General features: G+C 45.9%; 6 protein-coding genes, 3 long non-coding RNA genes and 3 pseudogenes across 62 annotated transcripts; 7 read left to right on the top strand and 5 right to left on the bottom strand.

Annotated features, from left to right (window-relative positions):
- Positions 1-19,349: 19,349 nt before the first annotated feature.
- OR8D4 (olfactory receptor family 8 subfamily D member 4) lies at positions 19,350-20,328 on the bottom strand. Its single transcript, XM_089304102.1, has one exon. It carries the CDS (start codon positions 20,277-20,279, stop codon positions 19,350-19,352), a length of 930 nt encoding a protein of 309 aa, XP_089160228.1. The 5' UTR covers positions 20,280-20,328.
- A 39,904-nt stretch (positions 20,329-60,232) lies between these two features.
- On the top strand, positions 60,233-61,573 carry OR6M1 (olfactory receptor family 6 subfamily M member 1). The gene is given in 4 exon segments (XM_051818909.3): positions 60,233-60,596; positions 60,599-60,826; positions 60,829-60,939; positions 60,942-61,573. Coding segments are annotated over 4 exon segments (1,122 nt in total). The 5' UTR covers positions 60,233-60,295; the 3' UTR covers positions 61,424-61,573.
- A 74,302-nt stretch (positions 61,574-135,875) lies between these two features.
- On the top strand, positions 135,876-136,829 carry OR6X1 (olfactory receptor family 6 subfamily X member 1). Its single transcript, XM_070062826.2, has one exon. The coding sequence runs from the start codon at positions 135,891-135,893 to the stop codon at positions 136,827-136,829; it is 939 nt and encodes a 312-aa protein (XP_069918927.1). The 5' UTR covers positions 135,876-135,890.
- Positions 136,830-155,295: 18,466 nt separating this feature from the next.
- On the top strand, positions 155,296-171,315 carry ZNF202 (zinc finger protein 202). Of its 12 annotated transcripts, none has more exons than XM_008260199.5 (9): positions 155,296-155,449; positions 156,432-156,554; positions 156,752-156,869; positions 164,348-164,846; positions 165,449-165,656; positions 166,034-166,122; positions 167,298-167,427; positions 168,287-168,409; positions 168,924-171,315. In XM_008260199.5, the coding sequence occupies exons 4-9, from the start codon at positions 164,445-164,447 to the stop codon at positions 169,916-169,918; spliced, it is 1,947 nt and encodes a 648-aa protein (XP_008258421.2). In that variant the 5' UTR covers positions 155,296-155,449; positions 156,432-156,554; positions 156,752-156,869; positions 164,348-164,444; the 3' UTR covers positions 169,919-171,315. The 12 variants fall into 12 exon arrangements, with proteins under 12 accessions (XP_008258421.2, XP_002708359.2, XP_008258429.2 ...); XM_089313753.1 differs by having other exon boundaries at positions 155,316-155,449; positions 164,348-164,842; XM_017342879.4 differs by lacking the exon at positions 155,296-155,449 and adding an exon at positions 155,602-156,070.
- A 16,003-nt stretch (positions 171,316-187,318) lies between these two features.
- On the top strand, positions 187,319-191,131 carry LOC100343018 (large ribosomal subunit protein uL18 pseudogene; annotated as a pseudogene). The gene has a single exon (XR_016221310.1). The product of XR_016221310.1 is annotated as a large ribosomal subunit protein uL18 pseudogene (transcript).
- Positions 191,132-226,469: 35,338 nt separating this feature from the next.
- LOC138843497 (large ribosomal subunit protein eL19 pseudogene) lies at positions 226,470-227,227 on the bottom strand (annotated as a pseudogene). The gene has a single exon (XR_016235549.1). The product of XR_016235549.1 is annotated as a large ribosomal subunit protein eL19 pseudogene (transcript).
- Positions 227,228-234,577: 7,350 nt separating this feature from the next.
- LOC149128568 (uncharacterized) lies at positions 234,578-256,796 on the bottom strand. The gene is made up of 2 exons (XR_016235540.1): positions 256,057-256,796; positions 234,578-234,806 (listed from the first exon to the last, which is right to left on the bottom strand). It is a non-coding gene; the product is annotated as an uncharacterized LOC149128568 (long non-coding RNA).
- SCN3B (sodium voltage-gated channel beta subunit 3) lies at positions 256,641-278,994 on the top strand. 12 transcript variants are annotated; one of them, XM_070047616.2, is made up of 7 exons: positions 256,641-256,822; positions 257,671-257,749; positions 266,443-266,606; positions 268,304-268,529; positions 272,692-272,830; positions 274,759-274,832; positions 275,162-278,994. In XM_070047616.2, exons 2-6 carry the CDS (start codon positions 257,695-257,697, stop codon positions 274,820-274,822), a joined length of 648 nt encoding a protein of 215 aa, XP_069903717.1. In that variant the 5' UTR covers positions 256,641-256,822; positions 257,671-257,694; the 3' UTR covers positions 274,823-274,832; positions 275,162-278,994. The 12 variants fall into 12 exon arrangements, with proteins under 12 accessions (XP_069903717.1, XP_069903740.1, XP_069903728.1 ...); XM_070047639.2 differs by having other exon boundaries at positions 256,657-256,822; positions 278,870-278,994; XM_070047627.2 differs by having other exon boundaries at positions 256,657-256,822; positions 274,759-274,843; positions 278,870-278,994.
- A 1,624-nt stretch (positions 278,995-280,618) lies between these two features.
- GRAMD1B (GRAM domain containing 1B) lies at positions 280,619-555,198 on the bottom strand. Of its 30 annotated transcripts, none has more exons than XM_089334956.1 (22): positions 555,012-555,198; positions 554,286-554,397; positions 417,627-417,704; positions 323,966-324,176; positions 323,175-323,195; positions 317,946-317,966; positions 309,566-309,650; positions 308,904-309,007; positions 308,041-308,136; positions 306,190-306,270; positions 305,431-305,546; positions 303,560-303,716; positions 302,375-302,564; positions 300,073-300,216; positions 298,981-299,099; positions 298,619-298,761; positions 294,834-294,937; positions 294,025-294,228; positions 293,286-293,376; positions 288,460-288,567; positions 288,059-288,248; positions 280,619-285,776 (listed from the first exon to the last, which is right to left on the bottom strand). In XM_089334956.1, exons 2-22 carry the CDS (start codon positions 554,309-554,311, stop codon positions 285,687-285,689), a joined length of 2,379 nt encoding a protein of 792 aa, XP_089191082.1. In that variant the 5' UTR covers positions 554,312-554,397; positions 555,012-555,198; the 3' UTR covers positions 280,619-285,686. The 30 variants fall into 30 exon arrangements, with proteins under 30 accessions (XP_089191082.1, XP_089191044.1, XP_089191049.1 ...); XM_089334918.1 differs by lacking the exon at positions 555,012-555,198 and adding an exon at positions 473,989-474,831 and having other exon boundaries at positions 554,286-554,692; XM_089334923.1 differs by lacking the exon at positions 555,012-555,198 and adding an exon at positions 473,989-474,831 and having other exon boundaries at positions 417,627-417,701; positions 554,286-554,692.
- LOC103350462 (U2 small nuclear ribonucleoprotein B'' pseudogene) lies at positions 433,241-443,737 on the bottom strand (annotated as a pseudogene).
- On the top strand, positions 475,257-481,054 carry LOC149128567 (uncharacterized). The gene is made up of 2 exons (XR_016235531.1): positions 475,257-476,618; positions 478,886-481,054. It is a non-coding gene; the product is annotated as an uncharacterized LOC149128567 (long non-coding RNA).
- On the top strand, positions 482,115-493,824 carry LOC138843496 (uncharacterized). Its single transcript, XR_011378261.2, has 2 exons — positions 482,115-484,263; positions 493,648-493,824. It is a non-coding gene; the product is annotated as an uncharacterized LOC138843496 (long non-coding RNA).
- Positions 555,199-567,950: the final 12,752 nt, after the last annotated feature.

Genomic DNA, 567,950 nt, shown 5'->3' with positions numbered 1-567,950 from the left:
TAAGCCATCACTGCTGCTCACCAAGATGTACACCGGCTGGAAGCTTTACTGGAAGTGGAGCTGGGACTCAAATCCAAGTCCTCTGACATGGGATGTGGGCCTTCCCTGTGTTACCTTAAACACTGCACAGACACCAGCCCATCCTGCATTTCTGAAATTGAACTCCTTGCCTATCTTCCCACATCCTCCTGCTGCAAAACCTTGGTAATGATTACTCTTCCTGATTCTGTGACTATGACATGTTTGGAATTCACATACAAGGAAAATCTTGCAGTATTTGTCTTTCTGCATCTGGATTATTTCACTTAGTAGAATGCCCTCTAAGTTCCTCTATGTTGTTGCAATTGGCAGAATTTCTTTTTGCTTCAAGGCTGAAAATATGGTTATGTTGTGTATGTGAGAGAGAGTGAGCATGCACACATATGGGACAAGTTATTTTTTAATGTATTTATCCATTGACATTTAGGTTGCCTCCACATATTGGCTATTTGTGAATGAAGTTAATAGAAACATGAAAAAAAACATGTCTTTTTTGAGAAGATGAGATTAACAAACCATTAGCTGAACTAAGAGAAAAGAAAGAAGACTTACATAAATAAAATCCGAAGTGAAAGAGAAAATTTTACATTGAATTCTCCAGGAGTATTAAGAATCACAAGACAATTATAAGCTATTATATGGTGACAAACATGATAATCTGAAAAAAATTAATAGATTCCTAGAAACGTGCAACCTAACAAAACTGTATCAAGAAAGATAAGGCCTGAACAGACCAGTAACAACAGGAGGATGAATCAGTAATCGAAAAACCTCACAACAAAGAAAATTTCAGGACCAGATGGCTTCTCTGTTGAATTCTAAACTGTTCAAAACAATAGGGGAGGGAACACTTCTAAACTCATTTTGTGGGGCCAACATTACCCTGATACCAGAACCAAACAATGATACTGCAGGAAAAGAAAAGTACAAGCCAACATCCCTGATTAAAACTGATGCAAAAATTCTCAAAAAAAATTAGCAAGCAAAGTTCAATAGCACATTGAAAGGACCACACACTATGACCAAGCAGGGTTTATCCCTGTGGTGCAAGGAGAGTCAATATACACAAATCAAAGTGCTACAACTCATCCTTAACAAAATGGAAGAGAAAAAACATGAACCTCTCAATAGATGCAGAAAAAAGCTTTAGCAATGTTCAACTCAATAAAAATAAACTTACAATTCAACACAATGTTAGCCAAAAATGCTAACAGTAATTTTTTAAGAAGTCGGATAGGACATTCATAAGTTCATCAAAAAAGGAACATGCTAAAAGTGGGAAATATTTTAAAAAACCTTTCATTACCAGATATTTAAAAGAACAAAGCTCGTGCATTTACAATAATTAAAAGGATGCACTGTTATTGTACAAAGTGACAAATGAGACAGAATAAATGATGTGCATACACCCATAAACTCACACACACATAAATATACAGACACTATACACTCATACTGCGTGCAGGAATTTAAGATATGATGAAGGTAGTATCTCAAATTAATAGATGATATCAACTACTGAGTAAAGTGTTTCTAAAAATCTATTTTCTTTAGGGATAAACAAATGTTTGACTTGTACACACTGTATATAAAAAGCAAATTCCATGTAAATAAAAATTCAATTTAAATAACATTTAAAACAAATGTTCTAGAAAAAAAAAAAAAAACAGCCCAGGCCATTGTGCTGATTTGAAGAGTGAATGAGCAAATGGAAAATCCCTCTGTCTCACTCTCTCAGGCCCCATCCTGCTCTTCCCCCTCCTCATTTCTCCTTCTCTGTCTCTGTCGTTCAAAATGTCAAATAAATAAATGAAGCTTTTTTTTTTTTAGGTTTTTTGTTTATTTATTTGAGAGGTAGAGTTACAGACAGTGAGAAGGAGAGACAGAGAGAGAGGTCCTCCTTCCATTGGTTCACTCCCCATATGGCTGCAATGGCCAGAGCTGCACCGAACCGAAGCCAGGAGCCAGGTGCTTCTTCCCGGTCTCCCACACGGGTGCAGGGGCCCCAGCACCTGGGCCATTTCTACTGCTTTCCCATGCCACAGGAGAGAGCTGGACTGGAAGTGGAGTAGCCAGGACTAGAACCGGTGCCCATATGGGATACCGGTGCCCATATGGGATGCCGGCACCGCAGGCGGAGGATTAACCAAGGGAGCCACAGCACTGGCCCCAGAATGAAGCTTTTCTTTAAAAGTTGGGGGCCAGCATATCAGAAGAGCAGGCTAAGCCTCTGGCAACACTGGCATCCTAAACTGGAGCACTGGTTTCAGTCCTGAATGCTCAGCTCTGCTTCTGATTCATCTCCCTGCTAGTGTGTCTAGGAAGGCAGAGAACAATGGTTCAAGTTCTTGGACTCCTGCCACCCATGTGGGAGACCTAAACGGAATTCCTCATTCTTGGCTTTGGCCTGGTCCAGACCTGGCTGTTATGGCCCTTTGAGGAGTGAACCCTCTTCCTGTTAAATAAAGAAATAAACCTTTAAAAAAGGCTTTTTAGACTTTTTATAATCTTAAAGTGGATAACCCTTTCCAAGCAAGACACAAAAGCCAGAAGTCATAAATTGTGGGTGATCCCTTGAGATTACCTGACTAGCCCATGCAGTTAGCCTGACTGCTGGCAGGTGCTGGGGGCCCCAGGCACATTTCACCCCTGCCTTCTGCCAATTAGCTTGAAGATGGAATAGACTAGTAGCTTTCCAGGTGGCCTGGGCCACACCCAGGAGCAGTTTACCTGATTGGCAGAAGGTGGGGGTGGGGGAAATGTGCCTGGAGCTCCTGCCGCCTGGCAGCAGTCAGGCTAGCTGCATGGGCTAGGCAGGCAGTCTCAGGGGATCGCCCACAGTAAACCATAAATGAAATGACAGGAAAATGTGTTACACAATTTAAAACTTTGGTAATTCATACACGTCGCAAAGTATAAAAAGAAACTACAAATTTGTGAGAAAGCATGGAATACACAGGCTACCAAGCCGTATGATTAACATAGGAGCAATACCTTCCAAATACAAAGACCACCCCCTATAAGTCAATGACTGGAAACTCAATAGCAATACCCACAGGGTATATGTAAAGATAATCCACAGAAGTACAGTGAAGGTATGAAAAGATGTTCAGCTGCAAAAGCGGTCCAGAACACATGATTCAACTTAGGTACATTATTAAGACAAAACTTTTTGAAAGCTGAAAATTCCTGTTGTTATAAAAGGGGCAGAAGAAACAGTCATTCATCCACATCACTGAATATCAACTGGTACTTCCTTTTGGAAATTAATTTGGCATTTTCTGTCTAAAATGCCAATAAGCACACATTTTGACTCAGCAATGCCACTTCTAGGTAACTAACATATGGAAATCATAAGAAATACAAAGATAAATGTACTGAGGAAATTGCAATCTTATTTTCTACAAAAATATAATAAATTATGGACATTTTATAAAATGAAGCACATAATTTTTAATATCCTGTTTTTAAAAATTGTATTTTGGGAAGCTGGCATTGTGGCGTAGCAGGTAAAGCCACCACCTTTGATGCCAACACTGAATATGGGTGCTAGTTTGTGTCTTGGCTGCTCCAGTTCCAATCCAGCTCCCTGCTAATGGCCTGGGAAAAGTTGAAGCTCCTGGCTCCTGGCTTCAGCCTGGTCCAGTGCTGGCCATTGCTACTACACTAGGAATGAACCAGAGGATGAGAGATTCCCCCCCCCCCCCACACACACACAGGTGCAGTGGCTCAAGGACTTGGGCCATCTTTTACTACTTTCTCAGGTAGCAGAGAGCTGGATAGGAAATGGAGCAGCCGGCACTCGAACTGGCACCCATATGGGATGCCGGCACTACAGGCAACAGCTTCGCCACAGCACCAGCCCTGAGGAGTTTCTTAAGTCATGATTTGTGCTGAAATAATTAATCCTCATTTTTTTTACTATGATATATTTGAAAACAGATTTATGCCAGTGGAATGCTGCTACTTGCATGGAAGAGATTGCCAAGTATAAAACTTTAAAAATTATCAATGTTCTGTTCACTGGGTTTGCTTCCTGTCTCTCACCAGCCCAGGAGGAATTCTCTGCTAACGGCATCAGCAGATTCCCTGGGCTCTCTGCCTCAGACTCTTCTGTGCCCAGTCTTACTTCTTCTCAACTCTGAATTATTGCTTGTTTGTGTTCAATCTCAGATACTTAATCGAAGTATTCTCTGCCTCCTATGAGAGGATATTGTAGAAAGGTCTTCCCCAACATGAGATGACTTATGGTTTTCTCATGACCAGTTTCCTGACTGAAGAAAGCCAACCCATCCTTGGCTAAGTACGCAGTCCAAATGCTTATTTAACACAGTCGAATTAGAATAAATGTCAAGTAAGAAAAATAGTGTATTTTGCATGCTCTAAATCACCTCCTCAACTTCCTATCAAATTTACAATAGCTGCTATTTCAAATTGGTGGACAAATGATAGATACCTCTAAATATAATATCTCCTTGGAGCTTCATCCTTCATCAAATCATTGAGGGGCCGGTGCTGTGGCATAGTAGGTTAAGCCTCCGTCTGCAGTATCGGCATCCCATATGGGCAGCAGTTTGTGTCCCAGCTGCTCTTCTTCTGATTCAGCTCTCTGCTCATGGCCTGGGAAAGCAGTGGAAGATGGCCCAAGTGCTTGGGTCCCTGCACTGGTTTGAGAGACCCAGAAGAAGCTCCTGGCTCCTGGCTTTGGATCAGCCCAGATCCTGCTGTTGTGGCCCTTTAGGGAGTGAACTAGTGAATGGAAGGCTTCTCTCTCTTCCCCCTCTCTCTGTCTGTAACTCTACCTCTCGAATGAATAAATAAATAAAATCTTTTTAAAAATCACTAATTGAGCATTGGCTTCTCTCACTTGCCTCTAAGATCTTATAGATAAGGGTTGTGTGTTACTCATTTTCTGATATAGAATCTTAAATGCTTGTGACACATAACAGGAAATCAATAATTTTTTAATGAATGGATGAGTGAATGGTACAATTCCGGCACCAGTGTCTGGCCACACATGAGCTATATGAGTTTCCTGTAACCCTTAACCACACGCCACACATGTAGGCAGTAGATCTCACTTCTCTACTGATGAACTGTGCCACATAAATCAACTGGACTTGTTAATGAATTAAAGTTTCCCTCAAAGATAGTTCAGGATTTAATCCATCAATCCATTCAGTCACCTAACTAGGCTCATCCCTAATAGTTGCAGGGTCCATGGAAAGAGTACAATGGATACTGATATACCTGCATATGTATTTAGAGTTATAATTCAAGCAAATAAACTTTGAAATGCAATAAATTCCTCCTCATGTGATGAATATGCTTGGCAAGTGATTCAAAATGTCAGGTATGATTAATCACTGAGAAGGTCTTCTCTGGCATGTAACAGGATGCGAATAAACAATTCTATCTTTCTTGCTATCTCCTCACCCCTGTCTCCATGCTGCTCATGATGGGCCTCCTTTTTATGTATGTGGATGTAGCCCCAGCTGTCTCCAACCTCACCACCCAGAAAACAGCAATCACTCCTTGGCTATAGGAGAGCACATACTTTTGCCACCATCCACCCTTGGGAATGGTGAGAAGTATGTCCTAGAGAAGCAGAGAAGTCCTAGAAAAGCACCTGCAAATGTGTTCAGGATTGTTTGTGCAAAGTTCTGAATGCAGAAACATGACTTAGAGACTTGGAGAGGGTAGCTGGAGTGGGGAGTTCAACATAGACACTTTATCATGCCACCTCTGATGCTTTGCCTCATGACAGGAAGCCTTAGAAGAGGGGCGGAGACAGAAGTTCTCTTGATTAGGGTCTGAAGCCAATAATGCACCCAACAAACTGAGTGCCTACTCATCAAGCTATGTTTTCCATACAGTATTTACAGCATGTGTATTTCAATGACATCCGAGGACAAACCAAACCAACAAAAGGAAAAAAAGAAACACCAGGAAATTAAAGAGAAGAAAAATCCTGGGAAGACCTAGGTGGGAAGTATTCATTATTTGTTTAAATTCACCTTTATGAAACAATTTAGTTCCAAGGAGATTAACGTGAAAACAGAAGCTGTGCAGTCCAGTATAGTAACTGCTAGCCAAGTCTGAGAACACACAGTGGAAAAGAGGCAATTCCTTCAATAAAGGGTGTTCGGAAAATTAGATGTTCACATATAGAAAAATGGAATTGGGTCCCTGACATATAAAAATCAATTGAAGATGCATTTAAGGCTTAAAAATAAGACTAAATAATATAGAAAAGTTAAAGGAAACACCACATAAAAGTGATCTGGACGATGATTTCTGATTTGCTCCCAAAAGCAAAGGCAACAAAAGAAAAAATAGACAAATTGGATCACATCAAACTAAAAAACTGAGCAATGAAAGAAGCAATTTACGGCATGAAGAGACCAGCTACAGGTAGGAAGAAAATATCGGCAGATCATATATCTGATAAGGAGTTAATATCCAAAATATATAAAAATGCATGCAAGTCAGTAGCCAAGAAAAAAATAATGGGCAGGAGTTGGGCATCTGTAACAGTAAGATGCCACTAGGAATGCCTACATCTCATATCTGAGTTTGAATTCCAGTTCTGTTTACAATTCCAGCTTCCTGCCAATGTGCACCCTGGGAGGCAGCAATGATGACACAAGTATTTGGATCCCTGACACCGACATGGGAGATCTGGATTCAGTTCTGAGCTCCTGGGCCAGTTCTGTGGGCACCTGGGTAGTGAACCAGAGAATGAAGCAAACTACAGCAATCTCTCTCTCTGACTTTTCAAAGAAAAACAAATGTTTTCAAATATTTTTTAAAAATAAAAAACAAAGTATCTGAATAAAAATTTTTCAAAGGAAGATGTACAAATAGCCAACAGATACATGCAAAAATTGCTCTCTATTGAGTTTCCTCAATATACTAAAACTGTTGGGTCGGCGCCATGGCTCACTTGGCTAATCCTCCGCCTGAGGCGCTGGCATCCCACATGGGTGCCAGGTTCTAGTCCTGGTTGCTCCTGTTCCAGTCCAGCTCTCTGCTGTGGCCAGGGAGTGCAGTGGAGGATGGCCCAAGTGCTTGGGTGCCTCCACCCACATGGGAGACCAGGAGGAAGTACCTGGTTCCTGGCTTCGGATCGGCGCAGCGCCAGCCGTAGTGGCCATTTGGGGGGTGAACCAACGGAAGGAAGACCTTTATCTCTTTCTCTCTCATTGTCTAAATCTACCTGTCAAATAATTCAAAAAATAAAATAAAACTGTTGTTACCAAGTGATCCAGTAATCCCACTTCTGGGCATATATCTGAGGATATAAAATCAGAATTTTGAAGAGCTACCTGCATCCCCATGCTAACTACACTGCTATTCATAATAGCCCAGTTATGCAAGGACCAATGGATGAATAAAGGAAATATAGGATATGGACACAAAGAAACACCATTCACACTTTCACAGAAAGATAACCCTGTCATTTGGGACAACATAGATGAATCTGGAGGACAATAGGCTAAGTGAAATAAGCCAGACCCAGAAAGACAAATATCCCATTTTTTCACTTAGATGTAAAATCTAAAGCTATTAAGCAAATAGAACCACAGAGTTAAAATATAGTTTCCAGAGTCTGGGAGAATGGAGAGAAAGGAGAGATGATGAAAAAAGTTTTAAAAAGTTCCATTAGACAGGAGGAATGAAGTTTGTGAGATTTCTTGCACAGCATTGCAACTATAATTAAAAACAGTACCTTGGGCCAGCGCCGCGGCTTACATGACTAATCCTCCACCTGCGGCGAAGGCACCCCAGGTTCTAGTCCCGGTTGGGGCGCCGGATTCTGTCCCGGTTGCTCCTGTTCCAGTCCAGCTCTCTGCTGTGGCCCGGGAAGGCAGTGGAGGATGGTCCAAGTGCTTGGGCCCTGCACCCGCATCAGAGACCAGGAGGAAGCATCTGGCTCCTGGCTTCGGATTGGCACAGTGCACCAGCCATAGCAGCCATTTGGGGGGTGAACCAACGGAAAAGGAAGACCTTTCTCTCTAACTCTGCCTGTCAAAAAAAAAAAAAAAAAAACACACACTACCTTGTACACGTATGTCATAATACCACTTTGTGCCCCACAAATATGTACAATTATTATTTTTCAATTTATAATACATTTTAATGAATTAAACATAAAGATTGGGACTATGCTGTGGTGCACTAGGTTAAGCCCCCACCTCAGTGCTGGCATCCCATTTGGGCACCTGTTCATGTCCGAGCTGCTCCTCTTCTGATCCAGCTCTCTGCTATGGCCTGGGAAAACGGTAGAAATGGCCCAACTGCTTGGGTCCCTAAACCTGCCTGGGAGACCCAGAAGAAGCTCGTGGCTTTTGATCAGTCCAAGGCTATTGCAGCCATTTGGGGAGCAAACCAGCGAATGGAAGACCTTTCTCTCTGTCTGTCTGTCTGTCTCTCTAACTCTGTCTCTCAAACAAATAAATAAATATTTGAAAACATAGAGATTACTTCTTTAACTTGCACTGGCCTTATATTTATGTGCTCTCAATAGCCCCAGGTGGCAAGGGGTTACTCTGCTGCACAGCAGACAGAGGACATTTCCATCATCACGGAAAGCTCTTCTGAACAGTACTAAAAAACAAAAAATCGAGCTTCATTTCAATGGCCTTCAAGGTTGGTTGTGACACTATGATCTGGGTCCACTTTCGATTCTCTATCAATATGTCCCTGACACTAGACAACTATTTAGAAAATCAAAATATGGGTAACAGCTTCAACTAATCTTGTGTGCAATATGAAACATTTTGTAAGAGCAACCCCAAAACTTGGAAGTACTGGGCAAGATGTCCTGCCTAGGCTACTAGTCTGGATTCAAGCTCCTTTGAACAGATTCATAAAAACATAGAGTTGCATAAATACATTAAAAAAAAAAACCCTGGATTCCAGTTTTGGTTTTCCTTTAAAAATCTGTGTAACCTTTATATTTACTTAATTTCTCTTAATTCTAGTTTTGCTCTCTGTAAAATTGAACTGATAACAATGCTTCCAATTTTCTGCACTTTGATTTTTTTTTACTTTTATTTAGTAAATATAAATTTCCAAAGTACAGTTTATGGATTACAATGGCTTTTTCCCCCCCATAACTTCCCTCCTACCCATATCCCTCCCATCTCCCACTCCCTCTCCCATTCCATTCACATCAAGATTCATTTTCAATTGTTTTTATATACAGAAGATCAATTTAGTATATATTATGTAAAGATTTCAACAGTTTGCACCCACACAGAACATAAAGTGTAAAGTACTGTTTGAGTACTAGTTATAGCATTAATTCACACTGGACAACACATTAAGGACAGAAATCCCACATGAGAAGCAAGTACACAGTGACTCCTGTTGTTGACTTAGCAATTTGACACTCTTGTTTATGGCGTCAGTAATCTCCCTAGGCTCTAGTCATGAGTTGCCAAGGCTATGGAAGCCTTTTGAGTTTGCCGACTTCGATCTTATTTAGACAAGGTCATAGTCAAAGTGGAAGTTCTCTCCTCCCTTCAGAGAAAGGTACCTCCTTCTTTGGTGGCCCGTTCTTTCTACTGGGATCTCATTCCCAGAGATCTTTCATTTAGGTTTTTTGTTTTTTTGTTGGTGGTGGTGGTGGGTTTTTTTGTTTTGTTTTGTTTTGTTTTGTTTTTTGCCAGAGTTTCTTGGCTTTCCATGACTAAAATACTCTCATGGGCTCTTCAGCCAGATCTGAGTACCTTAAGGCCAGAGTGCTGTTTAGGACATCTGCCATTCTATGAGTCAGCTGTGTATCCCTCTTGCCATGTTGGATCGTTCTCTCCCTTTTCTATTCCATCGGTTAGTATTAGCAGACACTAGTCTTGTTTGTGTGATTCCTTTGACTCTTAGACCTAGCAGTATGATCAATTGTGAACTGAAATTGATCACTGGGACTAGTGAGATGGTATTGGTACATGCAACCTTGATGGGATTGTATTGGAATCCCCTGGCACATTTCTAACTCCACCATTTGGGGTAAGTTGCACTTTGATATTTTAAGTATCAAATAATGCAAGACACCCAATAGTAGAAATACAAGATTACTTCAAGAAGTTTGTGGAAAATGAAATTAAAAGATAAACTTATTTTGATGCTCAAAATTTTTAAATCCATGCATAGTTTTTTGCAGAATGTGAATTTTCCATGAATAGTCTGAAAACCCTTGTATGCATGGATTCCAATTTATTGTACCAAAATGAACTTAACCACAAACTTTTTTTTTAAAGGTAGAGTTACAGACAATGAGATAGAGAGGAAGAGAGAAAGGTCTTCCTTTTCCATTGGTTCACCCCCCAAATGGCCGCTACGGCTGGAACTACACTGATCCAAAGCCAGGAGCCAGGTGCCTCCTCCTGGTCTCCCATGTGGGTGCAGGCACCCAAGCACTTGGACCATCCTCCACTGCACTCCCTGGCCACAGCAGAGAGCTGGACTGGAACAGGAGCAACCGGGACTAGAACATGGTGCCCATATGGGATGCCGGTGCTGCAGGCAGAGGATTAGCCATGTGAGCCATGGCGCCGGTTCCAACCACAAACTTTTTAAAGTGCTCTCAGATAAGGCCTGCTTTTCCAGCATCTAGTTTAAGCTCTGGGTCCTTATATCCGACACTCTCCTTAGATTCAATGCAGCTTCACAGTCATGTGTCTTGTCATAAGAAATGTAAATATACATTTTATATTTTCTTCAACCTGTAATTTTAGGTATAAATCCGTACTCCTATGTGTGAATTTTCTATTCTACCAAATTCAGTGGTCATTTATTTTCAGACTATTATGTGTGAAATGGAGAATATTAACAACTATAGTAATACTGGGTAAGTTATTTAAGATCTATTGTTTCTTATTTTAGATGAAATGATAAGAAAATGATCACCTTGATAAATTAAGAATAAAATAAAATTTCAGAATAAATTTAAACACAGTAAATGTCACCAAGGGGCGGTATATATAGTACTATTGAAAGGGAAAAAAGTCTTCCTGTTTGGAGGATGGAAACCCATATGTTTCCTTCACCTTAGGGTCACTCTGCAGGCAGCCAGTGGGTGCTGAAGCACTTTCGCGTGCTTTGGAGTTATCATCTGTGCAGGCCTTGGCTCGGCATCCATTCGCTGGAAGCGATGGGTATAACTGCTCTGAATCTAATCTGTAAAATGTAGGCAACGATGCTTAACTTGCAGTTTTCTAAATTGTAAAATGAAGATATTAACATGTACCCTATAGGACTGGTTTAAGCATGAAATCAGATAATGCATGAAAATCATTTCGGCTGGTACAATATCTAATAAAATATCTAACAAAAATATAATTAGGGCTATTATCTTGACATGTTAAAGGTATTTTAATTGACAAAAATACGGTGGGACAGAAATTATGCATATCAGAGTGTCAGGCTGGATTAAGAAAATATACGGGAGCCAGTGCTGTGGAGTAGTGGGTAAGGCCACCACATGCAGTGCCAGCATCCCATATGGGCACTGGTTCAAGTCTCGGCTGCTCCACTTCCAGTCTAGCTCTCTGCTATGGCCTGGGAAAGCAGTGGAAGATGCCCCAAGTAGTTGGAATCCCTGCACCCACATGGGAGACTTGGAGCAAGCTCCTGGCTCCAGGCTTCAGATCAGCACAGCTCCTGCCATTGTGGCCAGCTGGGGAGTGAACCAGCAGATGGAAGACCTCTCTCTCCCTGTCTCTCTGCCTCTCTTTCTCTCTCTGTGTTACTCTTTCAAATAAATGCATCTTTTAAAAATATATATATATATGTAGATGTGTGGAGGGAATGTCTGGGTAAAGTTGAAAATGTCCAGTTTAAAAGAGAAACTATGGTAAGAAGTAGTAGTAGAAAAGTAGATGAAGGGAAGATTTTGGCCTCAACTTTAAATGTCGGAGTAATGAATTGCTACTTTGGGTAGGGTTAATGAGCAGGGAAGCAAAGATATAAAATCTAGAAAAATCCAGGCTATAGCATTTGAACTTTCGGTTTAAGGAATGTTTTTAAACTGGGGACTTTTCCTTTAATGCACAGATGTTTTATGCTTCTGCTTAATTACTCTATTCAAGTGAGCATTAATTACTCTATTTCTACTTAGAGAGGAAACCCTTAGTTTAGTTTTAAATCTTATGCTAAAAAGGGAGACAGCTAATCCAGGAGAGGGTCTTTGGCTGGATTCCCAAGTCACTCCCTTGGAAAGGAGGCTCAGGGAAGTGAAAGGGCACCCCAATCTCTCAAGGTCAATTAAATGCCACAGCCCTCCTCCAGTGGACCCTTTCAGGCTCAGATGCTTCCAGATGAATAAGAGAAAGCTTAAATGCATGGAATAGCTGTGGTTCACTCACCTGGAGCTTTCCTTTTAAGACAGCCCTGTAGCAATCATGAATAGGTAGATTCGGGCTGAAATATTTAAAACTGCAAAGCCCTTGAGAGGGCTTCAGGAACTGAGGTTGGCACTTTCTCATGCAAAGGGATTACTGACAGAGCAGGAGGCGAGTGCCAAGCATGGGGCAGGCAAACCTCTGGTGCTCACCCAGCCCGGATGCCCTGGGGACCACACCTGGAACCAGGGCCTGGAAGGGCAGTGACCCAAGTCGGTCATCTCTGTAGAATAAATTAACTGCTCTCCCTTGTCATCACATCACAGCGCTGTAGTTCAAGCATCCCATTTTTAATTACTTGTCTCAAAATTCATATATTTCACATATATCATATTTTATAGCCATGCCAAAGATTTACTGCGAGAGTAAAACTCCAGCCAATTACCTCAAAATTACTCCTCAATCTGATTTTTTTTTTGATTCTCAAATCACTTTTTGTGCAATTATTCTTTTTTTTTTAACTTTTATTTAATGAATATAAATTTCCAAAGTACGGCTTATGGATTACAATGGCTTCCCCCCCATAACGTCTCTCCCACCCGCAACCCTCCCCTCTCCCACTCCCTCTCCCCTTCCATTCACATCAAGATTCATTTTCGATTCTCTTTATATAGAGAAGATCAGTTTAGCATACATTAAGTAAAGATTTCAACAGTTTGCTCCCACACAGAAACATAAAGTGAAAAATAATAGATGAATTTTTAAATGATGATGAAATCAGATCAGACCTATTGTCATGTTTTTTGAAGAGTCATTTAAGGGGCTAGTGCTGTGGCGTAGCAGTAAAGCTGCTGCCTGTAGTGCCAGCATCCCATATGGGTGCTGGTTCCAGTCCTGGCTGCTTCACTTCCAATCCAGCTCTCTGCTCTGGCCTGGGAAAGCAGTAGAAGATGGCCCAAGTGCTTGGGCCCCTGCACCTGCCTGGGAGACTCAGAAGAGGCTCCAGGTTCCCAGTTTCAGATCAGCTCAACTCCAGCTGTTGCGGCCACATGGGGAGTGAACCAATGGGTGAAAGACTCTCTCTACCTCTGCCTCTCTGTAACACTGCCTTTCAAATAAATAAATAAATCCTTTTTTAAAAAAAAAAAGTTATTTAAGTAATTGATAATGTTGTATGACTAATAAGGTAAATTATTTGCTGTACAAATTCTCAAATTACCAATGTCTTCTATTGATGCTTGTTATACAAGGGGGCTTGAAAAAGTTCATGGAAAATGCATTTATTATAAATCTTCACCTAGATCTGAAAATCTTTTGCACCAAAATTTGATACCACTTTGATTTTTTTTAGTAGTCAAGAGCCACATTTTTGTCTTTTAAATGTTACCTAATAGTTTATGTTTTGTGTTTAGAAAGGCATCACCAATTCCAATCCTCATCCTATATCTCCTAAATTTTATTCTGCTGCTTTCCTTTGTTTTTTTTTTCCTTTAAATCTACAGAGTCTGGCATTTTCTTGATTAAAGAGCTAATCTTTTTTCTAAAAAGATGAATTTATAAAATGGGCTTTTTTGTGTCTTGGACCTTTACCCTGGTTTGTGATTTCTTTAAAAATCACAAACTAAGTTTTTCAATGTATGCAAAGATTTGCTGCAAGAATAATATCAGTCCTTTGAAGATTCTGTCAACTCTTTTACAAGTACAACTTCATCCTTATTGTTTTTGAAATAATATACCTACACATATTTTACCTTTTGGAAATTAGCTATAAATCCAAGAAAACGCTAAATAATAATCTTTGTTTCTCATCTACCATTCTAGTACTAACCATGGCTTCCAGGGACAAGTGCTTACAATGTCACTGGGATCTCAGCTCAACTTACTTTTTTTTTTTTTTTTTTTTTTTTTTTGACAGGCAGAGTGGACAGTGAGAGAGAGAGACAGAGAGAAAGGTCTTCCTTTGCCGTTGGTTCACCCTCCAATGGCCGCCGCTGCAGCCGGCGCACCGCGCTGATCCTGGCAGGAGCCAGGAGCCAGGTGCTTTTCCTGGTCTCCCATGGGGTGCAGGGCCCAAGCACCTGGGCCATCCTCCACTGCACTCCCTGGCCATAGCAGAGAGCTGGCCTGGAAGAGGGGCAACCGGGACAGAATCCGGCGCCCCAACCGGGACTAGAACCCGGTGTGCCGGCGCCGCAAGGTGGAGGATTAGCCTATTGAGCCACGGCGCCGGCTTCAACTTACTTTTTTAAAGATTGACTGACTGATTTTTAAAGATTTCTTTTAAGACAGTTACAGAGAGAGGTAGAGACAGAGAGAGAGGTCTTCCATCTGCTGGTTCACTCCCCAGATGGCCACAATGGCTGCAATGGCCGGAGCTGCGCCGATCCAAAGCCAGGAGCCAGGAGGTTCTTCTGGTCTCCCATGTGCGTGCAGAGGCCCAAGGACTGGGCCATCTTCTACTGCTGTTCCAGGCCATAGCAGAGAGCTGGATTGGAAGAGGAGCAGCAGGGACTAGAACCAGTGTCCATATATGATGCCGGCACTTCAGACCAGGGCCCCAACCTGCTACCCACAGCGCTGGCCCCAGATCTATTTATTTATTTGAAAGGCAGAGTTACAGAGATGGAGGGAGAAGAAAAGACAGAGAGGGAGAGATCTTCTGTCTACTGGCTCACTCTCCAAATGGCTGTATATGCCAGGGCTGGGTCAAGCTGAAGCCAGGAGCCAAGAGCTTCTTCTGGATCACCCATGTTGGTGCAGGGGCCCAAGCCCTGGGGCCATCTTCCGCTGCTTTACCAGACTCATTAGCGGGGAGCTGGATAGGCAATGGAGCAGCCAGGACTTGAACTAGCACCCATATGGGATGCCAGCACTACAGACAGGGTTTTAACCAACTGCACCACAGAGCCAGCCCTTCAGCTCAACTCTTAATTCTAACTCCTGTTAATGCAAACTCAGGGAGGCAGTAGGTGATTGCTAAGTGTGTCCTCGCTATCAAATAGGAGACCCAGATAGAGCTCCTGGCTCCTGGCTCCTGGCTCCTGGCTCCTCGCTCCATGGCTCCCAGCTCCAGGCTTCAGCGGGCCCAACTTCAGCCATTTTGGATATTTGGAAGTAAACCAGTGGATGGAAGCTCTGTCTGTCTTCTTGCCACTTTAATTACATACACACACACACACACACACACACACATTTTTATTGTTGTTGTTGAACTAAGACCATTGTATTTCTAAATTATTGAAGATTTTGAGGAGGATTTTTTTCTGGTTGCTGCTCCATTTCAAACCACAAATTAGAAAACTATAAGATGCCTATTGATATTATAATAGTTTCCTGTTTTTTTCTTTTTGGAAAGGAATTTATTTACTAACACATTAGACTTCCAGAGTCACAGCAAATGCATGATAATTACTACAACACAATTCTTATCAATGCTCAAGCTAATGCAATATTAATACAAAAAAACAAATTTCATGTAGTTCATATATACAATTCTAAAATTTTCTACACAAATAACAGAAATTTATATATTACAGTGTTCGAGGCCAAGAAGTCCAAGATTGAGGTGCCAGCAGATTGAGAGCCTGGTGAGGGCTCTCTGTTTTATCTGAGGTACCCTCTGGCTGTGAGGACGGGTTGAAGTGTGGGGAGGTGGTGGGGGAGGGGGAGGCGGAATCCCACCATGTTCCTAAATCTGTATATATGAAATATTTGAAACTTGTATAACTTAAATACAATTTTTTTAAAAAAAATTTGAAATTTAACTAATGGAGCATCTAAAGTCCCAGTAAGCTAGGTTTTTTTTTTTACTCTTAACTAACTAGTCCAATGCAATATGTAATGCTTTAAATTTTTATAGACTCCTTATTAAAATGATTAAAGATTTCTAAAAATAACATTAGTGGGTAAAATATTAATAAAAATGACACTGAGTATTTTTGAGACTATTTTTTCCTAACTAGAAAGACTATGGGATTCATAATGAGCACAGATATATATATATGCCACTTTAACCCTGCTGTTCTACAACATCAATAACAAGAGGAAATTCATGAAGCACAGAAAAGAAGAGCGGGATTTCCAGAGAAAAATCTAGTAAGCATTTGAATTTTGGATGCCTCAAACACAAAAAGGCTCATAGTGCTTTTAAGCACTATCATTATTGTCATCCTTTAGGTAGTGCAAATCTTTATTTCATTTCTAATTTTACCCAGAAATAAAAACTAATTCATTACATAATGCATCTTATCAATTTCAGTTTTCAAGTATTCAGATAATATGACCCCAAGTATTTTATTTTGTGCCAGGAAAACACTTACAGAGTATTAAAGACAAGGAAAAATTCATATAAAATAACTAATACACTCTTCTGCTCAAAGACATAAGAACCAAGACTTAACACTGTAATCGCAAAAATAATATGTAATAAGAGAAGGAAAAAAAAAAGACAGTGCAATGTAATCAATGTCTTCTTTTTCAAGATTCAAAAACAGATTGCCTTAATACGTGGCTAGATTCCCAGTAACAGGATATTCTGAAATCTAAGGAACTACAAAAAAAAATCAGAGTACGTTCAATTTCTCTGCCATTTTTCCATAAATGTTTCTATTGTTTACCTTATATTTCCTTGGTACTTTTACTGGGAGATTTTCTGCCTTCACCTTTCATACTGATGACCAGGCTTCTGTTTGTAGCACATCCCTAAGCATCTTTTATGAGGCTGGATAAGTGGTGACAAATTCTTTCAGTTTTAGTTATGGAAGGTCTTTATTCTACCTTCATTCATAAATGAGAGCTTTGAAGGGTACAGTATTCTGGGTTGACAGTTTTTTTCTCTTAAGACTTGGAATATATCTCACCATTCTCTCCTAGCCTGTAGGGTTTCTGATGAGAAGTCAGCTGTGAGTCTAATCGGAGATCCTGTGGAAGAAACCTGGTGTTTCTCTCGTACACATTTTAGCATCTTTTATTTATGTTTTATTGTGAAGAGTTTGACTACAATGTGTCGTGGTGAAGATCTTTTCTGGTCATGTCTATTAGGTGTTCTATGTGCTTCTTGTACTTGGACATTCCTTTCTTTCTCCAAATTAGGTAAGTTTTCTGTAATTATATCATTGTGTAGGCCTTGTAATCCATTTTCTCTTTCCAAGCCTTCAGGAACTCCTAAGACCCGCAGCTGATAGTGTCCCATAAATCTCCATCACTAGTTTTTAGTTTTCTAATTTCTTCTACTTTTTTGGTCTGACTATAAAATTTCCATAGATTTCCCTTCTAACTCGAATGTTCTTTCTTCTGCCTCAACAAGTCTGTTCCTTAGGCTTTCCACCACATTTTTTATTTGTTCTATTGAATTCTTCATGTCCAATATTTCATTTTGACTTCTTTTTGAAATCTCAATTTCATGGGAAAAATATTCATTCATGCCATGTATGGATTTCTTTAATTTGTAAATTTGCTTCTGATTACTTCTAAGTAATCCTATGATCAATTTTTTGAATTCCATTTCCAGAATTTCTTCAATCTCTTCATTTTCTCATTCTAGTATTAAAGGATTGCTGTGTTCCTTTGGAGGCATCCTGTTGTCTTCCATATTCCTGTCTCTTGAGCTGCTGCATTTATTTTTGGGCATTCGTGGAGATACTTGGTGGTTGTTTTTGTTTTTTTGTTTTTTTCCCCTGTGATGGCTTTTTATCTCTGGACTATGCCTCTGTGGATTAGTGGAGTATCTGCTTTTTCAGTTCTGGGTGTGGCCAGGGAGCTCTGTTCAGTGCTTCAGGGTGAGGAGATTGTTCAAGGTGACATGCAAATTGGGTTGGTAAATATTTTCTTCTTTTTCATCAGAGGGAAGGATTAATCTGCTCTGTTGGCAAAGTCTCATGCTCACCTCCTCTCCTCCAAGGAGACCGATGCCTGACCGCTAGCCCCAGTGTGTACAGTATTCATTCGCACGGCCACAAGAACCACACAAAGGATCCATGCAGTCCTTGGTGTGAGCACAGCTCCCACAGCAAGGACCCTCACCAAGGAATCAGGGAGCCCAGAATGTGTGGAGCCAGCCACAGTGACTGCCCAAAGGCCCAGGCACTCCCAGGGCCCTCACACAAAACCACAGTGTTTTCGCAGTCCCAACACACAAGGCTCCCACAGTCCCGAGCGCCCAGCCCTGTCATTCCTCCCAGCCATACTCAGGTGTTTCTGCTCAGCTGGATGCTGGGCTCATGGACATTAGCTGGTGTACATTTACGTATGTCCAAAATGGTGCCTGCTCTGTCTCAGATAGTTACAGGATGTTGGTGCTCAGTTGTCATAGAGAGAGAAACATGTTCCTACTTTTTTTCCCTCTGGGTTGGCAGGTACACTGCCCTGCACAAGGCTCCAAGCCCAACTCATGCCAGGCTCTTCCCACAGCTTCATCACCACTGACATGGGCTGCTGAAGTCTGGTCTCACCTCACTCCCCAAAGCTGGTGCTTAGGCTCTTTGCTGCTAGGGTCCTGAGTAGTGCACTTCCACACCCTCCCTGTAGGTCCACAGTGTTCCACTAATTTGCATGGAATTACCTCTGCCATTTTCTACCTAACTCTTCCCTGAGATTGGACTCTCTCCAAGTTTTAACTATCTTCCCTTGGATAAGACCAGTAAGCTCCCTCCCTGTTCCAGCATCTTGGTTGTATCTTGTGCATATATTTTGTTATCTCAAAATACACACAAGGGTGTGGATAGAATTATAAGTTTAGTTTAGTGCAAATAATCTTGGAAATATATAGTTTTTTTCATATTAACACCCATCAACTTTTTGAAAGCTGCTCTATGCATGAATTTCAATTTTTTAACCAAAATAAATGTTCAATTCCATTTTCCATAAATTTATTGAAATATCCTCATATATTGTATATATTTATGTCCACATACATATAAACATGGGTATGAATATATCAATGAATATTAATAAAGAACACATTCCTTATGAAGATATTTTTCTTCTTAAAAGTTTTGTCAGTGCATTTTTCACTTCCTGGTTCCTCAGACTATAAATCAGGGGGTTCAATACGGGAATTACCGTGGTGTAAAATACTGAGGACACCTTCTCCTGGACTAGTGAACTGCTAGAAGCAGGTTTGAGATCCATGGACATGAGAGACCCATAAAACATAAGAACAGCCAGCAGGTGGGAACTGCAGGTGCTAAAGGCTTTGGACCTGCCATCTTTTGAATGAATACAGAGGATGCTGGTGAGGATAAAAGCATAGAAAATGATGATTGTCAGGCTGGTGGTTACCATGTTAAATCCCCCAATGATGAAAATCAGAAGTTCATCTATGTAAGTGCTCGAACAAGAGAGTTTAATGAGGGGGACTTTGTCACAGAAGTAATGTTTAATGATGTTTGGTCCACAGAAAGACAACCTTAATATACAGCCACCATGAATCATAGCATCAGTGAAACCTACTGAGAAGACAGCAGCCACCAGCAGAGAACAGACCAACAGGGACATGATGCTGTTGCAGAGCAGTGAGCGACAGATGGCAACATAGCGATCACAGGCCATGGCTGCCAGCATGTAGCATTCAGAAATGACAAAAATGCAGAAGAAAAACAGCTGAGCCATGCATCCAGAAAAGGAGATGGCTTTATCTCCATATAAAAACCCAGCCAGCATTTTGGGAGTGATGACAGAAGAATAGCAGAAATCGAAAAAAGATAAACTGCTGAGGAAATAGCACATGGGAGTGTGAAGTTGGGAGTGCAACCTAATAATGGTGACCATGCCAAGGTTTCCCACAGTGGTAACTACATAAATCCCTAGGAAGAGGTAGAAAAAGGGCAGCTGAAGCTCTGGTTGTTCAGTGAGGCCTGAAAGGAGAAAGACAGTCACTGTGGAATGGTTTCTCATAGTCAGCCTCCTTTGATAATTCTGTGAAGATGAGAGGGAAAGAGTCACATTAGACAGAGAGAATCCCACTTATCTCCAACTCCCCAGAGCCAAAATATTTCTAATTATGAAAACACTGACTTTGTATGATGAAAACCAAAAAATAAGCACCCAGAAAAAAAACAGTCATTAAGAACATCTACCTTGCTTGTAGATTATATGAACAATCAACACATGTTCCTATGCCCACCAGTCTCTCCAGTTCCTTCAGAAAATGACTAAGTCCTTTCACTCCAGAGTGAGAGGCAAGATTAATGCTGAAGACAAGACCCAGACCATGCTGGGGTCTAAAGCAAATCAGTTCAAGAGGTGTATAAAGAGGAGGCTGGGGGTGAAGATACTTTTGTTGATGACACAGTTACCTAGGCTGACCCCATCTCCAGAACTTCCTGTGAACAGGTCAGTTATGTCAAGGTTTCCAAGAGTGTTCCACAGAATTTTAGTCCTGAGGAGTTGCTAATAGGCATATGAAATAAGTGACCAAACACTGTATGATTTACACAGAGTTAACTTAACCAAAGGATGGCTCAGTCTTCCTAGAGGACTCCACAAGACAGTCTTTTCCAAACTTATGTGATAATAGATCTTCCCCATACTTATTTTCAAGTCATACTGTACACTAGTGTGGCTCAGAACACATTTCAGGAAAATATGTGTATTTACATGATCACTTTATTTTTCATCCAACTGTAAGTTGATGCCCAAGTGGCAGGTTTATTCTTCTTATACTTCAGCACATGTAGGTGTTGGTTAACAGCAGACCTCCCTGAAGTGTTTCCATCTTCTGAATTTTTGGCCGTCCTATGGGATAAGCCTACCTCTCACCAAGCCACTGAGAATTTCATGATGCTCAACTGCTGCCATATTGAAACGCCAAACACCCAGATATCTGTGTTCCTCATGGAGGCACCCAAACAGCACTTCCTGTCTACAAACACACCTCTCTTCAGGAGAGGGCAAAGATGTTGCACTTCTTTGACTTGCCTGATCTGGGATCTACCATGTCCTTAACTCTGAGAAATCTAACCATGGTTCTCTGAATGTTGAGCAGCTCACAAAACCCCCTCCACCTCCTCACATGTGTCCAGAGATTGTATGGGAATCTGCTCAGACATCTGAGTCAGCATTTTCTCTTGTTGCTGAGCTCAGGATCTGCGTTACTCCTTGGCTTTTCAAGAGGTCACTTGAGTCATTTTGATCACAATCATTATTGCTTTATTAGGACAAGGACATCTTCTTTGGCAACTTGAGCTCTGAGCAGGTTTCAAATTCCACAGAATATATATTTTTTTGGATCTGCTCTTCTGCCATCCTCAGGGATGGAGATGGGCAATCATCTGCAAAACAGTGTCCTGTTGCCCTGTGCCCATTACCAAAACATCAGAGTCTTCCTTTCCTGCCCTCTCGCATCAATTAGCATGCACAGGTACAGTGTAGTCACAGAGACTACACAAAAATATCAAGAGTGTTCGAGGGCACTCATGTACAGTTTTCTGCTTTTATCTCATGGGTTTTCCCATGCATTCCTTTAATCTATCCCAAATATCACAAATACACTGACCACTCCCAGAATGTATTTAATTTTCCCACATTCCCCTAATCCAACTGGGCATGCCATCAAAGAAACATGTCTTCCATGTTGCCTGTGGTCTTTGTTTTATTCCAGTGTCCTGTTTTCTGCTCTTCTTGGTTAGATCTCTCTTTCCAGTATTGCACTTCCCACAAACATTTTTGGCTCATGTCCTTGTTATCAGTGTGATTCAGAGGCCAGCAGCAACAGTACTCCTGGGGAACTTGCTAGATATGTGCAGCTCCAGGTCCTACCCTCATCCCCTACTGAATCAGGATCTGCATTTTAACAAGATCCCGACAGGGCTTGTGTATACATCAAAGTTTGAGAGGTAGTATGTTAGATTATTCCCTCTTGAAGCTGAAATTTTCTTTCTTGTTTTTTTCCCTCCTCTAAACCTCTCCCTATTTTATCTCTGTACCAAAAACATTATATGATCACATTAAGCTCGTCTCTGTAAGCATCTTCTCAAGAAAAGCTCTCTTGAATAAAACATAGAAACTGCACAATTTTATATATCAATATTTTTCCACCTGTATTTGAATGCTGCAGTTCTACAGCAGTGTAATAAACAGCTTGTCACATTTAACAGCTTGTTACAAAAAATTCTATTATGCTGTTGTGCTTGTAGGAAGAAATGTTATACAAATATGTCTTAATACACATTAAAATTAGAAATGGTAACCAGCATCTACTATATCTAATCAACTACTAATAACAGAGATGAAATTTTGTTAGATGGCATGTCTGAGTACCTTCTAAAATAAAGCACTACCCTTATTCATGGGACTCATGTGTTGTTAGCAATTATCAAAAAAAAAAAAAAATTAAGAGAAAGAAGGGAGGAGGCAGTAAGGGAAGGAGAGAGGAAATATTGTTGTATTCTTGGAGTCATATCTATAAAATTCATGAAATCTGTTCTCTATATATTAATACATTTTAAAATGTAATTTAGAATGCACAGTAGCTGGCACCGTGGCTCAACAGGCTAATCCTCCACTTTGCGGCGCCGGCACACTGGGTTCTAGTCCCGGTCGGGGCACCGGGTTCTGTCCCGGTTGCCCCTCTTCCAGGCCAGCTCTCTGCTGTGGCCAGGGAGTGCAGTGGAGGATGGCCCAAGTGTTTGGGCCCTGCACCCGCATGGAAGACCAGGAGAAGCACCTGGCTCCTGGCTTCGGATCAGCGAGATGCGCCAGCCGTGGCGGCCACTGGAGGGTGAACCAACGGCAAAAGGAAGACCTTTCTCTGTGTCTCTCTCTCTCTGTCCACTCTGCCTGTCAAAAAAAAAAAAATAGAATGTATAGTAAGATGGTTTTTAAACATTTCGGTATATGACACAATATTATTAAACGTATGACAATTGAAGATGTTTTCAAAAGTAGAATGTGCTTTGCATTGCACATTAGAAATATAACATGGCCACATGGAAAATTTAAGGTTTCCTAGAAACCTATTTTTATAAAAGCAAAAACAACTGATAAAATCAATTTTAATGATGTAGACTGTTCGACTTGGTGTGGACAAAATACTATCATTTCAATATGTAATCCATATAAAAATCTTAATGAAGTTTATGTTCTTTTTTAAGTCTGTAGTGTATTTTACACCTAACAATACAAAAGTCAAAGTAGCCACATTTCAAATGCTCAGTAGCCACCTGTGCCAGGTAGTTATATATTAGACAGCACAAGTCTAGAATACATACTGTTTTCTGAATCTGACTTGGCAAATCTTAATTGCCTCCCTTTCAAGAAAGAAACCATTAGTACAGAGGAGGCAAAAAGAGCCCTAATCATGAGTCACGAGATTTAGTTCCAATTCCAGCTTTAAGGCTTACAGTGCAATATGTAACTCATTAGAGTCTGTGTGTCATGCTTTCACCCATAAAAAAATAATACTTGCTTCAAAATATCATGCAAATCAAGTAAGACAATGGCATTAACACACTTTGTGCATTGTCATGTCTGTGTAAATATGTTTAAAGCTGGTGATTTCACATATTAATTCACAACATCAGCTCTAGTCTACTAAATGAGATCAGTGGTCAAAGAACAAATGAGGCTTAAATGGTTGCCCATGGCCTCTTTTGTCTACTCCTATGTCTTGGTGACCTGAAAACATGCAGAAACTTTTGGGCTCATGTGGACAATCAGCAGTCAATTTCAGAATACGTTTTAATGGCCACACAAGATGAACACCGTAATTCCAAAACACTTTCTTCCTCCTGAAAATTGCAGATGAGTTTCTCTTCTTTCTTCTTACCCTCCTCACTGTAGGAATTAAGATGGATGAACTATAACTTCTTCCTGAACAGATAACAAGGAACTGTGACTTTCATTCCCAGTCTCAGTATTTAATATCTAGAAATATAAAGACCAGTAGTCCCAAGAATTTCTTATCACCTGAGGTTTGCAAGTTTGTGTATTTGTAAGAACTGTTCCCAAGCTAGCCTATCATTTGGGGCTTCTACAATAGATTAAGTAGACTGATAGAAAAATAAGCCTCTTTGGAGCCTCATTAGTTAGTCAAGCAAATGTATTTACTGCTGAATGAATGAAGAAACATATACCGTGTGTGGCACAATAAGGTTTGGGCTCATAGATCAAACATCTCAATCACTATCATCTTCAACAGTCAAGAGGATCTTCATGAAAGGGCAGATTTTGAACTTTGCTTTCGAAGTTGAGGATAATTCACTTAAACTGAGAAGATATACAGGCATATTCAAGATTTAGATTCAGATATAAACAGAGGAACAAAGAAGTAGAAATAATTATGTAAAAAACTTTGATAGTGGCATAAAGGCAGTGGATTCAATTCAGTATTGACTAATTATGGAAGCAAATTGTGTCAGTGATGATTCGGAGCCCAGAATCCAGTCTGCAGGGAGGCTTCTCTTGGACACCTGGTGGAATATACCTGGTGAGCTTTGGATGATCTGTTTGTGATGCTCTTGAAACACTACATTCACTTGAAAGTTCCAAATTTTCAGGGACAAACAAGTAGGTCCAGATGTGAGTTTGAGAAAAATTATGACATTATTTCATATTACCTCAAAAATAATTATGCACTTGCACTGCTAAAGACAGTGTTTTGGAGACAGAGTAATGGCAGTTCATACTTTATTCATTCAACTATTTGGGAGCTTGTTGAGACAAGGAACAATTTCTCATCTATGACTGTTTTCCTATGGCTTAGAACAATGGTTGGCATACAGTTGCTTTAATTCTTTTAGCATCCTCACCTTCATCAGGCATCTATTTCTATCAGAATGCTTCATTCTTGCCTGTCTAAAAAACTCATGATCTGAAAAGCTAAAGAAAATGGGCTCATGGGGAAGATTTTCATTTAGCAGATAACTCACAAAATGAGATGAATTCTATAACTAAATGAAACAAATCATAAATGATGAGGTCTGTGATATTAGAAGAGTAAAGAATATGGCACAACATTCTTGTTTATCCTTAAAATCAAATATCATGCATAATCACATGTTATACTTATCCTTGAAGGTTCATTGCATAGAAAGCTACTGGAGTCAAGTACAAAATGTCAGGCATAGTCAGGATACTACTTACTAGCTTATTATATAATGAATGACCTTTGGTAAAATAATTATTTTATCAGCCTGTCATGATTATGTCCATTACTATCTCACCATTCAAGGAGCTTATTATGGAACTAAAATTTATTTATAATTTCCTACACAAATATCATATAAAATATAGTTGACTACAAAAAGCCAAATGAGCAAATATAATCCAAAGGCAAAGAGGAATGTTCCAATTATCATTATTCTTCTTTGCTAAAACTGATACATCAAAGTTGGCTAAAGTAATGTCTTTACACTTAGGCCAGAAATTCCTCCCAAAGTATAAAGAGAACCCTTAGGCCAGAAATAAGAAAATCATAAAGTCAGGGAGGATGGAGAGGTGACTTTACTATTGTTGTTGTTGTTGCTATCTTTGTTTTGTATTTTTCAACCTTTTAATCCTCAGCTAGGGCCTTTGGGGGGTTTTAATTGGGGTGTTAGGTTTGGGAAGAATCACATAACCCATTTGCCTCCTCAATCACTCTATCACCATCTTGAATGCTGCAGGCTCCACCAGTAAAGGATATCTCCACTGTTACCTTTGCCCTAACAGAGTCAAGGACAAGTGAACTTGGTTGTCTATTGCTGGATATTTTATTCAGGAAATACTAATGGTACATCAATGTCTTACCAAGATTTATATTAAAAGCAAATTTCTGGTTGCCAGTGTTGTAGGGTAGTAGGCTGTTTCCAGCTGTGGCTCCATCATCTGGGGGCCAGTATTGTGGCATAGCAGGTTAAACCACTAATATGAGTGCCACTTCGAGTTCCAACTATTCCACTTCCAGTCTAGCTCCCTGCTAATGAGCCTGGGAAGGTAACAGAAGATGGCCCTACTACTTGGGCCCCTGCCACTCACATGAAAGAACCAGATGGAATTCCAGGTGCCTGGAATCAGCCTGGCCCAGTCCTGGCTGTTGCACTCACTTGAGGAGTGAACCAGTGGATGGGATACATCTATCTCTCTCTGTCTCTGTAACTCTGCATTTCAAATAAATAATAATTAAAAAAAAAAAAACAAATATTTATGGTGGCATATAGGGAGGTCCTGGATACCATCTTTTCACCTTAAAGAAAAAAAAAAAAGTATTCAATTGAAAGTCCCAGAAACCACACAATTAAAGACTTGTCTATAAAATCTCAGCTCTGGGAGACAGAACCTCAGGAGTTCTTTGTAACTTATTAAGCTTTCTGGTTTGCAATTATTGTTTGGATCACAGAGGCACCTAATCAGAATGCTAAGGAGACTACACTCTGATTTAGATTTATAACAATTCTAATTCTTCATGGTCTCCAGAGCTCATGCTATTTAGAAAAAGGTTTAATTGCCCCAGATGGGACTATGTTCAATTATTTACAGGTGAATGCTATAATATTATACTATTATATAGTAATGCTACATTACTATTTCTAGATACCTACAGGTGGGAAACATTTTTTTCACATGCATACTAACTCAAATGGATTCCACTTTTTAAAATGATCTCTCTGGGAGCCGGAGCTGTGGCGTAGCAGGTAAAGCCACTGCCTACAGTGCTGGCATCCCATATGGGCACGGGTTTGAGTCCCAGGTGATCCACTTCCAATCCAGCAATAGAGGAGGGCCCAAGTCTTTAGGCCCCTGCACCCACGAGGGAGACCTGGAGGAAACTTCTGGCTCCTGGCTGCAGATTGGCACAGCTCTGGCCGTTGAGGCCATCTGGGGAGTGAACCAGCAGATGGAAGACCTCTCTCTCTCTCTCTCTCTGCCTCTCCTTCTCTCTCTGTGTAACTCTGAGTTTCAAATAAATAAATGAATCTTTAAAAAGAAATGATCCCTTAGCCTTTCATGCTTATCTTTCATAAGGATAACATGATTCATGAGTCATGGTGTACTTTTCATTTGCAAACCCTGCAAATCTGATAGTTCAATATCTGAATGGAGTAGATATACAGATAAAGAGAGAAAATGAATATACTTTTCTGAGATTCTCATTTTCAAGGTCTATTAAGATCTTTTACCAGGACGGGTATTTGGTCTAATGGTTAACCTGCTGGTTAAGACACCTGCACCCCGCATCAGAGTACCTGACTTCCCTCTCAATTTCAGCTTTCTGCTACCCAGGGAAGCAGCAAGCAAGGAATCTGGCCTTTGGGTTCCTGCCATCCACATCTGAAACCTGAAAAAGGGATTTTTTGAAATTCATGCATATAAGGAATCTTCTAATAGTTCATGGGAAATGTTCATTTTAAACAATCTGTGCCTGGATTTCAAAATTCTGCCAAATTGAAAAACTTCCATGCCTATACGCACAACTGAAGCAAAGGAAAACTGAATCACAAAACCAACATAAATTAAATATATGAAACTTGTATAACTTAAAAATTTTTTAAAAATTAAATAATTACAAACAGAAAAGAACACAACAGAGAAGCAGGTGGTTAGCCTAGCAGTTAAAATGTCTGAATCCCACAACAGAACTCCAGGATTCAATCCCTGGATCCAGCTTCTGATTCTAACTTCCTGTTTATGCATACTCTGGGAAGCAGCAGAGATGACTCAAGTAATTGGGTCCCTACCATTCACACTGGAGACCTGGATTGAGTTCCTGGGTCTCAGCTTTGGCTCTGACCCTGGCCCAGCATTATACATTGCAGCCATTTGGGAGGTAACCAGTGGATGATTCCCTCTGAAATAAATGAAATTATTTAAAAAAAAATCTACACATCAGAACATTAAAACTCAGAGTAGAACAATAAACATGGCAAATATCTCAAAAGTTGAGCAGAATATTTTAACATATACTTTATTAAAAAACATATAAATAACATAAGACTCTATGGCATTAGCATGAAAATGTAAATTAACATCAAAATGAGTTACTACAAGACATCTATTAGAAGAGCTTAAATTTAAATAGACTATTGATAAGTATGAATAAGGATAGAACAACTGGACCACTGAAACATTGCTGTGGGGAATATCACATGGCACAGGCTCTTTATAACACAGGTCAGCACTCTTTGTAAACAAGTCAAGCATATAAATACCATGTACTCTCACTTCCAATTACTTACCCAAGTGAAATGAGGATTTAGGCTCAAACAAAGGCCTACAAAATGAAGCAGTAATGCTAGTAAAACCAGTGCTGTCTTATCTGATGCACCACCTTAAACCTCAGATGCTGTTTTATGCTCTGGCCCCATAGCCATCTTGTACAATAAACTTCTGTCCCAAGCCCAGCCTGGCTTACTAGAAGTCAGGTGACAAAATGGCCCAACCAGAAGCATCAGCTCCACCTGCACCCTAACGGGATTCGCTGCTCCCACTTGCTTACCTCTGCAAAGCTATAAATAAGACCTATTTTTCCACACAGGCTCTCTCTCTTGCCCTCTCTCTCCAACCTATCAGATCCCTTCCATCCCCCAGACAATAAACTTTTTCTTTAACTCCAGTGTTTGGTGTGATTTGTGGTGGTCTTTCACTTAAGATAGCCAAAAACTAGAAAAGGTCAAAATGTCCACTAAAATCCATGAAGAAAAATTTTGGTAAAAATCATCCAACGTAATTCTTTTCATAAATGAAAGAAGTTAACTACTAAGATACCTCATTACAAGACTGCATCCAGAAAGCATTGTACTACGTGAAAATAGACACTAAAGGCTACATTCTGCATGATTTTAATTTATATGATACTGTAGAAAAGACAAACCTATAAGAAGGTCTCTTACAAAGCGAACAACCACAGAAAAAGAAAAAAAAAAAAAGACTGGCCTAGGTTTTCTTTTTTATTTTTTTATTTAAGGAATTTATTACTACATTAGATTCTGAGCATCACAGCAAATGCATAATAATCATTACAACACAATTTTCATCAATTCTGTTAATGTGCTATCAATACAAAGAGAACAGATTCAATGTAGTTAGTAGATACAATCTAATAAAGATACTTACTCCCTCCTTCCCTCCCTCACCCTTCTACTTCTTTCCTCTCTTCCTTCCTTACTTTTTTAATTTTTGAGATAACATATTTTAATACACATTATGGTCAAAGACTTAATGTTCCACTAGACTCTAGTTCAGCAGGAATATAGGCAAGGGCTATAAACAATAATCAAATGAATTATATGATCATTATACTCATATACAATAAATTTTAAAATAATCACAAATCACTAAAACTATAATAAGATAGCATTTTTTAACCACTGGTTTGATAAAGATATAAAACAAAGCTTAACAGAATTATATTTGCCTCAGTACTGATAAACACAGGGATTTATTTCTATTATTTTTTGTTTGGTTTCAGGGTTTTTTGGTTTTTTTTCAACTTTAGCTTCCACATTGAAGGGAGAATAGGCGGTATTTCTCTTTCTGTCTGTCTTCATTCACTCACTCAACATGATTTCCTCCAGTAGCATCAATTTTGATACAAATGGTAGAGTTTCATACTTTCATATTGCTGAATAATATCCCTGTGTGTGTGTGTGTGTGTGTACCACATTATCTACTCACCTGCTGATGTACACCTTGGATGATTCCATTTTGGCTATTGTGAACAGTGCTACTATAACATGGTGGTGCAGGTATCTCTTTTTTTTTTTTTTTTTTTTTTTTTTTTTTGACAGGCAGAGTGGACAGTGAGAGAGAGAGACAGAGAGAAAGGTCTTCCTTTGCCGTTGGTTCACCCTCCAATGGCCGCCGCAGCCGGCGCACTGCAGCCGGCGCACTGCAGCCGGCGCACCGCGCTGATCCGATGGCAGGAGCCAGGTACTTATCCTGGTCTCCCATGGGGTGCAGGGCCCAAACACTTGGGCCATCCTCCACTGCACTCCCTGGCCACAGCAGAGAGCTGGCCTGGAAGAGGGGCAACCGGGACAGAATCCGGCACCCCGACCGGGACTAGAACCCAGTGTGCCGGCGCCGCAAGGCGGAGGATTAGCCTAGTGAGCCACACCATGCTCATGTCTTTGGGTATATAGTCAGTAGTGGGATTGCTGGATCATATGGAAAGTCTATTTCTACTTTTTAAAGAAAGCTCTGTACTGTTTCCCACAGTGGTTACACTAATTTATAGTCCCACCAACAGTATGTAAGAGTTCCTCTTTCTCCATATCCTCACCAAAGTCTGTAGTTTCTGTCTTGTGGATAATAGCCATCTGACAAAGATGAGGTTAAGGACCTGCTCTCACAACCTGCAGTGTAACTGAGACCAGATTCTCGGGGACTGAAGATACACATCCTAGGAAGCACAAGTTCACCTCAAAGTCACAGTTCTCCCAATGCAAACCACTGTAGACAAGACCACTGTATCACTTATAGACACAAATGACAAGATTTAGCAAAATAAAATAAAATCGCTCAGAGGCTATACTTCTAGGCTTACCTGGAACAAAAGCCAAAGCAAAAAGATACCTCACATTCCATCTAAACCACAAACTCTTCTCCAGTAAAATCTACTCCATAAAGAAGAGACCACTACACTAGATGCACAGATGTTAACACAGGGAGATAAACATAGGAAGCTTAAAGAAGCAGGGTAATGTGGCACCTCCAAAAGAACACAACAGGGCTGGAACACGTATTATAGCGAAACAGATAAGGCTGCTGTTCATGTCCCAGACACTCCACTTCTGATCCAGCTCCCTGCTGATAACTGGAAAAAGCAATGGAGGATGGCCAAGTGTTAGAGCCCCTGCCCCCCATGTGGGAGATCCACATGAAATTCCTGGCTCTTGGCTTTGGCCTGGCCCAAACCTGCCTGTTGTGGACATCTAGGGAGTGAACTAGCAGATGAAAGATATCTCTCTTTCTCTCTCCTTCTCTCACTGTAACTCTAATTTTCAATTAAATAGATAGAAATGATTTCAAAAATCAAAAGAACACAATAGTTCCCCATTATTTGATCCTCTTCTGAAGGAAATGTATGAATTGCCAGAAATGGAATTCAAAACAATGTTTGAAAGGAAACTCAATGTCACGCAAGAGAATACATATAGACAGTTTAAAGAAATGAGGAAATCAATGATTGACATGAAAGAAAAGTTTGTTAAAGAAACAGAAATCACTAAGAGGAATCACATAGAAATTTTAGAAAAATATGATTGAGAGCTTTAACAGCAGAATAGGCCAAGTGGAGGAAAGAATTTCTGACCTCAAAGACAAGACTTTTGAAATAACCCAACCAGGCAAAAATAAAGAAAAAAGAATTAAACAGAATGAGGAAAGTCTATATGAAACAGGGCTACCATTAAAACAAATATTCATATTATAAGGATTACTGATGCAGAAGAAAAGGAAAAAGGCATTGAGAACCCGCTAAATGAAATAGCTGAATATTCCTCAGGTCTTGAAAGAGACGTCCAGATATAGGAAGCTTAAAGGATCCCAAGCAGACTCAACCAAAATCAATTTTCTCCATGGCATATTATACTAAAATTGTCAGAAGTTAAGGACAAGGATCGCATCCTAAAGACAGTGAGAGAAAAGCATCAAGTTACCTAAAAAGGAAACCCAATTAGACTAACAACAGACTTGTCAGCAGAAACCCTACAGGCTAGAAAGAGCAGGATGATGTATTCAAGATCTTAAAAGAAAAGCACTTCCAACCAAGAATATTATATTCAGTGAAGCTATCCTTAGAAGTGAAGGAGAAATAAAGCATTTCCCAGATGAGCAAAAAGAGAGAATTCACCACACCAGATCAGCCTTACCAGAAATTCTGAAGGGAGTCCTGCTTTAGAAGTAAACACCATGAAAACACATGACACTACCAAATTCACTAACAGAACAAATATAATCAGTAACTGATTAACAATATGATAGATGTTAGTTCTTATCAATACTAACCTCAAATGTAACTGGATTAAATTCTCCAGCTGAAAGATTTAGGTTAGCTGAATGAATAAAAAACCAAGATGTCATTTTTGAGATAACATATTTTAATACACATTATGGTCAAAGACTTAATGTCCCACTAAATAGAGTTCAACAAGTGAAAAAATTTATATATAGGCAACAAAATTCATGAAAAAGACATTTAAATAAGTAAAAAACTAGAGAAACACATAAAAGATACTCAGGAAAAGAAAGTATGAGCCATGAATTTTATATATAGCTAAGCAATTATTTATGATTGAAAAACAGTATTAAGCATATAAGCTCTCACAAAACTGTACCCGTTTCCCTTTTCTAAAATATCTATTGGAGGATAAATGTCATGCTATGAATCACAACTCAATGTATTGGAAACTTCAGTAAGAAAATAAGTTGTAAGGACTGAAGACATTCTTGGGTGGCTCTACAACTGAAACAAAAGGTCAGTGGAAAGGCAGAAATGAAATTCATATTCACACAAACTGAACACAACAGAATCTTTAATATGGGAAAAGAGTAAGTAAAATTGAATCTCACTTATTACTTTGTAAGATCAAAGGAAATCACTTAAAGCTTTCCAGTAAAATACCAAAAAAATAACTATTAAGTGTAGTTAAGGGTACAAAGATAAGCAATTAGCAATTAAATAGACATTAAATCTGATGAAAATAGTTTGGATGAATATTAAAATTCTCTTTTATTGTAGTTAATAATTAAAAATAAATAAACAGAAATTTAAAAAGCTAAATAAAAGTAGGATAATGGAAAGCCGAGATTAAAGCTATATCTCCCTAAACACCAAAAACATTTTATAAAAAAGCACAAATATCACATAACTAATACTATATGCATTAATCAAATATATACACCTCATAAAATGAATATACAAAATGGCCTAATGAACTGACTCTGAACATTGAATGCATATGGGCCTAAGTTGCATATCTTTAAAAATGTTTGAGAATTATAAAGGATCTTACAAAACATTTTTTCCAACAGCTACAGAATACACATTCTTTTCATCCACACATGAAGCAAAATTCAATTTTACACTGCACACAAGAAAATATGCTCACGTAGAAAAGCTAAAAATAAGAATAAACTAGATGTTCAAGAAAATGCAAGAAAAAGAAATCAACAGTCACAATGTTAATGCCAAATCAAATAGAATCAGTCCCAAGAATTACTAAAGAGACAATAACAAATAATGATGAAAGCTTTAATTCACAATAAACATATGAAACGTTTACAAATACTATTTAACAACTAACAACATGGCAGTAATTTTTGTATAGCAGAGACTATTGTGTAAAGATCATAGCCATAATATTAAAAGATATCATTAATGCAACTTTCTGAGCTCAAAACAAAGTGGACCTAAAATAATTTATCCTGACTTGATCACCCCACATTGTATGTTTGGCAATGTCACAGTATATCTCAAAAATCTGTAAAACTATTCCTAATTTTTTAAATTCTTTTTAATATTTAAAGAGACAGAAATGTTAACCCATCTGATATGATCTTTACACATTGAATATATTTTTAAATTATCACTTTATACTCTGGAAATATATGCAGTAAAAATAATAATTAAGAAGTAAAATTATGATATAAAAGACCTAACTAAATTGGATGAAAAAAAGATATTATGAATGTACATCAAATTTAAATCTCAGTATCAGAGAACACCTTCTTTTTAAGTGTGTAGAATGCTCCTAAAACATAACTGTCACTCCTAGTATAAAAGAAGTTCTCAGAATTTTTTAAAAGTATCTACAATGCAAATAACATTCTTAAAATACAAAACAATAACAGTAGAAATTAATAGCAAAAAATTCCTTCCTAGTGCAAATTAAAAATATCTACTTTAGGGGCCAGTGTTGTGGCACAATGGGTTAAGCCATTGCTTGCAAAGCTTGCATCCCATATCAGAGTCCCACCAACTCTACTTCCAAGGCAGTAGATGGCCCAAGAACATGGACCCTTGCCACCCATGTAGGAAACCATGATGGAATTCCAGATTGCGGGCTTCAGCCTAGCCCAGACCTGTTATGGCCATTTGTGGAGTGAGCCAATAGGAGGAAAAATTCTCTCCCTTCCTCCACCACTTCTCATGCTCTTTCAAATAAATCAATCATTAAATACATATATATATATATTAAAGTATATACTTGCTCAAAATAAAACCTAAAGGGAAATAAAATTGCAAAACATCTATAAAATATAAATCTTTATAAATATGTACCAGAATCCATCAACTGTATACCTAAAGACATGTTTACAGAAAAATCATAAATATTCATATTAATAAATAACAGAATTAAATGAATTTATTTAAATATATAATTCAAAGTATTAACCGTAACCGTAATGTAAATTGAAAAAGCAAAAAGCAAGAATTAGAAAGTGGGCAAAATAATGAATAACTTTAAAAAATTATCTTTGAAAAAACTCAACAAAAAGACATATCACTAATTCACCTAATCAAGAAAAAAGGACAAAATACAAAAGACACTTAAAAATACAGCTAAGGGAAAATAAATATTAAAGCAGTGGAAATTTTTGAAATCACAACAAAGTACTTTGCACTACATTTAACAGGCTGATGGTGTATTATTAATGGATAAATTTCCAGGAAAATACTTCTTAATCAGTAATAGTCTCTATCAATATGGAGAGTTTAAGCAGATAAATTACCATAAAAGAAATAGGGAAAACTGGTAGTAAGATACTACACATAAAAGCAATAGGTACAGGTGATTTGCAAAGTTCTATTGCAACCTTAAGACCTGATCACAATGCTACACAGATACACCTGCACAGAGGAAATGAAAGCAAATTCCTATATCCCTTTGCTGAGATAAAATAACATTGACTTAAAAACTAATTTTAACTGCCCCTCCCCCAAAATTACTTCACTTAAACCTACCAAAACAAAATCCAATTGAACATTAAAGAATAATGTTTTATCATTACCAAACAATTGAAGGAATGGAAAAATTACACAGTAACAGTGAATCCATTGACATAGTTCATGATACTGGTGGACCTAAGTTGAAATTACATGTTTTTCTCCATAGATACCAAAAAGTTATTTAAAAATTTTCAACATCTATTTAATTTTTTTTAATCAATGAGATAGGAATCAATGGCGACTTCCTTAACAAGATAAAGTATGTATTAAATAATGGGGGAGGTGCTGGCATTCCGGCTCAGTAAGTTAATCCTCCACCTGCAGCGCCAGCATCCCATATGGGTGCTGGGTTTAAGTCCCGACTGCCCCTCTTCCAATCCAGATCTCTGCTATGACCTGGGAAAGCAGTAGAAGACGGCCTAAGTGCTTGGGCCCCTGTACCCAAACCAGAAACCCAGAAGAAGCTCCTTGCATCTCCTGGCTCCTGGCTTCGATCAGCGCAGCTCTGGCCATTGCGGCCATCTGGGGAGTGAAACAACGGAAGACCTTTCTCTCTGTCTCTCCCTCTCACTGTCTATAACTCCACCTCTCAAATTAAAAATAAAAAAAAAAAAAAAAAACCTTTAAAAAAATAATGGGAGCCAGCGCCGCGGCTCAATAGGCTAATCCTCCGCCTGCGGCACCAGCACCCCGGGTTCTAGTCCCGGTCGGGGCACCGGATTCTGTCCCGGTTGCTCCTCTTCCAGTCCAGCCCTCTGCTGTAGCCCAGGAAAGCAGTGGAGGATGGCCCAAGTGCTTGGGCCCTGCACCCCCATGGGAGACCAGGAGAAGCACCTGGCTCCTGCCTTCAGATCAGCGCGGTGCGCCGGCTGCAGCAGTCATTGGAGAGTGAACCAACGGAAAAGGAGGACCTTTCTCTCTGTCTCTCTCACTGTCCACTCTGCCTGTCAAAAAAAAAGGGGGGGGGGGAATATTGTTCTAATTAAGTGAGGAAAAGGGGAAAAAAAACTAGTCTTGCCACTCATTTGGCCTTGTAATGCAAATGTCTAACAAAAAAAGAAACAAGTGAAAACAATCAGAGATCTAAGAATTATAAAGAATGAGGTAAATGGTGTCATTTCTGAGAACTTATGAAAATAAAACTTGAAACCCAAAGATAATCGATAAGATAATACAATAAAAGAACAATAATAAGGGCACACAATAGGAGAATGGTATAAAAATGAACATCTCAATTCAATAGACTTTTATACACAAATAATAGAGAATACAAAAACACAGTGGATGTGAAGATCTATTCAAATGACACCCATAAAGAGAGATCGAAACATTACTTCACAGTCGTTTTCCAGCAGATTTAAACATAAGCAATGACATAAATGGAGAAAATCAATAAACAAAGTGCTTTGTAAAATGTTGCATTATAAAGACCATTATTTGCATAAACATTTTACTTTTTTTAATCCATGAAATACTCAAAATTTGTCATGTGTTTGGCTACCAAGGAAGCTTTAACATTCAAACAGTACATTGTTTCAGGGTACATTCTTATTACAATCCATTTTAACAAAGGAAAAGAATTAGAAAAAATAGCAAGCTGAAACCCATAGCTGCTGGTAATGAAGAATCCATGGTGAAATAAAAGCTAAAATTTTAAATGATCTAATATGAAACAAAAGGGGGGATGCATATGAGACACAAGCAAACTTCCTGCCTAAAGAACAATAGATAAATCTAGTCTAAGTGCTGGTGCTGTGGTCTGGATATGGGTTTGAGTGCTTCCCAGAGGCTGATGATGAAAGGTTTGGTCCCAGGATGGTGTTCCTGAGAAGTGGTGGAACTTCTGAGAGAGAGGACATAGTAGGAGGTCCTTTGGTGATAAGCAGGATGCCCTGGGAGGGGACTGTAGGCCCCTCTCTCTCTCTCACTCTGAATCTCTGGTGATACCAACTCTTCCACACACGTGCACTTCTATTGTAATGTACTGCCACCACACTCTCACTAGAGACCAGGCCAATGGGACTCAACTCATCTGTACATTGAACCTCCAAACCATGAGCTAAATAAACCTTTTCTCTTGTGACATTAACTGCCTCCAATATTTTGTGACAATGATGAAAATTTGACCAGTTCATCTGATATGTTAAAGAATAAAATTATTTTAAACAGTTCAGAAGATAAAAGCAAAAAAAAAAAAAAAAATTCTAGAAGAGAAAAAAAATAATCAATACAAAAGCTTGAAGTAGGGGCTGGCATTGTGGTTCAGTGGGTTAAGCCCTGGCTTTTAACACTTACAGCCCAGCTGCTCCACTTTGGATCCAGTTCCCTGCTAATGCACCTAGGAAAGCAGTGGAAAATCACCAGATATTTGGGCCTCTACTACCTATGGAGGGGATCCAAATGGAGTTCCTGGCTTCTTGATTGAGCCTGGCCCAGCCCTACCAATTATGTCCATGTGGGTAGCGAATCAACAGATGGATAAACTGCCTCTGCTGCTCCCTCTCTCTATGTCACTCTGCCTTTCAAATAAATAAACCTTTTTTTAAAGTCTATAAAATAGCAAAATATTGTATTAAAAATCTTATTTCCAAATGGTAAACATGTAAGTAAAGAGATTTTTGAAAAGACTGATAAAACTACTAACCCTCTAATAACTAGAATAAGAAGAAAAAGAGAGAGAAAGCAAATGATATATTGTCCCCCTACTCCCGCAAAAAAATCAATCTTTATCTTTAAGGATATTAAAATATGAAATTATGTCTGGTATTTGTTTCAGAATAATTCAGGGTACAGTCACTGAAGCGAGATGAAAGATTCATGAATATTCATTATACTATTCTCAGCTTTTTCCAATTACACAATTTCCCTTGAAGCTACCATTCCACCTTTTTTTTGTTGTTATTTGAATAAAAGTACCTGTTTCAAAAGAAACTGCCTCTACTTCTACATCCACTTCTCCCATCATTCTACCAGATTGCCAAACTCAGCAACCTATGTTCATTTTGCACCTAATTTGATTTCTCTGCAGCATTCGAAAACACTGGTCAATCCCTTTTCAAAATGAGCCTCACAGTTACTGGAAGTAACTGGTTAGATGGAAGGTATACCTGGTTGTTCCAGTACTCTAGGCCCAAGGGTCAAGGGTCAAGGGTCAAACATAAATAATTCCATGACAGTTAGCAGCCTTGAGAGCAGGCTGGTCTCACTGCAGTGCTGCAGGGTGGAAGTTATCTTCTCTGTTCCACAAGATACTTCAGCTTCTGCCATTGCCAATGCCTCAGCAGTCACCAAAACCCCAGATTTTGCCCTTCCTCCTGTGACTAATCAAATCAGAGAAGTCTATGAAATAACCGCGCAGTCTCAGCTAGAAATCCCACTCACAATGGTGTATATATCAAGCAGAAATATGCAGGCCATCAACATGCTCTCCTCCTCCTGGGCCACAGTCTTGTTGACAATAGGAATCATCGTGGATGAATGGGTGGAGCTGATCCCCAAAAGACAAAAGATCAAGGTGAACCACAGTCCATGGATGACATGCTGCATTACTACTTGGCCAGAAGGTCAGAACTATTCTCTGGGAAGAAATGAGTGGTGAGGAAGGGTTCATCATTGCTTTAGTTTCCTGCACCTCACCAGCTTTTCCATTCTTCTATGGCACAACTTTCTCAAGCGGCAGTGTGTCCATTTCCAGAAACAACACAGGCAAGGCGAACTCCACAATCCACCATTTGCATGTTTGAGAGAAAAGTTCAGAAGCTTACCTATTTATCTGCTAGGCAACTGAGAAACGTTGGCAGTAGGAGTGGGTGTGAGGGCAGCGTAAAGCACAACTTGAGTGTGAGGAGTATGAAAGGAAGGGAACTGGCAAGGAGGAAAAATAGGTCGCGTTGCCTCTGAAAGAAGGCAGGGTGAATTGGAGTATTTAACAAGAAATGAGTTCTGAGAAAATAATAGGAGAGAAAGAGGCTTACAGAGATACCAAGACAGGAAGCAGTTTCTGGGTTCCTCTCATTCAGCTGAAGGGCCCTGCCCCTTTATGCTGCCCCTCTTGCTTTATTTGTTACTTAGTCAAATCTTCACTCTGTTCCCATTTCCACCTAGTGATTTCCCAGCCCCTTGCCTCACTACAGCTCTGCTTCCCAACAGGTGAGCTGGAAAGAATCCGGATGATGATGGTTGCAGTCCTCGGCATTTCCTTCTCCCTTAACTTGATCCTGGGTCTGGAATTCACCTATGTGATTCCTCAGAACATATATATATACACCTCCTCACTGCCACCGAAGGTCTCCTCTCAGGTAACTTCCGAGCTCCTCTAACACAGGTGGGAGGTGTGTCGGGTTTATGGGTCCACGCTGCAGCCTCTAGCTAACTGACCTTCCCAGTTCTCTCGGTCAGACCTACATACAGCTTCTGAATTAGGTCTATCACTAAAGCCAGGTCAAAGACACAGCCAATCAGAGTGAAACCTGGGAGGTCACGTGTATCTTGGGGGAATGAACTGAGCAAAAGAAAGTTCCTGAAAAAGGACTCTTTTTTTCCTCCTGTCTGGACATTAGGTATCCTTCTGGTCTGTGCACTCCTACTATATCACCAAAAGCTAAGTCAAGGTGAATCCGTGTACTTCACTAGATACAAGATCTCCCTGGCCACTTTCATTGCCTACTTAAACGTTTTCTTCTTTTTTGTCACTGGTGAGTGTCTGCAGGGTCTATGAAGGGTGATAAGAACCAATGCAGCCAAGATAGAGAAGAAGGTGAAAGGGTGGGACAGGGAAATGAAAAAAAAAAAAATTCTACCCCTGCATTTTGACAGGCTAAAGCTCACCTTGATCCATTCTGTAGGACAGTTCCTATAGGGAGAGAGCTGGAGATCGGGCCTGTGTGAAGAGTGTCTTCTGTCTTTCACACCTTTTCCACCTTTAGGCAGAGATGACCACCACGGTCGCAGTCAAAGAGCACGGCTGGGACAGAATGCTCAATTATAGAGAGGGGCAAGGGACTGCGGAAGCAGAGTGAAGTGCCAAGCCTGCTTGAGGACAGGGAAAAGCAACAGCTGATGCTAAAGGGGCACCTACCAAAACCAGAAACCTTCATTCTTAATAAGTCTTTAAATTTTCATTTGCAATTGCACTTCCTAACCCGGAAAGAGACATCTCTTCCCTCAAAAAAAGTGTTTAAGCTACTGTGCATATAATTCCAGTCTCCTCCACTAAACCATTCCCCTCCCAGATGGAATAGGGTAGTTGGCTGGGACTCACTGGGCTTTGGGTCAGGGCCTTCTGCCAACATGGAGGGAAGCACGCCTAGGACTCTCCATTGTTCCTTCATCCCACTCCCTGGTTTCTCATTTCCCTAGGAATCATCTCTCTCATACAGTGCAAGCAGTCCATAAATTGCAGCACCTGGCTGCACCTCACTACTCCGGCCAAGGAACGTGAGAATACACAGCTACCTAAGACTTCTGTCCAGGTGATGTCATTACCAGAAAACACCATAATGCCTCGCAGCATTGTCCGCAAGCACTCCTCCATGAGCTCGAAGGAAGATATTCCAAGCAAATCGCAAGTCCAGACGCGTCGTGTGACCTGGGCTTTATGATTTGACAGTGGGTACCTTTCAGTACATGCCCATCTTTATACAACTGCTTTGTGACTGTGTGCCATGTGGTCTCCAACCCTCCGCCCGCATTTGGCTTTGTGTTAATGACTGTGAATGGTTTGGAGACCTGTGAAAAGATCCAGATGATGGCTTTCTTTTTTATCCTGACATGTTGAATAAATAGTTTCTTCTACAATATTTGTTGCCAGTGTAATAAATATTTCCATATATATCCATTTTCCAATGTTAATTTTTTGAATATTTCTTCTTTCTCCATGGATTCACCATTCATATCAATTATACAAGAGGGTACTTCAAAAAGTTTGGGAGAAATGATTTCAAAGGATAATGTGAGGGCAGCACAGCTGTTAAGATGCCACCTGAAGAGCCCACGCGCCACATCCCTGTATCAGAGTGCCTGAATACAAGTCCTAGCTCCACTTCTGATTCCAGCTTCCTGTTAATATACACCCTGAAACATTATGGATGCTTTTGATAACTGACATTTACTCCCTACCTTACACAAAGATCTTGTGAATATCTTGCCTAGCTGGAGGTTTATGTTTTCGTTTTCTATCAGGTGCATTATGAATAGCAAGAATTCTTATCTTTAAAATATTTTAACCAGTCAATATTACCTCTATATTTAAACTTCTTTTATATTAATAAAAAATCATTCTTCCAGAATTTCAGAAATATTTTATTTGCATTGTCTTTTTAAGGTGATGGTTCCAGTACTTGGGTCCTTGCCACTCATGCGGGAGACGTGGACTAAGTTTCAGGCTCCTGGCTTTGGCCTGGACCAGCCCTACTGTTGTGGGCCTCTGAGGAGTAAAGAGCAGATGGAAGATGTCTCTGAGTTTGTCTCTGTCTCTTTCTCTTTCCTTGTCACTCTACCTTTACAATAAATAAGTAAGGGGCTAGTATTGTGGTGCAGCAGATTAAGCTGCTGCCTGCAATGCCTATATCCCATTTGAGTGTCAGTTTCAAAAACAACTGATAATTGTGTGGCATTCTTACATTAAAATTTTTATCCTGGGGCCAGCACTGTGGCTCACTTGGTTAATCCTCTGCCTGCGACGCCGGCATCCCATATGGGTGCCTGTTGCTGTGGATTAATTTCTGGGAGGAGAAGCATGGTGGGGGCAAGAGGCACGGAGTCACCACACAGACCCCGGGAGTCAGGTGAAAGCAGGCCACAGGTGAGCAGCCTGCAGACTCGTTTATTTCAGTTGGTACAGCAGCTTATACAGCTAAGGCAGCCAATCCGGTCAAGGGGTGGTCCATACCCTAACCAATCACACCCTGTTGCCAGGCAGTTTCTGAAGCCATCCAATCACAGCCTGTTGCCAGGCAGACTCCACTGTCATGTGGTTTCCAAAACCATCCAATCACAGCCTGTTGCCAGGCAGATTCTGTTGCCAGCAGCCATCTTGGCATGGCCTTCTCATTCCACCACATTTCCCCCTTTTCATATATTTTTGAGCAACGGGAGGCATGATTCTTGGCCATACCATTGTTGACCCCGTTTCCGTGTGGTCTCCGTACGCGGCTGTGCCTGTCTTAGGTTGTCCCCCAGGGGATCTTACCCGTCATTGACTAACCAGCACTCAAAACAGGAGACCACAGGAGTGCTTGCTCAGATGGGGGTAGGAATGAGGAACAATGTTAATCAGGAATAGCTTGATTGCACACAGGCTATGGGCCGTTTGAGTGGCTGACCAGAGCTAGTAGGCTATAAAACAGTAATGGATGTGGCTATGGGCAGTTCTTCAGGGTAGGATGACAGGGCAGGTGCATCCGCTAACAAGGCAGACTCTCAGTCTTGTTCGGCTGATTCTGGTTGGCTGTCAGTTGCAGGCTTGATGTTTCTGGCTAGTACCCAAATGGGTTGTCCCACATTCTCTGGAAAGACACAAGCATACCCTCGACCCTTGGTTAGCAGAGGGTGTGGTCCCTTCCATTCTCCTGTCAGGGGGTCTTTCCACCTAACCGGCGCCGGTTCTAGTCCCGGTTGCTTCTCTTCCAGTCCAGCTCTCTGTTGTGGCCCGGGAGGGCAGTGGAGGATGGCTCAAGTATTTGGGCCCCTGCACCCACATGAGAGACCAGGAAGAAGCACCTGGCTCCTGGCTTCAGATCGGTGCAGCGCTGGCCATGGCGCCCATTTGGGGAGTGAACCAATGGAAGGAAGACCTTTCTCTCTGTCTCTCTCTTTGTCTATAATTCTACCTATAACTCTACCTGTCAAATAAAAAAAAAGTATCCTTTATTTCTTTAACTATTTTGTATGTGAGTGTACTATGTTCTATATCTGAAATCCCCAAGTCTATTATCCTTGTGTCAAATCTGTTCCAGTATTTTATATTTTCTGCTGACTCTCATTTACAGTGGTGGACTTGTGAATGTGTTTGGAAATATTTATCTGAATGTGCATTGCTTCTTCTTAGTATCTGGTAGTTCTTAGGTCCTGATTTCAAGATGTTTTCCTCTACAAGGCATTTTCTTCTCCTGCTACTTGCCAGAATGCTTGCCTCATCCGGGGCCACTCAAGTCCCTCTCGCAGATCTTAGAACAAAATGGATGCCTCAAGATTCATCTTCCATCTTTGTTGAGGTTACCATATTGTGTGGCCATGGCAGTGGTTCCCAAACATTATAACCACGTGGTAGTCCTGTTCCTCCCAGAAGCCTACTGGAGAATTCAAACCTGCTTTGGTGGCTCCCACCTTCTCCAATTCTACCATTCCCTTGCCAGCTCTCTGCCTTGGCTGCTTCAGGTCCCAGACACCCTGCTTTTTGCTCGCTGGCCACTGAAACTTTAACACCTTGCCCAGCCCCCACTACTCTCAACTCATGTCCATGTCTTTGTTGTTTAGGAAGTAAACCCAGGTAACCCATGATGCAGAGTATGGCCTATCCAGTTGTAGGTCAATAGAATCCTTCAGGTCATGATCTGTTAGTCAGCCATGGTACATGTATGATAATATAATTTATGTCTGGTTGTATATCATCCCTCAAAAAAGGATGATATGTGGTGCCAGCATTGTGGTTTAGTAGAAGAAGATGCCATGCAATGACAGCATTCCATATGAGAAATGGTTCAAGTCACAGCTGCTCTCTGGCTGTTGTAGCAATCTGGGGAGTGAACCAGCAGATGGAGGATCTCTCTCTCTCTCTCTCACTAACTCTGCATTTCAATTTAATATTTTTATTTTTTAACTTTTTAATTAGTTTTTAACAGATTCAATAGTTCATAGGTACAATTCTAAGATTATAATAATATTCCCTTCCCTCCTTCCCTCCCTCCCTTCCTTCCTTCCTTCCATTTTCACACCCTCTCCTTTTCTTTCTTCCTTTCTTTCCATTTTTTGTAGTTTTTGAGATCACAGCAAATAAATAAATCTTTAAGAAAAAAAACAATGATATGAGGTTATAAGCTAAGCTATCCATACAAATAACCGTAAAATTTGAGGAATTTTCAGTTAGTTATACATTTCAGTTAGCTTACATGGATTTGGATCTAAAGAAGGAAAAATGAAAGAATGAATAGTTTAATGGAAATAAAAAGTTAGAATTCAAAGGAGCCACATAGGCTTCTTTTTCCAGCTCATTAATTATGTAAGTGAACACTGAGGCCAAGAAGGTTGATTTGATTTGTCCAAGGCTGTGTGGAGTCACCAGCAGGACTAGGACCCACCCCCTATGGGAATGTTCTGTCTGTATTTAGCAAGGGCACAGGAAATGTGAAAGCTATCATCCACTGTTCTAGTTTCTTATTGCTCAAGTAGAAACAACCATGAGAACTCAGATCACAGTCCCTGAATTTACCCTGGCCTCCTTCCTCATTGTCCAGAAACTTTAGGTTTTCACATTTGTCATTCTGCTGACATATACACTCACTGTGACAAGAAGCACTGTTCTCATTCTCTTAATATGAACAAAAAATGCCTCCAAATCCCAATGGACTTCTTCTTCCATTGTTTTTCATTCTAGAACATTTTGTTCACAACTCCCATTACCTTTACATTGCTAACTTATCTCTTAAAGAGTGGACAATCACATCACTTGCTGACTGCATCACTTCTCTTGGGGGGAAATGGAGTTTCCCCTCATGGTAGTCATAGCCTTTGTGCACTATGTGTCCATCTGTAAGCTTCTGGGCTACACCATCATTATGAAGAGCAGTGCTGTGTTCCTGCTGGCTCAGGGAAGCCAGGCGAGAACCTTCCTGTCTTAGTTGTGCCCAACCACAGAACTAAGGAAATTAGTCTGTTCTGTGACATCTACCCTCTGCTACAGGTAACCTATACAAAAATTCGTTTCCTTCAGTAGACACCACAGATATAAACAGAATTGTCAAAAATTACTACAAAGAGCTGCATGCCAACAAACTAGAAAACCTAGAAGAAATGGATGGATTCCTCAACACATACAAACTACCTAAAGTGAGCTATGAACACATAGAAAACCTAAACAGACCAATAACCAAGACAGAAATTCAATCAGGAATAAAGACCATTCCAACAAAGAAAAGCTCAGGACCAGATGGCTTCACTGCTGAATTTTACCAGACACTTAAAGGACTAACTCCAATTCTTTTCTAGCTATTCAAATAATAAAAAGGGAGGGAATCCTCCCAAAGCCCTTTATGAAGCCAGCATCATCTTAATTGCTAAACCTGAAAAAGAAACAACACAGAGAACAACAGACCAATTTCCATTGATGAACTTATACGCAAAAATCCTCAACAAAATACTAGCCAACTGAATCCAACAACATTCAGAAAGACCATTCATCTGAACCAGAGTTATCCCAGGTATGCAGGAATGGTCCAACGTTCCTAAATCAGTCAATGTGATATAAAACATTAACAAACTGCAGAACAAAAAGCATATGATTATCTCAATAGATGCAGAGAAAGTATTTGATAAAATACAACACCACTTGGGGCCAGCACTGTAAAATAGCAGGTAAAGCTATATATTACATATATATAGTAAGTATATATCAAAGTTTATCTCATTTGAGTTGACATTTGAGTTGTTTCAAGTTTGTTTGAGTTGTTTCAAGTTTTTACTATTATGCATAAAGTTCCTATAAATGCTGGAATTCATATTTTTTTAGATTCTATTTATTTATTTGAGAGGTAGAGTTATAGAAAGGTCTTCCTTCTGTTGGTTCACTCCCTAAATGGCCACAACAGCTGGAGCTGTGCCAATCCAAAGCCAGGAGCCAGGAGTTTCCTTCCAGTCTCCCATGTGGCTGCAGGGGCCTAAGCACTTGTGCCATCTTCCACTGCTTTCCCAGGCCATAGCAGAGAGCTGGATTGGACGAGGAACAGCTGGACTAGAACTGGTGTCCAAATGGGAAGCTGGCGCCACAGGCGGAGGATTAAATTACTGCACCACAGCGCCGGCCCCTAGAATTCACATTTTTGTGGAACTATTTATGTTTTCATTTCTCTTGAATACATTCATAGGTGTGCAGTTACTAGATTGTTTGATATGTACAGGTCTAACGCCAAAAAATTATTCAGGAGGTTTCCAAAATCATTGTTGCTTTCTCATTGCTACCAGTGATGTGTGAGAATCCTGTAATTTCACATCTTTGCCAACATTGTGTTGTCAGTGGATCAATTTTAGCCATTCTGGTGCATAATATATAACAGAAGCATCTAATTTTATATTTACTTTGCATTTCTCTAATGACTAATAACATAACTGATCTTGACATGCATTTACTTCCTGTTTGTCTAGCATCAAATTTGAAACATCTAGTGAAATGTATATTTGAAATGTTCAAATCTTTTGATCAACTTTTAAAAATATCTATTAACTTGTCTTACTGAGTTGTAAAGATTTTAAAGTATGTTTTAGATTAAAGTCACTTATCAGACACTTGTTTTGCAATTGTTTTCTCTCAATATGTGGCTTGTCTTTATTTTCTGAAAGTTTTCTAAAAATGAGTTCATTGAAAAGTATTTTAATCTCATTACATTGATAGTCTAACATTGATATCACAATCTATAGAGCAAGTGAAGATTTAATTCCAATGCTAGTTAATTATATGATGAGTGGCCTGTTAACCTGAGTGAAATTAAAATGCAGCAAAGCTATACAATTCTTAGACTGAAGCCAACAGCAATATTTTTCAAATAATTACTAAATAAGTAGTTGTTTCTAACTGCTCAAAAATCAAAACAGGAAGCAAAAAGATCAAAGGGTTATTTGGTTTCTGGAGAAATCATGCTACATGTGAGAATTTTATTAGTTTCTATTTATAAAGTTAGTAGAGAAATAGCTGAGTTTGAAAAGGGCTGTAATTAACATCAGGTTGTGTTACAGCTTCAAAGAGCCATTTGATCCCTCTGGCACTGTACAACCCTGTTGCTCAAATGATATTAGAAGCATCAGCAGAGCACACTTAGGCAACTAAAGCTTTGCCAAGGCCCATGGCTGTCACCTAGAGAAAAGGCTTCATTCAGCTTGGGTCTAGAAAATTGTGAAGCTGCCTTCAAGTATACTCTTTGATAGGCAACTTTTCATCTTTAGTTAAAACTGCTAGTTCGCTTTAATTGAGATTTCTATTAGAGATAATAAAATTATTTTGAGAATTGAAAAACCTATACTACCTAATCTTTGTGAGATCAACTTTCTAGTAGAGAGATAAATGCTAAAAGAGGCTCCTGAATAAAAATAAGTGGTATTTAAGGAAATTTACAAGACAGGGGCACTGTAGGCACTCATTGAATACATAAGCAAGTGGCTACAATGCCTTTCAGCCTTATTTTGGATGGCCCTAATAAGTTACCTAATGCCAGAGCAGAATAGGATTCTCTCTCTAGTTATGAGAGGCTGCCAAGTAAGCCACATGCTGTAGCTCAAGAGCCGAGACTAACATTTTATCAGAAATGGCAACTCTCCGATGGCTACATTCTGAAGGACAAAAAGATATATATGCTTAATGGGCAGAATTAAGAGTCCTATTCTCCACAGCATTGAAGGAACCAGATAATAAAAACTATGATTAAGTACAGATTTATGGTAATTCTTGAGAAGTAGACAACAGTTTGGTAATATGGTCAGAAAGTGGATCTTTGGGCTGGTGCTGTGGTGAGGTGGGTTAATGCCCTGGCCAGAAGTGCCAGCACCCCATATGGGTGCCAGTTCAAGACCCAGCTGCTCCACTTCCAATCCAGCTCTCTGCTGTGGCCTGGGAAAGCAGTGGAAGATGGCTCAAGTTCTTGGGCCCTTGCACCCACATGGGAGACTGAAAGGAAGCTCCTGGCTCCTGGCTTCGGATCGGCGCCACTCTGGCCATTGTAGCCAACTGGGGAGTGAACCATCAAATGGAAGACCTCTTTCTCTCTCTGTCTCTCCTTCTCTCTCTGTGTAACTCTGACTTACAAATAAATAAATAAATCTTCAAAAAATAATAATAATAAAATCTTAAAAAAAAAAGAAAGTGGGTCTTAAATGATCAGAATCAAAATTTGTTTGATTCCTTTTTACGGTTTCTTTCTGTTTCCTAAAATTCTCATTTTGTCCATATATTATGTTCCTGAATTTGTTTAGTTACCTACCTGTATTCTCTTGTAGCTAACTGAGTTTTGCTAAGGTGATTGTTTTGAATTCTCTGTCAGGCAGTTCATAAAATTTCAATTTCTGTAGCGTTGCTTTATTTTATTCCTCTGACATTGTCCATGCTTTCCTGATTGCTGTTGATCATTGTGACACAGCCATTAAGCTGCTGCCCACATCTCACACTGGAGTGCCTGGATTCAGATCCTGGCTCTGCTTCTAATTCCAGCTTCCTGCTAGTTCATATCCAGGGAGGCAGCAGGTGATGGTTTGGGCAGTTTCGTCCCTGGGAGACCAGAACTGAATTCCTGGCTCCTGTCAGGAATACAACCCAGCCCAACACTGGCTGTTGTGGGCATTTGGGAGGTGAGCCAGTGAAAAGACGTATGTTCTTTCTTTCAAATAAATTAAATAAATAAACTTTTAATTTAAAAAATAAACGTACAAATATCCATTGGAAGATCTTCATCAGATTTACTGTGGCTAGATTTCCATTTAAAAAATAAGAAGAGGGGGCCAGCATCATGGATTAAGCCACCACCTGTGATGTCAGCATCCCCTAAGAGTAGCAGTTTGGCCGGCGCCGTGGCTCACTTCGCTAATCCTCCACCTGTGGCGCTGGCACCCTGGGTTCTAAACCCGGTTGGGGTGCCGTTTCTGTCCCTCCCGGTTGCTCCTCTTCCAGTCCAGCTCTCTGCTGTGGCCCAGGAAGGCAGTGGAGGATGGCCCAAGTGCTTGGATCCTGCACCTGCATGGGAGACCAGGAAGAAGCACCTGGCTCCTGGCTTCGGATTGGTGCAGTGCGCCGGCCGCAGCGGCCATTTGGGGGGTGAACCAATGGAAGGAAGACCTTTCTCTCTGTCTGTCTATAACTCTGCCTCTCAAAAAAAAAAAAAAAAAAAAAAAAAAAAAAAAAAAAAAGAGTAGCAGTTCAAGACCCAGTTGCTCCGCTTCCCATCCAGCTCCCAGTTTATGCACCTGGGAAGATGGCCCAAATGCTTGAGCCCCACACCCATGTGGGAGATGAAGCTTCCTGCTCCTGGCTCCAGTCTGACCCAGCCCCAGCCATTAAGGTCATCTGAGGAGTGAACCCATTGAAATTAATAAATCTTTATAAAAAGAATAAAGAAAATAAATTATTTTTGGACCATGATTCTGGAAGTACAACACCCAAACATCATGGTGCAAGCTCTTGTGAGGGTTCCCTGTGCTGCTTGACATCGCAACAAGAGCACGTGTCTGTGCCTGTCTCTCTTTATAAAGCCACAAGAATTCAGTCATGTGGACTCCCATTATTCATGTGATCACTTTCTAATGGCACCACCTCTAAACATTATAGCCATATCAGGATTTCCTCTTTAATACCATTCACATAAGACTTTGGGGACTAAACTCCTGCATGAACTCAGGGAGAAAAATCATGCCCAAACCCTGGCACAACATGACTGCTGTGCACTGCCATCCAAACATCAGTGAGTCTCGTCCATTAACGCCATCCCCAGACAGTACCTTAATATTTTGCTCTTGATTCAAATAGAAAGAAAAGATCACCGAAAATCACACTGAAAAATTTAAATCCAAAACAAATACATAGGAAAAAAAAAGATTGATCTGGAAGAAAAGTAACAGTGTAGAGAAAGGAACTTTTCAAAACAATGCATAACTATTCTTCCTTTCCCACTGCAGAGAGATGAAATAATTAATCCAAAGAAACAAAAAGCAAGAACAGGTTTAAATAAGAAGGAAGTTATATGCCTCGCTCCGATCCCAGCACCCTGCTGACGGCCACTCTGCAGACGGCGGCCGATGGCCCAAGTACCCGGGCCCCTGTCAGCCACGAGGAGAGCCCGACAGAGTATCAGGCTCCTGGCTCCGGACTGGCCCAGCCCCGCTGATGCAGGCACTTGGGCAGTGAACCAGACGATGGAAGACCTCCCTCCCCTCCCCTCCCCCATCCGTTCCCCCTCCCCCTTTCAAATAAAATGGAAAAGGGAAAACCCAAAGCAGCCACATTTCTAGTCCCGGAATCACTAAGAACTTGGCAGGGCTGCTGCATAAAAGAGAAAAGGCCGTATCTTCAGAAAACTCACGGTCACGAAGGGCAGAATCCGAGCATGCTGTGAACAGACGAGGCCCCGCACCCTGGGCCCGCGCCCCGCAGGGACCCGCACGCGCAGAGACCTGCGGCCCGAGGGTCCCCAGGGGTGGGGGGGCGAAGGCGGTGCCTGCGTGCAAACCGCGCTGGCTGGGGGGCTCGCGGCGTCAGGGAGGGCACCCGGAGACCCAGGAGCTCCGCCGCCCTGCACACGGGCCGCAAGTCCGCGCACGCTGGCCAGAGGCCGGGGTCTGAAGAGAAGCCGCCATGCGGGGCGGCCCCGCGGCCCAGTTCCCCGCTCGCCTCCCCTCCCCTCCCCGGACCCGCACCTGTTACCTGATGTTGAACACTGTGTCGTCCGGGTCGTCGTCCTCCTCCTCCTCGTCCTGCGGGGCCATCTGCACGCGCTCGGCCGGCGTGGTGATGACGTCATACTTGTGCGTCTTCTTGAGCCGCCTGTCGGACCTGGGTAATCTTGGCTCTAAAATAAGATTGTGCCATGGCTCATTGGTTAATCCTCCGCCTGCGGCACCGGTAACCCGGGTTCTAGCCCTGGTTGCTCCTCTTCCAGTCCAGCTCTCTGCTGTGGCCTGGGAGGGCAGTGGAGGATGGTCCAAGTGCTTGGGTCCCTGCACCCGCATGGGAGACCAGGAGGAAGTACCCGGCTCCTGGCTTGGGATCGGCGCAGTGGCGGCCATTAGGGGAGTGAACCAACGGAAAGACCTTTCTCCCTGTCTTCTCTCTTTCTCTCTCTCTCTCTAACTCTGCCTGGAAGAAAATAAAAAAATAAACAAGATCACGATTGATTGTGTCTCTCCATCTGTATTTTCAGGTTTATCTTCATGTGTTTATGAGCATGCATGAAATAAAAGGCTTAAATTTTTTGAAGAGTCCCTGTTGTTTCAAATGAATCCTGGCCTATGATGTGCCCTAAGTCAGACTTAGTTCTTGTGGATGCTTCAAAAAGAGTCGTGAGGCCATTCCTAGCATGTTGCATTTCATCAAAACATCACTTAATTCTCAATTAGACACCTGGAAAGAAGTTCAACGTCTTTGGCAGCTAGCTATCTTCAAGTAGTTTAGGATTTCATAAAAAAGCAAGGTGAATTCTACTCAATGACAGTGGCATGTCTAAACTAAAGAACCATAGGAGCCGAATGTCTACAGCAAGAAGATACCATAGACATGGTCCATGATCAGTCTGACACAAAAGAGGAATCCAGTATGCAATGAATGAAGGCACAGTAAATGTATGGGTAAATACATAAAACAAACTGTATCAAAGCAGCACATATATTTCAGGATTCTCTGGAATTCTTAGTGTGACTAAACATATGTAAGACTGGCAGCACGTTCACACACAAAACAGCATAAGTTGCAGAATTTTTCTCAAGGGTCCTTTCCTGAGTGCTCTTAACTTTTTAAAGCAAACTGTATCTATCTGGACTCTACTTTCCTGAATTCTATTTAATTTTTCTTCTTCTTCCCTTCCTGCCAGGGCAACTATTCCTACATTCACCTGTGTCTGGCTACAGCAAGTCTACAAGGAAAAGCTTGGTAATGGTAATGTAATAAATACGGCTGGGGAGTTTCAAACATTCAAAAAAACAGCGTTTGCAATCTTACAGTTTCAAAGTGAGAACACAGCTATGTCAGAAATAATACTGTGCAAGTTTCATTGTGGGGGTGTTATCCTTTAGAAGGGAGAAAAGCACACATGTTCATAAATTTAAATTTTTTCATGCAAATACCAGTTCACAGACCTTTTTTATACATATGAGAGGTCTATGAACCTGGGAAAAAGCTCTCATACTAGAAAGGAATCTATTTCTCCATAAGTCTGTAGATGAAAGACTTTCACAATGTAATACAAACTCATCAGCAGGCCAATGCAGAGCAATGTTTCTGAAACAAGCCTGCATATTTATGGAAACACACTGAACTTTTCTATGTCTATCCTCCAAGCACCAGGGAGCTGATGGGTCTTTAACCCAGGAACAGCTCACTACAATATCAAGAATTCCTCACATGGCAGGTAAACTGCTAAAGGCTTCACATGCTTCATTTTGTTTCACTTTGGGGATGACTTTATGGTGTCAGTATTACCTGCGTTTGACAGCTGAGATGACTGAGGAGTACATTTTATCTTCATTGTATGGGAGTCCTTAAAAATTGTCCTGTTATAAAAAGTTACAAACAAGGGACTTGCTTTAGGTTTTGGTAGCTGGGCTATTTAATTTAAAGTGATAAGCACATGCCATTTGGCCCAGTGGTTAAGATGCGGCTTGGGACACCCACATCCTAAATCTCGGTGCTGAGTTTGAATCCCTGCTCTGATCCGAATCCCAGTTTCCTAATAATGCTCCCCTTAGGAGGTATCAGATGTTGGCTCAAGTACTTCTGTCCTTTCTGCCCACATGGGAGACCCAAACTGCATTCACTCTTGGCTTAGGCTGGCCCAGCTCCAGCTGTAGTGGGTATCTGGGTAGTGAACCAACAGGTGAAAGACACTCATTTCTCTCTCCCTTTCTCTCTCTTCTCTCTCTCTCTCTCTCTCTCTCTCTTTCCCTCCCTGCCTCAACAAGTACTGTGGCACAATGCGTTAAGCCGGAGCTTACAGTGCTGACATCCCATATGCGTGCCAGTTCAAGTCCCAGCTATTCCACTTCTGATCCAGCTCCCTGTTTATGCACCTGAGAAAGCAGCAGAGGATGGCCCAAGTGATTGGGTCCCTGTACCCAAATGGGAGACCTGGAAGAAGCTTCTGGCTCCTGGCTTCGCTCTGGCTCAGGCTTAGCTGTTGCAGCCATTTGGGGAGTGAACTAGTGGATGGAAGTTCTCTTTCTCTCTTTCTCTGCTTCTCTCTCTGTATAACTCTTTCAAATAAATAAATAAATCTTTTTAAAAAAATCTATCGCTATCTCTCTCTCTCTTCCCTCTCCCTCTCTCTCCATATCTCTGCCTTTCAAAATAAATTTTAAAAATTAATAATTTTTAAAAATAAAATGATGGTGAGCATGGAGAAGAGTTTAAATGGCAATTATCACTTCTAAGCAGTCATGTGCTGCCATCCTATCCATTTTACCACGATTCTCACTTGATATTTCACATGTATTTTCTCACCAGAATTCCCCCTCAACCCTCTCATACTTCTGAGTATTATCTCCCCTTCCCACACACACACACACACACACACACACACAATATACACAGGCCTGGCTTAAGTGCTGCCTTCCCGAGTTGTGTTTGCCTCCCCTTCACCTTGCTGGGGAGGGAGGGAGTCCTGGCCCAGGATTCTGGAGATCCAGGCAGATAAGGTTTCAGCAGTTTATTATTGGCCCCTGGGTCCTCACAGCCAGGCGAGCACACTGTGTGCCGTGCAGGGTGGTGGGGCTGTGCTCAGGAGCCCTGCCAACCATTGCCTGGCTGGCCAGCAGTTCCAACTCATTAGGTTGAATACTGCCGCTGGGGAGCAGCTGGCCTGCTGACTGTGGTAGGCGTGCAGGGTACCTTCCTGCTGGGCAATGCGAGGAATCGCTGGAGCAAGCAGGGCAACTCACAGTGAGGCCCCATGAGACATAAATTTAGCAAGGCAGGCCATAAAATGTTAGGCTGAATCCCTTGTTACACAGCATATAATCGTACACATACAAAAGTACTTTTTAAAAAATGTGGAAAATTTGCATTATTTTTAACTCCATTTTTCCACAAACCATGAGGTACCCTCATGTGTACATCCATGTACATACATAAGTGAACTTGCTACAACATTATCACATATATTTTACATGTGTGGGTGTATATATGTGTACTCACTCATAGCTTCATTCAGATTTTCAGCTATGGTCTTCAAACATTTATGGAAAATGTAGGTTCTCTTTCTTTTTTTACTTTTCTGAATAGATTTGTTTTTATTATGTGGTAATTTTGTTTTTTTAAATTTTATTTAAGGCATATAAATTTCGTGCGTTTCATATATACCGATTTAGGAACACAGTGATTCTTTCCACACTACCCTCCCTTCCACCCACTCTCCCACCTTTCTTCCTCCTTTCTCTCCTATTCCCATTCTTAATTTTTACAAAGATCTATCTTTAGTTTACTTTACACTCGTAAGTACAATTGCATTTTCCTATGAATCTTCTGAAGTGCCTTCACACACTCATACATACAGCTCAAGGCACCAGGCCTGAGAGAACACACAGCCATTCAGAAGCTGACCTCTGAAGGAAACCATGGGGAGAGTATTTGGGAACCAAACACTGTTTAATGGGGGGAAGGGACGGCATTGTGGCAAAGTGGATAAAGCTGCCACCTACAATGTCGGCATCCAGTACAGGTGTGAATTTGAATCTGAGCCAGCAGATGGAAGATTCTCTCTCTCTCTCTCTCTCTCTCTCTCTCTCTCTCTATATATATATATATATATATAGCTCTGAGCTCTGACTTTAAAATCAATAATTTAAAAAATATAAAGAACCGTTTAATTGGAAGGTAATGGTTCAAGACTGAAACTCTGGAGCTTGGAACTTCAGAGACTGAGCAATTCCAGGTCATACAGTTCTCCTAGTGAAGCTGATGACGTAAGAGGAATGCAGGAGATGGTTGTGGGACTTAAGATGAAGCTATGCAAATCTTAGGGCCTTTTGCGAACTATTCACACCATCCAGTAAAACAGTCTTTACTAACAGTGTGAGCGGGGACTTTCAAGCCCAGTCTTTTAAAAAACCTCTTCCATAGTTGTTTTCCTTAAGAGTTTTTACTACTTTCTTGAAACTCAGTTAAGCAATAAATGTCAGAATTAAAAAACTTGCAAAAGTACATCCTATAACCCTCAGAGGAGTTTCATAAAAAACTGAAATAATTTTCTGACCTCAAGTTGTAATTGGGAGCAAAGTAACAAAATGATTTTGTTACAAAATGAAAAATATAATACATTATATACCACATAACATGTAATTAAATCCAACATAAAATAATTAATTAAATTAATGAATTGATAGGCCAATCAATAAAATGAATAAATTAATGAATTGATAAAATGATTTATATTATATTTTAATAAATTAATTTTAATATATTAATGAATTAATAAAATAAGTTTGATATGAGGTAATTAAAATTCAATATAAATGACATAACGTTGTTATTGTTTTGTTATAATTAGGATTTTCCTCCAGCCCAGCCCTCTGGAACGTGGAAAAGAGGATGCCCATTCTCATTTGAAAGACAAGCAGGGGAACCAGGGTTCTTAGGTGAAAGCCAGATTTCTGTGAAGGTTAAAAAGTAGACTTTTTATTCAAGAAGAGAATATTTAAGGGAATTTTTATTGAAAACTGTACATCAGAGAATATAGCAGAAGTTTAGGGTAAGCTTGCAGCTGTGGAACATAAGTGGAGACTGTTGTAGGACAGAATTATGCTGAGCTGAGCTCAGGTCAAGGGCTCATCTTTTTTTAACAGGAACAGCACTTGGATAAAAAAAATCATGGAATTTACTATGACAATATTTTCATCTGGAATTTTTTTATTTCTATGCTAATATAGTTGGAAGTACCATGGTGCCTGAAATGCTAAAATATTCAGTAGTTGGAGAAGATTTTTTATTGTATCAATGAGTTAAGAAGTATGACACACGTCCCATGCTTTTAGCTTCCTCATAGTTTTTTGTTTTGTTTTGTTTTAAACTACTCTTTTTCCTTTAACTGAATAATAAATTAACTTAACTGGGGAAATCCCCAAAGATCCCCTAGCAAGTCTGCTTGGTCCCTTCTAAAACTTTGTACTTGTGATTAGGTAGTACAGAACCAACATTCTTTTATAACAAGATTGTTAATTAACTTCTTGTGACCCAAATCCCCATGAGATTTTCTAATCTAAATCTCTAAGGCAAACAAGCCCATGGGGGTGGAAGGGGGAGCATAGTTCAGCCACTTAGGGAAAAAAAAATGATAGGAAAAAAAGGAAGTTATATAGAGAAAAGGAAATAAGTAAACTTTTTTTTAAAGATTCAATCACTTTATCCTGGGGAATCATTTAGAGTATGCAAGAGCATTTAGTAAAAGCTTCAACGGCAGGATGTTCTAGTAACCAGAAGGTAGAACCAGACATCATAAATGTCCCTGAGTCCCTTCACCGAGCCTAGGAAGGATTCCTCATTGGCCACATCTACATGGGATTCTGTATCTTAAAAGGCTTGATACTAAATAATTCCAATGACTGAGAGTTCACAAGAGACACAAAAACATAGCCTTTGTGCATGGGGGAGAATACCCAGGAATTGTAAATCAATAATTTTCTAGGTTTCTTAAATGGAAGGCAAAACAGCTCTACTATATTCCAGCTATGACTGTGTTTTCCCCCAACTTTGTCAGACCACATCCTGTATCTATCATATTTCCTAACTGCAAAAACAAACTCTAGAATTTGTATGGTGCTAAAATCACTCTGCTGAGATGGTGCAGGGAGAAGATGGTGTGTGGGGAGCAACTGGGAGCAACTCGGACTAGACTAAGTTACTGGAATTAAGACTTATTCTATGCATCTGCTCTCCCACAATATGGCGCTGGGAGAGGAGGAAACAGCTTCTACACAGCTGCCTCCAGTTCAACCAATAGACAGCAGGACCTGCTCCTGATTGGAGGAGAGCAGCGTACTCGGCGTGTGGGTAGCAGAGTTGGGATTGGTGGAAGAGGACTATAAAGCAGGAGAGAGACAGCATGCACCAGGAACATCTATCTGAAGGAACACCTGAGCAGCCCCCGAGAGAGCCGGCCGGCGGTGTGCCGCTCCCCCGCGGAAGTGGGGAAAGTGGCAGGGGGAACTGCCCTTCCACGGAGGTGGAAGGGATGGTAGCCAACCCGGGAAGAACCAGCAGCAAACCCGGGGAGGGCCGAGCAGACGAAAGAACAACGCAGGGTCCTGTGTCGTTCCTCCACGAAGAGGGGGAGCGACAATGGTGTTTAGACTGTGGTGGTGCCTGAAGGATTACTGTGGTGTTTGCTCTGTCTGATTTATACATGAATGTGTATTTGGAAGTTTCAAAGACAATGATTTCCATTAAGAAATGAGCTTTATGTTCAGCCAGTGCTAAGATAGAGATCTAATAATCACTGTAGTCACCTGAGCAATGGCTGAATGGGTACATATTGGAGTTAGATAGCTCAGTGACATGGTAAGGTTTATTTCATCTCTGGGAAACATTTCTATGAATTAGAAATAGGAATAGATTTGGTCAAAACAAATTCAAAGACTAATGCTTAGAATTAATTGGTGCACATATAATAATTAAACTTGAGATTCTTACGGCATCTATACATATATAAAAAACATGTCAGGAGAATTTTTTTTTAAGATTTATTTATTTATTTGACAGGCTGAGTTACAGAGGCAAAAGGAGAGAGTGAAAGAGGGAGGGGGAGAGAGAGAGAGAATCTTCCATGCACTGGTTCACTCCCCCAATGGCCACAACAGCTGGAGCTGAGCCGATCCAAAGCCAGGAGACAGGAGTTTCTTCTGGGTCTCCCACATGGGTGCAGGGGCCCAAGGACTTGGGCCATCTTCCACTGTTTTCCCAGGCCATAGCAGAGAGCTGGATCAGAAGTGGAGCAGCTAGGACTCGAACCGGCACCCATATGCAATGCTGGCACTGCAGGAGGCAGCTTTACCCACTAAGCCATAGCACTGGACCCAGGAGAATTTTACATATTGTTTAATTAGTTAATTTCACTTAAAAAGCAAAAAACAGAGACAGAGAGAAATCTCCCATCTACTGGTTCACTGCCCGAATGCCGGCAAAAACCAACTGTGGCCCAGGCCAAAGCCGGAAGCCCAGAACTTAATCCAGATCTCTCCTGTAGGTGGCAGAAACCCAAGGGCTTGACAAATCAACTTCTGGCTCCCAAAACGCACATTAGCAGAAAACTAAAAATTAGAATCATAGCTGAGACTCAAACCCAGCCACTCAGCTGAGACATGAGCATCCCAACCAACATTTTAATCCCCGTGCCAAACACCCACCCAGAATTTTACATCTTACAATATCAGTGAATAACCTACTTTCACATTTTTTTTTTAAAAGTGGATGGTTTGTGGGTGGGAGGGAGGTTATGGGGGAAAACTTCTATAATCCAAAAGTTGTACTTTTGAAATTTATATTTATTAAATAAAAGTTTTCTAAAAAAAACCATAATTCCCACCAGTTCTTCTTACAATAAAAATCTCTGCTTTCCTTCTATCTTCCACTGCTTTCCCAGGCACATTAGCAGGGAGCTGGATTGGCAGTGGAGCAGCTGGATCTCGAACCAGCATCCATATGGGATGCCAGCATCACAGGCAGCAACTTTACCCACAATGCCACAATACTGGCCCCTTCCCATGTCTTACTTACTAATATTATATCACTTTTGGTAAATATCCTTCTCTATGTATACTCTCCCTAATCTGTTAATATTCTTATTGGCGCCAGATGTCAATCTGTTAGGATTCAGATTAAGTCGACATTAACAATATTTCTCAGCTACCAATTCAACTTTTCATAACTTACTATTATTTATTCAGTTAAGAAACAATCAGCTCCAAAACAGCCTGGAAATTTTTACACCTAATATTGACACTAAGTTCTGTAAGAAGCTTGAGTACTGATTTTAATTTTCTTTTCTGCATTTGCATCTTGAAATTCTTTACACTGAAAATGACTTTCTTGTAATAGAAAAATTTCAAATACAAATTAAATAGGCAGGCAAAGTTTTTTTATCTGAAGGAAAGAGTAAGAGAGGAGGTGAGAAAAGAAAAATTCATACTAAGGGAGCAGTGGCTAACTTTTTGTTAAGGAGGTGCTAAGTGAAATCTAGACATAGAAAGCTTGGTCAGAGATAAAGCACAGATAGTTTTAATCTGAAATGGAGGAATTTGTGCAACAGAAGAATCTCTCAGACACTGGGATAAAGAACAGAATTGATAGTCTTGAAGTATACCTTGATGATTTCATCAAGTAAATCAAGGAAGTAAAATCATCCCTACTTTACCTTCACACTTATCATCTGTACCTCTCTGATGTTTTCATACTTCAAAAGATATGATCAGCATACAGATGTTGTAAATATCACATACTCCATAGAACTGGTAGGGAGGTAGATTTTAGACATAGAACATAAAGATAAGATACCCATTAATCCCCTTTGGGGTGTCTTCTCAGGTGATTGATAGGGTCTGTGAGCCACCCCTCTTTTCAAACAATTCTAATTTGTGTCCAAAGATCTAAGCATGCCAGATAAATTGAAATTGAAAAAATTAGGAGATTCTGTAGATCACCAGACATAGGGAAACATAAATCAACCAATCAACTTTTATCTGTTACTCACAACAGGTCACAAATGTCAACTACCAAAGTGGAAAAAAAAAAAAAAACAGTTATAAAAAAGGCTAGAAACTGTTTAAAGGGATTTCTCTCTCAGTGATTTTAAACTTCAGAGTAACAGAAAGGTGTCTGTTTAAAGCATGAGTCAGCACTTTAGCACATTTTTTTTTTTTTTGCTGGATAATGGAAGCTGGAAGAGTAGAAATGCATAAAATTCCACCTCCTTAAAAAGTACAGAATTCTATAAATAGAAGGAAGCATAGAGATTTTTATGCAATCTTATCCCTTAGTTTTACAGAAGTGTGTCTAAATAGTATTTTGACTGTCAAAGCCACAGTAGTGACTTTACATAGAGGACGATAAGCCATGACCCATCTCTCAATATAACCCACTCTCAATAATACACTTTCAATGGTTATTTGTACAATCACCCAAGCTGAGTTTCCTTTCCTTGTTTCTTCAGGGACAGCCTGCCGACTTGTAGCAATGGCCATGGGAAATGTGAGCACTGTCACTGAATTCACCCTGACTGCCTTTCCAGGTCTTCTGGAGATTCAAATATTCCTTTTTGCACTTCTCTCGCTGACTTACACATTAATAGCAATAGGGAACGTTATCATCATCTCCCTCATATGCACCAACCATCACCTGCAAATCCCAATGTACTTCCTCCTCAACAATTTGTCCTGTCTGAATATTGTATACGCTACAGTTGACCCCCAAAGTTGCTAGCTTGTCTGGTAGAAGAGAAAAAGATCATATCCTTTGCTGGCTGCATGACTCAAGCGTATTTCTACTTCTTCCTGGGGATAGTGGAGTTTCTCCTCTTGGCAATCATGTCCTTTGACTGCTCCGTGGCCAACTGTAACGCTCTGTGCTACACCATCATCATGAACAGCAGAGCCTGCCTCCTGCTGGTTCTTGAATGCTGGGTGGGAGCCCTCCTGTGTTGGTACCAACCATTGTAGTGGCAAGGCTACCTTACTGTAGGGAAGAAATTAATCATTTTTCCTGTGACATTGCCCCTCTTCTACAGGTGGCCAGTGTAGATACTCCCACATTGAGAAGATAAACTTTCTCCCCTCTGCCCTTGTCATTCTGAGTTCCCTGGCATTCACTACTGGACCCTATGCCTACATCATTTCTACCATCCTGTACATCCCCTCAGCCCAAGGCCATCAGAAAGCTTTTTCTACCTGTGCTTCTCACATCACAGTCATTTCCATTGCTTATGGAAGAAACATTGTTGTGTATGCAAGACCAAATCAGACACATTCACTGGATTTTGACAAGGTCACTGTTCTTCTCACTACAGTGGTAACACCCCTCCTGAACTGTTTCATCTACAGGTTGAGGATTGAAAAGGTAAAAGAAGATTTGAGAAAGACAAAGGACAGAATTGTGTCCTTGATTCTAAGGAAAACTCACCACTGGTGTTTAGTATATCACAAAGCATTTCTTATCTTCAGCACTTTCATTCTGCTTGAAAACAGTGGTATAATAGTATGCCAGAAATTTGAGACCGTATCTACAGGATGAGCAATGACTGTACCAAACTGAAAGAAAATTCTGTTCATGTCCAGGGATAGAAAGGAATCCAATCCATGATCTGTCTTGTATTTGCAGGTATTTATAGGTCTCCAGTTCCAATCCTAATCATTTTCCAGGAACTTTGGTCATGTCACAATTTATGTGAGCCTCAATCTCTCCATCTCCAAATGAAATAAGTAATAAAATGTCACTATTTGTCATGAGGCATGTAAAGCTAGAGAATTTTAATTCTTATCAAATACTCTTGAATATTTCAAGGAACCTAATCTTAACCTCTGTTAGCCATATCAAATAGATATTATGGAAGCAATGATGGAAAAGAAGGTATAACCCAGGATATCAAGCCTCCAACTATACTGAGTGAGAGGTGGAGATATCTGAGGTGAAAAGGAACACAAGAGGTGGGTTAGTGGTAGAATTAGAGATTTCTGTGGACATGCAATTGTAAGTTGTCAGTTTCATAATTATAAGAAAGAGATAAGAGCTAGAGAGAAAGTTTAGGAAGCCACCAAATATATTAATGATAATTAAATCTATAAAAATGACCTAGATCACTGGGGAAGACAACAAAAGGAGACAATCTACAGATTAGTTGAAGGATGGGCAACCAAAAGAAGAAAAATCAAGAGTATGGTACCACAGAATAGGATAAAAGGCAAGGAGAGACCAAGGGGAGAACATTTCAAGTAGCATCATGACGGATTGAAAGTATCTTCTGCATGCAGTGGCAACAGATCTGAATGACTTCAGTAAAAAAAATAGAATCTGGGAAATAAAACCTAAAAAAGAAAGAGGGAATATAAAATACAATACTATCAAGAAAATCATCTGGAATATAAGTAGTGCTGTAATATGAAGGAAATGTGCATTAAATCAAAGATTATTTTGAAATACAAGATACATTTTTGTGGAATGTTGGCTGTAAGAGTGCAGATGTGGGGACAGGCTGAGGCTACAGGACACAGGGGAAGAGTAACACTGGGTTGGTTCCAAGGGATGGCCAAAGGTAATGGACATCTGGAGCATTAGTGAAAAGCTAGTTGTTGGGAGAAATTTGGATTACAGACTAGTAACTAGGGATGGATGCATTCAGAAGAGGAGCCATACCATGTAACATGCAAATTATCACAGTGCCTTAAAAAAAAAAAAGATTTAATTTATTTGTTTGTTTGTTTACTTATTTATCTATTTGAAAGTCAGAATTACAAAAAGAGAGAGGGAGAGACACAGAGAGCTCTTCCATCTGCTGGTTCACTCCCAAAATGGCCACTGTGGCCAAGGCTGGCACAGGCCAAAGCCAGGAGGAAGAAGCTTCATCCATATCTCCCAGGTAGGTGCAGGGGCGCAAGCACTTGAGCCATCTTCTACTGCTTTCCCAGGAACATTAGCAGAGAGCTGGATCGGAAGTAGAGCAGCTGGGACTCAAACCAGCACCCATGTGGGATGCCGGCACTACAGACAGCAGCTTAACCCACTGTACCACAGCACCAGTCCCTCACAGTGCCTTTGGACAGCTGCCCTAAAGTGAATCTTAAGAAGACCTAAAGGCTTTGCCCTTGACTTTAAGTAGAGAATGATCACAAAATAAAGTATAATTCTATGGGTAGGCATTTGGTACAATGATTTAATTTGAGTCCCAGCTCTGTTTCCAGTTCTAGCTTCTTGCTAATGTTTACCCTGAGAGGAATCAGGGATAGCTCAAGGACTTGGCTCCCTACCACCAACATGGGAGAACTGAATGAAATTCTGGGCTTCTCTCTCTCTGTATGCTTCTGTCTTTATCTGTCTCTTTGCCTTTCAAATAAAAATAGTTAATAAAGTTGATAAGGCAACATAAATTTTTTTAAAAGTATAACAACATACGCAAAGTAGAACAAAATAATTAAGTCCATCATTGAATAATACAATTTATTATTATTCATAGGTCAAAAATTATTTATTTAATCATCCATTTACTATATGCTTATAGTGCCTATTATGTATGACAGTGAACAGAAAAGACAAAATCTATGACTTCAATCAGTTTAAATATAGTAGGTAGTGACACACCACAAATAAAATATAGAAAAAATTGTATGAAAAGATACAAGGTGACAAATGTTATGGAAAAAAATAAGGAAAGGGGAACAGAAAGTCTAGAGAATGAGTTTCAATTCTCTATGATGACATTAAGAAAGCCTTCTCTGGGAAGGTGATCTTTAAATAAAGATAAAAAGAAGATGAGTGCATGAGGCATGTGGATATCTGGGAGAAAGGATTACATGCAAGCCAGAGTGTAAGAAGCAGGTCCTTGTGCTGTAACAATCATTCACCAAGGGCAGAAATCATCTGAGAGCCTCTGCTGCCAAGGGGACCCAAGTTCATCAACACATGGCACTCTAAGTGAAAGCCAGAACACCTAGAAGACTGAACTAATTCCAAGATGCTAAGGAATTGGCCATCAGTAACTGTCACATGTAAGCAATAAATACCAACCAAATGTAAGAAAGTGATCAGGTAAAGCCATGTGATTTACTCATGGTGTCATTCTGAAAGTTTCTTTCAATGAATTCCTTCCATAACAATTTGAAGTTAAAGATTTAAAAAAGAAAAATAAAGATCATCTGAAATAGAATTTGCACCAGTGGTTCTCAAAATCTAGCTTCTGGGCCAGCAGCACTAACATCACTTGGAAAGACATAAGAAATTAATACAACCTTGACCCACTACATCAGAAAACCCTGGAGGGGAAGCCCAGCAACGCATGTTTTAGTAATCCTTGTGGCTGATCCTGAAGCAGGCCAAGATTAAGAACCATGAGTGATGGAGAAGCAGGTTAGCTACCATTACCAAGAAGCCTGCATCACTGCTGGGCCCAAGAAGAGTCTTGATTAAATATCACCAAGAAAACTGCCATAAAATGTACTTGACAAGTGATTTTTTAAGTCATATAGCACACAGTATAAAGGTACTTCAGAAAGTTCACAGAAAACTCAAAAGATAAATTTATTTGGGCATAAAAATTTCGAAATCCATAAATACAAAGGGTCTTCAGAAAGCCCATGAGAAAAGTGTATTATGAAAAAAATGCATCAATATCAAAAATTTTTTGCACCACAATAATCGTTTCTTTTAATTCCACCTTCCACAAGGTTTTTTGAAATCCCCTCATAACTTTTTTTATGCGCCTTGGGCACCTGGCAACGAAATGACGCAGACTTCCCAAATAAAGAGGTCCCATCCTCACTCACCTAAATCTTCTGTTCTCCAACTCTCTTTGGCTTTTTCTGGTTCTGAAAAAAAAGTTTTAGTTCATATGATTTCTTTTCATTTTCATTTGAAAGAGAATGAGAGATCTCCCATCCAATGATTTACTGATTCACTTCCCAAATGCCCTAAAGAGTCATGGGTGAACCAGGCCAAAACCAGGAGCCCAGAACTCCATCCAGTTCTCCTGTGTGGGTGGCAGGGATCCAAGTACTTCAGCCATCAATGGCAAATTTCAGCAGGAAGATGGGAGTGGTGGCAGAGCTGGGACTTGAACCCAATCACTCTGATAAGGGAGGGGAGCATCCCAAGCAGCATCTTAGCCAGCATGCCAAATGCCTGGCCCTTAGTTCATATGAATTAATTAATCATATGTATGATTATCACTATTCAGCTCAGTATTTATTCAAGAAAGATATGTTGAGTATATTTACTGAATTGTGGTCCTGGACAAGTCACTTATTCTCTGTTAGGAAAAGAGTGCAGTTTGGTGCCTTCTCACACGGGGCACCAAATGTAAGAAAAGGGGTGCAAAGCAGAGAGGAAACAGAATATGAACTCACAGCCAGACCAGATTTATTCAGAGAAAATAAATCTGCAGAGGCCAATCAATTGCCATCATGCTCACAGACCAAATAAACCAAAAATGACAGAGGCCTTGACCCCAGCAGACTGGCGCATTTTATATTTTAGGTGGGCTAGTGGGCGGGGCAGTAGGCAGAGATGAACTTCTCCATACTGGTTCTTCAGGTTTGGCCCACTGGCTTCCAAACCTGGGGAAGAATGCAGGGGTGGGGTGGGGGACAATACAGGGTGTGAGACAGAGCTGATCTCTTAAAAGAAGGCAGGGGTAACAAGAAACCTAAAATGGCTGAGGCTATGTCCTTGTTCCATCATCCTCTCCATCTCAGTTCTCTTATCAACAAAATGAATTCCAAAATAGTTTCTTTTGTAGGGACAATGTAGCATAAATTTGAAAGGAGTTATATCACTGTATGTTATAGAAACACTGGATAAATATTGTGTATTCTTTTCAGGACCTTTTCTAAAATTTTATGTGAGGTGCAAATGATACAAAGATGAACAGGATACTGATAGGAAAATGGCGCGGTTTTATCTATGGCGGGATCTACACCCTGACACCATCCTAGGCTCTAGTCCCGTGGTTGGTCAAGCTCCACCCCCGTCCTAATGGGATTCGATGCTCCTGCTTCCTTGCCCACCCTCCAGCAAAGTTTTAAAAGGACCTGTTCCTGAACACGTGGCTCCCTTCTCTCCTCGCTCTTTCTCCCACTCTAATCTCTCTTCTCATGCTTCACTCTCACTCTCTTCTCATGCTTCACTCTCACTCCCTGTGCTCTCTGCTCCTCCCCTCTCTCTCTCACTCTCCTCTCTCCTCTCCTTTCTCCTCTTTCTCTCTTACCCTCTCTTTTTCCCTCTTCACCCCTTCCCTCCGGTCTGCTAGGTTTTCCCCAATAAATCCTTTCCCTTACTCCGGTGTTTGGTGTGTTTTGTGACGGCCTAACAGATACAAATAAGTAATTCATATCTTAGTTTGAGAGAAATGAATATATAAGAAAATTTCATGACTGACGCATTCTAAAAAGAAAGGAATTAATACTTCTGATTTTGGCCAAGGTAGAATAACAGAGATTCTATTTTACCTTTTGACTTAAGAAACTAAAGAAATGACAAAAATACACGAAATAAACACTTTCAGACATTGCATGGTGGGAAATGAAAGATCGCAATCATGGTAAAATTTAAACACCTAAGAATAATTGTGTGTTAATTACAGAGTTCAACCAATGGTACTAGAACAAAAAAAAATACTAAAACGGATAAAGTATTACATTGTACATCAACAGTCAGGACAAGAGCTGATCAAGTCACTGTTTCTCATAGTGTCAATTTCACTTCAACAAGTTTCCCCTTTGATGCTCAGTTAGTTGTCGCCAATCAGGGAGAACATATGATATTTGTCCCTTTGGGACTGGCTTAATTCACTCAGCATGATGTTTTCCAAATTCCTCCATCTTGTTGCAAATGACCGGGTTTCATTGTTTTTGACTGCTATATAGTATTCTATACAGTACATGTCCCATAATTTCTTAAATTTTAACTGAAAAGTGATCCCTGTTAGGAATTTGGAAAGCATTATGCTGAGTGAAATAAGCCAGTCCCAAAGGGACAAATACCATATGTTCTCCCTGATCCGTGACAACTAACTGAGCACCAAAAAGGAAACCTGTTAAAGTGAAATGAACACTATGAGAAATGGTGACTTGATCAGCCCTTGCCCTGACTGTTGATGAACAACTTAATATGTTATCCCTCTTAGTATTTGTTTATTTGTTCTACTTAATACTTTTGGTTGAATACTGTAATCAATACACAGTTATTCTCAAGTGTTGAAACTTAACTGAAAAGTGATCACTGTTAAATATAAGAGTGGGAATAAGAGAGGGAAGAGATGTGCAATTCGGGACATGCTCAAGCTGACTTACCTCAAACAGCAGAGTTAGAAACATACCAGGGGATTCCAATTCAATCCCATCAAGGTGGCATGTACCAATGCTATCTCACTAGTCCCGGTGATTAATTTCTGTTCACAATTGATAAAATGATAGGACAAAGAGCCAAAGGGAGCACATAAACAAGACTAGTGTCTGCAAATACTAGCTGATAGAATAAAAAAGGGAGAGAATAATCCAACATGGGAAGTGAGATACACAGCAGACCCATAGAATGGCAGATGTCCTAAACAGTACTCTGGCCTCAGAATCAGCCCTTAAGGCATGTGGATCTGGCTGAAAAGCCCATGAGAGTATTACAGGCATGGAAAGCCAAAACACTCTGGCAAAAAAAAAAAAAAAAAAAAAAAAAAAAAAAAAAAAAAAAAAACCACACACACCTAAATGAAAGATCTCCACGAGTGAGATCCCAGTAAAAAGAACAGGTCATCAAAGAAGGAGGTACCTTTCTCTGAAGGGAGGAGAGAACTTCCACTTTGACTACGACCTTGTCTAAATATGATCAGAGTTGGTGAACTCAAAAGGCTTCCATAGCCTTGGCAACTCATGACAAGAGCCTCGGGTGATTACTGATGCCATAAACAAGAGTGTCAAATTGTTAAGTCAACAACAGGAGTCACTGTGCACTTACTCCTCATGTAGGATCTCTGTCCTTAATGTGCTGTACATTGTGATTTAATGCTATAAATAGTAATCAAACAGTATTTTTCACTTTGTGTTTCTATGTGGGTGCAAACTGTTGAAATCTTTACTTAATATATGCTAAACTGATCTTCTGTATATAAAGAGGATTGAAAATGAATTTTGATGTGAATGGAAGGGGGGAGGGAGAGGGAAAGGGGAGGGTTGCGGGTGGGAGGGAAGTTATGGGGGGGGGAGCCATTGTAATCCATAAGCTGTACTTTGGAAATTTATATTCATTAAATAAAAGTTAAAAAAAAAAAAAAGATCGCAATCATGGAGAAAAGGGAAGCGAATGCTCTGGATTACAACCAGAATGCAGCACGCGGGAGAACATGCAAACAGAGGGTGGAAATTTTTCCGAGGTTGAAGCCACAGATCAGCACTTGCAGAGGCCAGGGTGACTTGAACATTCAAGAAAATTGCATACAAAGAGAACCCTAGAGATAGGCAGAGGGATTCCCTGGAGGCTTCAGCTGAACATAGAAGTAAGAATGCATCAGGCATTTGGGGCAGTGATTAAGACGCCATTTAAGATGCTCACATCCAACATCATAGTGCCTGGGGTGGAGTCCTAGTTCTGTTTCTGATTCCAGCTTCCTGCTACTGTGTACCTTGAGAGGCAGCATGTCCTTGAGTCCCTGCCACCCACATGGGAGCTCTGGATTGAGTTTCAGGTTCCTAGCTTCAGCCTGGCCCAACACTGCCTATTGCAAGAATTCGGGTAGTGAATCAGGGCATGGAAGATCTCTATCTGCCTGTCTGTGCCTCAGTCTCTCTGTCTTTATTCTTTTCAAATAAGATGGAAGTAAATAATTTTTTAAAAAAGAATGCATGAAAAGAAATTACCTGAAAGTATGAAAGAATCCACAAAAAAAATAGGCCAAATATTTTTTCAGTGTTCACATAGAGATGAAAATAATTTGTGTTCCTATCAGTCAGATTGGAAATACCTCTTAATATGTAGGTCACTAGATAATGAAATAAGCATAAATTATCCCTGGAGCAAAAGTGAAATTAGTTTTCGCTTAACAGAATTTTGAAACAAGATTTTAAAAGGTTCAAATTGGTCCACAAGTAACTATCAACTAGAAAGAATGCAACAAAATCTATCAATAGCAATTTAAAATTCACACTATCCAATATTTAAACAAAAATTCCTAGGCATAAAAAGAAAGGTCAACAGAGAAAAGTGGTAGAAAGAATGCAGGCGTGAGACAGAGCAGTGGGCAGCAAAGTAGCAAGGTTTATTGGGGGTAGGACGTCCGTAAGAATGGATGGGCACCTCTCCAGACAGAACCTGAGAGAGTGCCTGGTTTGCATTTAGGCTGGAGTTTTTAAGGGGATGGGTCTAACCCTCCCACTTTTTCACTTCTCTGCCTCCTCCTTCTCCAGGAAAAAAGGTTTGCTGAGTGTAAATAAGAAAAATTCCTTCCCAAGTTTACCACTGGTGTTATCAGACACGGGGAGTCTTGCTGGCACCTGGCCAAGGAGCTTCCACCTTAGGGTGCCTGCCTTGGAGGCAGATGCAAAGGTTTCATTTTTCCATGTTATCAGGCCAGGTAACCCATTTGCTGCTGAGGAGGGAGCTTTCCCAAGGGAGGAAGGGCTGGGACCACCTGGAAGGTTACCAGGTTCTGGGCAGGACTTTGAAGTGTAGATACTGGGCTGCTTCAGAAGTGAGCTTCTACAGATGTGCCATTGCATTTCTCTCAGGCCCATGTCACACACACAGGCTAATTTCTAACTTCCTACCTAACAGAATAATAATATTGTGATATAACCAAATGGAAAATCATCAACAAAAAAAAAAAAAACCTGAAAATGATGAGAATGAGCTAGCAGAAAAATATTTAAATAGCTTTTCCCAAGAATGCAAAATATAAAATGATTAATGATCAAGTTATTAAAATGATGTAAAACACTTATTATATACACATCACAAACAGTTCTTCATAATCATTATCACGATAATTATTTCCTTTTTTGAAATGTATTTATTTGCATGAAAGGCAGAGACAATGAGATCTTCCATTCATTGGTTCACTCCCCAAATGCCTGTAGCAGCTAAGCCAGGAGCCTGGAACCCAATCCAGGTCCCCCATGGGGGTGGCAGGAGCCCACTTACATGAGTCATCACTTGCTGCCTTCCACAGTGTTCACTAGTAGGAAACTGGGATCTGAAGAGGAGCCATAACTTGAACCTAGGCACTCCAGCATGAAATGTGAGCATCCCAAGTAGCGTGTTAACCACTGTGCCAAATGCCCACCCCATCACAATCATTTTCTTAATCCTACACTCTCATGACTTCAGATATCTTTCTTCATATTGTTTTATTTATTTATTTTTGCTAAGAGCCATTATTCTTAGATAGAGTTGGCCGTAATGATACCATGTCCTCAAAGGATTAGACAATGTGCTTTGCAGGAACGTTTTTGCCTGAAATGCAGTGCACATGATCTGTTAACAAAATACCCAGAAAGGGTGATTTCTATTTGTTCTGTTCTTTCTCTCACATGCAAAACTCCATTCAGGAAGTGTGACCCAATTTCCTCTTGGCCCCATCAGTCTGTGGAGGACGTCAAAATAAAATTCCAAGTGTCCCTGACTCTTGTCCATTTTTCTTACCCTAATACATTCCATACACTCTCACTCTTCTGTGTAACTACTACCAAGTGTATCTTGGAATTCCGAAGGGATGCTTCATATATATTTATGAATTGTCATTTAATATTTCTGACTCAGGTGGTCCTGCCCTGAGTTACAGTCTTTCAAGCCACTTGAGGGAAAAGCTTCCTCATGGTCACTACTGTCTATTCCCTATATGAAAGTGGGTGTCAGTGACAAAGGGGCTGTCTTCAATAACCCTGATGCAGCAGATCATCGAGGTGGTAGATATATTGTTGTTTGCTGGTATTCCTGCTATAGATAGGGAAACTAAGCTATATTCAAACCAGAAATTATGAGAATCTCCATTATCCCTGCTTCTCTGGTCGCAGATGTAAGGTTGCTTATACACCATATCTACAAGATCTCTTTACTTTCTTCATAAGGACCCTCTATTTATACTTTTAACGTTTTTGCTTATTTATTTTAGAACGGCTACGATCGCATGTAGGATGAGGAGAATCACTATGTTCTTAAAGTTGTATTTATGAAATGCATGAAGTTTGTATATCTTAAGTAAAAGGTTTCTGGGGTTGGGGTAGGAATGGCTACTATTAAAAAGACAAAAGGTACAAGTGCTGGTGAGGGGTAAAGTCATTGTGGAAAGCAGTATGGAAGTTCCTCAAAAACTTAAAAATATAGATACCATATAAGCCAGCAATTCTACTACTTGGTATTACATTTATGAACCAAGGAGAATATTATGTTACGTGAAATAAACCAGGCACAAATAGATAAATATTACGTGATCTTACTCATATGTGAAATCTTAAAAAGTTGATCTCATCAAAGCAAGGTTACCAGGACCTAGCTGTGGAATGGGCACTGGGGAGATGTTGGTCAAGAAATACCATAACTTAAAAAAAATAAATTTAAAAAATAATACAAAATTTCAGCAGTATGGGAGAAATAAGATCAAGAGATCTATTCTAAATGATGTTAGGAGAGTGGATGTAATCTGTTCTCTCCACAAAAATAGTAACCATGTAAGGAAATCCAAGTGTTGGTTAACTAGAGTTAGTCATTTAAAATGTACATATACTTCAAAGCAATGTGCTATACACAATAAACATGCTTTTATCTGTTGATATAAAAAATAAATTGAAAATATGTATTAGGACTTCGGTGTTTGGGTGCTTTGGATACACTAAGTAAACCAGGCACAATCGTTGAGTTTAAGAATTCTTAGATTCCTCTTTTCACGTTTATATAAGGATACTTCAAAAAGTTCATCAAAAAAAGAATTAAAACATTTTTGGTGCAAAAATGATTGAAATTTATGTATAGTTTTCTCATAAGAAACATTTTGCAGGAACTTTTTGAAGCCCCGTGGAGCTGGGCTGTAAGAGCAGCCTGCACTCTCCTACTGCTGAAGAGAGATGTCCCCCTATTATAATTCTCACATTAGTAATGGTATAGGGAAAGAGAAGCATGTAGTTCACGTTGTAGACTTGCGGCTTTGCGTATCAGGGGCAAAACTCTTTCCAGGTGGTGCTTTCCCTTAGAGTCCTCCTATGCTCCTTTCGCCATCACAGGGGTGAGATACCAAGGTCCAATATGAAGGAGAATGACTGAATTACAAAATCTGCCTCCCTCCCGTAATGGGCAAGAGGAGCGTTGGCATGTCTCACACCACCCAGAATACATTGAGAGCAGGCTTCAAGGCCAACAGCCAGGAGCTTTCCTTTTGTTGTTCTTGTTCTTCAGAGACCCATGGGAGAGGCGACGGCTACAGGAGACAGCTGGTCGCAAAATTAAGGGTTTGGTATCATAGGTCCTCGTCACCACTCTTTCTGTTGATTTCTACCTGAGAAACAAATCTTAAAATTTCAGGAAAAACTGTATTGAGCAAACATGGGCAATCACATTTTTTATTGTTCATAGATTATCTTCTAGATAAAGGAAATTCACTGATAAAGAGTTTACAGATAGGCTAATCCTCTGCCTTGCGGCGCACCGGGTTCTAGTCCCGGTCGGGGTGCCGGATTCTGTCCCAGTTGCCCCTCTTCCAGGCCAGCTCTCTGCTGTGGCCAGGGAGTGCAGTGGAGGATGGCCCAAGTCCTTGGGCCCTGCACCCCATGGGAGACCAGTAGAAGCACCTGGCTCCTGCCATCGGATCAGCGTGGTGCCCCGGCCACAGCGCGCCGGCCGCGGCGGCCATTGGAGGGTGAACCAATGGCAAAAAAGGAAGACCTTTCTCTCTGTCTCTCTCTCTCTCTCACTGTCCACTCTGCCTGTCAAAAAAAAAAAAAAAGAGTTTACAGATAAAGTTTGAAATAGTTGGCATTTGCAAAATTCAGTAAGTCACATAGCAATTCAGTTCCAAATTCTCAACTGATCTTGGAGCAGAACCAGGTTACAGAATGGAAGACTGACATTTCATTTAGCAAAAATTGATTCTTAATAAATGTAAGAAGCAGAAGCCTCCAATACCAGGAGTGGCAGAAGGTTATGCCTGACCCAATTCTCTTGATTTAAACAGCTATTCTCATGCCTTTGAATAGTAATAAGGCATAGGTGACATAAATTTTCAGTTAGGGCTACATCACATGGCATGTTGATGGGGAGTGTAAATGTACACACTATTCTTCATGCATGAGAACGTATTGCAGCTACACAGTGCCAGGAAGGGCACTGGTGGGGAACACACAGCTGTCTCCTATAAATGGACCATAACAGGATTGAAAGAAGTAGGAGCAGCTGACGGGAACAGCTGAGACTTGTGACAAACTGATACAGATTAGAGAAGTATACACCTGTTCAAAGATTAATTTTTGGAAACCTGGAAATGGCGAGCTACATTATTAATTAGAGTAGTCTTAAATGAGAATCAAATGTCTTGGGTTCCAATCCTAGCCCACCCACAAACAAAAGCAATAGCTTCAAGCAAATCAATACCTTCCTATTTTCTCAATTGCCCCAGCTGTAAAATAAAGCGGCTATTGCCTAGGACATCAGACTTCATCAAAACTTAGATCAATGCTAATCAAACTTTACTATGCAAGCAAATTACCTAGAAAGCTTGTCAAAAATGCAGATTCTAAATTGCTTGATCTTGATTGGGATCCAGTATTTTGCATTTCCAACGGGTTCACATAAGATTCAATCATTTGTTCATTTTTTGTACTAGAGCACTACAATTTGCTAATTCTCCTAGGAACAGTTAGGATTGCCATTTTAGATTATGGGGTGAGGCAGATAAGTGAGTGGAACAGAGATTAGGCCAACATATTAGGCAGGAACCCAGGCACAATCCAAAACTATGAAGAACTGGGAAAAACATTTTAGAATAAAACAATGAGCATTGGTAGGAGTGTTTGATTCAGTCTGGATCCACAGCTCCAGGGAACTTTCATTTGTAAAGTGAGTTGTGAGCTCTGTGGTTGATTAAAGAATTAAGAAACTTATTTATCGTGATAGCCTAGAGAATCCTGGGTATCTGATTAACAGTATCATTATCAGGAAGCTCTGGGCTTTTTTACTTCTTTTTCCTTTTGTTTCCTCTTTCTCTACCCTCACTTATCTTACTCCTTTTCTATCCCAATTCCTTCCCCTCACCCCCTTTCCTTGCCTTTCCAGACAGGCAGTCATCATTTATGTAGTTCTTTAGAAAACCTGCCATCTTTGAGATGCAAATAGCGTCAAGACCTTGTCCTCAGTTACATGACCTGGGGATATCCTACTCTAACCAGAGAATCATCCCTTTGAAATTTAATCAAGGAAAGTAGTGCCCCTACTCTCCCTGTCTCTATGGAATTGTAGGAGACTAACTTTGATGGGCCCCAATTAGCAAGCATTGATGGCCTAATTACAGAGGAAAACACTTATTGATTAAGCATAATTCACTGTGCTGAACATATCCCCATGATGAACCTTCTCCCAATATCCCCTAGTATTTTTGGTGTAAGCAGGCAGATTCAGGATAAAATTGATTAGGCTTGTGAGCTGGAAGACCACACTTTCACCACGCTCCTGTGTGACCTCATGCCCCTAATGGATGCCCACCTACCAATCAGACTACATAACCACTCCCCTTTGGAAGTGGATAAGAGGCCTGGAGCACAGTGGGCCTCTCCCTTTGTTGCCCTGTTGCCCCGTGGGCGCATGGCCTTTGGGCCACCGCCCTCTGCTTTCCTGCCTGCCTACTTGCTCTCTGCTTGGTGTGGACCCAACTTAGCTTCTAGACTTCCCTTTCTGCCCTGTACAAAGCCCTCACTCTCCTGCATATTTCTCTCACTGAATAAAATCCTTTAAAACTTACCATGTTGTCTGGTCTATTTGAGCCAATATTCAGAATTCTTCTCTGAATATGTGGCAAGAGCCCACAGGCATATTAATATTGAGAATTATTAATAAGCAGTCTGATATCATTTTTATGCTATCTCACCGTACTGGTAAAATCCTCTCACATCATCTCAGTGGAATTGAATTCAGACTGAGTTCCAGCCTCCTTCTCCTATGGCAAGAGCTGTGAATAAAGTCCTCTGTTTGACTTCGCATGGTGCAAGCTCTGCTTTGATGGTGTGCATAATTTTAATGTATGCAGATAGCATTATTTTATATATCATACTGTGCTTCTTGTTTTAACTGAGAATTATGTTTCATAGATATGAGCATGATTTTATATGTATGTCAGCTTCATTCCTCCTGACAGTAGCTTAATAATCTATAGTTGAGCTATGTTTGACTTCCCACTATTTTCCTTTCTATTGTCATCTGTTTTGCTTTGCAGTTATCTGATTATTGACCAATTAGAATTTATATTTATGTGCATGTTTCTATCTAGTTTTCCTCTAAATTGCTGAGTTTTGCTCATTTTTCTATTGTGTTCACTGTTTAACTCTTATTGTATTATTCTTGTAGAAGTTCTGTGAACACTATGACTATTAATCCTACGTGGTTATAAAAATTGTAAACATGTCTCCCAATCAGTTATCTGTATCTTAAGGTTGTCCACAGTGTACACTGTAGTATACTGTGAAATCAAGGTAACTCAGATTTATCAATCATCTGTCTTATGATTTATATTTTATAACTTTAACATCTAAATTAAAGCACCCCTTGGCCGGTGCCGCAGCTCAATAGGCTAATCCTCTGCCTGTGGTGCCGGCACACCGGGTTCTAGTCCCAATCGGGGCACCGGATTCTGTCCTGGTTCCTCCTCTTCCAGTCCAGCTCTCTGCTGTGGCCCGGGAGTGCAGTGGAGGATGGCCCAAGTGCTTGGGCCCTGCACCCGCATGGGAGACCAGGAGAAGCACCTGGCTCCTGGCTTTGGATCAGCGTGGTGCGCCGGCCGCAGCGGCCATTGGGGGGTGAACCAACAGAAAAAGGAGGACCTTTCTCTCTGTCTCTCTCTCTCACTGTCCACTCTGCCTGTCAAAAAAAAAAAAAAAAACACCCCAACCCATATTACAAGATATTATCTTATATTTTCTTCTTTTTGTTTCTTGTTTTTGTTTCGCTTTGTCTTCACATTAAGAATGTTAACCCATCTGGAGTCTTCCTTTGTGCAATGTGGTTTCTAGGGATATGGTTTTAATTTTCTCTTCTGTTTAACACTCTCTTAGCCTTTTCAATTCATGATTTTTTTTGTTCTAGTTATGAGACATTTCTCTCTATGATTTCCTCAAAAATCACCTTCTCTCCATTTTTCTTCTTTCCTACTAAGACCAATCTGTAGACGACATCTTAGCTTTTGTTGCGTTTTCTGTTTTGCTTTCTAAACTTGTTCTATCTTGTTATCCTATTCTGTTGCCTTCAGAGGAGTCCTCAATGTAATTGTTCAACTCATATATGGTTCTTAACTATATTAATCCTAGAATTTACTGTGATCCTTATTTTAACGATTGTGTTTGCATACTAACATTTGCTCTTTGGCTCCTCAATGTGATTTTCTGTCCTTTTAAAGTTTCTTAACATCTTCCCTTAAATCCTGGAGTATCCTTATTTTGTAAATTTTAAATTCTTGTTCTAATGTGTAATTCCACTTCAGTTTTTATATGATTATATTTGTCTTTATTTATAATAGAAGCTACATTTTTCCTTGTCTATTGTTTGGCTGTGAACTCATGTACCCCTAGAGACACCAACTGTTCTTTTTGGTAATGTGTGTTGGGGAACAGCCAAAAGCCATCTGGTTATTGTAAGGGAGTAGTTCACAAACCATGGGCCTTGGACAAATCTGATTCACTGCCTGCTTTATTAAAGAAAGTTTACCGGAACACAGGAAACATACATTCATCTACATATTGCCCATGACTGCTTTAGCATAACAAGCAACAGAGTTGAGTAATAACAACAGAGAAGATACAGCTCACAACGTCTAAATTATTTACTATCTGGCACTTTTCAGAAAAAGTTAATTGACCGCTGATTTAAGAAGTGGAGAATATTGCCCAGGACCATAAACCCTTGTCATTACTTCCAATCACTGCTTTTCCATCAGTCAACACCTGTGTTGATTTCACCTTTGAGGTGATTTCCTTACAGTGTAATATGCAATATGATGGTCTCCATGAAGAGAAATTTACAAATGTTTTCCCAGCCTAGTCCCTCAATGCCTTGCTTTGTGCCCTAAGAACAATGTCACCACCACTTAGCTCATCACAGTAGAGAAACAAAGGAAGGAAGAAAGGAAGGAAGGAAGGAAGGAAGGAAGGAAGGAAGGAAGGAAGGAAGGAAGGAAGGAAGGAAGGAGAAAAAAGAGAAAAGAAAAAAAAATCCTCCTTCCCCAGTGCTTAGGCTTTGCTGTAGTTTTGGGGTAATGTTTGTTAGATTCAGAAAACTACACTTTCTTCTTGATCCCCAGCTTGTTTTTCTGCCAATGAGGCAGCAAAACATGTTGCTTCACCCTCCTGACAGAAACCAGAAGTTGGATGCTTGTTCAGAGTAACTGTCTCCACAGCAACATCTTTCCTGAACCCTTCTTCACTCGCCCTATGTCCCTCCCAACATAATAACACAAATAATCTTGAGAAAGGATTGGAACCGAGAGATGAGGAGGCAAACCTTTCTGATAATCTTTTCAGATGTCTCATTTTCACGTATCACTGCCAATTCGCATTAAATGTGCCCACGGATTCAAGAGCTCACAACATCCTAATGCTGAACCAGAGCCCCTATACCTCATGCCTTCGATGATGACTTTATCTGGCCCAAGTCTCTTTCAACTTGCAGTTCCTCTGTTTCCTCTTGATGATTGTAAGTCAACTCCTTACTAAAGATTATCTCTCTAAATTAAGGGTAAGTCCAGTCCTTCAAGACCTTGAATCACAGAATCACTCAGAATTCAATTACCACCTCTATAGTCTCTATAGCCTCTCAATGATGGGCTCTGTTCTAAGAGCTTCACAGCAACTGGAAAGCCCTAATCAAACAAGGTAGCACCCGATCTAACCTTGACCCCCACACAGAGCCATCACAAAAGAAACCCACTGGCTCCTATCACTGACCAAAGAAAGACCAATAATACTATGGACTGTCTCTCTCTCTCTCTCTCTCTCTCTCTCTCTCTCTCTCACACACACACACACACACACACACAAGCTGATTGTGCACTGCTCAACCCCAATTTTAATCTGTAAAATTCACTAACCTTAATCCCTTGGGGAGTATGGGAATTGAGCAGTTGCTGCCTGTCTCCTTCCTCTGTGCATTGCAAAATAAACTTGCTTTCTCCTACCACCCCAGTGTTGGTGATTGGCTGGCTGTGCCTCATTTTAGCAGACCTAGGTTTTGGTGTTCTAGAACAATACCAAAGATGCTGCTTATGAAACATGTCTTTCCTAATATCTAGCATATGCCTTTTATACCAAATTTCTTTTTTTTAAAGATTGATTTGTTTATTTTGAAAATCAGAGCTACAGAGAGATGGGGAGGGGGGAGAGAAATCTTCCACTGGTTCACTCCCCAGGTGGCTATAATGGCAGGCACTTCTCCCACATGAGTGGCAAGGGCCCAAACACTTGGGCCACCCTTCCACTGCTTTTCCCAGGCCATTAGCAGGGAGCTGAATCACAAATGGAGCAGCTGGGACATGAATTGGCACCTATATAGGATGCCAGCATTGCAGGCAGCAGCTTTACCCTCTACACCACAACATCAGTGCCTATTAGACCAAATTTCATCAATCCTACGTTGCAAATGTAAAGAAGACGACACCAACTGTAGCTCTAGGATCTCAAATGGACACCATAAAAATATTCTAGAAAGAACATGTGAAATATTCCTCTGTTAGAGAAATTGGGTGCTGAATGACCACCACTGATACTAAACAGCTGGGGATCCTGTGTAGGCCACTGCAGCCTAAAGATAGCCTTCCACTTCATAGAGAGATGGAAATCAGTCACAATTGGCTGGAATAAGCGCTTGTCTGCCCCTGCTTGGGATGCATTCCTCCCATATCTGAGTGTCAGTTCAACTCCCAACTACTCTGTGTTTCCAATCCAGCCCTCTCGTAATGCATCTGGGAGCTATCAGATAGATGATGGCTCAAGAACTTGTATTCCTGCAACTCACACGGGAGCTCTGGATGGAGTTCCCGGCTCCTGGCTTCAGCCCGGCCCAGCCCCAGCTGTTGTGGCCATTTGTGGGGGGTGAACTAACAGATGGAGGATATCATTCTCTTTCACTTCCAAATAAATAAGTATTTTAAAAAAGAAAGAAGGAAGAGGAAGGAAGGAAGGAAAGAGAGAGAATGAGAAAGAAAGTCATGAGCCAGCAAAGTGAAAGCAAGAGGGTTTTATTAGATACTGGCAAGAGCTGGCTGCTGCACAGAAAGAGCAGCCCCATGTGTTGTTTCAGCTCCTGTGTCGGGGCTACAGCTGGGTGGGATGTTTACCATGTTTCTAGGACAAGGGTGGTGACCTCCAGGAATTCGAGATCTATCCATTTTTCCTCCTTATATGGTCATTTCTGTAGGTTGTCATGGCGATGGAAAATTGTCACCGCATGAGAAGGAGTGGTTTTTACAATGCTAATGCAAATTATAATGAAAGTTCACTTCTTATGGCTCTCAGGCACCATTCTGATCCAGCTGATTGAAACCAGTTCTTTTATCTGTAACTGGATTTTTCAGCCCATTTCCTGGTGGATAGAGCTAGGACTTGCCACATACTATCTCACCCCCAGCTGCCACAACTCTACCTTGCCAGGTATGGAATGCCCTAAACACAGATAAGGAAGGTAAGTTAACAGAAGGAGAATAATCCATTATCAAAGCACAATTTGGGGGTACCTCAAGAAGAATTTGTGAGGCATTGTGGAGGTGGGGGATATATCTTGTGCTAATCACAGGTAAGGGAAGCCAAGACATTAAAAAGTTTGGCAAGAACAAAGAGGTAAGGCATGCAGTGAAGAGAAGGAACACCAAAACATTTCTCCCCAAAATACAAAATTGCTAAGGTGAAGACAATCAGAAAGGGAACTCTCTGTCTTCTCTTTGCCTAAAACCAGAACAGAGATTTCCATTCTCTCCCCATCCCCCCTGCCCCCACCCAGTTACTGGATATAAACTTCTACAAAAGCTGCCTATTGGCTCGGAGACAGCAGCCAGGGGAATCTGCAGGTAGACTACCTCCCCACAGTTCTCCTGCCTCAGAAGCCTGGCATTCTCTGTATTAATGCTTCTCTGGAATGTATTGTTCTTTGTTGAAATACACTATTGTAGGCAGACTCCTCAGTCACTTCCTGGAGTATGTTTTCTCCTACATGATGTGCACTACATACATAAATAAACTTGCTTATTTGTCTCTTGTTAATCTGAACTTTGTTACAGAGTCTGCCTCAGCTATAAACTCAGTAGTTGGAGTAAATATTGTACTTTTTCCCATTTAAGACATGTTCATAATGCATTTACGTGTGAGTGTCCCCTTTTTAATCCTCCCAGCCTATGAAGGGTAACATCCTGTGACTCATCTTGAATTTTCTTAAATCCATTGAATGAAAGGGATTTAATTAATAGGGGACCCTTAATGTATAAGACTTGCTTGTAACATCATAAAAATGATTAAAAATTGATCCAAACAAAATTTTCTTGTGTGAAAAATAAGTCAGCAGCAAAATTACCTATATCACATCATACTATACCCAATCCCCCTTACAGGCTTCAGTTTACCTAGTATGGAAATCATGAATCTTCCTCCTCTAAGGAAAGTGAGATGCCCAAAGCTACCTGCAGCTGCCATTGAGACAGAAAGCAAGGGAGCAGCTGAGCCACCCAGAAGTAGTTCCTGATATGTCAAGGCCTACAGGATAAGGATTTGGTCCCTCTTGCTCTGAAGATATACAGACACCCTCACTAGACCAGTTCATATCAATTGAGGGGACCAAATCTGTCTTTAATTGACCCACAGCTCATTATACACTTATTGTAATACATTAGCATGCTAAATGATACCTACTAGTCTCCAGGAAACATCAGACCAGATGAGGAACAAAAAGGGGTGGTAGCTGGGTTCCAAGAAATCTCCACCTACTTTCCAGAAAAACCATGGATATTCCCGCTCTTGATTAGAATGTGCCTCCCCTTTCATTAAACAACCCATGTAACATTAAACGCAGTTCAGAGTCAGGGTCCCACTCCCCTCCAGTTAGGCCTGCATCCTGACTGTGGAGTGTGTACTTCTGCTTTCTCAATAAAATGCTTGTTGCTTGCTATTTTCTTTTCTCTGACTTGCTCCTGAATTTTTTTTTTTTTTTTTTTTTTTTTTTTTTTTTTTTTTTTTTTGACAGGCAGAGTGGATAGTGAGAGAGAGAGACAGAGAGAAAGGTCTTCCTTTGCCATTGGTTCACCCTCCAATGGCCGCCACGGTTGGCGCACTGCGGCCGGCGCACCGCACTGATCCAAAGGCAGGAGCCAGGTGCTTCTCCTGGTCTCCCATGGGGTGCAGGGCCCAAGCACTTGGGCCATCCTCCACTGCACTCCCTGGCCACAGCAGAGAGCTGGCCTGGAAGAGGGGCAACCGGGACAGAATCCGGCGCCCCGACCGGGACTAGAACCTGGTGTGCAGGCGCCGCTAGGTGGAGGATTAGCCTAGTGAGCCGCGGCGCTGGCCCTGAATTCTTTCTTGAAGCCAAGTCAAGAATCTGGGTGCTGGGCAATCATGCCATGACCCTAGCTTGTAGGGTCAAGCTAAGCAGCCACAGAACGCATATGCAAAAGAAAACCTGTCTCTTGCCTAAGTGCATTCACCAAAATACCTAAAATAATTCACTGAACACAATAAATGCCAGTAAAATGAAAGAAGTGAATAAATAAAACAAATATTTCCATAGCTTAATAAGTGATTCTGTTTCCGTATGTAATAAAATCAAGGAACAACCATTGGATAGAAACAACTGAAAACTTAGTGTTAGAGACTGAGGAGATAAAGCACTCTGCATGTTTTTAGCTGCATATCTGCACTCATCTGAAGAGGTAATGAATAAACAAGTAAAATCTATAAAAACAAAAGCACACAACCAAACTTCTGATCGAAGTTCAAATGATATTAGAAAGATAAAAAAAAAAAACGTTCAATACACTTTTTTAAGATTTATGTAGTTAGTTGGTTATTTGAAAGGCAGAATGACAGAGAGATCTATGTTCTGGCCCCATAGCTAAGAGCCAGAAACTGCATCCCACATTGGGTGATAAGAATTCAAGTATCGGAGCCATTGTCTGCTGCTTGCTAGGTGCATTAGCACGGAGTTGCATCAGAAGCTGAATAGCTAAGACACAAACGAGCACTGTGATATGGGATGCTGTTATCACAAGCAATGGCTTAACTCAGTGCACCACAACACCCACCCCTCTACCAGTTCTATAATATTTTTCACTCTGAAGAAAAGCCAAGTTTACCCTGAATAAAACAGTCAATGACTTTCTGGTCTGGAACAAATAACTATTTATAGAGGACCTCAAATTCGCCCTTGTACTTTAGGAGGAAAAAATGAAGTTACTTTTTATATTGACATATACTAATATCAAATTAATACCAAGTATCCACCTGTCAAAACACTAGAGGATTTGTGGACAGGTTTGTATATACATACATACAAGGATTGATAATATAGCACATACATGAGGGATTTTCAGAAAGTTCATAGAAGGGGCCAGCACTGTGGTGCAGCGGGTTAAAGCCATGGCCTGCAGTGCCAGCATCCCATATGGGCATCAGTTCAAGTCCCAGCTGCTCCACTTCCAGTCCAGCTCCCTAATAATTTGCCTGGGAAAGCAGCAGAGGATGGCCAAGTGCTTGGGCCCCTGCATGTGGGAGACCTGGAAGAGGCTCCTGGCTCCTGGCTTCAGCCTGGCACAGTCCTAGCTGTTGTGGCCATGTGGGGAGTGAACAAGCAGATGGAAGATCTCTCTCTGTCTCTGCCTTCCTCTTTGTCTCTCTTTCTCTCCCTCTGTAACACTGCCTTCAAATAAATAAATAAATCTTAAAAAAAATGTCTAACAATGTGGTTTTTTTTTTTTTTGAACTCTTCTACTTAGTGTAGGGTTAATTTTAGAATCATAAAGTAAACCGAAAGTAGGTCTTTGTAAAAACTAAGACTGGGAATGGGAGAGGGAGGGAGAAGAAGGGTTGGAGTGTGGGTGGGAGGGAGGGTAGAGTGGGAAGTATAACTACGTTCCTAAGTCTGTATATATGAAATACATGAAAATTGAATAACTTAAATAAAAATTTTTAAAAGGAAAAAATCCTGATTTATTTAAAAAAAGAAAAAAATTCATGGAAATTCATTAATATGAAAAAAGTATGCATTGTTTTCAAAACTTTTTGCATCAAAATAAACTACCTTTAAAATCCATTTGTCTACAAATTTTTTGAAGTACCCTCATACATATATTTATATCCTCACATATGATAGATTTATAAATATGAGTATACATATACATATTCCAAATATGTTATTATTTGTAGTATATGAGTCACAGGATTGTGTAAAGAAAAAAATCAAAACAGAGCCTGTGCTGTGGCTCACTTGGTTAATCCTCCGCTGCGGCGCCAGCATCCCTTATGGGAGCCAGGTTCTAGTCCTGGTTGCTCCTCTTCCAGTCCAGCTCTCTGCTGTGGCCCGAGAGGGCAGCGGAGGATGGCCCAAGTGCTTGGGCCTTGCACCCATGTGGGAGACCAGGAGGAAGCACCTGCCTCCTGGCTTCAGATCAGCGTAGTTCCAGCCATAGCGGCCATTTGGGGGGTGAACCAACAGAAGAAAGACCTCTCTCTCTCTCTCTCTCTCTCTCTCTCTGTCTATAATTCTACGTATAACTCTACCTGTCAAATAAATTTTAAAAAAAGAAAAAAGTAAAGCAAAACAGGATATTCAGTTTAAAATGAAATAAAACTTGTGATATCTGACACAGTCTCTCCCAACTTCCTACTGAAAGGTGAATTTTATTGAAAAAAAAAAAAATCCTCTAACCTGCCTAGTGGTTAAAATGCCTACAACCCATGTCAAAGTGCTTGGGTTCTAGCCCCAGTTCTGTTTCGAAACTAACTTCCTGCTAATGCACACCCTGGGAGGTGGCAGGTGATGACTCAAGTATATGGGTTCCTGCCACGTGCATGGAAAACCTGGGTTGAGTTTGGGGTTCCTGGCTGCAGCCTAGCCTAGCCTACCCCAGATGTGTATGCATTTGGGGAATGAATGAGAAGATGCAAGATCTCGCTGTCTATACCTCTATCTCTACCTCTATCATTGTCTCTCTGTCTCTTCCTTTTTTTTTCTTTTAACTTTTATTTAGTAAATATAAATTTCCAAAGTACAGTTTATGGATTACAATGGCTTTTTCCCCCCCATAACTTCCCTCCTACCCGTATCCCTCCCATCTCCCACTCCTTCTCCCATTCCATTCACAGCAAAATTCATTTTCAATTATCTTTATATACAGAAGATCGATTTAGTATATATTAAGATTTCATCAGTCTGCACCCACACAGAAACACAAAGTGCTGTTTGAGTACTAGTCATAGCATTACTTCACATTGGACAACACACTAAGGACAGATCCCACATGAGGAGTAAGTACACAGTGACTCCTGTTGTTGACTTAACAATTTGACACTCTTGTTTATGGCCTCAGTAATCTCCCTAGGCTCTAGTCATGAGTTGCCAAGGCTGTGGAAGCCTTTTGAGTTCGCCGACTTCGATCTTATTCATACAGGGTCATAGTCAAAGTGGAAGTTCTCTCCTCCCATCAGAGAAAGGTACCTCCTTCTTTGGTGGCCCCATTCTTTCCACTGGGATCTCACTCACAGAGATCTTTCATTTAGGGTGTTTTTTTTTCTTTCTTTTTTTTTTTTTTTTTTTTTTTTTTTTTTTTTTTTTGCCAGAGTGTCTTGGCTTTCCATGCCTAAAATACTCTCATGGGCTCTTCAGCCAGATCCGAATGCCTTAAGGACTGATTCTGAGGCCATTCTGTCTCTTCCTTTCAAATAAATTTTTTAAATATTTTTTTAATAAATCAACTAGGCAGCGGCACCACTGCTCAATAGGCTAATCCTCCACCTACAGCGCCGGCACCCCGGGTTCTAGTCCCGGTTGGGACACTGGATTCTGTTCCGGTAACTCTTCTTCCAGTCCAGCTCTCTGCTGTGGCCCGGGAGGGCAATGGAGGATGGCCCAAGTGCTTGGGCCCTGCACCCACATGGGAGACCAGGAGAAGCACCTGGCTCCTGGCTTTGGATCAGCGTGGTGCGCCAGCCACAGCAGCCATTGGGGGGTGAACCAATGGCAAAGGAAGACCTTTCTCTCTGTCTCTCTCTCTCATTGTCCACTCTGCCTATCAAAAAATAAAAATAAAAATAAAAATAAATCAACTAGGTTTGCTACAGGGTGAGAGAACAGACCAAATACAGTGCACTTACTCAGGAAGCCACAAGATCTGACAAAGGGAATGCCAGAAGAGCTGCATGTCAAACGTGCTCATTCTTTTCAGCAGATCAGATAAGTCAGTACACCTTTGGGTGAGAGCAGGTGGAGGTTACAGTGTCTCCCCAAGATCACATGACTCTAGGCATTCTTTTTTCACCCTATAATTCTTACACTGGCTGCCTGCCATGCTAATTTGCAATCTTTGTCTTTTTATAAGCAGCATTTTTAAGCATTTAAAGTTGTAAACTTCTTTTGTGTAGTGGAGTGTCTACGATCAAGTCCAGTTCCCGCTCCTCATTCCAGCTTCCTGTTAATGGGCCCCTTGGGAGGCAGGAAGTGATGACTTAAGTATTTGAATTCCTGATTCTCACATGGGAGACATGAATTGGGTTTCCAACTCCTGGTTTCAACCTGGCCCAGCCCTGGTCATTGTGGACATTCGGAAAGTGAACACACAGGTGGAAGGGCTTACTCTTGCTTTCCCTTTCTGTCAAATAAATTTAAAACATTTTTAAAGTTCCAAGACATGGTGATTTTTTTAGTTATATGCTATTTTTTGAGCATCATTTCCTTCTAATTTAATATCACTGTGGTCTGAGAAGGTGTAATTCTTACAGGAACAAGATTAGGTCCAGGCTGCTCAAGATGGACAATGAATCCCCTAGAGATGAGAGTGAATGCAGTGAGACAAGACAGTTACATGAGTGGCCACCCATGGAGAAGGCTGACTCTGTAGTCCCAAATGCCCTCTCCTCCTCTCCCTGCAAGTTAACAAGAGGGTCTTTTACAGGAAAAAAGGAGGGGAGGCCTGGGGAAAGAGGTCAAACAGGTTACTGGGATATGACATTTGGTGGACTCCAAGGTCGGTAGTAAATTCCTCTCTTACCTGGGGTCTGCTATTCGGCCACCTCCCTATAGCCACATGATGGACAAGTAGCTTTTGTTAATTAGAAGGTAAAGAGAAGAGGAAGATGTATTTTTTTTTACAATTTTAAATATATAACTAGCTCGAAGTTAGAATGTAAAAGGAGAAAGGGAAATACAGTGTGATTACAAGATCAGATACAATCCTGATTTTTTAATATTTTTTCATGACCTGTGTTATGTCCTACATTGTCGCTCCCCGTCTTCATGGAGGAACAACACTAAGCCCTGCCTAGGCTTCATATCCGAGTCACGGCACCATTATGTCGCTCCCCCTCTTCGTGGAGGAACGACACAGGACCCTGCGCTGTTCTTTCGTCTGCTCGGCCCTCCCCGGGTTTGCTGCTGGTTCTTCCCGGGTTGGCTACTGACCCTTCCACCTCCGTGGAAGGGTGGTTCCCCCTGCCACATTCCCCACTTCCGCGGGGGAGCGGCACACCGCCGGCCGGCTCTCTCGGGGGCTGCACAGGTGTTCCTTCAGATAGATGTTCCTCTTAGATGTTCCTGGTGCATGCCGTCTCTCTCCTCCTTTATAGTCCTCCTCCGCCAATCCTAACTCGGCTGCCCACACGCCGAGTACGCTGCTCTCCTCCAATCAGGAGCAAGTCCCACAGTTTATTGGTTGAACTGGAGGCAGCTGTGCAGAAGCTGTCTCTCCCTTCTCAGCGCCATATTGTGGGAGAGCAGATGCATAGAATAAGTCTTAATTCCAGTAACTCAGTCCAGTCTGGGTTGCTCCCCACAGATCCCCCTTTCTTTTTATTTTTGGCGTTGATACGCGCCTGTCTTCGGTGCCCTGTGGCACACTCTGCTCTGCTTGCTAGAGTTGCCCACAGGTGCTTACAAGTCCTATCAATCAGGCAAACTGAATCCGGGTCCTCTCTTCGCCATGTTGTGAGGAGGTTTTTAGGCGCTGATGCGTGCCTGTGTTCGGTGCCCTGCAGCGCATGCTCTGCTCTGCCTGCAGGTGCTTACAAGCCCTAGCAATCAGGCAAACCGAATCCAAGCCTTCTCATTGCCATATTGTGGGGAGGCTTATTGGTGTTGATTCGTGCCTGTCTTCGGTGACCTGCGGCGCATAAGCTGCTAGCCACCCGCAGGTGCTCATTGCCTCACTAATCAGGCAGACCGAATCCAAGCTCTCTCATTGCTGTGTTGTGGGGAGGCCTGTCTATTTCTCTATTTCTCTATCTCCGGGCATTCCTATTTCTCCCATTTTACTTCTATCTTCCAGCATTCCTATTTCTCTCATTTCACTTCTAGACTTCTGTTTCTCTTATCCCTGCGGCTTCCCAGCGCCCGCCCCGAGGCTGCTTCTCAGCGGCTTCCCGGCTCTGAGCCGCTTCAGCCAGCTTCTCTCATCTGTGCGGCTTCCCGGCTTCGCGCCTGCACCACGGCCTTGCACCAGCCCAGCGTTCCCTATCTACTTGTGCCCCGCACGCTCTCTCTGCGCGCGGCAGCCTCCGCGAGTCACACAGCCCCAGCTCACGTTTCCGCCACTAGCATTCAATCCAAGTTCCCTGGACTAACCTGGCGAATTCCAACCTGGCGGCCCAAGTCTCTGCCTCTGGTTCCAGATCTTCGCCTTTTGCTCCCCGGGCTGACTTGAAGAATTCCAAGATGGCTTCCGTTTCCGCCTCGGCCTGCACTCGCGGCTTCATCCTCCCTAACATTTTTCTCTACCTGGTATGTTTCCCTAAGTTTTCTTCCAACAATATTCCTCCCTCATTTCTCCTGGCCTCTCCCCACAGTCCGTATCCGAGTCTAAGTTTCTTCTAGGTTTCACTTTCACTTTCAACCTGCAGTCCGTATCTGAGTCTAAGTTTCTTCTTGCTTTCACTTTAAATCCTAACTTCTTTCCCACAGTCCGTATCCGAGTCTATGCCTAGGCTTTCAATAGCTTCTTCTGGCACCTTTTTCGTCCGGCTTTTCCCTAGGCTGTTTGCTAGTCTCTCTCTCTGGCATTTTCCACTTCTTCCCGTTTCTTCCCTCTTAGGTTTCCTATCCGAGTCACGGCACCATTATGTCGCTCCCCCTCTTCGTGGAGGAACGACACAGGACCCTGCGCTGTTCTTTCGTCTGCTCGGCCCTCCCCGGGTTTGCTGCTGGTTCTTCCCGGGTTGGCTACCGACCCTTCCACCTCCGTGGAAGGGTGGTTCCCCCTGCCACATTCCCCACTTCCGCGGGGGAGCGGCACACCGCCGGCCGGCTCTCTCGGGGGCTGCACAGGTGTTCCTTCAGATAGATGTTCCTCTTAGATGTTCCTGGTGTTCCTCCTTTATAGTCCTCCTCCGCCAATCCTAACTCGGCTGCCCACACGCCGAGTACGCTGCTCTCCTCCAATCAGGAGCAAGTCCTACAGTTTATTGGTTGAACTGGAGGCAGCTGCGTAGAAGCTGTTTTCTCCTCTCCCAGCGCCATATTGTGGGAGAGCAGATGCATAGAATAAGTCTTAATTCCAGTAACTTAGTCTAGTCCGAGTTGCTCCCCACACTACATAAACATCCTGTGAGTGTTGGAAAAGAATATATAATCCCTAATTTGGTGATGAAAGAATTTATACATGTCTGGTAGATACAGTATGTTGTTACTTCAGTGGTCATTATTATTTTAATTTTTATCATATTGATCTACAAATTATTGAAAGGTGTTAAACATATCCCACTATAATCAATTTATCAATATTTTTCTGTATTGTTGAGTTTTATTTATATACTTTGGACGTATTTCACTCAGTGCATCAGTTAAATATATCCTCTGGTGAAATAAATGTCCCTTTATCATGTAGTGACACTATCTGCAATGATACATTTTGCCTTAAATTGGATTTTAGCTAATATGAACAAGGCTACACCTACTTTCCTTTGTATTGAATTTGCCTGACACATCATGTTTGATGCTTTTTCTTAGAAGTGGCATAGAGTAGGTACTCTATACTTATTTTTTTCAAATCTAACCTGATATTCTATTTCTTCCTAAATATTTTATGCATTATTATTTTCATTTTATTTAAAAGCAGAAATAAGAGAAAGAAAAATTTTCCATCCACTGGTTCACTCATCTAGTGCTTGCAACAGTCGGGGCTGGGACAGGCTAAAGCCAAGAGTGAAACCGAACCCCTAAATGCAAAAGAAAGACCTAGCCTCTTGTCTGTCTCCCTTAGTCCAAGATGTACTTGTCAGTCCTTTATCAAAAAGAATTCATTGACTTCAGAAAGTGGCAATACAACTAATCCTACAGAGTCATTGGCTTCTCCAATAGATTAAAAACCTTGATGGCCAGTATTATCTGTGGTGGGGAAGTAGGGAAGCTGCCACCTTCATATAATCTCCAGACCAACTGGAGCCCACCCGGCCATCATAAATTCCCTAAAGAGCACAGCATCACTGGCCAATCACAACAAAATCAATAGCACCATCGACCAACTAGGAACTTAGACTCCAGCTGATCACTCATCCCTCAGTTCCAATCTGTAAGAACCTTCACCTCTACCTCCTCAGGGAACCTAAGAATTAAGCAGTATCCACCCGGCCAGTTGCTTTGTGCTTTGTAATAAATACCTACTTTCTTCCACCATCCCAGTATCAGTGACTGGCTTCCCTTGTGTCAGACCCAGTTGGGGGTTCTAAGAAACATCTCCTACTAGTTTGGGGTGTTGCTCAGCAACAGGAGCCAGGAACTGACTCTAGGTCTCTCATGTAGGTGGCAAGGGCCCAACTACTCAAGTCATTACCTGCTGCCTCACAGGGTACATGTTAACAGGAAGCTGAAACTGGACAAGTTGCTGGGACTCAAACCCAGGCATTCTGATATGGGATCTGGGCATCCCAAGCAGCATCTTCACCACTCTGCAACACGCCTGTCTAGTCTTCTCTCATAACTAAAGAGGTTAATCCATTTTTTGTTATTCAAATATTTTGATCCATTTCTATTTACATCTTTTGTCTTCCATTTGTCCCACTATTTCAGTGTTTTCTCTCTTTATTTTCCTTTTTTGTTTTGTTCTGAATGAAAAGTTAGTTTTGTGTTTACTTGCCCTTTTTCTCATAAACTGGTTTGAAATGTATTGTCCTGGATTTCTGATATATCCGTAAGTGGTCCCTGAAATTTAACATGCACAATTTAAAATATCTGAAGTAACCAATATTATTCCCTCCTCAACAATATAAAGACATTTGCAGGTTTTCTCTCTACCACATCTGTCTTGGCTCCTATACTGTTGCCATCCAGATAACTTTGTTTAAAAAAAAAAAGAAAAAAACTCTAATGCTTTTTCGGAATTTCTTTTAGTAAGAGCCTCTTAGTGGTAAATATACTCAGTTTTTTTTTTTTATTTGGAAATCTCTCCTTTTTTTTTTTTAAAGAATTTGATGGGTGTGAAAGTTCAAGACAGAAGTAATTTTCCCTCAAATTCTGGCCTCAAGCATTGCACTGTGGAAAAACTGATGTAGAACACCCACCAAAATGGTTGGAGTTGTTGGTGTAGAACCCTCAAACCTGGGTCCACTTGCCTGATGTGCAGAGAGTCGAGCACTGACACCAGGGTGGTGGGAAAAAGCAAGTAAAAATTGCAAACTCAGAGCAAGGAGCAGGGCAGCTATTACTTAATTCCCAGGCTCCCTGAGGAGTTGAGGGTGAAGGTTCTTACAGACTGAAACAGGCTGAGAGGTGCACGTTCAGCTCCTGTCCAAGTTCCTGGTTGGTCATGGGTGCTCATGGCTCTCCTTTGAGTGTTGGTTGATGCTGTGCTTTTAGGGAATTTTTCTGAGGCCCAAGTGGGCTTCAGTTGTTCTGGGGTTTACATGCAAGTGGGAGTTACCTTCTGCCCCAGACCTGGAATCTCCCTGCCTGGGCTTAGAATTCCCCTAAACAAACCCCTCCATATAATACTAATCAACAAGGTTTTATCTGCTAGAGAACAAAATGATTTCCTTACATTTTTCAAAAATACATTAAGGATGCTTTTATTGGTGTTGTGGTCATTAATTTTTTTTATTTTGCTTTTTCCCCACTCCCTTCATTATCTCACTTTATATCTGCAATGAAGTGCTCGCCAGAACACTCTAGAACTCTGAGTTAGGTTAGCAAGGTACAGCCTCCTGTGGGGAGGGGGGGTCACCTGGTTTCATAAATATTTTGATTGGGACACAGTCACATTCATTTATGAATTGTCGATGACTGCTTCAGCCTCTAAGAGCTTATGTGAGTGGTGACAAAGATTATTTGCTTGGCCAAATTTAGTCAGTTTTCCAAACCTTCCTCCAGACTCATCTTTGTACCTCCTTGTAAAATCCAGCTTCAACAGAAGAAATCCTCTAAGTCAGTTTAGCAGGATCACTCACTGCCCCCCCCCCCCATCAATGATACCTGATCATCAATGTCTGAATGTTCTCATCCTCCTCCATCCCCAGGGGCTATCTGGTCACCCTGTCCTTGGAAGAGTTCTATTATTTTGGGTTAAGCAGAATCCCTCTTACCCTTAATGTCCCCTCTCAGTAACTTACAGTCCACTGTCTTCCACCTGCTTTCTGACTATCAATGCCACTTGCCTGTCCTTTTTTCAGAGCTAACCTTGATCTCTCTGCTCTGCTGCAAGACCTCATTGCAGTGGTTCCTATACCTGCCTACACCTATTGTGATGGTCCTGATAACATCTTCCTCAGCACCCTTCAACAGCTATCAGATGATGGTTGTGTCAGAAATGATATGGCTCACAAAACCTACATTAATTGTTAGCTAAGTTTAAGAGAAAGTCAGGAGATCCTTGCTTCTAGCCTTCCTGGCTTGAGTCTACACTTACGTGTGTTCCATTCCTTTTTGTCTGCATTCTGAGTCATTTCTTCTTATCTATCTTCCAAGGCCCTAATATACTTAGCTCTATCTAATCTATAAATAATAGATAACTTAAATAAAGTTAGCCATTACATTAAATTTGTTAAATTTAATTATATTTCCTATAAGTCCTGTCTATATCTTTTTCAAATATACTTGATTTTCATTGCCTTTAACTCTTTTTTAAACTTTTTTATAGATTTATAAATTTATTTGAAAGGCAGAGTTGCAGAGAGAGAGCCAGAGAGAGAGAGAGAGGGATCTTCCATTCACGGGTTCATTCCCCAAATGGCCATAATGACCAGGACTTGGCCAGGCCAAAGCCAAGAGCCAGGAACTCCATTTGGGTCTCCCAAGTGAGTGGCAGGACTCAAATACTTGGAGCATTCTCTGCTGCTTCCCCAGGCACATTAACAGGGAGCTGGATGGTAAGTGGAGCAGCCAGGACTACAGCTGGTGCTCATACGGGTGCTGATGATGCAGGCAGCAGCTTAACCCACTATACCACAATGCAGGCCTCACCTTTAGCTCTTTACCCACGCTTTTGATTTCCTTACATTTTTAAACATTAAGCATGCTTTTCTCTGGATCCCATAATTCTAATATTTTAATGAGCAGGTGTCGGTGGGCCAGGTTCTCCTCCTGTTTGTGCCCACTCTTGTTCCTCATACTCCACCCCTCCTGAGTTCCACACTTTCATTCCACTCTAAGTTTGTATTTCTTGCATCTCTATGGAGACTATTTTCAGGCCTGCTTTGAGGACGCCTCCCCCAGAAAGGATTTGCACTTAACATCAGACTGCCCCTTTATCGGGTCTCCCCTTGATTTTCTAAACTCAAAAACCTCTTTCTGTTTCCCCGACTCTCCTGAAAGCTTCCCCATCTTATGCTTTACCAATGAGTCTGAACACATTTTCTAAGACTCTGTTTTTTAGGACATGGCTGCACACGACAGGCCTTTTGAACATGGAAATCTGGAAGTAAAAATCCATCTTACGGTGCTGGCCCGATCCCACACCCATTCATCAGAACGTGCCAGGAGCTTCCACATACCAGCTTTTTCTCATTCCTAGGCCATAAAACCATAAAACTTCCCCCAAGCCCCTGCTTGAGAAGCCAGATTTTTGTCACATTCTCCTGCCCCCTTGCTACACAACAAGGCATGCTTTCTCTTCTCAAAAAATAAATATTTTTTAAAGACTTACCAATGTGCAATTGGGAGCAGCAGGCGAGGACCCCACCTGATCCTGTAACACATTCACTGCTGCCGGTTGCCTGGGCTGCATTGCCAATGCTCATCTGCTTTAAATGAACATTGGCTGCTTTTGCTTTTTCTAAAAAGAAGAATGATTCTCTGCAGCCTTTGTCTCTACTGTTGAGGAACAGTGTTCCTTTCTCCTTACTATTTGTAGAACTCTTTACTTAGTGTAGGGTTAATATTCTAAGTATAGAATAGACTGCGAATAGGTCACTGTAAAAATTAAAGGAAGGAATGGGAAAGGCAATAGGAGGGAGGAGAAGGTGGGAAGTACCACTATGTTCCTAAATCTGTATATATGAAAGTTATTCACCTTAAAAATTTTTTAAATTTTAAATTTAAATATTTAAAAAATGAAAACAAAGAATGATGGGAGGATGATCAAGTAACAAAGCAATTGCTTTTTTTTTTTTTTTTTGATCCATCATCAAGGTCAAAACAGAAAACCAGACTGGGTTTCATTCTCTGATCCACTGATTTCCTGACAGTGCAGCTCTTCATGGCCTCAGTTCCACGTGGGGATCTTAATTCTGCCTCCATGCCTGACCCAGGTCCAAGGCTTTGTCACTAGTTCCTGCAGGTGGAGCTTCCATTAAACCAAAGCTCTGGGTCACCTGCTATGAGGACTCGCCCCAAGCACAGCTAACAGCATAACGCTTGCCTGATCTGTCTGGTCTGCTGCCATGTTGTTCTGGCCTCAGAGGGCTCCCCTAGTTCCTGGTGCTCAGGTTAAAATTCTGAGATGTCTTAAAGCTAATGACAAAGGGCTGGAGGATGGAGGAGGGCTGAGGGTAGGTTGAGATCACTCCACATTCTCAAATCGCAGCCAATGCATCCTGCTTGCAGCCCCAGCCAGGTTAGGAGCTGCCTTCCTCATATGCACAAGCAGAAAGCCTGACTTGGGAGAGGAACTGGAATTCAAACACACACTCATTGCAATATGCGATGTAGGTGTACCAAGCAGTGTCGCCCCACGTGAACAATGTTAATTGTGCTGTTCTAATAAACAGTATTTTGAGTCTATGAATAGGGGTTACAATGCTTTTTTAATAAAAATAGTTAGAGTTATTGGATACCCTTTATCTAACACCATAGACAATAAATACCCAGCATGAATAAAGATGTAAAAATAAAAAACTATAAAAGCATTTATCATTGACAAAAAGTAGTGTTAACTATTATATTAGTGAAAACAGTGTCAATTAACATTATTGGAGGGAATGAGGATGACCATAGTCTTTCTGTAAAGCATTCTCTTAATACTGAATTTGTGTTTGGGGGGGGCACAATAATCTTAATATTGTTATCTCATTTATAAAAATAAGACATTAACGAGAAATACAAGTATATAAATACTTTATAAAAGCAGAGAATAAATGTATTAGCAAATACAGAAATATATATTGCAGGATAAAGTCACCAACTGTGACACTGGCATCCCATATGGCCTCAGGTTCGAGTCCCAGCTGCTACACTTCCAATCCAGATCCCTGCCAATCCACCTAAGAAAGTAAAAGAAGATGGCCTGAGTCCCTGGGCCCCTGCACCCACATGGGAGACCTGGAAGAAGCTCCTGGCTCCTGGCTTCAGTCTGGCCCAGCCCTGGCCATTGCAGCCATTTGAGGAGTAAACCAATGGATGGAAAATATCTCTCTCTCTCTCTCTCTCTCTCTCTCTCCCCTCTTTCTCTCTCTCTGTAACTGTGCCTTTCAAATAAATAAAATAAGTATTTTTAAAAAAGATCAGAGAAAAACAGGTATGCTAGAATGTGATAAGAAACAGTAGTGTTTAAGACACCAGTTAGGAAGCTTGCATCTCATAACAGAGTACTTGGGTTCACATCTTGGCTTTGCTCCCAATTCCAGTTGCCCGCTCATGGACACTCTGGGAGGCAACAGGAGATCGCTCAAGTAGTTAGGACCCTAACACCCACATGAGATACCTGGATTGAATTCTAGACTTCTGGTATTTACCTGGCCCAGCCCCAGGCATTAAAGGCATTTGGAAGATGAAGAGAAGATTGATGCACTCTCGCTCACTGTCTCTCTTGCTCTGTCCCTCTATGTCTCTCTCTCAAATACATACATAAACACATTTTTTTAAAAAACAAAAGATGATTGGGGCCAGCACTGTGGCATAGTGGATAGGGCCGCAACCTGCCATGCTGGCATTCCATGTGAGCACCAGTTCGAGTCCCTGCTGCTCCACTTCCGACCCAGCTCTCTACTATGGCCTGGGAAAGCAGTGGAAGATGGCCCAACTCCTTGGGCCCCTGCACCTGTGTGAGAGACCCAAAAAAGCTCCTGGCGTCTGGCTTCAGATCTGCTCAGCTCTGGCCATTGCAGCCATCTTGGGAGTGAACCAGCAGATGGAAGACCTCTCTCTCTCTCTCTTTCTCTCTCTCTCTCTCTCTCTCTGTGTCTCTCTGTCTCTGCCTCTCTGTAATTCTGCCTTTCAAATAAATAAACAAATATTTTAAAAAATAAAGATAAAGCTGATAATAATTCTTCAAAAATATAAGGTTATATAATTGTTTATGATCAAAGTTTAGGAGTAACATGAAACAGAGAAAACTTTGATTTTATTAGAAGATAGAACTGGGGCATTTTTATTTTTTAGATTTCTGTTGTTACTTGAATGCTTGTTTTCAATAAAGTAACATTAAATAAAAGTAAGTAAAATACTGAAAGGAAAATTTTTATGAACTGCAGGAGGGGGAGAATATTTGTTACAAATTGAAGGAACCTAGAAGATTTGAAGAAAAATTGATAGATTTATCATTATAAAAATGGTAAAAGATGCTATATTAAAAGCCAAAAATTCGAATAATAGAGTGGGAAATATTTCTAACATCCGTAACAGGAAAAGGTCATTATCTCTAATATTTTAACAACACCTACAGGGTCCGGCATGGAGGCACAGCTGATTATGCCACTGTCTGCAGTGCCAGAATCTTGTGTGGGTGCCAGTTCAAGTCTCAGCTACTCCACTTCCTATTCAGCTCTCTGCTAATGCACCTGGGAAAGCAGTGGAAGATGACCCAAAATATTTGGACCCCACTACTCACAGGGGAGACAAGGAAGAAGCTCCTGGCTCCTGGCTTTGGCCAGGCCCAGCCCTAGCCATTGTAGCCATTTGAGGAGTGTACCAACAGATAGAAGTTTCTCTCTCTCTCTCTCTCTCTCTCTAATCCTGCTTTTCAAATAAATATTTAAAAATAAATAAATAAAGCACCTACAAATTAATTAAAATAAAACAATTACTAGGGAAAACATACTAGATGTATGAGCCAGCAAGTCACAGAAGACAAATTGAAAATGGCCTGCAAATACATAATAAGACAGTAATTTTCACTATTAATTATGGATATGTCAATTCAAACATAACTCCTCTGCATATCTAATTGGCAAATTATTTTTATAAAAAATGGGTAGCACTGGGGACTGGAACTGGTATAAGAAAATTGACACATTTAAAAACAGTTCATTAAAAAATGTAAGAGCAACAGATGGTGATGCCTCAAGTTCTGCATATAAATTTCCCTGAAATTATCATCTGACTCCTAAAATGCACACGTGCAGGGTGTACTGCAAGAATCCCGATGGAAAGCAACATCTGCAAGGGTGAGAAACAAAAAGAACTCAGCTATAGCTACCACTTGTTACAAAGGTAAGAAAATTTACAGCTTGAAATCCATCAAGTCAGAGGGTTGATTATCAGCTCAGATTTTCTATGGAAGGGCCATAAAACAAGAGTAAATACTGTGTCTCAAGACTAAGGAGTTTCTATAAGAACAATAAAAAACCAAACCAAACCAAACAGACCAAAACTATGAAAATATACTTCCACTGGCTCAAGGTGACTGGTCAACAATTTATCTTCCTAATGGAATAAAATAATACTCTTCAGGGAAAGTATATGGAGTCCACAATCCCCATAACTAATTTTCTAGTATTTAGTATATGTGACAAAAGCACAATCAAAATACTTAATATGTGAAAAATGTGACCCATAGTGAACTGAAAAAGTAGTCAAAAGAAACTTAAATGACCCAAAAACTGAAGTTAGCAACAATTTTAAGAGAGAAACCAAAGATAGTAAGTCTGAAATTTTAAGTAAAAGTGGCCATTATGGGTGAGCAGATAAGGAAATTTCTTTAGAGAAGTAAAAATATTAGGCAGAACAAAATGGAAATGATAGAACTGAAAAGTGAAATATCTGGGACAAAAAAAGCTCGTGCCGGATGGACTTAATAGAAGGGAATGGCAGAAGAGAGTGGCCTTGAAGATAGGTCAATAGAAAAATCCTTCTTATTGACTATTTAATGAGTATTTCAGTAGAAAATACCCTACTTAATGTTTCCTTTGAAAAATTAAAAAAAATTATAGAGCCTCTGTAACTCCTAGAGTATTAGGCAAATGTGTGTAATAATTACTCCAATGCCATATGAATTCTAATATTGGTAAACATTCATTATAAGAGCTTTCAATTTACTTTTAGTAATGGAATTTTGTTCAGATAATTTTATTGCTAACTATGGTATTTTTATTTCATAAGATCCAGGGGATTAAAAACGTTTTAAGGGAGGGAAAAGGGCTACAGTAGGAAGTATCATTATGCTTTTAAAACTGTATATATGAAAAAACTTGAAAATTATTCCCTTTATATATATATATATTTTAAAAGTAAAAAAAATTAAAGAATGAAATTCACGGGGCCAGCACTGTGGCTTAGCAGGTAAAGCTGCCATATGGGTGCCGGATTGAGTCCCAGCTGCTCCACTTCTGATCTAGCTCTCTGCTATGGCTTGGGAAAGCAGTAGACGATGGCCCAAGTCCTTGGGCCCCTGCACCTGCATAGGAGACCCAGAAGAAGCTCCTGGCTCCTGGCCTCAATTGGCTCAGCTCTGGCTGTTGTGGCCAATTGGGGAGTGAACCAGCGGATGGAAGACTCTCTCTCTTGCTCACTCGCGCTCTGTCTCTCTCTCTCTTTCTCCCCCTGCCTCTCTGTAACTCTTCCTTTCAAATAAATAAATGTCTTAAAAATTTTTTAAATAAGCATGAAATTCACAAAAATATAGTAAAGAAAAAAAATTTCGAAGAGAATTTCTGTTTCTCTGTACTGAATGGAGAATTGATGGGAGTGTTCTAAATCAATGAAGTAACAGCCTGCAGGTCCAGCATTCCTTTCCCAGTTGCTCCTCTTTCTTTCATAGTCATTAAATCATTGATGACTTATTTTATGGTTGAAAAGGAAATGATTGTGAGGTGTTTCTAGTTCAGAATGATAGAAATATTTTTCATGAGGGAAGAGAAAATATAGAGGACGTAAAGGCAATTGCTACCTAATGCCAATTAACCTTTCTGATGGCACTCCACCATCAATGCCCTTTCCCTCAGCCCCTCAATTCTTTTCCTCCTCCAACATATTTCTGTGCGACTTTACTGTTGCTTAAATACCTCTGTCTACATACACACAAATAAAGGTGAATATAAGGGACCCTTGGTAAAACTCAGTGGTCATTGAAATTTGTTCTTCCCATAGTCTCACATTTCACCTTCTACAACCTTCTTGGGGCCATCAGCTTCCTCACAAAAGCACTAGTGCCCCCACCTGCTCTCCTCATCAGGTGTTCACCGTGTACGATGTTTGCGTTCCAAATAAAATACACTCTTCCAAAACTATTTGTTCAACCCTGTTTCCTTGGAGAAGTCTACCCCATTACATCTCGCATAGTCTCTTAAGAGAAAGCCTGGGGCTACTGTAAGATCCAGGCTTACCCAGAGGCTGTAGCTGCAGGGTGAATTGGGATGGGCTTGGCTGAGGCAGGCCTGCCTGCAGCTGTTGGAGGGCTTTTCCCGGGAGCCTGTAGCGTTGAACTTCTTCCTGCCAAGTTCTCAAGATGTGACTCCTCTGCTGCCAGGAAGCACGTCCCCTGGAAACGTTCTCTACCACTAATCTGCACTCATCTGCACTTTCCCCAAGCCAGCCACTCTTCCCCTTCTGGCAATTTGAGATTCCTCTCTTTTAATAGTTTTGCCAAGTTTCAGAAAAAGGCTTACTTTAAAAAATATTTCTTTCAACTTTTTTCAAAGTATAAAATTAACTTAAGCTTATCTTATAAATAATTACAAAATTGATGAGGGCATAAAGCACTTACTCCTCTCACCCAGAGACAACTGATTTTAATTTTTTAGTGAGTGATTCCCCTTGGGTTCAAATTCATTGGAAAGTATGATACCACTAAATATGTGAGTGCATTAGATTTCAGCAGACAATGACTTTGCATTCTGTGTGTTGAGCCTTACAGGAAGCCATTCCACTGAGAAGAATGAGGGACACACATGAGCCACCCCATTTGTGGGGTGTACTTTCCAAGCCCCTCACCTCAAGTGGATCCCTGAAGCTGCAGATAGCAACAATGTATACTAATGATCTTCAAGAAGTTCGTGGAAAATGCCTATTATCAACAAACTGCATGGATTTTAAATTTTTGCATCATAGTAAGCTTGTTTTTTTAATTCCATTTCTATAATCTCTTTGAAGTACCCTCATATATACTATGTTTTTTTCTCATGCATACATACTGCAATAAAGTTTAATTTGTAAATTAGGCACATGATATTAGCAACATAATGTAGATCTTAGCAACCTCATAATATGATTTTTTCTTTCCTGATTAAACTGAGAGTTTTCACCTTTTACTGAAAGGAAGCACTTTATAAATTCCTTTTGGTGTTTCTGAATTGCTAGCATCTATTTACTCTTGTGCTTTGGGGCCATGATCAAGTCTAATAAGAATTACACTTGAACACAAGCGTGGCAACACCCAGAAAATGAATCTAGCAACCTAGACAGCTACTAAGCATAACGAGTGGGTAGCATATGCATCACATATGCATCACAGATATGCTGGACAAAAGGATAATTTGCATCTCGGGAAGAATGGAGCAGGAAGGGGTGAGATTTCATCATGCTATTCAAAATGGCACACAATTTACAGCTTATGAATTATTTATTTCTGGAATTTTCCATTTAATATTTTTGGATTGCTATCACACTCGAGTAACAAAACTGCAAATAAGGGAAGACTACTGATTTTGGAGAGAGCTCCGAGAGGCTCCTGGAGACTGGATTCTATCCAGGTTCAGCCAATAAATCACTGCACAACATTGGCTGCAATCACCCAGGCTCCAGTAATCAGTTTCCTTACCGCTGTAATGAAGGAGCTGGACTCGAATTAACTTTAGGTTTATTTCCACCAAGCAGTATAATTTATTTTCCTGTTACTCCATCCCAGTTTGCATCTGGACTTATTCTCCTTTTGTTGAGATTGTTTCCATCTTACTCCTATATTAGGTAAAAGCAGTGAATTTTATCCTTTGCATCTGCCCAGATAACTTGCATGACAGGTGAATAGGTGTGCCAAATACCTACGTAGCAAGTGATAAGTGTACAATAAAAAAAAGGAAGAAAGTGTGAATTTTAAGATTAATGATGACAGATTTTAGCCTATCAATGACAGATTCAAATTGAAATTCAAATTCAAATTCAAATTTAAGATTCAATGAGTTTGAACAGCCTTTGTCTCCACTGTTAAGGTACAGTTTTTTTCATACTATTTGCTGAACTCTTTACTTAGTAGGGAGTTAATTGTGTATAAAGTTAATTGAAAACAGATCTTAGTAAAAAATATGAATGGAAATAGAAGAGGGAGGAGGAAGAGAAGTGGGAGTGAGTGTGGGAATGCCGGTGTGGTGGAAAGAATCACTATGTTTCTAAAGTTGTATTTATGAAATGTATAAAGTTTGCATACCTTAAATCAAAGGTTTTTGAGGGAAAAAGTAGAAAAATGAAGACTCAAAGGAAAGAACTTAGAAAACAAATTAAGTTCATGGGCAAATTCTTCTAGAGAGTGTAAGCTTTTGAAGAATTGCCTCACCAAATAAAAAACATAAATAAAAAAATGTACCAAAATGTATGAAGTTCACAGTTATTCGGCTGTTCATAATAGAGAAGAACCATTTTCTCAAAAAATTTCGCGTCCACGGAAGTCACGCCCGTCTTTACACATCACCTGTATTACCAAGGTCAGGGACAACATTGTATCTGTGAGAGGGCTGGTGACTCACAGGAGCTGCTCACGGTTCCACTTCGTTTGCAGACGAGAACTAGGTAAGCCAACCTGTCTGTCTGAGTGCGAGGAAATGGTAGTGTCGGTCTTGTCCTTGCAGCTGCTCCTGTTGCTGCTGGCTTCACCTTTGCTCTCCACCATGGGTGGTGGAGTGCACATCTGCCCAGCATTTAAAAGAGACGGTGGCAATTTCATCTCTCCTGCTCTTGAAATGCAAAAAATCAAAAACGATTAAAGGCAAGATTTGTCAATAAAGGTGTAATAAGATATCCTTTCAGTTGAGAAACGTTTCCCAGGTAATTCTTGTGTCTTTTTCCTTTATGTGAAAAGAGTGGAAAATACAAGGCTGAAGGGGAATATTTCTGCCATGTAAATCATTTTACTCTGGTTCGTTTTTTTACAAGTCATAAATTAAATGTGAAAAGAACAGTGTTAAATATTCTGTGAAGTAATGTGAGGCTGTCGTTGCAAACGGCATGAGAATTGGGGGTAGGGAAGATGGACAAGGAGTTGTCATTGCTGCAGTGAGAACTTTCCCTCACACTCAACATGTACTTCCACTCCTATACATCCCCAAGATTTGCTGGCCTATTTTATTTTTTGAAACAACTCTAAGTGCTTAGCCCAAACAAACTGTGTCCTCTACAATGAGGTTTTTTCTAGCACGTCTTCAGTCTGACAGGGATAGTGAGGTTAGAAGTTTATTAATACTTGCAAGGATTGTGAGGAAGGGCTTACGTTCCTATACAAGCACATGTTTATCAAAGCAAAGAATGATTGCTTTTAGAGACCTTTACTATAGTTCTATGTTTGCCCAAGAATGCTAAGCTTAAAAGATCTTCATGCTTGGCCGGCACCACGGCTCACTAGGCTAATCCTCCGCCTTGCGGCGCTGGCACACCGGGTTCTAGTCCCTGTCGGGGCGCCGGATTCTGTCCCGGTTGCCCCTCTTCCAGGCCAGCTCTCTGCTGTGGCCAGGGAGGGCAGTGGAGGATGGCCCAAGTGCTTGGGCCCTGCACCCCATGGGAGACCAGGATAAGTACCTGGCTCCTGCCATCGGATCAGCGCAGTGCGCCGGCTGCAGCGTGCCGGCCGCAGCGGCCATTGGAGGGTAAACCAACAGCAAAGGAAGACCTTTCTCTCTGTCTCTCTCTCTCTCACTGTCCACTCTACCTGTCAAAAAAAAAAAAAAAGATCTTCATGCTTACTTATGGAATCACGAAGACTAATGTGATTAGGGTAGTTCGCTGGGTAATGTTAGCCAAGGAAATGGACATTGCATAGAGTCTTTAAGTTAGTAGACTGCAAGCTGGAGTGAGATGCAGCTTTATGGAAAGGAAAAAGGCTATTTCAAATAGGGTGTGTGCCATATTTTACATCGTTTATAAATTACTTACTTTCTGGTATTTTCTTATAGCTAAGACAGCATTCTTTGTAGGGATGACAGATGGGACAAAATGAAATTTCAGAGGACACCAGCAGGTGAGAACAGACTCTATTAATAGAGATTCTGAAACAAGTGATGATCAGGAGCCAGACAGGTAGGCATTCAGTATTCAGGTCAATTATTAACCAGCAGGAGGGGTGCCAGCTGCCAGGAGACTGTTCAGTAAAACTCTGTTCCTAGAAGGGGATTTAAGAGAAATCCAATTGTTACAACTGTATCCTTCGGAGAGTAGAAGTTTGAGGAAGGTGGGAAAAAACTGGCCTCAAGATCCTAGCAAGAACCCAGTCTTCAGAACCAACTGAGACTAGAAACCAGCCACTTAATTTTGTGCTTATGGCTCTCTGGCTGCAGGTCAGGTTTATTCACAAGAACAAGGGCAAGAAAGACATCTGAAGAGTATTATCTAACGATGGCAAAGAGGCATGTAGAAACCCGGAGCACATGGGGGCCTGAAAGTTTCTTCAACATCATAGCTCCATTTTTGTGCCTTCTTTGGGACATGGTCATGTTCTAACAATACTTCCTCTTCTTCTAGAAATGCTGCTTCCCCAAATGCAGACTCTGTTTTCTGGGTTGAAATCTGACATTTACTAGCTGTGTGACCTTGGTCAAGTTTGTTCACCACAGTAATAGTAATAGTAACAATCTCACAGTGTTGTAAGAGTTAGAAAGACAGTATTTGGTAAAATATGTAGAATAAAATCTGGCATACAGTAAGCATTATATAAATATTTGCTTGATTATTATTACCTTTATTATTATCACTTGAGAATACATGCTTCCTTCTGATTTGGATCAACTATAATCAACAACAAATCCATACTTCTGTCATCTTGGATGAAGCATTGCCAAATGAAAACAGACACTTCAGAATGTTCTAGATCTGTGAATGTAATGGTAACCTTAGTAGGCCTTTCCAAGGACACTGGGAAATTTCTTTATTCCCTTCTGAGTCTACACAGCATAGTCTACACAGCATTTCTCTCTTCCGTACTTAGTAAGGTTTTTCGAAACTTAATAATTTCACCAGCCTTGGCCGGCGCCGTTGTGGCTCAATAGGCTAATCCTCTGCCTGTGGTTCCGGCACACCAGGTTCTAGTCCCGGTTGGGGTGCCAGATTCTGTCCTGGTTGCCCCTCTTCCAGTCCAGCTCTCTGCTGTGGCCCGGGAATGCAGTGGAGGATGGCCCAAGTGCTTGGGCCCTGCACCCCATGGGAGACCAGGAGGAAGCACCTGGCTCCTGGCTTCAGATCAGCATGGTGCACCAGCCGCAGCGCGCCGGCTGCAGCAGCCATTGGAGGGTAAACCAACGGTAAAGAAGACCTTTTTCCCTGTCTCTCTCTCTCTCTCACTGTCCACTCTGCCTGTCAAAAAAAGAAAAAAGAAAAGAAAAATGCTGTAATATCAATGAATGAATAAGTTCAGTCTCACCAATGAAGGTGAGTACCATCGAATCTGTTAAGGGCCCTAATGGAACAAGGAGGCAGAGGAGGATGAATTTGTTGCTGTTTGAACTGGGACACCCCCTCTTCTCCTGCACTTGGGAGTTAGTTCTCAGGTTGCTTGCATCTTTGCACTCAGACTGGGCCTTACAGTATTGATCACCCAGCTCTTGGGCTTTTAGATATGGGTGAAGTACAGCCCCAGCTTTCCTGGTTCTCCAGTTTGATCCTGGGATTTCTGAGCCCCTATACTCATGCTAGCCAATTCCCATGACAAATGTAAATATTCCTGTGGAATTTTCACAATATTCACTTTGCATGAACATTTTGAAGACTCGTATCTTCTTATTTATTTGTTTGAAAGGCAGAATTACAGAAACACACACAGTGAGATTTTCCATCTGCTAAAGCAAATGCATCTCCAAATGCCTTAAACTGCTGTGCCACAATATCTCCCAAAATAAATATATTTTAATTCCATTTTCTGTGTACCTTTTGAAGTGCTTTCATGTGTGTGTGTATGTGTCTGCATCTTCTATTGGTTCTGTTTCCCTGAGAACCTTGACTTATATACCTTCTATCATCCACTGTTGGGGAAATATAATTTAAAACAAAATCGCAACCCAGAAAATCTTCACAAAGCTAGTATAGAAAGAAAACGATTTTGTTATCAAATGAGGATTAAACATGAATGTGAGACACATCACAAGCAACCTGCTAAAGGATGGCAAAGAGAGGAAGAAATCTCACCCTTATATAAATGCAAACAGACCCAACCTATTAAAGACATGTTCTCAAGATAAAGAATAGTCCTCAAGTAAGAAGACTTGCCAGCACCATGTGCCACACCCAGTTCATCCTGTGTTGCCTAAGTGGATTTCCAAAAATGATTAAACACTTGGAATCCAAAACCAATGTAGAGAAACCTCACTGAACACCCTGTGCTATAAGAGTCACCTGCCTTTGCAGCAGGAAGAAATTACCCTAAAATAAAGTCCATACTAATGCCCTACAAAGTTCAAAAATAAAGTTTGAAATAATAAAGTAAATCTACAGAAAAATTGAAAGCCTATCAGTACAAATTGTAAGACTCATTAAAGGAAGAAAATAAAACTCATTGAACCATATTGATGATGTCTAGCATTTCATCAAAATACACTAGATAGGGGTGAACACTTGGCACAGCAGTTAAGACGCTGCTTAGGCCGTGGTGAAGAGTGGTGTTGGTGTTGTGGCACAAAAACTTGAACACTGCCTGGGACACCTGCATCAATAAATCCATGAGCCAGTTTGAGTCTCAGTCGCTCTGCTACCAATACAGCTCTCTGCTAATGCCACTGGGAAAGGAGCAAAGAATAGCCCAAGTACTGGGCCTCTACCACCCACTTGGGAGATCCAGATGGGGTTCCAGGCTCCAGACTTCACTCCAAACAAGTACCAGCCATTGCAGCCATTTGAGGAGTGAACCAGTGGATGAAGATCCATTTCTCTGTCTCTCACTCTCTCTGTGTTGCTCTGTCTCTTAAATTGAATATATATATATATATATATACACACACACACACACACACACACATATATATTCCATATTGTAGTGCCTGGGTTCAAGTTCCGGTTTAACTACACGATACTTCCCCTTCCCCATTAACAATCTAACCTTGAGACTACCCATGCATTTGCAATTGTGGGGGTGGAGGGGGAGAATACATCTTCCTCTTCTTTTCAGCTTCTAATTAACAAAAGCTAAGCCACAAAGAGATGCACAAACAACAGAGTCCAGTTAAGAAAATTTATGATGGAACACAGATCTCTGTCAAATTTCATATCAAAGAAGTCTCCATCAGACCCCCAGAAATCTGTTTAACCATCTTCCCCAGCTCCTGTTTTCCCTTTAAGAGGATCTCTAGTTAAATTGCAAGGGATAGGAAAGCATATTAAGTGCATCTGTCAAGGCACCTCAGCCACCTCCACTGGGAAGGAGCAGACTCAGTGCATAGGCTGCTGGAGGTTAGCCGACCCCATGGCAGGATTTCAGGGATGGCCCAAGCAGATGCTGAAAAACCTTTTTCAGGGAAAGTCTCCCTTCTCTCCCTGCCTTGGCAATGGATACCTATAAATGCTTGTTGGTGCAAGGACACAGTACTTTGAGAAGTGTACTGACTCTCTGGGGAAGTCAAACTGGATGCACCCTGGGAACTGTCTCTCCACTGTCTGGACTTCGTGCCATTTGGACCTAGCTTAGGTTGAATGTTCTGGAAGCAGTTTGTGGGTGTTAAGATTCTAAGAGTATTGTGTCAGTGCCTCTACAAGGAGCATTTGGTTTGGAAGAGAGCTCTCTCTGTTTGTTTGTGTTAGGATTTCTTTCTCTGTCCTAAAATATGAGTGACACTTTTAATTCCATCTAAAAGCCCTCTGAGCCCTATTAGGATCTGAAATGAAGACATAATTTTCCTAAGTGTGAAAGTATTGCTGGGACTACATTTATTTTGCAAACCAAATGCTCAAATAACTTTTTTTCCCTGCATGTTCCAATTGAGATGATGACATGGAACAATCTAAAATTGTTTGCTAGATTTTCACTAAAAAATTTAGTAATTAAGGTTGCCAAGAGCAAGAAGTAATTCTAACTGATTGATGGTAATTTTTCAAAAAGGAGATAAAGATTAAAAAAAAACCAAGCTGCTATAATACTGCTTCAGATTTCTGTCTCATAATATATATTATATAGGTGTTTATGTGCATGCATGTAGTATGTTGTGTCTACATGGTACAAACTTCTTAAAAGCTCTGTTTTAATTTACATATAGATAAATGAGTTATTAATGTAAATATTCCAGAAGTTATATAATATTTATAGAGATCTAGTATTTCTGGTAGACTGTTATCACTAATGATTGTTTACTTAATTTTTTAAAGAGGGAACTTGGCAGGGGGTGGGGGTAGCATTCTGGTGTAGTAGATAAAGCCACCATCTGTAACACCAGCATCCCACATGGGCACAGTTTCGGGTTCATTTCCTGCTGTGCCACTTCTAATCCAGCTTCCTGCTAATGGTCTAGGAAAAGCAGTAGAAGATGGACCAAGAGTTTGAGCCCCTGCCACCCACATGGGAGATCGGATGAAGCTCCTGGCTCCTGGCTCCTGGCTTTGGCTTGGCCCAATCTTGGCTAGTATGGCCAACTGGGGAGTGAACCAGCAGATGGAAGATCCCCTTTTCTCTGTCTCTCCCTCACTCTGCACACTTTCAAATAAATAAATAAATCTTTTTTAAAAGTGGGGTGGATCAGGGAAATACAAATCAAACTACAGTGAGATTTCACCTCACCCAAGTTAGAATGGCTCTTTAAAAAAAAAAAAAAAAGATTTATTTATTTATTTGAAAGACAGAGTCACACAGAGAGAGAAGAGACACAGAGAGAGGGAGATGTCTTCCATCCTCTGGTTCACTCCCTAATTGGTCACAATGGCCAGAGCTGTGCCTATCTGAAGCCAGGAGCCAGAAGCTTCCTGTAGGTCTCCCATGTGGGTGCATGGGCCCAAGCACTTGGGTCATCTTCCACTGCTTTCCCAGGCTACAGCAGAGAGCCAGATTGGAAGTGAAGCAGTCGGGTCTCAAACTGGCTTAACCCGCCACGCCACAGCACTGGCCCCTTGAATGGCTCTTACACAGAAACCAACAAACAACAAATGCTGGTGAGGATGTAGGGGAAATAGTGGGAATGTAAACTGGTCCAGCCACTATGGAAGACAGTATGGAGATACCTCAGCAATCTGAATACAGATCTACCATATGACCCAGCCATCCCATTCTTGGGAATTTACCCAAATCAAAAGAAATCAGCCTATGAAAGAGTTCTCTGTACCCCCATGTTCATTGCAGCTCAATTCAGAACAGCTAAGATATGGAATCAACCCAGATGTGCATTAACTGATGACTGGGTGAAGAAATTATAGTAATATATCCTATGGAGTACTCAGCTGAAAAAAGAAAAATGAAATCTTAACTTTTGCAACAAAGTAGATGCAACTAGAAACAATTATACTTAGTGAAATGAGCCATTCCCAAAAAGACAGATATCATATGTTTTCCCTGATCTGGGGCAACTACTAGAGTACCTAAAATACAATGTGTGTGCGTGAAATGACATTTTGAGAGTCAATGAATGTTTACAGCCCTTGTCTCGAATGTTGAGAAAGTGTTTTTTCTTCATACTATTTGTTGAACACTTAGTGTAGCGTTAATCTTATGGGTATAAAGTAAACTAAAAGTAGATCTTTGTAAAAATTAAGAATGGGAATAGGAGAGAGAGGAGGAAGAAGGATGGGAGTGTGGGCAGGAGGTAGAGTAGGTTGGGTAGTATCACTGTGTTCCTAAATCTGTATACATGAAATACATGTATCTTATATAACTTAAATAATTTTTTTAAAAAAATGGAACAAGGAGAACTGGGGCCTTTAAAAGATCTTGAGATTCCCCCGTCCCTGTCACAGGCCCAAAGGCCTAAAATGACAGAACAGTTTGTACAACACTGCTGTGCCCTTTAAATGCTGTTTGCAATGAAAATAACTCTTGCAGATTACTGAAATGTTATCCACATTTTGATCATGATTATTGTAACTCTTTTGTCATCTGCAGTTCTGGTTCTTCTCTGGAAATACTAACAATCAGAAAAGGCTCTAATCAATATCTGAAAATACAGTTTCTAACAAAAGATCAATGGGCTAACTGTGGAGGGTGGCCCCAGGGCACTTGGCAGTTTTGGAAAGTCGTGGCTTAGAGAAGTGCAAATTCCCAGGCTCCACCCATAAAGGCAAATCACCTAGCTAGGAAAACTTGGTGGAAAACTCACCATAACTAAGAAGAGATGGTCACCTCTGGAATGCCAGTTCTTCCTGCAGCACCCCGCCTCTGGCTGCCCTGCCTGCCCACAGCTCTTACAGCATGTTGGCTAAGTCTAACTGGGCTCAAGGTATCCAACGGCTCTGGTGAATTCTGTCACCACCCATGATGCCAGCTTCCATTGGTCGCTTCCTGCAACGCTAACTGAACATTGCCGGATTTGTAAAACTGCTTATAGAGATCAAACAAGACAAGAAACAATTACACAAGGCCCAATGAACTGCACTTTGTCTTCTAGGCTTAAAGATTTCGCTAAGGATTCTAGGGTTTGCAAGACCTTGGTAAACTATATTGTTGTAAACAAAGATAAAAACATGTAGCTTTTTCCTACTGAATTCCTCCAAAATAAAAAACCTACTTATATGAGTACCTTTTGTTTTTCATGGCAATGTGATTATTTGTATAAACTTATTAAGAATCTGTTCTCTTCAAGTAGAATACAATTTGAAATATACATACAGAAATGTTACATACAGAACATCTAATTCCATGGGTTCCTAGCCTTGCAGTGAGTAGATAAAGTTGTCACTTATTTTTTTTAGGTCTTTAAAACTTCCAAAGATGATGTAGTATAGTTTAAAAATCTACTCTGCCTTAGGCAGGCTTGCTAACTTTGGAAGTTTTCTAAGTCTGAGATTACAAATGACAAATCAACTTTTCCTGCTCTGCTTATGTGAACAGTCAGCTACAATGTCTGCTATTAGAATGTAAGTCTGAGGCCGGCGCCGCGGCTCACTAGGCTAATCCTCCGCCTTGCGGCGCCAGCACACCGGGTTCTAGTCCCGGTCGGGGCGCCGGATTCTGTCCCAGTTGCACCTCTTCTAGGCCAGCTCTCTGCTGTGGCCAGGGAGTGCAGTGGAGGATGGCCCAAGTGCTTGGGCCCTGCACCCCATGGGAGACCAGGATAAGTACCTGGCTCCTGGCTTCGGATAAGTGAGGTGCGCCGGCCGCAGTGCGCCAGCTGTGGCGGCCATTGGAGGGTGAACCAACTGCAAAAGGAAGACCTTTCTCTCTGTCTCTCTCTCTGACTATCCACTCTGCCTGTCAAAAAAAAAAAAAAAAAAAAAAAAAAAGAATGTAAGTCTGCCTCTTCTTGTAAGCTGTAACTCAGTTTGTTATGTTCTGGTTAGTCTTTTTTTTTTTTTTTTTTTTTTTGACAGGCAGAGTGGATAGTCAGAGAGAGAGACAGAGAGAAAGGTCTTCCTTTTGCAGTTGGTTCACCCTCCAATGGCCGCCACAGCTGGCGCACTGCGGCCGGCGCACCTCACTGATCCGAAGGCAGGAGCCAGGTGCTTCTCCTGGTCTCCCATGGGGTGCAGGGCCCAAGCACTTGGGCCATCCTCCACTGCCTTCCCGGGCCACAGTAGAGAGCTGGCCTGGAAGAGGGGCAACCGGGACAGAATCCGGTGCCCCGACCGGGACTAGAACCCGGTGTGCAGGCGCCGCTAGGTGGAGGATTAGCCTATTGAGCCGTGGTGCTGGCCTCTGGTTAGTCTTATTATATGTTTTCCTTTTTGAGCTTTGTGCCTGTTGCCTGTCAGATTTTTCCAGAAGCACAAGTCCTAGTAAGATAACGCTGACTCTGAAGTGCTGTCACTCACAGAGGTAATAAGTTTTTTTAACAATGGACTCCAGGTAAATGTAGCCTAAGGACCCCTCTTTCTGAAATCTCTCTTCATTGCTCAAAGGGTTTTTGACACTGACTTCTACTTGTCACTCTTTTGTCCCTAATGTGGGACCAGGTAAGACCAAACAACTAGGAGCAAATTTACCTTGGCAATGTGAAACAAAAAGAACTCAGCTACAGGATGAACTGATTGGCAATGTTTTCAGAAAAAAAGAAAAAGATGACGAGGGGGGGATACAGAAATTAAGATGAAATCACTGCTATCAACCCTAAACTGAAACACACAGCTGAGAGGGCATGAAAACAGGGTTCTTGCACATGATTTTCTGATAGTAACTATGACAACAGACTTTGCCAGAGCTACAACTTCCACAAAGAACCATTATTTCAGAGAGAGAGAGAGAGATGTTAACTAGATATGACGCATGATATTCTCACTCTTTATGCTAATGAGAATCTGGACGTGGCTTCCCAAGACTGACTGACCTTTCTGAGCCCCAGAGCAGCCGCCCGCAGTGCAGGAGGTGGAGCAGTTCACTCAGCAGTTCAGTGCTGCTGCTTCTAAAACAACAGGGAGGCTACGGGCTCGCTTCTGGCCATTTGGAAAACACTAAGCCGTATTATGTACCTGCAAGATAAATTTTGAGGAAACTTCCTGAGCCAAATCCTCTCCATCTTCAAAACCAACCTGCTTATTAATATTTCCCAAAAGTGATAACTTTATGGGTTCTTGCCACATATTCAGAGAAGAATTCTGAATACTGGCTCAAATAGACAAGACAACATGGTAAGTTTTAAGGATTGTATTCAGTGAGAGAAATGCATAAGGGAGTGAGGGCTTTATCTAAGGGAGAAAGAAAAAATCTAGAGGCTAAGTTGGGGTCCATACCAAGAAGAGAGTGGGCTAGGAGCCACACGCTGCAAGTGTTTGGTTATGAACAGCCATAGGCAGCTTAGCATGAGTAGCAAAGTGAAGACAGAGAGGCCGATTTGAGGGCACTCCTCATCTTTTATATGCTTTCCAAGGGGCAGTGGTTACATAGTCTGATGAGCAGGTGGACATTCAGCTGGGGTCAAGTAGGGGCATGAGATCACACGGGGGCGTGGTCAAGGAGTGGTCTTCTAGCTCACACGTCTAATCAACCTATCCTATCTGCCTGCCTACATCACTGGCACTTCTGAAACAACAGGGAGGCTACAGGCTTGCTTCTGGCCATTTGGAAAATACTAAGTCATATTATGTACCTGCAAGATAAATTTTGAGGAAACTTCCTGAGCTAAATCTTCCCTGTCTTCCAAAGAGCTGGAGAGTGGCTTTCAAATGTATTCTGGTATTAAGTATATTTTTGAAGGAATTAAACAAAAATGTATTTGTTTATTTGAAAGAGTTACAAAGAGAGGTAGAGACAGAGATGGAGAGAAGCCTTCCATCTACTGGTTCACTACCCAGATGGCTACAACAGCCAGAGCTGGGCCAAGCCAGAGTGAGGAGCCAGGAGCTTCATCTGGGTCTCTCATGTGGATGGCAGAGGCCCAAACACTTGGGCCATCTTCCACTGCTTTTCCCAGGCCACCAGCAAGGAGCTGGATCAGAAGCGGAGCAGCGGAGCAGGGAACGATGCCCATATGGAGTGCCAGTGTGGCAGGCTGAGGCTCCATCTGCTATGTCACAATGCTTGCCTCTCAAGGGAATTTTAAAGCTAGGATTAACACTTCTGGTAATAGTATCAGGATTTTAACTTAGGGCTTAAAACATTCTGTTATGTATACAGAACCTTTGTAAATGGATATCCCACTCTCTCTTAAAGGAGGGGGAGCAACAAACACCAAAAAGGTGTGTTCCACCATGTTGAAGCCTTTCATTCCAAAAGCCGGTCTTAGCTCTCTGCAGTCGGCTGAAGTAGCTAGAGTGCAGTGACACCCCCACTCCGTCGGTGTGGAGTGAAGGGTTGACAGTGGTGAACTGCAACTGTACCGTACTCCTCTGTCCCCCTTATCCAAAACTTGGGACTAGCTGCACCTTCGCAGTTGTGAAAATAAAAACTTCCTCTTCTTTTCAGTTTCTAGTTAACAAAAGCTAGGCTGTAGGAAGATGCACAACAACAGATCCCAGATAAGAGAAGAATTTATGGTGAACCACAGGTCTCTGCCATATTTCATATCAAAGATGTCTCCCTCAGACCTCTGGAAACCTGGTTAACCATCTTCCCCAGCCTGCATTTTTTTCCCTTAAAGACCCTTTTAATACATTGAATGAAAATAAAGGGGATATGTGATCCTCAACGCAGAAGAAAATCAGTCAATAGCAATACACCCAGAAATAACAATGGTGATAGAATTAACAAGAAGGAATTTGAAACAACCGTGATAAATATATGCCACGATTCTTTAATGTGAATATAATGAGGAAAGAAATGGAAGAAATGAAAAAGAAAGAACATACAGTGCTAAAATAAATTCACTAGTTGAGTTTAATGGTTTATTGGGTATTCAAACTGGAGGTGAAATCCGAAGGAAGGCTAGTAATAAAAAAAAGAACCTGGGGCTGGCGCTGTGGCACAGCAGGTTAAAGCCCTGGCCTAAGGCGCCGGCATCCCATATGGGTGCCGGTTCTAATCCCGGCTACTCCTCTTCTGATCCAGCTCTCTGCTATGGCCTGGGAAAGCAGTGGAAGATGGCCCAGGTCCATGGGCTCCTGCACCCGCATGGGAGACCCGGAAGAAACTCCTGGCTCCTGGCTTCGGATCAGCACAGCTCTGGCCATTGTGGCCAATTGGGGAGTGAACCAGTGGATGGAAGACCTCTCTGCCTCTCCTCTCTCTATGTAACTCTGACTTTCAAATAAATAAATAAATCTTGAAAAAAAAAAAGGAAAGAAAAGAAAAATAAACTTAGTAACCTTTGGAACCATTTTAAGCAATGCAACATATCCATAGTTCAAAAGTTGAGAGCAGAAAAATAAAGACAAATATTCAAAGAAATAAATACAGGGGCTGGAACTGTGACATAGCAGGTTAAGCCACTACTTGCAACACCGGTATCTCAGTACCAGCTGATGTCCTGGCTGTTTAGCTTCCAATCCAGCTCCCTGCTACTGTGCCTGAGAAGGCAGCAGATGATGGCACAAGAACTTGAGCCCCTACTACCCATGTGGGAGACCAGGCTCCTGGTTCCAGCTTGGCCCAGACCTTGTTGTTGCAGCATTAGGGGCATGAAACAACAGATGGAGAATCTATGTGTGTGTTCATGTGTGTGCGTCTCTCCCCCTCTCACCATTGCTCTTGCAACATATAAGTAAAACTTAGAGAAAACATGAAAATTTCCCCAACCTGGATAAAAAATGTCAATTTAGATGTTCACAAGCTCAATAAACATCAGTTAAACACTCAACTATTCTACACATATCAAAATTTAATTATAGAAAACCAATGATAAAAATTTTAAAGAATTCAGAGTCATCAAACATTTAGCACACTACTTTATGGGGGTATTCCAAAAAGTTTGAGGTAAATTGAATTAAAACATGAATTTCTTTTGGTGCAAAAAATTGAAATCCAAGCATACTCTTTTTATAATACATGTTTTCCATTAACTCTTTGAAGTCTCCTTGTGTGTGCACTTGTGTGTGTATATTTGTGTATTTATATAATATTACTGCTGATGCCTCATCAGAACCATGCAAACTAGAAAACAATGGAACAATATCTCTAAGCTGCTGGGAGTGCAGGATAGTCAACCTAGAACAATATATACAGGAAAAATAACCTTTGAGCTTGAAGGTCTTACACACAGATGTTCAAACAAACAAAAACTCAAGAAAATGTTTTGCCATTGGACTTTCACTGCAAGTAATATAACGCACTGCTTGAGGCTTAAGAAAAACTGAAACTTAAATGTACACACACAGAGTCAATGGGAATGGCAAATATGTCAGTAAATATAAGTACTTTTAACCACTTTTTGAGGTATACTTGACATATAATAAGCTGTACAACTTAGTTTAGAAATAAGTGTAGAATCAGGAAGCCATCACCACATCAATATGAAAAACTTATACATTGCCTCTGAAAGTTTTCTCTGATCTGCCTTAATTATTATTTTGTGTGTGGAATATAAACAATTAGTATTTATCCTCTTAGCAAAACTCTAAGGATATAGTAGAGCATTATTAACTATAATCACTATGTTACAAGGTAGACTACTAGGACTTACTCATCTTACATAACCAAAACTTTGTGCCCTTTGAGTATATCTTCCAATTTTCCTCTTCTCCAGTTCCTGAAGCCACCAATGCACTCTCTGCTTCTAAAACTTTGTATATTTTAGATTTATGACATATGTAATGTATTAGGGTTCTCCAGAGAAGAATGAGATAGATAATAGGTAGATAGATAGATAGATAGATAGATAGATAGATAGATAATAGGTAGGTAGATTAATAGATAGATAGATAGATAGATAGATAGATAGATAGATTCAGATGAGAGGGAATTTATTAAGGAAATCAGCTCGTGTGGTCAGAGAGGCTTCTGCAATCTGGCCCTGGATGCCTGTACGTGCCTGTAACATGAAGGGTTGAGAACATGGTCCCCGGGGGAGGGGCACTGGTATTAGTCCTGGAGTCCAAGAACTGAAGAGAGTAGAATTCCAATGCTGAAGGCAGGAGAGGAGGGTTTCTAGCTCTAAAAGGGAGAAAGGTTAATTTGCTTTTCCTCTGCTTTTCTCTTTGCCCCCACTAGCCAATTAGATGGTGCCTGCCCACATAGTGTGTGAATTGTCCCCATCCAGTCCATTCAGACTCGCAAGCCAATCTCCTCTGGAAACATCCTCAGAAACACACCTATAAATAATGCTTTGCCAGTTCTCTAGGTGTTGTTCAATCCAATGATGTTACCACTTAGATTGGCCATCACAAGTAGTGTCATGTAGTATGTGTCGTTTGTGTCTGGCTCACCTCACTTAGCATAGTGTCCTTCAGATCCATCCATGTTGGCACAAATGGCAGAACTGCTTCTTAAAGGCACAAAAAATAATATTCCACTATATGTACACAGCACATTTTCTTTGTCTATTCATCAATTTATGGGCATTTGGTTTGCTACCAATGTCCATATTCCAAAAAATAATGCTGAGAGGGAAGATGAGAGTGTGAATGTCTTCAAGATCCTGACTTCAACTCCTGCGGATATATGCCCAGAAATGACATTGCTAGATCATAAGATAGTTCTATTCTTAATTTTTTGAGGAAACGCTATACTGTTTTCTATAAATGTTGCATCAAATTAGATTCACACCTACAGTGTACAAGAATTTTCTTTTCATCACATTCTCATCAACATGTTATATTTTTGTTATGTAAAAAAAAAAAAAAACAGTAGCCATCCTAACAGGTATGAGGTAATATATCACTGTGGCTTTTATTTATTGTTCCCTGCTGTTTAGTGATAGTGACCATCATATAATTAATCACCATTTATATGTCTTCTTTGGAAAATGTCCATTCAAGTCCTTTGCCTATTTTTCAGTTGGGTTATTTCATTTTTTTTTTACTATTGAGCTATGGGACTTCCATATATAATAATCTGTATAAAATACATGGTTTCAAAGTATTTTCTGATGTTCCATCAGTTGACTTTTCATTTTTTATTGTTTCTAATGTCTTATAGAAACTTTTTTATGCAATCCAACTAGTCTATTTTAGCTTTTGCTGTCTATGCTTTTGGTATTATATCCAATAAACTATTGCCAATCCATGAATCTTACACTGTCTGGTCTAACATTTAAAACTTTTTTCATGCTTTACATTTAAAAAATAAGAATATTTAAACAAAAATAATAGCAATATATAGTGATGTTTATATCGAATACAAGTGCAAAATATAAGAAAATTATAATGTAAATGATGAGAGTAATAAAAGCATTTTAGTATAAGATCCTAACATTATACATAAAGTATGTCATATTATATGCAGATAAAGTGAAATAAGAGAAATATTAGGGTAACCAACTTAAAGAAGCAAAGAAATATAAAGGACATAAAATCAAATACTGAAATTTTTTTAATTAATACAAAAGATAGTTATCAGGGCCAACGCTGTGGCATAGCAGGCTAAGCCTGCACCTGTGGTACCAGCATCCCATATGGGCACTGGTTCATGTTCCAGCTGCTCCTCTTCTGATCCAGCAACCTGTTTACAGCCTGAGAAAGCAGTGGAAATGGCCCAAGTGGTTGGGCCCCTGCCCCTACGTGGGAGACCTGGAAGATGCTTCTAGCTCCTGGCTTCAAATTGGCTCAACTATGGTGGTGGAGGCCATTTGAGGAGTGAACCAGAGAATGAAGACCTTTCTGTCTCTCCTTCTCTCTGTCTGTAACTCTGCATCTCAAATAAATAAAATCTTGAACAGAAAAGATAGTTATCAATCATTGTTATTCATATGACACATTATTCATCATTATTAATACACAAGAAACAGAAGAACTAAGAACCAATGGCAAAAATAATACAAGATGGAAGACTTTAAATAAATCATATCAACAATTAAACTAAACATGAGTGGAATAAAGACATTAATTAAAATGCAGACGTTGTTAAACTGAGTAAAAAACAAAGACCACACTATATAAAGTGATATCAAAACATTTGTGGAAAGTGGAACTAAAAGCTAAAAATTAAAAAATAAACTTTATTACTCTACATAAACTCCAACAAGTTCAATATGCTATTATAGGTGATGATACCAACCTCTTATTCCATTGTTAAAGAACTGAGAGTCCCAGAAATTTAACCCCATCAGTGTAACCTTTTTTTACATTATTAACTGAAGAAAATTGGGTATCCAGTAAAAAAAATTTTTTTTAAGATTTGGAAACAAAAAGTCAGAACAAAAGCAAGACCGTGAGGTGAGTGCCAAATGATTTCCTATTTAAATTCTCACAAAATTCCCCTTGTTTGATAAGAGGACTGAATAGAAGCATTGTCATGGTGGAGAAGGACTCACTGCTAAAGGTTTCCTGTGCATTTCTCTGCACTCTCATAATAAGTAGATGCTATCATTCCTTAGCCCTCCAGAAAGTTAACAAGAAAAATGCCTTGAGTATCCTCAAAAAAAAAAAAAAAAAAAAAAAAAAAAAAAAAAAAAAAGCCATTGCCATTTGCCATGACCCTGGCGCTTGCCTGATCTGCTGGACCACTTCCACCTTTTTGAAACCATTGTGTTGATTGTGCCTTGTCTTTAAGATAACACTGATAAAGCCATGCTTCATCTCGTTACTTTTTTTAAAGAAATGCTTCAGGATCTTGATCATACTTGTTTAAAATTTCCATTAAAAGTTCTCCTATTGTCTGCAGCATAACTAGGTGCAACAATTTGGTACCCATTAGCAGATAGTTTGTTCCATTTTAATTTTTCAACCAAAATCATGTGAGCTGAACTAATTGAGACACCCGTGGTGTTGGCTATTGTTGCTGCTACTAATCACTGGTCCTCTTCAATTAGAGCATGACAAGATTAATTTTCTTCTGGCAAATTGGTGTGGATGGTGTGCTGCTGTAGGCTTCATCTTCAACATCATCTTGCCCCTTCTCCTAATGAATTATTTATTTGCAGACTGATGATTTCTTTGGAGATGCTGTCTCCACAGACTTCTAGCAAAGCATCTTATTTAATCATCCTTCCATGCATGCATCACCATAAACTTGATATTTGCTCTGGCTTCACTGTTAGAATTCATGCTGCTCTGATAGGAACTATTTTCAGGCTGATGTCTAATCCTCCCTAGTACCTCAGATTAGATTCTACTCAAACATGGTATAGCAGGTTAGCACAAATTTATTTTGGTGCCAAAAATTTTGAAATCTACATATAATATTTGTAAAATAAGCATTTCCCACAAACTTTTTGAATACCTCTTGTATGTTGTAGATTAGAAGCACATTTGAAATACATAAACATAGAAGACAAGTTAAAGATAAAACAATAAAAAAGATACTCTCTGCAAACAATGATAATAATAATAATATAGCTAGGTTAGCTATATTAACATCCCCCGGTAAAACTTGAGAGGAAGCATATTTCATTAGAATAATAGGACAATTCATTTAAATTCAAAGTAAGTATAAAGAACAAAATAATTAAGATAACAATAGAAACAAGTAAAACAGCAATGAACAAAAGGAGAAAAAAAATCAATGGAATCAAAGATGGTTCTTTTAAAAGATAAATAAAATTGACAAAATGCTAGCTAGTCTAATAAAGATAAAAATTGAGGAAGTACAAATTAACAATATAAAGAATGAAAAGCAAGAAATCACTACAGACACAAATAGGATAGTAGGAAGAATGTTATTAACACTCTTAATCCAATGAATTTGACAACTTTGATAAATGGACAAATTCTTTGAATAGCACAATCTGTGAAAACAGATGGGCGAAGTAATAAAAAGTTTAATCACACTATGTCTATTAAAGAAATTGAGTTGTCAATTTAAAGCTTTCTTACAAAAGACATTCCTGGCCCAGATAGTTTCATGGATGAATAAATTCCAAATATTTAAGGAAGGAAGAAATACAAACCTTATAAAACCTCCTTTGGAAAGAAAAGTATCTAGGAAAGAACACTTCTCAACTCATTTTTTAAAACATTTACTTATCTACTTTTATTTCTTTGGAAGGCAAAGTGACAAAAAGAGAGAATGTCTTCCATACACCCCAAATGTTCAAAACAGCCTCCCAGGATACATATTAATAGAAAGCTGGATTGGAAGCTCAGGCAGGACTTGAATGCAGGCGCTCTGATATAGGATACAGGTGAATTAAGCCATCACAAATGGCACCAGGATGCCTACCACTCACCTCATTTTATGAACCAGTATTATGGTGATACTAAAGCCAAAGTACAAGAAACAAGTAAAAAAAACCCCACTGGCTATTATTTTTTTATGAACATAAGCACAAATTTCCTAAAGAGGGTAATAGTACATTAAATCCAAAAATATAGAAAAGAAATAATCTTATTGATCATTTGGGTTAAACCAGAATTCTAATATTTCTAATTCTAATATTTCTAACATTTGAAAATTAATCAATATAATAATATACCACATTTACAAATAAAAGGAGAAAAACAACATGTTCGTTTTAATAGTTGTAGAGAAATCATTTGATAAAGTCAAAAACTTATTTTTTTTTATTTTTTTATTTAGAAAAGAGAGAGAGGATGGCACTGTGGTGTAGTAGGCTAAATCTCTGCCTGCTGTGCCAGCATCCCATATGGGTGCCAGTTTGAGTCTTGGCTGCTCCACTTCCGATCCAGCTCTCTGCTAATGTGCCTAGGAAAAGAGCGGAAGATAGCTCAAGTGCTTGGGACCCTGCACCCATATGGGATACCTGGAAGAAGCTCCTGGCTCCAGATCAGCCCAGCTCTAGCTATTGCAGCCATATGGGGAATGAATCAGTGGATGGAAGACCTCTCTATCTGTGTCTCCCTTTCTCTGTCTATAATTCTGCCTCTCAAATAGATAAATAAATCTTTTTAAAAAAGAAAAAAATGTTCCTGAATGAAAAAGAGCTCTTATGATAACCTTGTAACTAACATGTTCACTGGGCAAAAACTTAACCTCTTCCTTTAACATCAGGATGAGGAAAGGTTTCCTGCAGCTATTATTTCTATTAAATATAGTGCTACATTTCTTTCTCCCCATCCTCCCACAAGGGCACCCAGCAACCAGAGAGGAGAAGGTGCCATCTTGACAGAAGTAGAGGCTGTGGAGGCTCTCATGTGTACAAACAGGGAATTTTACCAGAGGAGAAACCTATGTTTTGCACTACCTTTGAGTTTGGCTGGGAGGGTTGACAGGCAGCTGGGTGCCCACTTATGATAGTGAGGTCTCTCCATCCTCTCAACCTATCACAAGCTCTGGGGCTCAAACTGTCAAGGCAGAAGACCCACAAGCAGTTGGCTCTGGATATTACTCTGCTATCTCTGTGGACGGGATAACTCGTGGGGCAGAGAGGTAGCCTTGGCACACCATGACTGTGGGAGCCTTGTGTGCTTTAACTGTGGGAATCCTGTGACTGTGCAATAGGATGTGGGGTGTAGCTGGGTCTCGGGGAAATCACTATGTCTGGTGTCAGAAGCTCAGAGTTTGCTGACTGCTTAGGGTGGGTCATTGCTAAGGGTTCTGTGCTTAAACTGAGGACTGCACAGATCCTATGTGCAGTTCATGCCTCAATGTGGGTGATGGTTGCGCCCACTGTAGGCTAATCTTGGGAACTGATCACCTTGGAAGTGAGGAGGTGAGATTGTGATTATGACAGCAGATGTCATCATACCCTCCCTCCTGCCAACAACAGAGGAGATCTACCACACCCAACTTGGGTGTAACCCTGCAGTCTCAATCCGACCTTGAGCACTGACCAGAGTTCCCTAGTCAAACCAGCACATGTGTCTAGGTATTCACTGAAGGAGCAGACACTCCTCTAAGCCACAGATGACTAGTCAAAGATAAAATTCATTAGTGGAGAAAATCAACAAGTGTTTTCACAAATGCCTAAAAATAAATTCAGAAATACAGAAACAAGAATAAGGAAGACAACACAACTCTCCAAAAAGAACACAACAACACTTCAATATTAGAATGTGAAGTTCAAAGAAGGAGGTACCTTTCTCTGAAGGGAGGAGAGAACTTCCACTTTGACCATGGCCTTGGCTAAATATGATCAGAGTCGGCGAACTCAGGGGGCTTCCATAGCCTTGGCAGCTCATGACAAGAGCCTAGGTTGATTACTGATGCCATAAACAAGAGTGTCAATTTGTTAAGTCAACAACAGGAGTCACTGTGCACTTACTCCTCATGTAGGATCTCTGTCCTTAGTGTGCTGTACATTGATATTTAATGCTATAACTAGTACTCAAACAGTATTTTTCACTTTATGTTTCTGTGTGGGAGCAAACTGTTGAAATCTTTACTTAATGTATGCTAAACTGATCTTCTGTATATAAAGAAAATCGAAAATGAATCTTGATGTGAATGGAAGGGGAGAGGGAGTGGGAAAGGGGAGGGTTGCGGGTGGGAGGGAAGTTATGGGGGGAAGCCATTGTAATCCATAAGCTGTACTTTGGAAATTTATATTCATTAAATAAAAGTTTAAAAAAAAAAAGAATGTGAAGTTGAAGAGGTTGATAAAATCCTGAAAAGGAATTCAAAAGAATGATCATAGGATTACTCAGAAGCAATGAGAAGCAAATTCAGGAGTTAAAGAAATCCATACATGATGTGGATGAAAATTTCCCTACAAGATTGAGTACTGAGGAGAAATCAAAATGAAGTAATAGAAATTAAGAGATCAATATATCCAATGAAAAATAGAGTGGAAAGTCTTAACAACAGATTTGGTGAGCAGAAGAAAGAATATACAAGATAGAAGACAAATCTTTGGAAATATCTCAGGCCAAGAAAAATAAGAAATTAGAAAAATTAAAAACAATGTGAGAGATTTAAGGATACTACCAAATGACCCAGAGCTAGGGCTCTACTCTGGGGAATTGTGCTGCTGTTTGTTTAAACAACCTGAGTGTAATTGGGATTGTTTGAGATGCCCAAGATGTTTGGGAAAGCTGGGGGAAGGGAGGTGGCTTGCTGGGGGAGAGTGTCACCAGCAGGGATGGTGACGGGTGGCTGGCCGGGTGGTTGTCAGCTTCCTGATTGCAGAGCCAGTGGGCAGGATGTGGGCACCATAGGACCTCGGCTAATATCTCAGGCCACATGGCCTATTAACTATGAAATCTATCACATGAGGGGTGGCTCAGGAAATGAGGAATATTTAATTTAAATATAAGTATTAGGAGTTCCTGAATGTGTGGAAAGAAAGAGTGGATTAGAAGGCTTATTCGGTGAAATAAGAGAAAATTTCATTAATTTGGAGAAAGAAAAAAACATTCAAGTACAGGAACACATAGAACTCCTCTTAGACATGACCAGAAAAGATCTCCACCATGACATATGTAGTCAAATTTTCAATAGTAGAACATAAAGAAAGATTCTAAAATGTGCACAAGAGAAATACCAGATTATATTCAGAAGATTTCCAATTAGACTCACAGCCAATTTCTCATCAGAAATGATACAGGCTAGGACAGAATGGAGAGACAAAGTGCAAGTCTTAAGAGAAAAAACTGTCAACCCAAAATACTGTATCCTGCAAAGCTCTCATTAATGAATGAAGGTGAAACAAAGACAATCTATAACAAACGGAAATTGAAAGGATTTGTCACCACTCACCCAGCCTTACAAATAATGCTTAAGAATGTGCTACACACATAAACACAGATATAGTTATCATTGTGAAGGAATGTGAAAGCAGGACATTTCTTAGTTAAAGTACAAAGGAAATCCAGAATAATCAATGGGAATATTTATGGAAAAAATTGCAGAGCCAAGTCATTACTTTTCAATAGTAACCCTGAAAGTAAATTGCCTAAATTCTCCAATTAAAAGGTACAGACTGGGGGTCGGTGCTGTGGCGCAGCGGGTAAGCTGCCACCTGCAGTGCCGGCATCCCATATGGGTGCTGGTTCAAGTCCCAGCTGCTTCACTTCCAATCTAGCTCTCTGCTATGGCCTTGGAAATCAGTAGAAGATGGCCCAAGTCCTTGGGCCCCTGCACTTGCAGGGGAGACCTGCAAGAAGCTCCTGGCTCCTGGCTTCAGATCAGCTCAGCTCTGGCCATTTTGGCCAATTGGGGAGTGAACCAGTGGATGGAAGAACCTCTCTCTCTCTCTCTCTCTCTCTCTCTGTGTGTGTGTGTGTGTGTGTGTGTGTGTATGCCTCTCCTCTCTCTGCGTAACTGACTTTCAAGTATATAATAGATCTTTAAAAAAAAAAAGGTACAGACTGGTTGAATGGATTAAAACACATGACCCATTTATTTGCTGTCTACAAGAAACACACCTCACCAACAAAAGTACGCACAGACTAAAAGTGAAAGAATGGAAAAAGATATTCAATGCTATTGGAAAGTAAAAATGAGCAAGTGTGGCCATCCTAATATCAGGCAAATTAGACTTTAATACAATAACTGTTAAAAGAGACAAAGAAGGACACTATATAATGATAAAGGGATCAATCCAACAGGAATATGTGACTATAATAAACGTAAATATACTCAATGCTGGGGCTCCAGGTTATTTAAAACAAATATGAATGCATTTAAATGGAAACATAGACTCCAGTACAAAAGTAATGGAGTGGGGTCGACACCGTGGCTCACTTGGTTAATCCTCCACCTGCAGCGCCAGCATCCCATATGGGCGACGGGTTCTAATCCCAGTTGCTCCTCTTCCAATCCAGCTCTCTGCTGTGGCCCAGGAAGGCAGTGGAGGATGGCCCAAGTGCTTGGGCCCCTGCACCCGCATGGGAGACCAGGAGGAAGTACTGGCTCCTGGCTTCAGATCATGGTATGATGGTATCATGGTATTTCATTCATGAAATGAAGCTGGAAATTAACAAATCAAGGCTTCCTAGGAAATAATCAATAACTGAACAGCCCTTGTAGCCACTGTTGTGGAGCAGTTATCTCTTTTTCATACTCTTTGTTGATTCGGTATATAGACTCCACTAAGAGACTTGGAATTCATAAAATTTTGATAAAGTTACATCATATCAAATTAACACAAAAAAATCAATAGCTTTTGTATACACAAACAATGCCAGGACTGAGAAAGAACTTCTAAGATCAATGCCATTCACAATAGCTACCAAATAAAAAATCAAATTGCATGAAATAAATTTAACCAAGGATGTCAAAGATCTCTACAGTGAAAATTACAAAACATTAAAAAAAGAAATAGAGGAAGACACAAAAATGGAAAAATATTGCACATTTATGGATTGGAAAAGTTAATAGCATCAAAATGTCCATACTACCAAAATTGATTTACAGATTCAATGCGATCCCAAACAAAATTCCAATGACATTCTCAGATCTACAAAAAACGATGCTAAAATTCATATGGAAACACAAGAGGCCCTGAATTACTAAAACAATCTTAAACAACAAAAGAAAGCTGAACACATCACAGTAACAGATTTCAAGACATACTGCAAGGCATACAATCAAATACTACAGGGCATATAATCAAAACAGCCTGGTATTGGCACAGAATTAGGCATGTATACCAATGGAACAAAATAGAATCCCCAGAAATCAATTCTCACATCTCCAACCAACTAATCTTGACAAAAGAGGCAAAATTGATCCCTGGAGAAAGGTCAGTCTCTTCATCAAATGGTGATGGGAACATTGGATCTAAACATGCAGAAGAATGAAGCAAGATCCCTACCTTATACCTCTTGTAAAAATCCACTCAGAATGGATCAAGGATCTAAATTTCCAACCTGATATCATCTAATTTTAGAGGGGAAACTGTGTAGAAGAGTAGTATAGGCAAAGACTTCTTGGAAAAGACCCCAGAAGCACAGGAAATCAAAGCCAAGATTGATAAATGGGATTCCTTCAAACTGAGAAGATTCTGCCCTACAAAGGAAACACTTAACAAAGTCAAGAGGCAACTGTCAGAGTGGGAGAAAACATTTGCCAACTATGCAACTGATAAAGAATTAATATGCAGAATCTATAAAAAAGTTCAATAAACTGAACAACGACAAGACGACAATCCAGTTAAGAAACAGGCAGAGGACTTAAACAGGCATTTTCTAAAAGAGGAAATTCAAATGACCCATAGACACAAGATCACTAACCATCAGGTAAATGCAAATAAAAACCACAATGAGGTTTCACATCACCTCAGTTAGAACGGCTCTTATACAGAAATCAAAAAATAATAATTGTTGGCAAGGATGTGGGGGAAAACATTCCCTAAAGTACTCTTGGTGAGAATGAGAACTTGGTAAGGATGAGAACTAGTACAGCCATTGTGAAAGACAGTATAGAGATTCCTCAGAAATCTGAAAATAGATGTACCCTATGACCCAGCCATCCCATTCTTGAGAATTTACCCAAATGAAATGAAATCAACATATAAAGGAGTGATCTGTATCCTCATGTTTATTGCAGCTCAATTCATAACAGCTAAGATATGGAATCAACATAAATGCTCAAAAACCAATAACTGGATTAAGAAAATATGGTAATTCTTTGGAGAAAAAAAAGCTCTATAATTTTTTAAAAAAGAAAATATACATTTATGTCGCTCCCCGTCTTCATGGAGGAATGACACAGGACCCTGCGCTGTTCTTTCTTCTGCTGCTCGGCCCTCCCCGGGTTTGCTGCTGGTTCTTCCCGGGTTGGCTGCCGTCCCTCCACCTCCGTGGAGGGGCGGGCCCCCCTGCCACTTTCCCCACTTCTACAGGGGAGTGGCACACCGCCGGCTGGCTCTCTCGGGGGCTGCACAGGTGTTCCTTCAGATAGATGTTCCCCTTAGATGTTCCTGGTGCATGTTGTCTCTCTCCTCCTTTATAGTCCTCTTCCGCCAATCCCAACTCTGCTACCCACACACCGAGTACGCTGCTCTCCTCCAATCAGGAGCAGGTCCTACAGTTTATTGGTTGAACTGGAGGCAGCTGTGTAGAAGCTGTTTCTCCCTTCTCAGCGCCATATTGTGGGAAAGCAGATGCATAGAATAAGTCTTAATTCCAGTAACTTAGTCTAGTCCGAGTTGCTCCCAGTTGCTCCCCACAATATACAGTATGGAATATCATGCAACTGTGAAAATGAATGAAATCCTGTCTTTCACAACAACCTGAAACCATTATACTTAGTGAAATAAGCCAGTCCCAAAAAGACAAGTATCATGTTTTTCTGATCCGTGGTTAACTAATAGAATACCAAAGAATGTAATGTATAATTATTTGCATTGCATCTGCATAAAATTATTCCTGTGTATAAACTGTTAAAAGGAAATGGCTTACAGTCTAAACGAACTCAATTATTATAACCACAAAGGGAATATTTAGATGTTATATTGTCATTGGTTCTATATCATAGAAAGATTTTATGAATGAGTAGTTGACCAAAAAGACTGTATATGGTTGAACTGGTCATTTAAATATTCAGTAGTTGTTTATAGCCCTTCTCTATATTCCTACTCAACTAGAATCTTTTTGCTTTTTACTTGTTAAACCTCTTATTTGGTGAAGCATTAAGCCCTTTTACGGTTATGTAAATTTGAAATGTTATTTCACAAACTTTTTTTAATGATTTATTTATTTATTTGAAAGTCATTGTTACACAGAGAGAGGAGAAGCAGAGAAAGAGACAGAGAGAGAGAGAGAGAGAGAGAGAGGTCTTCCATCTGTTGGTTCACTCCCCAATTGGCTGCAATAACCAGAGCTGCACCAATCCAAAGCCAAGAGCCAGGAGCTTCTTCCAGGTCTCCCACGTGGGTGCAGGGGCCCAAGAACTTGGGCCATCTTCCACTGCTTTCCCAGGCCACAGCAGAGAGCTGGATTGGAAGTAAAACAGCCTGGGTCTCAAACCGGCGCCCATATGGAATGCTGGTGCTTCACGCCAGGGCATTAACCCACTGCGCCACAGCAACTGCCCCTCAAAAACTTTAAAAAAAAAAAAGACAGAAAGTTAGAGGAAAAAAGGTGAGAGGGAGGGAGGGGTGAGGGGAATATCATTATGTTCCTAGACTTGTATCTGTGAATCGTATTGAATTTGTTAAAAATTAATTAAAATTAATATGAAAAATGAAAAGAAGAAATAAACATAGTGCTAGAAGGTCCTAGTCATCAGTGGAAGGGGAGGAATAAACTGTTTTTTTATTCACTGTCAGGACTGTACATGTACAAAATCTTATTAATGAGTTAAGAAAGTAGCAGGATGATTTATTAAAAATATTGAGTCTGTAAGAGCAACATATACTGGAAAAAGTGACAAAAATTGCAAAATCTAAATGCCATTTACAGTGGAATCAAAAACATGAAATACCGAGAGATAAATTTAACACATAATTATAAGTCTTTGTTCAGAGAAATTAAAGAAAATAGTATAGCAATGTTCCCATTATTAACTCAGTAAAACTCAAATCAAAATCCCATTATATTTCCTTGTGGAGAAGAAAAAATAGTTCTAAAATTTATGCAGAAATGCATAGGGCAAAAATTACCAATACAGTCATGAAAAATAATAAGTTAGAGGCCTTACACCATCTGATTTCACAGCTTATTGTAAAAATATGATAACCAAGGCTTTGTGGTATTGAAATAAAAATAGAAAATCATTAGAAGAAGAGTCTAGAAATAGAAAAACATACAGATATATAGGGATGTACATTTATAGTGACATGAAATCAGTTCAAGTAGAAAAGGGATGATCTTCCTAATAAATTATACTAGAACAACTGGACATAGAGTAAAAATGAACTTCAATCACTAATTCAGAGCATAAACAAAAATTAATTCAAAATAGAGTATAAAGCTAAACATATAAAGGGAAATTTAGAAGGAAATCTTTGCGGTCTTAGAGTAAGTGAAGATTTCTTATATGGGCTGCAAAAAACATGAAATATAAACAGTAAAAAATGAAAAATTGAAAAAAATTTAAATTTCTGTATATAAAAATATATTATAAAGAAAATCAATGGAATAAAGTTTTTCACTTTTTAAAAATATCTGACAAAGGATATATCTAGAGTAAATAACTTCTGTAACTTAATAATAAAAGGGAAAACAATCCAAATTTTTAAATGGGCAAAATATTTAAACCAACTAATGAATACCCAATGAGTACATGAAAATATGTTTAATATCACAAGTCATCAAGAAAATGAAAATTAACAGGGCTGGCGCTGTGGTGTAGTAGGCTAAGCCTCCACCTGTGGTACCAGCATCCCATATGGGTGCCAGTTCATGTCCCAGCTGCTCCTCTCCTGAACCAGCTCTCTGTGGCCTGGGAAAGCAGTAGAAGATGCACCCATGTGAGAGACCTGGAAGAAGCTCCTGTGTCCTGGCTTCAGATTGGCTCAACTCTAGCCATTGCAACCATTTGGGAAGTGAACCAGCAGATGGAAGACCTCTCTCTCTCTCTCTTCCTCTCTCTGTCTGTAACGCTACCTCTCAAATAAATAAATAAAATCTTTTTTAAAAATTAAAATTAACAATACTGAGAAAACTCATCCTTACAATGTCTATTTTTAAATTTTTAAAAGTTTATTTGTTGTCTTTTATTTGAAAGGCAGAGGGACATAGGAAGAGACAAAGAGAGAGATCTTCCCTCTCTTCCTAAGTACCCTAATACCTAGGACTGGACCAGGCCAAAGCCAGAACCAGGAACTCCATCTGGATATCCTGCAAGGGTGGCAGAGATGTGAGTACTTGAGTTATCATCTGCTGCCTCCCGGGGTGGCATTAACATGAAGGATTAACATGTGGATTAACATGAAGTTGGATCTGAAGCATGAAGTAGCTGGGACTCAAACCCAGGTACTCTGACTTGGGATGTGAGCATCCCACACAGAAGCCTAACTATTTGTACCACAATGCCAACTCCCTAAGTTTCTTTTAAACTTACTGCAACATCGTCATCCCATACAAGCACCGATTTGAGTCCCAGCTGCTCCACTTCCTATCCAGCTCCCTGCTAATGTGTCCGGGAGAGTAGCAGAAGGTGGCCCAAATACTTGGGCCCCTACACCCACATGGGAGACCTGGAAGAAGCTCCTGGCTTCTGGCTTTGACCTGACCCAGGCCTGGTCATTGCAGCCATTTGGGAAGTAAGCCATTGGATGGAAGACCTCTCTCTCTCTTTCTCTCTCTCTCTCTCTCTCTCTCTCCATCTTCTTTCACTCTAACTCTGCCTTTCAAATAAATAAAATAAATCTTTTTTTTTTAAAAAAAAAGAGTGTAAATATACATCCTGTATGACTTCACTTACCTAAAATCATATAGCAGGCAAGACTAATCTATGGAGAAAACAGTGTAGTGGATGGGAGGGAGAGTGTTGAGATAGAACTGCAGATTGGCACAAAATAACTTTGGAGCTCTAAAAACATTCTCTGTCTTAACTGAACTGGTAGTTACATATGTGTATACATCTGTCAAAACTCAGTAAACTTTATATTTAAAATGAGTTCATTTTCTTCCATGCAAGCTGTCTTCATTAACATGTGTTTGTTTTTAACTTATAATTTCAATTCCACTTCCCTGTTTTACAGAGCACCTCCGTGAACACTTAGTTGTCCATAAAATTACTCATCATCAGTCTATACGACCTCCAATACTTCAGGCCTCTGTACTTTCATTTATCACCATAGGACAGTTTCCAAGATCAAATATGATTCTACTCATCACTCTTGCATTTCTGTATACCTATTTTCATGTTATTTTTTCCAATTTCCTACCCTTGATTCAATTCAGTTCATTAGAGAGTCTTAATTATCAAGGTATCTACCACTGATTTCCTTTCTTCAAGAAGTTGAGAAACCCAGGATGCATAAAATCATACATTCTCGGAGCTGCCTTAATTACCTCTAGAGTGCAGAGATGATTGGCACCAATTAGAACTTAGAAAACTCAAAATTCCTCAGCTTTATTTATGAATACTTTTAGTGAGATCTCCCTTGGCTCCTGGGACTCACAGGAGCATGTCCACTGAGACTGATGTCCCAGAGGACAGTGAGAAAGTACCCCCACTAACACATCATTATTTTCAGAGAAGAAATCTTGGCCTACAGTGAACCTATGTATGAACCATTCTCAGTACAATTCTAAAAGCTGAAGAAGTTTTGCCATTTCTTGAAAGGTTTATGAATAGAATTCCATGATGTCCAAAGGCACTTGCCTCAAATTTTAAAGAGATTCTTTTCTCAGTACAAAAGAAGGAGAAGAAAATTGTCAGTTTTAATTTAACTGGCTTTGTAATCAGACTCTGGTTTTTTGTTTTTTGTTTTTGTTTGTTTGTTTTTTGGCTCACTTACAGACAAGGACACGCCTTGGAACCAGAAGTGTTTTCCTGGGAATCGCTAGTGCTGTGAGTATTGCTTTGCTGCAAAAAGAGAAAGAGTAGTATTGTTTCAGATAAAGTTGTGCTTTTCTCTAGAACAAATAAATACAGCTAAGTTTGGTGTCTTTAAGTAAATTCTATAAGTAAATCTTAGTCTCACACAGAAGAGTTTTAACAAAGATCTTTACTTGGAGCTTCCACAAATCCTCAGGTAAATTTCAAACTGATCATCCTTGTTCAAGTTCCAAGTTAGTGTAGTCCCCCAAAGAGTGGTAGCCCTGGTTTATTTCCCTTTGTGGAGTGTATAATTATGTACCTAATGTTTTTACATTGAGGTTTTGCACCATTGGGCAGCTTCAAATTTACTCCATGATCAAATCTTCCAAATTGAAACTGGTCCCCATTAATAATTTTAAAACAAGCAAACAAACAAAAAAGCCTGGGACATTTTGTCCTTAGCCTAAGTCCAGTAAAGAAAGTAAATACATTAATATTACTCTGTTTTTCCTCTTCTGAAACAATGAAAAGTTTAAGAAAACTGCAAACCTTTATTGCATCATCATATGAGGGAACTTCAAAAAGTTCATAGAAAATTGAATGACAAAAAATTTATTTTGGCCGGCGCCGGGGCTCACTAGGCTAATCCTCCGCCTAGCGGGGCCGGCACACCGGGTTCTAGTCCCGGTCGGGGCGCCGGATTCTGTCCCGGTTGCCCCTCTTCCAGGCCAGCCCTCTGCTGTGGCCTGGGAGTGCAGTGGAGGATGGCCCAAGTGCTTGGGCCCTGCACCCCATGGGAGACCAGGAAAAGCACCTGGCTCCTGGCTCCTGCCATCGGATCAGCGCGGTGCGCGGGCCGCAGCGCGCCGGCCGTAGCGGCCATTGGAGGGTGAACCAATGGCAAAGGAAGACCTTTCTCTCTGTCTCTCTCTCTCACTGTCCACTCTGTCTGTCAAAAAAAAAAATTTATTTTGGTAAAAATAAATTTTGAAATCCCTGTGAATTTTTTTTCATGAAAGGCATTTTCCATGAATGTCTTGAAGGTCTATCATAACTCAACTCAGTCTCAAGCCACTGAGACTCTGAACTCATTGAGTTCGGGAAGCTATTTGTACTCAGGCAGTCTGGAGAAACTGAGAGAAGAACCAAAACAGGAAGAAAGAGCTTCTCCCTGATGAGGAAAGATGGAACAGAAAGGTTTGTATGTAGCGAAACTCACCAAACGAAAAGCTGGGAGCAACAGCAGATTGTTACTTGGCTCCAGAATTTTAAATACAGAGGAAGGAAGCACATTTAACCTCAAGCATCTATCAGGCTACACAGACTTGAGGTAATAGAAGATACAGTGTCACCAAGTTGTCTGTTTCTATAATCATTCAGAAGATATCCTTTTTTTGGAACTCCTTTGTACTAAACCTCATGCTTAAGCCCTGCAGATATTGTGGCTTCTCTCAAGGTGCTTAGTGTACAGATATGCACACAGCATTATGGAAGCATGTAGACATAGCACTTTAAGTGGACCAGAGACAAGGAAGGTTTCTCATGCAGGTGGTATGAGAAGGCAGACGGGTTAATAGGCAGTTAGGTCAGTCCTGATCGGAATGAGGAAAAGGGGAAGTCTAAGATGATGGAAATGTTTGCTTTCCCCCAAAAAAACTACCTTTAGAAAGATGAAAGTGCTAAATCCCACTGCTTGCTTCTCCCCAAAAGCTGCCTGTAGTGAGACAAAAGTACCAATCCCATTCCTCCTCAGGAATTTCCAGTTTTACCAAGAGAATAGCAAGGAAGTAATGATTCTACCCTTCTGAGTTTTCAGTTTATTGTGAAAACAGAAAGAAGTCACCATATTACCTTCTGATGGCTTTTTTTTGTTTCATCATAAGCAAGCTAGACAGGACAGATGGGATTACAAATCCATTCTTTTGATGGGTCTGGTCCCCACCCTCTCACTGATTGTTACTGTTATTCTGATTTTTTCCCCCAGAAAATTGTGCTTAAAAGACTCAACCATTACAGTTTCTCAGGTCTGCTTCTCTCGGTGCCCCTATTTTGGCTGCTGTGACAGGTTTCTGACTTAAAGAAATATTGCTTTGTTCACTGCTTTGTCTGCATGGAAATTCTTCTTGCATGTGAGAAAAAGTACCATGGTTGCCTGTCTTCAGCTCCTAAGTTGAGCTCTAGAAATCAGACAAGACTTAGCCAAACAATGGAGACAGTGGGGAATGGTTCTGAGCAAAGGGAAATGTGCCATAACTAGGAGGCAAGAGAGAGGACGGCACTCAGGGAGCTAAGACAGAGGTCAGCAAGCAATTTCTGTAAAGGGTCAGAGACTAAACATTGTGGGCTTTGGGAGTTACATGATCTCTGTCACAACTACTTAGCTCTACTATTTTAGTACACAAGCAGCCATAGGCAATGACTATGGGTGAATTCCAGTAAACCTTTAATTACACAAACAGGGCTATCATCTGCTAACCTCTGAAAATCAGATTGGAAAGCTAGCTAAGGCCAGATCATTAGTGGCCTTGAATGTCATGCTAGGAAGTTACAGCTGCTAATCTCAAGGTTCTAAGTGACATGGTCAGAATAATTTTAGAATGATCATCCTTGTTAGTTTCAGCTGTGGGTAGGGAAAGGGGGCAAGTCAGGGACTCCAATTAGGGGGCAGCACTCTAATCCTGATAAAAGACGACAGCATAAGCTAAAGTAGCTAAAGTGAGATGGAGTGAAGGGAGTGGGCTGGAGAGTAAGGAGGTAAAATTAACTGACTTGGTGGTGGGTAAATGTCGGGCAATGAGGATGAATAGCATTTGACCCTATACATTGTAACTTCCCAAAGAAAAAGAAAAATCTCTATAGTATAATATTAAATTCATTTTTAAAAGATTTTATTTGTTTATTTGAGAGAGAGTTACAGACAGAGGGAGTGAGAAACAGAGAGGTCTTCCATCCGCTGGTTCACTCTCAGAATGGCTGAAATGGCCAGAGCTGGGCCGACCCAAAGCCAGGAGCCAGGAGTTTTTTCCAGGTCTCCCACGTGGGTGCAGGGGCCCAAGCACTTGGGCCATCCTCTACTGCTTTCCCAGGCCGTAGCAGAGAGCTGAATGGAAGTGGAGCAGCTGAGACGAGACGGGATGCTAGCCTGCAATGCCTTCAGTCACTCACGTCCTACCTGCAGCCCCTTCCTCCATAAATCTTAGATCCATGTGTGCATGTATTAAGGAGGAAGATAAACAACACATTTCCCTTACCTCATGTTAGCAGACTCCCTGATTCAAGAGTCTCCCCTCCAAAACTTCATTTATCCATCATGCCAATTGTTTCACCAATTGTGGCACTTTATCAGAAGTGCCCGGACAAGCACTCTCCGCTTCGACTCCACTGGGGTCTGTCATCCCAATTCCATTTTATAGACACATTGCCTTGTCTGGAAGGCATTTCCCATCCCCACCTCAGTCTCTGTTCTCCTAAATTCTGAAACTCAGATTTGGCAGCTCGTGGAAGACTTCCTGTAACCCACACCCAGGCTGAGTAAGGGAATCCTTCCTGAGTGTTCCTAGAATCACTTGTGCACAGCTATCCAGGTTCACTCACTGGGCCATGCTATAAATATTGTATATGGTCTCCCTCCCTGTCTAAAAGCTTCTTGGTCATCTAGTAGATCTTAGAGCTTGACAAGTTCTCATCAAATGCCTGTGGAATTCAATGGTCTAATTCTCCGAATTGTGAAATGTTTGACCCTTGGAAATTTTAATATTGCACTGGAGAGTCTGCCAATCCCCTCTGCATGGAGAGTGGAGGTAATTCCATATCTATCCGACATGGAAGGGCCAGGGTCATGGTTAGTTATGTTGGCCATTTAGTGCACATTCAAACACTTCTCTGTCTCTTACCATTCCATGGAAAAGCACAGGCGCTTGTGGAACTTTGGTCAAAGCATCCCTCCCTGGTCCAGAAAGGAAGCGGGAGAAAATGGAAGCATTTTTTGTTTCCTAAGCTCTCCAAGAATGAGCTCCCTCACACAGGGGAAGAATGAAACATCACTCCAGGCACTGCCTCTGAAGAGTGCGTAGTTCTTTTCATGGTAATTTTTCTTGCCCATTTCAAAGGAAAACTATATTGAGGAAGAGCTTAAATAAAAAAGGGAGTTGCTTTACTATTTTTAGTGAATTTATGTAGGACAGAAAGAAAGTTTAGAAAGTTGGTTTTTAAAGATATTTTGTCACAAAGGAAGTACTTTATAGGATTTCCAGTTTGTTTTCCTTCACTCTTTCTGGCCCTTTCACTCTTTTACTTTAATGTCTATAAATCTTTACCAATGTACATGTATTAGGCACTTCTATATATCATGCTCCGATTCAACTGGAAATTTTAATTTATCTACTAAGCATTTTTATTCATTTAGTTTTGGATATTATTTTAGCCTCTTTTTAAAAAAACAAGTCTGAGAATGTGGAAGTAGATATGTTTTATTATCTAAGTTGCATCTAACCACAAATAAAATGGTAATGATTTTTAGTTGATAAACACGCTCACATAATATCAGCTTTCTTAAACATACTGGTAACATAATCAAAAATTATCTTTCAGCATACAATATGGGAGTAAGGGTTAATTTCTGAAAAACTCACAACCATGTTTATGAACACATGTCATTATATACATTATCTATTTTAATATCTAGATTACTGACATAGTACACTTATTATTTTCGAAGTCCAATAAAAGTTGGTTTTATAGGCAAAAGAAGCAGTCAGTCATCAGAAAGGAAGACTGCTCAGCATGCAATTGTATTTGGGAATAGGGGACCAGAAATAAAATCAGGCACTAAAAGACCTAAAACAGTCAGAATTCTCCTTTACCTGCCCCAACTGCAGCCAATCGTACTGTAAGATTCTTAGGAGCGCCCTCCTTGCCTGTCTTTCCAGGGTACAAAGGAACATGAGAAATGGTACAGCAATCACAGAGTTCATCCTCCTAGGTTTTCCTGGGATCCAAGGACTACAAATCCCTCTCTTCACAGTGATCTTCGTCATCTACATATTAACGCTTGCAGGCAATGGACTCATTATTACCATCGTCTGGGCTGAACCTCAGCTACAAATTCCAATGTACTTCTTTCTTTGCAACTTGGCCTTCCTAGAGATCTGGTACACCACCACAGTTATCCCTAAACTGCTAGAAACCTTTGTGGTAACAAAAACAGTCATTTGCATTCTCTGCTGCCTAGTGCAGGCCTTCTTCCACTTCTTCCTGGGTACCACTGAGTTCTTGATCCTCGCTGTCATGTCTTTGGACCGCTACCTGGCCATTTGCAAGCCCCTTCATTACCCCACCGTCATGACCGGCAAGCTCTGCCTGCACCTGGCCCTCAGCTCCTGGGTGATGGGTTTTGCCATTGTTTTTTGTCAAACAATGCTGCTCATCCGGTTGCCATTCTGTGGCAACAATGTTATCAACCACTTCTACTGTGATGTTGGTCCCATCTTGAAAGCAGCCTGTGCAGACACCAGCACTCTGGAACTCCTGGGTCTCCTGGCAACCATCCTTGTCATCCCAGGGTCCCTCCTCCTTACTGTGATTTCCTACATCTACATCCTGTCCACCATCCTACGGATTCCCTCAGCCACTGGCCGCCAGAAGGCTTTCTCTACCTGTGCCTCCCACCTGACAGTTGTCTCCCTGCTCTACGGAGCTGTTCTGTTCATGTACCTGAGACCCACAGCACACGCCTCCTTTAAGATTAATAAGGTGGTGTCTGTGTTAAATACTGTCCTCACACCCCTTCTGAATCCCTTTATTTATACCATTAGAAACAAGGAGGTGAAAGGAGCCCTAAAAAAGGCTATGACTGGTCTGAAGACTCATCATGCAATGTAAAACATGTACTGCATCAAAATGATTTTTAACACAGAAACAAAATAAAATGTGAAAAAGAATTGTGGAGAAATATGGTAAAACAGTCTTCTCCCAAACTCTAGACATCTCATTCAGTGTTGTGACAAGATAAACATGAAAAAGCAAACCACAGGGCAGGCGTTGTGGTGTACCAGGTTAAGCCACTGCTTGATGACCACATCCCAGCCTGGAGTGCTGGTTCAAGACTCGGTACTCTGCTTCCCATTCAGATCCTTAATAATGCACCTGGGAAGCAGTGGGTGATGGTGCAAGTACTTGAGCTCTTGCCACCCTTGTGGAAGACCCAGACAGAGTTCCCAGCTCCAGGCTTAAGACTAGGCAGACCCCAGACAGGAAGTTCTCCTTGAAGAGATAAAGTAGCCTAATTCTCAACCAAGGAAACCCCAAGATACCTTCAGATGCATGAGGTAGAACTCAGGACTTTCTCAGTCGTCATCTAAAACGAGACACCACAAGGTCAAGGACAAGCGTCAGCATCTTTATGGAAGTACAGAATCCTGTCTTTTTCTGTGTTTATAACAACCTCTTTGCCTTTTTTCCTTGTCAACAATATAAGGCGAGGCCGGCGCCGCGGCTCACTAGGCTAATCCTCCACCTAGCGGCGCCGGCACACCGGGTTCTAGTCCCGGTCGGGGCGCCGGATTCTGTCCCGGTTGCCCCTCTTCCAGGCCAGCTCTCTGCTGTGGCCAGGGAGTGCAGTGGAGGATGGCCCAGGTGCTTGGGCCCTGCACCCCATGGGAGACCAGGAAAAGCACCTGGCTCCTGGCTCTTGCCATCGGATCAGCGCGGTGCGCCGGCCGCGGCGGCCATTGGAGGGTGAACCAACGGCAAAGGAAGACCTTTCTCTCTGTCTCTCTCTCACACTGTCCATTCTGCCTGTCAAAAACAAAAAAAAACAATATAAGGCATCCCTATTGTCTTCACCACAGGAGAAATACCATGGAATCTCCTAATTCATTCTAATGGTCTTTTTAAAAAAAAAATTATTTGTTTATTTGAGAGCAGAGTTGCAGAGAGAGGGAGAGAGAGAGACAGAGAGAGGTATTCTTTCCATTGGTTCACTCCCCAAAATGGCCATAACAGCCAGAGCTGGGAGAATCCGAAGCCAGGAGCCAGGAACTTCTTCTGGGACTCCCATATGGGTCCGGGGTCCAAGCACTTGGGCCATTTTCTGCTGTCTTGCCTGGCCATTAGCAGGAAGCTGGATACAGGGAAGTGGAGTAGCTGGGACTCCAACTGCCTGGATACTGGCACCACAGGCAGAGGCTTAACTTACTATGCCACAGCACTGACCCCCATTCTAATGATCTTTCATAGTGTTTGAAATGAACCAGCTTTTTTTGTTTGATATTATATCAATATGTGAACATTTGTCTTGATATAAATTTTTAGATAAACCTAAAGGCATTCATTCTCAGATAAAACCAAAACTTGAGGACATCATCAGAAAAGTTTCAATTTGCAATTTATGGGTTATATCAGTTTCTGAGACTCAATCTTGGTAGACAAGTGCAACCAACAGATGTCTCAGGGCCACAGTAACCATGAAGGTTTTGTTGCTGGAAAATTCAGCCCCAAGTTCAGAGGCTGAAATGAACATCAGGGTCTGCAGCCAGAGTTAGCATACAAAGTCCCCAAGGCACGTGACAAACCTTTTGGTTTGATCTTATTCCCAAGGAAGATTTATGTGACAACAATAGAACAATGATATAGGTGAATCACACTTTTTAGTAATGACTATTAATATATGTTCCTTTCCCAACTATAAAGAAAGGCTACCTTTTTTCTTTTTTTTCTTTTTTTAAATGTAAGATATACAAACTTCATACATTTCATAAATACAAATTTAGGAACACAGTGATTCTTCTCACCCTACCCTCCCTCCCACCCAAGTCCCACCTTTACCATGAATCTTTTTTAAAAAAGGATTATCGTTCATCCTTTTTGATATTGAATTTAAAATTATAAATTAAAAACAAAGTGTAATGGCATTAAAATGTTATTATCTCAACTGCTGTATATGATTTTCTCTGAGAGAGGGAAATGTCTTGAGTCCAGTGGGGGAATGGGTCATTTTGAAGGTAAAGAGAGTAAGAGAACCTACAGACACTAATATAATTAAGAGCCCAGTCATCAAAAGGATGTTGTAAAATAACCCAAACGTGCTATTTTGTATTCTTCTGAGAAGAAAATGGCAGGGAAATAAAAGGGAGTAAAAAGGAAGCCGAAAAGATGCAGTAAAGCTAAGACAGCTATGGGAAGAAGTCGATGGTAATTCCCAAACTTGAGGTGCCTGAGGAGCATTTTCAGAACAGGGCTGCCTAAGGCTCAGTATGAAATCACATTTGTATAATGTCAACGTGTCTCCTCCTCACACCTCCAGTAAAGTATCCTGCATTACCAAATGCCTGCCTGTGAACAGGGTATGTATGACATACGCATTCATGCACCTGAGTGTTGTATGAACGTAAGTCACGAAGGAGTTGTCGATAGAACAAAAAAGGGAGAGAACGATCCAACATGGGAAGTGGGTTACACAGCAGACTCATAGAATGGCAGATGTCCTAAACAGCACTCTGGCCTCAGAATCAGCCCTAAAGGCATTCGGATCCGGCTGAAAAGCCCATGAGAGTATTTCAGGCATGGAAAGCCAAGACACTCTGGGGGAAAAAAAAAAAAAACACCTAAATGAAAGATCTCCACGAGTGAGATCCCAGTGGAAAGAACAGGTCTTCAAGGAAGGAGGTACCTTTCTCTGAAGGGAGGAGAGAACTTCCACTTTGACTACGACGTTGTCTAAATATGATCAGAGTTGGTGAACTCCAAAGGCTTCCATAGCCTTGGCAACTCAAGACAAGAGCCTAGGGTGATTACTGATGCCATAAACAAGAGTGTCAATTTGTTAAGTCAACAACAGGAGTCACTGTGCACTTACTCCTCATGTAGGATCTCTGTCCTTAATGTGCTGTACATTGTGATTTAATGCTATAACCAGTACTCAAACAGTATTTTTCACTTTGTGTTTCTATGTGGGTGCAAACTGTTGAAATCTTTACTTAATGTATGCTAAACTGATCTTCTGTATATAAAGAGAATTGAAAATGAACCTTGATGTGAATGGAAGGGGAGAGGGAGTGGGAAAGGGGAGGGTTGCGGGTGGGAGGGAAGTTATGGGGGGGGAGCCACTGTAATCCATAAGCTGTACTTTGCAAATTTATATTCATTAAATAAAAGTTTAAAAAAAAAGGAGGGGCGGAGCCAAGATGGCAGAACAGTGAGGGCATGCACCGATAGTCTGGGAAAATTTAGTTTAATAAAAGCAGAGTTACGGTAGCTTCAGAAAAAGGATCAGGAAAAAACTGCAGAGGAAACTCTTCCGGAGCTATTCGCTGTGACTCGGAGGACCTACTGGGAGAGCAGGGCCGCCCACCACGCAGAAGCCGAACCGTGGGAGCCGCAGAGTCTGAGCGCCAGTGCGGGAAGGGGAGTCGATGTGACACAGACACCAGCGGGGAGAGGAGGGATGCCCAGGGCTCCGAGTCTACACATCGGCGCTGGAAGCGGAGCCTTGCAGTATTACTTACCTCCTGAATAAAAAATAAAATAAAATAAAATAAAATAAAATAAATAAATGAATAAATAAATAAAGAGAGATTTACCATGCATAACCTGAGGGTGTCACCTTTGCACACCTGTAACCCTGAAGAACCAAGCAGAGCTCCCAGGCCACACCCATCTCAAGCCTCCAAGACTCCTCCAACAGCAGGCAGTCCACTTAACACAGACATAGTATAAAAAAAAAAAAAAAAAACCTCACAGTGAGGGAAACAGAATTAACCAGGCCAAGCAATAAACACAGAAATCGAGGGAACAAGATCAACGATGGCACTATGACACCTCCAAATAAACAAAACACCCCAAGCCAAGATTATGAAGATGATGAGATAGAAGAAATGTAAGATACGGATTTCAAAAAATTTATGATAAGAACAATTAGAAGTTTTCAAAAGCAAATCCTTGAACTACAGAAATCCTTATCGGACAGGATTGAAAATCTCTCTCATGAAAATGAAATTTTAAGGAAGAATCAAAATGAAATGCAGAAACTAGTAGAACAGGAAAGTGTGATAGTGAAGAGAAATCAAAATGAAATGAAGAGCTCAATAGATCAAATGACAAACACATTAGAGAGCCTTAAAAGCAGAATGGGTGAAGCAGAAGAGAGAATATCGGACTTAGAAGACAGAGAACAGGAAAGGATACAGTCAAACCAAAGAAAAGAAGAGGAAATTAGAAATCTAAAAAATATTGTTGGGAATCTACAGGATACTATTTAAAAAACCAACATTCGGGTTCTAGGAGTTCCTGAAGGCATGGAGAGAGAGAAAGGATTAGAAGGCCTTTTTAGTGAGATACTAGCAGAGAACTTTCCAGGTTTGGAGAAGGACAGAGACATCCTAGTACAGGAAGCTCATAGAACCCCCAGTAAACATGACCAAAAGAGATCCTCACCACGACACGTTGTAATTAAACTCACCACAGTGAAACATAAAGAAAAGATCCTAAAATGTGCAAGAGAGAAACGTCAGATTACTCTCAGAAGATCTCCAATCAGACTCACAGCAGACTTCTCATCAGAAACACTACAGGCTAGGAGGGAATGGCGATACATAGCACAGGTGCTAAGAGAGAAAAATTGCCAGCCCAGAATATTATATCCTGCTAAGCTCTCATTTGTGAATGAAGGTGAAATAAAGACCTTTCATAGCAAACAGAAATTGAAAGACTTTGCCGCCACTCGTCCGGCCCTGCAAAAGATGCTTAAAGATGTGCTACACTCAGAAACACAGAAACACGGCCATCAATATGAAAGAAGGGAAAGGAAGAACACCTACCAGTAAAAGATCATGGGAAGCTCAAAGCATATACTAGAAAATATCTCCGGGAAAATGGCAGGGCAAAGTCACTATGTATCAATAGTCACATTAAATGTGAATGGCCTGAACTGTCCAGTTAAAGACACGACTGGCTGACTGGCTTAAGGAACAACACCCAACTATTTGTTGCCTACAAGAAACACATCTCTCTAACAAAGATGCATGCAGACTGAAAGTGAAAGGTTGGAAAAAGATATTCCATGCCAACAAAACCCAAAAAAAAAGCAGGTGTAGCCATATTAATATCAGACAAAATAAACTTTAATACAAAAACTGTTAAGAGAGACAAAGAGGGGCACTATATAATGATTAAGGGTTCAATTCAACAGGAAGATGTAACTATTATCAATGTATATGCACCTAATTACAGGGCACCGGTCTATTTAAAAGATATGTTAAGGGACTTAAAGGGAGACTTAGATTCCAAGACAGTAGTACTGGGGGACTTCAATACTCCACTCTCAGAAATAGATAGATCATCCAGACAGAAAATCAACAAGGAAACAGCAGATTTAATCGACACTATTGCCCAAATGGATCTAACAGATATCTACAGAACTTTCAATCCTACATCTAAAGACTTTACATTCTTCTCAGCAGTGCATGGAACCTTCTCTAGGATTGATCACATACTAGGTCATAAAGCAAGTCTCAGCAAATTTAAAAGAATTAGAATCATACCATGCAGCTTCTCAGACCACAGTGGAATGAAGCTGGAAATTGGCAACTCAGGAAACCCCAGAAAGTATGCAAACACATGGAGACTGAACAACATGCTCCTGAATGAACACTGTGTCATTCAAGAAATCAAAAGAGAAATCAGAAACTTCCTGGAAGTAAATGAGGATAACAACACAACATATCAAAACTTATGGGATACGGCAAAAGCAGTATTGGGAGGCAAGTTTATAGCAATAGGGGCCTATATCAAGAGATTGGAAAGGCACCAAATAAATGAGCTTTCAGCGCATCTCAAGGACCTAGAAAATTTGCAGCAAACCAGACCCAAATCTAGTAGGAGAAGAGAAATAATTAAAATCAGAGAAGAAATTAACAGGATTGAATCCAAAAAAAAAAAAATTACAAAAAATCAGCCAAACGAGGAGCTGGTTTTTTGAAAAAATAAACAAAATTGACACCCCATTGGCCCAACTAACTAAAAAAAGAAGAGAAAAGACCCAAATCAATAAAATCAGAGATGAAAAAGGAAACATAACAACAGACACCACAGAAATAAAAAGAATCATCAGAAATTACTACAAGGACTTGTATGCCAGCAAACAAGAAAATCTATCAGAAATGGATAGATTCCTGGACACATGCAATCTACCTAAATTGAACCAGGAAGACATGGAAAACCTAAATAGACCCATAACTGAAACAGAAATTGAAACAGTAATAAAGGCCCTCCCAACAAAGAAAAGCCCAGGACCAGATGGATTCACTGCTGAATTCTACCAGACATTTAAAGAAGAACTAATTTCATTTCTTCTCAAACTATTCAGAACAATCGAAAAAGATGGAATCCTCCCAAATTCTTTCTATGAAGCCAGCATCACCTTAATCCCTAAGCCAGAGAAAGATGCAGCACTGAAAGAAAATTATAGACCAATATCCCTGATGAACATAGATGCAAAAATCCTCAATAAAATTCTCGCCAATAGAATACAACAACACATCAGGAAAATCATCCACCCAGACCAAGTGGGATTTATCCCTGGTATGCAGGGATGGTTCAACATTCGCAAATCAATCAATGTGATTCACCACATTAACAGACTGCAGAAGAAAACCCATATGATTATCTCAATAGATGCAGAGAAAGCATTCGATAAGATTCAACACCCTTTCATGATGAAAACTCTAAGCAAATTGGGTATAGAAGGCACATTCCTCAATATAATCAAAACAATTTATGAAAAGCCCACAGCCGGCATCCTATTGAATGGGGAAAAGTTGGGAGCATTTCCACTAAGATCTGGCACCAGACAGGGATGCCCACTCTCACCACTGCTATTTAACATAGTTCTGGAAGTTTTAGCCAGAGCCATCAGACAAGAAAAAGAAATCAAAGGAATACAAATTGAGAAGGAAGAAGTCAAACTATCCCTCTTTGCAGACGATATGATTCTTTACTTAGAGGATCCAAAGAACTCTACTAAGAGACTGTTAGAACTCATAGAGGAGTTTGGCAAAGTGGCAGGATATAAAATCAATGCACAAAAATCAACAGCCTTTGTATACACAAGCAATGTCATGACTGAGAAAGAACTGCTAAGATCAATCCCATTCACAATAGCTACAAAAACAATCAAATACCTTGGAATAAACTTAACCAAGGACGTTAAAGATCTCTACGTTGAGAATTACAAAATCTTAAAGAAAGAAATAGAAGAGGATACCAAGAAATGGAAAAATCTTCCATGCTCATGGATTGGAAGAATCAACATCATCAAAATGTCCATTCTCCCAAAAGCAATTTATAGATTCAATGCAATACCAATCAAGATACCAAAGACATTCTTCTCAGATCTAGAAAAAATGATGCTGAAATTCATATGGAGGCACAAGAGACCTCGAATAGCTAAAGCAATCTTGTATAACAAAAACAAAGCCGGAGGCATGACAATACCAGATTTCAGGACATACTACAGGGCAGTTGTAATCAAAACAGCATGGTACTGGTACAGAAACAGATGGATAGACCAATGGAACAGAATTGAAACACCAGAAATCAACCCAAACATCTACAGCCAATTTATATTTGATCAAGGATCTAAAACCAATTCCTGGAGCAAGGACAGTCTATTCAATAAATGGTGCTGGGAAAACTGGATTTCCATGTGCAGAAGCATAAAGCAAGACCCCTACCTTACACCTTACACAAAAATCCACTCAACATGGATTAAAGACCTAAATCTACGACCTGACACCATCAAGTTATTAGAGAACATTGGCGAAACCCTTCAAGATATTGGCACAGGCAAAGAATTTCTGGAAAAGACCCGGGAGGCACAGGCAGTCAAAGCCAAAATCAACTATTGGGATTGCATCAAATTGAGAAGTTTCTGTACTGCAAAAGAAACAGTCAGGAGAGTGAAGAGACAACCGACAGAATGGGAAAAAATATTTGCAAACTATGCAACAGATAAAGGGTTAATAACCAGAGTCTACAAAGAGATCAAGAAACTCCACAAAAACAAAACAAACAACCCACTTAAGAGATGGGCCAAGGACCTCAATAGACATTTTTCAAAAGAGGAAATCCAAATGGCCAACAGGCACATGAAAAAATGTTCAAGGTCGCTAGCAATCAGGGAAATGCAAATCAAAACCACAATGAGGTTTCACCTCACCCAGGTTAAAATGGCTCACATACACAAATCTACCAACAACAGATGCTGGCGAGGATGTGGGGGAAAAGGGACACTAACCCACTGTTGGTGGGAATGCAAACTGGTCAAGCCACTATGGAAGTCATTCTGGAGATTCCTCAGAAACCTGAATATAACCCTACCGTTCAACCCAGCCATCCCACTCCTTGGAATTTACCCAAAGGAATTTAAATTGGCAAACAAAAAAGCGGTCTGCACCCTAATGTTTATTGCAGCACAATTCACAATAGCCAAGACCTGGAACCAACCTAAATGCCCATCAACGGTAGACTGGATAAAGAAATTATGGGATATGTACTCTTTAGAATACTATACCGCAGTAAGAAACAACGAAATCCAGTCATTTGCAACAAAATGGAGGAATCTGGAACACATCATGCTGAGTGAAATAAGCCAGTCCCAAAGGGACAAATACCATATGTTCTCCCTGATTGGTGACAACTGACTGAACACCAAAAAGGAAACCTGTTGAAGTGAAATGGACACTATGAGAAACGGTGACTTGATCAGCTTAGCCCTGACTGTTAATGAACAACTTAATACATTATCCCTCTTAGTAGTTTTTTTTGTCTGCTCTACTTAATATGACTGGTTTAATTCTGTAATTAATACACAGTTATTCTTAAGTGTTGAAATTTAACTGAAATGTGATCCCTGTTAAACATAAGAGTGGGAATAAGAGAGAGAAGAGATGTACAATTTGGGACATGCTCAGGCTGATTTGCCCCAATTGGTAGAGTTAGAAACATACCAGGGGACTCCAATTCAATCCCATCAAGGTGGCATGTACCAATGCCATCTCACTAGTCCCAGTGATCAATTTCAGTTCACAATTGATCATAATGAAAGGACTAAGAGTCAAAGGGAGCACATAAACAAATCTAGTACCTGCTAATACTAACCGATAGAATAAATAAAGGGGAGAGTGATCCAACATGGGAAGCGAGATACTCAGCAGACTCATAGAATGGTGGATGTCCTAAACAGCACTCTGGCCTCAAAATCAGCCCTAAAGGCATTCAGATCCGGCTGAAAAGCCCATGAGAGTATTTCAGGCATGGAAAGCCAAGACACTCTGGCAAAAAAAAAAAAAAAAAAAAAAAACTAAATGAAAGATCTCCATGAGTGAGATCCCAGTGGAAAGAACAGGTCTTCAAAGAAGGAGGTACCTTTCTCTGAAGGGAGGAGAGAACCTCCACTTTGACTATGACCTTGTCTAAACAAGATAAGAGTCGGAGAACTCAAGGGGCTTTCATAGCCTTGGAAACTCATGACTGGAGCATGGGGAGATTACTGAGGCCATAAACAAGAGTGTCAATTTGTAAAGTCAACAACAGGAGTCACTGTGCACTTACTCCTCATGTAGGATCTCTGTCCTTAATGTGCTGTACATTGAGACTTAATGCTATAACGAGTACTCAAACAGTATATTTCACTTTGTGTTTTTATGGGGGTGCAAACTGTTGAAATCTTTACTTAATGTATACTAAACTGATCTTCTGTAAAAAAAAAAAAAAAAAGAAGAAGAAGAAGAAGAAATTATCAATTCCCAACTTGACTCTCACTGGGATTAAACATGACAATAGGTCTGATCTGATTTCATCATCATTTAAAAAATCATCTATTATTTTTCACTTTATGTTTCTGTGTGGGAGCAAACTGTTGAAATCTTCACTTAATGTATGCTAAACTGATCTTCTGTATATAAAGAGAATCGAAAATGAATCTTGATGTGAATGGAAGGGGAAAGGGAGTGGGAGAGGGGAGGGTTGTGGGTGGGAGGGACGGTATTGGGGGGAAGCCATTGTAATCCATAAGCTGTACTTTGGAAATTTATATTCATTAAATAAAAGTTAAAAAAAAGGAGTTGTTTCATGCCTGGAATGACATGGCTTGGATTAGACATAGCCCACAGAAAAGCTCTCAGAGATGGCCACAAAATATGCAGACATTTTTGGAAGAACTTTAGATTTGCATGGGCTTTGGCAAATATTCCAGGTAAACTAAATCACAAGAAGTTAGGACATCTGGTTTATATTGTTATTTTTAAAGATTTTTTAAAATCTGTCTCCCAGTTTCATAAACATTACTTTCCCTGGGGTTTTGTATCTGATGGCAGACAGATGGCAACAGAAAACATCATGACAGATTCTCTAAAAGAGGTAAGAACAGGTATGAGAATACCACAGAGCTTCAATTTCTGAAACTCAAAATAGACACCATTTATTCATGACTTCCTATGTCTTATTGATGTATTAATTACATGTACCCAGCAATGTTCCTGGTACTGATTCTGTGAAATATATTTATCTTTTTTTTTTTTTTTTTTTGATAGCCCTCCAGGATATCAGTTCTAGGAGCTGAAACGTCAAAGCTCAAGAAGCCTATCTAATGGTAAAACTTCCAATACCTAGGCATCAAGAAAAATTAGCAAGAGTCCAATGTTGTGGTGCAGCAGGTGCAGCCTGCAATGCTGGCATTCCATACGGGTTTCAGTTCAAGTCCTGGCTGCTCCATTTCCAATCCAACCCCCTGCCACTCCCTGCCATTGAGCCTGGGAAATGGAAATCAGTGGAAGATGACACATGTGATTGGGATTGGACACCTGCACTCAAATGGGAGACCCAGATGAAACTCCTGGCTCAGTGCTGGCCATTGTGATCATTTGGGCAGTGAGCCAGCAGATGAAAGATCTCTCTCTCTCTCTTTCTCTCTCTAACTCTGCCTTTCAAATGAGTAAATAAGTAAGTATATAAATATTTTTTAAAAAGAGTGATGATTAACAAAAAGACTTCCAGGGAGTAATGCCTGCAATCTGACTGTCCTTCAACAACATGAGAGGCCAAGGAGGGTGTTGTCTGGGGTGCTATTCTGAGGAAAAAGAGCCCTGGCCAGAGACAACATGACAGAGCTTGAGACAATGCACTGCTCTCTGCTATTAGGGCCCTAAGGTCTCTGGAGCCCAGATGTCTTTCCAAAATATTCGTATCACACTTTTCTCCATGAAGGTAAGAACCCACACAGGACCTATCCATTCAGTATCATAAACAAGCTCCTGCTTATATCTCTGGATACTGATCATTTTCCTACTATCAGAAACTTTAAAGACAAGGTTGGTTCTTGGATAGAGCTGAGCTAAACCTTTGACAATAAGCTTTTGAGTGAATTTGAGCCTGAAAAATACACATTTTATTTTTTTTTAAGATTTTTTCATTTATTTGAAAGTCAGAGTTACAGAGAGGCAGAGGCAGAGAGAGGTCTTCCATGCGATGGTTCACTCACTAGTTGGCCACAATGGCCAGAGCTATGCAGATCTGAAGCCAGGAGCCAAGAGCTTCTTCCAGGTCTTCCATATAGGTGCAAGGGCCCAAGGACTTGGGCCCCTTTTGCTGCTTTCCCAGGCAATAGCAGAGAGCTGGATCAGAAGTGGAGCAGCTGGGACACGAACCGGCACCCATATGGGATGTCGGCACTTCAAGTGGCTGCCTTACCGGCTACGCCACAGTGCCAGCCCCAGTGTACACACTTTAGAAAAGCGGTGTTAACATGACATGTTGCAAAGGATATTAGTTATTAAATACTGGGCCCAGAATTCTAGTGAGGGAATGCAGGGTTAAACAAGGTTCAGTATGTTCCTTTACATTTGAATTTAAATAATTTCCAAATCCCAAACTGATGCATATTACAGTGCTTGCTACATGACCTTGAATCCCAAAGAGCTTCATTCATACTATTTTGGACTTCATTGATAACTGTCCTGGGATGGGCATTTGTTACAGTGGTTAAGACATCAGTGGGATGCCCACATTCCCTATAGGAGTGCCTGGGTTTGAGCCACATCTCCACTTTCTATCCCAGCTTCCTAGTAATGTGCACCCTGGAAGGTAGCAGGTGATAGTTTAAGAACTTGGGAGAAGTAGAATGAGTTCCAGGCTCCTGGATTTGACCTAGCTCAGCTCTGGCTATTGCAGGTATTTGAAGTATGAACTAAATAGAAGAACTGTGGCCATAATTATTGATATAAACCAAATCCATTGCCCTTCCAAAACACTTTACAATCCTCTCCTTACCATACAATGGTCTTCAGCATCCTGCCTTATTTGGACAGAACTTTCGGTTCCTAACCTAGTTCTAGTCCCTTCTTGTTTTAACTCAGAAATCCTCACTAACATCTCATTTGAATGATGCAACTCTCCCTTACCTGTCAAGTAATATGTTGAGTTTTGCTGTTTCAATTCTAATGATTTTCAGATGCCTTGTAAATTCTCAAGAGGAGAAAGAATATATGGCCTTTCCTAAGCTTATCCAGCTACAGACCATTAACGTGCTTTACATTGGATTTCCTCTGTTCTTTCTTAAGGCATATCTCTCTAAAATCACAGCTATTTTTCAGTACCTAATCATTCCATGGTATTCACGAAAGCCCAACTAACTTGGTTGAGGATAAAGTTGCATATAAATTTGGAGATAAGTATACATTTGCCAAAATATCAAGTGTCTGAACCAAGTGGCTCACCATGAGGCCACTGAATCAGATTTCCCTTGCAAGTTTAATGACTAATTGCAAAAATATGATGTACACATCACTCTTCCAGAACCATTCCTCTATACCTGGTGTTCAGTTTGACGTGGACTTAACAAATAGCAGAGTAGAACTCCCAGACAAACGTTTAGCTAAGCTCACTTTATTAATGACCCCAGCCATTTATTTCCATTTATTTGATTCTTGGAAATAAATGCTTTCTCTATCCCAAGTGCACAACCAACCATTGTCTTTGCTCTTCATCAAACTTAATTTTTTTAAAGATTTATTTATTTATTTGAAAGGCAGAGTTATAAAGAGACTGGTTCACTCCCCAAATGGCCACAATGGCTGGATCTAGGCCAGTCCAAAGCCAGGAGCCAGGAGCTTCTTCCAGGTCTCCCGTGTGGATGCAGGGGCCCAAGCCATCTTCCACTGCTTCCCCAGGCACATTAGCAGGGAGCTGGATGGGTAGTGCAGCAGTCGGGACTTGGACTGGTGCCCATATGGGATGCCCATGTCGCATGTGGTGGCTTTACCCACTATTCTACAGTGCCAGCCCCCATTAAACAGTTTGAAAGAAGTCACCCAATGCCTTTTGTCTCTGCTGCCATTATTCAGTCCAATAATAATAATAGTAGCTTCCTAAATTCTCTCTCCTTGGTCTCCTGCTGTTCTTCAGCAGCCAAAGGGATCTTTTAAAAAATTTTATCTAAGGCCGGCGCCGTGGCTCAATAGGCTAATCCTCCACCTTGCGGCGCCGGCACACCGGGTTCTAGTCCCGGTCGGGGCGCCGGATTCTGTCCCGGTTGCCCCTCTTCCAGGCCAGCTCTCTGCTATGGCCAGGGAGTGCAGTGGAGGATGGCCCAGGTGCTTGGGCCCTGCACCCCATGGGAGACCAGGAAAAGCACCTGGATCCTGGCTCCTGCCATCGGATCAGCGCGGTGCGCCGGCTGCAGCGGTGGCCATTGGAGGGTGAACCAACGGCAAAGGAAGACCTTTCTCTCTCTGTCTCTCTCTCTCACTGTCCACTCTGCCTGTCAAAAAAAAAAAAAAATTTTATCTAACCATATTCCTTAATGAATTAAACTTTTCTTTGACTTCTTATTAACTTTGGCAGATAATGCTTAATTTGGTCTATGTGGCCTTTGGTCTATCAGATCTGACCCAGTCCATCACAGCACTTATCACACATTTCTCTATTGCTTTCTGACCCAGCCACACTAGCCTTCTCTCAGTGTCTCCAATACACCAAGCTCCTTCCCATCTCAGGGTCTGCATAGATAAATTCCCATGAGTTCAAACATTCTTTCTTACTCACCTCATCTTCCACTCTACTCACAATATGAGCCTGCCTATTCATCTTACACACTCAGCTCAAATGTCACTATTCAAGAAAGCTTTTCCTAGTTACTTCTCTACCAGCAACACCGCCAGGATCAGGATCCTCACCTATAAATCCTCATAGCTTGCTCTAGTTCTCCTTTGTAGAACCTATAACAATCATAATTAATTTGATTAGTCATGAAAAATAATATTTATTATGTAAGTTATTTAAACTTTGTCTTCTTCCTTGGAAGCTCCTTTATGTCACACACATACATATGACATGAAATTTAACCTCACAATGACAGATGTTACATCTTTCTTGTTCTCCGCTTTACTTTATATACCTAATATAGTGTCTTGCTCAATAAACCATTGACAAATGAAGGACCAGATAACTAGACTGAGAGACATCAGGTCACATCCCATGTAGACTACTATCTTCAGTAGTCCTGTCATGCAAATATTTCAGATTCTATGTTTCAAAGTGGAAATTGATTAACACAGGTGATATTAGATTAAAATACCTAATTTTTGCCACTCATAAAAGTAAATTTCAAGTCTAACCACAAAAACGAGAACCAAGAAGTAGCAGAGGAAAATACAGGAGGAAACCTTGTGACTTTTATGCAGAAAAGATGCTCTTAAATAAAAAATAAAAACAAAGCAAAACTCAAAGCCACTGGGAAAAACAATGCACCAGATTTCAAAACTTTAATGCTACAAAGTCAAAACATAAGCCATGACATTGAAGAAAATATTTGCAATGTGTTTGTTCAATGATTGTTATTTTGAATACATAAAGAAAAACTAACAATCAACAGGTAAAGGATGAAATCCTCAATCGAAAAATAGGTAAATTCATAGGAAAACTACCAGGGACCAAAAAAACATATGGAAGGATGTCCAGTTTTACTACTAAACATGGAATGGCAAAATGAAATGAGATATCATTTTTACCCATAAGATTAGCTAAGATATGCAGGTTTTACAACATGAAGTAAGGGCATGGGTATGGCAAAAAGTATGTATATTCTTATGTGCTTCTGCTAGGAGGGTAAACTGGCAAATCATTTTGGAGGAAAATTCATTAAACATATGGAACCCAATGCCTTTTGTCTCTGCTGCCATTATTCAGTCCAATAATAATAATAGTAGCTTCCTGTGACCCAGCAATACTATTTTCTAAGTTTCTATCCCAGAATAACATCTGCATGTATTCACATAGAAAATGATTACATGGCATTATTTGTGATAGTAACAATTATGTATGCCCTATACATAATCAATAGTCAAAAAATGGCTATTCAGATCATGGAATGTTATGCAAAAAGTAGAAAGAATTTTTAAAAAGTGTATGTGCTACAATGAACAGATTTCCAAGGCCCACTGCTAAGAGAAAACAAATTGAAGAATTCAACATGAACATACAGCCATGTAGACATGAACACACAAATCAACACTATATATTTTCTATGGCTACATGTGTTCATAGTGTGTAAATATAGAAAAAGATCTGGAAGAGAAAGACACCAGACTCATAAGAATGGTTAACTTCTGGATATAAGGAAGCCAGATCATTGGTTTTTGCTTTTGACAAAAGCTCTTTGCCCTGCCCAGCTTTATTTAGACTTTTGAATCTTCACCTGGGTCCACCTGTACATTTCCCTGTAAAATGCAATTTTAGCAAAATTAGTTTAGCAAAGCTCCCATTCTTGGTATCCAATCAGGTTCCTCATCTTCCAGCATCCCAAAGTGATAACTAACCACCTGATGTGTCTTTAACAAGAATCCTGTTAAGTGGGTTTAACCAGAACCCTCCTTACCCGAGTTTCCTCTGAGTCATTTTCTAGACAATGACCCCTCGCCTACTCCTTGGCTATAAATTCCCACTTGCACACCCTATATTTGGATTTGTATCCAATCTCTCTCCCACACTGCAAGAACTCATTGCAGTGGTCCTCATACCTATCACAATGGTTGTGAATAAAATCTGCCTTAACGTGCTGTCACAAGTATCATTGCCTAGTTTTTTCTTTAACACTGTAGTATATTAAATGTTTACAAGGACATCTTTAAGTATTATTTTATACACTTAATATTTTAAAATATTAAATGAGTCAGAGAAAATATCTGGCTCACAGTAGGTTTTCATGAACTGCATATTCTTATCTGTGATGGTTAATTTTACTCAACTAAGAGATCCCTAGATAACCAATAAAAGATTATTTCTGGGTGTGACTGTGTTTCTGGAAGAGATCAGCACTGGAATTATGGACTTATGGAAGAAGCTCATTCTCGAGATCCCAGCAGAAAGAACGGGCCATCAAAGAAGGAGGTACCTTTCTCTGAAGGGAGGAGAGAACTTCCACTTTAATTATGGCCTTGTCTAAATAAGGTCGGAATTTGTGAACTCAAGAGGTTTCCATAGCCTTGGCAGCTCATGACAAGAGCCTGAGGTGATTACTGACATCATAAAAAAGATTGTCAATTGTTAAATCAACAACGGAAGTCACTGTGCACTTACTCCCCATGTAGGAGCTCTGTCCTTAATGTGTAGTACTATGTGAATTAATGGTAAAACTAGTACTCAAACAGTACTTTACACTTTGTGTATCTGTGTGGGTGCAAACTGTTGAAATCTTTTCTTAGGATATACCAAGTTGATCTTCTGTATATAAATATAATTGAAAATGAATCTTGATGAAGAATGGGATGTGAGAGGGAGTGGGAGATGGGATGGTTGCTGGTGAGAGGGAGGTTATGGGGGGAAAAACCTCTATAATCCAAAAATTGTACTTTCAAAATTTATATTTATTAAATAAAAGTTTAAAAAAAAAGAAGCTCACCCTCAGTAATGCGAATGGGTGTCATCCAAACTGCTGAGGGCTCAGGAGGAGAAGAAAAAAGTAGAGGAAGAGCAAATTCAATCTACTTGGGCTAGGACATCCGTCTCTGGTGCCTTGGGATACCACTTCCCAGTTCACTCCCCTGCAGACTCCACGTCTTGCACCTGCATCCTACTGCAACCCTTCCAGTTCTAAGGACTTATGCTCTGGGCGGAACCACACCACCAACTTCCCTGGCTCTCTAGGTTGCAGAGGGCAGACCAGGGGACTTCTCAGCCTCCACAGCCAGGGGAGCCCATTGACACAATAAAGCTGCTTTTGTGTAAATACTGTTTCTTGGAGAATCCTAAGACATTCTCCCAGCAAAAATGATTAACACTTCAATTAAAAAAACAGTAAATAGATCGCAGTCATGTTTCATGAAAACAAAATGTGCTGAGCAGTAGTTGGGAAGGGAAGACACATGGCACCTGCAGAGTGGCAGCATCCAGGGTAAAAGGCATAGAAAGAAAGGAAAATGCAGGCAAACCTAGAAACACTACACATTCTGGCAAAGACCAAATGAAACCAGGCAAGAGAGTCTCTCTCTCTCTCTCTCACTCACACACACACACACACACACACACAGGAAAATCATTAAAACATAACTACTGTCTCACAGAGTTTCTATTGTGTACCAGTTAGTTCAAGATGGGGCCAGTGTGATGGCACAGTGGGCTAAGTCAGAAGGATGCCAGCATACCGAATGGTCCCCCACTGCTCCGTTTCTGATCCAGCTCCCCACTAACGGCCGGGAAAGCGGAGGAAGATGACCTGCATGTTTGAGCCCCTGCCACCCACGTGGGAGACCCAGAACAAGCTCCTGGCTCCTGCCTGCCTTTGTCGACGTTTGGGGAAGTGAACCAATGGATGGAAGATCTCTGTCTCTCCTTCCCTTTGTAACTCTTTGAAATAAATAAACTTCTTTAAAAAAGAAAAACACATTATTTAGTATTTTTAAATTATGCCACATAGTTATGCCTATTTAACAAAATGGACAGAGAGTCAAGAGAGGTGGTAAGATTCACCCGAGGGCCTGCAGGTGACTGTGAACTCCAACAGCCTGCACTGAAACCCAAAGATTTTCTCCACAATGCTTCCAGACGATGCAAAGGGTAAAACAAAACAAAATTAAAAATCAAGAGCACACCTATAACTATAGGCACCAAACGCAAAGCAAATACACTGAAGATCAAAAACAGGATGGGGGGAAACCTTGCCAAAACCAAGCGCGTAAAACGAAAGCCCCGAGTGTCCATCTAGTCCTAGCATGGGGCCAGGGAGACTCAACCCACGCCCGGCACGCTGAGAGGAACCAACCTCCCCGAGCCTAGACAGGCTCCAGCGCAGCCGGAAGGCGGGGCTAGCAGCTGCTTCCGGTTCCGGGCGCTCAGGCCCCACGTGTTCCGACCCGCTAGGCCCCGCGCGGCTCGGATCCGGCGCCGCTGTTTCGGCCCGGAGTGGGTGGGGGTGAAGTCGGGGCAGGGGAGGAGCCGCCGGAGCTGCCGGAGCCGTGAGTGTTGGGGGGCTGGGCTGGGCCGGGCCGGATCGGACGGAGCCCGGCAGGGCAGGGAAGGGCCCGGCAGGGCAGGGCAGGGCAGGGCGGGGAGGAGGGGGAGGGGCCGCAGACCCCGCCCCCCAGAGCCTGGGGAAATTCGCTGTCCTGGGGAAGGGGTGGCGGCCGTGTGCGGAGGGGGACGCCGCGTGTGGCCTTCGTGTCTGCCGGCGGCCGCAGCCAGCACCGCCTGGGATGCGGATGGCGCCCCGGGCTGGCTCCTCTGTCCAGCCGCCGCCCTCCGTCCCTCCTGGGGCCTGCAGAAACGCAGTGAGCCCGCACCTCCTATTGCTTCCGCGCCAACTGCCCCCCGGAACCGAGGGGGGAGTGGTCTAGGCCCTTTGGTTTCCTGCAGCCTTTTCTCACCCCGCCTCTCAGACTGGTCCCTCGCAGGCTCCCGGCCGGAGCGAGCCCCTGTCTGCCCCTGCCGCCAGCCTCTTCTCCAACAGGCGGCGGATAGCTCCCCCCAGCCCGGGATCTTATCCCTCGTGAGCGGGCTGGGCTCTGGAGACTGTCTGGCCTGTGGCACTTCAGCGGCCGCCGGAACAGACCCCGAGCTTTCCCTCGAGACAGCCACTGGTGTGTCCACTTGCAACTTTCCTCCCCCGCCCCTAACGGCCAGTTCTGGCACCACTCCTCAACACCACTGTTGCCCTTAGCAGGAGCCTACGTGCCTCTTGTCTGTCTGAACTAAAAGTTTGTCAGTTTGTGCCCCAGGAGTAATACTGTGTTGTCTCAGAGCGGGGTTGGTCCAATTTTTATTCCTAAAGCAATGGGTGGCTATGTCCATTAAGTACCTCCAGAACCCTGTCGGCCTTGGTCTCTGAACTGGCCTCCCAGCCCAGCCCTTCTTGAACCACCTTGGTCGTGGGGAAGCAGTGCCAGCACTCTCTGAGAGGCCAAGCTTAGAACTGTTGCTTTTTCTCTGTCCACACTGCAGGTGACACCCAGGGCAGCTACACTCAGAAGCCACAAGGAATGCTAGTGGAGCCCCTCATCCCTCCTCCCAACTTCTCTTCCAAGCTGCCCCATGGCCCTTGAACCAGAAAGCCACTTCAGAAAGGTTGTGGGATAGCCACGGGAGGCATGTTGGTGGGACGTGCGTGACAGCAAGCAGTTAGGGTTTGTGGCCATGTCTTGGGGACCTTGCTGCTAATACTGTCTAGCATAAGAGGGTGGGCAGGATTGGAGGGGGGCTGGAAGATGTTCCTCCTGGGACCAGACACTGGGATTCACACTCTCTCCCCCTTTCTCCTCCAGCTGTCCCCCTTTTGCACTCTGTCTATATACTCTATTGCAGTAGACAGTCATTTCAAGGGCACAGCGAGGTTAACTACAATGTGAGGGACTCTTGGTCGTTACAGACTATACAGATGAGGTAAGTGACAGGTTTATAACATTTTTTCCGGTTTATTTGGCACTGATGTAGAACAATCCTAGACTCTTCTTGCCACCCTCTCACCAGCCCCTCCTTTATTTTGAGCAAACTGGTAAAGTTTTTCCTTGCTCCCTGAACCCCAAAATTGCTTCCTTGGCTTAGGTGGTGGTTCTTAAACTTCCCATCTTAACTTAAGCACCTGAAGGGCTTGTTAAACACAGATTGCTGAGGGCCCACCCCCAGACCTCTCAATAAAAAGGCTGGGCTGGGGCTGGAGAACCTGAGTGTCTAACAGGGTCTCAGGTGCTGCCGCTGCCGCTGCTGGATTCCCCATTTTGAGAGCTGCAGCCTTTAGCCAGACTGTGCACATTGCAGCCCTCTGGAGATGCAGAGAGCTGTGAGTACTTCTGTGCTGAGAACTAGCAATCTGATCTTTTGTGGGGCGTTTAACCACTTCTGTTTGTAAAATTGAGTGTACTGGATGCTACATTATCTTATGCCAAATTTAAGACCAAACAATGATGAGTTTTCCCCCTTTGACTTTCTTTATTCTTTTGATAGGCAGCTTCCGTTGTGATCATTTAGATCACTCCCATGTTCTAGGCTTTTGCTGCGAATTCCTAGTATTGCTGAAGCCCCTGCTGTTTCTTAACTACCCTGCTCTCAAGGTCAGAGCCTATGGGTTTTTCACCTTTCTGTGCCCAGCACCTTGTACTGCGCAGTAGACATTAGTGGGTGGCGTGAACTCCATCCCTGCCCTCCTCCCTCTTGGAGTTTGTCAAGCCAGGAGATGGCTAGACCACCTGACTCCTGGAAAAAATCTGTTGGTACCTACTGATTTCTGAATCTTCAGTACTTCTACATCTAAGTTGGGGTAAAAGAAATGTATTGAGTGCATTTTCTACTAAGGGCTTCACCAAGGGGTAGGTTTTGGAAATATAAAAGTGCATAGGAAATCCTTCCTCCAGTAGGCAGGACTCACAATAAGGGAGACAGACACAACAAAAATGACTCCTTTGGCTCATGATACAGTCTACAGTGGAAGGCTGGCACTCTTCAGGTTCATGTGGTCCAGCAGGCAAGGGACCCATCTGTTGTCATCTCAGCCAATCAGAGGAGCCTTGGGCAGAGCCTTCAAGGACACCACCTAGAAACAGGGCAGAGGGTATCTGATGCTGTGTGTTCATTCAGAGCCAGAAAGAGAAATGACTTGAGTTGACTTGTTCTACTTAGCCAAGTCAATACCTCAGGTCAAACTGTTTGTATAATGTCTATTATCCTATTATTTCCAATGAAATGATGGTTCCTCCAACCATGTGATTGGCATCCACCATGTTCATTGTAGGAATTGAGTATACCTAGTTTTGACTCTGACCACCAGATGAAAGCTGCTGCTCTCATAAGGATGGGCCTCAGGTTTGACTGATGTCTCTTGGTTTGCCTGCTTCACATTACTTTGTGATGTTTTGTTTAAAACTGAGGCATGTAGATTGAACTGCATTTTTTAAGTCAGTAACCAGTTCTGGGTAATATCCCTTACGTTTGAAAAGTCTGGCTTCGTGTTGGAGATTAACCAGCATGAACATAGTGGCCAGGTGTTCTAATTCTGGCCTCTTAAAATCTGTATTTGGCCTCTTGAGTAAATCCCTCTCACCATCCTATGCTGATGTATTATGGATCTGATACTCAATATAAGAACCAGGGGTCCTTGTTCCTTTCAGAGTCCCTCATCACCATTATAAAGCTGGTTGATTTCTCAAAAGATGATCCAGTTCTTGGCCTTTAGGAAAGACTCATCCCTGCTGTCGAGATGAGTTGATGTGACTTTTCCATGTTGAAGAGGTAGAGCAAGAGTAGCACATGGGTCCTTGCCCTCCGAAGACTGACCTATTTGCTGCTGGCATTGCCTCTGAGGACTGCAGGAGGTGACTGTAGGAAAAAAAAAAGTTTTAATTAAAAATAAATCGTTAGGATTTTTATTTTACATTTCTGTGTTTACATCTTCTCTCACTGGCATTTACCTTGATGCTAACCACAATGCCTGCAGTATGTCAGGGCAGACGATGCTTGTTGTCATGGCCTCCGCTGACTTCCTGTACCACCTGCTGCTTACCCAGCATCCCTCTCTTTTTATTTCTTCCCGTTTTCCCCCATGTCTACTGCTAATTCTGTTTCTTTAAAACCTGTTGTAAAAAGCCTTGAGCCAACTTGGCTACTCAAATATTAGTTTTATGAAGGGGAAGAAATTAGCTGGCAAAAATATTTTAAAGAAATAATTCATAGAATTGTTTCAGCATACTCATCCTGATGTGTTAGGGGGCCAAAAGTCAGAGCATGTGTTCCCTGTTTCTCTTGCCTTCTGGGTTACGTTTTCAAAGGGCCTCTTGGGTTTACTAACTGGGTTGGCCTCAGATTGCCTCCTCCCAGTCATGAGGACAGGAGGGGACTTGCAGTTGGTTAGTAGAGACACTGAGCAAGACCATCCCACCTATGTTCTGAGGCTTTGGTTCCATCTTACCTCATTGCTTTAAAAGCAAGGACTGGCTTTAACACTTCATTTGTGATGTAAAAGTAAGCAGACCAATATTTTATCTGTGTATTCTATTTTTTTTATTTATGATGAAAAAAAAATTGTTTGCTTATCATTTAAATCTTGCCTACCTCCCAAAAGGATTTAAAACAGCTTGAAGAAGAAAGAATAAACTATTTTGGGCATCTACCCTATGCCAGACTCTATACTGAGAGATTTCTATAGGTTACTTTATTACTGCTTAGAACAACAATGTGAAGTAAGTAATATTAGTCCTATTTTAAGGATGCAACTGAGGCTTGGAGAGTTAGTATCATATTTCTAAGAAGTGAGAGGAGGGATTCAAACTCAGGGTTCCAAAGCCCCTCACCATTACCTGGGAAGCCTGAACACACATTTGAATATAGAGCAATAAAAATAACGAGGAATTTTTCCAGGTAAAGGGTTATATTGGAGTAATCGTTAATTAACTAAAGAATAGTAGCATTGGAACAGAGCAATTAACAGTTTTTATTTGTTGATTTCTATTTGAGAACAGTGAGAGGAGCTATTGAAAAATCTTCAGATTTGCAGATTATGGTCTGCATTAGAGAAAAAGTGAGAATGCAGGCTGGAAGGGATGTAAATACCCACTAAGTATATAATAGTCAGATCACCCTCTCTCATTTAGGCAGATCCCTGTTATTTAGGAGCAAGAAAGCTCACCCTAGATGGTAGTGTTTTAAAATAGAGAACTAAATACTCTTTTATCACCTGTGGTTTTCTGTCTGTGTCAAGAGAATTGTTAGGGACAGTTGGAGAATTCAAATGTGACACCTACAGGTAAGGAACAGAGGCAGGTGGGCCAAGGATTGCACAAAGGCCTTCCCTTCTTCCTGTCTCCTCCCCAGCCTTACTGCATGCATCCTAAAACACCCACTCAAACCTCTAGGTCAGCCCAGGCTTGTTTTAGTCTTTTCTGAAACCAAGTCTTTTACTTTTCCTGACCTACTTTCACATTCTGTATTCTAAACTCACAGACGTCAAAAAAGGCATTAGAATAGTAAAGGCCGCAAATTGCAAGGCAGTCTTGCAGTATAGCACATCCCATGAATGTTAGAATAAGACATCCATGTTCTGTCTGTAATACTAACACATGTTTGGTATTTACATAGCCTATTTTAGTTCATAAAGCACTCTCAACTCAGGTAATTCTGTGAATTAGTGTAATAGTTCTCTCCAGAGGACCTTACCTGCAAGCGCTCTTGCTTATGTTGCCCAAGAAATCCTTATAGTTGCTCTAGTTATTTGAGGACTTGGGTACCCAGTCCAGAGCTCTGCTCTGCAGCGCACTACTGTGCTGTTCTTCCCATCTCTTATTCCTTTCCCTTCATTCCCACTGCTGCTGATCTGTTTTTCTTCATCTTCTCTCCCTGGGCCACCAAAATAAATGTAAGACAAGCAACAGGAATCTCAACTTGTGACTTCTGAAGGGCACTTGAAAATGATGGATTTAACTTGTCACATTTATTCCCTTCCTTTTTCTTCAGAGAGCAAAGCCCACTGAGAGCAGGAGCCTTCTGTTCATGCAGAGGGTGTAGGATCTGTAGTATGGAATCTTGTGCATAGTGCTCCATGAAAACGTTGAGGGTTCCTAGTCTACTTCACTGAACATTAGTTCTCAGACTAATGAAATAATAGAGATTCTTTTGTTAAAGCTAAGGGACCCTGTGTATCAATTCTGTCTTCTCTTCCCCTCCTTAGAGGAGTGGGAGGTATGGGGGAGCTTTGTCTGCATAAATAATCAGTATTGTAGTTGCATTAAATTACTTGATGTCTGATCTTTGTAGATATTGAAATTGATTCAGATGCTCAGTTGCGTGTGACTTGCATTTGGATTATCCCCATGTAAAACTGAACACTCCTTGTGATGACTTGTGGTTCCATCACTCTGGGAACCATGAAAGTATTCCGTTTTTCTCACAGTGCAAACAATAAATGTCTTTTCTTATTTATTAATTTATCCAGCACACAGATTGCTGGACAAATGAATGAATAAATAATACAACATGGCATCTGTCCTTCCAGAGACAGACTTAAACAGAAAGCGTGCTTAGCATTCAGTAGTTCACCTTTTGGGGGCCAGACTCTGATCTGGCTGCAGCACATGCTGCCCTCAGCACCTCTCAGTCCAATGAGTTTAACTGCAAAAGGAACAACTTTGATGACCAAGTATGCATACATTGCATGCTGTGGTATGGTGGGGAGCAAGTTCCTGGGGAGCATAATCTCCAGTGATTGGAGAGGGCACTACAGGAAAACGAACTGAAAGATGAGTGGAGGTAGCCAAAGGGAGAGGCTGAGTGAGCTGTGTCAGGAAGGCCCGGTGAGGGCATGGCAGAGACACTGAATAGTCATTCCAGCTGTGGCCTTCAGTGGGGGTGGCGGTCAAGGAGAAAGGAGGTCATCAGGCCAGGTCTAGAAGGGCCTTGAGCATCAAGTTGCAAAGAGTTTCAGTTCTATCCTAAGGACACGACAAAGCCATTGGCAGGTTTTGTGTGTTTAGAAAGCTCACTGCTTTTACTTCACCATATCTCAGTGGAGCTAATGTGGGTGAGCTTCCTGCCTATGTAGTCTCTCCCAAAAACTAAAGATAAATGTGTCGCTTTCAGAGGCAGACATAAAAGCTAGAGAAATAAGTACAAGTTGATTCCACCATGGGCTTAGGGGATGTTATTACCAAGAAAAGTTTTCTAGGCTTCTAATACCTGTGCTGCGACCAGGAAATAGGACTACGATATTAGGAGGTATGGAGGCTGTAGAATTGAGCATTTCAGAGCTACTTCTCCATGAAAATCTGTCTGCTGGCCCGAAAAGTGCAAGGAAGTTAGATCTCCATAAGTTTGACTAGGACCAAAATCACTTGAGGACAGAGGTCAAACAGTACATTAAGTGCATGATTCAGGAATACCCTGATAAATTTAACCTAAAGACTTATCCAGGGTCAATGAAACTTAGCATTTTAGTAAAAGCAAATCAAATTCCATTCAAGGGCTCACTTTTACAATTTGATGCTTTCAGAAAGATAAAACAGAGCATGTTTCCCTGTAAAACATGGGAGTGAAGAAGAGAGAACGTGTTAGGAATAAACAGGAACAGGAGGAGTTGGAGAATGTTCTATTTAGAGGGAGCAGGCTTCAAGAAAGCATGGAGGCCTGAAAGGGCACCCTGTTGTAGGTGGATCAGTGCGTTCAGTATAGATAGGTGATAAAGAAGAGTACAATGTAGGCTTGGAAAACAGATTGGGGTTGACTATCCTGTGCCCAGGATTTCAAAACTAATCTTACTAAGAACTTACTATTTTAAATATGAGCAATGTAGTTAGACCTATAACTTAGATATGATTAATAGTAGAGTATCATTAGTCTTCTAGACATTTAGTACTCCATTTGATACTTAACTGTACCCTATTGGATGATTGCCACAATTATCTCTGTTTGGTAAATGGAGAGCCAGCATAAAGAGAATAAGAACTTGACCATAGTTCCAACTTTGTCCCAGTAGACAAAGTACAGTAGAGCCAGGATCCAAACCATAGCTGTCTGATTCCAGGGCCCTGGCTCTTAACCTTACACACCTTCCTCAGTGTTTCTCAACCATGGATGCACAGTAGAACTACATATGGCATTGCTTAATTACAGTTGTCTAGGTTGAATCAGAATGTCCAAAAGAGTGATGTGTGATACTGTACCCTTTTGCAAAAACTCCTCCTGTAACTCTTTTGCATTGTGCTTGTAACTGCCTACTGTAGGGACCCCAGTAAGGAGATGATGGCAGTGGTCCCAAAGAGAAATGATGAGGGCCCAGAATAAAGCTGTCTGCCGGAAGGGAAGAGGAAGAAACACAGAGGCTTAAGTGATAGAGTTGGTTTAATGAGCGTTAAGCACCGAGGAAGAATCAGGTGAATCCAACGCTTACTACAAAGTCGATTGTTAGTAACAATGATCTCAGCCAAGACATGATTCCAGAAACAAGTAGGTTTGGGAGTAGGAATAATGAATTTAGTTTTGAACACTTGAGCTTGAGGGGCCATGCGTCAGCCGATTGAAGATGTCTTAACAAGAAAGGTTGGTTTTTAGGGTTTCTGTGTGCCAACCACTATGTAAGCCCTCACTGTTACAGAGCCCTCCCCTCAAATCTCTTGAGTCCCCATTTTTTATCAGTTAATCCTGACTGAGTCAGAACACAGTGCACCTCCATAAAGCCTTCCACATCTATTGCAGCCCTGCCACTGTTTCCCAGGATGTATGAAGATTCTTCAAAAGGTTCATGGAAAAATGGAATTGAAAGTTTATTTTGGTGCAAAAATATTGTAAAATCCATACATTTTTGCATAATGTACATTTTTTCATGAGCTGCTTGAAGGTCCCTTTTGTGCACGAATTTCAAAACTTTTTGCACCCAAATAAACTTATCTTTTAATCTCATTTTTCATGAACCTTTTGAAGTACCCTAGTACATGCTAGTTCATATGTAAATAGGCATATACATACAACAAACGCTGTGGTCAGTCCTAGTAGGTGATTGATTGTAAGAGTGCTTACTCCTAGCCATTGGAATACTGCAGGAACCCCAGTTGGAGATCACAGCAAGGGTACAGACTAAAGCAGCTGGCAGGAAGGAAGAAGAGAAAACAGATTTGGAGGCAGAAGGTAAAATCGGTAGTATCCATGAAATAGAAATAGAAATGCAGTATTTTCCTTTGGGCTATGAATGTGGCTTAGGAAAGGGAGTAGAGGACCAGTCTCCAGTCATGCATAATCTCCTGTCCTCACTAGAGCACAACACAAGGTATGGAGACCAGGGGGAAGGGGACATAATCAGGTGAAGAATTATGTGTAGGGGCCTGTCCTGAACTTGTGTATCATTTCACACTTACGTGACCCTTTGTCTTTATTTCTTCATCCAGGTCCCTTGGGAGAAACTCCTCGAGGTGTCCAGGCTGAGAGTTGGGGGCAATGCCAGTGTGAGCTCTAGATGGTGTGAGACCGCCCCAGAGCCAGGAAATGGCCACAGCCTTGGAGCCAGAGGACCAAGGGCTTTGGGAAGAAGAGGGCATTTTCACGGTGAAACTGGAAGATGATTTCCCCTGTCGGCCAGAGTCTGTCTTGCAAAGGGACGACCCTGTGCTGGAGACATCTCACCAGAACTTCCGCCGCTTCCGCTATCAGGAAGCAGCGAGCCCTCGGGAAGCTCTCATCAGACTCCGAGAACTTTGTCATCAGTGGCTGAGGCCAGAGAGGCGGACGAAGGAGCAGATCCTGGAGCTGCTCGTGCTGGAGCAGTTCCTTACCGTCCTGCCTGGAGAACTGCAGAGCTGGGTGCGGGGCCAACGGCCAGAAAGCGGCGAGGAGGCGGTGACGCTGGTGGAGGGTTTGCAGAAACAGCCCAGGAGACCAAGGCGGTGGGTGAGGAGGGGGAGTCCTGATCTGTGTGATGTGGAGGGGGACTCCCTTCTGGAAGGCTGGGTGGGCAGGGAGAGCTCACAGGGCCTCTGTCGATTATCCTTCAACATCTAACTGACTCTGCCTCGGGCTTGGCAGGGGGACGTGTGTGTATGAGTGTGACCTTCTGGGTTTGAAACACCTGTCCAAGGGAGCATCTGGGGGGACTCAGCCACTCCAGAGTCCTGGCCTTGGTTTTCCCTCTGGATGCTGAGCTTTCAGTTCCGAGGGAGGAGAATTTGGCGACTTCTTCAAAAGTTCCTTTCAACACCCAGTCCCAGCTTCCCTTCCAGGGTGGTCAGCCATAGCAGCGGACAGCAAGGGGCACTGTAGGTGGGGTAGTAGAGGTGGGTAGGATGGGAGCCCCAGAGCCCCGGGTGCTGGGAACAGGGTGAGTGTCTTCTGCCTGGTCCTGGGGAGGAAACCCTTCAGCTCCCCTTCCCAGGCCTCCTCACCCTGCTCCTGGGGGAGCTTTCCCCAAGGAAGCTTCTCCCCAGATAAGCCAGGATAACAACCAAGAATTTTCTTCTGACTCCACGGTGACGGGAAGTTGGAATTATTCCCAGGTGACCGTCCATGTTCACGGCCAGGAAGTTCTATCAGAGGAGACAGTGCATCCAGGGACAGAGGCCGGGTCCCCCAGTGAGCTGCAGGATCCTGCGCAGACCTCGACCCCTGAGCAGTCCCAGGAGGAAACCACACCAAGCCCAGATCTGGAGGCAGTGGAGGAACAGAGCCCGTGTCGTGAAGAGGAGCTGCAGCCTCCTGAGACAGGTGGGAAACCTCAGCAGGAAGAGGGATTGTGGCTGAGTGCGCCCGGCGTTTCACCTCTACCAAGGAGAAAGGGTAGATTGCCACAGGGGGAAGAAATGACAGAATCCAGGATGTTGACGAGACAGTTCCAACCAGAGTCCCCTGTAAACAGGGCCAAGCCTCGCTACATTCTTGGATCTCTTGTCATTCTGGTCTTCCTGGAGCTGGAGCTGCAAAACTTGAGCTGCCGATGGAACAGTTTCTTGGTGCCCATAGCAGGGAGGTTAGGGCTACATTCCTGATGAGGATGATGAACAATGCTCAGTTCTTGCCAGTTACTAGGATACGATGTTGCTAATCTCAACATACACACACAGCTGTTTTTTGTTTTTTCTTAGAAGTTCCCGTGCCCCAGGACCCAGAACTGCCTGCAGAGAGGAGCTCCAGAGACCCCGAGATGGTTGCCCTTCTCACTGCTCTGTCCCAGGTGTGCCCTGGTTCTCTGTCACAGGGGGCTGTTTGAAGAACTGGTGGGTGTTGGCAGTCTGTCAGGCAGGACACAACTGGGCCCTCTCCTTTTTTGCAGGTTTAGGTTCTCAGTAAGCAGGAGTCAGGGAGGGGAGGCAATAATAAGGTAAACAGTAACCCACTCCATTGCAATTGCAGGCTCCACAGCCTCTCGATTCCCACTGACCAGAGAGACTAGCAAAATGGGATTATTTTCTAACAGTACAGTACAATTTTCCTTTAAGATTCCTTTTTTTGTTTGAAACATAGAGTGACAGAGAGGGAGAGACACAGAGAGAGAGAGAGAGAAGAGTTTTTATCCAGTGGTTTACTCCCCAGATGGCCGTAATGGCCAGATCTGGGCAGGGCTGAAGTCAGGAGCCAGAAACTCCATCTGGGTCTCCTATGTGGGTGGCAGGGGCCCGAATAGTTGGGCCTTATGCTGCTTTCCCAGGTGTATTAGCAGGGAGCTAGATCAGAGGCAGAGCAGCCAGAACTTGAACCTGTACTCCAATACAGGATGCCAGTGTTGCAAGCAACAGCTTAACCTGTCCTATCACACCACCAACCCCTGTAGTACAGCTCTGAAGCTGTTAAATCAGGAGTTTTTGTTTTTAGGAATAAATTTGCTAGTCATTTGTGAGAACAACTGACCTCTGCCATGACATTTATAAAGCATTCACTGTGTCCAGAGCCCTGAAACCAAGCCATGTGGCGACAGACATAAGGAATAGAACTCATCCATGGTTTCAGCTTGTAGTCTGGCTGTTGGCGGAAGTCTTTTGTATGCTGTAGACTGTGTAAGTAATAGGGTCAGTTAAGGAGCGCTTCATAGAGGAGATGAAATTTTATAGATATGAAGATAGCATTAAAACATCAAAAAAAGCTACGTGACGACTTTGAAGAATTGTTTTTGAATTTTAAACAATATCTTGAAGAAAAACATAGGCCAGCCCAGAGGGAAAGCAGTGGAATAGAGGTGGGCAGCATGTGGCCCGTGCTTTCCCCAAACCAGAAGAAGGAGGGTGCCTCTTGGACCTTTGCAGCTTGGTTCCTGGATGGATCCTGCCTGAACCCGTGACCTGCCTCCAGGAGAAAGTCTGAGGCCACCTCTAGCATCACGCACATTCTGGTTGCATCCTTGTATTGTTCCAGGGACTGGTGACTTTCAAGGATGTGGCCGTTTGCTTCTCCCAGGACCAGTGGAGTGATCTGGATCCAACACAGAAAGAGTTCTATGGAGAATACGTCTTGGAAGAAGACTGTGGAATTGTGGTCTCCTTGTGTAAGAAATTTCAAGTCTTTCGAAAGCATTCTAAACGGAGATCTTTCTCCTGTTGGAAATGGAGTCTTAGATCTTAGAGTATAAGCCTTGAACTTCTCTTATGCTTACCCTACCCGTGAAACTAGAGAAACCATTGGCTATAGAAGGATGAGGTGGTGTCCTTCCAAATTACAGGGGAGAGAATGCTTAGAAACCTCTAATAAGGAAATAAAGCTATAATATTATAGCTTTTTTTTTTTAAGATTTTTTTATTTATTTTCCTTGAAAGTCAGAGTTACACAGAGAGAGGAGAGACAGAGAGAGAGAGGTCTTCCATCCAATGGTTCACTCCCCAGATGGCTGCAACAGCCAGAGCTGTGCTGATCCGGAGCCAGGAGCTTCTTCCGGGTCTCCCACGTGGGTGCAGGGGCCCAAGGACTTGGACCATTCTACTGCTTTCCCAGGCCATAGCAGAGAGCTGGATCGGAAGAGGAGCAGCCGGGACTCGAACTGGCGCCCATATGGGATGCCAGTGCTTCAGGCCAGGGCGTTAACCCACTGGCCCAAAGTTATAGCTTTAATATAGAAATGTTTGAGGTAAACATGTGAATTTCAAAACAAGCAGTAAGGAAGGAAGCTAATCTATTTTCTTGAATCTGAGAAAAGAGGGTAAGTTTTACGGTGACATCATTGTTGAGCTGCAGGTGAAAGGCACAAGGAAGATGCACTTGGTTAGAGGTGCTCAAGCTAAAGAGACCAAAGATTTTGTCAGCTGACCTTGATAGGAATTTGCTCTACAACCTGCTAGAGAGCAGATCTGCTCTTAGCACAGGAAATTGTGGAGCCTATCGTGATGTCCTGTTCTCCCTCTCTCGGGCAGCATTTCCAATCCCCAGACTAGAGGAGATCCCCCAGGAGAGAGAGGAGGAACCTCAGGTCCTAGATGTTCCAGAGCCACCTCAAGAGCCCGACGAGCCAGAAATCCTGAGTTTTATCTACACAGGTGAGGAATGACAACGTGGTCTCACTCACCCTGAGTGGGCCATTCTAATCAGTGCTTCTCCTCCGAAGGTCCCTTCTCCTTGGTTCTCCTAACACTTCAGCCATGACTCCCTACTCCCTCTGATAGAAAATTCTTACGTGGTTTTCCTCTTCTTGACCTCTCTTTCATTTGCTTGAGGGTTAAGGAGTCCAAAACGGTGTAAGAGAAGTAAAACAGGTAAGCTTCTGGAATCCCACCCATACCATTTACCACACAGTGCATCTCGGCACTCGGTCCTCAGTGTGCACTTGTACAATGAGGATAATAACATCCATTCTAAGGCTTTCTGATAATATAACATGTAGAACAGTGACTGTCAATATTTCCTTCTTTCCCAACCTCTGCCTTTATGAAACACAGGCTGTTCTCTATACAGTCTCCACAAACCCTGTTTAAAAGAAAAAAACCACCCTCTGGTGTAGAAGTTATTGTTGTCACTGCAATTTCCCCTTTTCTCCTCTCACCCCTTCTGTAGGAGACAGGAGCGAAGACGAAGAAGAGTATTTTGAACAAGAAGATCTGAGTTTGGAGGATATGCACAGGTCCATTTTGGAAGATCCAGAAATCCACCAGACCCCAGATTGGGAAGTAGTGTTTGACAATAGTCCAGGCAGACTTAATGAAAGAAGATTTGGCACAAATATTTCTCCAGTTAATAGTTTCATCAATCTTCCAGAAGCTATGGCCATCCACCCCCTGTTAGGGAGACACCATGACTGTCCTGTTTGTGGAAAGAGCTTCACTTGTAACTCCCACCTGGTGAGACACCTGAGGACTCACACAGGAGAGAAACCCTACAAGTGCATGGAATGTGGGAAAAGTTACACACGGAGCTCACATCTTGCCAGGCACCAGAAGGTCCACAAGATGAGCACTCCTTATAAGTACCCCCTAAACCGGAAGACTCTGGATGAAGCGCCCCCCCTGATTCAGGCCGAGAGAACACCACCCGTGGAGAAACCCTACAGGTGCAACGACTGTGGGAAGCACTTCCGCTGGACTTCAGACCTGGTCAGGCATCAGAGGACACATACAGGAGAAAAACCCTTCTTCTGTACCATCTGTGGCAAAAGCTTCAGCCAGAAATCCGTGCTAACAACACACCAAAGAATCCACCTTGGGGGCAAGCCCTACCTGTGTGGAGAGTGTGGCGAGGACTTCAGTGACCACAGGCGCTATCTGGCGCACCGGAAGACGCATGCAGCCGAGGAGCTGTACCTGTGCAGCGAGTGTGGGCGCTGCTTCAACCACAGCGCTGCGTTTGCCAAGCACCTGCGAGGGCATGCCGCGGTGAGGCCCTGCCGGTGCAACGAGTGTGGGAAAAGCTTCAGCCGGAGGGACCACCTTGTCCGGCATCAGCGCACACACACCGGAGAGAAGCCGTTCACATGCCCAACCTGTGGGAAGAGCTTCAGCAGAGGGTATCACTTAATAAGGCATCAGAGGACCCACTCAGAAAAGACCTCCTAGCATAGCCTCCAGGTGAGGAGACCTGCATTCAACCCTTACCCAAGGGTGGGCTAGGCGAAGCCCTCTGGTCAGCCGGGAAGGCCTTTTCTCGGGAGTCGCCCCTAGCGGCCCAGACCTTACCATAAAAGTCGCAGGCAGAACCTCAGTTCTCTCAACCTGCTTCTATGCATGGAGGAGTTGCGATTTCTCCTTGACTGAAGTGCCCCTGCTTCTACCTGATGCGGGTAAAGTAGGGAGAACCAGAAGACTTAAGAGGTTGTGGTTACTGTTCCAAAAACTAACCTGTTACACATCCTGAAGACTTCTTGACAGCCTCAAGTTGAAAGTGGCCAAGGACAAGTACTTGGATTTGGTAAGGGACCAGCCTGAAGGATTCTGTCCTCACTGGGCTCAAACCTTAAAGCACACAGCCCTGAACTCAAGACAGGAGATTTGCGTCCTGAGACCTTTGCCACATACTTGCAGGATAACTGTACAAATCCCTCCCTGTCTGATTCACTTCCTCACCACGCACTTTCCTTTGATGCTGGGGAGAAATGGGAGAAGTGATTGGTGGGCAAGAATCTCAAGGCTGCTTAACAGGAACCTTGTCCAGCTGCTGCCTTCCCTATTGTCAACATGAGACAGGTGCCAGACACTGCTAGAGAGGAGGGCCTACTCGGGCACCTCTTCCCTTGTGGGTTTTTTTTTCCTGTCCCAATACTCATGCCTTTAGCCTTCCTGCTATCCAGCCAGTCTCTTGGTTTTGTCCCTAGCACTTCTACAAGGGATACGTAGCATTTGAGTGCTGAGGGATTCGGTAAAGCATTAATGAAGTCATAGTGAAATTATTTACATTCCCACATATGTACAAGCCCACCCACCCCTCCTCACCCTCTACATACAGGTGGTGTGAGGGGATTTGGGGACAGTATCAGCTTGCAGAGGCACTACATGATTATAGAATCATGATTGATTAGGTGACTTCATTTACATGAAACTGAAGATCTGAGATCAAACGATAGCAAAATAAGAAAAAGCTATTGCTGCTGGCGAACACCATCAAGACTGTTCTCCTGGCACCCAGTTCCCACCATCCCTGCCTCAGTTCTCCAACATCAGGAAAAACCATGAACCAACCCCAGCACCTGGGACCCTGAAGAATTTACCAGGAGTAAATGGCTTTCATGTATTTTTGTCGTTTGCTTTTTCTTATGTGATTTCATTTTCATGTAACTAAGAACTGAGTGATATTATCTCACGATGGCCCAAGGATCTCTGTAGCCTGATAAAGCCCCACAGAGATGAGGCTGAGAGATTATGAACCTCACCTGCTCTGATTGTGGGAGTGGCAAGGACCGGGGACACATCCTCCAGAAATGGGGCACAGGGTATGGGATTAAAGCATGAGAAGGGAATGTTTTGTGTGCCTGGTTTATTTCACAACCCATTTTGTGCCCTTGTACACCAGAGGAATATGGGTAACCCACCATGACCCCAACACTCTCAGCACAGCAGGTGCATTCTCATTTTGGTCAGTATTAATATTCTGATGGAGTGGTTAATTTTGCTGCCAGTCAACCATGGTCCTACAGATAAGAAATAAAAGTAAAGTGAAATTAAACACTGGCCTGGCAGCCAACTTCCATGGTTTCTGGAAGCCTTGCATGTTTTTGCTTTTCCAGAGCTTCAGAGTCCTGGAGCCTGAAAGGTCACTCCTACCTAGATACAGGAAGATAGAGTTGTTTTCCATGGAGCTAGAGAAGGCTTGGAATGGGTAGCAGAGCTACAGGTAAATATATTCACATGGTGCTGAGGTCCAAGCTGGAGTTTGCAGAAGAGATCATTGTGATCTACAGGCATTTCTCAACTGCGCACCTAATGTCCGAGCAGAATTTATCCTGGGTGAAGTGTCAGCCTCAAAAGATCATTTTGCATAGCTCACACTTAACCACTTGAGGTGATGAAACACTGGAAGTGGAAGAACAGATTAACATTTTCTGATTTATCTGCAATCTTGTAATTAGCGAACATCTGTCAAGAGAACTGTACAGAAGGGAAGGTCTGAGAGACTGCACCAGTTTGTTGGGGCATCAGATAGTGTTTCTGTTGCTGATCACCCTGTAAAGCTTTCATATACTGACACTAAGTGTCTGGTCCCTTTTTCAAGTGACCGTTTCCTGAGGTTCTTGGAGGAATATGGTACCTCCCGAATTGGAGCAAGACAGAAGCATTTAGCAGCAGCAGGAGGGGCTGTAAGGGAGTCTGGAATGGGCAGGGCAGCAGGAGGGAGGTGAGGCCAGAGCATGGGATAGTCACTCTGTGTAAGGGGGCCCCTTAGACTGGTGAACAGTAGGATCCTAGGTCCTTGAGTACTATCCTGAATAAAAGTCTCTGAAAGAAAAGGAGTATCTGGAGGAAGCTATAAAAGCCTACTAAAGTAGTCAATGAGAATGACCAGGTTGTTGAAAATGTACTAATGTATGAAATAATGATAACATAGTGTTCACCCAGGTAATTGGGGGGAGAGGGGGTCAAGGAATATCCACCCTTTTCTCTACCACAAAGTTCCAGGAGAGAGAAACGCCAAGAAATAAAGACTGTGTTGTCTAGGACTTGGGCTTCAACCTCCGGAGTAGAATCTAGTGATCCCAGTTGCACTCCATGGAGATTTTCATTCACTGGACTAACATCAAAGTACTAGAAGCAAGCCTGCTAGAAACAGCTTGTTGCCTCCTCTAAAGCCCATCTGGAATGATTGATCTGATAGAAGATGCATTGTTTTCATTGACTAGCAGAAGCTTGAACAAGAATACATCCCAACAAGTCCTGCAAAGTTGGCGGAGATTTATTCCGCATCAGAGCAACAGTCTTTAGCTCACCCTGCTGCATAGGCAAAATGAGGTACTGTTTACTGGATGAATGAATTTCTTAATTTGTGAAAATGAAATTTATTTTCCAGACTCCTAGAAGGCTGACAATCCAAATGAGAGAGTTAATTGGGCTCCAGGATCATTTCATAAGCTAAAGCTGGACTGAGAAACAGTTAATTGAAGGTATGCTGTGCAGACTAGTAAGTTGGTGACCTTCCACATAAATACTTTTTGAATAGTTTGTCTGGATTAGCATTTCCCTCAGCTTTTGTAAATACCTCTTCCAGCCACAGTATTTGAGAGAAATACAAGTCATTCCAATCTTCATGCATCTCTATATTGGCTGGTTGACCGGCTAACATATTTCATAGAGAAGACTAAAAGAGCCAAGAAGCAGATGCCCTACCTGTCTGCTCCCTTACCTTTATTGTGGCAAAGTAGCCAACAGAACATCCATAAGCTTGAGAACATCATTTTGGAAGTGGTATAGCCTGATTCACCCTTGAGAAAGTCCTAAAGAGCAGCAAGGAGTAGCCTTGATCACTCCTAGACACCAAACTTTGGTAGTAATAAAAAGAAACTGTTTGCCTGAGTAGCAAAAGGAAAGACATCCCATAGTGTGCAACTCCTGCTCTTTCTACTGGGTGACTGTATATGTGCCCATACACTCATGGGGGACCTCAGGTAGAACAAAGAATGGACTAGAATCCTTAAAAAGGAATCAGCACATACTAGATTAGTGGGCAATTTATAAAAATGGATTCCCCAAAAGGATCCTGGGAGGGAGTTAAAGAATGCAATTGTGGGGGCCAGGGCCGTGGCTCACTTGGTTAATCCTCCACCTGTGGCGCTGACATCCCATATGGGCGCCAGGTTCTAGTCCCAGTTGCTCCTCTTCTAGTCCAGCTCTCTGCTGTGGCCCAGGAGGGCAGTAGAGGATGACCCAAGTGCTTGGGCCCGTGCACCCACATGGGAGACCAGAAAGAAGCACCTAGCTCCTGGCTTCGGATTGGTGCAGCACCGGCTGTAGCGGCCATTTGGGGAGTGAACCAATGGAAAGAAGACCTCTCTCTCTCTCTCTCTCTTTCTCACTGTCTAACTCTATCTGTCAAATAAGTAAATAAATTTTTTTAAAAAAAGAATGCAATTGTGGAGTGGGACCAGTGCTGTGGCATAGTGGGTAAAGGCACTGCTTGCAGTGCCAGCATCCCATATAGACACCACTTTGAGTCCCAGCTGCTCAGCTTCTGATCCAGCTTCCTGCTAGTGTGCCTGAGAAATCAGCAGAAAATGGCCCAAATCCTTGGGCTACTACACCCACATGTGAGACCTGGATGGAGCGCCTGGCTCCTGGCTTCAGCCTGGCCCAGCCCCAACTGTGTGGCCTTTTGGGGAGTGAGCCAGGAGATGAAAGATTCATATTCTCTCTCTCTCTCTCTCTCTCTCTCCCTCCCTCCCTCCCTCCCTCCCCCTCTGCCTCTCTTTCTTTGTAACATAATAAATTTTAAAAAAGAAATAGCGTTATATGAAAATTTGCAGAAGCTTTAGTAGCACATAGCTGCCAAGTGCAAAATGTGATGAAGAAAAGCCACTGTCCATTTAGATAGAGTGTAGATCTTGGCAATGTCCTATGCAAAATCGGACAATACCTCAGAGTGACCACGTGCACAGGAATGTAGCAGGACTTCCTGCCTCTTGTCTCTGGTTTCTCCATTGGTTGTACATATTATGATCCTAGAGTCCAAGGGGCTACTTGTCAGGGAACCTTCAGGAAAAGGACTACAGGAATGGCCTGCTGTTTGGGTTCCTTTATTGAACATCTACAATGGGTCTACAGAGAAGCAGTTCCAGAATAGAATAGCAGAGGGGAAGATGGAATATTCCACCCTAACATTGAGTAGTTAACCTTCAGCCAAGAAGCAATAGCACAAAATCAGAAACCTAGGTCAGCATAAAAGGGGGAAGATCTCTGCTTCTCTTGCTCCCAATGAGATATTCTGAAAGACCTCTACTGAAATATAACTACATTTTTAATAAGTTACTGCAACAGAGAATAGAAATAGCATTAGCTGAAATATGGTAATCCTAATTTTAAGTTCAGCATCCATGAATTGTTCAGGATAAAAGCTATTAGACATTGGTTAATTTTGACATTGTCTAAGTATGCACTGTATAATATCAAGAATAATCATTATAAGGAAATAGAGTATATAATTTTCTAAATAATGGGAAAAAATGGGAACAAGAATTTTAAATAAAAGAAGTGGAAAAGTAACTCAAACTGTCCAAGAAAAGGCAAAAACCTAAACATAAATAAGGTGAAACAAATGCAGTTGTAAAGACAACAGTCCAAATATATGAATAAAAGAGAATAAATAGTAACCATCAGTTAAGATATCGTTTGAATGGAAAAGTAAATTTCAGCCATATGTATATATCTGTATCATATTTATGTGTGCATATATAATGTACAGAAATATAAGAAGAGTAAAAATTAAAAAGGGCAAGAATATACCAAGAAAATACAGCTGAGTTATTTTTTAGTATTGGACAAAAGTGTATTTTTAACACAAAAAGCATGAGAAGGCCTGCCCATAATTAAAAATTAAATCCACCAAGAATGTAAGAATATATAATAGATGTAAATTTCTGTGGGTTTCAGAGTTGCACAGGGGAATTAATAAATCTGTCATTTTATTGATCAATTTAAAAGTGCCTGTCCCAGTTATTGATAGATTAAGCAAATACAAAAATGCAGATACTCTTAACAAATAATATCATGAGCAATAAATATTCATGTTACAGAATTATAGAAAACATTCTCAGATATAAAACACATAAAATAATTGCTGATGTATGGTAAAATAAACTCTCATGAAATGTCAAAGGATATTATACAGACGATTTACTCTGACACCAATACATTTTATTTGAAAAAAAATTCAATTATGCTTTCAGACTTTATTTTTTTAATCAGAAAGCATTCATTTATTCAACCATATATTTAACACTCATTGAATTCCTACTAACTTTTAGATCTTCAAAACTTATGCTCACACAATAAATGGATATTTATAAAACAATCTTTTGTAATGGACTCCCTTTAATTCATATTATGTTTGTTAGACTCATTTATGTTATGATATATATCTCAGTTTATTTCCACTAATTGTTGATATTCTTTTGTATGACTACCAAAATGCATTTATTCATTCTACAACTATAGATCCTTTGGAACTAGGACTGATGCTGTAACAGAGTCTCTCTCTCTCTCTCTCTCTCTTTTTTTTTTTTTTTTTTTTTTTGGACAGGCAGAGTGGACAGTGAAAGAGAGAGAGAGAGACATAGAGAAAGGTCTTTCTTTTTTCCGTTGGTTCACCCCCCAGTGGCCGCTGTGGCCAGTGCACCGTGCTGATCCGAAGCCAGGAGCCAAGCGCTTCCTCCTGGTCTCCCATGTGGGTGCAGCGCCCAAGCACTTGGGCCATCCTCCACTGCCCTCCTGGGCCACAGCAAAGAGCTGGCCTGTGAGAGGAACAACTGGAACTAGAACCCGGTGTGCCGGCGCCACAGGTGGAAGATTAGCCTATTGAGCCACGGCGCTGGCCTGTTGTAATATCCTTTCTTACACATTCACATGAATTTATGTTAGGTATAACATAAGAGTAATACCCATATCAAAAGTTGTGTGTGCATACCTAGAAACATCAGTCTGTGGAATTAAAAAGGATGAATTGTATGATATGTGGGTTATAGCTCAGTAATGGTATTTTTTTGTTTCTTTTGGGGGGGAAGTTTTTTGTGTGTAACTTTTTCTTATATAATTTTTAATTATTTCAACAGATTCAATGTGATTTGTAGATACAATTTTTTAAAGTTTATTTATTTATTTGAAAATCAGAGTTACACAGAGAGAGAAGGAGAGGCAGAGAGAGAGAGAGGTCTTCCATCCACTGGTTCACTCCCCAATTGACCACAACAGCCGGAGCTGAGCCAATCCGAAGCCAGGAGGCAGGAGCTTCTGGGTCTCCCATGCGGGTACAGGGGTCAAAGGACCTGGTCGGTCTTCTGCTTTCCCAGCCCATAACAGAGAGCTGGATCAGAAGAGGAGCAGCCAGGACACAAAGTGGCGCCCATATGGGATGTTGGTACTGTAGGTGGCAGCTTTACCTGCTACACCACCACGCCAGCCCCTGTAGATAATTTCTCAAAACAAATGATATTCCCTTCCTTCCCCACCTTCTTTCCCTCTCCCTTTCTTCCTTCTATTTTTTTTCAGTTTTTGGGGTAACATTTTAAGATTACTTTACAGAAAAAGGCTTAATACCTCACTGAATAAGAAGTTTAACAAGTGAAAAGCAAAATACTTTAGTTAAATGGAAATATAGACAACAGCTATAAACAATAATCAAATGGAAAAAATGACCATTTCACCCAATTACAGCAAAGTTTAAAATAATCACAGATCTTTAGCACTATAGTAATATAATATTTTTTTTTTTTTTGACAGGCAGAGTGGACAGTGAGAGAGAGAGACAGAGAGAAAGGTCTTCCTTTGCCGTTCGTTCACCCTCCAATGGCCGCCGCGGCCGGCGCGCTGCGGCCGGCGCACCACGCTGTTCTGATGGCAGGAGCCAGGAGCCAGGTGCTTTTCCTGGTCTCCCATGGGGTGCAGGGCCCAAGCACCTGGGCCATCCTCCACTGCACTCCCTGGCCACAGCAGAGAGCTGGCCTGGAAGAGGGGCAACCGGGACAGAATCCGGCGCCCTGACCGGGACTAGAACCGGTGTGCCTGCACCGCTAGGCGGAGGATTAGCCTAGTGAGCCGCGGCGCCGGCCTATAATATTCTTTTTTTTTAAAGATTTTATTTATTTATTTGAAAGAGTTAGAGAGAGAGGCGAGGCAAAGAGAGAGGTCTTCCATCTGCTGGTTCACTCCCCAGTTGGCCGCAGCGGCCAGAGCTGCACCGATCTGAAGCCAGGAGCTTCTTCCAGGTGCCCCACGAGGATGCAGGGGCCCAAGGACTTGGGCCATAACAGAGAGCTGGATCAGAACTGAAGCGGCCAGGACTCGAAGCGGTGCCCATGTGGGATGCTGGCACTGCAGGTGGGAGCTTTACCCACTATGCCACAGCGCCAGCCCCAGTAGTATACCATTCTTAACCAATGGTTGACAAAGGTATATAACAAAATTTTACAAAACTATATTTGCAGCAATACTGATACACACAGACATTTCTTTTTCCTTTCAATCTTTTTTCATCTTAAAAATTTTTTTTAATTTTATTTATTTAAGAGGTAGAGTTCCAGACAGAGAGAGGGAGAGACAGAGGGATTCCATCTGCTGATTCACTCCCCAAATGGTCACAACTGCTGGAGCTGGGCCCATCTGAAGCCAGGAGCTTCTTCCAGGTCTCCCACGTGGGTGCAGAGGCCCAAGCACTTGGGCCATCTTCCATTGCTTCCCCAGGCCATAAGCAGGGAGCTGGATCAGAAGAGGAGCAGCGGGACTCAAACCAGTGCCCAAATGGGATGCTGGCACCACAAGCAGAGGCCTAGCTTAGTAGGCCACAGCGCCGGACCCCTGTCTTTTAAATTTAGGTCCCACATCTAAGGGAGATCATGCAGTATTTGCCTTTCTTGGTATGACTTATTTCACACAACATGATGTCTTCCAATTGCATCCATTTTGTTGCAAATGGTAGAATTTCATCCCTCTGTATGGTCTGAGTACACTTGTCAAAAATCAGTTGTCGGGGCAGCGCTATGGTGTGGTGGGTAAAGCTGCCACCTGAAGTGCTGGCATCCCATATGGTCACCAGTTCGAGTCCTGGCTGCTCCACTTCCAATCCAGCTCTCTACTATGGCCAGGAAAGCAGTAGAAGATGGACCAAGTCCTTGGGCTCCTGCACCCACGTGGGAGACCTGGAAGAAGCTCCTGGCTCCTGACTTCAGATCGGCGCAACTCTAGCTATTGCAGCCAATTGGGGAGTGAACCAGTGGATGGAAGACCTTTCTCTGTCTGTCTCTCTTTCTCTCTGTGTGTAATTCTGACTTTCAAATAAATAAATAAATCTAAAAAAAATCAGTTGTCTGTATGTAGTGGATTAATTTCTGGGCTCTCTATTCTGTTCCGTTGATCTGTGTATCCTATTTTTTTTTAAGGATTTATTTATTTTAAAGTCAGAGTTACACAGAGAGAGGAAAGGCAGAGAGAGAGAGAGAGAGAGAGAGAGAGAGAGAGAGAGGTTTTCCATCTGCTGGTTCACTCCCCAGATGGCCGCAATGGCCGGAGCTGTGCCAATCCGAAGCCAGGAGCCAGGAGCTTCTTCCGGGTCTCCCACGTGGGTGCAGGGGCCCAAGGAGTTGGGCCATCTTCTACTGCTTTCCTGGGCCATAGCAGAGAGCTGGACAGGAAGTGGAGCAGCCGGGTCTCAAACCAGCGCTCAAATGGGATGCCGGCGCTTCAGGCCAGGGTGTTAACCCACTGCACTACAGTGCTGGCCCTGATCTATGTATCAGTTTTTATGCCATTACCAAACTGTTCTAATTACTATACCTTTGTGGTATGCTTTGAAATCAGGGATTGTGATGCCCCCAGCTTGATTTTTTTTGCTCAGGATCACTTTAGCAAGTTAAGGTCTTTTGTGATTCGATATGAATTTTAGGATTGTTTTTTCTAACTCTGTAAAGAATGTCATTGGTATTTTGATAGGGATTGCATTGAATCTGTAAATTACTTTAGGTAGTATAGACATTTTAATGATATTGACTCTTCAGAACCATGAGCAAGGACTATCTTTCCATTCTTTGTGTGTCCTTGATGATTTCTTTCATCAATGTTTGAAAGTTTTCACTGCAGACATCTTTCACTTCTTTGGTTAAATTTATTCCTAAATATTTGATTTTTTTTTTGTAGCTATTGTGTGTGGGATTTCTTTCTTGATGTCTCTTTCTGTGAGTTCATCATTAGCATACAAAAAAGCTATTGTTTTTTGTATGTTGATTTTGTAACTAGCAACCCTACTGAACTGGTTTATCAATTCTAACAGCTTTTTGGTGGAACATTTAGGTTTTTCCATGTACAGCATCTTGTCATCTGCAAACGTGGATAATCTGACTTCCTCTTTTCCAAGTTGATGTCCTTTGTTTCCATCTCCTCCATAATGGCTCTTGCTAAAACTTCAGTATTATATTGAGTAAGAGTGGTGAAAGTGGACATCCTTGTCTTGTTTAGAGCTGAGGGGAAATGCTTTTAGTTTTTCTCCGTTCAGTATGATATTGGCTGTTGGTTTGTCACATACAGCCTTTATTATTTTGAGGAATGTTCCTTCTATACCAGTTTGTGAAGGGTTTTTATCATGAAGCAATGTTGAACCTTATCAAATGCTTTCTCTGCATCTATTGAACTAACTATATGGGTTTTATTCTTCATTCTATTGACATGACTTATGACATTTATGGATTTGCAAATGTTGAACCACCCCTGCATTCCTGGGATAAATCCCACCTGATCATGATGTATGATCTTTTATATGTGATTTGGGATTTGATTTGCTAGTATTTTGTTGAGAATATTTGCATCTATGTTCATTAAGAATATATGTCTGTATTTTTCTTTTCATGATGTGTCTTTATTTGGTTATGGTATCAAAGTAATGCCAGCCTCATAAAAAGAGTTTGAATTCCATCCTGTTCAACATTTTGGAATAGTTTAAGGAGTATTGGGATTACTTCCTCTTTGAATGTTTTGTAGAATTCAGTAGTGTAGCCATCAGGTCCTAGATTTTCCTTGATGGAAGACTTTTGATTACTGCTTCAATCTCATTGCTGTTATGGGTCTGTTTAGATTGTCTGTAGCTTCTTGAGTTAATCTTGGCAGGTTATATGAATCTGGCAATTTGTCCATTTCTTTTAGGATTTCCAGTTTATTACCATAGCATTCTTCATAGTAGTTTCTTATGATCCTTTGTATTTCAGTGGTGTAAGTTGTACTGTCTCCTTCTTCATCTCTAATTTTATTTCTGTTTTTTCTCCTTTTTGTTAGTCTGGCCAGAGGTTTATCTATTTTGTTTATCATCTCAAAAAACAACTTTTTTGTTTTGTTGATCTTTTGTATTTTTTAATTTAAATTTCATTTATTTCTGTCTGATCCTTATTATTTTTCATCTCCTGCTGATCTGGGGTTTGGTTTGTTCTTGTTTTTCTAAGTCTTCAAGATGCATGATTAGATATTTAATTTGGGACATTTCTCTTTTTTTAATGTAAGCACTTAATGCTAAAAAATTCCCTCTTAATATTGATTTTGCTGTATCCCACAGGTTTTGATATGATGTGTTTTCATTTTTATTTATTTCAAGAAAGTTTGTTATTACCTTTTTAATTTCTTCAGTGACCCATTGATTATTCAGCAGCATGGTGTTTCATTTCCAAATATTTATGAGTGTTCTATTGTTCTTGTTGTTGATTGCTAGTTTTAGTCCTTTACGGTCTGAGAAGATACATATGATTTCAATCTTTTTAAATTTGTTGAGACTTGATTTGTGACCTAATATATGGTCTATCCTAGAAAATGTTCCATGTGCTGATGAGAAGAATGTGTATTCTGTAGCTGTTGGATGAAATGTCCTATAAATATCTGTTAGGTCCATTTGCTCAATAGTATGTTTCAACTCTGATGTATCTTTGTTTATTTTTTTTGTCTGGATGATCTGTTCATTGATTCGGGGTGGGGGGTGTTGAAGTCACTCACTATTATTATATTGTAGTCTATCCCTCTCTTTGGGTCTAACAGTGTTTTCTATATATATCTGGGTGCTCTTGTGTTGGATGCCTCTTTATATATATTTTTAAAAATTTATTTATTTGAAAGGCAGAGTTACAGACAGAGAGATGGAGAGATAGAGAGGGATCTTCCATCTGCTGGTTTATTCCCCAAATGGCCACAACAGCCAGAGTTGGGCTGATATGAATCCAAGAACCAGGAGCTTCTTCCAGGTCTTCAATGTGGGTGCAAGGGCCCAAGCACTTGGGCCATCTTCTACTGATTTCTCAGGCCATAGCAGGGAACTGGATCAGAAGTGGAGCAGCAGAGACTCAAACCACAGGCAGAAGCTTAACCTACTACACCACAGTACCAGCCCTGGGTGCCTATTTATGATTATTATGTCTTCTTGCTGAATTGAAACTTGTCAACATATGATGTCCTTCTTTATTCTTTTTACAGTTTTTGATTTAAAGTCTGTTTTATCTGATATCAGGATAGCTATGCCTGCTCACTTTTGATTTCCATTTGCCTAGTGTATCTTTTTCCAACCCTTCACTTTCAGGCTGTGTATTTTTGTTTGTAAAGTGTTTCTTGAAGGTAGCATATAGTAGAGTCCTGGTTTTTTATCCATTTAGCCAATCTCAGTCTTTTGGTTGATGAGTTTAATCCATTTAGATTCAAGGTTAGTATCGATAGGTAAGAATTAAGACCTGTCATTTTGTTGATTAGATAATGATTCCATCTGCTCCATTAGTGAATTTGGTGGTGTCATGTGTTTTCATATTTACTTTTTTAAAAAAGATTTATTTATTTATTTGAAAGTCAGAGTTACACATAGAGAGAAGAGGCAGAGAGAAGGGGGTGGAGGGGTCTTCCATCTGCTGGTTCACTCCCCAGATGGCTGCAATGGCTAGAGCTACACCGATCTGAAGCCAGGAGCCAGGGCTTCTTCCGGGTCTCCCACGTGGGTGCAGGGGCCCAAGGACTTGGGCCATCTTCCACTGCTTTCCTAGGCCATAGCAAAGAGCTGGATCAGAAGTGGAGCAGCTGGGACTCAAACCGGCCCCCATGTTGGATGCCAGCACTGCAGGCACAGTTTACCCATTGTGCCACAGCACCGGCCCTTGATGTTTAGCCTTCAGAATTTCTTGTAAGGCTGGTCTGGTAGTAGTGAATTCTCTGTTTTTGCTTATCTGGAAACTACTTTATTTCTTCTTCACTTTTAAATTACATCTTTGCTGGATATAATATTCTTGTTTGGAAGATTTTCTTCTTTTGAGACCTTGAATATATCATCCCACTGTCTTCTGGCCTGTAGGGTTTCTGCTGACAAGTCTGTTGTTTGTCTAATTGGTTTTCCTTGATATGTAACTTGATGATTTTCTCACTGTCATGATTCTCTCCTTGTCTTTAAGTTTTGACAATTTGACAAAAATATGCCTTGGAGAAGACCTTTTTGGGTTGAGTCTGCTTAGGATTCTTTGAGTTTCTAATATCTGTACATCCATGTCTCTTTCAACACCTAGGAGATTTTCAACTATTATTTCATTCAGCAGGTTCTTGATGCATTTTTTCTTTTCATTTCCTTCAGGAATATCTATAAAATGAATATTTGTTATTAAATAGTATCCTATGTTCATGTAGACTTTGTTCACTCTTTTCTCTTTATTTTGCCTGATTGGGTTATTTCAAAATTCTTGTCCTGAAAGTCAGAATTTCTTTCCTCCACTTGATCTATTCTGCTGTTAAAGCTGTCAATATCACTTTTTATTTCACTGATTGAAGATTTTATTTCCAAAATTTCTATTTGTGTCTTCTTAATGAGTTCTGATCCTTAGTAATATTTTCATTCATGTCATTCATTGATTTCTTCATTTTTTTGATCTATCTGTACTCTCTTACATCTTGATGAGTTTCCTTACAATCATTATTTTGAATTCTTAATCTGTCATTTCACAGATTTCCTTCAGTTCGGGATCTACTAATTATGGAGTACTGTGTTCTTTCATAAATGTCATGCTACCTTGCTTTTTCATGTCTCCTGTGTGTCCCCACATTGATGTCTGCCCATTGTATCTTCTTCCTTATGGAGTGGGTTTTATTGTAAAAGAGTTTATGGTTTGACTGGGATGCAGGGTATCACTTGGCTTGTTCTCTGGTTCTAGGTGAGCCCAGGAGTGTAGTCTCTGAGTGATTATTTTTGTCCTAATCAATGCCAGCTGTGTCTATAAGCGACACAGTATAAAGTAGTCTGCAATAGTTCATAGGAATAGAAGTGTGGCTTTGAGGTGAATAAGGGTGTCCTTGCATGTGTATCTCTATTCCATGGAGCATTCAGTGTCAGTCTTCCTGCTAAATGTGATAGCCAAGGCCTTGTTCTTGGTATTAGAGAGGTAGGAGTGGCTACCCCCTTGTCCTACTGGGTAGCCTGAGTGATGCCAGAGCTTGTGGCACAAACTGCTGTGATTCTAAGACTCTGATACTGATGGACCCTCCTTCACATCCTTCCAGGAGAGTACAACTGGTACCGTGGCCTGTAATACCAGCAGCCCTAGTCCTATACTAGGGGATATAAATGGGACCCTGTTCCCGTCCTACAGGGTGACTACAAGGTATACAGGAGATTTTACTCAGGAAGGTGTGAGTTCAGAGAAGTGGAATGCAAGTAGGATCTTTCCTGTGTCCATCGGGTAGATTTCAGTAGTATCAAGAAATTTAGAATGAATTGTTATACTCCTAGTGTTGCAGGGTACAGTGGGGTCATCCCGCAGGGTGGAAGCAGATTTTTTTATGGCTTCTTCTGTTGTTAGCCCCCAGAAGCTAAGGTGAATCCCTCTTGCTCACCTAAGAGTGCTTGAGCATAGCTCTGGGGCTAATGCCCAAAAACTCCCACAGTTACAGGATGCAGGAGATCTGTGCTTTGTTTTGCCCTGACTCTGACTATGATGCTGGTAGGAGAACAGGGGCGCGCTGCAGCCTCCGTGCTGCCAAGCATGGCACTCTGCGAAGTAGGGGAAGGGAAGGAAGCAAGCTGGCTTCCCAGCTCCGAGCCTGGCAGTTGCTCAGACCCAGTCAGCCCTCCAGGCTGAAGTAAAAGTCCGCCGTGACTGGAACTCCCTCTCAGCTAAAACTGTGAGTGGTGGTGCACACAGTGGTTTTTTCACACCTTAATGTATAAAATGGCAGCTCACAGCCTGCATCCGGCTGTGCCACACGGTTGGCTGCAGCAGTGGCTCTGTATTCTTTCTTCTTGTCCCATGGAGTCCTCATTGCTTTTGGTTTTTGTTTTTTCACTTCTTCGCCAAAAATTTCCATCAGTCAGACCACTGGAAATGTAGTTTTTCCTTTGTTCTTTTCGTATCCCAGAGCAGCTTAAGTTAGTGTGGCTGTGCCTTATTGGACCATCTTGGTGCATCCATGTTTCAGACTTTAAAATGCGTCTATAAATAATTCTTACATCAAAGATGAGATCACAGTAGAAATTTACTAATAATTATAGCTAAAATTTAATGTGAAAAGTATATGTCCAAACTGTGGAACACAGTAAAAATGTTACTTAGAGGGTTAAGAAAGAGAGATAGTGCCAAACTTAATGAGCTAAATTATCAACTTAAATAATTTAAATATCACTTGGGGCCGGTGCTGTGGCAGGGTGGGTTAAACCATTGCCTGCCGCATCAGTGTCCCATACGGGTGGCTGTTCAAGTCCTGGCTGCTCTATCCAATCCAGCTCCTTGTTAACACACCTGGGAAAGAACAGAGGCTGGAACAGTGCTGGGGCCCCTGCATCCACTTGGGAGACCCAGAAGAAGCTCCTGGCTCCTGGCTTTGGCCTGGCCCGGCTCTGCTCATTGCAGCCATTTGGGGAGTGAACCAGTGGATGGAAGACCACTCTCTACATCTCTCCCTCTCTCTCTCTGTAACACTTCCTTTCAAATAAATATAGAACACTACTTTATGCTTTTCCATTGGCAATTTTCCACATCATGTGGCATGAGTTGGAAGATGATATCTCCCACAGACAGGACAAGAAGCACCTTTGCTAAGTTTTGAAAAACTTGACCATGACTTGTAAGATCTTTGGTAAGACCTATTATCAGGTGTCGCTGAATTTACAGCTTTCTTCAATAGTCCTAATACTAGCTCTCCAACCAAACGGATGGCTGAGATAGAGTGTGCTGATAGGGACACGCTGAAAAGACTGGGAAGCATCACCATGGCTAATTTGATGGAGAAGTGATGAAGTCCACAGAATCTGGCCTATCAGCTGGAGCTGAATGAGTCCAGACAGAAGCCCAGGAAGTAGTAGCCCAAGGACGTGATGGACAGGATGTTTGGGGGCTGTAATCAAGCTCCCTTCCAGCACAGCTATGACAGCGCACACCTTACTGCTTCCTTGGGAGTTGCCTTTAGGAAGCCCCTCTCCCTCCCCTGACTCCCTGCACCTCTGAGGACATCCCGCTCTACCAAGTACCACTGCAATTACTCAGCTTCCAGACTCTCACCTTCCCAGCCCTGGATATTGGTAACATCAGAGGGCTTATAAGTCTTTTTTTTATTTATTTATTTCAAAATCAGTTACAGAAAGAGAAGGAGAGACAGAGAGAGGGAGATCTTCAGTCAGCCACTCCCCAAGTGGTCACAATGGCCAGGGCAAAACCAAGATCCAGGATCTTCATCCAGGTCTCCCACATGAGTGGCAGGGACCCAAGCACTTGTTCCATCTTCCACTGCTTTTCCCAGGCCATTAGCAGGGAGCTGGATGGGAAGTGGAGCAGCCGAGACACAATCCAGCACGCACATAGATGCCAGCATCACAGGCAGCTGCTTCGTCTGCTACACCACAATGCTGGCCCTGTTTTATCAGTCTTAAAAGATCAAGTCCTGCTTTCTGAAGTCCAGAAGTGATGCAGGAGACCCAGAGTCTTACGATTGACTTGATTACATGGCATCCAAGTCAATTATGATGTATTGATTGGATGGGTCTTTTTGAGTTGTACTGGATCTCCTAGGAAGCAGAAGCAGTTATGATGCAAGAAGACCACAGATCTATGAGATTCTGGCCAGACTATGCAGCCTAACTCTTCAGTATACTCATATATAAAGGTTCCAAGAATCCTTAGCTGGAGAAACCAGTATCTTCTTGAAATGTACACCTGCTTTTTAAATTCTACATCTCTTACGACAGTGCCAACCCCCAATGGCTTCCAGTCCCCACCTCTGTACCCCACCTTCCAGTTCTGACTCCAGGCAAGGGGGGATTTCCGAGTCCTTCCTGGAATTTGCTTGTATAGAGAAAGGCCTATTCAGGGTTTCACAGGGTTCTTGAGCTCAAGACCAATATAAAGGTGACAGAAAGGACTTTTGAGTTCTAATAAATCTGGTACAGACTGAAGTGAAAAGGTGTGACCTCAAAGATCGAAGAAAGACATGGCTTATGGGAGTTTCAATTCAGTTGTAACCTATCAGTAGCAATTGACCTTAAAGGAATGTCTATAGGTTGGGAGCAATGTTTTGTTCCACATGTCCTCTCTCACAGCATGTGTCAGATACCTCACCTATATGACAGAGTCACACACATGAAAGAGAAAGAGAATTTCCTGACTTAAACACAAGGGTGCTTCAAAAAGTTTGTGAGAAAATGGACTGAAAAGGTAAGTCATTTTGGTGCAAAACATGTTTGAAATCTGCATAGTTTTTTTTTAAATATATGCCTTTTCCATGAATACTTTTAAGACCCTTTATACAACTCTCATGGAGATCTACATCAACTGTCTGTTGCTGGGTTAAAACCTGAAAATTTAGCCCATGGGTTAAATCAATGACAGGTTTTCTCTAGTGTATTGAGAAGCAAAAGGAATTTTTTTTTTTTGACAGGCAGAGTTAGACAGTGAGAGAGACAGAGACAAAGGTCTTCCTTTTTTCCGTTAGTTCATCCCCCAGTGGTTGCTGCAGCTCACTAGGCTAATCCTCTGCCTGCGAGGCTGACACCCAGGGTTCTAGTCCCGGTTGGGTTCCAGATTCTGTCCTGGTTGTTCCATGGCGCCGGCCTAAACAGAATTTCTTAAACTTTACCAAAAGAATATTCCTGTGGCAACAAATCTTATGGTATTTGAAAACAAGAATTTTGGGCCGGCGCCACAGCTCACTAGGCTAATCCTCCGCCTGCAGCGCCGGCACCCCGGCTTCTAGTCCCGGTCGGGGTGCCGGATTCTGTCCTGGTTGCTCCTCTTCCAGTCCAGCTCTCTGCTGTGGCCCGGGAGTGCAGTGGAGGATGGCCCAGGTCCTTGGGCCCTGCACCCGCATGGGAGACCAGGGGGAAGTCCCTGGCTCCTGGCTTCGGATCAGCACGGTGCGCTGGCCACAGTGGCCACTGAGGGGTGAACCAATGGAAAAAAGGAAGACCTTTGTCTCTGTCTCTCTCTCTCTCTCACTGTCTACTCTGCCTGTTAAAAAAAAAAAAAAAAAAAAAAAGAAATTTTGTGGTCAAGATTTTGGTCTTGAGTGCTAGAGTACAGCACTGTTTAATTTTACAACTGATTAACTGACCATTTTCTGGTATTTGCGCTTTTTTTTCCCATGCTACAATTAATGTTGGATTTTTATCTCATTTGTGCCATCTGACCCTGATGCAATTGTGCTTATTAAAAGGAAAACAATGAACACAAGGCAAACAGGATGAGTATGAGAAGTAAAGCATTCTGTTGGGGTGCTTAGAGAAAGTTCAGAAGGCTTTGGTTTTCAGTTAAACTGATTATCAATATTTCCTCATTTCACTAAATTGCAGTGAAAGTGTTTGGGGGAAGGGCAAAAACAGTGCTGTAATATCAAATTCTTCCTCTGCTCTGTTTCTGAGAGTAGATGACATCAAACATTTTTGATTATTTGGGGAAATTGAGAAGTAATTGGACATTATTGGGATACTTTCCCAAGCCAACTCAGAACTGTGACCAGAAGACAAGTAGTTGGCTTTCTGGTCCACTTTGGCCTCTTTGTTTTACTGTCATCTCCCAGCGCCACAGGGAGAGGATTAACCTACTGCACCACAGTGCCAGCCCCCAAGAAGTTCATTCTTTTAAAAAACTGCTGAGGGGCCGGCACTGTGGCGTAACGGGTAAAGCCGCTGCCTGCAGTGCCGGCATCCCATATGGGTGCCAATTTGAGTCCCAGCTGCTCCACTTTGATCCAGCCCTCTGCTATGGCCTGGGAAAGCAGAAGATGTCCCAAGTCCTTGGGCCCCTGCACCCACGTGAAGACCCGGAAGAAGCTCTGGCTCCTGGCTTCAGATCAGCTCAGTTCCAGCCATTGTGGCCAACTGGGGAGTGAACCAGCAGATGGAAGACCTCTCTCTCTCTCTCTCTGCCTCTCCTTCTCTGTATGTGGAACTCTGACTTTCAAATAAATAAATAAATCTTAAAAAAAAAACTGCTAAAACCTCTACAATATTGATTATGAAATGAAAACACAGAAATAAAATAATAGCTATATAAAGGGTAAATCTGTTGATAAATACAAATCAGTTGATGTATTAAGCAAAAATAATATCTTATGAAAACATATGTCAGCAATAGAAGAAGATGGAGTGGATGGAGTGAAAATATTCTACAGTTCTAACATTATTAAAAAAGTGAGGAAGCTTTTCCCGCCCTGTAGCGCTGCTGGGCCTGCAGGTCTGTGTAGAGCCGCGGTTGCGGGTCTCTGTTCCGCAGGATGGGGTTTGTTAAAGTTGTCAAGAACAAGGCCTACTTTAAGAGATACCAAGTGAAGTTTCGAAGACGGCGAGAGGGTAAAACTGATTACTATGCTCGGAAACGCTTGGTGATCCAGGATAAAAATAAGTACAACACACCCAAATACAGGATGATAGTTCGTGTAACTAATAGAGATATCATTTGTCAGATTGCTTATGCCCGTATAGAAGGGGATATGATAGTCTGTGCAGCTTATGCACACGAACTGCCAAAATACGGTGTGAAAGTTGGCCTGACCAATTATGCTGCAGCATATTGTACTGGCCTGCTGCTGGCTCGCAGGCTTCTCAATAGGTTTGGCATGGACAAGATCTATGAAGGCCAAGTGGAGGTGACTGGAGATGAATACAATGTGGAAAGCATTGATGGTCAACCTGGTGCCTTCACCTGCTATTTAGATGCAGGCCTTGCCAGAACTACTACTGGCAATAAAGTTTTTGGAGCCTTGAAGGGAGCTGTGGATGGAGGCTTGTCCATCCCTCACGGTACCAAACGATTCCCTGGTTACGATTCTGAAAGCAAGGAGTTTAATGCAGAAGTACATCGGAAGCACATTATGGGGCAGAATGTTGCAGATTACATGCGTTACCTAATGGAAGAAGATGAAGATGCTTACAAGAAGCAATTCTCTCAGTACATAAAGAACAATGTGACTCCAGACATGATGGAGGAGATGTACAAGAAAGCCCACGCGGCTATACAAGAGAATCCAGTGTAGGAGAAGAGGCCCAAGAGAGAAGTTAAAAAGAAGAGGTGGAACCGTCCCAAAATGTCCCTTGCCCAGAAGAAAGATCGGGTAGCTCAAAAGAAAGCAAGCTTCCTCAGAGCTCAGGAGCGGGCTGCTGAGAGCTAAACCAAACAATTTTCTATGAAGATTTTTCTGATAAAGACAATAAACTTATTGACCAAGCAGCTATTTTGTGTTGAGCTCTTGTTATGAAACTGTAGGAGACACCCTGAAGTGCATTTAAAAGCAGAGGAGTTGACAGTTTGCTCCAGGAAACAAGTACAGGTTTTTCTAGAAAAAAAAACTGGCATGTTGGCTCCAGTAAAGTTGACACCCGTTTCTTGGGCTTCTATTCTCCCTGACAGGAGTTACCACCTCAGGTTTTTTGAAGTGCAGCTCTTGCTAAAATCTGGCAAGCAACAGACCAGCGATAAATCATTTGGAAATGTTACTTCCATCCATTTATTACAACCAGATGGTTAGTGGGAAGAAAAAGTACCCTCAAAGTATACAAACCTAAAGCATACAAAACTGGTGGTAATCCATGGCTTTATATTTTGAGAAAATTGTCTGATGAAGGTCACATAGATTTAACACACTATATTGAACCAGGTGAGACCTCTCCAAAAGGAAGGGGTTGTATTTTGTGAAGATGTTGAAAGGTACATGCCAGGGCCTGAATTTACATGGGAAAATGACATGAGAGGAACAAGTATTAAACTTATCACTGGTGGTAATGTTTGATGAGTAAATTTACATGCCAATTTAAGAAATAGCCCTTTGGCCCACAGGAAATGCTGTTGGGAGATAGAGTCTCCTGGGATTTCAGTCTTGTCCCTAGAGTTACAAATACCCTAGCTCAGATTCAGAATATGTGGATCTGAACTGGGCTGATCATATGAGGTTAGTTTTTAAGGGCTCAGTCAGCTGGTTGATAATAGGACAGAGCCTTCAAACAGGATAATTAGAAGTGTGCATTTCAGCCACAGAAATCTTGAGCTAAAAGTCATGGAAACAATCTGAAGCTTACACAAAACATTGGATGTCTGAGGTTAAAAATGTAATTCTACAATAAACCATGTTATTAACCCAAAAAATAAAAATAAAAATAAAAATAAAGTGATGAAGTACCATTTTGTTTTTTAGACTGTAATAATCAAGGATATATTTTGTGATCTCTAAGGTAACCACAAAGAAAAGTAAAAAAAAAAAAAAAAAGAAGAAGAAGAAGAAGAAGAAAAACTGACAAGTTAACTGAGGAGAAATAATGAAGTAGTAAAAATTAATACAAATGCAGCCCAGAAAAGTGAAGAAAGGGAATATAAAACAGGTGGGTAGATAACAAATATTTGCAAATAACAAAAAGTAAAATGGCTGTTAACCACCCCAATATATAATTAATTGTTGTAAATGTAAGTGGATTAAATACTCCAGTTAAAAGTTAAAGACCACATTAACATTATACACACAAAAGGGGACATATCAAAGAACACACACAGGAGGCCTGAACACAGGTTTCTCTTTTTTTTAATATGTGTCTACTGATGTGGAAGTGATACTTATGTATCTCCTGAACTCTCCCTGCTGTATATCTTCTGTGTTTTTTTTTTTTTCATTTTTGTTTTTAAAAAGAAAGAGAGAGGTCTTCCATCCACTGGTGCACTCCCCAGATGACTGCAACAGCCAGAGCTGGGCTGATCCGAAGCCAGGAGCTTCTTCCAGGTCTCCCACACAGGTGCAGGGGCCCAAGCACTTGGGCCATCCTCTACTGCTTCCCTAGGCACATTAGCAGGGATCTGGATCCGAAGCGGAGCAGCCAGAACATGAACCAGAACCCATATGGAATGCTGGCATAACAGCGCAGGCCCCCAGTTTATTTTTGAAATAAACTGTCCCTACCAAGTTGTAGCCAAGATCCACTGAAGGGATAAGAATGGTTACATTTACCCCAGTACAGAATGCACAAAGATATGGGGAGAAATGCCTGAACCCAAATATGGGCAAAAGGTTTGGAATTTTGTATAGGAAGAGTATAGAAAGAACAACTTTTCTTAGTTTGTGACCCCTTGCAGTCTGTTACCATTTTTTGAGTATGACCTTATCATTGCATGCATGACACTTAATTTAGCTTATTCAATTGTCAAAACATGTATTCTCGGTATATTCTTTTCTTAGTTTGTAGTTTAAGAAATCAAGGCTTAAAAAACAGAAATAGGGGCCAGCATTGTGGTGCAGAGGGTTAAGCCATCACCTGCAATACATATGGGTATCAGTTTGAGTCCCAACTGTTCCACTCCCCATCAAGCTCCCTGCTAATGCACCTGAGAAAGCAGCAGATGTCCCAGTGCCTTGGCCTCTGCACTCATGTGTGAGACCTAGATGAAGTTCCTGGCTTTGGTCTGGTCCAGCCAGCCCTGGCTGTGGGTTTCTGGGAAGTGAATCAGCAGATGGGAGATCTCTCTCTTCTGTCTCTCTCTCTCTCCCTCTGTAACTTTTTTTTAAGATTTTATTTATTTCTTTGAGAGGTGGAGTTACAGACAGAGAAGGAGAGACAGAGAGAAAGGTCTTCCATCCTCTGATTTCACTCCCCAGATGGCTGCAATGGCTGAGCTGGGCCGATCCAAAGCCAGAAGCCAGGAGCTTCTTCCAGGTCTCCCATGTGGGTGCAGGGGTCCAAGGACTTGGGCCATCTTCCACAGCTTTCCCAGGCCATAGCAGAGAGCCGGATTCGAAGTGGAACAGCCGGGACTAGAACCGGCATCCATATGGGATGGCAGCACCGCAGCCAGAGGCTTAGCCTACTACACCACAGCACCGGCCTCTGTGACTTTCTTAAAGAGGAAGAAAAATTCCCATCCAAGCATCACAGTTGGTAGAGTTCTGGAAGCTGCTGATGGCTGGATTTGACTTGGAGAATTTACTTCTCCCAGATAGTTTGTGGATCAAATGGGGCAGCTCAGCTCATTCTCCTCCAGGGCCCAGTGAGCTTAGTGAGAGCATAGCATTCTCACAGTGATTGCAAGGTGCAAGAAAGCAAGCCCACCCACCAAGTGCACAGCAGACCTCGTGACTCAATCACTAACATCCATCAGTCAAGAAGCAGGCACTGAGCAGAAACCAATGTCAAAGGGTGGAAATGTTCACCATGCCTTTAGTAGAAGGAACAAAGGGTTTGCAAATAAGGAAGGGTAAAGACTGGAGTCAAAAATTCACTCTCCCATTTCCCAGGAAAGAATCAGCCCATTTGTCCCCCGACAACTTTAGGTGACTTGGAAAATATGTGTTTAAAAAAATCTTCTGAGAATCATCCTTTTATCTATGCAGGAAATGTGAGGAATGTTTTACCTTTTTCCCAGCAAGCTGATAATGGGGAATGGGATTAAACACTTCATCAGCAACAACCAACTGGGTGATTAAAATGCCTTCTGAAACTTTACAGAAAAGTCAAGAGCAGACCTGAATGCTTAAAAGACCTATTCCCCTGAAAGGTTTTCACTTATTCATTCATTCAATAAATATTTATTGAATTCCTTCTCTGTCCTGGGGACTCTAATGGGCTCTGTTGGCTATTCACTAATTCATTCAACAAGATCAAGTGCACCAAGAGCTGGGGGGAGGGTAGGCATAGTGGAGAATGCAAAGATGAATAAAACACGGACACAGGGTTGTGGGGATCTGGGTAGTAAGGGACATTACTACTCAAGTTGGAGATACAGTGGGGAAAATGCGTGGTTATGTTGAATGTGAGGCAGTGCTATAGCAGCAGATCTGTTATGAGAAAGACAGTCTAGGAAACAGATACGGATTTGGGCACAGTCTTCAATATATGTACACGTTCAGGGCATGGACATGGATGAGAACATTTCAAAGAAGGATGTGTGTGCACCTCCATGGGAGACCAGGAGGAAGCACCTGGCTCCTGGCTTCAGATCAGCACAGTGCACCAGCCGCAACGTGCTGGCCGTAGTGGGCACTTGGGGGGTAAACCAACGGAAAAAGGAAGACCTTTTTCTCTGTCTCTGTCTCTCTCTCTCTCTCTCTCTCTCTCTCACTGTCTAACTCTGCCTGTCAAAAAAGAAGAAGAAGAAGAAGAGGAAGAAGAGGAAGAGGAAGAAGGAGGAGGAGGAGGAGGAGGAGGAGGATGTGTGTAGATGGAAAAGAAAACTTGCTAGGGACAGAAACCTGGACTTTTCCAGTATTTAAGGGACAATTGAAGGATCAGAGGAATATTCGCCAAAGAAAATTGAGGGAAAGCAAAGAGGAAAGAGGAGAATCAAGTTTGAAAAAAAGAAGAAGAAGAAGATAATCAGAAAGGACAAGTGTTGAAAAATTCAAAAGTAAACTTGTTAGTTTAGTAACAAAATTTCCTTTTTTAAAAAAATTTATTTATTTATTTGAAAGGTGATGAGGAGTCAGATCACACAAGCCTTTGGAGGCTTGGCTGCTGCTGGAATGACTTGGTCTTCTATTCTGAATAAAACAGGGAGTCACTGGAGAGCATCTTTCAAAGAACTGACATTTGAACATTGTGAACATGCTTATAAGCTGATGCTGGACTCCAGAGGGGCTAAGGAGGAAGAAAAGAGCCATTGGGCAGGCTAACTCTGCCACCCAGGTGAACACCAGCCTCATAGTCTGGTGAAGCTAATAGCAGCAGAAGTGATGCGAAGTGGTAAGGACAAACTGTGTACTTAAGATACGAGTGGGCCGGCACCGTGGCTCACTTGGTTAATCCTCCGCCTGCGGCGCCAGCATCCCATATGGGCGCTGGGTTCTAGTCCCGGTTGCTCCTCTTCCAATCCAGCTCTCTGCTGTGGCCTGGGAAGGCAGTGGAGGATGGCCCAGGTGCTTGGGCCCCTGCACCCGCATGGGAGACCAGGAAGAAGCTCCTGGCTTCAGCCTAGCTCCGGCCGTAGCAGCCATTTGGTGGGAGAACCAATGGAAGGAAGACCTTTCTCTCTGTCTCTCTCTCTCACTGTCTATAACTCTGTCAAATAAATAAATAAAGTAAGAGTAAGAGAATCTGCTGGCAGAAAAAAACAAGATGAGTAGAGGAGAACACTAAAATTTGGGGCTCAGGAAATGGAAGGAGGCGTACGCCATTGAGTAAGACAGGAAGACTGCAGTGCAACCCATCTCCCAGATACAGCGTGTCTGAGATGCCTGTAACAGTCCAGTGGACATGTTTTGTAAGCAGCTAAGCATGGGTCTGCAGAATAGAAGTATAGCACCCAGCCATTTGTTAACACTGATCGCACACATGCTATGTGCTAAGCACTTGGTCAGGTACAATGGTTCGTTCGTAATATTTCTGTTTCCAAGGATTTGATGAACTAAAGGGAAAGATCGGTGTGTAACCTGATATGAGATGTGCTACAGTAGATTTATTAGTACAGAACTTAAGCATTACTTCACATCTCTAAGGATCCTCACCTGTCAAGTGAGCATATTAGTAGACCCCTTAGAAACCACCTTTTTTTTGTTAGCTACGATGAAGTCTGAACTCTGAGCCGCCTTAGTCCTAGCAAAGGAAGCCAATTCCCAGGTCAGGTTCTGCTCACCACCTGCAGTTTAAGGAATTACCGCTAGAGGTCGACTCCTAACCTGGAGCGTCACTAACTCCACAGGGACTCCAGGTTTGCAAAATCAAGTCTTAGTGGAAGCAAGGAAATGTATGCGATGCCAAGCCTGTGAAACCTTCCTACTGCTGCCTCAAATCTGAACGAGATATACGTGCAAACACCAGGCCGCTTGTGACCAGGATCCCAAACCCTCATACACGGCCACACTGGGAGCCAGTGTATTCAGCCTCGGGCACGCTGACCTGAGCAATGTGAACAGTGAGTAAAAGTGATTAGGGGGCCTAAGAAATTCAACCAAAATACAGCCCCAGCCTTGGGACCTCTTTTAAAATTTTTTATTTACTTGAAAGGCAGGGAGAGGGAGAGAGAATGAGTGCTGTTATTTGCTGGTTCATTCCCTCAAATGCCCACCCAGCCAGGGCTGGACCAGACCAAAGCCAGGAACTCAATCCGAGCCTCCCATGCGGGTGACAGGGACTCAGCTTCCTGAGCCATCGCCTGCTACCTCCTAGAGTGCCGATTAGCAGGAAGTCGGAATGAGGGGCAGAGCAAAGGCTCTCTGAAATGGGACGCAGACACCCCCTCTGGAGGCTTAACTGTTAGGCCAAGCACCACTCAGCCAGTGAACTTACAAAACATGAAGTTGTATCCTATTACTTCTGCAGGTTAAAATTACTCAATGGCCCCCGGCATGTGCAAAGTACAGCACAAACACCCAAGCTTGGCGTGCAGGCCCTTGGTTCCTGCAGCTTCTTCCATCCTTCCCTCCCCTTACTCCTGATAATTCTGCTTTGTTCTTTTAAAAAATTATTTATTTATTTGAAAGTCTGAGTTACACAGAGAGAGAAGGAGCGGCAGAAAGAGAGGTCTTCCATCTGCTGGTTCACTCCCCAGTTGGCTGCAATGGCTGGAGCTGCGCCAATCTAAAGCCAAGAGCCAGGAGTTTCTTCCTGGTCTCCCACGTGGGTGCAGGGGCCCAAGGACTTGGGCCATCTTCCACTACTTTCCCAGGACATAGCAGAGAGCTGGATTGGAAGTGGAGCCAGGTCTCCAACCAGCGCCCATAAGGGATGCCGGCACTACAGGCAGCAGCTGTACCTGCTACACCACAGCACCGGCTCCCTCTGCTTTGTTTTTAAAAACTGAACCCATGCTTTGCTTCATCCAAGAAGTGTGTACCCCTACGCCCTTCATATATGTCTATCCTATCCCTGCACATATCATAATCATGTCAACCTTTTTTCTTATAGGGAAAACACTTTCATTCTTTTTTTTCCAACACCTGGCATAATTTTCAGTTCATTTTAAGGAAATTAATACATGTTCATCAAGGAGTAATTTAATATCTGAAAACATATATGAGAAAGTGTAAATTTGGTTGCTGCAGTCCTATTTGAATTGGGAGATAAAAAGAAGGTATAGCCCCCAACTTACTCATTTAACAAAGAGGTTATTTTGAGAAGGAAACCAGGGAATTATTTCTCTGACCTGTTCCCATATAACCCAGGCTTCCCAAAATAGGCAGAGAAAAAAGTAAGGTAGTTTAGACATTAGCCCCAAAGCCCATCACAGAACTTGAGGCTGACTGAATACCACAGCCTACCTTCGCCTCAGTGTCTACATCTGAAAGTGAAATCTGACCACCCTAGTGTGAAGAAGTCCCAAGAGGCACCTGCTCACTAGAAGTGCAAGAGGAAAGGCGTAGCAGTAGCAGATTGTCTGTGGCAGTGCTGGAATGATACAGCAGGCCTTGGACACCACGACCACTAGGCTTTCTCAGAAGCCAGTTTCCTCTGCTCTCTAACCGTGTGACTGCCAGGCCACACCTGTGTGAGCTGCAGGTGGTGGCCTATGCAGAGATCCTACCCACAGGCACGGGGGTCCCAGCACGTCACTAAAACAGATCAACCCCTTTCTTCTTGGCAAGCAGATGAACGAGGAGGGAGTTGAGGAGAACAAGAATTTTAACTGCAAACTTAACCACCTCCCCTTCACTTCAGTGCTCCTCAAGGAAAAGAATTTTATCTAAGACCATCTTGTTCTATGCGTAATTCTAACATAGGCTGGGGTCTCCCATAGTCCGTTGTCTGCAGGGCTTTGCATTCAAGGAGAAACATGTCTAGATCAAGAATCCTTGAAAATTAATATATGTTTTTACTATAGGTTTTCTTAGAGCTCTCAGATGTTTAGAGCACACATCTTTGAGTTTTCTAGTACCAATAACTGTGTCTAACACAGAGTACATGCTCAATAATTTATGTTCAGTGATGAGTGACTGAACAAGTGAGTGAACTAGTACCTATCTTAAGGCATTTATTACAACCCTTCACTCGGATACTTTTAGCTGCTCCCTTACCTACCTGTGAGCATCTCGAGGATTCTGAACATGCCTAGAAGTACACTAGCACCTGCTACAGAACTGGAACTGTGCTGCTGGGCGGTTTTATTTACCAAGATAGCACTCAAGTTTTGAAATGTAAACCATCATTAAAGAAGCTGAAGTCCTACAAGCCTAAACTTTAGGTGTGTTTGAAAAAAATGAAGGTAGCCATGGAAAAATTTTTGTTTATTCTTTTTAGAGATTTATTTTATTTATGTGAAAGGCAGAGTTACACACAGGGAGGGAGAAAGAAAGAGAGTGAGAGAGGGAGAGAAAGAGGTCTTCCAACCACTGGTTCACTCCCCAAATGGCCAAAACGGCCAGGGCTGGGCCAGGCCTAAGCCAGGAGCCCAGAGCTTCTTCTGTGTCTACCACGTAGGTGTAGAGACCCAAGGACTGGGCCATCTTCTGCTGCTGTCCCAGGCATTAGCCGGGAGCTGGATTGAAAGTTGAGTAGCCAGGGGCCAGCGCTGTGGCATAGGATAAAGCTGCCGCCTGCAGTGCCGGCATCCCATGTGGACGCTGGTTCTAGTCTGGGCTACCCCTCTTCTGATCCAGCTCTCTGCTATGGGCTGGGAAAGCAGTAGAAGATGGCCCAATTCCTTGGACCCCTGCACCCACATGGGAGACCCAGAAGAAGTTACTGGTTCCTGGCTTTGGATCGGAGTAGCTCCAGCCTTTGCAGCCAATTGGGGAGTGAACCAGCGGATGGAAGACTCACTCTCTCTCTCTCTCTCTCTCTGCCTCTCCTTCTCTCTGTGTGTAACTCTGACTTTCAAGTAAAATAAATAAATCTAAGAAAGAAAGAAACAAAGAGAAAGAAAGAAAGAAAGAAAGAAAGAAAGAAAGAAAGAAAGAAAGAAAGAAAGAAAGAAAGAAAGAAAGAAAGAAAGAAAGAGAAAGAAAGAGAAAGCTGAGCAGCCGGGACTCAAATCGGCACCTCTATGGGATGCCAGTGTCGCAGGCGGCAGTTTAACCCGTCACACCACAGCGCCAGCCCATAATTACGGAAAATTTAAAAATAGAACTCAAGCACACAGAGGCAATATGCCAAGTAATTTTGTTGCTGTTGTTTACATCACATACAAGGGAAAGCGCAGGAGAGCTGAATAAATATTACTGGTAAAGGGCTTTACATCTTCCCTGTCTTATTCACTACAAACACCAGATGGTGTTATTTCGCCATGATCTACTGACTCGACCATCTTAATTTATTCAAGAGTGGGAAGCTTATGTGAGGCACTAAGAATTCATAATGAATAAAACATAGACTTTGAATATCAAAGAGCTTATCATCTGTTAGGAGAGTCTATAGTTATGCCAATAATTTAAACACACAATAATGAATATACAAAATAATAGCTAACATTTTTTGAAGGACAAAAGGTCAGAAAAGACGCTTCACAAGTGAGTTATCCAAATGAGAAAAAAGCACAAGATAAATTGACCAACATTATTTGTTATCAGGAAAATGAAAATTAAAAGCTTGGTAAGATTCTGCTAGGTCGGGGCCGGCACTTTGGTATAGCAAGTAAAGCTTCAGCCTGCAACACCAGCATCCTATGTGGGTGGCTGTTCAAGTTCCAGTAGTTCCATTTCCTAACCAGCTCCTTGCTAATGTGCCTGGGAAAGCAGTAGAAGATGGCCCAGGTCCTTGGGCCCCTGCACCTACATGGAAGACCCAGAAGAAACTCCTGGCTCCTGGCTTTGGTCTGGCCCAGCCCTAACCATTGCAGCCATTGGAGGAGTGAACCAGCAGATGGAAGATTGCTCTCTCTGTAACTCTGCCTTTCCAATATATAAAATAAATCTTAAAAAAAAAAAAAAGATTCTGCTATGTCCCCATTAGAATGACTAAAATGTTAAGGACTCAGAAACCCGGTGATGTGGAGGTTGGGAGCAGCCCGAGATCACACACTGCGAGTGGAATACAATGTGCTAGAACCACTGGGTTCTATCATATAAGGCCACTACGGCTAGCCTTTTATGCCTCCGTGGCCCAGCAACTCTGCTTCTGGGAAAAACGTCAAGGAATCAGTGCTTATCTACACTGAAGACATGCATAAAGGTGTTCATAGAAAATGTTATAGCCCAAAAAAAGGGAAACCACTCAAATACCCACCAGCAGTCCAGTGTGTTAATAACAGCAAATGCAATATGTAGAATATTTCATAGCAATGAAGAACGAAGCACTGCTGCTTACAGCAATATGAATGAATCTCACTGAAAACATAATTGTGATTGACCCCAAAGAGCACACAATGTGTGATCATATTTGTGTGAAGTTAGAGAATGGGAAAAACTAATCTATGAAGATAAAAATCAAAATATTAGTTACTCTGGTGGAGAGTGGGTGTAGACTGTAAGAAAGTAAAAATGAGTCACTGTGCTAGAAATATCCTATATCTTGATTTGAGGATCACTATATTATACAAGTATAACAACCTATTTATCTGTATAAGATGTGTGCACATTACCACATATAATTGTTCCTCAACATACAAGCAGATCAAAAGAAAACAACAGCTAGGTGTGGCGTAGTGGGTAAAGCCGCTACTTAAGACACCGGTGTCCCATATGGGTGCCAGTTTGTGTCTTGGCTGCTCCACTTCTTTTTTTTTTTTTTTTAAGATTTATTTATTTTATTTGAAAGTCAGAGTTACACAGAGAGAGGAGAGGCAGAGAGAGAGAGAGAGAGAAGAGAGGTCTTCCATCCGATGGTTCACTCCCCAAATGGCCGCAACAGCCAGAGCTGCATTGATCCGAAGCCAGGAGCCAGGAGCTTCCTCCAGGTCTCCCATGTGGGTGCAGGGGCCCAAGGACTTGGGCCATCTTCCACTGCTTTCCCTGGCCATAGCAGAGAGCCAGACAGGAAGTGGAGTGGAGCAGCTGGGACTAGAACCAGTGCCCATATGGGATGCCGGTGCTTCAGGCCAGGGCGTTAACCCACTGTGCCACAGCACCGGCCCCAGCTGCTCCACTTCTGATCCAGCTCCCTGCTAATGGCCTGGGAAAAGCAGCAGAAGATGGCCCTAGTGTTTGGGCCCCTATCAGCTACATGGGAGATCCAGATGAAGCTCCTGGCTTCAGCCTGGCCCAGTCCTGGCCCAGTCCTGGCCATTACAGCCATCTGGGGACTAGACCAAAAGATACAACATCTCTCTCTCTCTCTCTCTCTCTCTCTCAGTATCTCCCTCTCTCTCTGTAACTCTGACTTTCAAAATAAATCTTTAAGAGAGAGAGAGAAAAAGAGCATGCAATAGTATTATTGAATATTTATTAGGTGCAAAGCATTTTGTCAAGATACACTCGTGTGTGTGTGTGCATGTGTAATCTCACTTGGTCATCACAGTAACTCTGTGAGGAATGTCCAGTTACTATCCCAGTTTATAGCTCAGGAAGCTGAGGTGTAGGCAGTTAGGTAATGTGCCAGATGCACACACCAGTCTGTTCAGTGTAGTTCCAAAGCCTGAGTTCCAGCCCTTTGTTCCACGGCTCCTGCATTTTCATAAGGCCAATGAGAGCAATGGGTTATGGTTTACGAGAAAGTGGATTGACACAGACTTTAAAGAAGAAGATGATACATTTTTGATAACGAACCCAAAAGTCACCAGTTTCCTCACTTTCTACTAGAACTACAGAATCTTGTTTTTGAAAGGTGTGGAGATTGTTTAGCCCAATCTCTTCACTTTAGAAGGGTTCTATTTTTAAAATTATTTATTAATTTTTATTTATTTGAAAATCAGAGCAAGAAAGAGAAAGAGAGACAGATATCTTCTGTCTGCTGGTTCACTCCCCCACATGCCCACAACATCCAAGACTAGGTCAGGCCAAAGCCAGGAGCCAGGAATTCCGTGCAAGTCTCCCACATGAGTGACAGGTACCCAAGTACTTGAGCCATCCCCTGCTGCCTCCCAGGGTGCACGATAGCAGGCAGCTGGGTCGGAAGCAGAGGTGAGACTTCATCCCAGGGACTCTGACATGGAATACAGGCATCCCCAAACCGCTGAACCACAATACCCACCCCTAATGTCTTTATTCCATATACATGAAGGAAATAAAACTCAGAGTGGTTACAACAGTTGCCTAAGGATAGCACAGGACAGAGCTAAGGTCAGTTGGAGAACAGCTGACTTGGACTAGAGAAGTTAAATAACTTGCCCAGGGCCACTCAGAAGCAGGCGGTAGTGCCAGAATCTGGATCCAGACCACTGTGCAATAGAATTCTGACTCCTAGTGCTCCTTCTACTGCCCTAACTTTTGTCTTTAAAATACACCTAAAAAGTCAGTAAATTGGGAGAGACTGGGACAGTCTTAGTCAACTCAAGGTGGGGAAGGTGGGCACACCACAGCTACTGCAGCCTAAGACCATCAGCAAAGGAGGAGCAGATGTCTAAGAAAAGGAAGCTCAAAAGGAGGGCAGTTGTGAAGCAAACATTAGGGCCAGCCCCTGATCAGGATGGAGTAGCCCCCCTGCCTGTACAGACAGCCCTGGGGTATTATAGGGGGCCCGACCTCAGGGAGACATTTGAGTTTCCTCACACATCCATTCAGAAAACCTATTCAGCAGAGATTTCATTGTGATTGAAAAATAATCTGGGGGCTGGCACTGTGGCCTAACAGGTAAAGCCACCACCTGCAGTGCCAGCATCCCATATGGGTGCCGATTCTTGTCTTAGCTGCTCCTCTTCTGACCCAGCTCTCTGCTGTGGCCTGGGAAAGCAGTAGAAGATGGCCCAAGTCCTTGGGCTCCTGAACCACATGAGAGACCCTGAAGAAGCTCCTGGCTCCTGACTTCAGATCGGCACAGCTCCGGCCGTTGTGGCCATCTCAGGAGTGAACCAGTGGATGGAAGACCTCTCTCTCTCTGCCTCTCTTCTCTGTAACTCTGCCTTTCAAATAAATAAATAAATCTTTAAACAGAAAAAAGAAATCTGGTAACTATTTATTACTAATTACCTAATAAATACTGTACTTTGGTGTTCATCTTTTCTTTTTAATATTTATTTTATTTATTTATTTGAAAGGCAGAGTTACAGAAAGAGGGAGAGGGAGAAAGAAGAGGTCTTCCATCTGCTGGTTCCCTCCCCGAGTGACTGCAATAGCCAGGGCTGGGCCAGGCCAAAGCCAGGAGCCGGGAGCTTCTTGCAGGTCTCCCACATGGGTGCAGGGGTCCAAGCACTTAGGCCATCCTCCATTGCTTTCCCAGGCACATTAGCAGGGATCTGGATCAGAAGTGGAGCATCCGGGACTTGAACAGGCACCCATATGGGATGCCAGCATTGCAGGCGGCAATTTTACCATTATGCCACAATGCCGGCCCCCTCATTTTCTAAAAAACAGAGACCACAGTGAAATTACAGGATGCTCAACACAGTAGTTTTAAAATCAAAGAGCACAGTGCTATCTCAATAAAAAAAAAATAAGTGGATATGGAAAGAGTAGCTAAAAAGCAGTAACCAGCAAAAATAAATAAATAAAATACATAGTTGTACCCTGAAATATACAGAGAAGCCTTCGACTCCAGGTTTCAGGAGCTGGGAATAGTGATGATGTGGATGGGTGGGGAGTGGGGAGGCAGACAGGGAGACGAACAAGCTTGTAGTGTGGAACCAGGCCAAATCCTAAAGCAAGCACCATGGGAGGTAATCAGGAATTGTAGCCAGTCCAAGTCAACTTTATTTGAGCAGAAAGACAGCAGACTCGGAAAACCACCTAATTTCAACCAAGGGATTGTTTCTAGACTGGAATTTAGACCTAGGGAAAGAAAAGCACAGTTTCAGCAGAGTCCAATTAAGGCATAAAAAAATCCAATTTGGATCGAACTGGTAGGCTTGTCTCTCAGCACTGGGGGAAGATGCTTATCTGGCCAAGGCGCCACAGCCCTGACAAGGGTGGAGAGGGAGGACGGGGCAGACCCCAGCCCCTTCTCTCTCACTCCTTCAGTCTGCTCCTCCCCTTCCTCCAAGCTTCCTGGAACCTCGCCCCTGGCCTGCATGCTCCATCTCACTTATCGCCAGTCTAACACTCAGAGGGTCTTGCTCGAAGCACAAAGTCCCTGTTGAGTCTTTTCCTGCTCTGCCACAGCTGGGTGCCTTGGAGCTACTGAAACATTGCCTTACAGTTCTGGAGACCGGGGTCCCAGAACCAGCTTTTCAGGGCTAAAATCCAGGTGTAGGCACAGCTGTACTCCCTCTGGGGCCCTCCTCGTCTCCCTCGGTTTCAGGGGGCTGCCTGGGCTTGAGGCTGCTTCGTTGCACTGCTTCCCTTCTGTAGGGTTCCTCCTTTGTCTCTTATAAGGATGTGGGGCCCACCCAGAGGTCACCTCAGGATACTCAATCCTATCTGTCATCACAGGAGGCAGAACCTGCTCTTCTTCCAAATGAGGTGACATTTGTGCATTCCGGGGGTGGGGACTTGATCACTTTGGGTGGCCATTCTTTGGCCTATTAGAATTTTCAAACCCTAGAACCACCTTTATTTATTTATTTATTTATTTATTTATTTGACAGTGAGAGAGAGAGAGACAGAGAGAAAGGTCTTCCTTTCGTTGGTTCACCCCCCAAATGGCTGCTACAGCCGGCGTGCCGTGCTGATCCGGTGGCAGGAGCCAGGTGCTTCTCCTGGTCTCCCACGTGGGTGCAGGGCCCAAGTACTTGGGCCGGCCTCCACTGTGTTCCCGGGCCACAGCAGAGAGCTGGACTGGAAGAGGAGCAACCGGGACAGAACCAGTGCCCCAGCTAGGACTAGAACCCAGAGTGCTGGTGCCGCAGCGGAGGATTAGCCTAGTGAGCCACAGCACCAGCCAAGAACCACCTTTAACTTCTCTCTCCTGTATCCCACGTCTGATCCATCAGCAAACATTATTAATTCTATCTTCGTGAAAACCCTGAATCCTGCTACTTCCCTGCACCTGACCTCCACGTGGCCTAAGCCCCCTCACTCCTTTCCCACACTGTTACAGGTATCTCCCACGTGGTCTCCCTGCCTCTCCCCTTACCTCCTTACAATCACTATGGCTACGGGGATCATATTCAACATAAATCCTGCCATAAAATGTTCCAGTACTGTACTATCCCATTTAAAATCCAGCAGTGGGCACTTTGCTGTTTAGGGCACTCATTTCTCATGTCGGAGTGCCTAAGTGTGCTCACTGGCTGTGCTCCCAATTCCAGCTAATGCAGACTCTAGGAGGCAATGGGTGATGGCTCCAGTGATTGGCCCTGGGTTGAATTCCTGGCTCAACCCTAGCCCATCCCTGATTGTTGTAGGCATCTGGGGAGTGAACCAGAAAATAGGAGTACGATCTCTGTCTCCATTCTTCTCTTTCTGCCTCCCTCTTAAATACATTTTTTAATAAAATGGAATGGAATCCCAAGGCCTTCCCGTGATCCACAGTGCCTCTGCAACCTCATTCCTCACCATGGCTGTCCTTGCTCGCTCCTAACACTCGAGACTCTGGCTTCCTGCTGCGTCAGACTTGCCACCTCCACACCTGTCCCTGGACTCTGACCCCAGACACTCCTCTCGGCACATCCAAGGGTCTGTTCAGTGATCACTCCCTTAGCGAGACCTCTCCTGAAACCCTACTTAAAGCAGCACTTCTGTTACCCTTCGTCCTACACCATAATTACTAAGATGCTCCTAACTACCTAGTGCTGTACTGGGTATTTATTCGTTCAATCTCATATTTTTCAGCTTCTCCCACTAAAATATTCACTTTCTAGTATCACGGAACACACCCCCTTTCTTCATCACTGGGTCCTTAGGGCCTACAACAGTGCCTGCCACAGAAGGGGAACAGCTTGAGTACTTTTGAATGAATGAATGAGTGATGGAAATATTTCAGGGAGTGGACGCTGGGATACAAAAGGAAAGCTCTTTTTAGAGGGGGGGGCTCCTCCACTCCCCCCACCACATTCTCAAATAATTGTAGCTGGGCTTCCCCCCAGCTAGACTGAACTGGATGTCGGCTCTGCAGAGGTAGCAACTGTGGCTGCCCCATCTCTACTTCCTGAGCAACCTCCCAGGGGACCCGGACAGGGAGGCCACCAGGTAGAGGAGGGACAACTAAAACTGGGGTCTTGGGGGGCAGGGTCCTAGGAGAGGGAAGCTAATAACAGCTGTATGTGTGTGTGTGTTATGACATGCACTAAAAAGAAAAAAAAAGTGTTACCTATAAGGATTGTCTGTAAGCTCACAGCAGAAAAGCTGCATTTAATGCCCCCATAGTTGAAAAAGAGAGGCCCCATGTGAGTGCTGTCCACACGCTGTCCATGGATCCTAACACAGAGCCTTCTGTCCACCGTAGGCCCTATGCCTGGCACCATTGCCACCTCCCAAGGAAAATCAGTAGTTGCTCAGCGATCAATGGAATTCCACATAGGGTAGAGAAGCAGTACAACACATCAAGGGCAACTTAAATTCTAGAGGTGACCCTCAAATAAAAATAATACCTGTGCCTCTGGATTGTTCTGGGGATGGAATGTCCTAGCCCAGCACAGGCTCTCAGTGACTGGCAGTTAGCATCATTATCCTCAGCCGGCCCCTGTCGAGGCTGGAGAGGAAGGAGGAGCCCAGGATGACTGGCATGGCCACGTGCCCTGGTGTGTTTGGCACTGGAGCGTGACCAGCCTGCTGTAGCGAAACCATGGAATCACAGAGTGATGACAGGGTTACAAGAGCCTTGGAGGTAAGAACCACAGCAGCAACAGCAAAGCTTGCCTTTTACAAAAACAGCAGCTGGGCCTTGCAAGACGAGCTGATCTGCCCAGAATCGGATGACTGGTGCACAGCCAAGCCAGAGCTGAATCCGGATCTCAGAGCGGAGGCCTTGCACTCCTTTGCAGCACGGCCCCTTCTCGGTGTTTCCAGCAGCCGGGTCCCTGTGTCAGCCGTCCTGCTCCTGCTCCTGCCACTGCTCAGGCCACAAACCACACAGTTGAGCACTGGCTATTACAGCTGATGGGCTCCGATGCAGCCCCAGCCTCCCGAGGTCTGGCAGGACTCCAGCCCCCACACCCCTTCTCTACTCCTCCTTCATCCATCCATTAAGGCCTGTGGCCCCCAAACCCCCTGCTCCCTGCTCCTCCCCAGCAGCACACCTGCACCAGGCCGCCCCTCAGCCTGGGGTGCAGGGCATGGCACCTGCTAGGCCACCCAAGGAGCTGTGCTAAGGCACTCAGGGGAATGCGTTTCCCAGCTCAGGCCTTTGGAGGACCTCGAATTCCTTTGCCAACTTGGGAAACCTTTACTTAAGCTGTTGGTGATGCTGTGTGACCGGTTTCCACAATTTAGAATGAAGGAATAACGCCCCAGTTTCTTGGGTCAAACACCACATCTAGAATTTCCTGCCTACTCTGTCACCTCTCCATTTCTTCTTCCTTTCTTAAAATGTCATCACTTCTGCCGAGCTTTTCCAATGAAGGGATTCTGAACCAAGTGTCAAATCCCTGGCTGCCCCTCACCTGACCTCACTGTGCCTTGGTGTCTTCATCTGTAAAATGGGGGGAATTCTCTCTCCCATGATGTGTTGGAAGCTTGTGAATTGATACATGCAAGTCAATTATAGAAATGTCTGGAACAAAATAAACCCTCCATATTGTCCTCTCAGCATTTTTGATATAAGGAATATTGCTAAACTCTGTCAAGCAGGAATTTACCATAGGACTCTGCCCCATAGCATGCATCCACCCACTTCTATCCTTAATAACTATGTTAGTGCATTAGCTACTGCAGGCCACTTCAGGGTTGGTTCTTTTGTCTGGTGGCCAGCTGGGAGGAGCAGATCTGGTTAAATCCAAGCCTCACTCTCATCCTGCCAGATGGATCTAACCACATGTCTTCTACTGCTCCCAGGATTAATCTAAATAGCACCCTTGAATAAATGGTAGCTAATACTTTTACCCTTATGCCCAGTTATCTGTTTGGATAATATGATTAGTGTCAGTTTGACCATAGGAAATTGTTTATTTTTATAGATCAGAAACAGTCAAATATCAGCAATTTCATATGGTTCAACCTTATAAGAGTAGCTCTCATTGTAATGAAAAACAAGAATAACACCCAACACTCACTTAATGCTTCTCCTAGTTGCCAGCTACCATCCTGTTTGGTTCCCATGGACTATTCCATTTAACTTCCCTGACCCTATGAGGGTCAAAGGAAGAAACCAAAGCACCAAGAAGTTTAGCAAATATCCTGGGGTAACACAGTTAGGAAAGGGATACAAAGTCAGGGAGTTGAATCTCAGAGCTCACACACTGGACGCCTCCCTCCACTGGGCCTTCTGTATCGAGGACTCGGCCTTCTTCCTCTCAAGCCATCCTTCAACCCTCAAGGGCTGCCACCCCGTCCTTAGCACCAAACCAGCGGCGGGGTTCCTGCTGCTCAGAAGACGTCCTGATTTCTGCTTTTGTCTGCCTCAGTTCCTGAACCTGCCTCACTCCCAACTGCTTCATCACTGTGTTCTGTCTGTCCAAGAAGCGCTCACCTATTATCCTTGCAGAACCTCCCTGATAAAAAGTGCTTTGCTGAATAGCTCTCCACCATCTGTGCTGTCCTGTTAACCACAGGCTGTACTGTGAGTACCGGAGAGCACTTGCTCCTTGCAAATTCAGCTAAGTCTATCGCCTCCGTCCCTTCCTCTTCCCTCAGAGGATTCTACCGCCACATCCGTGTCCACCCTCTCTGTCTTTCCCTGCTATAAGCAGATGATTCCTAGCCCTGCGCATGCATATCCCCCTGAGGAGACTCCTGAGGGTGACCCTGGATGCAGAGAGCGCGAGAGAGCTGGTGCCGCATGCAAAGGGTTTTCCATCTGACTGGCAGACAGGCTACGGAAAAAGAACTGCAAGGCAGCACGCGTTGAGCAATGATGGAGTAGCACATTTACTATGTAATGGAGGCCTGGCATTATGGCCTAGCATCAGGAAGAAAATGAGGACTAGAAATCAGGATGCCATCCAAACAGCCCCCACTTATCATCTGCGCCAAGTCCAGTATCCCAATATGAAGGGGTCCCCAGTGACGGTATAAACTGGGCTTACCAAAAAGGTGGCAAAGCAGCTCTGTGCAGTCTCCCATCAAGCTCCAGTCACTCCATGTGACAGCAGGGGCAGCATCCTGTTTCTACCCCCTCACTGCACACAATCCTAAGCCTGTATTCCCAAGTCAAGAATCCAGTGACCACAATTTATGTGCTTCCCCGTGCCTAGCCTGGTTGGACTATGGGGAATAGCAGCTAAGACGCTGCTTTGCTTTTCATTTTTTTTGTCTTGAACCCACACACCAATGAATTTTCAGGCAATTTTTTTTCAGCTTCCTTTCCACTAGCAGAGCCTCATTTGTCTGTAGCCATTAAGTCTGTCCACAGTCAGGTATCAGGCATGACCAGGAAATCAATATGAGCCAGTGAAACAAGATATATCCTCCCTCCTCTCTGGAGTACAAGAGGAAAGCTTCCAGTGGTGAGCAGAGAGCATCTAGCTTCACAGTGTTCTTCCTCCCTCCCTCCAGGCATGGGAAAAACAGAAGTTATTTTCTGCAAGAATACAGGCAAGGCTAAATTCAAAGACTCCTACAGTATGGAAAAGCCAGCCTAAAATGTCCGTCACATCTTGGAAGTGACTATGGAATATGTCCAGAAAAGGGAGGGAAGAAGGCAGAGGTCCTTTAGGTAGATAGGTACAAAAACCACCAGGGCACCAGTGCTGTGGCACACAGCCAGTTAAGCCACCACTTGTGGTGCCTGCATCCCATATTGGAGTGCTGATTCCAGTCTCAGGAGCTCTGCTTCCAATCCTGCTCCTTGCTAGTGCACCTATGATGGCAGCAGATGATGGCTCAGTGCTTGAACCGCCGCCACCCATGTGGAAGAACTGGATGGAGTTCCTGGCTCCTCACTCCAGCCTGGCCCAGCCTCAGCCATTGCAGCTTCTATTTCCCTCTCCCTCTCCCTCTCCCTCTCCCTCTCCCTCTCCCTCTCCCTCTCCCTCTCCCTCTCCCTCTCCCTCTCCCTCTCCCTCTCCCTCTCCCTCTCCCTCTCCCTCTCCCTTCCCTCCCCCCTCTTCCTCCTCCTCTCTTTCCCTCTCTCTTCTCCCCTTTTTGTAGCTCTGTCTTTTGAATAAATGATCTTTTTCTTAATGACCAGGTTTTTTACTTCTAGAGAGGACCAGAGTAACCACTCACATTTCCCTCTAAAACTTCTCAGAAACCTCTATTTCTAAGCCCTATTCCAAAGACTTGTACCTGTATACAACAGGACTTCTTCACTTAGTCCAGCTTCCCTTCATCACAGATAATCTATTATTGATGACAGCTTTTATTCTGATCCTCTGGTCTTCAATAAACCATCAGAACTTAGTGCCTTTGTGACTAATCCATAGATCCCATTCGCCATCCCTGAAAGAAGTAGACACTGGACAAGGTTCAGGAAGAAAGCAATGATCAAGTCACTTGCCTTAGTTTGCCATAAAAAAAAATTTCATAGACTGAGTGGTTTAAAAATACAAATTTATCTTCCCACTGCTCTAAAAGATCGAAGTGCGAGATCAAGGTGCCAACATGGTCACTTTCCAGTGGGGACTTTCTCCTGGGGTTGCAGATGGCTGCCTTCTCTCAGTGTGCAGAGATGGAGGGAAAACAAGCTCTCTGGTGTCTCTCCTCATACGGTCACTCATCCTACCATTATAGCTCCACCCCAGGACCTCCTTTAACCCTTATTTTCTCCTCGAAGCCCCATCTCCAAACCCCACATCAATTTGACACTGTACTGTAGACACCCACTGTTCTTGTGTGGACTGTCCTGATTAAGAACAGAGAGTTCATCATGTTCATGGCCAAATCTTTCTGTGACAAGCAAAATGTGTCAAACCCAGTGGAATATCATTCAGCTTTAAAAAGGAAGGAAATCCTGTCACGTGCTACAACACAGAGATGTTTTGAAATAAAGCCATGCTATATAAAATAAGCCAGTGATAAACAGATAAAAGCTGTATGATTCCACTTACATGAGGTACCTAAAACAGTCAAATTCCCCAAAACAGAAAGTAGAATGGTGGTTACCAGGGACTGGCAATATGTACAGGGTTTTAGTTTTCCAATATGGAGAAGGTCAGTGAAAATATTTAGTAATACCAAACTTATACTAGTTAAGATGGCAAAAATTATGTTACATGTTTTTACCACAATTAACAAAGAGATGCAAATTTTAAGCTGAACCCCAAGCAATTACTAGCAATGGGATTCTAAGCTTCAGATCTTTCCCTTGTAAATAATTAGGAAGTAATAATATCTATCTCTGAGAGTTACAGTGAAAGTTAAATACAGTAAGTGGAATGGCAGACAATTTAGCACAATACAGAAATAGTGTGCTAACACGGCTGAAAATCTGTCACAATTATAATGTTAATTGCATTGGTTACATATGCATGTTTCACTGCTGGCCTCTATGAAGACCCTTATGCAACATGGACACAGGAACTGCCTCTCACATCAATTCCCAATTTTGGAAGACAGTGATAGCTTTAAACAAAAGTCAACAGTGACAGTACGTCATCTGGACAGTAGCAAACAGGACAAGTTACTTAAGCCTAAAGGCATTCAACCCAGGATTTGTAAATAGTAACCTGGACTGATTAATGATTCCTGCTTGTTGGAGAGGGTCAGGAAAATTGGTTCCATCTGATTCATTCCCCAGCTGCTACTCAGGCAAGGGCAAACCAATAAAATCCATTTGTGGGCTGTGAAACAGGTAATGCTTATCTGTGCTGATATTTCATCGTGAAAAATAGCTCATTTACAAAGGGGACGGCAGACAAGAGGCAGCAGCAGACACTCCCAACACCCTTCCTGCCCACTTCCAGGAAGTGCTGCTCCCAGATTCCTAATTGAGTTAAAACTAAGGGAAGAACATCATAGCTCCACCGAGTCCTTTTCTCCTGGCTCTCCCACTAAAGAATACCCAGTTCTCACTGGATATCTTCATAAGAGGCTAGAAAAATGCTTTTTTGTAATGAGACTTTATTCCTTCATTCACAGACTGTTTCCAGAAGGAATCATCACACAACCAGCTGGTAGTGTGTTACCGGTCACGGAGTGGAGGGCGGGTGCCGGAGCGAGTCTCATGGGTTCTTTTCCTCAGCTCAGTATAGAAATAAAAAGCCGGGAAGCAACTTGCAAAGAGGCAGAAACTTTTATTTGACTGCCAAGCGATAGAGAAAGGTCTGGTCAGAGGAGACCAGATGGAGTGCCTGAGCAGGACTCTGGCTTTGAGGAAGCGGAAGCGTCCTGGGTTTTCAAGGCAGTACTATTTGCTCATTGAGTCATCCTATTGTGGGGGAGGGGGGAGAGTGCCCATTGGACAGGGGTTTTACATATGTATGTTGATTGGTTTGGAGCTCAAGGAGATGGAGGAGGGTGTCTCCTTAAGGGCCCAGCCCCCTCCCCTGCTAGCTCTGGGTGGAAGATTGTAACTAACTTGAAGTCATGGTTTAAAACCACAAGGTCACACAAGGTAGCCAGGGTCTCTTGGAGCCAGTCCAACTCCCCCCAGGGGCTCAGCCCCTTTCCCTGCCAGCTCTGAGTGAAAGCTTGCGCCCACCCTGAAGGTGTGATTAAAGCTGCAAGGTCCCACATGCAGCACAGGAAGCTATTAGTGGGGGGGATGCCAGCTGGTCTGGAGACAGGCTTTCCAGCCACAGCTGGCGCTTGCTTGTGAAGGACACTACCTCATCCGAAGGGGCCCACAGACTCCCAGCCCCACTGGCCGGCCTCATAATGTGTTGAGACCATCCTACTGCCCATGGTTAGGTTTTTAAGGAGGGATATGATTAGTATTTGTGGGGGTTCCAGAATGTCAGAGATAGGAGATAGCATATCTGCTGTAGTTAGCCCCTGCTGATCTTAATAACTTGATGAAATGATGAGCAGTAATAAAGCAAGCCCCAAAAGAATGGATTATATTTTCAAAAAGTTGAGTCTGAATTATGAATGGTGCTGTTTTTTCTAGGAAGGTTATTAGGTAGATGTAAGTTAAGAAATTAGAGGGAATAGAATTTTCTCTTTTTGCTTGGAGCCTTACATCTTAGTGTATGAGGGCTCCATGTAAAGATACTTGGGTTTTGCTATTTCTCTAAGAACATCTTGGGTCTTCATTATCTTGGTAGCCTTCCAGGTATGAGAGGCAAATGAGTTACCCTGCCAAGGCATTCGTGCAAACACACACAAACCACACACCCCCATCTCATTACCAGGAAAGCTCAGCAAGGAGAGGGAGCTTTATTCCTATTGTGAGGAGTCAGATGGGTTAGTAGGGAGTCAGGGGATCCCAGTGGAATTTGGGGTGTAAAATATTTGCTTCTTTCCCTGAAAAGCAAGAACCAACAGGCCGTGCTCCTTCCGAGTCTCCAAATTTACCATGAGAATAGCAAGGGGGCTGTTTCTGAGCACTCGGCTTATTGTGAAGACAAGGTATCTATCCCACCCTAAGCAGGCCAGACAGGATGGGGAACTGTAAACCAGGCCTTTTGGTGGTCTCCCCCCACCCCACCCCCTGGTAACTGAATGCCAATCTGACTGTCAAGTTTTTTTTCCTTTGAAATTGTACTTAAAAACCCCACTACCACCAGTGTTTTTGGGTTCTTTCCTCTCTTGGAAGTCCCGCTTCATGCCTCTCCAGCTGAAAGTCCTTGATTCTAATAAATACTTTTAAATCTCTTTGCCGTCTGCCTGGAAATTCTTCCATGCGAGACAAAGAACCGAGGTAACAATTTTTCTGCCACTGTTTTCCCACAACACCATCATTGAGAAGAGTTGCAGGCACAGAGAACTCAGTAACTGTTTTTAAATAAATGACTACTTGCTGAATATGCACTCATACATGACGTTTTACAGTTAGGGATAACAGACTGTCACTTGTTTCTCATGCAAGAGAAACACATGCATATCATCACACCCTGTTAGATCTAAAGATAATCAACTTTCTAGATACTTACTTAAATAAACACGTAATTATAGGAGCTGGCGCTGTGGTGTAGAAAGTTAAGCCTCTGCCTGAAGTGCCAGCATCCTGTGTGGGTGCCAGTTTGAGTCCTGGCTGCTCCACTTCCATTCCAGTTTCTTGCTGGCGTGCCTGGGGGCAGAGGGGGTGCACAGCAGAGGATGGCCCAGGTCCTTGGGCACCTGCCACCATGTGAAAGACCCCAATAAGGCTCCTGGATCCTAGTTTCAGCCTGGCCCAGCCCTGTTCATGGTGATCATTTGGGGAGTGAACCAGTGAATGGAGGATTTTTCTTTCTCTCTCTGTCTCTGCCTTTCAGATAAATAATTAAATCTTTTTTTTTAAAAGTACATAATTATAAACAAACCAGTGACATCTGTGCCTTACATACAAATATTGTGTCCAGACCACTAAAGATACATTTAGTTTTGTAAATTTAAAATCAAATTTTGGAAAACAGCATGTGAATAATGAGAATTAAAAAAAAAAAAAACAGCATAAGACTTAGACTAAGCAGTAAAAGAACACCAAAATCTTACGAATTATGGGGCAAGCATTTGGCTTAGTGCCTAGGTCCAGTCCTTGACTCTAGCTCCAGACTGCAGCTTCCAGCTGATGTAGACCCTGGGAGGCAGCAGTGATGGCTCAAGTACTGGGTTCCTGCCACCACATGGGAAACCTGGATGGAGTTTCTGGCCCAGCCCTTGCTGTTGGGGTATTTGGGGATTAAACTAGTCCGAGTGTGCTTACTCACTCACTCTTCCTTGCCCCTCTCTCCCAACCAAATAAAAAGTATACTTAAAAAATAACATTTATAAAATTTTTAAAAATAAAAAAAAAAAACCTTGCTGTGGCTCACTTGGTTAATCCTCTGCCTGCGGCACCGGCATCCCATGTGGGCGCCAGGTTTTGGTCCCGGTTGCTCCTCTTCCAGTCCAGCTCTCTGCTGTGGTCCAGGAGGGCAGTGCAGGATGGCCCAAGCGCTTGGGCCCCTGCACCCACATGGGAGACCAAGAGGAAGCACCTGGCTCCTGCCTTCGGATTGGTGCAGCACCGGCCATAGCAGCCATGGGGGGGGGGGGTGAACCAATGGAGGGAGGACTTTTCTCTCTGTCTCTTTCTCTCACTGTCTAACTCTATCTGTTAAATTAAAAAAAAAAAAAAACACATGATTGTGGGCGTCTCATCACCAGGTCCCAGAGTAAAGCTAAACTGTTCCACTACTTTGTATCTTAGTCTAAAACTCCTTGACTTTCTGATTTAGGTGCTAATTTGTGGCCTTGTAAGTCTTTGCAAGTCAAACACTTCTGATTTTTAAGAAGCAGTCTCTGGAACATTATAGTTCTCAAAGAATTCTCATGTACATTACCTAATTTTAAATGTCTGTGCAAAGATTAAGGAAGAGTAGACATCTAGAAAGCCTGAGACATTACCCAGCTTTAGCTTCTGGGCTCCCTGCACAGCTTGCCCCGGTCACTAACCCTACCCCATCCGGCATCTTCTGCACAGACTAACAAGCTAATGTGATCGGGTAGGGCAGGCTTCCTGTTGGGAAGGTGGCCGGAGGACTCCCCACAGAAAGGAAGAAGGGCTGTGTGGGAGACCTGGCTTATGCTGACTCAGCAGAAACATGGGCTGAGTACCTGGGACCAGAATGGAAGGGCAGCCAGATACACGGACAGTGCTAAGATGAACTGAGGGTTCCCAGGGGCTTCCAAGTGCCCGGGAATTGGTGCAGGACACTGAGTGCCCACCTGATCCAGCATCCCCACGAAGGCCTGGACTGGAGACACCCATGGCAGGTCAGGAAGCTGCTTAGGTGGCTGGATTGAAGTCCTGACAAAGCGGCTCTCTGCTGCTTTGCTTGCTTGTCCTTTAGTCTTCCGTCACGTGAGGACACAGCCATTCTGCCTCCCAGGGCACACAACCCCAAGACACCATCTTGGAAGCAGGGATCAGCCCTCCCCAGACATCAAATCTGTAAGCACTTTGATCCTGAACTTCCAAGCCTCCAGAACTTGGAGAAACAGTGTCATTCCTTATAAATTACCCAGCCTTGCGTATTCTGCTGTTGCAACAGCCCACACTAATGATTCTCAACCCTGGCTACATACCCAAAATGCCCATTATCTGTTGCATGTGTCCACCTCAGAGTTTCTTTTTTTTTTTTTTTTTTTTTTTTTGACAGGCAGAGTAGACAGTGAGAGAGAGAGAGAGACAGAGAGACAGAGAGAAAGGTCTTCCTTTGCCATTGGTTCACCCTCTAATGGCCGCCGCAGCCAGCGCGCTGCGGCCGGCACACCACGCTGATCCAATGGCAGGAGCCAGGTGCTTCTCCTGGTCTCCTATGGGATGCAGGGCCCAAGGACCTGGGCCATCCTCCACTGCACTCCTGGGCCACAGCAGAGAGCTGGCCTGGAAGAGGGGCAACCGGGACAGAATCTGGCGCCCCGACCGGGATTAGAACCCAGTGTGCCGGCGCCGCAAGGCGGAGGATTAGCCTAGTGAGCCGTGGCACCGGCCCAGAATTTCTAATTGACATCATCTGGCATAAGGCCCAGGCATCAGCATGTGTCAGATCTACATACATGATTCTAATATATAGCCAGAAATGAGAACTTCTGGGTCACATTCTACAGCAGCTTAGATTGAAGGTAAGCAGACTTTTCCATCAATGAAGTTGCTTGATCTTGAATCTAGGAGATGTATAAATCATTTTCCAGACTTCAGAAAAGGGAAAAAGTCTTTGAATTACATATGGTGAATTAAACATGAGTTTATCTACACTCCCTACTGAGCTTCCTTTAAAATGAAAGTAAAAGTTATAAATCCATAAGGATAAATAGAACAGAGGGAATACTTGAAATGCTCAGAAATTGGGAGCATCAGATAAGGAGATGGGAAAGGGGGTAATACAGTAAACGAGAGGATTAGGTGGAGAGTCTATATAATGGACAGCCAATCCCTCAGATCCTCTCCCCAGGTATGAGAAGACAAGAAACTCAGTTTCTCTGTTATAGAAAGAGCTAGGTTATTCTCCAGGAAAACCAAGTCAAGAATTTTTGGTTAAGATAGCAGCACAATGGGAGATAGGGAAGAGATGCAATACTGCAAACAGACCCTAATGAACCAACATCCATATTCTTGCATGGTCCCCTCCCACATGGGATCTGGGGTGGCCCCGTGACTCTGTGATTCTGTGTTCAGTTTTGGCTTAAGCATCTTCTGCTTTTGTGCTTTTATTTGTTTGTTTATTTTTATTTATTTATTATTTGAGAAGTAGAGTTACAGACAGTGAGAGGGAGAGACAGAGAGAAAGGTCCTCCACCCGCTAGCCCACTCCCCAAATGGCCATAACGGCCAGAGCTGCACCGATCCAAAGCCAGGAGTCAGGAGTCAGGAGTCAGGAGTCAGGAGCCTCCCCCGGGTCTCCCACATGGGTGCAGGGGCCCAAGGACTTGGGCCATCTTCCACTGCTTTCCCAGGCCAAAGAACCTGATGGGAAGAAGAGCAGCCAGGACTAGAACCGGCGGCCACATGGGATGCTGGGGCTGCAGGCAGAGGATTAACCCACTGCGCCATGGCGCCGGCCCTGCTTTTGTGCTTTTAAAGGTCCCTAAGAAGTCTAGGTACTCTGCTGGAACCACAGAGATTGTACTGAAGAGGTTATGAAGAAGGTCAGTGATGCCCAGATCTCACAGAGAAAGAGAACAGCGCAGCCATCCCTGGATCCTGGCTCTGCCCAGTCTTCCAGCTAATCAGCAATGGCACCGGATACGTTAAGTACAGTCATACTGGATAACACAGCTCAGTCTTCCCTCGGGGTGAAAGGGATAGCACAGGGGAGGCCCCGGGGAGACAGATGAGCCCCTTGCAACCCACAGAACCATGAAACATAGTGAAATGGTTGCTATTACAAGCCACCAAGTTACAGATTGTGTGTTATGCAACAATTGAGTCCAATAACTGTTGAACATTTTAAACACTACATCTAGGGGCCAGTGTCATAGCACAGTGGGTAAAAGCCACTTCCAAAAAATTGGGTAAAAGCTCCACTTCCAATCCGGCTCCCTACTTATGCCCTGAGAAAGCAGTGGAAGATGGTTCAAGTGCTTGGACCTTTGCACCCACGTGGGAGACCCAGAAGGATCTCCTGGCTCCTGGCTTCAGCCTGGTCCAACCCCAGCATTTGTGGCCATTTAGGGAGTAAACCAGTGGATGGAAGATTTCTCTGTCTCTCCCTCCCTGTATCTTTATAACTCTGCCTTTCAAATAAATAAATAAACTTTTTCTTAAAAAAAAAGTACATTTGAACGTCAACAGACTTTCTACATTTTATTTCATTTTTAACTAATATACACAAAACATTGTGTATTTTATGGGATACCATGTCATGTTTCAATACATATATACACTGCATATTGTCCAATCAGGATAAACTCATCTGTCTGCTCAAAGTATTTAACATTTCTTTATGATGAAAGCTTCCAAATCCTTCTATTCTTTAAAGAGAACCACAGTATATTATCATTACCCATGGTCTCCTTATCATACAGTTAAATATCAGAACTTTTTACTTCTAAGTATAACTGAGTACTCATTGATCAACCTTTCCCAGACCCTGTCTCCCTGTGATACTCCGCAGCCTCTAGTGACTTTTTTTTTTTTTTTTTACAGGCAGAGTGGACAGTGAGAGAGAGAGACAGAAAGAAAGGTCTTCCTTTGCCGTTGGTTCACCCTCTAATGGCCGCTGTGGCCGGCGTGCTGCGGCCGGCACACCGCGCTGATCCAATGGCAGGAGCCAGGTGCTTCTCCTGGTCTCCCATGGGGTGCAGGGCCCAAGCACTTGGGCCATCCTCCACTGCACTCCCGGGCCACAGCAGAGAGCTGGCCTGGAAGAGGGGCAACCGGGACAGAATCCGGCGCCCCGACCGGGACTAGAACCCAGTGTGCCGGCGCCGCTAGGTGGAGGATTAGCCTATTGAGCCACGACGCCAGCTAATTATACTCTTAACTTATATTAAATCAACTTTTTGATGCTCCAACATTCAGTGAGATCATGCACTGCCTAGCTTTCTGTGTTTGGCTTATTTCACTTAACATAATGATCTCCAGTTCAAACCCCATTGTTGTGAATGAAAGACGTCAACCTTTGATGACTGAGTAGTGTGCCATTCTGTTTATGTCTCACGGTTACCTGTCCTGTCCGTGGACTGTGGTTTGCTTCCACTTCTTGGATACTGTGTGATGCCACAATAAGCATGGCAATGCAGATGACTCTGACAGGTGGAGTTCATTTCCCTTGGATCTATATATCCAGTACTGGAACTGCTGAGGCATATAGTAGTTACAGCTTTACTTGTTTGAGGAACCTTCATGTTGTTTCCCACAGGTGCTGTACTAACTTATATTCCCACCAACTATGTGCAAGAGTTCCTTTGTCCCACATCCTTCGCAGAACATTTTATTTATTTATTTATTTATTTATTTTTTGCTAATAGCCAATATAACTGGAGTGAGCTGACATCTCACTGTGGTTTTTATTTGCATTAACCTTGGTAATTAGTGATGTTGAGAACTTTTCCATGTACCTGCTCATTTGCATCTTTCTTTGAGAAATATCTGTTCAAATCTACTGCCCATTTTTAAAATTGGAGCATTTGATTTTTTTTGCTATGAATTGTTAAGAATTCCTTACATATCTGGTTATCACCCCCTCATCAGATGTCTATCTTGTAAATATTTCCTCTCATTCTGTAGATTCTCTCTTCCCTCTGTTGAACATTTCCTTTGCTGTTCAGAAGCTCTTTTGTCTATATTTGCTTTTATTTCCTGTGTTTTGGGGATGTGATCCAAAATAGTCCTTTATTCCAATATCCTGAAGCATGTGTCCTGCATTTTCCTCTAGTAGTTTCAGAGTTTCAGGTCTTACATTTACGTCTTTAATCCATTTTTGAGATGATTTTTGTACATGGGGCTGTAGGGGGTCTAGTTTCATTGTTCGGCATGTGGATATCCAGTTTTCCAAGCACCATTTATTGAAAAGATTGTTAAAGTCAATAGTGTAAGGCCTCCTGCTTTGTTGTTTTTGCTCAAGATTGCTTTGACTATGTAGGGTCTTTTGTGGTTCTACACAAATATTAGCAGCATTTGTTCTGGTATTGTGAAAAATGCCAATGTGGTTTTGAGAGGGATTGTACTGAATCAGTAAAATCTTAGAGTAGTACAGACATTTTAGTGATATTGAGTCTTCCAATCCAAAAACACAGAATGTTTTTACATTTCTTTGTGTCCTCTTTAATTTCTTTCATCAGTATTTTGTAGGTTTTTTGGTGACTATTTCACCTTTTTGGTTACATTTATTCCTAGGTAGTGTATTTTTTTATAGTTATTAAAAATAGGATTGATTTCTTTTTCAGATGTACAATAATGCTGTTGATTTTTGGATGTTTGTAGCTTGCAGCTTTGCTGTATTCATTTGCAATTCTAATAGTTTTGGGGGGAGTGCTTAGGATTATATGTGTGTGTTTATATAATCCTCATTATATATAATTATATACAGTTCTGCATGATTAGAATTATATAAAAATACATATATAAATAATTATGTCATTTGCAAACAATGACAATTTGACTTCTTTTTCTTTCTTTTGTCTGATTTCTTTAGCTGAGGACTATCGTGTTGAATAATAGTGCTGCAAGTGGGCATCCTTGTCTCATTCCAGATCTTAGAGAGAAAGCCTTCAGCTTTTCACCCCTAAGTATGACGTTAGTTGTTAGCTTAGTATATGTGGTCTTTACTATGTTGAATTATGTTCCTTCTATATATAATTTGTTCAGAATTTGTATCGTGAAGGAATGTTGCATTTTCATCAAATGTCTCTTCTGCATCTATTGAGATGGTCACGTGATTTTTACCCTTTATTCTGTGATGGGGTGTATCACACTTATCAATTTGCATATGTTAAACCACCCTTGCTTCCCTGGAATGAATCTGTTTCAATCATGGCAAATAATCTTTTCAACGTGCTGTTGGATTCAGTTTGCTAGTATTTTGTTGAGGATTTTTGCATCTATGTTCATCAAGAATATTTTAGCTTTCTTTTCTTGTTGGTGTCCTTGTCTGGTGTCCTTGTAAAGTGAGTTTGGAATTCCATTCTCTTCTATTTTTTAAAATCATTAAAGAAGAATTAGTGTTAATTCTTCTTTAAATGGTACAATTTAGCAGGGAAGCCATATGGCTCTGTACTTTTCTTTAATAGGGGCTACTATTTTTATTTCTGATTCAGTACTGTGACAGTCTCATCCCAATCCCTCCTCGCTGTAAGGCTTCTGCAGAGAAGACTTCTTAACAACAATAAAAGTTAGAAGACAGAATACAATGAAAAGCATACTCAATGCACATTACTTTCAATTCGGAGTTTTCCATTCTTTTATATTGGCATTCAGTAGAATAAAGACAGGACAGGCAAGTTCTCAAAACATGTGCATCCTATCACCCTTGTCAGGAAGCTATTATCAGATATGATTCCGTGAAATGAAAGATTAAGCCAGAAACTACCAATCTGGAGTCAGGGACATTTGGAGTTGTCACCAAGTGAGTGTAGCTAAAGGCATCTAGTGGTTTGAGGCCAGGCCTGCTGTTCAATATTACAGTGCAGAGGACAACCCTCCAAAGAATTATCTGTCTCAAAATATCGATAGTACAGAGACTGAGAAACCCTAGGTTACACCAAGAGAGACACAGATTGGGAGGCAAGATTTCCACCAGGGTACTTTGCAAAGGGAATCCCCAGGGCTGCAACTCTATCACAGGCTTAGAGGGCAGCCACTCCAAACTGACAGAAGATCACTAAGAATCCCAGGAGGAAAAAAGAGGAGGAATTAGAATGACGCCCAATTATCTGAGTATATGGAGCAGATTAGGAGAGGAATTAGTGACATAGTCATGAAAAAGGAAAAAATTTAAAATGAGGCCACGATTAACTTCAGAAGAAATGTTCAATGATGCCAGAAAGGAAATAAATCATGTTCTCTTGGCTCAGCAAGATGATAATATTAATAGAAAACTGACAATAGCAAACACATGTGTAGCTTATTATAACACAGTTCTATATGTTTTACTTATATTTTATTCATTTAACCTTCACAAAACTTTTATGAAGTAGCTACTACTCGTATCCCCCAAAGAATCGTGGAGATGTAGGTAGTTTACCTGAGACTGCCTAGGGATCTCCCTGGCAGGAGCAGAATTTGGGCCCAGAACATCTGGCTCCAGAATTTGGGCACTTACCTGCTATCCTGGGCTATTTACAGACTTAAATGAACCACAAGAAAAAAGTGATAACTGTCCAATATGCAGCCAGACAGCCTGTAACTCTTCCGCATGTCCTCCTGCAGTTACTGCATGTCTGGAATATCACTGCTGGAAAGAGTGGGAGGACACAGAGGAAGAGTCAGAGTGTGAATGTGCTAACCCCTTGCCTCCGTAATGGCAAATCGACGCATATTCTTAAAATTGAAAGAAAAAATCCAAAGAGAGAGCACAAACATATTATTTTTTTCAATATGAAAGAAAAAATCAGAAGAAACAACTAAGAGAGAGCCAAGTGGTTTGCCAGAGGGAATGGAACTTAGGCATGGAGAGCAATAAATCAAGGAAAGCTGTTATCACAAGCCTTGTAGTCTGATTTGCCTTTTTTTTTTTAAAGATGTATTTTATTTGAAAGAGTTACACAGAGAGAGGAGAGGCAGAGAGAGAGAGAGAGAGAGAGAGAGAGAGAGAGAGGTCTTCCATCCGCTGGTTCACTCCCCAGATGGCCACAACGGCCGGAACTGCGCCGATCCGAAGCCAGGAGCCAGGAGCTTCTTCTGGGTCTCCCACATAGGTGCAGGGGCCCAAGGACTGGGGCCACCTTCTCCTGCTATCCCAGGCCTTAGCAGAGAGCTGGATCGGAAGTGGAGCAGCTGGGACTTGAACTGGCACCATATGGGATGCTGGTGCTTCAGGCCAAGGCTTTAACCCACTATGCCACAGCATCACCCCGATTTGCCTTTAAAACTGTGTGCATGTATTAGTTTGATTAAAAACAAAATTTAACTTGGGGCCGGCGCTGTGGCACAGCGGATTAATGCCTTGGCCTGAAGCGCCGGCATCCTATATGGGCGCCAGTTCTAGTCCCAGCTGCTTCTCTTCCAACCCAGCTCTCTGCTACAGCCTGGGAAAGCAGTAGAAGATGGCCCAAGCGCTTGGGCCCCTGCACCTGCATGGAAGACCTAGAGGAAGCTCCTAGCTCCTGGCTTCGGATTGGCACAGCTCTGCCCATTGTGGCCACCTGGGGAGCGAACCAGCTGATAGAAGACCTCTCTCTCTCTCTCTCTCTCTCTCTCTCTCATATATATATATATATATATATATATATATCTCCTCTTGCTTTCTCTCCCTCTGCCTCTTTCTAACTCTTTATTTAAGTAAATAAATACTTTAAAATGTTGTATTATTAAAAAAAACAACTATATGGGCACTGGTTCAAGTCCCAGCTGCTCCACTTCCATGGTTCAGCTCTCTGCTAATGTGCTTGGAATAGCAGCTGAAGATAGCCCAAGCGCTTGGGCTCCTGCACCCACATGGGAGATGTGGAGGAAGCTCCTGGTTCCTGGCTTCAGACAGGCCCAGCTCCAGCCACTGCAGCCATTTTGGGGAGTGAACTAGCAGATGGCAGATTCTCTCTGTCTTTGTCTCTGTCTCTGTCTCTCTCTGCTCTCTCTAACTCTGTCTTTCAAATAAATAAATAAATCTTCTAAAAAATTTGCTGTTCAACAGCCTCAGCCGCCTTTTCTGCACTGCTCAATACCTTCGTAGCTTTACCATTTCACTTATTCCAGTTCTATCCATCGTAACACCCAGTGCTACTCAACTGACCAACTTCATGCAGGCAGCTTGACAAGTGCCTCTCGTGGGAGACCCAGAAGAAACTCCTGACTACTGGCTTTGGATCCACACAGCTCCAGCCACCGCAGCCATTTGGGAAGTGAACCAGGGGATGGAAGACCTCTTTCTCTTTGCCTTTGCCTCTGCCTCTCTGTAACTCTGCCTTTTAAATAAATACATAAATATTGGAATACACTAAATAATCGCATTCCATATAATACCAAGAACATGTTGAAGACAAAAATTAAAGACCCAGTACCACTTATAATTGCTCTCCCAAAATGAAGTAACTAGGCATAAATCTAACAAAACACTTAGAAGTCTGTATTCTCAAAAATATAAGATATTGGGGCTGGCACTGTGGCATAGAAGGTTAATCCTCAGCCTGCAGTGTCGACATTCCACATGGGCACTGGGGAAGACAGTGAAAGGTAGCCCAAGTGCTTGGGTCCCTGAACCCACATGGGAGACCTGGAAGAAGCTCCAGGCTCCTGGCCTCAGCCTTGCCTAGTTCTGGCTGTTGCGCCCATTTAGAGAGTGAACCAGCAGATGGAAGACTCTCTCTCTCTTTCCTCTCTCTCTCTCTCTCTCTCCTCTCTCTCTTTCTCTCTCCATCTCTCTCTGTATCTCTGCCTCTCAAACGAATAATTTTTTTAAAAAGACAATATAGTAAAGATGTCAACAAGGTTATTATAAAATTTATATGGGAAGACAAAGGCAAAAATAGCTTCAGAAATTTTGGAAAAAAAAACAACAACATAGAAGTAATCACTCTACCTGGCTCTAAGACTGCTTAGGTAGACAAAGTAATTAAAATAGTGCAATATGGGTAGAGGAATGGACATATAGAGCAACAGAACAGAAGAGAGAACCCAACATAGACCAACACAAATATGCTCAATGGAGGAAGACCAGTTTTTTCAACAATGGTGATGGAATCAGTGGCAATCTAGAGGTAAAAATAATTAACTTTGATAAACTCCTCACATCGTATACAAAAACTAATTCAAAATGTATCATAGATTTCACTGTAAAATGTGAAACTATAAAAGTTTTAGAAGAAAATAGAGTGAAAAGATCTTTGAGATAGATGTGACCACAAAGGAACAATACCCGAAAGAAAAAGCGTTGATAAATGTGATCTCATTGCAGTTAAAAAATCATTGACCTATGAAACACCCTATTAGAAAGACAAAAACAGAAACTGTAGATTGGGAAAAGCTATTTATAAACCATGTAGCCAACAAAAAACACATAGCTAGACTATATAAAGAACTCTCAAAAATCAACATCAACTAAATAGAATAGTTACGAAATACGCAGAATGCATGAGCAGATTCTTCTTCACAAAGAGGATATAGATGAAAAGAATGAAAAGTTGTTCAGCATCATTAGCCAACAATTAAAACCACAGTGAGATATAAGTATATAACTTTTTTTTAAAAGATTTATTTATTTACTTGAAAGTCAGTTACTCAGAGAGAGAAGGAGAGGAAGAGAGAGAGAGAGAGAGAGAGAGAGAGAAAGAGGTCTTCCATCCACTGGTTCACTCCCCTATTGGCCGCAGGCTGGAGCTGCGCTGATCCGAAGCCAGGAGCCAGGAGCTTCTTCTGGATCTCCTACATGGGTACAGGGGCCCAAGGACTTGGGCCATCTTCTACTGCTTTCCCAGGCCATAGCAGAGAGCTGGATCAGAAGTGGAGCAGTCGGCACTTGAACCGGTGCCCATATGGGATGGGGTGGGAAAGGATGAGGGCAGGCGGCCACACAAAGAGGTGGCATGAAGGTTTTCCCCTGTGATAATAAAACAGTTCAGAAGACTAATCATAAGAGTAGACATCGGATAAAATTGCATAAAACTATACATGCACAAACACATAAATTAATCTAAGTTTAAAAATGGTGAAAACTCAACAAGGTCTGTTGTTAATGCCAATATGCCAATGTCAACTTTCTGGGTTTTATGTTGCATCACAGTTATGTGAGCAATCTTCAAAAAAATTATGGAAGGGCACACAGCACATCCAGCATTTAAGATGCTGGTTAAGATATCCATGACTCATTTGCCTGGGTTTGATCCTTGGCTCCCAACTCCAGTTTCCTACTACCGCAGACCTTGGGAGGAAGTGGAGATAGCTCAAGTAATTGGGCTACTTGTACCCCCATGGGAGACCTGGATTGAGTTACTAGCTCCCAGCTTTGTCCCAGCCTAGTCCTGCCTAGTCCTGGCCATCGTGGGCATTTGGAGAGTGAAGTAATGGATGAGGGCTCTCTTCCTCTCCGTCTCTAAAATAAATGATAAAATAAGCAATTTTTTAAAATTTATAGAAATTAAGTATTATGAAAAAACTAAGGGCCAGCATAGTGGCACAGCAGGTTAAGCTGCCACCTGCAACATCAGCCTGGCCCAATCTCAGCTGTTGCAACCATAAGGGGAGTGAACTAATAAATGGAATATCTCTCATTCTCTCTTTCACTCTCCCTCTCTCTCTCTCTGCCTCTCTCTCTTCCCCATGTCACTCTACCTAGTCTTTCTTTTTAATAAATAATTAAATAAATCAATCTTTATTTATTTATTTTTATTTTTTATTTTTATTTTTTGCGGATAAAGACGTGTTTTATTTTGATGACCGACCCACGGCTTCCCCAAGGCCGCTATGTACAAACAGAAGGGGGCGTCGTTTCTCTTCATTTCTTGGTCTCCTCCTCCATGGACAGAGTCTTGATGATCTCCTCCTTCTTGGCCTGAAGGCGCTCCTCTCTGCGCTTGCGGGCCTCCTTGGTCTTCGACCTGCGGGCCTTGGCCTGGTCAGCCAGCAGCTTCTTGCGGGCCTTGTCGGCCTTCAGCTTGTGGATGTGCTCCATGAGGATGCGCTTGTTCTTGAACACGTTCCCCTTCACCTTCAGGTACAGGCTGTGGTACATGTGGCGGTCAATCTTCTTAGATTCACGGTATCTCCTGAGCAGCCGGCGCAAAATCCGCATCCTCCTCATCCAGGTCACCTTCTCCGGCATCCAGGCGTTGGCTGTACCCTTTCGCTTACCTATGCCCATGTGCCTGCCCTTCCGGCGGGCCAAGGTGTTTTTCCGGCACCGAGCCCGGGGAATGGACCGTCACAGGTTTGCGGATGATCAGCCCATCTTTGATCAGCTTCCGGATCTGCTGACGGGAGTTGGCATTGGCGATTTCGTTGGTCTCATTGGGGTCCAACCAGACCTTCTTCTTGCCACAGCGGAGGACGCTGGAGGCGAGCCTCTTCTGAAGCCTGAGCATGCTCATGGCTGCGGCCGAGGCGGCGAAAGGAAAGGACTCCTAAATCAATCTTTATTTAAAAAACTATACCTTGATTCCGCAATACACTTATCTTTTAAATACATTTTTCCCTGAACTTCTTGAAGTACCCTGGTATAAGATGGCACAATTGGAAACTGGGTGAAGAGTACACAGGACTATTTGTACCATCTTTGCAAGTTCCTCAGCTCCTCTAATTGTTTCAAAATAAAACGTTTAAAAACCAGGGAAACTGGGGCCTGTACAGTGGCACCGTGGGTAAAGCTGCCACCCGCAGTGCCAGCATCCCATATGGGCACCGGTTCAAGTCCTGGCTGCTCCACTTCCAGTCCAGCCTTCTGCTATGGCCTGGGAAAGCAGTAGAAGATGGCCCAAGTCCTTGAGCCCCTGCATACACATGGGAGACCTGGAAGAAGCTCCTGGCTCCTGGCTTCGGATTGGCGCAGCTCCGGACATTGCAGCTATTTGGGGAGTGAACCAGCGGATGGAAGACCTCTCTCTCCCTCCCTCTGCCTCACCTTCTCTCTCTGTGTAACTCTGACTTTCAAATACATAAACAAGGATGTGAGGGCGATCTGGCTGCAACATCTGTCTCCCCATGGATCGCCAGGGTTGATTCGGCTGATCTGGCTGGCCAGGCGGGTGTCCCCTTCCTCCCTCACCGCTCCATGTGCGTCCCTCCCGAAGCTGCGCGCTCGGTCGAAGAGGACGACCTTCCGCACTAGAGGAGGACCGGTCTTCGGCCAAGGGTATCCCCTGCTAGAACCTCCAAACAAGCTCTCAAATAAATAAATATTAAAAAAAAAACACTAGGAAACTAAAATTAAATTAAAGCAAAAATAAATCTATCCTCCCTCAGATTTTAAAGGACTCTCAGTCCACTCTGGTGGCTGTAAGAACATTCCTCCTGTGGTAAAGATGCAGGTGAGCACAGAAAGAAAACCTAAAAGGGAGACAATAGCTTCAAAGAGAACAGAGGTAAGGCGGCAAAGCCTGGCACCTACAGAGAAAAACAATATGCCTTGAGCAAGGAAGTGGACTGGAGTCCAAGTAGAATAAGGCTCTGTGTTCACTGACACCAAGGCACAGAAAAAAATAGCAGGAGCGGCCATGCTAGAGCAAATCTGGGCTTGGGGACTTGGAAAGAGGGGAGGAGAACATCTCTGGGAGGGTGGGCGGAACGACAGGAGGAGGAAATCACTCTGTAATGGGAACACAGAGCGAGTCTGCACTTCAGGTGCAGCCAGGCTGGGGCTTCAGGCTGGTGAGTATCGATCAGCTGAGATGCAGTCACTGCCTCGCTCTGCCTGCTCCTTCAGTTCCCAAGCCCACGGCACATTAATAATCCTCATCACCACAACCTACATGTGCATAGGCGGTTTTCTCTCTTTTTTTTTTCTTTTTTCAAAAATGTTCTATATCTGTGACCTCATTTGAGCCTCACTGCTCACTTGGAAGTCAAAAAAAAAAAGTGTTCTATTAAGGTAACAAAATGAAGACATATGGTGGTTTCACTGACTCTCATGCCTACAAGGCTACTTTTCAAGTCTCAGGGCTGTGGCAATCGACTCTGAACTGGGAATTGTCTTCCCTGTGTTCCTACTGGGCCATGTCAACTGCCAGTCCACAGATTGTTTAGCAACACGATTCACAGGGAGTGAGACACTCTGGGAGAAAAGCTACCTGTACAATGCAGCCCCCTGCAAGGTGCTCTGTGTTTCCAGGAGCTGTGATGATGAAGGCAGAGCATCCGTTCTTATTTGTGAGTTTAATTTTTCTTTAGAAAGGCAAAAGGATAGAGGGAAATTTCCCTCTGCCTGGGTTTATGTTTTCAGGTGATTCCTGAATCAGTCATAGACGAGTCTTGGATTAATCGGAATTTATTTTTATCTCGCAACCTTCCAGTGAAGCTTAGAGGGCTGTGCTTTGCTGGGCGAGGTTGCCATAGAAACCCTCTCAGGGAAGCGGTGCCTCTCTCGGTAGTGTTGTGACTGCAAGCAGGGACCGAGACAGACCAGCCACTCCCAGACAAGAGTAGGGGGGATGGGGACTGAGAACATGCCCCATCCCTTCTACTCCAAGATTTCCTGAACCCTGACATGCAAAGGGATCCTCCAAACAGATCAGGGTCCAACACGTTCAAGAAAATACATTTGTCCCCTCTGAGCCTCATATTCATTTGCATTTCGCTGGAGGATGGCTGTAGAGCCCAGGTTACAACGAGGGACACTGGCAGAAGCATCGGTGTGCTGGTGCTGGCTTGGGTGAATTCACAAGACCAATGTGTGCATTTCTCCCAATTCCATGTCCAGGAATGTCACACTGATAGCTTGAAATTAGTTCAGGCGGGAGTGTTTACACGACAGAAACGGGCAGGTCCTACAGGGAAGGATTTTTACCCACTCTTCTACTGAGATGATTTAACTTTCTGTAAGAACTCTGAAAAGACGTACATGCTGCCTCTGAATGCATTGTCTTACAAATATTTCTGGGTCACAGGTATCTCTGAATCCGAATGAGATAAGTTGCCTCAGAGTTATGGTTAAGACTAAACAGAGGGGGCCTGCACTGTGGCATAGCGGGTACAGCCCCCGCCTGCAGCGTTCGCATCCCATATGGGCATTGGTTTGAGACCCGGCTGCTCCACTTCCGATCCAGCTCTCTGCTGTGGCCTGGGAAAGCAGGAAGATGGCCCAAGTCCTTGGGCCCCTGCACCCACATGGGAGACCTGGAAGAAGCTCCTGGCTCCTGGCTTCAGATTGGCACAGCTCTGGCCGCTGCAGCCATCTGGGGAGTGAACCAGTGGTTGAAAGAAAAAGAAAAAAGACTAAACAGAGACATATTCTCTAACTGGTGCCACCCTTGTAACTTCTGTCTACATTTATTATCACAGTGTGTAGGTTTAAAAACAATCACCCTCATCAGACAGTACATCCTGAGAGCAAAGCCTCCTCTCCCCAGGGCTGAGTATAGCTCCGAATTCCCAGAACGTGTGACAAATGCCACATTTGATTTGTGGCTTCGGCCTTCCTACTCCCTCTGCAGAGTACTCCCTGTAATCTCACTATATGAGAATTCCCCTCTCCAGAATGCCCCCGGCCTTGTCCAGGTGCTTCCATCATCCCTAAACTACTTCTTCATGCTCCATGAGGTACAGCTGCCAGGGAAGGGCACCAGGCAATTTACATCAGACCCCAGTGCCCTACTCCCTCCTCTCTCCCTCCTGCCCGCCTTCCTTTTCTTTGTTAAAAGGATTTATTTTATTTATTTGAAAGGCAGAGTGGGGGGGGGGGAGAGGGAGGGAGGGAGGGAGAGAGAGAGAGATCTTCTATCAGCTGATTCACTTCTCCAAATAGCTAGGCCAAAGCCAAGAGCCTGGATCTCCTTCAGGGTCTCCCATGTGGTGACAGGGGCCCAAGCCCTTGGGTCATCATCCACTGCCTTCCCAGGCACATTAGCAGAGAGCTGGATCAGAAGTGGAGCAGCCAGGACTTGAACCAGCGTTCATATGGGCTGCCAGCATCACAGGAGGAAGTTTAACTTGCTGCCCTGTGATACCAGTCCCCCTCCCTCCTTCCTTCTCTCGATTTGTATTTTCCTTTTCTCTCCTCTCCCCTACATGTTGTTTCTCACCCTTAGTCCTAAATAGATTTCTTCCCCTAAAAGGTAGGAACTTTCCATGAGTCATGTCTTGAGTTTTCTCTCTGTAAGTCCTTAACATGAAGTTCTAAATCTCATCAAGCCTCTGGACATACGGAAGGATGTTGCATATAACGAAAGATGAGAAATGAAAACACATTAACAAGTATATTTTTTAAAACTTTGCAAATGTCAATGCTGTTATTACAGTGTCTCACTAAATTTCTTCTTTTCCCTGATTACTTACCTATAATCTTGGGCCAAAGCTCCTCTCCCTTCCTCCTCTTACTTCTTCATAAGATAAAATGCAGATGTTAAAGTATAGAAAAACATGCTGAGTGTTCAATACGGTATGCTTTGTCAGCATGCTAATATGCTTCTGGTGGTTTTTACTAACAGATATTGGGGGTAGGCAGCAAATGCAAGATCAATAGTGCACACCAGGGCCTAGTTGACATGCTGATGTGCTCTAGTAAAGAAACCACTTCCAGGGGCTGGTGCTGTGGCATAGTGGGCTAAGCCTCCACGTATGGCCTGGCATTCCATATGGGTGCTGGTTTGTGTCCTTGCTGCTCCTTTTCTGATCCTGCTCCCTGCCAATGTGCCTGGGAAAGCAGTGGAGGATGGCCCAATTGCTTGGGCCTTGCACCCACATGGGAGACCTGGAAGAAGCTTCTGGCTCTTGGCTTTCTGCACAGCTCTGGCTATTGCGGCCACTTGGGGACTTGGGGAGTGAACCAGTGGATGGAAGATCTCTCTCTCTGTCTCTCCCTCTCTCTGTCTGTAACTCTGCCTCTCAAATAAATAAATAAATAAATAAAAATCTTAAAAAAAAAGAAACCACATCTGAAACAGCAGCTGCAACTGATGTCACCACCTGATTATGTTTACAATGATAAGCTATCATTTTCCAAATCTGTCTTCTGCACAGGTTCAATCATAAAAGCAAACTGTTAGTGCTGTTCCCCACCATTCAAGCCGAAACACTGAATACAGAATCTCTGGTGCACCCATATTGATAAAGTTATGCTGATCTGTCCATTCCCATGCATAGTTCTCAGATTTTTCTCAGTAGAGATTGTCAAAATCTTGTGAATTCAAAGAAGAAAAGTGTAGAAGAGTGGTTTCCAAGCCAAGACACTCTGGCAAAAAGATCTCTGTGAGTGAGATCCCAGTGGAAAGAACAGGTCTTCAAAGAGGGAGGTGCCTTTCTCTGAAGGGAGGAGAGAACCTCCACTTTGACTATGACCTTGTCTAAACAAGATAAGAGTCGGAGAACTCAAGGGGCTTCCATAGCCTTGGAAACTCATGACTGGTGCATAGGGAGATTACTGATGCCATAAACAGGAGTGTCAATTTGTAAAGTCAACAACAGGAGTCACTGTGCACTTACTCCTCATGTAGGATCTCTGTCCTTAATGTGCTGTACACTGAGGCTTAATGCTATAATGAGTACTCAAACAGTATATTTCACTTTGTGTTTCTATGGGGGTGCAAACGATTGAAATCTTTACTTAATGTACACTAAACTGATCTTCTGTAAAAAAAAAAAAAAAAGAAATTATCAATTCCCAACTTGACTCTCACTGGGATTAAACACGACAATAGGTCTGATCTGATTTCATCATCATTTAAAAAAAAATCATCTATTATTTTTCACTTTATGTTTCTGTGTGGGAACAAACTGTTGAAATCCTTACTTAAGGTATACTAAGCTGATCTTCTGTATACTAAGATAATCGAAAATGAATCTTGATGTGAATGGAAGGGGAGAGGGAGTGGGAAAGGGGAGGGTGGTGGGTGGGAGGGACGGTATGGGGGGGAAAGCCATTGTAACCCATGAGTCGTACTTTGGAAATTTATATTCATTAAATAAAAGATAAAAAAAAAAGAGTTAATGGAGAATGCATGTAATGGAAAAAACTGTGCATGAATTTAAAAAAAAAATGTGCAGCAAAATAAACTTTTTTTTTTTTTTTTAAAAAAAAAAAAAAAAAAAAAGAAGAGTGGTTTCCAGTGGCTGGACATGGAGAAAATGGGAAGATGCTGATCAAAGGGAACAAACACTCGATTATAAAGTGAACAGGCCCCGGGCTCTAACGTACTGCATGGGTTGGGGTGGATGGGTTTATTAAATCCCCATCATCACTGCACAGTGTATGCATGAATCAAATTATCATGTGTAAATCTTGATCACATACAATAATTGTCAATTAAGTAACTTCAAATAAAAATAAAATCAATTATAAAACTGTCTTAAAAACTGTCAAAATAGGGCCGGCGCCGCAGCTCACTAGGCTAATCCTCCACCTTGCGGCACCGGCACACCGGGTTCTAGTCCTGGTCAGGGCGCCGGATTCTGTCCCGGTTGCCCCTCTTCCAGGCCAGCTCTCTGCTGTGGCCAGGGAGTGCAGTGGAGGATGGCCCAGGTGCTTGGGCCCTGCACCCCATGGGAGACCAGGAGAAGTACCTGGCTCCTGCCATCGGATCAGCGCGGTGCGCCAGCCACAGCACACCGGCCGTGGCGGCCATTGGAGGGTGAACCAACGGCAAAGGAAGACCTTTCTCTCTGTCTCTCTCTCTCTCACTGTCACTCTGCCTGTCAAAAAAAAAAAAAAAAACCACAACTGTCAAAATCTTGCCATCCTTTTGGTGCGTGTGCCACCTCCCATGGGTCCCCCTTGCACCTGACCCCCAGGGCCAGCCAGAACTTGATCTGTTCAGAGAGAGGTGGTGGAGGTGAGTGTCTGGTGGGTGAGCGCTCCTAGACAGCACGGTCGCCTCCGGAAAGGTCATCCAAGGTTCTCCAGGCAGGATGAACTCAGTCCCTAGCGAGGGGAGGAAAGGCTAGACTATGGGGAAAGGGGGCTCAGCAGAGAAGTTGGGCTTAAGCATCTTAGCTTCATCAGAACCTTCCCATAGGTCCCCAACCTACTTTTCAGGGCTTCTATTGATGGTCTTTCCCACCCATGACCTAGCTTTTTTTTTTTTTTTAAGATTTACTTATTTTGAAAGTCAGAATTACACAGAGAAGGAGAGGCAGAGAGAAAGAGAGAGGTCTTCCATCCGCTGGTTCACTCCCCAATTAGCCGCAATGGCCAGAGCTACACCAATCCGAAGCCAGGAGCCAGGAGCTTTCCCAGGTTCTCCCATGTAGGTGCAGGGACCCAAGGACTTGGGCCATCTTCTACTGCTTTCCCAGGCCATAGCAGAGAGCTGGATTGGAAGTGGAGCAGCTGAGACTTGAACCGGCACCCATATGGGATGCAGGCATGACAGGCAGCAGCTTTACCCACTACACCACAGCGCCAGCCCCACCATGACCTAACTTTACATTAAAGGTACTGGGAAGCTGTGAATTCAATTTTTGTTATCATCCAGACACTTAAAAGATTAGATTTTTCTTTCAATATTCATTTATTTATTTTAAAGAAAGAACTACAGGGGCGGGGGGCGGGAAGATAGCTCTTCTACCTGCTGGTTCACTCCCCAGATGGCCACAAATGGCAAGGGATGGGCCAGGCTGAAGCCAGAAGCCTGGAACTTCATCCTGGTTTCCCACATAGGTGGCAGGGACCCAAGTACTTGGGGGCATCTTCTGTTGCTTTCCCAGGTGCATTAGCAGGGAGCTGGATCAGAAGCAGAGTAGCCAGGACTTGAACTGGCACTCATATGGGATGCCAGCATCTGAGGTGGTAGCTTAACCTGCTGCTCCAAAACGCCGATGGATTTTCAGAAATCTTTTTTTTTTTAAGATTTATTAGATTTATTTTTATTCATTTGAAAGACAGGGTTACAGAGAGAGGTAGTGCCAGAGAGAGAGAGAGAGATCTTCCATCCGCTGATTCACTCCCCAAATGGCTGCAACAGGCACAGCTGAGCTGATTCGAAGCCAGGAGCCAGGAGCTTCTCTCGGGTCTGCCACGTGGGCGCAGGGGCCCAAGGACTTGGGCCATCTTCCACTGCTTTCCTAGGTCATAACAGAGAGCTGGATCAGAAGAGGAGCAGCCAAGACTCGAACCGGCGCCCATATGGGATGCTGGCACTGCAGGCCAGGGCTTTAACCTGCTGTGCCACAGCACCGGCCCCTAGAAATCTTAGTTGTGAGGCTACAAGAGATAAATGTTTGTTTCAGGGAAGTTATAGAAACTCTCTGACTTTATCTGGACCTATCTGAGACAACCGCCATCCCACTTTTCCTTCTCTAAGACTTCCAATGAACTTGAAAGAAGTCAACTAACAGCACAGACCTTTATTTACATTTAAATATTCTGTGGCAGAGTCTTCTTGATCATGTGGAGCCTTGTCTTCTATAAGCACTTCCCTCCAGGCTGAAAACTAAATAACTGTTTTGCCATTTTATGTACTTGACTACCTATATACTACTTACCTGTCCCAACAGTCATTGATGGCTTTAAATTCAGCCAGATCAGAGGAGAAATTCAGATCCTAACCCTTCAAGTTCTATTCCTCTAAAACCTATACAGTACCTATACAGTATCCATCAGAATTTAGTCAAGGAAAGAGAACAGCCGTGAGAATTACAGATATGAGGTCTCTTGGGGAGATTTATACCTTTGTTGGACATCAAACTTTATTAAAAGAATGGGCACAAAAGTGGAAGGCACTAAGTCTGGAAAGAGCAGCTGGAGAATCAGCAGAAAGCATCAGTACGCAAGTCTTCTCTAAGCACTGCAGAGGTGGACAAGTCAAGGCTCGTGGGGCATTCCAAGAAACAACCATGCCCAACCACTGAGGGATCCCATGGGAAGAGTGGTGGAGGGGTCCACGGGAAGCCACTGCCTTGGTGTAAGCCACTGCCTCGGGGAGGGCACAGCCACTGCTAGGCCTGCTGGGCAGTCAGTGTCAGCAGTCTGGAGGATAGATAAGCTGGATGTGGAGCAGAGGGAGCAAGAGCCAGTGGGGACCCGTAAGGCACTCACCTCTCTGCCAACACACCTGACCGCGATGAACTTCTGAGAGCCACGCTTACTGCCTCACTTGGACCTCCCGAGTCTCAGGTAAGTTCTTCTTTTGGCCAACTCTAAACTGGAACTGCACAGGGTAGGGGATTCTGGAGTACACAGTTCCCCGTTGGGCCATCTGGGTGTTTATTAAAAACAACTGAAAGCAACTCCCTAGAAGCGTGCAGTTGGAAGCAACCATCATTAAGTGCACACATCCCGCCCCTGGAGAAGACTGGAGAGAGAACAAGCATGGTGACATTTGCATGTGGTCACTCTTGTCCGTGAGTCTGATTCTGCCCAGTGTTAAAAGCTGGGAATTAAGAGAATCATCATGTTGTTCACTTCTTACTTTGAAAAACTCTGGGATGTTTCCCTGGTTTTTATTTTAAATATTAATTAGCCAAAAAGCAAGGAAAATGGAAAATTACAACTGAGCTATTCCCCAAAGAATCCACTCCCAAGGGACACATTCACTAAACATCATCAGTCTTTATCAAGTATAAAATTCCATGGTTCTTTTTACTGTAAAACACATTTAATGTTAAGAAATTCCCTTCACATAATTAATAAATTATGTTGGCCTAGAGCTTCCTTTCTGAGTTGATTCCCATAGTTTTTTTTTTTTTTGTTTGTTTTTGTTTTTGAGATTTATTTTATTTATTTGAAAGTCAGAGTGCCAGAGAGAAAGGGAGAGACAGAGAAAGAGGCCTTCCATCTGCTGGTTCACTCCCCAAATGGTTGCAACAGCTGGACCTGGGCCAGGTTGAAGCCAGGAGCCTGGAATTCCATTCTGGTCTCCCACATGGGTGGCAGGGGCCCAAATACTTAGACCACCATACACTGCCTTCCCAGGGGCATTAGCAAGGAGGTGGATCAGAAGTGGAGTATCTGTGACTCCAACCAGCACCCTGATATAGGATACTGGTGATGCAGGCAATGGCTTAACCCACTGCACCACCATACCCAGTCCTATTCCTGTTGAGGGGTGGGAAATCTATTAGGAAAGAAGGGCAGGACAAAGAGGAGACAGAATACGGACACACGGTCAGAACAGGCTTATTGAAAAACCTGAGAGGTGGCTAACTGCCGGCATGTACATAGAGCAATCACAGAGCTGAAAAGCCAGAACTCAGTTACAGGCTAGGTTTTATAACGCAAGGCAGCTGAGGGCCATGACAGGGAAGGCATTAGGCAGAGCTGAGCTGGCTGGTGCAGGCTTTTCAAACTTGGCATGTGCTCTCAGTCACGGTAACAGGCTGTGCTGTTGAGGGAGATAAAAGAGGAGGTATTTTTATTTTTATTTTTTAATATTTATTTGAAAGGCAGAGATACACAGAGAGAGGATGAGACAGAGTGGTCTTCCATCATCTGGTTCATTCCCCAAAAGGCCTCAATGGCCGAAGCTGGGCTGGTCTGAAGCCAAGAGCCAGGAGCTTCCTCTGGGTCTCCCACATGGGTGTAGGGGCCCAAGCACTTGAGCCATCCTCCACTGCTTTCCCAGGCACATTAGCAGGGAGCTGGATCAGAAGTGGAGCAGACAGCAGACCAGTGCATATGGGATGCTGGCGCTGCAGGTAGCAGCCTTGCTTGTTAGGACACAAAGCCGCCCTGGGGGTTTCTCAATAATGCAGGGGTGGTGTCCAGTGGCTGAGAAAGAATGCAAGGGGTTGCTTTTTGTCCCTGTTCTGTCAGAAGCTTTTTTTCTGCCAATTTATATTTATAATGTCATTTATGGACTATACAAAATTACCAACTTAAGCATTAGCCTGCTAGAGTTACTGAATTTTGATTCCTGCCAAAGTGGAGTGAGTAGGGTTTAATTTCCAAGTCCTTGCCTTCTGCTCAGAGAATATTCTAAGCACAGGCACAGATACGGTACACAAAGTGATGAAGTTTATTAAAAGGCGACAAAGCAAACACACAGGCATGTGTATAGGTGAGGAGTGGAGTGGGCTAGAAGGAGAAACAGGATGCAGAGGGGAAGTAGAGAGAGAACTCAGCACACCTCTAGTCCTGGAAATCCCCCCAAATGCCGGCCTCTTTTATGAGGTCAGAAGGGGAGCGGCTATTCATGTGGCTCCTCCTCCCAGGTCCTAGGTGAAGGAAAACACATCCTGGGAAGAGATCGGTTTGATTGACAAGCAGGTGGGTGGAATTAAATGGGGCAGGGACTTGGTGGTTTATGACATCCAACTCCATGGTCCTAGGCTAGCTATCACAGGTCGCTGCCTGCAGGTTCCTTGGCAGGGCCAGAACCAATGATTTCGTGGGCCTGCAGGATTATAAAGTCAGGAGGACGAACTAAATGACTTGCCACTCCCCCTCTTCCACCCTTCATTCTATAACTTTACACAAGGCACAGAATTTCTTCTTGGCTATTTCCTATTAATATTTTATGCAGGGGAGCTGGTGCTGTGGTGTAGCAGGTAAAGCCACCACCTGCAGCATTGGCACCCCATATGAGCCCTGGTTTGAGTCTCGGCTGCTCCACTTCTAATCCAGCTCTCTGCTAAGCCCTGGGAAAGCAGTATAAGATGGCCCAAGACCTTGGGCCCCTGCACCCGCGTGGGAGACCTGGAAGAAGATCCTGGCTGCTGGCTTCAGATCAGCACAGCTCCGGCTGTTGCTGCCAGTTGGGGAGTGAACCAGTGGATGGAAGACCTCTCTCTCTCTCTCTGCTTCTCCTCTCTCTGTGTAACTCTGACTTTCAAATAAATAAATAAATAAATCTTTTAAAAAAAATTTCATGCAGGGTGATTCTGGAAATCTACAGAGAAAGAAGAGCCATAACAATTTATATTTACAAAGGATTCTGAAACTTACAGAGCACTTTCAGGTATGTTTTCACATTGGCATCTCAGCAGCCCAATGAAGTGAGCGAGGCGTACTTCATAATTACCCTGCTCACAGATGTGGAAAGCAGTCCCTGGGCTTTTAAACAGGTGTGTTCCCAGAGCTCTTTTGGTTCATTACACATGATGTAACAGAAGTTATGTAACTGATTCTGGTTGCTGGGTCAGATGCCTTTTCTTCCGCAGGAGTGATGATGGTTTGCTCTACTTCATTCATACTTCATTACCTGGCAATTTTTATGATCAACACACACGCATTTTGAGGTACTACTGAATGTACTTTGGTAAGAGGAAGACCTGGGTTTGAAAAATGGCTCCATCACTCTCCAGCTTTGAGATTATGAGCAAGCTGCTAATTTCTCTCAGCTTTAGTGCTTCCATTTAAAAACTGGAATAATGTTTGCAAGGTTGCAAAGTTGTAGAGATTACATTGTATAATGCACATTGGTAGAACACCTAGCATAAAGCCAAACACATAGCAATTGCTTGACAAATGCCATCTTTCATTTATAAATTCTATTTATTCTGAAGCAGTGAGAACAGTTCCACACAAACCCCCCATCCTCATATTTTTTTCCAGTTTCACTCTACCCAATACCACTCAGAGTCCTACTTAATTGTTCTTGAATTGGACTACTTGTAGGAAATATTTTAGAAAGAATTCAACTATTAGAGAATCAAGCACCCTTTACCCTTGGGAGGAACAAAATAATGGCTTCTTTGGAGACAATGACTTTGGAGTCCACCCAGCTTGGACAGGGCCCGGGATTTGATCCATACTGTCTTGAGCAAATTACTCAGCGTCATTAACCCACAGTTTCCTCATCTGTAAAATGGACATGATAATAATTTATCTCACAAAGTTGGTGAAAAGATTAAATAAAATAATATTCTCTTCCCAATATATATTCAGCATTCAGTAAGTGTTTTTCATATTATTACCAGTTTTACTTTATTTAGGGTCACTCTGATAGATTTTCTGGCCTTGTGGTACAGCAGGTTAAGCTGTTGCTTGGACACCTATCAGAGTGCCTGAGATCAAGCCCTGCCTCCACCTCTACTTCCAGTTCAGCTTCCTGCTGATACGTCCAGGAGGCTGAAGATGATAGCCCATGTCCTGAGTCCCTGCCACCCACATGGGACACCCAGATGGAGTTTCTGTGATCCTGGCTTCAGCCTAGCCCAGCACAAGCTGTTGCAGGCATTTAGGAAGTGAACTAGTAGATGGAAGATCTCTCTTTTGTATCTTTCTCACTCTGTTGCTTTGCCTTGAAAATAAAAATGAATAAACAAGCATTTCAAAAGAAAATTTTATGGGACCCAAGTAAAGTCACCACCTGCAATCCTGGCATCCTATATGGGCACTGGTCTGTGTCCTGGATACATCACTTCTGATCCAGACCCCTGCTAATGGCCTGGGAAACCAGGAGTTGATGGCCTGGGCCCCTGCATCCACATAGGAGACCCAGAAGAAACTCCTGGCTCCTGGTTTTAGCCTGGCCCAATGGTGGCCATTGTGGCCATCTGGGGAGTGAGCCAGAGGATAGAACATCTCTCTTTCTCTCTGTCTCTCCCTTTCTTTCTGTAACTCTTTCAAAACAAAACAAACAAAAGAAAAAGAAAGGAAAGAAAGTTTAGGCCAGACACATGGTCAAGAGAACTTTCTTATGTGCCCACACTTGTTTCTTCAAGCTTAAACTACAGGGGAAATAGCATCACTTCCAATAGTCCATGACGTAAAGTAGGAATTGGTTCCTACAAGGCAGATGGGGGCACTTCCAAAAGTTCATTCTAGTGGAGTTAAAAGACACACTTATTTTGGTGTAAAATATTTTGAAGTCCATGCATAGTTTTTTTAAAAAAGTATATTTATTTATTTATTTTAAAGATAGAGTTACAGAGAGGCAGAGCGAAAGAGAGAGAGAGAGACAGAGAGGTCTTCCATCTGCTGGTTCACTCTCCAAATGTCCCCAATGGCCTGAACTGGGCCAATCCAAAGCCAGGAGCCCAGAGTTTTCTCTGGGTCTTCCACATGAGTGCAGGGGCCCAAGGACTTGGGCCATCCTCTGCTGCCTTCCCAGACATCAGCAGGGAGCTGGATCAGAAGTGGAGCAGCCGAGACTCGAACTGGTGCCCATATGGGATGCCAGCGCTGTAGGCGGCAGCTTTACCCACTATACCACAATGATTTGCCATGAACTTTTGGAATACTCCTCCTGTGAGTGAAATGTAACATTTTTGCACCAAAATAAATATATCGTTTAACTTCAATTTCCCACAAACTCTCTAAAGCCCCCTCAGACTGTGGAGTGAACACAAGCACTTGGGGTGTCACATCTCTCCTCCCCATTCAGTGGTCCTATTCTTGTCATAACTGCTCCCTGGGAAATTCAGACCCAGGTGCACAGCATGTTTATAAAGTACTTTTACAGGCTGCAAAAGACCTGGCCATCTGGATGGGACTGAACCAGGCTGTATTCATCTATTCTCAGTTGTATTTTCCCCTGACGTTTTTGAACTATGTCCTCATCATAGAAGTTCTTAAAAATGTATAAAAGTATACAAAAGTAGGAAAATGAAGCTCCTTAAAACCACCTGGTGTGGCCAGCATTGTGATGTAGCTGGTAAAGCTCCCACCTGTGACACCAGCATCCCATATGTGTGACGGTGTGAGTCCCAGCTGCTCCATTTTTGATCCTGCCACCTGCTAGTGTGCCTGAGAAAAGAGAAGAAGATGGTCCAAGTCCTTAGGCCCCTGTCACCCATGTGGGAGACTCAGAAGACGTTCCTGGCTCCTGGCCTTGGATCAGCCCACCTCCAGTTGTTGTAGCCATCTGGGGAGTGAACCAGCAGGTGGAAGATCTCTATAATCTCTGCCTCTCCTTCTCTCTCTCTCTGTAACTCTTTCATATAATTTAAAAAAAAAAGTTCATGGAAAGTGAAATGAAAATATAAGTGTATTTTAATAAAATCACCTGGGATATTAATTTTATTCATCCAAGACACATGTAGGTAATGTTTTAATAACCTTGGAGTCAAGCATTTTCATATTTTAACTGACCAAAAAATAGTACAGTATCCTCTTTTTCAAGTTTTACTTATTTGTTTGCTTTTATTTGAAAGGCAAGGAAAGACAGACAAAGAAATCTTCCTTCCTCTGGTTCACTCCCCAAATACCCACAACAGCCAGGGCTGGGCCAGGCAGAAACCAATAGCCTAGAACTCCATCCAAGTTTCCCATGTGGGTGTCAGAGACCCAGCTGCTTGACCCACCACCTGCTGCCTCCCAGGGTGCATTAGCAGGAAGCTGGAATAGGAAGTGGAGCTGGGACTCAAATCCAGGCATTCTGATATGGGACGAGTGTGTTCAAATGGTGTCTTAACTGCTATGCCAAATGCCCAGTCTCCTTTGTTTCTTCTTACTCTGACTCATGTGAAACCAAAAATTGGTGGTAAGGGGGTGCGAGGGGTCACTATTCTCTTCCTCTCAAGTGTAGAAGCTTGTCCACCTTTGTACCTCTGCTCCCTGGACACTGGAAAGAGTTGTCTCCCTCTGTTGGCTAAAAAGAATAGCAATGCCCACCAGATCAAGGTCAAAGTGACACCACGGCTAGGAGCAGAATGGAGAGTACAAACCCAGAACTGTCCAAAGACCAACAAGCGAGGAGCTGCCAGTCCATCTCCTATGAAATACAAAAGAGAATTCCACTCTGCCATCTTTCCACTGCACTTACAGGGTCAGCCTGGAAGTTGACTCTGTAACTCTCTTCTAGTTGGGAACAGGCATTCCTGCAAACTGTGAGCAGGGGATGCCTTGCTTAGGAAATCTAAATAAAGCTCTCCAACACAGCAGCTGTTGGGCATGCTCATCTTACCTCATTAGTTAGAATTGCAGGCTGCCTGGACAGGAACTTCTAGGAAAGCTACGGATATATCACTACACATTCCACTTGGGGGCTTCAAATAAGCTGAGTCAGGGAGTTGAAAAGTGCAAGTCGGAGCTTCTCAGCTTGACATCATGAGACAGAATAAATAGATTACATCGGCAGGATAAGGCTTTGAGCTGTTATTCCACCTTATTCCTGCCAGCAAAATAAAAAACAAAAGAGCAAAGAGTGTACAAAAACACAAAGATCTAAAATCATTCCAGGAAGATGAATCCACCTTTTCTTTTCCAGGGTCCTTTAAACACTTAGGAGTGCTTCTTTAGCTCACACTCCAGTTTCTCCTACTGCCATTTAACCTCACCTCACGCTGACTTCTCCTGAGAGATGAATTTTCTTGGTATGGAGAAAGCTGGTACAAGACAGTACGGGAAGCAGTCTGCTGCTAGAATCAGAAGTTGGAATCCCAGAGTCTCCAATTATTAGGTTTCTGACTTGGCTGACCCTACTTTTCCATTCCATTGCTTTGGTTTCCCCATAAGTAAAATGGGTGTAATAATACAAACCTGTTAGGGTTGGTGTGAAGATTAAATGAGATAATATATGCCATGCTCCACAATTCAGAGCTCATATATGTTATATATATGGCATTACATATATAATATATATTATGTGTTATTATGACATTATATGTACATTACATATAATATCAGTTATATGCATATCATATGATATCAGTTACTATATGAATAGTAAACAGTTACATCACAGTTGCAAGGTACCTGGTACTGTAATATATCTAACCTCAGAATGTGAATTAGACTTTAGTCCTCTTTTTTAAAAATTTTCTTTTATTGTCTATATGCTTGGTTTTTGTTTTTGTCATAGTCATTTCTTGATTATTGAAAGTAGAATATGAAGAAACCTAAACTTTTTTGTCAATTTGTTAAAAAAAAATAAACTCAAAGTCATTCTCTACTAGGGCAGTCTCAGAAAAAGTGCAGGAATCCTCCTATCTCTTACCACACTGGTCTTGGACAAAGCCACGGACATTTGGTGATGAAATTTAAAGAACTGCAGTTCCCTTACTCTTCTTTCCACTTCAAATACACACAAAAACAGGGCCAGCGATCTGCCTGTTTCCTCCTGCATAAAAACAAGAGACATGTTCTCCTCCCTCTGAGATTTGGTTCCACCCTCAAGGCCTGCACGGCCCTTCGGGACCAGCTGCCTATTTATCTGGGTTATGTTTATGAGTCACAAATGCCAGTTGCAGAGGGACTATGGTGTTATTAGAACAAACTTTCCCCCAATCTTGATCTTACGTCCTCCATTCTACTAACTGGAGCTCTGCCCCAGTTCCCAACAATACCAAACCCCTCCACTTACTTCTATGCCCCAAGCAGATAAGCACTCACAACCCTCGCTCCTCACCACCATATTCGGGCCACAGTGGTACCCACGCGACTCAGCCAGCTCTTGCTTTATGGAGTTCATTAGAGATATTTTGAAACTTTTCGTGCATCTCCTCTCAACGTTCTATCGACTTCCTTATGATCATCCAGCTTACTCAGTGACTTCATTGAAAGAATGGCTCTTCCCTCTTCTGGAATACACCACCACCATGGGCAACGCCAATCATCCATACTGACCATGCTTCTTGTGTTCTAGTCTTGCCTGTTCTTTTTCTTTCCTTTTGATTCCAGAGACTTGCTAGACATCCATCATCTCTCAGCCTAGTCCAGCAAAACATATATTGAGTTCACTAGATAACTATTGCTGCCTTGGTGACAATAAAAAACGAATAAAGTTACGGTCACCCTCTGCTTTGCTTCCTTGAAGACCATAACTTTATTGGTTTTTTATCAATTTCACAAAAACCTGGTAGTATTTGCATTTTAAAAATAAATTCATACAGAAGTATGTAAATTTAAAAATTTCATGGTCCTGATCTCTTTAACTCCAGTGCTCTCCATTTGCAACGCTGCTCAGTCACTTAGCAAAAGCCCTACAATGCAGACTTGCTTATCCCTTCCCTTGGATCCACATCAAAGAAGCCAAAATAGCCTCTCTGCTCATCATTTCCTGCCCTTCCTCCTTGTCATCTGCTTGCAACCTCTACAACGTCCTCTGATTCTTATTTTCACCACCATTCACTTTGTGGTTCTCCAGTCTTCTCCATAAGCTCTGTCAGACTGGACACATGATGAAGTGTTTCACACTCTCATCACCACCCTAGGGTGCCCAACACCTTAAACTTCTGCTGTTCTACGTTGCCACTCTCCAGCCTTCAGGAATGGTTTCCAAGTGTTACTGGAGAAACCTGGAAGCCGTTTAAACTGGATCCACCCTAAATCTATTCTTTGATGGATCTACTGATACTCACATATGCTTTCACCCGCCTTCATTCAATCAGCATCCCACTTTCCCAAGACGTTTCAATCTCTCCTGTTCTCTCCTGTAGTTCTGTACAGCTCCCCACTCAAGCAGATAACTGTGTTGTCTGTTCTACTGAGATATTTTCTCTCTCGTCTGAACAACTTCAAATTCTTTTCTTCCTACCTTGATATCTGTATGTCTCTTCTTCCTCCTCTCCCCCTCCTCCTCTATCATTCTCCTGCACCCCCCAATCTGAGGTTCAGCACTCAACCAGCGCTCCTGAACAGGCCCCTCCTTCCTCCTTGGGACTGTGCTCTTCCATCTGTTGTCTCCTTTCTCTCGAAGCTTCCCTCTTTCCTTTGGAGTTGACATCTCAGCTTTTGCCCACATGACCTTCCCTAAGAAAACCCTTACGCATCCTAAGTTCCCATCATTTTCCAGTGCTCTTTCATTCTCACCACCAAATGCCCTTGAAAACAGTCAAATCCAGGCCAGCGCCATGGCTCACTTGGCTAATCCTCCGCCTGCGGCACCGGCACACCAAGTTCTAGTCTCGGTCGGGGCGCCGGATGCTGTTCTGGTGGCTCCTCTTCCAGTCCAGCTCTCTGCTGTGGCCAGGGAGTGCAGTGGAGGATGGCCCAAGTGCTTGGGCCCTGCACCCGCATGGCAGACCAGGAGGAAGTGGCCATTTGGGGAGTGAACTAACGGAAAGAAGACCTTTCTCTCTGTCTCTCTCTCTCTCTCACTAACTCTGCCTGTCAAAAAAAAAAAAAAAAAAAAAAAGTCAGGCCGGTGCCGCGGCTCACTAGGCTAATCCTCCGCCTTGCAGCACCGGCACACCAGGTTCTAGTCCCGGTCAGGGCACCGGATTCTGTCCCGGTTGCCCCTCTTCCAGGCCAGCTCTCTGCTGTGGCCAGGGAGTGCAGTGGAGGATGGCCCAAGTGCTTGGGCCCTGCACCCCATGGGAGACCAGGAGAAGCACCTGGCTCCTGTCTTCGGATCAGCGCGGTGCGCCGGCCGTAGCGCGCCAGCCGCAGCGGCCATTGGAGGGTGAACCAACGGCAAAAGGAAGACCTTTCTCTCTGTCTCTCTCTCTCACTGTCCACTCTGCCTGTCAAAAAAAAAAAAAAAAAAAGTCCATCACACGCACTAGTTTCGCACCAACACATCTCCATTAGCTTTTTCCATTATGCATTTTCCCTCTTTCTCCTCCTACTGGACTCCTCTTAAGGTCATCAGTGATATCCCAGTTACCAAGTCTCCCAAGCATGTTTCCTCCAAGTTAACTCTGGTGCACATCTTTGTGTATATCCTTGCTCCCTGACAGCACTGTTGAGATCACTCTCGCTGTAATCACTCTTTCCCTGGCTCCACTTCTTCCTCTACCCTCCTACATTTAGGTATCCTCAGATCCCCCATCTCTATAGTCTCCCTTCTAGATATCACCCATTTCCATTACTTCAATTATCACTCCATATGGATGACTCTCTAATCTTGATTGACAACCTCTCCTCTGTTCTGAGAAATAGATTCAAATTTCCAGGAATCTATCAATATCTGAAACCCAAAATATACTAAAGGAGGCCCGTGATCCACCACTTATTTTTTGCCCCAAAGTACCACTTTGGCTATTTTCTCTATAACTTCCTTAATGATGTAACTTTTTGATTATACATAATATGGTGTAACTTTTTATATCATTATAAAATGTTTTCCCCAGGTACCATGACTATAGTAAACTTTCCACCTTTGCTGCCCATTTTCTCATTTGCCAAATTCATTGTTTTACAGATTCACATTTCCCCCAGAACCAGCTGACTCCTACCCACAGTGTTTCTTTTATTACAGCTAGTGCAATCATTGCTCCTATTTTTTCTCATTCCATGTTTCCTATGCTGTCAGACTAATTTTCCTAGACTCATTTCACATCAATTTACTCATAACTCCTATATATCAATTAAACTAAGTCCAGACTCCTTAACAGACATGAAAGTATACCTACTTTACTTTTCCATCATTATCCATCATTATTCCTCTAAGTGTGCCCAGAGTTCAGATAAAGTAAATTATTCACTTTCCCATTTCAGACCTCTATCTTTCCTGTCTCTTCTTTTGTTATTTTCTTGCCAAGAATGTCGTTTTAGGGGCTGGTTTTGTGGTACAGCATGTGCCAGTATGCTAGATGGGCACTGCAGTGCCAGCATCCTATATGGGCACTGGTTCATGTCCTGGCTGCTCTTCTGATCCAGCTCTCTGCTAATGACCTAGGAAAAGCAGCAGAAGATGGTCCAAGTGTTTGGGCCCCTGCACACAGGTGAGAGACCTGGAAGAAGCTCCTGGCTTTGGCCTGGCCCAACATGGCTGTCATGGCCATTTGGGGAGTGAACCAGCACATGGAAGATCTCTCCCTCTCTCTATGTCTCTCCCTCTCTCTGCAACTCCAACATTCAAATAAATTTTTCAAATCTTGAAGAAAAAAAAAGGACATCATGCTATTGAATCACTTCCTGTTGAAATTCTATCTCTGGGGACCAGTGTTATGGTATAGAGGGTAGAGCTGCCACATTAGATGCCAGCATCCTATATGGGCACCAGTTCAAGTCCTGGATGTTCCACTTCCAATCCAGCTCTCTGTTAATGTGCCTGGGAAAGCAGTGGGAGATGGTCCAAGTTCTTAGGCACCTGCAGCCATATGGGAGACCTGGAAGAAGCATCTGGCTCCTGGCTTCTGACCTACCCAGCCTTTGTGGCTATTTGGGGAGTGAACCAGGGGACGGAGGATCTCTCTCTCTCTGTAAACTTCTGTCTTTCAAGTAAATAAATAAATCTGGAAGGAAGGAAGGGAGGGAAGGAGGGAGGGAGGGAAGGAGAGAAGAAAGAGGGCTTTAGACTCTGTTTTCAGTGGACTTTCTTCATGTGTGTTATGTGTGTTTTACTACTTGGAATGTAACCTTCCTGTCCTCTGATCCTGTATGCCTTGCTTTTAATCTGCTTTATATTATAATCATTTATGCATGTGCCATCTTCTCACCACTGATATGTTATCCTCACTGTAGATTATGAGTGTCTTTATAGAGGGTATTTCAAATGTTAATGAAAAATTGGAATTAAAAGAAATTTATTTGGATGCAAAGAAAATTGAAATCCTTTTATATTATTTTCATAATACACATTTTCCACAAACTTTTTAAAGACTCCTTGTATGCATGGGTTTCAAAAATATTTTGCACCAAAATGTACATCTTTTAATTACATTTTCCACAAGCATTTTGAAATGTCTCTGTGCTATTTTTCAAGTATTTTGCTAGGTTTTGGAGATTCAAAAATGAGTAAAACATTTTTCCCAATTTCCCTGTATTTGTCTCTCATCACCATTCTCCAATACAGGCTCCTCATTCACCCAGAAGGGTGGAGAACAAAGAGAGAGTGGGGCCATCCTTATCAATACGGAAAAGGGAGTGTGTCCTTCCATCCCCGTGCTGGAATTCTGAACGTGAATCTTTGCACTAGTGGAGGCCACAGATCAGTGATGAGGACAGACTTAAAAGCACCCAGTCGCAAGGCTGTTTGACAAAAAGCAAGTGTGTGCTTTTGGAGCTTGGGAGGCATGGCAATCATGGAGTGGGGGCAGGGAAGCACATGGCAGAAGGCAGGACAAGGAACTTGGCAGCCACTCAACTTGGTCAGGCTTTTGAGTGGAACCTCATCGATCATTCTGAAATACAAAGTCGAGCACTACGCCTCTCCCAAACAGCAAGCATAGCCATGTACTCTCTCGGGAACTTACAGAAATGCCATTATTCTTAAAAATTATTTCATTGTTCAGATGGCCTAGTTACCAAAGTCTTTCCCTTTCCTCCCGTATGTCCTGGGGTTCATCTATTGGTTCAGCTTCTGGAGAAATCCATGAGACAGGAATGAAAACATAGAATCAGTGGTTCTGCCACATAAAAATTGAATGGCCCAGTCATTTAACTTTTCTTGAATTTAATTTTCTATGTTAAAAAAATGAAGATAGCAATAGTGCCAATTCCTTATTTGTTTCAAATATTACCTCTTTCAACACTTTCCCAACTATCCCTTCCCCTTCAGCACCAAAGCTGTAACTCCATCTTCCAAAGCTTCAATATGGAATAGAGCTCACCACACTCTTCACAGTTACTGTTAAGGACAAGGTTAGAGACTAGTACAGTAGCAGCAAAGATAAGAATGACAAAATTTCTCTAAGACACCATTCTCTTCTGCCTAGTTAACAGCTCCAGCCATATGCATGCTAAAAATGTATGAAGAATTATGCCATGCAAATAGCAATATTTGAAACTTGGAATAACTTTGCTTCTGAAGATCTTAGAGTACTGTACCACAGAATATATTTTTCTTTATTCCTATTCATGTATTTGAAGTCTCAAAACTGCTATCAACAATGTTCTTGGGGCCAGCATTGTGGCATAGCAGGTAAAGCCACCACATGCAGTGCTGGCATCTATATAGGCACCAGTTCAAGTCTTGGCTGCTTCTCTTATGATCCAGCTCTCTGCTATGGCCTGGGATAGCAGTAGAAGATGGCCCAAGTGCTTGGACCCCTGCACCCACATAGGAGATCCAGAAGAAGCTCCTGGCTCCTGGCTTCAGATTGGCTCAGCTCTCGTGGCCTCTTGGGGAGTGAACCAGCAGATGGAAGGTCTTTGTCTCTGTCTCGCCCTCTCTCTGCCTGTAATTCTACCCCCAAACAAATAAAAAGTTCTTACTGAGGCACAACCATGGGCTTCCTAGAGGTTGTTCAAGCTTAGGGTGCCAATGGCTTCTCTGCACAGGCTGTTGCAGTGGGTCAAGGGGTGGGTATACTCGGGGTGCTCCTGAGTATCAGGAGGGACCTGACTTCCCTAATCATTCAGATAAAATTCAGTTCATTTCTACAACCTGTTTTTGGCCCCATCTTACATGCCAGGCTCTGCCATATACAAGCCCAGGAAGGGACTGCATAGTCTCATCATCATGTCACTGCTTCCTGCTCTAATCCCAAACTTCCCTTGGCCGGTCAGAACACACCACACAGCTGGCTAGCAGGATGAGGGAATGATTGGAGAGAGCCTGATATCTCACAGTGCCATATGTGCTCTTTGGCCACAGTTTAAAATAAACATGTTAATTCCCTCTCCTTGTCCCAAGGGGTGTGCACTATTTTTCAAAATCCACTTAGACTAGCAAAAGCAGGTCATCTGACTTGCCTAGGTTGGGCTCCGATTTTTGCATCTTGACTCCTAGTCAGATACATGTTGCACTTGAAATGCTTCTTTTGGCATTCCTCTATGCTTCAAGAAGGGAACTGCCGTGATTCAGCAGGTCTTCCCTGTCCCAGGTTTCCCTGTGCCTCCCTACCACTGACACTCAATGGATAATATGGCTTCTTGCTTTAGCAAGATCTATCAACAGGTGTGCTTCATTGTCCCACACATTATCTTTACTCACAATATTGCTTCTGCTGCTGTTATCTCTAATTCCTCCCCCAATAATCCTAGTGAGAGACGCTTCTTTCCTTTGGAAAATGAACCTCTTCCTAAGTATCCCATGCCATTCTTCTTTCATCATTTGGTTCCCTTCACCTCAAAATCTCTACCTCAGGCTCAATGGTCTACCCTCTTCCTCAATCTCTGAGCACCTTTAGCTGGAGTTCCCTCTTGGAACAGGGTCCCTAAGTCTAGACTCTCTTTCCCTGTGCCCACTATGGCACTGCATCTTGATGAATTTTCTCCCATGCTCTGACTGTCCTTTCTTCCATTCCCTGTATGGATTCTGGACTCAGCTCTTCACTCCTCCCACACTATTCTTATTTCCTCATTCATTTATTCATTCATTCATCTGGGTACTCCTTAAAGAGGACCTAATACCTTCCAATTTAGGCTCAGGAGTACAGCAGTGAACAAAACAAGCAAGACTTCTTTCCTAGAAGACAAACCTATTGATGAGGGAGACCAAAAATAAGCCAGTACATCAATTGAAAATAAAATAACACTGGATAATGAAAGAAGCTATGAAGGACAAGAAAGAGAATGACTAGACAGAGATGGAAAGAGAGTAATGAGATAGAGACAGAAAGAAGGAAATGACACAGAGATAGGAAGAGGGCAATGATAAGAGATGGAATGAAACAGGGTAGCTTCTGGTGAGGGCAGTAGGCAGGAAAATTTAGAAATTGTCCAGAGAGTGTCATGCTAAGGTGAAGTCAGTGGAGGCAAGATGAGAATGACAAGAACCACAGGGTAAAGAGAATTCTGGGAAGAAACATCAGGTGCAAAGGCTATAAAAATAATGGGAAATATTAATGGTGAGGGAAATCTTGATAAATTTGAGGGTACATTTTTAAGAAAAGAAGTGTGGCTAAGACATTGTGGACAAGACAAGGGGTGGTAGACATGAGTGTGGAGAGAAATCCAGACCTCAGGACCAACCTTGCTGGGCCATGATGAGGAATCTAACTTTTATTATGTGCAGTGAGATGCTATGGAAAGACTTTAAGCAAGAGAAGTACAATTGGCCTTCTATGTCCACAGATTCTGTATCTACAATTCAACCAATGCAGGATCTATCTATATACATATATATATTTATATATATGTAAAAAATATATTTAAATTGCATCTGTACTCACCATGTACAGACTTTTCTTCTTGCTGTTAACTTCCTAAATAACATAGTATAGCAACTATTTACATAGCATTTATGTTGTATTACATATCAATAGTAATCTAGAGATGATTTAAAGTATCCAAGGCAATAGGCATAGGTTATACACAATTATGCCATTTTATATAAGAGACATGAGCAGAATTTTGGTATCCTTGGGTGGGAGTGTGTATGTGTGTGTGTGTGGGGGGGGTCTTGGATCAATTCCCTGAGGACACTAAGGGCCAGCTGGACATGACCTTACAGAATACAAATATTGCTTTGTCAGATCTTTACAGAACTGAATGTATGGGTTTCACCCATCATCTTGAGGAAAGGTTGGTCATCAAACTGGAAGAAGCTGAACAAACATGAGCAAGAAAGGATCCAAGTCAAAGTCAAAATGGCAGAAACAAGGAAAGATATCTTAAACACTTTTTAAAAAAATATTTTTATTTATTTATTTGAAAGTCAGAGTTACAGAGAGAGGGGAAAAAGAGAGAGACCTGCCACCCTCTGAGTCACTCTCCAGATGGCCACAACAGCCAGGGCTGGGCCAGGCCAGGCTGAAGCCAGGAGCCAGAAGTTTCATCTCCCATGTGGGTGGCAGGGGCCCAAACTCTTGCACCATCTTCTGCTGCTTTTCCCAGGCCTTAATCAGGGAGCTGGATTGTTAGTGGAGCAGCTGGGACATGAGCCGGTGCCCATATGGGATGTTGGCATTACAGGCAGTCGCTTTAACTGCTGTACCACAATGCTGGCCCCTGTTACACTCTTTAAATGAGTTAAAAATCTCTGAACAAGACCAAAGGTACTCCAGGGGACTTTAGATTCACTTGCAAAAGTAACAGAGCCACTGCCAAAAATCAAGGGAAACAGCAGAAGATGGAAGAGACCACATGCTCCTGTTTTCACTAGGGAAGAGACATGGGCAGTGGCTTATGCAAACTAGAGGCAAGCACATTGTTCCCAAAAACCTCACACAAAGCCCTCAGAGTCTCTAGTTAAAGGGATGTTGGGGGGCTGGCGCTGTGGCTCACTTGGTTAATCCTCCGCCTGTGGTGCCGGCATCCCATATGGGCGCCAGGTTCTAGTCCCAGTTGCTCCTCTTCCAGTCCAGCTCTCTGCTGTGGCCCGGGAGGGCAGTGGAGGATGGCCCAAGTGCTTGGGCCCCTGCACCTACATGGGAGACCAGGAGGAGGCACCTGGCTCCTGGCTTCGGATCGGCGCAGCACCAGCCATAGCAGCCATTTGGGGAGTAAACCAACGGAAGGAAGACCTTTCTCTCTGTCTCTCTCTCTTTCTCTCATCAGTCTATGACTCTACCTGTCAAACAAAAAAAAGGGGGGGAGGGTGTTGGTAAACATATAGAAAAAACATCAAGGACATTGGGAATCAACATAAATAGGTGTAAGAGAATCACATGTATGGAGCTGACATTGTGGGGCAGCAGGTTAAGCTGCTGCCTGCGATACTGGCATCCCCTATGGGTGCTGGTTAGAGTCCCAGCTGCTCTGCTTCTGATCCAGTTCCCTACTAATGCTCCCAGAAAAGCAGAAGATGGCCCAAGACCTTGGGCCCATGCACCCCTGTGGGAGACCTGGATGAAGTTCCAGGATCCTGGCTCAGCCATGGCAGTTGCAGCCATTTGGGGAGTGAGCCAGTGGATGGAAGAGATCTGTCTGTCCTTCTCTCTCTGTAACTCCACCTTTCAAATAAATAAATAAGTCTGAGAGAGAGAGAGAGAGATTGAAAGAAAGGAAGGGAAGGAGGAAGGGAGGGAGGGGCAAATCCCAATCCTTGACTGAGTAGTTGGGGTAGCAGTTGAAAGAATTATCAGTCTGAAAAATAGTTCATTCCTTCTTTATAACTCAGTCCTGGTGAGATTTTCACTAGAACCATAGAGCCTCAAAGGTAATCAGAACTCTAACATAATCTATTCCAAATTTCTAACCTAGAGAAGGACTTTTGCCCCTTAAACATCCCAGTAATTCTTTGGATAATATCTGTTTAAACAGAACAAAAAGTAATTCGTTCCACTTTGGAATGGCATGAAATACATTACTGAAAACGTTTCCCATGTATATGGAAACCATTGATCCTACTTCTTTCCTGTGGATTACTGTAAATCTAATTCCTCTTGCATATGCTTTGTATTTTAAAATTTCAGAATGTGTCAGGCGACACATAAGGAAAATGAGATGTGTTTGAGTGTTTGCTTATGATTTAGCAACAACTGTGATAATAAAGTTTAAGAGTTCATGTGGTTAAGCCACTGGGAGTTAAGCAACTGCTCGCAATTCTGGCATTCCATATCAGTTTGAGTGTCATCTGCTTCACTTCCGATCTAGCTCCCTGCTAATGTGTCTGGGAAAGCAGCAAAAGACGCTGCAAGTCCTCAGGCCCCTGCCACCATGTGGGAGCTCTGGATGGAGTTATTAGCCCCTGGCTGTGGCCTGGCCCAACCCTCACTGTTTTCAGATACTTGAAGAGTGAACCAGCAGCTGGAAGATCTCCTTCTCTCTGTCTCATCCTCTCTTTGCTGCTCTGAAAATAAATAAATCTTTTTTTAAAGCTACCCTTTCATAAAATCAACAAAAACATGCACAAAAATTGTGAAAACCAACTTCCTCAGAATATGGGAAATTCATCAAAGACTTGGAAAAAATTAACTCATGTCAAGCTACAGTGAGGTCTTCAGAAGCATGCCAAAGAATTCTCTCCTTGTTTGTTTTATCTTTTTTCTCTACAGTAGAGCTTCCTGCTAATGCACACCTTGGAAGGCAGCAGATGATGGCTCAAGTACTAAGCCCTTGGGGCCAGCGCTGTGGTGCAGCGGATTAACGCCCAGACCTCAGGCGCCGGCACCCCATATGGGCACTGGTTCTGGTCCCTGATGCTCCTGTTCCGATCCGGCTCTCTGCTGTGGCCTGGGATAGTGGTGGAGGATGGTCCAGGTCCTTGGGCCCCTGCGCCCACGTGGGAGACCCAGAAGAAGCTCCTGGCTTTGGATCGGCACAGCTCCAGCCGTTGCAGCCATCTGGGGAGTGAACCATTGGTTGAAAGACCTCTCTCTCTCTGTCTCTACTTCTCTGTGTAACTCTGTCCTTCAAATAAATAAAAATAAATCTTTAAAAAAATAAAAAAGGTACTAAGCCCTGCCACCCATGTGGGAGATTCTGATGGAGCTCATAGCTCCTGGCTTTGGCCTGGCCCAACCCTCACTGTTGCAGGCATTTGAGGAGTGAAACAGTGGGGGTGGGAGTAATTCCTCTGTCTTTTTTCAAATAAATAAAATAAATAATTCTTTAAAAAAATCTATGTTTGGATCAAGTGATTGTCAGGCATAGAGATGAAATAAGGCTAAAGAAGAGATATATATAGGTGACTGAATCTGAATTCAATGAAAGTATTAACAAATTGTGATACTTAGCAGAAACGAATACATTTTTTTTTTGACAGGCAGAGTTAGACAGTGAGAGAGAGAGAGAAAGAGAGAAAGGTCTTCCTTTTCTGTTGGTTCACCCCCCAAGTGACCGCCACAGCCAGCTCGCTGTGCTGATCTGAAGCCAGGAACCAGGTGCTTCTCCTGGTCTCCCATGCAGGTGCAGGGCCCAAGGACTTGGGCCATCCTCCACTGCCTTCCCGGGCCACAGCAAAGAGCTGAACTGGAAGAGGAGCAACCAGGACAGAATCGGGTGCCTTGACCGGAACTAGAAGCCGGGGTGCCGGCGCTGCAGGTGGAGGATTAACCTAGTGAGCCATGGCGCCGCCCCGAATACATCTTAAGAGCAATAAGTGCAAAGTTTCATAATAAAATTTCCAAAATTCCCTGCATATCTGAACAAAATGGCTCTTCAACAGGCCAGGTGAAAAATACTTAGGGATTTTAACTGAACTGATGCGTGGCTATAAATGTATTTGAACAGAATCCTCTGAAGCAAGTGTGGTCATAATTTCACTGGATTTATGCTGGCCAGACCACACAGGGAACGTCAGTCCCTTTGCCCGTCCCTTGGAGGATCGTACTGACTAACTTCAAGTCAGGAGAACATCACCAGGGTGGCAATTACTAGGCTAAGCCCAAACAAAACACTCTGGGAGTGGGGCACGTGGGGAGCACAGCTCTTTTATAGAGAGAAGAGTGTCAGGACCCCTTAACGGAGTTTGGGGTGAGAGGAGGAGGGTACAGAAACCAAATGAGTATAAAGAAGCTCCTCAAACTCTAAGAGGAGCAAGCTTGAGGAGTAGTAAGTTCTCAACGCTGAGAAAGGTCAAGCTCACTCAACGGGCTGATCTTGGGGCGTTCCGGTGTCGGACCAGAGGTTGAATTGAGTCAACTTCGACTTGCCATTCTAGCCTAACAGAGGCAAGGGTGGGTCCTTGCACAGCAGGGCGGGTAGGGAGCCCGTGGGGACACACTGTTGCTCCGTGACTCGTGAGGGGGCCGCGTTTCCTGCGCATGGGTCACTTACCGTCAGCTGTTCCTCTGCCGACCCTTTTAGAAGCCTTTGGAAAGAGAACAGAGGGGATACGAGGGGGGCTGGGGAAAGAGGCTCCTGTATTAATCTTTCACGTCAGTTCCTGGCATTCCTGATCCGTTATGTCAATCTGTGTTTATAACTGAATTTAAAGTTTCAGGTTTCCCTTCCACAGCTGGGGCGGGGACTCGCCAACAGCTGCAAGGACTAGGGAGTGGCTAATAGTCGGAGGGCGCCAAACCACACATCTCTCTGCTTAAAATAATAAATAAATAAATAATCAGTGATTAGAGCCGGAAGGGGAGAGAGGTCCTCTTGTATCCTGCCTCCAACACCTCGTTTGCGCTGACGTTTGGATCACCTCTCTGGGTGAGGAACTAAGATGGAAACAGGTGCGCCTCACCCCTACATCTTGCCCTAAGCAGGGATTATCTTTGCTGCGTCCGCAGTGTCTGGAACCAATTAATCAAGGCCAGACAAAGGCTAGACAGGGAAACTGGAGGGGACAGGGTCGGGGGAGTGACGCCGAGAGCCATGTCCCGGGTACATGCCAGATGACATCATTGCCTGAAAGAGCTTTGGCCCTCCCCTTTCCGGAGCCGAAGACAGGCATGTCAGCGCGGGAGTAGGAGTGGGGCGGCCTGGAGGGTGTGTGTGGGGCGAGGCGGCGCTCCCGAGCTCCAGAGAGGCGTGCAAGCGCCGGAGAGAGACCGGAGGACCGCGAGCTGGAGAGCAAGCCGAGAAACCCCAGCGGCTGGAGGTGTTTGCGCCGCTCCGGCTCCGCCCCCGCTCCGCGCCGCGCGCCGCCCGGGGAGGGGCACGCTGGTCTGGGGGTGGGGAGTGTGTGCACCAGGGGGAGGGTCCGTGGTGGCGGCTGGGCGGAGAGCCGCCTGCGCAAGTCCAGGCCGACGGAGCACGCCCGGCCGGGGGCTGGGGAGGAGCCGAGGCTCACGGCCATCCAGGGTCAGCGCCCCGCGCGCTCCGGGGGCGAGCTCGGGGAAGGCGCTCCCTCCGCACCCACCCCCGCCTCTGAGACCGCCCGCCCTCCGGGCTCTTCCGCCTTCTTCCGGACCCCCTAGCAGCTCCCCGGGGAGCCGAGGGCGAGCGTGGACGGGACCTGCGCGGGTCCCTAGACGGGCGGCCTTGGTGGCTTCGGGAGTGGGGACACGCCCAGCCGGAGACGCCGGGCTGGGCGGATGAAGCTGGAGCGTAGCTGTGTCTAGGGCAGGCGAGAGGTGAATCGCCATGGACCCCTTCGACAGCGCAGCCTCCCACGGCCGGGCACGCGCCTCGCTGCCCAGCTGAGCTTGCCCTGGGCGCAAACTGGAGAGAAGGGCGAGCCACCGGAATCCCGAGTTCCGGGGTGGGCGGGGAGGCCACTGTCCGTGGTGCTGAGCCCGATCCCGGACACTGCTGGGCCGCTCCCCCTAATGGGGGCGGCCTGCTGGGGTCGCTTCCAGCCGAGACCCCCAGCGCGGAGTCTCCCCTGGCAGCGCGCTTGACCCCTATTCAGTCAGAAAATCACCCCCTTGGGGGAGTTCGTCCCCGAGGGTTTCCTCGAAAGAACCAGAGAGCGCAGTCTTTGACTGAGGAAATCTCTCTGTTTAGCCCCGAAGCCACCTGCGGAAAAAGATGCCTGCCTTCAACAGATCGTGTGTCCTGGCTTCCCTCTTGCTCATCTACGGGGGTAAGTACCGGCACCCCACTATGCGAGACGTAGATGACCGTAATGGTGCTAACTAATAGTCATGACACTTATCCATGTCTTTGGTGGCAGTAGGAGTTCTGGCTGTCTTCCCTCTGTATATGTCTGCCGGACATGGAGATCTAGGGCTTCCGTGAGAGCTGGGATTCAGAGCTTGGAAAGGCGCCTCCCCACTGCCCGTAGCCTAATCTCCTCTGATGTTCTACCTCTCCTCCAGCATCCTGATCATTCCAAAATTACCTCCCGCCCACCCCTTTCCCCTGCTGAACCGGAATATGGTCAGGTTCATTTCTATTTAAAAACAAAACAAAACATAAACAAGAACACCTTGCAGTTACATTTCATTTCTCAGTAAGGTGTCAGGACTCCTGGAAAGCTCCCTGAATCCCCCGAAGTGTTTTTCTATATTAAAAATAAAATAACAGTGGGATTCTGAATTTTGAGACTGGAGATAATTTAGCTGTTGACCCATCTGCTCACTTTTAATAAGGAATAGGAGGTAGTGGGCTTCAGCCATTTGCTGTTATATATTACTTTAATTGGAAACTGAAAAAATGCACCCCCCCCAACATAAACATGTGGAATGAAGATGCTTTTGGTATATGGGAAGCTGTTTTTTTTTTTTTTTCCCTTCAGAGGTGAGTAGACTTTTGCTTGTCAGCTATGAGAGACTGAGGTGACCTTCCCCCTCCAAAGAAGGCAGTCTTAGACTTGCAACAGTAAGGCCTGGCAAAGCGCTGTCAGGGATGAGCTTGGGGTGGGTGCCTGAAGGGTTTACGGGAGCCAAGAGCCTACATGATAATATCTGAATATATAATAGGAGACTGGGTTTTTCTCTGTGTCAGTGTGTGTCTCAGTGTCTAGTGTATGCACAAGCATGTATCGAAGCATGTTAGGATGGACATCTGAATGGAGTGGTGAGTGACCGTGTGTGTGTGTGTGTGTGTGTGTGTGTGGTTCTGGGCATCTCTGCATTAATGTCTGTGGTTATTAGACCCGCAGATCAAATGTATATGCCCTTCAGTTGATGCATTGCTTTGCCTGATCTGAGCTGCCTTCCTCCACGCTAAAATCAATACACAGGATAACCAGATATGGTCATGGCCATCTGCCTTAATGAAGGAAGGCATATGGGATTATACTCCCATGGCCGGTATGATGCTCTTCGTGGCTATGCAAGGCAGACGTGCTGGTGGGAATGGCCTCTTTGCTGTAATATCACTTTGTCAAACCTCCAGGACTAACTGTAGCTGCCAGCATTATCTGGATTTCATATGTGACCAGAGACACAGCTAAGCTTCCTGTTGAACAAAATGCCTGATGAGGTAGGCTAGGAAGGGTGAGGAAGGAGGGTAATGCCATCCCCAAGGACAGACTCAACCTCCGTCTATCCCCAGTAGAGTACACCAGACCTGGAGATGAATCAGACGTAATATGTTGCCAGTGATCTCACCTGCCTTAAAGATGAGGGCTGAAATTTTCTCGGGGGAAAGGCTGGGGACATGAGGCTTAGGGAGGCTAGTCTGACTGGGTGAGAGACAGTGTGGGTAAAGCTGGAGTTGCAGAGAAGGGTTGGGGTAAGTTCTGAGAAGACTGTCTTCCTATACCCTACTCTAAGTTTTTAAGGTTCCATTCCAAATTCCAGTGGAGGGATTGAGCATGCTGTAGGCAAAGAATCTTTTGATCAAGGCTTGAGAAAGAGTCTCAACTCTGCCACTAGCTTTCTGTGTTACAACCTTAGATTATCTGGTTGCTTGTATGTATTTGGAAGTTGGCACAGATGATATCTAACATCCCTTTCAGCTCCACAACTAAGTGATAGGGACGTATTTGCAGAATACTGCTAGAGATGACAGCACACCCTGCCCTACCTCCACCCCCTACACCCCCCCCCCAAAAAAACACAAGAATTGTACATGTCGCACCCATCCATGCTCATTCTCAGCTTTCTTTAAGCTGAACATTGGCTCACCAGACTGAACAGCTGCAGAAGGGAAAAAAGGATGTTATAGGATGCGTGGCTGTTAAATGAAAGAGAAAGAGCCTCACTTTACAAATGTAAATTTTCATTTGATTTGCATGTAATTCCAGTGTTGGGGAGTGCTTGGCTGTGTTCTCTGTTCCCAAGCTGATTTTTCACATGAGGTCCAATATGAATGCAAGAGTCTCCTCCATTTACTTCCTGTATGTATTGGAGAAACGTGTCCTCACTTCCTTTATTAAAGCATGCAGTAGTTATTTTAGAACCTACATGTGCCGGCCCCACGGCGCCGTGGCTCACTAGGCTAATCCTCCTCCTTGCAGCGCCGGCACACCGGGTTCTAGTCCCGGTCGGGGCGCCGGATTCTGTCCCGGTTGCCCCTCTTCCAGGCCAGCTCTCTGCTGTGGCCAGGGAGTGCAGTGGAGGATGGCCGAAGTGCTTGGGCCCTGACCCCACATGGGAGACCAGGAGAAGCACCTGGCTCCTGCCACTGGATCAGTGCGGTGCGCCAGCCACAGTGCGCCGGCCGCGGCGGCCATTGGAGGGTGAACCAACGGCAAAGGAAGACCTTTCTCTCTGTCTCTCTCTCTCACTGTCCACTCTGCCTGTCAAAAAACAAACAAACAAAAACAAACCTCCATGTGCCTGGTGCTGCACAGCTTACAATACAACTTTCATTTGGCCCTTATGTCCAGTCAATGCCATGTCAGGGGAAGGGGTGTTCTTTCCAGTTTAACGTTGAGAAAATGAGCTTGGGGAAACAGAGAACTTGCCAGAGAACTCCTGTCATCCTGGTTAAGCCTTCCAGGGCTCCTCCGAGCACCTCTGTGGTCTGCAGTGGGCAGCTGGCCTTCCATGTCCCTTCCATGTCTTCTCCAACCCCACACCATCACCTTTCCTAGGATCCCACACATCCTTTAGCCCTCGTTCCCTCTCTGCTTGTCCTCTTCAGGCCTGGCCTCCAAACTGCCCCTTATTTGGGGGACATTCTCCTCCCTCCTCCAGACTGCGTTTTCCTCATTCCGTTCCTTCAAGGCCCTAAGTGACTGCCTAAATCAGATTCCCGAAGCCATTTCAAGATGTGAACATCTAAAAATAACTTCATTATGGTGCCCTTTTGGAAATTATTTACATTCTAAAAGCAGCCTTCCTTATCTTAGTACAAAGGAAAAGCATTCTAGAGCAAGCTTGGGAGAGGCAACTTGGAAACACTCAAAGAAGAGAAAGATTCAGGGTTTGTAGGGGCGTTGGTACAATATGAGATACTTGAGAAATTTTGTGGAAAATGGAATTAGAGAGTAAGCTTATTTTGCTGCAAATTTTTTTAAAATCAATGTATATGAGGGGCCTTCAAAGAGTTTATGAAAAATGTGTATTATTGAAAAACTACACCTGGGTTTCAAAAATTATTTGCATCCAAGTAAATTATCTTTTTAAAAAAGATTTGATTTTTTATTTATTTGAAAGGTATATTTACAGAGAGAGACAGAGGGAAAAATCTTCCACCCGCTGGTTCATGCCCCAAATGGCTGCAATGGTCGGAGCTGGAACAGACCAAAGCCAGAAGCCTGGAGATTCTTCTGGATATCCCATATATGTGCAGGAGCCCAAGCACTTGGGCCATCTTCTGCTGCTTTCCCAGGTGCATTGGTAGGAGCTGAATCATGGAAGTGGAGCAGCCAGACTCAACTGGTGCCCATATGGAATGCCAGTGTTGCAGGCAGAGGCTTAACTTGTTATGCCAGAATGTCAGCCCTGCCCCAAATTATCTTTTAATCCCATTTTCCACAGACTTGTTGAAGTACCCTCATATGCATTACTATCCAGATGACAGGTTGATACTATTCCTTAGTTAAATAGTATCATCATAAATACATCATCTTCTTCTTTTCATAAGTTTTTAAAAAAAGATTTATATATTTATTTGAAAGGCAGAGTTATAGAGAGAGAGGGGGAGTGACAGAGCAAGAACTATGCAAATTGAAAAGGAGGCCAAAGGTCAAATGATTCAGCCATTATTCCAGGAGTTTATCATTAATAGTCAGCAATGTGGATTCCTAACTTATGCACAGCCTTCTCCTGGATACACAGAGGGTCTCATAGGAGCATAGGCAGGGGTGGGTTGGAGACTCCATGAGTGGACAAACAGACTTCACCTCCTGATGGAAAGAGTAGTAAGTCATATTGCAAAGGGCAAGCAAACAGAGGACTTTGTGGTCATTTGCATTGTATTATCCAGAAGAGTGCCTTGAAGCTGGACTTCAGCCAGGAGCAGGGAAGCTTGCACCCTGATGGTATCTGGATTACCGTCCCCTCAGGGACACATGTTCATCATGACTCCATGTATCCCCCTCCCCGCCTTTAACTGTAGGTGCTCCTGTCTCTGCTACCCTATCTACTTGTTCATGAGAGCATGTCACCTCTCACCTACTCAAGGAGGGTAATCCAACAAATGATTCCCTTTCTTTAAAGATTTATCAATTATTTATTTGAAAGTCAGAGTTACACAGAAAAGGAGAGGCAGAGAGAGAGAGAGAGAGAGAGAGAGAGAGAGAGAGAGATCTTCCATCCAATGGTTCACTCCCCAGATGGCTGCAATGGCTAGAGCTGCGCCGATCTGAAGCCAGGAGCCAGGAGCTTCTTCTGGGTCTCCCACGCGAGTGCAGGGGCCCAAGGACTTGGCCATCTTCTACTGCTTTTCCAGGCCATAGCAGAGAGCTGGATCGGAAATGGAGCAGCAGACTAGAACTGGCGCCCATAAGGGATGCCGGCACTGCAGGCGGCGGCTTTACCTGCTACACCACAGCACTGGCCCCAAATGATTCGCTTTCAAACCCCCACAGTTCCACATCTTCAATGAAGTGAAATCTTGGCTCCTGTCACTGCACCAGCTCATTCTCTCTGCACCCACTCTAGTTCCCCTTCACCTCCCCAGCTGATTCTCAACAATGGTCACATCGTGTCATTTTACACCAATCAGATCATATCATCCTTGCATTTGGAGGCCTCCGGTGTTCCTGGTACTGCTCCAAGCAAGAACCAGCATTCAAATTAACCGTGGGCTGCAAGAGCTGCCGTGATTAGGCCCCTGACATCCTCTCCTGCTTGCTTCCCTTTTATTCCTGCTTGGTCCACCATGCTTCGCACCGTGGGTTCTTTCTTGGCTTTCAAGCATGACAGACACACACCTTGGGACCCGTGTGCTCTGGAGCTACCATTTCCTATGGCACAGATACCCCTACAATGTCTTGCCTTCCTTCTTTCCTTCAGTGGCCGCTCAGTGTTACTCTCTCCCTGGGGCCATCCCCAGCGGCTTCATGTGCTTTCTCTCTCGTCTCCCCCATTGTATTTTTTCTTATAGCACTGAACCAATGTTTATTTATGCCCCCCCCCCCCGCAGTGGAATGTAACCTGCATGAGAGCAGGGATGGTTCTGTTTGGTTCCTGTTGTGTCCTCAGTGCCGAGAACAACGCCTGGTACTGGACATATTTGTCAAAGAAATGAAGGATTAAAAAGCATTCATGAATGACATTTCTACAGAGCACATTTACATAAGTTAATGTGTAGAATTCTCCTGACAGATAGAGGTTATTTTCAGCTTCTTGTTCATGAAAAGTTGAATCTTAAGAGGTGTGAAGTCATAGACCAAACCCAGTCATTCAGTGGCAGTAACCCATCTTCCTGCAGCCTCTATCACTATAACTGGATGTTCCTTGGGATTTTTCCTATTCGGCTCCTGAGGTCACCAACGAAATCTGTCATCTTTACCACCGCTCATTCAATGTGAGTGCACCCAGGGTTGCATGCTGCAGTGTTCTGGCTGCGTGCCTTCTGCCCCTCTGTCCACTCACAAACTTGTACAAAAACCATACCTCTATTTTAAAAGAAAAAAATCATTCTATATTCAAGACTTCAAACTCATTAGATGCTGAAGATGCTTTTTTTTTAAAGATTTTATTTTTATTTATTTGAAAGAGTTACAGAGAGAGAAAGAGAGAGAGAGCGAGAGGTCTTCTATCTGCTTGTTCACTCCCCAGATGGCCGCAACAACCGGAGCTGCACCGATCCAAAGCCAGGAGCCAGGAGCTTCCTCCAGGTCTCCCATGTGGGTGCAGGGGCCCAAATGCTTGGGTCATCTTCTACTGCTTTCCCAGGCCATAGCAGAGAGCTGGATCAGAAGAGGAGCAGCCGGGACTAGAACTGGCACCCTTATGGGATGCTGGTGCTTCAGGCCAGGGCTTTAACCCACTGCACCACAGTGCTGGCCCCTGAAGATGCTTCTGCTCACTTATCCCAGTGTGGACCCTCTGTCCATGCAAGTGATGACCAGATGGCCAGATAACACTGCCTTGAATTTCTTGAGAGTTTCAAATACAATTAATATTACTTTGCTTTGAGTTTTTTAAACTTTAAGTTAATTATAGTGCTGCTGATTTTAACTCTATGTTTAAAAATGAAATTTGTTTCCTTCTAGTCAAACACAATATTTAATTTTTTGATTCAAAATTAGTTTATACCAGTTTCATTTTAAGCTCTAAAAAAAGCTTTTCTGTGCTTTTTTTAAAAAAAGATTTATTTGGGGCCGGCACTGTGGTATAGTGAGTAAAGCCACTGCCTCCAGTGCCAGCATCTCATATGGGTGCCAATTGGAGTCCCGGCTGCTCCACTTTCAATCCAGCTCTCTGCTATAGCCTGGGAAAGCAGTAGAAGATGGCCCAGGTCCTTTGGCCTGGAAGAAGCTCCTGGCTTCAGATCGGCACAGCTCTGGCTGTTGCAGCCAATTGGGGAGTAAACCAGCGGATGGAAGACCCCCCCAACACACACACCTCTCCTTCTCTCTTTGTGTAACTCTTTCAAATAAATAAATAAATCTCTTTTTTAAAAGATGGAAATGCAGAGGGATAGAGAGAAGGGGAGAGATAAAGAGAGGAAGAGGTCTTAAATTCTGCTGGTTCTCTTCCCAAATGGCTGCCACAGTCAGGTTTGGTCCAGCTGAATCCAGGAGCCAGGAACTCCATCCTGGTCTCCCACGTGAGTGACAGGGACCCAGGTACTTGAGCCATCTTCTGCTACCTTCTCAGGCAGATTAGCAGGAATCTGGATTGGAAGCAGAGTAGCCAGGATTCACACTGGTACTCTGAGAAGCCAGCACTGCAAACAGCTTAATCTACTGCATCATAAACATCGTCCCTCTTCTGTTTTTAGAAAAGGGTTCTCTGTATTCTCTGTCTCACCACCAACAGTGGACTAGTTTTAAAATATCAGTGAGTATTGTTTTCATTTGTTATACTTCAGGGACTCTGCTTTTATTATTAACTCATGCAAAGGGAGCATCTGAAGGAACTTCAATGTCCCTATATGACAATGCTTGTGGTTGTCTTACCTCTGCATCTTCCAGGCAATGAGGGGTAAACTCTTTTACCAAGTACAGTTTTGCATTTATGAATCGCTGCAACATCAGAAATCTCTTCTCATTGCAACAAACTTATTTTTTTTCTTAGCACGGTTGAAGGTGGGCAGAATCAGAGTAAAAGTCAGACAAGTTCCGTGTTGGAGCTGAGTCCTTCAAGTCCTCCCCTTTGTCCCCAGGCCCCCATCATCCTGCTGCTCTCTGGGCATGCACGCATCCAACAGGTTCCTTTTGTAAAATGTGCACCCTGAACAGATCCTGACAGTCCAGATTTGTTCTGAACAGTGCAGGCGGGCTGCTCCTCTTCCCTTCTGCACACTACATCTGTTAGTGCAGCCCACACTGGCACTTGCTTGCTTGGCAGCTGTGTCCCACTTTGGATTCATTCTGAATTTGCAATATGATGTACTCACTTTAAAAAAAAAAACAGACTGTAAGTCTAAATCTGCATGTGGCATGCAAGGTGGCCCACGTTCTGACCTCCCTCTAGATTTTTAACTTTGTCAGTCTGCTCCTCCCATCGCACACTGCTTCACCTAGTGCTCAGGGTACCCTGCTCCTCTCTGCTGCTCCATCTGCCACCACACGTCAGAATCACTCAGAGCATCCATGAAACACACAAATGTGTACACTGCTCCACAGCTTTGAAGGACACCTGGTGGTCTTCAAAACGTGGGTGCTGTCCACCTTCCCATGCCTCTCTGCCTTCCTCGCAGCGCAACCAGGAGTGACTAAGCGCTCTCCCTCTGGGAACAGAGCACATCACCAGTAGTATGCCACGCTCTGTGGTCTGGCTTACTCATAGTTATGGCTAGGTGTTCCCTGCTAGGTTATTAATGCCGTGAGGGCACGGTTAGTGTTTTGTTCATCTTTGTATCTTTAGTTGAGGACCAGACCTGACACAGAGTGGACTTCAGTGAATGGCTGTTGAATGAGGGCGTGGATGGATCGTAGATGATGCCCGCATGCCCTTTCTCCCTGCCAGCCTTTGAGGACAGGGCTCAAGTCCACGTCTGCTGCATCTCCACCACTTCCAGGGCCAGGCTTTCAGTCTGTGTCTGGACCATCCATGTCCCCTCCACCTCATTCCGCACCAGTTCTGAGCACACACACTTGGAAAGTGCAGGTGAAGGTGCAGACATGTGGACCGTGGCTATTTTCAAGTTTGTCTCATGATCTTCCTTCTCTGTCTCCTCCCTCTCTCCTCGTTTCCCAATGCCCCCCTCTCACCGGCCCCTCCCTGCCACCTGCCCCTCCTTCCCTGTCACCCGCCCTCTCTGCAGTCAGCGTCTGCTTCCCCGTGTGTGTGGAAGTGCCCTCGGAGACGGAGGCTGTCCAGGGCACCCCCATGAAGCTGCGCTGCATCTCCTGCATGAAGAGGGAGGAGGTGGAGGCCACCACGGTAGTGGAATGGTTCTACAGGCCCGAGGGCGGCAAAGACTTCCTTGTATGTCCTCCGGCTGACTTTGGCCTTTCTTTTGCTGGTCTCTGCTGTTGTGTGCCCGACTCCTGACAGTCTAGGGGATGGCAATTTAGCACACTCGGGCTTTTTTTTCTTCCAAGTGCTGACAGCTCCTCAGTGGATAAGTGACAGCCTTAGTATAGCTCAGCTCCTTTGAACCAGGGAGAAAGGCACTTGGCCAGCCTCAAGCACCCCTGGGTACCAGCAGGAAGAAGGATGAGGAGGAGATAAACCGTATTTAGAGCCGGTTGTGGCTAGGCACAAAACTAGGCACTTGGCGAGTATTTCCATTTAATTCCCCACACCATCCCCTGGAGAATTGAAATAAAACAGAGCACGGTTATATGCAATAACACAGGTTAGCTCCTTGAGGTCACACAGAAATAAGGATGAAAGCGATGACCAAGGCTGATGGTCAGCTGTCCAGCTGCATCCATGGGCAGAATGTTTACTTCGTTCTCCAGTGGGTCCGTGCTGTGCCTCACCTCCCATGTGGCCCCAGCACCCTCCCTCCCACCAGGAACCCCTAGTCCTCCCCATGACACACACTTCTGGCAGAGCAGGGAGCCCTCCCAACTCTGATCCTGTGCCACAGCCAATGTCAGTGGCACAGATGGCTGGTGAGCATCTGTTTGTAGTCCCACTTTGGAGGTGACCATTATCTACTCTTCCACTGACTCTGGGGCCAGGGTGCCTGGGTTTGAGGCTGGATTCCACTCTTAGCTCTGTGCCCTGGAACACACAACCCAACCTCTCTCTGCCTGTTTCCTGGTTTTAAAAATGGGGTATGTGACATAGCTACCTTATAGGTTGTTACCAGGACTCATGAGCTCTGATTTTCTGGGTTAGTAGAAAGTACTTCCTGGAATACGAGGAAACACTGTATTGTTTCCCGGAGAAATGATATATACACAGAAGTGGGGAAACTGAGGCTCAGGAAGTTAGGTAAGAGAGAGTTCGCATTTGACAGCAGTTACAAGGCACTTTTTATTACACCACGTTGTTGTTCTGGGGCCAGGTTCTCTTGCACAAAGATTTTTAATGGAGACAGCCCTGGGTGGAACTGGCTTTTGCTAGCTCCTGTTTCTTGCTTTCCTAAAGCTGAACTCGTTCCTTTTTTCCCCCCAAGATTTATTTTATTTATTTGAAAGGTAGGAGGACAGGGAAACAGAGAGAGAGAGAGAGAGAGAGAGACAGAGAGAGAAAGACAGAGAAAGAAAGAGAGTGAGAATCTTGCACCTGCTGGTTCACTCTCCAAGTAGCCACAATGGCTGGGGTCAGGCTGAAGCCAAGAGCCTGGAACTCCATCCAGGTCTCCCACATGGGTACAAGGGTCCAAGCACTTGGGCCATCTTCTGCTGCTTTCCCAGGTGCATTAGCAGGGAGCTGGATCAGAGGTAGAGCAGTCAGGATGCAAACCGGCACCTGTATGGGATGCCAGCACCACAGGCGTAGCCTAACCTGCCATGCCACAATGCCAGCCCCACTGCCCATCTTTCTCCATCTTTGTTCTCTCCTGCCCTTTGCATCTCCTCATCCTCCCCCAACAAAAAATTCTAGGTCTCCTGGTGCGTCCTCTCTCTTTCCTAACCACCTGCGATTCTTCTCTACCCCATTCCCATCTTGCTGTCCTACTCTATCTCCTCTCTGGGCCCTATCCTCTTCTGTCTCTGTACCTGCAGATCTACGAGTACCGAAATGGCCACCAGGAGGTGGAGAGCCCCTTCCAGGGGCGCCTGCAGTGGAACGGGAGCAAGGACCTGCAGGATGTGTCCATCACCGTGCTCAATGTCACTCTGAATGACTCCGGCCTCTACACCTGTAACGTGTCCCGAGAGTTTGAGTTTGAGGCGCACCGGCCCTTCGTGAAGACGACGCGGCTGATTCCCCTCCGAGTCACCGAGGAGGGTGAGGCTGAGGCTAGAGTGCCCTGCTCTGTGGGACTCACTGGAGTGGGGCAGGAGGGCTGTGGGTTTCCACACAAGCGAGGCCTTTGAAGAATGCAAAAGCTTGTGTTTTTAGCCAGCTTCCTGCAAGCTGTCTGATCAATTTATCTGGTCAAAGTCTGCCTCTCCTGAAAGCAGGAAAGCTTGGAGATGACAGAATGATCTCTTCCTGGTCCGTACAGAGAAGGGAACCCCCAGATACTGATTCAACTCCCACTTCTTCTCTGGCCTGTGTTGTGTCCCTGACTCAGTGGGCTCAGGGAGATCTCACGAGGTTAGCTACAGGTCATCTCTCCTCCCGTGGAAATCACTGGATCTCTAACTTCAGCCAGCCTCAGAATCTCCAGCAGGGCTTTGTGGATGCAGACTCTGCTTCTGCAAGTGGAGCCCACGAGTGTTGCCTTGTTTACGAAATGCCAGGTGATGCTGAGGCCACAGGAGCCATCCAGTGAGAGCCACTCTCCAGTGTCTGTCACCACCGCTGCAACACCTTCCTTACTGTGGCCTCTCGCCTTACACTCTTGGCTGGGAGCAGGGAACAAGTAATAGCTCTCAAGTTCTTAATTTAAAATCCTCAAGCTCCCACACTAGTTCCTTGTTAGTGAGTGGGAAGTTCTTTCAGCAGCCTACTCAAAGATTTCTGTTGCAGTCTTGAGTCCAGAATTTTGCGGGTGAGCGTGGAGGGTGCTCAGACACTGCTCTTGCTCTGCTGCCAATGGACTCACAGAACTGAGCCCCTGGCTCCTCCCAGTGCATCCTGCCTTGGGTTTCCTCCTCCGGGCTCCACGGTCGTTCCATTTAGTTAGCTTTTCTCAGCCTGTTTTGAGCCTGTTCTTAGCATCACTGCTGCCTAATATGCACAGTGGTGAGCCGGCCAGTGAACGGTGTGAGGCACGGAAGAAAAGGTGAAGTTAAAGTTTGGGCTCTTTCTAGAAAAAGGATCTGGGAATCCTAACCTCCAGGCCACCAGTTTACTTATTTTTTAATCATGTCATTGTGAGAAAGAAGATTGCTTTGTCTTGAGAGTGAGCGATGAGAAAGATGCAACTGGTTAGACATAGACAGTAAGACCAAATTGCAGGTAGGTCAGTTCTCAAAGCGCAGGAGGACTTTTGAGTCCCTTGCATGGAGACCTGATGAGTCACCGTCCCCTCTGAGCCCTCCGGTTCTTAGCTGCTTCTGTTTACACTGCGCGCCTCCCTGCCGTGGTGGGGGTGAGACAGCCTGGCGCCCTCTCCTGGTCACCATCAGGAACTGCTGGCTGGGACCTGCCAGGCCCTGGGATGGTGCCTGTTGTCTCTACCCCCTGTTCCCTCAGGTTTTTACCCCTAGAGACCCTGGTACACAACTGGTAGAAAGTGTGGCAAAGCTCAGCTGGTTGCCTGCCAGGCACCAGAGCAAGCCTGGTAAGGAAGGAAGGAAAAACAACTTTGTTGTCAGAGCCACAGTGCCGCGTGGATGGTCCGGCTGGAATGCAGCTTGGATATCATTTAATCCACTGGGGCCTCCATGCCATTGCAGGTGTGAGTTGGGGTGGGATCTCAGGTGATAAGAGGGTACAGCCAGGCTGCCCCTCACTTCGTGGCTTGGAGAACAGAGCTCTGCAGGGGTGGGGGACTTGCTTGGGACAGGAAGCAGGTAGCACCAGAAACTGGGCTGGATTGCAGATCTGCTTATCAGGCTGGCTCTGTTCCCAGTGCATCCTTCCCTTCTGCCACCATCCCCTCTCCAACACGCTGCTTCTTTTCTTTGCCTCTGTGACCCCTCCCCCGGGGGGGAGGCAGCCCTGCCCACCAGATGTCCTCTGCCTCATATTGCCCATGACACACCCTACCCATCTCCTCTATTCCTCTGGTCCCAGAGAAGCCCCCAGGTTCTCTTAGTTGGGCCTGGATTTGCCCTGGCTTTGGCTTTCACCTCCTGACTCTGAAACAGAAATACGAGGGCTCTTCACTTAGAGATGTCTAATAATACTGAGGACGGCACCCTGTGTTACCACTTCTCAGCAACTGCATTTGAAAAGAGATTGCAGGTTTTAAGACAGACATGTCACAAACAGTGTATCAGGCAGTCGCAAAGGCACAAGAAGACATTTGGGGTGTATGGCATTCTCTGCAACCTCAAGATGTTATCTGTGTCTTCCAGTTCCATTTAGGAAACTTGGATGATCCCGGAGCTCCTAGATTGTCTGAAGTGAATGTCATGGTTGGCTATGCTGTACTTTTTTTTTTTTTTTTTTTTTTTTGAGACAGAAAGGGCTCTCAGCCACTGGTCTGCTCCCCAAATGCCTGCAACAGCCAGGGCTGAGCCAGGCTAAAGTCAGGAGCCAGGAGCTCAATCCAGACCTTCCACTTGGATGGTGGGAACCCAGTTATTTGAGCATCCCCACTGCCTCCCAGGGTGTGCATTGGCAGAAGGCTGAAGTCAAGAGCATACTGAACCCAGGCACTGTGATGCAGATCCTAGGTCTTACTCACTGGGCTAAACACACACCCGAGACGTGCTGTGCTAATTTTAACAAGCAAGGATGACATGGGCCCTAGGGAAACACTGGGCCATGAATCTACTGGTAGGAGTTGGCAAGGGTAGAGGTGGCTGCAACCTCCCTCCTACTAGGACACAGTGGCCATGTATCATGTTTTCATTGGCCATTTTTGTCAATTGAGAAACAAAGATCAATACTTATTTTTAGTGATTCATTCAAGAAATACCTACTGGGTACTTTGGACATTCCAAGATGAGACAGCAGACTGATAAACCACAGTCAATAGAAAAGAGACAAACTTCACAGTACACCCTCAGAACCCTCATCACGGAGGGACAAAGTGAATGAGAAGAATGTGAGTGAGGACATTTCCATATGAGAGGGCGCCCAGCGGAGTCCAGGAGCCCTGTGAGGAGACAGGAAAGCAGCAGCTGGGGATTCAGTCCAGAAGAGGGGAGAGGAAGAAGAAACCTCTGCAGATTCTGAAATACCAAGGTGTGGGTGCCAAGTTTTTCTGGCCAGCTGAATGGGAATGGGGTGAAAAGAGCTGGCCTGCGAAGGGCTTGCATGTCGGGTTAGCAGAGTCTGGGCTTGACCCCGCGACGGCATGGAGCACAGGAGGGTTTTCAGCAAGGAAGTTGCAGACCTCGATCTGTGCTTCAGAAATAGTGAGGGAGCAAGTGATGTGGCACAGCGGGTTCAGCCACTGCTTGTGACACCTGCATCCACATCAGAGTGCCAGGTCAAGTTCCAGCCACGCTGCTTCCCATCCAGCTTCCTGCCTACGCATCCTGGGAGGTAGCAGAAGATGGCTGAAGTGCATGCACCCCTGCCCTCCCCATGGAGAGTCTGATTGAGTTCTGGCTCCTGGCTTCCGCCTAGCCCAAATCTGGCTGTGGCATGTGCAATGTTTCTTTTAATCCAGGACTGGTTGGCTACATGGAAGTGGGAGCCGTGGGTATGAGGGCCAACAGTAACTGTATAGTTAGCTCACTCTGAGCCCAAGATTCCTTCTGCTGCCCTGCTACTTCTTCCAGCCATCACACTCCTGCATTTTCATCTCCAGAGCGGCCGATGAAAAGCAGTAAGAGGCTGGCGCTGTGGCTCACTAGGCTAATCCTCCACCTTGCGGCGCCGGCACACTGGGTTCTAGTCCCGGTCGGGGCGCCGGATTCTGTCCCGGTTGCCCCTCTTCCAGGCCAGCTCTCTGTTGTGGCCCGGGAGTGCAGTGGAGGATGGCCCAGTACTTGGGCCCTGCACCCCATGGGAGACCAGGAGAAGTACCTGGCTCCTGCCATCGGATCAGCGCGGTGTGCCGGCCGCAGCGCGCCAGCCGTGGCGGCCATTGGAGGGTGAACCAACGGCAAAGGAAGACCTTTCTCTCTGTCTCTCTCTCTCACTATCCACTCTGCCTGTCAAAAAAAAAAAAAAAAAAAGAAAAAGGAAAAAAAGAAAAGCAGTAAGAAAGCTGACGTCAGGACAGCTGTAGGATAAGAAACTCCTCTGGTGTCCTCTGAGTTCCTTTGAACTCTGGGCTTTCTTAATCCATCCTTAAAAACAAGCCTCCTGTCTGTCCCAGTGACAGCGCTCGGTTTGTGGGACACCACACCCGTGCTTAGCCTCACTCTCCTCCTTACAGCTGGAGAGGACTTCACCTCCGTGGTCTCAGAGATCATGATGTACATCCTTCTGGTCTTCCTCACCCTGTGGCTGCTCATAGAGATGGTTTATTGCTACAGGAAGGTTTCAAAGGCCGAAGAGGCAGCACAAGAAAACGCGTAAGTCCAATGATGCCAAAGGAATGCTAGCTAGCACCTTCAGGATGCTTGCTGTCCCAGGTGAGCCACTAAGCAATCTGTATACATCTTCCACCTTCTTCTCCTAACAGCCTTTGAGGTAGGCACTGCTATTATGCCCATTTTACACATGGGAACACTGAGTCTGACCGTTTTCCTGAGGCTACTGGAAAAGGCAAAATGAAGTTTTAATTCAAGCCTGCTGACTGCTGGCCTCCACCCCCCCACCCAAGACCTGAGTGAGCACCTGTTAGAAAACATGGAGTCTGAGAGACCACATTGGCCTCAGGAAGAGGAAAGACAGAAAAACTCCCACGGATTCCTGGCAACATTCACGGGGCAGGAAGCTAAAAAGCCCCAGCTGTTACCACCTAAAATTGTTTGATAAAAATGAAGAAAACATCCTTTTGCATATGTATGATGTCAGGGAAATAAAAAGTTAAGGCCAGGTCGAGATAAAAAGTGTGATTCTGAGGGAGGCTGTAACTCCTGGTGACCTGGGTGCTGGGATTTTAGTGCTTGGACAGGAAGTGCCCGTGCTTGGACAGGAAGTGTCCAGGTTTGACAGGAAGTGCCCGTGCTTGGACAGGAAGTGTCTGCAATCAGGGTCACATAAAAAGCACAGTTGGAACTGAGGCCCTCAGCAAAGCTAGGATCCTCAGAAGGCTATAGCTCACACAGAAGTAGACTGGGAGTAAGCACTGGCCCAGGAAAATGCCAAGCAAAGTTACCCATTTTGGTCTAATTCCAACTAGAAGAATGAAACAGTCCTAAGAATTAGCATCAACGCCTGCTTTCACAGTGTTTGGCATTTAAGTTTATATGACCTGCCCACGTGAGCCAGGAACCTCATAAGCTGTGAAATTCAATAAAAACTAGTCCCTGGCCAGTGATAACCATGTTTCACAGAGGCAAATGGAAACCCATCTTGAAGGGACCCCACCTTTAGCCAAAGCCTAACTGGGTTCCCCAGATTAAGTGCTGTCACATCTGATTCACAATCCAGTTCCAAACCAGAACACACTGTAGGAAAGAGCTGAGGCTCAGACACAGAAGGGCCTGATAAAGTACAGAAAATAAGCGCACTTAAAATACAGCAATAAAGGAAGCAATCAAAAACACACGAACAAAGTAGGCTGCTAAGAAAAAAAAAAAAAACAGACAAATTAGGAATGACAACAAAAATTCTTCAATTGAAAAAGATAGCAAAATTTAAAATTCAATGGGCTGGCTAATTTAGAATATTAGAGACTGGTTAGCAAAAGAGAAATGTGAGGAGTTATACAGGATTAAGCACAGAGATGGAAAAGGATGAGCTGTAACAAAGAAAACCCATTAGGACAGAATACAAAGGCACAAACCAAAGAGGGGGAATAATGATAAATTTGATTATACTACATATAAGAATCTAATGTTCACTATAAGAATCACTAAGCAAATTTCTAGACAAAAAACAGACTTGGAGAAATGTTCCAGACATGAAACCATCAGTGAAAAATCAATGAGAAAAAAAAATCTCACAAGAAAAACTGGCACAGCAAATGGACAGAGGACAGAAATAGAAGCACCAATAGCTCCTAAACATGAAGAGATGCTCGATTTAAACAGGGACTAGGGAAATGAAAAGGAAAGCAAGTGTAAGATACAGTTTCTCACCCATCAGTTTGGCCAGAATCTTAACCAAATAATAATACTAAGTCCTGAGGACAGTGCAGACAATGAGAAGACACATCCTGCTGGTGGGTGTACCTGGATCTGCTGGAAGGGCCATTCTAGCTGTCTCTTGGGAACTGCAGAGTTTTTCTGCAGACACCTTTGTCCCTGAGCCCTGCTCTTTCCCCTTTGTTGTCCCCTCCTCACTGGACACTGAAGCACTGATGCCCTTGCCCCTTCCTCATGTCCTCCTCCAGGTCTGACTACCTTGCCATCCCTTCAGAGAACAAGGAGAACTCTGCGGTCCCAGTGGAGGAATAGAACAGAAGCGGTACGACAGAGGTGATCTACAGGGACTTACATGGGAGGGGAAGGTGGAGGTGGGCGGCAGCTTGCACAGGGGACTTTAAATTGGTCCCTGAGATTAATGCCGACTCTGTCCATGGTCCCCACATTCCTTTACATTGACACCCAAGCCACAAAGCTTTGTCCGACATCAAGCCCTTCAGAAGATGGACTGCCTTGGCCTTAGTCTTGGGGCAACCTGAACTCCTTACCCCTGGTAACAAAGGCCTAATCATTTCTCCCATTCCCCAGATTGGATCAATGAGTCTTTGGGCTGGGCTGGAAATTTTCAGTGTGTTGTTTTGTTATTGGTAGGTGGCCTGAACACTGAGGGACTGAATAGCCCAGGTTCAGTGATGTCAACAGCATCATGAGGGTACCCCAAGGGTCCCATCACTTCTCTTCCTGCATCCATCTTTCTCTTCATTCGTCCACACATCCACCCACCTGTGAGCTTTCACCTCTGACATGAAACCATCATAACTCCATCAGATCTCTACGCACCCTGAGATTTGGCCAGAACTGAGGAGCCAACATCTCTACACAGACTCAACCTCTCCCTGTCCTAGCTTTCAAGCAAGCAACTCCTGTGCCAGCTGGACTTCTCCCCCTGAGCTTCCAATGATTTCATACAAGTGCTAGAGGTAGCACTTGCCTCTGCCCCTAACTGGCTGGAACTGACTCGTTCTCCATTGCTGCAACAGAATGGATGTCTACGTGGAAGGAAGCAGGACTGACTAGTTTGGATTAAAGCAAACACATGTCATAAACTTGGATTTCTTGAAGTCAGTGTTTCCAAGCTCATGGCTCTCTGGGCTAGAGCACCAGAATGAAACATCTCTCTCTTTAGGTTCCCTAGATCCTTATGCATGGACTCAAATGCTCTCTGGAGCTTAGTTTTCCAGGGCTAGATCTTGATAGGTTTCTGAGGCCTGGGTTGGATTCAGTCCTTCCAAGCAGCCAAAGACAGTGCACGGGACAGTGCACGGGAGCGCCCCCTGAGGAGGATACCACCTGGGCTCTGGGACTGAAATTCCCAAGTTCTTCCTCTAAAAATGTCTGTGAATCAGTATTATTCCTCATTTCATAGGAGGCAACTCAGACTCACACAGCGTTCAAGTGAGTGACAGACTTAAGAGGATGAGAGAAAAGCCTTAAGCGTTGCCCAGTGTACTCCCTGGGATGGATCACTGAGCTTGGCTATGGCAATGGCTCTTTTACAAGCACAGATGAGAGTGGGTTGCCCAGCTGAGGTTAGCTCTGATTACATGGAGGTAACTAGAAATTGGCCAAAAAATCACAGATGGACACGAGGTGGACCCAAAGGATGTGCTTGGTGTAAAGATGCGTGGATGCATCTGAGAACATTTAACCAGGAAGAATGCTGTTGAACCTGAGATGGGTGGTGAGCGTAAGAGCAGAAGGGAGGGCTGCTTCATCTCTGAAGCCATGTTGGCTTTGTGTTTTTCCTCCCAGATTATGAGGGAGTAGGGAACTAGTGGGAAAAATCAGTCAACATCTCCTGTTTCATTCTGATTGAATGGCCCAAGGGTGACAACCTTCAGCACATTGTCACGCGGGGAAGGACTCTCTATGGATTTTAAGAAGATACAAGTGATTGCGATTCAAGGGCAGAGAGATCCCTTGAATCCGGGGAGCTGCAGGGCAAGACCACTGTGCACTGACTCTGGGCTCCCCCTGGAAAGCTCATTCTTTCATCTCTTCCATCCCTGAAGAGGAATTAGAAACCACACCCTTATCCCATATTAGAGTCTGAATTTGTTCAATATCTGCAATAAATTCAGGACCCTTGTGATGGGTAATTTCCCACACAATCCCTCTGAAGTAGGGGAGAGAAAACAGAACAGTTTTCTTATTTTATAGTTAGAAAAACAGGCTTGGATTAGTGCCAGGTTTTCCCAGTCATGTAGCCTGTGGATGCTGTAGCTTGCCATAGTAGCAAACTACTTCTTATCTCTCCACTTGCCTCTTGGTTCCAGTGGATCTTGCATCTAACTTATTCCCATGTAGTATACATAGCGGCCTTTCTCTCTTTTCTGCTTAAGAAAATGATGGTTCTGGAGTGCAGTTTTTTGGAGCTGAATGGCATCGGTCATGTTTATCCCCACTCTTCAGTTTTCTAACTCTTCTTGTCCTAGATACTTTCATTAAAACTATATGGTTTGCAAAGCATTTTCACTTCAATTATTTTATTTCTTTTCCACAACTAGTCCTGTGAAATGGATATTATTAATACTTGTGATACATTTCCAAAGTTAAGTAGCTTTACTAAGTCATGAGGTCACCTGGTTGGTAAGTCCAGCCAGAATCCAAGTCTCTGACTCTTTTTCCAGTTCCTTTCCATGTAGACCAGAGATTCTTCTTTCTTATTTTTTTTCACTTCTGTTCAATCTTTGCCTCTCTTTCTTGTTCTGATGTTTGGCATCTTCTCTCACCCTAATCCCCTTCACGCTTCTTTAATGCTTTGCTTCTTGATGGATTGCTAGAAATGTGTTTTGAGAGTCAATTCTACTTTGGTTATGTTTCTGGTTGGTTTGTGCACCCTTTTTCCTCCTGAATTGCAATTAAACTCCTTCCTGGGAGACTTGATCATGGCTATATATCCACAAGGTACTGTGATCACCAGTCTACTTCAGTTTGTCCCCCAGCTCTCTGGTTCTCCCTGTATTTCTTTAAAAGACCCAGACTAAATGTATGTAGCTTTTGAAACTTTATCTGGCATGTGGTTGCTTACTAAAGGGCTTATTAGAAGAGTCCTCAAGGGCTATTATCACCTTAGAAACCCCATCTGTTGTCTTGGTGCTGGGTATTTCCCTTGACTGGTCCTAAATGACACAATTCACTAAAGGCCAAGCTAGGTTGGGTCTGACCTCCCCTTGGTTACTGTGTCACAGCCGTGACTTGATTGCTCAACTCTGTGAGCCCTGGAAGCACCTTGCCCTCTTGACTTGAACTGTCAGCCCAGTCTCTTTATCAAAGCCCCAACCCCTGTGTGGAAATACTTTGTCAGTCCGTGCTTGTCCCTACCCTAGCTAGCCTTTATCTTTAGTCTGTTTAAAAGCGCTATCCTTTAGTTTCCTCATCCCCAAACATCCGCATACCCAGACTTCCTTCTGAGTGTCTGGTTTTTCCTTAAATGTCAAACAAGAAATATTAGTAGGAAAGGAATTCCTCTAAGCAGGAATGTGCTGGGAAATGTCATGAGTAGTGAATGGTTCAGGGAAGACAGCGGGTCCCTCTCCTCCCCTAATACCAGATCTAAAAGAAAAGTAGACCCAACTTAGAATCAGTGAATCCATTTCACATAAATCAGAGGGAAAAGGCTGTGTGATTGCATTTTTGCAGGAAGAAGGAAAAGGAAGAGTTACACACACTCAAGTAGATCCTTCTTCCCTTTTCTGGTTTAACGTGGAAATAAAAAAAAAATCAGACTTCTTTCACCTCATTTTACAAATCAGAAAATACCTAACAGCGAATTCACCAAGTCACTGTAAATATATCTGACCAGTACTTGGTGTGCTCATGAGTCCAGCCATCCACCCATTCTGCAAAGAAGCACCCACTGCGCATCAAGCACTAGCCTGGACCCTCAGTGTGCCCTGTTGTCTTAGGTCTGAAAGACAGCATCATCCAAGCTTGACTTGATCTCTGAAAGCTCACGTAGTTCACATTTGATTCAGCCAACTTTCTCCCTGTACTGACTACGCTAGGACCCGGTAGATAAGTACATCTAAGCAAGTGGAAGTTACAGATCCACCTCAGCCTCTTTCACAGGCAGCCAAACCCAGCACCGTTCATGTCCTGTCCCTTTGCTGTGCATCACCACTGGGCAACAGCTGCATTTAACGGGCAGTGTGTGTGTGATGAGGAGGGAGGCCACTGAGGGGCAGTGCTCATAGGTTTGTGAAGCACCACTGAACACAATGAGAAAATTCTTAGTCTTGCGACAGAACTGGTCCCCACATTGTCACCTTCATATTGCTTTTTCTTGATTTTCCACAGCCAATCTTTTTCTGAATTCTAGAAATGTTGTTCCAGACCACCCGAGCCCTCGACAACTTGATGCCTGTGTGTAGTGTTTTTCAGTAAACTCCCTGTTTGTGTCAATAAACTGTCACTGAGAACCATGCTTGCCTGTTCATACTCTGTGTGTCTGCTACACAGACCATGGCTTCCCCTGCCACCCCAACCTGTATCAATCCCTATACTCAAGGAGTGGCTATGTTCCCAGAGAATGGAGAACATATTTAACAGTCTAGAGGTAAGCATATGCCATGTGTGATCTAGCCTCTCCTCTCTCTCCTTTCTTCTTCTACCCAAATACAAATTCAAGAGTCACTTGTGTTCTTACAAGTTCAGAACCCAACGCTGGGCACGTTACTGCAAAGAAGACCTAATGAAGGGAGACACCCCTGGCTCTCAGTTCTACCAGTTTAGGCAACATATGGCAATAAGCCAAAGCTATCTCCCAGTGTCCGTCTTCCTGGATATTACAAGGGACAGGTGAAAATTGAAGAATTGTCATTGGATTCACAGTACCACAATCTCCTGTAATAAGCAGTACTGGTTAATATTAATAATGACATTCAAAAATCATCTTAGGGGCTGGCGCTGTGGCACAGTGGGTAAAGCTGCCGCCTGCAGTGCCACTGGCATCCCATATGGGCGCCGGTTCGAGTCCCGGCTGCTCCTCTTTGGATCCAGCTCTCTGCTATGGCCTGGGAAAGCAGTAGAAGATGGCCCAAGGACTTGGGCCCCTGCACCCATGTGGGAGACCTAGAAGAAGCTCCTGCTCCTGGCTTCGGATCGGCACAACTCTGGTGGTTGCAGCCAACTGGGGAGTGAACCAGCAAATGAAGACCTCTCTCTCTCTCTCTGCCTCTCCTTCTCTCTGTGTGTAACTCTGACTTTCAAATAAATAAATAAATAAATCTTTTTTTTTAAAAAGCCTGTGAAAAACACAGGGTGGAAAAAATTTTTTTAAATCATCCTAGTATAATACTAGCAGCTATAATACTAAGATATATGAAGGTACTTCAAATAGTTCCTGGATGGGCACACATTTAGCATAGTGACTAAGATATCTCCATCCCGTACTGGAGTGCTTGGGTTCAAGTCCCAGCTTCATTGCCAATTCCAGCTTTTTGCTAATGCACACCATGGGAGGGGGCAGGTAATGGCTCAAGTAGTTGGTCCCTACCACCCATGTGAGAGACCTGCATTGAGTTCCAGGCTCCAGGCTTCAGCCTGACCCAGCCCTGGCTGCATGTGAGGAGTGAGCCACTGTATGGCTGATTGATTTCCTTCTCTCTGCATTTGCCTTTTAAATAAATGAACATTTTCTAAAGTTCATGGAAAATGAAACGAAAAGGTAAGTTCTTTTGGTGCAAAAAACTAATTAAAATCCATGCATAATTTTTTTTCATAATTTGCATTCCTAGGAACTTCTTAAGAGCTCATGTACATATACTTTAAAAAAACAAACACTGAGTCCTGGGGTGTCAAATGATCCCCTGGTCACATAGCCAGGTAACAACAGCGCAGCAGTCCCATGTACAGGTCTGCCTGATTCATAACTTCCTATCTGCCCCACTGGCTCAGGCTGCTCCCCCACCTCGGAAAGGAATGGCAGGAGTATGTGTACAAACATGCCTGACGTAGTGCGTGGTACTTTCCAGGCACATATCTGGGACGACCAGAAACTTCTAGGACAGTGAGTGCTGATGAACCAAGCAATAAACACACACACCATTTATTGTTTGTAGTTCAATACTTTTTTCTTTTAATTCATACTGTACTTCCATGGCTCTAGCTACTTTACATTAAAGATTTGGCTGGGTAGCCTTGTAGGTTTCTAGGTACTAGCAATAAGTTTTCAGACCTTGCGCACAGCGCCAGGCAAAGTACAGTTAAAGATCCAAATACCGACGGCCAGACAACTCAACTGCAATCAACCTGTGTTCTCTCCCCTTAGTGGCCCAGTGCAAGTGTCGGGGGTTCCTCCCTCTGCCTCACCCCACTCCACCCCATGTCAGGATTATCCAGTGGCCACTATGCCCTCTGATCCATCTCTGCCCACCTTGGAGTCTAGGTTGAGGTGGGGGGGTTGGAAAAGCACCATGGGTTTGGGAAGATGGTCTGGTCCATGCAGAGAGTGGTCTGGCCCTAGAGTGCAGGGTAGGGAGATGTGGGGAGCCACCCACTCCTGTTGGCAAAAATGGTTGCTTTTCCTACGCAGTCTGAGCACGCAGCACCCAAGCCCAGGGCCAACTCTCCAGACAGAGCCAGTTGTCCTGCCTGGAGCAGAGGCCACCCTTTTGCTTCTGCAGTGTCTTGTGTTGAGAGAAGCAAGGAGGGCCAAGGGGCAGAGATGGCAATGTCCTGTAAGCCTTCACATGTTGGGGAGATCGTCTGGCATCCACTCCTCTTGGCAGGCGAGGTGCATTCTCACCAGCAGCCAAGGCTCCAGTCCGGGCTCCCAGGCCTGCTGAGGACCTCGAGTCACAAGACCCCTGAGCTGTCACACAGAACATTGAAACAGGGAGCTGGCTGGGCCTGTCACAGCCAAGGCCGAAGCAGGAGTGAGGTAACAAGGCTGGGCAGAGAGGTGGGAAGGGGAGCTCTCTACACCATGTGCACATCAGGACTGCAGGTGCAGTAAGAGATGGCCTTCCAGAAACACACTCCTCTGGGAGCCAAAACATCTTCTGGAAGAAAGCACAGAGGTGGAGGAGTTTGGGGCCAGCCTGCGGGAGGTTGGGGATGAGGGTCAAAGATGTCCAGGAAGGGAAGGGATGATTGTCCCACAGCCTAGAGACGAGGGGGTAGGATTGGGGAGGGTCAGGAAGACAGGTTCTTGAGATTCCTGCAGGAATGGGCAGGTGAGATCTGGGGGTACAGGGAGGAAAATTACAGCCCTGCCACCTGAGAGAAGAGAGGAGTGCTGTCTCCTGAGGGCCCCTGGGAGCAGTGGCTGGTTAGGCTACCCTACGGTGCCAACAAAGTGGAACAGCATGGCACAGAAAGGACACTTCTGCTAAGATTCCTCCCCTAGTTCATTCTCCAAGATCTCATCCTAGACATGGTACCTGCAAGTCAGTCCAAGCTTGGGGAGGCGACTGGGACAGCAAAGAACCCACTTGCCTAGCAACACGTTCCCCTTGGGGTCTCTCAGTCCTCCCCATTTCTTGCAACCCCAGGCTCTTCGAGTCAGTGCTCTAAGGCAACCCAAGGATTTCAGCCAAACCTCTGTGCTTCACACAAATCCCAAGAGGGTTTTGGTGGAGCCCCAGGAGAAGTGCTGGGAGCTCAAATGACTTCTCTCTACTGTGCCCGCTGTCAGTGGGGAGGGACGGGTATGTGAAAGGCTTCATGGAGCCTAGAGATACAAGACGAGCTCAACCCAAAGGAGTGCTCGTCTTACCACTGTCCTCCTCCTAGCTTAGAGAAAGGCCAAGGGGCCCCTTCCCAAACTAAGACTAGGCCAAAGAATAAAGAAACACGCTCCCAGATTAACACTGGGCAAGAAGCAAGCTTGATCGCTCTGCTGCTGGGCCTGCCTAGTCCTCTTAGCCCCCAAGAAGAAAGCTTAACTATCTTGGATTTCCTAGGGACCCACACTCTGCCCTACCTCCTACCGGATACTAGGGAAGCTCTGGCCCAGAAGGCTTGCTCCCTCCTGGCAGGATACCACCGAAGTCTAACAATCCTGAGATCACCCAGTCTCTAGCCTAACCTCCAATACAACGCCAAACCCAGAGCCTACCTAAAAGATCATTTAACACAGGAGGATCCGAGGCCCAGAGACGGGCAGTGACTTGTCCAAGACCACAGAGCTACTCAATGGCAGAGTCTCAGTCCAGTCATCCACGGGAATCTTCAGATTACTGGTCCTCTACCTCGTCTCAAGGAGGTGCATGGGAATATAAGAGCATTGCAGACATGGCTGGCTTTTCTGAGTCCAACTTCGTCAATCCCCCTCTACAGTTAAGTGGGAGTGGAAGATTGGACCCTGTAAGTGCTCGCCTGGTTAGAAAACCTGCCAAGTCTACACAATTGAGCACTAGCTCTCAAATGTTCTACTACATGAATCCTCTTAGAAAGACTCCTGTGTGAGCCCAGCGTTCTTATGAAAACAAAACTCCAAAAAAGCACTGGCTGGAAGAAGTGAACACAACAAGCGGCGGTTCTGCCACCCTCCGGCAGACACTTACCAGCCAGGCTACTGGCCAGGAGTTACCCTGCCGTCCTTTTATTCCACTCCAGGCTTATCTCCAGCAGGAAAAGATTACATCTGGGACGGAATGCAGTTGTTGGTTTCTTCTGGTTTGAGAGTCAAAAAATTCTTAGAACCGAGTGGGCCCCATAAGAGATGCTTGGTTCTTTGTGGGCATTCTCCATGGATATATGCTGTCTCCTGGGCTCAGATCGGCTGGAAAAGGAAGGCTCCTTATGCACAACTCAGATGGTCCTAAAGGTGACACACCACAGTGCAACTCTCTGTGGCTGGGGCTGCTTTCCCCATTGTACTACTCCCAGCACAGAATACTTTTTAAGTCATCCCAGAGGTCCCACAGCAACCTTAATAAGTAAATAACTTAAGTAAAGCATCACGTAGGAAATAAATTTGAGAATTCACAGGTTCTGCCTTCACAAAGTTTCTGGGAGTCACGTGGCTTGCAGTTCCTCCAAAGGGGGAATTCCTAGCAGCTGGCACCACTCTTCCCTCTCTGGATCCTGAGACTTGACCCTCACCAGTGTCTCCAGCTCCAAGTCCTGGATGAGAACGGAGTGGCGAGCGGCTTGTCCGCACCTTTCCCAAGGATGACAGAGAACACCCTCTCCTCCTCTCTCCTTGCCTAGGGGAGAGACCTCAATTCCAGTTGACCTCATCATTGTCCTCCCTTGGAGGATGACCTAGGCATGATGATTCTGCCCTCAGGAGACACCAAGGCCTTTTTCTTAGATAGACTGACAAGTCAAAAGTTTCCTTTTTCCTTTTTTTTTTTTTTGCCAGAGTGGGATGTTCAGGCCATTCTAACAGAAAATGTCATTTTCTCCTTGGAGTAAATCAGTGAAAAAAAAAAGCCAAGCAAGCAAAAAAATAAGTAAGAACCTTCCCTCGTTTGTGCTTATTTGCTGAGACATCTGGGGTCCTGGGGTCTCTTCTGCCTCTTGCATTAAGAAACCCGGGAGAAGAACCAGCAATCTGAAAGGGTTCTCCTAGCCAAATTACCTTTGATTCTTTCCTCATTAAGAATCTCCACAAACTCTGCCAAGGGCTGGCAGGACTCCCCAGGCCGTAATACGGAGAAACAACAGCTAGCGGACGAAGGAAGATGAACGTGCCCAGGAAGGCTCCGCGTGATCAGACAAGTGGCATGGCTCCCAGCAGGCCAACTAGGAAAAGGCCCTGAGGGGCTTATTCTCCTAACGCAGCATCTGCCTTCCACCCTGTGCTCTCACATCCGTCTGGGGCCAGACACCAGGGAAGGATCTGCACCCTCCACCACCAGGACCCCCACTCCCAAGTCTTGAGAAACTCAGGATTCAGAGCAGCCCCCTGAGGGCAGACAGCCCATCTGGTCTTTTCCTGCCCAAACACATGCACCTTTGCCAAAACCCATCCATTGAGGGTCTTCCATGCCAGCGCAAAGCGTCTCAGAAGGTTGACTCCACCATCGGAAGTTGTTTCTTTACCAAGCGGAAGCGACACAGGCAACCTCCTGCACAACCTGGCTACTGGTGCTCACTGCTCACAGTGTCTGTGGACAAACCCTGCAACCCACATGCTACAGCATTCTCTCCTTTTCTCTCTCCTCAAACCCTGGAGCGCCTCAGACACCCTGATTCATCCTGGAAATCACACTCACGGCTCAAAGCGAAGGAATCTCAGCCACAGACCTGACTTGTTCATAACCACTAACAAGAGGTTTAACAAGGTCAAATGTGCTCCACCCTGGCTAATAAACAATGTGCTCTTAGGGCACAGAGAAACAATAGGACTTTAGGCACTAAAAAGTGACACTTCTCCCAGATCCAGCCTGGGAGAAGACCAGGGAGAAAGGGGGTGGGAAGGTCAGGAATTGCCAGCCCTTAATGGGTCCACACCCTACACAGGTTGGAGGAAGGCGCAGGGGTGATTGAGGAAAAATGCCCTTCAGAACATGAGACCACAGGAGCCTACAGCTCCAAAATCCAGCCCCACAAAGGCAGCCTTGCTAGTTTTTCTAACAGCCCTCTCCATCTGGCTCTTAGCGTTTGGTCTGTATGTGTGGGCGGCCTCTCGTGGGAGAGTTTAGACTGGGCTCCCGCCCTTGAATGCTTCCGTGTTCCCAAGAGAACGCCTGGGGAGGCGTGGGGTAGGGAAGAAAAGATTCTCTTTTATTTTGGAAACAAATCAAAAGGGGATTAGGGAATGAAGCACCTTAAGCAATGCCCCCTTGAGATTTCAAGACCCTAGGGTCTTCACAGGCATAACTTTGGCTCAACAACATTTCCCTTCTATGAGCCAAGAATGGCCAGCAAGGGAAGGGGAGGGGAGCGGAGGGTGGGAGGAGGAGGATCAGGGGAGGTCGGTGCTGAGAGGTGGTCCCTGCCCTCCTCGGCCCCTCCATCAAAGGAAAACGCTGCTCCAGCCGGCACAGGGGCGGGAGGGCCCGCTCCTTCTCCCTGGTACATAGGCGTTATCTCTTTTTAAAATCTGTATATAATATATATATATTTATATTCTGTATATATATATATTTATATATATATTTATACGGTCTATGTACATGTATTGCACAGGCCTCTCGCAGCCACCCCCGTCCCTGCCTTGTCAGTGATAGCGGTTCCTCTTCTCTTCGCTTTCGGATGTGTAGTCACGTGACCTGATGCCATTCTGAAGATTGATGAGTGAGTCCTTCATCTGCAAGACAGGGAACCCCACACCAGGTCCAGATCTGTGCTCTCAGTGGGTTTTTGCACGCAGCAGCACCTGCCACACTCAACCCCATCCCCACCTCTGACCACCCCACAGAGCAGTGGTTTACAGGGGTCACAGTCTCAGATGGAAAGGGGACAGCCAGTCTAACACTGGAAACGCCCACCAGCCCCAGGAAGGCTCAAGGTGTCCCATGACATGTGACCCCTGTTACCACTGAATTCAGACATCGCTCTCCGCATACAATTGCTGTGAAGAGCCCTGCTATAGTGTGTCATCTACTTTATTTTCTATTCATTCCATGTGCTTTCCCATTGAGCTTCAACATACCCTACATGCCTGTCTCTGTACATGTTGCCATACTGTTCCCCCAACCTGGGAATCTTTCCACTCTTCCCTACTCCAATCTCACCTGTCTGTTAAGGCCTAGGACAAATCCAAACTTTTCTCTGGCTGACAATCATCTTTCCCTCTCCTGGCTGCTCATACACCACACACTAAGGGCTCTGGACTGCAGTTACCTGTAATTGCTTTGTTTCCTTTGTTGGGGAAGTTCACCCAAGGATACCAAGCAGAGAAGAGAGGAGGCATCTCATTGGTACCCATGTCAGTGAATTCCATAGGATGGAATCTAAATGAGGGCAGCTGCACTGGGAGAACCCTAAAATGGCCCATTAACCCATGCGAATATTGTCCCTGGGAAAGCTGCTCTGTGACAACACAACCACATCTCCTGGGTAAATCGTGAGTTCTGAGAACCTCTGTTCTCTCTGCCTACTCTACCACACTCTTTCTCTGGTTATTCTACATCCTGTGCTCAGCATCTCTGTTCCTTTGAACATCACTTGTAAAGGGGTTGAAATAAAATAACTCTCTTAACATCTGTAGGGTATAAAGCTGACAGCCCTAAGCCACAGCCTAGTGGGCCCAGCCTCAAACAGAATTTGAGAGTTGGAAGAGACCTCCAGGCCATCCACTCCAACTGCGCCTCCATTTAGTCCCTAAGCTCCGTATCTGTCATCATCTAGTCATCCCTTGATTGCTTTGGATCTTGGGATCTCAGTCCTTCAAAGTAACTCTCACATGGCTGAACAGCTCTGAACATAGGACTCCTTATTTGATGAATGAAAACTTGAATTCTCTATGACTACTAATCCTCATTCAGTCCTCTGGAGTTTACGATACGTCCCACCCTTCTGTATCTGCTGGCCTGGATGTCTGCCCACCATTCTGTTCCCCTCAGCCCAGGTTCCATTCCCGGGGCACACCCTTAATTCTATCAATGCCTCCTGCTCCAACATGCTTTCCAAACTTCTCACTGCACTGTTTACCCATGTGTGATTTGGGGGAAAACCTGCCTTCCTTAATCATGGCTCCCAAGTCAAACATGATACAACCTCTATTTTATAAGTGAGGAAACTGAAGTTCACTTATGTTAAATCCCATGCTCAAGTTACCAGCAAGACTGGGACTACTCCATCTCAAGTCTGGCTGACCACAAAGCATCAAAGGACACAGCCTTGGAGTACAAGTCACAAATCACAAATCTGGGGCCTGTCATCTTCCTAATTCTCTTGCATAAAAAAAGTACATGCCTGCTGTCATGGCAACCATGGGGGCCACTTTTTATAAGACAGTTACATTTTTCTGGAGGGGAAAAGGGAACTCCCTCCCACTCAAGGAACCTAAGCTCATGATTGATTTTGCTCCAAGACGATTTTCTTAAATAGGAGGATCTATTTTTTTGGAAGAATATAAGCAGTTGTACTACAATGGTGACATGAAATGGAGACACAGTACAGTCACCCCAGCCTGTCGGCAGTGCCTCTGACGTCAGGCTGCAGGGTGGGTGCCTTTGAGGGCAGTGGGAAGGGATGGTCTACATCAAAAGGAATTTGAAAGACGGGCCTTCCCGGAAGACAGCTCTGTAACAGTGTGGGGATAACAGCCTACAAGATAGCTATGGGTCTCTCTGTCACTCTCTGTCTCTCTCTCACACACACATACACACGAGTTCTTTCTCTTTCTAACACACAGCTTTCCTACTGGAAACCTAGTGTGTTATTTTACTACTATTATTTTGGGAAATGCACCTCCATTTCTAATAGCCCATTCAGAAATGGCTTTATAATTCGAAGCAGGGACGGCCTGGGAGAATAAACAGGAAGAGGCCTGGAGGGTAGTGATGGGGGGTGGCCTTTCTGGAAGCATACGGGAAGCAGTTCTGTCTCCCAAAGGCGAGGGAGGTGAGAAGGGGGGCAGCTCACCTGATCAAGGAGCATCACTGATGATTTGATGATCTCTCTCCATTTCTGGAGCTCAGTATCGTGGTACTTTTGTTGGGACTCTAAAAGCTGGGCCCATTCTGTCTGAGACTGGGGTAACCTGTGGGGCAGAAGAAGGGGCACCCCAGCAGCTGGAGTTATGCTCAGCGGACTGTCTTGTGCTCCCAGACCCCTAAAGGACAGAGAGTCACATCAGAGTGCTGTGTCCTCTGCCCACTGCCCCCTCGGTCCCCTGGGCCCCACATCAGACGTGGTCTGACCCCCCCAAGGTGCTCCCCTGGACAAGGGCAGTGGGGCAATCCCAAGGAGACTGGGAGGCAGGAGCCAGGGCACAGCACTGGGAAGGGGCAGACGTGGGGACAATGGGATGAGGCCAGGATTACCTTTCTTGGAGCCTCAGACCCTGCCAGGCAGTGAGAGTCTGGGTGGTGTATTCCAGCATCCAGAGCTTGTAGAAGAGCATCATGTTAAGGACGACCAGCAGCACCAGACTAAGAGGGAGACACGAAGGGGAGAGCAACACAATGAGATGGACTCTGAGCCAGGGATCTCCCTGCCCCCAAGTCTGCCGTCCCTGACCGCCGGGCCATCGAAAGCAGTGCAGTGGGTGAGTGGGTGAGCAGGAGGGATGCAGTGAGGGGTGAGAGAGAGAAGCATCTAATCTGCAGGGCCAGGACACAGCCAGAGAGCCAGGGTGAGCGAGCGAGTTGGGGTGAAAGCAGGGAGGCATTGGGAAGGAGAGACATACATTTACCCAGGGTCTGGGTGCCTGGGAGAAGAGAGGTAAGGTGGAAGGGGAAAAAGGAGTAATCATAGAGCCAGTACCTGAAACAGATCCTAATGGAGCAGGAGAGAAAAATGGGGAAGAGACAGAGATTAGAAACAGACGAGTGAGGGGAAGCGGAAAACTGCACTTGACCTGAGCCAGAGAGCAAGTGCGCATGTGTACAAGGAAGAAATACTGGAAGCAAAGCCACAGTGAGGAGACGCAGGGTGAAAGGGGCAAGAGAAAGCCACTGTATTTGGCCCTCCGTGTCCCTGGTGTCCACATACTCAGCCAACTGTGGATCGAAAGTGTTTGGGCAAACAGGACTGTATCTGTACTGAATGAACATACCCAGACTTTTATTTCCTTGTCATTACTCCTTATACAACATAGCATAACATCTATTTGCATAATGTTTCTGTTAGATTAGGTATTATAAGTAACCTATAGAAGGTTTGAAGTATATGAGAGGATATATATATGGGTTATACGCAAATACTATGCCAGTTTTATCAGGGGCTTGAGCGTTGGTGGATTTTGGTATCCATGGATACTGAGGGATGACTATTTCATGGGTGCTAAATTGAGAAGGAATTCGTCCTATCAACCCAGCTTTAGAACAAACTGAATGGTCAAAGTGAAGAAGAATTATGGTGGGATCCCCCAGCTCTGCCCCGATGCCTCACAGAGGTTAGCAGACCTCCAAAAGGCTAAAGTGTCCCCTCCCTGCACCTGCTACCATCCAGCAGGTGGCTGGATAAATAGTTCAGGTGGCCCAGAGTCCAGACCCAAACTGGAGAGCGACAAGAAGGAGGCAAAGAGGATGCAGGCGCTGGAGGACCCAGTGGGGAACAGAGAGCTGCAGGGAGGCTGTGGAAATGCTCTTCTCTCAGCCTCGGTGGCTGCCTGAAGATTCCTCCACGACGGAGCTCCTGGGTGGAGAGGTGGAGACACGGGCAGAGAGGCTCCAGAGACGCACCAGTGGGTGTAAATCCCGGCTCAGCACTCAGACTTCTCAGCTTCTGATCAATCTCCCAGCTTCTCTAAAAGTCAGCTTTCCTCACCAAGGGACAACAATCGCTGCCCTACTGGAGACGCCATGGGGGTTAAAGGGAGGTCCAGAGCACTTCAAAAAGTGCATGGAAACCGAATCTTGAAAAATCTCTGCAAGCATCTCAAAAATTTCTGCACCCAAATACTGATTTTGTAATCGCATTTCTCCAGCCACTTTTTGAGGTGCTGGTGTACATAAAACACCCTGGGCCTCCCCCAAGGGGTGGTTCTGACCATGAGAGGTGAAGAAGCAGATACTCAGGAAAAAAGATGGAAACAGTGGGCAGATAAAACAAACAGGTAGAAAAAAGACAAGCCACGGAAGACAGGCTTACACTAGGCCTTGCACTTTTCAAAGTGCCTGCGTGAGAGTGGTACTGGGTTTCTCATCCATGTTTTGGGCTCTAAGGAAGGTAGTCTTTCTTTTTTTATTTTTTAATTTTTTTTGACGGGCAGAGTGGATAGTGAGAGAGAGAGACAGAGAGAAAGGTCTTCCTTTGCCGTTCGTTCACCCTCCAATGGCCGCCGCGGCTGGTGCGCTGCGGCCGGCGCACCGCGCTGATCCGATGGCAGGAGCCAGGTACTTATCCTGGTCTCCCATGGGGTGCAGGGCCCAAGCACCTGGGCCATCCTCCACTGCACTCTCTGGCCACAGCAGAGAGCTGGCCTGGAAGAGGGGCAACCAGGACTAGAACCCAGTGCCCCGACCGGGACTAGAACCCGGTATGCTGGCGCCGCAAGGCAGAGGATTAGCCTAGTGAGCCGCGGCGCCGGCTGGAAGGTAGTCTTTCTTAAGCTTGCAGCTGCAAATCCCTGGGGCGACTCAGCTGTTTGGCAGAACTTGTAATTCTGTGCTGAATTTCAGTGACTAAAGGTTCCACCGCATCAGCACATACAGGACGCACTGCACTCCCACCTCCACAGCGTGCTGCACACCATCGTAGTGCCTGTGCTGGGTTTGTGTCTGAGATCTCATCTGTGCCAACTGAAGGTCAAGGGGCACCCCGGGGAATCTGAGTGAAGGCTCCACTGTGGTCTAAACAAAGAGGGGTAGGAGGCTGAGTCACTGCACGGCAGATATATGGTGGCGGGAGCCTGCCAGACAACAGGGCCAGATGGGTCACACCAGTCTCTTGCTCATGCAGGCTATTGGCACACCCTCGGCACAGATCCTGTTGTATGGAACTTAGAGGTCTGAATTCACTGAGGCTCTAGTTTTCAATTTACCAAAATCCATTAAATAGAACAGTGGCATGAATTACACTGAGCTGATGTTGCTTAACGTGAATTTTCTGTGTTACAGGGGTCTTTGTATTTAATTTTGTCATAATAACTTGGCTTCTTGTGCTGAGGTCAGAAAGACTTTGCATCTATTTTACTTTGGGTCTTATTCCTACATGGGGTCCCCGGAGGTCATCCTTGGCCCAGTCTCATCACACTCTACACTCTCCAGGGATGGGTAGTCTCCTTCACACCCGTGGCACTAGTGCTACAGATAATTAATCCATGACTAAAGCCCACGCTTGTCTCCTAAATGCCAGGTCCACATGGACAAACAGGTGTGACCTGCTCCGAGATCACCCGTGACACAGCCAGGGCTGACAGCCTTCTCTGACAACTTCTGCTGAATTCCACACTCCTGCTCATGACACACCATCGACGGTCCCTCGAATCAGAAGCCCACCTTCCCTGGCTTCACTTAACTACATACTGACCATATCCTACCCTTCCAAGATCAGCGGCAGTCCCTCCACCCAGTCTCCTCCACTGTCGCTAGATCGCTGCAGTGCGGAGCCACCGATGTCCCTGCTCCAGTCTTTTCTTATCCAATCCATTCCCCATATGGCCAGCAGAGTGACTTTGTATTTTAAAGCAAATCTGTCACTCCTGGCTTCCTTAGGTTCCTGTGCCCACCACATCTGGGCAGCTGCCATGCCTTCCTCCACCCAAGCCTACTCCTACAATCTCACAGCACACTGTATCCAAAAAAAGGGGCTGAAGCAAGCAGAAGAGCTGTTCTTAGTGGTCCCATCTGCTTCCTCCTCAAAATGGTTCAGGAAGGTCCTGGGCAGGAGACAGCATGGACTTGCATTTCAAAGAGCAAGCTGTGGGGCCGGTGCTGTGGCGTAGCAGGTAAAGCCTCCACCTGCAGCACTGGCATCCCATATGGGCACAGGTTTGAGTCCTGGCTGCACCATTTCTGATCCAGCTCTCTGCTATGGCCTGGGAAAGCTTGGGCCCCTGCACCCATGTGGGAGACCTGGAATAATCTCCTGGCTCCTGGCTTTAGATGGGCACAGCTCCAGCCACTGATGCCATTTAGGGAGTGAACCAGCAGAAGAGGACCTTTCTCTCTGACTCTCCCTCTCACTATCTTTAACTCTACCTCTCAAATAAATAAATAAAATCTTTTTTTTTTTTTTTTAAAGAACAAGCTGTGTTTTCCTACCTTACGCCTTTGTTTCCTCTCTCCCTAGCCCAGCATCTTTCTATGAAAGTTATGGAGAGACAGGCACTGTGGTGTAACAGGTTAAGCCACCACCTGCAGTACCAGCATCCCATATGGGCACTGGTTCAAGCCCCAGCTGCTCCACTTCTGATCCAGCTCCCTGCTAATGTGCCTGAGAAAGCAGCAGAGGATGGCACAAGTGCTTGAGCCCCTGCACCCATGTGGGAGACCTGAAAGAAGCTTTTGGCTCCTGGCTTCAGCCTGGGCCAGCGCTGGCTGTTGCAGCCATTAGGGGAATGAACCTGTGGATAACAGAAGATCCTCTCTCTCGCTCGGCTCTCCCTGTCTCTGTGACTCTGCCTTTCAAATAAAAAAAATCTTAGGGGAAAAAAAGAATGTTATGGAGACTGCTGTGTATAATATTAGGGCAATTATCAACTGTCTACATGAGACGCAGCCCTATAATGTACTCCTTGATTTGTCTCCCTGTCATCCCAAAGTGCAGGCTCCATGAGTGCACGGTCCTCGTGCCTGGCAGGGAGGACACCACGGTCTCTCACAATAGAACAGCTGAGCTGACTCCTGAAATGCTCTGTGGCATTTCTATGTTAGCATTTATCCAACCGTGTGGGAACTGTGCATGTGCTGTCTGTCTCATCCATTTGAGTTCGAAGGGCATACATATAGCCTGAAGCGTTTTCTTCTGAAGCCCTAGCATATGCTAAATGTTGAAGAAAACAGAGAAAAAGAAGCAAAGAGAAAAGAAAAGACAGAATGACCAATCCAGACAGAGAATATCAGAAGACCAGAGGACAGAGAAAAAAAAAAAAAACAAAGAGTAGGGATACTCGTATGTTTTGAGAGATGGGGGATGAAGCACCAGGCAGAAAGAGGAAGGTGGGGTGGGGGGCAGGGTCGGAGGAGAGCTTAGAGTCCCTTACACACAGCTGATAACCAGCAGCAGCTTGGACACGCTCTGCAGGTGGAAGCCATTGGGAGTGTCCTCGGGGATATGCCGAGTCTGCGTGGAACCTGCGTGAGAACAAAGAGGCTGTCACCAGCATAACCCACAAGTTCCCCAGCTGCCAACATGAACGGCAGGAAATGACAGAGAACTGGCCATGGTGCTGCCATGGCAACCACATGATAGGCATCTCCGCCCCCCATCCACACGATAAGCTTCTCAAGGGCAAGGTCATGGCTTGGGTTGGGCGATCCCTGAACAAATGAGACAATCAACAGATCTAAGCAGCTAGCACATACAGGTGTGGGAAGCAACACGGGGCCAGGACTATAACCAGCACAGCTTCCAGCTCTGGCTGCAACCGTAATCAGCTACCTGTGAGCTCTGGTTGAGGGGGTGGAAGAGGAACACGGAAGACTGGTTCTCTCGTCCTCTTCTGCCTCCTCCCCTCTCCCCGTCAGCTCCCCACAGGGATGTGTAGAGCACAGTTTAAAAACCAATGCACACAGTGGTCTAAAGCCCAAGGTTTCCAGGCTTGAGCAAGAACCCAAGTGTGTGAACGACTGGCTGGGAAGAGGAAGACACATAACGGGAGAGGGCAGACCCCTGCACCCATGGGGGTCAAGTGAGGGGTGCCCTGGACTCCCTGATCTTTGTGTTATGTCCTCTCGGCAAACAGCCCCAACCCCCGCCACCCATCCCCGCCTGGCACACACCTGCCACGTGCTTGATCCTGTGGCCCACATCTTCATCAGTGGGCGTGGTGACGGGGCTCATCACCTCTTCCAGGTGAGGCACCCGCAGGTGGGCGTGGGGACGCTTCCTCCTCCGCACTGTCGGCGGCTTGCTGGCTTTCTCTTTGGGAGACTGTCTGTGCATCTCAGCCAGGTAGGTGCTCTCCGTTTTGGTCAGTTCGCTCTCTGCCAAGGACCACAGGGCTACATCAGAAGCCATCCTCCCATTCCTTCAACCCAAAGGACTGTCTTCTAGAAGAAACTCTTTAGGGGAGCCTTGTTCCCATACAGTACCCTGGGAAGTTGGGCAGGGGGGCAGAGGACACTCAGGGATGCTCAGGAGCTTCAGGGAGTACTTCTGGGACCTAGCCCCACCGAAACCCCCTCCTCTGGGATGTTTAACACTGGGCAAGGCTCCATGGTCCCAACATCTGCATCCCTGTGCATACAAGTGGACGTATCATTCACTTCCTAAGTAGATGCATTAAGAGACTATTTGCCAAGCCTTCTCAGAACAGAGTTAGCACCAGTATTGCAAGAGCTGTGGCTCATTTTGTTTGGGAGGAAGGTATCACACAGGTGGCTTAATGGTCTCATAAAAATTACAGGTAAAAATGGTCTCATAAAAATTACATGTCCACAAAAATGCCAAATTTGATCTCCATTTTTGGAGTAGATTTAGGGATCCCATAAAACCCCTTCACTGTGTCAATCTGAACCCTGATTCTCTGTCTCCCTTCCCCCAAGCGGTGGCAGCTACACAGCTCAGCAGCAACGACCGTGGCACCTACCTAAATGGCGAAAGTAGTCCTCCAGCCCACTCCAGAAGTTCTTCTCGATGAAGGTTTTCACCAAGCCCCAGGGCTGTTTTCGGTAGCGCAGCTCTGTGGAGACCCTGAAGAGCAAGCCAGAAATAAGATCGGTCACTCCTGGGTGGGCTCTCCTCTGCTGGCAAAAGGGAAGTTCAGGTTCAAGGCCAAAGGAGCTTCACACGGTACCATCCTTTCCAAAACGTTATCTGCTCTCCCTGATCACACTCCTGAGGATGGTGGAGCTATCGGGTTTATCCCCACCTTACAGATGACAAAACTGAGGTTTAGCTATTTAAAGAAAACAAAAGCTGCTGACTCCAAGCACAGAATTCTTTCATGACCTCATACCGCACCTCCCAGTGGGTGGACGTCCAGTCAGGCAAGGGAAGGCCCAGACTGGGGTTCAAGCCCTCTACTTCCAAGACAGGCTCTGGGGTTTCATCACTCCCCACAAAGAGTAACTTCAGCCACCTGCGCTGGCTCCTGCCACTGCCCTGCCCTCAAGACCTGGTCAGCTCTGCTCCAGGTACTGTCTCCTCCCAATCACTGCTCACCCCACTGCCCCTCTTTCCTGCGGTATCGGCTCCATCCCTTCCCTTCCCTTCTCTTCCCTTCCTCCACCCTGGCCTCCTCCTTGGGTGCACGTGCACCTGCCAATACTCTCCTTGTTTATGCTCTGCAGGTTAAGGCTGTCTGCCCAGCCTCTCCTCCATCCACCAGAATGCTACCTGTACCCATGGCCTGCTGGTAGAAGGCCTTCACTTGCACCCCTCCCCTCCCCTGTGACCCAGCTGTTTACTGGATTGAGGGGAGACACTGCCCCGTAAAGGTCTATCAGAGGTCAATCAGCAGCTACCTCTGAGACTGCACAGAAGACACACAACTTCAACAGTCTGTGTGGAACCTGGGATTAGGAAACCTGGACACTGGGGGAAAGGACAGTAGGAACAGGCGAGAGAGCAGAGGAGGAAGGGAAATAAAAGGAAGGAGGAAGAGAAGGCAGGTGGAGGAGCACAGAAAGCAGCACAGAACCCCCACCCACTCCCCAAGAAAAACTAACAAGGAGATGAGAAAGACGCAGGCTGGACCGAGGGGCTGGCATTAGATACTCCCGAGTCCCAAGAGACCTCTGCGTAACCTTTGGCTAAGCTTCTAATTCTATCTGAACTGCAGGAACGAATTTCTGCCCCTTATAACCAAAATAACTTGCTCTAAGATACAGGTATGTTGCAATGGAGTACATCTTGTCTTTTCAGTTAGGCTAGAAGCTCTTCAAATGTCAGTCTAGATTTCTTCACTTTTATTTCTTTTAAATATTTTTTAAAAATTTGTTTTATTTAAAAGGCAGAGTTACAGAGAAAAAGGGAGAAAGAGACGAGACAGAGAGAGCAAGAGATCTTCCATTCATGGTTTATTCTCCAAATGGCTGCAGTGGCCTGGACTGGGCCAGAACAAAGCCAGAAGCCTGGAACTCCATTCAGTTCTCCCATGTGTGTGCAGGGGCCCAAGCAATGGTGCCATCTCTGGATGCTTTCCCAGGCCCATTAGCAGAGAGCTGGATTGGAAGCGGAATAGCCAGGACTCGAACCAGTGCCCACATGGGATGCCTGTGTCGCAGGTGGTGGCTCTACTGCTACACTGCAACACCAGCCCCTGTCTTCCTTTCAATGCACACCACAGTGCACAGAACTAATTATTCATTCTGTCCTCATCTTCTAGACTGTGACAAGGGCAGGTCCTGCCGCTGCATGCTGAGAACCAGGTGGAGAATGGAATGGGACTCCTGTCCTCCAGGAGCTTGCTGGCTAACAGGGGAGATGAACAGGAAGTCACAACGCACAGCAGAGAGAACGCAGGACTGCAGTTGGCCCTCCGTACCTGATGAATTCAATCCTTACTCATTACTCAATAAGAAAGTTGTGTCTGCACTGAACATGTACAGACATGATTTTCTTGTCATTATTCCCTAAACAATACAAGATAAAAAGTATATATGCGGGGGCCGGTGCTGTGGCGTAGCGGGTAAAGCCGCCACCTACAGTGCCGGCATCTCATATGGGCGCTGGTTCGAGACTCGGCTGCTCCACTTCTGATCCAGATCTCTGCTATGGCCTGGGAAAGCAGCAGAAGATGACCCAAGTCCTTGGGCCCCTGCACCCACGTGGGAGAACCGGGGGAAGCTCCCGGCTCCTGGCTTTGGATCGACACAGCTCCAGCGGTTGCGGCCAGTTGGGGAGTGAACCAGCGGATGGAAGACCTCTCTCTTTCTGGGTAACTCTGACTTTCAAATAAATAAATAAAAGAAATATATATGCAGCAGGCACTGCATCACAGCAGACTAAGCCACTGCTTGGGATGCCTGCAACCTATACTGGCATGCCTGGGTTCCAGCCCTCACTCCTGTGCTTCTGATCCAGCTTCCTTTTTACATATGCCGGGAGGCAGATGATGGCCCAAGTATTTGGGTTTCTGTCACCCATGTGGGATACACAGATGGAGGTCCTGGTCCTGGCTTTGGCCTGGCCTAGCTCTGGCTACTGTGGGCATTTGAGGAATGAGCCAGTGGGTGAGAGATCCCAGTATGTCTCTCTGTGGCTCTCTCCCTCCTTCTGTCACTTTGTGTTTCAAATAAAATTGAACCTTTATTTTAAAAAAAGGAACTATTTACATTGTATTAGGTATTATAAGTAATCTAGAGATGGTTTAAAGTTTATGGGAGGGGCTGGTGCTGTGGGTTAAGGCCCCAGCCTGCAGTGCCGGCATCCTACATGGGCACCGGTTCAGGTCCTGGCTGCTCCATTTCCAATCCAGCTCTCTTCTGCTAGGGCCTGGGAAAGCAGTAGAAGACGACCCAACTCCTTGGGCCCCTGCACCCACGTGGAAGATCTGGAAGAAGCTCCTGGCTCCTGATCAGCTCAGCTCTGGCCGTTGTGGTCATTTGGGGAGTGAACCAGCAAAATGGAAGAGTTCTCTCTCTCTCTCTCTCTGGCTCTGGCTCTGTCTCTCTCTGTGATTCTTTCAAATAGATTAAAAATAAATCTAAATAAATAAAGTTTACGGGAGAATGTGTGTGGGTCAAATGCAAACAGTGCATAAATAAGCAATTTGAGCAATGGTAGGTTTTGGTATGCACAGGGATCCTGGATCAGCCCCTCATGTATACAAACACATGACTACTTATGAGGGATGTGACTCGGCAAAGTTAATTAGCTTACATGAACCTCCGTTTTCTCTTCTGAAAAAATGAGGATAAACCCATCTCCCGGGAGCATTGCAAACATTCCAGAGATGCAGGTGAGGCACCTACACAGACTTTATAAGTCAGACAGTCCATAAACGTCTCCCTGAGAAGGCGGACAGAGTGGTAACAGGTGCACATGGAAGAGACAGTGATCAGCTCCATCAGGACAGGGAGGTGGCAGAATACAGAATGCGTCAGCAAGCAAAGGCACCCAACCAGCTCCCTGCTAAAGCACCTGGGAAAGCAGAAGATGCCAAGTGCGTGGGCCCCTGCACCCACACGGGAGACCAGCAAGAAGCTCCTGGCTTCGGATCAGTTCAGCCCCGGCCATTGTGGTCATGTGGGGAGTAAACCAGCAGATGGATGAATTCTTTCCCTGTCTCTCCCTCTCTCTATCTGTAACTCTGCCTCTCAAATAAACAAATCTTTAAAAGAAAAAAAAAGTTAAAAAATAAAAGAGCAAAGGGGTGCTCCCCTCCATAAGGACCCCGATCCATCCCCTCAGGCCCCCCATGCTCTGTACCGAAGCCGGCTCTTGTTGCGAGCCACACGGGTGAGTGTGTAGCGGTTGATGGTGTAGAAGTAGTCGTGGTACGGTACATCATGGGTGAGGACTTCGGCGTCGATCACGTAACATTCGCTCTCCTGGCTCGCCTTGTACATGGTCTGTGCAGGGGAAGAATGAAGCTGAAGCCATGCCCAGTGGAAGTCCTCCAGCTCCCCATCCCACCCCATGACTTCTGGCTTCTGGACAAAGACCCAGCAGGACCACTGCAAACGGTAGCATCTCAGCAAGCAAGACGCTAGTCTCTGCTCTACACACCTGCACTGGAAACGCCTTCCTGACCTCTGTCCTCCAGTGCACACGAGTCTCCCCCAGCTCACCTGGGTCTCCCTGACCGTGGCAGTTTTGGGAGCCAGAGGGTTGGTAAGGGTGATGGTGTAAAGAATCACGCGACTCTGGTTTCCATTCTCTTCCTTCTTCCACGGATGGAAGATGATGTCTGCGGGCAGAGACGCACCCCAGAATGAGGGCAGGAAAGCGGCATCCCCAGCCCACATCTCAGTTTCCCCTCCAAGTGAACGTCCCTTCCCTGGGCTGGCCACATGGAAGCCAATGGGAGCCCGAGGACCAGGGGAGGAGGAGGCCTGGGAGGAGCGGGAGTTGAAGCAGAAAGAGGCTCATTGTAGCATGGCCAAAATTCTACAGACGGCTCCAGAATGCTGATTGTTCCTGGGCTGGGGCAGGAGGTCTCGGGGCCACCTACGGGGGTGCTGGCAACACTGGAGTTACTGTGGCAAGGGCCTAGGATTCCTTGGGAACAAGTTCTCTCCCCTAAGGCCTGACCTTCTTTGCACTCACCATGCCCTCTCCCAGCACAGGGGCTCCATGATGCCCCAGTGCTTTCCTCAATGCCCTTTCCCATAGCAGTGCTGCAGCCCCTCCCATGGGAATGGCAGTGTGGAGGGGACAGATGGCAGCACAGAGTGTCTAAGCGTGAACCCCGAGCACCCTGGGTTTGAATCCTAGCTCTGTCCCTTCGAGGGTGTATGACGGTGATCAAGTAGTGAGAGCTCAAGCTTCCTCATCAGCCCTGGGGAATCACACAGCCTGCATACAAGGCAGCTGGACACACTGAATGAGATCACAGACCCTGCTTGGCATGGAGTCGGTGCCTCCCTGTGAGTGGGCGTTGCTGTCTTTCATTAGGCACCAAGCCCTGAGAGAGTGGAGGCCAGGCAGGTGCCAGTTTGGTGCACAGCGGGGCAAGCGTGACACTGCACCGCTGGGGGACACACAAGACAGGCAGGACCCCAAGGGGGCTCCGGCACCTACCATGGCAAGAAGATGGGTGCCTGGGCCAGCAGGTGGCTTGGGAAAAAAAGGACCCATGGGACGGGGCAGGAAGGGAAACGGAAGGGAGCAAACCGGGGATCAGAGAGGGCAGGGCGGGGAGTCACTCCCACAGAACAGACCGGAAAAGCGTCTCTGCTCCATGAAGTCCCGCAGGAAGGGCGAGGTGGTGAAGAGGAGGTCATAGAGCTTGTCCACGCTGAAGTTGAAGACTTCGTTCACGTACTGCCGGCCACTCAGGTCCTCATAGAAGGCCTGGACCTCACCTGCACGGAGGACAGGGAATTAGACAGTGACAGCAGAGGGAGGAGTTCCGGGGACGCCCCTTGGACTGGTGTCTCATGGTCATGGGCATGGTGCCAGGAGACGGGGAGGCTGTGCAGCAGGGTAGCCGGCTCACGGCCTCCACTGTTCATCTTTGCTTCCGTCTCCATCCTTCCCTGCGGTGCAAGCGTCCACCCTAGTTAGCACCATGTCCTCTCATCCTATACAGAGCATTGGGAAGCGGGCACTGTTTGCTGTTATGCTTTCAAATGCTCCTAATTTAGTTGCTCTTAGACCAACATTCAAGCAACTGAGGACTTCCAAAGGATGAGTCATGGAGACTCTTTAGGGTACTACACTCGACACAAGTGACATTGGAACCCAAGGCACAGGTACGTTCAAGGGCCACTGTTTACAAAAGAGCTTCTGAGGCTGGTCCATGGTCCCCTACTGCACCAGGCCTGCTCTCCCTTCCCAAGGCAGCTTATTTCATCTGCGACTTCAGTCCCCACCCCTTCTTTTAGAAGCTTATGATTACAGCTTTATTACAGCACAAGAAGAGAAATCAGGATGAGTCAAAGGAAGAGGCACACAGAGCAAGGTGCGGCGGGTGGAGGGAGGGGTGCGGAGGGGTTCCCAGATAAAGCTGCCTGCTTTCTCAGGGATGCTGCACCTACTCGGAACATGATTTTGTGACCCTGTGCAGACCACTGCCAATCAGGCGACGGCATGCACTTGCAATGTTTTGCATTTTCTATCTGCTACAGAAGGGTGTGTCTAAGGGTACAGATGAGTTGGTAAAGCCTTAGTATTTCCCCCCCAGCCCCTGGCATCTCATGGTCCCTAATTACTGCATCTGCATGGGCCAGGGAGGCTGACATTTGTGGCATCATTAGATCCTGAGAAGGCCAAGGAAGAAATCAGGAGCAGCTGCCACAGTTAGTGCCTGGGCCTGGGCATTAAATAGTCACGGTGGGAGGGACAGTCACATCTCAGAGTATGCGTACAGCACCACTAGAATTGGGCAGCACACTGCCCATGCAGTCATTCACCCTGGATCCTGGACAGGGGTGGTCAAAACAACTGAAGGTTAGAAAGCCATCAGAGGTGACCCCTGGGACTGTCCACAGATGAGCCAGAAAGCACTCTGCATCCACTCACGAGTGAGAACCCACCATCATTTCAGTGCAGGAAAATTAACAACCAATTTCAGGAATATTGAGACTGTGGCTTCTCTCCAGGCCGTGTACAGAGCAGCATATTTCTGAGGGTGGTCCTAGCAGCTGACCCCATGTAGGAATGCAGTAAGAAGCTATCCTCTGCTGGTGCTGTGGCATAGGAGGTAAAGCCACCGCCTGCAGTGCCCGATTCCCAAACAGGTGCCAGTTCGAGACCCGGCAGCACCACTTCTGATCCAGCTCTCTTCTGTGGCCTGGGAAAGCAGTAGAAGATGGCCCAAGCACTTGGGCCCCTGCACCTATGTGGGAGACCTGGAGGAAGCTCCTGGCACAGCTCCAGCCATTGCAGCCATTTGGAGAGTGAACCAGTGGACAGAAGACCCCTCTCTCTGTCTCTTCCTCTGTCTGTAACTCTGCCTCTCAAATAAATAAATAAATAAATCTTAAAAAAAGAAAGAAAGAAAGAAAATGGAAGTAAAAGGTATATTTGTTTCAGTGCAAAAAATGTTAAAGTCAATTCAGTTTTTTTTTAACACACATTTTCCATGACCTTTTTGAAGTTCCCTATAAATGCACCATGTTTAAAAAAAAAATGATTTATTTATTTATTTAAAAGAGAGAGAGAGAGGGAAGAAGAGAGGGAGAGAGAGAGAGAGAATCAGCCTGGGCTGAAACCAGGAGCCAAAACCAGGAGCACAGTCTCCCACGTGGGTGCAGGGGCCCAAGCACTTGGGTCAGGTCATATTCTGCTACTTTTCCCAGGCCATTAGTAAGGAAGTGGATTGAAGTGGAGCAGCCAGGACACGAACCAGTGTCCATATGAACACTGGCATCGCAGGCAATGGCTTTACCCACTACACCACAACGCTGGCCCTGAAATGCACCATTTATTCCAAAAGCTCTTTTAGCCACCCTCCCACCAGGAACCTAGAGACTAACTCCAGTCCCCACAGAGCCACCTGAGCCATTTTCAAACACTCACCTTCATCATGAGTGTCAGAAGAGTCGCTGAGCTCGGTGGGGATGTCTTCATTGTCGTTGAAGTCCAGTGACGGGGAGTTCACAGGTGCAATGATCTCCATCTTATCCCCTATGATGTTGTCAATGGCGAGCTCCTTCTCCAGGGACCCGTCGCCCTCCAGCACCTCCTCCTCCAAGGGCAGGCCATCAAACTGCGGTGAAGACAGAGCAGTCACCCACCAGGAGCAAAGTGCTCAGGGCAGTTAGAGCCCTGGCCGTGGAGGGCCTCCCATTCACAGCTCAGCTGCTGGGGAACTGGGCTGGAGCCATGTTCTGGGGGCTCCCCCAGGCCTGCCTGGAAGACGGGTGAACACAGCACAAGCTGGGCTCGCTACTCGAATGCCACACCAAACCAGATGGGGACAGAGCCAGCACTGCCGGCCCTGGGCCCTTCCTGAGCCATATTCATTCTCCCAATAGCCCTGGAAGGATCAATACAATTCTTTACACCTGAACAATAACCTCAGAGGCAGAAAATGAACAGAAAATGAACACTGAAACTGAGAGTCAAATGAATGTTTTCCTTCTAACCCCAGCTGATCTGACCCTTAAACCACTGGAACGCTAAGCTTTCTTTTCTAGAAGTTCCCACTCCTTCCACCTGCCAGCACGCACCCAAGCCTCGTTCATCAAAATTCTTTCTCCTATCAAAATTCCCAAGAACAAAGTTCCTGTTACACTTCGCTATGGTGTCCACAATGTCTAGCACAGCGGGAAACCAAACCACAGTGTGTACACTGGGACTCCATTGATAAATATTAATCAAATGAGTGAACAATGAACAGTTGTACAGTTCTATCTCTACGCATGACTTCAACTTCAGATAAAGACAGTGCAAAAACAAAAATGACCTGCAATAGTTCTCCACGGGAAAGGACTGATCCAGGGCACTCCACCAAGAACAAAACGAACACATGCACTGGGAATGGTTTCCATCTGCTCAGAAGTCAAGTCCAGATAAAACTAGAACCCAGGCTATACCATTAGAATATGAAGAGCCCATCCACTCTACAACACCACCTTAATAAACCAACCACAGCACAACCACCCTCCCCACTGCTGCTCGCCAAGGTGGATCCCTGTGGCATTAACAAAGCTACAAGACACTGGCCCATGGGTGCAAGGACCAAGGGCCGACCGCCCGTACCGAGACGGGGGCTTCGCTGCTCCCTGTGGACGTCAGAGTGCTGTTGGTGATGGACTTCTTGGGCAGCTGAGGACTTGCATCGGGCTTGGTCTCTATGCTGCTTTTGGATGAGCTGTCATTCACTTCATTCTCTTCCACGGGGATCTCTTCACAGTAGCTGAGAGAAGACAACAATGAGCCCATGTTAGCCTCAGCGGCCATGATCATCGACTGCTCCAAGAACCTCAGATCTGCCAGTCCATCCAAAGCTCTGGGCTTTTCTGCTTCTTCGCTGCGTGTGTGTCCCTCCCCTAAGCAAAAATCCACCTCCACTGCTCTCCTCAAACTTCATTCCCATCTCACCTCACCCCTCCCAGCCCCCATGTAACACTTCTGGCTTCCCTAACTACGATAGCTGTTTGTGTTAAGCTATTTTGTTCCATTGGTGCCCGGCCCATCCCAACTACTTGAAACAAATATCTGGGTTCTGAGCATAATTTCATTTCCCACACAACGGCTAAGACAGGACTCTGGGCACCAGTGCTTCCACAGTGCCCAGTATCTAAATCCTAAGTAGTAAACTTCTCTAAACCTAAAAGGAAACCTCCTTGAGAAGAAGGTGATGTCCTTCTAAGGACATTTCAGGGACACCTCTGCAGCCTCCCCAGGCTGAGGAGTCATCACCATTCCAGTCACCACTGGCACCAACATCTGGCCTATGCTCGGTGACTCTGGGTATATAACAGGCATTATAGCAATCACCAAGTGGGCACTCACGGGGTTAGCTGATACCACTATTAAATACTGATGTTTGCACCTGAGCCTAGGTCTAAGTACTACAAGTTCAATGCCTTTTCCCTGCCTTCTGTTTCTCTAAGCCTCTTACACCATAGCCCAGTCTCCAGCTGCCTTCTACACCTCACAAACGCTTTGTGTCAGTAGAGTGTGGCCCCTGTCTTCCTATCAACAGCATGTGACACAGTGGCACTCCCCTCTCCTTAAGTCCTTTTCCTTGGCTTCCAGGATATAAAGTGCCCCCTAGTGTTCCCCCTACTTCCTTGGATATTCTTCCAAGATCTCTTTTGCTGCTGCTTCCTTTTGTCAAGTGCTCTCAGGCCTAGTCCTTGAACTACATTTTATGTTCATTTGGTTAGTGGAGGGTTCAGCCAATCTCAGGGCGATCCATCGATAACTGCAGAGTGTACGGCCCTGGCCCAGACGTCCCCCTGAACTCTACACTCACCCCCCAACACCTGCTTAGGCGCTCCACATGTCAGAGAGCATATCAGACTCAACCTGCCTAAAATCAGCCTCGTGACCTTCCCCCAAATATGTGCTCTGCCCACAATGTTGTCCATCTCTATTTGGAACAACCTCATCTATGCAGAAGATAAAACCAATCCAAAAAATCCCACCTATGGTTCCTTTTTAATCCATCAGCAAATGTATCAAAATAGACTCAGGAACAGATCACTTATCACCGGTTCCGCAGCCACCCTCCTGGTCCAAACCACCATTGCCACTCATTCAAATCATCTAAATTATTTAACAGCCTCTTTGTCTCCCTCTGCTTCCACCCATGCTCCCGCCCGCCTCTTCAACGTATTTTTGCACAGAGGCCAGAGTGATCCTGTTAAAATGTTAAGTCATACCTTATCAATTATCTATTCACAATCTTCCCATCACACTCAGACTAGTCAGTCACTTGGGCCAAAAGGCTCTCAGACCCTGCCCCTTCAACCCTCCTCTGCCAGGAAAGCTCTTCCCGCAGGTACCCCCATGGCTCATTCCCTCACTTCCTTTAGGGCCCAACTTCAATGTCAGTTTCCCAGTAGAGCTTTTGCTGCCACCCCACCCTAGGTTCCCCACACAGCCCACCCCTAGCTCCTCACCCCATCGTGTTGAAGTCATCATCAGGGGGAACGTAGTCCTCATCATCACTGGTCAGGCCCAGCTCATTCCCATAGCACTGGTGAACAAAGTGCCAGAGCTCCTTGGGGCAGAGAGGCTGTGGGGGAAAAGCGGTATAACCTTGATCCTCCTTCCTTCCGGACCCCTTGTTCTGTACATGAGCCAAGCTGGCTCCCGTGGAGGGCAGAAGCCAAACCACCTCTCCCTAGCTGAACGAGAGTGGAGCAGCCACCTCTGTGATCTCAGCAGAACGCCTAGGAGTACAGACTTTCCCAAGGCCAGGAACTCGGCTCTTCCTGGACTAATCCTTCAGCAGAGGTTTGCATATCGTAACCAACTGGTCCCTTGCATGGTAACTGCCCCACCCACGTGTCTACTGATGAGGTCCAGCATGAAGAAGCATAAACTCAGGGGACTCCGAGGCTGGGGTGACCTCGGAACTTCTGATTTGGATGCTGAGCACCTACGGGTCTCCGGACCCTGTCTCCCACCCATGGCAGAAATCTCCTGTGACAGGCCTGAGGTTCTCAGAGCTTCACTCTGGGCAGCGTGGAGCCCATTCACAGAGAGGACAGGCTACTTCCAGGACTCAGGTCAGCACTACTCATGGAAGCATGCGCCACTCTCCCAAGCCTGGTGGACCATGAAAAGACTTGGGCATCTTGGAGCTGGCTAAGTAAAGAGCGAGCTCTCACGGGAAAGCACATTTGCTGGATGTCCCCCCTCCCCGCAGAACATACCTTTTCAAGGAGAGCATTCTGCCAGAGCCGGAACATCATCATGTATGTCCTATCCCGGGCTCCAAACGACGTGAAAAAGTGCTGGATTGCAGGAGAAAACGGAGGAACGTGCGTCAAGATAACACAGGAATGGAGACAGAGGCCTTTCTCCTTTAAGACACCAAATTCATCCTCTAACACCAATGGCTCCATGATATCTGTGATGGGCACAGGCACTTCAGCCACAGACGTCAGACATGGAGAGGGAGGCTCCAGGCACCTGGGACCTCTGCGATCCCCCTGCGATCAAGTCCTTCACTTTTATACCCACACTAGTCTCAGTGCTTTTCTCGCCTGTTTCAAGTTTTCACCTCCAGGGGCAGGTGCTTGTGGCACAGCAGGTTAAGCCACAGCCTGCGATGTTACCATCCCATATCACACCCCACACTGGAGCACTGTTTTGAGTCTGGCTGCTGCACTTCCAATACAGTGCCTGGCTAATGTGCCCGGGAAAGCAGTGGATGATGGTCTAAGCAGCTGGGCCCCTGTCACTCATGTGGGAAACCTGGATGGAGTTCCAGGCTCCTGGCTTCAGCTGCCTGGCCCCAGGTCTGGCTGTCGGGACCATTTGGGGAGTGAACCAGCAGATGCAAGATCTCTCTCTCTCTCTCTTTTTCACTATGCCTTTCAAATAAATAAAATAAATATTAAAAAATAAAAATTTCATCTACATAAAAATGTCTTTCACTCACATACTAGAACTGGGTCAGAGGTGAGCTATGAACTAACTCCCTCCCCCCCAAAAAGGGGAGGGGTGAGACAAATTCCCTGACTTCCTGACCCTTTTCATTCATTTAACAAATATTTAAAAATTAGCATGAGTGCTCTGGCAGTTGTGGCCAACTGGAGAGTGAATCAGTAGATGGGGACCTCTCTCTCTCTGTGTAACTCTGACTTTCAAATAAATACATCTTTTTTTTTTTAAAAAAAAAAGTCAGCATGTGTTGGACACGAGTCTACATGTTTGGGGCACAACAAGGGACAAAACAGGGAAGACCTGCTCCCCCAGTGCTTGCCTATCAGTGGGATCTGTTCTTAATATTCAGGAGACAGGCAACAGACAACCCAATCTTAGTGAACATCAGTAAGTGCTTCCAAATGCTTTTTCATTTGGAAGTATCCAAAAATGCACTGGGCATTGCACAGATGCGCTAACAACTAATAACAGGCTGCTGTAGAATCACAAAGCTGGATGGGACCAGAAACAGGAAGTCAAACCCAGGACTATCTGACCTCAACACACATGGCTTCTGCCGCTGAACTGCCCAGGTCCAAGGAAACTGTAGACGTCTTCAGCAGAAATCTAGTCCACTCAAGCCTTAACTAAATCAGTCTGCAGACTCTGGCTGAAGGTCAAAGACTGTCTGACCTGCCTTAAATTTTATCCACCGTAGTCGCCCCTGTGGATAAGGATAATCTTTTTCCTACTAGGCTCTTCCTCCTGACATGTAATCAGCTACATGCTCATCTCAAATGAAGACTACTTCCCTTTGCATAGTGCTTCACAATTAGTGTTTTCAAATATGTAATGGTATTTCAAGACTTATTTCATGTTACACATACAAAAATTCAGGCTCAGCCTCACATGCCTACATCATGGCACCTGATTTCAGGTGTTTTGGCTCCGTGTCAATGTCTGCCACTCCAGCCTCCAGCCACCCTGCCATCCCTGGAGAAGGTTCCTGGAACCCGCATCACCTGTCCCACCTCTCCCTCCCACTCTATTAGCCTCCACATCCACGCTATTTAAGGGCAGAAGTACAGCAGTCAGGGTTGGGGTAGGTAGAGAGGCCTGAACTAGACTCCACTTACCTTTTCTGAATCAGTGCAAACTTGGATGGCATTGGGAATGAGGCGAGCTGTTTTTTCTTTAGTCATGGAGCAGATGTCTTTCAAACGAACTGTCAGCTGGCATCCCCACGGGCACAGGGAAGAACAACAAGCAAGAGGAGGTATCAGTAGACCCAGACAAAGAGTGCTTCACATGACACCAGTGCAGGCAGGGAAGCCAGGTCATAGATGGCACATTTATAGAGCTGGAATGGATGACCCTAGAGATCTGTGGGTTTATCTCCTTATTTCACAGAGGCCACACAGTGAGCCTTGTGGGTAGCTTGGTTCTTGGCCCAGGAACCTTTCTTCCTCATCTGTACACAGTCTGCTAAATGTGCAAAGAAGTCCTTCCATTATTTGTCACAAACACAGATTACTGCCACTGGACAGGACCCTAGAAGTCACTTAGTTAATCATTTTCCCCCATTTACCAAGCGGAATCAGAGGGAAAGACAGAACTAGCCTAAAATCACACAGCTATTTCATTGCAAAACCCAGAGAGAGTGCACACCAGTGCATGAGTCCCAAGGCCAATGCCCTTCTTACTTTACTATGTCTCTTTCTATAGCAACTCCTGTCAAATATTTACCTGCCTTTGCCAAAAGCAAATGTTCTCAGTACTCTCTTCTCCACCCCGAAGGAAGGAGGGGGAGGGAAAGATGTGGTAGAAGACATCTCATTGTTAGGACCCAGAGTAACAAATCCCTCACGACTGGTGCATGGGTTTTTGTTAATTATGCAAAGGCCTGGCAAGAACCCAAAGTCAGTAAGAAGAAAGTGAAGGCAGCTTGCTCAGCCATAACCAAGGGTCCACCCAAGGGAACAAAGCCCCAGGTCTTTACCAGGGTTTCCCAGCGGAAGATGTTGCTGTAGAAGCAAATCCAATTTTCAGAGAGGTAGAGTCGGCCCTGAAGAAGGATGTCTCTTTGGAGTGCACATGAGTAGTCTGCGGCAGGATGGGGACAGGGGAGCACAGAGGCAGGAAGCATTTTTAGCAAACCACTCGGTAGTAGGCATGTCACCACCATCCCCCCACCAGCAATGGGGAAGCCTACAGACGACCAGGCGCATGACAGCATGACCTAGTAGCCAAGGCACTCCCTGGCACCTCATGATCAGGAACATAAAGGTGAAATATGCTACTGCCTAGAGGCAGGGGAACGAATGGGATAGCAGAGGGCCCCCCAGAGCTAGAGGCACAAAAGGCCAACAACATTAAACTAACTTCCCTCCCTCCATCCACCATGACACCAAACCCTTCTGCCCATCTGAGAAGTTAAGGGTCAGTGACTCTGCAGGGTAGGCTCTCAAGGCTACCAGAGATGTGCTGCTCAGCCTTGAGACTGCCAGCTGGAGCCAGGGATCTGGACATCCCCCTCTCCCTGTTCCCAGAAAGACGTGCTTACATGGCCTGGCTACAGCCTCTAGACAGAAGCAGCCTGGGTGCTAGGCCTGGGACCCTTAGAGACTTCTCCCCGGCCCACTCCCAGGTCACCCGGCTCACCAACGATGAGGCGCTCCGTGTCTGGAAGTTGCTTAAAGAGCTTTCTGAAGTCTTCATTTCTCTGCTTGTATGTGGGACTTAATACCTGCAGGACAATGGCCAAGGTTAGCAGGATGGACCCAGGTTCTATGCGGCTAGTGAAGAAGGTGCAGGACCAGCATTTGTTTACATGATAAAAGGACAAGGACCAGGCTGTGTTAACCCACAGACCTAGGAGGCTAGGCCAGAAAAGGAGGCTCAGTGTGGAAAAATAGAGTGGGGAGCTGGCGCTGTGGCATAGTCCTGCAGTGCCGGCATCCCATATAGGCACTGGTTCAAGTCCCAGCTGCTCCACTTCCAATCCAGCTCCCTGCTATGGCCTGGGGAAGCAGTGGAAGATGGCCCCTGCACCCACATGGAGACCTAGAAGAAGCTCCTGGCTCCTGGCTTCAAATCTGCCCAGCTGCAGCCATTGCGGCCATCTAGAAAGTGAATGAACGGAAGGAAGATTCTCTCATTCTCTCTCTCTCTCTCTCTCTCTCTGTGCCTCTGCCTCTCTGTAACTCTGCCTTTCAAATAAATAAATAAATATTAAAAAAAACATTATTCAAATTCTTTTTTTAAAAAAGAGAAAGAAAAATAGAGTGAAGAGAATCTGATATTATACCATGGTCTGTATCCAACATTCCTCAATGAGAAAAGATCAATCGTATGAAGCCGGGGTCCACATTATATCCAAAGAATAAAGAGGCAGGAGGGCCACCTCCAGGGGGCTCCCTGGGACACATTCTGCTGCTGCTGCTCAGCCTTCAGCAAGCTGGCAGCAACACCTCAACAGTGAAGCAGAGGGCCCCGGGGCAGCCCCAGCCACCCAGCAGGACCCATGGTGGGAAGCAGCCCAGTGCATGCCTCAGAAGAAGCTGTCACTGTAACACAGTGGGCATTTGGCTAGATGTGAAAGACAAGATGTTTTAAAAATCACAAAATACTTCTAAAAAGCCCATAAAACATAAACCATATGCTAAGAATAAATGCACAAGAATTTAGAAGCATCTCTGGCTCCCTAGGCATACCTCATGTCCCTCCCCTGCCTCACAAAAAGATCCAATCCCAGCCCTTACTGTACTGATAAGGAAACTAAAGCCAGTCAGTGGCAGATCCCTAACCCAAGGCTCCGTTATCCCACAGGCCCTCGGGGGCCAGGTAGGGGAAGAGGCGTGTTACGGAAAAACATACTGGAGAGCATGCAAAGCATTTTGCATCTCCTGATCCCGAGTCCTGTGCTCACCCCCCGCCGCCACTGTGCCGCCAGATGCCCACTCTGCACGCCCAGCTTGCAGGGCGCCCAGGTGCAGGCTCACACCCGCACACTTCCTCCCTAAATTCTCCTTGGGAACTCCATGAGCTGTTGAACAGACAGAATTCCTGTCCTTTCAGGGTTTACAATCTTGACATTTAAACAATAAAAATATAAGTGTGGGTACTTGGTGCAGTGGTGTAGAGCTGCTCGGGATACGCACATTTCATGTCAGAGTGCATGGGCTCCAATCCCAGCTCTGCTTCTGACTCCAGCTTCCTGCCAGTGTGCACCCCAGGAGGCAGCAGGGGATGGCTCAAGGAGTTGAATCTTTGCCACCCACAGGGGAGACCTGGATTAGTAAGATTCCTAGCTCCTGGTTTCTACCTGGCTAACTACGTAGCTAGCTGTTGTGGGCATGTGTGGAGTCAACCAGTGGATGGAAGACCTCTGTAAGTCGTCTGCCTGTCCATCTCCATCCTTACGCCATTCAAATAAAGCAAAAAGATACGCAATGATAATTTCTCTGATTTGAGAATTGCACACTGTAAACACGTATCAAATTATCACACTGTACCCCACTAATGTGTGCAGATTATTACATGTCACTAAAAATACTTCGACAAAATAAATCATATGAAGATATGTACCCACAGATGAAGGAAGGCACCCACGGAAGATGCATAAAAAAAGTGTGCAACCCAGGAAGAGCCTTGCATGGCAACAGAGACTGTACTCCACCCAACCACATGCTGACCTACTTCTGCAAGACACAGCGCTGCTGACCCTTGGCCAGGGGCACGCCTGAGGACAGACGGTCCAGCTGATGGTAATGCATGTGTCTTGGCCTATTACACTTTCTCCCCTACCTCCCTGGGACCCCAATGGCATACAGCTTTGGTGATGATGGGGCGGGCCTTCAACCTCTCATCTACCTTTCAGTAGAGCTGAATGGCCCACAAGGAAGCCAAGGCTGTGCTCAGCACACGCTGCCTACCTGAGCGGTACCCTGAGCATCTCTGTGCTGGCAGAAGGAAGAGAATTAATTTCAGGAAGTCAGGGGGAGAGGAAACGGCAGGCGTTTAGTTTGAGGAGGTTCCCTGGGAGAGAGAGGGAGAGAAGAACAGAGAGAAGGGTGCTTCCAGCCACTGTGTCTGGAGTTAATAACTGGAATTTCAGCCTTAGTTCTGAGCTTATTTACAGAGGGAGTTCCAACTGCAACAGTAGCTGTCCTGGTGCCTTCCCCAAAGTAATGCTGTCACAGAGGCCCCCCAAATCTCAAAAACCACCTGCCACAGGCTTGAACCAAATGTCAGAGCCGCTGTGAGTGAAGATCAGGAAGCCAGCCCATCCGGTGACTTTGAAGGCAAAAAAAAAAAAAAACCTCAGCATACAACATTCCACTGGTCCATACATTAGTTTCAGACTGGTCCTGGGATAGGCAATCTAGATGGCCCCCTGGCCTCTTGAAACACAGCCCACCTGATCCTGAGTGAACTCCTTATCACTGGCCTTCCAGAGCTGCCAGTCGCTTCCACAGAATGATTAATTACCACGGACCATGCACTGGTTCAAGCGCCATCGTGTGTTATCTCCACCCTGTAGGGTTGCTTTCAGAGTCCTTGTTTCCACTCCAAGAAGCCGAGGCACAGAGAAGCGAAGCAATTTGCCCGCAGTGCCTGGTTACTGAGCAGGAGAGTGCAATGTGAACCCAGGCCATGTGACTCCAAGTGCCGGGACGTTCGCCTGCTTGGGGACTCCCCACTGTCTTTTCCTGTCCCCTAGTGGGTCACTGTGCTCCACCTATCACCATGCACCCTCTCAATGCCAGAGACCCTTGCCCTTTCCCTTCCACCCCCTGCACTCTTCATGAACTCTCCAGAGGTGAGGCATGGCTCCCCGATTTTAATTTAAAATGGCCAAAGGATTCTGGTTCCAAGATGATCAAGTCTGGGGCCCTCGGATAGCAGAGCCGAACGGGGCATGGCAGGGTGCACAGAACCGTGACAGAGACGCGGAGAGAGAGGGTCACACACTCACAGCTGGGATTTCCTCAGATCCGTGCTGGCAACAGTGTTCGGCCCCAGCAGGGACGTCGACAAACCTCCTCAGGGGCCCTCGCGGCGACCGGCTGTCCTGCTGCAGCAGAAGGCTCCACAGGACCCCCAATTCCATCAGAGAGTCCATCGCCCCCCAGGGGAGCCCAGCTCCTGAGCTCTGACTCCTGACTGTCCCACGGGAGGAATGAAAACAACGGGCCTCGCTTGGCCAGGGGTGGCCCTGGCTTCTTGGTGACCCTCACTGAGGTCCTCTCCTCTCCTAGAGCTGTGTTCCCAGCATGAAGCCTCACGAGTGGGAGGGTGTGGTCAGCATGGCTCTCGGGACAAGCTGGCTGGCCGGACTCCCACAGCCGGGCTCTGCTTTGTCCTTCTCGGCTGGTCTTCGGGCTGAGGGTAGCCTGGGGGCAGCAGGGTGGCATGTGGTAGAGCACCCCTTCCTGGTCAGCACAGTCACCCTCAGAGTCCAGCTGAGACAAGAGGACGCAGACACCACAACAGGTGCACAGGGCCAGCTGAGGGCTCCAGGGGGCCAGGCCCCCGGGTAGACAGGCAAACTTTACAGTGGGGGCGGGGGTCTAGCCCCATGGGTTACTCACACGAAGTCTGAGGCTCCAGAGAGGGACCCGAATGCTGAGCTCTGCAGTCCAGGTCTGTCCACTAACTGGCACATTTAATCAATGTGCAATGGGCGGGCACGGGGTCACTATGACTCACAGCCCTCCCCAGGCAGAGGGGCCACCCCTGCCCGCAGCAACAGGGCCTGCTCTCATCCCCACCCCCTACACACACCCCTTTTCTCCTCCAGGACGTGCTCCCTCCAGCTGACCAGCAAACAACTTTCTTTGTTAGAGTCACCCGCGGGCAGGAGGGAGGCAGGCAGGGCGGTGGGCGGGCAGGCCAGAGCCCTACACATGCTTCAAGTTACAGGATCTGGGTGATGGTCCTGGCCAACGTCCTCCAGTAACCCCCAGCCTAGCCTGGCCTCCCCAGCAGATGTTTCCTGCAATGGAAAGTTGCTGGCCACGGCTCCTGGTGGGGGAAGGGACGGGGAGGTGCCAAGGGCGCTGCTGTTATGAGGAAATCTGAAATCTGAGACTCCAACAGCCAAGGACTTCTCAGAGACACCCTCTCTCCTCCCTGACCCCATCCACCAACTTCTCTGTAGCAGCAGCAGCCAACCTGGGAGTTTAACTGATCCAGTCTCAGGATGGGCAGAGAAACGCTGGGGAGGTCGTCCGCAGAAGCTGTGGTCCACAGCTTCAGGGACTGTCTGCGGCACCTCCTTCCTTTCCAGGGACCCCGCCCCATGTTCAGCAGTAGCAGGACAGGGATCAAGGCCAACTGGATTCCCAGACAGCTGCTCAGACCTCAAAGGCAGTACAGGGGGGCTAAGAGCAGGCCATGTGGCCCCCGTCAGAAGGCAGCTGCCAAATTCAGAGAGCACAGCGGGAGCCAGGCCAGCAGGGGCCACAGAGGCTGCAGACAGAGCAGCCCAGCAAGGGGAGGAGACAAGGTGGGGCTGCAAGATTGGACTGCCAGGAAAAGTCAGACCTCTGGGAAACAGGGCAGCGCCCCTGGCCAGCTGGGCCACCTTGCCAGGAGGGTCTCGGGGTACAGGGAGTCTCAGGGATCCCATTCAGCAGCACTCATTTTTTACCTAAATGTGACCCAGTAAAGGCATTACGAAATGTCCATTCCCAGGGGCCCTACCCGACCATGCTAATTCAGACCAGCCTGGGTTCTCCCACAGAAAAAGTAAAGGAAGAGTCTGACTTCTCTGCCAGTCCTCTCCTAACAACCCTCTCACCCCCTCTCTTGACAGACATTCCCCCGATGCAGCTCCTACCTCCACCTATCATGCAAGTAACTGATGCCACTGGACCACCATCTGCCCTACAAAGGAGCTATGCTTCAAACGGTCCTCTCTCCCATAGCACAGAGGAGGATGTGTTTCCAGGGTCAAACACACCCGTTCCTTACCCATCTCTCCAACTGTCTCCCCAGTGGACACTTTGCCTGCACACAGCTGCAGATCCCCCACCCTCACAGGAGCCCACAAGTCCCCAGCACACAGCAGTCCTATCCCCAGCAATGGACAGGCCACCACAGTGGCCCCATTTTCCAGGGTGACCAGAATGCCGTGTACACCCCAAGATGCAGGCAGCAGACAGACCCGGGAGGTTCTGGGTTCTTCCTGTGGCTCCCGGAAACATCTGGGGTCATGATGCGGGTCACACCAGGGGAGGGCTGTGGGTGAAACACACCCGCCAAGATAACACCAGGGAGATGCGTCTCAGTGTGTGCCAGCCTTGGTCTCTTCCTCCCCCACACCAAGGGCTGGGCAGGGCGGGGCAAGAGCCTGAGCCTCGGGAATTGGCCCTGGGCTAAACATTAACTCTACCGCAAACACAGGGAGCTGGGACCAAGTGGTACCCCCTTCCCGGACACAGCGGGAGGGAGCAGGTGGAGGAGCCCAGGAGAAAAACAGATGGATTTTGTTGGAGCACTAACCCCACCTAGGAAGAAACCAATAAAGATCTGCAAATCCGCCAGCCAAATCTGGGTAGGCCCAAGAGAGATGTGGGGCAAGGGGTAGGGGAAATGGGGGAAGTGATGAAAAGAGAGGGGGTGTACATGGTGCAGAACAGGAGGGAACAGGGCAGAGCTGGGTGTGGGCTAACATCTGGAGAGGTGGGTCCACTCTGGAGATGGTGAGGGGTGTAGGCGGGGGAGGGGCACTGGGAGGACTCCAGCAGGTGGAGGGAAGCAGAGGAAGCACAGCCCATGCCTGGGGGAGCCCTCAGCAGCAGCCCCACCCCCACCCCCACGCAGCTCTCCCACTTTCTGGACTGCCCTCCCACACCTGAGAGCTCTTCGGCTCTCAAACTGGTGCTAGACTTGCTGGGCCTTCCCACAGGATTAGCTCGGGTCCTTGCTCCCCTCCCTAAAGCCAGCATCCCCTCGTGGAGGGACAGCAGGCAGCTTGGGGTTGAAGTCTCCAACAGCTGCCTGGGTCTGGGCTCCTTCCCCAGGCTGCCCCAGGCTGCCCTGGGCATGGTTTACCCGCAGGAATGAGAGAGAAGACAGAACGGGGTCCATGTGCCCACCTGACTCATCACAGAAACAAGGCAAGACACACACAAACAAGGTGAGACGCACGCCCACCATGGGAGCAGGGGTGGACTGCACCCCTCCCGCCCCTCAGGTGGACCAGGGCTGCATCTTCAGAGCCAGAGACCCCAATGACTGACACTGGGGGGAGGGGGAGGCCAAGAAGAGAGGCTACAAGCAGGCGTGGCGAGGCCAATAACCCCCAGTGGACTTTTCCACGTGGTCTTGGGGTCCCACCTCTCCTCCATGTGACCCACTTTTTTAGACTGAGTGGTTTATCATCCTGGTGACAGCTCCTCTCCAGCTAACCACGGAAAAGTAAGATGTTTTTGTCTTCAAAAAGGTGGTACAGGGGCAGAGGCAGGTGGTGGGTGGACTTCCGCTTACATCAGAGCCAGGCAAAGCAACAGACCCTTGCCGTTCCGAGTCCAGCCGGGGAGTTTCTAACCATCCCCAGGCTGGGGACTAGAAAACTTTACCTGTCCCTACCCAGAGGTCTCGTGGTGCCATGGTGGCACCTCGGGCATCAGAACAGCTGGAGAGCTGAGCTAGCACGAGGGAGCATGAGAACGGGGCTGTCCCCCGAGCTGAGAAGAGGACGCAGGGGCCTCCAGGAAGGGCAACTCAGGCCCAAGGGAGGCGACTGAGCAGGCTCAGGGAAAACAGAAAACCAGGTCACAACAGGAGGGGCAGGACAAGGGCCTCCTGGGAAAACCCAAGTGTACCCCCAGGGGGAATCTAGGGGTGCAGGGGGTGTGCAACGTTAGTTTCCTGATGAGGCATCTGAGTACAAGAGCACAGTATCTGTGCAGCAGCCCGAGGAGGGAGCCCAGCCACCCCAGGGTCAGGCACTGGGCCGGCGACGGTGCCCTACTGCTTACGACTCAGGGGCCTCTTGAGCAAACACCCAGGTGGCAGCTTCCTGCTCCCGCCAGGGCAGCGGCGCCCAGGAACACAGCCCCGGGCAGGCCAGCCTCCACGCGGAGGTGCACTGGCACCATCTCGTTTCCTCCATGGATACCCAGAAGTGGAAAAGCTCTGAGCCAGGTATCTGTCTCAGCCTCAGGAAAAAGGCAGGGGCTCCTCTCCCCAGCAGCCCACAGCCTGGCGCTGCAACAGACTGGCCTCTGCTGCTGACCCTGTGCACGGCTGCCCGGCATTCAGGGAACACACGAAGGAAACAAGGCTGTCAATCAACTCCAGGGTGTGAACCAGGCGGGCCTCCACCGTGCACAGGACACATGGCAGGAGGTGCTCAGAGAGAGACTTCAGCCAGCTCCTGGCCAGGGGAAATCTTCAAAGTCCCACCACAGTCTAGTCTACGTGGCTTGAGACAATGACAAGGTCTCTGCAGAAGCTGCGGACTCTACCAGACAGTTCTGGGTATGGAGCAGCCAGACCAGGTGCCTCCTGCGTGTCCTGTGCACTGGCCTGGCAGTACCTAGGACAGTGGATGTTTTCTAGAAGGAACATGCCATGAAGCTCCTGGGAAGGGGGGTGCCTTGGGACAGAAAATTCCTCCGCATTGGCCATCTGCTCTAATCAGGCCAAGTCTTCTGACTGTTTCCCGCCATGGCCTTAGTCAGCTGAACCCCCAGGCTGCCCCAACTCCAGGATTCTGTCAGGTCTTGGACTTCGTACTCCGCCCCTCTCCTTCCCCAGCTAGCCTCCTGTACGAAGGGTAGAACCTTGTCCAGGCATCTCCGTGAGGCAGGGGTGCAGTGGGCCATCCCTCCTGATCTCCCAAAATCAAACCCCTCCCACGCTGCTACAGAGGACAAGCACTGCCACTGGTTTGGAAAGGAGCAGTTGGTAAGGAGGGAAAATCCCTGGGGAACCAAACTGCCTTCCACACCACCCCCTCCAGTCCTCCCCTCCCCATTCTCCCACCCACTTCTCATGCACCCCAAAGAAGAGAAACAGCAGTACTTACATTATACCAACTCTGGCTTTTCTGAAAGGACAAAACAAAAGAGAAGGCAAAATTAGTCAGGGAAGAGAAGTCGGGAATGGCCAAGGACGCCTGGCTCCAGAGGAGGGGACACAGACAGCAGAGGGTGGGCGGCGGGGAGGAGCCCCAGGGCACTGCACGCTTCCCATGTCGCTGCTCACGGCGGGGACCTCCTTTCTCAAGACAGCCCAGAAAGGAGGCCCAGGGAGCAGTCCATGCTGGAAGCCCTCTGTGGTCAGGGCGGTCGGGGAGGCAGGCAGCGGCAGCACCAGCCAGAGCTCAACCAGGAGGGAGTCGGAGCCCCATCACAAAGGTCTTCTGATGGAGTGAGGGATGCGCCGTGGACATCCAAGACCCAGTCCCGCAGTGGGCCCTGACCAGAAGCCAAGGACGAGTGGAGGCCAGTCCAGCTGCTTTTTCTCCAAGTCAGCCCCTCTGGACAAAGCAGGGTTGGGACACTTAGAAGGCAGTGCCTGAAAACTGCACCGCCGCTGTCAGCTAACGGATGAGTCGGTTCCTGCCTCCCTCCCAACAACTGGCTGGCTGACTGAGCAGTCACGGTGGGGGTGAGGCTGGGAGGTCTGCTGTGGGAGGCAGGGTGAAGCCCCCCTCCAACCCATGGTGTCTTCAATCGGCAGCAGCAAAGCCAGACCCACTCGCAGTCTGAGAATTCAGGTGCTTTCCACTTGCCAGAAAAATGGGATCTGAATGTTTGCTACAGAAAGAGAAGTGGTGGCTATGGCTGTGCCTTGTCGGCTGCAATCCTCCCGGCCATCCCAGGTGGACGGCACTTGGAATGAGGCTGGGGCTGGGGTGTTTTCCAAGTGAAGACGTTTGCTAAGGGAGTGGGGAACTCGGACAGTCATTGCATAGAGGAGAGCTCCACCTACAGGTCAGCGCCTTAACTGTATACACAGGGGTGCAGGTCCTGCCCCCAGCAGGACCCTTCATGGCCTCCCTCCAGCTGACGGGAAGGGGCGCTGATGCTGAGAGCAGAAGAGCATGTCTGCGGGAGCTGTGTCTCGTGGGGAGGAGGTGTGCACCTGCTGGAGGGTGGGTGACTGTGACCACACTGATGACCAGAGGTCAGGGCGACTAGCTCGCTCCCCAGGCTCCTCCATGCCACTCTTGCTCTGAAGACAGAGGGGAGCCAGACTTACACGGGTGCTGCCTCTGAGGGATTTCACCCTCAGGCCGGGAGGAGCAGGGTGGCCAGAGGGCAGGGCAAGTGTGTCAGGCCCCTGGGGAGTGAATTCTCCGGGGTCATTTTCCAACAAGGGCTCTAGCTGAGGCCTCGTCGGAAGTCTCAGCTCCCACCACAGCCTCAACCCCTCTTCCAACTCAGAGGCCTTAGCGGGCAAAGAGTACTCAAAACTAACACAGTCATCACAGAGAGAGGCGTGGTTGCGTGAGAATCCTGGACATCTGAGCACTGCCGCTAAGGCCACCCACCTCTGGAAGGGGCTGCATGGGGCAAGCGGGCTGCCTCTGACTTGGTCTGCATTTTGGGTCCTGTTGCTTGTGACATGAGGTCATGTGAGGCTGTGATGATGAGCGTGAAAATGCACTTCCCAGTAAGAGGCAGGTGCACTCTAGGAGCTGCAAGCCTCATCGGCCACACAGACTCCTTGGGCTTCATCAAACCCAAGCAGGGTCTTCAGACTCCAGCACCCCAGCCCAATCACACCGGCTCCTCGTCTCACTCTCCAGGCCTTCGTGGAAGACCCTAGGAGAATTCAGGATGGCGGGCTGTGGGCTCCCTGCCACGTGGTGCTGCCTGCCTCCTGCCCCAGGCAGACACAGGGGCCAGGTTTCCCTTTCTACGTCTGACACATACATGCCGATGCCCTCCGACTCTTCCCGGAACACCGGGCTTCCACCAGAGAAGCCGTGTCCTTTCTCTCCCAGCTCTGCGACAGCTTCCCACCCGCCTCCGATGTGCCCTTCTGCAGAGGGGTGGATAAGAACATGTATTCTCAAGTACTGGGAAGAGGCGTGAAGTAGACCAGCAAAAGTAAGGGCTTTAGAAGCTTTGGCCCTACCAGCTAGCTCTAGCAGTTTCTTCTCTGCCCACCCGGGAGGGTGCCCCTGGGGCTCCCACTCGTCCAGCCCGTTCCCTCGCAGCCCCACAGACTCTGGCCAGCCTCTTAGAGGTGACTTCGGTCTCCTGGTGACTCTGCGTTCCTGAGCCTGGATCCTGAAGGAGCAGCCTGGCTAGGGGACCCGGTCTCATGGTGAACCAGAAAGATCAAGCAGCACCCTGGCAGGAGTGACGCTGTCTGCCCTTACAAGTTCACGGAACGCTCCTCGCCAGAGAATGGAGCCAGGGAAGCAAGCGCAGAACTAGGGGGCTGAGCAGAGGGGTCATCTGACAGCTTCAGACAGGTCCAGCTAGAGAAGAAGAGGGAGTCAGGACAAAGACGGAGGTGCGGGGACAGAGGACCGAGCAGAGTTCATTCCTAGCTTCTACTGCCTCTCCTAGAAGAGCAAGCACCTGAAGGGACACAGGCCCCTGGAAACAGACTCAAGCCCCCAGGCCCAAAACACCTCCCCGAGCAAAAGCTCAGGGAGACTGGGAGACGGGGCTGCGGGCAGGGAGAGGCAGGCTACAGCAGCTCTACGCTCAACAGGGGGACAAAACTCAATGTCTTACTTTGATCAGCTTAAGTCTGTCATACTGGAAAGAAAACCATGAATTAGAATCGGCAAGAAGGGAAAAAGTCACAGGTGCACACATAGGAGGGAGGCAGGGCTGAAGCGCAGGAGCATCCGCCGCTTCCACCAGGCACAGCCCTCGGTAGGGCAAGTCCTTGACAGGAGCTGGTGAAGGCAGGAACGTGACCCCAGGCTCCCTCTAGTGGCCACTGCAGGCCATCACTACAGAGCAGACGCTGCATGGTGGCACAAACCAAGGGGCCCAGGGAGTGGAAGTCAACCTTGTCCCCTTCTAGCTCTCTGCTCTGGGCAGGGCTGCACTTGGCAAGTGTCATCCTCAGCAGCTCACAGATCCAGAGGAGGCAGCAAAAGAGGACAAGGAGGCCCTGAGCAAGGACAAGGCGTGGTGCATGCATTAGGCCTGACTCCACTGAGGTAGGGGAGGCACCGTTCAGCTCTCCCTGGGAAACCCCAGAGGTCACCTCTCCTAGGAGGTGGACAGGAGGCAGAGAGTAGGGTGGCCTGGCTACACTTATCGAGCCAACAGCTCTGGCTCTCAGCTCCCTTGCCAGGGATACATCTGGCCACCTGAGAAGACGCTGCAGGAGGAATGGATCCCACCTTGCTGCCCCTTCTGTCTGTGGCATCCCCTTGCAGCCTGCTCCAGGCTCTGTGTTGGTTCTCTGCTTCCCCTTCTGGGGGCACTCTGTCCTGCACACGCGTGACCCCGCCCTGCATGTCAGCCTTATTTTTGCTGCCTATCAAGGATGGGAATGACTGGTGGGAGAATGGGGTGAGGCACCTGAAGCCAGGGAACCCAGAGAGTGTGCCCAGTGGGGACAGGCACCTCCTGAATCCAGTGGCTTCGAAGAGAAAGAAAACCCAGACCCACTCAGTCACCTCCCTGCCCAACTCCCCATGGAGGGGGCTGCGATGGGTGCTCAGGTCACACTCAGCTCCCCACCCCTTTGTCAGGCCTCTCTAGCGCCCCATTCAGAATGCCACCTGCTCCTTGACATGCGTCCTGAGCTACCCCCAAGGACAAATGATGGCTCCTGCTTCTGGAGTCACACAATATCCTGAACCACTCATGTGACTTGTCAGGTTTGGTCTGCAGATAATCTATGGGGCAGAGGACGTTATTTATGTTCCCAGACTGCTCCACGGGTAGTGGCCTGGCTTCCCAAAACAGGCTCACCACGCAGGGTTCTACAAGCAGTCCTCATTCCGTGCACCACACCTACCGCATCCCCTACCTCACCGCGCATGTACTCTGTACGTGCTGACTGATAGCTAGTGCTCTCCTCACTGAGTACCACGAGGGGAAGGAAGTTTAGAACTTCACCTTCTGATGGAAAAGAGCTCTGGGCAGAAACAGCGAGAAGCCACAGCCTGGGGACCTCTCCCAGCGCCCATACCAATTGGCCCACAGGTGTGAGGGCTCGGGAGGGCCAGGCTCTGGGCACATCAGACATGCCTGCACCTGCCAGGCCACCTGAACCTCAGAGACCTCCTGCTGGCTTCCGCGCACCAGGCGGTTTCCTCCTTCCCTGTCCAGCACGGGCTCTCCAGCTATATTTAAAATCCTCAGCACCATGATGTGCATTTATTCTGAAGGTCACAGCCTGCGGGATTGGCCGTGTAGCTTCTTGTTCTTCCCTTAGGAAAGAGAACAGCTGCTCACCCTCCTCCTCCCCAAGGCACTGACAGAGCCTTGGGATTGTTATTAAGTCATCCTCAGCTTTCTTTTTTTTCTCCTTCCCTTTGGGTCTGATTTTCTGAGCCCCCAGCTCTAAATATCTCTTGTGCACCATCTCTATGCACTCTAAGCTCCCATCAGGTCCTGGAGATCCGGGGGTCCTGGGCAGACTCTGGCACCGCTCCCTGACCTGGTCTCATCCCCCCAGGGGCTGGGGTGGGTGATGCCATCAACATTCACCAACCTCTAGGGGCTGGCATCAAGCCTCCCGGAAGATAAGTCCGCTATTCAGGATCCAGAATCCTGAGAATAGCAGAGTCTCCAGGCTCGGGGCAGGGGTGGCAGCACTGAGGGGGGACCCGCTCTGCACAGCCGCTGGGGAGGAGGTGGGTCAGAGGGAAGGAGCTGCTGAGGTCACTGCCACTGCACCAGGGAACTCCTCCACTTGATTTCCTGACCCTCCATCAGTGCATCCATCCGCCAGGGAACAGAGTCACCCAGCACAGGGGTGTGAGGTCTTCAGTCCCCCGAAGCAATGAAACCAACTCGGCTTCCAGACGGCACCGTGTGTAGGAGGAAATCGGTCCCTACAGAGGCGGTGTGTGGGGAGCAGCCAGAGACACGGCAGCGGGGCACGGGGACGGGGTCTGTTCTGCGGCCTGGGGTGCAGTAGCCGTGGGCCCTGAGTGACTTCCAAGCCAGCCTGCCAGGGGGACGTTGGGGCCGGGCCCTTCTGGGAGAGGGACCAAGCAGGACAAATGGGCAGAACGGGCAGGGGCAGAGGGCGGGGTGCTGAGCACTGCAGACAATTCCACATGAGAGGGGAGATTAAAAGACAGAGACAAAAGATGGCTTACTTTTGAGAGGCGCTTGTGAGACTAAGACCATGCATGCAGAGAAGGTGTTTGGGAAACGGTGGGGAAGAAGAGGAAGAACAAGAAGTCAAAAGACAAGTTCAGGTGGGAAACCAGCTCCCGTGCCTCCCAGGGGTCCCCCTGAGTACATTCTGGGCAGAGACATCCCCTGCTTCCCAAAGCACTGAGGGGGTAGAGGCAAATCTCGGGGCAGGGAGAGGGGTGGCATCACCAGCCCAGGGGTTTTTAAGTGTCTGTCCTTGGGTCAAGCACCATGGCAGGTGGCAGTGCCAACACACTCGGGAGGGGAGGAACGGCCCTGTCACTGTCCCCACTGCCAGGGGAGTGCCAAGTGGGTTAGTGCAAAGGGAAGACAGCAGGACGGCCAGAGAGGAGGTTAGAAATAGCATTCTGGAAGGTTCCCTGAGGCCTCGCTTCCTGGTACTATAGTTGTTGTCCCAAGCTACCTTCCCATCCACCTGAGTTCTAGGGACCAAATCTGAACACACAGCCAAGATAAAACATAGGACCCCCTCCTGAGCCTCACAGCTCCCCTCCCCCAAATCTGACGGAACCTGAGGCTCTCATGGTCCTACAGTGGCAGCCACAGAATCGCTGGGGTCTCTATGGCTTGTCCCACCCTGGCCTCATGGGATAAAGACCATCTCGGGCACACCGGGGCCATTCGGTCGTGTGAGCTGCTCTGGCCCCCTCCGTCCGCCCCCAGTACCAGCTTCTCTGTGCTCAGCTAAGGAGGAGAGACAGGGTCTTGGAGGGTCGAGGGCCCGGCTCACCTTGGAATTCTTGCCACCGCTGCGGCCCGACTGTGAGGAGCAGCTACGCTGCACACCCTGCTCCGGGGTGGACGGGGACTTGTCCGAGGAGTGATCCGAGCCTTTCTCCACCATGGTGTCTCCGTCCTGGTTCTGTGGGGTTGGCGAGCGAGACCGCTTCCGGAGGATGGGGGAGCAGGCCGGCGTGCTGCGGTTCGAGTTACTGGCAGTGCTGCAGGGGCAGATGGAGAGAGGGAGTGGGGTGGGAAGGGGAGGAGGAAAGGCAGGCAGTCAGTGATTGGAGGCCAAAGACCGGTGCACAGGAGCCAGCTCGGGGAGCTAGGGTGAGGGGCTGGGGACACACAGGGAGCAAGGGGCCCAGCTATGGACATACTGCACCGTCATACTGCAGCTGGCCAGGAGAGGGCAGTAGTGGTGCCAGTGTGAGAAGAAACAGGAATAGGGACTGGGCACATAGGGCAGCTACACATTTAAATTTCCATCCATTTGTCCAACCATCTGACTAATGTTTGAGCATCTATTATATGCAAAGAACTGTCTATGGCAAACAGTTTGTGACCTAAGAGCCTCACTGGAGAGCCCCTAACGCTATCGGCTCATTTTATACAAGCGTAAAACCAAAGCCTTTGCCATTTATTTAGTCTGGGTATTTTTGCTCATAAAAATAACAGTAATAATCCTACTTTTGAATGCATCCACATACATATTATTCCATTGGGTTCTTAAAACACATTCCACCTACATACTGATGGCATAATGTATTTTTAAAAAAAAGAAAGAAAGCAAAACATAGCCATAGTGCTGCATGTGGCCGACAGCAGCAGCTAGGTGTCAGTTACCCACATTGGGTCTCTGGCTGTAACTCACCCACCCCCTATTATTGCCTGGTAAGCCACCCGGGGTCCCGCTTTCTCTGCCAGGGGGAAAGATGAATGGGGCAGAAATCCTCACACTCCCTATCTCCCTACCCCAAAATTCATTTCCCACAAAAGCCTTATGAGGGTGCTTTAGAAAGTTCCTGGGAAAAGTTTTTTTGGTGCCCCCCAAAACTTGAAATCCATGCATACTTTCTTCATAACTATATATTTCCAAGAATTTTTGACAATTTCTTATACACATGATTTTATTTATTTATTTGACACCAAAATAAACTTATCTTTTGGGGTGGGTGTTGTGGAGCAGCAGGTCAGGACATGGCCGGAGATGCCTGCACCCCGTATTGGAGTGCTGGTTTGATTCCCAGCTCCTCTGCTGGCAACCAGCTTCCTACTAATGGATTCTGAGAAGCAGCAGGTGACAGAGCAAACACTTGGGCCCTGCCACCCACATAGAAGATCTGGGTGGCATTCCAACAGCCTGACCCTGCCTATTGGCTATTGTGGGCATTTGGGCAACAAAGCAGATAGAAGCAGATAGAAGCGCTCTCTCTCGATCTCTCTCTCTCTCTCTCTCCCCTCACCTTTCTCTCTCTTGTTCTGCCTTTCAAGTAGATGAAAATAAACATTTAAAAAGCTAAAACATATTTATCCTCTAATTCAATTTTTCCAAAACTTTCTAAAGTGCCCCTGTATGCAAGGCCTAATCTACTCACACCCAGGCTTATGAGCTGCAAAGTTTACTACTTGGTATTGAGCTTGTGTTTTCAATGGAGTCGGAGATGAGGGAAAGAAGAGAACAGTTAAATCATGGTGGGAGTTCACTTTGTTTCCAGAGGGTGGAGGAAGGAAAGAGATGCGGAGCAGGCTAGGTTAAGCAGAAAGAGGCAAGGGAAGTGGACAGGAGAGACCTAGCAGACTCAGGGGGGAAGGGGAGTGGAGTATGCAGAGTGAGCATCCCGCAGGCCTCAGGAACTGGAAGGCCTCCCCAACTGTTCATCCCACCTCCCTTCAGGGAGGGGAGTGCAGGGTGGGGATGCAGTCATTTAGGTGAAGGTCAGGCAGTGATCGAAGCTGTCCCCAGAGACCCATTTGCAATGTAAATCATGCCCCATTCAGCAAAACCTTCTACAGGCTCACCCTCAGCAGAAAGAAAGGATACAGCACCCAAGAGCCCAAACCATGAGTGTGAACAGGACAGGCTGGCGGGCACAGCTGAAGCACTTGGGAGGAAACTGACGAAGGAAAAAGAAAAGGAAGATGGAATGTATAGAGAAAAGCAAGGCCCAAGGGTTCACTTCCGCCTAAAACTGCAGCAGGTTAAGCCGTGGCCTGTGACACAGCTCCACTTCCGATCCAGCTCCCTGCTGGCTCCCTGCTGATGACGTGCCTGGGAAAGCAGCAGAGATGGCCTAAGTCTTTGGGTCCCTGAGCCTACGGGAGACCCAGATGGAGCTCTCTAGTCTCCTGGCTTCCACCTGGCCCAGCTTTCGCCATTATGACTATTAGGAGAGAACCAGTGGTTGAAAGATTCTCTCCCTGTCTCTCTCTCCCTCTTTGTAACTGCCTTTCAAACAAACAAATCATTTAAAAAAAAAAAAGTTCAGGCCGGCGCCTTGGCTCCCTAGGCTAATCCTCTGCCTTGCGGCGCCGGCACACGGGGTTCTAGCCCTGGTCGGGGCACCGGATTCTGTCCCAGTTGCCCCTCTTCCAGGTCAGCTCTCTGCTGTGGCCAGGGAGTACAGTGGAGGATGGCCCAAGTGCTTGGGCCCTGCACCCCATGGGAGACCAGGATAAGTACCTGGCTCCTGCCATCGGATCAGCGCGGTGCGCCGGCTGCAGCGCACGGGCCGCGGCGGCCATTGGAGGGTGAACCAACGACAAAAGGAAGACCTTTCTCTCTGTCTCTCTCTCTCACTGTCCACTCTGCCTGTCAAAAAAAAAAAAAAAAGTTCCCCCTGAAAAAAAAATCTCAGTTATAAATCTCACAATAACTGATCCCAGGAAGCCCAAGATGTCACTGCCAAGAAATGCTCTGCCAATTGGTTCTCTCACCAACTCCACCACATCATCCCATCATAGCCACAAACCCCCGAGAAAGGAAGCCACTCCTTGGTGAGGCAGGAGACAGGCAAGGGTTAATCGGAGAAGCAAAAAGAAAAAAATAGAAGATGCCTGAGTTAAAAAAGTTAAAAAAAAAATCTGCCTCCTTTTTCCGGCTGTTTGAGAAGCTGCTTACTTAATGGCCCAAACATGTGCCTCCAAGAGTTAGAAAAGTAGTTAACAATTACCTGTTTTCCTACCTGTGCAAGAATTTACAGAGGCTGTTTACATAGGCTAATCTAGGGAAGTCCCTGTTTGTACAGACATCTCAAGGACTGCCACCAAGATTGCTTATCTGAGACAAAATTCCTTAAGAAATTACTAACTTAGGTTAGATCTTGGGGAAACACCTGTTTAAACAAAGAATCAACCCCTCACAAAGGGCAAAACAGGAAAGATCCAACAGTAAGTCACCCAAATGAGATTATGAGACAGTAACTCAGTTCCTCTGCAGTACTTCATCAGGAAAAACCCAGCTCCTACAGGAGTTTCTGGGGCAGCCTCCCTCTGCCCCTCACCTGTATAAAGCCGCACCTCCCTGAGTTGTCACTGTCATACTCTGTCCACTTCTACATTCTCAGAAGCGCATTTTATTTACTTATTAGAAAGGCAGTTACAAAGGAGAGGGAGAGACGGAAACAGAGAGTGAGATCTTCCATCTGCTGGTTCACTCCCCAGATGGCTGCAATGGCCAGAGTCTGGGCCAGGGCAAAGCCAAGAAATTAGGAGCTTCCTATGAGTCTCACATGGGTGGCAGGGGTCCAAACACTTGGGCCACTGCTTTCTCAGGCACATTAGCGGGGTGCCAGATTGGAAGGAGAGCAGCTGGGACACGAACCGGCACCCATGTGAGATGTGGCATCGCAAGTATCAGCTTTACCCACCATGCCATTTTGCCATGATGACAGCAGCCCCATTTTGCTGCCTGTTCTTAATGTTTGCATGAGTCTCTTCCATTTCTTTGCCAGGGACTCCAAGAACCCTATAGTTTCTGTCAACACTGGGACTGGTGACACGCAGCACCCTAGTGTCCACCCTCTGGGGAAGCCTCCAGAGGCCCCTGGGGAACGGGCTTTGTGCCTGCCTTTCTGGGGGAGGGAGGAGCCCCTTTCCTCACTGACAGTTCCAGCTCATAGCTAAATATTCCAAGGCGTAAAGTGTCTTCTGGGACAAACAGCCGGGAACTCTGTCCCAGCCCCAGCTAATGTGCTCAAAAAAGAACTGCGAGAGGAGATGACCTAGGCACATGACCCACCTCAGACACACACGGTGAACCCACAGCCCACCCAGTCTGCTCCTTAGCAAAGGGCCACCCTCACGGGTGGGAATTCCAGATCCTGGAATGGGAAGGAGATCCCTGATCCTTCTGCAAACCCTGCATCCATGCTGAGGGCTGGCTGTGAAAGGGATTCAAGCAAAAGTCAACACAGTGGACAAAACATCCCAACCTGGAGGAAACAGACTCCAACTACCCAAAACCACAGGAAGCTGACTCTCTATGGTCAGCATATCCACAGGACTTCCTCATCGCCCCACCAACAGACCCTACCTGTGCTGCTCAAGGACCTATGTCCCTAAAATCCAGCCTTCAACACAAACAACACATGCCGTCTCCTTGTGCCCTTCAGGTATCGGCCACTACATTATTCCTGAAAATCCCCCCTCGCCTCTCTGATGATACCCATGTCTCTTTCTTCCACTCCTCTTCCTCTTCCTGTCTCCATCACTGGTTCCTCCCTTGCTATACTGTCTAAAATCCAGTCCTTCACCTCCCTGCCCATCTCCTGCTGGTTTCAACTTCAACACTCTGGGCAGAAGCTCTATCTGCTTTTGCTCCTGGGCCCACCCATCTGCTGCAGGCTGATGGGTCCTCCTGATGGTGTCTCATGAATGATTTCAAATCAGCGCTGGCCATCTCTCCTCCCAGCCTCCGCCCACTACTGCCCGTTACCAGCAGCACCATCATTTCCTGGTCTCTCAGGCTGCAAACACATCTCTTCCGGCTCACTCCACACGGAAATGAGTCACTCAGTACCATCAATCCCACTTCCATAGAGTCCCACTCCATCATTCCTGGCCTCCTCAGGGCCCTAGTTCAGCTTCTCAGGTCTCCTGCCTGGATTTTTCCAATGCATTTTCCTATGGTTCGAAGTTCCCTAAAAAACTCATGCTGAGATTTAGTGGCCATGGTACAGTGTTAAAACGTGTGACCTTTAGGCCGGCGCCGCGGCTCACTAGGCTAATCCTCTGCCTTGTGGCGCCAGCACACGGGGCTCTAGTCCCAGTGGATTCTGTCCCGGTTGCCCCTCTTCCAGGCCAGCTCTCTGCTGTGGCCAGTGAGTGCAGTGGAGGATGACCCAAGTCCTTGGGCCCTGCACCCCATGGGAGACCAGGAAAAGCACCTGGCTCCTGGCTCCTGCCATCGAATCAGCGCAGCACACGGACCGCGGCGGCCATTGGAGGGTGAACCAACGGCAAAGGAAGACCTTTCTTTCTGTCTCTCTCTCTCTCTCACTGTCCACTCTGCCTGTCAAAAAATAAAAAAAATATATTAAAAAAAAGTGTGACCTTTACAAGGTGATTCAAGCCTGCATGAATGGTTGAGCATGGTTTTCACAGGGATGGAGCAGGAGAGGGTCACCCCCAGAGTGGGTGTGCAGCCCTTTCCTGCCTTGCCCGCTCACTGGCCCTTCCACCTTCTGCTGTGGGATGACCCTTGCCAGAGGCGGTCACCATTCAGAGTCTAGTAACTTCTACTGCTCATGAATTATTCCCTGTGGTATTCTGTTTTAGCAGAAGAATATTAAGCAAGACAGCCTTCTGAGTGGTCTCCTCCATCTCATTCACATTCTTGTCATTAAATTTTTCTAAAAAAGATTTTATTTATTTATTTGAGAGGCAGAGTTTCAGACAGAGAGAGAAGAGGCAGAGAGGTCTTCCATCTGCTGGTTCACTTCCCAAATGGCCCAGCAGCTCGAGCTGGGCCAGTCCAAAGCCAGGAGCCAGGAGCTTATTCCAGGTCTCCCACATGATTGCAGGGGCCCAAGGACTTGAGCCATCTTCTATTACTTTCCTAGGCCATAGCAGAGAGTTGGATTGGAAGAGGAGCAGCTGGGACTCGAACCTGCACCCATATGGGATGCCGGCACTGCAGGTGGACGCTTAGCCCACTATGCCATAGTATCAGCCCCGTAAATTTTTCTAAAGCTTGATATCTCTCTGCTCCCTACTAGTTACCCCATGTTAAGGTCCAAAATCCACAGAATGCTGTTTAAAATACTCAAAGTAAATGACATTTATCGGTATTTCAATACTTTATATTCCTCATGCTTTTGCAAAGAGTTCCCGTATTCTTCCTGCATGTCTCTCCCTGGCTTTAATTCACATCCTGACTCCATATAATTCATCACTTGTGAATGAAGTGCCCTTTCTCTCCATATCTACCTAATAGAATTCTGTTCATTTTGGAGACTCATCTCAAATCCCACCTTCTCCAAAAAGCTTTTCTAACTCTCTTCCACTGAACAGACTAAAGCACTTAACATGTTTTTGCTGGTGTTAAAGTTGGGACCTACTCTGGGTCCTGGAGTCACACACCTGTGAGCTCCCACACTGCCAGCGTGATGCTGTGTACACAGCAAGAGCTCGGTGAATGCCTGCTGAGTGCAATCCCATCCTGGTGAAGGGTCTCACGGCAGGGTTAACAATCCCCAGTAAGAGGACAGATCTCAAAGCTGGTCCTTCAACCTGCTAGTAATAATAAAAACAGCGAGGCTAGCACTGTGGTGTAGTGGTGCCGCATCCTATATGGGCGCTGGTTCAAGTCCCAACTGCTTTACTTCCAAAGCAGCTCTCCGCTATCGCCAGGGAAGGCAGTAGAAGATGGCCCAATTCCTTGGGCCACCTGCATCTGAGACCCAGAAGAAGCTCCTGGCTCCTGACTTCAGATCGATGCAGCTCTGGCCATTGCAGCCACCTGGGGAGTGGACCAGTGGATAGAAGACCTCTCTCTCTGTGTCTCTGTCTCTCTCCCTCTCTCTGCCTCTCTGTAACTCTGCCTTTCAAATAAAATAAATGAATCTTTAAAAAAAAAAATAGCTAACAGTTCTTGAGTGCTTATGAGCTTCTGGCACAGTGCCAAGCATTTATTAAACATTATTTCATTTCACGTCCCCAACCATTCTATCAAGTTTTAATGGATATTACTAGTCTTATTTTCAGGTGATAAACTTAAATTCTTGACAGATTTAAGTCAAGCGGGTGACTGGCAGGACAGGATTTAAAGCACAGACCTGATTACAGGGCTTGTTTTCAACACCACACATTCAATAATATTTGCAAGGAAGACAGACAGAAAAACGTTGGATGGATGGGTGGGTGGATGCATAGCCGGGTGAGTTGAAGAAGAAAGAAATTAACTTCCCGCTTCCTTTCTTCAGTCTACTCTCAACTTTCCCATCAACAGGAATGTTCTAAAAACTGACAGCATTCTATCTTTCAAAAAAACTCTATAATGTGCCAGTAATCTGATCCTTTATTGTGTTTCAAGATCATGGGATAATGGAGCCCAGCTACACCTTAGATTGGTTGTAGGAAGGAAAGCAAGACCACTGATGATGGGACTAAGCAAGGACCTGAGAAACAGGGAGGTTAAATGCCTGGCCAACTGGATGTGACTTTCTGGCTCCCCAGAGCTCCCCAAAGACTAACCGAGCACCTGGCATTCGAGTTCCTTTGATGATCCTCCTGCTTGGGGGTATTTATGGTCAGGGAGAGCTATACAGCTAGCCCTCCGTTTCGATATAAGCAGTTGGCAGTGAGTACGAAGAGACTGGATGAAAAAACAAAGTTTTCCTCAAGGATATGGCCCTTAAGCTGGATTCAGAAAACAGGCCAGTACTAGCCAGGTGAAGGGCGTGGCAAAAGAGAAGAGAATGTTCCAGGAAAAAGGGAGAAAGGGGAAAAAAAAGCCAGCATGAACAAACGGGTGAAGGCATAGAACAGCCTGGGGCACACAGAGCTTTACAGGAAACCGTGTGTCGTCGAAGCATAATATGCTGAAGCGGATGTTCAAGAGATTCTTAGGAGCACCAACTCTGTCAGAGGTGCACGAAGACCCCACAAGCCACTTTCAACCCCATGCAGTGTAGGGGCCCCGGGTATTTCACTCACTTTCCATCTCTGCTATTTGTAAGAACCCCAACAAAGACTATTTCATTCATCCCCTGGTTACCTGGCCAAAAAACAGAAAGCTTTCTCAATCTGACTTCTTTTCTCCTGCAACGTAGGCTGTGGCCCTACTTCCTATGGGTCTGGCCCAAGTTCTTGAGAAACAGGGAAATACAGAAAGGGGACAAAGGCTCTCCTGGCTTCCAGCAGTGACTGTCTCCATAGGCTCCAACACAGAGGTCCTTGCAGCACCTCTGCCTGGTTTTCCTTCCCCGTCCTTATCCCTGGTGTCGCTCTGCGGGCACACGACGGCCTTGTCAGCAGGCCAACTCTCTGACCAGCCACCCATGCAGTGCGGAAGAACAGTCACTTGGTGTTCTGGTGCTCCTTGCTCAAGTTAACTTTTCTGCCTCAAGAGACGATTATCTTGGCCCCAGATAATGTACCTGTCACTCTGAACCTCTGTGCCTCCACCTGCTTTGATTGCAGCTCCTTCCTACTTCCTGTCATAGTGCATCTGCATCCCACTGGCCCCGCAGCCCTGGCTCATTCCCAGATTCCGATCTCTCGCTCCCACACCAGGACACTGCATGTTGTCTGCATTGTCTCTTCTGAGCCCAGCCCTACAGTAGTAACCTGGATGATCAAATGTCCAGTTGTAATCATCTCAGTGGCAGGGATACTGGGAATTTTTTTTTTTTTTTAAGACAGCCTGATTCATTCTAGAGCACCCCCACCCAATAGGAAGAGCATTTCCTTAGAAATTCAGAAAGGCAAATGCAAGACAGCTTCTGTTGCCGAGGGCCTGCTTGGGTAGTGCCTGGTAGAGACTGCAAATCTATGGTGTCATCAGACCCAAGTTGAGTCCCAGATCAGCCACGTGCTTGCTGTGTGACCCTGGCACCTGAGCCTCATTTTTCGTCCCTATCTCATAAGATTTGTGCTAAGTGAAATGGTACAAGTAAAACACTTAGCACAGTGCCTGATTCACAATGCTCGATAATATTTTCAAGCATCTATTGCTAACTAAATATTTCTGAGCCATTATTAAGAAAGCTAATGTTCCTATCTAAGAAATGGGAAATACATATCCTGCCCTCTAACCCTCAAAGTCATATGGAAATGCTTTGACCACTCCCAAGCAGTTCTTTCCATAATGGGGACCAGGAACATACGGGTGCTTCCTTCAAGTGCAGAACCCAAACCTCACCTTCACCCCCACACCATCCTCATCCAATAAATGAAAATTTCCTGTGGGTGAGCCTGATGGAACCTGTATCTTAGATTCTGAGAACCACCGCTTTGAGAACCACTGCTCCCCAGGAACAATCTCTCAAGCATCGGGAAGAAGCAGCGTAACTGCCCCAGGTGACAGAGACCTGTCTTTGAGTATCGACAGCTGGTCCATGTCTTTCAGGTAGGAAGACTCAGTGGAACAGTGAACTCATCTGAGCTTGTCACTGGAACTGCCAATGTAGAAGAACCAAGGCGAAGGCCGGCGCCGCAGCTCACTAGCCTAATCCTCCGCCTGCGGCGCTGGCACACTGGGTTCTAGTCCCGGTCGGGGCGCCGGATTCTGTCCCGGTTGCCCCTCTTCTAGGCCAGCTCTCTGCTATGGCCAGGGAGTGCAGTGGAGGATGGCCCAAGTCCTTGGGCCCTGCACCCCATGGGAGACCAGGAGAAGCACCTGGCTCCTGCCTTCGGATCAGCGTGGTGCGCCAGCCACAGTGCGCCGGCCGCGGCGGCCATTGGAGGGTGAACCAACGGCAAAGGAAGACCTTTCTCTCTGTCTCTCTCTCTCACTGTCCACTCTGCCAAAAAAAAAAAAAAAGAACCAAGGCGGATCCGATGGGACTGAGGTCTGCAGTGCCCAGTGGGACAACCACATCATGAGCACCCACAGCCATATCTTCCCTCTCTGCCCTTAGCATCACCTGGTTAAAGCTGAATCTGGTATTGGTGGTCCCTAATTCCTGACAGACCACTGTCCCATATCCCATCCACGTGAGGATCCCAAAGTTTCATCAGCGATCGATCGCCCTCAGTTCTTTAGAAGACCACTGCAAATATCATGCATTTGGCTCCCCTTTCAATTTTCCCACTGTACATGCTCAGGAGGTAGGAAGGCCACCAGTGTATTTGCATAACATTTGCATGAATCTTACATGCTGCCTTCAAATGCTTCCAGTAGAAGATTTGTCCACCTAAACCCATTCCAAATTCAGAGTTTGGTAGAACTTCCTGTGCTATTGTTTATCATTTGACAGTGTCTGTGTTTCCCAAGCAGGGCAGGTTACAAGAGAAGATCCAACCAGAACCTTGTAGAGGGGAGTGAAAGACCAAATGACAAATCCCAGCAGAGCCCCCAATTTCCCTTAAACCCTTTGCCTTAGAGAGCAAAACAGCAAGTCACTCAAAAACATCTCAGGTCTTCACTGTCCTCACCTCCTGGAGCTCCTGCTCTCAGCCCGTTTTATTCATCAAACTAAAACCGCAGTCTCAGGGGGAAGACTGGTTCAGAGAGAGAGTGCAAAGGGCCTTTCCAGACCAACCTGCTCACTATTAAGTTCCAGAGAGGGCATGATTGTTCACCAAAGGCGCTCATCGTACAAGTCTCAATGACTTTTGCCCCAACACACACTGTTTAAGGGTCTAGATGGCGCACAGGTTGGAAAAGATAAGAAATGCATTGTTGTCCCCTCTAACGGAAGCCCCCAAGGCCATGGAAGGAACCCACTCCGGGTGTGGAATCCAAGCCTGCTGACTCCCCCATGGGGTCCACCTGCCTCTGAGGGAGAAAACCAGCTCCTGTGATTACCTTGCTGAAGAAAGGGGCCACACGGCTGCAAGGGATGTGCTTTCTGTTTGGTAAGGCTTCGAGAGTCTCTTCTCAAACCTAGACCCGCAGATCAGTCTCAGTGTGGTCCACGGGGCCGCTCGCTGGCCAGAATTTAGCAGCATGCTACATTTCAGCAAGGGGCAGGAAGGGAAGGGGCCACCCGACAATGCCTTTCTCCCCTACCAGAGCGCGGACAAATGCCACTGCAGATCCCGACACAGCACAGACCTCCTCCAACTGCAGAAATGAACATTTTGTTCCCGTTTCTCTGGGCAACTTGATAAAATTCCCCGGAGCCTTTGCATAATGTATTCAAGGTTCTGTCTCAATTTGGGAACCAAAAGGTAGAAAAGGCCTATAGCTAGGTCCAGACCACTGGCAGAGACATCACACAAATGGAAGCTGGGCAGACTAACCAGTCACCAGTCAGCCAAACAATCCTCGCAGCCCAAGCCCTTACATCTTTCTGCACCCCATCAACTGGTCCCCATCTATGTAGATACGGTGTGGAGGATTCAAAGCACCTTCAATGGGCGCCAAACTTCACTTACTCATTGCTCCTCCCCTATCTTATTTATTAAGCTTTCAACTCTTACACAACAATTGAAAGAAGGAAGAGCTCATTCAAAGCATTTGCAAGCAGTGGAATAACGGAATACCCAGACACCTACTCAAACCTGGGAGGAACTACTTGCTGCGAGGGAAAGGCCCAGCATTTACTTCGGCTGTTGATGGATTTACTATCTAACTAACAAGGTAAGGTCCACGGAGAGCCCTTGGCCAAGCAGAGAAAAGCAGAACTCCAGTTACCCTTCCATTGACGGTCTCAGTCCAGAGAGGTGATGGGGAGATAGAGGGTTGGGCCTGGGCAAAAGTCTGCCTTTTCTACTCAGGCCAAAGAGAAGAGATCGCTCATCACAGTGGCTGGAGCCTCGGTCCATCCCACTCCCCTGCTGCCTGGCTTTCCCGCAGCTTCTGTTCAGCCCAGAGTTTGGAATTCAATCCAGGAACTGGCATGACAAACACTATTTTTCATTTCCATGGAGACGAGGGCCTGCAATAGAACTGGGACTCCATGCCTGAAATGCCAAAACAGCCTGACCCACTTTCCCCCTCTCCTACAAAAACAAAATAAGTTTGTTTGGGTCCTGCCAGAGCTGAGGGAAAAGCCAGAGCTCCTGTTCTCTCTCTCGATGGACTTTTCTAAGAGGAACAAATTATGGCAGCCTTTGAAGATGCCGATGATGCCACAAGAGCCATGGGCAGAAGTCAGACACAAACTGTTTCACAGAAGGGTGCCAAGGCGGCACCAAAGCCATTCTGCTTCCGGTCATCACCTCCAGGAGATCAAGGTTCATACCCTAAGAGAAAGACTCAGCGATCAGCTACGCGGCTCCTTCTGGATTCGAGTATCTTCCCGACTTCTACCACCACTTCCTCCCCCGTCACTTCCCCCAGCCTCTTCTCTTCCTGGAACACATCAAGGTCATCCCCCGCCTAGGATACTTGGACTTACTGACCACTGTGCCTTCACCATTTACACTGAAGTTTCGACTGCTTCCCCCTTGTCAGCCTGCTGATCAAAGCTCATACGTCACCTGCTCCAGACTTTGTGGAAGCATCACTACCTACAGCACAGCTTCCTACCCCCAGGCCTCCACCACCACGTGGCCTTGTGTTTCGCCTCACTGCACTCACAGGAACGGAAACCGTCTTGTTGTTTGCTATTGTGTACTTGTTCATCACTAGACGGAGGACTCTGGGGGCTGCTTGCTGTGTTTTGTGGTTTCCCAGTATCTCTGGCAAAATGACTGGCACACACTGGAACTGGAGATATGTACTGCCCAAATAAAGCAATGAGCTCTTTTTTAAGTCTGTTATCTCAATCTAATACACTTATCTTTCTTAAGCTGGCTCCATATCTCCTTTCTTTGTAACACCAGCCCATTAATCCTTATTCTGAACATAACACTGACACCACTTTCAGACTCTTGGATGTCCTGGTCACTTTGTCTAGACAGAGCACCTGAATTTAAAACCCTAAGCCGTTTGGTGCCCTTGAGAAAAATCACTTTCTCTTTCTGTGCACCTGTGTTCCCTGTCTGCTGAATGATCACAACCCACCTTACTGGAGCAAGAATCTTAAAAAGGAATGAACCTAATTAGACAGTGAATCCCAGAAGTAAAGGGCTTCCAATAATTGCTCACGGAGTGAAAATGGGTTAGACGTAGGATGTGAATTCCCACTGAAGAAAGTGAATCCTGTTCCTAATAGCTCTGCCCGTTCCATGTGACCATGCGAATATAGGCGGCCACTAGTCACATCTGCAGCAGGTCCCTACCTCACGGGGCTGGGACAACAGACTAAAGATGAGACAGAAGACATTGCAATCAAGCAGAGGAACTTACTCATGTTATACAATTGCCTTTTCCTGAGACTGTTCACAACACAGGGAACACCTAACACCTGGGGGACAGTCTTGCTGGGCTCGAAGGGCAGGGTGTTGACTGAGCTGGCTGCAGTTAGGAAGGGGCCTTGTGACAGCCATGTGATTCATCGTCCCCCTGCACCTGGGGATTCCCTCTGAGGCCACCCCAACAGCAGCCCCCAGGCCTCTGCTCCAGAGCCCCACTAACACAGCACTCACTGGGTGGCCGCATGCACATAGCTGTACAGAGACATTTAAAGGCCACAGTCCTTCCTTCTCCTTCACTCTCCGTGATCATCACCTGTCCAATGCTTTCTGGCTTTAACAGCCTTTAAAGATTAGCTTGCTGATTCAACATCACTAACAGATTTCCTGAGCACCTCCAACTTTGCAATACAGTTTCTCCCTGAGGGCCCAACAAGGCAGCCACTATTCTGTGTACCACACAATATTCAACATGATATTTGGCTCACAGCAGGGGCTTAATACTTTGAAACTGGACTTAGCCAAATCTAAGTACAACCGCACCCCAAGTATTTCAGAAGTCTCAGTGCTCAGGGGGATGGGGCCCTGAGAAAGCAGAAAGGTGCGAAGCCGTCCCAGGAAGCCCCTTTCTGGAAGGAGATTTCCAATCGATCGGGAGGCCACAAACCTCCAGAACAAGGGCAAGGAGGAGTTCAACCGAATAGAACTTCCAGCTCCATGGGGGCTTGCTTCCCAAAGCCCCTCCCCCAGCCTCAGGAAACTACATGTTTTTACTGACACGAAAAGGCACCTGTATAGGATCCAGTCCTTCATCCATCCACCCAACAGCTGACGAGGAGCTGCCTCCATACCAGGTAATGTCTAGGCATTAGGGGATATTGTCTCTAAGAAACTCATAGTCTGATGGAAGAGACAGGCACGTGATAGACAGCAAGTGATAGGAGCTACCTGGATGCGAGGAAGACACCTGCCCCCGACCATCCAGGGAGCAGCATCCCAGGAGCTAGGCTGCCTTTGTGACTCAGCCTCCTTCCCTGGGTATGAACCAGGGGCAGCTCACTCCTCTGTTCCGCGAGAATGAGTGTGGACGCCACCCAACCCCCACAAGGACATCAGAAGAAGGTACTACCATCTCTGACACCCAAGAGGGAGACCTGGACTGAGTTCCTGGCTCCTGGTTTCAGCCTGGCCCAGCCCTGGCTGTTGTGGGCATGTGGGGAATTAACGAGCAAATGGAAGATTTTCTCACTCTCCTTCTCTCTGTCACTCTGCCTTTCAAAAAAAAAAAAAATTCAAAAAACTAAAAAACATTCGCTATGAAACGCTGAGAGCAGGAGCATTTGAGACAGAAGGGCTCAGATCTGAGTTAGGCAAAGCATCCAGAAACAAGATCCAAGGCAGTCTGGGCCTGAAGTTAATTCAGCTTCACCAGCATTCTCTCTGGTCAGGGCCAAAAACTCTCAGGCACCAGTACTATGGTACTACCTGATATGGTACTATCGGGTGACGGTGCCTAGCTCGAGCCAGACCAAGGAGTGGGCAGGTGCGTAAGAAGTGAGCAACAGCACCCAGTGAGCCTTTCCCCTCCTAAGAGGAGTCCTCAAAAAAGCTCATGGAAATGTGCATCATGAAAAAACTATGCACGGATTTCAAATACTTTTTTGTACCAAAATAAACCTATCTTTTAATTCCATTTTCCTATGAACTTCCTGAAGTACCCTTGTATCACTCCTCCCCTGGCCTCACTGGCACAGCCCACCTGAATGCTAATCCTTTACTGACCCCCATGATGCAAACCCAGTTCCGGCTTATTCTTCTGTTAAAGATAAAATATAAAAATAAAAATAAAGGCAGGCCAAAAAATGAGAGGTCAAATCGCAGAAGTCTTAGAATGAACAGGACCGTGAGGTTGGTTGATCCCAGACTGCAGGCAGATGCCCAGACACCTAACACAGACTTTATCTATTTTAAACTAGACGCAGAGGCACAAAATTCAGGGCTTTCTTTGGTGATGCTTCTCACTCTCACCTGTGATCACTGTGATTTTTTTTAATTGCCACATCACACTTAAACACCACTTTCTTCTGGTCCAGCTGTCCTAGACTTGAGGTCAGTTCATGAGCTCTCTATCCCTTTCTTCGGGTGGGATGATTTTAATTCCTCAGATCTATTCTCAGAAGTGAGAATCATTTCTCCAACATCACCAGCCAATCTTTGTTTCGATTGAGCACTCACACCTCAAGGGATGAGACGTCATCAGCTGTTACGTAACTCACTTCACCTTTGGACAACTCTGGTGGATTTGCACTGTAGGCTCCAACTGTTTCCAGAGGCTTCCTACCAAAGGCCCTATTCTGCTGCCTTGCGAGCTGTAGGACAAATCCAATTCCCCTTCCATTTGGCATCATCACACAGCTGTCACGCCTTCCCCAGACCTGGGGGTCCCTTGAGTCATTGCTCACATAGCCTCTGACAGGGCTCACTCTGCATGGATTCCAGTTGATCTCAACCCCCCACCCCAAAATAAAAAAAAATAACTGAGGAGCACAGGCATGGCTGTAATGATACTGGCAGGATGATCACCCCACGTACTTTGGAAATCAGGGTGCAAACATATTTTTGGAGTCATCCTCTGAATCAGGAGGATCTGGAATTAGTCACCGTTCTCTTCTGAGTCTCTGGGTACACGCTTCACCCTTATCCTGCATCCTAAGGAGAGCGTCTGCACGTGTAATGAATGCCTGCGCATCCTTGAAGGAGCACACCCACGCTTCCCCCAAACCAGACAAGCCCGAGTTCCGGTGGGATGATGACAAATCCACCCAGTTCTCAGCCCAGCTCAGTGAGCTATACTACAGCTTGGAACCCCAATAAGGATCACTCTGGGCCACATGCAAACCTACCTCGGACCTTAGAGATTCTCTAAGCTGGACACAAAAATAGTTTTCACATTTTTAAATGGTTGAAAGAATCAAAAGACTGTTTTGTGACATGTGCAAGTGACATGACATCCTCTTTCAGAGCCCATACATAAGTTTTACAGGGAGTACCGCGAGGCTCGTTGGTTCATGAATTGTTCATGGTCACTTGTGCTGTACAAAGCGGAGCTGATTTCCAGTGACAAAGACACAGCATGGCCCACGAAGCCTACAGCAGTTACTACTGGGTGCTTTATAAAAAGTTTGCCAACCCCTGGTCTCACAAGGTTTGACTCTGCAGAGGTCTTTTCTGCAGGTCTCTGCCAAGCCAGACAAAGAACTTGAGTAGCCATGCAAGGAACCTGTGTACCATGCAGCAGCCACTGGAGGAGGGAGCTACAGGCTTGCGCTTGTCAGCAGAGCAAATCTGTAGAGCCGGGAAAGGAAGAAAGCAAGAGAAATTTTTTTTCTGGGTAGGATGATAAAAGCTCATCATCTTTGGCTCCTCGGTGATGGTTTGGAAGTTGCTGAAATGCGTAAAAAGTTCAGCAGACCAGCTGACCTGCCACTCACCACGCATTCTCCCCCTCCGTGGGGTACTTGCTTTCCAGGCCTGGACTTGGACAGTGTCATTCTTCTGCCATGGGAGACTCTGAAAAACATTCCTCACCCTTAACCCTTCTTCTAAGGCCCCCCCTTTTCCATCTCAGTTCTAAACTGCTCTAACCTGCGGAGCCTCATCGAAGGCAAAGGCCAGAAACACGCCCCACATTCGAGATTCGCTGTGGACAGAGGCACGGCCGTGTGAGGCAGGAGGCAGAGGAGTGAGAAGGGTGTCCACAGAGCAGAGTTTGCTAGGAAATGTCAGCGAAGAAGCAAAGATCGCTTCCCCCAGCCCTGGCTAGGCTCTTGGCTGAGGCCCCAGAGAGACAGGGAGCTCCAAGTCCTCCCCGACCCATGCACTTCCCCAAATCAAGCAAATAACTAACAATGCAAGGAGGTGTGGGGGAGTAAGGCCCAGCCACTGGGTGTCTATTTTCTCAAAACACATGGCAGCTCTCTGAGCCAAGTGCAGGCTAAGCCAAAGAATAAACAAACCCCTTTATTTCCCTGAGACAGGAGCTATCGACTTCCTCTCTCTGCCTCTCCTGCTGCTGGTCAGATCCATCACCCCACTGCCCTCTCCTTATGGGAGAAGCAGGATCTGTCCCTGTCTTTTGGACCACTGCTGTGGTCACATCCTGCCCACAGGGGCACGGTGGATCGAAAGTGGCGGGTGGGGAACAGGAGCACATGGCTCGTCCACACCTCCCCCAGAAGTTCTCGGCCCCCTCGCTGTGACGCACTGCTAATTCAGCCCTGGGCTCTCCAAGTCGTAGGGCCCCGATGAAGTCTTCCCATTCAAGGGGACACCATCAGCACCATCCCAGCCCATCTCTCCAGCCCACCCCTGGGTCACCCCTCAGTGCTCCAAAGCTGGGCTCCAGCAGTGCTCCTGGAGGAGGTGGGGGAAGACAGAGGAGAAAAGGCCGGGGAGGCGAAAGAATGTGGCATCTCTGCAGCATGATGTCACGCTGGCTGCTTTCGGATCCCCCGAACAGAGAACAGAAGCAAACAACATGGACTCCGGATTTACTCTGCCTTGAAAGGTTTGTGTTCTTGGCAGCTCCGAGCAGCCCGCGCCAGCTGGAAAAAGCACACAACCAGACAGACAGGTCCACGCTCCAGCTCCAGCCCCCGGGGCCCCAATCCAACCCAGGGACATGCCCACCCCTTCCAAAAAAACATCCCACGAGGAAACAAAGATAGACTCACACACACACACACAGCGTCAGCACGAGTTAGCACTAACCTGGAAGCCATTAGGGAACGGTAGCAGAGTGCAGTGCAGAGAGGAACTCATTCATTCATGCATTGGGCAGTGGGGGGGTGGGGGCGGGGAGCGCGGGCCCAGAGAAGCTTGGAGGCCACTCACCTCCATACCCATCCCAAGGCCCCTGGGTCTACCGGGGGAGGGGACTGGGGGCAGGCCTCTCCCAAGCTGGGGGGAGCTGTTCGCTCTGCCGTGTCGCACCGCTCTGGAATTTTAAGCGTGACCCGCCCCCCTCCCAACCTTTTCTCACCCCACCTCCCTCTGTGGCTGTGATTTGGTGTGGTCGCGCAGTGCAGCCGCACACGGCCCCTCGCCCTCGCCCTCGCTCCCTTTCTCTGGCTCTCCCTCCGACTCCCTCTCAGACAGCTGCTCCGGAGCTCAGGCACGCACGCGCACAGGCGCACGGACACACTCAGACACGCACCCTCCTGCGCGCAGACACACACGCACGCACACACACACCCGCGCTCGCCCGCCGCCGCCGCCGCCTGCCGGTTTACATAATGCAACTCTTTGGTGCAGCCAGCTTGCCAGCTCTCAATTATTCATGGCCTCTCTGAGACACAGCCACGGGGGCTGCGGGCGTTATCTCCTCTTCATCCCCAAACCTGACAAAACACAAGATGTGGCTCCCCCGAGAATGCGCTCCCTCTGTGGCCAACGATTATGTCCCAGGTGTTGCCTATTAGTTCGACCTGTATCGAGGAGGTGACACTAAATACAGGCACAGGCGCCTGGCTCTAAATAGAGGACAGCTGCTCTCCCTGCTGGAGCCCTGGGAACAAGGGGAAGAGGAAGGCAGCTCTGGAACCACAAGCTACAAGAGCAAATGCTGAGGGCCTCTTCAGTGCAGCGCCTCCCAGATGTCTGATGCTCTCATCATGAGCAGGTCAGACTTAGAGAAGAATGGCACTCCAGTGAAGCACTGGCATTTTCAAATTCCACCCTGCACCCCTTAAGACTGGTTTTTCCCCTGTGCATTCTCCGAGATGCAGTACAGGTGCTCAGACAGCCCCCAGACAAACGTTCCCGGCAGGTGAGAGGTACTCTGGTCAGCAACAGTATTCAGGAATTTTTTCAGTCTTCATGGCTTACAAAGCACTTCTGTTCCCATTACATCACACTGTTTTCCACCGGCATCTCATGGACAGGCCTTACTGACCCATCTAACAGATACGGATGCTGAGTCCTGGGAGTGAGTAAGTTCCCAGGGCAACAAAGAGTCTGAGCCAGGAATCCAGAGCACCTGGCATGACATCCATGCCTGATGCCCAAGCAGGTGTGCTTCTGTGTATCTGGAGAACCAACGTCCACTGTTGAGGGGAGCAGGAAGACAAGCCCAGATGGGAGCCAAAACCAACAACCACCACCAATCAAGAATGAGGATGGTTGGCTTAGTGCTTATCAAACTTTAATCACCCAAGAATCTTAACCCACAGCGTCTGCTGCAGCAGGTCTAGGCGAGCACCCCGAGAGCCTGTCTAACAAACTCCCAGGCAAGGTCCACGACGCTGCTTCACAGACCACACTGAGAGGCAAATTAGCTCGTGCACACTTGCTCTTTGGATCTTCCTGAAGGACAGTGCTTTGCCTGTCTGCTGCAGCCACACAGGAAAGCATGCTGAAGGTGACTAACAGCTCTCCGTGGTATTCATCTGTGTCCTGCCCAGTGGCTCATGCTGTGAGCTAAAACTTCGTGGGTATCTGTTGGTAAAAGGTCTCACTCTGGAAGTGCCAGGTCCTACAGCTCACCATGAAAGCTCTTGCAAAGATGGCCTCTGTTTACAGCCTGTTAACAGAGCGGCAGCTTCCCTGTATCTAGGAGGCAGAAGGGTCTGGGCTATCTGGCCACACCCCAGTTACCTACAGGAATCCCAGCTCCAAAGAAAGCTATCCTGGGGGGGAGGAGGGAGCAAGCAAGCAAGCTACAACGGCGATGTGCCCATTCTACCTATTCCTCCTTGTCAGGTCAAGTCCCTCCTCCTCTGAAATGCCTTCCTCACTTCCAACGGCCGACCTGCCTCTCCTCTTTTACTCCACGAAACTGCATTGACCTTGAATGAGATCGGGATCCAAACCTACATGTTGATGATTTCTTGCTCTGGGACTCAGTAAGCCACTCTCCAGTCCCATCTCAGACTCAGTAGCTTCCTTTGAGAAACCCAATAATATGTATTTCCTCCTCCACATTGTTGGATGGGTGATTAAAGAAATGCATTTGAAAGCAAATGAGTACTTCCCTCTGCCCCAGCTCTTACAGAGCTCACAATTTAGAACTTAACTGCAAATTCTACTGTTCTCTCCCTGTTGGATCTACCTCCCTAAGAACACTGTAGGCTGTTTCTTTCATGTTACCTGGTCAAAAGCAATGGCTAGGGTAGAAAGATGCAATGAAAGTTCTCTTCTGGTGGGGAGTCAGGTATTCAAAAGCCCTGGAATGTGGATTGAAGAAAGCCCTCAATTCCTCATGATACCTGAGGTCCATGCTTAGTGTTTCCTCAGTCACCGAAATGTGCTTTGCCAGCTCCATCCCTCGACCTCATTAAATAATAATCAAGTAACAGAATGAGCAAATCAGAGAAAGTAGATGGTGCCTACCACGTTAATAGAATGAGAGCCTTTATTTCATGATTAGAGGAACCTTATTTGAGTTACAATAAAAAAATTTATCTTCATCATAGCAAAAGAGCACTTCCTGGGTGCAATGCAACCTATTAAGCCTTGGACAAAATTTCTTCATAGATAGATAGATAGGTAGATAGACAGATAGAGGCAGAAAGAGAGAGAGCTCCCATCCACTGGTTTACTCTCTCAATGCCCCAGATGGCCCTGAAGCCCGGAGCTGGGAACCCAATCCAGGTCTCCCCCATGGGTGGCAAGAACCCAATTATTTGAGCCATCTCAGCTGCCACTCAGTCTGCCATTATCAGGAAACTGGAATCAGGAGCTTGAGTCAGGATTCAAATCCGGGCACTCCAACGAGACATGGTGTCCTATGCTGTATCTTACCTACTAGACTAAACACCCGCCCCCCAAATGACTTCATTTAATTCTAACACCAATGTGAAGAAATAAATACTTAGAATCTTTCATTTTTCAGATAACAAAACTCAGAGGTAGGTTGAACAATTTCCCTGTAGTACACAAGGGATCATCAGAAGTTCATAGAAAATATATAATATGAAAAATATACAAAGACTTCAATATTTTTGCACCAAAATAAACTTGCTTTCACTGAATTTTCCATGAACTGTGTGAAACCTCCTAGTATGCTTATTAAACAGTAGAGCAGGAGCTGGCACTGCAGCATAGCGGGTAAAGCCACCACCAGCAGTGCCAGTGTCCCATATGGGCAATGGTTCGTGTCCCGGCTGCTCCACTTTTGATCCAGCTCTTTGCTACAGCCTGGGAAAGCAGTAGATGACCCAAGTCCTTGGGCCCCTGCACCCACATGGGAGACCCAGAAGAAGCTCCTGGCTCCTGGTTTCAGATCAGTGCAGCTCCAGCCATGTGGCCAACTGGGGAGTGAACCAGCAGATGGAAGACCTCTCTCTCTCTCTCTACCTCACTCTGATTTTCAAATAAATAAGTAAATCTTTAAAATAAATAAATAAATAGACAGTAGAGCATGCACTGAAACCCAGCCTGCCTTACTCGAGTCCTACTATTAACCATTACTTCATATATGAAAAGAGGGTGCCAGTGACCTGTCATTGGAAGGGCAGGGCCTTTTCCTAGCAATGTTTATAAATTTGCATTGCACCATCTCCACTTACCACTGGTCCTCCTTCAAAGTGGAGCACAAACTCTACGGTGGCCAGCTGAATCCAAAAGTACTCGCTAAGACCCTAACAAAGCCACTTGCATTGCCACAAACGGAACTGCTGCCTTCAGCTTCACTCTCCACACTTCCACCATGGAGCCAGCCGGCGCCTAAATTCCACAACTGCCTTTCTGTATGTGAACTTAGGAAACTGAGGTGAGAGCCGGTACCTTTTCCCTTAAGGATACAGAAAAGTTGACAGTGGCTTCTAGTTTGGAAAGGGAGAGATTTCTGAGAGTCCTGTGCAGTCTCACAAGCACTCTCCAGAGAGCACTCTGCAAGAATCAAGGGTGGGGAGAGGAGTTCAGCACCTCTGCCAGTGCAGCTGAGCCACCCGGTGCCACTGACTGCAGCCCCGTTCAACCTAGCTCAGGTGAAGAAGGCCAGTGACCACACAGTTTCCGCTTCACCCCAAGTGCTTAATCCCTGTGGACAAGAATGAAAAGTGGTTATGATAAAGGAGAAGCGGCCTCACTGGATATCTGAATCCTATTTGCATCCCAATGAAAATACAGGGTTTTTCACAGAGGAAGTTCTCCAAACATTCTCACTGACTGAATTTTTTTTTTTTTTTTTTTTTTTTTGACAGGCAGAGTGGACAGCGAGAGAGAGACAGAGAGAAAGGTCTTCCTTTGGCCATTGGTTCACCCTCCAATGGCCGCCGCGGCCGGCGCACCGTGCTGATTGGATGGCAGGAGCCAGGTACTTATCCTGGTCTCCCATGGGGTGCAGGGCCCAAGCACCTGGGCCATCCTCCACTGCACTCCCTGGCCACAGCAGAGAGCTGGCCTGGAAGAGGGGCAACCGGGACAGAATCCGGCGCCCCGACCGGGACTAGAACCCGGTGTGCCGGCGCCGCAGGCGGAGGATTAGCCTAGTGAGCCGCGGCGCCAGCTTGAAACTGATTTTGCTACACTGTGGTGAATGACAGGGAAAAGTGAACCTGACTGTCCTAATGTAATCATCAAGATCGTGGCCACTTTCCCGAAATGTGCGGTCAATGTCAAAGAAGAGAGAGGAATAGGGCATCTTCCATGTGATAAGAAAAAAAAAAGTAGGTGTTTTTATATATATCATTTATTTATAAAACATTTATTTCATCAAACTGAGTATCAGAAGCCCATACTCACTCCAAAATCAGTTATTTCTAAGATCCATGTTTTTACCACACCATACTATTTCCATAAACATTTACTAAACACCCACTAAGTAAAAGGCACTTGAAAGATTACTGCATTTGATCAAGACCTGTTATAATTCACCCTTCCTCGTCCTACCTGTGACAATGGAGCTGTACCCTGTAAACATTTCTCTTTTCCGGGTCATCACAATTTAGTGTCCTATCAGTAGAGGATGCTACACAGGCTGGAAACAGAAGGGCTTTCCCCTCCTTGTCCTGGTGCTTTACCACAGAGCTCACCAACCTCTCAGGGAGTACCTACCATGTGGGGTCTCCAATTCATGTGCCCCTGCCTATGGCACCTCAGGAAACTTCTGTGCCCTACACTGGGCAATGGCCGTATCTTCACCTTATCAACTTTGAATCCTACAAGTCTTTTCCTTGGTTGACTTATCTGCCTCAATCCTACAGGGAGTAGCTGTGCCCTGCATCTATTATTCCTGTACTGTTTCGAGACCTTTATAGGCTTTTACTAGTTAATGATTCCTAATATTAAATTTTCCCGGTTCAAAATATTGGTGCAGTTTCTATCTCCTGCCTGAACCCCCACTGATGCACTACTACACAGATGAGAAAAAGAAGCTCAGATGGGGCCGGCACTGTGGCGCAGTGGGTTACAGCCCTGGCCTGAAGCACCGGCATCCCATATGGGCTCCGGTTCTAGTCCCAGCTGCTCCTCTTTCAATCCAGCTCTCTGCTATGGCCTGGGAAAGCAGTAGAAGATGGCCCAAGTCCTTGGGCCCCTGCACCCATGTGGGAGACCCAGAGGAAGCCCCTGGCTCCTGGCTTCGGATCAGCACAGCTTCATAGTAGCCATCTGGAGAGTGAAAACAGCAGATGGAGGACCTCTCTCTAGTCTCTGCCTCTCTCTTTAAGTCTTTCAAATAAAAATAAAATAAATCTTAAAAAGAAAGAAAGAAGCTCAGATAAGTCAGATGTGACCAACAGGCCGGCGCCGCGGCTCACTAGGCTAATCCTCTGCCTTGCGGCGCCGGCATACCGGGTTCTAGTCCCGGTCGGGGCGCCGGATTCTGTCCCGGTTGCCCCTCTTCCAGGCCAGCTCTCTGCTGTGGCCAGGGAGTGCAGTGGAGGATGGCCCAGGTGCTTGGGCCCTGCACCCCATGGGAGACCAGGAAAAGCACCTGGCTCCTGGCTCCTGCCATCGGATCAGCGCGGTGTGCTGGCCGCAGCGCGCCGGCCGCGGCGGCCATTGGAGGGTGAACCAATGGCCAAAGGAAGATCTTTCTCTCTGTCTCTCTCTCTCACTGTCCACTCTGCCTGTCAAAAAATAAAAACAAATAAAACAAATAAAAAATAAACAAAAAAAAAAAGATGTGACCAACAGCCTTGAGTTAGTCAATAATAATGAAATGGCTAAAAGCACAGAGTGTCTTATGAGCCAAGAACTGTTGATATTTTGTTCAAGACAGGTACGTGCACATGTATTGAACATGTATTCCCTCATTTAATCCTCACATCATTCCTACATTGCGAATGAGAAAGCTGAGGCATCTCAGAGATTGAATGACTGCCTGGCTCACACAGACAACAGAGAAAGCAGGATCTGTCTTCCAGTACTGACTCCGGAGTCTCTTCTAACTCATTCTGCACTGCTGCCTCCACAGCTGGCTGCAAAGACAAAATGGAGTACGGAAGCAGAGGTAGGGCCTGTAAACATAGCCTCGGAATGTCTACAAGAGAAAAAAAGCTACGTTGTTAGCCACAGGGGTCCACATGTGTGCAAAGAATTTGAAAAATGAGAAAGGGTCATTAAAGCCAGTCCCTGTAGTGTAAAAGAGTTGGTATGCGCTGGTCATCAGGTACTCTAGAGACCCTATTAAATAACTCTTTCTTGAATTAATGCTCAGCATATTGTCCATGCTTTCTGAACCATTAATGCAAGAGGACTAATGTTCTGCTGATTTCACTCAGCCATCCGAATTCCCCAATCCATGGAAGCTGAGTCAGGGGTGTCCAAATGGGTGTATTGATTGCCTCTGACCCAGCTGTAACTCAAGACCTCATTAATACTGCATCTCTTGCATAAGGAACAGTAATGTCTACATAATTAAAACCCAAAGCAAGAAGTGGCCAGAGGATGGAGAAGAAGCCAAGGATTCAGATGGCTCCAATGCAACAGCTACTCTGCACTGCCACTAAATCAGATGCCCCCATTTTAGATGGAACTTGATCATATATGTAAAGATATGCAGGTTTAAGAGCCTTCTTTTGGGCCAAATGCAGCTGAGCAGGGGGGGGAAAAGTAGCCCCTAGTCCACCGGAGACTGAGTGTGCAGGAGTTAGGGCTCGTGGACTCACCAGTTAAATCTCATGTGACCAGGCTTGTCAACTCTCTCCCAATTTTCTTGAAACCCTATCCGAACAGAATAATTGGCTCCTGTGTTTTTCTTCTCAAAGTGTTTCCAACCATTAATACTGGATTTTCACAAAGGATCAACCACAAATCCACTGAATGATCTATGCCAGTGGGTTTCAAACTGTGCTACACTTTAGAATCATCTGGGAGTTTTTATATCTCCCAATGCCCAAGTTGTACCCAACCCAATGAAATCGGAATGCCTCAGGGTGGGAGCTTTCAAGCATCCCCATGGGATTACATTTGGGGGGAAGGTTTAGGAGTCATTGATCTATACAATTTTAGTCTAATTCTCTAGTAACATAATATAAAATTCATGCAGAAAGCATAGTGATACAGTGATCTGTATTCTCAAGAAGACTTTCTTTAACTCAAGGCACTTTTCTTCTTTTCTCTGATCTCCCATTTAATAAGAGATAATACTCACTGAGAACTTAGCAGTCCAGACACTTTATGAAGGGCACATTGGGTTACATCTCATTTAATCTTGTTATTCCAATTTCATACAAGAGAAATTTAAGTCTAAAGACTATGAGCACATCTGTAAGTTTATTCAGTACACCAAGATGTCAATCACCAGGGAATAAGGACTTAAATTTAGAACAATCAAGTCCTCTCGTTATCTTTCCCATGATCGTCAATGGTTTTTCCACTCTACTTATTTGAAAGGCACAGAGACACAGAGAGAGACAGCAATAGGCAGAGACACAGAGAGAAATCTCCCACCTGCTGACTCACTCCCCAGGTACCCACAATTGCTAAAGAGAAGAGCCAGGGACTCAGTTTGGGTCTATGTACTGTATCATTACTTGCTGCTCTCAGAGTGCACATTAGCAGGACACTGGAATGGAGAACAGAGCCAGGATTCAAAACCTGCAACCCATACAAGACAGGCATTCTGATACAGGTTACAGGTTCCTTACCCACTGTGCCAAATTCCCACCTCTGATTTTGGAGGATTTTTTTTTCTCAAGATTTATTTATTTACTCGAAAGGTAGAGTTACAGAGAGAAGGAAAGACAGACAGAGAGAGATCTTCTAGCTGCTGGTTCATTTCTCAAATGGCTACAACGGCCAGGGCTGGGCCAGCCCAAAGCCAGGAGCAGGGCACTCCATCTGAATCTCCCTATAGGCAGCTGAGGTCCAAGTGTTTGGGCCATCTTCCAGTGCTTTCCCAGGCACATTAGCAGGGTGCTGGACTGGAAGTGGAGTAGCCAGTACTTGAACTAGCTCCCACATGCGATGCCCACGTCGCAGGTGGCAACTTGATCCATTGCAATACCAGCCCCTAATCTTCGAGTTTTAATTCAACCCAATCCCATTCTCTCTATTTTTTTGCCTTTGAAAGAAGCTGCTCTCATCTGTGGATAATCTCGTAATGTTCTAAAATGCACTGAAAATTTCAGAACAAAAAACCCTTCCTTTCCTGGATCTTCAGAATTAGAGAGGCCACAGGTAAGAATCAGCTCTTGATGGCAGGTACTAAAGGTGTTCAATATCAGAGAGAAAGCACAGGGCTCCACACATCATGGAACATTAGGCCCAGGGCCAGTTCTGTGGCACAGCAGGTACAGCCACCGCCTGCAGTGCTGGCATCCCATAGGGACACGGGTTCAAGTCCCGGCTGCTCCACTTCCCATCCAGCTTTCTGCTATGACCCAAGATATTGCCAGGAGTGTGGCTACAATGGGGCTGGAGATGTTAGAAACACAGGCATAATTATGCAGATTATAGTATTTTAATTTGTTGCCCACACACCCAGGGTTTCGGGGTTAACATGGGGTGTTTAGTCCAATGTTCTTCCCACCACCCACACAGTCACCACCTGTACTGCCACGAACCACACTGCAATGCTCAACACATGGCCTGCCTCAGTGGAAATCCCTGCTGTCACAGGGATAGGACACCAGCTCTGTAAGAGGATGGCTGTGTAGATGAACAGATGTAAGGCCAAGTGCACCATCCCAGAGCAGTGCAGGAATATAACGGTGTATTGGTTACCTGGATGCACTACTTCTGTCTGGAATGAGGCACTCATTTCCCCAGTCACTGTGGAGTAATAGCTGCTAGTAGGTCATAGGAGAGTTCCTCTTTGGGAATGTACCCCAAACAAACACAGCACCCTCAAAGAATACGCCTGTCTCCCTGAGGACAGACGATACCCTGTGAGCAGTTCCTGGGAGCATATAAAACCCACCCTGTGCCTCAATTCAGGACCACCTTGCAGGGCTAGCTCCAGAGCCTCCCTTGGGATCAGCTGAAGTCTCTTTCCGGTGCATCCAAGTTTAATTTCTCCCTCTGCCTAAATCCTGAGTCCCTCACTCACAGTTTTGCTCCCCAACAGCTATGGACTTACATGGTGGCTGCACCAGCCTAGGTCAGCTGCTGTCCAAGCTGTGAGGCCACCCTGCAGCTGGTCCCCAGGTTACAGGACCTTTCAGTGAAGCTCAGCCATGGTCAAGGAGACATTTCTCATACCTTCAGAAATAGCTTGAGTGAGGGCCACTGGAGGAAGCGTGATTCATGGCTCCACTGTTGGCCTCTCACTGAATACAGATAACAGCCCAAATGGGAATATAGGTACCCAGCTCTTTCAACCAGTAATCAAGTCTGGCAGCTATTATCAGGTGTTCCTCCATTTTCAGTGAGGTATTCTTCTATTGTCAGTGTGACTGATAACCACACATAAATCCCTATTGTTTAAACCTGGCTCACCCTGTAAGAAAAGTATAAAACCTGAAACCAAACTCAGCCTTGCAGAACAGCCAATTCCGGCAACTGATTGGTTTAAATGCTCAGTTTAACTAGCTCAATCAACCTTAACTTTGATTTTTCAACCAAAATCTGATTATTTCAATCAACACAGCACTTCTCAATAAACCTCCTGCAGGCAAATCTGTCTCCAAGTCTTTTCCAAGGTCTCTTTCCAACTTCAGACACACACTAATTATCATGGAATGTGCGTGAGTGAAAGGGAGACAAAACATTCCGCCAGGAATTGAAGGAAAAGGCCGACTCTGAGGCTCACGGACCTGGTGCCACCCTGGAATTTCTGGGGAGTCCTCTCGAGGTGACCAGGCTATGGTTCCTACCCTTCTGTCCATGTCAGGATATTAGGAGAGACTAAGCCCTTCTCCAGATCACCTCTCTGCAGGGGTGACCGACCTTCTTAATCCTGGATTAAGGTCTTGGAGAGGAAAGCCTGCTTGCTGGGTGCCCCAGTTAAGATGCTGACATGTTGTCTTTAGGAACAGACCTTGAGAACCACCTGCTACTGGACAAGACTTTATCCACACGACCACACCAAATATTCTCCCCCACCCCAAGTCCACTCTCCTTTGAACAGGAAAGCATCAGCCAAGTTCAGCAGCTAATAGGGTTCTCTTCATGGAAATGCCATTGTTAGGTCCCTACGCTGCGCTAGCAAGGAAGAGAGTGGAAGAGCATGTGTGTGCCTGTGGGTGTGCCTGGAAGTGTACGTGTGTGTACACATATGCACTGATCACGAAGGAATTCTAGCCAAAGCAATGACCTGTCCTTCGGTGGGCAACTACTGCATGCCAGAGAGGCTGCTGTTTCCCGCTGGCCCTACCCTACATGCCAGCCTGTCCCAGGTGACTAGCCAGCGGGGTCAGGAAGCAAAACCCAGGTGGACAGGAAAGTAGAGAAAGATCTCAATTCCAAGTGTCCTGGCCCAGCTCCCCTTTAACCCAGCCTGGACTCTGCGGAGGGCACGTAAGAGTGGTCTGATGCAGTTTCTGAGAACTTCCACGATTTCTCTTTCCAGTCCTATGACGGCAGAAGCACCTCTCAGCGCCCAAGCTGCTGCAAGAGGTTGCCAGACACTGTTTGGATTTACCTACCAGGGAGATTCTTTCTATCTATGGACACTTTCCTGGGAATCCATACCCTTCCTCCGGGCTTCGGTGTGTCCCTCTATTACAAGACGGAGTCGGCGTAGACGACCCTTAAGTCCTGTCCAGCTCTAAAGGCCCTCGATCATTCTTCCCCTCACACCTCTGTAAGCTCTGCGAAGAAGCAGGAAGAGGAACTCTGGCCACAGAATGAGAGGCAGGAAAGGTCGGCGACGCTGACCAGGGCAGACAAGGCCCGTGACCACCGTGTGCTGCTACGTCCTGCCCTCCTCTACCTTCTCCGTGCTGAACACACACATCATCGCCCCCTACCACCTGCCTGACCCCTTCCTCTCTGTGCAGAGAAGAACAGCTATAAACTGTTACATGAGGTAGCCAGCTAGGAGGACCTCTCTCTAGACACTAAGCAAATCCTCATTAAAGAGCCTGAGTCTTCCAGTGAAAACCTAATGAGGACAATTAGGGACAGAAGAGATCTGACTAAAGAGATAAGTCACCAAGTGGCAAGCTGGGGATACCGACACCCACAGCCATGGGCTGTGACAAGCTGGTAACAGCCCAGCCTCCATTCCCACGTCCTCTAGCATCAACAGCAATGGGGCTCTAACCAAAATCAGATTCCCTTCCCACAGTCTCTGGGCTATTGATTCTTGAGCTGTGTCCCCTAGATGGTCGAGTGTACCTGGAGTAAGGGGTACTGCAGAACAGGTCCCCAACCCTAGGTAAGACCTTTCTTCCACAAACCCATAAGAAAGGTGCGCGTCAAGTTTTCAGCAGGCAAAGACTGCAAAGCTCACAGTGGGTAAAAACAACATCAGGGCTACAAGCGTAACTTAATAGTCCCACCACAAACCATGCTGGCAGCAGCAGGCCTAGAAAGTGTCACACTCTACGGGCTCAGACAGTGTGGGTCTGGAAAGCCTGTCCTGTGCCCAAGCGTAAAGAACTAGAGCTTTTTAGATGAAAGCAGATGCCTTAAGGTCAACAGGACAGTAAACGTTTGAGAGGAGGAAGACAAGACAGAAGCCAAAGGACAGACATAGGCTTTTTGTTTCTCCAGAGGGAATGAGGTTTGAAGTAACAGGGAACTTGTTAAGAGTGTAGGTAGTCACACACTGCAAGGGGCTAGGGCATAATTGGTCAAGAGACCAGTTGCGGGGCTGGCACCGTGGTGTAGTAAGTAGGTTAATCCTCTGCCTGTAGCACCGGCATCCTACATGGGTGTCGGTTCTAGTCCCAGCTGCTCCTCTTCCAATCCAGCTCTCTGCTGTTGCCCAAGAAAGCAGTGGAAGATGGCCCAAGTGCTTGTGCCCCTGCACCCACATGGGAGACCAGGAAAAAGCTCATTGCTCCTGGCTCCTGGCTTCAGATCGGCGTAGGTCCGGCCATTGCGGCCATTTGGGGAGTGAACCAGTGGAAGGAAGACCTTTCTCTCTGTCTCTCTCTCTCTCTCACTGTCTGTAATTCTACCTTTCAAATAAATAAATAAAATCTTTAAAAAAACTTTTTTTTAAAGAAGAGAGAGTTGGTCCAGCCAACCTCTACAAATCCTCCCCACCCTGACACATCACCTGTGGCTGACCAGCATCCAGCAGATGATACCTGGGGAGGCTCCAGAAGTCAAGCAGCAGAGGGCCTTCCAATCTCCACCTGCTCTCATTGTAGATCCTCCTCTCCAGATTCAGACTGGGGTCCTCCCTCTATTGTTGGTGGCCAAGAACGGATCCATGAGATGACAGCATCTCTAACACATAAAGGCCTTTCCATCTTGCTTGGCCCAATCTCAACCCAAAGCATTTCTCTCCTCTGCAGTTTCCCCCAAAGAAAGTGATGGAAATAGGAAAGGAAAACCAACCATGTGATCTTTTCCATTAGGCTCCAAAATTGGGAATCAATATTCTTAACAGGGCGATAGGTAGCCAAATACTTTTCTTGAGGCAGGTGGAAAAAAAATATGTCACTGCACCTCCCAATTACAGTGGATCTTGGGGTCTCAGGGTAGCCAATGTGACCCACCCCCTGCCACCTCCCAAGAACAGAAATAGTCCTGTGCAGCTTCCTGGAAATCTTGCAAAATATGCTCAAGTGGGAGGGAGTAGATGCTAAGAAAACTCTGCCCACTGCTGGGTCCCTGTATGCTGACATTTGTAATCAAGATGGAAAATGTCTACAAGGCATGCCCTAGACAACTGGTTTGTTTTCTTCTAAATAATCTAGCATTTTCTCAGCAAAAACCCTTCCATCAAGTTCTATAAAATACAGGTTAGGAGTCCCTTTCTTGAAATGTTTGGGACTGGAAGTGTTTTAGATTTCATATTTTTTAGGGGGAGAGGAGGGTGTTAGAATAGTTGCATGCGCACAATGAAATAGCTTGGGAATCAAATCTAAACACAAAATTCATTTATGTTTTGTAAATATAAGTACAAACAGCTATAATGTGTTATAGAGGTAGCCAAGAAGAGCCTGGAGGTAATTTTACACAATATTTTTAGTGTGCCCATGTCTTGATTGCAAACAAACCATCCCATGAAGTCAAGTGTGGAATGTTCTACATGGTGTCATGTCACTGCTCAAATTTTGAGGCAAGCCTTTTAGATTTTTGATTTTTGGATTAAAATATCCAATCTCTAGAGATACCTCTGTGTTTACGTGTGTGTGTGTGGCATTAGAATTCTCTGTTCAACAAGCGTTCTTCTTCCAGTCTCGACTACTTCCTAGAACACTTTGGTTGGGAGGGGCAGGGGGAAACCAAGCAGCCCCATCCTCCCAGGTTGGTTAGGTACCCCCCTTACCTCCTCTACCCCCATGCTCTGCCCACAAATGTGACTCCTGAGTAATGAATGCACAAAGAAATTAGAGAGCACAGCAAGAAAAAGCAGCTTTGAGCTGAATCGTAGACACACGAAAGTGTAATCCAACAGGGTCATTTTCAGACAAGTACAGTGGTTGAGCAAAACCAAGACGCTATAATAGAAATCTGGACATGAGCTGAGCTGTCGAATGCCCGAGCGCAGTGCCTCTCGTGTCCCCTGTGTTACATACCCCTGATGCTTCTATCCATCCCCCTGCAGTGAGGTCGGGAAGACCGTGCTGAGGACTGAACTTAGCTCAGGGGGTTGAGCTGGGTGTGGGCGGTCATTATAATACCTTGTATTTATGCCTAGCTATTTCTGGCCTGCAGCTTGTTTTCTCTTCAGTCAGTTCCCTCCCAGGAGGTCAGTGAGCCTCACAGATGTGGTTCCTGGGCATTCCTCTGACAGCCGTCCCAGTGCCGGCCACATCTCCTGGAGGTGGAAACCGGGCAAGGAGTTTGTCTCCTCTGCTGTAGACCAAGAGACTGGGCAGGAACACTAGGGCCATCTTTGCAGAACGGCTCACACAGACTAAACTCAGAAAGAATCGCTGGTCATTTATTAAAGCACCTAAGGCTTCCCCAAGCAAAGCCAGCTTAGCCAAGAGCCCTTGCTGGTAAAAGATTCTTCAAATTGTGATCTCAAACCTGGATGTTCATTTTACAAAGCGGAAAAAGCGATTTCACTTATATGCAGTGTGCCGGTGTTTACAAATACTGGCTCAGCATCCCTCCCCTAGAAATCTGAAACCCAACATGCTCCAAAATCCAAAATCTTTGAATATTGACATGATGCCACAAGTGGAAAATTCCACACCTGACCTCATGTGACATGTCATAGTTAAAATGCAGTGCCCTGAAAATACTGTATAAAATTGCCTTCAGGCCATATGTATAATTTTGTGTTTAGACTTGGACTCCATCCCCAAGAAATCTTGTTATATACATGGCATTTATTCCAAAATCCCCCCCAAAAAAATCCCAAATCTGAAACATTTCCGGTCCCAAGAATTTAGGATAAGGAGTATTCTCACTATATCAGCTCCTAGAAACCTTGTGACACATTTTACAGGTGAGGACCCAGAGGCAGCAGTGGGTTGAGAAGCTTACCCAAGATCATGCGATGGCTGCTGGTGAGGCCGGGATTCAAACCCTGTGGGCCGGCTCCAGGATACCTGCTTTTGACCATTAAAGAGAAGCTGCCTTGCTCAGTTCACAGCCCCGCACACATACTCTGATTCACTACTAGGTCCCCACGTAATTCTAATGACTGGGAATTCTCACAGTCAGTGGTTCTCACACTTGAAAGTACACACTGACATTAAGATTCCTGGGTCCCAGAAGTTCTGGAACTGGGACTCAGAACCTCTAGTTTGAACAAGCACCTGAAGGTAGCACTTCAGATGGGGCAGACAACACATCTGAAGAAGGCGCACCTGTCTCCCACCCACTCACCTGGGGCAAGCAAACCCTCACTGTGGCCCACACCCACACCTCCTTCTGCTGGAGGGGCCACCCTGGGGGAGGGGAGCCAATGGTCTGTGAGGGCTATTCTGTTCCCTAGCCTTGGTGACAAGGTTGCCTGCAGACCGTGGGGGTGGAGGGGAGGGTGTGTACAGCCCAAGGCAACTCACCATCCCTCCACCCTTGACCTGCTGCACATCAGAGGGGGGACACACACACAGTTGGGAAAAGAAAAAGGGACTGGGCGGTCTGGGCCCCTGTCTCGCGTTGCCAGAACAATAGGCTCTTCAAATCCCTGGCATCTGAACTGGCAGTCAGCCACCAGGAAAGAAAAGAGCTCGCTGTCCCTTTAAGAACGCCCTCTCTCCACAAAGGTCAGAGATGCCAGCTTAGCCTGCCTAGCGCCTGCCTTCTCACCGCCCTGTGGGGACCTTGGGGCCCTGGACTGTGCTGCTCCTTCCAGGGCACTCTCAGGGAGCCTGCTGGCTTGTAAAAGAAGGCCAGGCCCCTGGGTGAAGGCTGCTGCTCCAGGCAAGGTGCAATGACAGGGCGCCCAGGCTGTCCACAAATGGTCCTCCCAGGGGGCATCAGCAAGAGACAGGGGCTTGGAGGCGGTAGGAAAGATGTCTGTGGCAGGAGGGGCCAGGTGCCACGGACAAAGGTGGCCCCAAGTGGGATGCTCCAGGGAAACACTTTTCAATCTGAAGGGCGAAAGCTGCCCATTTGACTCATCCAGAATCATGAAGAGGAAGGGGTGGGAAACAGAAGGGAGGCTGGAAGGAAAGGGGACGGGGCCCAGCAAAAATGCCATGGAGTGGTTAGGGCAAGGGTCTCTATCCATGAACCAGGTTCCAGCACTGACACTTTTATGTGACCCTAGGCACCTTTTCAGCTTTCCCTGAGCCTCGTTTCTCTAGACATATACAGGGCTTTTCAAACAGTTCACAGAAAGTGCAATCTTGGGGCCGGCGCTGTTGCACAGCAGGTTAAGAAGACCCTGGCCTGCAGCGCCAGCTTCCCATATGGGTGCCGGTTCTAGTCCCGGCTGCTCCTCTTCCGATCCAGCTCTCTGCTATGGCCTGGGAAAGCAGTAGAGAATGGCCCAAGTCCTCGGGCCCCTGCACCCAAGGGGGAGACCCGGAGGAAGCTCCTGGCTCCTGGCTTCGGATCAACACAGCTCCCGCCATTGCAGCCATCTGGAGAGTGAAACAGCAGATGGAGGACCTCTCTCTCTGTCTCTACCTCTCTCTGTAACTCTTTCAAATAAATAAATCTTTAAAAAAAAAAAAAAGAAAGAAAGTGCATCTTATGAACAGAGTATGCACAGGTTTCTATTTTTTTCCATCAAAATAAACTTATCTTTTAATTCTACTTTCCCACAAATTTCTGGAAGTACCTTGCATGGTACAGTAAACAGTAAATATTAAAACTAATTATAGCCACTGCGTTTAGGGTACCAGCTACTCCATTTGGGTCTTGCTGGCAGCTCAGATGTGTGTCCTCAAGAGACCTCATCCACAGGCTCCACCCCCAGTTCCAGTAAGTCATCTTGCAAATACACGGGAGGAAGGGGGCACTCATTGAGAAAACTGCTCGGGCAGGGGCAAACGTGATTTTCATGGGAAAAGCAAGCACCCACTGATAACACAAAGCAGGGGTCGGCACACTTTTCCACGAACAGTCAGATGACAGCACATACTTCAGGCCGGGCACACCACCCAGCCTGTGTCATAACTACTGAACTCTGTTGTTGGAGGCCACAGGCAGCATGCAAATGAGAGAATGCGGCTGCTGCCAGTGAAATGCACAAAAACAGGCGGCAGGCTGAGGTTGGCTGACCTCTGAAATAGAGGATGGCATTGAGGGAGGCAAGCGATGGAGATGCGGCGGCAGACAGAGGCAGAAGCACCTGCACCCGAGCACTACCACCTCCCAGCACCAGCCATCGGCCATGACTGCTTGATGCTCGGTTTCTTTAGCATCTCGGTCCAGGGTTTGCTTCCTTCTCTCTCCACGTCAAGGGTTTCTTTTCCTTACTCTTCTGGGACACTGGGCAGTCCCAGGGGTCAAGGTGTCCTCCTCAGCAGACTTGGTGAGAGCTGAATGGCCACCCCTCCAAGCCTCCGCCACAGTGCCCTTCGTGCCAGGACAGCCGCCCTCCACCCAGGTTCCCAGGCCACAGAGCTCGGGGTCCTTCAGGTCTATCCTGCATCCCTTCCTGAACAGCTGCACATCTCATGGAATCCATGCCTATCATTACTTAATCGCCGAGTCATTTAAACGTATGATTTCCAGGTCGGCCTTGGATGAGTGGAGCTGGAAGGTCAGCAGAGAGGCAGCGGCGACCAGAAACCTGTCTCGGAGCTCTCAAGAGGGATTTCCTGCCGCCAGTGTCTTCCCACTCAAGTGCTCAAGCCCTGGGAAAATCACTTTCTCCACTGAACTCACAACTTTCCTCCTGACGATTTCCAAATGGCACTAGAAGCAGGAAGGATAAGAAAAGCTGAGAGGGAGGGAACAGTGAGATCAAAAGCAAAGGAGGTGGCAAGGGAAGCAAGAAAATAAAATCACATTCCAAATGTCTGAAACAATTCCCTCCTTACATCATTGTCTCTGCTGAGAATGATGTCATTCCACACATTCTCCCCCGTGTGCTCCCAGCTCTCCTCCAGGGTTCTGTCCTCAGTGCGTCTTCCCAGATAGATGCACCCCCGGCTCCACCCCCAAGGGCTCAAACTCCTGCAATTTACAATTCTCCAGGATGATGCACACTTGCTTATGAACCTGATGCATGGGTTATGAGCACCTATAGCCTCTGCCCTAACCATCTCAGAAAATCCCACACATGGCTTTCCCTTCTTCCACATTCCCCCTGGGGCCCTGGACTCCGCAAGTGTTCTCCACAGACTGCTGCCTGTCCAAGGGCCTGTTTCAGTGGAAGAGCTGCTGCTGCCTTGCAACATCCCCAGGGACCTGCCATCACCAATCATGCCACCATTCGTTCATTCACTTATCCACTCAACCAAACATACAGAGAATGTTCATGAGCCGTGCAGTGCTCTGTACATGGCCATACATCTCATTTACAAACTTGCTTAATCCTCAAGTCAACCTAGAAGGCAGGTATTAGGAACACACGGCTGGCACACAATGAAAAGAGGTGACTTAACGAGGACGTGGGGGGCTGAGAATGGTTAACCACCGCATTCTGCTAAAGGGTACAGGAGCCCGCCCCCCTCCTCCAGTTTCTCTTTTATCTGAAATAGTGTGGCCTAAAAATAGTGCATGGGAAATTCTAGAGTTAATTCATAAGTTTTAAAATAATTTTTATTACCATACAGTTATAATTGTTCTACCTTATTATTAGCTATTATTGTTCATCTCTCCCTATGGCTAATTTATGTCTTTATCATAGGCATAGATGTATGGAAAAAACACACTTGGAATCTATGGATGTGGTACCATCCATGATTTCAGGCATCCACTGGGGGTATCGACCTCCCATATGGACAAGGAGAGACAACACATATATCAGGCCAGTGCCTGATGCTAGAAAAATAAACATGAAATCACAGAGCCTTCTGGTCCCAGAAATGCAGATTACCACACAAGCTTCATAAAAGTAGATACGAGGGGCCGGCATGATGGTATAGTGGGTTAAAGCCTCGGCCTGCAGCACCGGCATCTCATATGGGCACTGGTTCAAGTCCTGGCTACTACACTTCCAATCCAGCTCTCTACTATAGACTGGGAACGTAGTGGAAGACAGCCCAAGTCCTTGGCCCCCTGCACCCATTTGGGAGACCCAAAAGAAGCTCCTGGCGCCTGGCTTCAGGTCAGCTCACCGTTGCAGCCATCTGGGGAGTGAACCAGCAGATAGAAGACCTATCTCTGTAATTCTTTCAAATAAATAAAATAAATATTTTTTTAAAAAGTAGATATGATCTTATATCAAAATGGATCAATGCATTACATTTTAAAACAAAATAAAAACACTCCAAGAAAGCATTGGCGAAAGTGTATATTCTTAAGGTTCAGAAGCAATTTTCTGTGAATAATTCCAAACATAAAAACCATAAGAGTGGTTGACGCAGTCAAATTCAAACAAATTTATACATGTTGGAAATCAGTCTTTAGTTAAAAACACAGAAGAAACTCTGAGAAAATACCTGCTACAAGTAGACCATGGGTTGATATCTTTATTCTATTAAAGAGTTCTGAGCCATGAAATAGACAAACAGATCAACAAGAAAATGGGCAAAGGACAAAAAAAAAAGGCAATTTGCAGAAGAAATATAAATGGGTAACAAGGAAATTAAAAACATGCCAACAATGATCAAAGACATGCAAATTAATGCAACTGTGAGACGCTGCTTTTGGAATATCAGATGGGCACAGACTAAAAGGAATGGTAATATCAAGGCAGGCAAGGACAAAGGGAGAAAGCTCTCAGAACTGGCTGGGGGGTGTCCACCAGAACAACCTTTCTGAAGGGCAACTGCGACCATGAATCAAACCCTTTAACCCGGAAATCTGGTTTTTAGGTTTCTAACTGAAGAATGTTAGTCATGATGTTATTTTTAAATTGAAAAATTAGAAATAACCTAAATGTCAAATTCGAGTAGACTGGGCAGGAAAGTGATGCACACTTGCAATTCTACCCTTAAAAGTAATTACAAAGGGGCTGGCACTGTGATGCAGTGAGTTAAGCCACCACCTGCAATGCCAGCAACCCATATAGGCGCTGGTTCGAGTCCTGGCAGCTCCACTTCCAGGCCAGCTCCCTGCTAATTTGCTTGGAAAAGTAGTGGAAGATGGCCCAAACTCTTGGGCCCCTCCCATCCATGTGGGAGACCAGAGGACGCTCCTGGATCCTGGCTTCAGCCTGGCCCAGCCCTGGCCATTAGGGTGTGAATCTGGCGACAGAGGATCTCTCTCTCCCTCCATCTCTCCATAACTCTGTCTTTCAAATAAATAAAATAAATCTTTTTTAAAAAAGTAATTATGAAAAGCAGTATTATTATAGGCATCAGAAATCATTAATTATGAAATTAATATATAGAATGAATTATAAATACATAAACCTATCTATAATACACATAGAAAAACAGTTTCAAAACATAAACCAAAATGCTAGTAGTGATTATTTCTTTTTTTGAAGATTTATTTATTTATTTAAAAGAATGAGGCAAAGAGAGAAAGAGAGCGAAAGAGAGATCTTCCATCTGCTGGTTCACTCCCCAGATGGCTGCAATGGCCAGAGCTGCACCGATCCGAAGCCAAGAGCCAGGAGCTTCTCCGGGTCTCCCACACAGGTAACAGGGGCCCAAGGACTTGGGCCATCTTCTACTGCTTTCCCAGGCCATAGCAGAGCTCTGGATCAGAAGTGGAGCAGCCAGGACTTGACCAGTGCCCATATTGGATACCAGCACTGCAGGCAGCGTCTTTACCTCTACGCCACAGTGCCAGCCCCAATAGTGATTATTTCTAGGGGTGTTCTTTATGATTAATTTTTAAGCCTATATTTTTTTAACTTTTCTATGATGTCTTTGGATAACTTGTATTACAAAATAATTTTTAAAATCTCATAACTTTTATTTCCAAATGTTCTTTATTTCTGATTTTCAAAAACAAAATACGCAAAATAATTGTGGGAAGCAAAAATGACTACGGTAATGTGAAAGTGCCACTAAATATCCGGAAAATACCTTTCAAGCACCAACTACGTATAAAGTCTCATAGAAAGTACAGTGAGAAAATAAAACAGAAGTTAGGACAGTTCCTTGCTCTTAGAGAAGATCTAATATGCTATGAAAGACGGAATGACATTTAACCCAAGACAATGAAATTGTGAGCATACAAGTAGAGTGGCCACAGTATTTTTGAATATATAGAAAATCACTGAATTATACAAGTGTGGTATGTGAATTACATTCCAATAATGCAGTTGAAGAAAGAGATCAGCCAGGTGGCTGTTGTAAGCAAGACTCTAGAAGGCTAGGAACTAAGAAGGCAGTGGCCAGAGTCATGGGAAATAAAGGAGGACAAGTCCCTGCAGAGAGAGAATGAACCATGTGGGGAAGAAGAAGGAAAAAAGAAAAATGGCACAGAAGTTTCTAGTAGGAACTACTGGGCTAGAAGACTGTGAAGTCAAGGTTGTCAGGGACACTATTAACATTTTGTTTTTCATGCAGTGGCTTAGCCTATCCAAGGAAGAGAAGAAATAGAGAAAGGGGTGCATTCTTGGAGCTGACAGTTCTTTTCCTGGCAATGGTGGCTAAGGGTATCTTGTGACTGGTGGTGACAATTATTCAGTACGTTTAGCACTAGTGGTCAGCTCAAAAGTGGTCATAACTTAGGCACAGAAACATACTTGGGAAAATTTAGTCAGAGAAAGAAGTTAAGACTGCAGTGAGCCAGGAAAACCGATTCTATAAACTGCACATAGAACAGTCTCAGGATTTCATGTTGGTAACTACATGTTTGCTCCAAGTACAGATTTTTGTAAAAATGAGTGCTGTCGTTGCTGATATAAACAGAGTTCTGCAAAGGCTGCTCCAAAGCCAGACGGCAATGGGTGTCTCCCATTATTTATGGACCTCATTAAGAGTACAAATTTGTATTTTTGAATATACAGAAAATCACTGAATTATACAAGCGCAATGTGTGATATGTGAATTACATTCCAATAACGCAGTTTAAGAAAGAGATCAGCCAGGTGGCTGTTGTAAGCAAGACTCTAGACTAATTAAGAGTACAAATTTGTTTTGCTTGCTTAACAAAATCAGAAGGTTAAAAGGAATCTTTGCACACGTCAGAGTTAACAGATGCAAAATTAATGCATGAAAAGGTGATTTTAGATCAAAAGGATGAGTGAGGAAAATAAACTGCAAGGAACAAAGCAAAGCAGGGTCCATGGTCAGTTTCCAAAATTTGCATCCTGAGGTTTGTCAAGTTAAGCTTCTGGAAAACAAAGGAGTTTTACATGTTGTGTCATAACACCCCAGATGTAAACTATGACCGTTCATTAAGGGTAAAAAGTCGAGGTCGCTGCAGGGAAGCTATTATGAAACAAAGAGGCTCCCAGTCTCAGGAGAAAAGGTCCAAAAAAAGATCTGAACCGAAAGATAAATCTATTTGCACTAAGCAGGAGAAGCATCTGAGTCCATCCAGTGGAATTTTCCTGTAAGAGCCTACCTAAAATGGGGGGGGGGGGGGGGCAGTTCTAACTCCCCCAACCATGGCAGGCACCCATCCAGGGAAAGCACCAGCTCTTACTCATCTTTTTATTCCTACCACCTAAACCGGCTGGCACCCAAGAAATGCTGGTTGAATAAACAAATGAATCCAAGATAGGACAGGAGGAATACAGTGGGAAGCTGGGAAGAATACTCAGGGTCCTGAATTGGGAGGGGGGAGGAGTTCACAGGGATAAAAATCTGCTCTAATCTCACCTATCATCTGAGAGATGAAGCCCTCAGTCAGTGCCTTGCCAAGGGCACACTCCTGGGGAGTGACAGAACAAGTTCTAGCCTGCAGCAAAGTAGTCGAGTGACCATGCCCACATGGGACCGGAAGATAGACCCATGAGTTTCAGCCATGAGACTGGAACACATGATTTAGGAAGTTGTTGACTTGAGAAGACCAAGAGTGCTCCTGTGTCCTACGAAGGTTCTCTAGACAGGAGAAACAAGAGGGAATTTTAAGTGTGTGGAAGGCAAGGACTGGCACACTGATTTCTTTGTGCAATGAATGTCAGGTCCCTTCCTGCATGCACTACTATGAATGATCTCATACAGTCCTGAAAATCCTTACAACAGCCTCTGAGCGAGGCCAATTATCCCCATTTTATAGATGAGAGAAACTGAGCAACTTGCTGACAAGTCATACAACTAGTAAGCAGCAGAACCACATGCATCTGTCTCTGGGGCCCATCACACAGCTAAAGAGAGGGAGCCGCAGGGCATGAAGCAGCCATCCATGCCAGTGTCACAGCAGAGGCTGGGAGGCCTCACCTTCACATCAAGACTCAGCAACCTGGTCAATGCTCAGTTCCCCAGGATCTGCGCTGGTGCTTGTCCTCTCAGCCTTTGAATAGTCTCAAAAATATATTTTTTGAAGATACTATTTATTTATTTGAGAGGTAGAGTTACAGAAAGAAAGGTCCTCCATCTGCTGGTTTACTCCCCCAAAAGGCTGCAACAGCCGGAGCTGGGCCAACCTGAAGCCAGGAGCCAGGAGCCAGGAGCTTCTTCCAGGTCTCCCATGTGGATGCAGAAAGCCCAAGTGCTTGGGCCATCCTCTACCACTTTCCCAGGCCATAACAGAGAGCTGGATCAGAAGAGGAGAAGTTGGGACTTGAACCAGCGACCGTATGGGATGCTGGCACCACAGACAGAGGATTAACCTACTGCACCACAGTGCTGGCCCCTCCAAAAAATATTTTTTTTAAAGATCACTTCATAGGTACAGGTCAGGATGTTCCGATGCTTAGCTGGATGGTGAACACTGTTTAGTTATTCTTCTTTAAGCTGTATGGATAAATTATGCATTCTTTTGCATGCATAAAACATTACACAAGTTTTTGTTTTTGTTTTTGTTTTTGTTTTTTAATTTTAAAATAAATCCTGACCCAGCCCTGGAGAGACAGCTACCAGTTCAGCTCTGCCCATGTCCCTGGCTCCCTATGGGATGAGCAGACCAGGTAAAACAACTCCACCACATCATCTACTGATTAGGAGAGCACCTCCAACCAGGACAGTCCCAGCTGCTCCACAAGCCCGGTCTGAATCTTGCAGTTTAGAGCTCCGGATTTTGACCCAATAGATCTGATTCCCACTTTCTCAAGAGGTGGTAGGGGTCAGGGACAAAGAGTGAAGGGCTCAACGTCTTCACTTTAATCCCAGTCCTGCCGTTTCCCATGTGGTCTTGGGCCAATTACTTAAATATGAGACTGTTTTCTTACCTGTAAAATGTGTTAAATACCACATTTCCTGTAGGGCTGTGTGAGGGTATATGAAACAAGAGAGGGAGAGGGAGGGAGGGAGGAAGGGAGAGAAGGAGAGAGAGACAGAGGGGGAGAGAGAGCTCACAGAAGCAATGCTGCTATTGTACTTTCTATAGCTCTGCTTCGCTAATGCTTCCAAACTATGAGCACCCCGTTCTCACCCCCGGCAACTCACCGCTGAGCTAAGTGCGACTCCATGCTCTTTGGTTGTCCTGAGCCCGAGGGCTTCTTCCACTGAACCTGGCATAGCCACAGGTCTCAGCCAAGCGTTTGAAGCTCTGCTCAGTCCTGCTTTGCCCCTTCCACTTCTACCCTAGCGCCCCCCACACACACACATCCCTCCCTAGGCTGCTTGGTCTTCCCTTCCACCACTCCTTCACACCCATTTCTGTGGCTGTGGGGTTTCCTTTGTTCACTGTCTTGTTTAATTTGCGAGACAGCAGAGAAAGAGAACTCTCATCTACTGGTTCACTCCCCAAATACCCGCACTAGTGGCAGCTGTTCCTGGGGCTGAAGCCTGGAGTCAGGATCTCAATCCAGATCTCCCACAGAGATAGCAAGGATCCAATCACTTGAGCCATCACCATTACCACCCAGAGTGTGCACTAGCAGGAAGCTGAAGTCCTGGGCCAGAGCTGGGACCTGAACCCAGGTGATCCCATGTGGGATGCTGGTGTCTTAACCACTAGGCCAAACGCCCAGGTAGGTAGCCCAGTCTTGCCTCTGCCCTACCTGAAAAACCCTCTGATCCCTCTGGAAATCTTAGTAGCCTACATTCTATAACCTACCTCCACCATTCAGTACTTCTCAGTTTCTTTTGCCCATGACCACTCTCCCCCTCTCCTTTCTTGCATGTCTCTGGCAAATTATAATTACTATCATTAAATGCTGTCTTCATAGACTACCACAGGATACTCTGACTCTCAGAAGTATTTTGTCTTCTCTGTCCTCACTAGCAAAGACTTGCCTTCCAGTTCTTTATAACTGGTGGTACAGAGCATAGAATGTGACCGTCACCTCTCTGTGCCTTACTTTCCTTCCTTCTAACATCCATATAATAGTAAATACTCAAAAAATAACTATGACTTTAATAACATTTAAAATATAACTGTTGGGACTGGCGCTGTGGCATAGTGGGTGAAGTCGCCACCTGAAATGCCAGCATCCCATATGGGGGCCAGTTCGAGTCCTGGCTGCTCCACTTCCCATCCAGCTCTCTGCTATGGCCTGGGAAAGCAGTAGAAGATGGCCCAAGTCCTTAGGCTCCTGCACACACGTGGGAGATCCAGAAGAAGCTCCTGGCTCCTGGCTTTGGATTGGTGCAGCTCCAGCCATTGCGGCCATCTGGGAAGAGAACCAATGGATGGAAGACCTCTCTCTCTCTTTCTCTCTCTCTCTCTCTCTCTCTCTCTGCCTTTGCCTCTCTGTAACTCTGCCTTTCAAGTAAAATAAATAAATCTTTATATATATAGCAATCATCTACAAGCTGAGTATCCCTTACCTGAAATGCTTGAGTCTGGAAGTGTTTTTAGATTTTGGAACTGTTTTGATTTTAGAATATTTACACACATATACAGTTATCTTGGGGATGAAAGCCAAGTCTAAACATGAAATTCTTTTGTTTCATAAACACCTTGTGTATATAGCCTGAAGGTAATTTCATACATTTTTAGTGTGCCTGCATTTTAACTGCAACTCATCACACAGTCAGGTGCAGAAGCTTCCATTCACAACATCACGTTGGCGCTCAACAGTTTCAGATTTTATAACACTATGGATTTGGATCAGGGATGTTTAGTATCAGGCATTATTATCGATGTCTAGTTCTTCCTCCTGCCCCCAGCAGCTCCTATTTCCTAGCCTCCCTGTAGTCAGGCAAGGCCTTGTGACTAAACCTGGCCAATGACCTGCAGTCTCCTCCCTCTTCCAGGGACTGTGGAGATGCTGGGAGATTCCACGGCCTGGACCTTCCTGAAACTTTCCCAGAGCCTCAGGGGACTTGGAGGGATCAAGAACCCCTCTTAGGACGTGTTCAGCTACAGGGGGTGGTTATCATGGCATAACCTAGCTTATCCAATTTAATCCAACATCTTCCTGCAGACAAACAAAAGAATAGAATTGGAAATTAATAAACATAACCACACCTGGCAGCACCTAGTGGGCCACATCCTATCACCTGAACAACTGGGAGCAAAGGCTCAGCCTCCGGACAATCCAGTCATGGACCAGAAGGGCTCTTCTTGCCTCCATGTTGCCCATGAGAAACTCTAAATCATCCTTCCCAGCAACAAACTTGATGACAAGAAGTCTCCTAATGGCAGGGAAGAAGGGTTCCGAGCCAGCAGCCTTGAAGAATCTCAGGTCTCCATGTGTCACGTCCCTGCCACCTCGCACCTTACAGTCTACGACAGTAACCAGCCCTCTTCCTAAACAATGATGCTGATGGCAAGAGCAAAGCAAAGAAGGCTTACGGCTTCTTGGGCTAAGCCAGGCGTAGTTTCCAACGGAGACACCTGGGTGAGAGGTGGGGAAAGGCTTTCCTTGTGGGCAGCCGGTGCACTCAGAAGATGGCTGCTGCCCACAGCTGTGCTGCCTGCTCACGGCATTCACACAGCACTGAGAAAGCCAGCAGTCGGTGTGCTGGATTTCCTGGCCCACAGGAAAACTCCAGCCCCCTCCCACCAAGCGATAAAGTAAACCTTGCAGTGTTCACAGGAGGACGTGCCTGCTGTGCCATGTTTGTAGATGAACATTTAATATTTCCAGATGAAGGTTTATTTTCAGTGTCCCCTGCTGGCTGAAGAGGGGCATCCGCAGCCAGCATCACACCTGCTGTGATGTGCTCCATCTGCTCTGGCCTTTTACACACCACGGGCACAAAGGCAGCTGAGAGACCCACTGACCTGCCCAGTACCGTCATTTAATGCCACTCTCAAAACCACCAGCACCCAAGGCAAGCAGAAGTCACCTACCAAGGCCACACAGCAGGCCCAAAGGTGGCTACAAGACTCCCATCCAGGAGTCAGCTCTCAGCAGTCTACCGCAGCCCACTCTCTGGGAAAGCTGGCAGGAGCTGGGAAGCCTGGAACTGTGAATACGTGCAGAGGCCACATCCATAGCTCCCTATTCCTACAGAATATAACTTCTCACAGGAAGAGCCTCCACTGCTGTCCCAAGGCAGTCAAAAAGTTCACGGACAAACGGAAATAAAAGACAAGTTTAGGCACAGGCATTGTGGTGCAGCAGGCTAACATCACCTGGGGCACCCACATCCCTTATCGGAGTGCCTAGGTTTGGGTGTCTGCTCGGCTTCTTTTCAGGCTTTATATTCTTGCACACACTGGGAGGCAGTGGATGATGGCTCAAATCCCTGCCACTGATGCGGGAGACCCAGATTTCATTCTAGGCTCCTGGCTTCAGCCTGGCCCAGCCTCAGTTGTTGTGAGCATTTAGGGGGTGAACTAGTGGATGGATGGAAGATCTCTTCTCTTCTCTCTCTCTCCATCTTTCTGCCATTTAAATTAACAAAAATAAATACAACCTTTTTTTAAGGAAGGTAAGTTTATTTTGAAAGCTATGCATGGTTTTTTCATGATATACATTTTATATTGGACTTTTTCTTTTCTTTCCTTTTTTTTTTTTTTTTTTTTTTGACAGGCAGAGTGGAAATTGAGAGAGAGACAGGGAGAAAGGTCTTCCTTTACCGTTGATTCACCCTTCTTGGACTTTTTAAACACCCCTTGTTAGGTCTAGACAAGACCTAGAGAAAGAACAAGGCTCCACTGAACAGATCTGAAAAGAGTACAGTGCACAGTTGACCTTGGGTAACAAGGTAACAAACTAGCACTATTAATTTCCATGATGTATGGAAGGATGCAAAAAAAAAAAAGGCATTCTATTCTAGTTACCTTGGAAGTATATAAAGAGTAGGTTTCCATCTTCCTAAATAAACAGTGTGAAAGCAGCACAATTCTTCCCACACCCACATATACACGAAGAGAAGCTCAAAATTTATCTAATGTAGGCCTGAGACCTCACCACAGACATACTTCATCTGCTACGTGTCAAAAGCTACAACCTCTCTGAATTCAAAAATCAAATTCTTCCAGCACATGGACTTTCCCGAAGGTCTGTCACAGTCCCCATGCTCTGTGGACCTGCACCACCAAGCCCAACAACAGATGTAAGGACCAGGGACACGAAGCATCAGAATCCCGGCAGATGTCACTACAGCCTGCCAAGTCCTGTGGGGACCAAGGCAGTCTGGAGAGATCGGAGAGACCTTTCTGAGGGTATGAGATTCACAAGCTGTACAGGAATTAGGAATAACTGTACACCACGGAAAGGAAACAGGATTAACCACGGAGAAGCGAGAACAAGATGGATATTGCGTTCTTTAAAAACAAAAATTCCTCTGTTTCCAAACTGCTCCGTGACCCACAGTTCTGCATTGGCCACAGCCCAACCTGTTTGCACAGGCAACCGCACCCCGCCCCCACCTCCAAGCCGCCTCTACCACTGCCCTTACATTGCTCACCACGTAAGCAGCAGAAGCCATCACACAAGCACCCTGTGCCATGGCTTAGAGCTCCTGCCTTAACCAGGAAGAGGGTTTCCTGGGGGAGATTTCTGGCTCCCAGTCTAGCCACTTGTCCATCACAGTCATCTCTCACGGCCATCTTCATCTAAAAGCATCCCCATCCCAAGTTCATTACTCCGTACGTGAGGGGCTATGGAAGTACTATACAAAGTACAGCCTTCACCTACCTAACTGTCCAGCCTTTAAGGCCCCTTCATGCACCAAGTTCCCTAAGACGCGTTCCCTGCCACGCCAGCTGAAAGCAGCTTCTAGAGCGTTTGCGGCCGCTGCGCCTCTCTGTCCCTGAGCACTTACTGATGTGCGTGTGCATGTGTGCTAGGGTCTCTCATTCCATCTGTGAGACTACCAATCCCTAAATGGTCAAGGCAATGGCCCTCATATTTTTTAATCCCTATAACGCCTAGGCAGAGGGCTAGAAAAATACTTGATCAGCATTTGTAGAATGAAGGGATATGGATGAGTAGTTTAAACCTTGAGCCTGCTCTCGGGGAAAGCAGGTCTGATACAGACACACCTCACTGTTGCTGTGATAGTCCTCAACCTGAAATAATGGTCAGGCCGTAAGAGCTTACATCTTGGATTTGTCATGAACTAGCTGCATAAATTTAAGCTTGACCCCACTGTACCCCTAGGTCTGCAGAGGAGAAACCAGCCATGTCATGAGGCTAGAGTAAGAATCAACTGAGATAACGCATCTCTACACTCTTGGAAAAGCCTGGTTAATTGACTGATGACTATAAGACCAAGACACAGCAGAGCAGGAGAGAAGCAAGCTTACAGTGCAACATGATATACAGGGGAAAGTACGCTACAGCAGAGCAGGTGAATCACTGGGGGAGACAAGTCGGCTGCAGATTCCTAACTCTGTGCTCACACTGGCCACTTCCCCTCTGTGTGTCAGTTTCCCCATCTGTAGAATAGCGGCCTGAATCACAATGCTGGCAGCCCCATGTTGCTATGGCACTCAACACACAGTAAGTGTCAATAAATGCCAGTTTGCTGCTATTCTTATTACCAGTATCATCATCACTTTTAGATGAACACACAGTAGGCATCCTAGAAATGTTTTCAGAAACGATTCAATCCTTATCAAGCCCATTACTCTCACCCTCTCCGACATGTAGACAGCATTATCCAGAACAAGGGAGCCATGGGTCATGTTGCTTCTGCAAAGTGGTCCTCTTGGAAGAACGTGAGGTACCCTGACATGAGACACCACCAAGGGGAGCACCATGAACCAAAACATATACTGCACACCCATAAGGTCTGGCCCCTGGGCCCATATATCTGTACTTACTAAGAGGGTGGCTAACAGGGTGTGAGCAGACATAAATAGGAAGATGTTCCCATCCTCAACAATTTTGTTTGGCTTAAGAAGACAAGGTTATCCCAATTACATTTCCCAGCTTAACATTGCTCTCCTTGTTGAAATGCATCAGGAGATACTGGAGGCAGGTTTTCAAAGGCAAACATTTCTGCTTATCCCTAAGGGACCAACCCAGCCTAGAAGCCTTCCGTGTTAAAGTGATGTCTCATCCTGAATGACAGCCAAGCCACCCCTCGGTCCCAGGCTGAGTGTGCTGCTGGCAGGAGCACAGCAGGATGCCAAGGTGATTTCTGATGAAAGAGCCCAGCATCCCTGCTCTCCAAGCAGCACCTGGGACTTCCTTGGAGGCCTCATCCTGGCTATGGACTCAGCTCCACGGAGGCATAAAGGGGCAGTTCTAGCTACTGTTGCAGCCCTACAGCTCCCAATGACAACAGGCTCTGCTAACAGCTTGCAACCCAGAAGGACTGGGCACCTGGCCCCAAGGACTCAAGGGCAAGGGTGGCCGCAATAGCTCTGCCTCTCTTTCTCAAACGCAGAGGAGGACCAACGGCACAAAGGCTGAACATGAGAGAGAGCGCAACACCAAGGCTTCAGGAAAAGCGGCTCCAGGCTGGGTGGTTAGTGATGCCCACCACCTCTCGGGGCCTCCCAGTTCTTTCGAGTTTGGCTTATAGGAACTAAGCTTTGACTTCAGCCAAGTGCCTTTTCATGACCTGTTAAAGGACCCTTTTATCTGAGGGAGGAGATCTGGGCTAGTTGAGTCTGTCCAGGTTTAATCTAGCATAGGGGTTCAGGAAAGTCAGATGTGGTCTTGAACCAGCCTAGGATTCCAAGCCTTGAACTGATGGACAGTGACCCCTGGCTCCCACCCACAGAGATTCCCTCCAGTCACCTTCTTGTGGACGGCCAGCCCACCGCAGTGAAGGCAGCCTGCATCCTGCAGGGAGCTCTCACAGGCTCTCCTCCTCCCACTCTCTACCCTCTTCAAGGAGAGAAAGCTCCCTCCCTGGCCCAAGGAGCTCATCTCCTCTGAGGGAGGCCTCCAATGCAGCCAGCCGCACAAGGCTGTCCTGTGGGGGTCTTAGATCCCTGGTAGCACAAAGTTTTCCAAGCAAAACCTGCAGTCCCTCCACCAGATAACAATGCCAATCCACCCACCCTCGGATCCTCGGTGGGTCAAGGAGAAGGGGCAGAGGTAAAGCTTTGATTCTATCAATGGAAGCTAATAATGTTCTGACTACTTCTGCAGCGAGAACACAGCAAGAAGTGCCATGAATGTCACAATATTAAACCCAGGAGAGCCATTTGCCGGGGCCCAGGGATATGTGCTTGTGCCGGGCATGGGGCGCGGCACGCTCTCATTTGGATACCAGGCGTTCTGGAAGATGAAGCCCGGCCCCCCTCATTTCTCTCTCCTTAGAAAAGCCTCTAAGAGATCAGAGATGCCCAGGTGGGTGTCTCCCCACCCCAGGGTGTCCTTCAAGGGTAAACAGAGAAGAGCCGCACCCCAGCCCCCTGCAGGTGCACAGATGGTGACACAGGGATCTTCCCGCATAAAGTTCCACAGGCGCCTAGACCCTCCAAGTTGCACTCCTCTCAGCTACAGTTTCCACAGCCCCCAACTTACACAACCTCCGCCCCTGAAGATGCTGTCAGGGGATACTGCAGCCAGTGGTACAGAGACTGGGTGAGCTGGGAAGAGGACCCCAACTTGGTAGAGTATAGCCCCCCAGGCCAGTGAGACAGGCCTCCCTGAAGGAGACTGCAGGAGGGGTGCGGGGGCAGAAGGGGAAGGACTCGTCCCCCCTCCACTTACCAGGAGAGCTTGAATCCTTTCATTAGTACAGCCACGACAGCCCACCGACTGTGTCCTTAGCATCCCTGTGACAGCTCCGTAGGTCCCAGGACATATTGGAAAAGATGACGGAGTCCCAAAAGAACAGAATCCCATGTAATGTGACTTGAACACAGAAAGAGAAAGAAGAGACAGAGAGAAGGAGAGAGGGAGCCCGGAGAACGGCTGCAGCAGCTCCCTCTCTCCCTTCTCCCAGCAGGAAGCCCGGCTCAGAGGCCAAGGACAGCGCCTGCAGATCCTGCCCGGGGCTGGAGCCGCCTGCCTGAGCTGTGGCTGCCACTGCCAGTTTCTGATGAGGATGGGTAAGGCTGGCAGGGCCGCGCCGAGCCAGCCCAGGAGTTGCTGGCCGGCCACCCACCCACCCTCACCTCGCACCGGCTCCAGGCAGCCTTGGGGAGAGAAACCAAGCAGCACCCCAGAGGAGAACACAGGCAGAGGAGGCAGAACCCGCACCTCTCTTCCCCCAGGCGGCAGCTCCTGCAGCTCCATATAATCTCCTAATCAATGCAGTACCCAAGCAAAGCACTGCCAGCCACTTCCGCCCATTTAAAGACACAGCACATGTTTTATCCCAGGATGGGACAGATGTCAGGGAGAGGGAAGGGGTAAGTGAGGAACACGGGGAAGAAAGATGAGAGAGGGGGAAATCCCTAAAGATGAGCACTTCTGTGGCACCCACCACAACAAAATTCCCCACCCCTGGGAGCCACGGTGGTGTGGAAGGGGTGGGGCGGTGGTCGGGGTGGAAGGGGACCTCGATCGCAGGTCCTCTGCAAATGTGGGAATCCCAACCTGAGAGGCCCTGGGCAGCCTGCGGGGAGCATTCAGGTGCCCCCAGGCGGGCGGCACAAGACCACCTTAAATAGGACCCTCCCGGGCTCTCGCAGCGCGGTGGGGCGGGGCTAGCTGGGCTGTGAGCTCCCAGGCAGTTCGCAGCGCACCAAACGCACCAAACGCTCAGTTCCCTTCCGCTGCTGGGGAAATTTCTTCGACTACTGGAGCGGGTGGTCAGGCGGCAACTTCTGCTGGTTCAGAGGCGCCTTCGGTCACCTGGGACTGGGATCCTTTTAAGGTGGCCACAAAGGCCTGGTTTAGGGATCTACATTATCCACCAGTACCGGGCTGCCAGGAGAATGAGATACTACAAGAGCACCAGGGGAGAGAGCACTGGGATTTTCAACTTCAACGCGAGCACACGCATCACTCAAAGGGGAGAAGTGGCTGTCCTAAATCACATCCCCGGGGCCCTGGCCCTGAGGTCCCAGCACCAAGCACCCCGTGGGTCCTTTTGTCCCTCCCTGCGGTACTATGTGGGTCAGCAACGCCGCGGATGGGTGAGAACAAAGAGGAGATTAATTATGAAATAGCAACCTTCAACTGAACCATGATAAGCATTTACAGTAAAACTGGCTCCAAAACAACCCAGAGACATCCCTGCACTGTACCGCTCCGTCTATACTTGAGTCTCTCGGGCGGGCGGGCGGTGCTCTGAACCTGTTCCAGCTCATCCGCTGCCTTCCGCCTTCTAAAGGACGAGCTCCGTGAAGGCACGGAGGCTCGCTCAGTTCCCCAGTCAGCTCGGCACCGCCCCTGTAGGCTTGCCCGCAGTAGGGGTACTACAAGCAAGTGTTGAATTGGAGTGACCTGATTCAAGCCCACCAGAAATGAGGCAGTCACTTGTGCCAATGTCCAAATGGTCCGGGGAAACACTCCTTAAGGTGGCTGGAGCTTTCTGAGAAGTCCTCCCAAAGCTCTATCCAGAGTCCCAGGCCACACACATGCCAGCGTTTCCCCAGTTATGCCTTTAAAGCTGCTTGAATCTGTCCCCAGGTCATACTGCACAGGTACAGAAGGGGGCACAATGGAGTCCAGAAATGCACAGAGTTGCTCCTTACTGTCTAGGGAATTCTCACAGTGGAACTCCCAAGTCCTGGGAGTCAGCCCCTAGACCTGGGGTACAGACCTTTTGTGCTGCCAAGGGCTATCTGGGGTATTTATAGCATGATTCACAGGACAAACACAATTATCAATGTGAAAATGCACCTGCTATACATTTACTGAATTTCGAATCTACCTGCGGTTGCCTTGATAGAACCAGACCAAAAGATTCTGCGGTTTCCCACCCCCTGCCTTAGACAAGCATCACTGATTGTACTCGGGTGGATGTAAGCATTTTCATGCCAGCTCACCTTCTGATGCAAGCACAGACAACACAGAAAGCCAGGGCCGAAGCTTTAAATGTTACAATTTGCCAGCGTTTACTTTTTAGTTAACACCCCTTCATGGTTATTAATAAGAACGTATTGAGGGCTTCTTATGTCAGCTATCATGCTAAGTATGCCACATACCGTTACCTCATTTAATCCTCACATCCATATGATGTAGCAACAATGATCACATCTTCACAGATAATCTTTCAGCTAAAGATTACATAGAGAGGAATTCTTGTTTGAACACAAGCAGGCCCAACTCCAAAACCCATTCTTTTTTTTTGTTGTTGCTAAAAAAAAAAGATTTATTTATTTATTTGAAAGGCAGAGTGACAGGGAGAGAGGGAAGGGGAGAGAGAGAGAGAGAGAGACAGAGAGAGAGAGATTTTTCCATCCAATGGTTCATGCCCCAAATGGCCACAAATAGCCAGGGCAGAAGCCTGGAACTCTATCTGGGTCTCTCATGTGGGTGGCAAGGGCCCAAGTACTTGGGGCATTTTCTGCTGACCTCCAAGGCACATCAGCAGAGGGCTGGGTCAGAAGTGGAGTAGCCAGGACTCAAATTGGCACTCATAGGGGATGTCGGCATTGCACTACAACTCCAGCCCCAAAACTCATTCTCTTAATCACTAAATATGCTTATTAAAAATGTATCAGACATGCTGATTTATGAGAGTTTACATCCTCCTAAAATAAAGAGAATCCAGACAATTGGTAAAAAGACTAAGTCAACCAGCCTCTTCTATTACTGATGGGTTGGCTGGCTTCAGTGGAGTGTGTGATGCTGGGATGAAGGGAAGGGGATGAGGGCAGGCAGCGGCATGACAATCATCTGCTTCTAGGTCCCCTCAGCTCTTCTTTTAAGATTTATTTCATTTATTTGAAAGGCAGAGTTACAGCGGGGGTTGGGGGACAGAAATCTGATGGTTCACTCCCACAATGGCCAGGATTGTGCCTAGATGAAGCCAGGAATCAGGAGCTTCATCAGGGTCTCCTACAATGGTCCTCAATTTATGAACTTTCCTTGTTTGGTCTTCCCCTGAACAGCAGTCTGTATGGTTCTGAAAATTTCCCTGACCAGTAAGGACATTGTGGACATGGACACATCACCCGGAACGAACCTACGGATTCTCCTGCTTCTGCTGGACTTTGTGCAAACCAGCTGCCCTTGCACGGTCCTGTTTCAGGAAGGAGAAGCACCACTCAGAGAAGACCAGATCCCAAAGTCTTCTGATCTGACAAGGTGTCAGAGATGCTGGGTAAGCAAGGCAGAACAAAAACACAAGGTTTTTTTTTTCAATGCTTGATGGGCTACCAAGAAAAGTAAAAAATATATATATATAGAGAGGGGGGGGGTCAAAAATGCAGTGATGGCAGAAATCAATGAGTCTGGGTTTTGGTTTTTCTGGCCTTGCAGAGGGCACAGAAGTTAACTTAAAAGCCCACTGATGGTGAGTGGTTTACAAAGACAAGCTCTCATAAAAGGGCCCTGCTGGGCTCCACACCTTGAGACAAGGAACTACAGCAGCTTGAATGGAAAATGCCCATCCTGAGCCTTGACATTGAACAAACGAGAAAAAATGATCTGATAAATTATAATCACAACTCGACCACCTCACTGCCTGCAGCCTGAGAATCCCCTCAAAGCTCACACTAACCTATAAGGGAATGCTACATGTAATCACAGTAAAAGAATGTCTGATCATTCTACATAAAGAGAAGAAACAAAACCTTTCTGGGAGAAAATATTTGCAACCTACAAAGGGGCTTCAAAAAGTTCACGGAAAATGGAATGAAAAGATAATGCCCACCTTTCGTGAACTTTTTGATGCTCCCCCATATATTAATTGAAAAAGGAATTGTTTATAGAATTTATTAAAAATTCCCACAACAGGGTGCAAACTGTTGAAATCTTTACTTAATATATGCTAAACTGATCTTCTGTATATAAAGAGAATTGAAAATGAATCTTGATGTGAATGGAAGGGGGGAGGGAGAGGGAAAGGGGAGGGTTGCGGGTGGGAGGGAAGTTATGGGGGGGGAACCATTGTAATCCATAAGCTGTACTTTGGAAATTTATATTCATTAAATAAAAGTTAAAAAAAATTCCCACAACAAAAAAGAAAACAAAATATTAAAAAATATATTATAAACCCAGAAGGAAAAGATAGACAATTAGAAAAATAGGCAAATGATTTGAACAAGCACTTTCAGAAGAGGAAGCAATCAATAAACATATTAAAAAATACCCAACTTTCTTAGTACTCAGGAAAATACAAATTGGAACTCCAGTGAGAGGCCATTTCAGGCCTATTTGATATGGAAATTGAAAAGTCAAACAATATCAAGTGTTGGAAAGAAGCCAGCAGAGGGACTGGTGCTGTGGTGTATGTGGGGAGCAACTCGGACTAGACTAAGTTACTGGAATTAAGACTTATTCTATGCATCTGCTCTCCCACAATATGGCGCTGGGAGAGGAGGCAACAGCTTCTACCCAGCTGCCTCTCACCAACTTGACAAGCTGCAGGAGCTGCTCCTGATTGGAGGAGAGCAGCGTACTCGGCGTGTGGGTAGCAGAGTTGGGATTGGTGGAAGAGGACTATAAAGGAGGAGAGAGATAACATGCACCAGGAACATCTAAGGGGAACATCTATCTGAAGGAACACCTGTGCAGCCCCCGAGAGAGCCGGCCGGCGGTGTGCCGCTCCCCCGCGGAAGTGGGGAATGTGGCAGGGGGAACCGCCCTTCCACGGAGGTGGAAGGGATGGTAGCCAACCCGGGAAGAACCAGCAGCAAACCCGGGGAGGGCCGAGCAGACAAAAGAACAGCGCAGGGTCCTGTGTCGTTCCTCCACGAAGATGGGGAGCGACAGTGTAGCTGGTAGAGCTGCCACCTGCAGTGCCAGCAACCTGTAGAGGTGCCAGTTTGAGTCCCGGCTGCTCCACTTCCGATCCAGCTCTCTGCTATGGCCTGGGAAAGCTGTAGAAGATGGCCCAAATCCCTGGCCTCTGCACCCACGTGGGAAACGTGGAAGAAACTTCTGGCTCCTGGCTTTGGATCGGTGCAGTTCTGGCTGATGTGGCAATCTGGGAGTGAACAGGTGGATGGACGACCTCTCTCTTTCTCTACCTCTGCCTCTCTGTAAGTCTGCCTTTCAAATAAATAAATAAATCTTAAAAAAAAAAAAAAAAAAAAAGAAAAGAGGAAGAAGCAGCAGCCAGAAGAAGCATATCCAGGTTTGACCACCTAGAAAATTATTTGGTATCATGTAATAAGGTTGAACAACTGCACCCCAACACCTGACCTCTACAGAAGTGAGGACAGCTAATCACAGAAGACCTGCACAGAATCTTCACACAGTACTCTGTGTAGTAGCACAAACAAAAGAAAACAGAAAACCTGCAAATAATCAAATATCTGCTAACAAAAAAGATAAACACCTTGCAGTGTTTCCTTAAAGTGAAACAGCATAGAACATTGGAGAATGTATACCCTACTGCCACATGCAAGAGGTGATGAACTTCAGAAATACAGCGTTAGACAAAGGAAAGGGAGCCGGCACTGTGGTGCAGCAGGTTAAGCCACTGCTTGGGCCGCCAGCATCCACTATCAAGTCAGTCCAAGTCCAGGCTGCTCTGCTAATGCACCCCGGAAGGCAGTGGATGATGGTGCAAGTACCTGGGCTCTGGCCACCCCTGTGGGAGACTGAGACAGAGTTCCAGGCTCCTGGCTTCAGCCCGGCCCACTCCTTGGTGATTTTGGCCATCTGGGGAGTGAACCCAGTGGATGGAGGATATCTCTGCCTATCCCTTTCCCCTGCCTCTGTCATTCTGCCTGAACAGTATGATTCCATATATACACGAAGAACAAATAAAATACATACATCCACAAAATAAAAAAGGGAAGAAATGATAAACTCAACACTCAGAAAGCTGATCACCTTATAAGTGCTCAATAACTGATGAAACAATTTTAAAATAAGCAGAGTAATCAGAAACAACACCCACCTTCCTTGGGTGTTGTGAACACATTTGGTGGGGGCTGGAGGGTCTGACCACGACAATGTTTTCTGTTACCTGTGTTTAACAAATCTAAATTCACACACACACACACAAAAGTGTCTCCAGATTTAGTGATACTGCTTTATCATAAACTTGATTTGTATTATGCTAAGCCTCTTGCCACAATGGTTTCTTCCAACCTTTCCTGGGTTTGGAATGAAGGTAGGAAAAGTCCTTTTTGATTTCAGATGCTTTAACTTTCTCCCGGTCTCCTTGAGCCTTCTCACCCACCCTGGTGTCATTCCTTCCCTGATCCAATAAAGACACTATGTGTGTTTCTTTTTTAAGATTTTTTTTTTCTTTTAGTTTATTTGAAAGTCAGAGTTCCAGAGAGAGATTGATCTTCTATCCACTAGTTCACTCCCCAAATGGCCGCAATGGCTGGGGCTGGGCCAGGCCAAAGTCAGGAGCCAGGAACTTCTTCTGGGGTCTTCCACACAGGTGTAGGGGCCCAAGAAACTGGGTCATCTTCCACTGCTTTCTGCACAGAAGCAGAGAGCTGGATGGGAAGTGGAGCAGCTGGGTCTCGAACCAGGGCCCACATATGTGTTTCTTGCTCCATTCAGAATTAGGGACTGGAAGAGGAGAGAGGTCACCATTTAACCAGAGCCTGCTGCTGGTGACCTTGCCTGCAGACGCCCAAGGCCCCCAGGCCACGGGAAATCCTCCAGCTATGAACCGCAATGTCAGCTAACATCTAAGGCTTCCGTTGAGCTGTGGCAGAGCCCAAGGGAAACTCAGCCTTCCTGACTCCATCTCCCTAAGGGTGAGGGTAGGAGCTCGGGCCTCCTGGTGACCTTGCGGAAGTCACTCCAAGCCTCTGACTCCTTATCTGGAGCAGAAAATAGACGGCAGGGTTGGAGGCTCTCCCTCTATCTCAAGTCCGTCGCCCATCTCTGGAGCAGAGGGGAGCTGCAGTAACAGGGCATTACTGCATGCCTCTAGTTGCTGGCAAAACTGGGGCAGAGCAGTGCTGCAGTCACACGCTGGGGAATCAAAGCTCCCAGCTCAGGCAGGGGAGGCATCAGGCGCTGAGAGTGTTATATTTAAGGAGCCTTTTGGAGGTCAGGAAGCTAGCAAGAGAGGCGCAGCGGGGGAAGGCGCAGCCTCCCAAACACACCATTTCAGCAACAAGCCTCCCTCCTCCTCTAGCCAGGAGCCTCTTCCAAACTCCCAATTGCAGTCAATAGAGCCAGTGTGAAGGGACCGGCAGATGGCCAGAGCTGCACCGATCAGGTGCTCCCCAGCGCTTCCCTGTTCCCTCCCTCCCTGGGCAGGCGCCTCTCCTCACCCTCTGCCACTATTAGTCACTGGCTCTGAGGTGACAGTGTGGGCTGCAGGCATTGGCCTTGCCTTCTGGCCTGTTCATCTGTGTCAGCTCCCAGCTGGGAGCCTCCCGTGACAGCCCTCCCCTCCCTTCTACCCTCTTGCACACCCATGTCCTTCAGCTACCCCTCCCATCCCAGTGACATGGGCCGAGCAAGGGGCAGTGCCCGGCCACAGTGCTGGCAGAGGTTGTTTCAAGAATGCCTCCTCTGCTTCTGGGGAGTGGGGCTGGGGGAGGGGGGGAGACAGATTCACCTCCTCTAGCCTTGACCATTCCTTAATTCCGTAACAATCTGCTAATCCAGAATGTTCCTTCGGGCAATGACAGAATGGGCCAAGTCACACTCTAGTCAGCCTCCTCCTGCCCCCAGGAGAGGGCTGAGGACAAGACAGAGGCAACAGGGTTTCCAGACACAGGGTACACATCTGGGCACTCTAGGATTTAAAGTGGTCGCACATCTGTAATGTCCTGCAGGGCACACAGCTGCCTGCTGAGGTATCAGACAAAAGCAGACACTCGTTCCAGGAGCTCTGGTTTGCTTCCTTCTATGCCGAGCCAGCTCTTGCCTTAGACAATGTGGTGCAGCTGGCACACGGGACCTGTGAACCCCCCATCTGTGGGCTTGACTAACTGGATCAAAAATATTAAAAAATTACAACTTCTGAAGAGCATTTACACTGCATTAGGTATTTACTTATTTATTTGAAAGGCAGAGTTACAGAGAAAGAGAGGTCTTCCATCCACTGGTTTATTCCCCAAATGGCCGCAACAGCTGGGGCTGGGCCAGGCTGAAGTCAGGAGCCAGGAGCGCTATTTGGGTCTTCCACTGGGTGTACGGGCCCAGGGACTAGGGCCATCTTCTGCTGACCTCCCAGGTGCATTAGCAGAGAGCTGGATCCAAAGTGGAACAGCCAGGTCTTGAACCGAGGACCACAAGGGATGCCGGTGCTGCAGGCAGCAGCTTAGCCTACTACACCACAGCGCCGGCCCCCTATATTAGGTATAAGCACCTAAACACTAAGGTGCCCAAGTCCTGCCTCAGAGTTCCTGGACTCTGCTCCTGATTCCAGCTCCCTGCTGGCACAGGCCCTGGGAGGCAATGGTGATGGCTCAGGTTGTCAGGTTCCTGCCACTGCAGAAGACCTGGACTGAATTCCTGGCTCTCAGCTTTTGTTGCAGGCCATCTGGGAAGTGAACCAGCCAATGGGAGTTCCCTCTCTGTGAGTCTGTCTCTGTTTTAATTAATTTTTTTGAAACAACATAATTTCAAAAGATTTATTCATTGTATTTGAAAGGCTGAGTTGGAGCAGGGGGTGGGTATGGTGGAGATCTTCCATCCACTGGTTCACTCCCCAAATGGCCCCAAAGCCAGGAACCAGGAACTTCATCCTGGTCTCCCACATGGCTGAAAGGGGTCCCAGCATTTGGGCCATCTTCAGCTGCTTCCCCAGGTACATCATCAGGGAGCTGGATTGGAAGCTGAGCAGCTGAGACTCAAACCTGCACTCCGATACAGGATGCCGGAGCCTAAGGGGCAGCTCAACCCACTGCGCCACCAGCACTGGCCCCTAAAACAATTTTTCAATGTATGAGAGGATGTGCCTAAGTTACAGGCAACCGCCACACCATCTTACATAAAGAACATGATCATCCATGGATTTTGACATTTGCAGGGGCCCCAGGAATCAATTACCTGACACACAGAGTGGCAACTCTACTTGGTAAAATCAGGAGCACACAGTTGGGGCGGCACCAGCCCCTCATCTTGCTCCAAACTGGGAACTTCCCTCTTAGCCAGGACATAAACACGAAGTATCTCCTGCACTCAGTCTAGGACAAAGCTAAGCTCTCCCTGCCCCTGCGCACATGGCTCAGAACACCCACGGACCTGTTTCCTTAGCACTTGCTCTGTCTGGGACTGGAAATTGCGAAGGGGACGCCCCCACTTCCCACACCACCTTTGCCTCCAACATCACCGCCGTGGCTTTCCTGCGTGTGAGACCGCCTGACTCCGGGCTGGTTTAACTGCAGGACCTGTTCATTGAATGTCCCTGTGAACAAGAACTTTTCTGCTGCTAGACAGAAGGGCAGCCCCTAGGAGGTGAGAGCCCCACTGTCAGAAAGATACACACACCCCAGAAAGGCCCCAGCAGCCAGGAGAGGGCAAGCTGCTGACTCCACTCATTGTTCTAATTGCATGCAGAGCAAAGGAAACGTGTCTCCTGCCAGATGGGAGCAACACGGCAGATTTCTAATTACCCTCCCCGGTCCTCCCTGGTTTATTCGCAGGAGAAATTCAGGGTGACTGATGGTGGTAGGGACTCAGGAGGGTGCTTATAAGCTCAGGCTCTCTCAGGGTGGGGGACCATCCACCCACGGCCAGCTGCCTCTGGCTCTCCTCCCCCAAAATGGGGATTTCTCCTTTTCAACTAAGTATTACTGTGGGGTCGGGGATGCGGGGTGGAGGATGAATTGTTACTGCACAGTGGCCACATCTCCTGGCCAAGGGCATGACAAGCATCTATTGTTGGCAGATAAATCACTTGCTGATAGGACAAACCTGGAGAAACCGCATTCAGAACTGACCCCGGCTGGACGCCAGTCCCGGAGGTGTGTGTTGTGGTTGATGGAGATACTGGTATCAGACTCAGGTTCAAGTCCAGACTTCACAGCTGTGTGACCCTGAGTGAATTACTTGCTGCCCCTGAGCCCCAGCTCCTTCCTCTAGAAAAAAGGTAGGGATTAGAACAAGCCTCTGGTTGTTGGGAGGAGTCAGTGGCAGCTGGGGCCATACTGCAAGTAAGTTCTCTGTTCATCGTAACCGAGAGTCTACGAGCCTCTCCAGCCAGTGGCCATGGAGCCGCCATGGAGCCACCACAACACCACGAGGACCAAAGCTTAATTCCCATGCAGCCTCATCTACCCTTTCTCCTTTATGTAAGCAAAGTGTCCACTTTTTTTCATTTTGTTGGTACTATTTTTCTAAGATAAGTTATCTATTTATTTGAAAGGCAGAGTTACTGAAAGGGGGAGAGCCAAAGACACTCCCCAAGTGGTCACAACAGCCGGGCTGGGCCAGGCCAACTGCAGGAGCCAGGACCTTCATCCAGGTCTCCCACATGGGTGCAGGGATCCAAGTACTTGGGCCATCATTTGCTGCTTTCCCAGGCACATCTGCAGGAGGCTGGATCAGAGGTAGAGCAACTGGGACACGAACCATATGGAATGCCGACCCCACTAGTACTATTTTTGTATCTTACACATGCGATGACACTTCTGGTGGGCCAGTCAATTGTTATACCTATTACATTCATGACCCAGGAAAACCTTAGTTCATAGGAAAATATGTTGTCTTTCTCATCTCTAGAAGCTGAAAAACTAATAAGAAATATAAGACATGGGTGTGAAATAATCAAATAACAAAGTATAATGCAATTAGTCCTGTAATAAAGGGGCATATCGGGGCCAGTGCTGTGGCGCAGCAGGTAAAGCCGTGGTCTCCAGTGCCAGCACCCCATATGGGAGCCAGTTCGAGTCCTGGATGCTCTACTTCCAATCCAGCTCCCTGCTAATGCACCTGGGAAAGTAGTGGAGGATGGCCCAAGTGCTTAGGCCTCTGCACCCATGTAGGAAACTTGTATCAGGCTCCTGGCTCCACACTTCAGCCTGGCCTAGCCCTGGTCATTGGGGCCATTTGGGGAGCGAACCAGTGGGTGCAGACTCTCCTCTCTGTGTCTCTATCTCTCATGCCGTAATCTGACATTCAAATAAATAAATAAATCTTTTAAAAAGGGGGAGGGTGCATTTTACATCTATTTTCCAAAATGAATGCAAGTTGGTAACTGTTATGCCATTTTTAAAATCAGTCCACTTGTAATGTTGAATATTCTCAGCTAACCTACACTAAATATGTCTGCTATCATTATTTCTTGATTAGTCTGGTCTTAATGCAAGAGCTGGCCAGAAAAAGGATCTAATTTGTCATCATCTTTTACGGAGACAAGAACTTTCTATTTGCATGACAGGTGTCCAGAAATAGCGCCTTCAGAACATACTGCTGCTATCGCTGCCAATAAACACAGGTTTATTTCGATGGCACAGACTGCATCTAATCGGCTGCATTTTAAAAGGTTTCCTTTTCTACCATCAGGGTATTTTCTGATCAGTGTCTTCAGGCTGGGGGTAAAAAATGCTTGATGGTGTACCAAGCCCTGATACCACTACATTCTCTTAACTCCATAACAGACGTGAGACAGCATAATATGTTTATCTTGGTACAAAAATGCTCTGAAACCCATGCAGATTTTTTTCATCAGAAAATCTCATGGAAAATATGTATTGTGGAAACACTAAGCATAAATTTCAAAAAAAATTTCCAACAAAGTAAATATCCTTTCATTTAATTTTGCCACTGACTTTTTGAAGTTACATATCATGAGTAAACCAGAGTTGGCTTCCAGCACTACTCTGTAAATCCATCTGTGCCCTTCCATGAGAAGTCACTAGGCCCCTTTGACAATCCAGGGGCATCCTGACACCAGTGGGCACCAGGAAGCTCTTACATGGTTCCAGTGAATTGGGAAAAATTAGGACAATATGTTAAGCTTTAGAAGGTCAAATACGTTGAGCTTTTTAATTTTATAGCATATCCTTTTAAATTTTGTGTTCAAAATATTTTTAGGGGCCAGCGCTGTGGCTCAGCGAGTTAAAGCTGTGGCCTGCAGGACCAGCATCCCATATGGGAGCCAGTTAGGGTCCTGGCTGCTCCACTTCCAATCCAGCTCTCTGCTGTGGCCTGGGAAAGCATTGGAAGATGGCCCAAGTCCTTGGGCCCCTGCACCTGCATGGGAGATCCAGAAGAAGTTCCTGGCTCCTGTCTTTGGTCTGGCCATTCCTGCTGTTGCAGCCATTTGGGGAGTGAACCAGAGGATGGAAAACCTCTCTCTCTGTAACTCTGCCTTTCAATAAATAAATAAATCTTTTTTAAAAAACATGAAATTTTTAATATAAAGAAGCCTAGACTCCTTATGAAAGCAACTTTCTCAGTTCTACGATCTCTAACAGTCCACAAGCAGGAGACACTGCATCTCAGCTGCTGTGAAGTGGAAATCAGACGAGCTCCCCAGGCAACCAGCCCTTGTTGCTAGGTCATCATCGACTCACAGTATTTAAAAAAACAAACTTAAAAAAAAAACTCATTAATTTATTGAAAGGAACACAGATGGAGATCTTCTATCTGCTGGTTCACTCCCCAAATGCCCACACCAGCTGGGGCTGGTCCAGGCCTAAGCCAGGAGCCAGGAACTAATCCAGGCCTCCCACATGCATGGCAAGGACCCAAGTACTTGGGCCACCACCTACTGCCTCCCAGTGTGCCCATTAGCAGAGAGCTAGAATCAGGAGTGGAACCAAGATTGAACCTAGGCAGTTTTTATAAGAGATGCAAGTGTCCCAGCAACTCCCATTCACTCAAGGGGAAAACATCAACATGGTACAGCATGTTGGGTTGCTAAGACTGGACTTCGGTAGGTCATATGTACTACATGCATTTTCCACTTATGATGGGTTTATCAAGACAGACCCATCAGAAGTCAAGGAGCATCTATAATAGTGCTAATAGTTCTACTAACACTCCCCTAATCTCAGACACAAATGTTCAACTGTTCCTAAACTAATTCACCTACCAGCAATGAGTAAATGAAGTTCTTCCTTGTCCCTATACATCTCCTTCTAGATCTGACCTTCTGTACCTATCTCAAAAAATGGGATCACCAACGACCAAGTTACCCCATCAGAAATGGAATGACGTCACAAAGCCCTTCAACTGCTCCCCAGAATCGACCCAGTCGGAGTCCCATGCAAGGGTTTTCCGTTCCCAGCTACGCATCTAGTTTCTTCTCCTGCCTCCTGTGGTCCACATGCACCTGAGTACCAGTCACACCAAGCTACTCACTGTGACCCCAACTCTACCACACTCCTGCTGTCCCCATCTCCTGTCCAGCAGACCTGGCCACCGCAGCTAGTTACTGCTCGGTGAACAACACGGCACGTTTGGCACTTAACCTAAGTAATGCTCTCCACGACTCTGCGTGTCAATAGTGTCTTTCCTCATCAGAAGGGGAAGCTGAGATCAGGAGAGGTCAGATCATTCGCTCAAGTTCACAGAGCCAGAAAGTGACAGAGCCAGTATTTGAATCTACACGTCTCGTTCAGAATCATAGCTAGGTCACTTCTCTCTTGTCCACCTGTTGAACTCCCACCCACGCCTCGGGTCTCAGATCAAATGTCACTTCCTCCACAAAGCCCTTCATGGCCTGCCCAGTCAAATAATTCTTTTGTGCATCTCTGGTGACTTGCATTTCTATGATGACCCTATTACCTGGCACTGCTAGAATTTGTTTACTCATCTGCCTCCCCCAAGAACCCAAGCACACCTGCTCACAGCCATTGTGTGTTATCCAGCTCTGGAACCTGCATCCTGAACTATCCACTGGCATAAACTCAGCATGCAACAAAACATTCGTTGAATGAATGAATTAATCCATTTAATTAATTAAATTGGCAATTTAATTAATTAAAATAAGTGCTTGCCAGCCTCTTCGTTCAAGATTGAGATAGAAACTCTCAGCACACAATTTATCATCCATGTATCTTAACATGGGCTTAGAACATCAGATAGCTCCAGTCTGAAGATAACAGCCTTAAGAAGGAGGTTGGGGAGTGCCTGGGATATGTAACAGTAAAGCCTCAAAACGCAATTCCGGGAAATAAAGCCACACAGCTAAAAGCCCTTCTCCAGGAACTAAACACAGGGACTGCTGTCATCAAGACCGATCATACCTCTACCCAAAGCTACTTCAGTCTGGGGTAATTTAATCTAGTACACTGGAATCAAGAGGAATTTGGGAGTACTATCTCAGAAATAAAAGAGGAAAAAAAATAAGGTGGATGTATTTACATGTGGTCAGATATTTAAAGTATGATATCCGAATCATGTAAATGACTTACCAGAGTCACAATATGAATTTTTTACTCAATGGTTCAGTTGCTTTTCCATATCACCAGGGACTTGGTACATTAGCCATAACACACAGATTCTCTTTGTACCTGGGCTATGCAAACAGGCTTTTTATGGGGGCATCTTGCTCAGTTAAAGGTCCTTAAATTAACAGTTATAAGTTTTCTGGAGAGTTGATGACAGCCAGAGTAGTCGCCCCAGAAAAATGCAGAGCGAAAAGTCTGCCTTCAAAGAGAAGAAGCTCACGGATCCTCTCCAGTGTCTATCCAGGACCCTTGATGGTTCACAGGCCCAGATTAAAAATGATGGCACTAAATTCCTTCTAATGGATTAGAGAAAGTTAAAGACAAAGAATCATAGCATAGAGGCATCTAAAGCTGTAGCAAATCAGATTCACTTTTTTGGTTTTGTTTTGTTTTGTTTTTTTTTTTTTTGACAGGCAGAGTGGACAGTGAGTGAGAGAGACAGAGAGAAAGGCCCCCCAATGGCCGCTGCGGCCAGCGCACTGCACTGATCAGAAGCCAGGAGCCAGGTGCTTCTCCTGGTCTCCCAAGCAGGTGCAGGGCCCAAGGACTTGGGCCATCCTCCACTGCAGTCCCTGGCCACAGCAGAGAGCTGGTCTGGAAGAGGGGCAACCGGGACAGAATCCGGCACCCCGACCGGGACTAGAACCCGGTGTGCCAGGCGCCGCAAGGCGGAGGATTAGCCTAGTGAGCCGTGGCGCCAGCCACTAAGATTCACTCTTAACAAGATCCTGGGAGCCAAGCTAACCTCAGGAATGACCCAGCCCCAAGGTCAGATTCCACACCAGATTAGATAATCTGCAGTCTGGATTAAGAGATGGCAAATCGGGAAGCAAAGTGAGGCTGTGTCTGTTTCTGACTTCATATGCAAATGCAGGCATAAACACAGCTCTCAAACTAACCACAGAATAACTTCCCGGTTCCCCTAACCCACACCTTTCCCATAGCACTCACCACCACCACTCCCTGAGAGCCTGGCGGAGAACAAACCACTTACAACTTCAAGAGCTAGTCTACTAGCAGGTCTGCAAGGCCCTGGCATGGCAAACATCACAGACAGCAGCATTCCAGCCCCAGAGCAAACCGCTTGCAGCAAATTGTTTTGGGATCCAAACAGTTGCAGTCGCCTGTTCCCATGGCTGCCACCTCACTCGGTCAAGGGGTCACTGCACCTTGCACCATCCCATCTTCTAGGTGGGTATGCAGGTGTTTGTGGAAGAAGGGAAAAGAGAGGGAAAGGTGAGACGAAGAGGCAAGGTGTCCAGGGAGATCTGTGCGCATTTACGTGTGCTCTCCCTCCTTCAAAGAAACTTGTGCGCCTTCCTTCAAAGAAACCCAATTATCTGACAAATCCAATCTGGTTAAAACAACAGACACATGTAATTTCACCTTTTTTGCAGATGAGGAGATGAAAGCCCAGAAGTTCTGATCACAGAGCACTTGGGGGTGGGATAAAGGAGCTTACCCCCCAGTTCTGCGACTCCCGGAGCCCAGTCCTGACCACTAATCCACATTACTGTCCGCAGTACCCTTGCTCCTGGGACCCCTATCTCATTCTCCCATCCACAGCAGCACAGGGCACCCAACCTGCTCCAGAAGTCTGAGCCTGGTCCAATCTTCCACCTCTGGGAGAAAGGAGACCCTGCCATCTGCTCAGGAAACAAGGCTCCCAAACAAGAGCTGAGATATTTCTGGAATGACTACAGGTCTCTGCCTGCACACAGGGGCTGGGGCTGGGGTGACACAGCCTGAGCCTCCATCCACTCCCAATAGCTCAACCTCCTTGTTTGGAAAAACACACAGAAAAACAAATTGCAAACTGCAAGCAGTATCCAGGAGAGAGCAGAAAGCTACCTCAGGAACGCCCTCTAGCGTGCCCGCAGGATTCACACACCCCAGCATCCAGGCACCATCCCCCGAGGTACCCAGCTCCGCCTTGCCATTGGGGCATCCGAAGAGCGGTGGGAGGGGACAGCGGCAGCATCTGCCACTCAGACACGAACTTCTCACCAATCCCAGGCCAACATTTGCTGCAGGATGAGACCGTCTCTGCTTTAACACTGTCCAGCGCCACGCCCCCGGGGCCCCACCCACTCCTTATACAACAGGCAGAGGGGCAGAGAAGCCCAGGATAGGTGGTGACACGTGTGGCGATGGCAACAATGGATCCAGACAGCACCATCGTGCAGGGCAGAGGCGGAGTGGGGTGGAGACGGAGGGCAGAGGAGAGGGGTGGCTACCGAGACACAGAATAAAGGTCAACAAAAAACAAGGCCAAGCTACAGAAAAAGACGACACCGAAGTGAGTCCTTGGGAGAGCTACAGCCACCTCCGCCCCGCCCGGCCCGGCCCCGCCCGCGCAGACCCCAGGCGAAGGGGCGGGGGTGAGCGCCGCAGGGCCGGGCTCCTCCTCCTCCCCTCTCCAAGGTCTCGATGCTCCGGGCATTTCCCTCCTCTCTGACCCAGCCCCTGGAAGCCCAGGAGCGGTGGCTGAGGGCGAGGAGGGGGAGAAAAGTGAACCAAAGGCAGAACTTGGCAAGCGAAGCCACTTACGCACAGTGCGGCCGGCAGCATTTCCATCCTACCTTTACTGTCGCCATATCAGCCGGCTCCATGGTCTCTGCTTGGCCTACGGAGCGGCACCACCCAGAGAGAAAAGCAAGAGTCACAAACGTCCACCCAGAGAGCACGAACCACCCCTCTGACGGCCGAGCTACAGAACAGACCTCCTTCTCCTCTGGGGAGAAGAGCCTCGGGGTGCCCAGCGCAGCCCGGGGTGCTGGGGGCGGGGGCTGCCTGTGTTCCCACAGAAGCCCATTAGGCTGAGTCAGGGGGCGTCTCCCCCTTGTCTGGTACCACTTCCCAGGAAGCAAGTGTGGGTCGCAGCAGGCTCCCCCTGCTGGGGACAGGGCCCTGCGAAGGAGGCCCTGCCCTCCCATCACTGGCCAACTGGTACCCACGGTCGGGGTGGGGGAAGAGGGGAGCCTGTGGGCGGAGGCCAGCTGCTGGGTGCTGAGCGAGAGCTGGGGGCAGCAGCGAGGGAAGCGGCTGAGGGCTGGTGGGAGCAGGTGTGAGGACCTCCAGGTACTCAGACGGAAGCAGGGAGGTGCTGGGCGAGGAGGCGCCGGAGCCCAGCACGGCGGCGGCCAAGTGGAGAATGCAGAGGGAGAGGAATTCGCCCGGCGAAGCCACTCACCTTGCAATAACATTCAGACTGACTGAGGCCTACCCAGGAGCCGGGAGCGGGGCGGTTCACGCCCTCCCACTCCACTCCCAGAGACTCGCAGCCTCTGTCTAAAGGTACCTGAGAGGAGCGGCAGCCTGCCTGATCTGCAGAGGCCCCTGGCTCGCTCCGAGCAGCCTGATTGGAGGAGCAGGATGACTTCATCCAGCCCCATTCATCACTCTAGGTTTCCTGCCCAGCAGGGACAAGCTCCTCGGCTTGCAGTGCCTACAGCTTCCTCTCTGGCCCACTTGACTCAGGCAACCCGGGAGGAAAGGGTTCCGAGAACCCCCAGCCCTCCAGGGAAGAGGGGGACGGCTGCTCACGTTTGAGGAAGTGCAAGGATTTTCCTTCAGTCACGGGGGTGCACGGCTTCCCTGTGCATTTGCCAGTGCTAAGGCCGGCATGCACGCAACAGCAACAGCAGCAAGGAAACCAGGTTTTGCTCTGTTGAGCCCCTGATCTTCCTACCATGGAAATTAAGAGATCTCAGAGATATATCTCCCAACCAGAGAGAACACCTAAGGAAAAACAGACCCAAGCACGCCTCAGTACCACCCTCCTATCGTCTTCCCCTCCCACCAGCTCCTCCAGCAAGCTGATGGGGTAAGGATATTAATTCCTTCCTGCCTGTGCTTTTCAGATCCCAAAAGGTTGAGGTGAAACGGGCTCTGATTGCTGCAGCTCCTTTTTTTCAGGTAAGGAAACGAAAGCTCAGAAAAAAAGCCACAGGGCAAAAGCAAGAACATTGTCTTCTGGTGCCTCTTTCCACACAGACCCCTTCTCATTTCCCTCCATCCCCCCACCCCCAATCTAGCCCTTGGGTCACAGAAAAACCCAGCAATGGAAAAGAATGAAGAAGATGAACTCAACAATACTACCAGCTGATACAACACTCAAGGGTCTGGCTTAACAGCAGGAGCAGTAATAGTGACACCTCCCACTTGTCCAGGACTCCATAGCTTACAACCTGTCTGCAAATCATTACCTCCTTGGATACTCACAGGAACCCTGTGAGGTAGATCTTATTTTCCCTCATTTAAAAGATTATTGGGGGGCCAGCACTGTGGTGTACCAGGTTAAGCTGTTGCCTGCAATGCTGGCATCCCATAAGGCCGCCGGTTCGAGTCTCTGCTGCTCCATTTCCAATCCAGCTCTCTACTGTGGCCTGGGAAAGCAGTGGAAGATGACCCAAGTCCTTGGGCCCCTGCACCCATATGGGAGACCCAGAAGAAGCTTCTGGCTCCTGGCTTCAGATTGGCTCAGCTCTGGCCACTGTGGCCAACTAGGGAATGAAACAGCGGATGGAATACCTCTCTCTCTCTCTCTCTCTCTCTCTCTGCCTCTCCTTCTCTCTCTCTGTGTAACTCTTTCAAATAAATAAATAAATCTAAAAAAAAAAAAAAAGATTATTGGGGCCAGCGCTGTGGCATAGTAGGTAAAGCTGCTGCCTGCAACACTGGTATCCCATATGGGTGTCAGTTCAAGTCCTGGTTGTTCCACTTCCAATCCAGCTCCCTACTAATGTACCTGGGAAAAGCAGGGGAAGATGGTCTAAGTGCTTGGGTCCCTGCACCCATGTGGGAGACCCAGATGGAGTTCCTGGCTCCTGGCTTTGGACTGGCTCAGTCCCTGGCTGTTACGGCCATTTGGGGAGTAAACCAGCGGATGAATGATGTCTCTCTGTCTCCATCTCTCTCTGTCTCTCTCTCTAACTCTGCCTTTTGAATAAGCAAAATAACTCTTTAAAAAAATTATTAAACTGAGATTCAGAGACATTAAATGACTTGTCCAAAGTCACGAGCAGAGCCAACTTCCTCCTCACCGAATCCAAAGCACTCATCACTAAACACCAGCTCTCAATTTCCTTGCCACTTCACTTTTCCCATCTCAATTTGCTCCCAACTCCCGCAGACTCGGAATATAAAACCACAGCGTCACCTCCCTTGAGACCCCGTTTGTAAGATGGAAACTTATAAGAGAGCGTATTATCAAATTTTGAGGACAAAATCTTAGAACATCCAGAGGTTATAAAATGGAACAAATCCGCATACAGTGAAAATTGCTTTTGGACTAAAAAGAATCAAATTTTCTCACATTCACTTTATTTAGGCAGAAAAGTAGACCAAGACACCCCACCCAAATTTTAATTCAATCATCTGGGTTGAAATAACAAAGAACATTCTTTCAAGCCATCAAAAACATAGACTCCATCACTTCTCCCTCTCCTAGTCCCTCTCATCCAAATAAAAAGGACAAAGATGAGAGTACAGATTGCATATCCCTTACCCAAAATGTCTAGGATCAGAGTGTTTTGAGTTTTTTTTTTTCTTGATTTGGGAATATTTGCATGGGTTTTTATCAGTGAAGCCTACCTAATCTTGAAAACCTGAAATCCAAAATGCTCTGAAATCTGAAACTGAAGTAGAATTTAGGTCAACAAATGGCTCTCCTTCACATTGCTGGTTTTTTATAAACCCTGGGCCGTGGGCATAGAAGCAATGACCTTGAAAGGGCTGAGAGGCTTTGCTGGCCCTGCAGCAGAGGTGACCCTCCACACAGCACACAGAGCCACGGTGCTGACACCGTGCCACTCCACACAAGCCCCTTCTCTGCTCAGAGCCTGTGCTGTTCCTTCCGGCTAGCGCTGTGGCCTGCGGTCCTGCCTGTTCCTGGGCTGGCAGGCAAATGTTCAAACAGATGGAGAGCAGAAGGAGAGTGCCCACAAAGGAGGATGTTCTATTTTGTCAAGTCACGCAGAGATCAGACCATGTTCATTTAAAGGGCTCATCCAGGCTCCCAAATGACCAAAAACACTGACCTACTGGGTTCTTAAAGAACCACCACACCGCCCCGGATGGCGAACACTCACGGACAGTGTTTAGGGGAGCTGCGCAGCCAGAAGCCTCTGCATGTATTTTACAAAGCAATTCACCTGTCCTGAACTCAAAGCAATAGGGACAGTGCTGTGGGCTGCAGAACAGACAACCTGGGAGGTGGGGGGTGGGACAAGAGGAAGGGGACGCTGTGAAGCTTTAAGGAGAGAGTAGGGAAGAAGGAAGGAAAAGAAAGTGATGCTAAAAGAGAAACAGGGAAACAAAACAACCTGACCTAACATTTCTTCAGTTGAGTCACTGACTCCACACTTTTTCCTCCAGGGCCATTATTTGTACTGATCATTTTAGGCTGGGTATTGCTTTCCCACTCTTCAAGCACTGCACCAAGTTAAAGAAGGAAAAACAGCACCACCACGCTTCTGAAAAGAGGCTGAGGAATTGTGCAGAGGAGTACGGGGAGGTATATGGGGGGGACAGGGACCTTGGTCCCCTTAGCCCAGCTCCCAAACTGGACACCGCACCTGCCTCACTTGCAAAAGCCTCTGGAAGCTGGTGGGGCTGCCAGAAAGCAGGGGAGGCTGTTTCAGAGCCAGTTCAGACCAACTTCCCCTGCTGCACTCTGGGAGATGTAGTTCTCTGCAGAAGCTGAGGGTGTGCGGCCATGTTTGCATCGCTTCCCTGGCCGGCGTGCAGCCTCAGGGCCCTGCCTACCCTGAGATTGCAAATCAGGATCAGATGCCTATGCCAAAAAATGTGAACTGCTTTCTCTCTAGGGTGGCGGAACAGGAAAAGGTTCTCAGGATCACAGCAGGATTTGATGTGAAGCCCCCTCTGCAGGGATGAACAGGGAGAAAGACAGAGAGGGAGAATGAAGGAGAAGGAGGGCTGTGTGTGTTTCCCCATGAGTGCGTGCAACTGCCTGGGTGGTTTATCTCTCGCTTGTTAGCCATCAGCTAAGGCAGCTGATCTGAAAGAGCATAAGCTTGGATTCTAACTCAGCCACTCACCATCTGTGTGACCTTGGGCAAGTTACTTAACCTCTCTGTGCCCGGATTTCTTCATCTGCAAAACAGGGATCATAATATCCACTGCTGAGCGGTTATTTAGACTGACCAAGATAACATACTTAAGGACTAAGACTTGGGGCTGGCACACAGTAGATGCCACGTCAGCGTTAGCTGTTTCATTTTTTAAATCTGGTTTCCTCTGTTCTTTCTCTGGGTTAGTGACCCCAGAGAATTCTAAGGCCCTCTCCTCTCACCGTCACCAGAGTTGATGATGGGAGGCGTGGACAGCAGACAAGCCATCTTGCTGTACAGGTGAACTAAGACATCAAGAGACAAAGGCAAACAGTCACTAGAATGAGGAAAAGACAGAAAAGGAAGCAGACACTACAGGAATACTAAATGGTCTGGGCATTAAGGGAGGCTCGTGTGGGTGGGGGCGGGGGCTTAGTGGGAGTCCACATGAAAATAAAAGAGAAAGAAAGGAGGTAAAGAAAATTAGGGAAACTGACCAGGTCATGAGTGGGAGGAGAAACAACAGGCAATCAAAGAGACAGAGCGCAAAGGCTGTGCCTCCAGCATCATAGCCAAGCTGTGGACCAGAGAAGCCGCCCAGCCTCAGAGGAACTAGATGAGGCAGCTACAGCAGCCAAAGTCAAGTCTGAGTTGGTCTTGCCAAGCTAACGGCGCTCTCGAGAAGTCGGGGTGGTGGGGTGAGTTTCTGTAGCAGTCAAGGTGAGAGGGGGACAGAAAGTTCTAGGAGAAAAGGAGTCGCTCAGATGCTAGGGCCACTCACCTGCTGTATTACACCCTGGGCTGTGAGGAAGATGGCCTGAGTGCTATTCAAGTGCAAGACCTGCTAGCTGGACATTACGGGCACCCCAGGCCCTTGGCTTCCCAGGGCAGCCTGCTCAGACTAAGGGCCCAAGCTGCTGGCCCTGCCCTTCTATGTCCTAGTGCCTCAGGTATACAAGACAGGTAGATGGTCTGAACAGGACTTGGTGCCTCAAATTCATGCAGACACTTAAAGCCCCAAATCCCCTGTAGGAGTTCATAGAGCAGCCGGTGCTGTGGCATAGCTGGTTAAGCTGCCACCAGCAGCGCCGGCATCACATATGGGCGCTGGTTCAAGTCCAGCTGCTCCACTTCTGATCCAGCTCCCTTGTTAATGTGCCTGGGAAAGCAGTAGAAGATGGAGCAAGTGCTTGGGCCCCTATACCCACGTAGGAGACCCAGAAGAAGATCCCAGTTGCTGGCTTCAGCCTGGTCCAGTCGTGGGTATTGCAGTCACCTGGGGAGTGAACCAGCAGATGGACGATCTCTCTCCATCTCCCTCCTTCTCTGTAACTGTGACTTTCAAATACATAAATCTTTAATAAAAAAAAAAAACAGCTAATGGATTAAGAGTAAAAGCCGATCCAATTATGCTGCTTAAAGGTGGGGCCTTTGGGAAGTGACAGCATTGAATCATGTTCCTAGGGTGAACCCCACGATCAGACCATGATAGCTTCATAGAGACAGACCACAGTGAGGGGAGAAGGAAAGTGTGTACCTTGTGTCTTTCCACTTCCTGGCTTGCCATGCACCCCTTGTCGGATGCCAGGTCTTGGAAAGTAAACCTCCCAAATTGTAAGCCAAAAGAGACCTTCCCTCCTACACTGCTCCTCTCGATATTTTAAATAACAGAAAGCTAACACAATAGGCCAAGGGGAGACCCACCTTCCTGAGTTGCTAGCAACTACTGAGACTCCCACAAGCCACAGCAGTGCGTGTGATTACCTGGGCCTTGGTCTCAGAACTGGACAGGACAGTAGCACTGTGATCAAAATCTACAGTCCAATGGCCTGGTTCAAGTTCTATTTTTTTCTAAGATTTCTATTTATTTACTTGAAAGGGACAATTACAGAGACAGAGAATCTTCCATCTGCTAGTTTACTTCTCAAATGGCTCAGTGGCCAAGGCTGGGCCCAGACTGAAGCCAGAAGCCAGGAGCTTCTTCCAGTCTCCCAATGGGTTGCAGGGGCCCAAGCACTTGGGCCATCTTCCACTGCTTACCCAGGCACATTAACAGGGAGCTGGATCAGAAGTGGAGCAGCCAAGACTTGAACAGATGCCCACTACACCGCAGCGCCGGCCCCTAAGTTCTAGCCCATTATTTAATACCTTACGTAAGCTTAGTAATTAATTATTTAGTACCTTATGTAAGTTAGGAAACCTTTCTAGGCCTCATTTTCTTATCCATAAGTAGAAGTCCTAATATTATTTCACAGAAACGTGGTGAAATTGCGATGAAGCACAGCGTCTGATGCAGAGGAGGCACATTCAAATGTGTTAGCCAAAATAACGCTGTCTTGTGACTCCAATCTTGCGGCACTCGGGGTTGAACAGTGGTGCTCCCTGAGTTTCCCCAATGCTGTGAGCCATCTGCACTCAGAGCCTGTGCAAAGTTAGCCATGGTTACGCAACTCCTTCCCTTACCTACCATCCATCTCCAGGCACAATCACACCACTTCCCGCAGGCAGCTGGCCCCCGCGCTGTACATTCAGATGACACATTTGTCCAAGTGCTTCCAAAATGGAAAAGATCATAATGCATTTAAGGCTGCCACTCCTCTGCTCTGGGGTTTCCTCCAATGCCTGCACTAGTGTTCCCCAAAATCCCACAGCCACATTGCAAGGGACTTCAGTGCTCACCTCACCAAGGTTCTGAGGGAGAACAGCAGGGAAGCTACAGGATTAAAAGTCCAAGGGGTCGGCAGGGAGGGGTTGGGGAAACAGCCCAATAATACTGCCTGAGCTTTGTCCCGTGCGTGGTGCACCAGAGCTGCCCAGGTTCCCACTCCCAGCAGCCTGGGGAGGCAGGTGCTGGGAGCAGAGTTAGGATGGAAAACGTAGGAATTGTCTGAATGCCTGGACTCTACTACATGCCGGCCACTGGGGAGACCCTCAGGTGACTGCTGCTGAAGCTGAGAGAGAAACAAGCAATGGGGGCGCAGAGACACTATATTTGCAGATCCTTGGCAGTCCGGACAGTAGCAGCAGCCTGGGGACTGTGCCCGGGAAACAGTGGCTGGTGCGTTACCAGGGGACAGAGAGAAGGGTGGAGGACATTCGTAGCCCACGCCAATTTCTAGAAGGGCTCTACCTGCTGCTTGCAGAGAGGTAAGAGTAAACTCAGTTCCACTCTGCTGCATGGGCATTAATAGTGAAACCAAAAGACATCATCAGAGATGTTGCCCAGGGCTGACACTGTGGCCCAGCAGGTTAAGCCACCGCTTAGGACACCAGCATTCCATATCAGAGTGTTGGTTCAAGTCCCAACTGCTCCACTTCCAATCTGGTTTTGCTAAAGCACTTGGGAAAGCTACAAATGGTGGCCCAAGTACTTGGGTCCCTGCCACCCATATGGGAGATGCAAATGGAGTTCCTGGCTACAGCCTGGCCCAGGCCTGGCTGTCGTGAACAAGGTGATGGAAGATATCTCTCCATGTCTGTCTGTCTGTCTATCTCTCTCTGTCTCTGTCTCTGTCTCTCTCCCCCTGGTACTTAGTCTTTCAAATAAATAAATCTAAAAAGAAGAGAGAGATGTTATCCAAAAATATGTACCAGAACTTCCTACCTATATCTGATTAAAGTCCCAAGTCGTTTCTCAAAAACAAGGTATGAGGAAACATATTCAAGAGTGATTAAAAAGAAAAAAAATCATTTCACTCTACGGCATATTTAACTGGATCATTCAGAACCAGTATTCAGTATATTCTCTCTGAGTCATTTTTCTCCTTTCTCTTATTCTGTTTGTTTTGAAGGTTTCCAAGAGGCAACCTTCAGTAAGAGACTTCTCACTAACCTCCACCCCTGGAGTTCCAATTCTAGGAACCTGGTAAATAAAGATCCATCAGGGGCAGGCAGTAAAGACAACACTTGGAACACCCGCATCCCATACTGCAGTGCCTGGGTTCAAGTCTGGGCTCAGTTCCAGAATCCAGCTTCCTGCTAAACTGTACCCTAGTAGGCAGCGGGTGATAACTTGAGTACCTGGATCCTTGCCACCTGTATGTGAGATTCAGATTGAGTTCCTGGCTCTCAGCTTCAGCCTAGTCCTAGCTGTTGAACCAGCAGATAGGAGCTCTCTGGTTGCTTGTCTCTCTGCATTTCAAATCTTCCTTTTTTAGAAGGAAGATTCATGAGATGCAAGGAAAAGTAGGTTCTACACAGGGCCCCAAGTGCCCTAACAGCCACAACCCTACTTGAGGAAGAATGAGAGCGTTACAGGTAGAACTTAAACTCTGGACTTGAATCCTTGCTCTGACACTCACAAGCTTAGTGCACAATCCAAGCCTCCTCTAGAAAGAGTAGAACAGTAATAGTAACAGAACTTTATAAGGTTGTTTTGATAAAATGAGAACACACGGAAAGTGCAGCATTGAGGACACAGTAAGTCCTCAAAACAGCAGCTCTTATTATCACAGGTGGAGTCTCCCTTCTCTGAAATCCTTGGGGATCTCGGTGTTTCAGGTTTTGGAGTTTTTTACATTTTGCAGTTTTTGCATAGATTTTACTGATTGAGCATCCGTAATCTAAAAATCCAAACTCTGAAATGCCCTAAATCTGAAACTGTTGGAGCATCATGTCAGCACTCAAACAGCTTCAGCTGTGGGAGCATTTGAGATTTTTGATGTTCAGATTAGAACCACTCAACCTGTCACAGTAACAAAGAATACCTCAGAACTCAGATGTTGTTCCCACGAACTAGGCACACAGACACATCGCGCTGTCCTGGATTCACTGTTCACATGTGCAGACTGGTGAGACCTTCTTCTAATTAGCGGTTTCTTTGCTGAAAGAGACCCCTGTTAATCTCTCATTATGGAAATTATTCAGAGGCAGATAATTCATTTGATACAAAGTCACGGTTGGGAAAGACGACAGTCATATGCCACTTCAGCGACCCAAGTCTGTACTCTCAGCCAGATGCAAATTCATCCAGCATTTAAGGCAGCCAGAAAATGCCGGCAAGAGATCCGTTTTTCTTTGAGAAGGCAAGGAGCTGAGCACGTGAAATCATTCTCCTAGTTGACCCCATAGCACATCTGTCAGGGAGTTTCTTTTTTTATTATTATTATTCTTTAAAAAAAAAGATTTATTTATTTATTTGAAAGGCAGAGTTACAGAGAAAGAGAGAGAGAGAGGGAGAAACAGAGATCTTCCATCTGCTGGTTCACCCCCTAAATGGCCCAACAGCCAGGGCTGGGCCAGGCTGAAGCCAGGAACTTGATCTGGGTCTCCCACATAGATGGCAGGAGCCCAAGTCAGTAGACCATCTTATGCTGTTCTCCCAGGCACATTAGCAGAGAGCTGGGTCAGAAGAGGAGCAGCCAGGACTCGAACCAGTGCCCATATGAAATGCTGGTGTCACAGATGGTACCATAATGCCAGGTCCCATTCAGGGAGTTTCAAAAGTCAACCAATTGGGGCTGGCGCCGTGGCTCACTTGGTTAATCCTCCACCTGCGGCACCAGCATCCCATATGAGTGCCAGGTTCTAGTCCCAGTTGCTCCTCTTCCAGTCCAGCTCTCTGCTGTGGCCTGGGAGGGCAGTGGAGGATGGCCCAAGTGCTTATGCCCTGCACTGACATGGGAGACCAGGAAGAAGCACCTGGCTCCTGGCTTTGGTTCTGTGCAGCGCTGGCCGTGGCGGCCATTTAGGGGGTGAACCAACGGAAGGAAGACCTCTCTCTCTGTCTCTCCCTCTCACTGTCTACCTGTCAAATAAAAATTAAAAAAAAAGAAGTAAATAACAAGTGACTTTAAAAAAAAAAAAGTCAACCAATTAACTAGGAATTTCCAAAGTCCAAACCTGAATGCAAGGTATTAACTCACCCATCCTGGTCACAGACAGTGCTACCCAAGGAGGTGGCGCACAGGGAGCACTCACAAACCTCCACCCTTCCAGCCCCCATCTCAGATGGAAGAGTTTCACCTTCAGACTAAAAAGAAATGGCAGAGAGAGAGAGAGAGCCCAGCAGTGAATTCCTGTGGCTCACATGCTTTGAGGACAAGAAGAAAAGAAGCATTGAGTAACCCTGAAAGCCGGTGACAGATAAGATGCAAAGATTAATTTAATTACACGCTCTTACCCCTCCCACCTTTCACCTTGCTGCAGAATGGTGATTCTTGGGCTATGGAGAAGACAGGTGAGGGACAGCACAAGCTGTGTCCCCAGGCTGTGTGCAGAAAAGGCTCAACCCATCCTATTAAACTGTGTACTTGACACCAGCTAGAGCAGGATCAAGGAGGCTTGAGGGCGGGGGAGGGCAAGGGCATGTTTCTCTTTGATGGCCCAAGACCACCTGCATCAGTATCACTTGGAATATACCTTAACTGTGCAAATTCCTAGGCCCACCATAGTCCACAGTGTGTCCACCCACTGGTTCACTCTTCAGATGGCCACAATGGCTAGGGCTGGGCCAAATTGAAACCAAGAGCCTGGAATTCCCTCCAGGTCTCTCATGTGGGTAATGAGGCCCACTTGGGCCATCTGCTGCTGCTTTCCCAGGCACATTAACAGGGAGCTGGATCAGAAGTGGAGCAGACAGGACTTCAACTGGTACTCACATGGGATGCCAGCATCACAGGCAGCTGCTTAACCCACCACCACAGTACAAGCCCCTTCGCAAGTTACAAGGCTGAGGAGCACTGACTTAGAATCCTGGTCACCTAACGGGCTGTTGATTATCAAGGGCCCATGAATTCTTACCCATGGCAGACCAGAGAGAAATTAGAATTTATATATTTACTTTTTATCTCATTGTTTTGAAATTTGTTGCACTATATTATATACAAAACATTTAGCACAAAAGTCCTTATATGCAATTCAGACATATATATCAGTAGTACCAACTCAAAAAATTTTTACTGATAGCTGTTTGTACCCAGGGTGGAAGATCAGCCTCTGTCATAATGGCTGCTTAAAAAAAATTTTTTTTATTCATTTGAAAGGCAGAGTTACAAAGAGAGAGATCTGCTGTCTTTTGGTTCACTCCCCAAATGGCTGCAACAGTCAGGGCTGGGCCAGACTGAAGCCTAGAGCTTCTTCCAGGTCTCCCATGTGGATGCAGAGTCTCAAGGGTCATCTTCCACTGCTTTCCCAGGCACATTAGCAGGGAGCTGAATCGGAAGTGGAGCAGCTGGGACTTGAAACCATGGGTTGGCGGCATTGCAGGAGGTGGCTTGATCTGCTAGGCCACAAAGCAAGTCTCACAATGACTTTTTCAATACCTAGATGTTACGCAAGGAGTGACCTCTGCAGTGAGTGCTGAGAGCTTCCACTGTTAACCAGTGAGTGGCGGAGAGGAGCACCCTGATGTTTTGTCCCCGACTTCATCTGGCTGCACGCAGCAGGACAAGGCTGAGGTTGGCTTCTCTGCTTTGAGCCTCCACGAGTCGTCACCCACTCACACTCCTTCTCCACTATGGCTGGTAGGAGGATGGGCTTTCTCCCAGCAGGAAGCACAGAAGCTGGGGAATGAAATTTACCATCCTTCCTGCCAGTTGTCCAAACCTAAATCCCAGTGTGGCATCAGCAGAGACAGAATAGTTTGCTGAGCTATAATTAACACATCCCCCTCCTTTCTCAGGCAGCGAAGCAGAAGTGCTAGAGTCGGAGAAACAGGGAGCAGGTGACGGTTACACCTGCAGACAGTTCTGCTGACAGCAACAGAAGCAGCAAGGACCGCCAGAGAGGAGCTACAAGCTGGGAGCGCAGGCAGGAAAGGGGGAGACAGGAGCACCCACGTGCTCATGCACCCCGCTCTCCAAAGGCAGAGCCTAATCCAGATCTAAGTAGGGTTCTGCTCTCCAAAGGCCACATGTGCTATCCTCCACAAGACCATGTGATGCCCTGAGCACGTGGACCAGAAAACACAAAACTCATGCAGGGCACCAGTCACAGGTCAAGCCACTTCCATGACCAATGATTAACAATAGATGCTGGGGCCCACGCTGTGGCATATCAGGTTAAGCCGCCGCCTGCAGTGCCAGCATCCTATATGGGTGCCTGTTCAAGTCCCAGCTGCTCCACTACCAATCCAGCTTTCTGCTATGGCCTGGTGAAACAGTAGAAGATGGCCCAAGTCCTTGGGCCCCTGCACCCGCGTGGGAGACCTGGAAAAAGCTTCTAGCTCCTGGCTTTCAGCCATTGCAGCCATTTGGGGAGTGAACCAGCAGATGGAAGACCTCTTTCTCTCTCTGCCTCTACCTCTCTGTAACCCTGCCTTTCAAATAAATTAATAAAAAAAAAAAAAAGAGTGGACAAGATGCTTGCTTCTGCCTTTAGCAAGACAAATGTGCTGACCCCACTCCTTTGAGTTTCTAGTTTTATCTTGAGAATAGACAGATGGAGTTACCTATCCCACCCCTCCGAGGACTGTTCTGAACAGGCTTGACAGGATTACAATCCCAGCCTTCGACGGGTTTTGTCCCCGCCCTCTGAATAATCATTGTTAGCTATTTTTCTGCTCACCCAAACTGTGTTTCAAAGACCCCACCTGGGTCTTCCTCTCTTTGGAGCCCCTCTCTCGACTGCTGCAGTGGTACATTTCTAACTTAAATAAATTTTGCTTTGCTCACTGCCTTGTCCACATGGAAATTCTTCTTCCGTGTGAGACAAGAATCGGGTTGGCCTCCTTTCTTCGTTGCTGTTTCCCGTAACGCTGAGAGCACAGGCTGTTACACAGAGGTCACCCTGTGCGCTTGGCCGGCTCCTCATGTGGCTCTTCTTTCTGCTTCTCTGCCATGTTGAAGCAGGGCCAGGGAGCCCTCACCAGGATGCTGACAGCTGTCTGGTCTCTCCAGTCACCAGGACCAGGAGCCAAGCACACTTCTCTCTTCTTTAAAAAACTTACCCTGCCCGAATTAGTTCTTTTAACAGCAACACTGAAAGGACTAAGACAGCAGCCTCCCTGAGACAGTGACCACTCTCACATGGGGAAACTGAGGCTGAGGGAGGGAGGCAGAGCTCGAGTCTTCTCCACCCATGCTCTCTCCTGCCCCATACTGCCCTTCCCGGGATCTGAACAAGACCATCTGGGACCCCTCAGAGTTATTCACAGAGGGACACGAATACGGCACCACTTGAACCAAGAGAGTCTCTTCTGAGATGCGCCCTCCTCCAAGCCAGCTGGACGAGACACACCCCTCTTGCCCACACTCCCCAAGGTCCCAGCTGGCCACCTGCATGTTAGGAAGCCAGTCTACACACCTGCTGCTCTGGGGTCCTCACTCCACTCTCAAGGCTGTTCTGGGCTTCTCACCCAGAACACTACTCACCAGTACTGCGAGGGGATGGACAGGTTAATAGGCAGTTAGGTTGGTCCGGGTCAGAATGAGGAAAGGTGAAAACTGTTAAGATGGTGCAAAATGCTCGCTTCTTCCCAAAAGCTGCCTTTACCAAGACCAAGGAGCCCATCCCACCCTTTTGATGCCTCTTTTGTTTTAGCTGCGCAAGCTACACAAGGCAAATATTACAAATCTGGCCTTTTGATAGGTTTTGTCCCCACCTTCTAATTGATTTTTATCTGGTTCTTTTTTTTTTTTTCTCCCCCCAAAAAACTGTGTGTGCCTAAAAGACTCCACTGGTCACAGTTCCTCTCTTAGAGGCCCCTCCCGGCTGCTGCGGCAGGAAGTTCCTGACTTAAATCAATCTTGCTTTGCTCTCTGCCACTGTTTGTTGCACCAGTACCAGTATGAGGAACAGAGTTTCCAGGACTGGCGTTGCCTGGCAGTCAACCTCCTCTCAGTCATTTCTAACTTAACTGTGGAGCACTTCAGTAAGTGCATGAAAAATGCGATGAAAAAAGAAACTTATTCCGGTGCAAAGAATTTTTGAATCCTACCTATCCAAGGGACTTCAAAGGATCTTGAAAAAGTTCATGGAAAATGCACATTTTGAAAAAAATGTTTCATGGATTCCAACTTTTTGCAGCAGAATACACTTATCTCTTAACTGTTTTCCACAAAGCATTTGAAGTACTCTTGAAAGCTCTCAAACCTCCCAGCCCTGGCTCAAAACTCACCTTTTACATACCTCCCAGGCTTAGCTTGAGCCTACCGTCTGCTGACAATAACCAAGGAGAGTAAAAATGATTTTTGCAGAAGTGCCACCTGAGGCCGTCCAGGAGGGCTGGGGAGTCTGTGGGCCCCTCAGACGTAAGTAGAATGTCCACAAGCAGGCTGCCAGCTGTGGCTAAAAAGCCTGTCTCCAGACCCACCGGCATCTCCCCCACTGCATGTGTGAGCTTGCAGCCTTAAATCACACCTTCCCAGGGTGGGTGCAAACTTCCACCCAGAGCTAGCAGAGGAGGGGGCAGAGCCCCTGAGGAGACAGACTATCTCCAGGAGATAACCCCTCCACTATATCCATGAGCCCCAGTCTAATCAACATACAGCATGAAATCCCATCCAGTGGTCACCCCCACTAAAGGACCCAGTGAAGAAAAGCAGTAATGCCTTAAAAACCCAGGACCCTTCCTAACAGCCAGTGTCCCATGCGGGCACTCCGCCTGGTCTCCTCTGGGACCAGACACTTTTCTCTGTCACTTGCCAATCAACTAAAAGTTTCTTTTCTGTCATAAATAAAAGTTTCTGCCTCTTTGCAAATTGCTTCTTGGCTGCTTATTTATACATTAAGCTGAGGAAAAGAACCCACAGAACTCGTTCCGGCAACCGCCTTGCCCTGCGCGACCACGACCGGTAATACCACCGCCAGTAAGCGACAGAGCCAGGATTGAGACTAAGGCCTTTCAGTCTTCAAAGCATTCCTGAATCCACACACTCACCAACAAGAAAATCTTGTCCCTGCTACCTGAGCCGCATCATAGGAACAGAGAAATCTCTTATTTTGTCATTATCTGTTCAGTCCCTGTGCCCAACTGAGGTCTAGCCACAGAAAAGCCGAGACTCATCTACCCCAGACTCATCTCATCACATGAAGTCAGTCCCCACCCTCCCCATGCCACCCTGAGAGCCCCGGGGGGAGAGACCTCTTCTCGGTCGACAACTAAAGGTCGGTGGGCATCCATGCCTGCGACCCTGTGTGTCACAGGGGGAGAGACAGGAGAGACCCCAAATCAAGGAATCTCCCAGCTCTAGCCCTGCTTGCCTTTGAAATCCATTTAGCCTCTTACCACCCTCTTCTTCCTTTTCTCTCCTCACCTCACATGCCCCATCTTCCCTTTCTTAGTGTCGTGTTTCTCTTCACACCCCAAACAAGACTGCCCATTCAGTTTAAACACCCCTGTCTCTCTCTCTCTTTCTCTCTCTCTCTCTCTCATGCCTCCAAGCTTCTGCATCTAACTCTGTCCCAGCTGCTGTCTTCCTCCTCTGGGGACCCTCCGCCCCTCTGCTTATCACAGATCAAGGCACAGCACAGTCAGCAAGAAGCCAGGGACAGGGGCCCACCCTATGCCAAAGTGTCCCAAGCCTGCACTGTGCACCCGTCTTGGGGTCAAAGTGCTCAGCAGCTCAGTACTCCTAAGAAGTGACCACATGTCTTAATGCCCCAAACATCTCACTCTTCAGCAGCTACCAGTGGCCAGGAACTATCAACACCCCTCCGAGACACCATGCTGCTGCCCAGGGGACCCTACCCTGGGAACACACTGTTCTCTACAGCACTTTTCTCTTGGGCCCTTCGCCAACTCAGCTACTTTGTCATGAAAGGAAAACAATGCCCCACGGCCAGTTCTGAGAAAGCACCTGGAGAGCCAAGCCACCTTTCTGTGAGGCACACAGTGGGCTTGGGCTGCCAGCCAACAGCCCACCCACCTGCCCACTTCTCCTTTCCCTTCAGCCTCTTGCAACATTTCTGCCCCCGTCCTGGGCACCTGTCACTTGGCACAGGACCTGGAATAGCTCCGAGCCAAGCCCCGAAGTGCTCCTGCCTCCAGGAAGAGCCCCAGGCGATCCCAAGCCTGTTTGCCAGTGCCCCCTGCCACCTACTTGGCTCGGAGAGAGGCCAGCTTCTTCCTCAGGGAGGAGACGCGGTAGTGACACGCCTGCTTGACAGCCGTGCTGCAGGACACTGTCTCTGAGCACACGCTCTGCACCATGCTGGGCTCAGGGCAGCACCGGCCACATGGCAGCTGCGACCTCACTCCAGGGCTACGTCCACTCGCTGCCTCTGCAGCTACCCCAGCTGTCGACCGTGGGCTCCGGCGCCGTCAGCTCTGCCCAACCTGCAGTCCCACGCAATACTACCCAGGCAGGTGGAGAGCCCAGGGTGGGAGAGCTTGCCGTTCTGAGCTACCAGGATCCCCTCTGCCTTCAGCCCAAGCCATAGCTCCAAGCAGAGACCTCCTCCATCTTTCCACATCTGGCGGCACTCTGGGCACTTGGTCAGCTTCCTCTCCTCAGTCCTAAGACAGGGAGGAGGGAGCTGTACCTGCATGTGATGTCAGCTGCTGGCACTGGCAGCCAGGGGAGGGCCGGCGGGCGCCGCTCCCAGAGGGTTTGCTACTTGGCTCCTTCCTCACAGTGAGGGATCACCTGAGTGTCTGCTGGGCCATGGGGAATTCAGTGGCCAGGCAGGTGGATGGGGCTACAGCGCTATTTGGGACTTCTGCTGCGATGGAGTAAGCAGCACTGACAAGACCCCTTTTAATAGGAAGCTACATATCTCAGCAGCTACCCAAGAGCCCGTGCAGAGGGCCTGCAATCTAGCCCGGCTTCAGCGGCTGAGGCTTGCTCTTTGATCCCGTGTGCCACTACCTTGGTTTTGCCATTTGCTCATTTGTGAAGTCCAGAAGCAATCGCTGAGCACTTTGCCCAGGACCTAAGGCACAGCTTCTGTTCTTCATGATCTCATCAATTAGTGGAGAGACAGAAAAGTAAGCAAAAGAGTCACAACATGGCAAGACGGCTTACCAACATAATCCATAAAACAGGCACGGTCCAGTCCCAGCTCTGCTTCCAACTCCAGCTTCCTGCTATTGTGCACCCTGGGAGGAGGTGCTGATGGCTCAAGAACTTGGGTTCCTGCCACCCATGTGGCAGGCCAGGGTGGAGATTCGGGTTCTTGGCTTTGGCCTGGCCCAGCTTTGGCTGTTGCAGGCTTTTGGAGAGTGAACCAGCAGATGCAATACATTTTCTTTCTGTCCCTTTTCTTACCTACTCCTATCTCCTTCTGTGAGGAGTCAGATGGGCTAACAGGCAGTCAGTGGAAATTGGGGTGCATTTCCTTAGGAATCTCCCAATTTTACCTTGAGAATAGCCAGGGAGTGGTGATCCCTTCCTCCTGTGCTCACAGTTTATTGTGAAAACAAGTTGCCTATCCCACCCTTCTGGGTGGCTTTTTGTTTTATCAAACAGGATAAAAGATTGAAACCCCTGCACCGGCTGGCGCCACAGCTCACTTGGCTAATCCTCAGCCTGCGGCGCTGGTATCCCGGGTTCTAGTCCCCGTCGGGGTGCTGGTTCTGTCCCGGTTGCCCCTCTTCCAGGCCAGCTCTCTGCTGTGGCGCGGGAAGGCAGTGGAGGATGGCCCAAGTGCTTGGGCCCTGAACCCCATGGGAGACCAGGAGGAAGCACCTGGCTCCTGGCTTCGGATGGGCTGCAGCGTGCCAGCCGTAGTGGCCATTTGGGGGGTGAACCAACGGAAGGAAGACCTTTCTCTCTGTCTCTCTCTCTCACTGTCTAACTCTGCCAAAAAAACAAACAAACAAAAACAAAAAAAACCCTGCACCACCAGCCTGGAGGGGAGGTGGATTTCCTCTCTTGGAGGCCCCTCCATGCCCCTCTGGCTGGAGGTCTCTGACTGTAATAAATCTTACTTTTAAATCTCTCTGCTTGCCACTTGCAAACTCTTCTTCCAAGTGAGACAAAGACCTGAGGTAATAATATTCTCACCTGTAACACTCTGACTGCCTTCTTGCTTCTAAGATACTCTCTCTCCCGATCACCCTGGCTTCAGTGGGTAACTTTTAAATTCCTCCTTCCTTTGTCTTTTGTTTAACCTTTGTCAATCCTTAAACTCTCGCCTCAGCTAGATTCTCACTGACATGTTCTGCTGGAGTGACTGTTTCCAGACAAGGACTTTTGGTTCTGCCACCCGAGCTGCCACCAGTATAGCCAACCGCTTAGTGTCTCTCATCACTTGCACACTCCCTAAGCACTGTATTCTAAGCATCACACACACACACGCACACACACACCCCCATATTCAGTCCTCTCAAGAACCCTATGAGGGATGAACTATTCTACCCATTTTACAGATGAGGAAAGTGAGGCACAGAGGTGAAGTGACTTTGCCAAGATAGCACAGCCTGCAGTGGAACCACAATGAAACCAGTCAGGTACCGAGCCTCCAAACTTTGCTGCCCAAGCTGGAAACCTTAGGTTCATACAAAACAACCTCCCTGTTCCTGAGGTTAGGTTTTCTGTCAAATATACCTCCCCAGTGTCTTTTCGATCCTCATCACCCTAACTCAGGCAAATGCAATTCTGGTCTGAGCTTAAATGTTGCCGTGTCAGTGAGTCTCCCTATCCACCCAACTAGAATGGCCCCAACCCCTACTGAGCACCCTTTTTCATTTTCTTTATAGCAATTATTACTACTCCATGTTTTCTTATTTGCTTATTGTCTATCTCCCTTCCCTAGAAAGCAAGCACCAGGAGACAAAACAGTGGTTATCTTGTTCATAGCTGCGCCCCAATGCCTACAGAGTGGATAACAAGTAGTACAGGTGGAATATCCCTAACTCCAAAATCCAAAACGCAGAACTTCTGAGTGCTGACATGAGACCACAAGTGGAAAACTCCACACCTAGCCTCAAGTGATGAGTCACAGCTGAAACACAGATGCACTAAAAATACTGTATAAAATCACTTTCTTTTATTTTTAAGATTTATTTAAAAGTCAGAATTACACAGAGAGAGAAGGAGAGGCGCAGAGAGAGAGAGAGGTCTTCTATCCCCTGGTTTACTTCCCAACTGGCCGCAACGGCTGGAGCTGTGCCAATCTGAAGTCAGGAGCCAGGGGCTTCTTCCAGGTATCCCTCACAGGTACAGGGACCCAAGGACTTGGGCCATCTTCTACTGCTTTCCCAGGCCATAGCAGAGAGCTGGATTGGAAGTGGAGCAGCCAGGACTTGAACCGGCACCCATATGGGATGCTGGCACTGCAGGCGGCGGCTTTACACTATGCCACAGTGCCAACCCCTAAAATTACTATGTGTGTAAGGCACACAAGAAACCTAAGTGAACTTAATTTTTAGATTTGGTCCCCTCCTCAACATCTCATTGTGTGTATGCATGTATTCCAAAAGTCCAAAAATATCAAATCTGGCCGGCGCAGCAGCTCACTAGGCTAATCCTCTGCCTGTGGCGCCAGCACCCCGGGTTCTAGACCCAGTTTGGGCACTGGTTCTGTCCCGGCTGCTCCTCTTCCAGTCCAGCTCTCTGCTGTGGCCCGGAAGTGCAGTGGAGGATGGCCCAAGTGCTTGGGCCCTGCACCATAACTATGCCTTTCAAATAAATAAATAAATCTTTTTTTAAAAAAAATAATCAAATAAAGTCCATGTCTCTCACTGGGACCAAAGTGATTTTTTTTTCTCTCAAGTTATCTGGCAATAACGTGGTGCTATGGAGTGAATGTTTGTGTCCCGCCCTGAAATTCCTGTGTTGAAATTGTAACCCCCAATTCAATGGTGTTATGAGTGGGACCTTGGGAGATGAAGAGGTTATGAGGGCAAGGCTTTTTTTTTTTTTTTTTTTTGACAGGCAGAGTGGACAGTGAGAGAGAGAGACAGAGAGAAAGGTCTTCCTTTTGCCATTGGTTCACCCTCCAATGGCCGCCGCGGCCGGCACGCTGCGGCCGGCACGCTGCGGCCGGCGCACCGCGCTGATCCGATGGCAGGAGCCAGGAGCCAGGTGCTTTTCCTGGTCTCCCATGGGGTGCAGGGCCCAAGCACCTGGGCCATCCTCCACTGCACTCCCGGGCCACAGCAGAGAGCTGGCCTGGAAGAGGGGCAACCGGGACAGAATCCGGCGCCCCAACCGGGACTAGAACCCGGTGTGCCGGCGCCGCTAGGCGGAGGATTAGCCTAGTGAGCCGCGGCGCCGGCCAAGGGCAAGGCTTTCAAGCATGGGGTTTGTGAGCCTATAAGGGGCTGAAGAGAGATCAGCCTGAACTAAAACACCTTTTCTCAAAATCTCAGGGGTTTCCCACCATCAAGAAAGAACACCTACTCCTAACCACATCAGGATGTGTGGCAAGACCAGGCACCTGCCCGCCTGGCCCAAACTCATGTCTGGCCACTTGTTAGTGTACCCTGCTGCTAGGACATGATGCTGCAGCAACTCTGAAGTATTTGTGGTTCCTGAACAGGTCCAGCTTTCTCACGCCTCCGTGCTGATGTACTTCTTGTTCCCTCGCTGGGAATGCGGTCCCTGTGACAGACACCTACTCATCCTCTAGTTCCCGGCTGATGCACACTCTCTCTGGAGTCTTTCTGAATATTCTCCCAGGCCCGGCCTCCTCACAGGCAGAGGGGCTGTGTTATTTCTGGGCAAGTTTCTAAACTCTATTAAACCTCAGCTCCCTACTCTTTCATATGGAGATAACAGCACTTGCTTGATAGGGCTGTTCAGAGGATTATATTTAAAAATGTAGGCAACAGGCCAGCAAAGTGGCACAGGACATTAAGCCACTGCTTGTGACGCCAGCATCCCATTTCAGAGGGCTGGTTCAAGTCCTGGCTACTCTGCTTCCAGCAGCTTCCTACCAATGCAACTTGGAGGGTGTGGGGAGCAACTGGGAGCAACTCGGACTAGACTAAGTTACTGGAATTAAGACTTATTCTATGCATCTGCTCTCCCACAATATGGCGCTGGGAGAGGAGAAAACAGCTTCTACGCAGCTGCCTCTTGCCAACTTGAGTGATGACCTCCAGGAGCTGATCCTGCTCCTGATTGGAGGAGAGCAGCGTACTCGGCGTGTGGGTAGCAGAGTTGGGATTGGTGGAAGAGGACTATAAAGGAGGAGAGAGACAACATGCACCAGGAACATCTGAGGGAACACCTGTGCAGCCCCCGAGAGAGCCGGCCGGCGGTGTGCCGCTCCCCTGCGGAAGTGGGGAATGTGGCAGGGGGAACCACCCTTCCACGGAGGTGGAAGGGACGGTAGCCAACCCGGGAAGAACCAGCAGCAAACCCGGGGAGGGCCGAGCAGACGAAAGAACAGCGCAGGGTCCTGTGTCGTTCCTCCACGAAGACGGGGAGCGACATAATGGTGCCGTGACTCGGATATGAAGCCTAGGCAGGGTTTAGTGTCGTTCCTCCATGAAGAGGGGGAGCGACAGAGGGCAGCAGATAGCTCCAGCATTTGGGTCCTTGCCACTCATGTGGAAGACTGGGACAGAGTTCCTGGCTCCTGACATTGGCCCATCCCCCCCATGGCTGTTAGAGCTCTTTGGGGATTAAACCAGCAGAAGGAAGAGCCCTCTCTCTCTCTTGCTCGGTCCTACGAGATCCATTGTACAGGCTTAGGCAAACAGTAAGCACTTGGTAAACAAATTCTTAAGTTTTATTACCTTACACATAACTCCATATATCAATTCTTACATTGTGCTATACTTGCTTATTTACAAGTATATCTCCCCATGAGACAACAGGGCTCTTGAGGGGAAACAGTACACCTACTTAACCCTAGTGCCTATCTATGACATTTGCAAGTGCTCAACATGCTACATGTTCTTTCTGCTTCTGCTTCTTCAAGGACAGGGTATAGGCCTGTAAAGAAACAGTAAAATCTCCCAATAGCGAAAACAGTACTAGAAACTACTATTATTAAGTACCTACTAAGTACCAAGTACCCTACATACATTACCTCATTTATTCTTTACTGAATAATGTGACAGATGTAAGATTTACAAATGAGAAAACTAAGGTTGAATAAATCTAGTAATTTGCTTTAAAAAAAATGCAGTTGGGGCAGGCAGTCAGCCTACTGATTAAGATGCTGGTCTCCTACATTAGAATAACTGGGTTTTGCAGCTCAGCTCTGCCATCTGACTCCAGCTTCCTATTAACGAAGACACTGGGAGGCAGCAGTGATGGCTCAGGGATCAGGCTCCTGCCACCTATATGGGAGGTCTAGAATGACTTCCAATCTCCCTGCCTCCACCCTGGCCCAGCCCCAGCTGTTGCAGTCACTTAGGGAGTGAACCAGCAGATGAGAACTCCGTTTCTCTCCTCAAAACAAGTCTGTGTGTCTCTTTCTATAAGCTCTTACAAAATGCCCCTTTTCTTTCTTTCTTTTTTTTAAGGTGTTATTTATTTATTTATTTGAGAGGTAGCATTACAGACAGTGAGAGGGAGAGAGAAAGAGAGAGAGGTCTTCCATCTGCTGGTTCACTTTCCAAATGGTCACAATAGCCAGAGCTGAGCTGATCCGAAGCCAGGAGCCAGCTTCTTCCGGGTCTCCCACATGGGTGCAGGGGCCCAAGCACTTCCACTGCTTTCCTAGGCCATGGCAGAAAGCTGGATTGGAAGAGGAGGAGCCGGGACTAGAACTGGCATCTATATGGGATGCCAGCCCTGCGGGTGGAGGATTAACCTACTGTGCCACAGCATGGGCCCCACTCATTTTCTTAAATGTGCACTATGAAAAACAATTTTTCATGGATTTCATTTTTTTGCATCAAAATAAGTATGTTTAAAAATTTTCAAATTTATTTATTCAAAAGAATGATGTGTTTTTTTTAAAAGCTTTTAAAAAGATATATGTCTATTCAAAAAACAGAGTGACATACATAGAGAGAAAGAGACAGAGAGATCTCTCATTGGCTGATTAACTCCCTAAACAGCTACAAAAGCCAAGGCTGGGCCAGGCTGAAACCAGGAGCCAGGAACTCCGTCTAGTTCTCTCTCATAGGTGGTAGGGGCCCAAGCACTTGAACCATCTTCCACTGCTTTTCCAGGCACATTAGCAGGGAGCTGGGTCAGAAGTGGAGCAGCCAGGACTCAAACAAGCGCTCCGAAATGGGATGCTGGTGTTGCCAAGTGGTGGCTTAACCAGCTGCACCACGATGATGCCCCCCAAAATAAATTTATATTTTAATTCCGGTTTTTCCATGAATATTTTAAAGTACACTCATATTAAAATGGATATCTGGGGACTTTAAGTTTTTTAAGTGTCCCCTGACTTCATGGCTGAGTGTCCTGGAGCCCATCTCTCATATATGTTGGGGGAAGTTATGTACTGTACCACTAGAGATCTGGGGGAGATTACCCCCACCTCTGAGACAACCCCCACTTCCCAATAAGTGGATTATTTTCCTAAAATCAACTCTGCTCCCTGAAGCCACACCTGGCCAGGACTTGCCTGTCACTGTGCTGTTCCCCGGGGCCTTCCTTCAGGACAGATCGCTGACGTGAACAAGGAACCAAACTCTACCAAGTCCCTAGGGTCGGGCATCATGTGGAGGCATTTCCCCCACTGCCATAGGCACAGCCACGTACTGCACGTTCCCGTTAACGACTGCCTACGTGACAGTGGTCCCAAATATGTCCTACTGATATCACAGCCATCTAAATTGTGCAAGGACGCTCTGTGGAGTCTGCACAGAAAATCTCCCATGCACTTCTCACTAAGCAGCACGTGCCTGTTGTAGGACAGCTACGCCATCTCTAAATATATTCATTCTGAACCTTCTGCAGACTAGAGAAAGAAAACCCCAAGTCTTAGGAAGCCAGTGGAAAGTGTATCTTATCTGTAGGGTAAAATTTTCATCTTTGAAACAGAAAATCAATGTTAATTTTCTTTGCCTGCTCTGTGGAAGGAGCTCTGATTGTGAAACTGACCCATGGACTGCAGAATTAGAAGCAGCCACAGAACAGGGTCCATGTAACCAACTGCATGCCTAGCCGTTTTCGGGCTCTGATACTCACACCTGCTCCGCCTGACTCCCGGGGAGCGACAAAGAGTGAATGAGATGATGAGAGAAGGGCCTGGCCAGCAAAGGCGAGTGGGCTGGGGGAACTCTCTGGCCACTTCTGGTTCTGACAGTACAGCTGCTGAAATCCACAAGGCTGTGCTCTGGGGACTGGGAAGCTGCCATCAGATCAGAACTGATGGAGGCATCCTGATAAGAACAATTAGCCTGGGCCCCTGTGGCCCCACGTCTCCATATCCATTCAGTCTAAGCTGATGGGCTCCACAGTTCATTCTGGTTAATAACAAACAAATAACTGAGAACCGGGGCAGAACTCACTGGACTTTTTAATCTAAAGAGAAAAGGATCAGAGAGGTTCCCCACTCTGGCCCAGGACAGAACTCCCTTTGACCCACTGGCTGGCTTTAGCTTGAACACCTATATGGAGTGGAGAGCTATTAATTTGCCAGCCTTCTCTATGCAGCTCAACTGTAACACATGGAAGTTCTTAATCTGAAATCCCCGTGGCTGTAACTTCTACCCCCAGCTCTATTTCTTAGGCCTTCAGATACTTAAACAGTACTGTTAACATTCACCTTAAATTTTCTTCTCTAAGCTAACCCCCTTTCCTTCAACAAAACCTTATAATAACAAAGTTATCAACTTGACCTTTCTTTTCTGGACTCCAATGCATCTACACTCACTTGGTCACAATGCGCTAGATACAGCCAAACTAGGCCAGACTCCAGATTTTTTTTAAAACATACTTACCTTTTTTTTTTTTTAATTTATTTATTAATTTGAAAGAGTTACAGAGAAACAGACAGTGAGAGATCTTTTATCTGCTGGTTCATTCCCCAAATGGCTACAAAAGCTGAGGCTAGGCCAGGCCAAACCCAGGAGCCTGGAACTCCATTCAGGCCTCCCACATGGGTAGCAGGGGCCAGGCACTTTCCCAGGTGCGTTAGCAGGGAGCTGGATCAGAAGCCCAGCAGCTGGGACAATGCTAGCATCACAGACAGCAGATTAGCAAGTAGGAGTCTCCACGTTCTCACTGCATCCTCTCCACCTGGCCTCATTTGCCATTGACCTCTGAACACATAAAATCCAAACCACCCAGGCTGGTGGTCTGCTGCCATCTGACACCCACGCTCCATTGCAGGCCACACAACTTCCTTAGTCACCAACTACAAGCCCTTCTCCCCTCAATTCACACTGTCCCCGACTTGTAAGGCAAGACCCAAGTCCGAAGCCCACAGCAAAGTCTTTCCAACATACATGGTTTGCCACACATTGACTTTTCCCACTTAGATGAACGTCCTGCCTTTGTAATCTGTCTTTAAGCGAAGAGGTCTAGCACTCTCCCATTCCTCTGCACTTTCCCAGAGTTCCCGCCCAGGATATAAATGTGTTATCGGGCAAACATTGCACCCTCTCGCCTGCAGCCTCTGCCCCTCCTCCCCGTCATCTGCTCTTACCTTTCTTCCCGCGCTCGAGGGCTCAGGAACCTGCTGGCATCCTCCTCGTGGCTGCTCTGCAGGCTGCTCTGCTGGCTGCTGGGGAAAGACACAGGATGTGAACTATTAACGTGCAGCTCTTTCTCAATCCCAGGAGAAGGTCATTTAGACCTCAGCCAGACAACGAAATGCGGTTACAAAATGTGAGAGGCACAAGTTCCCCCGTGCGAGTTTAGCATGGCAAGTGCAGCACCGGTCAACGGCAGAGGAGACACAAGACACAAAGCAGTGAGAACTCCACCCATCACACACAGGGCCTGCCTGCTCCCAGATCCAATGAAAGAGCCCGCCCTGCCACCGTGCCCCTCCCTGGCTAGATATACTCACACCTCCCTCCAAAAGCAAAGCCCTAGCAATCTCTGATGGGATAGTTAATAATCCCATTTCCCCGCAGCTCCCCCAGAGGTCTATCTCTAGGAACTGGTGCAGCCTTGGAAAGGAAGGAGTTTGGAAGGGAGTGGGGGGGTGGGGAATTCTAATACACCCTAAAGCTTCCTTGGGTCAGGGGTCACCTGGTTGGCCTGAGCCTCCAGGGAAGGCTGGGGGAGGGGGGACAGAAGAAGGAGTGAAGGGTGAGTCCCTGGGCTCCAGAAAGCCCTGTGGACCAGATGCCCCCGAACTCCCATTCCTAGTCAGTCCTGGAAGAAGCCGTACATGAAGGGCATGTGCAGGAAAGCAGCATTTCAATAACAAGGGAAAGAACAGCTGTTCAGACACCCGAGGACGTGAACGGTCTGTGCAGCTGAGGGTTAAATAATTTTTAAAAAAGATTTTATTTATTTATTGAGAGGTAGAGTTACAGACAGAGAGAGGGAGAGACAGAAGAGAGAGGTCTTCCATCCGCTGGTTCACTCCCCAACTGGCTGCAACAGCCGCAGCTGTGCCGATCCAAAGCCAAGAGCCAGGCAGGAACTTCTTCCGGGTCTCCCATGCGGGTGCACGGGATCAAGCACTTGGGCCATCTTCTCCTGGTGATGGCTCAACTGTTGGGTCCCTGCCACCATGCGGGAGACTCATCAGATGAGTTTGCAGCTTCTGGCTTCAGCCTGGCTCAGCCCTTGCTGAATCAGTAGATGGGAGACGGACCTCTCTCTCTCTCTCTCTCCTTCTCTGTTTCTTTCTCCTTCCCCGTATCTTTCAAATGAATAAGAAGTTATAGAGATCAAAGCAAAAAAAATGGTTTCTATTGCCATCAATGTCACTATAACCAAGGCTACAGTGCAAACAAAACTTTCTTTGTTCTGGTGCACTGGTCTCTATAGACTATAGCCTACTGCTTCAACCAGAACAGGGTAGACTATAAACTCTGAATGATCACGTGGATGGAGCAAGTGCCTGTTCCAGGGCTGTACACTCTCGGCCAGGAGATCATATGACATTTTGTGGTGACAGTTGTAACCATGCCCTCAACATTCTGTTCTTCCAGCAAGAAATAAATGACTTAGAAGCAGTTGACATCAATCCTCACACACACAAGAAGCCACACATACACCCACCAGAAACCACAGTAGTGCCTCGCACAAGGCTCCAGCTGCTTGGCTAAGTGTGCACACAATCCTTTTCACTTTCCTTAACACAAAGCACTGTTTCACGGCTCAGTCACCCATTCCATTTCACCAGCTCTTGTGAGGGGGACAGGCCTATTGAGAACTCCTCATAACTAAACTTCACTATGATGTTGTCAGCCATGCAATTTATCACTTGAACCTGAGCTTTTATATGCACTGAGCACTGAGCGCTATCCTGGGATAAGTGCTATTCCACAGCAGGCATCCCATGGACAGCTAGAACTCAAACTCCAAGCAGACACATCAAGTGAAGAGGAGAGGGGCCGGCACTGTGGCGTAGCAGGTAAAGCCTCTGCCTGCAGTGCCGGCATCCCATACGGGCATCGGTTCGAGTCCCAGCTGCTCCACTTCTGATCCAGCTCTCTGCTATGGCCTGGGAAACCAGTAGAAGATGGCCCAAGTGCTTGGTCCCCTGCACCCATGTGGGAGACCCGGAAGAAGCTCCTGGCTCCTGGCTTCAGATTGGCGCAGCTCCAGCCATTGTGGCCGATTGGGGAGTGAACCAGTGGATGGAAGACCCCTCTCTCTGCCTCTCCTTCTCTCTGTGTGTAACTATGATCTTCAAATAAATAAATAAATCTTAAGAGAGAGAGAGAGAGAAGAGAGAAGAGAGAAGAGAGAAGAGAAGAGAAGAGAAGAGAAGAGAAGAGAAGAGAAGAGAAGAGAAGAGAAGAGAAGAGAAGAGAAGTCTATGCCATGGGCAGCACACCTGTAGCAGGGAGGGAGAGAGGACATCTGGAGCCCGGGACTTCATACCATTTCCAATCGTCAGTAGGCTCAACCAACCCACAGACCCGATCAGTCTTACAGCCTTTTCAAGGAAGAGGTCAAACTTGATCTCATTCAATCCAGAATGGGCTGGCTCTTCCTATCCCCCTCTCCCTCCTCCTGGCAATCTTAAAATTAGGCTAACAGGAGCAGGCATTCAGCCCAGAGATTAAGATGCCCACATTCCACATGAGAGTATTAGATTTAATTTCCAGCTCCAGCTTCTAACTCCAGCTTCCTGCCAATGCAGACCCTGGGAGATGGCAGTGACGGCTCAAGTGACTGGCTTCCTGCCACCCCTGTAAGAGACCTGGATTGCATTCCAGGCTTCTGGTTTCGGCCCTGGCCTAGCCCCAGTCATTGCAGACATCTGGAGAATGAACCATTGGATGGGAGTTCTCTCTGGTTTTCTCTCTCTGTATATCTGCCTCTCAAATAATTAAGTAATTTCTCAAAATTAAGCTAGTAAAGGAGGCTCCTAGAGCTAACTGCCAATGTACCATGTTTCAGAAATATTCTGAGCAGATAGTAGCAAATCATCCCACTAGATGGCACTGTTGACTTCCAAACCAGAAATGCAACCAGGCTGAGCAAACTGGAGCACCGAATCGGGGCCAACCTTCTCGCGCCCCCTTCTGTCCTTGGCTTTGCTTAGAAAGCAGTTCAGCTGGTGGAGAGTACAGCAACACTGAGTCACCTTCAGACTGTTTCTTGATTCTAAATCATGAAGAAACACCAACCAGCATGCATTTGAGAAGTACTTACATAAAGCTCCCTATGTGCGCATGCTCCAACAAGTGGCATCTTCAAGGCAATGCTGGTTAAGGGTTTAAACTCTTGGTATGTGCTGCCTGGATTTACATCCAAGCTCCTCCACTTCCCAGTTATGTGACCCTGAGCAATTCAGCTCGTCACTCTCCTTATCGACAGAATGGAGACAGGTGTTAATGATCACCCTTACCTTGTGGGGCTGTTGTGAAACTTGAAGAATGGACACATAGGAAGTGCACAGAACAAGGCTTGCACATACGATCTGCTACAGAAATGCTTACCGGTCACTATCATGTGCAAAGCATCATTTTGCAGATTATGGGGCAACAAAGACATGAATAATCAGATAAGCATCCTGCTCTCCAGGTATTTACAACCTGGGAAGTAAGATTCAGCATAAATAACTACATTTCAAAGTACAAAATGACAACTCTCACAAGTATGTATTAGATGTTATGGGAACCCAAAATCCAAGAAGGTCACATCCTTCCGGTGCCAGTAAGAGCAGACAGTCTTGACAACAAGATTTGGTGCTGACACTTAAAAGTGGATAGAGAAGCTGGTTCTGTGGCGTAGTGGGTAAAGCCGCCGCCTGCAGTGCTGGCGACCCATATGGGCGCCGGTTCGAGTCCCAGCTGCTCCACTTCTGATTCAGCTCTCTGCTATGGCCTGGGATAGCAGCAGAAGATGACCCAAATCCTTGGGCCTCTGCACCCACATGGGAAGACCTGGAGGAAGCTCAGGAAGCTCCTGGCTCCTGAGTTTGGATTGGCGCAATCATTGAGGCCAATTGGGGAGTGAACCAGCGGATGGAAGACCTCTCTCTTTCTCCTTCTCTCTGTAACTCTGACTTTCAAATAAATAAATACATCTAAAAAAAAAAAAAGTGGAACAATTCAGGACAAGCAGAAATAAGGAGAGGCACCACTTTTCATGTCCAAGCACTGTACCAGGAGATGTAGATGTAAAGATAATTATGACATGGTCCCGCCAGCAAAGAGCTGATGATAGGAGGGAGATGCAGTCACTGTGTCTGGTGGTAGGGCAACACCGGGGAGATGGACATGGTGCAGGTGGCGAGCACCTGTTGAAAAGTTTCAGAAAACACATCAGAGAGGTGGACACCGCACTGGAGGACCAAAAATAAACGAAAGGTGATAACAGGCATGGGTGTTTGCCCGGGCGAGGGTCTGGTCCTCTGCCCTCCCATGTTTGGAATTTACCTTTTAACAGTCTTAAAGTCAGGAAAAGAAACCTACAAAGGATCTAGAATGACTGCCTGGCACGAGATCACTTAAACAGGGCTTAACATCACCACAAAGGGAAACTGTGTAAGCATCTGCTTACCATTGCCCCAAGATAGCGAGACAAAGCAGTGGCGTGACTTAAATCCCTCCTCTTGTGAATCCAATAAAAATCACTGTACAGTTACACTTGGGGACCCTGGACTGCACTCCTAAGTAAGATAGGGGAAGCCCCTCTGAAAATTTCATGGAAGTTGCAGCAGAATCCTGGTTTTATTCTCCACCAGTGTGCTAGCGTAGGGGCTTATCCTAGAGGTCATTAGCTCCAGCAGCACAGGAGAGGGCTGGGAAAAACTCATCCTCCTCTGAGCCAAGCCAACCTCCAGAAAGCAGGATTCCAGGAGGCTGAGACCAAGAAGCTCTGGGAGTGGCAGGCAAATCCACTGATCTCCCTGCCACCCTCCTCCCATTCTGGACATGCACAGGAAGGGCAGGCTAAACCCCCAAGCCACCAGGAATGGCCTTCTGCCCTCTGAAAGTCATAGCTTCACTGCTGGGCAGTTGGGATTGGCAACCTTTCTGTGCAGGAACTTAGTGGAACTGGTTCTTTCTCACCCAGGCAACACTAAGGGGTCACAGCCTCTGAGCCCAGGAAAGGTTCTGTGAGATGCAGGTGGTCCCAGGTAGTTACAGGGGCGTGCAAAGTGGAATTTACTATTTCCAGAGATCAAAGAAAACTTCACATTTACTCACACTAAGACTGCCTAGACTCACGTACGGCATTTCTTTGCTTTTGGCTGTGAGCAATCTAGTGTGTTATGAACAATTATCTCATGATAATTGGAAGCTTCAAAGGGCTCCAAGTAGCAGCAGATGTCTTTGACTTAAAAAAAATGAGGAAATAAATTCTTTCAGACAGTGGATTTAAGTAGAGATAGCATGGAGACAGACATGGGTATTTTTCTTATGGCCAAATATCCTTGGTGGATTCATTAATGTTTTCTTAGCGTATTTCTCTGAAAAACAGGGACTTGTAACTACTCACAGCTTCATCTGCAATTACAGATTGGTGTTGAGAATTAAGTTGTGAGTGGTCCAATCACAATATCCGAGTTCAGGAGATACAAGTTCCAGCCCTTTATATTGGGGGGAAAAAAGAGATTTATTTATTTATTTGGAAGACACAGTGAGACACACATCTGCTGATTCATTTTCCAAACGGGTCAGTCTGAAGGCAGGAGCCTGGAACTCCATCCGGGTCTCCCCCGTGGGTGGCTGGAGCCCAGGTACTTGGGTCATCGGCTGCTGCTTTCCCAGGCACATTCGCAGGCTGGTGAATCAGAAGCGAAGCAGCTGAGACTCAAACCGGGACTCCAATATGGGGCGCTGGCATCTCGGGCAGCGATGTCACCTACTGCATCACAGCCCCGATGTTCTAGTCTTGACTCTGCATTCTGCACGAGGAAATTGGGCAAGTGATTTTACCTGGAATTCTCAATGCTGGATATGGGTGTCATGCCTTACAAGCCTGCAGTGAGGATTACAAACAAGTCAAACATGCCAGCGCTCGGCACCTGCACCATAAAAGCACAATGGTACTCAGGAGTCACAGTTAAGCTGGGCAGATGGATATTTCAAAAACGAAGATAGAGAGGATCTGCAGTGGTGCCGATGCTGAGAGCCACTGACCCGAGAAGCAGGGCCACAGTGTCTCGGACAAGAGATGGCTGAGTTTTCTTGTTGAAGTACTTCCACGCGTGAAAGGACTGTGACATTCACCATTTCAGGTTAAGGAAGGTGCACAGGGGAAGAAGAGGCAGGTCACAAAGAAGTGGGAAAGAAAGAAAAAATCGTTTGTTTCTCACCTGGCAAGCAAGTATGGGAAAGTCTAAGAATAGAAAATCAGTGAACAGATGTGATTGGGGCCCGGCTAATGACTGCCAGCTTCTTACACAACACACCTCAATATACTCAAATACCACTTAGAAAACAACACGCTCTGGGTGAAAACCCATCATCTGTCTACCAAGTTAGCCAGACTGCGTCTGCTTAACGACTCCCACGGGAACCTGAAGCAAGGTGGGTGGCTGCTCAATCCAGCAATCCAGCTAAACACCTAACCCACTACAACCCACAGACTCTTCTCTGCTTAATAGCTCTTTCGCCTCTAAACATGCCCAGGTCTGTCTGAAAAAGAAAATCTCTCACCTCCCGTGTTTTCCTTCTCCTCATGACCACTTCATTGAAGCAATACACTACTTAGCGACTCCGAATTTCCATCAGAACCACATCACATTAGGGGCTGGTGTCACGGTACAGTGGGTTAAACCACCATCTGCAAATCCAGCATCCCGTACGAGCACCGGTTCAAGTCCCGGCTGCTCTCTTTCCAATCCAGCTCCCTGCTCATGTACTTGGGAAAGCAGCAGAAGATGGTGCAAGTCCTTGGGCTCCTGCCACCTCTGGGAGACACCTGGATGGAGTTTCGGGCTCCTGCTTCAGTCTGGCTGAGCCCTGACCGTTTTGGCATTTAGCAAGTGAACCAGCAAATGGAAGATATCTCTCTCTCCTTTCCCCTCGCTTTCTCCCTCCCTCTCTACCTCTCTGTGTAACTCAGCCTTTCAAATAAATAAATAAATATATTTTTTAAAGAAATCACAATAAACTCAGAAGCCTTGCTATGCAGATTCCTTGGTTCCTCCCCAGGCTTTTTTTTTTTTTTTTTTTTTTTTTTTTTTTTTTTTTTTGACAGACAGAGTTAGACAGCGAGAGAGAGAGACAGAGAGAAAGGTCTTCCTTCCGTTGGTTCACTCCCCAAATGGCCGCCACAGCCGGCACGCTGCGCCAATCCAAAGCCAGGAGCCAGGTGCTTCCTCCTGATCTCCCATGCGGGCGCAGGGCCCAAGCACTTGGGCCATCCTCCACTGCCTTCCCGGGCCACAGCAGAGAGCTGGACTGGAAGAGGAGCAACTGGGACAGAATCCGGCGCCCCAACCGGGACTAGAACCTGGGGTGCTGGCGCCACAGGCGGAGGATTAGCTTAGTGAGCCGCGGCACCGGCCTCCTCCCCAGACTTAAACAGAGTCTGAACATGTCCAGCAGTATTTATTTATTAATTTTCATTTTATTTGAAAGTCAGAGAGACACACGGACATCTTCTCTCCATTAATTCACTCCTCCATCCCCACCCAATGCCCACAACAGCCATGGCTGGACCAGGCCAAAGCCAGGAGGCTGGAATTCAATCTGGATCTCCCACATAAGAGGAGGGAACCAAGTACTTGAGCCATCAATCAGCTGCCTCCCAGGATGTGCCCTGGGAGGACTCTGGAAGGAACTCTGATGTGGGCATCGTAAGCAGGGACTTAAGCTGCTGCACCACACGCTTGCCCCCACTTCCCAGTGACTTTGGGGACAACAAGGATTGAGGCTGCCTGGGCTTTACACTTGATGCTTTCACCTCCTCACCATCGATTCATAAATTAATCCATTGCAGTCTGGACCCTATGCCCACGACTGCTTGACTAAGCCAACTGACAGTTGTTCATCTTCATCATTTGACTACCTAGTGATTATTCTCATTATTATTATCTTTATTTTAAGATTTGCTTACCCATCTGAAAGGCAGAGATACAGAGAGAGAAGGAGAGAGAAATCTTCCATCTGCTGGTTCATTCCCCAAATGGCCACAATGACCAAGGATGGGCTAGGCTGAAGCCAGGAGCCAGGAGCTTCCTTTGGGTCTCCCACATGGATGCAGGGGCCCAAGCACCTGGGTCGTCCTTAGCTGCCTTCCCAGGCACACCAATAGGGAGCTGGATGGGAAGTGAAGCAGCCAGGACTCGAACTTGCACCCATATGGGATGCCGACACCGTAGGTGGAGGCTTAACCTGCTGCGCCACAGCGCCTGCCCCAATTATTCCCATTATAAAAAGTCCACCCTTCTTGCCTTCTGTGACACCACTCTGTTCTCATCTATACTTATCTATACTTCTGATATTCTCCTCTTTTTTTTTAGGAACTGTCATCACTTGATCCTGAAGTGTTTCCCAGGACTCATTCTGCCACTCATTTAATAACTTACCAAGTGTCAACTACATACTAGACACTATTCTAGAATCTGGACACTGGGGTAGAAAAGTCAACAAAATGGATGAGGTCCCTGCTCTCAAGGACTTTGCATCCTATTAGGTTCCTTCCTCCTGCTTCCACCAGGAAGCCTGTTACACCGACCTCTGCAACCGTTATCAACATGCAATGCAGTAACAGTGTGCATTCATGAGAGAGGTATATAGTTCTCATCAGATTTGTAAATATGCTGTGATCCATAGAAGGTGAAGATTCCCCACAGTACACCCCCTTGGGGCTTTCATCCACACCTAAGGCTTCAATTACAATAGACATACTGGCGCCTCGCACAGACAGCAGGGAAGACACCTGAGCTGCCCGGTACAGTGGCTGTGGTTGTACAGATTTAAGTTAATTAACAATTCAGTCCCATAGTTGAACTAGTCGCCTTTTAGGTACTGAATATCCACAGGTGACCAGTGGCTTCTGTAAGGACAGTGCAGAAAGAGATCATTTCATCATTGCACAAAGCTTTATTGGACAGCATGGGTGTAGAAGCTTCCGGAAGTAACCTAGGGTTTGACTCCAGCTCTGCCACTTGTTTGCTGAGTAAATCAGAGCCAACTACTAAACCTCTCTGTACATTCTCATCCTTGTATGTGTTAACATGTGAGTACAGATGGCTCCTGACTTAAGACTGTCTGACGAATGATTTTTCAATTTTATGATGGTGGGAAAAAGATACATATTCAGTAAAAGCCATACTGCTCTGAATTCTGAAGTCTGACCTTGTCTCAGGTTAACAATACACAGGTAGGGTCCCATCAGCACCATGACCAAGAAGGGAACTGATAACATTCTACAGCGCGCTGTGCCACGGAGCCAGGATGGTCAGTCCGTGAGGTGTATTAGACACATTTTCAACTCATTCTGTTCTTAGTTGATCATGGATTCATGGGGCTATAAGCACATTCGGTGTTGAGGAGCATCTGTAATTGCACAGACCTGTTACGAGGATCAAATGAGTTAATAACAAGGAGCACCTAACACAAGGCTTGGCAGATGGCAGGTACCCAGCAGACAGGAATAGTACGTAGGTTTATTCCCCTATTGTCTGCAGCAGAACCAAGCTCTCTTACATGCCCAAGAGGAATCTCAATCTGAGCATGACTAATACCAAATTCACCATATTTTCCCCACTAGTACAGACTTCCACAAACTAGCAATGTACCCCTCACGTCAGACCCACACCAAGTCCTCCTGACTCCACTTCCTTCTGCCTCCCAAGTCCACACCCTCCACTCATCACTCCTGCTGCTACTGTCATCGCTCAGCCACAATTACTTTAACAGGCTCCTAACCACTCTTTCTGTTGCCAATCAGGCCCCTCTCCGGTCCACCCTTGACACTGATACAATAATCTTACTGACATATAGATTTTATCATGTCTATCCCTAACTTAAAATCCTCAGGCTTCCCAAAATTTCAGAATAAAAATTTCCACAACAAAAGCCTCAAAACTTAACTGCTAACTCACTTCCCTCATCTCTCACGTCCACTGCCCACTCCAGTCACACTACCTGCCTTGTCCCTTGAATTTGTTCTTTTCTTGTCCTAGCAGGATTGTGGAAGCAATACAGGTCAGGGATTGAGCCCGAGGGCTCTCGCTTGAGGCTGCCTGCATTCAAATCTTGACTCTTCCTCCCCTGCTACTCAATTTCTACCTCTATAGAATGGGGGAGATAGTATCTACTGGGTGTCATAAGAATTAAATAAAGGAATGCTCATAAGATACTTGAAAAGGCATCTGGAACTGAGTAGACAGTGTTACAGCTATTATTATCTTTCCAAAACGACACCTTTTTAGGGAAATCTTCCTTGGTAGCACATTACAGGCCTGTATAACAGCGTGCATTACCCTTTGTCATACGATTATCCTAGTCTTTGAGATTCAGTGATTAATGCTGTGCCTTCCTTGACCTATTACTGCACTATAAGGCATCTGAAAGCAAAGATCCTATTTCAATTGTCATTTCTTTCAATGCCCAGTGCCTAGCACACATTGGGTGTGCCACATGGATCTGATAAATGAATGTGGAGATATGTAACCCTGTTCTGTCTTGCTCAGCTCCCCTGGGTATTCCCTGTTTAGTCCAGAAAGACATCCCGTTGGGAACACTGAAATCAGCATTGAGTGCATTTTCTCTTCCTATTCATCAACAGTTTCTGAATGCCTGTGTGGAAAATACGCTGCTAGGACCTCCTGGATGTGTTGGGCACAGTCTGTAATCTCAAGAAGCCCAGTACTCAGTTGGAACGCCTCATCCAGTACTGTTTCCGATGACTGTGTTGAAAGCACTGGGGATAGGATTTGGAGAATTCAGCTTCAATTAGCCATAGGTGGACTTTTGAAATTAAGAAGCAACTGCAACAAAACCCACTTGTATCCCCCAAACACACACCAGCATACTCCTGTGCCAAAGCTGTGGTCCAACACTCAATTACCCAACTTGAGGAAGCTCTATCTCGTGTTCAACAGTGCCTCCCTCAGAAGGTGGGCTGGACAGAACGTGGTTTTCCAAACAGACATTGTTGGTGAAAGGTAGTAGAAAAAGAAACACAAGTCTGGGATTTTTCTTTTGTTCATTCCTTCCTTTCCAAATTGCCTAGTAGTTTAAATTTTCATGGCAATTCTTGGGTCTCACGAGTACATATAATCAAGTTCTGATTGGGGGAAAAATTAAATGTTCTCTATAATGCCTTGTTCTAAGATACTTTCAAAAGGGCAAGAGATCCCTTACCCACAATAAAATTCTAGGTCTCCAACCACAATTAAAAAGACTATACTTACCCCATTTCAGATTTCAAGCAAGTTTTAAAGAAAGGGAGCAAGGTGAACTTGTGTCATCTCCAATGCTCTTTGCTCTTAGCTGAAGGGCCTACTCTACATTTCTCTTATTTCCCACATCCTCATAGCTAGCCTCCTTGGCCCTGTCCCCACTCAGCTTCACAGTGAAATCTCAGGAACTCTTAAGAGAACAAATACAAATGAACCAGGATACTTAAGAGTAAATGTTTACTGAGGAGGGAATGCACTCAACCAACTCGCTTCCCAGAACTTGCAGTCTGTGAAGGTTGTCAAAACCCTGGGCTATGGAGTCTCAAGGCCAGCCTTCCTGTACCGCCCCAACCCCATGCCACCCTTTCCTTCCTCCCCACACCCCGGTGCCCACCCCTACAAGGAGAAAGTCCCTTGCTTCGCAATCCAGAGATCCACACTGGAGGGAAAAAAGGCAGTGCTTGAGAGCTGCTGAAAGTTCTCATACCCAGAGCGAGCCAGGAGTCACTTCAAGCACAGAGAACTCCAAATCTAACTGTGGACTGGACGATCTGATTGACCTGAATCCCTTTAGCTAAACTGCTCAGAATGAGGAGTTCAAGTTCCTTCTCCATGGACTTCCTCGTTCCCACAAGGGCAAGCCAGGACACACCGACAGGCTACACTTCTGTTCCCTACAATGTCCCAAATTCCTCTCCACTGAGAACTTTCTTTTTTTTCTTTTTTTTTTTTTTTAAGATTTATTTATTTTACTTGAAAGTCACAGTTACAGAGAGGAGAGGCAGAGAGAGAGAGAGAGGTCCTCCATCCATTGGTTCACTCTCCAGATGGCCGATCCGAAGGCAGGGGCCAGGAGCCTCCTCTGGGTCTCCCACGTGGGTGCAGGGGCCCAAGGACTTGGGCCACCTTCTACTGTTTTCCCAGGCCATAGCCGAGAGCTGGATCGGAAGCGAAGCAGCCAGGACTCGAACCGGTGCCCATATGGGATGCCGGCCCTGCAGGCAGCAGCTTTACCCGCCATGCCACAGCGCTGGCCCCGAAAACTCTTAAACTAAATTCTCAACTGTCATGCTTTAGAAGATACAACTAAGCACCACTTGTCTCCTAACGAATGAATGAATGAATGTATGTGTGTGTGTGTGTGTGCGTGCGTGTGTCTAAGACAGAATTCAAGCCAAACAAACAGCATTTTAGGCTGTTTTGCTACAGAAAAAAAAAGTATGTGCTTCTGGAAATTGAGAAAGACCTAAGGAACCCCTCCCTCCAAGGAACTGGAGAATTGGCCTATAAACCGCTGTTTCCTGGTGCCTTTTTGACTTCACTTCTTCTACCCTCTCTGAAAAGCTGTTCCTGGAGTTTCTTCCACTTCTCCTTCTCCTCTCACACCACACACTCTCCCCCGGTGATCCCATCCAAAGCCATGGCTTCAACAGAAACCCACAGCTTCATTCTAAAATCTAGATCTCCAGTTCCAGCTGCTCTGCCAAGCTCCAGTTCCCTGGATCCAACAACTGACAAGACACCAGTAAACCTTGCCTTGCTACACTCCTCCAACAGCACGTCCAAAACCACCCCTGCTTCCCTGCACGCCCCTCACCTCTCCCAAACAATTCCTATCTGCTTCCCTGGGCTTAGTCACCTGTATCTCCATCCTTCCATGTAGTTGTGCAAACAAGGAAGTTCAGAAATAGTTCTGCACTCCCTACCTCCACTCTGTCCTGGAGCTATCTTGCTCCTATCTCCTAAATACCTTTCACATTCCTCCTTTCCTCTTGACTCCTCACGTGCCAGTCCTGGTACAAAGACCAGCCCCACACTGGCTGCGTAAGAATTAGCTGGAAAGTTTTTCTTTTTTTTAGAAAACTTTTATTTAAAAATATAAATTTCAAAAATACAACTTTTGGATTATAGTGGTTCTTCCCCCCATAACCACCCTCCCACCAGCAAACCATCCCATCTCCTACTCCCTCTCCCATCCCATTCTTTATCAAGATTCATTTTTAATTATCTTTAAATACAGAAGATCAACTTAGTAAAGTACTATTTGAATACTGTTTTTACCATTAATTCACATAGTACAACACATTAAGGACAGAGGTCCTACATGGGGAGCAAGTGCACAGTGAGTTCCGTTGTTGATTTAACAATTGACACTCTTATTTATGGCGTCAGTAATCACCTGAGGCTCTTGTCATGAGCTGCCAAGGCTATGGAAGCCTCTTAAGTTCACAAACTCTGACCTTATTTAGACAAGGCCATAATCAGAGTGGAAGTTCTCTCCTCCCTTCAGAGAAAGGTACCTCCTTCTTTGATGGCCAGTTCTCTGGAAAGTTTTCCTAAAAATTGGTTGGTGAGGTGGGCCTTTGGAATAGCAGTTAGGATGCATGCATTTCATATCAGAGTGTCTGGGTTCCAGTCCCAGCTCTGCTCCCAGTTCCAGCTTCCTGTTAGATGCACCAATGGCTCAAGTACCTGGGTCCCTGTCACCCACGTGGGAGACCTGGATTGAGTTCCCAGCTCCTGGTTTCATGGCTTCAGCCTGGCCCAGCTCTGGTTGTTGCAGGTATGTGAGGAGAGAACTAGTGCCTGAGATCCCTCTCTCTTTCTCTCTCTCTCTTCCCCTTCCCTTTTCAAATAAAATAAATAATTTTTAAATAAAATAAAATAAAAATAGGTTCTTACCCCCTCACTTATCCTGAATTCTGATTCAGACTATCTGGGGTGGAGTTTGAGATTTGCAAACTACTTAAGTCCTACCCTACAGAAATGGTCCTATACCTGCACTGACTAATATCTAAAAACCAGATTTGGAGGCAGAGGGTTTTTTTGGGGGGAGGGGCAGACTTGCGTCATTTGCCAAATCTCATGGTGCAAATATTCCCATCATGGTGGATTTTTTATATCATTTCAATTGGCACTGAGAAGTGATGTGCACAATCAGTGTTTATAGGCTGACGCTAGCTAATCCCACCCCATGTAAGAAGGTGCCCAGACTGTTGCCTGTTAGCCTCTAAAGCAGCTCTAAACAGTCTCTTCCCAGGTTAGACTCCTCTGAGGTCTTCCTATGATGTCATGAGACGGAGTCCAGAGCTCTTTGCTGACAATACAAGGCTTTACAACATGGAACCAACTTGCCCAGCAGGAAGCTCAGCATGAACCCTTGAAAACTACTTGCGCTTCCCAAACATCATATGGACATCCATTCCTCTAAACTCTGTTCTCATTGTCTTCTCTGCTCTAAACATCTCTTCCATATCATCTGCATCTCCCACCAGGCCTACTGAGCCCTATGTCACGCAGAAGCCCAGCTGTCTCTTCCCTCTGCTACATTTGGGATGAATTTGTTGACTTCTTTCCTACTTGGCCCATAGCTCTACTCCTTTGGAGTCACCAAAGTAAGGACAAATCCAACCAAGTCTGAGTAGTTATCACCAATGGAAATAGTAGCTCTACCCATGCCTTAGAGAGAACCTATCAGTTATAAAAGAGAATATCTCCTTCAGTGCAAACACTGGCTGCTTTTTGTAATTCATTCAATACGAGATGCTGCATGCTAATATGCTGCAGTTAATACTAATACATCTTTCCAGTCTACAAAGCTTCCATGTACATTCTTCCAGCTAATCTTTGCAACTGCACAAGGTAGATAAGAAATATACAAGTCTGTAAATTCCAGTTTGAATATTAAAAAAAGACAACTCAAGGGGGATGCATGACCGTCTATGAAATGCTGGTGAGCATTTTCCAAGTTTTCTAGCCTTGAATTCTTTATTCTTTCACCTTGAGCACACTGTAATTCTAGACAATAGCATTCCCTGAGAAGGGGTAGATGGCAGGAATGACCTCACTAATGAAACTGGGGGGACCTGAGCTTGGGTGGAGGACGGGGGCACTGAGAAGAGCTTGGATGTGGATTGTGCTGAATGTCAGTCATCCCTGCTCCACAGGAGGCAGCCTCGGCCAGAAGACACAGCATCTGGGAATTCCAGGGAGCAAGCCCCTTGAAACAAGAGGTGACAAGAGGGCGTCCTGACCAGTTGGAGACAGTCTGCCAGGTGATGGCACCTGGCACTGGTCACAAAGTGGCCGATGAAGCCATCCAAGTCAGCAAGTTGTTTCTATAATACACAATACAAATAAAAGTTTACTGTACAAAATTTAGGCATTCATAGTTCACAGTTCACTAAGGCTAAAGATAGACTATTATTCTTTAAGTCCTTCACAAAAATTTCACTTTCACTCCTACATCCCCAAAATGGTATCAACACAAACACTAAGAATAACGCCAGTTCCTTTAGAGACAACTATTCCTTGTGTTACTTCTTGGCATAGGTGATCTTAATGGAAATGGGCCAGTGTGATCTTAAATCTGTGTAAAGCATCCCTGGAGGCTCCAGCCTGCCCATCATTTTCAAATTCAGCAAAAGCCATCATGCCTCCCAGGTACCAAATGTACTTCCTCAAAACCAGGGACTGATTAAACAGCAGGGACAACGTCATCTCATGAGTCTCTTCCAGTTAGTCTTTTTACTGTTATTATTATTATTTATTTGAAAGGCAGTTACACAGAGAGAGGAGGAGACAGAGAGAGACTTCTTCCATCTGCTGGTTCACTCCCCAAATGGCTACAACGCCAGGGCCAGGCTGTGAGGAAGCCAGGAGCCTAGAACTTCATCCAGGTCTCCCACATGGGCGGCAGGGGCCCAATTACTGTGGCCATCTTCAGCTGCCTTCCCAGGTGCATTAGCAGGGAGCTGGATTGGAAGCGGAGCAGCCAAGACCCAAACCAGTGCCCATATGGGATGCTGGTGCCATAGGTGGTGGCCTAACCCACTGTACTACAACACTGGCTCCTCTTCTGGCAAGTTTTCAAGGAATGGGGAAAACAGGGACCTGAGCATTTGGTGTTGAATTTCCTTGGTCACTAGCTGAATTAAATGTTACATAATCAGGCTTTTTGTTTACAATTGCTACAGCATGTTCCACAGCTTTGGCTTTTTTCTCTTCTTTGTCAACAAAAGTGCCACAAATTTTAGATGTTATATCACAATCAGTTTTTGCATACTGGATTGCACTGGTTTACCACAAAATGGAAACCCTCATAACTGTCTCAAAGCATCTGTGGGTGATGCCAGTTCCTTAAATCTAATAAGACCTGCACCTTCATCTTCATGGTCTTTAAAGCTGTAATGTTCACCAAAAAGCCAAACTGAGAAACCAGAACATAAAGGGATCTCTTCAGTCCTTCTTTTTAAATCCTATCATCTATATTATTTATGTAAATTGTATGTTTTGGTCTGATATCCAAGTTTAGGTTAAAGTGATCACATAGCCTCAGGCCTATACCATCTCCAATACTGTAAGCAAATTACTAACCATACCTGCAAAAAGCAATCTACACCTAAGGGTCAGAACAGCCTCAACAGCTAGCCAGCAAGAAAAACACAGCAAGTCAACTCAGACAGCACAATGTGCCAGGACAGAGGGCAGCACGGCCTCAGGCCAGTGTCAGGGCTGGGGAGACTTCACAGAGGCCAGCAGCAGTTGGCCTGTGGCCCAGGGGTAGTCCTTGGGGACCAGAGGGGCCAGTGCCTTCCCATCTGGCTGTGAGGCTGGACTCAAGGGCTCAGCCAGCCGCAGAGCAGAAATGGCGGTGCGCCGAGGGACTCTGCACAGAAGCAGGTTCGGAAACTCCTAATGACACTAACAAACGTGGTCCCTCGATTCCGGAGCCAACCTGGAGGAGATCAGGGCAGATTCCCCAGAAACAACAACCAAACTCCCACAAGAACATCCTGGAAGTCCAGGTAATAGGAGCACTGACCCACTGACATCTGATTAAGATCAAACTCAATTAGGGACAAATACGTTTCCAAGATTTTTCATAACTATGGCTTCCCAACTGGTAATTAATGTTGTCACCAACTGTCTGTTTCCCTCTAATTAACAGAAGTCAAACCTCTCACAAAGCTGGAAATACCTCCAGCTTCCTGCTAATGCAGACCTGGGAGACAGTGAGTGATGACTCAATAATCAGGTCCCTGTCCCCGACGTGGGGCACCTGGATTGAGTTCTTGGCTTCCAGCTTCAGCCCAGCTCAGCCTCTATCATTGTGGCCATCTGAGGAGTGAAGCAGAGGGCAGGTGCTCTCCCTCTGTGTGTTGGGGGGTGGGAGGGTGGTTGTCTGCCTCTCAAATAAATGAAATAAAACTTTAATAAGATAAAACAGCTGAGAAGGTAAGGGTGCTTCATGGAAAGTTCCTATTATCTTTTGATTCCATTTTCCTTGAACTTCTGATGCCCATTCACAGTCCTGAAAAGCCTGCAGGAAAGATACGGACAGCCTTGTGCTCTGCTCTCGAGGGCTAAGGAGAGAAAATGCTGATCTTTCCATGGCAAGGATGAATTCTTGGGTTCTAAAGGACAAGGGAAATGGGAGGTGGGGGATTCAGGAAGAAACTGCACCAAGAGCTCAAGGACAAAGGGACTGCAGGCTGTGCTGCTTTTCAGAAAGAACCCATTCAGCTTCCAGCCTCCCCTCCCAGGCCCCACTCCCAACCCCATCCCCACCCCCACGTCATTTGCCCTTAGCCCCAGGATACACTGGTTTATGGTAAAACTATTATCTTGTTGTTTTTCCAATTGGAAGAAATAAAAACAGTCCAAACCAAGGACTCTTGGGTCACCTAAACTCACAGAGAGGCCCTCAGGGGCTGGACCTGGGGCCAGGGTGTCCAAGGGTAATACCCAGTCTGCTTCCACAATGCCATTTTCCACATTGGATTGAACTGTATGTTCTCTGCCAAGCACCTGGTCAACTTGCTCATGAGGTCTATATACCACACAAGGTCACTTCGCTACAGTGAAGGCAGCAGGTACTGGAGAATTCCGAATACTGAGCACAAGAAAACAGAAGCTGAATAATACACAAATCACATTATCTAGAATTTGAGAATTTTAATGACACACACACACAATCACAGTGTTGCCCTGTTTCCAACTAACCTTCAAGTTCAGTTCTCAGACCCACCCCAAAGAGAGTGTAGGAGTTGGAGTCCCTAGCTTGCTAAATGCCGGTTCAATTTCTGCACTCTGGCCTGCTTGCGGGCCTGCTATAATGTCATGATAGGCCTCATCCTGGACCAGCCAAGGAGGCAGGCTGAGTCCTTGAGAACAAAGAAGGTATGCTCCCCTGGGATTTATGACCTCCTGCCCTCCACCAGCTCCCCTGGAATTTATGGCCCAATGCTTCCCGCCAGTTCCTCTCCCTACCATCTCCTTTGTGTAGCCTTCCCGCCACATAACGTATATAGCCTTTATGTTTAAATGAACCAACGAACATGTTAGGTCCCAATACCTTGCCATATAGAGAGTAAGAAGTTAACCTATGTAGATGACCTGCACCCTTCTAAGTGTGAGGCTATAAAAACTTCTCTTATGCAAACGAGGGGGCCTTTTGCCCGTGCACTGCTAAATGGCTGTGTGTGGGTAGGGGGTCCCAGCCCAGCCAGCTGGTAACAAATAAACCTCTGCTTTTGCATCTGCAACTATGCTTTGTGCATTGATTGGGAAATTCAGACTCAACAAGAGAAGGAGAAAAGAAGGATTCTGATGATCTGCAGGGTAGATAATTCATTCATTTAAAAAAACACTTTTTGACTGGCAGCGTGTAACAGCAAAAACATGAGAAGCAGACTTTAGGTGGACCAGGCCCTGAGTTAGAAGGTCACAGACACAGACCAGCCTAGAAACCAGCCCTACCCTCCAGAACCTTTTGTTTGTTTGTTTATAAGGTAGCTAATGTTCAAACTGAGCCCTATCAGTGTTTCATGTCTTTTCAAAACATTTTTTTACTTATTGTATTTATTTAAAGGAGAGAAAGAGACAGAGACTGCCCACCTTCTGGTTCACTCCCTCGGGTGTCTGCAAAGTACATGGCAGGGACTGAAGACGAGGATCATAAACAATCCAGGTCTCCCACGCGTGTGGCAGGAACGCAGTCACTTGAGCCATCACCACTGTTTTCTAGGGTCTGCATTGGCAGGAAACTGAAGTCAGGAGCCAGAGCCAGACACTCTGATATGGGATGTGAGCATCTCAGCCAAACAACTATCTCTATTCTTCCTTTTCTGTTTTTCAAACCTCATTCTTTTCTTTGAGTTTTTTTTGTTTGTTTGTTTTGGTTTTGGTTTTTAGTTTTTTTTGTTTGTTTGTTTGTTTTGTTTTGTTTTTATATCAAGAATACAAGTGAAGGCCAGCACCCATGGCACAGCAGATAAAGCAACCGCCTGCAGTGCCAGCATCTCATATGGGTACCAGTTCAAGTCCCGGCTGCTCCACTTTTTTTTTTTTTTTTTTTAAGATTTATTTTATTTCTTTGAAAGACAGAGTTACAGAGAGGTAGAGACAGAGAGAGAGAGAGGTCTTCCATCCGATGGCTCACAACGGCCGGAGCTGCGCCGATCCCAAGCCAAGAGCCAGGAGCTTCTTCCGGGTCTCCCACATGGGTGCAGGGGCCCAAGGACTTGGGCCATCTTCTACTGGTTTCCCAGGCCATAGCAGAGAGCTGGATTGGAAGAGGAGCAGCTGGGACTAGAACTGGCGCCCATATGGGATGCCGATGCTGCAGGTCAGGGCTTTAATCCGCTGCGCCATAGTGTCAGTCCCAACTGCTGCACTTTTGATCCAGCTCCCTCCTAATGAGCCTGAGAAGGCCCGGAAGATGGCTCAAGTGCTTGGGCCCCTGCACCCACCTTTGAGACCCTGAGGAAGCTCCTGGCTCCTGGCTTCACCCTGGCTCAGATCTGGCTCTTGCAGCCATTTGGGGAGTGACTCAGTGGATGGAAGATCTCCCTCTCTCTCTTTTTCTCTGTAACTTTGCCTTCCAAATAAATAAATCTTTAAAAACCAAAAAGAATACAAGTGTCCCATTTTTTAACCAGCCCCCCAGTCTTCCCAACTCCAAGGGCTGAGCATTGTAACCATAAATAATCTTTGATATACTGCTCCTTCTGACCTATACATCCTTCCCTACAATGACCACCTAGAAATGTTTTTCCAAACTCATGGTCAGCCAAGCACCTGCACGGGTGATGCTTAAACCCCACAAGGAGTTGTCTGAATACCTGATGCAAACTCTGCTGTGTGAGGCGGAGGTGCATTAAATGACTGTCCCCAAACAACACTGGGCAGGAGCTCTGACTCAGAGCCGGAGGAAAATTACAGCAGCACAAAGCACAAGTCCCCTTTAGTCTCCATCACCTGCCCATCTGCAGAGTTGGAACTTAACAGTACCCCACCCACACAGCCGTATCCCACATGCAGAATTCATGCTCACTTGCTCTAACCATGCACAACAGCCCCTTCTTCTCTGCCTTTCTGCTCATTACCCTGGGGAGACGGATGAGCAGGAAAAACCTCACCTTTCACTGTTTCCTTATGTAGGATACCATTCACCCCACAGATTAGAAAAAAAAAAAAAAAAAAAGCCATTTGCCAGGAGGGTGTTTGGCCTGGCAGTTAAGATGCTGTTTGGGATGCTAAGCATTCATATCAGAGTTCCTGTGTTTAAGCCCCTTTGCTGCTCCTGTTTCCAGCTTCCTGCTAACATACACTCTAGGAGGCAACAAGTGATGATGGTTCTACTAGTTGGGTTCCTGCCACCCACTTGGGAGACCCAGATTGAGTTCCCATCTCCCAGCCTTGACCATTGCAGGCATTTAAGGAGTAGACCAACATATGGTCTCTGTCTCTCTCTCTCAAATAATTAAAAGGGACAAGGGTTGTGGTGCAGTGAGTTAAGCCAAAGCCCGTAAAACCGGCCTCTCAGATCGGAGCACTGGTTGTACTTCCAGCTGCTCCCCTTCCAATTCAGCTCCCTGCTAATGTGCCTAAGGATGCAGCAGATGATGGTCCAAATACTTGCACCCCTGACACCCATGTGGGAGACCAGAATGAAGTTCCAGGCTCCTGGCATCAGCTTGGCCCAGTCCCAGTTGTTGTAGCATTTGAGGAATGAACCAGCAGATGGAAAATCGCTTTCTCTGTCTCTCAGTCTATGTCACTCTTTCAAAAAAGTAAAATAAAATTTTGAAAAATAAATTTTTAAAAGATAAACTCTTGGGGCTGGCACTGTGGCATGGTGAGTAGAGCCGCTGCCTGTGGTGCCAGCATCCCATGTGGGCGCTGATTCGGGTCCCAGCTGCTCTGCTTCCTATCTGGCTCTCTGCTATGGCCTGGGAAGGTGGTGGAGGACGACCCGGGTCCTTGGGCCCCTGCACCCACATGGGAAACCCAAAGGAGGCTCCTGGCTTCAGGCTGGTGCAGCTCTGGCCGTTGCGGCCAGTTGGGGAATGGACCTGCAGACGGAAGACTTCTCTCTGCTTCTCCTTCTCTCTGTGTAACTCTGACTTTCAAATAAAAAATAAATCTTAAAAAAAAGAGATAAACTCTTAAAAAAAAAAAAACAAGTCATTTGCTTCAAACTCTTCTCTCTGTCCATTTTCTTTTCAAGGTAATTTTAGCAAGATGATGAAATGGCATCACGATGACTGGGCTCCATCCCCAGGTTCAACGGAGGGAGAGTCTCACATGGATGAGGGACGTCAGCTTCTGTGCCTAAGGGCCCAGAATGCTCGCTTGACATGGGCTCACACTAGTTTTGGGTCCATCACACTTTGAGTGTTGAAGTTACACGCTGTTTTGCCTTCTTATCACCACCCCACAGAGAACACCAGGGATCCCCAGCTGTGGACACACAACTCTCTTCTCAGCTCTCTTTTTCACTTCCTGCAAACAAGCTGTGTGCTCCATTGCCTGACTCAAAGCTTTCTCCTGCCAGAGGTGACCGCCTAATGGCCTTTTGTCTATCCTCATCCCTCTCCACAATTCTACAGCTTTTGAAACAATCCCTCCTTCTTGAGAAAAAAACAGCAAAGTATTTGCTCTAGGCTTAACTGCAAAATTCTTTAAGGAAAACACAACAAGCATTTATGGAGCACCTACTGTGTACCAAGAAGCTCTATTTGAGGGAATACAAAAATTTAAAAAGAGAGACCAGAAGATACATTCTGTCCTTAATAACTATCCAGCAGGGAAAGGACCATTCCACCAATCCATGACCTCCTGCAGGGTGGGATGGGTGGTGTGCAGCAACCCTCCACACCTGTGCACGGAGCCAAGCTTGCAGCAGAAATATTCAAAGAAAAATTTGCATTTGTACCCAACACATACTGACCTTTTTCCCTAAATAATACAGCAGGACAACTTACAGTCAGAGCCAGGGCCAGAGCTCGGCCCAGCATTTAAACTGTATTAGATAACAGACGTCGAGAGGAGATTTAAAGTATACAGGAGGATGTGCATAAAGTATATGCAGAGTTTACTTAAGGTTTGAGTATCCTCAGATTTTGGTATGCTCAAGGGTCCTGCACAAATCCCCTGCCAATACTGAAGGCCAGCCTTTAAAAAAAAAATTGATTTATTTGAAAGAGTAACAGAGAGAGAGAGAAGGGACACACACACACATTAAGAGAGAGAGATCTTCCATTTTCTGGTTCACTCCCCAGATGGCTCCCATGGCTGGGGCTGGGCCAAGCCAAAGCTAGGAGCCAGGAGCTTCATCCAGGTCTCCCTGGGGGTGGCAGGGGCCCCAGCACTTGGGTCCTCATCCGCCACTCTCGCAAGCACATTAGCAGGGAGCTGAATCAGAAGTGGAGCAGCTGGGACACAGACTGGCACTCATATCGGGGATGCTCCTGTCACAAGCAGCAGCTTAACCTGCTGTGTCACAACACCAGCCCTAGGGGACCACTTTCTATACAAAGCACAGCACTCACAGAAGAGAAAGAACACCCGGAGCCACATGGGAAAATCAACAGGGCTTCATGGAGGAGGAAGCACTTGAGCTGACGTGTGAAAGGTGAAGAGAATTATACCAGGCACACTGCATTCTACAGAAGGCAGAGCACACGGCAGAGCACACAAGCTGGAGGAGTGGTGCAGGGGCAGCCGGGGATCCAGCTTCCTGTTCTTGGAGTGGAGGTGAATACCGACAAGTACGTAACATCTGCACGGTGAGGGGCCCTAGATGCCCCACAAACAGGACTGCACCTCACCCCAGAGGCGGTGGAGAATTCTGAGCAGGGCAGGGGTTAGAAGGAATGACAGAGCAGGCCTACAAGGAATCCCGTTCACTGAGCAAAGGGGATGGAGGCTCAAGCTAAGGGGGTAGCATGAGGATGGAGAGAACCAGTTAGAGAGAGTCAGGCAGTGTCTAACTACAGGGGATGGGAGAAGGCAGAGGAGAAAGTTCAGGGTCCTGCTCCCTCCACTTGCCAGCTCCTGAAGGCAGTTCTATCTTCTTTGGCAGCCCTGCCACCTTTGCCCAGGCCAAAACAAAGGTTGGGCAACCAGTTACTTCCTACCATCTTCACTAATTACCCACAAGGTAAGTCCACAGCAAGTCTGCAGGGAACCCTGTGCCTTAGAATAAGGGCAGGAGGGCTGCTAACATGGGTTATGAAAACATTCAAAGGAGCTCCAACTGGGTTCCATGTAGCACACATAGACACTCACCTTGCAGTCATGCATGAAGTGACTCTCACCTATTCACAGCAAACACACAGGCACCACAGAGCGATCACAGGGGGCTGGGCTGCTCAGGAGCTTGGGCCCAGCTCCGGCTCTGGCTCTGACTCCACAGAACACAGAGTGAGTAGCACTGCCATTCTGATCTCAGTTTGCTACCTGTAAAATGAACAACGTGTGTGCTGGACAATCACTAAAGCCCCACCAAGCCTTCAAAATGCAAGGAAGCTAAGATAGCTCCCAGGCAACCAGTCTGACAGCTCAGGGGAAGGCCCACGGAAGGGCAGAGGAGGGAGGTGCCCGCTGTCCACGACCTGTGAACTGAACCAGAGGTGGGGACACAAGGCAGAGATGAGAAGGCACCCGAAGACAGATGTGGCTGAAAGACCCAGGACAGCAATGAACAGGCAGACACAGAAATGGGGCTTCCTGGTGCTTCTACAAACTCTATTTGATCCCTGTTTTCTTTAACAGTTATTCTCTTTCCAGTCTATCATTATATAGTTGTCTGCCATTCCACCCATGAAATCACAGACCAACATTCACCATGAGGAAGGAACCTAACACATGAACTAGTCTGTCTCCCTTTCAGAACAGGAAACCAATGGCCACAATGTTAAGAGACAGGTTTCTTTTTTAAGTTTTTTAGTTTAGTTTAGTTTAGTTTAGTTTATTTGTTTATTTTATTTTATTTATTTGACAGATAGGGTTAGACAGTGAGAGAGATAGAAGAGAGAGAGAAAGGTCTTCCTTCCATTGGTTCACCCCCCAAATAGCCACTATGGCTGGCGCGCTGCACCAATCCGAAGCCAGGAGTCCAGTGCTTCCTCTTTGTCTCCCATGCGGGTACAGGGCTCAAGCACTTGGGCCATCCTCCACTGCCCTCCCAGGCCACAGCAGAGAGCTGGACTAGAAGAGGAGCAACCAGGACTAGAACTGGCACCCATATGGGATGCCAGAGCCGCAGGCGGAGGATTAACCAAGTGAGCCATGGCGCCGGCCCCAGGGTTTTAACAGCATTGCAAAGAATAAAACTCAACCTGCTGACTCTCAGGGCTTTTCCCACACTGCCATGCTGCTCTTGGGGTACAAGAATCAAACACCCAGAGGGAGGAAAAAGTGTCTCAAACATCTGTTCCCTAAGCCTTTTGGTGCTGGTGCTCAGAATAAGCATAACTTCTAACACTTGGTCGGTTGTTCCCCTAAAAGCATGCGGGGTGTTTTCTATATCCTAGGCTGTTTTCTAGTGACTGGGAACATAATAACAACAGAAGGGGCATAGCTCCTGCTCTCAGGGGCCTGAAATTATTGTAGGTTACTATAGGGATGCAGAGGTGGGAGACAGATCATCAACATAAAGATCCTTATGAAGACGGTAAGATGGGGCCTGAGGAGGGGAGTCTCAATATAACAGAAAGATACATTCAGGTCGCACCAATAAAAAGGCACAAGACCACGACAAGCCCTCTAGTCACACCAAGTAATGGACCTGAGACTGCCTGCTCACCCACTGGGGATAGTGTACCCCAAAATCCCTGAATTCAGAAGTAGACCATAGTAATTAAATTTTAAAGCCCAAGGCAGCTTTCGTATTAAAAAATACATGGTAAGACTATGTTATCTTTCTTTTTGATCAAAATATTTGACATTAATACAATATTCAGTCTCAATATCAAGCAAACACATGCAATTGGATAAGATCATCATATGTGATATATGTGCATCTCATAACCAAAGTTTTTTGCTAAATTCCTAGAGAGTTCATTGCATGGGAAAATAAAAAGAGTTACTACATGGTTGTTGAAGCCGATACAATAATAAAATAAAATGTACACGGCCTAGACTTTGAGGCATGCAGATCACTCCTTAGTGCATGGCTTTGCCAGCTGCTCCGAGCACTGCATGCCCATAGCAGCTGTTTGCATAACAAATACAAAATGAGTGAGGGAGTGCAGGGTGAATGCCTATCAACAAAAGGGTTCTCAGTTGGAAGGGAATTCAGAGGCTGATCCTAGTGAAATCTGTTTTGATTTCAGTTTACCATAGATGATAGTTTAATCAATTATTTTCCCCTTCATTCAGTGTCACCACTATTGGGAGAAAAATGGACTTAAAAGCTTTTCTGTTTTCTTAGATGGCTCTTACACACAGTACCTGTTGAAACCATATTTGTTGTTGGTGTTGAGGAGGACGCAAGAGATCACAAAACTGATAAAAGACCGCATGCCTACAAAACATCACTCAGGCCGGTGCTGTGGCACAGCGGGTTAACATCCTGGCCTGCAGCACCAGCATCCCATATGGGCGCTGGTTCGAGACTTGGTTGCTCCAACTCCGATCCAGCTCTCTCTGCTGTGACCTGGGAAGGCAGTAGAAGATGGCCCAAGTCCTTGGGCCCCTGCACCCGTGTGGGAGACCCAGAAGACGCTCCTGACTTCGGATCGGTGCCATCTGGGGAGTGAATCATCACATGGAAGACCTCTCTCTCTCTCTCTCTCTGCCTCTCCTCTCTATGTGTAACTCTGACTTTCAGATAAATAAATAAATAAATATTTTTAAAAAATCACTCAGATAGAATAAAGTCAAGCATTTCTTAAAGGCATCCGAATTGCATGTGCCTAGTCCCATAAATACAGTCTCACAAAAGAAGGAATGAGCATTTCAGGACCACACAAAACCCACTCCCATCTCACAAATACATCATGGCTACCTCTTATATACTGTCTTGAACTCTTACCTTGGATATTTTTTACACTTTCTCTCCTGAAAGTTCTCACTCTTCATCTTCCCCTTTAGTACCAAGAATTGCTTCTCTCCTAATTATATCCCAAACCCAAGAATATACCACTCATCCCAAACTCAGAAGACAACCCTGCCCTCCATTCATTTAGGGTCCGTGGTACAGTCTTATGGCACAGAGGACATCAAAACTGCTTGAGCTGGCACCAAAGATTCATGAAGCCCTATCATAGGAAACTTAGCACCAGATAAGGAACTCATGGCATCCCCAGGGCTACTTCCTTGTCCCCACACCCTGACCCATAAGAAGGGATCAGGTTACAGAGGTGCTCCAGGAAACAGAAAGGGACAACACAGGCTGATTACACATGCAGCCCTAACCAACCTCTGGCCCCCCACCCTTGCCAGGTCTGCCAACCCCAAATGACTCAGCAGAGGTGCCCAGCAACGACCCCCAAATGACAAACAACCACAAGCATCAGGTCTGTCCTTTGGATCAGGTAAACTTGGCCCTGAATGACATCCATCTGAAAACACCTCCTGCCCTTAAGTTTAAAGGAGAGGAAGAACAGGAAAGAGAAAATGAGCACTGCCATGGATCAGGCACCTTGAGAGAAGTCCCACCTTTACTATCCTACCTTCACACTAATCTAAGAGGTAGGTATGATCATGACCCCCTACTCACACAAGCAGAAACTGAAGACACAAACAGCCTAAAGGAACACACTTTGCTCCTGGCTGGCATTTTACCCCCCAGAAGCAGGCTGGAAATTGCTACTGCAATAAAAGTTGCCCTAGCTTCAGAGAATCATCTATTGTGGCCTTACACGCAGTAGTGATAGGTGTGGGACATGTGGTCATGGGCCATTATGATTTGCAAAGATAAACACACTCTATTTCTCAGCATTTCTCAATCACTCTCAAGTTTATCATAAGCAGCAACTGGTGACTTTACATGTTCCACTACTTAGGCCACCTGGGTTCAGCTGAGCTCACTTACAAGAAGGAAGGCATCGTCCATAAATGTCCCTGAAGTAAACGGGTCGAACCCAACTGCTGACATCAAGACAAGTATCATGTCCAACAGGCAAATTAAAATTTATGGCTGATAAAGGTTTGAGTCACTATCCTAAGACACCAAAACACCTCGCCTGCCCTGAGGGAGTTCCAGGGATAAGAAATATATATCTATGGGTATATATACATACACACATGCATATAATATTTGAATACTTACATATATTAAGCACATATGTATTTGAAAAAACTAGCATGTGTACATATGTACATATTCTCCTATACTTGCCTACTAACCTGGGCAGGTAAGTTTGGAGCTACTCACGCAGTACCCACTATGATTTACTAACCCATGAGGATACAACTCAGCTGATTAGGACAGTGAGAGTGAATCCTTTCCAAACTCATACCCAAAGGGACTTTTTTTTTTTAAAGATTCCATTTATTTATTTGAGAAGTTGATTTACAGAGGGGGGGGGGGAGAGACACACACAGAAAGAGAGGTCTCCCACCTGCTGTATCACTCCCCAAACAGCTGCAACAGCTGGAGCTGAGCTGATCCGAAGCAAGGAGCCAGGAGTTTCTTCCAGGTCTCCCACACTGGATGCCGGTGCCACGGGCAGAGGCTTAGCCTACTACACCATAGCTCCAGCCCCTCCAAGGGACCTTAAACTAGTAGTCAGTAGAGTGAGATGCTCTAGGATTCCATCTGCTCCATGGCCGTAAGGGACGTGTTCAGACAAACGCACAGGTAATAACCACACAACATGCATCCTTTACTTCAGTGGTGCTTGTGAGACACATAACGGATCATTAGTTCCCCCCACCCATTGAAAGGAAAGTTGGATGGTCCTACATGCAGCAAAAAGAGAGGAGAGAAGTAAAAGGGCTGGTTACCATTCATCCACGGCCAGGACTCCCCAGTCAAGACAGCACCAGCCATCTTTACCTGAACTGTAAAAAGAATGAACAAGGCCCCATGCTGAGAGTAAACCTGTGATATCCTGGACCAAATACCCACCCAACTCTCCTTTCTAAGGAAGGTCTTCCCCTAGAGATGAGCCAATATAACAGTTACTGCTGTCCTCTGCTTAGAGGCACTTGTCACATTTTACAATGCCACATTTCTTCAAAATGATCTGCATTGACTGCCTAACAGATGTTTGATAAAAATCCGCTGTTGAACAGATGAGTGGATGAACAATAAACAAACTGAACTAAATCCTTTAAGAGCAGAGGCAGCCAGAGCTTGTGGCCAGCACACAGCAGCCAAGCAAGAAATGTTGGCGGAAGATGGGCTCTCTTCTCTCTGGCTGCCTGAATGTTTAATGCGTCCCTCCAAATTGGGGGAGGGGACCCAGGGGATGCAGAATTCAAAGCTTTTCACAGGAGCCGCAGCTTTAAGAGCATCTAGACATTGAGGAAACAGCTGGTTAGGAGGTTTAGTCCTATGTCCCAGTTCCTACAGATTTTAATTGTCCATACTATCAGCACATATATATGTGCCACAATACAATGTCAGACACATACATGTATTGTGCACTACACAGAAAGACCCAAGAGTCCAGTGTTGTGGCGCAGTGGGTTAAAATGCAACTTGCACCACCAGCATCCCATACAAGATCCAGCTGCTCTGCTTCCAACCCAGCTCCCTTCTAATGCACCTGGGAAGGTAGCAGAACACGGCCCAAGTACCTGGGCCCCTGCCGCTTGCGCTCCTGGCTTCAGCCTGGCCCAGCCCTGACCATTGCAGACTGTAGCCGTTCAGGGAGTGAAATCAGCAAACCAAAGATCTCTCCTTCTGTAACTCTGCCTTTCAAGTAAATACATCTTGGAGAAAAAGAAAAGAAAGGAAAGGAAAGGAAGGATAAGAAAAGAAACAGTCTTTTTTTTTTTTTTTTTGACAGGCAGAGTGGACAGTGAGAGAGAGAGACAGAGAGAAAGGTCTTCCTTTTTGCCGTTGGTTCACCCTCCAATGGCCGCCGCGGCCGGCGCGCTGCGGCCGGCGCACCGCGCTGATCCGATGGCAGGAGCCAGGAGCCAGGTGCTTTTTCCTGGTCTCCCATGGGGTGCAGGGCCCAAGCACCTGGGCCATCCTCCACTGCACTCCCTGGCCACAGCAGTCTTAAATCAAAAGCTACCTCTCTTTTGAGTCTGGTTCCTAGCATTACTTAACTGTATGGAGAGGGGCAGGTTTCATAGTTTCGATCTCCTTAAGTGCCAGGTGGGCGTGCTCACTACATCTGCCCCAGAGGAAGAGGAGTAAATGAAGTGGCAGCTTGTCACACCATAAGCCTGCCATTTGAAGGCCTGCTGTGTGCCGGCATTGTTGGTTACATGCTGGGGCAAACACAAAGGATAATTATCCTCTGCCCCTGCTTTTCTGGAACCCATGATAAACTACTTTGAAAACAACAAAATGCCACCCAAATGAAGAGATTATGGCCAATTGATACTGTCCACAGTACTTGAATTTGTGTCCATATGCACACTACTGTCAGCTACGGACAGGGTGTCCAACAGCAGGTGTCAGTGTCTACTCTTTCCTCTACCTGCCCCTGGGGAACCCCAGTTCAAGGCTCCACACTCTATGATGGCTCAGCAAACTTCACTCACTGCCTGCCTTCAGTGGCTTTCAGTTCACTGCCTTCAGGGCTGTCATTACGCCAGATAATGAGAGGCCATTTCTACTGGCAGCCCTTTGGCTCTTGGCTTCCATGAGGCCCAAGAGGCTCCTACGAACACCAACAGAACAACTGTTTTGGCATCTGACAGCTGCAGAGAGAGAGAGAAACCCAGCTTAATCCCATCATCACCCAAAGTCTTGGACAATGTCAGGGCAACAAATGTGTCTGCATTCCACAATGCCCACGGCAAATCAAATTAAGTCACACTGTCAATGCAAGGGGCGTCAGCTTCCCACATTCAGCTGCCAGCTCCTCTCCACTTCCATGCCCTCTTCAAAGCAGCGTGGAAGACACTACTTTTATAACTGATTTCTGAATTTTAGAAAACACACCCATCCTCTTTTAGCAATGTGCACAAGTAATTTCCTTTTAAGCAAACAGAGACCAGTGTTGCCTTGTTCTTTGTTGCTACCTCTCTGTACTCTCACATCTAGTAGGGGGTAGATGCACAACAGATGTAACCTCCTTTAGGGCAGAAACTATTTTGCTCACTATTGTTTCTGGTGTCAACAACAGTACCCAGCATGTAGTTTGTGATGAATAAATATTTATTTAAATATTTATTTTATTCATTTGAAATGAGAAGAACAGAAAAAGAGAGATCTTCCCTTCATTAGTTTACTTCCCAAATGGCCACAACAGCCAGGTCTGGGCCAAGCCAAAACCAGGAGCCAGGAACTCCATTAAGGTCTCCCGCATGGGTATTGGGATTCGAGTACTTGGACTATCTTTTGCTGCCTTCCCAGGCACATTTATCAGGGAGCTGGATCCCAAGTGGTGTGGCCAGGACTCAAACCATCACTCTGACACGGGATGCTGGTGTCACAGGAAGCAGCTTAACCCTCCGCACCACAACACTGACCCCTGAATAAAATATTTGTTGGATTAACTTGTGGGGAGGGGAGATTAGAAAGGATACACCTATTCCAAAATCATTCCCCTTGCAGGAGGAACAACTGTTGCCCTAACCTGGAAGCAACAGATTAGAAAAGGTACTGTTCTCATGGCAACCACAGCTCCAAAAGTAAATAAGTTTCAAAGCTGACAGAGGTCCTTGGTGGGAAAGAAGTTAACCAGGATTTACAGACCATACCAGGGCTTTGGGTCAACCATCAGACAAAATATCGCCCCCATGTGCTCCTGTTCCCTGGATTCTCCTTTTGGGAAAGATCAACGACTCTCCACTTAGCTATGCTAAATCTGGCTCCCTTGGAGAAAGGCTACCCTTAGAAGGACAGCAGGCTCTGTCCTCTTACAGTTTGATGAGGACACACAGGGCAAACTAAAAAAAGAGAAATGAAACCAACAGGCTTAAACAAGCCAACACACAGCAATCTATATTTACATAAGTGGCACATGGAAGGGCAATTATCTTGCTTCAAGGGACTTCTTGCTTTGCAAAATGATTTACCAGGGTTCCACAGAAATCAAACTTCCTTCTGGCTTTCATCATTTGATTATTCATTCATTGCCTAACTCTGTGCTTCCGGAGCTCCTACTATGTTCCATGCAAACACTGATTAAGACAAACGCTGAAACCAAGATGCTCTGCCTTCACATTCACCTTGTAAAGGACACCAGGTGAGCACATTCTCACACTTCTCGTGCAGGATGCTCTGAGAATACGGACATGGTAAACACCTGGGTCAGGAAATACTCTCTCGAGGAAAGGCCAAGCATGCCAAAGGAGCTGTAAGAGGGCCTTAGGCTGGCAAAGCGAGTCAGTGTTACGAGAGAGAAACCCTGTCTGAAACAGCTGGAAGTAAGAGCACATCCCACTCAAAGGACAGAAAGGTCACAACGGCTGGGGGCAGGGAGTGCAGGAGCAGCAACACAGACAGAAGGGAGAAACAGAAGTGGTTATGAAGACCTCTCCAAACACTCTCCATTAAAGGGGGCAGGGGAGTGCAATGGCGCCATGGAGATCAGTTGAGAGGAGACTTAGGGAATATGTGGGAAGACGGTGACAGCAAAAGAACATTCTCAGGGCCAGCACTGTGGCGCAGTGGGTTAGGGCACAAGCCCATGAGACTGGCATCCCACATGAGTGCCAATTTGAGTCCCGGCTGCTCCACTTCCAATCCAGCTCCCTGCTAATGCGCCTGGGAAAGCAGTGGAAGATGCTTGGGCACCCATGTGGGAGTCCTGGATGGAGATTCAGGCTCCTGGCTTCAGCCTGGCCCAGCCCTGGACACTGCAGTCACTGGAAGAGTGAATCAGCAGATGAAAGATCTCTCTCTGTCTCTCCCTCTCTTTCTGTAAATCTGCCTTTCAAATCTATAAAAGATATTTTTAAAAAGTCTTTCTGTTTTTAAAGATTTACTTATTTATTTGAAAGTCAAAGTTACACAGAGAGAGAAGGGGCAGAGAGAGAGAGAGAGGTCTTCCATCTGCTGGTTCACTCCCCAGATGGCTGCAACGGCCGGAGCTGTGCCGATCCGAAGCCAGGAGCCAGGAGCTTCTTTCGGGTCTCCCCGACGGGTGCAGGGACCCAAGAACTTCGGCCATCTTCTACTGTTTTCCCAGGCCATAGCAGAAAGCTGGATAGGAAGTAGAGCAGCCGGGTCTCGAACCGGTGTCCATATGGGATGCCGGTGTTTCAGGCCAGGGTGTTAACCTGCTGCACCACAGCACCGGCCCCCTAAATAAAATATTTTTTAAAAAGAATGGCAACCTTGAGAAGTTGAGGGGTACCTCTCTGCAATGGAATGACATTGTGGGAGGAGCCAGCTTGGAGGGAAAGAGGATGACTTGGGTTAGGTGTGGGGTGAGCTTTGAAAACCATTGCAACGGAAATGCCCATTGGTTAGCTGCAGGCATGAGCCTAAGGCTCAGGAAACAGATGAGGTCTGAGACACAGAAATAATGAAAGGCAAGAGAGTGGACAAAATAGCCCGAGGACAGAGTGCAGAATCAGGAGGAAAAGGGCAAGGAGAAGAGAGGGAAAGGATGACAGCAAGAGGGAGAACCAAGAAGCCTGGAGTCAGAACCTTTGGCAGACCAATGACAAAGGGCAGAGAGCTGACAGCGGCCGGTAAATTACAACACAGGTCTATGTGCAGCTGTTCAGCACCCATCAACAGATCTGAAAAGTGACATTAAAAAAAAAAAAAAAATCAAAGAAGCCACAAGCCGCTGTCCCAACTTACATCAACCAGAGAGGCAGACCCAGAGGCCTCACAGACACCAAACATCTCTTCACTTCCGCTAATTAATAGAAACATTAGCGTAACTCCTCGAGTGCACGGACTTAAGTTTATCTTACTAAATGCAACAGAAATGCGCGCTTTCCATATTACAAGCAGTCTCACCGAGGCTCAGAGAGACTGAGTCACCCGGCCGGGGACCACAGAGGAAAAAAAACAACCACGACCAGGGCCTCTACTCTGTGCTTCCTCGGCTGCTCTCTGTAACCGGGGCTGGGGTGACCATGCTAGGAAAAACCACCACCCTGCCCCAAACACAAACAAGGGTTGCAGGAGCCTCATGGGCTCAGGACTAAAGCTGTGGCTCCATCCCGGGCAACGCTGGGCTCCTTGAGAAAGAGAATTGCACACTAGGTTGCTGGGGATCTGCATTGCAGATCTATTGGTGCCACTGACCTGCTCCAGGAAGTGGAGACGACCTCCGAAGTTCTGTCCAGGGTGCAGATGTGATTCTCCAACACAGACGCAAAGCCGTTTGCTGGCAGGTGGCACTGAGTGTGAGTGAAGTAAGGTGCGTGGTAAAGCAAGACCCTGGGACGCTCCTCCTCTCTCCCACCTTACAGATACGTTCTTTACACCTATCATTTCCATGCTGTGGTCTGATGCCGGATTCTACTGAAATTACCTTTTACATGTGGATTTCCTGTGAGTTCCTCAATGCAACAGCTGTGTGTATCCATCTTTACACCCCAAGGACACAGCATGGTGCCCGTTCCCAGTGAGTGCCCAATGCATGTGATAACTCTCTCCCCTGAGTTATCCATGTTTACAGCTGAATCTCTGACAGTATAACAAAAGGCATGGCCGCCAATAGAGGCATTTTGGAACAAATGCAACAGGGAGCAACCTAGGCATGGAGAAGCACAAACGAGCAAGAGAGAGAGAGAGAGATCTTTAGGATTCCTAGGAATTTCTACATGGGTGTGCCAGTCTACTCTGCCTGTAGGACTGCCCTGTCTCCTCACATGCATTACTTACTCTGGCTGAAAAGTCCCACTAAGAAATTTGTGGAAGCCCCAGACCCCATCAGAGACCCAGAGAGAGCCAAGTAATTGTTAGTACAAAGCCACAGCTCCCTTCACACTCTGGAAGCAAGACACTGATAATGAGTCTCTGAAGAAGCACACTCAAAGATAGTGACGGCTTGTTTTCGTCCATCTTCACCATTGACAAAACAAGACAAAATGAGTTTGAACTGCACCATGGGGATCTTAGCTGGAATTTTCTCAATAGCGTGGCTTGAAAACGTAGAAAGAAGTCAATCCTATTTACTAGGGTGCCTATTTTTTTCCTTAATCACATTTGTTGCCTGTCAGGAAGACACGCTCAGAATTGACTCAGGTGGAGAAAACAAGTTATCACCCACAACAAGGGCAAACTGTTTCCTGTTGAGGCCCCACCCTATTCCGAGTAACCTTTACTGAGGCCACACTCTGAGGCCAACTCTGAGAATCCCTCAAAAAGGTCAGAAAGAACTTAAGAGCAGAATGACCCAGCCGGAAAATAATGCTCTCTGGATGGAAGCAGACTGCCCTGAGGGGTCGGCCAGCGGCAAAGTGACACGCCTGGGGGCATGAAGAAGGAGGATGGGAAGGAAGGAGAGAAGGAGGAAGAGGAGGGGAGGGGGAGGGGGCCAAGTGGCTCAAACACCTGCCTGTTCCTTCCCCCGAAGGAGAGGAAGCTCATCCCAACCACTTCTCCGGAAACAGTGCTCCAGAAATTTATTTCTTCCTTATTTCAGACTTCCTGTAGCGTCATCCGAAATATATTTGGTTTGCGTTCCCCCTTTTCCCCCCTGAGCTGTGGTCACAGGGTTCTTAGAACTTTGGGAATTTTCCGAGTGATTGCAGTGCCTTTTATTCAGCCCCTTTGATGACACCTGAGTTTATGCAATTGCAGTGACTTCAAACGGGGACCCTGCAGAGGCTCAGGATGGGGCTGGTCCCTAGAAGGACTCAGTGATTAGAGGAGAGGGTTGAAAATTTCAGCTCTACCCACCAACCTCCAGGAAAAAGGAAGTAGGAGGGGTAGAGTCTGGAGGCCAAACTATAAAAACCACAGAATTTGCTGAGTTCCTGGGTTGCTGAACTCATGCAAATGCTGGGAGGGTGGTAAGTTCAGCAAGAGCATGGAAGATCCTCACCCACCATTTCCTACCTGATGTAGGTACCTCTCCATCTAGCTGATCAACTACACTCTTCAAAATAAGCCAGCTAACTGAAGTGCTTCCCTGAGGTCTGTGAGCCAGCTGACCAACTTAATCAAAACCAATGAGGAGGTCAGGCATCCCGACCTGTAGGTCAGAGGTACCCAGGATGGCAACTGGCATCGGAAGTGGGGACCAACTTGTGGAGGTGAACCCTCAACCTTGGGATGTGACAGTGTCTCCAGACAGATAGCTTCAGAATTGAATGGAATTATAGGGCACCTGGCTGGGTATTGCTCATGCAGGTGACGACACATCTAGTGGCAGAAGTGTCCTGTATTGGCTGTGTGAACAGAGAGAAAAACCAGTGTGCTGCACTTAGAATCCGAGTGAGAATCGGGAGTTGCTGGAATGGCTCTAGTTCACAATATCTGGTTGGGAAAGAAACTGTGCACTCAGTCCGGCGCTGCGGCTCACTAGGCTAATCCTCCACCTGCAGCGCCGGCACCCTGGCTTCTAGTCCCAGTCGGGGCGCCGGATTCTGTCCCGGTTGCTCCTCTTCCAGTCTAGCTCTCTGCTGTGGCCAGGGAAGGCAGTGGAGGATGGCCCAAGTGCTTGGGCCCTGCACCTGCATGGGAGACCAGGAGGAAGCACCTGGCTCCTGGCTTCAGATCGGTGCAGCGCGCTGGCTGTAGCAGTCATTTGTGGGGTGAACCAACGGAAAAGGAAGACCTTTATCTCTGTCCCTCTCTCACTAACTCTGCCTGTCAAAAAAAGAAAGAAAGAAACTGTGCACTCAGCCAAGCTCAAACTCCACTGCTATTTGAACATTTTTCTTAGCCCAGCCCCAGACACCACTCCTTATTCTATAAAAATGATAATCTTGAACTTTGCTCATTGCACCAACCTCCCAGGAGGCTGCCTGTACTCCCTCTGGAGTGTGTATTTTCCCTTTGCCTTTAAATAAGTCTGGCTGCTCACCTTTATCTATGTCTCCTTGACTTGTTCTTGCATGGAGACAAAAACCTAGACCAAGCCTAGCCAAGGGCCTGCACTGCAACAGCACCGCTAACCTGCAGTCACATCGCAAGGCAGAGAAGACTGGATGAAGGTAGCGCCGGCTCCTCTGACCAAGCCCTTTCCTTTAACTTGGGGCGTGTGAAGCGGCCTGAGCAGGTGAAAAGGAAGAGTGAGACCTTCCCTGGGAAAGCAGTGGAAGATAGCCCAAGTCCTTGGGGCCCTGCACCTGCGTGGGAGACCCGGAAGAAGCTTCTGGCTCCTGGCTTTGGATCAGCCCAGCTCTGGCCATTGCAGCCATTGGAGAGTGAACCAGCAGATGGAAGACCTCTCTCTCCCTCTCTCTCTCTCTAACTCTGCTTTTCAAATAAATAATCTTAAAAAAAAAAAAAAAAAAGGGTGAGGCCTTCAGGAAACAAACACAGTGATACCAGCTCTTTGGGACTGCCAAATGATAAGCAAAGCAGTGGAATAGATAAAAAGGTAAAGAATGCGCAAAAGGACAGGGAATGAGGAATCTACGATTCCAGAGGGCACGTGTGGTCCTCTGTGGTATGGAGCAGCACCTGTGCTGTAATTAGTTACTAAATAAAAGTGACAGTCACCAATGGCACTGGGGTGACCTGAGCTCCAGGAGGCTGACTCACCGGATGCCAGGTGCAGTGGTAAAGGAGGCCTCTTTGGCACGGACTCACCATGTAACCCCACTGTGCAAAACCAAGCTACAAACCAAGGAGCCTTATGGGATCTGCTGCCTCAGCTTCCTCTCGTGGATCTTACAGATGCTAATAAAAACAGGTTCATCAACCAGTGAGAAAGGCAGAGGGGAGAGTTAAAGGACTTCCCAAAGAGGTAAGTTGAAAGCATAACGTGAACTAAGAGTGAAACAGTTGATAAAGGGAAGAGTCCGGGACTGGTCCCAGCAGGGTGGACATGGACACCCATGGGGTTGAAGCAAAAGTCTTTTTTTCCTTTTTCAAGATTTATTTATTTATTTGAAAGGCAGAGATACAGATGGAGAGGGAGAGGCAGAGAGAGCAAGCAATCTTCCATCCATTGGTTCACTCACCAAATGGCCACGTCGGCCAGAGCTGGATCAGCCCAAAGCCAGGAGCTTCTTCCTGGTCTTCCATGTGAGTGGCAGGGGTCCAGGTACTTGGGCCATCTTCTGCTGCTTTCCCAGACACATCAGTAGGGAGTTGGATAGGAAGTGGAGCAGCCGGGACTCAAACCAGTGCCCATATGGGATGCTGGCACAGCAGGCAGTGACATAACCCACTGCACCACAGTGTTAGCCCCAAAGCAAAAGTCTTACTGCACCATTCTCAAAGGTTAGCTAGGTCAAAGAAAGCCCCCGGTAGCCCCCCAACATTGGGAAAATTTTAAAAATTGAAAGACAAGGTCCTGGCATTGTAGTGCACTGGCACGACTGCAGATGCTGGCACCCCATGTTGGAGTGGCAGGTTCAAGTCCTTGCTACTCCAGTTCTTATTTTGCTCCCTGTGAATGAACTTGGGAAAGCAGTAGAAGATGGCACAAGTATCTGGACCCCTGACACCCTTGTGGAAGACCCGGATGAAATTCTGGGCTCCTGGCTTTGGCCTGGCTCAGCCTCAGCAGTCCAGCCATTTGGGGGAGTGAACCAGCAGATGGAAGATCTGTCTGTTTCTATATTTTCTCTCTCTGCCACTCTGTCTTTCAAATAAATAAATCTATTTTTAAAAAATCAGGAGACAAACGTTATAAAGTGGAATCTGATCTGAAATTGCTGAAGATAACAGACAGATCAATCAAGATTGACAAAAGGGGGAGAGTCCCTTGGCACCATCCGCTGCTGGATGCCCAAAACCTTTTGCACAAGAATAAGTAAAATGGCCAGGAGGTAGGAAAAGTTCCTGGGACTCCTTGATGCAGGAGCCCTATGTACTGGGAACAAAACCCATTGGTGAAGCCTGGACATGACCTATCATTAGAGTGAAAGAACATAAAGTGTGTATCAGTCGACAGACTATACAAGTTGGAATGTTTACACAAGCTTTCTGGGGCTGGTATTATGGCAAAGCAGGGAAAGCTGCTGCCTATGGCACCAGCAGCCTGTATGGACGCCGGTTCAAATCCCGGCTGTTCCACTTCCCATCCACCTCCCTGCTAATTAGTTTGGGAAAACAGCAGAAGATGACCAAAGTCTTTGGGCCCCTGCACCCATGTGGAAGACCCAAAAGAAGCTCCTGGCTCCTGGCTTCGGATCTGCCCAGCTCCAGCTATTGCAGCTATTTGGGGAGTGAACCAACAGATGAAAGATCTCTCTCCCTGACGCTCTCTCTCTCTCTCTCTCTGTTGCGGCTATTTGGGGAGTGAACCAACAGATGAAAGATCTCTATCCCTGGCTCGCTCGCTCGCTCTCTCTCTCTCTCTCTGTAACTCTGCCTTTCAAATAAATTAATTAATTTAAAAACAAAACAGAACAAGCTTTATGGGGTGGCATTGGGTGAAGCGGGGAAAGCCACCGCCTGTGATACCAGCATCCCATATGGGTGCTCATTGGAGTCCCGGCTGCTCCACTTCCAATCCAGCTCCCTGCTAATGTGCACAGGAAAGCAGCAGCAGATGTTCCAAGACCTTGAACCCTGCCACCCATGTGGGAGACCTGGAAGAAGCTCCTGGCTCCTAGCTTCACCCTGGCCCAGCCCTGGCCATTGCAGCCATCTGAGGAGTGAGCCAGCAGACAGAAGATCTCTCTCTCTCTCTCTCTCCACCTCCCTCCCTCCCTCCTTTCCTCTGTAACTCTTTTAAATAAATAAATCTTTAAAAAATAAATAAATAAGCAAACAAGCCTTATGCAAAGCTGTGTCTCCTTTACTCACTTGTTGTTGTTGTTGTTTTTGACAGGCAGAGTGGACAGTGAGAGAGAGAGACAGAGAGAAAGGTCTTCCTTTGCCGTTGGTTCACCCTCCAATGGCCGCGGCCGGCACACCGCACTGATCCGAAGGCAGGAGCCAGGTGCTTTTCCTGGTCTCCCATGGGGTGCAGGGCCCAAGCACTTGGGCCATCCTCTACTGCACTCCCGGGCCACAGCAGAGAGTTGGCCTGGAAGAGGGGCAACCGGGACAGAATCCGGCACCCTGACTGGGACTAGAACCGGTGTGCTGGTGCCGCTAGGCAGAGGATTAGCCTGTTGAGCCACGGCGCCGGCCGTACTCACTTGTTTTATGGGGATTGGAAGTATGTCGGGCTGAGGGACACCTCCCCTACCTACTAATGTAAACCTAGAACCTGTTATGAAATCTAATGGAGGCTGTGGTTAGGAAAGCAAAGGTTGAAGGTACAAAGGTAGAAACCTGTAGGGTAAATGATATGCATGAATGGGCTTAATGTGAAGTGACTGCATCTTTTATCCCTGGTTGTATCATGAGAATGGACTTTATATCTGTCTGGGGAATGTTTGCTGTGCCTAGTGTTATAAAATTGAAGGCGCATAAACCCACCCTTCAAGCGACATGAATTGGATATGCTGAATGGGAAGCAGTAAGACTCCCTGAGCTCACACCACACAGCATAGAGCTGGGACACTGGAGGGGACAAATTCTAGTTGAGGGTGCTCTGTGTGGAGCCCAGACGGGGGCTTATGCAAGAGCCTGCTAGTGCCTCCTGCAATGGCTACTGGGACTCTGAGCTGAAGATGAAAACGGTTTCTCCAGCTCGGGCTAGCTGGGGACTGCAAGGAGGAGACCCTCACAGCAGGGAGCTTCTTTTCCCCTAGGACTGACTCACACTCGGGAACAGTGGGAGGACCTGCTGGATTTCCTCATCACTTGGACAGTGCCCTACAAAAACAGCTGTCCAGTGGCTGGCAAAGAACTGCTTGGTGCATGGATGCACTTCCAAGGAGAACAAAAAAATATCCTGTTTGGGCGGACGCCACTCTGATAGCAGAAAGTAAAAACAAATCAGTGAAGAACTGAGCAGTGGTTAAAACCCCTGTTCGGTTTTTTTACTGACTCATGGGCAATTATCAGTGGCCTGGTCACATGGTCAGGCAGAAGGGCAATGGAACCCTTGTGGAAATCACTAAGGGTATCCGCAGGATGCACTGACATGTCAATGCCCATCTGAAAAGCCCCTTTCTGGGTTTGGAGTGTGACTGCAGACCACAGGCGGATATCCTCATGTGCTCATTTAAAGCGGCCATCAGGGAGCAGGAAGCGGGTGAGCATGGTGATACTGCAGCCACGAAGCGCTAGGATGAATGAATCAGTGTGTAATTTCTTCCTTTTTTTTTTTTTTTTGACAGGCAGAGAGGACAGAGAGAGAGAGAGAGAGAGAGGAAGGTCTTCCTTTTTCGTTGGTTCACCCCCCAATGGCCCCTGTGGCTGGCGCGCTGTGACCGGTGCACCAAGCTGATCCGAAGCCAGGAGCCAGGTGCTTCTCCTGGTCTCCCACACGGGTGCAGGGCCCAAGCACTTGGACCATCCTCCACTGCACTCCCTGGCCACAGCAGAGAGCTGGCCTGGAAGAGGAGCAACCGGGACAGAATCCGGCACCCCAACCGGGACTAGAACCCAGTGTGCCGGCGCCGCAGGTGGAGGATTAGCCTATTGAGCCCTGGTGCCGGTGTCAGTGCGTAATTTCTTGCACAACTGAGGCACACACTGCCAGTAAAACTGTCTCTGCCAACAACAGACGAACACTGGAGAGGGCCCCGTGGCAGATTCCTCAGGGGGACAGCCCAGCACAGAGCTGGCTCGCAGAGACTGAGGCCGGTGCACCTGGAAGTCTAGAAATGCGCCTTGACGGGAGCAGACACACGCTCTGGACTGCTTACCTGGTGGAAGATGCAAATGTGCAGAGTGCTATAACAGAACAGGGACACTAGATACTGCACCAATTTTGATGGCCAGCTATCATTTCTTCAGACCAGGAAACTCACTACACAGCCCACACCTTCCCACAATGAGCCGAGCGTTGTCTTCCTTACAGTTATAGTTTGATAGAGAATTAATCATCAAGGGTATGCTCCCCCTTAACATAAGAGGGTCTAAGCTAAGCTCCGCACTAGGTTAAGGTAGCCTGTTTTTCTGAAAATCTGGGGAGAACAGCGTAGCGGAAGATGCTTGTAGGATAACCATTTTAGTCTGTTTCCTGTTGCTGAAACAAAATATGTGACCATGTGATTTACAAGAATGGCCTTTTGTTCAGTTCCCAGTCCTGGTGGGGGCGGGGCGAGTATACCAGCATAGCAGCAGAGTCCGCTCAGCACCTGGTCAAGGTCTTCCTGCTGCACCGTACAGGGTACAGGGCAGCGCATGGAGAGCAAGAACAACTACTCCAACTTTTGTCTCTTTCCCTTCTTACAAAGTCACTGATGCCACCAGGGGGCATCATTTCCAAATACCACGAACACAGGAATTTGTAGGTTCGGCTTGCAGCAGGTGCCTTTGGGAGGGCACATTTAAACCACGGCAGACTACCTTTTTCCTTTTTCATTTCTTCCTTCCCCACATCATCTCAATGTTCTTTTTCCTTCACAGGACCTGAGCTGCAGTGACAAGTGCCAGAAACAGGAAGGATTCCTAAACAGAAGACTGTAACTTTATTTTTAGACCTTTATGTCAGAATTCCAAAGGCCCTCAACGGGCAGACTGTGCCTTCACCACATTTGGCAAAGCTGAGGTTAAGTATGAATGCAACTCGGGGCAGGTGTTTGGCCTGGCAGGTAAGACTCCCAGGTCCCTCATCAGAGTGTCTGGGTTTGATGCCCAATCCTGACTTCTGATGCCAGTTTCCTAATGCAGACCCTGGGAGGTAGTAGTTGGGTCCTTGCCACCCACGTGGGAGACCTGGACAGTTTCTGGCTCCCAGCTTCAGTCTGACCCAGCCCAATTATTGCAGGCATTTGGAGAGTGAACCAGTGAATGGGAGCTCTCTCTCTGTTTCTCAAATACACAAATAAATAACATGTTCTTAAACTACAAAATAAAGCCAGACAGCCCTCTGGAAAGGCAACATTTAAAAAAAGAACAAATGCAGCTATATTGCCTAGTGGTCAGGACAGCCTGCTGGCTCCGTATCTGCGGCACTCAACCCAGGACAGATGGGAGTGGACCAGGGGCAAGTTCTTGCTGGACCAGTACTGCTACCTACAACTTGGGACCAGCACAATGGCTAAACCTACTATTCTCTCCAAAGATGAAAAAGCTTAGACATATAGGGAGAAGAAGGAACAGCAGCTGAGGGTAAACAAAAGAGTTAATGTGTTATGTGATGAGAGGAAGCCAGTATTACATCAACACCTCAAAAGAGGCTCCCAGCAAGAGATGATACACCTGACACTCGAAAACGTGAAGTCTTACGTGGCCAAGCCCACTCGTGCCTTTTTTTTTTTTTTTTTTTTTTGACAGGTAGAGTTATAGACAGAGAGAGAGCCAGAGAGAAATGTCTTCCTTCAGTTGGTTCACTCCCCAAATGGCCGCTATGGCTGGTGCTGCACCGGCCCGAAGCCAGGAGCCAGGTGCTTCCTCCTGGTCTCCCATATGGGTACAGGGGCCCAAGCACCTGGGCCATCCTCCACTGCCCTCCCGGACCACAGCAGAGAGCTGGACTGGAAGAGGAGCAACCAGGACTAGAAGCCAGTGCCCACATGGGATGCCGGCACTGCAGGCAGAGGATTAGCCAACTGAGCCACGGCACCAGCCCCTCCTGCTTTTTTTCTTTTTTTAATTTTTTGTTTGTTTGTTTGTTTACTTGAGAAGCAGAGATAAGAGAAAGAGATGGGAGGGGCGGAGAGAGAAAGTTTTTACCTACAGCTTCACTACACAAATGCTCACAACAGCCAGGACCAGGAGTTAGGAGCTCAATCCAGGTCTTCACCATGGGTGGCAGGGACTGAACTACTGCTACCTCCTGGGGTCTACACTAGCAGAACGCTGGAGTCAGGAGAAGGAGCAAGGCACCAGGTGCTCTGATGTGGGATGCGTCTTAAACATCTCTAGGTCAAATGCCCACCCTGCTCTCCTGCTTTTGGAACCTGACAAGAGCAAATGGAAAAAAGCTGTAAACCTGAGTGGCCTCCTGCTGGGAGATATTTTCATACTATCTAATGATAGATGGACTAATTAATGACTGAAAGGGACTTCAGTAATGGCCCAGTATCCTTTAACTGTTGTGACAGATCCCTGATCAAATACAAGGGGCTGTCCTGTGGTATAATCCAAAATACATGTGGCCTTGATCTCTTCTTATCATAGCGCTCCCAAACCATTGGACCTTCCTAAGGGACAGGAGTGTCTTCATGATGAGCCCCTTTGACAACACATTCAAGAGGTGACATCGGCTAGGGCCCCTGGATAGCAGGATTGGGCCAGTCCCCAGAAAGCCCTACCCACCAACCTCCAGGAAAGGGGAATGGAGTGCAGGGTGTGAGTGGCTGGAGATCCAAATCTAGAGAAACTCCTGGACAAGGAAATTTGCTGAGCTTCTGGGTTGCTGAACTCATGAAGGTGCTGGAAGAGTGGGGAGCCCAGCAAGGACATGGAGGGTCCCCACCCTCCACCCTGTATCTTACTCTATGTACCCCACCCTCTGGCTGTTCACCTGTATCCCAGAGTTCTGGGAGCCACCCTAGCAAACCGGTCAAACCCAGGTAGGGAATTAGGACCTCAGCTGGCGAGGGGGTGAGTGAGCCATGAGTACAGGTGGTCCAGACTTGTGAGTGGCAACTGAAGTGGGAGCAGCCTTGTGGGACTGGGCCCTCAACCTGTGGGATCTACTATCCTCAGGGAGATGGGGTCAGAATGTAACTGAGTTGTAGGATATTTGTTTGTGTCCACTGGAGAATTGCCAGGGGTGTGGGAGAAGCCCCCACATGGCTAGTCCCAGGAGAGGTGTGTGTTGAGTGTGGGAGTAGAAGGAAGACAGTTTTTTCTTGCCTTTAGACTTCCCATCCTTAAGCGATGAATCAGTGTCCGTTTTACCTTCTACAGCTACAAGGTATGGAAGAGTAGATGGCAGAGAAAATTAGTTCCTCAACTAGAAAGGAAATCTGAATTAGAAAAGCTAGAAGATAACACACCAATGCCACTAATGGTTTGGGTTAACATGATAAAATTAGAGTATTTTTCTCTTTCCTACTACCCCAAAATTTACAATTATCAGGTGATTATTTTAGACACATAATAGTCAATGACTTACATATAAAAATGATTTAAGACAACAATTGGAAGCCCCTTGGAGGGTCTCTAAATGACTCACTAAACTAACCACCCACTGCCTTTCCTACCTTCCTAATGGCCTTCCCTATTTGGGAAGCATTGGGGGCAAATACTCCAAAGATTAAATGCCTAAACTGGGCCCTGAGGCAAGTGTTTTTTCCATAGATGCAAAAGCTAGAGGAAAAGCCAAGTCAGGTGTTAACTGTGTTTCTATTCCCTCCCTCAACCCCATCATTTCCTGGCCAAAGTCACCAGCTGGAAACATCAAGACCAAACCTCTAGGTCAGATGGTGGAGGCACAGACGACGTGCTGAGATGGAGAGAACTGACAAAGAACGAGGATGTTCCAGAGACACGGCTGTCTTATTAGAAACTGGCCGAGACTTCAGTTCAGAGGCCCGAATCCCAGCCTGTCATCCAGCTCAGCCACCTCGTGTCTTTATCTCTTCTACAGATCAGTGTCTCAGCCTGGGCGTGTGCACAAAAGGGCTCACATCACCCCCTCAAATCCGTACCAGAGTCTCAGGTGGAAAAGCCATGGGCCTCCTTATCCCGCTCCTTTTCCACCATTAGTCCTTGCTGAGGCACAGCTGTATCTTCCTAACAGCGATTTTTAAACTATACCCGTGCTACCTGAATTGAAAATCCAGACTCATGGGCTGAACACAGAAGAGACTATTTGAGATCAGGACCACCTTGGGAGTGGCACATGGCTGCTCACAGAGGCATGGGGGTGCTAGTCACGGCCTGCCATGTCTCTCTTTTTTTTTTTTTTTTTGATAGGCAGAGTGGACAGTGAGAGAGAGAGACAGAGAGAAAGGTCTTCCTCTTTTTTATGCCGTTGGTTCACCCTCCAATGGCCGCCGCGGCCGGAGCGCTGCGGCCGGCGCATCGCGCTGATCCGAAGCCAGGAACCAGGTGCTTCTCCTGGTCTCCCATGCGGGTGCAGGGCCCAAGGACTTGGGCCATCCTCCACTGCACTCCCTGGCCACAGCAGAGAGCTGGCCTGGAAGAGGGGCAACCGGGACAGAATCTGGCGCCCCGACCGGCACTAGAACCCGGTGTGCCGGCGCCGCAAGGCAGAGGATTAGCCTATTGAGCCACGGCACCAGCCTCTGCCATGTCTTCTCAGGAGCTCTGGGCATCTCCATCCTGCCTCCCTTGTCCCACAGAAAGGCCTAAGGCAGATTCGCAGTTCTGACCCCTGAGAGAAGCTTTGCCATCTCCTCTGAGACGGCTCCAAAATCAGCAGAGGAAAGTTCACAAGAGCGTCCTCCTCCCCACCAGGTACCACGGCCCTTGGAAAGAATCCCGATAGGAAAGTCCCCAGGCAAAGCCCTCAGCCTTCCATAAAGCTCTTGTACTCACAGGGGCTCAGCAACCAGGCCCATGCTTCTCCAGGCCTGGACTGTGGCTCTAGACACCTGCTCCATGGCTGGCAGCTCACCCTTCCGGGTCAGGAAGAAAAGTCCCCACAGGCAGCTTGGCCTTTGAAACTTCTTAATGGAAACTGAGTAACCCTAGAAGCAATTATCAGTGAGCAGCATAGCAGCCAGAGGATACACATTACCTAGGAAGGCAGGATTATCACCTGCTCACCTGCCCCATGTTCATCCCAGGCTCTTGCCAGACACGTAATAGGCACCTCCCTGAGTGCATAACCACCATGGAAACTCTCAAAATACCAACTCCCACAGAGGAATCTGGCTACTGTGAATCAGCACGCAGATCCCCATCTCCACCGTCTCTTTTTCCATGCATTGTTTTAATTTGGAAACCACGTCTACAGCCACAGATACCAGGCCGTCCACCTATACCATCAGCATTGCCCACAACCAGCGCCACGCATCCACAAACCTACGTACTCTTTGGAGGCCTTCCCATCTCAGGCATGCCAGGGCTGCTTGCTTCCAGGCTCTGGGGAAACAGGACAGTGGAACTGCAAGAAACCCACCCACTGCTTCGAGATCAGAAGACTGGCCTTGCTTCTGCTTGACCAGGAACAAGTTAATCTCTCAACTTCAGGCTCCCTAGAGGTGAAACTGCCCTCAGGGATTTAACATATTTAAAGTCCTTGGCAGAAAACTTGGTACAAAGTAAGAGTTAGTCTCCGCCCTTAAGGAACTGTGGGCCTCCAGGTGGTTTTGCCAGTTAACCCTTCCAGCACTGATCACTTTCTTTATGCTTACCACGTCTCCTTTGCACCTGAGTGTTGCTTTGTTTTAAGAACACAGGAGTCAGCACTGTGCAACAGCAGGTTAAGGCTCTACTTGCAACACTGGCATCCCATATCAGAGTGCCAGTGTAACTTCTGACAGATCTACTTCCTACCCAGCTCCCTGTTACCGTACCTGGGAAGGCAGGTGGGAAGACGGATCAAGTACTTGAGCCCCTGTCACCCACATGGGAGACTCTGATGAAGTTCAGGCTCCTGGCTTCAGCATGACTCTGCTCCAGCCATTGCAGTCATTTGGGGAGTAAACCAGCATATGGAAGATCTCTCTCTCTCTCTCTCTCTCTCTCTCTCCTCTCTCTCTCTCCTCTCTCTCTCTCCCTCTCCCTTTCAAATGTATACATATATAATATATATATTTTAAAAGTATTTAAAATATATATTTTATGTATATACATATACTTTTAAATATGTATTAAAACATATATTTTTAAAAGTATATATAAATACTTTAAATATATATATATTTAAAGTCAGAAGTTTTCCCTCTCCTATACTCCTTGTGCCTCTCCTATAGGGTGTGCTACATTCAGAGCAGGGAACATCCAAATAGGGCTGGCTGATGGATACAGCATTTGGATACAAATCACCCTTCTCTCCTGCACATGGAGGAGAAACTGAAGCAAGTCTCCCTCCCACGGACAGAGGAAAGGGATGGAGAATCAAGATAGGCATACACATGGTGTATATGCATTACCTGCAAACCACATGCCTTCTAAGCCAGCACCAGAGAGACAACCCAGCCTTACCCGATTGGGAAGACTCACGGAGAGACACTACCAACAGACAAATGTGGAACCCAGCAAGAGCCCTGAGAGACTGCAGGATGACAACATGGTCATCTCCCTTTTCCACGGTTTCATTTGCCACGGTTATTTAGTTACTGGGGATCAAGAAGCAGGGTGAATACAACACTGCAAGATATTTTGAGAGAGACTGAACTCACTAACTGCTACTACATTGGAATAATTTATTTATTTGTTTGTCTCTATAAATTAAACTTTATCAAAGGTATGTATTAACATAGCACATATGGCTGGCACCGCAGCTCACTAGGCTAATCCTACACCTGCGGCGCCAGCACCCCGGGTTCTAGTCCCGATCGGGGCACTGGATTCTGTCCCGGTTGCTCCCCTTCCAGTCCAGCTCTCTGCTGTGGCCCGGGAGGGCAGTGGAGGATGGCCCAGGTCCTTGGGCCCTGCACCCGCATGGGAGACCGGGAGGAAGCACTTGGCTCCTGGCTTTGGATCAGCGCAGCATGCCGGCCACAGCGCACCAGCCATAGCGGCCACTTGTAGGGGTGAACCAAAGGAAAAAGGAAGACCTTTCTCTCTATCTCTCTCTCTCTCACTGTCTAACTCTGCCTGTCAAAAAATAAAAAAATAAATAAAAAAAAACATAGCACATATGAGGTGCAGAACTATCGTCAGCTGCAGGTGTCCATCGGGGATCTTGGAACGCATCCCTCGTGGATAAGATGGGGGCTGGCTGCACTCCCAGCTGCCAGCCTGCTAGACTGAGCAACCGTGACAGGTACCTCACAGAGAGGAGGGGACAGAGCAGCTGTGGGAAATGCAGTACAAAAGGTGATGGTTAGGAAGGTGCCCAGGAAGACAGACACAGAGACACGCTGCTGTGTCCCTTGCAAAGCCGTCGCCCAGGCCTCCTGCCTTTCAACAGCTTTATTCCCCCTCCAGAGAGGGTGACAAGATGTCACCCTGGAAGACACATCTCCATGTGACTTCTGTCTTTCTATTGGACTCCAGCACGTCAGAGAGAGGCTCTGATTCCTAGTTCAGATTTTGAACAGTCACAACTGGGTTAGGCTGAGGATGCAGGGAGACAGGCCTCTCAGAGTTTGCCCCCCTCAACTTTGCCCCTGAGCTCAGAGAGCAATCATTTTGCCATCTTCTGTTAAGTGGCGGTAAACAGTTAAACAGCAGGCAGAACAGTGTAAAGCTTCAGGGTGTCACCTCACCACACTTCCATTCAGTTACCCACAACTGCAAGGAGAAGTTGTCTAGGGCTGGCGTTGTGGCGTAGCAGGCTAACCACAGCATCTCATATGGGCACCTGTTGGAGTCCTGGCTGCCCTGCTTCCCATCCAGCTCCCTGCTAATGCACCTGGGAACGCAGCAGAAGATGGTCCAAGTGCTTGGGTCCCTGCACCCACGTTGGAGACCTGGAAGAAGCTCCTGGCTCCTGGCTTTGGACAGCCCCAGCCCTGGCTATTGTGGACATTTGGGAAGTGAATCAATGGATGGAAGATTCTCTCTCTCTCTCTCTCACTCACTCATCTTTCACTCTCTCTATATAACTGCCTTTCAAATAAATAAAAAAAAATCATTAAAAAGAAAAGAAATTGTCTCTAATATTCATACCACTGTGAGGTCCTGGCTCCCCACAGAGCTGAATCCTGTTTGTATATCAAAACTCTGTATATGGCATCTCTGTAGATTTTTGATGAGTGACTGATTAATTGAAAATCAGACTTTGGCAAGAATCAGTCTGACAGCCTATCAACTCACCACTTCCAATTTGCCACATCCCACATTAAGACTATGCTTGGTCATCCATCCCTACCTACAAGCCAACAGAACTGCTAAGGTTTCAGTGTGTTCCCTAGAAAGGTCATCTGTTAAAAAAATGTTTTTCATTTGTTCCTTTTAATTAACATTTACTAATTGTACATATTCATGGGCACAGAGTGACATATCAGTGCATGTATACAATGTGTACTGAACAAGTCAGGGTAATTGGCACTTCCACGTCCATGTCATGTCTCTGTGTTTGGAGCCTTCAAGCTCCTCTCTTCTAGTTCTTCATAAAATATATAACAGCTCACTACAAACCACGGTCATCCACCTGTGCTAGGAACTTACTCCTCCTGTCTGGGTTTTGGTGTCCATTATCCAACCCCTTTTCATCCCCACTCCCTACCTTTCCTGGGCTCTAGTGAGAACTACTCCACTCTCTTCGAGAAAACGAATCCCCAAATTCATATGTTGACGGCTTTTGGAGGTAGGGCCTTTGGGAGACGGTGAGGATCAGCAGAGGTCATGAGCATGAGGCCCCCACGATGGCATCAGTGGGTTTGTAAGAACAGGAAGAGAGACCGAGTTAGCATGGTTGCTCTGCCTCGGCATGTGGCACTCGCTCCCATGTGAGGATGCAGCAAGAAGGGCTCCAGCAGACGTGCAGCAGATGCCAGGGCCATGCCCTTGAACTTTCCAGCCTCCAGAACGGAGGCCTAAATAAACCTGTATTTTTTCTAAGCCACCCAGTCTTAGCCATCTGTGAGAGCAACAGATTGCTTTCACCACGAGGCTCTGGTCTCTCCTCAGCACTCAGCTCTCCACAGGAAGTAGATTAATGGTTGTCTAAGGCTAGGGAACAGGAAATGGAAAGATTGAAGGTATGGCTCTTTTGCGCGTGACAAAAGCGTTTTAAAATTGTGGTATGGCTGCACATATCTGTGAAGATACTAAAAAACACAGAATTACACAATTTAAACATGTGCATTATATGAAATGAAAATTAACTCAATAAATTATTGCGGCTTTAAAAAAGCTTGGCTCTGGACTTATCTCCAGGAAATCTCTCCAGGCTCATGAATAAGGAAAATTCCACTTTAAACTAGTAAAGAAAAGGGGAACATTCATTCACTCCCAAGTTATTCATCAATCGACATCTATGCATCACCATGAAAAACCAGGCAGTGCTGGGCAGTGAGGACATAAGATGGACAAGAGTGGCCGTGGCTTGCTTCTGCGCTGTACCTCTGGTTCTCTGTATCCCTAATCCAGGCTAACTCTAGCACTTTCTCCACTTCTTTTTCCTAGGGCTTAAGAAGAAGAAAGGGGTCTCACACCCGCTTTATGTTTTCAACTCTGCGCAGTTAAAGTGCACAAAGCTACAGCCCTCACAGCCCTCTGCCTCTCCCCCTGAGTGAGCTCCACCAAATTCCACGGCAAGCCTGAACGGTGTGCTTCTCCTTGCAGAGAGTGGATCTGGCATGGGAAATGTGCCCAGGAAAGACTCCATGCTGGGCCTGGTATGTTAATCCCCCCTAATCCAAGCCAGAGCAGAGCCAGGTCCAATCATCCTGTCCAAGGCATGTTCGAGGTGCGAGGAGACCAGGAGCACCCCCAGAACACCTGAGCCTGTAGCCTCATGGTGAGCCACACACACACACACGCTCCCTGTGTGAGCTGCACAGGACACTGCAACAGCTTCACTCTGCAGCAGCAGCAGGAAGTTCACAAAACATCGTCACATGCACTGCCCTAGAGCCTTCCCTTTGGCCCACAGAGAGCCCTTCCTCCCTCTCTTCCTTCCTTTTTGAAGATTTATTATTATTTGAAAGTCAGAGTTAGAGAAAGACAGAAGAGACAAAAACAGAGTTCTTCCACCTGCTCATTCACTCCCCAAATAGCTGCAGTGGCCGGGGCTGTGCCAGCCTGAAGCCAGGAGCCAAGAGCTTCTTCCAGGAATCTCACGTGGGTTCAGGGGCCCAAGGGCTTTTCTTTCCCAGGCACATTAGCAAGGAGCTGGATCGGAAGTGGAACAGCTGGGACTCGAACCAGTGCCCATATGGGATGCCGGCGCTGTAGGCGGTGCTTTAACCCGCTGCGCCACAGCACCAGCCCCACAGAGAGCCCTTTCCCCAGATTCTGGAAGTGAAACTGAGGCAGGCCAAGAGGTGTCCAAGGATTCATAGTCAATGACAGAGTGAAATGCAAACCTGGGTCTCCAGACTTTAAGGCAAGTGTTCTTTGCCCTGTATTGCCTCTAAATGGCAATTCCTTCTCAGGCAATCCTGATGGGTATCCTTAAGTATCTACTTTACTTGTCTGTGTCCTTTGTTTCCATGGGATGCCCTTCATTTTCAAGTGCTCTGTTTTAGACAATCCACATAGCTTCCAGCAAGAGGCAGTATAACAGTGGTTGAGAGTAAAGATTTAAGTCAGACAAAACTGGGTTTGAATCAAGTCTATGGAATCCTTTTTCTATCCATACAGTTGGCCTCCATATCCACGGATTCTACAGCCACAAATAAAAACACTTGGGGGACCAGTGTTTTGACGTAGTGAGTTAAGCCACCTCCTGCAACACTGGCTTCCCATATGGGCACCGGTTTCAGACCTGGTTGCTCTACTTCCAAGCCAGCTCCCGGCTAATGCGCCTGGGAAATCAGTGGAAATTGGCCCAACGGCTTGGGCCCTTGCACCCATGTGGGAGACCTGGAAGAAGCTCCTTGCTTCTGGCTTTGGCCTGGTGCAGCCCTGCCCATTTTGTAGCCATCTAGGGAGTGAACAAGCAGATAGAGGATCTCCCTCTATCTCTCACTGTAAATCTTTCAAAATAAATAAGTAAATCTTTAAAAAGAAGAATGAAAAATAAAATACTTGGGAAAAAATTTGCACCAGGACTAAATTGGTACAGCTGTTTTTTTTTTTTATTATTTTCTAACCACCACAGTATAATGATGGTTAACACTGCATTTACATTATATTAGGTATTATAAGTAATCTAGAGATTATTTAAAGTAATGGGAGGAAGGGCCAGCACTGTAGCATAGCGGGTGAAGCCACTGCCTGCAGTGCCAGCATCCCAGATGGGTGCCGGTTCAAGTCCCAGCTGCTCCACTTCTGATCCAGCTCTCTGCTGTGGCCTGGGAAAGCAGTAGAAGATGGCCCAAGTGCTTGGGCCTCTGCACCCACATGGGAGACACAGAAGAAGCTCCTGGCTCCTGGCTTTGGATCGACACAGCTCCGGCCATTGTGGCCAACTGGGGAGTGAACCTGTAGATGGAAGACCTCTCTCTCTCACTCTTTCTCTCCCTCTGCCTCTCCTTCTCTCTGTGTAACTCTGACTTGAGCATCTACAGATTTCTGGTGTCAGGTGAGGCCCTGGAACCAATCCCCACGCATACCAAGGGATAACTGAATACAAATATTCTTTTAATGCAACCAACCACCGTTTAAGAAAAAAGCCTTAAACTATAGCAAGGTGGTGAAAATCCCCCCCACTCAACAAAAACAGTTCTCAAAACCAGGAACACCTTTCTTAAATATAATCTTGCTTAATCTAATCTCAATCTCAGCCAGGAACACACGACTTTTCCCCCCATATATTTTTTTGTCCTCTGTATCCATGGTAGAATCTCAAAGTTACAGCAAGGTCTATTTTAGGGTCTTTCACACTGCAGGAGAAAGCTGAAAAGTGATCACAAATGATTTTAGTTCCAAATTAGCTTCCACCAAACTTGCTCCATTTCCTTCTACTCTGTAGAAAAGGCAGCAGGGTGAGGCACCACAACAGAACTGTTGTCCCTAAGGTGCACACATGCACACACACACAGCCTGAGAACAGGGGCAGGCATTTAGCCAGGTGATTAGTTCACCCACATCTCAGATGTGGGTGCCTGGGTTCAATTCCCAGCTCTCGCTCTTGAGTCCAGCTTCCTACTAATGCACACCCTGGGAGGCAGTAGCGATGGCTCAGATACCTGGGTCTCTACCACCCATGTGGCTGCCTTGGATTTCATTCCCAGTCTCTGGTCATTGTGGGCATTTGAGAAGTGCACCAGCAGATGGGAGTTCTGTCTGTCTGTCTATCTGTATCTACATCTCTGGCTCCGTCCTTCTCAAATGTTTAAGTTTTTCTTTTTAATGGCAGAGAACAAAGTACTCCATCTGCACCTGCAGGGAGCACCATACGCAGTCACTGCAAACAGAAAAGAGAAACCCCGTGAGGTGCACATGAACCTTTGGGGGCCAGGAGCAGAAAGCTATGATTTGATGACAGCTTGGAGTCCCTCAAAGGCCCAGATTTTAAGGGTTTGATTCCCAGAGTCTTATGTTAAGGGATTAAGGATGGGACTTCATTAAATTATGGGGTCTGAAGCTGGGGTGTCCTGGAAAGGGCTTAGATTGCGTTAAGCCACTGGAGTGATGCCCTCATGATGGACTCATGGTGACTCTGTAAAAGGAGAGACCGCACGGAGGACCAGCGCGCTCCCAGGCTCTCTCTCCGCTTTCTGGCTTGCCAGGTGATCCTCCCTCTACCCACCCCCTCCACACACACACACTGTGCCACTGCCAGCCACCACACACTAGACCAGTGGCACCCCCACGCATCTCAAACTGCAAACCTCCACAACCAGGAGATGCAGTGACCCTTCTTCCTTCCTCAGCAACTTCTCTTGAGAGCTCGTTACAGCCAAGAAAAGCTCACACACACACACACACACACACACCCCGAAAGGCTCAGACAACTTCTGCCTAACCCTTTCTCGATCTTCAATACCCCCCCACCAAGACAACAGCACCCTGTTTCTTTTACCTTTCCCCATATTTTCCCTCGTACCTGGTCTCATGCACCCAGCCTCATACTACTCTTGTTTTCTACTACCTACCTGTACTGGCAAGGTTTGAGCCTCCTCCTCCATGTCTCCAGGGTTCTCCTCTTCTCTACTACACAGCACAGGCTATGCCTTCCAATGCTCCCCACTCAGTGTGAGTGACACTCACATGCCTTTAACTCTTACACAAGTGCCCCATCCTCCTCTGCCCCGCCACATCCCTCCCCCTACTCAGCCCGTGCACCATCACGCCGCATCATCTCCAGCATCATCGCCGCTAGCTGGTACCAGACTGAGTTCACAGGACATTCAATAAACACTTGTTTACTGAAATGAATGAAACTGAACAGATTGGGAGGAGTCCCCAGGAAAGTGGACAGCGATTCAGTTACCCTACACAAGAACACAAACTTCGAATTAAAAGACAGGGCTCTATGATCTAAAAATAATTGGGGGTGTGGGAGGCAGGCATTTGGCCTAGTGATAAAGACACTGGTTAGGACTCCAGCATCTCATATCAAAGTATTTGGATTCAAGCTCCAAGTTCATGTGCCTGGGAACAGCAGTGGAAGACAGCCAAGTACTTAGGCCCCTACTACCCATGTGGGAGACCCAGAAGAAGTTCCTGGATGCTGGCTTTGGCATGGCCCAGCCCTGGCCATCTGGGGAGTAAACCAGTGGATGGAAGATACCTCTCCTTCCCCACCCCCCCCCCCCCAACACACACACTGATTTTTCAAATAAATAAATTACTCTTGAAAAGAAAGTACCTGGATTCAGTTGATTCCTGGTTCTGGTTTCTGACTCCAGCTTCCTGCCAATTAGACCCTGGGAGGCAACAGTGATGGCTCCAATGATTGGGTCCACGGCACCCACGTGGGAGACCTGGGTTGAGTCCCAAGTCCGGGCTTGAGTCCCAAGTCACTGTGGGCATCTGGGGAGTGATCCAGTAGATGGGAGCTGTCTCTCTCAATCTCTCTCTCTCATAAATCCGAAATATTTATAAAAAGAGCAATTTCCTCCACCCTCAAACTTCCCATCTACCTTCCTTTGATATCAATGAATGAATAAGAAGTTACAAAACAAATAAATATTACATGTGAATGGGCAGAGTACATGGTATCAATGAATGAGGATTCCCCAGCCTCTACCAGGGAACAAGCTTGGCTCAGACACAACCCCTGGCAGCACCTCTCCTGACCAAGGCTGGAGAGCACTGCCTCACGGCTTTCTACATCGGTTCTACAGGGAAGTTCCAACTTTCCCACTACCTAGATGCCACAATTACCTATCGAGAAAGCAGCTGGCACAAACCACAGTGGTGTGACGGTGTGACTCACTCAACACGAACACTCCAGCTCTACCAGTATGGGCCAGTTAAAACAACCTGGTGTGGTCAAACGCAAAATAATAAAAATTGGAGTTTGGAAATCCAAATCCAAGTGAAGAAGCCACTGAATCCCCTTCCCCCTTCTCTGGCTAGCTCTAACTGTAAGATGGCAATCACAGCAGTACCTACCTCCGAGAGCGAGCTCCTGGGAAGACGAGATGTGGAGCTACCTGGAGCGCTCCACATAGCGGCCCACTAACTGCTACCATTTTTACTGTTCGCTTGGCTGCGAGGTTCAAGCCAGATGGCACGCTGTGTGAAGCCCATGTCTCGTAGCATCTAGCACGAGGCCCTCACCCTGGCGCCGCGCAGGAAGGTGGCACAGGCGTGGAAGCGAAGGGATCACTAACCCTGGCGCCGCGCGCGCGCAGCGCTCTGGAAGGTTTCCACCAGGATGCCCTGGGGCCCTGGCGGCTCTGGGGAGCGGCGGGAGGCAAGGGAAGAGGCCGGGGCGGAACAGGAACCTACCTGCTTTCACTGCACTCCTTCCGCTCCCTGACCCTCAGCCACTTGCGGAGGAGGAAGCGTTTGCGGCGCGGGGAAGCGCTGGGTGTGGAGCAGTTGGACCACGGGGTGTCCTCGTCGCTGGAGGGCGTGATCTCGATGGACGGCAGCTGCAGGAACTCCTTGCCAGGGGCCAGCACGCCGGGCAAGTCCTGGGTCAGCCCGGCCTCCAAGCTCTGCTCCTGCACGTTCTTCATTCGGCGCATCTTGAAACGCCGGCGGCGGAGTGTGGGGGTCGACGAGCTGGACCACACCGGGCTGCCCTCCGGCGCGCCCTGCGCCTCGGGCACCTGCAGGGCGGGCAGCTGCAGGTTCTCCATCATGTTGGCAGCCGGCATGGGGGCTCGGTGCCTCCGCGCGCCCTCGGCCAGCAGCCGCGCTCGTCCGCGTCTCCGGCTCGCCGCTCCCCAACCCCTGGCCCGCCGCACACGGTCCCCGCTCACGGCTGCAATCGCTCGCTACTCGAGCGGCCCGAAGAGCAAGTTCTTTTCCTGGAGCGCCGCGCGAGGAAGGGGACAAGGAGGGGACGCGGCGCGCCGCCGCCGCCGCCGGGAGTCTAACTTTTCGGAGCGCGCGTCCTCCGAGGTGAGGCGACCCGGACGCGGCGGGAGTCGCCTGCCAGCCACTCGGCCGCCCTCCTGGGGCTCCCCTTGCGCGCCCGCTTGTTTTTCTTCCGCTGCGCTCGCTCGCTCGCTCGCTTGCGTCTTTGCCTGAGAGGGAGTCGGCGGCCCGGGGCCCCAGGGGGGCGGCGCAGCAAACTCTCAGCGGTTTGCGTTCGGCAGATCAGGTCGGGGAGCCGGCTTGGCGCTGCAGGGAGGCAGAGAGCAGGAGGAAGAGGCAGTGGTAGGAGGGAGAGAAAGGGAGAGAAAGAGAGAGAGGGAGAGAGAGGAAGCGAGACACTGGATAAAAACCAAACAGGAGGAGGAGCAGGGGGCTGGGGTGCCTATCCCGAAAGGGCACGCACAGACAGCGGCGGCGGTGTAACTGTACACGGAGGACCTCGGCAGCGGCTCGGCCTCCAGCGGCGCTGCTCCAATCAGCCTAGGCAAAGAGCAGCGCACACCAAACTTTCTCAGAGCAGCGATTGGCCAGCAGCTCTCGTTAGCCCAACAACTCCCCGCTTTTTCCTGGGAGCGGGGGCTAGGGAGGGGGGTGAAGCAATGAATTCAGTCCCCATTCTCTCAGGCCACCCAAGATACAAGAGTGAGGGGGCTTTGCGGCTGAATCGCTTCTCCTAAGAAAGGGGCTGTGTTTGAGCGACGCGCGGGGTGCGGGAGGACTGGGGACTGTCACTGGGAGGAAGTGAGGTTTCTGGAGGCTGCTTCCAAAATGAACAAAGTTAGAAGAGAGGACAGTCGTGTAGCACGGCCTGAGGACGCCAGACGTGACATACCAAGGATGGACAGACAGTGGGATCTGAGAGACACATAACACACAGGACCCAGAAGGAACATGGGTGGGGCCCCCCGCTGCTCCCAAGCAAGCAAGGAAGTTAGAGGAGAGGGAGCACCTGCAAGGCATGCATCCAGCAGGGCCCCAGAGAGATTCCGTTCTGCTTCATGCTGCTTGGGAGCACGGACTGGGTCACACACACTCCAGTGTATCTCCATGTCAGGGGACCTGGACAGACTAGTCTAGGTCAGGCCTGATGGTGTGCCAGGATGTGCCGAGCCACTCACTCTCTATAGACTCAGGTGTTGCCTCCTATAGAGAGCAGCCCTGGATCCGATGCCCCCTTGTTGAACACTCCGCAGGTGCTAGGGCCCCGGCTAACCAGCCTAGCTCCTACAGCAGGGGCCACAGCGCCCACGCTGCTCCCTCCTCTGCTCAGAGCGTCAGTCTCTTCACTAAGCAGCTATCCAAAAGGCCATGAGGAGCCCCAACAAATACACCGCAGAGTCCACAGTCTGAGTCACCGCTCTTCCCTGCCCCTTTCTGCGAGTCCAGTTTGCATTTGGGAGCTGATGCCCAGTTTCTGTGCCACGATGAGGACCACATTTCACAAGAGTCCCAAGGGATGTGAAGAGAAAAAAAAAATTGCATCCCTAAAGACCACAAGAATTCACGGCAAGAAAATATATCCAAGACAGCAAGGCTGACAGCTGGCCGTGGGTCCATCGTGCCCTGCAGTGACCCAGCTGGAGGAGCTCAAGGCATCCTGAGATTGCATCACCTCCCAGAGGCCCAGAGACTTAAGGAGATCCTGTGTCCAAAGAGCCAGGGCCAGGCCCGCCCGTGAACAAGTCTGCAACAGCGGCCCCAGTTTCTGACTCCTCACATCCGGCACTGGCTCTCTTAGGAACGGTTCGGTGTCACTCTATTTTAACTCCCGGACATAGCACAGAAAGGAGAGTCCTTCTCCATCAGGTGTGAAGTCTGGTGAGGGGCAGGGCACCTCTTCCGGCTCCAGGATGCTGGGCAGGCTGGCTGTCACTCCAAACCTCAGCAACCAGAGCAAAGCCAAGGTCCCATGGGCTTTGATCTGTGCCTTGGATCTCCTTCATGGATGAGGACTGTGCAGGAGGTCTGATAACTTCCCAGGGCAAGGAACCGGGTGTCAGGTGGGCTGCTGGAGTTGGAGACGGGGGTCTCAGGTGAGTTTATGGGGAGAAGGGAAGGTGGGACATTGCCATTCATTTGGAGGGCAAGGAAGATTCCATGAGTATTTTGGACAAAGGGTCAACAGCGGGGGAAGCCCACTTGAAGTTTATCCTGGGCACTGTGAATTTACATGCATACACTCAAAAGGAAGAAAAGCCACTGCCTCCTTCCCCCACACGCTTCAGCCATTTTCCCACCTGCCACAGATTCTGGACCTGAAACCCTAGGAGATGTAATGTAAACCTGAGGCAGGGCAGGGGTTGAGAGGGACCGCCTACGTTTTACCTGGCCTGAGGACAAACCTCCCAACTAGATCTGAAATGGTCTCACCTGGTTGGGAAGCACACACCCAGGGCACCTCGTGTCCCTAACCCTGTCCTCCCTTACTCCCACCTGCACTGCTAACTTTTCATCCCTTAAAACCCTACTCAAAGCACACACTCCCAGCTCCCTCCGGGTTTCTGGTTGCCCTGGTACCGTAAGTACAGGAAGAACAGGCCCTGCTTGGAAACACCGAACCCTGTACAGCTGTGAGTCCGACTGCCCTTGAGGGAAGAACCAAGTTTCTCCTCCCCCTGATTCTCTCCAGCATCCGGTGCTTTTTATTTCTACAGGGCCCTTTACACTTTTTAAAGGGGCTTTCACATGCCTTTCTGCACTTTCAGCTAGGAGCAAGGTGGAACATGTCATTACCCTCATTTTATAATTGATGAAAGCAAGACACAGAGAGGCAGTCATTTATCCAAGGCCGTAGATAAAATGATAATGACTAACAGCTGATAAGGCCAGACTATTTGGAAGCCACTGGAGTCTCCCCTTATGTATTGGCCCTGGAAAACAGGCCCCCTGGAACACCAGAATGTTACTTACTAGCCCTGGCTTGCTTTGGATCCACCCTGAAATCACATGTAACAGTTTAGGTCCACCTGTTATTTCACAGGCTGGGAAATGGAAGCCCCACTGGCAGAACAACAATCCCCTAAAGCAGCTGGCGTCAAAGATTCCACAATCCCCGTCAGAATGTGGTTCAGGGCATCCATTCCCCAAGTCTCCCCCTGCCCCTAATTCCTCTCTCCCATACTGGGCTCTTAGGCTCCACACTTCTCTGGGGGAAACTGATCTCACCTCTGGTGGCCCCCAGACAGGTTGGGGCCAGAACAGCCCACGCCCTCCCCCAGCCTATGGGGCCTCTGACTTTAAATGAAAGGAGCTCAAGTTACCAGGCAACTGTTGTTTATTCTTGGCCGGACAGGCTCTCCTTTCCTACAGATATAAGACACCCAGCACCTGTCTATTACTTCTGGAGCCCCGTAAACTACCCAGTCCATTCTTCAGCCACAACTTCCACGCGGGAACATCAGGGGGAAATGGCAGTTTCAATGCTAGATTCTCCTGGGTGCACATCCACGAGCGTTAGGGGGAACACACAGGCACCCACAGACCTGCCATCCCACCTGCCCCAGAAGGCCAAGGGCGGGCACCTCCCGAGAACACAGGAGTCCCCCTTCTTACACTGATGCCCCAAGCCAGACAACCCATGCCCTCAAGGCTCAGACACTGAGTCCCTCTCCCACACGAGACCTTCAGAATGGTCAACGCCCATGGGTCACGGACACAGGAAAGAAACCCACACTGGACGTCCACAAGGTGGAGCGTGTGGTGCTCAGGAAAGCTGGGAATACGGAAGGGAATGTGGACGGTGCTGGGAGAGCAGCGGCTGGGCATTACTGTCCAGCTCTCTTTCTGCAGCAAGCAGGAAGAAATGAGTTTGTGGAGAGCACAATGTGGGGGGCTCAGGGTACATGACAAACATTTACCAAGGGTAAGGCAGGGTAGGGACTGGAATGCATGACCAAGTGTGGTTAGCGAGTGGCTTTCTTGAGAGGTAACTGGAGCCTAGTTAGAGGCAGCAGCAGGAAAGAGATCATCTCTTAAAGGCCCAGTCCCCCATCTACGACTGTGGGTCTCCAGGGCCCAGATTCTCTCTAAAATAAAAGCCATTTGTTCATGCCTCAGAGTCCTTCTGTATTAACTCACTACTGGCTCTAGGCACATTGGTCACTGCATGCAAAACATCAACCTGGGACAATCAGCTTTCACTGCTTGAAAATATAAAGACCACTCACTAAGGGTGGTCATGAGGGGGCTCCCAGGGGTGGGGGCCCGGGGACTGGAGAAAGAATTGGAGAGGACAACTGAGAGCTCTCCCCGTGGTGTCTGCTTCTGTTCCTTTCACTAATCCTCTCTTCGACTTCCCCAGGGCGGAGCTCACTGCTTAAGAAAGGGGTCAGAGGAAATTGCACAGAATCTGTGCGGAACAAGAGGAGGTGGAGTAAGAGGCCAATGCTGGCTAAACACAACCTAAATAAAACCACCGTTCACCAGCCACCACGTCCATCATCTCCTTCCAAGGAAAATGCTTGGAGACTCTGATGGAGACTCGGTTCCCAAGAACAGAGCCCTGGGGTATGCTGTCAGCCACAGGGAATGCACAAGGTCGGCAGAGGCTTGCTCCTGCTAGCCTGCGCAGGAGCCAGGGTAAGCCATGACGTCACCTTAGCAGGAGGACTATCACCAGATAAGCCTCCCTGGTTTCATTGCTCATCAAGAGGCTTAGGAGTCAAGGAATGTTTTGCACAACAACATTTGGCTGCCCCTGTTCTTCACACCCAGATACCAAGGCACAGACAGACATAATCTCTTGTCCTCTGCATCTTACAAGGTCAGTCTTCATGCAAACCAGGGCTGGAAGAGACTTCCTGAGGTCACCTCTTTGGCTTTCCATCCCAAGGAAAGCAGGTGCGTGCTCTGGGTATTCAGCTGTTTTTCTCGGAAGCATCATGAAATCCTAGCAGCCTTCAAACAGTGATTTACTGCACAGACCAAAGTCAGGCCATCTGAACTTTAGACCTCTTCCACCACTTACAATCAGTTTGCTTTCAGATAAATCATTTAACTTCTCTGTGCCCAGTTTCCTCATATGTGCATCTCCCTCCCAGCACACCTGTATCAACATTGTGTTGGGCACGTAGAACAGACATGGCAAAAAGTAACTATAAATGACTGTCTGTTATGTCTAATCATGTTTCCTTTCTAGTACCCTTGTTAGGAAACGGGACCTTTCGTGTTGATTTTTTTTTATTTTTAAAAAAGATTTATTTATTTATTTGAAAGTCAGAATTGCAGAGAGAGAGAGAGAGATCTTCCATCTGCTGGTTCACCCCCCAAATGGCCACAACAGCTAGGGCTGGGCTAGGCCAAAGCGAGGAACCAGGAGCTTCACTGGGATCTCCCACGTGGGTGCAGGGGCCCAAGGACTTGGGCCATCTTCTGATGCTTTCTCAGGCTCACTAACAGGGAGCTGGATTGGAAGTGGAGCAGCCGGGATTCAAAGCAGGGCCCATATGGGATGTCGGCACTGCAGTAAGCAGCTTTACCCACTATGCCATAGCACCAGCCCCTCATGTTGATTTTCCATTCAGTTGAATTCTCCAAGTAGCAGTTAAACTAAAGCTCTGTGTAGGGCTACTAGGTAAGCAAGGACTGCAGCTAGAGCCGGATAAGTAAGATGAGATCTGTGCGTCAGAGCTCACTATCTAGCAGGAAGAATTAATTAAGTGTAAAATATAAGTGAAAATCAGGTTTGAGTAAAAATACGAGGGCACTTCCGGAAGTTCATGGAAAAGGAATTAAAGACAAATTTAGTTTGGGACACCTCTCTCCCCCCCGAAATTTGAAATCCATGCCTAGACAAGGTCTTCGGAAGGTTCATGGAAGTGTATGTTTGTGAAAAAAAGATGAACGGATTTCAAACATTTTTGCACCAAAATAAACTTTATCTTTTAATTCCATTTTAATTCCATTCTTAACATTTATTTATTTCATTTGAAAGGCAGAAAACCAGAGAGGAAGGCAGAGAGCTCACTCCCATTCTTTGGTTCAGTCCCCAAGTGCCCACAATGGTGGAGATGGGCCAGATCACAGTTAGGAGCCAGGCACTTCATCCAGGTCTCCTACATGGGTGGGTGGCAGCGACTCAAGTACTTGAGCCGTCACCTGCCGCCTGCAGGGTAGCACACTCCCTGGAAGCTGGGGTTGGGAATGAAGCCAGGATTTGAATGCAGGCACTTAGCTATGAGTGGGTGTCCCAGGCAGCATCTTCACTTCTGGGCCAAGTGCCTGCCCCGGAACCTTCTGAAGTCTACACTCATGCTGATAAATTTTAAAAAGAGTGAAAGAGGTGGTCTAGACAGGTCCTACTGAGGGACTGGCATTTTAGAACAAAAGCGTGGATTTAATTAGGAAGGCAGAAGAAGGCATCAACAGCGTTAAGTAAAGATATTGAGGAATGAAAACTCACGGAGAGTTTTTGAAGATAAGTCACGGCACTAGGAATTGAGTCTGGATAAACCTGAGGGTCAGATCGCAGTGAGTATTACTGAAGTTTACATTTTCTTCTTAAACAAAGAGATGCATTCCTATTGGTTTTGGGTTTTTTTGTGGGGGAGGTGACATTACTGACCTGTGTTTGAGCAACCTCAGTTCTGAGCCAGTGTGAAACATGTTCTGGAGAAGTGAGCGGCAGGAAGTACATAGACCAAGCCAGAGACTGTCACTCAGCCCATCACTACTTTTAGGATACTGACCACATGAATGGCAAAGCATTCAGGTAAGAGATGGAGAAAATCTGAAACAGAGCATGAGAGAAACGTGGAATGAGAGGGGATGGGCGAGGAAAGGGAGGGCCCTCAGCAGATTTGTTCCGAGTGCTAGATGGGGAGAAACCAAGAGCGAGTGAAGCTCTGGGAATCAAGGACAGAAGGGTGCCAATGATGACTGCATGGCTGTGGCAGGCAGGTACTGTGCTAAGTGCTTCATACTCCAGATCCCATTTGACCTTTGTGACAGTTCTGAGAAACAGATATCCAAAGCCCCATCTTAGGAGGATGAGATTTTTACAAGGTGACTTGTCCAGGTTCACGTAGCTAGCAAGGGAAAGGCGAACCCAAATTGCAGCAGGGTCTCTCTCTCTTTACTTCTTCCAACTACATCACATTTCCAAAAGACAAATGATGGCAAATGCCATGCTGGAGCCAGGCAGGAGGAAGACTGAGATAATCCCATTAGCTTTTGTAATTGGGTCACTGGTGACCTCTGAGACAACAATTTCAGTGGAGTGGCGAGAGAAGAAATGAGATGGCTGTAGGTCAAAGGCTAAACAGTGAGCAAATCCATGGAGGTGCAACATTAGATTGATGGTTCTTTCCAGAAATGAGGAGGTGAAAGCCAAAGCCATGAGAGGCATTTATGCTTCCTCAGAGACCCTGGGTGGAAGGAGAAAAAGAGGAGGGGGAGGGTGTGGAGGAGGAGGAGGGAAAGGGCAAGGAAAGGGGAGAGAGAGGAAGAGATAGAGGAAGAAGGAGTGGGGCGGGGGAAGCTTGGGGGAACAGAGGGAAGGGAATGGGGGGAAGGACAAAGGAGAGGGAGAATCTAGTTCGGTCAAGGGAACATTTCAGGGATGATGGGGAGGGTTTTTTCCCTTTTACTTTCCATGTGTGTTTTATTGTTGGGAGATGTTAGATTTCAGAAGAACAAAATGTGACTGTATGATTGTGCCAACTTAAAATGAAGTTCTACTTATATCTGCTAAGAAAATTGAAGCTTGGTGGTGTACTTGGTATTCTAGCGAATCAATCAAAAAGTGTTTAATATTCCCAGGCTCCAAGTATACCATCCTACTGGGTACTGTGAAGAGTTCCTGAAAAAATTTATGTAAAACTATTCATTTCCTCCTAAAAATATTTTTGAATGCCTATCAAAGATGTCTCTGGCCTCAGTTGCTTCAAATCTGGGAGAGGGGAGGAAAGAGCAGAAAACCAATCCAAGAACTGCAATTTGGTGAGAAAATTCACTTCCATAGAAACATGTCAAATGCACTGTGAACACAGCAGGGGAATAGCCTGACCCAGAGAACATCGCAGAGGGGGCGGTTTCTAGTAGAGATTTAAAGGTTAGCACAGGAGTGTTTTCCAGGCAGACCGATGGGCGTATGCCCAGCAGAGGAGTCACATGTGCAAAGGCACTGAGGCATAAAAGGAAGCATGGTGTGTTCTTGGAATTACAGAAAGAACCGTTTGGAGCACAAGGAACGTTCATTGGGGGATGGGTTAGTGGAAGAGATTGTGTCTACTATAAACCTTTCTTCATTCACCCACATATGGAGCACACTCTATTCTGGGTGCTAGAAAAACAGGGGGTTCAAAAAGGCAAATTTGAGCCTGGGAAGAATTTTTTTTTCCAGTGATCACGATTCCAGAATGCAAGAAAACAGATTTCAAAGTCAGCCGTCACTTGATTTGGTTTTATGGATCAGATAATTCAGGCACGGGGAAGTTATGCAGTTTTACTGAAACCACACACCAAAAAGAAAAGGCTTCAAGATTACAAGGAACTGGCCGCAGAGATCAAACAGAACAAGTTGGAAGCTTAGCTCGCTGGGAAGAGGTCTTCCACACTCTAGGAAATGGTTTAAGCGTTAAAGCAACCACGGTAGGCTTAAAGTTTTCGATAGGCTGTCAGGCCATTTCCCTGAAATAGTAGCCACCTTTTACAGAGAAGCAAGCCAGAGAGCCAGGGACAGTTGACTGGTGGGCTGTGTCACTTCTAGTGTTGAGAGATCTCTGATCACTTTAGTACTCAGAGACATGATACGGAAAGCATAAAGGTAAAACCAGACACAGCTGCCTGGTTTGTTCTGATGGGATACCGCAGTACGTTTGCCTAGCACCACGGGGAGACTAGATTTTGTGTAAGCAAAAATAAAATACAAAAATTGTTATGACACCGGAAGAAGCTGAAAATGGCTGGGCTCCATGGAGGGTTTTCACTGGTGGCCCTGGTAAGCTGGCTGGGAACAACCATTCCCACTGCACTGGGACTCATTTCTCTTATGGTGAGCAATGCATGTGCAGGGAGTAATTGTAAATAATTTATTCCTTTACAATGCTGCGCTTGGTGTGAGCTCTTGCCTCAATGAAAGCCACTCTGGCGGATGTCCCCACTTTTTAGGAATAATCTGCTTGCCTCCACCTGGGCTGTACTGAGGACCACTGCACTCACAGTTCTCCTCAGTTCAATGACTGTGTCATACTTTAAACACCCTGAAATCGAGATTTGGGAATTGGTTATGCTAGGTGATCTCTAAATTCTCTATTTAGCTCCCAGAGCCTATGAACCGGAAATATCGACTTTGCTTTAAGCAATCCTGGAGTATGAAAATACCAATTTTAAAAATATATGAGTTTGGAATAATCCTTTATATAATACAAATTATTCATTTTCCAGAAGGGATTTGTTGAAACAGTTTCTTTGCATCTATGGAATTTTTATGGCGTTAATAAACCTGAATCAGGCACACTTTATGAGGAAGCCATCTGCTTTATAACTTAAGAGTGTCGAAGCAGACATGAAACGTGTTGCTGGATGCAGTGACCTTGTTTCCTTGCATTTTCAGGAAAAGAAAGAATTCTGCTGGCTGTGCCCTCAATGGGCCTCCCTGGAAGGGAGCAGGCACCTTCGGAGGACATACTCATTCTGTGTGACAGCTGGAAATTTTTATGAGCAATGGAGTTTCCTCAGGTAATAGAATCACAGACCTGGGAGGAACAGCTATTTAGTCCACTGCTCAATTCTTCTCCCACTGTAGCTCACTTAGGATCACAGCTGAGAAACAGGAGCACTGGGGAGATAAATCTTGGTGCCAAGTCATAAAGTTAACTCCACCTTCTCAACTTCTGGTATTATTTTGGAGGGAGTATTTTGATCTCCTCTCAAAGAATCATTTAACAACAAATTGCAGAGAGGAAGAGTGGGTGTTGTGGTCCTGCAGGTTAACCTGCTGCTTGGGACGCCTATATTCCATATCAGAGGGCTGGCTCGAAGTCTGGCTACTCTGCTCTGATCCAGGTTCCTAATGATGCATCCGGGGAGGCAGCAGATGGTGACTCAGGTGCGTGGGCCCCTGCCACCCACTTGGGAGACCCTGATAGAGTTCTAGGCTCCTGGCTTCAGCCTGGCTCAACCTTAGCTATTGCAGGCATTTGGGGGTGAATCAGCAGATGGAAGATCTCTGTTTCTTTGCCATTCAAATAAAATGAAAGAAATAAACAATTTTTTTAAATTTTTTTATTATTTTTTTTGACAGGCAGAGTGGACAGTGAGAGAGAGAGACAGAGAGAAAGGTCTTTCTTTGCCGTTGGTTCACCCCTCAATGGCCGCTGCAGCCAGCGCACTGTGGCTGGTGCACTGGGCTGATCCGAAGCCAGGAAGGAGCCGGGTGCTTCTCCTGGTCTCCCATGCGGGTGCAGGGCCCAAGCTCTTGGGCCATCCTCCACTGCACTCCCGGGCCACAGCAGAGAGCTGGACTGGAAGGGGAACAACCGGGACAGAATCCAGCGCCCCAACCGGGACTAGAACCCGGAGTGCTGGCGCCACAGGCGGAGGATTAGCTTAGTGAGCCGTGGCGCCGGCCAGAAATAAACAAATTTTAAAAATTGCACCAAAGAATCATAACACATTCTGATTTTGTATACACACATTCTGTGTGCATCTCATGCCCTTCTAAGCCCACACAGAAAAGGAGGTTTATTACACACAAATACCTTCCTAGAACTAATCCCAACATAAGAACCATTAGATTTGCACAAAAGATAATGCAACAGTTATTTGTTTTCAGAAAGGTCTTTTTGCTTTATAGGAATAGTATTCCTGGGGCCAGCATTGTGGTGTATTGAGTAAAGCTGCAGCCTGCAATGCTGGCATCCCATAAGGGTACCAATTCAAGACCAGCTGCTTCATTTTCAATCCAGCTCCCTGCTAATGTGGTTGGGAAAGCAGCAGAGGATGGTCCAAGTGTTTGGGCTCCTGCACCCACATGGGAGATCCAGATGAAACTCTGGTATTGGTCTGGCCCAGCTCTGGCCATTGAAGACATTTGGGGAGTGAACTAGGGGATGGAGGATCTCTCTCTCTCTCTCTCTCTCTCTCTCTCTCTCTGTCTCTCTGTCTCTGTCTCTACTTCTCTCTCTGTAACTCTGCATTTCAAATAAATAAATAAATCTGTAAAAAAAAAAAGGAAATATAATTCCTTTATGTGGAAAATTCTAATGTATTTTAAATTTTACTTGACTAGTAACAGTTATCTATAAATGATCAACTTACATAGTCTTACCCTTTTAGTTTAAAGCAAATATATGATAACTAGGACTTAATCCAGTGGAAAATCTGCTCCAATCAGGTATAAATTAGCAATGTTGCTATACCCTAAACATTTTCTTTCTCATTTAGGATTTCTTGAGCCAACCACCTGCACTTTCTTATTTAAACTTCCTAATCCTATGAGTGAAATATCACCCCCTTGTCCCCCACCCCCATTTTACAGACAAGGAAACTGAGACGCACAGAGATAAAGAATTTTAGATGCCAAGATGTGATGCAAAATGAGGTATTCTGAACCCTCAAACAGTGCTTTCTCTATTCTGCAGTCATTCTTTTTTTTTTTTAAGATTTTATTTATTTATTTATTTATTTATTTCAGAGGCAGAGTTACAGATAGAGAGAAGGAGAGACAGAGACAAAGGTCTTCCATCCACTGGTTCACTCCCCAAATGGCCACAACGGCCGGAGCTGAGCCACTGCAAAGCTAGGAGACAGGCATTTCATCCAGGTCTCCCATGAGGGTACAGGGGCCCAAGCACTTGAGCCATCTTCTACTGCTTTCCCAGGCCATAGCAGTGAGCTGGACCAGAAGTGGAGCAGCCAGGACTAGAACCAAAGCCCAATGGGATGCCAGCGCTGCAGGCAGAGGCTTAGCCAACTATGCCACAGAGCCAGCCCCCTGTCACACTATTTCAACTTTCTATGAAACAGACCTTTTCAGTCTCCATTCACTGGTTCTCCTTGTCATTTTTTATGAAGACTTTTATTTAATTTTGAATTTGACAAATAAATTAATATCAGGGGTTACAACTCAGCAAACTGGTCAGTTTCTATTTGGTCTGTAACTAAAACAAAGTTATCAACGATGTCCCTTGAATTAAAAATATTTTTAATAGAAACAGTGCTCCCAATATTGAGCAGGACTCCAGAAATACTGGCAAGAAATACTTTTGACGACGCTTCAATCACAGATCCAATTTTGCATTTATCATAATAGTGTAAGTGTAGCTCCGATTCCCGATGTTTACCCAAGTGTCTCTAGAACCTCTTACCTGCTAAGATGTCTACCTGCAGATCTGATTGAGTCAGCAGGGCGCTGTAGGACCTGTTGCTTTCAGGCTCCTCTCACTGAGGCTTGCAGACACAAGGCTGCAAGCAAAGACTCCACACACACACAGAGGAGAACACGGTGGCCTCTCTCCGTGCAGCCCAAAACTCTACTAGGTTGGTGAGCTTAAAAGGAGGCTTGCCATCTCCTGCTGCAACAGTTCGGTAAACATTAAAAGTAGTTTCCCTGTGGTTCAAGGTTCTAATTTAGCTTCCACAGGTGGATCTGACTTGTTTCTAGGATGTTGTCAGGCAAGGGCTTACATTTTGCTTGCCAGGGCAAAGTCTCCCTCCTTGAAGGTCTGCTCACATGACATCCTGTGCGAGTTTGCTCCCTAGGCAGGTCCTTGGACCTTGGAACCAGGCATTCGGTTCTATCTCCACCATAATAAACATCTCCCCAGCTTGACACAAGAACAACCAGACAGCGTTCGTTGGTCCCAGGCATCCTTTAGGCAGAGGTCCACTAGGAAACTAAAAATCTAGGCCACTTTCTCTCTATCTCTCTCTTTCTGTAGCCCTGCCTTTCAAATACATAAATCTTTCTTTTAAAAAAATTTTTTTTTAAGATTTATCTATTTTGACAGAGTTACAGAGGGAGACAGAGGGTTCACTCCCCAACTGGCCACAATGGCCAGGGCTAGGCCAGGCCAAAGCCAGGAGCCAGGAACTTCTTCGGGTCTCCTACACAGGTGCAGGGGCCCAAGCAGTTGGGCCATCTTCCACTGCTCTCCCAGGTGCATTAGCGAGGAGCTAGATTGGAAATGGAGCAGCCAGGACTTGAACTGCTGTCCATATCGGATGTTGGCGCTGCAGAGGGAAGCTTAACACACTGTGCTACAACGCCAGCCCCAATAAAATAAATCTTTTTCCTATTTTTTTAAAGTCCTGATAGCAAGTCCAGTCCCTCTTGTGCAGCTCTACTTGTCCTTTGTGAGGTCTTCCCTTTCTTTTCTCTCTCGGAACATTCTCAATATTCACTATAAAAATAAAATAAAAAAAACCTCAAAGCAGTCTACCCATCACTCTTTTCAACACACCGTTTCTACCCTGTATCATTATTGATGTGCATTTTCCACCTCGCCTCTGACAGTAACCACCAAGGGAGGATTTGCATCCCATTCATGGCTGTCATCCTGTTACAGAGTTCACTGAACCGCCTTCTCGGTGATGCTAAGTAAATGTTGGAATGAACACAGACAGCGGCAGGAGGCGGGGAGACCTGGGAACAGGTTTGGGAGAGCTGAGGAGGCATCGTGGGCAGTTAGTTTCCCAGCCTCAAGCTCTCCGGGACTGCTGCTCTACTCCAACATTCATCTGGAGAGAAAAAAAAGCCATGATCCCCACTTCCCGTGAGCCCCCACATTCCACTCAACCCCTATTGCACAGGGGGGCTCAGGAGAAGCAACCTGGGAGCAGAGCTCTTTGCTCAGGACATTCTTTTTTTTTTTTTTTTTTTTTTTTTTTTGGACAGGCAGAGTGGACAGTGAGAGAGAGAGACAGAGAGAAAGGTCTTCCTTTTGCCGTTGGTTCACCCTCCAATGGCCGCCGCGGCCTGCGCACCGCGCTGATCGCTGATCTGAAGGCAGGAGCCAGGTGCTTCTCCTGGTCTCCCACGGGGTACAGGGCCCAAGCACGTGGGCCATCTTCCACTGCACTCCCTGGCCACAGCAGAGAGCTGGCCTGGAAGAGGGGCAACCGGGACAGAATCCGGCACCCTGACCGGGACTAGAACCCGGTGTGCCAGCGCCGCAGGCAGAGGATTAGCCTATGGAGCTGCGGCGCCGGCCCGACATTCATTCCTGATTAATGTGATGCTCTGGTTTCTTAGGTAATGGCGGTTGCAGAAAGATATTTGGGGGATGATGAAAGGAAAAATAAAAATGCACTTGGAAACAGCAGCTTATCCCTCAACTCTGAAGAAAATATCCAGAGTTGGCGTTTAATAAACTCGCTTTCTCTTATTGGTAAAAGGCCCTCACAGCTTAACCATTCTGGAGGAATGGAATTTCATCCTACTCTGTTCTTCAAAGATTTTGTGGCAAGCAACCTCCCAACTTCCCCTTGGGAAACCCTGACAGACATGAGTTTTGGTGTTGCCCAGCCCAGAAAATAATCAACCTCTTTCCAAAGATGCCTGTCCATGTCTTTCTGTCCAAAGATGCCTGGCCATGCTGCCTGCCAGGCCAACGTTAAAGCATCATTTGGCTCCTCCCAAATGTCTGTGCACTCCACTTGCGTTTCAAAATAGAAAAATACCTTAGAGGAACCAACCTCCGCTTTCTATGGAGAAATCAGGACACTCAGTGCCACATTATGGCTGCATTTGTCACTGTTTACCATGGCACAAAAATGAAGCTAAGCCATTAGTGACAAAGGCGCTGGGTCCTGAAACACAGCGCCAGGTGCTCTGTGTAAGGTACACTTCACTCTTAGGACAGTTTCAGATTTAGAGAAGTTATCATGAACCTGTAAAGCCAAATTGTTCCATTTGTCCTGCTACTGTCTCACTAATGAAGCATGCCTCTCCCGTTCTACCCCAGTACTACAGTCATCCTCATTTTTTTTTTTTTTCCAGTTTATTGGTCCTAAGTACTTGGAATGGGTAAGTGTTTAGCCCAGATTCCAGGAACAACTGCTTTTTCTCAGAAGAAATATCATAAAGAAGTTATCTACATCATTTCTATGGTGAGGGCAGGAAGATAATTTTATCTAAACAATACTGAAATACATTATAGTAAGACTAGCTGACACTTACTATCAATCAGACATCATCTCAATTCATCCTTAACAAACCCGCTGAGTCAGCTGTTATTCCCATTTTCAAATGAGGACAAATGAGGCAAAACACACAGCTTATCAGCAGCTGGCTGCAGCTCAAACCAGATTAACAGACTTAGACCTGATGATCTCACATGGTTGGATGGTTGGCTAAGTTCCCTCCAGCATGTGGTGATTCTAGGCTTTTTTCTTTTCCTTTCTCTTTCTCTCTCTCTCTTTTTTTTTTTTTTTTTTTTTTTTTTTTTTTGGAGAGGCAGAGTTACAGACAGAGGGACAGAGAGAGAGGTCTTCCATCCATTGATTCACTCCCCAAATGGCCACAACAGCTGGAACTTAGCAGGTCCAAAGCCAGGAGACAGGAACTTCTTCTGGGTCTCCCACACGGGTGCAGGGGCCCAAGTATGTGGGCCATCTTCTACTGCTTTCCCAGGCCATAAGCAGAGAGCTGGATCAGAAGAGGAGTAACCGGGACTAGAACCAACACCCGTAAGGGATGCCAGCACCGCAGGTGAAGGCTTAGCCTACTACGCCACAGTGCCAGCTCCAATCCCAGTTTTTAATGTCAGCATCTTGGTCCTGGATTGGTATTTGATTTGGTAACTCCATGGTTCCCCTACAATGTGAGTAGCTTTACCATGCAATTACCATTTCTATCGCATTCAATAGAAAGAAAAAGATGGGATGCTGGTCTTCACTGAAGTGAGTGGGTCTTTCTATGCACAATTACAGCTCATGCTTGTAAAACAACCACATGAGTTCTTAATACCCATCACATGACTTGTTTAAGGTAAATGCAAATAAGGTGCATGCAGATATATATCCTGGACTCCTGAATTCTCAAGGGCAGTAGACACATTTGCATTTCCTTGACATTTATAGCACATTTTCCAATTACAGTAAGCTTATGCTATTCATCTATTCCTTCACTGATGGGACGCAAAGTGAGTAGCGAGGGTTCTATAATTAAAACATCTGAATTCACATCCTGAATCCACTACTTGTCAGCAAATAGCTCTCAATGCCTCAGTTGATCCATGTGAAAACTAGATGGGTAATAACAGTGACTATCTCAAGGATTTGCTGTGAGAGATAAGAAAATACATACCAAGGACTCCAAAGCATTTATGGAAATGCATGTTATGAAAAACTATGTGTGGACTGCAAAAGGTTTTGCATCAAAATAAATTGTCTTTTAATTCCTTTCTCTGCAGACCTTTTGAAGCACTCTTGTATAGCAACAATGTGTGTCAAGTTGCAGGGATACATACTACGCACACTGAAAGATCACTGGGAAGATTATATATATATGTATATGATATAAAGATATATATATATACACACACATAAACTCTTGTACTCAGTGCCACATAGGCTGCATATATGCCTCACTTACAAAAAAATGATGGATAAAGGCTGAGGTCAGGTTAATAGCTTAAAATACAAGTTTGTTTATTTTAAGTCTCGTGGAGAGAGGGAGAGATGAAAATGTAACAACTGGTGCAATTATGATCATTATCATTCTCAGCAGTATGAATAGAGCTGTTGGGCTTGTCAGCATCTCAGATTTCTGTACCTGCCTTTTCTAAAGGAACTAGAGAATGCTTCACTGCTCCCTCACAATGGGAGTGGTTTGGCCATTCAATATCTTCTCCATCACACTCAATGGAAGTTAAAAGATGGCAGTTTGGTCTTCTGTTGAAGTGGGTGATCTCTCTATGCCTTTCATTACAGGAGCAGCAACTAGCAAAGCTAATGCAATGTACTGTAACTAATGCCTCGGAAATGCTCAAAGCACAACCACCCTAATCCACTTTGAAGACTAACCGTATTCGGCATGCTAGGTTTTGTATTAAGCTATATATTACAGCAAAATCAGCTCTACGGGAAAATCTTCTTTGAACCAGAGCTAAACCATTTTTATTTATTTCCAGAACTTCTAAGAGCCTCACACAATACAAACAAACAAACCTCAATACTAAGATACCAATGCAACCTCTAGCTAAGTAAGGGCAGGTATGTGGTTTTTGCACAAAGGCTATGCACAAAGGGTTTACAAAATTTCATGGAAAATGGGTATCATGAAAAAATTTGCAAAGATTTAATTTTTTTGCAACAAAATTAACTTTTCTTTAATTCTGCACACATTTTTGGAAGTACAGGGTGTGTGTGTGTATGTAATATGTTGAACTCCTAAGTTGCATATATGTGCCACAAAATGACAGGGACTATTTTTTTCTCTTTTGTATTTTATTGGACTTTATTAAGGGATAGCTAACAAAAAGCATATATAGTCAAGGCATACAACATTTTGATACATGTACACATAAACACAAGGTGTTTTACAAACAAGTATACTATACCAATCAGATGACATAATGCCCACAGAATATATATCCCCTTAAGTTCCTAGCTCTTAACCCCTTAGCATCTGAAATATGCTGAGTTTCTGGAAGTTCTGGAAGAAACATGGGGGTGATGAGGGCATACTATAAAGGCGTGAGCAGTGGCTATTTATTGAAAAGTATAAAAATTATTTTGACTCTACCAATAAGTTCAGCCATAGCAATGCACAGTACTGAATATCATTATTCTGTGTGCATATGATAGTTAAGTGCATTTGCAACATGACTGAAATACATGGAGTCATGCCTTGGTACCCATAGAGGATTGGTTCCAGGACATACCCTCTTGGGATACTAACATCTGGGTACACTGAAGACCCCTATATAAAATTTTAATGAGGGGCTGGTGCTGTAGCATAGCTGGTAAAGCTGCCGCCTGCAGTGCTGCAACCCAAATAGGCACGAGTTTGAGTCCTGGCTGCTGTACTTCTGACCCAGCTCTCTGCTATGACACAGGGACTATTTTAAAAGGAAACACTAAAGGCAAGCTTCAAAGTTAATGTTTTGCCAGTGAAGCATAATGGCAAAAGTTAGTCCACTAAACAGTTGCTAACTGGAAAGCCACTACTAAATCTCTTTAAACTGTACAAAGATATGTAGAAACAAGAAATGGATGGTTTAGTGCAGTATCTGAGAATTTAATGACATATATTCACCCCAACAGAATCCTGGCAGAAGAATAAATGGTCAGGGAAGTGCACCCCATCCAGACAACAAAGACCTTAACGATAAAAAGAATCTCCACTTGCCCAACACCTAGCCAGCTCTACAGGACACCAACACACAGCTTCATCCCCAGACCTAGCAGGTCCTGGCCTTTCTATGCACTGATTCAGAAGATAGCAGAGGCATCCAGAGGACCCAAACAAGCCTCTGGAACTTCCAATAAATGGGGTGCCCCAGTCAGGCATCCTCAGGGGCTTTTCATCCAAACACAATTCTCGAAGACCCTAGCAGGCCATTCTGAGTGAATCTGAGTAAAGATGAACCACTTTTTGAAGGGTGTGCATGCATGGGTAAGAATATCCTTAGAAGGAGAGGCCCAAGTGTAATAAATAATGATAGCCCTATCTCAGAAGGCTGTTGCAAGAATTAAATGAGATACGGTGCAGAGGGTGCCTGGCATCCAGCAGGTGCTCAAAAAACACTAGCAATAATGATGATGATGATGGTGATGGAGGTAGCAGTGGATTTCTAAGACTTCTGACAGCTCCTTCCAAGCCTGTCAAAGGTCATCCACTGTGCAAGCAATAGTCCCTTGTTTTTATTGGCCAACTTTGAAGATGAGCAATCTTCTCAGAATGATCACTTCTCCCTGACATGGTTCTGCAGGCACAGTCCTATCTGGAAACTGGCTACTCATGCTTGTTTGCGCACAAAGGCTACCAAAGACGCAGATGAAGCGTGTGAGTCAGAGAAGGTCAGAGATGTGCCTTTCATCAGGATGCTGGCTGTGTGCGGCCTGTCTTCTTGGAAGCTGGGGTCCGGGATGACCTCTGATGGTTTCTGTCTGCAGGTCTGGCCGGCTCTCCAGGTGAGATCGGATGAGTTGAAGAATCTGAAGGAACCCCATTCATCTGGCACTCTGAAGCTCTTCAGAGAGGAAGCAGAGATGCACCCTGTGTTGTCTCACTGACCCCTTCCCCTTGACTTAATGGAATAATAAAAACGGGCCTTCATTTTGAAAGGAAAACAGTGGGGTGAGGAAATGGTCCCTGAGTTCTTGTGGAAGATTCCCAGGGTTCCCCTTCCCTTACAATTGCATTTCCTGATGTTTGCTGATCAGCTGTCTATTCAGAGTACATTACCCCAGACTGCCATTAAGGCAATGAAGGAAACGGGAAAGATCAAAGAAAGTAAGTGCCCCTAATCTCTGATATGCACAGAATATACTTGGTCGCATTTCTCAGACATGAAGGGAATGATACAGAGGGAGGCGGGCAGAGAGATTTCTTTCCATTGCTGCCTTGAAAAGAAGCTAATCAGAGGCTGGCCCTGTGACACAGCAGGTAAAGCTGCATGAGTCCCAGCTGCTCCACTTCTGATCCAGCTCCCTGCTAATGTGCTTGGGAAAGCAGCAGAAGATGGCCCAAGTGCTTGGGCCCCCTGCACCCACGTGGGAGACCCAGAAGAAGCTCCTGGCTCCTGGCTTTGGATCAGCTCAGCTCCTGCCATTGTGGCTATTTGGAAAGTGAACCAGCGGATGGAAGACCTCTCTCTCTCTCGCTCTCTCTCTCTAACTCCACCTTTCAAATAAAATAAGATTAATCAGAAGAACAAGAAGAGGAGAAGGAGGAGGAAGAGGAAGAGAAAGAGGAAAAGGAAGAAGAGCAAATCACATGAACCCTACCCTCAAATAAGGCTGGGGCCCAGGACTAGATGAGCTGAGCTCAGGGCAGACAGTGACGGATCAAGGGAGGCTATACTCAAATTCAAGTAGGACTCAGCTCCACAAACAGTACTTATGAGGTAACAGAGTGCCTGTGAGTCTTGGGGCTTCTTAGCTTCAAAAAATCAAGTCAGGCAAGGTTATGGGGAAAACAGTGTTTTGGGGAAGTTCAGCCTTCTACACACAGAGATTTTGGAAGGCAACATGGAAAGATGAGTTAGAACTGTAAAGCTGGGGGACCAGCGCTGTGGTGTAGCAGGTAAAGCCACCGCCTGCAGTGCCAGCATCCCACCTGGGTGCCAGTTCAAGTTCCAGCTGCTCCACTTCCTATTCAGCTCTCTGCTATGGCCTGGGAAAGCAACAGAGGATGGCCCAAGTCCTTGGACCCCTGCACTCATGTGGGAGACCTGGAAGAAGCGCTCTCTCTCTCCCTCTCTGTCTGTCTCTTTCTCTCTCTCTCTTCCTCTGTAACTCTGCCTTTCAAATAAGTAAATTAATTTAAAAACAAACTGTAAAGCTGGAAACACAGCCAGACCTTACCATCCTGCTCCTAAGGAGGGCTGTGGTTTGCAGGAGCAGGGGCTTTGGAGGGAGGCAGATCCTGGCTCTGCACTCAGGACCAGGTATCAGCCAAACAACTTACTCTCTTTGTGTGCAGAAGAGGAAACCTAACATGCACTTCACGAGCTGAGAAATTAATCAATACCCTCCAAGTGAAACAGCCGTAGTAGGCACTCGATTGCTGTAGTTCTTCCTTCACAGCAATTATTCTCTCTTGCATAATGCAAGAGAGAATGTTTAACAGTGAAAAGCCATCAACAAACAAAACAGCAAACTTCAAAATGATTAGAGAAATCGCGGTATTTCCACTCAAAGGAGAAATGCAACTAATTAAAAGTATAACACATTCACTCTATATTTAAATAGTTTCAGGTTACTTTTGCATACATTTGCTGGAAGTTAGAACAAAATTAAATATATACTTACTTGTGTTGATATTGTATATCTGTGTATACAACAAACATATATAACGTGTCATACACCTATATATAGCAAATAATGTTTTACATTATATTAAGTAGTATAGATTTCACTTGTTCATAATGATTAATTGTTTTAAAAGGGGCCAGCGCTATGGCATAGTAGGTTAAGCCTCCGCCTGTAGTGCTAGCATCCCATATGGGTATCAGTTCAAGTCCCAGCTGCTCCAGTTCCAATCTAGCTCCCTGCTAATGGCTTGGGAAAGCAGTGGAAGATGGCCCAAGTGCTTGGGCCCCTGCACCCATGTGGGAAACTTGAAGAAGTTCCTGGCTCTGGCTATGGATCAGCCTAGCTCTGGCCATTGCAACCATTTGAGGAGTGAACCAGCAGATGAAAGATCTCTGTCTTTCCCCCTCTCTCTCTCTAACTCTGCCTCTCAAATAAATAAATAAATCATAAAAAAGATTAGCCTAAAAATGACTAAATTAAACCATTACTTAATTGAAAATGAGAAAAAAACTTTGGGATGAGGATGTACAAATGACCCCAGGGTATTTCTGATCTCTCGAGGAATATAATTTAAACCTCTAACACCAAGCCCACACTTGCCACAACAAACCTAATAGCAGATCAGTGCAAGAGTGGACATGATTTCTAGAGATCCACCTATCAAGATTGCTCATCATCTTCCCATTTATTACATTATGAGATGTCTGTTGCAGAAATGTATTACACCCTCCATCACATGCACTACACTATGTGATAAATCTGTCACTGTTGGACCTTGAATGAACACATAACCTACTAAAGAAGAGAAACTATTCAGATATTTCAATATAAGGCCATGGGAAATGGCCTAAGAGGTACACAAGGCACTCTCGGTGTTCTGTCATTTTTTAATAAGCCACACGTGGGCAGAGATGGAAATGTGTCTTACAAGCAATGAAACGGCACGAGGGGGACCCGAGCTCACATTTTCTCACCACACATGCTCACCTTTCTTCGTTTTATCACAGCCTCTCCCTAAACAGAGGATCTGGATGATTCCGTGCCCAGCATCTTCCTGCTAGGCCTGCTTGGCCCTTCCTCACTCCCCGTGTAAACTCTCAAGAGGAGGAGGTGTTGGGGGCTGCGGACTGCACTGCCAGGGGGAGCAGGGCTCCTGTCCCCAGAGAACTGTGACTCTGCTGCAAACTTCACCTCCTGGCAGCATCAGAGCCACAGAGGGAGCACCTGAGGGACACCTGGGCACAGCTGATTTTGCTCCAAAATGTCTGTTTTTCCTCTGCCTCAGTAGGAGGTTGGGGCAAAGAAGCTTTCTCCTGTGCAGACCCCATGTCCCCTTGCTTTCACCACATTCTTTTTTTTTTTTTTTTTTCGACAGGCAAAGTTAGACAGTGAGAGAGAGAGACAGAGAGAAAGGTCTTCCTTCCGTTGGTTCACCCCCCAAATGGCCGCTACGGCCGGCGCACTGCGCCAATCCGAAGCCAGGAGCCAGGAGCCAGGTGCTTCTTCCTGATCTCTCATGTGGGTGCAGGGCCCAAGCACTTGGGCCATCCTCCACTGCCCTCCCAGGCCACAGCAGAGAGCTGGCCTGGAAGAGGGGCAACCGGGAGAGAATCCGGCGCCCCGACCGGGACTAGAACCTGGGGTGCCAGTGCTGCAGGCAGAGGATTAGCCTAGTGAGCCGCGGCGCCGGCCTCGCCGCATTCTGATGCACCCACTCACTCCCCTTTTCCTCCTCCATTTCTTCATATTCTCTTCTCAGTAATGTTTTCCCCACCTTCCTTTTTCCCTTGGCTTTTTCTCCTCTATAAATTCCTTTCTTCCTTGTCCCTGAACCTGCTGTCCTGAGGATCTGGTCCCTGATCTTGTAACTTTAAGCCCGCCAGCCTCCCAGCCAGCTGGTGTCGCCAGGTGGATCAGAATCAGCCCTGTTTGGTGTGGAGCGGAGGAAGGAAAGGCTATGGAGTAGGAATGCACGTGCCTAACATCTCATCTTGTGACTCAACAATTCCAACTCCAGCACAAATGGATTGGAACTCAGCATGGGTAAGTCGCAGACTGATTCTTGGCCACTAAAATAAACTATGAAGACAGCATTCACTGCCTGAGGTGCAAGAACATGTACCCATTGTAAAGCTCTCGCTCATGACTGTGACGTGAGATAAGTAGGCAGGAAGTTAAAGCTGGGACTCGTGTATTCCTGCAAAATGGCGCTGTCTCTTTAACTGCTTGATATGCCCACCTTCCCAGGATGCTCCTGTCACATGCGGGAACAAGGTGCCTGCTGAGATCCTATCCCATTTGCAGATCCAATTGGAGTACTACCCCCCTATACTAGAGGTAGCAGGGTTAGAGAGTCCTGACTTCTGCCACGCACCTGCTTAGACGTACCCCTTTTTTCTACTCTCTTTTCATCATTGGCTTTGCCTAGAGGCACTGCTCCCATGTTTGCTCTTTCCACCGAGAACATTCTTGGACTTACTGCTCTCATGTGCTTTCTTCCACCTCAGAGCTCTCACGGACATTCCCAATTATACGTACCATTTTCGGTTCTTTTCTCTCTCGTTTATGGGCAATTCTTTGGCCCACTCATGCTTGGTATTTCTCTGTGTGAGGCAGCCCACACTCATACATGAATGTATGTTTATTTCCTCTTTGCCAAATAAACTCTGTTCCTATTTGCACGTGGTACCAGTCTCTGCTTAGTATTTCTATCTCTACAGGAGATAAGAACCTGGGTCAAAAAATGAATATATTCATTGCCCACATCATTTGCACACAGTGGGTTTTATTATTGTGGCTAGTTTGTTTTTCTGTGAATGACATTTTCAGGCACCAAAGTAACTTTGGAAGCAGAAATAGGCCTCATTTCTCACAGGTGAGGCTTGTGGGAAGCCAGGCTAACTGCAGGGCCTCTTAGATGTCTGCCAGCAGGTAATTAGGCCATGTCAGGGTGACTGGGCACCACGCGGCCCAACAGCATGCACATTTCAAAAACCAGATTCGAACAGTTGACAAAAACAATCCCATCCTCAGAAACTCCTGTCCAGCTGTCAGTCAAGGCAGAGCAGGCAAGAGAGAGAAAACCAGAAGTGTTCCAGCTGAGAGAGCTAAGTGCTCACCAGTGTCGGGGGAGCAAGAACGGGGCATTTCAGGATCAGATGAAACAACTGAGGCGTAGCCACCAAAATCAAACCCCACATCTACACACAGAGCCCTCTGGGAATGAAAGGCGACCGCACATACTAACGGCATGGTTTCTGCACCACCCCAACGAGGGGAGCAGCAGAGATGTGATGGGAGAAAGCAGCATCAGAGAAAGCATGCAACTGGCTTGAGTCCCATAAGTCAGAGGCAAAGGCAGGATTTGCAGCCAGGTATGCCCTTCCCACATCACCATAATTATGGAAAGCACTTGCCCAGCAGTTCTGTGGAAAGCAATGACAGAGTTGTGCACTCAGATCGTCTTAATATCAGTTCAAAGGTCTTTTTCCTACCTAGTAAAAATGCCTAGGTAACCAAACTGTGTAATCACATTTCTTTCCCTCTGGCTCTGGGTAAAGATTGCTCTAATCAGTGCTGCCTCTGGGCACATACCAATAAAATCAAAGAGGGTAAGCGTTACAGACCAGCTCAGTCTTTGTCTATTACATTGTCTTCTGAAACAGTCAATACTGCACGTTATCTGGAGAGAAGAAGCTTTCTACTTTCAGCTGCAGGGGACTTTTGTCTTCAGATGTTTAGCTTAGGGAAATCCAAGAAGTTAAACTTGGACAGGCTGGGTGAGCATTAGTGTTAAGAGGCATGAATTCCTGCTCAACATAATTTAGAAAAAAATCCAAATCCTCCTACCAGAGTCCGTGAACAGCTTGGTGGATTCCACTTATTTCTCAATGCTCACTACCCTCAGTGCCTTAGCTCACAGGCAGGTCCGCCACACTTCTGCAGTCCTCCTCATGGAAGGCTAAGGGCTTCAGGACGGGAGGAGCGGGTCCCCGTTTTTTTCCTTGGGCCATTCTGTTTTCTTAGAAAGCACTGAGCTGGAACATGCCATTCATTTTCATGCTCAACTCATCCAAGTCACTGAAAAATAAAACAATTCTGATTCCTTGGCTGGACAATTATTCACTTCTGAGTTCCAATACTAATTTTAACATAACCTGGATTTCATGTCTACACAAAGATCTCCCACCCTCTCAACCATGCAAATAAACAACCAGTTGTAAAAACACAACACAGCGGGCAGCAATAGCCCATCTGGTTTTCGGCACCAGTACAGTGGCCCACATGGTAATTCTCTTCCGTTTCACTGCGTTTTCTATTGGATGACATTCTGAGAGCAGCTGCGAAAACTTGGGTCCAGAAAGGCTAAATCATTCCTCCAATTACACGGCAGAAAGGTGTCTCCAGGCTCAGGAGTCACTGCAGGCCACACAGTCAGCCCTGCACTGGCGTTCCAAGTTCACCTACACTTTCCTGAGCCTATTCACAGAGAGATACAATCTCTCACTCGAAATGATCACGATTCTGATCGTAACCCTTTGAGCCTTCACCTTCACAGCACCACCACGACGGATTCAGGACCATGTGGAACCAGGGGTCATTTACAGAACCTAGTTCATAAATGGCACTCTACTTGTGTAGTTAATTCTGGGAGATGAGCAAGATGAGCCCAATGCCATCAATTTACTTTTTGCTCTGGCATTCTGGGACTCTGATTCAGCCCAGCATGTTTGAAAAGGTCACTAAATTCAGCCTGTATAATAAAACCGTTGCCCGCAGGCATGGCAAGTCTACCTGGTGCTGTGCAACAACAAGTTCTTAATGCCCTCTGGTGGCCAGGAAGATTTCAGAGGCCAAAGTTCCCAGAGCCCTCCTACTGCTTCTGACTAAAGCAGCCAGGAGGCCAAGAGAGCGGCCGTTTCATGGGACACATCTCTTCCTCTAAGCAAGGCAATGCTTGGTCTGTGGGCCAGAAAGACGCCACCTCATCCCCAAGATCCTCATCTTCTTCCCGACAGCAGATGACTACGGCATGAACCTGAAATCAAACCTTTTAAAGTGAATTGTCATTCAGCGAGTGGTCTGTGGCTTCAAGAATGCTTCAAAGAGTTGGGGGTGGGGGGAAGAAAGGCCATTCAAGGAAAATAAACATTTGCGGCATTTGTGGTCTTGAATGTTCAGATTTCTTTTTTCTGGGTTTTTCAGTTAGGTGACCCTTCTGAGCATAAAGAAGCTCAAATCATCAGAAGAACTTTCAAACCCTGAATTGCTAACATCCCTGGATTACGCCCCCACTTGCTAGAAAGATAAACTGAGGATCTGAACCAATTTTGGGAACATGTTAACTATTCTCTCAAGCCCACAGGTTTCTATTTTTATTTTGTTTTAAATGTGTGGCAAATTTTTTTAGACTAAATCATAATAGGCAGGAATGTTTGTGTGTCGTCCCATTGTTGACTCTAAAGCACCTGGAACAGTGTATGGCACACCAATACATCCTCGGGGAATGAATGAATGAATGAGAGGAAGCGCCACTTTTGAGTAGAAATTATTGCACACTGTACCAGTCTTTTTCACTTGGAGAGGATGTCATTTCCTCCCTTTGCGATCCTTTTTTTTTTAAGTTGAATTCTCATTTATAATAAAAAGCACAGAATTTGGGGCTGAGTGTTGTGGTACAGTGGGTTAAGCTGCCACCTGCAACACCACCATCCCATACGAGCACCTGTTCCAAGTCCTCACTGCTCCAGTTTCGATCCAACTCCCTGCTAATGCACCCGGGAGAGCAGCTCCTGTCGTCTACGTGGAAGACCCAGATGGAGTTCCTGTTCCTGGCTTTGGCCTGGCCCAACCCTGATTGTTACAGCCATTCGGGAAGTGAATCAGTGGATGGAGAATCTCTCTCTCCTTCTTCTTCTTCTTTTCTCTCTCTCTCTTTCTCTCTCTCTCTCTCTCTCTCTCCCCTTCTCTCTCCCTCTCTCCCTGTAATTATGCCTTTCAAATAAAGAAATAAATCTTTCTGGAAAAAAAGTACAGACTTTGAGGGCTGTAAGAAATTATCAGTCTGATCTTTCCAATGGTTTCATCCATTCACTCCACAGATGAGGCAAATGAAGCTGAGAGAGATGAACACATACAACAGGTCACACAGCTACTTCATGGCAAAGCCCGCAGTGACTCAAGTTCTCTCTCCTGGCACTAGCTAAAGGAGCGGTGGTGCTCCAAGTTTCTGCCTGTGACTCAGTACAGTGCACACGCACAAGTGCACACACACACAACACTAAAGAGTTTACCGAGGCAACACTCTCATGTAATCCACTCTGGACTCTTATGCATTCTACTCTGTTTCGTTTTTCATAATGTTCTGATCAAAACTCATTGAATTTATTTTATAACCTGAAATTTATAAAAACAAAGCCACTCCACCATAGCATCTTGCCTCTGCTACAGCCTCTCCACTCGTACCAGGCTAACGTCTTGCAGAATCTTCTGCCAACAAAAAGACCTAGGGTGATCAGCTTCTTGGAACCTCTCAGCCAAGACAGATCCCAATTTCCTGACCTGGTGCAGGCAGTATCTCCCACTGTCAAGTTCCTCTTGGTTCCGGGAGTCTGGTCCAAGCAGCCCTCCTTTCCAGCCAGGGTAACCACAACAGCGCGTTGTGGTTACCACAGTCAGCAGCCGCAGCAGCAGCCTCGTCCTGTCCTTCCTGGCTCTCTAACACACAAGGCAGCAGAGATTTGCATCCCCACATAAAACACATGTCGTTGTCTCCCACCAACTGCTCTCTGCTGCTGTCACTCTTCCCCTCCTGCCCTGGGAGCCCCAAAGAGGGGAGAATGGTGGCAGCTGGAAGCAGAGAAGGGTCAGAGCAGGACAAGTAGACGGGTCTCAGGTCATCAGCTACATAAGGGAGTGTGAACAGATGGACTGCTGGACAGTATCACGGTGACAGGCAGCCTCCTCCCACCCCCAACACACACACACACACACACACACAGGGCTACAATATACTCTTCCTTCTTGTCTTAACCCATGTGATCACTTCTGCACCAACTCATCTCCTAACCTGCCTGACCTCTCCTGTCCGATCTGTCCCCTCTCTATCTTGCGCTGAGGCAGCACAGTGGGGAGACAGCTTCTTGGCCACTTCTCCTACAACTGACAGGTTGGAACTTTCTACCCTGACTTCCCATTTTCCTGCTGTGAATCAGCAAGACAGGATTTGGCAAGGGGGTGCTTGGCGGGAGCCAGAGCTGAAGACCTCCCCACAGCAAGCTGGGCACATTCCCACGACTCTGTGACAGACAGAATCTCCAGGGTTGGCAACTCACCCCCTCCCAGGAGCAGTGCAAACACCACAGGCTGCCTCCTTCCCCCACCACCAAGTCCCAGCCTGACCACAAGGCTGAGTAGCCATGGCCAGGAGCCAGGAGGACAGGTGGGAAATGCCTTGAACACTGATTGTCCATTTTGGATTTTCTCCCATGCAGTTTTTGAGATTAGAGTTCCGGGTCTGGAGTTCTGTTTATGAAAGGAGAAGATCAGAAGGAATCTGGGAGGTGGGAGAGTACCTAATCCTACTCTGCCACTGTGTGATCTTGGGTCACTTAACCTCTCTGCTTCTGTTACCTCGCTTTCAAAATGGGAGCCTAGTTTTAAAACACAACAATGGGAGCGACTGAAGAAGGCCAAAGACAGAAACCCAGTGTTTGCCTCCTGCTCCATGGAGAAGACTCAAAGCAGGTGCGGCTCTAGGTGAGTGCCGAGGAAGAGCACATGAGCACAAGGGAGCCCTGGGAACACAGTAGAACACAGAGACCAAGCACGCAGCACAGAGAGGAGCGAGGCCAAACAAGGGAGGCATCTCAATACCCAGCCCCAAGCCCGGGGCACCCTCTGTTGCAGGACACCAGGTGGGTGGAAGATGTTCAGCGGAGCCCAGAATCTGCAGAAGCACCTTACACCCGAGAAGCCCTGCGCAGAAAGGAACCCAAGGTGCACTCCCTGGGAAGCTCACGCTGCCCCATCCTCCCAGCACTCAGAGCTAGGGCCATGGTAGGGTGGTGCCATCTTCTGAGGGAAGTCACTGTCACAACCCAGTGTGTGCTGGGACACAGAAGCCCTGCGGGGCGGCCCCGTGGGCACTCCTGCAGTCTAGCAAGGAAGACAAAACCCCACCTTTCCAACTGGGCCCAACACAGCAATGGCTACCCCACGCAATGCTCTGCAACTCAGGAGACAGTGGGAGCAAGGGAGCTGAGCTATCCAGTACCTAGGACTCAGGAAGTAGGGGGCCTACCCTGTCAGACTTGGGGATCACCCTGCTCCCCAAAGCCTCCCCTCCCCCAACCACTGGAGCCATCGCTGGCTGCTGCTGGAAGTGGCACACTGGGACTGAGTGCCCCCACGCAGTCTGAGCTCCCGGTGTACCTGGGTCACTGCAGTAGGGTCTCAGTGCACAACCACAACAGGGAGTGTGCACAAGCTCCAGACAGTGCATATGTCTGGAAGGTCGAACATACCCAGGACTGCGTTCACTCCAAACAGGGAACCAGGCTGCTCCCAACACCAGCACAGACAAAGACCTGCAGATTAAGCTCCAGGCACTTCAGCCAGCTCCAGCCCCTCCCACTGACAGTAGCCAGAGTTTGTGTGTCACACTCATCTCAGGAACTCCATGCTTATTGCAGCGCAATTCACAACAGCAAAGATATGGACTCAACCTAGATGACCATCAACTGATGACTAGGGTGGGGAGGGGGCAGGGGAGGTACTGGCGCTGTGGCGTAGCAGGTAAAGCTGCTGCCTGCAGTGCCAGCATCCCCTATGGGCGCCTATTCGAGTCCCGGCTGTTCCACTTCCGATCCAGCTCTCTGCTATGGCCTAGGAAAGCAGCAGAAGATGATCCAGCTCCTTGGGCCCCTGCACCCGCATGGGAGACTCGGAGAAAGCTCCTGGCTCCTGGCTTCGGATCAGCTCAGCTCCAGCAGTTGCAGCCTTTTGGGGAGTGAACCTGTGGATGGAAGACCTCTCTCTCTCTCTCTCTCTCACTCTGCCTGTGCCTCTCTGTAACTCTGCCTTTCTAATAAATAAATAAATAAATCGTAAAAAGAAAATGCAGTACATATATTTAATGGACTATTACATAAAAAAGAATGAAATTCTGGCACGTGTAACAAAATGGATGGGACTAGAGATCATTATGCTATGAAATAAGCCAGACACAGAAAGACAGATTCCACAAGTTTCCTCTCATATGTTAATACATGTGTACATACATACACACACATATATAATACAAAAATGTGTAGTTGCCATATTATTTGATTTTTTTTTATTTTTATTTTTTTTTTAAAGACAGAGTTACAGAGAGAGCTAGAGACAGAGAGAGAGAGAGGTCTTCCATCCGCCTGTTAACTCTCCAATTGGCCGCAACGGCTGGAGCTGTGCTGATCTGAAGCCAGGAGCCAGGAGCTTCTTCCAGGTCTCCTACATGGCAGCAGAGACCCAAGGACCTGGGCCTTCTTCTACTGCTATCCCAGGCCACAGCAGAGAGCTGGATTGGAAGAGGAGCAGCTGGGACTAGAACCAGTGCCCATATGGGATGCTGGTGCTTCAGGCCAGAGCTTTAACCCTGTGCACCATAGCACTGGCCCCATATATTTATTTATAAACACTGTCCTCACTGAATTATGCACCATACTTAATAATATACTTTTTTTTTTTTTTTTTGACAGGCAGAGTGGACAGTGAGAGAGAGACAGAGAGAAAGGTCTTCCTTTTCCGTTGGTTCACCCTCCAATGGCCGCCGCGGCTGGCGCACTGTGGCCGGCGCACCGCGCTGATCCGATGGGAGGAGCCAGGTACTTCTCCTGGTCTCCCATGGGGTGCAGGGCCCAAGGACTTGGGCCATCCTCCACTGCACTCCTGGGCCATAGTAGAGAGCTGGCCTGGAAGAGGGGCAACCGGGACAGAATCCAGCGCCCCGACCGGGACTAGAACCCGGTGTGCCAGCGCCACTAGGTGGAGAATTAGCCTATTGAGCCGTGGCGCCGGCCAATAATATACTCTTATTTTCTCACTTTATGATCCTTGCATGACTCCCATGTTATATCTTAATTTATATCTGCTTTCAAGAAAAATGTTTGTATGTGTGTATAATATTTATATATGAAGTAAATATGATAAAATGTTAAAAACTAATATGTGTGTGCTCATTGAACTCTTCTTTATACTTTTCTGTATTATTTGATATATGTTAAAATAAAAATTTTTAAAAATTTTAAAGCCCATCCCCCAAATACCCCAAATGAAGAAACTAAATTCAGAAAAACACATACAGTAGACTGCATAATTTGTCCCAAATTCTTCATCCCTCCCTACTTGTGCTTCCTTCCTACCACAGGTAGAGTTATCTGCCCAGGCCCTTGACTCTGGACTCAGCTATCTGACTTGCTCCCCCATGAGATTCACCTTCAGTGGTATTTTCAATAGTTCAGGGATGGGGCCAGCGCTGTGGCACAGCAGGTTAAAGCCCTGTCCTGAAGCGCCAGCATCCCATATGGGCGTTGGTTCGAATCCCAGCTGTTCCTCTTCTGATCCAGCTCTCTGCTGTGGCCTGGGAAAGCAACAGAAGATGGCCCAAGTCCTTGGGCCCCTGCACCCATGTGGGAGACCTGGAAGAAGCTCCTGGCTCCTGGTTTGGATAGGCTCAGCTCTGGCTGTTGCGGCCATCAGGGGAGAGAACCAGCAGATGGAAGACCTCTCTCTCTGTCTCTACCTCTCTCTGTAACTCTATCTTTCAAAAAAATTAAATAAATCTTAAAAAAAAAAGTTCAGGGAACTGATTATCTTGAGAACTCTCAAACAAAGAAAATGAGCCATGCCTTTATCTTTGCTTTCCTGTATCATCTTCAACACAAGATGATCAAATATTTGTGGAAGGGAAGCACCTCCTCTTAAAAGTATGACAACAAATAAATGAAAAAGAAACACTGGAAAGTCACCATTTTGTGACATCCAGTGAAGTGGCAAATCTAGACACTGACAACAAATGACTCCTCACATCACAGAGAGAGACAACCAGACATTATGTGCTTCCTGGGGAGAGAACATAATGCCACCCACAATCGTGCCAGTCAAATCAAACTTCTGGATTCACCAGTCAACTTGCAGGAGAAAAAGGGAAAAGAGAACACACTGAACTGCCCTCCACGCATGTAATGAGCAAAATCCGAAGTCTGAGAAGGTCTGCAGGTCAACACCCTGGGTGCTGCAAGCAATAAAGTTTAACAAAGAAAAAGGGATGCAAGCAGGACATGCAGAGATGAGATTTACAGGACACATTGATTTTGTTAAACGGGGAGAACTACACTAGGTTGCCAAGAGTCCCAGCTGGATGATAAAAGTAAGGAAACTTAAGGAAATGATCGCTCCAAGAGTCAGGAGAGCGTTACTTCTGGGGAGGGGAGAGTCTGAGGTTGGAGCAGGTGCACCAAGAGGCTTCTGAGGCACCGACAGAGCTCTGTTCCATGTCTATCATTTCCTGTATCTGTGTTTTGGCTTATAACAAGATGTTTTTAAATGAGAGAATAATCACCTTATTTTTTTCTCTTCGAGCTAGAACATTGGGATTCTGGGATTCTAAATTTGGAAAGCTCCTGGGGCTGTAATCCCGAGATCAACCACAGACAACCAGGAGGTAGGAGAGCAGGAAGGTCATGACATCCTGGGTGTAGACCTAGGCAGACTCGGCCTTCACTCCTGGCTCTGCTACCTACTTGGCTGTGATATTGGAAAACTCATCTAACTCTTTTCAGCCCGTTTTCCCCATCTACTAAGTGGAAATAATAACAGTTCCTTTCTTGTGGTGGTGGACACTTAAATGAGACAATTCCTCAAAGTTCTTTTTTTAAGATTTATTTATTTACTTGAAAGGCAGAGTTACAGAGAGACAGAGATGAAAGGCCTTCCATCCGCTGGTTCACTCCCCAGATGGCCACAATGGCCAGACCTGGGCTGATCCAAAGCCAGGAGCCAGGAGCTTCTTCCGGGTCTCCCAGGTGGGTGGCAGGGGCCGCAGCACTTGGTCCACCCTCTGCTGTTTTCCCAGGCACATTAGCAGGGAGCTAGATGGGAAGTGGAGCAGACAGTACTCTAACCGGCGCCATATGGGTGCCGGACCACCAGCGGTGGCCTTAGCAGCTTCGCCACAACGCCAGCCCCTCCTCAGAGTTTTTAATGTACTGTCTGTCACAGAGTATTCAATCCAGGTTGGTTGATCATAACAAGTGTCAGTATTATTATCATCTTTATCATCATTATGTATCTCGTTACCAGGATACCCTGTATCAGAGGAGGCCCAGAGGCAGACTTCGCTTTCACATACGGGGTATAAGAGCATGGCCCTGTTGAGCTCCTAAGGTGGGGGTGTCATTTCACAAGGCTTCTGGCTGGTTCTTCCTGGTGTGACCCCCGTGGACATGCTGCCTTCTCACTTCGTCCCCTCCAAACACTCAATCTGGCCTCCATCCAAAACTACTCTCGTCACATTAGTAAGGTGGCCTGCCTATCCTTGCTGCTTCTAGTCAGGCTGGGGGATCCCGAAGCTACCACCTTCTAGTTCCATTAAGCAATGGAGCCACTTTGTGGGAGGGAGGCCATGAGGATGAGCAAATGCCTGTGGGAAGCAAGAGAACCCAATGGTTAAGAGCATGAGCTCTTCACAGGGCTGACAACCCTACCTGCCTCCTGGTGTGGCTGTGAGCACAAAGTCCAGAGTGGACACAGTAGATTTTGGAACCCAGGAAGCTGCACACCCACAGCAGTAGTCACTGTGCTTCCTGGGGCAGGATGGCCGAATGGTATCTACCTTTCCTACTTTAGCTTCCTGGGAGGGAGGGGCAAGGCAGGAGAATCCAGTGCCAGTTGGGGTTTCAACTACTCCAGTCTTCTTTCAAGTTCAAGTAATTTCATCATACCTGTGTGATGATCAATGAGTTACTTAACCTCACTGTGCCTTCATTCTTATCTATAAAATTAGGGTGTAAGACAACTTATTTCAGATGGTTGTTATGGGGATTAAATGAGTTTAAAAAAAAAACAAAACAAAAAGCAGAAACAGCTTTCGAGAATGCCCAACAGATTGTCTGTTGGAGGGGGAGACTGTTTTCAGATTTCTTGGGTTTAAGTGCCTGTAGAAATTTTTTCATCCCTTTAAGTCTCTGCTTTTTCATCTATAAACTGAGGGCAGTGATAGCACCCAGGTTTCTGCCTGGCAAACAAAGTGAAAAAGCAACCTATAGAAAGGAGGACAATACAGGCAAACCATATGCTATAGACGGAATGTTTGTATCTCCCCCTAATTTGTCTGCTGAATCCCTAACCCTCACCAAGGTCAGAGCTCTCATGAAAAGGATCAGTGCTCCTCTAATAGAGACCAAGAGAGCTCCCTATCCACTTGCACTATGAGAGGACACAGTGAAAAGATGGCCATCTATGAACCAGGACACAAAAGACCCTGAATCTGCTCATGGACTTGACCCTGGATCTTCCCTCCACTTGCACTATGAGAGGACACAGTGAAAAGATGGCCATCTATGAACCAGGACACAACAGACCCTGAATCTGCTCATGGACTTGACCTTGGATCTTCCCTCCACTTGCACTATGACAGGACACAGTGAAAAGATGGCCATCTATGAACCAGGACACAACAGACCCTGAATCTGCTCATGGACTTGACCTTGGATCTTCCCTCCACTTGCACTATGACAGGACACAGTGAAAAGATGGCCATCTATGAACCAGGATACAACAGACCCTGAATCTGCTCATGGACTTGACCTTGGATCTTCCCGCCTACAGAAAAGTGAGAAACACATTTCCATGGTTTATAAGCCACTCAGTTTCTATGATATTCTGTTATAGTAGTCTGAACAAATGGAGACACGATATGCCCACTGAAGAGTTAGCATCCAACCTATGTAAGGACCTGCTGAAGCTCAACAGCAAATAATAATAATAATAATAAATGAAGAAAATAAAATAATAGACATTTCACAAAGGAGACATACAGATGACCACCGGGCATATGAAAAGATGCTCAGCATCACTAATCACCAAGGAAATGGAAATCAGGACCACAATGATATCATCATTCCCATTATGAGCACTATTATAAAAAATAACACAAATAGAAGATAACAAGAGTTAATGAGGATGGTAGTAGAAATGTAAGTGGTACAGTATGAAAACCAGTATGGAAGTCCCTCAAAAAATTAAAAATAGAACTGCCACATGATCCCACTTCTGGGTATTTATCCAAAGGGGTTGAAATCAGGATTTCAAAGAGACATCTGCACATTCATGTTCACTGCATGAAAGCAGCCTACATGCCCACTGGTAGATAAACATATTTATTTATTTATTTATTTATTTAAAAGGCAGAGTTACCCAGAGGCATAGAGAGAGACTAAGAGAGAGAGAGGTCTTCCATCTGCTGGTTCACTCCCCAGATGGCTGCAACGGCTGGAGCTTAGCCAATCCGAAGCCAGGAGCCAGGAGCTTCTTCCAGGTCTCCCACATGGGTGCAGGGGCCCAAGGACTTGGGCCACCTTCTACTGCTTTCCCAGGCCATAGCAGAGAGCTGGCTCAGAAATGGAGCATCCCAGAATGGAACCAGTACCCATATGGGATGCCAGCACTGCAGGTGGTGGCTTTAACCCCTATGCTACAGTGCTGGCCCCGGATAAACATTTTTAAAATGTGGTATGTATACAGTCAATGGAATATTATCCACTTTAAAAAAGAAGGAAATTCTATTATTTGTACACCTGGAAGTTCACTTGTACTAAGTGAGATAAGGTAGGTACAGAAAGACAAATACTGCATGATCTCATTAACAAGTATTACATGCCTTAAAATTTGCAAGGAGAGTAGATCTTCTGTCATATGTTTTTATCACACGCGTATACCATCCAAATTATAGTAAATAAAGAGGGTGGGGGAAACTTTTGGAGGTGATGGATAGGTTTATGGTATAGTTTGTGATGGTGGTTTCACAGATACATACCTATCTTTGACCTCATCAAGTTATATACATTAAATATGTACAGCTTTTTCTAAGTCAACCATACCTCAATAAAATGACTTTTAAAAACTAAATTCAAGCAAAACAAAAAAGATAGGAGTGGTCCATAAATATATGAAAGAAGCTTAATGACATGACTCATCAGGGAAATGCTAATTAACCACAATAAGATACTATTACACAACTATTAAATGGCTAAAATGGAAAAGCTTGACAATACAAAGTGTTGACAAGGAAGTGGAACAACTAGAATTCTCATAAATTACTAGTGGGAATACAAATTGGAAAGTTTTTTTTAAAGATTTTATTTACTTATTTGAGAGGTAGAGTTATAGACAGAAGGAAGGAGAGACAGAGAGAAAGGTCTTCCACTTGCTGGTTCACTCCCAAAATGGTTGCAAACAGCGAGAGTTGGGCCGATCCGAAGCCGAGTCAGGAGCCAGGAGATCCTCCCGGGCCTCCCAATTGGATGCAAGAGTCCATCTTCCACTGCTTTCCCAGGCCATTAGCAAAGAGCTGGATGGGAAAAGGAGCAGCCAGGACATGAACAGGCGCCCATATGGGATGGGTGGAGGCTTAGCCTATTACATCACAGCACCAGCTCCAAGTTGGGAATTTTTTAAGCATATATTTATTTTATGACTGAAGATATTTCACTCTTAATTATTTGCCCCAGAGTACTAAACCATGTCCATCAAAGACTTGTATCTGAATGTTCAGAGCAGCGTATTTTGTCATAGACTGAAATTTGAAAAAAATCCAAAAGCCCATCTACAAGTGAATAGATAAATTATGGCATATTCAAGCAATGTGATTGATAACTAATAGAAGGAAAAAATTACTATTACTTAAAGCAACTGGAGGAATCTTTTTTTTTTAAAGATTTATTTATTTATTTGAAAGTCTGAGTTACACAGAAAGCAGAGAGGCAGAGAGAGAAAGAGAGAGACCTTCTATCCGATGGTTCACTCCCCAGATGGCTGCAACAGCCAGAGCTGTGCTGATCCGAAGCCAGGAGCCAGGAGCTTCTTCCAGATCTCTCATGTGGGTGCAGGGGCCCAAGGACTTGGGCCATCTTTTACTGCTTTCCCAGGCCACAGTAGAGAGCTGGTTCGGAAGAGGAGCAGCGGGGACTAGAACCGGAGCCCATATGGGATGCCGGCGCTTCAGGACAGGGCATTAACCTGCTGCGCCACGGCGCCAGCCCCATCAAATGGAGGAATCTTAAAAATAATTACATATGAAAAAGGGGGGGGGGTGTCAGCACCGCGGCTCACTAGGCCAATCCTCCGCCTGTGGCACCAGCACCCCAGGTTCTAGTCCCGGTCAGGGCGCTGGATTCTGTCCCTGTTGCTCCCCTTCCAGACCAGCTCTCTGCTGTGGCCAGGGAGTGCAGTGGAGGATGGCCCAAGTCCTTGGGCCCTGCACCCGCATGGGAGACCAGGAGAAGCACCTGGCTCCTGGCTTCGGATCAGCGCAGTGTACCTGCCGCAGCGCGCCAGCCACAGGGGCCAATGGGGGTTGAACCAACGGAAAAGGAAGACCTTTCTCTCTGTCTCTCTCTCTCTTACTGTCCTCTCTGCCTGTCAAAAAAAAAAAAAAAAATCATTACATATGCTATAGTTAAGAGATCAGACATGAAAATATTTGTATAATAAACTTTGCACTATATGAAATTCTAGAATAGGCAGTTAATCTAAGTGACAAAAGATCAGTGGTTGCCTGGGTTGGCTTTGTTTTTGTTTGTTTTTAAGTTGAATGAAGAGCATCACAAAAGAACTTTTATGTCCATCAACTGCTGACTGGATAAAGAAATTATGGTATATATACACTACAGAGTACTACTCAGCTGTAAAAAAAAAAAAAAAATGAGCCGGCGCTGCGGCTCACTAGGCTAATCCTCTGCCTTGCGGCACCAGCACACCCGGTTCTAGTCCCTGTCGGGGCACCGGATTCTGTCCCAGTTGCCCCTCTTCCAGGCCAGCTCTCTGCTGTGGCCAGGGAGTGCAGTGGAGGATGGCCCAAGTGCTTGGGCCCTGCACCCCATGGGAGACCAGGAGAAGCACCTGGCTCCTGCCATCGGATCAGCGCGGTGCGCCGGCCACAGCGCGCCGGCCATTGGAGGGTGAACCAACGGCAAAAGGAAGACCTTTCTCTCTGTCTCTCTCAGTGTCCACTCTGCCTGTCAAAAAAAATTTAAAAAAAAAAATGAAATCTTGTCTTATACAACAGGATAGAAACAAATTGGAAGCCATTATACATAGTGAAATAAGCCAATCCCAAAAGGACAGATATCGTATGTTTTCCCTAATTTGAGGTAACTAATTACCTCATACTAATTACCTCATACATACAATACATTACCTAAAATGTAATGTATTGGAGTGAAGTGGACATTTTGAGATTCGATGATTGGTTATACCCCTCGTCTCTTCCACTGAGGCACAGTGTTTGCTTTCTTCATACTATTTATTGAACCCTTTTACTTAGTGTAGAGTTAACTTTACTATCATTAAGTAAACTAAAAATGGATCTTTGTAAAAATTAAGAGTGGAAATGGGAGAGGGAGGAGAAAGAAGGGTTAGAGCATGGGCAAGAGGGAGAGTAGGGTGGGAAGTATGACTATGTTCCTAAGTCTGTATAAATGAAATACATGAGGAGGCTGGCGCCGTGGCTCACTAAGCTAATCCTCCGCCTGCGGTGCTAGCACCCTGGGTTCTAGTCCCGGTCAGGGCGCCGGATTCTGTCCCTGGTTGCTCCTCTTCCAGGCCAGCTCTCTGCTGTGGCCAGGGAGTGCAGTGGAGGATGGCCCAAGTGCTTGGGCCCTGCACCCGCATGGGACACCAGGAGGAGGCACCCACTTCCCGGCTTGCGCTGGCCGTAGCGGCCATTTGGGGGGTGAACCAACGGAAGGAAGACCTTTCTCTCTGTCTCTCTCTCACTGTCTAACTCTGCCTGTCAAAAAAATAAATAAAAGAAAGAAAGAAATACATGAAACTTGTATAACTTTAATTTTTAAAAAATCTTTTTAAAAAAAGAACTCAATGTAATGGCAACATTCAATATAATAATATATAAAATATATTATATATAATTATATATTATTAATACATATTATAATATATAATATAATACATAATATAATATATAGTATATCATAATATATTATATTATTATATATAATATTATAATATATATTATAATATTATAATATAATATAATATATATTAATATATATTGATATAATATAATATATATAATATTATAATATATTATAATATTATAATATAATATAATATATTATGATATACTATGTATTATTATATAATATATTATGTATTATTATATTATTATTATAATATAATATTATAATATTATACATAATATACTATGTATTATTATATATAATATATTATTATTATATTATTATATAATATATAATATTATATTATTAATAATATAATATATATTATTATATATAATATAATAATATAATATTATATTATATTATAATATTATATTATATATATTATATTATAATATATAATATATTATGTAATATATATTATATATAATTATATAGATATATAATAAAATATAATATTTTTATTTTAGTGTTGTTTATAACATTTATACATTTGTCAAAACTCGGCAAACTGCATTTTATTGTATGTAAATTATAGCTCAATTAAATTGATTTAAACAGAAAACAGTACCCAGGTTGCTGAATCTATGTGAATATAAAATAAGATAATGCAGGGGCCGGCGCTGTGGCCTAGTGGGTAAAGCCACTGCCTGCAGTGCCAGCATCCCATCTGGACACTGGTTTGAGTCCCAGCTGCTCCACTTCCTATCCAGCTCTCTGCTATGGCCTGGGAAAGCAGTAGAAGATGGTTCAAGTCCTTGGGCCCCTGCACTCATGTGTGAGACCTGGAAGAAGTTCCTGGCTCCTGGCTTCAGATCGCCACGGCTCCAGCTGTTGTGGCCATTTGGGGAGTGAACCAGTGGATGGAAGACCTCTCTCCCTCTCTCACTGCTTCTACTTCTCTGTGTGTGTGTGTGTAACTCCGAGTTTCAAATAAATAAATAAATCTTTTTTTTTTTTTTTTTTTTTTGGACAGGCAGAGTGGACAGTGAGAGAGAGAGAGAGAGAAAGGTCTTCCTTTGCCGTTAGTTCACTCTCCAATGGCTGCTGCGGCCAGTGTGCTGCGGCCGGCGCATTGCGCTGATCTGAAGCCAGGAGCCAGGTACTTATCCTGGTCTCCCTATGCGGGTGCAGGGCCCAAGCACTTGGGCCATCCTCCACTGCACTGCCGGGCCACAGCAGAGAGCTGGACTGGAAGAGGGGCAACCGGGACAAAATCCGGTACCCCGACCAGGACTAGAACCCGGTGTGCCGGCGCCGCAAGGCAGAGGATTAGCCTAGTGAGCCGCGGCACCGGCATAAATCTGTTTTAAAAAAAGAAATAAGATAATGCAAATATCTTTCCTCACACCAAATATTTGATGAAAATTAGTTATCACAGATAATGGACAAAGTTTCCATTTTTTTCCCCTATCTAAAGGAAAGAAAAATGCACAAAATCCTCCAGCAGAATACTGGGCAGACATTTCTGAAACAACGACCTTCTCTGCAGGCACTGTGCTGTTCTTGCAGACCATGAAGCATCACCCCTGGGGTCAACGTCAGACAGGGATCTGGATCTTTCACACTTGGGGGGAAACTATCCAGTCTATGGTATTCCGTTACACATGGGCACTGAAAAAAGTTCAGGGAAAATGGAATTAAAAGATAAGTCAATTTTGGTGCCAAAAAAAAAAAACCTGAAATCTATGCATAGGAGGGGTATTCAAAAAGTGCATGGAACTGCATATCATGAAAAGACTCTGCATGGATTTCTCTGAACTTTTTAAGAAAGATTTATGTATTTAAAAGACAGAATGACAGACAAATAGAGATCTTCCATCCACTGGTTCATTCCTCAAGTGGCTGCAAAAGCCAAGTCTGGCAAAGGAAGAAAGCGGATCAGAAGTGGAGCAGCCAAGACTCAAACCAGCACTCTGATATGGGATGCCACAGTTACAGCCATTAGCTTAGCCTGCTGCACCACAACCCCAGCCTCCCTGCCCTGAACTTTTCAAAGTACATTCACACAACACAAAAAGGAGTGTGCCCAGGGACAAGGCAGGCACACAAGTAACCAGGAGAAAGAGTTGACACTAAGTCATGAGCATACTTAGAATGCTGCTCAGCATATGGAAGACGCTCAGAATTATTTGAGAAAAGAGTATTGTCGCTCCCCGTCTTCGTGGAGGAACGACACAGGACCCTGAGCTGTTCTTTTGTCTGCTCGGCCCTCCCCGGGTTTGCTGCTGGTTCTTCCCAGGTTGGCTACCGACCCTTCCACCTCCATGGAAGGGAGGTTCCCCCTAGCCACTTTCCCCACTTCCGCGGGGGAGCGGCACACCGCAGGCCGGCTCTCTCGGGGGCTGCTCAGGTGTTCCTTCAGATAGATGTTCCTGGTGCATGTTGTCTCTCTCCTCCTTTATAGTCCTCTTCCACCAATCCCAACTCTGCTACCCACACGCCGAGTACGCTGCTCTCCTCCAATCAGGAGCAAGATCAGCTCCTGCAGCTCAGTCAATCAAGTTGGCAAGAGGCAGCTGCGTAGAAGCTGTTTTCTCCTCTCCCAGCGCCATATTGTGGGAGAGCAGATGCATAGAATAAGTCTTAATTCCAGTAACTTAGTCTAGTCCGAGTTGCTCCCCACAGAGTATAAAGGAGAAAAGCAAGGAACAGAGGTAGTGATAGAGAAGAGAAGGGTAGGAAAGCTAAGAAATACTACAGGACTGACCCCAAATGAAAGATCACAGCATGTTGCATTTGCAGCCTTGCAGAGGACACTCCGTGATGCAAAGGGTAGTGACCATTCTATCTGGAAAGAATAGACTGTATGAAAGCAGGAATACATTAAAGCTGGCCAGGTTTGAAAAACACAAAATGGCATCACCGGATGGAGCAGAAGGAATACCAATGCTGATAGCAGAAGAGAAAATTATAAAAGAGAAAGCATTGCCAGTATTAAAAAAACAAAACAGAACAGAACGATGTCCTTATTCTGAACTGGTAGGCAAACCATAATTCCTGGCTTTCTCAAGACGGTATTAATTTACATCTCTAGTGCATGCATAATTGCTAACAACATCCTGTTTCATTCTCAGAATTGCTCTGGTTTGGATAATAAATTACATGATCATCATAGCAACGAGAAACCTTTAAGTTCTTTTAAAAAATCAGAGGGCAAAAGGGTAGGATAGGGATGATCTTATCAGGGCTGCGTTTTACCAAGGCCTACCAAGCTGTATGGACTTTGTACCACAAAGGAGAAGAAACGGGAGGAGATGAGAAAATCATCCAGAAGTTAAGCAAAGGTAAAAGCCTCAGGTGAAGGTGCTGACCAAACGTGGTAGGCAGGCAGCAGGATATCCCCACCTACTGGTACCAACCCTTCAGTATACTCAATAGGGCCAATGTCTGCAACCAATAGGATATTACCGAAACACAGTGTGAGCTCTGAGGCAAGCTCCAAAGAAACCGATATCCTCCCCTCCCCCTCCTCCTTCCCTTCTCCTCCTCCTCCCCTCCCCCTTCTCCTCCTCCCCTCCCCCTTCTCCTCCTCCCCTCCCCCTCCTTCTCCTCCTCCTCCTTCTTCTCTCCCCCCACCCAGGAGAATCCAGCTGCCACATTATGAGGCCTTCAAACAACCCGTGAAAAGGTCCCTGTATTGAAGCATGGAGACCCGCCATTGCCAACACAAATCTGTCAGCCTGTGAGGGAGCCACCTGGGTAACGGCCTCAGATGACTGCAGCCACCACTGCCATCGTCTTGAGAGATCCCAAGCTAGGGGAAAGGTGAGATCAAGCTTCTGAATTCCTGATGCATAGAATTTGTGAGATAAAACATATTTATTGATTTTTTTAAAGATTTATTTATTTTACTTGAGAGTCAGAGTTGCACAGAGAGAGGAGAGGCAGAGAGAGAGAGAGGCCTTCCATCTGCTGGTTCACTCCCCAATTGGCCACAATGGGCAGAACTGCACCGATCTGAAGCCAGCAGCCAGGAGCTTCCTCCGGGTCTCCCACGTGGGTGAAGGGGCCCAAGGACTTGGGCCATCCTCTACTGCTTTCCCAGGCCACAGAAAGCTGGATCGGAAGAGGAACAGCCGGGACCAGAACCGGCGCCCACATGGAACGCCAGCACTTCAGGCCAGGGCGTTAACCTGCTGTGCCACAGCGTAGGCCCCTATTGATGTTTTAATATGCTAGGTTTTGGGTAATTGGTTACAAGGCAACAAATAATAAATAGAAATAAAAAGGCAAGGATAAAGATGAATTGCCTATGGAAACAGAGAAACTAACATTTGGGTTTTCCTCCCAGCTCCACCCCGACTTCACTGTATGTTACTGGGGAAACTGCTTAGTGTATATGAATCTTGATTGCCTCATCTTTAAAATACACCTGCCTGGGGCTGGTGTTGTGGTGTAATAGGTTAAGCCTCCACCTCTGGCACTGGCATCCTATATGAGTGCTGGTTCAAGGCGCCCAACTGCTCTACTTCTAATCCAGCTCCTTGCTAATGATCTGGGAAAGCAGTGGAAGAGGGCCCAAGTGTTTTGGCCCCTGCACCCACGTGGGAGACCTGGAGGAAGCTCCTGGCTCTTGGCTTTGGATCAGCCCAGCTCTGGCCACTGTGGCCATTTGGGGAGTGAACCAGGGATGGAAGACCTCGCTCTGTTTCTTCTTCTCTCTGGAACTCTCCCTCTCATATCAGTAAATACAGCTTTTTTTAAAAAAATAAAACAAAACACACCAGTCTGATTAATGATCTTCATGTCCTTTCTAACATCCAAATTAAATGATTCCATTATTCTAAAAGTACACATCAATCACAGAACAGGGTTTAGAAATTACCACCTTATCTGGAGGACTCCCCGTGTCTCTGGCCTCATCTTATTCAACAATCATATCAATGACTGAGTTGAAGACACAAAAGGCATCCTTGTCAAAACCAAAGATGACATGAAACTCAGAAAGGAAGCAATCACAGTGATTGAAGCAAAATGCCTACAAATCTTCAAATCCTGAAACAATGAGCCAAATATAACTAGATTAAATGTAATACAGACTCATAAACAGCCTGTGAAGTTATGAAAACTCATCTTTGGACCACAAGAGCATGACAGGAGTAATATTAGTCAACAGTATGACTATTAGTATAGCTAATAATTGCTATCTTTGATTTATTAGATTCATGAGTTTATTCAACAATCACCCAAGCCCTGTAATAAGCATTAGGGCTGATGACTAAGACACAAACTTGGGCCACATTTATGAATGACCAAACCTAGAGCTAAGGAAGGAGAGAATTTCATTTTCATTTTTGCTTAGTCAGACCACATTTGAATAACAACAAGGCCACAATTCCATAGCTTTATAGACAGACCAGTGTTTGTTCTGAGGGGAGTTGCCACAATGGAATTGGAACTAAAAATACTCAAAATACACTAACCTTTATTGAGTGGCTTCCCTGTGTCCTGTTCCGAGATGGGATAGGCAGAGAAGGGAGGACCGCTTAGGATGGAATCTTGCCAAGCACCAATGCACAAAGGACAAGCAGAGAAAGAGACTGCAAAGGAGGCTGAGCTGGAGTGTCGTCAGAAGTAGAAGAAAAACATGAACGCTAAGTGTACTTCTAAGATCAAAGATGGCTATCTGTCTTGCCTTTTCCAATCTCTTCTTCTACTCCTGCTACCTCGCTCAGGCCCACCTACATGGGTCATCTGGTTGCCCCTAAACTACATCACACTTCCTCCTAACTCCGGGCGGTTGTCTTTGCTTTACCTGTGACTGGCATGCTCTTCTAATCCACGAGCGGTCCAGTCCCTCACTTTGAATCTCAGCTCAGACGCTACCTCCTCAGAGTGGACACTGTTGTCCACCCAAGCTAAAATAATAACCGTCTTTTTTTTTTTTTTTAACAGGAAGAATTAAACAATGAGAGAGAGAGACAGAGAGAAAGGTCTTCCTTCCGTTGGTTCATCCCCCAAATGGCCACCACGGCTGGCGCAAGACAGGAGCTGGGTGTTTCCTCCTGGTCTCCCATGTGGGTACAGGGCCCAAGCACTTGGGCCATCCTCCACTGACTTCCTGGGCCACATCAGAGAGCTGGACTGGAAGAGGAGCAACCCGGGACAGAACCCGGCACCTCAACCAGGACTAGAACTCAGGGTGTTGGCGCCGCAGGCGGAGGATTAGCCTAGTGAGCCACGGCACCGGCCTATAACCGTCTTTCTTACCCTGATTCATTCCTCTTTTCAGCAATTATCACATTTTATAAATGGACTTGCTCCTTTATTCATTACCCCTGGCCCCATATACACATGCTGTGACTTGTAAGAGCAATGATTTCACCTGCCTTTTTCACTGATGTATCCCACACTGCATAGTGCGAGGTCAGGTACATCGTCTGTACTTAAATACTCAGTAAAATAACTGATGAAGTAAACTCAAGATGCCAAGCAGGACTTGAGCAATCCTGACCAGAGCAGTTTCAGTAGGGAAGGACAGTCAGCAGATAGTTGGCCTGGTAATTGAGATGCCAGAATCTCACACTAAACTGCCTGGGTTCTGTTACTGGCTCTGGCTCTTGAGTCCCACTTCCAATCAGTGCAGTCCCTGGTAGGTAGTGTTGATGCCGAAGTGACTGAATTCCTGCCACCTATATGGGAGACCTGGATTGCATTCCTAGCTCCCGGCTTTGGCCTGGACCAGCTCCAGCCATTTCAAGTATTTAGGGGAGCAAAAGAGTGGATGGGAGCCCTTTCTGTCTCTCCATATAATTAACAAATAAATAACTCTATATAATCAATAATTAATTGATTAAAACCAGACAGTAAGATTGGGGGGGGGGGGGCTGGTGCTGTAGTATAATGGATAAAGCCACCACTGCCTGCAGTGCTGGCATCCATATGGGCGCTGGTTCGAGTCCCGGCGGCTCCACTTCCAATCCGGCTCTCTGCAGTGCAAGCAGCAGAAGATGACCCCAGTGCTTGGTCCCCTCTGCACCTGCATGGGAGAACCAGAAGAAGCTCCTGGCTCCTGGCTTCAGATCAGTGCAACTCTGGCCACTGCAGCCATCTAGGGAATGAACCAGCGAATGGAAGACTCTCTCTCTCTTTCTCTCTCACTCTCTCTCTCTCTCTCTGCCTCCACCTCTATGCAACCCTGCCTTTCAAATAAATTAATAAATCTTAAAGACAAAAAAGAAAGAAAGGAGGAGGGGATGAGACCACGACAGTCATGGTCAGAGAAAAGCAGGGGTATAACTGCAGATAAGCTCCTAAGTAGGGGGTTAAGGAGGTGAAGGACCCCTCATTTCAGGACTCTAATTTTATTTCTTAAGACAAGACTGAGGACTTATCAGCTGAGATGAAGTGAGGCAAGTGGTGGAATTGTGGCTTTGAGGAAAGTGGCATAAAGGAGGTTTGAAATAGATACTGTGCAAAAAGAACAAAGCTGCGCAGAGATACAGAGAGAAGGAGATACACACAGAGAGAAAGAGAGAGAGTGAAAGAGAGAGATCTATCTTCCATCCACTGGTCCACTCCCCAAATGACTGCCAATGGCTAGAGTTGGGAAACTAGGAGCCAGAAGCTTCTTCCAGGTTTCCCACATCAGTACAGGGGCCCAAGTACTTGGGCCATCTTCCACTGCTTTCTCAGGCACATTAGCAGGGAGCTGGATCTGAAGTAGAGCAGCCAGGACTCAAACCAGCGCCCATATGAGATGCCTGCACTTCAGGTGGAAGCTTAGCCTTCTACACTACAGCACCACCCCCACATAGATATTATTAAAGCCATCATGTCCAAGCGGTCTTTGTAAATTTCACAGAAATGTGTATTATGAAAAACTATTCACAAATTTAAAATTTTTTTGTACCAAAATAAACCTACATTTTAATTCCAGTTTCTATTAACTTCAAAAGTGTCCTTGTAAACTCAGCATTTGTGGGTCTGGTTATCTGAAAGAAAACATGCTGCACAGGCCTGGGTCTAACAGGGTCCTTGAGGGTGCGAGCAGACTGAAGCTTGTGTTTACACACACCAAGGGCCACACACAAAACTCTGATGACAGAGCCTGAATCCAGGAAACAAGGAGATTCGCTCACTGCCTGCTTTGTGGAGCTGTGAGCACAGAGCAGAGACCAGGCCTGGGCGCTCTGTCCTTTGAGAAGCCTTCAAAGCCTACGCATCCGACACAAGGGTCCACATTCCCCAGAATGACCACCTTTTATTTGCCACCCCACAGCTGCCACTTCGGTGACTCTGGGCAGTTTTTCTCTTTCCTGTTTTCCTTCAAAATAGCCTGTGATGATCAACACCAGGCCTCGTGTGCATGTGTGTAGGCCTGTGTCAGCAAACACGCCGCTGTCTGCAGCATGTGGCAATCCTCTGAGCTGCGACTCCAGAGAGGACTATGCCAAATTTAGTCCTTTTCTGAAACATTTTCTTGGGGACACCTCACATCCAAAACCATTACTCACAAAGCCAAATGATACTTCTTAGAATGCCAGCATCTTGGTATTCGACAGCTTTGCACATCCTCTTGGGAGGCTCAGAGGCTGCCTCGGGCCACTTCTACCTTTTTCATCCCACCTACTTCGTGAATGGAACCCAAACACAAAACAGCTCTGCCAAAGGACAGTCCAAGCACTTAACAGATGGTTCTGGTCACGGTCCAATGGGCATTCAACAAGCATGTGGCGAACTTGTTCGGTGTTTACAAGGTAGACCTGGCACCCTTTCCGGCTTCCCTCGCACAAACTCAAGGCAGGGGCTGATGTCACCTCCCTCCACCTGCAGTCCTGCAGGGTTGAAGGATCTGAAACACACCTCTCAGCCAGTGAAAAGGGGTTCCTGTGTTGAGTGGGCTCGGGCTGCCTCCTGCTACTTCCCATGAATAGCAGCCAGCAGGGACCAGGCAGCTCTCTGTTTCTTAAGACAGAAGTACCGGCTGAGTCACAGAGTGGAATTTTAGGAATCTGGGGCTAGAGGAGGTTGACTGCCTTGAAAGCACGAGGAGGAGGATCCCCGACCCCCACGCCAGGACTGAATGCTAGGAGACACCTCTGCAAACCACACCCCAGGGATAGACTGCATTTTTGTACCAAAGACCACAGCTCAGGTCAGGCACCCCACTCCTAGAGATGCCACAGGCCTCTGACTCCAACCTGGGTGCTCCACGCATCTCTTGCTTGTGTTCCTTAGCTCCACGCATGTCTCTGAAGAGTTCCTCTATGAAACTCTCCCCCACCACCCTGTCTGGATCTGCCATCTGGGTCCAGCAAGCCCTGACAAGCCACACAATCACCTCTGTGGCAGGATCCTTCTTCACAATACGTAACCTAGTCACCCTCGTTCATTCATTTTCCCACACGCTTAAATACCACACTTAGGACCCACACAGACCAACCGTGAGGGCTTCAGAATGGAAACACTGAGGCATTTTCTGCGATGTGAGTTCTAAAGTGAACCTTGGAGTTAAACACCAGTTCAAACTCCATACCCCAAACAATTTAAGAGATGCTTCATCACAGACCCCACTGCTCTCAGCTTCTCTTAAATCCCCCAAAGACACAACTTCTGTGTTTTACTGACCTTGGTTCAGAACTGGAGAGGAACGTACTAGATCTGAAGCTACAATTAGGTCCACGTTCAAAGCTCTTCCCAGCTCTGGTCTTGAAAGGGAGGCTAGGCAATCTTTCCGTTATGATTCATCCTCTATGATAGGAACTTAATTTAAAATATTCATTTGCTTTTCAAAAGGGTGGTGAAAGAAATGGACGTCTCAGAACTGCTACTTCCTGTCCTCACTTCTCTCAGTTCTTTGACTGATGTCACTCACTTATTCTGGGAAGGTGAAACCACCTAAGTTTTACTTTTAATGTATAGTTTCTTTCCCAGGCTCGGAGCCAGTCCTGTTAGCTGGTGATCAGAGGAAGGTTTCTGTTTCCTGAGACAGCACCTTCTTGCACATGGCTGAGCCAGCAATGGGTGCTGTTGCTGACACACCCCACCCCAAGTCTCCAGTCACTCTTTCTTTCTAACTGGGACCCTGTATACTCTAAGTCAGCAAATTTACAATAAACCAGTAGTTTATAATTTTTTTCAAGTATGATATGAGAGTCATTTTTGATCATAAAAGATAAAATAGGGCCAGTGTTGTGGTGCAGCTGGTTAGGTCATTGCCACCTGCAATGCCAGCATCCCATTCCGGAGCACCAGTTCGAGTCACGGCTGCTCCACTTCTGATACAGCTCCATGCTAATGCACCTGGGGAGGCAGCAGAAGATGGCCCAAAATAGTGGAGCCCCTGCCACCCATATGGGAGATCCAGATAGGGTTCCGGGCTCCTGGCTTTAGCATGGTCTAGCCCTGGCCATTGTGGCCATTTGGGGAGTAAACCAGCAGAGGGAAGATATATCTCTCTCTTCTTCCTCTCTCTCTCTCTGTCATCAATAAAATAAATCAACAAAATTACATAAATAAATAAAATAACTATTAAAAAATAGCATAGTCCCAAGAGGTGGTGGCTGTGTCAATGCACTGGGCCCACAGGTAGTACTTAGCACATACATGGCTTCCTGGAGTGTTTGCTATAACTCTACAGTCCAACAGGAACCTCTAACATACATATTAGAACCACTGGACTGGCCGGCACTGCGGCCTACTAGGCTAATCCTCCGCCTGTGGCGCTCGCACCCCGGGTTCTAGTCCTGGTTGGGGGGCCAGATTCTGTCCTGGTTGCTCCTCTTCCAGTCCAGCTCTCTGCTGTGGCCTGGGAAGGCAGTGGAGAGTGGCCCAGGTCCTTGGGCCCTGCACCCGCATGGGAGACCAGGAGGAAGCACCTGGCTCCTGGCTTCGAATCGGCGCAGCACGCTGGCCACGGCGGCCATTGGAGGGTGAACCAACAGAAAAAGGAAGACCTTTCTCTCTGTCTCTCTCTTTCTCACTAACTCTGCCTGTCCAAAAAAAAGAACCACTGGATTCCAGAATCCCTTCCACTTTCCACTGCTGATGTTTTCACTTGGATGCCTACGATCTACCATTCACATAAGGACCTCATAGACAAGGTTCTCAACCTCTTCCCATCCTTGGCATGGCCCAGAGCACTATCGGGAATGACCCAAAAATTTCAGCAGCGTAAGTCCCCATTTACAGCCAACCCTGATCTCCTCAAGGATCAGAGGCCAAGTCTTTCCCATTCTGGGGCACAGATCTAACCAAAGTTGAGATCTGAATTTCAAAGGCAGTCAGACCTTTCAGAGGAAGGAACTACAGATACCCTGTGGCAAGGAGGTGCCAGCCACCAACACAGGTCGCAGGGCACACCCAGCCTTGGCTCTGCTCCAGACCTCGCAAAAGTCAGTGGACACTGAAGGTCAACTACATGGTTCCCACTCAAAGTACATCTTATTTCCAGAACAGCCCTAAGACTTATGTATTTATTTGAAAGGCAGAGTTACAGAGAGGCAGAGGCAGAGACTGAGAGAGACAGAGGTCTTCAATCTGCTGGTTCACTCCCCAGATGGCTGCAAGGGCCAGAGCTGTGCCAATCTGAAGCCAGGAGCCAGGAGCTTCTTCTGGGTCTCCCATGCGGGTACAGGAGCCCAAGGACTTGGGCCATCCTCCACTGCTTTCCCAGGCCATAGCAGAGAGCTAGATTGGAAGTGGAACAGCCGGGACTCAAACTGGCGCCCATATGGGATGCCGGCACTGCAGGCAGAGGCTTTACCCACTATGCCACAGCACCGGCTCCTTATTTTTACTTGAAACATAGAGCTACAGAGATTGAGAGAGAGAGAGAGAGGGAGGGAGATACACACACACACACACACACACACACAGATGTTCCCAGCTGCTTGTTCACTTCCTAAATGCCAACACTGGGCTAGGCTGAAGCCAGGAAACTGAAACTCAATCCAGGTCTCCTACATGGGTGGCAAGGACTCAAATACTTCAGCCATCAACTGCTGCCTCCCAGGGTGCACATTAGCAAGAAACCAGAATCAGGCAGAGCTTGGACTCAAACTCAGGCAGTCTGACATGAGATACAGGTATCACAAGTGGCATCTTAACTACTGCATCCAACACTTGCCCGGATGATAGCAATTTGGAACACAACTCTTCTCAGCGGGACCTGACCCATGATACAATGGGGATAACGGAGCTTGACACTAAGAACTGCCCTCTTCTTGTGAATACATGAGATCTGAGATTTTCTAAAGCTGCCAGACACCCTATCCAGAAAGAGCCCTCTCCTTGAGCTGCCATTCACAGGGCCACTGCCACCACCAGTTGTTCAATCCTAAGATGCATGTTCTGGGGCTCCTGAGCTGACGGAGGAGGACTGGAGAGGGAGTGGGGAGAGGAGTGAGGGAGACACACCCAGGGCCTCCCAGAAATGAGCAAAGCTTGCTCACCTCACCTCTGTGCACGAGTTCCCTACCTCTGGCCAAGGGTTACCATGGAAACCTCTAAGTTCTATCTATAGGAAGAGGAAAGCATTAAAAATAAGGAGCATCCTGAGGTATGTATGACTTAGCTCCGAGGAAGGCAGCCGCAGGAGGAGGGGAGGCAATGGGGCTCACACTGGAAGGCACAGAGCCAATTACCATCCTGATATCTAAAACAGGTCTTGTGAAAAGATAGCTGCCTTCAGTCACGGAATCAGGAGGGAGGCAGGATGGACAGGGAAGCCTGAAGCTACAGGAGTGCGCTAGCATGTGTCAGCAACCATGAGAACAAACGGGACCAATAGTCACCTCCTGAAAGAACCTCAGGCCCAGGGATCCAGAGGAGGGAGGACAGGTGAGAGGAGCGCAGAGCAGGTGTTTGTGTTCAAGTGCAACCAACCAGTCCATCACTTGCACTTCCTGGTACGAGCACTTAAAAAATCACGACTTAAATTAATAACAGTCTCTGGTAATGTCTACTATGTCTTAGTCTTGTAAAACTGCAGTACATCGGGTCACCTACAAGAAAAACTGTTAATCTCTTTTCCTCCTAATCTTGACTTCACATGAAGTTTGAACCAGACATGAGTATCTGTGTTTTAAATGTCATGCAATTTGCTATTTTAAAAACAGACCATGAGACACATTTTATATTTTATGACAAACTAAAAGACAGCAGCTTAAAAACTCCTATTATAAAAAAAGGATTTGATCAGTACACGCTGTATATATGTTCTTGAAACATCGCACAGTACTTCCTAAACACATATAATTATTACATGTTAATAAAACATAATCACCCATTAATTCCTTTAAAAATCATGAAAGTGGAGAAGCTATATAAGAAAATAAAATGTGGGAGCCAGCTTTGCGGCATAGTAGGTAAACCCGCCACCGCCTCACCTGCCACGGCCTGCGATGCTGGCATCCCATATGGGCACCTGTTCAAGTCGCGGTTGTTCCACTTCCAATCCAGCTCCTGCTAATGAGCCTGGGAAAGCAACGGAGCTTGGCCTGAGTGCTTGGGTCCTGGAACCCATATGGAAGACCCAGATGAAGTTCCTGGCTTCAGCCCAGCCCAGCCCTGGCCATTGCAGCCATTTTGGGAATAAGCCAGAAGATGAAGATCCCTCTCTCTCTCTCTCTCTTTCTCTCCTCCTCCGCCTCCTCTCTGTAATTCTGCCTTTCAAATAAATCTTTAAAAATAAAATATATTAAATGATTTTGTAAATACTTACAGGTTTGATAACTTTCAAAAATATATTAAGTAAGAAAGAAGCTGAAAAAAAAAGAAAATTGATATATTTACACTGGATACCAAATATTTCCAAGAACTTGTGTAGGTAGCCTAAAAATAAAATGTTATTTATGTTCAAATAAAAAACACAGACCATGAGGATTGAAAACTTAAATGTAAATGGTAAAATATAAAAATCTCAGAGGAAAACATGGGCATAAATTTTTGTGACCTTGAATTAGGCAATGCTTTCTTAGATATGTCATCAAAAACATATGCAATAAAAGATAAATAATCTGTAAATCATCAAAATGAAAAAAACTTTTGCGCTTTTAAAGACACCATCAGGAAAGTAAAAAAAAAAAAAAAAAAAAAAAAGAACTGGGGAAAGCTTTGCAAACCACATATCTGATGTGAGTCTTTATCTTGAATACATAACAAACTCTAACAACTCAGTAACAAAAAGACAAAAACCCAAATTTTAAAATGGGGCAAATGATCTGAGCAGACATTTTTTCAGGGCACGCACACACGCACACACACACATTAAAAATGCTGATCATTAGCAATCAGGGAAATACAAATAAAACCACAATCAGAAACCACTTCACACCCACTAAAATGGTTATAATATGAAAGGACAGAAATAACAAGTGCTGGTGAGGATATGGAGACATTGGAACCCTTGCATACTACTGGTAGGCACACAGACTAGTGCAGTTGCTTTGGAAAACCACCTGTTTCTCTGTACTCCACAAGAGCTTAAACCTAGTTACCACATGACCCGGCAATTCCAATTCCAGGTACACATCTAAGAGAAATGAAATCTATGTCTACAAGAAAACTTGTGCATGAATATTATTCATAATAGCCAAAAAGTAGAAAGAACCCAAAAATCCATGAGCTGATACCTAGATGATTCAAATGTGGTCTATCCATACAATGAAACATTGCTCAGACAAAAAAAGCATGACGTGCACTGACCACGCTACAGTGTGGATGAACCTTGTAAATATCATGTTAAGGGAAAGCAGCCAGACACAAAAGACCACATTTTGCATGATTCCATTTGTAAGAAATGTCCAGAAAATTCAAATCCAGGAAGACAGAAAATAGGCCAATGATTGGCTAGGGCTGAGGAACTGAAGAGAAACAGAGATGCCTATGAATGAGTCCAGGACTCCTTTAGGGATGAAAACATGTTCAAATATTGATTGTGGTGATGGCTGCACAACTCTGTGAACACACTGAAATTCCTAGATTCTACACTCTAAACGAATGATTTGTGCATCAGAGCTCAGTAAAGCTGCAATTAAGAAAAATAAACCATATAAAATTGTAACATACTGATCTTGCCTTTGTTTAAAGTGCTGGCTTTTTTCAGCATGGATTGCTTTGCATTGATTTTATTTTTAATATTCTTTTGTATTCACATATTATTTAGCCTAATTACCAAGTCTTGGGCGCTTGAGTCTTTGTTGCTGAGTCAATTGCCTCACTTGCCCGCCCCAGTCCTGGCCCCGGTAGTGGGTGTGGGAACAAAGCCCTCACGTCCCAATCCCAGACGGAGCTGCTGGCTGCTTCCTCCCACCTTCCTTTGTCTTCTCCTCTCTCTTCACCCAGAATTCCCAACTGCAAACTGCACTATGTTCTCCTAATGCCACATTGCTCCTCCTTCACACACATTTTTTTTTCTCCCACTGGCTTCGTGTGTGTGTATAATTTTGAAAAATAAGCATGGTTATGTAAAACTCAAAGTGAGAGACCATCCCAATTTTCCATAAACGAGAAGAAAGTATGTTCTACAATTTATAAACCAGTGAGCATGAAATGAATCTCTAGCAGAATTCTAACACTGTATTATTTCACAACACAGTTTTATGAAACATTCAGAAAGCAAAGCGATTACCAATCACAGCCAGTAACATTTTGCTAAAACCAAAGAATGTCAAATGAATCTCATGGCCTCTTTTTGGATATAGTTATTATATTACAATAATAGATTAGGAAATTGTTAAACACAGTGTGACTCTAGATTTTAGCAATGCATAAAGCAATTATCTTTGAATCACCTTAGGAGTAGAATAAAGATATATAGGCAAAATAACTGCAGATGGGGAAGAGCTGCAGCTATTTGATTGCTAGTACACAAGACTGGTTTCCTATAAGCTGTATATATGAGATATATATACAGTATATATATAGAGGGAGATATATATATAGTATATAGAGTATATAGTATATAGAGATACATATAATATACATATAGAGAATATAGTATATATAGATACATATAATATACATATAGAGTATATATAAATATATAAATGTATAATTTATATATAAATATATATGAATCAATGGATTTATATATATTTATATATTATATATATTTATATATTTAGATATAAAGTAGCTGCAAAAAAAAATCTGAATTGATCTTGGGCTGCACCCTGCTCTACTCTCTTATAGACTGATTACTCAGAAGCCCGGTGCTCAGTTTGGGGGTCTCCATCTTTGAGGGGTGACAATCAATGGGAGTGCCCCTGGAGAAGCACAATCAGGCTGGAGCCAGTTAGTTAGCCTACAAGTGTGAGGCTTAGGAAAACTTATTACTATTTTTAAATATTTGAAACAGTCAAAAAAAGTGCATCAACTCTATGTAAGCCAGAGGACAGAGCTAAGGACAGACAACAGTAGTTATTAAAAATAAAAAGTCAGCTCAATGAAAAGAATGGCTCCTCTCCCCCAGCCGAGCTGTCCCACAGTCAATGGGCTGCCTTCTGGGCAGGCAGTTGCCCTTCGATGAAAGCAGTCAAACGGAAAGCCTGACTTGGATGCCGCAGATGGGAGTTAAGTAAGGAGATGATGTTAGACCACATGTCTTATTGGGCCCTTTCCAGATTAGAGCTACTATGAATGTGTGTTTCTTTCTTCTCTCCCTTTTAGCCTTTCACACATTCTCTGCTACTGTTGAGTGAGTATTTGGAAGATGGCCTTAAAACAACCCTTTTAACTTCCTCCCACCCCTTTAATCGCTGCTCTAAGAACCTCCTTCTTCTTTGTCCCTATATTCCCTCGTTCCTCTTCAAGCTGACACAGCACAATTCTTCATGCCCTTCCCACAAGCCCACTCTAAAACTGGGCATGTGAGAAGCCTCAAAACAAAACAAAACAAAACAAAAACAAAGAGAAAGATAAAGAATGATAGAAAAGAAGACTGATCTAGGTGGCTTATTATGTCTGTGAGGTTTGGTGTTACATTCCTACTGCTTGCTTGCCCTGGGACACATGAAGGTGTTCACTGAAGGGACAGCACTGTGTTCACATGAGTTAGCCTCACAAGTATCTACACACATTGCAACCTTGCTGCAGAACACTCAATGCTCCTAACATAGCATCTATTTTCCCGGTTTTACTGGTAAGTTCTAGAGGCCACAGCAGAGAACTGGCCTGGAAGAGGGGCAACTGGGACAGAATCCGGCGCCCCGACCAGGACTAGAACCCGGTGTGCCAGCGCCACAGGCAGAGGATTAGCTTATTGAGCCATGGCACCGGCCCCTCTGCTTTTTAAAATAGCCCGCATCAGGTATTTAGTTATAGCAATAAAAAGTTGATTAATATACCTCCATTTGACAAACAGAGGTTAAGCATGATAAAATACTCAACTAGGAAGCAGCAAAGCTGGGAATCAGAATCACTTCTTGTTTCTGGAAGACAGACCATCTCTATGAGTAAAAAAAAAAAAAAAAAAAAAACAAACAAACAAACATGAGTTTGAAATCAAGTGAATACATCTGCTCCTTACTATGATCTTGGTGAGTTCATCAGTGTCTTCAAGTCTCAGCATCTTCACAACTAAACAGAACAGACAATACCTTCAACTACCTCCCTGACATAGGAGATGCTCAGAACAGTAGTTTTTTTTTTTTTTTTTTTTGAAGATTTATTTATTTATTTGAGAGGTAGAGTTCCACAGAGAGGGAGGGAGAGACAGAGAGAGAGGTCTTCCATCCACTGGTTCACTCTCCAATTGGCCGCAACAGCTGGAGCTGTGCCGATCCAAAGCCAGGAGCCAGGAGCTTCTTCCAAGTCTCCCACGTGGGTGCAGGGGCCCAAGTACTTGGCAATCTTCTACTGCTTTCCCAGGCCATTAGCAGAGAGCTGGATCATATGTAGAGTAGCTGGGACACGAACTGGACACAAACCCACATGGGGCCAGCGCCGTGGCTCAATAGGCTAATCCTTCACCTAGCGGCGCCGGCACACCGGGTTCTAGTGGTCAGGGCGCCAGATTCTGTCCCAGTTGCCCCTCTTCCAGGCCAGCTCTCTGCTATGGCCAGGGAGTGCAGTGGAGGATGGCCCAAGTCCTTGGGCCCTGCACCCCATGGGAGACCAGGAGAAGCACCTGGCTCCTGGCTTCGGATCAGCGCAATGCGCCAGCTGCAGCACGCCAGCCACGGCGGTCATTGGAGGGTGAACCAACGGCAAAAGGAAGACCTTTCTCTCTCTCTCTCTCTCTCTCTCTCTCACTGTCCACTCTGCCTGTCAAAAACAAAAACAAAAAAAAACCTACGTGGGATGCTGGTGCCAAAGGTGGAGGCTTAGCTTACTAACCACAGCATGGGCACTCAGAATGGTAGTTTTAACAACTATTAGCCTGTGTGTCATTCTGACCACCACACACGGGCCCCAGGTTTGTGCCTGTGTGAGAAGACGTGTATGTATGCTAAGGAGGGAAAAAAGGATGGAACAAATACTGAGTATCTAATATATGCCATGCACTTTATCATACTTAGACTGGAGCTGCCTAGAAAGGGGCAGGGCCACAGCCATTTACACAGATGTACTTGTTCAGCCAGGAGCACGCAGCTGGGGAAGGCAACGCATTTCATTCAAGTTCAGTATCTTTTGCAAGTTTTTTCTTTGGATATCCAAGCTTCCTCCTCAAGTTCCCAGTTCAGAGCCTTCTCTACAGAGAATGGCAGGGAGTCACTGGGACTTCTTTGTAAGTGTCTAGCATCTTTCAGGTAGTCTGAATTGTTGCTGTGGATTCGTTCTGAGAGGAGGAGCGTGGTGGGGGCAAGAGGCGCAGAGTCACCACAGACCCCGGGAGTCGGGCAAAAGCAGGCCAGAAGCAAGCAGCCTGCAGACTTGTTTATTTCAGTTGGTACAGTGTCGCTCCCCCTCTTCGTGGAGGAATGACACAGGACCCTGCGCTGTTCTTTCGTCTGCTCGGCCCTTCCCGGGTTTGCTGCTGGTTCTTCCCGGGTTGGCTGCTGGTCCTTCCCGGGTTGGCTGCTGGTCCTTCCCGGGTTGGCTACCATCCCTTCCACCTCCGTGGAAGGGCGGTTCCCCCTGCCACATTCCCCACTTCCGCGGGGGAGCGGCACACCGCCGGCCGGCTCTCTCGGGGGCTGCACAGGTGTTCCCCTTAGATGTTCCCCTTAGATGTTCCTGGTGAATGCCGTCTCTCTCCTCCTTTATAGTCCTCCTCCGCCAATCCTAACTCGGCTGCCCACACGCCGAGTACGCTGCTCTCCTCCAATCAGGAGCAAGTCCTACAGTTTATTAGCTGAACTGGAGGCAGCTGTGCAGAAGCTGTTTACTTCTCTCCCAGCGCCATATTGTGGGAGAGCAGATGCATAGAATAAGTCTTAATTCCAGTAACTCAGTCTAGTCCGGATTGCTCCCCACAGTACAGCAGCTTATATAGTCAAGGCAGCCCATCTGGTCAAGGGGCAATCTATGCCCTAACCAATTACAGCCTGTTGCCAGGTAGTTTCCGTTGCCAGAGGCCATCTTGGCAAGGCCTTCTCATTCCACCACACTGAATGACACTTGAGGGCAGAGAGCCAGGATCATGTCTAGTTCAGAGATTTGTCACTGCAATGCTTAAAAAGATCCAGGGGCAGATAAACAAAGCCTGGATATGAGTCACCCCACCTCCCTTACCACTTGTTTCCCTGCCTCCTCATCTGCCACCTTTCATGTCCAGCAGACCCAGCTCCAGCTTCCTATGCAGTATGGTCCCCTTCTCCTCTTTCTTCATGTTGCTGTGACAATGTCATTCTCTGGAGACTGCATGACTCCATTCCTCCAAATGAATGCCCCCTTTTCCTATACCCCACAGACATCCTGCCCTCTTAGCCTAATGCTTTGTCCACCGGGAGCATCTAATCATATCCACAACATCTCCTCAAACCTGAAATTGATCATTCAGTACAGAGGAGTGAGATACACTCTGGAATGAACTTGGCTGTTGAGGTTCTCAGGCATTTATCTTTAGATCTTTATAACAGTTATCATTCCAGGGCAAGGTGTACAGAGAAGACAGAGGCGGTGCTTCCAGGGCTACATCAGCCTAAAGGAAATGCAATACTATTCTCTTATTGGACGTATCTATTAGACTGTCAGAGGAATTCAGGAGCTGAGCAGAGGAATGTTTGAAGAGAGATGTGGTTTGCTTGTCACAACAGACATTCATGTTCTTTTAGAAAAGTACTTGGCAATCCGTTCAAGAAGTAGAAGTAGATGAGAGGGAGAAGGATAATGCTAGTTAATATAGTTGATGTAGGTGGAACTTTGTGTACCTTTTGTGAGGTTAGGACTTGTAGACTTGAACTGTGAAGCTAATTCCATGTATGTTACCTTAGTTAACTAACAATCATGAGTTTCTAAAATCCTATGGCAATTCTAAAACAGAGCAACTTCTCAGATCACAGAGTGAGCAGGAATAGTGACCCAGATACAGGCCTATGGAATGAAAGAAATTAAATTCCAAGGAGCTGATCCAAGTTTTAACCAAGAAAGTCTCTGTTCTTTAATCAGATGAAAAATAAAAGGGCAAGAGCTGGGGAAACTGGGGCTGGTGCTGTGGCGTAGCGGGTAAAGCGTGCCTGCAGTCCCATATGGGCACGGGTTCAAGTCGTGGCTGCTCCTTTTCCAATCCAGCTCTCTGCTATGGCCTAGGAAAACAGTAGAAGATGGCCCAAGTGCTTGGGCCCCTGCACCCACGTGGGAAACCTGGAAGAAGCTCCTGGCTCCTGGCTTCAGATCAGCCCAGCTCTAGCCATTGAGGCCATCTGAAGAGTCAATCAGTAGATGGAATACTTTCTCTCTCTCTCTCTCTCTCTCCCCCCGCCCCCCCACCTCTCTGTAACTCTTTCAAATAAATAGTAAATTTTTAAAAAGTAGGGGAAACAGAAACAAAAAGGAGAACTATGTTCATGTTCACAAAAGAGAAATACTGCATTTGCACTTACGATGGTTCTCCTTAGGGAGAGATGGGACTGGGTGACATTTATCTCACTCCTGCCCATCAGGATTCCAGTTCTTCTCAAGTCTCCTGATTCCATGCTAAAACAATTCCTATTGTCTATATCAGAACCCAAAGCCACACCTTAAAAGTGGTGTGCCTGGCTGGTGTCACGTCCTCCGCCTGAGGCGCCAGCACCCCGGGTTCTAGTCCCAATTTGGGAGCCGGATTCTGTCCTGGTTGCTCCTCTTCCAGTCCAGCTCTCTGCTGTGGCCCGGGAAGGCAGTGGAGGATGGCCCAAGTGCTTGGGCCCTGTACCCGCATGGGAGACCAGGGGGAGGCACATGGCTCCTGGATTCAGATTGGTGCAGTGCGCCAGCCGTAGCAGCCATTTGGGGGGGTGAACCAACGGAAAAGCAAGACCTTTCTTCTCTCTGTCTCTCTCTCACTGTCTAACTCTGCCTGTCAAAAAAAAAAAAAGGGGGGGGGGGTGCCTGAAAACCTTCACTGCCCCATCTCTACTTAGAGAACATTGGAACCAATTCATGCTAACAACAACGAGAAGAGATAGGACCTCTTGCTCTTATGAAGACACAGGACGACACATGAGTATTCATTTGCTCAGCACATGTTTATAAATAAAGATGCAAAATTGTACGTACACACCATCTACTTCAAAGCATGAAAAAACATTTCTATGCTAAAAACTAGAAGCACTTATACCTCATTTAGCGGGGTAGGGATGTATGTGTGTGATAGTCTGTTTGATTTAGACATTTTTGTCACACTGCAGTATTACCTTGATATTTTTTCAAATTCATAAATAAGTAAGATTGATATGCCAAAACTATTATCTTTCCTTCTTATACGTTGGCTAGGGGGGAGAGGATAGAGGCAAGGCATACTCTAGCAAGCGTGTGTGTGTATGTGCACCTGGGAAGCTGAGACAGGGGATTGCTAACCAAACTCTGATTCCTGACATGTTAACTCTGCAAAGCAGTGCTGAGAAAGGTATGGTGGTGACATCTGACCTTCAATCACTAAAGCCAATTTGTTGGCACTTGTTGATTTGTGGCCCAGGGCTGGGTTGTTGACACTTGGTCTATAACAACACAAGCACTTGCTCTGATCTTAAGCTCTTTTTCAGCTGTTTCCTATAGAATGTAAGCTACTGGAAGACTGATAGGAATTCTTGTTCTGTTTATTCCCTAACTCCCTCCAGCTTATCCTCCAAAAGTGCCTAGCACAGTTCTAGCACTGGAACAAATAATTGTAGAAGCCAAGCAAAGCATGTAAAGAGGTAAAGAAGAATTCAGCTCCATGGCAGGAAGCTGGATGTTGTCAATCTTTAACAACAACCAGACGTCCACTGCTTCAGAAGAAGAAGGTCCTTAGGGAACCCAGGCTACACCCGTCCTAATGGCACACAAGCCCCAGTTCCCTTCCACCTCTGGCTTTGTCTCTTCAAACAGCTAAGAGAACTCTTCCTTGCTTTTCTTGAGTCACATCCTTTGCCACCTCTACTGACTGGTGTGGGATGCTATTTACTGGCAAGCAGTCCAATCTTCAAGCCTCTGATATAGATAAATTGCTATGACTAACTCAACATTCACTTCAAATATACTCTTTCCTTGCCTGCCTTTATTGTGAAAGCTGCAAAAATATTTTGTTCCAGCCTCTTTTGCAGCCAATGGTGGCTCTTCCTAGGTCTGAACAATGAGATATAAAGGAAAGTATTCAAGGACACTTCCGGGGGAGCGTGAGCTTCCTGGAAAAGTGACAGACAACACTGGCACCACCACATTCTCATGCCTCCCACCTAGAACATGAGCTTGACAACTGAGTGGCAGCAGCCCTCTTGCGACCATAAAATGACTGCATGAAAACCAAAAGCCAAAATGGTATGATGCAGTAGGGACACAAAATGAGCCTGCACCCTGGGTCGCATTGTCAGGGATCTAGACCATTGCCAGAAACCACCTTCCTCTGGACTTCTTAACACATGGAAAATATTATCCTACATTTGCTTAAGCTGCTGTTAGTTGGGTTTTTAGTAAGTTGAAGCCAAAGATACTCATAACTGAGTAACTCTCTTGGATCAGCCAAGAGAGTTAGCTCTGAAGACTATGAAATTAATGTGTTTAAATTCCTCAATCAATCTTTATTGTATTTAGAACAAAATCAAAGGACCTTGGCTCCTGGGGTAAGTTCCTGATAATCCTATCCAGTACACCCACCCAGACTCATCTCCTTCAATCTCTCCCGCATATGGTTCACACAGCCATTCCAAAACCACTTAATGACTGCTGCAAAAAATGTACTTTCTTTGTCCCCTGTGACTTCACAAATGTTGTTTTCTCTGTTTAGGGTGCACCTCCCAACTTTCTGTGCCCTCTCTCAAAGATAAATGCTTAAGCATCATCTTCTCCAGGAAGTTTTCTCCACCCTCCCAGGCAGGCTGAGTATCTTTTACTATCTATTACTACCACACTGGGACACACATCTTCCTTGGGACTAATCAGGTTAAAGAGAAAGCAGCTGTTTGTGAATCTGATTTTTCTTCCCTTAAGGATGAATGTCTCTGGGGGCCGGTGCCCTGGCTCACTTGGTTAATCCTCTGCCTGTGGCACCGGTATCCCATATGTGCGCCGGGTTCTAGTCCCGGCTGGGGCGCCAGACTCTGTCCCGGTTGCTCATCTTCCAGTCCAGCTCTCTGCTGTGGCCCAGGAGTGCAGTGGAGGATGGCACCCGCGTGGGAGACCAGGAGGAAGCACCTTGCTCCTGGCTTCAGATCAGCGAAGTTCCAGCCACAGTGGCCATTTGTGGGGTGAACCAACGGAAGGAAGACCTTTCTCTCTGTCTCTCTCACTGTCTAACTCTGTCAAATAAATAAATAAATAAATAATAAAAATTTAAAAAAAAAAAAAAAGATGAATGTCTCTGACAGCAGGGCCTGTGTCTTTATTTTTCATTGCAACCTGAACATCTAACATGGTATCTGGCACACAATCATTGCTCAGTATACGACTGTCGACACAAACTGTGTTTCAGATGCATGCATGCACACACGCGCGCACACACGCACACACATTCTTGGGTGGATGAGATTCTGTGTCAAATATGGATTTGCCTTCTTCTTTTTAACCAAAGAGAAAATATTCAGAAATCTTTAAGTCCTCAGTCACAGAAACAGAAAGTTGGAGAAAACAGCCAAATAGCAGAAATTTCTTCAAGAAAATCTAAACACATTTAACAGGAAACTCACCTGTTTGGGAAAAGAGATGGTGCCAATCTCCAAATAAATCAGTGATCACCATCCAGGGCAGATGGGTATAAGGATGATGTGTGTTCTTATTTTAAGGATAGAGGACTGAATGAGGTGTGGAAGATGGAAAGAAGACAAATCTGTGACAACAGAACCATCGGTTTTTAAAGGTTCTGCTTATGTAGTTACATTAGAATATAAAGGTATAAGATCCCAGGGAACCAGAAATTTTCCTTCTTTACATTTTGTTTCCAATTTCTTCAGTTTCTTCTTCTGTACTTATCTTCAAATATGTACTAATTTTGCCCATTTGAGAAAGAAAATCTTTGGTCAATTCTGTGTCGCTGGAACTATCTTTGTTTTCTACTTCTTTGGCCACAAAGCAGTCTCTGCTATATAAGCTTCTTAATCCCTGGCAACAGGACTACTGCCCCACCCCCACTATTGAAATGTGTTCTCCAAGACCACTGAGAGACCAGTCACCAAAGGCAAGCGTCTCCTCTGGGTCTGTGACCTCCTTCTCTTCTCTGCATCACATCTGACTCCCTCGACCTCCTAGGTCCTCTAACTCTACACTGTCAGACTCTCCTGATCTGAGATCTGGGGACAGGGCTATGGCCTAACTCCCCAATCTTTTTAACAGGCATTCCTTCTTTTCCCAGAAAATAAATGGATGACTTTGTCAGAGGAATGCCCCTTTCCAATGGGAAGTCACAACAAACCTAGGAAGGCACACATGACAGAGACAGCCAGTCTGGAGATGTTCCAGAGAATGGTTTGAAGCCCTTCTGTAATTCCTAGACTACTGAGTGTGAACGTGAACTCCACAAGACAGTCTCGAACCTGAACTTGGTATTCAATGAGGCCTCAATTTGCCTTTTCACCTTCATCTCTCATTCTTTCCCTAGAAATGGTCTCCATATACTAGGTGCTCAGCAAACAGTAAGTGCACAAATATACTTCACTGCAGGGTAACTTATCATTTACTTCATTTCAACCCTTCTTCACTCTCCCGCGACATAACATGCCTTGCACTTGCTCATTTTTAGGGTTTGCTCACGTTACCTTCCTTGTATGAAATGCTTTTCCTATTTATTTTCCATTGATATAAATCTTGCTCACAGTTCAAGGCCCAGTGTGACTCTTACCTTCTCCAAGATCTCTTTATTAATACAAAATGTATTATTTTATATATTATCAATTATTTTTTTCTTTTGAAAGGTTTATTTATTTATTTGAAAGGCAGAGTTAGAGAGGCAGATGCAAAGAGAAAGAGAGAGAGAGAGAGAGAGAGAGAAAGAGAGAGGTCCTCCATCCATTGGTTCACTCCCCAGATGGCCGCAACAGCCAGAGCTGTGTCGATCCGAAGCCAGGAGCTTCTTCTAAGTCTCCCATGCAGGTACAGGGGCCCTAAGACTTGGGCCATCTTCCACTGCTTTCCCAGGCCATATCAGAGAGCTGGATGGGAAGTGGAGCAGCCAGGACTTGAACCAGCATCCATATGGGATGCCAACACTGCAGGCGGCAGCTTTACCTGCTATGCGCCAGCCTCTATCAATTCTTTTTAAATGTTTTCTTGTCCAACATCATGTGAAGCCATCTGGAGATGGGAAGTAACTTGGGCTTTCTTTTACCCCCATTCCCATGGATCGAATATAATACTTTGCTTCACACAGAAGAGATGCCTGAAAAATAATTTGATTGTTTCATTTCATAGAAAGAACGTAATTGTGTTAGAAGCTGGATGTGAACCCCAGATCTGCACACGAGTAGAATAACCTTGAGGAAGTCTTTCAGTCTCTAAAGTTCTGGTTTCTTCATCTGTGAAACTGGGAAATTAATAACATTGACTCAGAGTGCTACTGTGAGTTAAGTGGGGAATGAAAATACAGTGCTTAGCAAAGCACTGAGCACATGATAAAAGTCTCAATAAAAAGTCATTACTGACAACGATGATAAAGATAATGATTCTTTGGATATATATTAGACCTAGATCCATGCCAAGGTCAAATGAATATCTTTTATTAAAACTCTGTGGGGCTGGAGCTATGGCATAGAAAATTAAGCCTCTGCCCGTAGTGCTGGCATCCCATATGGGCACTGGTCCAAGCTCTGGCTGCTTGCCTTCCAATTCAGCTCCCTGCTAATGCACCTGGGAAAGCAGTAGAAAATGGTCCAAGTACTTTGAGCCCCTGCAGCTGTGTGGGAGACATGGAAAAAGCTCCTGGCTCCTCGCTTCGGATCAACACAGCTCCTGGCTCCTGGTTTTGGCCTGGCCTAATCTCAGCCATTGGGGCCATTTGGGGAGTGAACCAGCAGATGGAAGACCTCAATCTCTCTCCCCCCTTCTCTCTCTGTATTTCTACCTTTCAAATAAATAAATCTTTTTTTTTTAAATGGAAGTTAAAAAACAAAAAAACTATTTCGCTGTATGTGACACTGGGGAAGACAGATGCTCTCATACTCCACCTAAGATATAGCAACCCAGCAATGGAGCTTTAAATCATGTTTTAATATAGTTCATCCCTAGCATTGCTTCTGCCACATCCGTCATCTCATGACCCCAAGCACTCAGCACAGAGTAAGAGCCTATTAGCCGTATATTGGGGTGATCTAGAAATAAAAGCAGAGAAGTCACTGTCTGTTGCTTTGCAATAATTTTAACCAAAAAGCAGATGATTACACCGGGACAAAATGAGACCTGCAGGCTGTAATGCCTATAGGGTCAGTGATCAAGAGTGTCAAGACTGTTTTTAACTTGCCCTTCCTGCATTCGACATGAGCTAGGCTACTCTCAGGCTTTTAGTCCAAAGATAGTAAATCTGTGGTTAGAAATCTCTGGGCCTTAATGATACCCATGTTTGAGAGATGGCTCCTTGAAACTCTGGACTGCGGTTTCAGTTAAAAGTTCAACAGAGACAGTGGTTTATTCTGAGAGAGGAAGGGGGCAATGAGTAGCAGAGTAATGTTTATCTGCATCACTGTTTTCCATCTCTAAGACTCAACAGCAAAATGTCCTACCTTGGAAAACCAGACTCAGTTTGATTGGGCCAGGGGAGAACTGGACAGACAAAACACCAAATTATTTGATGAGTTATTTAAGAACAGACAGAAACAATAACACAGATAACAGAGACACAATCCAGACTATAAACACATCATTTATAACATTTTGGAAGCAGTTAATAGCATTTGAACAGACCAGAAAATAGTCAAGGCATGGATACCGTTGATTGAGTGAAGCATCTACCACACCTCACGTTAGTCTGCACTGCTAGCATGCCTGAGTATTCTCAGTAAAGCTATTAACATGGATGACTACACAGCTGTCAACTGACAGTTTGCCCAGATGGGATTCTCCCTGGGGAAAGCAAAGTCAGAGTTCAAAAGAATCATCAACTAGGAAACAATTCTCCAAAGTGACCATGAGTTCTGTACAGCTAAATTTTTAGGGCCCTCAAGCTACAGCTAACTTATTAGGGAGGCAGAGTTTGGAGGCCTGGAAACTGTCTCAGAGGATTTCCTCAACTTTCTTAGGAGCAATGTAGTTGGTCCCCATAAGTTTTCCTGTCCGTGTTCCAATGATCTCCCAGCCATGCACAAGCATTATATGGAAAAGATACCCTTGGAGCTCTCCTTCTTTATAAGCACATTTTATTCTTCTCCAAGATTCCTTTCCTTCAGGGTGACAAAAATCCAAGTGAGGGACATATGCATAGTGCCTGCTTCTACAGCAATAAGCGCCTACTCCACCAAACTGACCCACAAAGCCCTAAGCAGTGATTTGCAAGAACTTCCACCTCTTCTGAAAGGGGAAGCTGGAGTAGTAATAGCATGGATTCAGATTCCCCCACTGGGGCAGGTCACAGGGCATGTGCCAAGCCTTCACTGGCTGGAAACAGGAAGAGAGACAAACAGCAATCAAGAAATTCAGATCCACACTATCTAGTTTATCCACACCCCAAACCTTCCAGCTAAAAGACAGGTATACTCTATATTGCAGCTCTACTTGGATCTAATTTCTCTGCTGTATGAGAAACCAAGGATGTTTTGGAAAAGGTTGGCTCTCAATTATCAACACAAATCTCTGTCTATGAACAGAGGGTGACATATTACAAATCATCAAAGAATTCATTTTTGTTACAAATATGCATAGGATTTGTAAAATGGTGGTAAAACAAAATCTTCTTGCTCAAATTACTCTTCCTTAAGCACACACCCACCACAGAAGGAGAGGAGGCCACAGACTCAATGGGTGTAACATGAAAAATGTGCAGATATGGTAAACAGAGGACCAGAATACTTACACGTCACCCCTTATGCTGCCGTCTAAGTAGGAACACCACTCTACAGCATCTCCAAGTACCTTTCTCCAGCAATGGAGGGTGGGGCACCTCCCCAGACGGCTGCAACCCCACTACCAGTCAGATGTATGAACCTGAATGAGTGGCTTTTTTTTTTCTTAGCCTCCTTTTCTTCCTCTGGAAATAGATAAAGTGATTCTAGGCTTCTAAGTGGCCAGGTATACACAAAGGTAAAGCCACAAAGGGCATCAGAGATCCTAATTTTTGTGATTTCTTATCCAGAATTCACCACAAAAACAAGGAATGACTGAGTAATTAGAAAGAGACTCTAACAGATTATTTTCTGTGTCATTGTGCTTGGCCTCAAAATTAAAGCCATGTATAATTGCAATAGGTCTCTGAGTGTAATAAAGGAGGAAAAAATCAGACCTGCAAGGAGGGGTTGCACTGACACAGAAGAATATCGTGGAATCTTGTTGCAGTGCTCTGTACCAGAGGTGCACAAACAGGCAGACAAAATACAGCTCAGACTTTTTATCTGATTTTGAAAGCTCTTTCTGGATGATGTCAACTGTTCACAGATACCTAGAATCCTGTGTTCTTTGGGTATCTGTATGCAGAACAGAGACAATGACTATACCAAATTATGGATATTACAGGGATCCAGAAAACAGCATGCAGAGATGGAAGCCTGAGGCTGAACCTTGAATAGGGACAGAGAGTGAGGACAGACCAATCCTAGAGAACTCTAGTAGAACAGTCAGAAAGGGCTAGACAAGCAGGGGGCTCACCTGCTGGTGCTGTTCCCTGAACAAGAGAAAGACCTTTTGTATGCCTCAGCAGGACCACCACACTCCTGGCTTCTGGCGACACCAATCTGCAGGAAGCATGTGGCTTTGAGGTGATCAAGCCCACAAAATATACCAGAATGGATGAAAATGAGAAGCATTGTATTATTTGGCTGGAGTGGAGGCATGGGGAATGACCTAGAAAATTCATTTCACAAACCTAAGATTTCATGATGTAAGAGATAGGAACTGTTCTTTGGAAAGGACAAATGTACCTTAAGGCATTGTGACAAAATAAAATAAAATAAAATAATACAATCCATTTTTTAAAAAATGATTATGTGGCTTGGGCCTTCAAAAGGCCAAGGGAGAAAAGACTTGCAATCAAATATTTCAGAAACTGCTCAAAATATCTATTGACAGCGCTCTGTACCTCTACACAATTTTAAGACCTAGAGAGATGGACCACCCTGCACAATCTCCTACTTCCAGAGAGGCTCACATCCAATCCAAGATGGATAGACACTGCTTAATGCTGACTTTCATAGTCTTTCTCAGCCACTCATTCAAGAATAAACAGCTCCAACTTTTGATAACATAAGACAAATGCCAGTTGAAGGTAAGTGGTCAATGACCCACATCCTACTGAAGCAACCTTTCAGCCAGATGTTAATCAAGCATCTCAAGGCACCTCTGAGATCTGTCAGGATTTCAATTTCAAATGCATTCAGAGTCCTCAGTCTATTCCTCCCTTTCATCTCTTCTGTCTTATTCTCCCAGTTTATCAGCCACCTTCTAGCTTTACTTTCCCCTCTGTCCAGTTCAATAGTCTCACCAGCACTCCCAACACCCTCTGACTCTCCCAAACTTTGCCAATACACCTCTCCCAGGGGGACCCAGCCAACTGCCCTTTCTGTCCTGCTCTTGAACATGGGTAAAGGTCAGGTATTATTAAACTACAACAGAACACGCTTTCCCACTCCAACAGCTATCAGCACTGTGGGGAAATCTTTTGCTTGTTAGTCAACAATTTTGACTCTCCAAAACTTTTCCACTCTTCTTGAACTCCCTACTGCTCTCACCGCTGCTCCCAGGCAGGGACCTCACTTCCCCTTTGGAGGAAACAGGAGTTACCTCTCCAGGCAACTTCCAGGGTGCTCCATGCCCTCCCTTCTGAAAGCAGGACCCATCCTACACTCACAACCCACTTTCCCACCGAAGGGGCTTTCCTTCTCTTCCCAGAAGAGGTTTTAATGAAAAATAACTCAATGAATGTTAAATACTTAGCACAATGCCTGGTAAGCCATAAATGATGGCTCCATTGCACTCCTCCCTCTACAAATATAATCCCTCCAGTTTCTGGTCTTCTTCTTCTTATCCTTTGTTTTCCACATTCTACTGCCTCCTGAGTTCTCATGGACTCTACTCTTGTCTTTACAGTATCCTCAATCTCATCCTTTCTATCTAGCCCTTTATTAACATATTCAAGTGATTCTCCTATTTCTGCTCCTGTAATTTGTCATTCCATCTCCCTATTTTCTTTCAAATTTTAAGAGCAGTAACCTCAATCATTCTGCTGCCTTCTACTTCTAAGCTCTGTGCAATGTTGCTCTCTTGCTACTATGCCGCCTTCACTCACAACTGCACTGAAACTATTTTTGTCACATTTACTGATGATCCCCTACATCTCCATCCCAGTGGCCTCCTTTCAGTCCTCATCCTGCTCAAACTTTTATCTCATTACCTTAGCTTTCAACCTTGCCTCTTTTTTACTTCATATCTTAAGGTATGGGTATTGACCTCATCCAGACAGCATCAACCTGGAACATTAATGTAATCTGTGCTCTTCTTCTTCCTTCCTTCAATCTCTATCATCCACCTGCCACCAATTTCCATGACTCTTCTTAACTAACTGCCCCATCTGGATGGTACTTCCCAACTTTTCTTGCCAGAGTTCAAGTCCATCAAATCTCAACCAGAACACTCAGCAGCCCTCTTTATGGGTATCCACCATCGCTTCAGACACTCCTCTGTTTCTGTTCATCGCCCACACTGGTGCCAGAGTTATCTTCCTAGAAATGAATCTGCTCTTCTTATTCTCATGCTGAAAAGAGTTTGCTGCCACATACCTGGACCCTCACAATCTGACCCCACTTCATTGCTCAAGCCTCATCACCTCTCTTGGAAGCACACCCTATGGCCTGACTCAGGAACTCTTCACAAGCACATGAAGTCTCCTACTTCTCCATGTTTCTGCACATGCTATCCCCGTGCCTGAAATATGATTCCACCCTTTTCCATCTGGAACACGCCTACTCACCTTTTAAAACTCAGCTCCAATACAATCTCTTCTGAAAAAGCCTTCTCAGATTCACCTGGACCATTCTGCTCCCTGCCTAGTATCCCATGCTCCTAGCACACTTTTTCCTTCCTCTTTATAGTTACTAACAAGGTATCTTTGATTCTTCTACTTTATGTTTATCTTCCTTCTTTAACTCTGTATCCCCAACACCTACCTTACTTCTTGCTTAGTAAATGTTTATTGCAAAAGCACAACAGAAATAAACAAGGACAGAATAAAACGAGGGTAAGAACACACTACCTCCTGCCACAATTGGTAGAGCTACGATGCTCTCATAGAAAGGAACAGGAGACAAGGACACTTCACCAGTGATCTGGAAAACCTAGATCCCAATCCATCAGCTCCTTTCCATTGCCCACATGAGAATAAAATTCATAAAAAGTGCAAATGTATGGATTCTTCTCTCTCCTGTTTCAGGCTTGCTTGCACAATGTTTTATATTCTGCTCAAATCAGCTGCCCAAACTTGACCACAACGCCATCACTTGGATGCAGAGGAACACACTAAACCAAACTTTCAACGCCTTTATTGAATTCAGCTGTTGCTAAGAGAGATCAGGCTTCAGCTAAAAGAGCCAAAACCCAGCCCTCGTGTTACGCACTCGGGTCCATGCAGCATACAGATGTCTTGAGAATTATCATACTTCCAGAGAGAGAAAAGAAGTAGGTAAAATTATTTCTAAACCCATTTTTATAAGCCCTCTAGTTTCATCACCCTCTAAGAAAATAGTCCTGCCATTCCTTCTGACTTATTCCTGCTTTCTGACAAGCAAAAATACATTATTCAGCTTGGGTTGGTCTAACTGCTAAATAAAGCCCTCAGCACAGCCTTATTTACCTGGGTTTGTACTTTCTCAGACAAACAGCAGGGAGCTCATGCATGCAAAAGACCAGGCAGGACCAGAAATTAACATTCTCCATTGACTGTTGCCAACTGAGTTCAAATGGAAGGGATGGTCCCAGCCAAAATGAAGACAGACTCAAAAGACTGATTTATAGGTTTGAATCCTAAGGGACTTGCCTGAGCTCTCTTTTGGAAGTGGTAATCTCCCTCAAATTCTGCTGTAATTTCTTTGCCTTACACAAACTTAACCACTGTTCAAGCTGGAACAGGCTGTGGTGCAGGACTCACCTGGTCAGGATCACCTACAAGGAAAGGAGGGATATCACAGTCATATAGACCAGGTGTAATGCCAACTTTCAGTATTTTAATGACTTAAATGTCAAGACAACTTGCAGTGAATGACATGCCAAAACCTAAAAGAAAGACTAGTAGGTCTCAAGGAAACTGATAGAGTTTACTTTCCTGTTCTAAATTCCTTTAATGTGGTTTACATAGGTATCCCTATTTTAGGGAACCCCTTTGTGTGCCAACTGAAAGGTGGTGCTGATACACCCCCACCTGCAGAAGTAGAGAATTAGTGACAGATGATAAGAAAGACTATGAAAAAAATATGGCACTGAGAATTTAGGATGAAATCTGCATTGGTGTGGAAAATCATAGTATTTAAAAATAAAACATGGATTATAAGTTCTGGCTCTACCACTTACTGCCTGTCTGTTCTTGAGCCTACTGTGTCTATGTATCACTTTCAACAACTACAAAATGAGGATAATATTCATTGTGCATAAGAGTGACAACTCATGATACAAATGACATCTTGGTACAGGTTGAACATCTCTAGTATGAAAAATCCAAAATGCACCAAAATCCACATCATTTTGAGTGCTGATGTAATGCCACAAGTGGGAATTTCCACAACTGACCTCATGTGAAGAATTGCAGTCAAAAACACGGGTGCATTAAAAACACTGTTTAAAATTATCTCCAGGATAGGTGCACAAAATATGTATAAAACAAATGAAATTCCTGCTTAGACTTGGTTCTCATCCCCAATATATCTTATTCTGTACTCATATAAGAAAATATTCTGAAATCAAATTTTAAAAAATCTTAAATCCAGAAGATTTCTGATCTCAGGCATTTGGGAAAGGTATACTCAAACTGTAATAAAATAACAATAATGAAGAGTTCAGGAGTGCTTTTGTTCACTGATCACACCCATGAGAGGGCTAATTTTGTCACCCTCACCAAGAAAATGGACGCTTTTGGATACAAACTCTGTATAACCTCTCTACTCCCAAACAAGTTAAGGAACTCACCTTGCAAATTCTCACTGAACACAACTGAGCAAGAGACACAGGAGACTTCAAATTTGTTGGTACTAAAAGAAATCCTGACCTGGGTTTATCTTTTTCCCCTTTTTCCCGAGATGCATTAAAAAGGTTCTTTGACTTCAAAGCCATGCCAGACAAACTGCCTGAGCCAGATAGCCAAGAAGAAAGAATATGGAGAGAAAAGACACATGGATGTCTGATGAAAGTGGGGGAAGAAAATTGGCTTCCGCTTTCCCTGTAATGGACTGTCAATGCTTCATTTCCGCGGGTCTTTGAACACATATCCACATGGCTCATGTCAATGCTGTCGATCACTCCCCGTGTCAGAGACGAAGATACCTTTTTATAGTCACTGCAGGGAATATTCCCTGGCTACTCAGCCTGTTTAGTTCTGGAGGGAAAGATCCAGCTCTGTAAGGCTACCCCGCAGGAAGAAGAGTCCCTGGCTGAGTCCAGCTGTTCCATCCGTCGCCCCATCTGAAGTCAGAACTGATTGAGCAGCAGTTTCTGTCACTACCCAGTCTAGACACAGCACTCACCAAAACAGCATTCTAGAGGCTGGTAGCAAGGCAAGTATATAAACCCTACATGTAGCAGGAAAAATAACCCATAAACACTCTATGAAGCACAAACATGTGCAGGGTTGAAACAAGCCTTCTGAAGAGTCTTACATTTTTACATCTATCCAACCAACCTTGTCTGATTCATTGGTCCCTCTAACATGCACTGTTGCTTTTTCCCTCCAGAAGAATGGCTATGTGCAAAGCGGCATGCATTTAATTGCTACTAAGTCTCTCAGGATTTCAGGGTGTAAGTCTATGTCTAAACCAATAAACCACGATCCGCTCTGTGTTCTCACCAAGCACGAGATGTACAACTACCTCATTAGGCTTGCTGTCTAAACACTGTCACACCAGCAAAGTAGCCATCAACTTCCTTGATGAGGACAGAAAGTAAGGTAGGGGCTGGCACTGTGGCATAGCAGGTAAAGCCATTGCCTGCAGCACTGGCACCCCCATATGGGCACTGGTTCTAGTCCCAGCTGCTCCACTTCCGATCCAGCTCTCTGCTATGGCCTGGGAAAGCAGTAGAAGATGACTTAAGTGCTTGGGCCCCTGTACCCACATGGGAAACCCGAAAGAAGCTCCTGACTCCTGGCTTCAGCTAAGCACAGCTCTGGCCACTGCAGCCAGTTGGGAAGTGAACTAGTGGATGGAAGACCTCTCTCTCTATCTCTTTCTGCCTCTCCTTCTCTCTCTGTGTAACTCTGCCTTTCAAATATATAAATAAATCTTAAAAAAAAAAAAAAAGTAAGGTGAATGCCCGAACTCGAAGCAGGGTTTCCACTAAAGCCAAGTTCAGCCAAGGCAAGCCATTTTTTTTTCCTAACAATGAGATCTCCAAGGAGAACTGGACCAAGAAGACTCACAATAGCTGGAATCAAACCTTGTGCAAAAAAAAGTCTGAGAAGGGAAAGCTAAGCTCCGCCAGAATTGAGTTAACTGGAGTTGTGCCTGCCAACCAGGCCAGAGAACACGGTTCCTCTCTGGCGTTGGCCCACGCTCATCAACGCAGTGCTTCATAGGCGATTATCAAAGCCCAGGCTGTGTGCCTGCCACTCTCTCGAGGATGCCTTCTTATCTGATTAAACAGAATATTATGCTAAATGTTCAGCCACCCTGGCACTGGCTGTGTGGGTGTGCTGGATAAAATCTTCATGAAAACGCCATCCCGGGGTCATTTGTTTAATTTCAATTCTGCAAAAATGTAAAAATAGAACGAGCCGCCGTGAGGGGTTGAGCTTGACAGCTTCAATGAGAAGCCTCCAAAGCACACAAACCACACCGTTCCTCCGGCTCGCCTGCCTTCTCCGTCTACCAAAAAACAGGGAAGGGAGGAGACCTGGAAGCAAGATGCCGCCTCTACTTATCTTCTGCTCTTTGCCGCTCTGGCCTTTGCTTGCACGCACTCCGTTGCACCTTCCTCTCTTTCCATCTGTTTCCTCTCCCTCCTCCCACTTGGCTCCCGCGCTGTCTCTGTTGCCCCGCCCTCCCCTCCATCATTTTGCCAGTGCCATTTCTCTTTTTTTCTCCCTCCCAGGGACGATTCTGCTCCCATGTCTCCAGCGCCCTCACCTGGGCTAACAGCCTTCCCATCAGCAGGTGTGCAAGATCTCACAAACTTCCCCAAGAGTGGCTCTCCCCTCACTCCCACCCCTACCTGTACCCCCACCCCTTCCCCAGGTCCCTGACATGGACAAGGATAGAAAGAAGGGATTTCACAGACCAATTTGATCGCACAGAGATGATCGACCGGGCTGCCTTTCCCACACATCCTTATCCAGCTGAAGACGTTAAGTACTTACTGAGACCAGCAACTCCTGGTGAGCAGCAGGGGAAGGGGGCAGGCAGGTCTGGTTCTGCGTTTTGGACAAATCAGTTTTTATTGTCGTGAATTTTTACCAGCGAGTGTTAAAGTTGCACTCTCTAATCTTGACCCTTGAAGCCCACAGTCACCTCCACGTCACAATCTCAGCTCTGAAAGGGAACACTTCTTTTACCAGAGGCTCCGTAGCTACACAGAAAACCCACAGAGGTGCTGAGCAGAGAGATGCTGCCTGCTTCCTGCCTGCTGGGGTCTCAGGAAGGTCCCGCTATTTGACCTAGTTGCAAACCACAGGACTCGGGTTGTTAATATGACAGTAGTTTGGTTAAGTTGCTGCCTGTGGGGCCAGAGTCATGGCGAAGCAGGTTAAGCCGCTGCCTGACATTCAGGCATCCCGTATGAGCACCTGTTGTAGTCTTGGCTGCTCCCCTTGTGATCTCGCTCCCTGCTAACGCACCTGGGAGAGCAGCAGGAGATGGCTCACTTCTTTGGGTCCCTGCTACCCATGCAGGAGACCCAGCAGGAGTTCCAGCCTCCTGGCTTCAGCCTAGCCCAGCCCCAGCTGTAGTGGGCATTTGAGGACTGAACCAAGGGATGTAAGATCTCTCTCTCTCTCTCCTCTGTAACTCTGCCTTTCAAATAAATATTAAAAGAAATAAAAAAGATGCTGCCTTGGACCCCACATCACATATCAAAGCACCTAGGTTCAAATCCTGCCTCTGCTTCCAATTCCAGCTTCTGGCTAACGTGCACCCTGGGTGGCAGCAGGGTGTCAAGTACTTGGTTCCCTGCCACTTACATGGGACACCTGGGTTGAGCTCCCAGCTCCTGGTTTCAGCCTGGACCAGCCACAGCTGTTGTGGGTATTTGGGGAGTGAACCAGTAGACGGAAGATGTCTCTCTGTCTCTGAGTCTCTCAAATAAATAAAAGCAAGTAAATAAAACCATTTTTAAACACGGCTGATGAAATCAATGCAGCTGAGCTCGCCGACTATGCCTTGGATGCACCCCTGGCCTTGGTGCCCATGAACAACAGGACACGTCCTTGGTTCCATGCTGTGGAGCACTGGTGATGTTCTCTTTGAAGATAATGCTTCAGTGTTGTTTTGAGGAAACCCTCAGAGAAAAGGCCTAGATTCATCAATCTCAACTCATTCTAGAAAAGAACTTAAGTTTCTGTATTTATAGTTGACTTCCAGAACTATGCTTATGTCTACTGCCAGGTGTCTCCCCATCTAAAGAACCCTATTTTTTTTTTTTTTTTGACAGGCAGAGTGGACAGTGAGAGAGAGACAGAGAGAAAGGTCTTCCTTTGCCATTGGTTCACCCTCCAATGGCTGCTGCGACCAGCGTGCTGCGGGCGGCGCACCGCGCTGATCCGATGGCAGGAGCCAGGTGCTTCTCCTGGTCTCCCATGGGGTGCAGGGCCCAAGCACCTGGGCCATCCTCCACTGCACTCCCTGGCCACAGCAGAGAGCTGGCCTGGAAGAGGGGCAACCGGGACAGAATCCGGCGCCCCGACCGGGACTAGAACCCGGTGTGCTGGCGCCGCAAGGCGGAGGATTAGCCTAGTGAGCCGCGGCGCCAGCTTAAAGAACCCTATTTTCACACACCCCAGTGAGACTTCAGTAAATCAATGTGACCCTCATAAGAGCCTGTGCCTACTCGGGATACCATTTCCTAAAACACTTCTCTTTCCTCTCTCTCTTTGCTGTTTGCACACCTCCTGCCTTTTATAGGCAATGCTCATTCATTATGCAGATTACTCATTATGCAATGGTATTGCACATATCCCCCAAGCACACAGCAGAGCCAATATTGGGGCATGCTGCACAAGCACAAGCCTGAGCCTTAGATCCACCAAAATAAAGGGCATATGGAACCCTAGCAGCTAAAAGATGCATGCGGTGGTTCTGTTTTGCTGTATCAAATCAAGGAACTTATGCATCTATTAACATTCGAAGAATGGCTATATATAGGCAGAAAAAGAAATATGGTTCCTGAAGTATCAATCCACAGGTGCCAAAAGGAGAAAGGAAAGAAGGAAAAGATCCTGTGCAAGGTGAAGATTTACAAAAACCAAACCAAGAGGCAGGCACCCCCAAAGAGACAGGGACTCCTGAAGGGGTGGGGGAAGTGGGAAGAGGGACCATTTGTAGCAGAATTGAAAGTAGCAGCCCTAAGCCACCAAAAGCTTAGGCCACCTGTGCAGAGAGGGAGCAGAGCAGTGGGAACACCTCTGGAGTGCAGCTGCAGCCCTGAGGCTGGTGACTTCCGTTACAAGTCCCCCTGGTGCAGACGTGTGTGATGGCAGTCAGCAGCGAGCTAATCTGCAAAGACACCAAATGACTGCTATGGCCTGAAAGCAAAGGTTGGCAGGCAGTGGCCGGGACCAATGCCATCTCCTTATAAAGATGTGATTTCATTCAAGGAACATGACCCTTGAATACACCTGAATAAGCAGCCAAACAAGCAACTGGAGAAACTAAAACAGAGCCCAGTCTGGCGAGGTACTGATCACCTATAATGGCTTCTTCCCAGCACTAACACTCAAATCTCCAAAACCAAACAGCTTTTGCGTGTAGGCCGGAGAAACCAGAACTTCCACTTGTCCTTTGGAGACCCTGGATCTCCTGAGCACCAATGATGTCCAGCAGAGCTCTCCACTCAAACTGCAGTTTAAAGATGAGATCTTCTGAGCAAGTTACAAAATAAATAAGGCAAGGGAAGGGGCCTTAGGCAAGCAAGCAGTGGTGAACTCACCATAAACCATCACAGGCAGCTAGAAAGTTCTGAGAAGCAGTGAGGGTGACATGGATAGTGACATCCGGTATGAGCAAGAGACCCATCTTCAAGGAAGGAACAAAGGTGGGAGGCACAGCCAAACAAAGGGAGTGAACGTTCACCTCACCAAAAGAACAGGTTGCATTGCTCACTCAACAGCCCATGCCACGTGTTTCCATCGTGTCCTCTAACCTCCCAAATGCTACTAAGTGAAGACAGATTTAACACTAGAAAGTGCAAGTTCCTCTCTGACTACGCCTGGTCCACTGTTGAGCCTCTGAATCAGACAAGGGGCAAAGTGGGACCTTGGGGTAGGGGTTAGGGACTGAAACACATGCTTAACTTATTTCCAACACTCAGCTGCCCGAACCCCTAGAGGGAGGCCCAGCTGAGACGTGCCCCTCCAGAAAAGCCCCCGGGAGGGGGTGTGCCCATGTAGGCGACAGCAGAGGGGCCAGCTCAGCCCCCTACAGGAACTTCTTTGTCCTCACCCAGAGTGGTGGGAGTTTTACATCTGCTGCTGTCATGAAAACATTTCATTATTTTTTTACAAACCTTTTAAAAGATTATTATTTCCTTGGAAAAAACCCTAGGGATCTTCCAAGCATATGTGATCTGTACAGTCCTCCCACTCTGTCCCTCTCCAGTATGGGCCTGGGATGGAGATGTGTTTCACAACTGCTCCAGGTCCAGCAGAAATCATTGCGCCCGGAGGACGCAATCAACCATATGTTCTGTTTCCTGGGAGCACATGCACCCTGCTAAGGGACTTCTGGAAGACTGAGGTTTCCCCAGGCATGAGGTTGGCTGATGGCTGCAAACCACTGGTTTGAGATCTAACAACTTCATCCTAACGGCCACCCTTTCCCACCCCTTCCTCTACTGCGCAAGTGTAGCTCTGTGTCCACTGGAACGGAACCCCATGCACTCCTAGGTCCAAACCAAGAGGTCCTCCCATGGCCGAAGCTTTCACCTGCATTCTAGGAGGGAATTACAAACCGCAGAGCCTCTCCTGAGCCCCACTAGGTACCTTCAGATAAATCCCACCATGTGCACCCGCCAAATCTTAGACTTCTACCACGCAAGGGGAACACGTGTTAAGATGGGTAGGAGCAGCCAGGCAGGGTAATGGCAGCCGGTGCTCCAGCTTAAGACTTTCGCCAGAAAGGTGGAGTGAAGCAGACACAAGCTCCATGCCCTCAACCCTGCCTTCACCCCTTGTCCTGGGCACATCTCCAGTCCTGACTGAGGAAACAAGCCGGCTCAGCTGCCCCCTCCGGAAACACTCCCAGGAGGTAGCCTATCTCTGTGGTTTCCAGGGGACACCAACTCCTAGGTGTCCGCCACCTCAGCCAGCCACATCCATGTTAATAGCTTTACTGCGCCCTCTGCTAACTTTGCTCTTGCCCTGAGAAAATTCGGGTGAGAACAAACAGCACCCCACCCCCACCCCTTCAGGTTTCCACAGCTTCCAGTTTCACCAGGATCCCTCCTCATCACCCCGGCATCCAGGTGTGTCCCTCTCAGGACTCGGGAAGTTCTTACCTGGGTCTGCTGGGGGAGGCGCTCATTGGGCTCACGGGTCGCGGCGCGCCGAGGTCGGCGGTGTCCGGGGCGCACCAGCTGCTGGCTACTGCTCAGCACATCTCCCGCGAGCCTGGCTTTGCAAAGGGGGAGAGCTAGTCCCATCCGGCGGAGGGGAGGAGGAGCTCGCGCCCGGAGCGGCCGGGGTGGGGGGGCCGCAGCCGAGCTCTGGCACCAGTGCCGCGCCGGGCCAGGGCGCAGGGCGCGCGCGGAGCCGGGACGGCGTCGTGCGCCCCGCCGGGGCGGGGGCGGCGGGGCGGGAGGAAGCGGAACTCCCCCGGGCTCCTTGGGCTCCGACGCTCCAGGCTCCGGGGCTAGGCGCTACCGCAGCGCGTCCTCCTGGGCTGTGCACTGCCCCCTCCCCGTGCGGCTGCGTTCCTCGGTGTCGTCCCAGACTCTACCTCTGTGGTTTCCGCTCGCTCTAGCCTCCCGCTCGCCGGCCTCGGGCCCTCTCCCCCGCTCCCCGCCTCCGCCTCCCCTCCCCCTCGGGGTGAGCCCTCTCGCGCTGCCTGGATTCTCCCTGCCGGTGTGGCTCCTCCAACATTGAGCACTGCGGTGGAGTCGGGACACACACCAGGCCGTTCCTGTCAAAACCAGCAGCTCTATCAAATCTGACCAGCAACTTTAGTGCAGAAACCCACGCCAGAATCGCCACTGCCTTGCGGGCAGGGGGAGATAGTAGCCCACCTGGACTCCAGTTCACCAAGCTCTGGAAGACGGTGCAGGGAAAGGCAAGTGGCGGAGAGGAGCCCAAGGCCACAGGTGACCCGCGGGCTCTTGAGCGCCCGGTGGCTTCCAGGCTATGCAGTGTGGCTTCCAGGCTCAGCAAAATAGGACGGCACCGATGAGCCATGGGGTTCATTTTCTAGAAAAGAAAAGTGAAACTCAGGATCACACAGCTCTTCGAGGGGAAGTGGAGTCATCCCAAGGTCAGGGCATCCAAGTTCCCGCACCTGACAACGCGGTTATCTGGGGCTGGGTGTGCGGGGGTGGGCACAGGAGACGGAGTTGTCCGACTCTGAGCCAGGTGCACCAGTGTCTCTGGGGGTGGCCTGCACACTGATGGAGAAAATAGAACAGGCTGCCTGGCAGGTTAGCACTCTGCCCGCCCGCCCTTCCAGGAAGATGGTGAAGAAGGAAACAGGGAAGGGCCCTGTGCTGACTTGCTGGCCGCCTTTCCCAGGACTGCAGAGGGGGAGTGGACAGAGGCCCTTTGGCTGCAGTCTCCCAGAGGCCCAGCTAACAAGATCTGCTTTGTAACAGGCCCATTTCCCGCTTAGTTTCCACCTTCCTCTCCGGGCTTCCCGGCATTCTGACGACTTACGACACAGACATTTTCATATCACCCACAAAACAGAACAGTTGTCTCCATTTGCTTCTTACGCCTACACTAAAATACGACCTGGCGGTTTGGGCTTATAAATCAGAAGACTTTTCTTGCTGGAAGAATGCGGAGGGGCGTGGCAGCGTTAATTCCTCTCTTGCAGAAGATGTTATTATCGCCTGCAGAATCTTCTCCCTCACAGATACCCTCCCCGGGAGTGTTCCACTGGACTCCTCGGGGCCCAGCTCCCTCCTGCTGGGTGCTTCCTGTGCTTTGCTTGCTCTCACACACGATCTTTTGGAAAGTCATGGTACCTTCAGTGAAATCCTCTCCAGGGTGGTACAGGTGGTGGGTTAAGCTGCCACTTGCAGCACTGGCAGCCCATCCTGGCCGCTCCACTCCTTATTCAGCTCCCTGATAATGCACCTGAGAAAAAAGCAAAAGATGGCCCAAATATTTGAGTCCCTGCCACCCACGTGGGAGACCGGGAAGGAATTCCAGGTTCCTGGCTTTGGCCTGGCCCAACCCTACCTGTTGGAAGCATTTGGGGAGTGAATCAGCAGGTGGAAGATATCTCTCTCTTTCTCTCTCCCTCCCTCTCTCTGTAACTCTGCCTTTCAAATAAATAAATGAATATTAGGGAAAAAAATCCTCCCTGGAGTTGTACTGTAAACCAAAAAGAGTTGCTTTGGAAAAGGTGGCCTTTGAGAAGCAGGTTGCAGAGTAAGGGTTTGAACTTTGCAGGAAAAATGAGAACGTCTACCTATATAATCTGCCTTTCTCTTTTTTTTTTTTCTTGACAGGCAGAGTGGACAGTGAGAGAGAGAGACAGAGACAGAGAGAAAGGTCTTCCTTTTCCGTTGGTTCACCCCCCAATGGCCACTGCGGCCAGCTCACCGCACTGATCCGAAGCCAGGAGCCAGGTGCTTCTCCTGGTCTCTCATGCAGGTGCAGGGCCCAAGCACTTGGGCCATCCTCCACTGCCTTCCCGGGCCACAATAGAGAGCTGGACTGGAAGAGGAGCAACCGGGACAGCACCGGCACCCCAACCGGGACTAGAACCCAGGGTGCCGGTGCCGCAGGCAGAGGAATAGCCTAGTGAGCCAGGGCGCCGGCCCTCCAGGCCTTTTTATAGCTCAGTGACTTTATGACTATGGCCAGAACTATAGCACATGGCCAGCGCCGCGGCTCACTAGGCTAATCTTCTGCCTGCGGCACCGGCACCCCCGGTTCTAGTCCCAGTTGGGGGGCCGGTTCTGTCCTGGTTGCTCCTCTTCCAGTCCAGCTCTCTGCTGTGGCCCGGGAAGGCAATGGAGGATGGCCCAAGTGCTTGGGTCCTGCAACCGCATGGGAGACCAGGGGGAGGCACAATACTCCTGGTTTCGGATCGGCACAGTGTGCCAGCCTTAGCGGCCTTTTAGGGGGTGAACCAATGGAAGGAAGACCTTTCTCTCTCTCACTAACTTTGCCTGTCAAAAAAAAAAAAAAAAAAACTATAGCACATGATGAAAGATTTAAACACTTGGGTAATGCATGCTCGGATTCTGGGAATTTAAAGTTAAAACATCCCAGATATGTTAGTTCCAACCCGTTCATCACCAGTGGAAGTGTGATTCTGAGCAAGTTACTTAACTTTCCTAATCCTCATGGGGTTGCAAGGTTAAAATGATATCTATAAAGTATCTGGCACATAGTAAATGGCATGTATATGTGTGTGTTATTTGCCTTCCTGCTCTTTCTAAGCTGCTCAAAATTTACTTCTGCCTGGAAGCTTTCCCACTACACCTCAGTCACTTGATCCCATTCATCCTTTACTTAAGATCCTGTTATACCAGTTTGCTTCATTTATGTGGATTTATACCTTTTCCACATTCCCTCCTTTATTTGACAAAAATTTATTAAACACTTATTATGTACTGAGAGACACTATACCCTAACACACATGTATTTTTCTTGAAATCTAGTTTTAAATTCCCAGAATCTAGGCAGGTGTTTTCCAGGGGTTTTCAACCTTTCATTATCTCTTTCAGATGTTGCCATCGTCATAGATTCATTGAGCTAAAAGGAGGCCAGGAGATTACATCGGTCAGCCTTCTCGTTTTGCAGCCCAGAGAGGATAGTTGACCTATACGCGTGAATAAAGCTGGGGTGGTGCTAGTGTCTTGCCTCCTTAGCCAGTGTTCTTTGAACTATGCGAATGTTTCTTGACATCTGCTCCACGCAACCCTAGTTCCCTGCAGTATTAAGAGATGGCGTTCCAACAAAGGGTTTTATGGTCAGATGTATTTGGAACATAATGAGTTCAGGACAGTAAACCACACATGTTTCATTTTGGGTTTTTTGTTTGTTTCCTTGCTTTTTATTGCAAGACTGTTTGGAACCTTTATTATGTTTATGAGCGTTGTGATTTTGCCAAGAGAGGCATCTACCATGCCTCAGTTGTGAAACGCATTCACTCAGGAGATCCTTTCTCACAGAGCACTTTAGGAAACTACTGATCTGAGACACAAATTTAGGGACAACTACGCTGCACCCTGGAAATTCAACCAAACAGTGTGACTTCTCAGTTTGCATGACGTCCAGAGAGGAGACTAGAGCTGCCGCATCTTCAGCTCTGGGGCAGTCCTGCTTCCAGGTCTAGGAAATCGTCCAGCAGATGCATCCTCAGATCAAAGGGGAACAGGTCACCTGGATCTTCCCCAAGTTCCTCGCTTGGCAAGAACAGGCAAGAGGTGGCTTCATTCTAAGACCCCTGATGGACAAACTCATACTGGCTGTGGATGGATAGCTTTTCCTTCCCTTCCCTGCATTGGTCCAGGGCACATTTTCAAACTGCTTGGGCTGTAATGGTTAATACCCACCCTCCTTTTTTTTTTTTTTTTTTTTGTAGGGCATGCCTTTCTATGTGCTAATCTCCTCTCTGTTTCTCACTAAATGTAGGTTATGGGACAAGTTGTTTAATCTGTTAAGACTCGGTTCTCTCATTTGTAAACTCAGCATAATAACACTCACTAAAAATATTATTGTATTCAAACCCCTGGCACAGGGTAAGCACCCAAACTCTAGTGATATTACAAAGATTGATAATAGTAGCTGTAGTAGGATCATCAGAGCACATAGATGCTAACATGTAGCCTGATGATACAGCAGTTTTACTGAACCCACAAGCTCAGAGGACCCTGCCTCTCCCTCTCTCCCTATGCAGTGTTAAGCTGTTACAGACATACCAACAACTGCTGCCTTCCCCCCAGAGCTGGGAGAAAATGAATAATAGGTACTTTTGAGCACACTCAGAAATGAGCAAAAAGAACATTGATCACTTATGTAAATAAAAATCTTCCTGGGGCCAGCTCTCTGGCGTGGTAGGCTAAGCCTCTGCCTATGGTGCTGGCATCCCATACGGCACTGTTTCATGTCCTGGGCACTTCTCTTCAGATTCAGCCCTCCACTATGCCCTGGGAAGGTACCAGCGTGGGAGACCTGGCGGAAACTCCTGGCTCCTGGCTTCAGATTGGCTCAGCTCTGGCCATTGTGACCATTTGGATGGAAGCCCTTTCTCTCTGTCTCACCTTCTATGTCTGTAACTCTACCTCTCAAATAAATAAATAATCTCCCTTTAACTGAGCAGATACTGAGTAGCAAGGGCTGTTCCAGGTGATTTCTATTAACTATCTCTATCTATCTATCTATCTATCTATCTATCTATATATCTATCATCTATCTATTTGAAGAAAGAAGTATTCACATCCTCATTTTGAAAATTAAAAAAAAAAGCTAAGGTTCAGGAGGCTTTTGGAAAGGACAAAATAAAGAACTACCAGCTCCCCATAGCCACTTCGATCCAAGGCTGGTGTAGGCAATCTGTGGGCTACACCATGCTTTATGGGCCAGCATGGTGTCTGGGAACCTTTCTCTCTTTATGGGGGCAATTCTGGAGCAGATGTTAATTAATGCCCAATTAAGTAAGAAATGCAGCCATTTCTTCTTCTTCTTCTTCTTCTTCTTCTTCTTCTTCTTCTTCTTCTTCTTCTTCTTCTTCTTCTTCTTCTTCTCCTCCTCCTCCTCCTCCTCCTCCTCCTCCTCCTCCTCCTCCTCCTCCTCCTCCTCCTCTTCCTTGTCACTCGTCTCCTCCAAGGTCCTACTCGCTGGGCCCCTTGCCTGTTCAGCCTAGAACGTGTGAAAGTCCCAGGACTCCCTGAGCCCACCAGAAGAGAAACATGATGTCACCAATTAGAGGAGACAGTTTGTATAAACAGAGAAATAAAGACATCATTTTCTTCCTCCCACTAGAAAGAACCCAGGAATGTGGACTCAGGACAGGGAGTGAATGTCTCCCCTTTCCCTGTAACATCTTAAATTTCCTCTTGGACTCTTCCACACGACCTTGTCTTTCATCCCCAGCAAGGAAGCCACATCTGGGGTGAAGCTATGACTCCTTCCAAACCACGTGTGTGAGATTAATGGTGGCTCGTTCTGTCTGGCCCCTTCTCAGTGGGGCCGAGTCAAAGCACCAGGTGCCCTGGGGTGGCAGCCTTAGGACAAGAAAGGGGCTGACTTTACCCCTTCTGGAAGGTCAACCATGGCTGACCCCAATCCTGGACACAAAACACAACCAGGCTATTTTTATTAAGGGGATTTGGAGAAAAACCAAGCTAATAAGAGAGAAGAAGCAAGGGGGAAGAAGACAGCAAAGCTTCATTATTTCCCTGGGCAAAATATAACAAGAAGCTTCTGGAAGAAAAATGATACCTGTGCAGCTGAGATGGGACATAGGACAAAAACACCCAAAGGTCCATATTAGCCTGTCAGAGGATTCCACTGGGTCTCTCTCCATCAGAAATATCTGTTATGTATATGTGTGGATATGTATGTACGTATCAAGGGGTTAGGGTTGGGTAAAATACCAGCATTTCTTAGCAACTACCACGACACATCAGCTACTGTACTGAGTGCTGTCAACACAAGAACTCCTGCAATAATCCTGTGAGGTTAATTATCCCTGCTTTGTAGACAGGAGTGTGGAGTCTTAACCAAGGTTGAATGACTGGCCCAAAGCCACAAAGATATGAAGTGCAGGATGTAAGATTGTAATCCTTTATCTGTGACAGATAATAATCCCAACTCTCTTACAGTCAAATACAGCATTTCAAACACCCGTGTGTTGTACAGCAGATAATCTTTTGGAATAGAGTAGATGCCTCTCCCAGTTTGTGCATCAAGAAACTGAGCTCAGAAAGGAGAGGTAACTTCACCAAGATCAAACAGGCAGACGACGAGAACTGGGTTTTGAACGGAGGGCTTCTGCCACCCCATGACTCCAGCACACTCATCATTTCCCAGACTTCGAGAGCCGTATGCCCTCAAGAATCAGCGAACACGTCACTCCTTAGAGAACAGCCCTGATAAATCCCCAAGGCCAACCCCGTCATCAAAAAGGTCAAACGCTGGGGGAGAAGCCGCAGAACAGCCGGAGAAGTCCCTGGGATTTCCAGCCACTGGACAAGGGTTTTCAGAAGCTCGGCTCTCTCTGCCTGTGTCTCTCACAGACCTTCAGAGCAGAAGTTCAGCGTCTGTGCGCGTGGAGAAAATTAGTAACAACATCCTTGTTCTAACAGTAAACACTTGTAATCGCGCACACACATTCCAGGCGCTGTTAGAAGTGCTTCCCATTGTTCATTTACTCCTGAGTCAGCCTATGTAGAAGGCACTCTTACATCACTATTCCGTACATGAGGAAGTGAAGCACAGAGAGGTGAGGTGATGTGTCCAGGGTGACACAGCCAGAGAAGGCACAGCTGGGATTTCTACCCAGGGAGCCAGATGCCAGCGTCCAAGGGCAAAAGGGCTCCTGAGGCCAGCACCTGGGTCTGAGAGGAGAATGCTTTGGGACCATCATCCTCCTCCCCCAAGATGGCCTTTGCCCGGGACACTCGACTAATTCCCTCTCCCTGCCAGTGTCACCAGCTGCCCCTTGTCAGCCTGGCACAAAGGGAGCCCAGATTGGCTGGGGGAGGGGCGGCAGAGCCTTGCCAAGCAGGGAACTTCTCATCCCCTCCCCCTTCTGCAGGGAGTGCCCATCTGGCCTGTAGCAGCAGTTTGTTTGTGCTTCGAAAAGCCTGCTTTCAAGGGAAGGCAATGGGATTCAGTCCCCTAGGGCATGTCTGTTAATCCAATCAGGGACGTTTTCCCTGACGGTGGGCGTCAGCTCTGCCAGGAGCCCAGCCAGAGAGGAAGGGGGCAGGGATTTCAGGGTGATTTCTGTCCTCCTCTTTCCCTCAGTGAGTGTTGGGACCCACTGTGGATGAAACAGAGACAGAGGAATATGGGCCGGTATGGGAGAAAAGTGGCAGCTTGGAGTGGCGGGTAATGCGAGCCCAGAGCTCAGAGGCCCAAGCTCCTGTGCCAAGTTCACTGGGAACAAGAGAATATGACTTCCCTTACCTAGGCCTTGATTTTCTCCTCCATAAAATGGGAGATTTGGATGAGATGGACCCCGTGAGGTCCCTTCCATATTGTGTGAATGCAGCCACCTCTCCCAGGAGGGAATGGGGGAAGAGCCTGACGTGGCTCTGTGTGCCCTCTGCCCCTCCTGCGGGACATCTCATGACTCCGATATGCAGAACTCCCATTCTCCAGGCCAGCACCCATTGACACCGTGTGTGCAGGCTGCTGGCCCTGGAGGGGTGACTCTAGCGCTCCCACTTTTCTCAAAGCAGCTCTCTGGATACTAAGAGGTGGCATGTCTCAGGCTTATGGATGCTTTCCACTGAGCTTCACTTGCTGCAAATCTTAGGGTTGAGTCTTTTTTGCTTTCTAACTTTGCCTCCTTTTTTGGCCCTTATGAGAAAAATCAATCCAAAGAAAACTTACTGGGTGCCAGGCAATCAGCTAGTCAAAAATATGACTAATAAGCTTTACAGCATGATGGGTCTCGCAGAGAAAAATCCACTGGACCCCACAAGCTAGTCAGGCTCCAGCCATGAGGGGCAGTGGCTACTGAGAAAAGCAGTGGGCTCTTCCTGGCTCTAATTTCCCCCAGCCTAAAAGAAATAAGACGAGGCTGAAAAGAAACCAGGTCAGATCGCACAAGGAGAAAGTAGCACCAGCAAGCCAATATGGTATTGCGGGTTGTACCTTATAAATCTTGGGGAAGAGTGCTGATTCTTGATTAGTGGTTTTGTACTGTACTAAGTATAGCACCAGATGCCAACAAGCCATCCACGAAAACTGAGTAGTGACGGCTGACGATGAAATGCTCATTCCCTGCCACCAGATCCTCCCCTTCATGTTGGCAGCCATCAGAACAGGAGATCAGCAGCAGGACATTCCAAACAAGGGTCTCAGACTCCGAAGTTAAGTCTGCTGCCATGGAAATGGCCTGTGTTTGGGGACTGACCCAGCAGCAGATAATGCAAAAGAGCCCATCTAGGCAGATGGCACATGACATCTGGAGAGGATGGTGACAGGCGCTAGGCAGTGGTCCAAGTGGGAGGTCCCCAGACGGGAGACGCTCTGGAGGCAGTTGACAATGGCACAGGCAATGTGGGGATATGCAGTTGGCCACAGGGAGCTCTGAACAGGAGTCTGACCTCTGGCTCCCACTCCTGAAAGGACTCGTGAGACTCGACAGGGCTTCTGTCCCAGAGGAGCTGTGTGTGGAACAGGCTATGAAGTCAGAACTATTTACAGCTGAGAAGGCAGAGGACCATGGTCATTCCACCAGCGTGCCGCGGAGCTGGGATACAAACCCAAGGAGCCAGAGTCCAGATCCTGGGTACCTCATGCTTTACTTCCTCCTGGACCTAGACCTGCATGTTTGGGCAGTTAAGGGAGCTAAAGGGAACCCGAGGGGTTATTACAGAGTCAACCCCAGAAAATGTTCACCAACCCACCATCAACTACCATGGGAAGAGCCTCTTCTGTGGGTCCTAAAAGGAGATACTACAGACAGGGAAGGCACACCGTATGAACCAGAAAAGCAAACTCCCATGAAGAGCCCCTAAGGAGAGCCCCAGTCACTCCAAAGCAGCTCAAGTGCCCAGGCCCCGACAGTTCCACTGCAGAGCACTGACGTAACACACCCAGTGCCGTCCCAGACCCACAATCTGCAATCCTGAGGAATCGTGGGGAAGGGAAGGAAAGCAGAATTTGGAGAACCTTTAGCAAAGCAGCAGGATAGATGATTAAATGCATTACTTAACTCTACCAAAGGAGAACCCACCTGGAATCCCTGGGAGCCAGCCATGCCAACATGGATCAACTTACTGTTTGGACATACTTCCTGTGGAAATCAAAATACACTTATAAGCCAGCGCCACAGCTCACTAGGCTAATTCTCCGCCTTGCGGCGCCAGAACACCGGGTTCTAGTCCCGGTCGGGGCGCCGGATTCTGTCCCGGTTGCCCCTCTTCCAGGCCAGCTCTCTGCTATGGCCTGGGAGTGCAGTGGAGGATGGCCCAAGTGCTTGGGCCCTGCACCCCATATGGGAGACCAGGAGAAGTACCTGGCTCCTGCCATGGGATCAGCGCGGTGTGCAGGCCGCAGCGCGCAGGCCATGGCAGCCATTGGAGGGTGAACCAATGGCAAAGGAAGACCTTTCTCTCTGTCTTCTCTCTCACTGTCCACTCTGCCTGTCAAAAAAAAAAAAAAAAAAAAAAAAAAAAAACCACTTATAAAGTCCTTGTGTGCATCTCTCATTCATTCAACAAACGTTAGTGAAAAGTGTGCAATGTGGAATACATTAGTTCACAAAACAATTTAAAATGTTTTCTCTCAATCTATTGAGAAGAATCAGAAAATATGTAATCAAACAATATTTCAGATGAGGGTAAGTGCTAGGAAAAAAAAACCAAAGCGTAGCAATGGGCCAGAGAATGATTGTGAGTGAGGGGCTTCTTGAGCCAAGTTGGCAGGGAAGCTTCCAAAGGCATTTGAGCCAAGACCAGGGTAGAGAGAAGGAGCCAAGCCAAGGGGAAAATTGTTCCAGGAAAAGGAAATAGTAAGTACCAAATTCAAAATAGTTGGGCAAGTATGGCAAGTGCTTTGGTTTGAATATGGTTTGCCCCCTCTGAAATTCTTGTCAAAATTTGATTGCCATTTTGGTGGTCTTGGGAGGTGGGCCCTAGTGGGAGATTTTGGGTCATGGGAGTACAGCCTCCGTGAAGGAATGAATGCCTTTGTTGCTTGAATAAGTTCTTGCTCTCCCTAGTCTGGATTAGTTGCTCAAGATTGGGTTGTGCTAAAGGGAGTGTGGCATCAAGGTTCTCCTAACCTGTGTGTACAAACGCTGTTGCAGGGGGGATTGCAGCATCCAGCGAGCATTTATGGGTCTCTGGCCTGCTTCACCGTGCTCATAGTCTAAATGGGTTTTGAATCATTCAATGGTTTCTAAGCTATAAATTTGGTTGGTATATTAGCCTGCCTTTTGTTACTGTAGCGAAATACCTGAGGATGAGAATTTATGAACAAAAGGTCTACTTAGCTCACAGCTTCAGAGATTCAAGGCATGGCAGTGGCATCATGGTAGATGGATAGCATCATAATGCTGGGACCGCGTGTGGGAACAAGAGAGCTCATTACAAGATGGAAAACCAGAGAGCTGGGTGACGCCCGGCATGCTTTTCTTTTAACAGTTACCCTCTGTGAGAATGAGGGATCTCAAAATAACTACCACAATCCATTATTTATTTATTTATTTATTTATTTTTAAGATTTATTTATTTATTTGAAAGTCAGAGTTACACAGAGAGAGGAGAGGGGGAGAGAGATACAGAGAAAGAGAGAGAGAGGTCTTCCATCTGATGGTTCACTCCCCAATTGGCTGCAATGGCAGGGACTGCGCTGATCTGAAGCCAAGAGCCAGGAGCTTCCTCCGGGTCTCCCACGTGGGTGCAGGGGTCCAAGGACTTGGGCCACCTTCCACTGCTTTCCAGGCCACAGCAGAGAGCTGAATAGGAAGTGGAGCAGCTGGATCTCGAACCGGTGCCCATATGGGATGCCATCGCTTCAGGCCAGGGTGTTAACCCACTGAGCCACAGCGCTGGCCCCCACAATCCATTTTCATGGCATGCCACCAGTGACCCTCTTCTTTATATCATCACACTGGGGCCCAAGCTCCTGACAAATAACTCTTAGGGACTCACTCAAACCATAGAAGCTGACTGGTGCCTTCCTAGACCCTGTACCTTTCTCACACAAGATTTTTTTTATACAACTAAAGTGTAGCATTAACTAAGCAAAGAACATTCGGCTAGGTTCCCTAAGAGTAGAACCTGTCACTGTGGTGGGAAAAGGGGGACTTCCCAGCGGATTCTGGGGGCTTTTCTTTTCTTTTTTTCTAAAAGATTTATTTTATTTATTTGAAAGAGTTACAGAAAGAGGTAGAGACAGAGAGGTCTTCCATCCTCTGGTTCACTCCCCAGATGGCTGCAACGGCCGGAGCTGCACTGATCCGAAGCCAGGAGCCAGGAGCTTCCTCCGGGTCTCTCACGTGGGTGCAGGGGCCCAAGGACTTGGGCCATATTCTTCTGCTATCCCAGGCCAGACCAGAGAGCTGGATCGAAATAGGAGCAGCTGGAACTAGAACTGGTGCCCATATGGGATGCAGGCACTTCAGGCCAGGGCTTTAACCCGCCACGCCACAGCATCGGCCCCAGGGGCTTCTTTGCATTTTCAATATGCCTGTGAAACAGAGCTAGAACTGGGAAGGAAACTTTTTGTGAAATCTAAAGATTATAGAAGTAACCCTGCTAAGGCCAAGGGACTGATTTCTAATTTCATCAAAGGACAAATTACTGAGTCTCCAGTAGGAACCAATTTCTCTTGCTGAGGATGTGACACACTTTACACGCCCTGAAGGAGCCGTTTACTCTGGAGACTGAGAGTCGTGCAGGATAATAATCCCAGCAGACAAATGGGAGGAGACAGCCATGATAAATATCCCTGCTGAAGGAACACAAAGGCAGTCCAAGCGTGGGGCCTCTCTGGGGCAGCAGCCGCTTAATAATAAAGGCAGTGATAACATGATTTCTCGGCTGGGCTGCAGACGCATCTTTTAGTTACAGGTGTCAAAGCCCACGTGTCTGGCCCTTGCTTTGCGACTAGAGTTTAGTATGCCGTTGGCGTCTGCTCCCAGCACCAGACGTGTTTCTCTGATGCCAAAAACACAATGCTTGCCCTCTCTGAAATCTCAAAGTCTCCTACTCCCAGGGCCTCTTTTCTTCTCAATTTTCTCTGAACCCAAGATTGCCAGCTAGGTCTCTTTGCTACACAGAGAAAGGAAATAATTGTACCTGTGTTCTCTGAACTATTTTTATATGATTTATCTTGTCTTCATTTTGTTTGAAAGAGGAACAGAGAGAAGGAGAGAGACTGAGACAGAGAGACAGATGGAGAAAGATCTTCCATCTGCTGGTCCACTCCCCAAATGCATGCAACAGGTAGGACACGACCAAGCTGAAACCAGGATCCTGGAATCCAATCCAGGTCTCTCTCATGTGGCTGGCAGAGATCCAAGTATTTGAGCTATAACCTGCTGCCTTCCAGGGTGTGCGTTAGCAGGAAGCTGGAACAGAAACAGAGCAGCTAAGACTTGCACCACACACTCTGACTTGGGATGCAGGCGGCACAAACAGCAACTTAATAGTAGTAACGTATGCCCCCCTCGACTGAACTATTTTTTTTTAATTTATTTAACAGATGAGTTAAACAGTGAGACAGAGAGACAGAGAGAAAGGTCTTCCTTCCGTTGGTTCACCCCCCAAATGGCCACTATGGCCAGAGCTACGCTGATCCGAAGCCAGGAGCCAGGTGCTTCTGCCTGGTATCCCACACGGTGCAGGTGCCCAAGCACTTGGGCCATCCTCCACTGCCTTCCCAGGCCACAGCAGAGAGCTGGACTGGAAAGGAACAACTGGGACTAGAACCGGCGCCCATATGGGATGCCGGCACCGCAGGTGGAGGATTAACCAAGTGAGCCACAGCACAAGCCCCTCAACTGAACTACTAAGCCCTGTGCTACATGTTGGACATGATTATAAAAAGAATAATGATTGCACAAAACAGATTGATTTTTAATTAATTAATGAATCTTTATTTAAGAGACAGTGAGTGCAAGAGAGGGATGGGGGAGACCTCCTATTTGCTGGTTAAATCCCCAGATACCAAGGAGCTGAGAACTCATTCTACTCACATATGAGTGGCAGGGACCCACTACTCATCATCCACTGCCCGCCAGATACACATTAGCAGAAAGTTAGACACAGGAATGGAGTTAACCCCATACCTAACCCTACCCCTAACCC

This window comes from Oryctolagus cuniculus, chromosome 1, assembly GCF_051225735.1.
Source record: "Oryctolagus cuniculus isolate XC-2025 breed Fujian yellow rabbit chromosome 1, ASM5122573v1, whole genome shotgun sequence".
NCBI classification, from domain to species: domain Eukaryota; kingdom Metazoa; phylum Chordata; class Mammalia; order Lagomorpha; family Leporidae; genus Oryctolagus; species Oryctolagus cuniculus.
The sequence above is the reverse complement of the archived record's forward strand: the minus strand, read 5'-3'. Positions and strand labels throughout refer to the sequence as shown.

Excerpts from the sequence above, each read along its gene's own strand:
- ZNF202 (XM_008260199.5), top strand. The coding sequence starts at position 164,445 with ATGGCCACAGCCTTGGAGCCAGAGGACCAAGGGCTTTGGGAAGAAGAG. Across the intron at positions 165,657-166,033 it reads GCTGCAGCCTCCTGAGACAG|AAGTTCCCGTGCCCCAGGAC; the intron begins GTGGGAAACCTC and ends GTTTTTTCTTAG. Across the intron at positions 166,123-167,297 it reads TTCTCACTGCTCTGTCCCAG|GGACTGGTGACTTTCAAGGA; the intron begins GTGTGCCCTGGT and ends GTATTGTTCCAG.
- GRAMD1B (XM_089334918.1), bottom strand. The coding sequence starts at position 474,362 with ATGCCGGCTGCCAACATGATGGAGAACCTGCAGCTGCCCGCCCTGCAG. Across the intron at positions 306,271-308,040 it reads TTTGCACTGATTCAGAAAAG|CACTTTTTCACGTCGTTTGG; the intron begins GTAAGTGGAGTC and ends CCTGCAATCCAG. Across the intron at positions 288,568-293,285 it reads CTGCTGGTTATCAGCTGTGT|TCTGGTGCTGCTGGTCGTCC; the intron begins GTAAGGGACTCT and ends TCTCCCTCTTAG.
- OR8D4 (XM_089304102.1), bottom strand. The coding sequence starts at position 20,279 with ATGAGAAACCATTCCACAGTGACTGTCTTTCTCCTTTCAGGCCTCACT.
- OR6X1 (XM_070062826.2), top strand. The coding sequence starts at position 135,891 with ATGAGAAATGGTACAGCAATCACAGAGTTCATCCTCCTAGGTTTTCCT.
- SCN3B (XM_070047616.2), top strand. The coding sequence starts at position 257,695 with ATGCCTGCCTTCAACAGATCGTGTGTCCTGGCTTCCCTCTTGCTCATC. Across the intron at positions 257,750-266,442 it reads CCTCTTGCTCATCTACGGGG|TCAGCGTCTGCTTCCCCGTG; the intron begins GTAAGTACCGGC and ends CCCTCTCTGCAG. Across the intron at positions 272,831-274,758 it reads GAGGCAGCACAAGAAAACGC|GTCTGACTACCTTGCCATCC; the intron begins GTAAGTCCAATG and ends GTCCTCCTCCAG.